Source organism: Camelus ferus, chromosome 12, assembly GCF_009834535.1.
Source record: "Camelus ferus isolate YT-003-E chromosome 12, BCGSAC_Cfer_1.0, whole genome shotgun sequence".
Taxonomy (NCBI): Eukaryota; Metazoa; Chordata; class Mammalia; order Artiodactyla; family Camelidae; genus Camelus; species Camelus ferus.
This window is the reverse complement of record NC_045707.1, coordinates 46,289,558-46,798,258: the sequence shown is the minus strand read 5'-3', so window position 1 is coordinate 46,798,258 and position 508,701 is coordinate 46,289,558. Positions and strand designations below refer to the sequence as shown.

At 40.4% G+C, this 508,701-nt stretch overlaps 2 protein-coding genes and 2 long non-coding RNA genes across 13 annotated transcripts; 1 reads left to right on the top strand and 3 right to left on the bottom strand.

Annotated features, from left to right (window-relative positions):
- Positions 1-106,164: 106,164 nt before the first annotated feature.
- LOC116667724 lies at positions 106,165-116,446 on the bottom strand. Its single transcript, XR_004324742.1, has 3 exons — positions 115,546-116,446; positions 107,875-107,881; positions 106,165-106,382 (listed from the first exon to the last, which is right to left on the bottom strand). It is a non-coding gene; the product is annotated as an uncharacterized LOC116667724 (long non-coding RNA).
- A 95,118-nt stretch (positions 116,447-211,564) lies between these two features.
- Positions 211,565-350,570, top strand: PLXNC1 (plexin C1). Its single transcript, XM_032493616.1, is given in 32 exon segments — positions 211,565-213,004; positions 232,379-232,516; positions 241,207-241,341; positions 244,740-244,840; positions 264,562-264,676; positions 271,789-271,936; positions 274,957-275,044; positions 277,066-277,168; positions 277,310-277,411; positions 287,768-287,907; positions 290,641-290,820; positions 293,206-293,293; positions 296,396-296,596; positions 296,720-296,863; positions 296,865-296,906; positions 299,230-299,332; positions 301,814-301,915; positions 302,244-302,347; positions 305,695-305,733; positions 306,033-306,157; positions 307,151-307,349; positions 311,869-312,015; positions 324,135-324,312; positions 326,152-326,255; positions 335,600-335,654; positions 338,017-338,048; positions 338,145-338,252; positions 339,413-339,576; positions 341,200-341,347; positions 346,648-346,788; positions 346,869-346,943; positions 348,084-350,570. Coding segments are annotated over 32 exon segments (4,713 nt in total). The 5' UTR covers positions 211,565-211,945; the 3' UTR covers positions 348,189-350,570.
- Positions 325,770-339,424, bottom strand: LOC106729022. Its single transcript, XR_004324738.1, has 7 exons — positions 335,685-339,424; positions 334,479-335,461; positions 331,838-331,944; positions 328,683-328,748; positions 327,427-327,638; positions 326,335-326,522; positions 325,770-325,970 (listed from the first exon to the last, which is right to left on the bottom strand). It is a non-coding gene; the product is annotated as an uncharacterized LOC106729022 (long non-coding RNA).
- Positions 340,381-497,269, bottom strand: CEP83 (centrosomal protein 83). Of its 10 annotated transcripts, none has more exons than XR_004324731.1 (20): positions 447,580-448,591; positions 418,687-418,960; positions 418,124-418,274; positions 408,560-408,652; positions 406,561-406,692; positions 393,109-393,357; positions 390,400-390,531; positions 383,936-384,050; positions 382,539-382,683; positions 382,276-382,425; positions 371,907-371,982; positions 369,928-370,085; positions 368,186-368,315; positions 354,538-354,641; positions 352,826-353,015; positions 351,674-351,845; positions 350,822-350,876; positions 346,478-347,803; positions 345,443-345,618; positions 340,381-340,943 (listed from the first exon to the last, which is right to left on the bottom strand). XR_004324731.1 is itself a non-coding variant. In XM_006179875.3 (16 exons), the coding sequence occupies exons 2-16, from the start codon at positions 418,857-418,859 to the stop codon at positions 351,741-351,743; spliced, it is 2,103 nt and encodes a 700-aa protein (XP_006179937.2). In that variant the 5' UTR covers positions 418,860-418,960; positions 447,580-448,590; the 3' UTR covers positions 351,189-351,740. The 10 variants fall into 10 exon arrangements, 1 of the variants encoding a protein (XP_006179937.2); XR_004324732.1 differs by having other exon boundaries at positions 345,560-345,618; XR_004324730.1 differs by lacking the exon at positions 345,443-345,618 and having other exon boundaries at positions 346,478-346,691; positions 347,712-347,803.
- Between the last annotated feature and the right edge of the window lie 11,432 nt (positions 497,270-508,701).

Genomic DNA, 508,701 nt, shown 5'->3' with positions numbered 1-508,701 from the left:
TCAAGTACCAGCATGCATACTTGAGCCCTCTATCTTTAAAAGATTGCTTAAGAAAATCGTGTGCCCTTTACTTAAAGGATTGTTTGGGGGCAGGGGCTGTGTGGTCTTTCATTGAAGCCTTGATGATTGAAGTGTTGTGCTCCTAAGGACTATGATTTAGTCTTCTGACTTTTTATTAATAACACATGGTATTTACTGTTTTCAAGACTTTTTGTATATGTGATCTCATCTGGCCCTCACAAAAATCCTATGAAGTAGTTGGGTAGGAGAGGTGAGCCCTCTTCTGTAGCAAGATGAGACTTGCCTGGGGCGAATGAGCCAGAGTGAGTCTGGAGCTCTGCACCCCTGCGCCCTTTCCAGCTGCCCCACGATGCTGCCTCCTCCTCTCACATGCTTCTGGGCAAAGTTCACTGCTCTTCTGCTGGCAGCATTTCCCTGGTCAAGCTTCATCACTTCTCTAAGCCTCAGTTTCCTCACCTGTAGAAGGAAGAATGACCATCCCCACCTCCAAGATTTTTGCGATGATGGAAGGAGTGCCTGGCCCGTGGTCAGCTCTTGGGAAATGATAGCTGTTAATTCACTGCTGTGGCTGAATGTGAATGCAGTTCGCAGACCCAACTGAGCAGTGGCTAAAGCCGAGGGCACTGTGGGAGGAAGTGCTATCACCACGTTTCTTGCTAAGCTTTAAGATGTGATATGATTGTATTAAATCCACGGTGAGTCCAATCAAGAGAGGGATAGGCGAACATTCCCAGTCTGGTCTGTCCTTCTGAATAATTGGAGAATCTATTTCTTAATCCTAAACTAACTTGGAATTTTTCAAAGGGAAAAAATTATCCTGTTTACCTCTCTCCGTTCTGAGGACAAGCATACAGAGTGGTAAGGTTGAACAGAAAGTGAGTGCTCATAAAAGATGACAGTGGTGTGTTGATAACATCCTTTCAGATGTCTGGGAACACATTTTCCTTTCCTAAAAAGGATCAGTTATTTAACGGTTCAACAAACTGTTAGGTCCGAAGAATGGTCTACTGGCCTTATCAGCTCTAATTTTCCATTGTGCAGCCCAGTCATTAATTCATTATCTTGTAAAATCCTCAGATTTTTGGCCCCCTCACTGTGCCCAATTATAGACTGTAATTCCAGGGCATCGTCAATGAACTGCTTGTCATTTTGAACCTTGGACTTTTTACGTTGCTATTCATCCCCCTGGGTTTGCTAACAGAGTCACTTTGACTTTTGTTCTCACCACATTTATAGATGAATGAGTAAAGCTGGGCTCTGATGCATCTAACTAGATGGCATTTTAGAAGTAGGTCTGATGATTGGCCAGGTCACCTTCCCTCCACTGTGCACAGACACGTGTGTGCTCTGTCAGTTCATGATGAACTGGCCCATGATGGGCTGCAGGGGTGTTAGTGCTGACAAGTTGCCCTTAAGGAGCAGGACATCTCCACCGTCAAAAGGTAGCTGTACCTACTTCGGGTTGCTCAGATTTTTGCAGGTGATTTGCAGAATGGAAGAACTAAGCATCAAACCACTGCCCCATTTCTATCTCTGGCTGCAAAGAGTGAGGCCGCATGGCATCTGCCTGCCTCCCAGGAGAATCAGATAGCTGATATGCCTGCACGGAGTCCACGTGTTTTTGCACAGAAGAAGATTTGAGAGATTGCCTACCCTCAAGAAAATCTGAATGTGTATAGGGAGGTGGCAGAGCATTTGTAGGCACTGACCAAAAGAAAAGGGTAAAAATGTCTCTCTCCGCTTTGGTTTGGAGTTTATGCCCATATGCACATGCGTGCACATGCAAGAGTAACTTTTTAAAATCTGTAACTTCTATGAAGTTTTCTCAGTGCAAAAATTGTACATCATTTTTTATAGCAGTTTGAAAAAAATAAGCAAGAAGGAAGAAAAATAAGAATTGCTCCTACTCCCATCTTCCATAGATAACCACCATTACAGCCCAGTTTTGATCTCTGCCCTCCAGTTTCTCTCCTATGCTTGCACATTCCTCCTATAACAAAAATGGGTTGTGTCGTACATGCTGTTTTACAACTGGCTTCTTTTATTTAACATATAACTATCTTTCCATGTCATTAAGGGTTCTTTTGTACCAGTGATTTTCGACATCCTTTGTGTCTGGAGCACACTTTCAATAATTTTCAACAGCATATTTGAAGAAATTAAAAGACACTAGCCATTAAGTTAACAATGTCTTTTTGCTGCCAAAACATCCACCATAACCTCACTGTTTGCTTGGTCCTTCTTTAGAGCCGTGTCATTACTTGAGTAGAGCTGTTTACTGCTCCCACTGTGAACTCATATCCTCAAAAAGCAAAGTTGAGCACATTCCTGTAAGTGTTCTGGGCTTTATTCTGAGCTTTTTTGTCTCTTTCTTACAGCCCTGTCCACTGCACCATGTGATCCACTCAGCTCAGTGTTCGATTCCTGCGGTAGTGTGTGTTCTGGGGACAGTAATATTGTGCCTATTGATCCAAATGTGGTGGGACCCCAGGTTTGATCTGTGCGTGGCTGCTAGTCTACACCATCATTTTTAATGGTGCCTACCTTTCCGGTATCTGCATACTCCCTCACTTGCTAACCACTTTCTTATTACATTAGATGGATCTTAAAGTGGTTTTGTCTTTTTCACTATTATAAATAGTAATGCAAAGGAAGTCCTTGTTAAATATTTACATTCACCAGAGGTTAAATGAGCTTGATCCCTCCTTTGTTTAGCTTTAAACAGATCTAAATTTTGTGGTCAATTAACTTTTATTATATAGCAAACCATCCCAACATATATTGGCTTAAATCTTAGCTCACAGGAGCCAGCTGGACTGTTCTGATCTGGGCTGACCCACTGGTCTGTGCTGGGCTCTGTGCATCTGTGGTCAGCTGATGGCTTCTGACTGAGGCTGGATGATCTAGGATGGCCTCATCCACATGTCTGGTAAGTGACATGCTATTGCCTGGGGCAAAAGAAGTGCCTCAGTCACACATCTCCATCCAAGAAGTTTGCCCCGCCTCCCTCACTTGGCAGTGGTGGCAGGGGTTCCCTGGGCAGCAAGAAGGCAAGCCCCAGTGTGGAAGCACCATTGAAGCTTCTGTTTGCATCCCTTTTGTTAATATCCCACTGGCTAAAGCTAGTCCCAAGACCAGCCCAGAGTCAGTGAGGGAGGGCTCTACCAGAGGGCATGGCGAGAGGGAAGGGGATAATTTGGGTCCATTTTTTTTGCAATCTACCACAGCCAGTATTTTAAAATTGAGATTTCTGGACCCTGTTGAAAAACCAAATTGGGCTACTCTGGGTCCCCCATGTGACCATGGTAATAATGGGCAGGCCCATTCTAGCTGCCACCATCCCCACCGTCACAGAGTGCACATGTCTTACCTGCTGCTCAGCCCCTACAGAGATTTATATGTATAGCCTCTGGGCCATGAGGATTCTTAGGGTAAACTCCTAGAAGTGGACTTGCCTGGTTTAAAGTTGCACATTAAAAAAATTCCTTTGCCTTTCTAAAAGTTTTTAAAAATAATTTTCAAAACTACTTTTACTCAAGCAAAATAAAGAGAGTTGGTCTTAAACTCCAGTTAGTTCCCCAGGTACTGTGGAAGTTTCTTGTGGGAGGCAGGAGCGTGTGTGTGCATGCATGCACATGCACACACACACGAAGGCAGCTGGGGCAGTAGGATGAGTCTATCTTCATCCCTTTCTCTGGAGAAGTCCCCGGAAGTAGTAGTTTTGGAAAGAGACTCCCTCATTCAGTTATTCAGCAGACATTTTTTGGGGAAGCTCCTGAAAACTGGTCACTCTGCTAAGTGGGGAGGCAAAAAGATGACCAATAATTACAGTCCCAGTCCTCCAGGGACTCACTGGCCAATGAGTCTGACATGGGTCTGTAATCACATGAGGCAGTAGGGTCCATGCCTGAGTAATGAGGCTGTGGGAGCTCCAAGGAGAAAAGGATTCACTCTGATATGCTTCGAGGTGAGAGGCATGGGAAATGCTCACATAGTCTCCTTCTTTGGGGCAAGTTACTCCACTTTTCTGTGCCAGTTTCCTCATATGTAGTGTATACAGTAACAGTACTGTGCTTGTAGTGAGAGTCCCATAAAAAGCTTAGAACAGGGCCAGGCACAGAAAAATGTTTTGCTGAATCATTGAGTTGAATTATTTTAGCTCTCAGGGTTTTTCTAATATTCTTCACTCTACTAGGGCCCTGAGAAGTGTGAGGGTCAGAGTCACCTTTTCCTGCTGTGATTTGCATGTAAAAATAGAAAATGCATGGGTATGCAGTACTTTTGCCAGGACTCTAAAGACAAGGAGTAGGAACTGGTTGGTGCACTTCAGAGCATATTCAGAACTGGGATGGGATTCTGATCTAACTTGTCCATCATTAAATGAATCCCTACAGTCAGCAAGCTAGCAATTTGTGTGCACTACCAGAGATACAAAGATAAATAAGACACAGTCCCAGCCCTGTAGGAGCTTGGCCTGTTAGAGAGACAAACATAACAGCCAGCAATCATGGTACTGTTTGGCCAACACAGAGGAGGGAGCAATTAGATTGCCCACCAAGGAGGTGATACTTCAATTGAGCTTTTGTAAGTTCTTCCCAAGTTAGTATGTTTGTCCCTTTAAGGGAAGTTAATACATATGGATACCAGAATTCCTAATTTGTTTTACATCCAGTTTGACAAATGGCACTTCTTGCCATGGGTCTCCAAGATGCCTCTAAGTTACTGTCTCAAAGCAATTTAGAAACTAAGAGAATCTTATTGATAGACTGAGTGGCCAATATTATCCCATTCAATACATCAAGACAACAATATTGTCGAGAAGCATGTGATTTATTTAACTGCAGTGGAATCAGATCAGGCTTCAGGTTTTAGATGTCAGGCATATTTGGGGTTCTTTGTGCCATCTCTAGCCCTTAGTTCTTCCTCTAAAAGCCCCGCAGATCAAAATTAGAAGTTGCTGGGATACAAGGAATGTTTTTAATGTAATAACTGCCTGTTTACTTCTTAGAACTGTAAACAGAAGAACAGGGATGTCTATCTCATTGGCATTTGCTGTTTTTATAAGAAAATTAAAATCTCACAGAGGCACAGTTTAGTGAGCCAGTTAAGCCTTGTCTGTTAAAATTATGCAAAATATATGGCAATAATTCTAAAAGCTGTTATTAATTCAAAACATAGACTGTGAAATCCAGATTTCAGTACTTAAAAAGAAAAAAATGGATCCAGCATCTTGGTAGTAGTCATATGTTTCCATTTCATTTTCACATTCTGTCTCTAGCCAGTGCTATTTTTGGTGTCAGATTACATTCTTAATGGAGAATTTTTGTGGAAAATATCTGCTCTGGTCCAATGTTTGTGTCCCCTGCCAACCCCCCCCCCCCCGAATTCACCTGTTGAAATCTTAACCCCTAAAGGTGAGTGTGTTTAAGAGATGGGGCTTTTGGGAGGTGACTAGGTCACGAGGGTGGAGCCCCTATGAAGAGACCCCACAGATCTCCCTAGCCCCTCCCACTATGTGAGAACACAACGAGAAGGCCCCAGCTATGAACCAGAAGAGGGCCTTCACCAGAATGTGACCACACTGGTGCCTTGATCTGGAACTTTTCAGCCTCCAAAACTGTGAGCAATAAGTTTTATTGGGGGATGGGGGTGGGGTATAGCTCAATGGTAGAGCACATGCTTAGCATGTGCGAGGTCCTAGGTTCAATCCCCAGTACCTCCATTAAAAAGAAAAAAAAATAAGTTTTTGTTGTTTATAAGCTACTCAGTCTATGGCATTTTGTTATAGCAGCCCTAACAGATTAAGACAGTATCAAATGGTTGGATTTGGATTTGATCATATAACCTCCCTCTCATCAGCTTCTAGGAAATGACTTGATTTAATCATCTCATTGCTGATCCCAAGAGAAGACCAAGTGCCTACAAGTGAAGTAAGTAAGCCCATTCATAGACTTGTGGTGAACTTGGTGCTCCTGGTCATGTCATAGCCAAGGATGAGGGGGATCTGTTTAGGGAATATTTCTTTAAAAAGCCCAGAATATCTATAATAAATAGTGGTTCTTATCCATTCACAGGGCATGGATCCCTTTAAGAATGTGAAAAGCCTGTGGAACAATTCTTTGGAAAAATGCACATGTATGTGCACATATACACACAATATTTGGCATATAACTTTTAGGGGATTCCCAAGAAACCTGAATCCAGTTGGCTCACCCCAAGAACCCTAAGTCTGTAGGTTCTAAATGGGCCCCTGGAAACCAGATTGCTTCAGCATCTAGGCTTGACTGATTATTTTTCTGGTTTTGTAGAATATTTGGAGGCCTTGTGTCCAACAGAACGGAGCTAAGTGTTTCTGTTGGGTTGCACTAGAATGTAAACTGTTATATGAAGGGCTAACCAAGATATTAGAATAAATGTGAAGCCATTTGTTTAAACCCTGATCTTTATACAGCTGGTCACAGGTCTTTTGTCCTGTGAGAGGGCAGGTTAGTTGCCCTCTCAGTCCCACCTCCTGGAAAGGTAAGAGCTTGCAGACATGCAAGGTATGACAATCTCTAGCTTCTAGGAGCCTCCTGCCTCCACCCCATTTCTTTAGAACCAGGGATCCTAGTCAGGGAAGGACTGAGACTTTTGTACCCAGCATATTGGAGATAGTTAATTTCAGGAGAAAATTATATACAGCCACATTTACTTTATATACTAGGAAATTATTTTCAACAATATCTTTTTGTCCAACCATCTGCTTGAATCAAGTTCCTGCCAGCCTCTGGGAGTAGTAATTATTCACTGCTATGGAACAGAGCTCCATGCTGGCTTTCCACTGAGGGAGTAGACCCTTTGGTTGTCTGTTGTCTGTTGTCAAGAATTATTTTGTCACTTACCATTGTCAGCTGCTGATTTTCCAACAGACACTATCTCTGAGGCTAAAAATAAATCCTCTCAACACAAGCCTTCTCTTTATGAAAGTGTGGGAGATAGAATATACCAGTTATGGATATAATTTTGCAATATAGAGAATATTTATTAATGAGGAATGAATCAAAAAAAAGGAAGGAGGACTGGGTTTTACAGAGGCAAGTGAACAAGGGAGTCATTGGCAAACCTTCTGGGACTCATGAAAAAGGATAGAGGTGGGTCTTATCTCAGAATATGGAAAGGCTGGGTCATCCTTTCCAGTATTTAGCCATTTCTTGGAACACAAAAGACTGGGGGGATTTCTTAACCATCACTACTTTCGAGGAGCACAGATGAAGCTGAACATTGTCAAAGGCTGTATCTTCTTCAACTTTTAAGAGCCTAGAACAAATCTGAAAGAGAAAATCATTTTTGTAAGCTTTGTGTATGAGATAAAAACAGAATTCTGGCATCTTGTTTAGGACACTTAAGCTATCTCCTCCTTTAATTTGGGTAAAGAAAATGGAATGGCCTGCATAACCAAAGCTTAACAAAGGGAAAGCAATCAAAGCTGTTCCAGCTTTTCTGGAGGCCTAGAGAACCTATGGAACAACTTTCAATTTGGGCCAATCATGGAAGCTCTTTCTGTAACTTACAGAAATTCATTCAACATGTATTTTTTGCATCCCTGTTATGTGCTAGGCATGGATATAGATACTGGGGATATAGCAGCCAACGCATCAGTCCGAAATTTCTCCCCTCATAGGACTCCTTGACACTGCCGTGAGAGAAGTTTGGGCAGAGGGAAGAGTAAAATGTGAAGGCTCGAGATGAGAACTTGCCAAACGTTTTCAAAGAATAACAAGGAGGGCAGAGTAGCGAGACTGCAGTGGGCAGGCAGACAAGTGGTGGCGGCCGAGGCTGGAGCGCTTCATGGGGGTGGGGGATGATGGGACCTGACAGGCCATTGTGATGATTTTGGCTTTTACTCAGGGTGAGATGGGAAGCTACTGGATGGTTTTGAGCAGAGGCAATGACATCATCTAACTTACATTTTTCAAAGACTCGCTCTAGCTGACATTTTAAGAGGACCAAAGCAGGGAAATAATGAAAAGGCTGTTACACTAATCCCGGGAAGACAGGGGCTTGGATCAGGATAGTCATGGCAAAGTATATGGATGTGTGATATGGTGCTCAGATCCCCTTCAGGGATGAAAAATTTATTTCTCCAGCAGCTGGGAGGTCTCCAGCTAGTGGCCTTCAGCGGTCAGTCCTCTTCAAGAGCTGCCTTCTCTGAAGACAGCCATCTTGACCCTTGGCATTCCCCCTTCCTGGGGCAGTGTGTGTCCAGCGTGTGACCTGAAGGTAAGGGGTATAAAGCCTCGCTCCCTCACCTCAATTCAGGACTGCGCCCAAGGGCCACCCCGGCTCAGAGCTCCTCATGGAGTCAGCTCAGGCTTTCATCATGACAGTGTCACAGCTCCACTGCTCCCTCTCGCCAAGCCTGTCTCCTTCCCTCTCCCAGGTGTGAATCCCAGGAGCACTCCCTAATAACCCTCCTGCCCACTACTCCATCTCAGAGTCAGCTTCCAGGGTACGTGTCCTGTGGCGTGGAGGTGGTGAGCAGGGATCAGGGTCTGAATATATTTTGAAGGTAGAACTAAATGGATTTGCTGATGGATTGGATGTGATGTTAAAATGAAAAAGAAATCAATAATGAAACATCAAGACTTGTGTCCTAAACAAATGGAAGGATGGACTAATTTTAAACTGATTTGAGAAAGACCTTGGGAGAGGCAGGGGTTGGGGAGGAGGTAGGGAATATATTATAAATAAAGGTAAACTCTAAATATTCGTGTAGGTAAACGGTCAACTTACATTTCCAGGAGCACAATCTTAACTTTGACTTGGAATACTCCCAACATCATACAATTTTAGATAGAATCTGTTGTAGTGGACATTTCATTTAATTTGAGGAACATCAGAGTAACTAAATGTAGTCAATGTGAATACATATGTTCAACCACTACATAGCAGTTGCTGATTCATAGAGGCACAGAAAGTCTAAGTCTGAGAGAACAAAGCCAGCCATTAGCATATCCACTAGGATGCGTATCAAGAAGTGTTTTTCCAACAAAAATAGAATTTCCATACCATCCAACAATTCCCCTCCTAAGTATATATCTGGAAAAAATGAAAACACTAATTTGAAAAGATACATGCACCCCAATGTTCATAGCAGCACTATTCACAATAGCTAAGACATAGAGGCAACCCAGGTACCCCTCAACAGACAATTGGATTAAGAAGATGTGGGGGGGGTGTATAAAATATATACATATACACACGCATACATATATACATATATGGATGGAATGTTATTCCACCATAAGAAAGAATGAAATCCTGCCATTTGCAGCAACACAGATGGACCTAGAGAATATTATGCTTAGTGAAATAAGTCAGAGAAAGACAAATACTGTATGATATCACTTATGTGTGGAATCTAAACAAGTAATACAAATGAATGTATATGCAAAACAGAAACACACTCACAGATATAGAAAACAAACTTGTGTTCACCAAACGGGAGAAGGAAGGGGGAAGGGACAAATTAGGTATATGAGATTAACAGGCACAAACCACTAAGTATAAAATAAATAAGTAACAAGGATGTAATGTGTAGCATAGGCAATTATAGCCATTATCTTATAATAACCTGTAATGGAGTATAATCTGCAAAAATTCTGAATCACTGTGCTGTACACCTGAAACTAACAATATTGTAAATCAGCTATACTTCAGTTAAAGAAAAAGAAATGTTTTTTTCTACAAGGCCCTTATAATCCATAGTACAACAGTGAGCTCCCATGAGAAGCTGAAAAAAATCAAAGCTGTTTACAAACTGCATGCATCACATACCAGATGATAATCCCAAGACAACAGAGAAGTGATCACAATGATATGGCACCACCTTTTACAGATACGATTCTGAGAAAATTCACAGTAAAGAGAAAGTTCCCTGTGGGAAACAGTTGTTAGGATATGACCCTTGAGCTGGGCTTGACAGAGGTATAGAGTCAGTGGAAAGCTTGGGAAAGGTGTTTCTAGAGGATGGAGGAATGTGGAAGAAGGCCCAGAAGTGAGGATGGAAAAGATAGATACTAGGAGCAGTAGGGATGAGCCTGCCTCTCAAGAAAATTACATCGATTGGGTGAAGCTGGGACAAGTGAGCTGACTTTTAAAACTAGGCGAGCAGTTTGGATTTCACCTTTTAAGTTGCCAAAGAACAGAAGAGTTCTTCTCAAGACCTTTAAGGTACTGGTGTACATTGTGAATCTCCAAAATAGAAATGTAAGCTATTTCCCAAATTTATTTGACACTGGCAGCTTTTTTCCATGACATCACCTATTAACAACTTTGAAAAAATTTGTTCTACAGATACCTAGAGGAAGAGGACCCTCAACCTTGAGTATGCTGGGAAAACTGGGAGCTCAAAGGTTCCAAAAATAACAAAAATTTTTCAAAGGCATGAATAGTATCTTGGGTAGTGTCCAAAAGCATCAGTTTATCCTCACTGTTAGCAGCACATTGTGGGTCACTTGGAAAGGGACTCGTGGTTTTCTGGGACCTTCTTTCCTTCTTTAATGATTGATAAATCTGTCACATATTTCATCATAAGATTCTTTTATCCTTGCAAAATACCTTTCTGGCTTGGTGTCCCACCACACTTGGTTCAAGCAATAGGATGTATTGCCTGTTCTTCAGCAGGCCACGGGCACTCTCTCTGGTCATTGTCAGATGCCAGGTGGCACCTGTAAGACAAGCAGGAAGGAACTGGTCTTGCCTCATAACAGCAGCCCCAAACCAGGAAGGCTCTGTCTGCAGCCCCAGGCCTTTCCTGTCTGTCCCCACTCTTGCCAGGACTTTCTTTGTGTCTTTGCTGTCTTCTCATTTGGGTTCTCAGTTGCTTACTATGGTTCCCCACCCCCTCCTGTGCTAAGCCACTTGGTAATTGAACTTGACTTTTATCTTCCCTTCGTTCTATTTTAAAAATATCTGAAAATAGCTTGTTTTTCCAATGGGGCCTCCAGCAAGTCTTTAACTTTAGTTTAGTGATAGTTCCCAGCCAGGAGTGGCACCACATCCCCCCAGCCTTCTACATGTGGCATTTGGAAATCTTTGGAGGCATTTTTTGTGAGGGAATTATCACCGTGCACTGTAGAGAAGGTACTATTACCATGTAGCGAGCAGTGGCTGAGAGTATTAGGCATCAGGCAGTGTGGCAATAGCTGAAGAGCTGCCTGTCCCCAGATGCCAGGAGTGTCCCCAGTGAGAACCACTGTGTGCTTCCCAAACTCTGGCCACTTGAGTACCACTTTAATAATTTTTAATATATAATGTACTACCTGTGCAAATTTTTTAAAAAATTAACTCACTTAAAAAATTATTTTCTTTTAGCAATAGTCTGTTTGAAACAATGGGTTAATGTTATTTGTATTTAAAATACACATAAAGCTAAATACCTAACACCTCATACAAAATATTCTGCATTAGTCATACGTATATGAAATTTGGGAACACTGGGTCCTGCTTATGGCCACGTACCCTTTTGGGGTTTTGATGGGAGCATTAGCCTTACACACATTTTGTCTCCTGAACTATGAAGATCTAAGCAAGTGTGCCTGATGGGCTCCTTAATGTGGTGCTTATAAGGCCACATGTTTAATGTCCCATTAAGGTCATTTATTTTCTATAAAGAAGTCCCTCCCACTGGCAATGACATCATCCTTGACCCAGGCCAGGGTCCGTCTTTGCTGGTCGCAAAGTCAGAGGGTGAAAGTGAGGCTCCCTTGGCATTTGCCCCCTTGTATTCTAGGGTTCTAGGCGCTGTGAGGACAGACCTGTGTCTTGTGTCCCCACCTTTCCTAATGCAGTGAGCATTAATGAAAGTCTCAGTGAGTGAATGAAAGCATGACCAAATGAATGGATGCTAACCATGCACCACAAAACAGGTAACAGGGTAATAATATAAACACTGCTGCCCCGGAGTCCAAAAGTCTTGCATACGTTTCTTAGGCTTCCTGATGTTCATTTAAGGCAATTCTAGAACACGTCCTGTTCACTAAGTTCCTGCTCCATTTCAGCTGACTCATCCTGCAGGATTACTGCGGCCACGTGCAATGAGCACAGAGAAGGGAGGGAGAGAAGACGAGAGAGGAAACAGCGCTGAGGGAGCATCTGTTATGAGCCAGCCTCGGGGGAAGTTGATTTCAAGGGCAAGGTGTCATTTCATCCTCTGACCACCATAGACGCCAGGATTTTAGCCTGAGTTCCCTTATTTTACAGGTCAGAAAACTGACGCTTGAGGAAGTTATCTAACCCAGGGTCACTCACTAAAATACATAGCAATGTCAGCATTTGAACTCAAGCCCATCTGAGCTGTCTTTATAACCCCCGAGGTGCTGCCGAGGATCCCAGAATGGCTGTGTCAGCTTCGTTGTTTCCAACCCACCTGCTGGACTTTTGATGTAAGCAGCTCTCTCCCCTCACTATTATGGAGAGCAAGTGGGTGACGTTCATAAAATAGATCTTTACTAGTTCCTGCCTGCTGCCAGCCAGAAAGTCATGTGAAATAGCACAGCAAAGCGAGGTTGCCGTTGTTGCCCCATGGGATTTCGTCAAAAGCCAAGATAATCCGGGCTGAGACAATCTGTGGGCAGGGCACTGCATGGGCTTTTGAATAGGGTGTTTGTCTCATTGGCTGAAGGAAAAGAGCTCTATTCATAACCTTCCCCTGATAGCCTTTTGCAGGAGAAAGTGGAGGAAAAGCCAGAATCTCAGGGGAAAGAGGCCTTTTCACTTTCTCTGAGCAGGATAGTTCTGCATCCCCTCCGTGGCAACACTGATTTTAGGTAAATGGTTGAATTTTTTTCTCCCACCATTATGGGAGCAGCGCTAATAAGTTGTCTTAGTATCTCAGTGTTTTGAGGAGTGTTCTGCCTTTATTTAGCCAAGTGAAATCTGAGCTGCTTCTTGATGTTATTAAAAATTGTCCTTGCTCTCTATCCCCACCCCAGAGCCTTCCTTCTGTCCCCACGGAGCAGACTCGAAACTTTTTTCAAAATAAAATGTCGTTGGTCTACTCTACCCTCTGAGGAATGATCCTCCCACCCTTTGTAGTTGACTGTGGCTATATCCTGCCTTCGAAACAGCATATCTTGTTAGATCATCCACAGGATTGGGAAATGACCTCTCGTCTGAATTTAATTCCAGCCAAGATGGTGTGAGGTTGCTGTTGGCCAACCTGAAGTTTGAGCTTTCAAGTAAAAACCTGAGGAATTTCCTTTCCAGCCCCACTGTCTATGAACAAAAGTGATCTTCAGCCATGGTGGCCTCCCTTGTAAAGCCAGGCTTGCCTGGGCAGTCACGGCTCCAGCGTTCAGGATTCACGGTGAGTGCTTCAGGCACAAACGCATGTGTGTGTGGCATGACTGCCACAGTCCCCAGGCACAGTGGGCACCTGTAAGGACCTCTTCCCTCCCGTGTCCAGGCTGTTGGCCTCCCACATCAAGCAACAACAGTTTCGTCCTATTTTTATTTAGCTCAGGAAAGTCCTCCAGGCTCTACAGCTCACTTGCCAGCTCAGACTTTTCTGCTCTTACCTGATTTGTTTGTTCATTTATTTAACAACTTTTTGTTGTACCTCTTATGTGCCAAGTACTGATGAGGGACATCATAGCAAAGCAAGCATAGATCCTGTCCTTGTGGAGCCTGTAATTTCGTGAGAAGTTAAAAGCTGTGGCAAACGATAAAGAAGGAAAAGATCAGTAAGCTATGAGGTCATACTGAAGGGAGACCTAAAATGCTCCTGTGGGGACACTCTGGTTCCCCACTCTCTCCCTCACTACCTCTGGCCTGGTCCGAGGTTTCCCTCATTTTGTTAGCCTTTCATTTTGGTGACTCAGTTGCACTATTTTTTAGGCTTTTGGGTCGTTCTCTCCAAGATGCCACCTCTGATAAAGCCCCTGGGTTCTATGAACTACAGGCAAAGATGACAGGGTGAAGCTATCGATGATGATCTCTATTCCAGATGCTAGTCAGCAACTGTGCAAACGGGGAGAAGGCTGGCAAGATACACAGCAGCTGTAACCTGGAACCACCACTGTAAGTCGCATGTGCCAACTCTGCAGCGCCGGCACGGCGGTGCCGTTTCCTGTGTTCTGACCCTTCACCCGACTCAGGCAGTATGTACTGTCCTGGGCCTCCTCCCAGGACCCCAGTATTCTAGAGGAGGTGACACATAATATGATTTCATTTACCTATAGGACTGCGTTCAAGAGTGTTGTTTCATTTATTTACTAATTCAAAAAAATATTAGAGCCAATGATTTTTTCAAGCTTTGGGCATTATGTACTGCCTTCTCACTGTGGAGTCACTGTGGAGTCATCTCACCTTCCTTTCATGACTTCATTTCCTCCGTTTTCTCTTTTCCTCTTCTATGACTCATACTGTTTGGATATCAGACTTCCTGTTTTAGTCCTTAAATGTTCTTGTCTTTTCTCTCCTATTTTCTGTCATTTTGTTGTCCTTTGGAAGTTTTGTCAGGGTTTTCTTCTAAACTTTTTATTGGGTTTTTAATTTATGCCATGTTTTTTCATTTCAAAGACATCTTTGTTTTGTGGATACTCCTTTTAAAACAGCATCCTGCTGCTTCATGTCTGCAGTACATTCTCTTAGCTGCCTGATTATTTTCACCTCTTTCACCTCCAAATTACTTTAATCTCTTTGTTTTTATTCTCTGTCTTTATATGTGAGGCTTTCTTCAGATATCTGGTGATCCTTGGCTGTAGTTTATATTTAAAATCAGGGCACTAAAAAGCATAATGGTAGCTTTGTATTGTGGGTGGGGCTTGGAGACCACCAGATCTCTTGTAGAGTGATGAGGCTGGGCTGTTTAATTGGATAACTGGAATGTCAGCATCTTTAGGTCTTTTCGTTTGTCAGGTATTTTTTCAGAGAGTCTTCTAATATCCTGCATAGTATTCTATGAACCAAGTAATAGAAGAGGGTCAGTAACTATAGGGGAGGGTTTCAACATTTAGTATTTAATTCTCCTGTTTTCCAAGTGGTTACTGCCCTCAGCTATACCCTGTGGCCCCATCTCAGAGACCTTCTGTTTTCACTCCCTCCAGAGTATAAACCCCCATTTCCTGCTGAGGTAGAAGGAGAGGATATCACCTGGTTGCACAAAATAAGAAAGAAGAATTTGGCAAGGGCGGTCTAGCCACTCCTTCTGTCCTTTATCCCCAAATCATAAACCCCTGATGATTCTGTTTCTTGAGATCTGGGGTCCCTATATGTGTTGGAAAACGGGCTACTGCTTAGCTTGCTCACTTATGACATAGTTTTCCTGGGTCTGCTGGGTCAGTTCATCTTTCTTCTGTTTTCTAATTTGCAGCACTTTCTCTTTCCTCTTAGGTCTTAAAAAAAAAATCCCTTTATGTCAGTTAGTGGGAATCCAGAGAATGTTCAAGAAAATGTGTATGTTTAGTTTTCTATCTTTAAACTGCTTTTAACAATTCCTTGACATATATTTTACTTAGAAAATGTGCCAGTATGTTATTTGATCTCTTCATGGTTATTTTTTATATTTTATATAGTTATAGTTTAATTTAATTTATTTTTTTAATTTTAATTTTTATTTTTGTTAGTGGAAGTACTGGGGATCGAGCCCAGGACCTCATGCATGCTAAGCATGCACTCTACTACTGAGCTGTTACCTGTCACACCCCCATTAATGGTTACTTTTTAAAAGTAAAGAATGAAAGGAAACTACAGCAATAATTTTGAAGACATTTTAGAGCATTTCTTACTAACAAAGTACTTTTGAACCAATTGTTGCAGATATATGGTTCAAATTGCAGTGACCTTAATTCACAAAGACAAAAGTATCTATTTTAGATTTGGGAGATGAGGTAAATTGTGAAGGTAAATGAGGGAAGGTGAAGGGAATGAGGTAAACCAGAAATATTCATGGTGGAAGAACACTAGAGAATAAAGCCCTGGGCCAGGTGAGCTGGAAATTATGTTTTTTGTTTGTTTGTTTGTATTGAATTAAAGTCAGTTTACAATGTCGTGTCAATTTCTGATGTACAGCACAATTTTTCAGTCATACATTAATACATATATATTCATTTTCATACTGTTTTCACCGTGAGCTACTACAAGATCTTGAATATATTTCCCTGTTCTATGTAGTATAAACTTGTTTATCTGTTCTATAGATACCTGTCAGTATCTACAAATCTCGAACTCCCAGTTTATCCCTTCTAACCCCCCTCCCCCCTGGCAACCACAAGTTTATATTCTATGTCTGTGAGTCTGTTTCTGTTTTATATTTAAGTTCATTTATCTTCTTCTTTTTTTCTTTTTCGAGTCCACATATGAGTGATATTATATGGTATTTTTCTTTCTCTTTCTGGCTTACTTCACTTAGAATGACATTCTCCAGGGACATCCATGTTGCTGCAAATGGCATTATTTTTTCTTTTTTATGGCTGAGTAGTATTCCATTGTATAAATACACCACAACTTCTTTATCCAGTCATCTGTTGATGGACATTTAGGTTGTTTCCATGGCTTGGCTATTGTAAATAGTGTTGCTATGAACATTAGGGTGCCGGTGTCTTTTTGAATTAGGGTTCCTTCTGGGTATATGCCCAGGAGTGAGATTGCTAGGTCATATGGTAAGTCTATTTTCAGTCTTTTGAGGAATCTCCATACTATTTTCCACAATGGCTGTACCAAACTGCATTCCCACCAATGCACAGCTCCCTTTTCTACACAGCCTCCCAGCATTTATCATCTGTGGACTTTTGAATGATGGCCATTCTGACTGGTGTGAGATGATACCTCCTTGTAGTTTTGATTTGCATTTCTCTGATAATTAGTGATATTGAGCATTTTTTCATGTGCTTTTTGATCATTTGTATGTCTTCCTTGGAGAATTGCTTGTTTAGCTCTTCTGCCCATTTTTGGATTGGGTTGTTTGTTTTTTTCTTATTAAGTCATATGAGCTGTTTATATATTCTAGAGATCAAGCCCTCATCAGTTTCATTTTTTGCAAATGTTTTCTCCCATTCCATTGAAAATTATGTTTTTTATCAGTATAGTCAGGAAGCATGCCTGGAGGTAGAATCCAAATTGTTTTTGAGGGGGATCCCAGAGACAAGCAGTGATGGTCCTATGCAGAGGGCAAGACAGAGACACAGTGTTGGAAAAGCAGAGGGACAATAGCTCGGAATCAAGACTGAGAACAGCAAAAGAGGGCTGGACAGTCCTCCTCTTATGGGATGCTACTAGGGTGGTTTGTATGTATGGGAAAGATTTAAAAGACTAATACCTGACGTTGTTAAAGTTAGGAAGAAATAGGCATTCTCATATACTTTTGGAGAGTGTATATTTGTATAACTTTTATTGAAGAATAATTGGTAATTTTATATTAAAATTTTGAATATGTATTTACTGTTACTCAACAATTCCACCTCTAGGATAATAATTCTGTAGGGAAGACCAAAAAATTATGTACAAAAATGCTCATTTACCATTGCTTGTAATAAGTAAAACTGGAAACAACCAGAAAGCACATTAATAGAGGATTATTTAAATTCATGATGCCGCAGACCCAAATATAAATAGTCTTCATAAGGAGCTGCACTCAAAAGAAAAGTAATTCAGCATCTTTCAAAGAACATTCAAAGAGGTTTAATTGATAACCCATAGCTCCATTTGACAGTTTATCCTTGTCATGTAGCTCTATAGTTGAATACTTGGAGCACCGTATGTCAGACAAAGGAAATAAGGTCATTTAATACGTATTGACACAGAATGATATCTAAAATATGTTCAATTTTTAGAACGTTATAAAGTATATAGCATGATGTCATTTATGTTTAAAAATTATAAAGACTGACAGCTTCAAATAATGGCAGAGTAGTTTATATCAGACTAAACATCCTACCAATAATAATTATAAACTCTTCTTGTCTATCTACTTCAAGGCATTAGAGAAGGGCCAAAATCAGACACAAACTGGAGGAGATATAATTCACATTTAGCTGGCTTTTCCCCTGCAGACATTCACTAGTCTGCAGAACACAGACTTACTAGACTGAAGAGTTAGAGGCCAGACTACGAGGCTGCCTGAGCCATTGGAATTTGAAGGGGGCAGAAAAATCCCAGAAGTTTAGGAGTGATGGGGGGAGCCCCCAGATCTATGTGCAAAATCTTCTCAAAACCTTGGCTGACTCTTCAGCTGTAATGCACAAGATAAGACTAAGGAGGAGAGCAGAAAACAACAGCTGGATGGCTGAAAGAGCTGAGCAGAGATTTCAGCAGCCACCTGGTGCTGGGAGATAGTTTGCAGTTAAAATCTTCCAAATCATAGTGGTTTGATAAACATGTCTTGCATTCCTATGATATGCCAGAAGCATCATGCCATAGATGTAAGGACTATATTGCAGGACTGAGCTAAGGACTGTGAGCCTAGGACTAAGGATAAAAATTAAATATAACTAACCCAACAAAGTCAGAATCAAGCCTGCAAAGGAGTAAGGTTATCCACAAGAAATTTAGCTGCGTTCTGAAACAAAACCTAGTACTCACCAGAGGAAGATAACAGAATTTAGAGTTTCCACAACGTATCATTTACAGTGTTCAGTTTACAAGAAAAACTACCAGAAACACAAAGAAGTAGGAAAATGTGACCCATAATAAAGAGACCAAAACCCCCCAGAAAATAAAAGAAGACCCACAGACAAAGCAGATGTTGGAATCAACATATAAGGACTTTAAAATTCCTATTATAAATACGTTAAAGAATTTACACACACAAAAAATGGATACAGTATGTGAAGACACAGATCAGGAAAGATATAAAAATGCTTAAGCAAACAAAGAAAAAGGAACCATATGGAAATCACAGAACTGGGGAAAAAAATATCTGAAATAAAAAATAGAATACCTGAAAATATTGGGTGGGATTAACATCAGTTTGAAGATGGCAGAAGGAAAGGTCAAGGAACTTGAAGAAAAGTCACCAAAAACTGCCAAACTGAAGAGGAAAAAAATAAAAACTTGAAAAAAATTTACAGAGCCTCAGTTACCTATAGGAAAATAAGCAGTTTAACATGCATGTTATTCAGAAGGAGAAGAGAGAACTAATGGGGCAAAAAAATATTTAAGGAAATTTTGGCTGAAATTTTTCCAAATTCGATTAATAATATCAATCCATGAACCTAAGAAACCCAGTAAACCCCAAGCAGGAAAAACAGAAAGAAATCCACATTAAGGCACATCATTGTCAAATGGCTGAAAACCAAGGATAAAGCAAAATAAGTCAAAAACAGCCAGATAAAAGGCACAGCATACACATGAGAATAAAGATAAGAATGACTGATTATTGGAAATAATGAATGGGGTTGGGGTGGGGCAGAACTTCCCAGACCCTCCTCCCAGCAAAGCAACAATTTAACTTGTGAAAAATATTTTTCATTAGAAATCATTCCAAGTCTCTGGAGATTGTCCTGAGGGCATACAGCTTACAGCAAGTGGAGAAAAATTCATTCAAGAAAATCTAAATCTCAGCAAGAACAGTGAGCGTCTACAGCACTTAAGTCACTTACCCCACCTCTCCCCAGCTGTGCCTGTGGAGACTCTACCTTGGGCTTGTGCAACAAACAAGATGGGAGGTCTCTCTAGCCCCTGGTACGCTCCCCTCACTCCAGTCTGGGGCTACATGTTCACACTTGGAGGGACAGAGGCAGACTGTTGGCGTTTTTAAAATACTTCAAATGGAATAGGCATGGGAGCTCTATTTCAGGGAGGCATGGTGGGGAGAACCAGGCTTCACTTCTCCCACCCAGACCCCTATTGGTAGGATGGAACCTCTGCTCCAGGTGTGCTTGATCTTGATAGGCATGCTGTTTTTAACTGCTGTATGCCTTTGTCAAAACTCGTTAAACTGTAACAGTTAAGATCTGCGTGTTTCACTGTGCATATCAAGTTTTACCTCCGTTTTTTAAATTAGGAGGAAAAAAAGTCATTGGCGTTGCATTGAATTTGTAGATTAACCTGAGGAAATTTGAGTTCTTTGTAAAACTGAATCTTCCTGATCAGGAAAGTGGTATTGTGTGCAGATACTACTGGTGGTCTTTAGTATCCACTCTCCCCTTCCTCCTTGGAAACAGAGTTCTGATGTACAGTTCACAATACTTTACCACACAGAATACAAAACTAAATTTCCATTCTCTCTTGCCCGAAGTATGAGCATGTGACAAAATTCTGGCTAATTAAGTTTAAATAGGAGTATTGAATGGGGTCCAGGAATGCTGTCTCCATTGTGATTACCATTTGCCCTTCCTACTACCTGGAATGTGGATATGATGGGTGGAATTCCAGCAGCCCCTTAGGACTATCAGATGACTCGAAGGTCAGCCAGACCTGAAAGTGACAGAACAGAAATTTGGAGGTCTATGTTCCTGATGACACTGTTCCTGCTAAACCAACCCTAAACTACCTATTAGGCTTATTTTATGTGAGAAACAAATTCTTTTATTCAAACCACTATTGTTTTAAGTATTTCTGTTATACACAAACTTGATTCAAATCTTTCTATTTATTTTTAAGCCTTTTTATGTGAAGTATTTGTCCATTTGTTTCCCTGGAAATCATGTTTGTTCATGAAATACATGCCTGTTATTCTTCACTTAAGTTTAAAAAACACCACTTATAACCTTTTACTTCCTTTCTTGTTCTTCCAATCACGTATATACTATGAAAATTTCTGAATGGAGGGAAAGCAGTACCATGTGTCTAGCTAGCAGTTACTGTTTTTTAGAATGAAGAAATGACTTTAATTTAGTTCTAACTGAAATATTTTATAAAACTTTTTCTTCCATTGTGGTATACATTCCAAATCCTTGCACATGGAAAATGTCTTTATTTTGCTCACATACTTAAAGGCTAGTATAGCTGTGTATAGAATTGTAGATTCAAAATTCTATTTCTTCAAAGTTTGCCAAAGTTATGTTGTTGCCTAACATTTAGTATTAAAAATGGAAGCTCGTTACCAGCCTAATCCTATTTCTTTATAGGAAACTATTTCCACCCTACCCCACCACCAAGATGCTTGGGATTTTCTCTTTAATTTTTGAATTCAGAAATATCAGTGGAACATATCTATGTACCTCCTCTTGGCACTTAGCAGGCCCAGCATTTTTGGGTATTAAATTTTAACCTAGAGACATAAGTACTTATTTAACCTAGGAGAGTATTTTTCTAGTAATGGCTTCCTGTCGTCTTATCCATGAGGTCCTGTAATTCCTATTGAACAGTTTGTTTTTTTCTTCAATCTGAATCTTCTGTATTTCTTTTTTTCTCAAAAAAAATTTTTTCTAACTTTTTGCTGCATGTTCAGGGAAGAATACCTTGATTTGGTGTTCCAAATCAATACTTCTCTTTTCAAGTGTATCTATTCTGTAATTCATCCTCAACATTGAGTTTTGTAGTTTGTTAATCATATTTTTAATTTTTAAGATGTCTTTCTTTTTCCCTGGCTTTTTCTATGGCAGATGAGTTTTTTTAAAACATTTTTTATTGATTTATAATCATTTTGCAATGTTGTGTCAAATTCCAGTGTAGAGCACAATTTTTCAGTTATACATGAACATGTGTATATTCATTGTCACATTTTTTTCTCTGTGAGCTACCATAAGATCTTGTATGTATTTCCCTGTGCTATACTGTATAATCTTGTTTATCTATTCTACAATTTTGAAATCCCAGTCTATCTCTTCCCACCCCCCGCCCCCTTGGTAACCACAAGTTTGTATTCTATGTCTGTGAGTCTATTTCTGTTTTGTATTTATGCTTGCTTTGTTTGTTTTTGTTTTTGTTTTTTTCTTAGATTCCACATATGAGCGATCTCATATGGTATTTTTCTTTCTCTTTCTGGCTTACTTCACTTAGAATGACATTCTCCAGGAGCATCCATGTTGCTGCAAATGGCATTATGTTGTCGGTTTTTATGGCTGAGTAGTATTCCATTGTAGAACTCTACCACATCTTCTTTATCCAGTGAGTGGCAGATGACTCTTGTTTAATAGATATAATATCCATGGTATCTCAGGTACCAAATAAAAAATTTTCAACATTGTCTTTGGTTTCTTACATTTCCTTGTTCCTGAGATGTCAATTCTCTACTGGCTCAGCCTTAGGCTATGAGTTTAATTCAAAGGTCTGATGATGCTGAGTTGTTCATTTATACATTTATCATTATTTGTATCTGATATCATTTCCTGAGCAATTATTAAGGTTTCCTTCCAATATCCCTGGCCAGGCCTGCCCCTGGATTCTGATTGACTGACTGTGACAGATGTGTTGTGCGTCAACATTTATGGGCAGGGTGGATAGGTCAGCAGGTTGGAGGCACTCCTCAAATAAGCAGGTAGGGACATTTACCCCCTTGGAGCACCTCACAGGATTCCACACCTGTTCTAAGTTGCCTTTCCTAAATTAACAATTCAGTAATATCTGGGCCATGCCCAACTGTTATCCCTAGCCCCATCCATATTCTAGGAGTCCCCCATGACTGGTCCATTCCTTTACTCAGAGATTTCTAAGGGCAAACAGCATAACCAGCTCCCCAGTGGGCAACCTGGGAGGCACTGCCCTGGCAGTGTTTCAAGTCCCCAGTCAGGATTCCATAATACCCTCCTGTCCTCTCCTGCTGACCTTGAGTTTGTTTTTCTCTTAGGAAAACCAGTATATTCATACTTAATAGTCACTATTGAACATCTCTGTACCAGGAGCTCTACAAGGTAGAGAGGATGCAGTAATGAGTAAGACAGAGGATGACTTGTCCTGAGGAAGCTTACGGGCTACAGAATTATTCACCCAGCAGCCCCTCTCCTGCACCTGTGTTTCTCAGCTCTCTGGTATTTCTGTCAGTCTGGAACTACCTAGAACTTTAGTTTCTACTCAACAGGCATTTTCTAGTACTTAGTCTTCCCTAGGACTAGAACTTAGTCTCATTCTATGTATACCATTTCCCCAGGATTTGGGAGGGAGGAGAAGTAGCAGTGTTAGCTCAGTCCACCTTCTTGAACTAACCACGTTCTTTTGTTTCAAGTACAAGAGGGATGGCTGTTGGAGTTCAGATATTCTCTATGACCCAGGAGCAAAATAGGTAGTTTCCACACCCAAAGAAAGGCTTTGAATACAATTATTCTTATCCTGGCTCTGGCTCTGGAACTAGTGTCTCTTCAGCGATCAGTGGAAAAAAATTCTAGACAGATTCTCATGTCAGAGAGCAAGCCTAGGGGTGAGACTGTGCAGCTCAGTGTCTTGCTTTCTGATTCTGCTGCTTCTGACAGTCTTCATGATCATCTTAACAACTCTGAGTTTAAGAATATGACTGAGAAAGTGCCACTTTTGGAGCATAAAAGCAGAAGAACATTTGACCCCTCACAATCTCCTATTTATTCCTGACAACTCCCTACCCACCACCACCCCCCAAACTGTGTTTCTAAAGAAGAAACTTTTGCTGATACTGTACAAATTCTGCTTTACTCCCTGATGTTTGAAGACCAACCAGACAGGTGGAGACTTTGGAACCCAAAAGATCTCTTTATGCCTTTCAAGTGCTCCCATAGCTTTGACAGAAAGCCTTGTTTTCAAAATTGGTATTTATTTTAGTTGACCTTTGTTGATAAATCCCCTTTCCCCTACTGGTTTCTGTAAATTTGTTCTTGTTAGAATCAAACTGAGTGATGGATTGCCTTCTCAGAAATAAGGACAAACACCTCACTAGAAGATTTGTTTAGCTATCCTTAGGCAAACACCAAACTGAATATTTAGCAATTTCTTTTTTGAAGCTGGAAGGAAGGAGAGAGGGTCCAAGGAAGCCAACTCCCAGTTCCAGGAAAGTAGAAGCACTATTCATGTACTTTTCTTTAGATGATTATTGTTTTTAACCAACAGCTGCATAGTCAACTTCTGACAACTCTGTGACCACATGAAGGAGACAATGTTGATCAAACCTCCATTGACCTGTCTGCCCCAAAGCAACAGATCTTGTCTTCTGATAATGATTTAATGAAGCCCAAGTCGTCCTTGCAGGGAGGAAGAGAAAAAAGATTTCAGACAGCACTTTTTTTTGGCAGCAACAGTATTTCTGTGGCTGTTTTAACACAAAAAGGTTGTGGCTGATACATATGTCAGAGATTTTTAGAGACGTGTCCTGTTTTATGTATGTTCTGCAGTTCTCAAAAAAAAAAAAAATGGAAATTGGCCTTCTCTGGATTCCAAGAAAAAGTATTTTCCTCCTATTCTTTCTGTTTGTCATACATCTAAATCCCAAAATCATCTAGGAAGAAGGAAAGGATGGAAATTGTCGAAAGATTTGGCTTCTTTATTACCAATGTAATATTCCACTCCACATATGCAGGCATTGGCATATGCAGAAGAGAAAATACTGTTTGTCTTGCTTAATCTCAATTTGGACATTTGATTTAAGTAGAGAAGCCTTGTATAGTAGCCAATATATATTGCATAAAGTTGCCCCTGAGACTAATCCTCAGAAACTGGATAAATAGAACTGTGTGCTCTGATCAAATGACTCCTTGGGAGATTATCCCAGGATGATATGAGAACACTGTACCCTACATCAAAGAAGTAGGGGATTTTAAAATATATGCTTATATAATATTTGTATATATCTCCGCATATATATACATATATGCACATATGTATGTATGTGTGTGTGTATATATATACACACACACACACACTTGCCTGGACTGTATATAGAGGTTTGACTGTTCTGTTTTTGTATACACACGCACACACATGCACACACATGCCATACCTGAATTTGTATAGAGAGGTTTAACTTTTCAGAACTTTCTTAGATACAACATGAGTATAATGTCTACTTATACCTTTTCCTTCTAACTCTTCATTTTTCTTCTTAATCATTTAAAAAATAAATTTGGTCTCCTTCTGAATTAAGGCTTTTGAACTTTTCAATACCTAAGTATAAATCAACTGGCCAATTTCTGAAGACTGCTTTCGAGGGAAGGGGGAGACATGCACAAAAAATGGGAACAAATTTCCAGGGCCTTTGGCTCAATGTTAGCTCAATTACAAGATTACAAATTTAGGAGACAAACAAAATGTCAAACTGGCCTTTCTGGTTTTTCCCTCCATTCTTTTGCACTCAGTCTTTGGAATTAACCTCCACCAGTCACAGGGAAATGTATGATAGAGTAAAAACAGTTACTCCCAAAGTGACAACAATTAGAGATTTAGAATTAATGCATCCTGGAGGCCAAAATATTCAGCTTAATTGAGGATAATTTAATAAACACTGGATATAATTTAATTAGGCATTTGGACACAGAAGAGAAAAAAATTAAGTTCTCCAGTTATGATGAAGAGATTCACTCTATGATAAATGTTGGAACTACAATTATGAGGGAAATTTTAAAGACAATAGAAACCCCTATTTAAGTTCAAAAGATTTCTTTAGGGGCTTGTCCCTTATTTTTACACACAGACTTATTCAGTGATCTTAAATGTCTGTTATAGATTTCTACATTTGGCTTCTACTGAAAAGAAACGTCAAACCCTATACTTTCAACATTTAAAACATGAATTATTTTTCAGCCTTAAGAAAGAAGTAAATTCTGCCATTTGTAATCACATGGATGAACCTGAAAGACATTGTACCAAGTGAGATAAGCCAGTCACAGAAGGACAAATGCTGAATTATTCCGCTTATCCAAGATGTCTAAAGTAGTCAAACTAATGGAAGCAGAGAATACAGTACTGGGTGCTCAGGGCTAGGCGGAGGGGGGAAGTGGAGAGTTGCTGCATGGGTATAAAGTTTCGGTTGTGCTAGATGAGTAAGTTCCAGACATCTGTTGTACAACATAGGGCATATAGTTAGAAAGACTATGGTGCACTTCAAAATTTGTTAAGTGTACAGCTTGAATGGGTAGATTTCATGGTAAGTGTTCTTACCTATAAAAAAACAAACGAGCAAAAACAACAACCAAAAAACCCAAAAGAACACAAGGAACCTTGGGAGGTATTGTGTTGGACATGACTATTACCTTGATTGTCGTGATGATATCATGGATTTGTCCATACGTCCAAACTCATCAAAAGGTACATATTAAGTATGTGCAGCTCTTTGTATATTATATCTCAATAGAGCTGTTAAAAACTGATACTTGAATAAAAGGGAAAAATGAGTTACTTATGAGGTATGACGTATAAAACTAAATTTCCCTCTGTTTCTTTATTCAGCAGGCATTTATTGAGAGACTACTATATGCCTGGCACTGTGCTAAGCACAGAGGATACAAAGACAAATAAGAAATAGTCTATTCCTGGTCTCAGGGAGTGAGGGAAAGTCAGTCAAGGCCTCATATATGGCTGATGGAATAGAATGGGTGCTCTGGGCAGTGGGGACAGGGACAGAAAGAAAAGAGGATGGGTTTGTTCTGGGAAGGAATCACAGAGGCCTCTTCACAGGGCTTCTCAAAACCTGCACCTGGCTTTCCCCAGAGCGAATGATCTGAGAGAGAGAGACCAGGACAGAAGCCACAGCATCTTGTGTAACTAGTTCAGCAGTTTCATACCATCACTCATGCCTGATTCTGTTGGTCACATAGATCAACCCTATACAGTATGGGAGGAGACTCCAGTAAGATATAAATACCAGGAGTGGGGGCTCACTGGGGGCAGTCTTGGAGATTAGCTACCATGGTTCCCTAGAAAGAGGTGAGCAGAGGACATGGGTCAAAGAAGACAGTAATGCTTTTGATTAACTAAGTCGCTAATAACCCCCGTTACAGGTTTTGATTGAAAGTGAATAAAAGCGCATGGCTTAGCCCTTGACATCTAAGCAAAACCTTACTCCTACCTGAATATGAATCTTGGGATCTTAGTACCCTCTAGAAGGATGCATGCATGAAAGATGATAAATGACAGAGAAAATAAGGTGACTAATAACTTGCCTTGTCTTTTTAGTGACTTACATAGAGGAAGTGAAGAGTAAGAGAGAGGGCTGGGCCCACTTGCCCACCCAACTGCATATAATAGAAAAGAAAGAGAAGCATCCCTAAGGACAGCAACCTTGCTCCTAATTACAGTCATCCCTTGGTATCTATAGGAGATCGGTTTCAGGACCCCCACAGATACCAAAATCCAAGGATGCTCAAGTCCCTTATGTAAAATGGTGTAGTGTTTGGTTATAACCTACCCACATCCTCCTGTATAGTTTAAATCATCTCTAGATTACTTATAATACTAATACAATGTAAATGCTATGTAGATAACTGTAAATACAATGTAAATGCTATGTAAATAGTTGCTGTCAAGTGACAAAGTCAAGTTTTGCTTTTTGGAACTTTGTGGAATTTTTTCTTTTTCTGAATATTTTCAGTCTACAACTGGTTGAATCCACAGATACAGATGGACAACTGTACAATGTTCTACCTCTAGTCCCAGACTCTGATGAATCAGAACAGCAACTCCCCTTCCCTTGCGTTGGCAGCAGGGAGGCTGGGAAGAAGCAAGATGGCAGGGAGGAAGGAGCTGAGAATTCCTCTTCTCTGTGCTGAAGGTATTGTCATCCCTGTTTTTCATATGAGGAAACTGAGATGTGGAAAGATTAACTGAAGTTCAGTGAGGCCTAGTTTCAAGAAGCCGCGAATGAAAATCCCAGCTTCTAAATTCAGCCATAGTCACGTCGGGTCAAAGATACCATCATTGCTGCTGAACTTGTGGATGGCCCACCCCCATCCCCATTCTTTTTGGCATTTCTTTTGGGTTATACACTAAAATAACTAAAGATACACATTCAAGAAATAGAAACATGAGAGGGAACTTGGAATCATTTATTGCTACCTGTTCTTTCGCAGAGATAATGAGACTGTCATCTCAAGAGTGAGTGGTTGGGAATGGAGCCCAGGTCTTTTGTACCCTAGTCTGGTGCTTTTCCCTCTGTGGTCCTGTGAAGGGGTTCCTGAGATATGCTCCCTCTGACTTATTTGGAATCTTCCTCTTCCCCAGTGGTATGAGAGGCAGGAGAATGTGGTAGAAAGGGCACAGGTCTGAGTACTGGAAGGCCCAGGTGACGTCCCGGCTCCAGCTTGTGTAAGCTTGTAATCTGGGCATACTCTCCTTGGTTTCTTCTTCTGGAAAATTGATATAATAATATTTGCCAACCTCTCAGGACAGTTGTAAGGATGAAAGGAGATACTAACTGTGAAAAATCTCTGTAGGTTCCAGGTGGTGGGCAATGGTAAGTAATCAGTTTTGGGAAATCTCACTCTATAGGGTGTCCAACTGTTGAGCTAAGACTGATCATGCCTCCAGCTTGTTATATGTGGCTTCCTGTAGAATTTTTTGACTCTCCACCTTTGCACATTGCATCCCCCTCCACCCGTTCGTATGATTTTACTTCCGCTGGTGGTGGTCCAGCTGATTTCTGGACCCAGAGTCCATAGAGGTCAGCGACTCAGTTTTCTATGTGGGAAGAGGTTTTTCTCCTCCCCAAGGCCCCAAGAATGAGCAGAGCGTGTGAGTACTACTTTGGAGGGAAAAAGGCAAACAATCCTATCATTTAATAAGAGTCTTAAAAGTTTTAGCAGCTAGGGTGAGTGTGGACACTGAGACTGGCCAGCAGCTGCTTCTGCTAACACTGAAGATTTGTTATCCTAGAAAATCATTTCAATCTGCAGAGATTCCATAGAGACCATTACATGGTCATGGATATAATTAATAGCAGAGCTGTTTGGGAAGGGCACCAACATTCATACAGTGCCTCCCACGCTCAAGGCAGAGAGGAGGGTGTGAGGTTTGTGTCCCTCTTGCTTTGTTTGCAGAGGAAGAAGCTGACGTTCAGAGAGGTTAGGTACTTGGTCCAAGGTCACAAGCTTGTAAAAGATGGAGTTAAGAATTAAATCCAGGTCTTTGCACTTTCTGTAGTTTGACACCAGGGAGGGTCTCATACATTTTGAATCTATAATTTATGTTTGAAAATGAAAGAAAATATGTGGGGAAATACAATAATTAAAATAGCTTAACCAGTTGCCCATAGTTTGAAAACAGGAAACAGGGAAATTAAAGTGTTGATTAAACATGGAAAATAAAAGCCCCACACTTCTCCTGCCTCCTGACCCAGGCATGGACACACTTTTCATAACAGTTCTATTTCAGGCATTGTCATCAGGAGGAGATTTCAATCCCAGGACCATTCATGAGTGGAGGGTCCCATAGGTCACAGCAAAATACAGAGGATTGAAAACTAGGATTTGAAGCCATGGAGAAATTAAGGGAAATTCACGAAGTTCTTAAATACATAGAAGAAGATTTTGTTTCGCAACTTCTATAAACAAACCCTAAAATAATGTGGACTTCTAGGAAATAGAGAAGTTAGCAAATTGCCAAGGTGTTAAGAATCAGTTCTTGGTATTGTTACAGCACAGTCTGACTTGCATATCTGTCTGAAATGTTCTCCTTAGCAAACATACCCTTTCTCACTAGAGATTCTTAATATTTCCTTAATATTTCTGCTAAAAGGCACCTCATACTTTTGGCAGTCTGATTGCTTTAGTCAGAAAGATAAAATTTATTAGCACATAGTAGATGTCTGGCTATGCTATGACCTGTACAGAGCATCCAAATGTAAACAGAATATATGCTAACTTTTGTGAAGTTTGCAGTCTGATGGTAAAAGCAGTTAAGTCTACTAGGAATTATAACATGCGCATTATGGTAAGAGCTAAAATGAAGGTGGGACAAGGTGCTTGTGGAAATGAGTAGAGGAGTATCTGCTTCAGTCTTGGAAAGTCATTGAAAGCTTCCTAGAAAAAGTGCCATCTAGGCTGAGACCCGAAGGATGAGTGGGAGTTGATGGGGGTGGATCAGTCAGGGGTCTTCAGAGAAAGAGAACCAATAGGATATATAGAGATACACAGAAGAGATTTAGTATAGGAACTGGATCAGACAGTCATGGAAGCCAGAAGTCCTACGATCTATGGTCAACAAGCTGGAGAACCAGGAAAGCCAGTGGTGTAATTCAGTCTGAGTAAGGCCTGAGACCAGGCAGGGGAGCCAGTTCGAAGATAGATGTCCCTGCTCAAGCAGACAGCAGATTCACCCCCTCCCCTTTTTTTCCTATTCAGACCGTCTGCAGATCAGAACCTGCATTGGTGAGGGAGATCTCGTTTACTCAGGCTACTGTTTCAAATGATAATCTCTTCCAGAAACACTCTCACAGACACACCCAGAAATAGTGTTTTACCAGTTATTCCTTAGCCCGGTCAAGTTGACACATGAAATTAACCATCACAGGGGGTGTGTTCTCAGCAGATGGAGGAACATGTGCAAAGGGGTAGAAGTGAGAGAACAGAATGTTTAGAGAACTGAACAAGATGCAGCTTGGCTAGAGAATTGAGAGTAGAGATGCCTGGAGAGATGGTTAGGGACTAACCTTGCATGTGTGTGTTAAAGATTAAGGATTTTATCCTAAAAAATATTGGAAACCATCAAAGGAGTTTAAGCATGAGGATCAGATGATCATACTTGTGTTCTAGAAAGATCATCATTCTGTGTGTCTGTGTTTCAGAAAGATCTGTTTGGTGATTTGGAGCCTGAGACTCAGGGCAGGGGACAAGACCAGAAGCAGGATAACCAATAGGTGGCAATTGTAGTCATCCAGGCCAGAGATGGGGGTGGTCTAGTCCAGCTCATACCGTTAGAACTGGAGAGAAGTAGAGAGATTCAAGACCTTCTTAAGACTGCATTGAATCAACAGAACCTTGACATTGAAAAATGTGAGGGATGAGGTAGGGAAGCAGTCAAGAATGGCAGCCAGGTTTCTGGGATGTGTGGATGGGGATGCCATCCTCTGAGCTAAAACACTGCTGAAGGAGCCAGTTTCAGAGAGATGCCTGTGAGCCCCATTTTAGGAATTGCTGGAGAATGTGGGGGGCATCCACATGGAGCTGTTCAATACAGAGTAAGAACCATGGGCTGGAATCTCAGGAGAGAAGTCTGAATGGATTATGGATTTGGGAATGGTTGGTAAGTAGATGGCCCTTGAAGCCACGTCTGGAATCACATTGTCAAGGCCAACTCCAGCATGCTGTCTTCAAAGAGGGGGGTCTGGAAGCTCCCACTTTTTCTTCATTTTTTAAAGAACATATACATGTAATTAAAACATTTTTTGTTTTAATAGATACCCATTGTCATGTCACTTCATGGTTTTTAAAGTGGTCTCCCAAGTGGTGTCCTTAGGACTATTGAGTGAGATATGTAGGGAGAAGCAATGCACATTTTATACATATTGAAGGTCATCAAGTGCCAAGCAATGACAGAGCTCTGCTCTGGTTCCTCCCTGAGCTTTTCCCACCACCCTATACAGCCTTTGAAGCCACCCGTCCTGACACTCCATAAAGAAGATCCTCAATTCACAGACAGCCATGATAGGACTGAAATTCATGACAACCCACAAAGACTTCATCCAAGAGAAGCAAAGGGGAACCTCTCTACCGGGTTCGGTGGCTTTTAGCTTCTGCCACCCTCTCCCCATCACCCTTGTCCTCACCGCAGTGTGTCCCACCCTGTGTTGGCCTCAGCACAGCTTCAAACTGCCTCTTTCTGCTCTCAGCAGGTCTGTGAGAAAGGTCCATGGCTCTGTGGCTCTGAAGTCTGGACACTTGGCCATTCACCAGTTGTAAGAGGTGGCTCAGCCAGCACCCAAGTGCTCAAGGAGGAACCAGAGTGATGCAGTAACATGGAGAAATATCTGGTAAGCTGGAAATAGGAGAAGGAGGAAGTCTTCGTGCAGATCCAGGAAATCGTAGTATATGGAGAGGAGATAAAAAGATCACGTGGGCTTGGGGCTTTCTTCCGTTTTTGCTTCTGAATAGTGGAATTCTTTTTCCCCAAAGAATTCTTGAACAGGACTCCAATATATGAAATAGTTTTTGTTTTTGTTTTTTTTAAAGGAACTGCTCCTCTGGCAGAAGCAGGGGCCCTGGGGGCTGCAGCAGCCTCCTGATGTGGGCAGAGGGCACACCACCCCATAATACTCACTCAAGCCCTTTGCCTGGGGCCTTTGAAAACCAGTCATTTAGTTCATGTCCCCAAGATAGTGGAAGGTACGAAAGTATGAGAGCTGGAGCTTTAGAGTCAAACTCCCCTGGTTTGAATCTGGCCAAGCTGCTTATCAGCTGTGTGATCTGGGACAAGTTCTTTAAGTGTTCTGAGCCTCAGGTTCATCAGCTAAATTAGGGGTACTAAGAACAGAATTACTGTGATGGTTAAAAGAAAAAAAATCTAAACTACTGAACACTGTGCTCAACATTTAGTATATTCTCCATAATGGGAATTATTATTGTTGTTGTTGTCAGTTGCCAAACATTTGGATTTTTGAAATTTCGGCTTTTTACAGTAGGCTAGAAACTTGGATTTTTTTGGTGAGAATCTCCCAATTTTTAAATGCTGGCAAGTAACTAATTGAAAAAATAAATGAACATTTAAAATAAAATAAAATAAAATAAAAGATTATAAACCAAAAAAAAAAAATCAGCTATACTTCAATAAAAAATTAAAAACTAAAAAAAAAAAAAAAAAAAAAGGAAAAACAAACAAACCAAACAATTTTAAGCTACTTAAGAGGACCTCCAGCAGTTTGGGACCTCTGGAGTAAATAGTTAATGCATGATTATACGTGGTCTATGCTGTGTAATGATTAAACGTGTGTGTAGGTCCGTGAACGGAGGAGACTGAATTGTCCTGGAGAAGGGAGGGGCAGGAGGCTGAGTGGTTTGGAGGAAGGAAGAGGCCCAGAGCTGTGCCTGCGTCATGGGCTAGGGTTGTGGGTTACTTTAGTTGGTAGAGATTGGACCCTGCCATCCTGCTATGGGGTATGTATCTGGGTTGGGGGGCCATTTTCTCCCCTGACCTGTGATGATGACACCTATATTTCAATTAAAAAAATAAATAAAATTAAAAAAATAAAATGCAGGTAGTCTAACTTTAGAACCTACCTCCTTAGCAACTATCCTCTAAAGATATTATTCTTTTTGATGTAATTGTAAACAGGACTGTTTTCTTAATTTCTCTTTCTAATGGTCCATCATTAATGTATATAAATGCAACAGATTTCTATCTATTAATTTTTATCCTGCAACTTTTATTTATTAGTTCTAATAGTTTTTTGTTAGAGTCTTCTATGTAAGACTCTGTATGGTTTTCTATATAAAGTATCATGTCATCTGCAAACAGTAACAGTTTTACTTAATTTAGATATCTTTTTTTTTTCCCTTCTCTGATTTATATGGCTAGAACTTCCAATACTAGTTTGAATAAAAGTGGTGAGAATGGGCATCCTTGTCTTGTTCCGCATCTTAAAGGAAATCCTTTTTTAGCTTTTCACCACTGAGTATAATATTGGCTGTAGATTGTCATATATGGTCTTTATTATGGTGAAATATGTTCCTTCTATACATACTTTGTTGAGAGTTTTTATCAAAAGCTTTTTATGCATCTATTGAGGTGATTATATAATTTTTATCAGTGTGGTATATCACAATGATTGATAGGTGGATTTTGAACCATCCTTGCATCCCTGAGATAAATCTCACTTGATCATGATGTGTAATCCTTTTCAATGAATTTGGTGAGCTAATATATTTGGGGAAGTTTTACTTCCATATTCATCAGTGATATTGGCCTGTAATTTTCTTTTGTGTAACATCTTCATCTGGATTTGGATTCAGGGTGATATTGGCCTTGTAGAATAAGTTTGAAAGCATTGCTTCCTCTTTAATTTTTTGGAGTTGATTGAGAAGGATACGTATTAACTCCTCTTTAAATGTTTTATAGAATTTACCTGTGAAACCATCTGGTACTGACTTTTATTGGGAACTTTTTAAATTTTTTTTAACAGATTTGATTTCATTACTGGTAATTGGTCTGATCAGATTTTTAAATTCTTCCCAATTCAGTCTTGGAAGAACTGAATGTTTCTAGGAATTTATCCACTTCTTCTGGGTTGTCCAATTTGTTGGCATTTAATTGTTCATAGTAATCTCTTATGGGCCTTCGTATTTCTGTGATATCAATTGTTCTTTTTCTGGTTCCTTTAGATGTTATGTTAGATTGCTTATTTGAGATTTTTTTCTTATATCCTGAGGTTGGCCTGTATTGCTATAAACTTCCCTTTTATAACTGTTTTTGCTGTATCCCATAGATTTTGTAATGGATTTCCATTTTCATTTGTCTCAAGGTATTTTTTTTTTAATTTCATCTGATTTCTTCAGTGAGCCATTGGTTGTTTAGCAGAACATTGTTTAGTCTCTATGTGTTTATGTTTTTTCCAGTTTTTATCTTGTGCTTAATTTCTAGTCTTATATACCATTGTGGTCAGAAAAGATGCTTTATATGATTTCAGTCTTCTTAAATTTATGGAGACTTGTTTTGTGATCTAGCATGTGATCTGTCCTGGAGAATGTTCCAGGTACACTGGAAAAGAATGTGTATTCTGCTGCTTTTGGATGGAATGTTCCATATATACATTAAATCCATCCAGTCTAATGTGTCCTTTAAGGCCAGTATTTCCTTATTGATTTTCTGTCTGGATGCTTTGTCCATTGGTATAAGTGACATATTAAAGTCCCCTACTAGTACTGCATTACTGTCAATTTCTCCCTTTAAGTATATTAATATTTGCTTTATGTATTTAGGTGCTCCTATATTGGGAACATATATATTTTTAAGTGTTATATCTTCTTGTTGGATTGATTCCTTTATCATTATGTAATGCCCCTTGTCTCTTTTTACAGTCTTTGTTTTAAAATCTATTTTATCTGATATAAACATTGCTATTCCAGCTTTCTTTACATTTCCATTTGCATGGAATAGCTTTTTCACTCCTCTCACTTCAGTCTGTGCGTGTCTTTAGATCTGAAGTGAGTCTTTTGTAAGGATCACATATATGGGTCCTGGGGTTTTCTTCAATCTATTCAGCCACTCGATGTCTTTTAACTGTAGTTTAGTCTATTTGCATTTAAAGTAATTGTTGATAGGTATGTACTTATTGACAGTTTGTTAATTTTTTAAATTGTTTTTGTAGTTCTTTTGTTTCTTCTTCTCTTGCTCTCATCCCTGTGGTTTGATGACTATCTTTAGAGTTGTGCTTGGATTCCTTTCTCTTTATTTTTTGTGTATCTATTATAGGCTTTTGGGTTTTGGTTACCATGAGGTAAGTAGGTAAATATATATATATATATATATATATTTTTTTTTTTAAGTTGATGATCTCTTAAGCTCAAACACATTCTAACAGCCATATATTTTGATTTTTAAACCTCCTGTCATGTTTTATGTTTTTGATAAAGTATTTTACATGTTTTTATTTTATGTATTTCTTAGCAACTTATTGTAGATATAGGCCTTTAACCTTTAACCTTCCTGCTAGCTTTGTAAGTGCTTGATCCACTGTCTTTACTTATTGCCTGCCTTTACCAGTGAGGGGTTTTTGTTTCATTTTGTTGTAATTTTCTTTTTTCCAGTGGTGGCCTTTTCTTTTCTGCTTAGTGAAATCCCTTTAACATTTCTGATTTAGTCCTGGTGAACTCTTAGCTTTTGCTTGTCTGTAAAACTCTATCTTTCCTTCAGTTCTGCATGGACCTTGTCTTTCTTTGAAATGATGATATTTTGTTCATCATGGATTTTTTGCATTAACTTTGATTTTTTAAAATATTGTGTTAAAATATTACTTGTCTCAATTTCTGAGTGTTTGAATGTTCACTTAACCTTTGTGCCCAAGAAGATTATCTCACTTGCCTCGCCCTAGTCCCTGCCCTAAATCCCAGCCCCAAGTCATGGATTAATGGAGTAACCATGTAGCAGGCTGTCTGCTGTAGGCCAGTACACACTCAGCCCTCATAGCTACCTCAGAGGAGACAATCAGCCCACAGAGCAGGTGGATCCTGGGGAATGCAGACCAATCTTGATTGTAACCAAAGCAAACAGTCTCTGAGAAACTAACCTACTGGAGGAGAGGAGGGGAGGAGCAACACACTCCAAAAGCAAACAGGAACTGTTTCCAGAAGATTTATTCTTTTAGATTCTTGGCAGCTTTTTATTTCTCTAGTTCTTTGGGAAGGAAATGCACAGACTGACTTCCAGGGGATCAGCTGTCACTCTTGGCTCCCCAAACTTCTAACAACTTTCCCTTTGTTCCATTTTAAAGATACAGAGATTCGATTTAGAGAAGCTTAGCTGTTAATGGAGAAAAGTACTTTCCCTGACATTTCTATCGTCCAAAACTTCCAAGAAGTTCCATCACTGGGTCTGGAACTGCCTGTGGGGCCTGACCTTGGGGCTTCCAGGTGGGGCAAGATCTCAGGTAATGGGGTCTGTCTGGGAAGCTGCAGGCCTGTGAACTGCATCTCAGTCAGTGTGGTCTGCCCTCCACTTGCCTGGGGCAGGCAGAGCCAATGGGGGCACAGTCCCCTCTGTGGGGCAGGATGGCTGCTGGACAGACACCTGCAATGTGTCCACTCTCCTCAGACCCTTCATGTGGATGTGCATCATCCACCCCCAGAAATCTCACCTGCCTTTGAACTCAAGGGGAAGGCCTGGGGTTTGGCCAAATCTTTAGCAATTCTAGATGAGCTCAGCTGTTTCAGATATAGGAAAAAGAGACCAATAGATTGAACTTCTCCAGATCTTCCAACCAACTTAAGAAATAAAGCATTACCGATACAATTGAAGCTCCCTCAAACAACTTAAATGTTCACCCTTAGGAGAATGGATATATAAATGGAGGCATGTTCTAGAATATTCTACAGCAGGTAGAACAAAAAAAAATCAGAGATATTTGTGTCATCACAGATAAATCTTAAATATATTGTTGAGTTTGATTCTTTCCAAGGATGTTTCCTGGGAAGCTGGAACTGACTTGCTTTGTGAGAGCACTGAGCTTAGGACAGGACCAAGTGTCCCCACTTTCTTCTCTTCCTTTCCTTCTTCCTTCCTTTCCTCTCTCTTTTTTTCTACCTCGATCTTCTCTTACATCCTCCAGTCTTGGCTTGTATTCTTCCTGCCTCTCCCATTTCTTTCCATTTCTTTTCTCTTCATGGGAGAATTCCAGGGTGTGGGTGTAGGTGTGCAGGGAGGTGGGGGGTGTGTGTGTGGTAGAAGGGGTTAACACCTAACTTATATGAGACCATACATACTGGGTACTGTGTACACATTACTTTTTATTTCTTTACTTCATGATTAATCCATTATCATTCCATTCATTTTTTTGAATGAGAAAACTGAGGCTCAGAGAAGCTGGAAAACGGGCCGACGCTCTACAAGTTGTAAATAACTGCTCAGAGACTTGAATTCCGGTCAGAATCCAGAATCTGGGCTCCTCCCATTTTCCAGCACACAGCCTGCTCCACTCCTCCACCCTTTTCCTCTCTCCTGCCTTTTCTCTCCCCTCTCCAAGAATGTCACTTATTACCTTCTACTGCAGTTTTCCAGTATTATTATTAGACTTTCTATTATACATTTCAGGGATGCCTTAGGTTACAGTTTGTCAAGTGCTCTCGTGAACAAGACCGTATTTGGTCCTAACAACCCCTGTGAGGTAGGTGGGGTCAATATTAAGCCCACTTTACAGACAAGAACCAGAACTCAGAGAGGCTTGGGGTATGCTGAAAACCACATAGCCACTGGCTGCTCTCTGTCCCTCACTCTGAACTCTGGCCCCTTTGGTTACTCTGCTTCACTGAGACCTGTGAGTCCATTAGAAGTCAAGGTCACTAGGAACACACAATGCTTGTCTTTAAATTTTGATATTTTGTTCATCATGGATTTTTGACATTAATTTTGATTTTCAAAATATTGTGTTGAAATGTTGTTTACATTATTTACTTGATTGTTGGGTTTATTTTGTGTCCTTAAGTTTTATAGCAGAGGTAATACGTCACCCTCCTCACCCTAGTCTCAGCCCTCCCTGTCCCTACCTAGCACAGTAGCCTCTCTTATCCACAGTTTTGCCTTCCACAACCTCACAGTCAATCTCAGTGTGAAAATATTAAATGGAAAATCCCAGAAGTAAACAATTCATAAGCTTTAGCTTGCACTCTGTTTTGAGTTACTAGATGACATCTTGCATCATCTAGCTCCATCCCACCCCGGGACAGGAATCATCCCCTTGTCCAGTGCATCCCACCAATTAGTCACTTAGTAGGTGTCTCGGTTTTCAGATCAGCTGTCATAATATCACAGTACTTGGGTTCAAGGAACTTTTATTTCACTTAATAATGGCCCCAAAACACAAGAGTAGTGATGCTGGCAATTGGGATATTCTCTTTCTGTGCCTCATTTATAAATGGAACTGTATCATAGGTATTTATATATAGGAAAAAATAGTATCTATAGTGTATATATAAAGTACTATCTGCAGTTTCAGGCATCCCCTGGGGGTTCTTGGAATGTATCCCCCATGGATAAGGAGGAAGCACTGTCCCAGAACTACATTGTGTTTGCTTCTAACAAGATAAGCATGTGCTAGCTGGTTTTACAACACCTTTTCTGACACTTCTCCATTTGGTTCAGAGATTCTCACCTCCTCAGGTCCCATCTGGGAACTCTGTCTGATCAGAATAATTCTGTAGGAGCAGGTGAGTTCTTGGGTTGGTGCAGGAACAGTGTGATGCCTTAGAAAGAGACTTGTCTCCTTTTGTGGGGCCCCTGTTGTTAACTGACGCTTAGTGCTTTGAGCTGGTTAGCACAGTGAAGTCTTTATCTGGGAAGGGACTATTTGGGAATAAACTTCCATGGATACCTCCTCACACACCCCTCCAACCCCCTCCTTTGGCTGTTAGCCTCTAGGGAAACAGAAGGAACAGCCTGATCAGGATTTTTCCTAGAAAAGCCCTTCATTGGGCCCATTATGAAAAAGAAGCTGTTTTTGTTTTCTTTGATTAATCACAGTGTCCTGTTTCCCAAAGCAAATGTGGCCTTGGATCTTCCAATGAACACAGCCACAAAGGAAGGGCCTTGGCTGCCTGGAGCGTGACAAGACCCCAAGACAGGGGCGGGGGGGCATATGTAGTCCTGTCCTCAAGGACTTGGCTCTTCATTTTTCACCACTGAGGTGACTCAGGTTACCCATTTCCTTTGTGTTTTTCTGCCAGTGTGAGTAGGAGAAATATTAACCTTTAAAGATTTCTTTACAGTTCCTTGAAAGCTGGCTGGGTGAAGTCAGCCAGAGAATTATATAACAGCAAAGCTCTTTAAAGCAACAGTGTCTTTCTATGGGGCTGTGGTGTTTCATTTATCAGTTTTTGTTGCAAATTATAAAGAAAAAGATACTAATTTCATGAAAAAAATAGAGCCCCCCCCCCTTTTCTTACTTTCTGTTCTTTCACTGGAGGGATACAATTGTTGATAAAAAAGAAGAAAAAAAAGATAGAAAACTTCTTTCAAGGAAGGCAAAAGAAAATTGTGTTCATTAACCTCAGGCAGTCATAGCATACTTAGTAATCTTGTTTGAATTCAGAAGAACAACAATAATAAAGAGAAAAGCTTTCTAAAGCATTTGTTTGTTTTAATTTAAGAGACAGGAATTTTATAAATATTCAGCTATATTCTCCTTTCAAAGGGAGCTGGGCCCTTTGAGGTAGGGAAGTATTCAAGCATTAGATAATCTGTTCTGTCATTTTCTGTGGTGCTTCATACTTCTCAAAGTGCATCTGATGCATTCTCTCAGCTGGTTTCCACAGTCCCTTGGTTTGCCTTTCTTTTTCTTTCCATTTTAGAGATAAGAAAACTGAGGCCCAAGGATTCTGTGACTTGCCTTGCCTCACACAGCTCAACTGAAGACCAGATTCTGAGATTCTGTCTTTGTCTCTCCGGCATCCCCTCAGAAGGCTCCCTATCTCCTTTCCTCTACACTAGTGGTTCTCAGTCAAGGGCAACTTTGCCTTCCAGAGGACATTTGGCAATATCTGGAGGTATTTTTGGTTGTCACACCTGGTAGAGGGGGGCGCTGGTGGAGGTGCTACTGGCATCCAGTGGGCAGAGGCCAAGGATGCTGCTAAACATCCGGAGTGCACAGACAGCCCCCACAAAGAAGTGTCAGCACTGAACATCAGTACTGTGGAGGCTGAGAAGCCCTGGTCCGTCCTGTGCTCCACATCAGAGGGAAATTCCAACCTCTGGGAGTTGCCAGAGCTCCTCTGCCCAGCGACAGGCTTGGCTTCTCTCCTGCGGCTGCCAGAAGAGTCAAAGCCACCGTCTAGAATGCCCTGTGGCAGTGGCCAAGCGTCCCCTGCGGAGTTTCCTGCGGGACATGCAGTGCATCAGCCGGAGCTGATGTGTATTATAATTTATAGTCACAGGGCGCCTGTCTTCATTTAGCAGCAAGCCCGCTGGCAGCCGCCCTGCCCGGGAGGAAGTGAGATCCGCAGAGGCCCGCAGCCCCCGCCAGCTGACAGCCCGTGGTATTTGGGGACGGCTGTTGCTCAGAGGCACCTGGGAATAGGCTGGGGCGGAGATGGCGCTGAGCACGTGGTCTCCCCTTCCGACCCATCCGTCAGCAGCAGCCCCTGCCAGAAGATGGCCTATTGAACATTTCCAGGAATAGCACTGCCAAGCCTGTCAACTGCTTTCTTGGAAATACACTCAATAAGGATGGCGGGCCTCCAGCAGGGAGAGCGGAAAGCCCGGCCTGGACCACACCACTTAGAAATGGCAGTGCCTGGGGAAGGGGAGCCGTGCTCTCTGGGCTTTGGAGCCCGGCAGCTTCTGCAGTCATTTAAAAATGTTCTCAATGTGGAGGGGAGATGGTCACACATTTCACAAGGTCAGCCCCTGCTGACTTCATGCGACTCTGTGACCTTCACACTCTTGCTGTATTTGTTCAGATACCAGCAGACCGGAAGGCCATCGGGCTTGGAGGCCAGGTATTAACTAGGTATTAACTGTCAGCCGTGACAGACCTCAGTGCCATCTGGGGAGCGCAGGCCATCACTCCTTCTCTTGTAAACTTCACTCTCAAATAGAGCCAAAGGGGCGTAAGGAAAAGGGAGTATTCCCACCCAGCCTGCACTGTCCCCAAACCACTGTGACGACATGGCAAATAGGAGGCAAAGATGTGATCATGAAAGAAAAATACTGTAATTCATCCTTCCCCCTCACCCCCTGCAGAAGTAACCTTCTCCCTCACAGAGGCCTGACATTCCTGTCAAAATCTGACCACACAGGACCCCTCTGCTCTCTGAGCTACAGCCTTCGCTAGCCTCTGGGGTGCCCAGAGGCTGTGGGGCTTGGGGAGGCCCTGAGAAGGCCAGATGCCTTCGAAGAAATACTCCTTGAAGATGTAAGCATCATATAAAGCACAAGATCAAAAACTCCGCTATCCAGAGAGTTCAGGGAATGTTGGTTCCTTACCTTTTAAAAATAATCATAGGGTTACAGAGTTTTTCATAGAGCAGGTATGGGACATCTTATTTCTAAGAGCCACTGACTCACAGGACAAGTATTGTTTGAGGCCCACACCGATCTATAGTTAGTTGAGGATAGGGCTGCCAAATACAATGTCAGACACCAAGGTAAATTTAAATTTCAGAGAAACAACAAATTTTTTTTTAGTGTAAGAGTATCCCAAATACTATTTGCTGTTTATCTGAAATTCAAATTTACCTGGATGTTTTGTGCTTTTCTTGGTTAAATCTGGTCACTATATTTGGAGGATAAATTGACCTAGTGCTAATTAATGTAATTAAATAATTTAACCTAGTTGTTAAGTTAATAACAGGGACCATCAATACTTATTCAATATGTGAAAGATTATAGCAGTTAGGAGAGGAGGAAAGTGGGGAAAGAGGAGAGGAGCAAGGAAGAGGGAGAGAGAGAGATCAAGAAGAAAGGGAGACAGGTGTACTGAAGGAAGAAAAAATTTAAGTGAAAGAGAAATAGGAAGCACTGAGGAGATGAAAACAGGAACATCCATAAAGGACCTAAAATGCTTGATAATTATGACTAATCCATGGGGGTGCCATTTCCCTGGGAGAAGCTGTTTCATTGGCTAAATGCTGTTCCTGGATCTTCTGCTGCTCTTCTATGTGGAAGAACCCACAGTGATCACTTAGGAGACATGAGCCCTCAAGCTGTGGTGGCAGCATTAAAGTCAATATTACCCTGGAGGCAGGTTGAAACCAAACCTGAGACAATATCCAACCTCAAGATCTGTCCCCTAGCCACCCACCCTCCCCTACTCCCCAGCTGCTGTCATTCGAGGATTGTGGATTTTCAAAGAACAGGAATCTGAACAATGAAGTGGAGGTGGTTGCCATGATTCTATGGAATTTTTTTGTTGTCGATGATGACTCAGAAAATCAGTAGCTTCTTTTGCCCCGGGGTGGAAGTGGTGAGGAGTAGGGCGTGCATGTGGACAACAGAGATTTCCTGAGTTATTAATACCCTCGTTCTCTGACCTGGAGATGGGAGGCCAGGTTGGCTTAACCCAAAGAGAGAAGCAGCCTTGGTAGGCTTCTAGGCGGATGGGTGAGATGGGCCTCTTAAGGAGAAACATGGTGGTGGTGGTGGTGGTGGTGGTGGTGTTGGGAAGTGGGGGAACCCTGCCTGGGAGCCCTCCATCATGTGTGTATCCTGAGGAATGGAAAAAGGGTGGCTCTTGGTTACCTGGGCCACACTGTTAGAGGTGTACCAACAGGGCAAGAGAATAGAGCTCTTCATAAACTCCAGTGGGGACACTGACCAGTGAACCACCATGTTATTTCAGATGCCTGCTCAGACTGTGTCCATTCAGGACGTTGTCATTACAACAGTAGTTAGATCTTACCGAGCATCTCCTGGACCAGACATTTGGGAGGTACTTTATATACGCTATCCTAACTGGCCCTCAACAACCATCTGGTATCGTAGATATTATTATTATTATTCATATTTCTAGTTCCCTAATTAAGAGGTAGAGAAACTATGACTGCAAGTAGTTAAGTTTTTGTCTCAAAGACAATTGATTAGTGAGTGTTGGGGCTAAGATTTGCCTCTGCTCTGCCTAACTTCCCCCTTAGGATTTATCCCTGTCCCTCCAGCCAGACTGCAGGGTTCAAATCCCAGCTCCATTACTAGCTGTGTGACCTTGGGTAAGTTACTTAATCTCTCTGTGCATCTGTTTCATAGTCTATAAAATAAGGGTAAAATAGTATCCAACTCATGGAGTTCCTGTGAAGATTTAATGAGTTTGTGTTGAGCACTTAGAACCCAGTACTTTATTTACTTTCCTTACTTCATCCAATCCTCCAACAATTCTTGAAGTAGTTAATATTATTATCCTTATTTACATGTGAGGAAACTGAGGTCCAGAGGGGCTAATTAGCTTGTCCCAGGTCAGTAAGTGGGAGTGCTGAGATTCACACCTAGAAGGACTGATCCATAGCCCCTACTTATAAATTCTGCCTCCTATCGTACACTTTTATGTGTTCATTTCACAATTTCTGCCTTTTACAACTGGGACATTGTGCAGGCAGCATTTCTGTACATTTATTCTCGTCAGCAAGGTACAGGATCTTCCTTAAAGCTACCAAATACTTATCCTTTATAGGAGAATTGCTCAGAAGACTCAACTTTCCTGAATTTGCTGTCTCTCACTGCTTGTTGATAATGACACGAGTAGTCAGGCTAAACTAGGCTACAGTGTGGTAACAAACAAACCCTGAACTCTCAATGATTTATCACAACAAAGGTTTGTTTCTCCCTCACAGAAAGCCTAAAGAAACTTTCCTCCATGCATTGACCTTGTGGCTGCACACAAGCGTCCATGGTCACAGCCAAATGAGAAGGAAGAAGTGGAGGAGACCCTCCTTTGGACTGCTTCAGTCTGGTATTGACACACGCCTCTTCTACTCACAGTCCATTGGGCAGAATAGTTACATGGCCCCAGCCACTGCACATGAGGATGTGGACAGCACGTGGACTTTCCCTTCCCGGAGCTCTAGTGGTCTCTACCTCAATGACCACCCTCAGCTTATAGCCTCACGTTAAGAATAGTCACTAGCAACTTTATTAACTAGGCTATGAGAACCCTTTTCTTAACAATTATAGTCATGTATTTGAATTGAAATCTCTTTATTTGTTCATTCAATAAATATTGAGTGTTCCCTCTCTACCTCTTAGGTACTTGTAGGCTCCTGGGGTTGTGTCAGTAAATGAAAAGGAACAAAACCACTAGTTTCATAGCACTAGAATTCCAGTGGGAGATAGGTACGATAGACACTTAACCTTAAAAGTAAGGAAGCAATGTAATTTATTAGGAGTTGGCATGTGCAGTGGAGTAAGATAAAGCAGAAAAGAGGGGATCAAGGAGTGAGTGTGTATGTGTGGATTGAGGGGACAATTTAAACAGGGTGGCTAGGGAAGGCCTTTCTGAGAAGGTAACATTTGAGAAGATATCCAAAGAATGTAAGAGGGCTCTGGGATAAAAGCACTCTGAGAAGAGGAAATAACTGGTGCAAAGGCCCTGAGGCAGGAGACTCACTGGTGAGTCAGAGGAGGCAGTGTGGTTGAGACAGAGAGTGGGGGGAAGATAAGATCAGGAAGGGGATGAGGGGATGAGGGGATGAGGACCTTCTGACCTGTAAGGATTTGTGCTTTTGCTCCTGCTTAAAAACCTCCAGTCTCTCCTCCTTGTCTTCAGAGCCTGGTCCTGCCTCCTTCCCCACCTCCCAGCACTGGACTTCTCTCCCTCCTTGTAGCAGTGCCTCTCACACTCAAGAGACATCAGGACCACCTGTGGGGGTGTAAAATTGGATTGCTGGGGTCCACCCCTCGAGTTTCTGTGGTGGGGCCTGAGAATATGCAGTTCTAAGAGGATCCCAGGTGATGCCAATGCTGCTGGTACAGGGACCACACTTTGAGAACCATGGCTCTAGTGTGACAAGCTCTCTCTTGTTTTGGTGTTTTTCCACTTATTTCCTCAGGAAATCTTGCCTGGATTCCTGGACAGCACCAACTATATAATTTGCAAGGCCCAGGGCAAAATGAAAATACAGGGCCCTTTTTTTAAAAGCAAGAAAAAAAAGGGCAATTAAAGGTAAAATGTAAATATTTTTATTTAAAAATATTTTATTATTTATAAAATGTAATAAAAGTAATAGTGATACATGAGTAACAATACAAAAATTTTAGTGGTCAAAATGTATTTTTGGTATCAAAATTTTATATAACACAATAAGTAATACTGATTAATATGATACCAAGATTTTTCTGGTTTGCTTTCCTACATATTCATTAGGTCACTTGTACTTTTAGTAACTTAGTTTTCAATTGATACAATTGAAAGCAATGTCAGTTGCTGTTGGCAAATGCAAGATTACAAATACTTTTTGATAAATTTAATTTTGACAATTAAAATCTACTGAGGCAGTTGTTACCGGAGCATGTAAGAGTGTTTCAGAGGCTATGACAACATGGGGATACATGTCTGATAAGTTATTTTGAAATATAAATTTTAGAACATCTAGAGGTGATGATTCCTGTGCAGTTATTTTCTGTAAGGAGTTACTCTTCATACAAATTAGTTTCATGTAATTGCGAATTTAATATATAGATTTATATTATTTATAAATAATTAAATACTCTTTATATAGCATTTATATTATTTAAATCATATTAATTATATGATTTTTCACACAAATTTAATATTAATATTTACTCTCACAGTTCTTGCAATTTGTGAAAGTCATACAAGAAACCAAAAGTGACTTTACGATTTTTATATAATTCAAAATGCCTGCCTATGCATTCTAACACTATCTTCAAATACAGGAAGATTCATTTTAAAATTGTCTTCCTTGTTAACTGTTGGTTTATCTGAAACTTTGTGTGAAGATACTGTACTATTCTGTCGAATGGAACAATCTTTATATTTAATTTCTATTTCTAAGCTCGTGGGTATTTTGATTTGCACTGTTGCAATAATTTTCAAAACCAGAAATTCTAAATTCTTTCAAGAATTTTAGTAAGTCCCTGATATGCTTTATTGCAGTGTCAATGTGTACACCCTTATTTTGTAATAATTTGCTGACAAACTTTACAACCTGCATTCTTGAGTGTCCCGCTGCTCAGACTTGAGAATTAATATTTGTGCAGATGCCTCAGGGACAAGCTCTGGGGACAGGCAGGTAAGCCAATCTCCCACCATGCGTCCTTGTGCTGCTTCCGGGTCCCCTCCCCTCTACTGCGGTAGCCGTTGCTGCCACCAGCATTCCATTTGCTACTGCTGCTACCGCCGTCAGCCAATCCGGGTCCAGGTGCCAGGCAGGGCGGCGCCTCAGAGCTCCGTGGGGCGCGTGTGCGCATGCTCGCCAGCCGCGCAGCCAGCTGCGGAAGCAGCCGCCGCCGCCGCCATGCCTGTCAGCTTGAGCCTCCACACGTACACGCCAACGCCTGGCACAGCAGCTCTGCTCGCACGCGTGCTCCTGTAAGTTCACATGACTTCACAAGTTCAAATATTACATTATTAAGAATTTCTAGACTGTGACAACAGAGCATTAAACCAAGCACGGTGTCCCTTTTAGGTGGGCCCTGCATCACTCGCTGCACAGGTTGTACACCCACAAAGCCGTTCCTGCCCTTGGACTAAGTAACTTACCCTATCCTTGCCTGTGGGGTATCTTATATTATTCTGTAACAGTGTATCATCCTAAATTATTTAATGTCTGTGTCCCCCCACTAGACCAGTATCAGCAAACGATGACTCATTGGCCGAATGCGGCCTGCTGCCTGGTCTTGTAATGAAGTTTTACTGGAACACAGCAACACTCGTTTATTCAGCTATTGTCCATGGCTGCTTTCATTTTACAAGGCAGAATTGAGTTATGCAACAAGGAGTGTTTGGCCCAGGAAGCCTAAAACATTTGCGTTTGGCCTAGAATTTTGCACTAGACGGTAAGATTCTTGGAGGCAGGAATCACGTCAGTCTAGAACAGAGCCAGGCATAGAGAAAGTGCTTAGTCAACACTTGTTTAAAAAAAAAAAAACTGAAGAAAAAAATGAACACACAAGGGAATAACACAAGGGGCCTAGTATGTTTTGAAGTAATTTATCTTAAAAACGTGTAAATTTTATGTTTGATTTCATTGCTTCTGTTTCCATATAAAAATTATGTTTAAAGTTACTGATTATCACACTGTGAAATTGACTCTCCAGAGAAACGTAAGGTGTTTGTCTTATAGCTTGGCGTACCCCCGATATGTTGCTATACGCTTCAGTCTGAAGAAGCACGGGCATTGAATATACATTTTTCATCATTCAGCAAATATTTATTGAGCAAAGCATTGAGCTACTAGCCATTATGACAGGAGTGACAAAAATTCACACTTGTGTCTTACCCAAGAGGCTTTTAGAGGCTGTAGACCAAAGGAGTAAAGACTCACAGATACATATTATATACATAAGCAAATATGATAAATAGTGTTCAGTGCAGAAGGAAACTTCTGGATCAAGTGCTATCAGCTTTCAGAGTCAGGACACATTCCTTTCAGCTGTGAAATCAGGAGAGTCTTCTCACCAGTCATTGTGTGGTCTCAGATCCAATCCCTGTCCTTCTGCTTTGCAGTACACCACAAGGAGCTGACTTCTGCAAACTACATGTCTCTGGTTGCCCTGCCAACTGGTTCTAGCTAGATTTCCATCAGTGGGAGGCCTCAGAGAAAGACTGGATGACTGGAGAAAGGAAGTTGCCAGGATCTCTCTCCCTACTTTCAGCCTTCCGTTTTCTCACCTGTACAGTGGGAAAAAAAAAGTCTATTTTCACAAGGCTTCTATTAGAATTAAGTGAGGTAGGGCATGCTAAATGATTAGTAGAATACCTAAGAGTAAGTATTCAAGAAACAGGGCTATTATTGCTCTTAGCCTTGCATAGGTAAGTGGGAAAGAGTGCAATGATCAATTAGTGATGTCTACAAAGAGTGAAGGGTGGGAGAGTGGTGCTGTGTGAGAGGAATATTTACCAACCTTGAGAGCTTGAAGCTGTATTGTGGAGATAGAATTGATAGCACCTACTGGAATTTGACACAACATTGTAAAATGACTAGAACTCAATAAAAAAAAAAGTTAAAAAAAAAAAAAAAGAATTGATAGCACCTGGCAAGTGAATAGACAGACTAGTAAAATACTGGAAGAAATCAAAGAACTGGGATGATAATACCAAAAGTAGACATAGGTAACATATGAGAAAGAATAGGTTTGGAGAGAAGATTATAAATTCATTTTCAGACAAGGGTGTCAGACCCTTTCCAATTTTGAAGAAAAACAAACAAATAGTGATACACTTGAGGGCACCACAAGAGATGGGTTGACAGAGATACATATGTGCAATGATTTAGCAAAGAAAAACATCCTAGCAGCTACACATTCAGGCCTCATGGACAATTGGAAACCTATGTTGGAAACCATAGCAACTCTAGTGACCATAGTCTGGTCTCCTCTTAAGAGGAGAAACCATTGTTCTTTGCTTAGTGATTCTTCCCTGCTCAAGACTCCTGTTTCTGCTTCTTTCTCTTTCCAGTTTTCCTTTTCCTGTCTCTGTGCTATAGTTATAGTCTTCCATGTCTTGCATTCAAGAAGATTGGACTGGATATTTACTGTGTAGTGTGAAGCTTCCCAACTGGGCTGTGTTCTTAGTTCAGGGCACCTCACAGTCTTCTCAGGTCTGGTTCATATTGGATGTATTTGGCTTGGTGTAACAGCTGTGACCCACATAGCGGCCACCTGATGCAAAGTGTAATGGTCCACCCTTCTCAGAAGGAGCTGTGTAACCAGCTGTGAAACCAGTAGATTTCATAGTGTAGACATGGTGAGTCAGTTGGACATGTCAGTGGGATCTCCATGAAGCTGAGAAAGTAGGATTAGGTCGTGGTTGAGAGACCACTGAGGAGACGTAATCCTTTTTTTTTTTTAAACATTTTTTATTGCTTTATATTCATTTTACAAAGTTGTATTAAATTCTAGTGTAGAACACAATTTTTCAGTTATACATGAACATATATATATTCATTGTCACATTTTTTTCTCTCTGAGCTACCATAAGATCTTGTATATATTTCCCTGTGCTATACAGTAATCCTTTTTTTAAAAAATTGCATTATAGTTGATTTACAATGTTGTGTTCGTTTCCAGTATATAGCATAATGATTCAGTTATACATACATATATATAATATTCTTTTTCATTGTAAGTCATTACAAGATATTACATGTAGTTCCCTGTGCTATACAGTAGGACCTTGTTATTTATCTGTATTGTATATAGTGTTTTGTATCTGCTAATCCTAGAGTCCTAATTTATCCCTCCCTCACTTTTCCCCTTTGGCATCCATAAGTTTGTTTTCTAGGTCAGTGAATCTTTCTGTTTTGTAAGTAAGTTTATTTGTGTCATTTTAAATTACTTCTAACATTATATATCTCATGCAAATTTAATTGTATAAGATCAAAATCTGTCCGAGGTTTAGGCAAAGAAGTCAGAAATTACTTATGAAAAAAAAAGACTGTTCTTTCAATAGAGTCCAGAAAGGTAGACAAGTTGCAGAGGAAGGGATTTTCCTACTATCCTTTCTAGGGACTTTACTAATTTCTTAGAGGAACATCTTAGAAATTGGCTTGGAAGGGTAGGTGTGGTGAGATTAGGGTTTTCTTACTGCTTTGAGCGTAAAATTAGTGTACAGTTCAGGGAAACAAACAAGACAGCTCAACCCTCTGTGATTCTTCCCAGAACTCTTCAAATCCAGGACATCCATCACACTGTTGGAGCTTGAGGGGCCCAGAGTTTGTAACATACATATTCCAGGGATTAGGTGATACCAGCTCACTCATATGTGTTTCTTTCAAAACCAAAGACAGAAAGAAAAAAAAAAGAGAGAAGAAAGGACAAAAAAATTTTTTAAAGAATAACGTTTTGAAAATCAATTATTGATGGAGATATATAGAACTGTAAGAGGGCAGGTGGATGCTTGCTCTTAAAATCCTAGGTGAGGACAAACAGGACGGTGCTTTAGGCAGCTGTACCTGGGAGGCGATATAAGCACTTTTTTTTTTAATCTGTAAGAGAGACGTGCCCAGCATGCAAAGTCTTGTGTTAGAATAATTTAAATTAAAAATAATGAGTTTCACATACACTCCCGAAGAAATGGAAAATTTCAAATGAAGGAAAATAGCCAATATCCTATCCTTTAACTGTACCCCCTTATTATAGAAGTACTTTATTCATTCTTATTCCCATGCATATTTAATTTTTATGTAATTGTCATCAGGAGCCCTTGGGCTTGCCAGGTAGAGCTTCTGGGTCTGAATGCTGACTCCAGCACTTGACTCCTGTATGACCTGACAAGTTACTTAAACTCTCTGGGCCTCAGTTTTCTCATCTGAGCACTGAGATGATAGTAGTACCGCCTTGAGGACTAAATGAGACAACTTCTATAGAATGCCTAGTTCAGTGCCTGGCACATGCTCAGTCAATTGTAACCATTAATTTTGCTTATTCATTAGTAAAATACGGCAGCTCTGAAATCCCAGGTTGGCTGGGGCAGGAGAATTTAGCAGTTGAAGTCTGTGTTTGCCTTCCTCTGGCAACCCAGTCCATGATGAAAGAAGTAACACGTGTGGTTAAGTGAGCACCCAGTGTGTGCTGGAAAGACCCAGACTCAGACTTGGGGAAAACAAAACGGTGATGCTCACCAGTCTTATAGAGAGGTGGCCGTGTGCCAGTGCTGTGACGAGAGTTTTGTGGGCATCGTCTGAACCAGCGCCCTACAAGGTGGCCACAGTGATTTTCATACAGTAGAGGAATCTGTTTCCCAGGAAGGTTACTGCTATGGGCTGAAGTGTTGCCCCCACAAATTCATATATTGAAGCCCTAACTCCCAGCTCCTCTGAATGTGACTGTATTTGGAGATAGGGCCTTTAGAGAGGTGATTAAGATAAATGAGGCTATTGCAGTCAACCTGAATCCAGTCTGACTGATGTCCTTATAAGAAGAGGAAATTTGAATGCACACAGAGGAAAGGCCATGTCAGGACACAACAAGAAGGCAGCCATCTGCAAGCCAAGGAGAGAGGCCTCAGAGGAAACCAAACCTGCAGACACCTTGATCTTGGACTTCCAACCTCCAGAACTGTGAGAATCAATATTTATTAAGCCACCCAGCCTGTGATATTTTGCTGTGGCAGCCCTAGCAGACTATTATAGTTAAATAATTTTTAAAATCTTAGGGAGCATTTGGCCTTAAAAAAAAGGACATTTTGACACACACTACAATACAGATGAACCTCAAAGACATTATGCTGAGGGAAATAAACCAGTCACAAAGGGACAAATACTGTATGATTCCACTTATATGAGCTTAGAGTAACTGAACTCACAGAGACAGAAAATGAAATGATGGTTGTCAAAGTCTGAGGTAGAGAGGGATGGGGAGCTATTGTATGATTGAACAGGGTTTCAGTTTTACAAGATGAAAAAAACATTCTGGAGGTGGATAGTGATGATGGTTGCACAACGGTGTCAATATACTTAATGCCACTAAACTGCATGCTTCAAAATGGTTAAAATGATCAGTTTTATGATGTGTATTTTTACACGATAAAAATTTAATTAGAAACAGAAGTTTGGGGGACTCCCACTCTTCATGAAGTTCAGTCTCACTGAAATCTTGGCTAATGGCTTTGGGAAGGATGGAGGAGGGGAAGCAGAGGAGGAGGAGGGAATGGGGAAAGGAGAGGCAGGACTGGGATGAGGAAGGCTAGTTTGCTTCGCTGCCCGGTCAGAACATTTGCCTGAAGATCTAAATGGAAACTGTCCCCGCCCCACCTGCTTTTGAGTACCAGAGTCATAATGCAGGCCTGTCATCCCTACTTTTGTCAATGATGTTGACAGAGGAGAACGTGGTTTCCAAATGTGAGGCTGAATTCCCTGAGACTGGTTTTTGGGTTTTTTTGCCTTTTACGCCTTCTGTGTCCCCCCACTTCCTGAGCCTGCTCTTTGTCACACACAGAAAGCACTTCCTCAGTAGTGGAAAGGCACTGTTCAGATTTGTCCATAGCAACGACGAATCAGAGCAGCCTGTTCTCACGGCCACCTCAGATTTTCTGACCCTGGGTACCAGTTCTCTGCCAAGCCTAAGACATGAGAGGTTTGGGCCCTCAGTACCTGCCTGCTCTTTTGGTTTGAATTGACCAGTATGGCCCTACTCAGGGAACCACCAGGCACTCCACCCTTGGATCCTAAGAAAGGCAGTGCCCCACATTCTGTCTCTCTCTCTGCACTCTGTCTTGACATCCCCAGTGGCCCCTGCTGGTGAGCCATGTGCTTCCTCCAGCACCTGTGAGTACCACGTCTCTCTATTATAGTTTCTCATGTGGTCTGTGGTTGGGCAGCATCTCACCATCCAGCACCCCATGCTCCACTTCACAAATCAACAAAGTCACAGCACAGAGACAAACCCAAACTGAGGGACCTTCTACAGCATAGCTGGCCTTGAAATCTTCGAAAGTGTCAAGGATGCAAAAGACAAGACTCAGAAACGATTCCGAATTGAAGGAGACAAAAGAGACAGGCAGAGAGCTGTGGCCTGGTTCTGGACTGCATCGTTGTGCTTGAAAGGACATATCTGGGACAATTGGCATAACTCAGATGGGGTCTGAGGACTAGACCGTGGCAGCATTTCAATGTGAATTTCCTGATTTTGATGGTTGTACTGTGGTTATACAGGATGAGGTCTGGTATTATAGGAATTGCATATTAAAGTATTCGGGGTGATGGGCCATCAGATCGCTTACTTGCCAAAACAATTTAGGAAAAAATAATTCTTTGTACTGTCCTCCAACTTTTCTGTAAGTGTAATTTTATTTCAAAAAAAAAAAAATAGAAAAGAAAGAAAGAAGAAAAGGCAGTACCTTGTTTGGTTGGGAGGTAGCCATAGTCACTCTGAGCTTTTTTTTCAGGTGGTTTCAGGTACCAGCCTGTGATCTTTCCTGAACTTGAGTGGCTTTTTTGAGACTTCCTGGGAAGTGGGGACATTGACCAGATTCAGGAGGCTTGCTGGGCAGTGAGAGCACGTTCCATCTTCTGTGTCTTGTGGTTGTCCTTTCCTTTCTCATTGTTTCCCTGTCACACTTCCTTGTCTTCTCCAATGTTCTTCTACCTTTGAACAAACTGAAAAAGGATATGATTTCATAGAATAAATGGATAAAGTGTTAATTTCTTATTTAGAAATCTGAGAAATGAATGCTCTGATCCTGAATTTTTATTTGAAATTTTCTTTTTTTCCCCCTCCCAATCTGAAAAAAAAAATCTTTAAAAGACTCACTGACACATAGGCTAAAATCAGTTTTAAGGTATTTCTTCTAGTGAAAAAATAAATAAATCAGTCACTTAAAGGCTATTAAACTTCATTTTTAAAAATTAAAAAAAATGAGAATCTGGATGGAAATGGGGTTGGGGGAGCTATCAGATGAAGAAATCTGTCCATAATCTTATTACTCAGATAGGACTCATGATGATTTGATGCGCAAGTTTGTAGTTGTGTGTGTGTGTGTATAGAAATATATTTTTAAATGGAAATCACACTATACATGTTTATGATCTCACCTACTTATTATATTCTTCTACAAAATCATTTTTCAAGGTTAGCTAGTATGTGTCCCACTGGATATGAATCTTCGTTTAGTTGCCTAACCCCAGCTGGGGTTGAATTTGACATTGAACATGGACTCCCTCCATGCCTCAGAGTTTTGGCTCACATTGTGCCTCAGTGTGAAAGAAAAAAAGGGGAAGACTTGCCAGGTTCTTTCTGGGAGGACTTGTATCGTTTCCCACTTTCCCATGAACAGAGCTGGGCTGTGAGAGGGAAATTTCGAGGAGTGATTAAGATCATACTCCTGAACAGATGAGCTGGGTTCAAATCCCTATTCTCTTGTTACCAGCCGTGTGAAGTTGGGCACATTACCTAACATTTCTGTGCCTCAGTTTCTTCATCTGTAAGATGATGGTGAAATAATGGTATCCATTTCTCAGGGGTATTGAAGGATGAATAAGCAGTAAGCAGCTGGTATGTGTAAGTGCTTGTTGGTGTTGGCCGTTGTTAATATATGAATAAACATACGAAGCCGTATTTGAGGTCTGCAGAAGGCTAGAAAGACACCCAGTGGGGCAAGCTCCTCCCTTGAAAGGGAAATAGTCCTCTGTGTTGGTTGCGAGCAGTCATTATGATGGAAAAAACATTTTCCAAGGTCTGGAGCTGACGTGTACTCCTTGTGACATTTTAATCTCTGAGTAATAGATTCCATTGCCTGCAGAGCTGTGATTTTTCTGTTTATTGCTTTTTCCTCTTCTCTCTCAAACCTGGATTCCTCCTCCTCTCAGCTCCAGCCTGTCTCCAGCAACCATGAACTGTTTCTGGACAGTCCCCATTCTGGAGCCAGGTTCTTTCCTAGACTCAGACAAGGGAGCTTAAAGCCTCAGCAAGACACACTGCCTTCCTTGGGGAAAGTGGAGAGGGCCTACTGTGTGCTCTGTACATTCAAACTCCCAAAAACTTGGCAATGCTGACACCACAATGACCACCACTTAGGGTGTAGCAGAGGGGTGGGCTTTGGAGTCGGCGAGCCCAGGTCTGGTTTTGTCACCACACGTTCACTGAAATCTCGGGCAAGCTACTTAACTCCTCTCAGGCTCAGCTTCCTCATCTCTAAAATGAAAGTGACAATTATAACACCAGCCTGAGAGGGTTGTTGGGAAGATTGAATTAAATCATTTGTGTAAAGTATGTGGTATAGTGCCTGCAGCACAGGGCATGCTCAGTAAATGCTGATTACCAGGTTGTTATTGTTTAGAGTTGGAAAAAAACTGAATGTAGGTAGTTATGTTTATTATTATATTTTGCAGGTGAGGAAACCCCTCTATACCACTCTTTGAGTTTAGACCTCTTCCCGCTACACAGTGGCTTGCCCTCTGTGGCCAAGACTACCATTCTCCTGTCTTTTATAGTAATAGAAATTTTAGATAGGTGTAAAGACTACATTTCCCAGCATTCTTTGTGGCCGAATGTGGCCATATGACTAGTTTGGCTAGTAGAATGTGCCTGGAAATGATACCTAAAACTTCCTGGTTAGATGTTTACAGGGAAGGGGTTTGTTTTTATTTGCCTCTTTTTTAAATTGAATTGACTACATGGATTTTTACATAAGAAGAATGTAAACCTCTATCTTGTTTAAACCATTGTATTTGGAGCCTTTTTGTTACAGCAGCCAAAGCAACATAGAGAAAGAGCACTGGTGTCAATAGTTGTCATGTCGATAGCTAGAGGTCAGGAGATCTGGGTGTCCTGGCTCTGCCCCTCATTTGCTGCATGACCAAAGTACTCATTTTGCTCTCTCACAGCATTTACTTTGCCAGAAACTGTACTGGATATTAGCAATACAGAGCTAAATAAAACACAGCCCCAGAAACGATCTAAGCTACCTGTAATCTTGGTGATGTTATCCATGTCAATCCTTGGGGAGAATATCCTTCCTTATAGAGGACATGAATTTAGTTCCAGATGCAGGCGAGGTCCCTTAAGTAATTTCTCTGCTGGTTCCAAAGCTTTTATGGGTTCCAGAATGGGTTCCAAATCTGTTAATATAGTTAGAAACATTGTAGGTGCTTAATTGCTTACTAGTTACAAATCCTTGGCAAGACATTGAGCCTCAGCTCCAATAGTGCAATGTCAAATGGAAATGATGGTTACTGGGAAGATTAAATGAGAAAACACACATGAAGCACTTAGCATTCATTGTATCTGACATTTGAGAGATACTCAGTAAATGATGATGAAGGGGTAGGCTTGATCCTCTGCTGCATGTAAAGTGGGCTATGGCATGAGCTGGCCAAGAAAGCCCTCTGAAGTGTGGTCATCACTTTGACCCTGCCTCTCATAGGTGCTGTGAGGCTCAGACAAGGCTGTGTTTGTTAAAAACACTTTTTTTTAAAGGGTGCTGTGGTAGTGAAGTCTTCAACAACATTCATATCTGCAACATTCCACCCTACCTACCTTGGTCCCTCAGATTGCTTCCTTTGTCTTTGCCAAAATCCCATCTGACAACTGCTGCTCTGTTGCAGTGCTTTATTGTCAGTTCTGAGAGTTTAGGGATCCTGGCTGTTGAGTGTCTAATCTCTGTCCATTGGGATCTGTTTACACAAACACACAATTAATTAGATAGAATTCAAGAAAAGAAAAGGTTTTAACCTAATCATTATATTATATGACCTCTCTGCATTTGAATGTTCATATCAAGTGAATATATATAAAACTTTGAATTGAGAGTCAGCATTCTAGAACTCAAATTATATATGTATATCATATGATCTATATATTTTACATACCTATATATAAATTCCTTAATTTCACATAGTAATGGTTATTATCCTGATTTTATAGATGAGGATACTGTGATTCAGAATGGTTATGTAACTTTCCCCAGAAACCTGGAGTCAGATCTCTCATGAAGCTAATAAAGTTTAAGCTCAGGCTGCTTATACAGGCCTCTTCCAAACTCTATTTTGATTTTGAATCCATGCATTTTGTTTTCTTTTTCTTAAAGGGCTCCCCAAATTGTATAAGCTTCAGGCCATACAAAATCTAAATTCTGTCCTGAAGGGTTACACAGATGCTAATAATGGGGCTAGAATTTGAGGAGTAATCATTTGGGATATCAATTGAGCTTAAATTTGCTGTAACAGTTCTTTGTCATTTATTAAAATAGTGCTATTGGCACCATAAGTTTGTGCCAATGTATCAATATTGATTCATAAGATTGGGATTGGAATCTCACCATGAGATGTCCAAATGATATGCTGGATAAATTTTGTAAGGCCAATTTGTTGATATCAGCACTTCCTAATACTGTCCTAGGCACTACACTGTGATAAGGACCATAATACCTGGTTTTTCCAGAGCATATTCATATGACATGCTCAGTGATTGCATGCATTTTTCTAATGGAGCAGATTACCGTTTCCATTTTATAACTGCTAATTGAGCCAAGAAGTAAACATCTTAATGAGGGAACCAGAATAGAGGATGAGGGGACTGTCACGAACACATGTGAGACACTTCTGGGATTTCCCAGATCCGACTTAGTACCATATGGAAGGTGCTGGGCAGCTTGCCTTTAAAGTGTGAGTAGTTCTTTACCTGACTACAGTATGTCTGCCACTGGAAAAGTTTTAACTGATCTCACTTCTTCCCTCTCATCTTCCAGCCTCAGATTCCTTCATTCCTTTCCTATGAAAACCCACCATCTTTCAGGACTAGGATTAGGCATGGCAGGGGAATGTGGAAAGGGGAGCTGGTCACTCTCATCCAAGGGTACAGGGATGTGCAGGTGGGGAAGATGCAGGTAGCCACCTTTCACCTTCTATGATAACTCGGGTTATTGTTGAGGGTTGAGCTGAGTGCTGATGTTGCAATGCCGATCCTATTCCTGGGGATAGTTAGCTCCAGGCGTGGCTTAAATCACTTTCAGAGCTTTACTTGGTAGAGAAAGACAAACATGCCTTGAAGTTTCTGATTTCCTCTAATTCATGCCTGGGAAAAGTGCCATCTCCACACCTTTGGTATCAAGGTCTCTCCTTGTCTTATCAGTAAAACGCCATGAAAGAACAGTTAAAACTATGACTCACATTCAAAACAAATCCCATGGCCTTAAAAATCTGGAGATTGTTTTCTTTATCCCTTGAAAGTAGAGATAAGGCTAATTCTGATTTTCCAGGAAAGCAGGGTGAAGGTTGGGTAAGAAGTTGGGCAGAGAACAAGCCAAAGCATCTGAGTCCTGAGCCAGTTACTCTGAGCTGGGCAAGGGCATGTCAAGAAAATACAAAGACATGCTTGAGCTGATCCAGGGGTGGGGGTCCCTGTGAGGGTGTTCAGAGAGGTAGTGGCCTCTGCCTAGTCCAGGAGTCCAGTGGTGAGCCACCAATGGAAGGAGCTTCCTCCCTTGGAGCCTGAGACATGGATGTTCTGTAATGTACTGGTTTCCAGAACACCTTCCAGGACTGATTTCTGTCTGTTTGAGAAGAATTTGAAATTCTGAACCATCTCCATTATAGAGAGATCAACAATTTTTCTTCCCCACCTCTTTAACATTAAAAATTACTATATCAGTTAGTATATACACACAGGGAAAAAAATTAAGAAGCTAAGATGAGTTTACACAGACAAAGAACACAAACTTATGGTTACCAAAGGGAAATAGGTGGGCAAGGGATAAATTAGGAGTTTGAGATTAGCAGACACAAACTATTATATATAAAATAGATAACAACAAGGCCCTACTGTATAGCACAGAGAACTCATTCAATATCTTCTTATAACCTATAATGAAAAAGAATATGAAAAAGAGTGTATATATGTATAACTGAATCACTATGCTGTATATCAGAAACTAACACAACATTGTAAATTAACTAAACTTCAATTAAAAAAAAGAAGTTAAGATGAGTTTATAATAAAAAGAAATAGTCTCCTGTTCTACTTCTCCCTAGCCTGCCCCCCCCCCCCGGTTTTTTTCCAGAAACCACTTTTCTTTTTTAAATTTCAAAGTTTTAACTTTTCTGGTGACTGCTTCCATATTGATAAATAATTTGCTGTACTGGCCTTTCATGATTTATCAACTTCACACTTTTATAGTGACTTTCTCTTAAGATAAGAGTTTTGCTCACTTAATCCCTCGTCTAATCCTTCACCCTTCATATATTTACATCACTATTTTCAGTTCCCTGATTTTGAAACTTAAAACATATAATTGAATTTCTGTTTATCTTACCATGTCTTATCAATTGAAACCTTTTTTTTTTTGGAGGGACAGGCATCCATAGACTCAAAGAAGCTGAAGAGTCAGACTTTAGAAAAGCCAGGAATAAGAGTTGTTCTGGGAATCTAAGGAGCAAAAATTAATACACTGTCTCTTTTAGGGTACCACTCAGTGTGAATTAGTGGGACTGTAATTACCAGGAAGAGGAAGTCTGATTGCCTTACACTGGGCCACGTGTTCACTCATTGGCTAGAGACTGTAGGTCATGTGGATTAACAGCCTCACTAAGACCACATGTGTTGGGGAGGAGAAATGACTCAAAGGGAAATTGAGTGCTGTTACTAGGAGACAGGGGTAAGGATGCAGGGCACTGTATTCCTCGCTTTGTAAGATGTCATGTATTATGTGGTCACCCCTTCCTTTCACCTCTCCTCCCTTCCTATGTCTCTCATTTGAATTTGTAGTTTTACACTGACAAGATTCAAACTATTTATAGTCTTCTGTGCATGCTTTGTCTTGCTGATTTTAAAAATTGAAAATCATTATATAGTCTTTACAGTATTATCTTCCTGGAAGGAAGAGTAGTGTGCCGTTATATTCATCTTCTCATAGTTTTTTTTATTTTTCCTAGAATTTCTAATTAGAGATTTTTGTATTCTCTGCTTTTATCATCTGCTTATGCTCCTAAAATATCTTTGGCATACTACGTAGTTTATGGAAGTTCTTTTCGCCCTAGAGCCCCTCTCCTGGTACTCTTTATTTACCTCCTCTAATGTAGACTGCCTTCTGGGACTCATAATTAGCTGTTGTTTTCCTTCCTTTCAGTTCTCCTCTAAGTGGACACATCATATCCTGGCTCTTATGACTTCTTATTTGTTGGTTTACTTCCTCATTTTACTGGAGCTCATCTCCTCAAGTAACTCCCAACTGAAGGATGGGTAGGAAGTAAACTTTATTAGTCCTGCGTATATAAAGATATCCATTCTGCCATCATTATTTAATGACATTTTATTTGGGATAGAATTCAAGTCAAAGACCATTTTTGTTCAATTTTAAAGATACTGTTCCATTTTCTTCCAGCACCCAGTGTTGCTGTGTCAGTCTGTTTTTGGTTTTTTGTGTGTGTGTGTGTGTGTTTTCTTTTTCTCTTATAGATTGACCTTTTTCTTTCTCTGAAGCTTTTAGGATATTTTCTTTATCTTTGATGTTCTGAAACTTTCACAGAGATGTATCTAGGGGGGGTCTTTTAAATTTCACACCTTTCAGTATGGAAATTCCTGTCCTTCATCTTGGGAAATTAGTTTGTATTCTTTCTTTCTCTCCTACATCTGTTCTCTCTTTCTGGAACTCCTATTGGTCAGATGTTGGATTTTCTGCACTGATCCTCCATGGTGCTGATTTTTTTCTCTCAGATTTTAGGGAATTCATATCAAGTGAAGGCGACAGTGGTGTTATGGAGTGTGGCACATAAATAGTTAGTTGGATGACTCACTCTGTGTACCTTTGTCTGCTATAGAGACTGGAAAACTAAAACACATTTCCCAGAACCCCTTGCAGCAAGAGTCCAGGCTGGTGGTCCACATTCTTCCAGTCAGATATGCTAGTACAAGTGCAGGCAAAAGTGATGAACATGAGACGGTGGCCGTACACAGGGAGCCCGAATCTTCTGACAGTGGAGGTGCATAGTTCTTCTGGGGTGGCTGTCATCATGCTTCTACCCTCAGCTCCACATTGGGTGGATTAGCACTATGGAGCAGCAGCAGCAGCTGTGTGTCTCCCTCAAGCAGCCGGCATGGGTGGGCTCTTTCCTGGCTGTTATTTCTAGCTGAGTAGCATTCAGACCTGGTTCTCCATCCCTCTCAGAAATTCTGTGAACCACCCGGTATCCTTTAATAAGTCACTTTCTACTTGAACTCGCCAGAATGAGTTTTGCTGTTTGCATATAGAAAACTTTACGTGGAGGCATGTTCTGGATACTATGGGAGTAGGGGCAAAAAGGCCTCCTCCTACCTGAAATGAAAGAAATGTTTCCACAGAACAAATGGCAACTGAATAGAGACTTTTGGGGCGAGCAGGAATTTACTGAGTGGACAAAGGTAGAAAAAGACTTCAGACAGAAGCACAAAAATGAGTAAGCTTTTATACAGTCATTCATTTATTTAATATTCATGAATACATACTATGCTCTAGTTACTGTGCTAGATTCTAGGCATACAACAGTGAGGAAGATAACCGGGATTCCTGCCCACAGGGTATTTACATATTTCCAAAGTATGCATGTAGATTATGTCAACCTGTAAAAATTAAGATATAGACGTCACAAGAAAGGAATTGTGTGTTCCTGTTCACATTAAGTACTTGACTCTTGGGAGGCAGAGAATATACTTTCTTACCTGTGTTCCTAACGGTAAGATAATCTGCAGAATAGTGAGCATATTTGGTTCTATCCAGGTGAAAATGATTGTCCTCTTCATAATAAATATGACAGTCTTGTCTGTCCTTCTTAATCAATGTCCTAAGTGATATATTTTGGTGCTGCAGAAAATCAGGGCTGGAGGAAGATGGGCATTGAAGAGAGGGATAAAAACATGCCTGTGCCACGACCCACTTCTCATGTCAGGTCTCATAGTAAAAACTATCCTATTGTACAGCCTCAGAACCGCTGTAGGTGTCCACTATCATTGCGGTCTCCTGGCTTTATGTCTTGGACTGCAAGTGACAGGCCCCAGGGGACAACACATGATGAATGGAGCCGATACTCCTAGATCCAAGGACATTTGCTGTCAGCCACCTTCCATGTGCTGATGATCCCCTTTACCCGGAAGGCTTGATGTCTTGGCTGGGTTTTTAATTCATTAATGACTTGAAAGATAATGTCCCTTCCTGAGTCACAATGAGTTATTGTCTAAAATACCAAATACCATCCCTACTGTTCTTTGGCTTTCTCCCTTCTGGGAATTGGCACAGTTATATGTTCATTAATTAAATCATGGGAACTGGTGGGGATCCAATGGCAATGACAATCCAAGAGGCAAATTCCAGATTCCAATAGTCTGTTGCAGAATCAAATTTTCAAAGATTTCATTGCTAGGACATTTTGTGAAGCCAATCTACAATAACAATAATAGTTAACATTTATAGAATGCTTTAAAAGTGCCAAAAGCTATGATAAGCATTTATATGCATTTTCATCTTTAATCCTCACAACATTACCATGGCATAAATATTATCATTGTTGCCATTTTAAGATGATGAGGTTAGGGGTGGTTAAGTAATTTGTTTAAATTGAGTCAGCTAATAAGTGGCAGAAATAAGACTGGAGCCCAGGGAAGTGAAATCTAAGACCTGAGTTCTGATCCACTCATTCTATTGTCTCTTTTGGGGAGCTGGCATTTTTGTTCTGATAATTTATCTCTATTTGACATCCTTCCTCATCCCTGGAATCGAGTTTGAACAAAATTCAGATTTACGTAAGCAAAAAATGTGATCAAATTATGAATTGACTATAGTCAAATTAGTTTCAAGTGTAGGCATAGCCTAAAATGCAGCATTGGAAATTTCTTCTCTGATTGGTCTGATGGGGATAAATTCTAATTAAACTGCAAAATCTATGGCTCTAAAATAGTTTGGATTTTAATTTAGTAAATGAAAGAAAAAACAGTAAAGCATTCTTGAAATTTAAATCTTGAATATATCCCCTCTGAGGTACCATCGGGTTACAGGGGGATTTTTTTTAGTGTTCACTAACTCATTGATGTTGCTACTCTTTCATCACAGACGTTTATTCTTAAGATGTTTAAATGGCGCATAACAGAAAGTCAGCTGGATTTGGGTTCTTAAAAATCTGGAAATGATGGAAATGGCTTTTTGGATTTAAGTGCGAATATCCTCCCTGCTAAGACAGCATTTTGGTTAGATTCATTTCTAGAACTGCATTACGAACACATGGAAATGGAATAAATTTGTTGCTAAACCTTCTGCAGATGGTAGGCCTTTTCCCCCCAGTAAACACCAAGGACTGTAATAGTGCTCTTTAGAACAAATGGCCTCTTCTGCAGCCTCTTCATATTTTGCATAGAAATGTCCTGCTCATTGAACTGAGTCCCTAGTTCTTGAAAACAAAGGCTGTTTTTACATTAGAGCTTGCATCTTGAAAACTGAAAACTTGCTTTGTGGTGGAAGATGACCAGTTTTCTACTACGTCCTATTCTATAAGACAGTAAATACCATAATCTATGAAGAAATAAAGTGACAAACTACTGGAATCACAGACTCTTAAGCACTGAGAAGTGCAGTAAGTGTCATCCAGGCCAAAACTCCTCTGCAGTCTCACAGATGGTTGTTTCCTGTGCTCTTGCTGAGTATTTCCACTGATAAAATAACACCCTGCTGAGCTGGCCAGCAAGAGTTTATTGGACACCCGCTATGTGCCAGACTCTGTGCTAGGTACTGGGATTTGGAGGCAAACAATATCTCTGTCCCTGTCCTCCCAGTCCCTGCCCACATGGAGTTGATGGTCTAGTGGGGGAGAAAGGCAAGTAAGCAGGTAGGTATGGTACACGTGGGCTGTTTAAGTCTCCTCTACTGTTGAAGGAGGGATTCCCAACCTAAGGTTGTGGGGATGGCTGAATACATGACACTGCACACAGCACAGCTGACATATATGAGTATATGTGACAGTTTACTAGTCTGGTGGAGGAGGACACCACGTGCCATACAAGGCTGCACAAGGATTGCGCTTGGGAACAAAGTGAACCATCAGGGTCTGTGTGAGGCAGGCTTTTTAGTACCAAGAGGGTGAGGAGCCCCCGGTTCCTAAAGGAGGATGTGCTTGGCTTATTTGAGTAATCCCATGAGCTGGCAGGAAACTGAAACCCACTGCTCAAGAATAAGCAGGAACTGCACCTGGGCCATTTGATAAGGAGAGTTGTTTGGCTAGGGGACTTAGCCATGAGACTAGAGTGGAGAGGGGAACTTGCCATTAGGCTATTCAAGCACCCCCCCCCCCCCGATTTCACCAGATGTCAATGCAGCATATAATACTGAGCGTTAAGTTTAGGCCTTACTACCACAGGGGACTCTAAGGAGGGACAGTTAAAACATGACTTGGGAATCAGGTCTGGGGTCAGGACAGACATAACTAAGATAGAGAATATTTAAACAGAGACCCAAAGAATGAGTTGATAAATCTCTTGGCGGGGTGGGTAAGGGAAGGAATTAGTTTTTTTTTTTTAATTTACTTTTTTTTTTTAGTGGAGATACTGGGGTTGAACCCAGGACCTCATGTGTTAAGCACATGCTCTACCACTGAGCTACACCCTCCCCCCAGTTCCCAAAGGTGGATTGGGAATAAGGTGTCCCCTGCAGAGGGAAGAGCACAGGCACAGAGCAGGGTGAGAGAGAGCCCAGGTGTGCATGTGAGGGGGTGGGATGGAAGGGGAGACTGAGAGAACTTAGCCCCATAGACGAGGCATGTGTTGGGGAAGAGCCATGAGAGATGACACAGGAGCATCACCAGAGCCCTGCCATGTAGAACCTACCTGTCTACAGCGTCAGATAGGTAACCTCAAGGAACCAGAGGAAGGGCATATAACAGGCATAGTGTAGGCTAGGAGAACTGGAGAACAAAGCCCCCATCCATGTGGGAGATCCTTTCCTGTGGGAACCTGTGACCAGAGTGACCAGACACCCTAATTTTTCAAGAGAAGCCATACCTCTGGATTTGTACACAAAGTTTTAAAAATTATCAACAGTGGCTTTACTTGAAATTTATAAAAGCAGTGGATGAGCCAAGCAAAACCTATCATCCCACAGGCTTCTGGTTTGTAATCTCTAAGGAATTCTTGAAAGCCATGAGAAAAGGTGTAGAGTTTACCCTAAGAGCAATGGGAGAATTAAAGAGCAGTGGAGATCCACTGCCGACGGAAGGGACCAGGGCAGGACCATGCCTGTATTTTAGAAGGATGGCACTTACTGAAGACCAGGTAGGAACCTAAGATGGCAGTATCCCTGCCTGACCTAGGGGAGTGGTTGTGAAGATGGAGGAAAATTGTTTTAATTCAAGAAATATGTAGGATGTAGAAGCGATGTCAGGGGAAGGTGGGGGAAAAGGAGTCAGGTCTTTGACTTGTCACATTATCAGGCAGTTATTGGAAATCTTGCAACTTCTAGATATTGAAAGTCATCAAGACTCACCCTGAGTCTTCTCATAATTTCATAAAGGGGCTAAGGTGGGTAATAGTGGCATGAAAAATGCAAAATCCTTTCAGCCTAGAACTTTGAAACCATAATGAGTATGATTTGGCTGGGGTGGTGAGTGGAGATAAATTTCCTTGCTGAGCTATAGGCCAATATTTAAGTGAGTTTTCATTTTCTGGGTTCTCCCCAAATGATGTGGGGGCCAGCATACCCCCAGAGACCTGCTAGGTGCCATGGGGATTCCAGATTAGAAACATGCAAGGTAGATAGTTTACATAGGATGGTTAATCTAATTTCTTATCAGAGGTTCATATCAAACTAAGTGAGGGAGGTAGACTCTCTGAGACCAAATTTGACTCATTTAGCTATTTCTCCACATTACAAGGAGATGGGAATTTAACTCGATCCCCTCCTCTTGCTGAATGCTCTTAGTATTATTTAGATTTTGCCCTTAGATACAAATGCTGTAAGTGATTTTAGCTTCTGAAGTACAGGCAAGTAAGATGGCCAACATCCTACCTGGATGAAGGAGAGAAGTGCCTTAAATGTTATCCCTCTGAGCTGCAAACTCTCAAACTGTGAAGGACCAAAGCCAGCTTAGCAGATACAAATGGCAGGTCCTGCACAAAGGAGATTCTTGAAAGTTTTCTAGAAAGACCAGAATCCCAGATATTTATGGAAGAGGTGGGAGGGTGAGGAATAATCCAGAGCACACAGGAGACCCTCGGCTTGCCCTGGGTCTAGCAGGAAAACCAAATGTGGCAACGGAATCTCCTTTATCCTCAGAATGAAATGGAATAAATCCTGAATGCTGATTATTCTTTATTTTCCTTATTTTATTGTGTTGCTTTTTCTTCACAGAACAAGTTTATTGTAGAAAGTTAGAAAATAGTTAACTGTGAAAAATTAGAAAAGAAGATACATAGAAAGAAAGAGAGAAAGGGAAAAAAGGAAGGGAGGGAGGAAGGGAGGCAGGAGGAGGAAAGGATGGAGAGATTGGGAGGGGAGAGAGATTCAGTAATTCCACCACCCAGAGGTAGCCACTGTGAATGCTGGGTAGATATCTTTTCAGTGTTTTTTAGTGGACCTTTGTATTTATAAATTTTTTCATGAGTGGAATTCCACTCTTAACAGGATGTAAGAATGTCAGTCAACTCATGTAGGTAACAATTTATATGCTTCCGTTTTCCTGGGGGATCAGGGATGGAAATACGTCAGCTCAGTTTCCTCACCTGCTTAGTGCTCAGTCACCAATACACACAGGGCGCTCTGAACCCTTTCTTGTTCTAACTGCTCACCCTCCAGACCCCGTCCTTTGAGCTCTGTGTATGCCTCTCTCATGTCATCTTCAGCTGCAAGAAACTCAGTGAGCTTGTCCGAGAGGCCCTCTCGATTGCATCTCACTCTAAGACGTGGAGGTCCATTCACCAGGGCCCGGGACTCGCTCCTTGGTTACCTAAAGCCCCTCCTGCACATACACATCTCTGGGCCATTTCTTCTGCTTGCTTTTTGCCACCTCCCCAGGCTGTGCCCAGGAAGAAAGTACGCTCTCCACTTTCCCAGAGTCCTACAGGTGCCCAGGGACTCACCATTTTCCCACTTAGTTGACCCTCTCCATCCAGACGCTGAAGAACATTCAGAAGAAGCTTTCCTCCCTCTCATGAGATCTTCCAAATCTATTATTCATGCTCTGAATTTTTATTGTCATTTTTGTTACTCTTAAGGGCACTGTTTTTGAAACAAAAAGTCAGGAGAGTTTCCCGTTTTCTCTCTTCTGCTGTTCAATTCCCATCACTCAGGCAGAAATTCCAAACAGCCTCATTTGAAGGGTAGAGGGGCCATGGGAAGAAATATCAGGAAGGTGGAAAGAATGCCAGCTAAGTTTCAGGGTGAGCTCACACCACTGTGCTTACAGGATGCCTGCTCCCAATTCCTCCTAGTGGGCTGGGAAGTGGCAGCCTGGAGGACAGCTTTGGGTTTTTTTTGTTTGTTTGTTTTGTTTGTATTTTTAGTGGTGGTCACTGTTTATTTTTTTAACACTTTTTTTTATTGAGTTACAGTCATTTTACAATGTTGTGTCAAATTCCAGTGTAGAGCACAATTTTTCAGTTATACATGAACATGCATATATTCATTGTCAAATTTTTTTTTCGCTGTGAGGACAGCTTTGTAAGAGGAGGCACAGGGAGCTGGCCCCTTGGCTCTTCCTTCTGCCCAGGTCCTGTGGTCCATCTGGATGCAGACACACAGGGGGCTTCCTGAGTCCTGGACCTTGCCACCTGGGGCCCAGAACAAAGGTATCCACCCATGAAGAACCAAGGTTTTCTTATCTCACCTTTCACTCTCATTGGCATAGAGGTAGGAGCAGAGGAGGGGGACCAGGGAAGCCCTTGAAAGGATATAAACTGGACAGAAATGTACTTTCTAACAGCAATGTAAATATGATTTGTGCAATGTGGCAACCAGGCTCTTTTTATTTCCCTGACTTGGAAACACAGGCCGGGGCCCTCACTTGTCTTCCATCCCAGAAGGAGACCCTGAACGGGGCTTGGTAGTGCTCCAGCATCTGCAGTAGAAACCACAGCCTTGAAATGGTGCCAAGGCAGCCAATTAAGAAGGTGCTGACGATACTTCCCAGGAACATTTTTCTAGATGTTTAACTTTGACCGAAAGTTTAAGCTGCTAATAAACCCCAGGAACTTCACATTTTCCAAGGAATAGTGCCTGGACTCTTAAAAACTTCCAAGAAACTCCAATTCTCAGAAGACTTTGCAGCCTTCAGGCTCACCCGCCCATTCAGGAGATTTCTGGACAAAAACAAAGGCGATGAAAACCACGCTTTCTCACGTGCCCAGAGAGATTTCCACAGCTGAAGTCAGATAAGCAGCCCAGTACCAGTCAGGCCCCCGCATTGGCTTGGGGAAGGGAGGCCCCACTTCGCCTGTCCCGCCATCGGCCGCTGGGTAGGACGGGGTTGGCAGTGACAGACAGCAGCCATGTCTGTCAGCTCAAGTGGCTGGGGTTAGTGCTGGCCATCCTTGCTGCCTTCATCTGGAATTTTCTCAGCGTCCTGGCTCAACTTTATATCTTATTCAAAATCACCCCACCCTAACTATTGAAATCTGAATGTATATGCCCATTGACCCACTGATATTACTGGAAGCCCTGTAAGGTGGGCTCCCATCTCCCTTTTACAGATGAGAAAGATAAGACTCAGATGAACACAGGGATTCACAAACCACACATGAGACTCAAACCTGGGTATCCTGACCCACACTAGGGAATTCCCACAACTAGGTGAGACCAAGAGAAGATCTTGGCCAGGGTGCTGGGGAGGGTCCTGCTGCTCGCAGCATCAGTCTTTCCGTTACTGGGTCCTTGGTGCTCTGAAAAGTGCAAGAGGACGGGCCGGGTTGAGTGGGATCAGTGGGTGGAGGTATATGGGAGTCTTGAAGCAGCACCTTTTTATCAAGCTGTACAAAAGTATTTGAATAATCTTACAATTGGTGCAGCCAACCTGGTATGTAACGGCAAATATCAACCATAGTCGTAAACGTATTAACTGAGGTAGAAAGTAGTCGGGTGAAGGTGGGAGTGATCAGCTCTCTGGGGAAGTGGAATGTTAACAAGATGGTCCGTTAGACCATGAGAAGGGAGTGGGAGGGAAGGGCATTTCAGGGCATTCCAGGGAGGCTGGAGGGCAACAAGCAGCAGGGTCTGCAAACTACTGCAGCTGCCGGGGGCGGGGGGTGGTGGTCTGGGGTTGGGAGGGTAGGGAGAGAACATTTATAAAACAGGAGACTGGAGGGACACACAAGAGACCTGGCACGTGACATCTTAACTGGGGAATTCTGATAAAATGTTTTTCTGCTCTGGACTCTAAAGCACAGATTATTAAACTTCCAAAAAAATTTTAACCTAGAATTTTGTATAATAGACATCTTCATACCATCATGGTTTCCACTGCATCCTTGGTGCCTCATATGCCCCCTGAGGCACAGGGTCCCATTTGTTACTCCTCACTGGCCTTGTCTCACTGCTTCATCTCACCTCCCAACAACCTTGCTGGAACTGGATCCCCTCTTAAAACCCCAGACTGCTTAGGTGAGCAACTGACTCATGCCTGCATCCCCAGGCCCCTTCCTCAGCTGCGGATTCACTGTGAATAATCACACCACGAATTCCTACCTACTTTTAATAACTCCCTTCATCTCATTCTCACAGCCTCATTCCACCCACTAAATGAATCCCCTTACACACCAACTCCTGCAGAAAGCACACTGAGGTCAAAATGGCTACTGTCAAATGTGCTTCCTGCCATTCCCCTTGGTGGCCAGGGCTGCAGTCCTCTACTCCCGTCCCACTCAGCTTCAAATATCCCAAATAACCCACCCTTCCCCACTCACTCTTGTTAATGAAGTCCCGTCATGCACTGTGTAAAGAATGCCATGAAGTTCTAACAGCAAGGACAAGGGAACTTAAGTCTTGCTTATCTGTGCAAAATGTCCAACCCTCAGCGCAAATATTTAGATGGGTTCGGTCTTTGTGAATGTGACTGCTCTTGAAGGAGTGGGTCCACAGAGCCTCAGACAGTTTAAGAGCCAAGTGGAGACATGTCCTCAGTACAGGGAAGGATCTGATTAAATCCCTGTCTTTTGCCAGTTGCTTTGTTTTTCTACTCATTTAAAAAAAAATGTTTTAATTGAAGTGTAGTTGATTTCTGATGTTAGTTTCAGGTGTACAGCAAAGTGATTCAGTTATAAGTATTTTTCCTACTCATTTTTAACTCTGATGATCTAGGTTTATGGATTCAGAGAGGAAATAAGATGTAGTAGGAAAATCACTTGACTGGGTGTCCTGAGGCCTGGCTTTTTCGCCCTGGCTGTATATACCCTAAGCCAGCTGTGTTGCTCAACCTTAAATCCCTTCTCCTCTTAAGACTTCAGTTTCTTAGCTTTAAACAGGGGGATGGGGAGTTGATACTCTTTTTAAGTTGATGATTCCCATTCTTTTTCTGTTTGCAGCCTACTTTCAAATAGAATATGGTGTAGCAATATTAAAAACTTTAAAAGACCCAAAACTGCACTAAAAATGTTGGCGATCGCTAAGTACACTTCTTACTACTGCACAGCAGTGTCTCCCAGTGACTATAAAATCATATTTACTGTGGTTGCCCTTCACGGCTGTATGGTTCTTCAAGTAGAACTGTTAACTGCCCTGACCCGATTCTCCTATAGACTGCAGAGTCAGAGTTTTCATGTGTTCTGGACACTCTGTGACCTTCCACCAGCCCTGGCTGGACTTCACACCCATGTCTCAGAGACCCTATTTGTTCCGAGCCCCATGACCCACATATCTCAACATTCCAACTGAAACATGAACTAAAATGTCATAAGGACTCAGATATAACCCACACTGGTTTTCCACATTGATCAAAATGAGGCTAAATATTGAAAATGACTTGCTCCAGGGGCCATAGCAGCTCTAAAGTTCTATAATTCCATGAATTAAAACAAAAACAATAGTAACATTGTCGGTAGTCTTAAGTGAGTAGATTGTGGGGCCCAGGTCAAAGTTCACAATAACTTGAATATGTGTGAGGTAAAAAGTAAATGTACGCATGCGCTAGTAGCATGCGTTCCGCATTATGAACAATACGCATGCGCCACTAACATACTAAAAGGACAAGTGCGTACCCCTGAGCGCGTGCCACACACTTGTACTGCGATAAAGTGCTGTTTTGCTCCATGTCAGCTCCTCGTGCCTTCCAGTTGGGCAGCTCAACTCCTCGAATCCCTCTTCAGCCTCCCTCGGCTGGCAAGTATTTTGAGAAAAGAGCTAGTTGAGGCGGAGTGCTTAATTAAGGCATTGAGTCCGTATCAGTTAGAGAAAGAAATCCTCATGGATGAGAAGGTGAGCTTAGAGGGCTCAGAGTGGCCCAGGGAGCTTGGAGAGTTTGAGGGGCATCAGCAGAAAGACGAGTGGAGCGAATCACACAGACCGTGAGTTGCCACGACATGGAATTTCAGCTTCTCTCTGTTTCTAACAGGTATAGTTTTTTAGAAGATGACATTTAAGTTTTTCTTAATGGGAAAAATTTTTTTAGATTCTGTTAAAAGATGAACTGAGGCATATTAAAATTTTAAGTGTATTTGAGTAAACATTGATTCAAATCAGGCACCATCCAGTCCAGCAGATGGGACCCTGGGAAAACAAGTGCATGGGGTGTCCCAGCCAGGTTCTTCCTGGTCATTGGAAACTACAAAAGGGAAAATAGTTTTTCCTCTACCCTTTAAGGTGAAGGCTTTGCTGAGACTCCTTTTTCTCTAAGGCATGTTGTAAATAGATGAGCCTATCCAAGTTAAAGGTTCTCACCTGTGGCCACTATAATTAAAGATTATCCTGGGTAAGGTTACCTGTTTGGTCAGCCTTAAAACAAAATTGTATTCACCTGATATATCACGCTAGGCTCATCCAGTTAAGTCAGCGCCAGTCCCACGTTGAACCCAATCCTGTTTTTCAGTGGAATCCACTCCGACTCCGGCCATTTCCAGGCCAAGTCTGGAAAAGAAATGCTCCAGTAAAGCCTGAAAGCTCCTGAGACGAAAGCCACGGAGACTCCTAGAGGAACGAACCAGGCTCCTCCTGAGGCGACGAGAAGGCAGCGAGCCCAGGGGCTCAGCAGGTACTCCGTCTGGTTGCTCGTCGTTCCTAAGCTCTGGGGGTCTCCTTCCGTTCCCTCCTCTTACTGTTACTAACGGAACTGTTAAAAGATAAACCGAGGCTTGCTGAACATTTTAAGAGTTTTTTTGAGCAAAAATTGATTCAGATTGGGCAGCATCCAATTTAGCAGGTAGAAAGGAGCCCCAGGGAGCTGTTCGAAATGACAGACTTTTATGGGCAGAAGGGAGCTGAGACAAAGAAAATAAATGAGACAAAGAAGCGGTTGGTTGTTGCAAAGTGATTGTCCTTTAGGGGACGGCAGGGTCTATCAGGCAGATCACCTCACTAGTCCTGACCAGATGGTTCCTGACTTACTGGTTTAAAGTTCCATTTCTGGGAGAGCCAAAACTGTAGTTAAGTCACCATTTGGTTATGTGGGGCTTAGCATGTGACTCCATTTGGGACCTGTTGTCTTGTTTTTAACAGTTCTTAAATATGATTGTTTGGGGGGCACTTAATTTGGGTTTCCATTGTATTCTTATAAATTATTTTTCTTTTCCTCGAATGCCCTTTCCAAACATCAGCTGGTTGGTCTGTTGTTCTGGGCATAGAAAATTATGATCAGTTTAGTGGCTGCTTATTACCAATGGATATTCATTTGTCAGAGAATGGAGAAGATCAAAGCTTTTCAGAGCTAAGCCGGAGCTAGATCAAAGGAAATCTTTATTTCCCATCTCATAGGGTGTGATTTATCTTTAAATAACAGAAAAGGGACATTTGGAATCAGGTGGGGTGTTTTTTCAATCATAAAAATGCTTTCTTGCTTCTGAGAAAACAAGTTACCCATATTTGCCAAAAAATGGTATGGGGTGTGAGTAGTGAATCCTGTGATCTTCCTTTTCCTCTCTAGTGAGCCTCATCATTGGTTCAGTGACTGTGTTTTAATGTCTTCTCTGTACCAGACGGGAAACCGTTGGAGGATGTTAGGTGGGAGACTAACATGATTGGTTATGTGTTTTTGAGGTTTTCCAGGTAAAATTGTGTGCATACTGGTAAATCTGAGAATCTGCAGGGCTGCTCTCTCTCTGTTTTATAGTGAATTATCACTTACCTAAGGGAAAATACATAGTGCGCATGGGCGTGGGACATCTCTGGAAAGACATGTAAGAAAGGCATAAGGGCTGCCTTCTTGTGGGGAGCTGAGGCCTGAGGGACACAAATGGAAGGAGACCGACTTTCTACTGTACACCTTTTAACATCTTTAAAATGATGTGACTGTCTTATCCAAATCAAGGTTTAATATCTGAGCCGTGAAGAATTCCTTAAATGGTAGAGTCCAGTCCCCAAGGCAATGGAGGAATCCTTTCTTCATTATTCCTGATAGATGGGCATCTGTGTCCAAATACTTTCCCTGACAGTTTCAGGACTGTCTTTAATTCATTCTGACACTGAGCTAAAGTCCATGTTCCCAGAATGCTCCCCCGCCGCCCCTCCCCTCCTTTTCTCTCCTCTCCTCCCCCCAGCTCCTCATTGGTGCTGGTTCTTTCTCTGCAATGCAGAGTAAGCCTCTTCCTCTCTCAGCCTTTAAATCATTTGCAGGCTGTTGTGGTTTTCCCTAGTCAGAGGTCACAAGCAAAATCTGGCAGGTCAGGCAGGTGATGTAGGGAGTGAAGCATGCCTCATCAAGACAACACAGGCAATGCACCCTTCCACCTGGGGACAAGGACACAGTGAGGGGTGGTGAGCCCTGTAGCCAGGAAACAGAGAGGCAGCAACTATTCCTCACCAAGGAAATACTGCCCTGGAGGAAGACAGCCAGATAATACCATATCTTCCCAGGGACGTCAGAAACTGATCATTTAAACACCTAAATTTAAAGATATTGGCAACCAAATTAATTTTTTAAGATGCTGTGCAGACCAAACAAAATACATGCACAGCTGGATGTGGCCACCAGTTTACTATGTTTTCTGTCATCTTTCCTCATTTTGGTGTATTCTGGTTAGATTTGTGATGGGATGCTTGTGGCAGCACCATTGTTCAAAGTGGCCCATTTATCAGTCTTTCCTAGAGCATTAGAGGTGTGAGTCAGGCAGCTGGGTTCCAGGCCTACCCGAAAGCGCTGTATGATCTTGCGGAAACCACAAAAGCATATCTTCCTATGTTTGCATTTCCTCATCTGTTAAAGAAAAAGGGGACCTGGAGCCTAGGCGCCGCTTTACAGACTGCCTAGGGAATTGGTTTGCCATCAGCCCACTTTCAGAGAGAAATAACTGGAGTACAGCTGCATCTTTGCAGTTATTGCCTTCCATGCCAGGAAGACACACCTCCCAACTATAATCCTACCCTCTTTGACACTTGACAGCGGCATACAGAGAAAAATCATCTGAATGAATGGGGAGGGTGGTGCTATTGTTGGCAAGACAACAAGTTGCAGCTTGGTGTTTATTAACTCTTGTAAACAAACTGTGAATTTGTGCCAGTAACCAAAATAGAGACAACTGGGCATAATAAACATTAATTCTCAAAGAGATCATCTAACAAATAACTGAAACAATCCTTTGTGGACTCCAAGGGTGTTAATTATACTAGACCTTATTCTGCTCATTAATTTATTGAAGAATTTGTGGAGTGGATGTCAGCCTGGTGCAGTACAGGCATGGCAAATAATTCTCATTTCTTGTGCCTGTTGTAGTTGTGGCTGCCAGGTGGGCTGTGTTGAGAAAGATTGTGAGGCCAAATCTGGATTCAACAAGAATGAGTATAAAGGTCAATTTAAGGTGTCTTCTGTGAAAGTGGAGGAAAGGGGTGCCCAAGGAATTTGTCACCCGTATGAGCTGAAAAGGGCATTATTGGGAGTGAGAAGGAGATTTGGATAAGTCACTTCCAGTCTGTGTACCTTTATTTCTGCAAATTTGGAAGATGGGGGAATTAATCTAAATAAGTAACCCCTAGCTTAGAGAAACAGTGAGCTGGTTATTCTCTGGTACCTCTCCAGATGGAATCTACAGCCCCTTCCATCCTACTCTCTATCCCAAGAGGCTGACTTCTACAGACTATGTCACCCAGACTCCTAACCTCTGGCTCCTGATTAGATTTGGCCAATGGGAGGCACTGGCAAGAGATCAGACGTTGGGTGGAGGAATTTAGTCCCTCTACTTAGGTGTTCTGGGCTGTGCTTTGGTAGCCTTTCTGACAGGTGTGAGGTAATATCTCATCGTGGTTTTGATGTGCAAATCCCTGATGATGAGTGATGTTGAGCATCTTTTCATGTATCTGCTTGCCATCTGTATGTCTTCTGTAGAATAATGTCTATTGAGGTCCTCTGCCCAATTTTCAATTGGCTTGTTTGGTTTTTTGATGTTAAGTTGTATGAATTCTTTGTACATTTTGGATAGTAACCCCTTATCAGAGATATCATTTCCTAATATCTTCTCCCATTCAGTAGGCACAGTAGGCTACCTTTTTGTGTTGTTGATAGTTTCCTTCATTGTGCAAAAGTTTATAAGGCCAGTTAATCTACAACAAAGGAAGAAAGAAAATACAATGGGGAAAAAGCCTCTTTAATGAATGATGTTGGGAAACTGGACAGCTACTTGCAAAAGAATCAGGCAGGACTACTTTCTCACACCATATACAAAAGAAACTAAAAATGGATTAAAGGCTTAAATTTAAGACCTGAAACCATTAAAACTCCTAGAAAAAAGTATTTATCCATTCTTTTATTTGTTGGCTTATGCTTAGCACCTATGGTTGATATTGTCCTTGTGTTTGGGGTGATTTTCCATTTTATGAATGCACTTCTCTCTGAAGCATAGCCAGAAACTCACTTTCCTAGATCCTGTGTAGCAGGAATGCAACCATGGAACCTAGGTCCACCAGTCAGGCACATCCATTCTGAATTTATTTTGAAGCTGGTGATGGTGAGTGGTAAGCCCTGCACAGAATCCATCTGGCAAGGATGAAGGCAGAGACATCAGTCTGTTGAAACTGTTGTCACAGAGGGTCGAGGGGTGACCTCCAGTGCCTGGCTATGGAGGAAGCCCCAGTTGGGGGGGCCTCTGATGGCTTCCCTAGGGCAGTGCTGCAGCACAGATAGGGACATTCTTCCTGGTGGCAATCCTTCATCTTTGGGCCTCCTTTAGTGCCCTTTAGTGGTTTAATTTCTTTAAAAATAAAATCGTTTTACTGCTGAAATGAGCCAGAGAGCGTTTCTTCTCATGAAGCTCAAAAATATATGCTGGAATGAGTGCCTTCAAACAGACTTTTTTCTCCTTTAAAGATGAAAATTTTATTTCTTTTTTGTGAGTTATAAAGAGGATTCTTAGCTAATCGTTTACAATGTATTTTGTTGCAGTTATCAGGAAGGTAATTGTTGCAGACGGATAAATATACATCTTAAGTGGAGGTGTTTCTCACTTTTATCTTCTTCATTACTCTAAGTGCACTAGAGAAAACGTAATTCCTTTAGTATTTATGGTTCACAGTTTTACATTGACAGAAGGACCCCCCCCCCTTAATTATTGCTAGTATTATTTTCAAGAGTTTATAGGAGCACTTGGTTAGGTTTCAATAGTTTAAGTATTTCTTTTAATTTTCTAATAATTAGAACTAAGTATCTCATGAGGGTAGATGGCCACAGCAAAGATAGTCCCTTGACTAATTGTCTTTATGAGAGTTTCTTTAGAGGATTTAAAACTTACTCCCCAAACTATGTACAAGAAAGACCACATTGCTTCATTTTCCTTAGTCAATTGAAATCGCATTTCAACCTCCAGCCTACAGTACTGTTAAAAAATGGGTGTTTTGTAGTCATGTCTCAAAATAGGCTACAGGGGCCCTACCTCCTTCATATCGTCCATCAACAAAGCATCCTCCCATTTTTGAAATAGACAGTAGATATTTTCTTGCTATGCAGAAGTGGTATTTATATGCACTTCAAACTTCTTCTTTGGAACTTGGGTGTTGCTCTTAAGCTCTTCCAGGATGGAAATTTTGGAGCCTAAACAGTAGAGGCTTCTTCCTCCTTTTGTTCTCCCAGCCCTGCCACCCCTAGGGACTTGCAAAATTCCTAGGGTCCTACAGCAGAGCAAAAACTTAATGAATACAGCTTCCAATTTCAGCCATAATGGAAAAATAGGTATCAGATTGCCTTCCCTCTTTAAACAATTATAATGCTAGGGAAAATGTATAAAGAAGGGGTATGTGGATATTAGACAATAGCCAATAGAGGACCATAATCTTTGAGAGAAGGAAACTACACGTAGTGAAGTTCCCATTCACCCCTGTGAAAAATTCAATACGTGAGAAAAAGTTCGCCCCATGCCACATTGCACGGGGAAGTGAAACCCAAACCCAAAGAGTGTGGTGGTTTTTCCGGTTAGAGAAAAGACAGATCAGAATTCAGGGAAGCTGAAGATGCTGGAATTTTTAGGATAAGTCACCTGAGAGGAGAGAGGCTCAGAAGTATGAGTAAGGATCTCCTTGAGTCTTGGTTTAAGCTGCACATGTCCAGGGTGAAGCTCTGAGGTCTGACAGAGAACAACTGTTTGTGAGGTGTGAGCTGAATGGGGATTCCAGAGATATTTCAGTTCTGATAAACCAGAGAGTAAAGCCCTCACTAAAAATCCACAGAACTTAACTGAGACTCCAGAATAAATAGTAGGAGTAGTGTTACTCTAGCCCTAAAGTAAGACCAACTGTAGACCTGCCCTAAGAAAGCCTAAGACCAAATCTTGAGAAAATCAAGCTAAGCTGCAAATAAATTAACTGGCAACCAGAACAAAACTCAACACTTGGCTTCTAGGATACCACTCTCAGCCCTGCTGAGAAGCTCCCTTTCAGGCTCCTTTGCTAGATTTCTTTCAGCTTCTTGATCTCTAAACATTGACATGCCAAAGGGTTCAGTCCTTGAGCTACTCGTTTCCTCTCTATATTCATTCCCTGGGTGATCTCATTCAGTCCCATGCCACATTAGATAAAATTTACCTAATGATAAACACTTGCCTTTCTATCCCTAGCCTTGACCTCTTTCCTAAACTCCAGACTTTTATATCCAAGTGTCCGCTCATCATTTCCACTTGTGTATGTAAGATCTTGAAGTTGGAAAACTGGAGACCCAGGAATGCTGAAGTGTAGTTCCAGTCTGAGTCCAAAGGCCTGAGAATCAGGAGGGCTGATGGTGGAAGTTCTAGCCCAAGAGGCATTCCATCTACCTTTAAAGAGGGTCAGCCTTTTGCTCTACTTGGGCTTTCAACTGATTGAATGAGGCTCACCCACATTAGGGAGGGCAATCTACTTTATTTAGTCTCCTGATTCAAATGTTAATCTCATTCAGAAACACTCTCACAGACACACCCAGAACAATGTTTGGCCAATGTCTGGCATCCTGTGGCCCAGTCAAGTTGACACATAAAATTAACCATCACAGTTACCCAGAAAAAACCCCTCAGATTTGTCCCTAATTTTTCTCTCTCATCCTCCATATCTAATCAATTAGTAAATCCCAGTGGCTCTCACTTCAAAGTATGACCAGAAGTTGACCATATTTCATCACCTGTACCACTACCATCCAAACCCACCATTATCTCTTGTCTAGATGATTGTGATTAACTACCCCTCTACTATGATTGCTCTCCCCTTTATTATCTATTATTTTTTAACATTTTTTTACTGAGTTATAGTCATTTTACAATGTTGTATCAAATTCCAATGTAGAGCACAATTTTTCAGTTATACATGAACATACATATATTCATTGTCACTTTTTTTTTTGCTGTGAGCTACCATAAGATCTTGTATATATTTCCCTATGCTATACAGTGTAATCTTTTTTATCTATTCTGCATATGCCTGTCAGTATCTACAAATTTTGAAATACCAATCTGTCCCTTCCCATCCCCTGCCCCCTTGGCAACCACAAGTTTGTATTCTATGTCTATGAGTGTTTCTGTTTTGTATTTATGTTCTTTTTTTTTTTTTTTTTGTAGGTTCCACATATGAGTGATCCATACGGTATTTTTCTTTCTCTTCCTGGTTTACTTCACTTAGAATGATATTCTCCAGGGACATCCATGTTGCTGCAAATGGTGTTATGTTGTCATTTTTATGGCTGAATAGTATTCCATTGTATAAATATACCACCTCTTCTTTATCCAGTCATCTGTTGATGGACATTTAGGCTGTTTCCATATCTTGGCTATTGTAAATAGTGCTGCTATGAACATTGGGGTGCAGGTGTCTTTTTGAAGTAGGGTTCCTTCTGGGTATATGCCCAGGTGTGGGATTACTGGGTCATATGGTAAGTCTATTCCTAGTCTTTTGAGGAATCTCCATACTGTTTTCCACAGTGGCTGCACCAACCTGCATTCCCGCCAGCAATGTAGGAGTGTTCCCTTTTCTCCACAGCCTCTCCAGCATTTGTCATTTGTGGACTTTTGAAAGATGGCCATTCTGACTGGTGTGAGGTGATACCTCATTGTAGTTTTGATTTGCATTTCTCTGATAATTAGTGATATTGAGCATGTTTTCACGTGCCTATTGATCATTTCTATCTATTCTTAATACACAGTCTATGTGAAGCACTTAAAATGTGTCAACTCCTGTCACTACCATGTACAAACTTCTAAGTCATTTTGAATAAAAATGTCTCCCTGCTACCACACTCATCCATCTCCTCCCGTCCTCCCATTGCTCATGCCACGTCAGCCACTCAGGCCTTTCTGGTGTGCCTCACACATGCCAGGCACATTCATCTCAGAGCCTCTGCACATTCTTTTCCCTCTGTTTTGAAAGCTTCTCCCCAGATATTTTTATGCCTTATTCCCTCACCTGCTGTCAGTCTCTGCTCAGCTGAAAAGACATTTTACTTAAAATAGCATACTCCATTGTCCACCTCCACACTGTCCCTCTCCATCCTCTGCATTATTTTTCTTTACAGAACTTGCTATGACTGGTACCTAGAACAGTACATGGCACTTAGAAAAAGCTCATCAACATTTGTTTAATGAATCAATAAATTAACTAGCTAATTAACTAATTAATGTCAGAAACCAGTCGAGCTGTTGGCTTAAGCATTCTGCAAAACTGTTACCGCAAGGAGCTGGCTTTAGGCAAAAGCTCTCATACAGAGATCCATAATCGTAGAATCTCCTGTGGGGTAGCAAATATTATTTACTAGTTTATCTTACCTGCCAAGATTCTAGGAATCTAGACATTATTAAAGCCTCAACCAAAGGAAATGGAGAGTGGGAGAAAATGTTCTTTAAATATCAGTCTTTCACTTGAGGGTACCTCAGTCAGTGGGACCTGTGGGGTGAATCAGCAAATGTCTCCTCATCACGGGAGATGGGTAATGGAGGACTGTCCCTGCACATCCTCACTGATCTTGAAGAAGGTGCCTTTATGTTATACCTTTATAGTTATAACAATAACAGCTGTTGCTTAATGAGCCTCTACTGCTTCCAAAGTATACTGTGTTAAGTGCTTTACTTTTAATTATTTAACCCTCATTGTAGCCTTAGAAGCCATATGATATTTCCTTGTTTCATAGAGTAGAAGACTAAGACTCAAAGAGTTAGGTCCCTTACTTGGGTCACATACTAAGGAATGTGAAAATAGGATACCAACCTAAACCGCTATGATTCCATAGCCTGCAGAACTCATGAGAGTGTTCTCCAAAATGTAGGGCAATTTCCTCTCATTTTAAAATTGTATTTCTTGAGGATGCCATGGGTCTTTGATCTCTTTTGTTCTGGGTCTCTTATTAATATTACTGAGGACCCTCCCCATAGGATTCATGGCCTATGAGAGAGACAACTTCATTGACTCCATAATGGTGATATTATTCCATGTGACTTGCAAGACATGTGATTTATGATTTAGCCCATGGAGACTCTGTTGTAGTAGACAGTGTGACATCGCAAGCTCAAGTTAAAGGTTTAAACTCTCAGAACAATTTTTATGGGTTAAGCTCCCTCTCCTCTCATACTTTTCTCCTCAGCTTGGCCCCCTTCTCCTTAACAACTTACATTCCAAAGTAAGCAGAGAGGCCATCATGAGTAGAGCTGGTCTCAGCAAAGATGAAACTGTGACTTCTGCCCTAATTTAGAGACATCTGTCCATGTTGGGCAGGCCTCAACTGGTGATCTTATCTTAAGTTCTCTTACCCTCTTGGAATAACTCCAAATGGATCCTGAGGCTCCAGATGTCTCAGCTGCAAGGACACTATTTAGAACCTCCTGGGTCATCTTCAATATTAAGCCAACTCCCAAGTTCATATAAATCCTAAACATTCCAGCTCTTTCTGTGTAATCAATACTATGATCACAATTGGAAACTGACTACACAGCAGCTTATATGGAAGGGAATTGGGGCTCCTAAAGAATGATCAAAGCATCTTCCAGGGAGCCAAGCAAAAGCAAACACATGCCAAGTTGCACGTTACATACCTCAGCCCTTTAAGCTCACTCTATTTCCATTTGAGGAGTTCCACTTTTAAAGTCTCCACAATAGTTACCTTCTTTTGGTCTTTTTGTGGATGACGTAGTAGACATTTCCTCTTCCAGTAATTCGAACGGTAGAATTAGGTTATGATTCCCCCCTGGTTCTAGCCAATGGCCTCTGTTGAGGATTGCTAGGCTGTTGGATCAGCTTCCATGGTTTAGTTTTTTTGGGTTTTGATAGACATATCCTGGCAGTCAGCATCTTTCTATTTTCTGGAGTGAGTTGAGTTCTGCTCACGCTCATCCCCAGATTTGGGTTGATCTGTTCTTAGCTTTAATTGCTGCATTCATGAAATTTTGCCATCATCATTTCTTTGACCTCTGCACAATTCAGAGATATTTGACCGTAGCTGCCGCCAAGGTTCTGGCTCATGCTTTAGTCATTCCCTGACTGTACCATTCTGAGTCTCCTGGCTACCCTTCCCATTCATCTGCCAAAACGCTATGGCCTGTTTCAGGGATTTTTTTCCGGTTCCTCTGTAAGTTTCATATTAACCTGTTATTTGGTCAGTTTCATTGCTTCCCTTTATCTGAAGATTATTTTTTAACTTCCTACTTGTTGGAAGCTTGCTATTTCAGGACTGTCACATTGATGTAAGTCATCAAATTTTGGCTTGGTGTTCTGGTATATTTCTCATCAGTCCTCCTGTTCTATTTCTCCTTCCCTCAATGACCTTCTCAGCTGATGTCATATTTGGGCTGGTTGGCCAAGAAGTGGGAGAGGTTGGATATGATGACACTAAGCAAGCATCTGTAGGCCATGTTGAATTACAGAAGGATAGAATCTTAAAGCTGGGAGGGTACCTAAATTTGGTTAGTTGAGCTTCCCTCCCAGTGCAAGAATTTATTCTACAGCAGCCATAATCCTCTCTTCTGATTGACTCCTTTCAAGCAAGGAGAATTCATTAGTTGTCTAAATAAATTGCTCCCTTGTTTCCAATCTGATTACTGGAATTTTTTTTCTTTCATCAAAGAAGGTAGGCATTCCTTGACATGTGACCATGCCACTCAAACCTCATTCTCCATGGTCATGTTACCTCCTTCTCATCTACATGTTTCCTCTATGTCTCTTATAAAGACACATGTCATTGGATTCAGGGCCCACAGGATAATCCAGGACAATCTCCTCATTTTAAGATTAATTAATCTTAAATTAATCATATCTTCAAAATCCTTTTTCCAAATAAGGTCACATTCATAGATTTTGGGAATTAGGACACATATATCATTTTGTGGGGGGTGAGGGTACCATTCAACCCACCAGAGTTAGCAAGTGAGTACTCTTAAGTATTACAAAGTTCACAACTCAGTTGTTCTTTATCATTTTGGGATGAGCTTGATAATACACATAACCTTTTCCCTTTCAGTGATAAAGTGTTTTATACAAACCTAGGACTCAGTGAAGAGATTTCAGTTCCACCATAGCAATTGCCCACGTGGAGGTCCATGCCATCATACCAGGAAAACAAAAGGAGTGATTATATTACAAACCAAAAAAAGCACCCTCTCCTCTTTACAACCCCCCCCCCCCAGGATTTGTGGCTCTTTCTGCTAAGGGTGCTCATTCAGACTATGTTGATATTTTTTAGGAGTTCTCATTTAAAAAAAAAAAGTCAGATTTTTCAACTTTGACTAAAATGGAAATTTTCCACATACCTTTGGGTTGACTGAGGTCTTCTGGGAAGTTCTCCTATGCAGTCTCTGTACCGGAAACACAAAGTCTATAAAAGAGACTCTAAAGAAAAATCATTGTAACTTCACAGGACTTGGCCTATAATTAATTGTATTTTTTTTTTAATGAATTGCATTTGCTGTGCTATTTTTTGGAAGAATTAAATGTAATTTATATATCTGGGGTAAAAAGGTCAACTTTTTCATGCATATATTTATTTTTTTCTTGTTGTTTGGTAGTGGTTAATGGGGCACATTTTTCTTGTTCACACAAGTCCCTATTCTTGGTATGAAAATATACTGACATTCACTGCCCCTTCTACATCATATGTAACTGAAGCAGGAAGGGGAAAAAGGGAGAGTTAGTAATTTGTTGTCATGGAAATGAATTAATACAAGCTGGTGGTTTGAACTATGACTTGAGATACTTAGGAGAGGGGAGGAGAAAGGATGACAACATCTATATCATCATGAAGCCAAAATCCTTAGAGAAATCCTGGCAGGTTCTTGTCCTCTCCCTTTGTCCCCCTCACGTGAGTATTTAGCTGTTGAGCCTACATTGATCTAACAGAACGAGACAAGGCTGCAAGTGTTTTTATGCCCTGCGAGCATGGCACAGCCCAGTGTGGTGGTGAGTGGAAACAGCGTTCAGTCTCTGTATTTTGTGGGCAAGTGCGACTCTAGTTTAGATAAAAAGACCAAATGTGGAGACATTTCCAGCAGCTCCCCTTCACTCCATGCAGTTTGACTGACTGCCCCACTTCCAGTGATGCTCTTTTTTCTAGGAGTGACCTAAATCAGAGTTGCCCTCGATGGCCATGTCTGGATTATTAACCCTGACTCCTACCCCTAAGTACTATTTGGTAGACTTCCAGCCACTGGTACAGGCTGCGACCCTGAATACGGACCCAAACTCAAGTTGGCCAGTCATGGCAATTTGTCTCTATGGTCATGGTTGGTTGGTCCAGGGGTGGCCGTCTGAGCCAAAGCAGACCGACTAAATTGTTCCCCAGAACTTTTCAAGCTGGGACTAAGAGAAGACCATTGGCTGTATTTTGGAAGCAGAGTTGTGAGATGTGAGTCCTGACACCTGAAAGTGGCCATGTTGAACATCTTTTCAAAGGAATCCTTATAAGGGAATGAAGTATAGAGTGGCAGTAGAGAGATGGAGACAGAAATCTACTGGCAGACCTCAAGTCCCCAATATAGTTGTCCCCAAGGTTGAGCTGCACTTCTAACCTTCCCATGGTTATGATAATCCACCTTCAGTAAAGTCCTGTTGCTTGACCAGATTATTTAGAGATGAGTTTCTATCCCTGGAGATCATGAGAGTCCTAACACACTTCTCTCTGACTGAAAGCAGAGAGCTCTTTATATTTCTAATATCTCCTACAACATTTTCACAGTTATTATCATATTTTACCTCTGAAGAGCTCTTGGAGGTGAGTGGAGCCAAATGTCACCATTGTCATTTTAAAAGAAGGAAGCAACTGCATTCCAGGAGGATTAAGTGTTTTGTTCAAGGCTGCTGAGTTAGTCCAGGACAAAACCAGCCTAATCATTGTGTTTCCTGGCTCTCAGAACTTTACCTCTGTTCTCCTCACATTTGCCGGAAAACAAGTGTCTTGTAGCTTTCTCTTCTTAGTGTGAAGAAACAGAGAAGTAGGCCTGGGAAATGTGCCTCCAGCTGGCATATGTGGACTCATAACAGACATACAAAGATCATGATGACATGGGCTCACTCTGCTGCCTTCTCACAAAGTGGAGTGAGAGAATTAGATGCACAATATTAACACAGTCTGGTGAAGTAGGTCTAGAATGTTACATGGGCAACGTGGGCTAAGGCCAAGGAGGATAATCTGACCTGAGGGAAAAAACCAAAGAGTGTATGTCTCTACCATCTGTATATGCCTACGGAGAGGCTGACATCATGGCTGGGGCAATTTTCCAAATCAAATGGGATTTCTCTTTGCCAGGGAGGCTGGGCAGGCTCCTTGGAGGCAGAAATTTGCCTGAAAAGTTACTTGATTACATTGTTGGTTGTGGTCGACTACATTTCCCATTCAAAAAGGTGAGGAACCAGAGAGGGCTAGGGTTTCGGGATGGTTCTTCCCAGTCACACCCCTGGGAAAAGGAACCTCTGAGACTCCATTACTGGGGAAAAGAAACAGTTGGAGGATGCCTTTGGCCAGTGACAAAAACCAGGTGTACCTCAGAATATACACTGAGGCTCCTCTTTCTAGCTCAGGGCCCTGAAAAGAGAAAGAAACTTTATTGATAGTATTTGACTTGTTGGTAAATGGGAGTAACCTTTTGAGTACTAAACTCTAATACCAACATATATTGGATTTGATGGGAAGGATCAATGGAAAAAGACAGGATGGCTTCCAAGACTCTTGGGCTAACTGCAAGTTGAAGGTGGGGTGGTACAAGGGCAAGTGGTAGTTGTGATGGGCAACCATGGAAATGGGGAAAAAAGACAGATGTAGAGACCACTGTTAGTGGTTCAGACTTTGTCCAGTGGAGAAGGAGAATTAGCCAATGGACTCTGAGCATGCAATACCATTCCTGATGGGTAGATAAACTATTATGTTTTGAATATTCACCTCCTGTCTGTACAGCCATCACTGAGTGAGAGGAATGATGCATGCTAGCGTGCTTTGCTGCTGCAAACTTTTGACTTATCTAATTCCCTTTGATCTGACATCACACGCAACAACGAATCTCCTGATTATTATCTAGCTTTTCAGGGAAGTGATGTATTGATCCCAGAGACGTCAGATCGGCTTGGGCCTTGTAACAGTGGTTGCTCATGAAGAGTGAGTAACTTGGCCTTCTGATTTTTTTACATTAGCTCCTTGAATATGATTAGTACAGGCTTGCCCTGGGAGATGAACTGCATGGTGTGCTGACAAAAATCAAATTTTGAACTCACTAGACTAATTATCTGACTGCTAATGATTGTCAATTTGTAAGGTAATAAATGACACCCTTTAAGGCCATTTGGGAGATTGCCAGCCAGTCATTTCATTGCCATTTGACTGAGGAAGCACATTTTGAATTTTAACACCATCCTTTCTGAGGGGAAAATAAATATAAAAAGGTAAAAACAGAGTCTTGGTGGTAGGAGATGGGGGGACACTCAAACCTTAAGGCGGGTGCTAACAATGTTCACAGGATGAGCATGACAGTAGTGAGAATGTGCCTCACAGACCGACATCCACAGGGATGGAGCTGTGGTTGTGCTGAAATGATTGCCATATTCAACAGAGGCCACACTGATACTGTGGACTTCTTCTCACCAATGACTAACCACAGCAGGAATACTAAGGCAGGCCCATTCCTGGGAGACATGGGACTCCTCTGATGCTCTGATGGCCAACTTTGGCTTGCCAAACTTTCTTTAGATTGCATGGCAGTTTAGAATGCTTCCATTTGGTCTTCCTTCTCATTCTCCTTCACTCGGAGTCAGATTTTCATCATACTCCTCACACATACACATGTGTTCTTGGTGTCTTACACACCTTGGCGTCGGCTTCTCAAATACCCCAGAGTAACAAAACAAAGAATGTACACAGTCAGGATTCCAGCAGGAAAGAGATGCTGCACTCATACTGGGATCCTTGGAGTAGAGTTTAATAAAGGAATTATTTCCATAATTATGGGCAGGGGATAGAGAAACCACAAAGGAAAGTGTAGTTGCTCAGGGCAAGTAAGGCATAGTTCCCCATCTTAGGCCTGATGGAGCAAGAGGAGGGAGCTGTTACTAGAATGCTGAGACTGAGAGGGCTGTGGAGAGAGGCTTGCCTTATAGGGGCCAGAAACTGCACAAGGATACAGCCCTCTGCAAGCCCCCCAACTGGAAAAGCAAAAGGAATCAGTACTCTTCCTTCACTGTCTTTCTCCCTCCCATCTCTTGCTGACACTACCATTGGCCCAACCCAACCAGAAACTACAGGAAAGGTAGGCCTGTTGATGCATTTCTTAGAGGTCAGCTGTATGATTCCTGCAATAGGGAGGAGAAAGATGGGGAGTGAATCTGGAGAGGCAAGAGGGACATCCCCAGCCAGCAGACAATAGTGAGCTTTTGTGTGGTGGCAGCAAACCTTCCCTCTAGGCGTCTTTGCAGTAGCAATAGAGGAAGAGAGCCCCAACCTGGCAAATGTAAGTGCTCTGGCACTCTTCCCTCTGCATCTCTTAGCTTCAAACTCCCCCATGTGGTAGCTTTATCCTACCACATGGCTAGTAGGTTGATAACCGTATCTATTTCTGGTGTCATATCCTGTCCCTACAAGGTCCAGAGATAGACCATCTTATCTCTTGTGATTCACTTAAGCATGTGAAAACCTTTCTAGAAGCCCCCTATAAGAATTCCCTAATGCACATGACCACCCAGAAGAGGAATATTTTTGAACAAGCAGGGGGTTCTGTTCGGAAGGAGGAAAGGGGCTGCTACATCTGTTTTCTACACAGCAAATAATGCTTTCTCTTTTTAAATTTAAGTATAGTTGATTTACATTGTTGTGTTAGTTTCTGGTATACAGCATAGTGATTCAAGTATATATATATATATGTATACACACACATTCTTCTTCATCACAGGTTGTTACAAGATACTGAATATAGTTCCCCTGTGCTGTACTGTGGGATCTTGTTGTTTATCTATTTTGTATATAGTGGTGTTTATCTGTTAATCTCAAACTTCTAGTTTGTCACTCTCCCAGCTTCCCCTTTGGTAACCACAAGTTTGTTTTCTGTGTCTGAGTCTGTTTTTGTAAATATTTCACTTATGTCATTTTTTTAGATTCCACATATAAGTGATATCATATGGTATTTGTTTTTCTCTGTCTGACTTACTTCACTTAATATGATAATCTTTAGAACCATCCATATTGCTGCAAATGATATTATTTCATTCTTTTTTATGGCTGAGTACTATTTCATTATATATTCCATTGTGTGTGTGTTTGTGTATGTGTGTGTATGTGTATATGTGTGTGTATATATATATACATATCACATCTTCTTTATCCAGTAATATGTCAATGGACATTTAGGTTGCCTCCATGTTCTGGCTATTGTATATAGTACTGCTATGGACATTGGGGTGCATGTTTCTTTTTAAATTATAGTTTTCTCCAGATACATGCCCAGGAGTGGGATTGCTGAATCATATGGTAACTCTATTTTTAGTTTTTTAAGGAACCTCCATACTGTTTTCCATAGTAGCTGCACCAATTTACATTCCACCAACAGTGCAGGAGGGTTCCCTTTACTTCATACCCTCTCCAGCATTTGTTACTTATAGACTTCCAAAAGGAATTTTTTAATTTGATTTTTAAAAATTAGATTTGAAGAAACTAGATCTCAGAGAAATTAAATATCCTCACCAAAGTCACCAAGTTAGTTGGCAGGTGAGAAAGAATATAAACCCAGATCTACTACTGAACCACCTCTTAATTAGTTTAGACAGTTTCATTTTGTCTTAATAAGTAGCTGAGAAAATGGAATGAAAGAAATTGGGGTATTGCTATGGATGGGGATAAGACAGGAGTCCTTGAGGAAGAGGAGAGGCGGGAGCACGTGTCTCTAACATAAGCCTGTTTGCCTAACACTCTTCTTTCTGAGTAGAGTCTAATCAGTGTATTTACACTGAAGTGTAAGTGAACCAAGAGCCAGAATCAAAAGCACCATGTTCAGGTGGCCTGTTGTTAGGAGGGCCCTGCAGTAGTTACCTGTGTTGTAGGGATCAGCACTGAGGAAATCTGAGTTCTAATCCCAGTCTGTCAGTGAATCATGGTATAACCTTGGAAAAAACACTCAACCAATGAAACCACACAGAACATTCTAAAGGGACAATTCTTAAGATATTTGAGGACAGCTGCTCTATTATAATCCCCGCCCCACCTGCAAGCCTTCGGCTTTTCAGGTTGGACCCTTCCCATTCTTTATGGTTCTTTAGTTTCCAATTTAGCCTGTTGCCCTCTTCTGGATGGGTCATACTCTGTCAGTGTCTCTTTTCAAGGCACCGTGAGTGGAAAATAACATGCCAGTTGTGCAGGTGGATTAGTACACTCTTCTCTCTGTCAGGCAGCCTGTACTTCCATTGATGGAGGTACGGACTGGGCCTGTTGGGCAGCTTGGTCTTATCAGTGCTTTCATGCCATGTTATGCTCATCCACTCAGCTACATATGCATCCATCCAGCTGGACTGTCATAGACTATGGATCCTTCCAGTCTCCAGAAACAAATTCAGAAAGATTTGGTGAATGCCTTGCGGAAATTCTGATATGTTATGTGGACACAAGTCCCTTGGTTTACCTACCCACCGTCACACTCAAAACAGGGATTGATATTTGTTCTTGATGCTCTTACGTTGGCTCCCACTGGTCATCTTCCCTTGTTCCAAATGCTCATAGTTCTTCCTGTCCCATATCACCTCTACGCTCACCAGGCTCTTACTGCCGAGACCCACCTGCTTCTCCTCTTTTTAAAAAATTGTTTCCTGCCTTTGGTTGTCTCTAGTTTTCTGACATCGCCTCTGTTTTTCTGATCATCAAGAGGATTACCCAAAGCAATTTAATCGTCTCATTGCAAAATGCCTAATTATGTGACATGTAATTTTTAATACATTCCTTATAGAAAGCATTCCTTGTAGAATTTAGTATATAGGGGCAAGATGTTGTAACAAAGACCCCAAATAACAGTGAATTAGAAAAATAGACACTCTCTCCTCCCTCCACACCTCAATAACAGCCCAGGTGTAAGTAGTCCTGGGCTCGAATGCCAGTGCCAAGTGTCAGAATCCCTCAATCTTGCTGCAAAGTTGCATTTCTACAGAGTGGCTCTTGCCCATATGGTTCCAGATGGCTCATGGCATGACCTCAGATGCCATCCATGCAGCAGGAAGGACAAACGGGAGGAAGATGTCACCTATGTTCTCTTTGAGGACAAACCTGAACTTGTATGTGTCGTTTCTGCTTATATCCCATTGGCAAGAACTTACAGACTTGGATTTCCAGCTGCAAAGGAAGCTTGGAAATGTTTTTACATTCACTGTCACATATCCAGCTAAAAATCTGCGGCTCTAGTTCTGTTGGAGAAGAGAAGATGAATATTGAGGAAAATTTAGCAGTCTCTCCCAGACTCCAATCCAGCCTCTTTTCTGTGTCTCTTAAATGCTCCTCCATTCTCTCAGGTCTGAAGCTAAAGAGTCAGTTCTACTTTTGCTGCATCTTTTATGGTCACTCACAAAATCCTGATCGTTTTATTATATTTTAATCAGTTCTGTTTTACTTCTTAAAATATTTTTTATCCATTCCTTTCTATTTTCACACTTACTGCAATCTGATAAGATTCTTGTCACTCTCTGGTTTTGTCAGCCCCATCCAGAGGAACAAACTGACCATTTTCCATCTGCTGACTGCGTAGTAAGAAGGGATATAGGCAAATTCTCTCCTTTGGCAACTGATATTGGACATTGTTTTCTGCTGCCCTTAGTACTAATGCTTATTGGAGTTTGGAAGCATGGGTGGAGGAAACAGATGTTCTCACTTGAGTCCCTCCTCAGGAGGGATCAGGAGCCATGGCTTCTGCTACCGTGACCTTCTGCTCACATTCGGCTAATTCCCAATGACCTTGGCTCAGCCCCACTTCTGCCCAGAGAACTGTGCTCCACCAGTTTATGTCATATTTTTGCCTCCTTTGGGGAACTGTTTTTTTTTTTTTTTTCATTTCATCATTTCTTGACCAGACTAGAAGAGCCTATTAACTTTGTTTCTCTGAAAACATACTTGTCCTGCTCTAATCCATTCTGTTCTGAGCCAAATTAATCTTAAAATACTGACTTCATTTTTTAAAAACTCTTCTACTTAAAAATTTCTAAATAGTGGGTGATTTATCACAGTAGAGATGGCAAATGCATGATGCCTTGTTCAAGGCCAACCTTGCTAATCAAGATACTCTTTCCTGTTCAACCTAGATGAAGCTTTAGAGTCTTTTTTCCACAGTTGATGCTACCAACTGATTGGAATTGGCATGGGAGATAAATCTTATTTATCACCCCTAGCCTACAAAATTATTTCCAAAAGTTGGGCTTTGATAGTCCTCCAGCTCCGAACATGCATTGTGTGCACCAAAATCTTGCTGTTCAACATACGCAGATCCTGTTTCCTCAAACAGACCACAAGCTCCCTGTCCTGTTTTTGCTTTTTCACTACATGTCTGGGTTCTACTCACAGAGTTGTGGAAGATACTGTTTGCAGGCATCCTCAGGTCAGAGGGGAGATGTTGAAGGGGCCAAAGTCTGAGCTGATGGATGAGGGAAACATGGCCAGAAGGAAAACCTAAACTCATCAAGAAAGGCAGTATATGGCTGTAGTTAGAAAACTGGTGCTAGGTGTGAAGTCCAAGGAGCGAGGCAAGGTCACATGTAGAAGAGCCAGAGCCCAGGAGCCAGAAGGAAGGGAAGCAAGTCTGATTGCAGAGTGCACATTGGGACAAGGCACATGATTCAGAACTAAGCTTGTGGAAATAATTCTTGAAACTGTCAGAACTGCCTCTGTGCAGGATCAGCCGTCAACACAGAGCCATGTATGTAATATGCAGTAATGCAGAGATAAGCATAAACATAAATCAAAGTAAGCCCTTCTAATCCTGTGTTGAAATGCTGTGTTGAACAAGAAATTTCCGCAGTTTCTCTCAGTCTCTTATACACAGGTTTACACCAAAAAAAAAAAAAAAAAAAAAATTGACTTAGCAACCTTCCTTTAAATTCTGGTATCTCTACACATCTAAGATTGCATTTAAGCCAGAGTGGAGATGGTAGCTCTCAACATATGCACTAATAATAAAGCAGACTCTAAAACAAGTGGCAAATGGGAACAAGACAAACTCCACCGAGGGACTTTTGCGGATTAGACCCCCATGAAGCCGTTGTTGCCCCTCTGCTCCTGCCAAGCCTGAGGGGCAGGCCTCTCGCCTTTGCAAAAATGAACATCTTGCTCCTGCCAAGAAAGCAGGTGACAAGCTCAGCAGCTCTCCTTCGGTTTGTCTTTCTCCATGGCAGGAACATGGGCTCCCTGAGTAGGCATAATCAGTAGGACTGCAAAAGCAAAGGCAAGGAGATGAAGGTGAGTCAGGAAGGAGAAAGGAGCACCTGGGAGCAGAATAAAACACCAAAAAGCCAGGTGATGGAAACAAGGCCAGCCAGTATTCACCCAAGTGAATGGAAGCAAGTTGACTCATGCAACCCTAGAAACCGCTAAGATTGTTTGCATGCACATGGTGAATCATCTAATGTGTAAGTCCAGCCACCAGCTATAATTAATCTTGTACATTAAAACAAATTTGAGTATTTTGAACATGAGCTAATGAGATTCACCTGTATGATCATGCCAGGCTCGTAGCTGGGTAAGCACAGCAAAGACAAAGCAGAAATCTGGGGGTGCCCTCAGGAAGTGCCTTTCCTTGCAGCGTGCAATTTCAGCCACGTGGTGCTGCTTGTGGAGTGTGAATGTTGGCAGTAGGTTGGGCTGGATGGTATTTGCCCCACCCATGCTGCCCTCAAGTCCTTTATTTACAGTGCTGGCAGGGAAGATGCCTTCTGGATGCAAGTACTACAAGGTGTGCTGATGGTTCTTTCTAGTTTGCAATGGATTTTCATACTGATTGTGGAATGTAGCATGCTAGAATGACCAGCGACTGGTTGTTATTGGTCAGATCAGTAGTGGACATTTGTTGGGTGTTGGCAGGCCAACATCTAGTCCATACTCCCTTGATAGTAGCACCTAGTTCCTTTTGAAGATTTATCTCACCCCAGTGGACACAGCTTGATCAGACCATAATCAAGTTTCCCTGCTCTTCCTCGGCTTGGAGCAGGCACATGACCCATGCTGTTCATTTCATATAGCAGTAGCTCCCAGGGAAGAAGGTCAGGTGTTCTTGACACCGTAAAGATCCATAAGGTTGCTCTGGTGACAAGCTGGGTTCTCCAGCCATTTCTGAATTTGGTTCTATGAGTCTATTCTTTTTGCTGTTCCACATCCTTCCGGAAGTCTCCCTTTTTGGTTAAGTTGCCAAGAGTTGGTTTCTGCTGCTTGTCACCAAAGACTCCTGATTGATAGAGATTTGTGTACCCAAAATTTCTACTACAGGTGTTTGAGGGAATGGAGATTCTTAGTAAACCCAGCAGTTGATGACATGGATGTTGGTTAGAAAGATGTCTATGTATTTTACAAGGCTCATCGCTCTACACCAGTCTTCTCTTCTTCATCATTCCTGACTTGAAGTTTCTCTTCTGATTGATTTGTTGTTTATTTCAAGCCCTTTATCAAATATTACCCAAGGTACAATAAATGGACAGTATATCATATGAAACCTTGGTTATCCACAAAGATCTTTCACCCTGGTAGGTCTTAATAGAGGTAGGGGTGGGGAGACTGGTGATATTTTGTTTCTTATAATATATGAGATTATATATATATATAATATATATATATATATTTGACAGGGAGTATTTAAAAAGAAAGGCGATCACTTATGGAATAGAAAAATACAGTAAAACATCCAAAAATAATGGAGAAAAAGAAACAAGTAATAATAAGATATTTTATTGAATTAAAAAACACCATCAATTGTCAGTCAGAAACAGTCTTATTTGATGTATCAGTAAGAAAGAAGAAAAAAAAAAGGAGAGGGGGTATATCAGTGGCAGCGTGCATGCTCAGCATGCGCAGGGTCCTGAGTTCAATCCCCAGTACCTCCATTAAAAAAAGAAGAAGAAAATGCTACCAGTTTATGGCACACTACCCCAGCTTCAGAGATGTTACAACAAATGCAAGAAAATTAACGTTTTAAAGTAGTGAAGTTTGGTAATAAAAATGGTAACTAAATATGTGGAACCCTAACTACATGATAGATCCTATTCTAAATGTTTCACATATATTAATTCATGTCATCCTAACAATCTGATGAGGTAGTATGATGTGTTAACACAATTCACATCCATAGTTAGCCAAACAGATGGCTTAGGCTTAATGTAAATTCGAAGTGGAGTTGTTAAAGGCTTAATTTGAACTGACAATTTTATGTTTCAATCAAAGCAACAATTAAAATTGTGTGAGAAATTATTGCTTTGATGTTTTCTTTCATGAGATCAATTTCTAAGATGTAACCTTGTCTCATGCTCAAAAATTTATTCTTAGTTTTGTTTCGTCCTTACCATTTAAAAAAAATGCGCTATTGTTTCTCATCTTTGTTCTATAAACTTCAAAAGGCCCTTGGGCCAAAAGCGATAAAATTTTATTTAATTCCCTATCTCTATTCCTAGCTGTGTGCATTGAAAAACGGTGTTACTCAGCAGTTCTCTAAAGATAGTACTGGTGTGGAGGTGTTCTGTTGTAACCTGAATAAATCCTAGGGCTCAGATGGCCAGTCTCAATAGGGTGAGCATTCAAAGAAACATAGTTCAATAGTAAGGTCTGATCACTATCTTTCCCTTTCTTGCATTTCTCAGAAAATATTAAAAGAGATCCAATTCATAATTCACAATATCATTTCTTAAATTTTTTTTTCTTCATTCTTCTAAAATTGTCTCACTCTCAAAGCCTCTCCAAGAGCTCTCTTCACCAATTCTTTGTACACAACTCCCCCAAAACTATCCTGGACACCCCCTATCCTTATAGGATATTCCCTTTTCTTCCTCTCCTCCTTTTTCCCATCATTTCAATTTTTTTTTCGAGAAAGTCCTTGCACTGTGCTGACAATCACCTATTCCAGATATTCTGCGTCCTCTAGCCTCTGAGTAGTTAGGTTTGCGTAGGAAGGACCACGAGGTGACTATCAAATTAAGGGAGAGATGCTGAATAAACTTAGTAAGAAGTTTTCTTAGAGGATACAGGTCAGGAAAGAGGAAGAACATTTCCTTCTTCATTAATGATACTTTGTTTCTTTCTTTTAAATAAATGCACCGTGATCATTTGTATTGACAAACACTAGGTACCTCTTGAAGATTTACAATATGTTAGCATATTAAAGGCACTAAGAAGTCTTGCAATAAAGAATTCTACTTGTCTTTGTTTTATACAGTATTTTACAAATGTATTTAAAAATGAGTATTTTAAATTAATGAAAGATATAACAAAAGTAATTGAAAGGATGCTTGTAATACACACATAGAATGATAGGATGGATGTTTCAGTGAGAACAGCAATAGTTGAATATGACCTTCACCTTTCACACAACATGGAAAGTAGTGCCATGTTGCCTCTCATCTTGCAGTTGTGACAAGATAACTTAGCCAGAATAGTGACTGACTATGTCCAGCCAATATTTACACAGATACCAGTTGCACAACTGGTTCTGGACAGCATTGGTCCTTGAATTTGAGTTTGCCAAGATGTTTTGTGGTATTACCTCCCTGAGTATCTTGGTTTACCTTGGACAGTAGCCAGCCCCTAGAGCAAATGTTGGATATTAGCCCATTAGCTCATTTGCTCTTAAATAAATTTAATGTCACTGGATGTGGAGGGTATGATTAGATTGTAGATGGACTTGTTCATAGTTAGAGGTAATATGTACGTGGGTGTCTGAGCAAATTTCCATGTGAGATCATCTGGAAAAGCTGGAAGACAGCACCTGAAACCACAGGTGTTCACTGGGACATCCAAAAGATTGCACAGATTCAGAAGGAGGGGCAACAGCTGATGGATAATTTGCAAACTGGTGAAGTTTTAGCTGGATCTGATAATACAGGAAATCTTCCTATACAAAGGTGTGGAGGATTCATTAATTTAAAAAACAGACAATAGATGAACAATTCTTAGATAGTCTAAGAAGCAGATTTGAATAATATGACTCATTTATTGCCTATTTTACTTCGATCTGTTGTTATCTGGAGCAATGCTGGAAGCCAAGATCCACTCCCATATCACTGCTTGGGACTCATAATGTAAGATTTACACCAAGTCAGTATAAATGATTGTATTCACTAATATTTCCATCTGAAATTCTTTGGGAGTCATTGGACATCCTAAAGAATTATGGTTCCATAATTATTCCACGTTATTCAACTTAACGCAAAATTTGGAAAAAACATGTGTCCAAAAATAGGATATTGGTTTATTGTGTTATATCCATTTATGGTCATTATTATTGCTATCCGCAAAATGTTTCCAGCTTTTCTTCTGTCCACATGGCAGGATTATATTTCTTTGCCCACTTTATGTTAAGGGAGGCCATGTGGCTAGCTTTAGCTAAGGAAATGTAAATAACAGAAAGAGCAAATAACGTGATGCTTTCAGGCAGAAATTTTAAGGACCATTGTGTAATTTTCCCTGGTCAGTTTTCCTTCTGCCTGGTCCTAGAGTAAGAACGATATGGAACAGAGCCTCAAGTTGACCCACAATAGACACATAGAATTGTTGCCGGTGGATGCAACTGGTGTTCCAGTTCTTGTTCTGCCCCAGAAAGAATTCAGAGACAAGACATGGTGGTTAAAAAATAAAGTGAGAATTTTTTAAAGGATGGATAGTACACTCAAGGGGAGAGTGGGCAGGCTCAGGTGAGTGGCTGCCCTGTGTTTCTTTGGCAAGTTAGTCATATAGGGTGTAAAAATGGATGGGTGGACTATTCATTGGGGAGGGAAAGGTTGGGGGTCTTATTACTTGATTATCATCTCAACTCCACCTTCCCAAAGGGAGGAGGGATTTTTGTCCTTATTTAGTCTGGATCTGAAGTGTCATGGCTTCAGTGCATGATGGTTACTTCTGATCTGCAAGGCTAATTTTATTGAAATGAGGGCATAATGAGCAAAAGGTTACATTCAGACCCTGGAAATTCCTGCCTTTTCTCACCTTTCTTTGTTGGTCTCCAGACTACTCATCACCCCAAAATGTATGACCCCTTATCAGCCCAAAGGTTCCTGCTTTTCTTTCTCTGCCCAGGGACCCCTGGTGCTTACATCATGTATTGTTTCCTGCATTTGGCTTGTGCCCCTCCTTTCTGCCCAATTCCTGCCATTTGGTCTATGTCCCTCTTTCTCTGCTCATATCTAGCTATCTGCCTGCACTAACAGAATGAGCAAGAAATTAAGCATTGTTGTTTCATGGCACTGTGATTTTGGGGGTGTTTGTTACTGCAGCCTAACCCAGTCAGGCTGATCTACCATGCAATTGAACACTAAATGGTGCATAAAGTCATAAAATCAAAAAGTAGAAAAATATTAGATAATGAGAAAAGTACAGATAACATATTAAGTAAAAAATATTAGTTTTTAACAAACTTTTATTCAATCATTGTAAAATATATATGAAACAGGGGTTCCTGGGGTGGATTGGATCTTCAGAATTTTGAAGTTGGAAAATATTCCATTAAAATGGTGCCTTTGTGGGTGGAGACTAAAAGTTGACCTTAGGGTTTAATTTCCTCTTTGGGGACACTTTTAGATTTGGCTCTGTAAGGCAACTAAAATATTCTTTTGCATTGGAAAAAATGTCATACCCTCTTTCTGGGATCAGGAGGGGGCACTGGACCTCTCCTCCAAAAGGTGGTGTAGCTGATGATTCCTTGTATTGGGGAGTGAGCTTGCCCTGATCACAGCAGGAGGTAGCCGCCTCAGGCTGAGACTCTAAGAAGAACCACTTGACCTGGAAGCTGGAAAGCCTGTCTTGCAGTTTAAAGGAAATAGCCAAAGAATTAGTGCCTTAGGCTCTTGGTGGGCTATAAACAACAGTCAAGAACAAAGGGTAGTTGACTACAAGAGGGCACCAGGGAGGGGTTCGGCCTGAGAGAAAAAGAATGGAGGACCCTCAGGAAGGGTCGTGGTTCAAAGTATTAAAATTCACAAGTCCCAGGGGGCTGCAGGCAACACTCAACATCCAGTTTCCCATGGGTGTGCTCTCCTCCCTTGTCTCTGGAGGACAGTTCTCAGTTCCAAAGTGCCCTCAGACATGTCCCAGATGACAAGGCAGGAGAAAGCAGTTGTGTGACTGGGCTGCACCCTGTCTCACTTTTGTGCTCTCGCTGAAGACAAAAGAGGATGACAAGTAAGAAAAGCTCACCCCAGGAAGCTTTTTCTTGAGAACATAAGCAGTCCCAACAGGGTAAAAGAGAAAGTAATTATCTGGAAAAGGCTGCAATTAATAGTGTCAGCTGTAACCTTTGTTCCAATATGAAATGTCTGTACTAAGACATCACCCAGGACCTAGTGCTCTCTCTACAAGAAAGCCTTTGTCCTTAGGTGTGGAAGTCAGTGCTAACCCATCTTCTCAGAGGATGGTTTTCCTTCCAGAACAGCCTGCCAAGAACCCCAAATTAAGCAGGCGTCTCAAGGCTCTGTCTTCTAGCTATTAGCAAATTAGCCCTTTCTGAATCGCTTCCCCCAAACCCACTGCCAGACACATGCAAATGCCACTTCTGATATACATTTAAAAATGTGAAATAATTACCTCAAAGCTGTGGCTATGAAGCAAAAATGTTTAAAAATACAAGTTAGAGAATTTGTGTGAAGAAAATGTTCGTGTGAATAGTGAAAGTGGGAGTATGCATGCGTGTGTGGTGTGTGTGATGTGTGGTGTGTGTGCACCTGTGTGCATGCGTGTGTTTAATAGAGACATAGCCACTGGAGAGAGCATTAACAGTAGCTCCAAGAGCTTTTCTATGAGGGTAGGAGTGGAAATCCACATTTTAGTCATTTTTTTCCTTCTTCACAAACGACATTTTTTCCAAACATCTATTCTGCGAGCGAAAAAGGGAGGGAGATACATCAGTGTTAAGTGCTTGGAAGAGGAATTATGAAGAAGCACTACCCACTTAACTTATCTCAACTGTATGAAAGATTATAGGGTTTGGACTATTTCTGGCCACATCTGAGTGTCTGTAGAAAGTGGGAGTGAAGGCCTTAAGTGAAATGGGCACTTATGCATTTGGTACTTTGCTTTGAGTCAGAAAGACTAGGCACCTCCCTGGAAGTGTGAGCAGTGTGGTGCATTACTATGACTCTCAGGACTCTTTCAAACAAGAAAGGCAAAGACCATCTGGAGACCCTGAAGCCAGTGGGCCCAGTCGTCCTTGATTAAGGCACTTAGAGGAAGGGAAGGCCCAGTGATGCAGCCTTCCCCCCAGGGCGGGCCTCACCGACTGAGAGAGAGGCGGCCTGAGCCAGCCGGAGAGTCCACAACTTCAGCTAAATCTGTGCACCACCAGTTTCCTACCCAGTGACCTGAGAACAGGAGTTTAATCTCTCTGTTCCTCAGTTTCCTTATCTAGTAAGCAGACACAATCATTTTAACAGCTGGAATAGCTAGCATTTATTAAGGACTGCCTATGTGCCAGGCACCAGAATAAACCTTTGATTCATTTACTCTTCTTGGCAACCCTACAAGGTAGGTAGTATTAGGGTATTTTACTGTTTCTAAGATGTTCATTGTTTTCTTTCATATTTTAACATTATTTGTTATCAGAATGCATCACATAATTGATAAGAAAGCATATAATTCTTAATTTACATTTTTAATTCTTTCTTAGTTGCATTTAAATTGGTGGTATGTTTGATTCTCTGAGGAAACTGAGGCCCAAATAGGTTAAATAACTCACCTAAGGTCTCACAGCTAGAAAGTGGTAGAGCTAGGACTTGAATTCAGACTGTTGCTAGAGTTGTTTCTTCTGAGGAGCTAAATCTCCTGGTTCCTCCATTTACCAGCTCTGTGATCTTAAGCAAGTGCTTAATCTCTCTGTGCCTCAATTTTTTTCATCTGTAAAATGATGATAACAATAGTAACTGCTTCATAGGATTGTAATGGAGATTAAGCAAGTCCATACATATAAAGCTCTTTAAACAGCGCCTGATGTGGTAAATGTTGAATAAAATTTAACTGTTCTTAGCTTTAATTATTATAAAGAGAAGATAAGCATTATTTATTATGACTAGAAGGCAATTGGAAAAAAGAAGGATGTAACTGGTAAAAGAAAAATGTTTATTGGTGTGTCCCTAAAATCATATTGGATGGATGTGTTTGCCATGATTGGGGAAATGCTTTTTTGTTCCATCTCTCTCGAACTGAGAGATCAGGTAAAAGTGAAGTGGGAGGATGGGCTGAGGGGGAGGGGGTCATTAGAGGCGGGGGGTGGTGAGACAGAGGGTTTGCTGGAGGAGTGGGAAGAGCTTCGGTGCTTGTGCTGGGGGTGGGCACAGCAGTTTAGAAGAAGCTGCGTTGCACAGAACGGTGGCTGAACCCCTGACCAGAACTCAAAAGTGTTTTCAATCTGCAGATGACAATTCATTAGTAAGACAAGGAATCCAGGTGGTGGGTCAAAACCAGCATCTTTATAAATGAAAGAAAAGGGAGGGGAAGTGAACACAAGGGAAGGCGGGTATCAGAGAGTATCATGTGTAATAACAATAAACGTTGGTTTTTGAACTTGGATTTCAGTTAAGAATGAATAGATGCATGTGATGGGTTCTGAGTTCAAACATTTCTCTCTGTGGGTCTCAGTTCAAAAGTTTGAAAGCTATTAGAATGAAAGAGACGAGATTAGGTGTTACTGAAAAATAAATACACAGTAAATGTTTAAAGTAGTATGTTCTGTATTAACAACCAAGAACTGCTGCTTCTGCGTGAGTGTAGCCTTTTAAAGCACTCAGGGACTCCGACACACCCCAAAGCCCCTATAAAACGGTTCCCCCTTTCGCATCTCTGCCTTGAGGAAACACTACCCTTACCCCATCTGGGGCTGACTGTCTCTCCTTGCCTCAGCCTTTTTCTTTAGACCCAATTCCTGCCCTGGCTTCCCACAAACTTTCCCACGTCATACTTCTAGCCTAGCCTCCCCCGAGACATGGTCAGCTGTTGTCGATCCACAAAGCTGGGGCCTCCACACAGGATACCTGGTTACTCTGGGAGGCTTATCTGTCCTCTTCTATGTTTTTGTCCATGTCACTGAAGCATAAATGACAGAGATGGAGAAGGCACACTCCCCAAAAGTGATACCAACTCAGACTCACTGGGGGTCTGGGTCTGAACCGCTTGATTGCGTGCTTACATCAAGGGGTGTCTGGGAGATGTCCCAACCATGTTCTGTCCTCTGGGTAATTCCTCTTCCTCCTTGGGACTGAGGAACAGCCAGCTCATACTGGGGAAGGACGATGGAAAGAGGAAAGCAGAGTTCAGCACTTTCTTTGTTGACATAAGCACACATGATATAATAGGGGAAGATTGGAAAATAGAGGTGAGAAAATAAAAGCCTGACAGCAGGTGATAAACCCTGTTAATATGTTTTGATGTATCGCCTTCAAAATGTTTCTATATAATTTCTTTGTGTAAATGTATGTATTTATATATGTACATATAAATAGACATATACACATGAAATATATTTTCCTCCCAAATGGTATGCTCTTTGTTCTTTTTAATAGTTTTGCTTTTCTATTAACAATAAAACATGAATATTTTATACATCAATATAATTTTAAATGACTACTTTGTAGTATTTTCATAGCTGGATCATAATTTATTTAACCCAAACCTAATTTAAGATATATTTTTTTACAGGATGTTCCTGTTTGTAAATAATAAATGAGGTATCCTTACTTAGGCATACAGCTTAAGCATTTGTCCAATTTTTTCCTCTCCACAATGAGGAAAAGTCTTTCTTTTTTCTTCTGCTATAAATTGAACATATTCATTGCCCAAAACAACAACAAAAATCAAACAGTACATTGGGGAAACAAGTAAAAATCACCTGAAATCCACCTTTCTGAGAGGACAACTATTAGCATTTCAATGACCATCCTTCCACATAACTTTTATTATGTGTTATGTACACGTAGGTATATTTTTACGTACACATATAACACGTAAGGTTCAAGAGGGCATTTTTAGAGGGATTAGGGATATATAATTTTCTGTATCTTAACAACATGTAAGGGGTATTTCCCCAGGTCAAGTAGTATAGATCATTAATTTTTAATTCTTGCATAATATTCTACTGTAAGGATTATCATAATTCATTCGGCTATTCTTTTATTAATGGACTTTTGATTTGCTACCAGCTTTCTATTACTGAAAATAATGCTGCCATAATCATCCTTGAATACATATAGTTAAATACTAGAGCATTTATTCCACAGCATAGAATCCCAGGGGTGGGACTGCCAGGTTGAATTGTATATGCATTTAAATTTTTAATAGAGATCATGAATTTCCTTTTCTCATTTCCACCAGTGGTATGTGAGAGTGCCCTGCCTTGCCTCCCACCTCTGCTAATAATAGGTGCTATTTCAGTTTTATTTTTGCCACTCTGACGGGTATCATCATGGCAGTTTTAATGTTCATTTCTCTGTCTGTTGGGGGAAGGTTGAACATTATACTATACTTGCTTTTCTCTCAATTGCCTATTCATGGCCCCAACCCATTTTGCTATTGGATTGAACGTCGTTATCTTATTAAATTGTAAGTTTTTCGTATAGTATAAATATTGTATAGTTTTTAATCTATTATTTGAATTCAAAATATTTTCCCTAAATTGTTTGCCTAGTGACTTTGAGTTTGTATCTCTTGCATTACAAATACCTTAAAATTTGATCTGTGTATGTGTGCAATATTTATGTGTGTATGTGTATCTCACATAGTCCTGTCTTAGAAAGATTTCTCCAGTGAATAAGTGCATTGAAAGTATTCTATTTTTTTCTAAAATTTTAATTATTGATTTATTTTCACTTTCTACTCTTTGATACATCAGGAATTTATTTTTGAAATTAATGTAAACTAGGGGTTCCAAATTTATTTTCTTCAAGGAATATATCCAATTGTGATGAGACTGTTAATTACATTTCTCCACAATAAAATACACACACACACATATCTAAGTTCTCTATTAATTTTTACTAATTTTTTGTACCATCCTATGCCACTACTGTACTTTTAAAAAATTATAATGGCTTTTCAGTAGTTTTAATTTAGTATTTTAATACCACCATTTTTGTTTTGAAATATAGCTGATTTACAGTGTTGTGTTAGTTTCTGTTGTAAAGCATAGTGATTTAGTCATATACATTCTTTTTCATATTCTTTTTTCATTATAGGTCATTATAAGATATTGAATATAGTTTCCTTTGCTATACAGTAGGATCTTGCTGTTTATCTATTTTATATATAGTAGTTTGTATCTTTTTTAATTGAAGTATAGTTGATTTACATGTTGTGTCAATTTCTGGTGTACAGCATAGTGATTCAATTATACATATATATCTATTCTTTTTCATTGTAGTAGGACCTTGTTGTCTATCTGTTTTGTATATAATAGTTTGTATCTGCTAATCCCAAACTCCTAATTTACCTCTCTCCTACCCTTTCCACTTTGGTAAAGTTTGTTTTCTATGTCTGTGAGTCTGTTTGTTTTATATATAAATTCATTGATACCTTTTTTAAGATTTCACATTTAAGTGATATCATTTAATATTTGTCTTTCTCTTCACTTAGTTTGATAATCTCTAGGTCCATCCAAATTGCTGCAGATGGCGTTATTTCATTCTTTTTTATGGCTGAGTAATATTCCATTGTGGGTGTGTGTGTGTGTGCGTGCCTTGGTGTACACACACACACACACACACACAAAACCTCTTTATCTAGTCATCTGTCAACGAACATTTAGATTGTTTCCATGTCTTGGCTATTGTAAATAGTTCTGCTATGAATATTTGGATATGTGTATTTTTTCAAACTGGAGTATTCTTTGGACGCATGCCCAGGAGTGGGATTACTGGATCAGATGATAACTCTATTTTTAATTTTTTAAGGAACCTCCATACTGTTTCCATAGTGGTTGTACCAAATTACATTCTCACCAACAGTGTAGGAAGGAGGGGTCCCTTTTCTCCACACCCTTTACAGCGTTTATCATTTGTGGACTTTTTAATGATGGCCATTCTGACTGGTGTGAGGCAATACCTTATTGTAGTTTTGATTTACATTTCTCTGATAGTGATGTTGCACATCCTTTCATGTGGCTATTGGCCATCTGTATGTCTTCTTTGGAGAAGTGTTTATGTAGGTCTTCTGCCCGTTTTTGGATTGGGTTGTTTGTTTTTTTGTTATTGAGTTGTATGAACTGCTTGTATATTCTGGAAGTAAAGCCCTTGTCAGTCACATAGTTTGCAAATATGTTTTCCCAGTCCATAGGTTGTCTTGTTTTGTTTATGGTTTCCTTTGCTACACAAAAGCTTATAAGCTTAATTAGGTCTCATTTGTTTACTTTCACTTTTATTTCTATTGCCTTGGTAAACTGACCTAGGAAAACATGGCTACAATTGATGACAGAGAATGTTTTGCCTATGTTCTCTTTTAGGAGATTTATCGTGTCCTGTCTTAAGTTTAAGTCTTTAAGCTATTTTGAGTTTATTTTGTGTCTGGTGTGAGGGAGCATTCTAACTTCATTGATTTATATCTGGCTGTCCAACTTTCCCAACACCACTTGCTGAAGAGGCTGTCTTTTCTCCATTGTATATTCTTGCCTCCTTTGTCGAAGATTAATTGACTGTAGATGTGAGGGTATATTTCTGGTTTTATTATCTCTCTATTCTATTCCATTGATCTATATGTCTTTTTTTGTGCCAATACCACTTGTTTTTATACTGTAGCTCTGTAGTATTGTCTAAAGTCTGGGAGGGTTATTCCTCCAGCTTTGTTCTTTTTCTTTAGTATTGCTTTGGTAATTCTGGGTCTTTGTGATTCCATATAAATTTTAGGATTATTTGTTCTGGTTCTATGAAAAATGTCCTGGGTAATTTGATAGGGATCACATTAAATATGTAGATTACTTTGGTCAGTATGGCCATTTTAACAGTATTAATTATTCCAATCCAAGAGCCTGGACTGTCTTTGCATTTCTTAAAATCATCTTCAGTTTACTTTATCAGTACTTTATAGTTCTCAGCATATAAGTCTTTTCATCTTGATCAGGTTTATTCTTAAGTATTTTATTTTCTTCTTTGATGTGATTTTAAAAGGGATTTTTGTAACTTTCCTTTTCTGATATTTCATTCTTAGTGTAAAGAAATGCAACAGAGTTCTGTATGTTAATCTTGTATCCTGCTACCTTCCTGAATTTGTTTAACAGCACCAGTAGTTTTGGTGTGGAGTCTATAGGGTTTTCTGTATACAGTATCACATCATCTGCATAGAGTGGCAATTTTACCTCTTCCCTTCCAATTTGGATCTCTTTATATCTTTTTCTTGTCTAACTTCTATGGCTAGGACTTCCAGTACTATGTTGAATAGAAGTGATGAGAGTGGGCATCCTTGTCTTGTTCCAGATTTCAGCAGGAAGGCTTTCAACTTTTCACAATTCAGTTGGCTGTGGGTTTGTCATAAGTAGCCTTTAATATGTTGAGATATGTTCCTTCTATACCCACTTTGGTAAGAGTTTTTAAAATCATGAAAAGATATGGAGTTTTATCAAATGCATTTTCTGCATCTGTTGAGATGATCATGTGGTTTTTGTCCTTTCTTTTTGATGTGGTATGTCACATTGATTGATTTGTGTATTTTGAACCATCCTTGTGACCCAAGGATGAATCCAACTTGATCATAGTGTATGATCTTTTTTATGTGTTGTTGGATTTGGTTTGCTAATATTTTGTTGAGAATTTTTGCATCTAAGTTCATCAAAGATATTGGCCTGTAATTTTCTTTTTTGGTGGTATCTTTGGTTTTGGTATCAGGGTGATGGTGGCTTCACAGAATGAGTTTGGGAGTGTTGCCTCCTCTTTAGTCTTTTGGAAAAGTTTGAGAAGGGATTGGTATAAGTTCTTTGTATGTTTGGTAAAATTTCCCAGTGAAGCCATTTGGTCCTGGACTTTTGTCTGTAGTGAGTTTTTAATTACAGATTTGTTTCACTTCTAGTGATTGGTCTGTTCAAGTTATCTATTTCTTCTTGATTCAGTTTTGGTGGACTGTATGTTTGTAGAAACTTGTCCATTTCTTCTAGGTTGTCCAGTTTGTTGACATATGATTAATCATAGTATTCTGTTACAGTTTTTTGTATTTCTGTAGTATCAGTTGCAATTTCTCCTGAATCTTTCTTTTCTTATTTTATTTATTTGAGTCCTCTCTTCTTGGTGAGCCTGACCAGAGGTTTGTTGATTTTGTTTACCCTTTCAAAAAAACCAGCTCTTGGTTTGATTGATTTTTTTCTGTTGTTCTTTTAATCTCTATTTTATTTATTTCCTCTCTGATCTTTCTTATTTCCTTTCTTCTGCTGACCTTAAGTTTTGTTTGTTCTTCTTTTTCTAATTATTTTAAAGGTGGTAGGTTAGGTTGTTTACTTCAGATTTTACTTGTTTTTTTGAGGAAGGCCTGTATCTCTATGAACTTTCCTCTTAAGACTGCTTTTTGCTGTATCCCATAGATTTTGTATAGTTATGTTTTCATTGTCATTTGTCTCAAGGTATCTTTTAATTTCCTCTTTGATTTCATCTTTGACCCACTGAGTTTTAAATAGCATGTGGTTTAGCCTTCATGCAATGCTTTTTTTCTCATTTCTCTTCCTGTGGTTTCTAGTTTCATGCCGTTATAGTTAGAAAAGATGCTTAAGATAATTTCTATCCTCTTAATTTTGTTGAGTCCATATTTCTTAGTATGTGGTCTATCCTAGAGAATGTTCCGTGTGCTCATGAAAAGAATGTATATTCTGGTTTTTTTCAAGGATATAATCTCCTGAAAATATCAACTAAGTCTAACAGATCTATTGTGTCATTTAGGATCTCTGTTGCCTTATTCATTTTCTGTCCTGGAGATTTGTCCATTAATGTTAGTGGGGTGTTAAAATCTCCTACAATTATTGTATTCCCATTAACTTCTCCCTATATGACTGTCAGTATTTGTTTTATGTATTTAAGTGCTCCTATATTGGGTGCATGTGTGTTAATGAGGGTAATATTCCCTTCTTGTATCATTGGGTGATTTCCATTATTCTATCTTCCAGATTACTTATTTGTTCTTCTGCATTATTTAGTTTACTATTTATTGCCTTTAGCTCAGCTTTTGTCTTGGCAAATGAATCTCTGATTTTAATTGAGTTCTCTTTATAGTTTCTAGTTCCTTGGTTCAGTGATCTGCATTTCTACTAATAGCCTTAATTCCTTCAGTTTTGATTAACTCCTTTTTGAACTCAGAATCTGGTAGATTGGAGAGACCTGTTTCATTGTTCTTTCAGGGGATTTCTCTTGTTATTTTAATTGGGAATGGTTCCTCTGCTCTTTAATTTTACTCATATTTCTCTGACTCTATGGATTTAGAAGTAATAGTTATCTACTGTGATCTTAAAGGGCTGTTTTTATGTGGCAGCATCCCTGTGTAGCCTGTGTGAGTCTAATTTTTTTTGGCAAGGGCTGTTATTAGTATGGATGGTTCCCATGTCTTTCCTCTGTGCTGTCCATTATCCCCTTGTTAGGGGGTACGATTATTGTTGTGGTGACCAGAGCCTGCAGTGGATGTTGAATGGGGCCTCCTCTTTGCTCTGTGGTTATCACAGCCCTGTCAGGGGCTGGGTCTGCTGCTCAGTTGTTGGAGTAGAAGCCCCCCATTTCTGAGCTGTGGTGTGGGGTAGGCAGGACTGGAGCACTTTTGCTGGGAGAGGAGCTACTGAGTATTCCTCCATGGGAGCTGTCCACCAGGAAATACACTCTGTGGTGTCACCTTTCATGCATTGTGTGGCCTCACAAAGTATACTGTTAGCATTGCCCTTGGCCCTGCCTCAGCTTTGGGGATGCAGGCAATCAGCCTGGATGTTCTTCAGGTACTATGCTCACAAAGTCACCAGCTCAGATCTATTGACGTCAGACACCAGGACCTGCTGTAGTTGCATGTAGTTGCCCATCTGGACCACTATGGGAGATGAAGAGTCAGCCCAGACCCCAGCCCTGCCTCCACCCAGAGCTCCCCATGCTGGACCTGCCCAGCCATGCACCAGTGATCTGCTAGGATGTCCCACAGGCCCTGAGCTTACAAATGCACCAACCACTTAAAGCTGCCAAAACTGCCTATGCCATGGCTCAGATTTCAGCCCTGCCTCCACTTAGGAGCAGCCTGCTAGAGTGTCCAGAGGCACAGCCACGCCCACTATGAGCACACCAAGAATGAGGCTGCCGTGGCAGAGTCCTGCCCTTCTGTTCACATGCATGTGTTAACAATGGGGCTTTTTATGGTGAACCCTGGCTCCATTGCACACACTCCCAGTTTGAGCCTGCCCCACACTCTAGCCTCTTCAGGCTGTCTCCACGCAGCCAACCGGAGTCCTCTCCCCAGGTCTGTCCGAGTTTCAGCACCTAACCCCAGCATGAGCCAGCAGATGCACATCTCAGGCTAGAGAGTGCAGGGAGTTAGCACAGACCACCTGTGCTGGTCTCTCTGTGTTCTGCCCGTTGCAAGCTGGCTGCTGCTCTCTTCTCTGAGCCTCTAAAGTTCCCTGTGTGTCCCAGCTGATCTCTCAGCCAGTGAAGGAGGTTCCCAGGATAAGGGATCTTTTCTCTTTCACAAGCCCCCTTCTGGGGGCACAGATTCTGTCCTAGTTCCTTTGTTCCCCCTCATCTTACCCACAGTGATCTTTCTTGTAGTTTTGATTGTATGAGATCATCGCCAGAGTTCAGTAGGTATTCTGTGAGAATACCTGTTCCACATGAAGATACATTTTTGGTGTACTTATGGGAGGAGGTGATGTCCTTCTATTCCACCGTCTTGATTTCCACCCACCAATACCACCATTCTTTATTTATCTAAACTGAGCATTTTACCCAATAAAAAATATCATTGGGATTCTATTGGAGTGACACCAAATTTATATCTATTCAGGAGAATAGATTTTTTTATAATAATAAGTATTCCTTTTCAAGAACATAGTATAGATAGATTTCTAGTCATTCAGATCAAATTTTTCCCTCCAGTAGGATTTTATAGAAATCCTCTTCCTTTCTCATATAATTTATTCCTATTTTATGATTTTTGTCACTATTATGAATGGAATATTTTCCTCATTTCCATGTTTATATGGGTGTTGCTTATATAGAAAAAGCTAATGATTTTATATCTTTATTTTTATCCACCTAGTTTATGAATTATTTTATTACTTCTACTTGTTTTTTCATTAGAGCTTCATGGTGATAGCAGGTATGAAGTGATATCAGCAGAAAATTTCAGCTCTTTTTTCCATATTTATACAGTGTATTTTATGTTTATTTAATTAATAGATTCTCCAGATAATTTTGAACAGTAATGGTGATAGTGGGCATTCCTGTCTTGCTCTTGATTTTAATGGAAATAGTTTTAATCACATAAATACAAATGTATTCATGCCATATTATTAATTATGCTGCAACAACAAAATAACTCTGAAATATTGAGATCTTATAGTAACACAAGTTTATCTTTAACTCACATAACATACTGTTTGTTAACAGGTTGTGGTTCTGTTCCACGAGTCTTTTTTTCTGGATCTAAACTAAAGAGAGAGCATCTATCTGGGATCTTCCATTCTGTAATAGAAAGAAAAGAGCATGGCCATACAAGGAGATGGTTCTTACTGCTTCTTCTCAAGAAATGACATACTTCATTTCTACTCACATTCATGGGCCATAGCAAGTCACAAGGCCAAGCTTAATGTCAATGTCATGTAAAAGAATTAACTCAAACAGGGAGAGCAGCAAATAACTGGAAACAGTAATACAATCTACCATATCTACCCCCAGGGTCAAAAATATTTTCTTTCCTCCCTTTCATTCACAAAATAAACATACCCATTCATTCCCCAAAGTCTCATCTAATTATGAGTAACAAGTCTATTCAAGATTTGGTTATACAGTCAAACTGTAATAGTTCTACCTAATAAAACTGAAAAAGGAGGGGAAAAAAGATTTGATAATAGTCCCTACATCATATTTAGATATGACTCCTCTTGATCTTGAAGCCTAAAAACTACGAAAAGGAATCTACCCTCTCTCTGTTACTGTGTGTACGCCCTGTATGCTTCTACTATACCATGGTAGAAAACAGAGATGGGACAACCTCTATTCATAATCCCATTGAGAAGGGAGAAGATATATAGTGGTCACAGATCCAAAGCAATTTCAAAATTCCATACAAGAAATGCTACAGGGAGCTTAAATCCTGGGTAGAGGGGAAGTTCTTGATTAAACCTCACCTTTGTTCCCTATAAGTAGCTTTCCAGCCCATTGCTTTTCATTTGAGAGGCTCTGTCCTCTCAGAGGTCTTCCTATTTCTGTTATCCCTCTTGATCACTTTTAAAGGGAACTGGCGAATATATTCTCCCTTGGGGCTCAGCACCTTTTTTCATCTTGCTTTCTGTCCACAGAAGCTTGGAGGCCCAAAAGTTTGGCAGTACATCTTTCCCAAAAATGTTGCCCAATTTTGTCTTGCTTATTCAGAGTAATTTGAGCTTACAAACTTCTACAGGAGTGTAATGAAATAGTCATTTTTCCCTGAGCCATTTTTTTTTCCAACTATGTACACCACCTTAATTGATTCAGAAGCCTTCACAGAAGATTTGATGGCCATAGTCTTGATTTGATTCTTTTCACAGAACTATCTTAATTGGCCTTTGTTGCTCAAAGTGTTTCTCAACTTGATTTTATACTGGTTGGAGATCATAAACAATTCTATTTTCCAAACATGGTTGCAAATCTGCCAGTTCTTTCCTGAGTTCACTTCATTCTAGAAATAATTTGTCAGACATGGATGACAGCCACCAATGTATACCAGCAGTGTTTTGCTTCTTCACATAAATCCGTAAGCTCATTTTGTACATTTTCTGCCTTCTGAGACACCACTGGCAACATTCTGAGCATGTTTCACCACTATGGAATATGGACCACCATCTTTCCAACCTCTGATGACAATTTCCTTGCCATAACTACCTGGCCCTGAGAGCTGGGGTCCTATATTTTAAGTTTTCTTGGTGGATTGTTTTTTTGTTTTTGGTATCACTCTACTCCTGGTGTAACTTTTATATTATTTAGCTTTTGCTATATGATATTGTGATAACAACCTCCAAATCTCAGTGACTTACAACAGCAAAGTTTTGTTTTTTACTTGATTAATAGATTGGCTGTGGGTCAGCTGTGGCTCTGTTTTTGTATCTATTCATTCTGGGATCCAGCCTAAGGACCCATCTTCTCACTGACATTTCCCACTGTTGTAACAGGAAGAATATCAATGGTCAGTTTATACAGTGGTCCTTACGGCATCAGATCCAAAGTGACATATGTCTCTTCCTTTCACATTCATTGGCCAAAGCACATCAAATGGCCAAAACTTTCCCCCATGATGTCATGATACTAATAAGGTAGGGAAGACTAATCCTCTTGTAGGGAAGGCAACAGCAAAGAACAAGATAAAGAACAAGAGTACAATCTCCCATAACATTTCACCATTTAGAACTGTATCTGCTGCTGATTTTTTTTATGCCCAAACTTTATTATAATAGGAATAGTTTCCTTCTATTCCTATTTTACTATATGTATATGTGTATTTTAAGAAATAGTTGCTGAATGTATCCAAAGCCTTTATAGCATCCATTGATTTGACGGAATGGTTTTCTTCCTTTAATTTGTTGATGTAGTATTTATAAATTTTCCTATATTCAGCCTTAAATTTCTAGAATTGAGTGTGTTAAAATCCAATGAATTATATTTAATAAAATGTAGAATGTTAGCATCTATATTTGTCAGTGTGATTAATTAGAAATCTTTTCTGGTTCATTTTCAGGTTTGGGTATTAAATTATGCAGGCTTCATAAGGGGAATTGGAAAGTTTTTAATCTTCATCTTTATGAGTTTAATAATTTATTGGGATTATTGATTCTTTAAAGCTACCCAGAACTCAGGTATGAAACTGTCTGGTCCAGGTGACTTTTTAAATAATTACTTATTAACCATTTATCCAAACATTTCTGTGATAATTAAACTATTAAAGTTTTCCACTCCTTCTTGGGTCACTTTTGAGAACTTAAAATTTATAGGAAAATTCTTTTTTTACTGTAGGTTTTCAAATATATTACCAAAGAGTTGCAAGTACATTCTGTTATAATTATATTTGGTTTATTTGTATCTGCAATTATATCAAGTTGTGAAATTTTTATACTTTTTCATAATCACACATGAGTTATATCTCTATTTTATTAATCAAGAATAACTTTTCAATTTAGTTCTCCTTTTACTATTATTTTGTTTTCTGATTTCAACTTTATATTAATTCAGTTTTGCTTTATTTTCTTGTTTTCTAATTTCTTAAGACAAGAACTACAGTTGGCAAATGTTTTATCTTCTTAAATAACAGACTATTGCAAGTATAAATTTTTCTTTAGTAGTCTCTAATGCTTATGTTAAAAGTAGACTAATTTTCATTGTTTTCTTTTCTTTTTTAATTGAAATACAGTTGACATTATATTAGTGTCAGGTGTGCAACATAGTGATTCAGTATTTTTATATGTTACAAAATGATCACCACAATAAATCTAATTACCGTCTGTCAACATACAAAGTTATTGTATTATTGACTATAATCCCTATGCTGTACGTTACATCTCCATGACTTTTTTTTTTTTTTAATAACTGGGAGATTATACCTGTTAATCTCCCTCATCTATTTCTCTTTCCCCCACACCCCTCCCCTCTGGCAACTACCTGTTTGTTCTCTGTATCTATGACTCTTTTTCTGTTTAATTATGTTTACACATTTGTCCTGTTTTTTTAGATTCCACATGTAAGTGAAATCATACAGTATTTGACTTTCTGGCTGACTTATTTCATTTAGTATAATACTCTCTGATTCCATCCATGTTGTCACAAATGGCAAGATTTCATTCTGTTTTATGGATGAGTAATGTTCTGTTGTGTGTGGATCACACACACACACACACACACACATCCATAAACACCGCTTCTTTGTCTATGGATAGACACTTACTACTTCCATATCCTGCCTATTGTTAATGCTGCAGTGAACACAGGGGTGCATATATCTTTTCAAATTAGTGTTTTGTTATCTTCAAAAAAATGCCCAGAAGTGGAATTGCTGAATCATATGTAAATTTCCTTAGGTTGTTTTAGGTTATTTTTAATTTTTTGAAAAACCTCCATATTATTTTCCATAGCATCTACATCAGTTTACATTTCTAGCAACAGCGCATGAGGGCTCCCTTTTCTCCTCCTCCTTGCCAATACTTACTATGTGTTCTCTTTTTGATAATAGCCATTTTATGAAATGTGAGTTAATATCTCATTGTGGTTTTGATTTGCATTTCTCTGATGTTGAGTATCTTTTCATGAGTCTATTTGCCATATGTATGCCTTCTTTGGAAAAATGTCTATTTAGGTGCTTTGCCCAGTTTTTAATTAGGTGTTTTTTTTTTTTAATGTTGAGTTATATGAATTCTTTGTATATTTTGATATTAACCCCTTATTGGATATATCATTTGGAAATATCTGCTCCCATTTAGAAGGCTGCTCTTCTGTTGATTCTTGCATCCTTTATCCTAGATTAATTGACTGTGTTAGAAGGGGTTCATTTTTGGGCTATTTTGTTCCATTGATCTATGTGTCCATTTTTGTGCCAACACCATATTATTTTGATTACTGTAGTTTTGTAGTTTAGTTTGCTATCAGGGAATATTATACCCCTAGCTTTGTTCTTCTTCCTCAAGATTGTTTTGGCTATTTACGGTCTTTTGTGTTTCCATTAAAAATGTATAATTATTTGTTCTAGTTTTGTGAAAAATGCCATTGGTATTTTGATAGGAATTGTGTTGAATCTGTAAATTACCTTAGGTTGTATGGTCATTTGAACAATATTAAGAATATTAAGTCTTCTGATCTATGAGCATGATATGTCTTTCCATTTGTTTGTGTTGTCTTCAATTTCTTTTTATGAATGTCTTATAGTTTACTAACTACAGGTCTTTACCTCCTTGGTTTAATTTATTCTTAGATATTTTATTCTTTTGGACAGAGTTGTAAGTGGGATTGTTTTCTTATTTCTTTTTCTGCTAGTTTGTTGTTAATTATATAGAAATGCAGCATATTTCTGTATATTAACTTTGTATCCTGCAACTTTATTGAATTCATTTATTAGTTGTAATAGTTTTCTGGTGGAATCCTTAGGATTCTCTCTCTATAGCATCATGGTATCTGTAAACTGTGACATTTTTACTTCTTCCTTTCCAGTTTGGATTCCTTTTATTTCCTTTTCTTTTCTGATTGCTGTGGCTAGGACTTATAAAACTATGTTGAATAAAAGTGCTGAGAGTGGGCATCCTTGTCTTTTTCCTGATCTTAGAGGAAATGCTTTCAGCTTTTCACCATTGAGTATAATGTTGACTGTAAGTCTGTCATATATGGTCTTTATTATTAAGAATTGTGTTGAATCTGTAAATTACCTTAAGTTGAGGTATATTTCCTTTGTATCTACTTTGTTGAGAATTTTTGCCATAGATAAATATTGAATTTTGTCAAAAGCTTTTTCTGCATCTATTGAGATGATCGTATGGTTTTTATTCTTCAGTTTTTTAACATGGTGTATCACATTGATTTGCAGATAATGAAAATTCCTTGCATTCCTGAGATAAATCCCACTTGATCATGGTGTATGATTCTTATAATCTATTGTTGGATTTGGTTTGCTAGTGTTTTGTTGAGGACTTTTGCATCTATGTTCATCAGTGATGTTGGTCTGTAATTTTCTTTTTCTGTGATGCCCTTGTCTGGTTTTGGTATCAGGGTGACATCTCATAGAATGAGTTTGGAAGTGTTCTTTCCTCTGTAATTTATTAGAATAGTTTCAGAAAGATAGATGTTAATTCTTCTCTAAATATTTAGTGGAATTCACCAGTGAAACCATCTGGTCCTGGACTTTTGTTTGTTAGGGATTTGGTTTTTTAATTATTGATTCAATTTCATTGCTGGTAATTGTTCATATTTTCTATTTCTTCCTGGTTCAGTCTTGGGAGATTATTTATTTCTAGGAATTTATCAGTTCCTTCTAGGTTTTCCAATTTTTATTTGTTGGTGTATAATTGTTTGTGGTAATCTCTTATGATCCTTTGTATTTCTATGATATCAGTTGTAACTTCTTTCTCATTTTTGATTTTATCAATTGTCAATTTTATAGGTATATAAATTTTTAACAATAATTGCTGTGATTCTTTTTATTTCTGTGATGTTGGTTGTAACTTCTCCTCTTTCATTTTTAATTTTATTTATTTGGGCTGTCTCTCTTTTTCTCTCAAAGAGGCTAACTAAATGTTTATCAATTTTGTTGATCTCGCCAAAGAACCAGCTCTTAGTTTCATTGATTTTTTTTTTAGTCTCTATTCTATTTATTTCTGCTCTGATATTTATGATTTCTTTCCTTCTACTAACTTTGGGTTTTGCTTGTTCTTCTTTTTCTAGTTCCTTTAGGTGTAAGATTAAGTTGTTTCTTTGAGATTTTTCTTGTTTCCTGAGGTAGGTTTGTATCTTTATAAACTCCCCTTTTAGAACTGCTTTTGCTGTTTATAGGTTTTTGATCATTGTGTTTCCATTTTCATTTGTTTCCAGATTTTTTTAACCTCCTCTTTGATTTTTCTAGTGACCCATTGATTGTTTAGTAGCATCTTGTTTAGCCTCCACATGTTTGTGTTTTTTGCAGTTTTTTTTTCTTGTAGCTGATTTCTAGTCTCATGCCTCTGTGGTCAGAAAAGATGCTTGATATGCTTTCAGTCTTGTAAAATTCATGGAGACTTGTTTTTTGGCCCAATATGTGATTTGTCCTGGAGAATGTTCTGCATGCACTTGAAAAGAATGTGTATTCTGCTGCTTTTGGATGGAAAGTTCCATATATATCTATTAAGGTCATTCGGTCTAATGTGTCATTTAAGGTCAATGTTTCCTTATTGATATTTTGTCTGGATAATCTGTCAATTGATGTAAGTGGAGTTTTAAGTTCCCTACTATTATTGTGTTACTGGCAATTTCTCCCTTTATGTTTGTTAATCTTTATGTATTTAGGTGCTTCTGTGTTGGGTATATATTTACAATTGTTACACCTTCTTGTTGAACTGAATCCTTTATTATTATGTAATACTCTGTCTCTTGTTACAGCCTTTGTTTTACAGTATATTTTGTCTGATACAAGTATTGCTACCTCAGCTTTCTTTTCATTTGCATTTGCATAAATACTTTTTTCCATCTCCTTACTTTCATTCTCTGTTTGTCTTTAGATCTGAAGTAAGTCTCTTGTAGGCAGCATATTTAAGGGTGGTGTTTTCTTTAATCCGTTCAGTCACTCTTTGTCTTTTGATTGGAGCATTTAGTCCATTTACATTTAAAGTTATTATTGATAGGTATGCACTTATTGCCGTTTTGTTAATTATTTTCTGGTTAGTTTTGTAGTTCTTTCTTTCTCTCTTTTGCTCCCTTCCCTTATGATTTGATGACTAATCTTTCATGTTATGTTTGAATTCCTTTCTCTTTTTGGTATGTGTATGTTTACAGATTTTTGGTTTGAGTTTACTGTGAGGTTCACATATAACAACATACACACACACAATTATTTTAAGTTGATGATCTCTTAAGTTTGAATACATTCTAACAACCTTGCTTTTCTACTCTTCACCCATAATGTTCTTGACATTATACTTTATATCTTTTTATTTTGTGTTTCCCTTAACTACTTATTGTAAACATAGATGATTTTACTCCTTTTGTCTTTTAACAAGCCTTAAAGCTTTATAAGTGATTGATCTACTACCTTTACTGTATTTTTGCCTTTTCTGATGAGATTTTTCCTTTCATAATTTTCATATTTCTTACTTTTAGATTATTACAAAGTGCAAGACTTTCCTTCCTTCCCCCTGCTGCCAGCTTATCCCACCACAAATATATCCCACATAACCTCTAGATTGATTTCTCAAAAAATGCAAATCTCACCATATGGTATCCTCACTGAAAAATCCTTCAGTGCACCCCATTTTCAACACAGTCTCAACATAGCCTGTAAGGTCTTTTATATCCCCTCCTGAAGAGAAAAGCAGCTGAAAACATTAATGAATTAGTGTGAACCATTTAATGAGTCACTCTGTTAATGTGTCTTTGTACTTGAAGACATATGGAAAACACTGGATAGAGAAAGGGACTAATATACATTCTCTGCCTACTGTGAACCAAGTCCTGTGCTAGGGTTTTATCATTTCGTTTAATCATTATAATGTGCTCATGAGATGGGCAGTTAGAAATGCTTTCAGCCACAAGAATCAGAATAGCTCACAGATGGTATCTTAAACCTCAAAGGCAGTTAATTCTCTCACATTACAATAAGTCTGGAAGTTGGCATTTCATCAGCTCAATGATGCCATCAAAGACTCCCAGAGTCTTTTTATTTTTCTATTCTGCTATACCTGGCATATTGGCTTTTTATCCTTATTCATGTTTCTTCATATGCAAGATGGCTAATGAAGCCCAAGGTTTCAGAGAGAAAAAAGAAAAGAAGTGATACCAGTGAGATCTCCTTTCAGGCCTGGTCCCTTTACAAGGAAGCAAAAGTTCTCTCAGAAGCCCCCAGCCGGTTTCCATTTACATCTTACTGGTTGGAACTGGGTCACCTGGCTGCCCCTCTCTGCATGAGAAATGAGAGAGCAAGGACTTCAGGTCTTCCAGCCTCTACAGTGAATGGCAATAAAGGACAGGAGGTGAGAGTGGCTGAAAAGTGGACCCATGATAGTGATTCCACAGTTACCATTATCTCCAATTTATAGATGAGGTTAAGGTTGCCCAAAGTCCTTCTGCTAGTAAGTGGTGGGTCCTGGGTTAGGAATTGAGTTTTGTTTCCAAAATTTATACAGTCTTTTCTATACTACTGTAGTCTCCATATACTTTGAGTAGAATTTCAGATATTTGTGCATAGTAAGGGAACATTTCTTGGCAGCAGCTGTTTCCTCCCAATCACACATAACATGTCAGGCATTGGATGGAATCACCTAAAATATTCCGAAGATGAAGCTACCCTTGCGCCTCTTTGATGAACCACATGTACACTGTGTTCCTTTTGTAAATGAAGTATAATACTTAAAAAGAAATCATAGTCAAAGTATTTAAACCTGTATAGCATGCATTCTCTAATCTCCCTAATCCCCAGTTGAGAATCCTTGTCAAAATTCATCATTTAATTGTGACTAAGGTTTGGGACACAGTCCTCCTGACCTTTAGACATTTCACTTTGCCTAATGAATAGCCTGTAACTTAACATTGATGGTTAAATCTCCTCTAATATATCAAAGAAAAAGTTTTAAATACTCACCTTAGAACCAGGTTTATTTCAACATGGAACTTCTAAGGAGAGAAAATCTGCATATGAAATTTTGTATCTTACATTTCTTTCGTCCTTGCTTTCATAAATAAGAATCCACTGGGCAATAGTCCAGTTTTTGACTTCTGAATCACTAAGATTTAAACCTTTTATTAGTTTCTGTGCAATGATTATGACATCACAATGGAAAGATTATGACTTCAGGTCATAAGAAGTGGAAGAAGTGTATATGTACAGTAAAAACATAAAATGTGTACTAATTTTAACTCCCCTGGAAATCATCCTTTCCTGACAGTAATTTTCAGTTCCACCTGCTGAAAACTAATTTTCTATAAAAATGAAACTGTAAATAACTTAACGATAATAGTCAGGGTTACAAGAAAAAGTTCTCAGGAACATGTAGATGGGAATTTTTTCATATCTTAAATCTTTTTCTTCTGAAGCAAACCAATCTCAGTCATTAAAATGGACTAAAAAGACCTGCATCCATCATCAAAGACTGGATTATCAAGAACATTCATGCCACTCTCAGCACCATTAGGTTAAAAATTACTGCATTGTTTCCAGCCTTACTAATAGTTTTAATAATGTCCTCATTTTTCTTTCAAATTCAGTCAGTTTTCCTATGATGAAAGCATATTACTATTGGGGAAATAAAATGCCTTGCATAGAAATTTTCAGCTTTGAATGGGGAACAGTCATTTCTTTATGCCGTTCTTTCCCTCAAAATCATTCAAAAGATTTGAATTTCTGTTCTTAAATGAGTTTTTGCAGGAGAATACTGTTAGAAAATACAATTAAAACAAGCATATATATAATTTACAAAATCTTGAGACTCTCTGTAATAGATTGTACAGAATAAAAGAAACACAACATCACAGAAGCAAACCCTGCAGCATTCTTTAAACTTAGTTTGTGCCACAACAAAATTTGCTGCTATAGAAACATTAAATCCCCAATGGAATTCCTACAAGTTAAAGATCTGCCTGCAGACTTGCTTCCAGATGCTGACTTGCTTGCTTTTTAAATAAAACTTGGCGTTTATCATATGGGAGATTTTATCTCACAACATACTTGAAAACTACCTGGGACTTTGACTGTAGTGGAGAGAAAGGTATTAATATAGTAAGAGTGTCTAGTCTGGTAGATGTCTCAGGATTTTGGATTCAGTGCCTGTCAACCTGGTTATTTTTTCTCTTCCCTCATCAACACTCCCTATAAAGAAGTAGCTCTAAAACAGGATTAACCCTTAATGACCAGATGATGGGAAATCACTCTGTCAATGCAATTGTTCACCCCTGTTAAGCAGATTAAGTCTTCCTGAGTACCAGTGAGAAAATCATGTTTTCCTATAGACAGTACAGGGGCTCTCTTTAAGAGTAATTTTCCCCTAGTAATTATATAGCAGTTTGCTCTCAGAAAACAGACTGATTAATTAGGAAGCAGCTAAATGAGTTCTTTTAAAATGTCTAAAAATGTTCTTGCTTCTTTTCTAATCCTCTTCAGTCAAACTGACAGTTTTTTCAAAAAATTCCCTTAAATAGTGAATGCATAACAATTACACTGGAACTCAAAGAATTACCACTGGCCTTAGTTTAAGAAGAGATTTTAAATCATATAGAAGAGGAGAACTCTATTCATCACAAGGCTCACTGTCAGATGTTCACCATCACAGATGCCACCCACTTCTGTAACTTTCTCCCATCCTGTTGTTTCACCTCATTTGACCACAATGGAAGAAAACCAGCCCATCTCCACTTGGGCTTTTGTCCTCAGACTGGGAGCTCAGCCTTCCACTGAGATAAGAACCTCTTTCCTTGCCAGCCCTTGCTCACAATCACAAAATATCCAACTTTCAATAAATGTATATACCTACAGAAGAAGATAATGTCTCCTGTGCCCTTAAAAAAGAGAGGGAGGGGAGCCCTATTCCTGAAGTTTGGGCTGTATATAGTGACTTCCTTCCAAAAAAGTACAGTATGGAAAGGAAGGACAAAGAGTAATCTTGCGGTGGATGGAGGATCTGGATAAATTCTACTTCAATCCAGGTAATCAAGGTCAACATCAACAGTCATGAATCACATTAACCATATGTACCTTCGATATGGCATGATGAACATGGCATTTACCTCTGTGATCTTCCCCCAAAACACATAACCGTAGGCTAATCGTACGGAAAACATTAGACAAAGCCCAATAGTGAGGCATCCCTTAATATGACTAACCAGTACTCTTCAAAACCATCCAGGTCATCAAAAACAGAGAAAGTCTGAAAGACTCACAGCCAAGAAGAGCCTAGGATGACACGATAACTAAATGTAATGTGGTATCCTGGGACAGAAAAAAGTACATTAGATAACAATTAAGGAAATCCAAGGAAACTATGGACTTCAGTCAATAGTAATGTATTGATATTCATTCTTCAATTGTAACAAACATACCACATTAATGTAAGAAGTTAATAATAGGGAAACTGCATGCCATCTGGCAAGTCTCTGTACTCTGCTCAATTTCCTGTCTGTATAAATAAACTCTTAATAAAAATAAGGGAGAGACAGGAAAGCAGTGGAAGCATGCATAGCTAATGAACTATGCAAAGCTAAGTGCTTGCTATCATTGAATTTGGGAACCAAAGTAGGTCTCTGGGAAGGATGAGAGGCCCCAAGCTCCACTGGGGACCTGGCCATACTTAGGTGGATGGACTTGGGTGAGTAGGTGAACCACATGTTCTCCGTCTCTGTACCTCCAGCCCAGCACAAAACCTTCACCATGAGCACTGACATTCATCAAGTCCCAACTATGGAGCTGACGGTGCACTAAGTGCTTTAGGTACATTATCTCACATAGGTGTTAACCTTAGTGTACATACGAGGGAAACCAATGCACAGAGAAGTTTAGTAGCTTACCCAAGGGCACACACCTAGTAAATGGCAGAGCCAGGATTCAGACTCAGCAGTTTGACTTCAGAGTGCCATACTGTGTACTACCACCAACAGATACTCAATAATGCTGGCAGTATGAAATGATTTTCTTTTGTTACATGTTACATTTTGGGTATGAATCATTATTTTTGAATCACTGGTTTTGAACACTGGTATTCCCAAATTATGTCTGGTGGACCCAGCTGATTTTCATCATCAGCAGACTTATGGTTTTTGGGTTTGGCTATAGGGACAAGTCACTAAAAGTCTGTGACATACAGCAATTTATAATATCACTGATGATTTGAGCAAATAGTATTTACTATCTATTGCTCTAGGCATTGGGATTCAGCTGACAAAACAAAAAATACTGCTCTATTCGTATTCCTTACTTGGTCCTTTTGCATATTTTATGATAGCCTTTTCATATTGGGCATAGTTATTGGGTGTTTTTTAATGTATCTAAGCCATGGTATCCTGAAGGGAAGCTACTCTAACTCTCCTCAGTGTCAAATAAGAGTGAGAAAATGGAAGTCTAGGACCATCAGGGAAGAACTGGCTCTCATCCATGCCTTCCCTCTCTTTTTCTTTCTGTGCCATGCATTTTCTAGAGGACTAATTCTCATTCATATCTAATCTGCTAGTAACTCATCCACTGAGAGTTTAATTTCAGCCATTTTGTTTTTTCTCTTCTGGAGATTCTATTTGCTTTTTTTAAATTAGTTGCTTTCTTGTGCTTCCAATTCCATCTTTTATTTTCTTGCAATATATTAAATGTAATTTTTATATCCTATATTGGATAATTCCACTCCCTGAAGTTCTTGGGGGAAAGTGTGTGGTCCTCCTTCTGCTACTTTTTTTTTTGCCGATAATAGCTTGCTTACACATGTTTGCAGTTTTGGACTGTGAGCACAAGTTAACTGAGCTTTACGTATGGGGATGCTCTGAATTTTGGACTTAAAATGTATCCCTCAAGGAATAATTTTTTCCTTTTCTGCTAAATGCCTAGGAATATTATAAGCCTGGGGTCACTTTATATTAAGTTCCTGCTTTGAAATTTCAAGGACAGTGTAATATAAATGGAAATCCAAGCCCATGAGATAATGGGTCTATAGTCACTACTGTTGAGGGGATGTCTTTACTCACTTCAAACCTTGGCCAAGACAGATGAGACATTTATGTCTCATCTCCCTTATGGAGCAAATGTTTTCTAGCCCACTTTTTCATGGAATGTGTACTTTTTAGGGTCCTGGATTTCTGTAGCATTCTCAGTCCCACCCCTGACTTTTGCAAGGCTGAGATCTTGTTTTTGTCCCCACAGAGCCATTGAAACCATGTTTCTTGGTTATGAAATTGGCAGATACCTTCTGAGCTTGGGCTTTCAACTTCTTGTTTGGGCCCCCAAGGATTTTTCTTACTTTTTTTTACTCTCACCTTTGCATTTGAGAATACAATGAGTATATTTCATTCAGCTTCTCCAAGTGTGTTATAGTGGAAGGACTTTCAAATTACCACCATATAGCAGAAAATGGAGGTTAATAATTCTGTCAGGGAAGTATAGGAGTTTTTTTGTTGTTGCTGCTGCCTTTAAGGAGGTTACAATCTTGTTGGGCATTTATTTGGAAATATCTTTAGAAAGCTAAAAAATCTTTTTTAAAAAATGCTCTCCCAGACACTTGTCAGTTGGGACAAACGTGGCAGGTTCACTGCTTTTCCATATCCCAGCATTGCAGGTGTGAGCATTTTCACTGTTGCTTGAGTTAAGTGGCCACAACACCCAGTTAAGCAGCAAGAATTTAGTGAAGTATGTTTGAAAGTTGGAGTACGAAAACCATTTAAGAAAAAAGTCCTTTTGAGTAATGGAGGACTTTCAGATATCATTCAGAACAGGATATATTTATTCCTTAACTAAAGTTGAGAAATCCTCTAGAATCTTCCCATTACAGGGGAGGGCATCTTATAAGCAGTGCTTTTCACAGAGGGAGTCGTCTGACCAAAAGATGCCAGAGTCATCTCAAAAGTTTGTTTTAAAAAGTAGAGTTCTGAACTCCACTCTCACATATTCTGATTCAGTTGTCAGAGTGGGATCTAGAAATCTGTGTTTTTAACAAGTACCCCTGGTGACTCTCACGTACACTGAAGTGAGAGAAGCCCTAGTGCAGACTATGTTTGCCTTTGGAAGAACATATTGCCACAATTTCAGGAGCCCCACTGATTCATGCAGTAGGAATAGAAAAAACCAGAGTAGAAATCTGTTTCAGTCCTTGAGATTGAAAGTCTAAAACCTAAACTTTGAACCATTATGGAGTAAGATAAACACAGAGACAGATAGACGGACAGGCAGACAGACAGAAAGTCCTCTGTAGTTAGTTCAGCAGCCTTGGTCCAGATACATGCCCATCTGGGTTCTCATGACATCAGGCTTGGACCACTGTAGAATGAAAAATGCCTAACAAGAGTCAGAGAAATACACCCAGGGCCATAAAAGAGCTACTGGAACAAGAGCAAGACTGAAACTTCACTCCAGACCCTCCTGGAGAGAATCTGTCCTCATTGTAATTCAGGAAGGAATTGGTCATTAGTGCCAGAGTCACACTGTATCTAAAGCCATGTGTTATTTGCTCTATTGCATATAACATATGTCTATTGCATACAGCATATTTCATTTAACCATAACTTAGCAATATATATTTCCTCCCATCATGTAGTTTTAATCCTTATCTCTAAATTAGGTCTTTATAAAACCCAAGCTAAAAGAATACCTTCTGGAGACTTTATACAGAGACACTCAGAATCCCTGTCCTACTGCCCAGAGCAAGTACATGACACATCTACTGAAATGGTGACCAAATAGGGACCCCTGGAGCACCAGTAGTAAAGAAAATACTGCACAATATGAAGTGCAGAAGGGGAGGAAGGACTCATAATCAATTGGATTAGGCAGGTGATTGGGTTTATAAAAAATAATTGCAAGTGAAATGATCCTTTAAGGAATACCATTAAGATGAAACATTTTAAAGAGTGCCATCCCTTTGGAATCATTTTGGGAAAAATTTGAGAGGAATTTCAAATGAAGAACCTTGCTGTGATTGTTGCCTCAGGCATCATTTTTGGTTTACAAATTACATGCCATTTTACAGACAACTAAAGAAACATGATCCAACTGTATTATTCTGTTACCCCATGTTTTAACAGTTCCATATGGTTAACATCAGCTGGTTGATTTCTTTAGAAACAATTAAAAGCCTTGCCAGACACAGGAAGAAATCATGCGAGCATGTTTTCTGGTTGATGGTGACATTTCATCCCCTCCCCATCCCTTTAGTCTCTAACAAATTACTCAGCCCACTAGAGCAGGATCCCTCAAAGGCTGGGAAATGACAGCCCTTGTCTGAGACATCTTCTCTTACCACTACTAAAATTGGGCCTTTAGGCAAACAATAACACAGAAAGAGATCTGTTTGTCTCTGTGGCACCAAATGACAGTATTCAGAAATGAAGCCAGTGTGAAAACCAATTTGAAATGCAGGGCACCATTCACAGTAAAGGAATTGACAATAAGTCAATAGAATGTAGACCCATTTGGGAGCCTGTATTGTCCTTGTGTAATTCCTTCCCCTTGAACGTGGACTGGACCTAGTCACTTGCTTGCAATGAATAGCATATGGCAAAGGTGAAAGAATGTTGCTTCCAGGATTAGGTTACAAGTGATAGTAACTTCCACCCTAAGAGCAGACTCTATGATTCTTTCCCTTGCTATCTTTAATGAAGCAAGTGACTGTATTAGGTAAGCCTACTTGGAAGAACTAAGAGAAATCTCTGTCCAACAGCACTAAAGGAACTGAATACTGCCAACACCAAGTAAGTGAGATTGGAAGCTGATCCTTCCTCAGTTGAGCCTTCAAATGAGACCCCAGTCCTGTTCAATGCCTTAATTGCAGCCTTATGAGAGACCCTAAATTGGAGAGCACAGCTAAGCCATGTGCAGATTCCTAACCCATAAAAATTTTGAAATAATGAGTATGTGTTGTTTTAAGCCCCTAAATTTGTGGTGACTTGTCACACAGTAGTAGAGAGGCCATACTGTTTCCACTGCATGAATTAGCCTCTCTTTGGCAGAGTGTACAACCCAAACGTGTCCTCCTTCCTACATTCCTTGGGTTTTTTTTTTTTTTTTTTTTTTTGGTGACATTCTATACATTTGGTCTCCTAAGTCATAAACTTGAGAGTCACCCTGGATTCCTCCCATACCCTCACCCTCACTTTCCATATGTAAAGAGCCACCAAGTATTATTGACACTAGGTTCTACACATCTAAAAACGTGTTTCTCTCGAATCCCACATTTTAAGTCAGTCCATAATCATCTTTTGCCTTGATTTTTCCCAAGGATCCTGAATGGAGACACCTGCATCCAGGCTTGCTCTTCTCAAATCTGTCCTCAAACCTATCACTGTCTCCCACATTGCTTCTAGGATAAGTCTACACTTTATAGCATCCTAATATGACATTGTAATTTGATGATATTCTGATGACTTCCTTTTACCTCCAGAACCTTCCTCCAGTCCAGCCCCCAGATAAATTGTTCTATATACTGCTTCAAGGAAGGATTGTGACACTGAAACAGGAAAACAAAGTCATCAAAATCTTGGCTTTAAGAAATTGGACCAAAGCCTTGAAGGACTCAGGGCATATATTTTATAACATACAGTTTTTAAAGAATATGTGAGAGGTCCCAATCAGTTTTGCCCACCCCAGATTAGATGAAGGTTCTATAGACTGAGGCACAAAAAGGATGCAGGGAAAGCATGAGACCTAAGATATCTGTGTCCCTGGGAAGGGGCTCTGCTTTCTGACTCACTGTCCCCATCCTAGTCCTGGGGAGAGGAATAGTAGAAACCACAGGTGGATTTGGAGGATCAGAGGTCGTAGAGAACTACACCTGGCTTCCAGGGCTGGAGGGAGGGGAAAACACAGGGCAAGCCTGGCAGAGTTCACTGGCACCAAGCCTTGCCTATGACCACTATTGTCCAGCTGAGTGTGGTGCCTGGACAGACAGACAGGTGGCCATTTGAGTAGACTCCTGATAGGAGGCCAGATGGAAGGGAGAGCATATCAGTGGATGTCAGTATAGACAGATGGAGATGAAGGGTTAGCATTAGGGGTTAGCCACTTCCCTTCTATCAACCCTCCATCAATATTTGAGCACTTCGGTAGCCCCAAACTTAGGTACAACCTAGGGATTGGTGGAAGGTCCTGTTAATGGACCAACTCTTGGGTAGTAGAGAGATTTGAAATGTAGGTTTTACCCTCTCACCAAGTTTTCTTCTAAAGCTTTTTCCACTTCTCCCCATACTTGGAGAGAGAGCAGTTGGGAAACCAAGTGTCATCCTAAAACTTTGGTGGCTTGGGTAGGAATTTTATTCTTGAGAACTGTGGGATGACTCCAGAAAAAGAATCACCCCAAGGCTCAGCCTCAAACACCTTGCCTCCTCTGGCCTTTTCCCTTGTTTTTCTGGTTCTGATTTCCCAGAGAGTTGTCTCCACCACATTCCTTCCCTGCATGCTTCTCATTTGGCCTTTGGGCCTTTCTGCCATGAATTCTACTCCACTCCATCTACAGAGCTGTGAAAGAGTCAAGTCAGCGAAAACCACTTAAGGCCACAGTCTAGTTGTCTCTTCTATTTGATGCAAGGAACAGGGAGAGAAGAAGTCACTTGGATCCCTTCTGTTTCTTTTTTGCCCCTCACCACAAAATCTTCCATTGACCAGCAAGCCAGATGTTCCCTTGTAAGCAGTCCCAACTCCTGGGTGCCCACTGGACTCTTGTGAGAATCTAGGGGCTTGGGGACCAGGGTGGAATTTTCTGGATTTGAGAGGAAGTTGGAATCACAGCCCTTGGGGAGTTGTGTTTATCAGTGTCTGTCAGTGAGTGTGATGATGTGTCCAGAGCCGAGAGACAGAAGGGCTTACAGGCTATTGGAAAATAGAAAGGAAAAAACAAGCCAGATAATGAAGTTAGTCCCTGATGCTCCTAACCACTCCTCCATTCAATGACCTTTTTGTAGGAGAAAACAGTGGAAGCAGTGATTCTTTACAACATAATCAGCAAGCACAGCTTCAGGAAGCATCTGATGCTCTGACTTTTGGTCATGTCGTAACAAGTATTTAGATGCTCATGTGTTTGTAAACCTGGGGCCATAAAGGAAGGAGTGGAGAACAAAAACAGAACACAGGTTTGTTGTTGTTGTTGTTATTAGTAGTGTGTGTGTTAAATGTGTGACTCACACTAACTAAGGAAATCTAACAGCAATGTCAGCCTCTGGTACAACTGCTGATTCTGTTTCTTCCTGTCATGATTTCCTCTTTTCCCCTCTACCTTCTCATCCGCTTTTAACTGGCATTTTTCCTCCACTTCAAGGCAAATGCAAACTCCTCTCAACCATTGTTCTCACTCTTTTCTAGTCTCTGTCTTCTTTTTATTACCCTTTGGGGAATGAAACAACCCTTCTTCACTTCCTCCCCATCCTCTCCTAAAGGGGGTCTGCTCTTCAGTCAACCAACTCTGCCTTTCAGGGAAGCTTCCCTGTGGAACCAGAATCCCTGTATACATGTTTCCAGTGCCTGCTGTACCTAAGTACCCAACCAGGTGGCTTTAAAACAACAGAAACTTATTGTCTGGCAGTTCTGGAGGCTGGAACTCCAAAATCAAGGTGTTGGCACAGCCATTCAGTTCAACACCCTCTGAAGGCTCTAGGGGAGACCCTTCCCTTGCCCAGCTTCTGGTGATGCCATTGGTGCGTCGCCTCCCTTGGTTTGAGGCTCATCACTCCACACTCTCCCTCTGTCGTCTCCTGGTGTTCTCGCTGGGTGTGTCTGTGTCTTCATGCAGCATTCTCCTCTCTGTATTTGTCTCTATCTAAATGTCCCTCTTCTTACAATGACATCAGTCATGTTGGATTAGGGCAAGCTCTAGTAACCTCAACTTTACATCTTACAAGATGACATCTGCAAAGACCCTGTTTCCAAATAAAGTCACATTCACAGGTGCCAGTGCTTAGAACTTCAGCATGTTTGGGGGGACACAAGTCAACCCTCACAGACCCCATATCCATCTCTGATTTAAATTAAAAACTAACTAACAGTCTCCTCAGGAGGCTGAATCAAGAGGAGGAGGCTATGTAGGCCCAAGAAAGAAGTCTGGGACTTGTAGGAAGTACCCCAGGAGTGATCTACAGAGGGAGGGGTCTAGGCTCTAGACGGGTGCATCCTCTTAGCCCACAGACATCCTGAAAGGCTGAGTGCAGCAGGAGGAGGGTCTGCACAGGGCCCTCTGAAGAAGGTCCACCCAAGGTGCAGACCTGGGAGGGCTGCACAGCATCACCTGGGAGCGCCTCTGGAAAGCAGAATCTCAGCCCCTCCCCCAACTGAATCTGAGTCTTGGGAAGCAGACGGTGGGGTGGCAAGAATCTGAATGTTTTCCAAGCTCTCCCGTGATTCTCATGCATACTACAGCTTGAGAGCCACTGCTTTAAAGCTTGGGTCCCAGACAGAGTCCACCTTGTTCCTCTAAGGGTCTGTGGGCAGTACTAACCCCAACAGCATCCCTAACAGGAGATGTACAGCCTCTGCCAGCCACTCAAGTGGTGGGGAGGGGTGTTGTTATCTGAAAAGGCAGCCTGATTCTTTGGTGAAAACATCTTTAGAGGCGAAACTGCGTTTCTTTTGTTCAATAAAAATCTGCATCTCTGTCATTTCCACCTCTTGGTTAATGTTACTGTCTGGAACTCCAAAAGAAATTTGTTCTCAGGAGAATAGATAGAAAGTACTCAAAAACAGCTGTCATGTTTTCAGTTTTTTCCTCCCAAGTCCACTTTACTTGACCCGTGCTTTTTAATGCAGAGGAGGAAGGTATGACATATAGGGGTATATCCGAATTGTGTGGGTGGGTTGGGGGCATTGCTGAGTTTGTTGTTGGTGAAGACATTTGACTTGAAATCTTAAATAATATTAGAGACACACAGGTTTTTTTTTTTTTAATGTTTGTCATAAAGGACCATATGTTAGAAATGACCTTCTCAGCTAGATGACAAGATGGATAAGAATCCCATCTCTTTTTTCCCAAATCTCTGCTCACAGAGGCAAAAAAATCTAGGACTTTCTCAGCTCCGTAACTACAAAGACAAAAAATGTTGTAGAGGAAAATTGTGGGGTATTTTGAAATGGGAAAAAGAGATGACTGGATATCTTTTGAGTGGAGAGTCAAGGATCATCAGATTCCATAAATGTGTGTACCTGTTTACAACCCTGCAGAGATAGAAGTTATCTTGGAGAGAACTGATGGTAATGCAGATAATTTCTTTCGTAGAAATGTAAGTTGTGTCCAGCGGAATGCAAATGGTGCCACTCTCTGGATACTGCCCCTTTCTGCCAGTCTTATATCCATTTGTAAATTCCTTTCTCAAATTCCTGATCAGTCCATATATATGTAGTACTTGAGTTCTCCTTTGAAAGAAAAGTTGAAACACCTTACTGGTTCCCTCATTAATTAATGAATGAAATAAAATCTTATACATGTGTTCATCTTTTCTTTGGTTGAAAGTCACAATGGTACCTTATTTTGAACATGATCCTTTAATGATAGTTTTCCTTCTAATTCACCCATCTCTCCATCCATCTTTTGGCTTTTTAAACCTGCACTCCCTTCATGTTGCTTGAATTTTGTAGATAGAGAAGCACCTAACATGCCAATACAATGATCAGCACAGATTCCTGAGCTAGGGTACCTGAGCGCAAAATCCAGAGGACAAGTGACTTGACCGCTCTGTGACTCAGTTTCCTCATATGTAAACTGAGGATACCTCATAGGGTTCTGTGATGAATAAATGAGTAACAGATAATTTAGAAAATTATTGGAACATAGGGGGGAAAGTATGTTACTTTTATCTCCTTCAGGTTACAAGGAGAGAAAATTTCTCACTCTGGGACCTGCTGCTTCTTACAGGTCCTGAAACTGTATCCAGCTCCTCTGTTGCTTCTGTGAATGAAAACCAGTTTCTTATTTAGGACCTTTCTGGTATCACTCCTTTCTGATTTTCTCCTCTGTCAGGATATCAGTATGGAGTAAAGATTTATATTGCGATTTTTATCTGAGGGAGCTCAATTTTTTTAACAGAATGAATTTATCAGAAATCACCACTCACCCTCATAATAGCCCTTTAGATGGATCAGATACATTGACTACATTTACTTATTCTGAATATCAAATTTTGACAGCCTTCAGGAGCCTGCACTCAAGCTGGACAGAAATGTCAGCCAGCCCAGTAAATCTGGAGAGATCATGCTGTCTTTTATGTGTAAGATTTGGGAACCCACATGAATGGTCCCTTTGGGAGAACAAGGAAGAGGGGTTTGTTTTAGCTTCCTTAATCTGTTTCTGGGCCACAAAACTCCTTCAGAATCGAGCTGTTAGATTCAAGTTTCCAATGAAAGTTTTTCCTAGAATAGTATTCCAAGTCTCAGGTCCCAATTTTATCAGTTCAGATGGGCTTGGCTTTGTTGCTATAACAACAACAAAAAAAACCCCCAATCTCAGTGCCTTAAACAACAAAGGCTTATTTCTACTGATGCTACATATCCAGCACGTATTGATGGTGGTGTTGGCCCCATGGCAACCCCCTAGTCCAGGACTTAGGCTGACAGGTGCTCTACTGTTTGGGATGTCTCCAGACTCACAGCAAAATGAAGAGAACTTGGAAACTTGCAAAATGGCTCTTAAGTATTTTTGTCCCAAAGTGACCAATATCGCCTCTGCTCACCTTTCACAGCCATACCTGATTTCAAGGGTGGGAGAGCGTGCCCCTCCCATGTGCCCAGAAGAGAGGGGAACCAGATGTTAGATACTGATGAATGTAGTAGTGTTGACACCAGTTATGGCTCCCAAGCCTTGACAGCTTTACTGCTGTTCTGATTTATTAGTTCTACTCTCCGCATTTGGAATAGGATGTAATTCCATTTTACTTGGCCTTGCTTCTATCTTGACAACATTCCCTAATGTTATCTGAAATCTATGCGGAGGAAGTAAGCTCCTCAACAGTACAGATTTACTCCTTCAGACTTCAAGCTTTCTCTAGCTGGCACCTTTGGTATTGTCGAGAGTAAGCTTGTTTTTCCTTCCAAGTTTTACCTCTCCCATCCCCCACCTGGGCCTGATTGTAAAATGCATCTGCATGTTTTAAAAGCTCATTATGTAAATTTATCAGAGTCCATATCCACCAACAGATAATTAAGAAGACTATATCCATATTTATGAGTTGGCTTAATATTGCTTTAATGAGGAGGTTTACTAGAAATACCAAATCAAGGAGGCAAGAAGAAAAATGATCATAACAAACATGAGCACAAGTTCTCAGCAGTTCTTGGTAGTTCTGAGAGCTGTCAGAACACTCAGAGAGCACCTCACTGTCTGCCTACCATAAATAGGAGGAAGAAGCAGATAATGTCACTCAACACTCCTTTGAAAATAGGCTATACTGTTTTGTTTTTGTTTTTGTTTTTGTTTTTGTTTTTCCAAAATAAAAGCTATTCAGGGAGCCAAAGTCTTGTGACTTTACTACCTGTAAAAGCAAGGCCATTGTGAGGATGTGGTCAGAAGTCTGACCCCACAGCCCTCAGCTGATGCAAAACTCTCAGACAGAGCCACCATGCTAGCCCATGTGGCTCTTCTGTGTAGATTAGAAAGGGCATCCCCTAGGAGAGGGGGAGAACCAGTGGGAAACCCATGTCTCCCTCTAGCAGGCAGAGCCCTACAAGTACATGGCTTAGTGAGGAGAATATGCTTTATGTAGAGACACGAGCGACCTTGCCCCGGTGGATGAAGCCTAGAAGTGCCAGGACATGTGGCTAGGTGAGCAGAGTGTGGGCTTGAATGTAGCCTTCACTTACCCTGCCAGCCAGGCTCCTTTGTACAGCACCTGATCCGCACAACCACGGTGCAGTCCTCTCTAGAAAACTCTGAGGGCGTGACCCCCACCAAGATCTGGCCCCAGTCCATAGGAGCGGAGGATTCATCCACAGTCCATCTACCACCTGTTCCTTTGGTTTACCCCGTGGTGGCTCAACCCCACCTTTGGGGCCTCTCTACCACCCCTCTCTTATCTACCCACACACATTCCATTGGCCAGAACTCAGTCATGTGGCTCCACCAAATTACAAAAGAAGCTGGGGAGGGTAGTCTCTCTGGGTAACCAAGAGGACAAAGAAACCAGATTTCTTGACCACGTAGTATTGTCTCTGCCACAGTCCACCCATCTGTTCACCATCTGTTCACCCATTTCCATTACGTCCCTCACACAGAAAGCACAGACCATATCCCCAGTGAAACCCCCCCAAGACCATCGAGGTATGGCAGCCAGCTCCATGGCTCCGTCTCAGTAATGCTGTGCCATCCCAGACATGGCTCCCTGGGATCTGGTGGCCTGTGAACTGGAAGGCAAGGTATCTGCCCCCACCACTCCCCACCCATTGGTGGAATAGGAACAGGATACTGAAAGTTAGAACTCCCGTTCAGTAAAGGGAAGAATGGAAGAAGCAGTCCTTGACCACAGCCATTCTAAAGTTTCTTGATTTGTTCTACTTCTGGTTTCTGGGAAACACTGCCTTGCTGTCAGCCTCCCTGGCATGTCTGAACTAGATGCTGACAAGTGTGCTCTCCTTGGAGGCTCCATAGCTTTAGGACCATACCTCCTGGAGTAAGTTTAGGGGCCTGAGATATTTTTACAACTTCAACAAACACTTTTTTTCCTTTTAAATTTGGCCCTGTGGTTTCTCTAATAAATGTACTAGTTCTTCTGTTCCCTTTGTGTTTACTCAGTATTATGTCAGGGACCATAGCCACATCCTTCCTAGACATACTTTTCCAACCTGATTTATGTCTTTGCTTCCTTGTACCTTCCAGTCTGTCTGTCTGTCTCCCTCACTCTCCATAGTGAATGAAACACATCACATCTTCGCACATTCCCACATTCCATTGGCCAGAACTCATTTACACGGTCCATTTAACTGTAACAAAGGTTAGAAAATAGGGCCTCACTGTGTGTCCAAAAGGAAACAAAAATGGGGTTTGAATCCATATGATTCCTTCTTCCTCATCTGGTCTGAGAGGTGTTATCCTGATTGGAATCCTGCACTCAAAGCATATATTTGGAGTGAGGCAAGGCTTCTTTGAAAGAAGAGGGGTATTGTTTCTAGAAAAAAAAATAGGATTCAAAGCAGACAAAGTAATAGATTCCAACCTGGATAGAGGTTAAATATTTTGGGAGGGCAGGCAAAACCTAGGATGAAATCTTGACTTTAACATTTATGAGCCTTGGTGTCTATAAGAAATTACAAGAATTTTCTGGACCTCAGTTTCCTCATCCTTAGAATGGAGGTAATCACAGTACTTCCTTCAGAGACTGTTGTAAACTTGTATTAGGTAATGTTTGTCACATACTTGGCACAACACCATGCAAGAGGAAACATCAGTATGTGACATGTAGAGGGTACAAGTCTCAGTCTATACACTTAGTTGTGCAAGAAATTTAACTTTATTTTCCTATATCTGAACTTAACGTCTATGATAAATCCCCTCTTCCTTCTGATGAAAAAGACTTTGTCAATTCATAGCCTCTGCCAGGATTCTGTGTAAGTTCCAGGGAGCTAATGTGGATTTAAGATGGTAGAATGAGAGGGTTGGCATCTGTCCTTCTGTATTGTTCCTTGTCTGTGGTGGCACCCCGTCCCTGAGATGACTTTGCATATTATTTAGTCTTGGTTCTGTGTGAGTCACCGCTGTGCCCTCCCTCGTTCCCAACCACAAAGCATCTGCAGATCTGCCAACTCCATGTGTCATGTCTGGGTTACTCCACAGGGCACAGGAAACACTGAATTGCCTGTGTCATCCTGGGACCCCGGAAACCTCTGTGAGGCTGCCTTAGACCTGTCTTGACTCGGCGCACAGATACACCTTCTGTTCTCATGCATTACTGGCTTAGGAACCTCTGGAGTCTTCCCATCTCCTTTCAGTGAGGTTTGGGTCCATCCATTCTGCTCTTGGTTCCCCAGTCTTATCCAGAAGAGTCCATCACTTAGCATCAACCAGGTCCCTCGCTCCTGTGACTCTGTTTAGAGGGATGCCAGTAGTATCTAAGACTGAGCTGTCCAACACAGTAGCCACTAGCCACATGGGATCACTCAAATTTAAACTGGGTAAAACACGCTAACTTGGTAATACTAACCACATCTCAAGTGCTCAGTATGTGGCTGGTGGCTACCATACTGGAGAGTACAGTGTTTGTTACAGAACCCTTCCATCATCCCAGAAAGTTCTACTGGACAATGCTGGTCTTGAGTCTCTTTTTTGTCTGGCCTTACCCCCTCCTCATCTCAGAATCTTTATCTGGCCTCAGGGAAAAACCTTGCCCTTACATGATCGTACAATCTCACACCCATCCTGCCTCATGTCCAGGTCTGGGTTTTGAAACTCAGAAGCCGAGAACTGACTCTTCCGTTCTCTGTGTTCTCCTGTGTCCTCTCTTCTCTGAGGCATAAGGGATGGGATGCCTTTATTACAAACAGAGTGACCAACTGGGACCGAGAGGATTCCTGGGACATAAGAATTCCAATTTGAAAACCAGGAAAAGTCCCAGACCATCCAGGGTAAGTTGGTCACCTTGGTTACAAAGAACCACAGGTTACCAAGGTCTGTGGGGAAAAATACCAGTCTTTATATCTCAAAATTTACTTTAATTCTGTTGCTAATATTAACCTGAAAAGGATTTCACTTTTACCTCCAAAGTTAGATTTGAATATTATATTTCTTCTCTTTCTAGACGCTTTCCTGATCCCCCCTCTCCTGCCCTCCTCCCTCTGCAGCTCTGTGACTTGCTCAGATTTCATTGGTTCTACCTCGTATTTATTAAATGTGCATCTTCAGATCACCTTTCCCCTTGCCCACCTCACTAGGAAACTATGAGTGTCTGATATCTCGCCCTTTTTGGAAAACTTTTGATCCCGAGGTCATATGAAGAGTGAGCCACATAAAAGACTTCTGGAGGGCAAACAGCCAGGGCCAGCTCCAAAGAACCCTGTTGGGCATTCAACTAAGACCTTCAGTGGATTGTTAAGAGCTACCTTTTGGCCCATTTCTAACTCACACTGTGACAGTTTCAAACATAGACACTATTGTAGAGCTCAGCTCTCAGAGCAGGAGCTGATTTGAACTGCTGTCACTCGCCTGCTGGCTGTCTTGTCCCTGTCTGTCCTCTCCCTGACATACTCCTGCCCCAGCTTATTAGTTTGTGTGGACCATCTAAAAATACCTTGATAGCAGCAGCTCGGAAGGTTGAAGAAGGAAAAGGAGCCATCCAGTAAGACCACACACATTCTTCTTTTACCCAATTCCTTCCCTCAGTGAGAGTCGGACCTGAGGTGACACCAGCTTAAAAGTTGTATCAGACACTCTAACCCATGAATATGATTTGTGCTGTTTTCTGTTCCTGGAAAGTCCCTCTCCCTCCATTAACCTTAACCAGCCAGGCCCAATGCAGGCACAGCCTCATCCAGGAAGCTGTTCATGGTTTACCCTGGCCAAATCGTTCATCCAGTACAGCAGCAGATTAGAAAAATGATGTATATAACCTCACCCTAAAGTTGAATCAGAATTTTGAGAGGAGGAGACCAAAAATAGCATTTTTAACAAACACTCCAGGTAGGTCTTTTAAAAAATGTACTGATAGGTATGTCAGATGCCATACAATCCACCCATTTAAAGCGTACAATTCTGTGGCTTTTAAGTATGTGCAACCATCACCACAATCAATTTTAGAACACGTTATCACCCTCACAAGGAACTCTATATCCTTTTGTTAAATTGAAGTACCATCAGTTACAATGTGTCAATTTCTAGTGTACGGCACAATGTCCCAGTCATGCACATACATACATATATTTGTTTTCATATTTTTTTCTTAGAGGTTATTACAAGATATTGAACATAGCTCCCTGTGCTATACAGAAGAAACTTTTAAAATATCTATTTTTATATATAGTGGCTAACATTTGTAAATCTAAAACTCCCAAATTTATCGCTTCCCACTCACTTTTACCTGGTAACCATAAGATTTTTCACTATGTCTGCAAGTCTGTTTCTGTTTTATAGATTAGTTCATAGTGGCCTTTTTTTTTTTTTAGATTCCACATATGAATGTTATTACATGGTATTTTTCTTTCTCTTTCTGGCTTACTTAGAATGACGATCTCTAGGTCTATCCATGTGGCTGCAAATGGCATTATTTTATTCTTTTTTATGGCCGAGTAGTATTCCATTGTATAAATATACCACCGCTTCTTTATCCAGTCATCTGTCAGTAGATGTTTAGGTTGCTTCCATGTCTTGGCTATTGTATATAGTGCTGCTGTGAACATTGGAATGCATGCATCTTTTCGAATTAGGGAACTCTGTATCCTTTAGTTATCATTTCCCAAGCCTCTGTGCCCTGTCCCAGCTGTAGGCAATCACTGATCTAGTTCTATTTCTACAGATTTACCCACTCTGGACATTTCATATAAAAGGAATCATACAATGTGCTGTCCTTTGTGACTGGCTTCTTTCACTTAACATAATATTTTCAAGGCTCATTCATGTTGTAGTATACATCAATACTTCATTTCTCTTTATATGTGGAAATACCACATTTCATTTTTCTAGTCATCAGTTAACAGTTATTTGAGTTGTCCTACCATTTATAATATTGTCTATTATAAATGATATTACTATGAACATTTGGGTATAAGTTTTTGTGTGGACCTATGTCATCATCTCTCTTGGTTGTATGTCTAGGAATGTAATTGCTAGGCCATGTGGTAATTGTATATATAACTTTTAGAGGAACTGTCAGACTGTTTTCCACAGTAGCTGCACCGTTTTACATCCTCACCTGTATATTATCAGGGTTCTGATTTCTCCACATCCTCACCAACATCTGTTATTACCTGCCTTTTTAAATTCTAGCCATCCCAGTGAGTATAAAGTGGTATCTCATTTTTGTTGCAATTTGTATTTCCCTGATGGTTAATGCAGGTGCTTCTATACTCACTAAAGTTTGAAAACCTTTGGTATACTTCCCTGCAATATGTGATGGAGTTACCTGTCTTATGAACCCTACTAGACAGTAAGGTTGCAGAAGGCCTGGAGTACATTACACAGCTGCCTAGATCCCCTGGAGTGTTCGCTCAGTGCCTGGCCCATTAGAGATGGTCTGTAATTAAGAGCTAACATCTCTTGAGGGCCTGCCGGGCATAGGTGTCAGGCATAGGTTACACAAATTAATTCATTTAATCCTCACGACAACCCCTCGAGGTAGGATCTATCATTACTGCCGTTTTACAGATGAGGGAACTGAGGCAAAGAAAAGTTAAATACCTTGCCTGTATTTGAACTCAGGTTGTATGATGCCAGACTGAACTGCCTCCTGCAAAAAATATCTCTTGAATAAATGAATAAATTCCAAACTCTGAAGAAAGGAGAAGACAGCAGAGGCAGGGCTCACTCCACTATCCATTTGCCTGAACAACGATCTTTCAGGAAAAACAGAACTAGGAATTTGAGCTGCCTTATTCCTGTAAGTGACATCATGACACTTTACAAAACCTCAGTTCCTAATGGACACAGAAATTGCATGGGTTTGGATTCTTTAAACCAGATAGACATTAACCCTGAGTCCCAAGCCTATCAGGAAGTATTCATGGTAGAGAATGAAAACAGAGACTCCTTCTGGTGCAGACTTGGATAAATACTTGCAATCCAGGCGCTCCAGGGATGTGTTGGCAGTGAGGTTGAAAGGTAGAAAGAAGTCTTTATAGCTCTGAATTGAGTTATTTTATATCAGGTGTCTCCCCATGAGAGTAGACACACTAAAGATCAGCTCCAAATTGCCAACATGATTTTCTATGTCTTGTACAGGGCAAACCCTTCAGTATATCCTACCAAAGTATCACAACTTTAGGAAAATTAGAAAAATGTGCTCCTCAGTCCAAGCCAGGTTAATGGGTTGGTAAGCTGAGCATGAGCTGGATTTCAGCCCACGCCAGCCCACTTGGCTGGGCACCCTTGAGCAGTGCCCAGCCTGATCAACCATATATGGTTGGTAACTCTGTATGTTAGAGTCTGACTCTGGTGAATGCAGGAATTTTGGTAATTCAGGAGTGGTAACTAACCAGAAGTCAGATGATAGACTGATCAAAACCTCACAGCTCTTTATAATTCAGATGAAAGAAACAGCAGTTACTAGAAACAACTAGTCAGTAACAAATGACCAGTAGAGACTATGTCTGACTTAATGGAATATAGAAGCTGACTAAACCCAGGCCTACAGAATTCAAGCCAAAGCCACGACTCGAAGCCAAACTCATTCATCTTGACTTCAGTACCTAATCCAGAAAGCCAGGGTGCCTTTAGAGTCCTGAAAGATGGAATGCAGCGCTGGCAAAGGACTGAAAATTTGCAGCTCCAGACTGCAGGCAACCTGCTCACCATTGAGCCATACGAACTTCCAGAACACATCCTGCTTCTTCAGCAGTTGACAGAGCCGTCTATGACACAGGCTTTCTGACGTGGTCTATTGAGGTCCTGGCAAACAGTCAGCCACACCACCATGTAATGTCTGTCTGGAAGCAGCTCCAGGAAACAGGCCACGGCCGGGGTGGGGTTGGGGGGGTAAGGGGCTGTACAAAGTACCCAAGCATCTGTCAGAGGAAATGAAGATGTGGAGCAACACCAACTGTTATTCATGTCTCTCCAAATGCCCAGGCTCATTGACACACAACTCCAAATGATGTGGCATAGTTGTGGCATGCTGAGAGACTACAGTCACAGATGGGGTAGCAGTGTTTAGAGAAAAAGACTGTGCAGACTATTCATGGACAGAGAGGAAGAGCTCTATACTGTAGTGGACAGTACACATAGACACAAGTCTAGTGACAACAATAATAATTTATAATAAATAAGTTACTAATAAGTTACTAGACCTGTGCTATGCTCTTGATTCATATTATCTCACCTGTATTTTAAAGTATATAATAATTCTAAACAGTGAGTATTATTAGTAAGCTTCTTATAAATGATGACACTGAAGCACAGAGAGGGTAAATACTTACCCGAGATCACACAGCTTGTAAGTAGTAGAGCCTGGATATGGAGACCTGAAGACTCACTCTAAAATCCAAGCTCTTAACTGCAACCTTATTTTGCTTTTCAAAGAGCTATCTATTGGTATATATGAGGTGTCGCCTATAGGTATATGAAGCCAAAATGGGTCTTGGAAGCCACCATGATCCACACTGTGCATGTTGTACATACATACATAGACACATAAACACATGTTTTTTCAAGAAATATTTTCTGTGCTCTGCTGTTTGTTGCACTTAATATTGCCAACAGCTCTAGGTTGTTAGGAGAAAAACATGGTCCCTGCCTGTGGCAAATCTTTCCCAGAAATAGCTGCAAGAGTATCTTTCATCCATCATGTCTTTTGCAATGAAACTCTGTCCAGCCTCTCACCAACAGGTGAAGTCTGTTTACCCTGAACATGGGCTGGTGGTGTGACTTGCTTTGATCAATAGAATACAGTGGAAGAGGTATTCTGAGACACTGAAGCCCAAAGCCTAAGAGCACTGGCAGCTTTCACTTCTGTTACATCTCAGCTGCCAGTAGTCTGACTATCCTGAGACTGCCGTGCTGTGAGGAAGCCCAAGCTAGCCATGTGAAGAGAGAGCGGCCACATGGAGGGGCACCAGGGCATCGGATATCTGGGTGGTCTTCATGGACCTTTCCATCTGTACTAGCCAGTGTTCTCTGGAGAAACAAAACCAAGAGAAGGTAGATAGGTACATAGATAGATAGATACTTAGATAGACAGGCAGACAGATGTAAGGAATTGGTTCACATGATTATGGAGGCTGGAATGTCTAAAATCTGTGGGTGGGCCCACAGGGGAGTCCTAGGGAGAGCCAGTGCTGTGGTGCAAGTCTGAAGACAATCAGGCTGGAGACCAGGGAAGTACAGATGTTGCAGTTCAAGTTCAAATGCCATCTAGTGGAGAATTCCTTCTTGCTTGGGAAAAGTCAATGTTTTGTTCTGTTCTGATTTCAGCTGACTGGCTGAGGCCCACCCACATTGTAGAGGGCAGTCTGGTTTGCTCAGAGTGCACTGATTTAAATGTTAATCTCATCCAAAAAACTTTTGTAGAAACACCAGAATAATGTTTGACTAAATATCTGGGAACCATAGTCCAGCCAACTTGACACACAAAATTAATCATCACAACATAGTCCAACCCAACCAACAGCATCATGCATGTGAGTGAGCCCTGCTTGACACCTTGTGAAAGAAAAGAACCAACCAGGTGAACCCTGACCAAATTCCTGACTCACAGAATCATGAGAAATAATAAATTATTGGTTTCAAGCCATTGAGTTTTGTCATATAGCAGTAGAAAACTGCCCAAATGGAATTTACAATTTAGTAACCTTAACAAACAAGTAAACACATAGATGTGTAATTACGTATTTAATACATATTTAAGGGGGGGAAGAACAGAGCAGAATTATTCCTTCATTGCATTTATTAAACACCTAATAAATAAAAATTTCTTGGTAATCTCAGGGCACTGGTAACAAGATCATCCTTTTCCATTCTTTGGCTCTAACTTGCAGTGCTAACTGGCAGATCACTGCCTTTCTGGACCTTGGCCTCTCCGTCTGTGAAATGGGCATGGTAGCCCTCATCCTCTCTGCCTCAGAGGCTCTTCTAAAGACGAGATGAGATGAGAAACAAAAATTGTATGATTGCTGAGAGGCCCTCAGTGAGCTGCATTCTAACGAGATAAATGTTCTTTTGGGCTAAAAGTGCAAAATTGCTTTATAATTCATCACTGAAATGGAAACATCTGGCCAAGGAAATCTGAAAGAAGCAGCAACCTTTCTGACCAAAGCAATTGTATCTAATAGCTGGTCTCTGGAGTCCCCTCCTTCAGCTCTAATTTGCCCATTACTTTGAGTTTTATTTTGAAACACGTCAGCCTTTTTTTTTTTTTTTGCACGTCTGCTTTTTCTATTTTTACTTTTGATCAGAATAGAGAAAGAAAACATTATAAATGGTAAATATCTATTGTTGGACATTCCATCATACATATACACACAAATACATACATATCCATGAATTTATTCACCAATATATCTTTTAATTGTAGTTGTAGCAAATGAGTGAACCAGAATTATATAGGAATTGTACAGGAATTTTACAGGCAACCTCAGAAAACTTCAATTATTCTACAGATGAATGAGATTTCCACCTGGTTTATGAAACAGTGAACCCAGGAGCCAAATCCAATCATGTCTTGTCCTGTTTAAAAACTCCTTAATGACTTCCCAATGCCTTCTCTATAAAGACCAAGCTCCTTGGCATAGCATTGAGGTCCTCCATGATCTGAATGTTGCTTACCTCTCCAGCCTTGCCTCTCACTACTCACATTCTTGAGCTTCATGACCTGATAATGCAGGTGTCTCATCTCTGGCCCTTGCATAAGCTATTTCCTTCTCGCTAGTACACCATCCAGCTTCCATCTTTGTCTAACTCACTCCTTCATCCTTCATGTCTTTAGATGACCTGTCTGCAAAATCTTCCCTAGACCTCCAAGACTGGGTTTGGTGTCCCTCATCTGTGATCCTTCAGCACCTTACTTCTAAGGTAGTTTCATATTACAATTTCAAGAAAATTAAAGACAGTTCTCATACAAATCCATCACGAGCCTATGCCAAAGAATTATTTAATTCATTAATGAGGGTGCCAGCAGGGTGAGAAAACTGGATCAAAGGAACAGATGAGAAACTGATTTATATGTGGTCAGTGAAAGAAAGACTGCCGACCCAAGATTGCTCACTTAGATACAAAACTAGATATAATGTAATGTCCTATAGGCAATAAAATCATAACCCTTAGGAGTTGCCTTTTCCAATGAACATACATCATCTACATCTTTACTGGACAAAAATTGTTTGCAATTTACCAATTTCCTATAAATTAAAATCTTAATGTTCAAGGACTAGACCCTATCTAGTAGCAATAGTTAGCCAAATCAAGGGCGTCAGATGACCTTTGTGGTGGCCTATTAGACAATGCGTTAGTGTGACATTGAAAGGGCACACTGTCATCTTTCCAGAATTTTTCTTTTTACCAAGTAGCATTAATACTCTGTATTATAATGACCTGTTATCTTATTTGAAATTCCCAGCAAACTGAAGGCTTCTTGGGACGAGATTGTGTTTTGGTTCACTCTTGTAGCCTCCGAGCTCAGCTCAATGCCTAGGATGTAGTAGGTGCTCAGATAATTATTGTTGGATGAATTAAAAGGTTTTTTTCTTTGAGAATGAAATTACCCCCTCCAAGGAGCTTATCAGTTTCCCACAGATCAAGTTGCCAGTGGTGAGAAATCTGTGCAGTGACCACAGCCCGCGCCCCTCTCCAAGCCAAGCCAAGTGTCCCCTGTGGCCTGCAGCCCCTGAAGCATTCCTCCTGCTTCCTACTGCTGCATTGTCACCCTCACTGTCACTTTGATGAGCAGATATGGGAGGCCAGGTGAAAGAAGCTCATCTCCTGTACTGTGTTTCCATTTAAGAATCAGAAAGAATGGGTCATCCTCTGTCAAGCCCCCTGCCGGTCCCCTGTCCCTAGTCCCAGCAGGAAGGCTAGAAACCTCAGCCCTCTCTAGCTGGCTGCCTCACATCTTTGTGCTGCTGGGAGCACAAGGGCTCCTTCTATTCCTGGATTCCGCTCCCTGAGGACAGCTATTGGGGCTGCAGGCACTACGCTCATCATTCTAATAGGCTCACAGGGCGGCCTGCTTTTCTCACAGATAATGAGCCTGTATCATTTAAATCAAGACTAATTTATGCACTTAAATACTTGTTGCCCGAATGAATAAACTGCCCTATTTGTGACTTGTTTTTTATTAGCACAGGAGGCAGGTAAAAAACATCATCAACTGATGGGAGGCGGGGTGGAGACAGGCCTAAATTTCCCTTATTCAAGGTCAAGGAGCGTCCATGAATAGGAGGGATAGGGGTGAGGTGCACTTCAAATAACTCCAAGTTTTGAAGCGTCTGAAAAGGTCTGGAAAAAAATGAACTTGAAAGAGCATGAGTGAGAGTGAGTTTATTGCTATGTGTAACACCTTTGTCAATCTTGTGGCGACCTTGGAAACATTTCAGGAAGACAGGGAGTTATCTGGGCAAAAGTTGGAGACATTTTGGCAAGCGGTAGGCTCCAGTAAGCCCAGGGGTGCTGGTAGACGGTAGACTGGGACTGTGTGAAAGGAGAGAAAGCAGAGAAGTAACAATAATGGAGCACCAAAGGCTTTGTATTTCTTAGAAGCAGAGTGGATCGCTGGGAAATCTAGGGAGCGGGTGAAGTCTGCCTTCATAGCTCCCAGCTTCTTGCTGCTGACCCCTCCCCTACCCCGCGAACCCCTGTCACCCTGTGTGCTCCCTCCTGTTCCTGCTCCCAAGCTCTGGTGTAGCCACTTGGCCCTTCATTGGGAATTGAAAGCTATGTGTTCTCTCTTGCAGTGGTATTTACACTTAAGCTTTTTCTCTCTGAAAAAGGAGTCGAGTGGCCATATAATTTATCACTCATCCAGAAGCATTTTTAGCACCCCTTAAAATGACACCAGAACAATAGTAATAAACCAGAACTGTCCCAGAAGGGTCGGACCTAAGTTCATCCTAGGAATTCAAGGCCTTGCCTCCTATGTAAGGAATTGTAGGCATCACTGAGCAAGTGAAGGGAGGTCTCTGATTCTTTCCCAAGGAGAGAGTCACGGGAGGAAGTGGTAGGGAGTAGAGACGTATTAGAATGTTCCTAATTGCATATAATGGAGTATCCAGCTACCATGGGCTTAAATTAAAAGGACTTAATTTTTTTCATATAGCAGGTAGTCTAGAGGGAGGTGAATCCAAGCAAGATCAGTGTCTCAACCACATTAGGGCTTCTCTGAGGATCTCTTGGCAGTCTTCCTCATTATTACAAGATGGCTGCCAAGGTGCTGTACATTATGTCTTGGCAAAAGTTCATTCAAAGGTAGGAAGAAGGAGATGCAGCTTTTCCTCAAACCTCTTTCTTTTATCGTACAGATTTTATCTTGCCCAGAATTCTCCCAGCTGAGTTCCCCTCTGGTTTAATTGGCTGATATTGGGTCACATGACTATTCCCAGAGCTACAAGGGCAGCTGTGAAAATGAGAACCTGCATTTTCTGCCTCTGTGATGGGTGATGGGCTCTGTTGGCCTGGAGAAAGGGTGAGCAGCTGACAATGTCTACCACAAACAACCTTCCCCTAGGCCTTGCACTAAATCTCTCAGGCAGTGAATTTAATATGCCTGACAAGATCTGAAATGGTAGCCATGAATCCATTTATATATCCCCATTGATTGCCATGGTGTTTTCAGAAATGCTTTCTCTTCTTTTCTGATTGATTTTCTGATGCCCTTAGTTCCTAAGGCTTTATCTGGAAGTTGTCCTCCTGAGCCTGACAAGAAGTCACAGATCTCTTAAGTGGGGGCTCTGAGCCAGACTTTAGGCTAATTCATTTACCCTTCTCCATCAAATGGGTCCTGTTAACACCATTTAACAGATGAGGAGATGGAGTTTTAGCAAATTTTGTAACTTTCTTGAGGTCACTAAATCTCCCAACTCTCTCCTTAATGCAAATAAGGACATACATAGTACAGGTTTTGCAAATACTGGTAATTTTATTAGCAAATTTATTAGTATTACTATTAAAGTTATCTCTTACTCCTTACTCCCAAGTCCTTACAGGTCCCATGTGATTTCTTCCTTCCTCTTTCCTTTGTCCACTTTCCCCCTCAGTCACTATGCGTCAGCAATAAAGTGATTTTTTTCCTGTTTCTTGGCTGTCCCAAGCTCTTTTCTGCCTCAGGACCTTTGTACCTACTGTCTCCTCTGCCTGGAATGCTTCTGGCCCAGATCCTCCCTTTTCAAGTCTTAACTCAAAGAAGCTTTCCCTAGACACCCTAATTAAATTGTTCCTTTTATTTTCTGGAGTAGCACCCTGATTATTTCTGTAATTGAGTTTATCACTGATAGTATCATCTTATTTGCTTATTATCTCTCTCCTCCAATCTCTGCCAAGGCATTCCTGAGAGCAGAGACTTTGTTCTTCATTTATCCTCTTTTAACTAGAATGATGCCCAATAGTAGTACCCCCTAAGATTATAGATTACAGTAGCAGAGGTAAGGAAAACACTGGAATTGGAGACTGAATATTTCATTTACAAGCCACATAGCCTTTGAGAAGCCATTTGAGCTACCTAGCCTCAGGGTTCTCATTTGTAAAATATCAACTAGACAGCCTGCCTCACAGAATAATTTTGAGGTTCCCATGAGATCAGAGAGGCAAAAGAGTCTAACATGGTACCTAGTGCACAGTAGGTGCTCAGGAAAAGGTAGCTTCTCTGGAATCCCAGGCCAGTGCCCCTCCATTCTGCCATGTTCTTGGGGCAGCATGTCCCTTCACAACATGACTGATACATCACTCCCAGAAGATAAATTTTGCAAGGTCGTGTTTTTGCAGACTTGGTTTCTTACGCAGGACTACAGGAGACCCCAGCAATAAATGAGAAGGGCCCTAATACTTCATGTGTGAATCCCTGGTTCGGAGTTCAGAGTACAAGCCCCTGTAACTGGGGTCCTGAGCCAGCCAACAAAGTCACATTGAACCTACACGCCAATGAGGCACTGATGGAGCAACGTGGGGAAAGGGTATTGCAGGACCTGACAACTAACCAGGGAGAGAACCAGCTGCCTGCTATGTCAGGAATCAGAGCTGTGGGGGGAAGAGGAAGTGGGAGCTCATCTACATCAGCTTAGTTCCAGGGAGAGGAAGGGGCTTCTTCGGATGAGGGTGCCCTTTGCTTTCCACAGTTGAAAGGCCCATTTGGTGGTGCCAGGCTATGAAAGGAAGGAACAACTGGAGATTGCAAACTCTGCTCTACCTGTCTTCATAGGCTATAGGGAATTGGGGTTACCAGTGTGGGTTCTGGGGTCACAAAGACCTGGGTTCAAATTCTGGCTCTGCCCCTTATTAGCTCTGCTATGCTAAACACATAATTTGAACTTCTCCGAGCCTCATTTCCTCGTCTGTAAAATGGGAATAACCACAGCACCTAAGGCATTAAGTTGCTGTGAGGTTCAAAGAGGGTAATTCATGGGAAGCTCCCTGATTAGTTCTTGACATAAACTGAGGTTCAAAAAGTTAGCAATTCATACCAATTTATACAGTCCTGGACAGAGAAAATTTTTGAAGAGTGAGAGACAGTGGTATAGAGCTGAAGGCAGGTAGTTTTGCTTTCTCTGTTTGTCCTTTTCCATTTTGCACCCAGGCAGGATTTAGCGTGTAGTCAGCCTTTCCGCCCACCCACTTCAAGACAACCTCAGGCTACAGAGTTGAAACTTCTATCTTTCACAGACACCAAATTTTCCATCTCCGGCTGCAAAAAAGGAGCCTGAGAAACCCTACAGCCTGCGTTTGCTGCCTGTTTCTACAGATGCCAGCAAAACGGGACTTCTAGTAATGAGATCAGTAACCTGAGTAAGAGAACCGAAAAAGCAAGTCTCAATTAATCCTGCCGGCCGGCTGGTTGTGTTCCAGTGAACAATGAAAGCACAAGGATGGGAAATGCTGCCTTCTGACATGTTCAAGCCTACCCACCCCTGCTAGGTACTATTATTAGAAGCTATATTAATAAATGCTTCTGAACACAGTGAGGATTCAGAGTGCTGGAGAGTTGCAGAGTGTGCCAGACACATAAACTGCCTGCCCCAGCAGCTCCCAAGCATGAAGGATACCAGACAGGGCCCAGATGGCAGAAAACACTATGACCAGGGGGCGGGGGGATTTTTCAGGGTTGTGCTGGATATGAGAGAGTCAGTCCTTGGCACCTGCTATCTGATCAGGAATCTTGTTGGAAGAGCTCTTCTTCAGAAATCATTGGAGAAATGATAAACAGGTGACAGTCCCCTACCATCTTGGAGCCTTGAGGGAAGAGCTAAAGACGAGTCCAGCCTTCTGGCCAACTAAGTTAGGCTGGGACAGAGATGGCAAACTGTTCACCAGAGACTAGTCTGTCTTTCTTTTAGAAACACGCCTCTCTGAGTCAGCAAGGAACTCTTGGACATTGGAGTCCTCAAGTGATAGCTAGAGACCACCTCTCCTAGACTCCCCAGCAATGTGTGTGGTCACATGGCTGAGCTCCAGCCAGTGGGTTGAGAACAGAAGCTATGTGGACAACTTTCAAATCACAGTTTTTTATACGGAAGCTCCAGTCCTCCATTCTTTCTTCCCCCTGCTGTCACCTGCTGGAGCAACTGCTTCAGGCCCAGAGAAGGAAGCCACAGCTGAAGATGGCAGCTCTGTCCAACCAGCATCTGACCCTACCACCCTCCTCTGCTCCATCAGATGGAAGGAAAACAGACTTCTACCTGACTTAAGCCACTCTATTTTGACATCTTTCTTATAGGAGCTTATCCCATAGCACATCCCAGGCCTGGCTCTGAACTCAAGTAAGAGAGCCAAGCCTTAACATTCGAAAGAGGCTGATGGTTTACACACATTACTTAATCTGGCTCTCCTCTCTCTCCCTCAGCCACTGGGCTCCCCTGAACTGGCTGCTTTTCTGCTCTTCGAGCTCCTTAACTTCTCTCCCTTCTCAGAGCCCTTTCCTCCAGTATTGGTTGGCTAGGGCTGCTGTAACAAAGCACCACAGCCTGGGGGTCCTAAACAACAAATCTATTGTCTCCTAGTTCTAGAGGCTAGAAGTCCAAAATTAAAGAGTGCCTTCTTTGTACCAGGTGAAGGAAGCTCATGTTCTAAAGGAAGGGTTGTTATGGTCTGAATTGTGTCCTCACCCCCACCTGCTCCATTCATATGTTGAAGTCCTAACCCCCAGGACTCAGAGTGTGGTCTTACTTGGAGAGAGAGTTTGTCAGCAGGGTTGATTCCTGCTGAGGGCTTTGTAGGAAGGAGCTGTCCCAGGCCTCCCTCAGTAGTGTGTAGATGGCTGTCTTCTCCCTGTGTCTCTTGATGTGTGTCTCTTCCCTCTGTGTGTGCCTGTGTCCAAATTTCCCGTCTTTATAAGGGCACCAGTCATATTGGATTAGGGCCCACCCTAATGACTTTTTTTTTTTTTTTACTTAATTACCTCTGTAAAAACTCTCTCCAAATAAGACCACACTGAGTCCTGAGGGTTAGGACTTCAACATATGAATAGAGGGGATGAGGTGAGGACACAATTCAAACCATAACAACCCTTCCTTTAGAACATGAGCTTCATTCACCTGGTACGAAGAAGGCACTCTTTAAACTTTACTGAATGAATCAAGATACAAATATTCATCATTTTTATTATACCAACATCATTATCATTATCAATTAGAAATCTTTAACAGACATTTCTGTATTTCTATAGTTGATACTAATGGATATTTACTTGATAAATAATATATATTAATACTAATATCCTGGATTATGGAAAGATTTCAAAATGCAATTTTAATAATTAGTCAAAGATTACACTAAGTTCAGTATAATTTTAATGTTGATTGTATTTTATTAATACAAAATTCAGTCATTCATAGATAGAACTTACAATAATCACCAAATATCAAGAATGTTTGCTTTTACTCTAGTCTAAAAGAACTTGAGGGTTTGAGTAACATACCAAAAACAGGATTTCAATAAAATGAGAATAAAAACAGATAAAGTTGGATTAAGGGAAAAAAATAGCAAATGTTCTGACCCTCGGAGTCACTGTAATTGCTTTACTAGAGCATAGAGTTATATTAAAAATTTTTGGGAACGCAGTAGCTGCTACAAACAATACCTGTGAGGCAGATCTATAGCAGTTTTTTCAGGAGACGGAAGAGTTTTACCTTGTAAAAAACTCAGAAATTTCCACAGGGGCCAATCTATAGGGCACAACTGTCCTTTGCATCATTCAGTATCTTCCATAACGGTTTCACCCAGAATTCAGAAGAGGAATTTAAGCCATTTCTTGAACCCAACATCATAAAAGTCAAGCAACAACATTAAAACATAATTTAATGGAGGTCGTTTTTAAGGTGCATGGTGCAAATATGAAACCTTCCACCCAAGAGTAGCACATAGAGTTCATAGAGGGGTAACTAGATAGCACATCCCTTAAATTCTTTCCCCTAAATCTCATTTCCATTCATCTGGGGTCTTTGCTCAGGAATGGGCTCAAGTGCAGTGGTTAAGGGAGTTGGGCATCTGGATTTGGATGCAAGCTCCACCACTTCTGAGCTGGGTGACAGGTGTGTCACTTATGTATAAAATAAGGCTGATTATAATGCTTATGTTATATGTTTGTGGTGAGGGTTAAACTAAATAATGTATATGCAACTCTTACTACATTACCCAGCACATGGTGAACACTCAGTAATGTTTGTGGTTATTAATAGTAGCATATTCTTGGATCATGGGCACATAAATACACTTTAGAAACCACACAGGTGAGTAGTAGACATTCTCTTAGGAAAATCAGTGCTCAAATGATATTCCTGCTTGGATGGAAGACTTCATGTTTATATAATGGAAGGGTACTGGACAGTCTGCTCTAGTTTCACTAGAACACCCTATTCTCTGATAGAAAGCAGTCTGTTAATTCCATTGACAACTTTCCAACAGTAATGCCCTCATTATAACCCCTAGTTTCATTTCTTGGCATTAATTCACTTGATCAAATAGAAAGCAAAGGGACTCTAATTTACCCAAGTCTAATTAAAAAAAAACGAAAGCTCATCTTTGTATAGATAACCCATCTGTTGTACAACAAAGAATTTGACTTGCCTTTGCCCCGGTTCCTGGAAGGGAGACCCTAAGGGGGAGTTTCCCATGTAATAGGACTGTCTTTGTTATTCACGAGCCTCTTGGATCACACCTCAGTTTAAACTAAAAGCTGAGATGATTGAGGATGGGAGCTGGTGCCAGAAAGATCAACCATGTGATTAGAACGTTGGGGCTCTGAGCCCTTCTGTCAGTGGAAAAGGTGTCTCTGTTTCATAACCTCTGTGGCTGGCGAGTTACACAGATCAGTTTCTTTCAAATTCCTTTGATGAGAACTAGTTTCATGAGCTCTTCTGGATGCAGGTGGGGCTGGGAAATGTAATTCTTGTCTGGGCTGCTCTTCCCGGACAAGGCTCTGTAATTTGGAAAAGGGAGCAGAGATTTTGGTGGACTGTTAGCCATCAGAGATTGGTTGAAGGGTAGACCCATGGTATGGCCCAAACTGGGCCAATCAAAGGACGTCCTTGAGATTGGTATTTGAAAGCTAGGAGAAAAAGAGAGCTTGTTGGCAGGGGGCGGGGGGGTAGGTCTGAATTTGGACTTTTATAGTATGTTCTCTGCCATGAGGTAAAGGTATCTGCAGAATGAAGCCAGGCAGAGAGGAAGAGAGACACAGAGGGAGACGTACAGAGAGATATAGAGAAAGAGAGAGAGGGAGAGACAAAGAGAGAATTTGAAAATGAGTGAGTCCTGGTGGCCACAAGAGAACCAAGGCTTTGTCAGTAACTAAGTTGGTGGCCTTGAACAAATTACTTGATATCTGAGATTCCTTGAGATCTGTTGATAACAGTTTCCTTATTTGTTTCAAAACCCTTATCAGCCTTTTTTTATTCTGTTGTGTCCTTTTCAATGCCCACGTGCATACATCTTTCATTCATAATGACTCCATTTTTAAGTTGGAGCTCTCAACTGAGAACTACAAATGTACTTTTATTTTAACTTTGTCTTCTTATTATAAAGTATGCAAGACGTGAATTATTCTTTTTTCTTTATGCCCCCAGTTCATGGAGGGCATCAGTCTGTCTGTGTGATTCATCGGCTCAGGTGCTCGATGTAGGGGACATTGGCCCCTACACTACACGGCCTCAGTGCACTATGCTCTGAAGTCTGTTTCTCTGCCAGCACCACCCTCTGCTGTCGGCTGTCCTTTCTGGCTGCTGCTAACCTGCTCCCTAATGAATACTCATTTGCTTAGATCAAGGTCCAAGAATGTGTCCTTGTCTGTCCTTCCTTCAAGTAAAGTACAACTCTGCCCCCAGAGACCCTTCCATTGACTTCAAAGTTAAGTCCTAAGTGCTCAGTGGCTGGCATTACTAGAAATATGATCCTGGAGAAGCAGAGCATTATTGAAATGCCTGCCTGTTCACCTGTTTAGCAAAACGGCGACTTGCAAGTGATGACTAATTTTATAAACCACTCTCTCCTTAAGCGATTAGGCTTCTAGAAATCTTTGGCACCTGAAAGTTTTCCTGAGGGCCAATTAGAAGAGAGACCAACAAACACTGGAGACACCTTCATCCTCTGTGAGGTTGGAGATCCCCCTCTCAGGGCTCTATGGAGAAAGCTCCCACTTGTGTGCTGTCAACGAGGTCAAAATGAGCATCAAATCTCTCAGGGGATATTTAGAAACAGAGATCTGAGGATTAGAATGACTCAAGAAAGGTGAAATAGTAGGTATTTATAGGGCAGACCTCCCTGAGAAAGGGCGGGAGCTGATGGGCAAGTTGTGTTTAGTGAAGGGCCAGATAGTAAATATATTTTAGGCACTGCAGTCCACACATGGTCTTGGTTGCATCTTCCTCTCCTGCTGCTGCTGCTGCTGCTGCTGCTGCTTCTTGTTTTTGAGTTTTTAAAAAAATTTTTATTGAATTGTAGTTGATTTACAACGTTAGTTTCAGGTATACAGCAAAGTGATTCAGTTATACATATACATACTTATGTGTTTTTTCTTTTCAGATTCCTTTCCATTATATTTTATTACAAGAAATTGAATGTAGTTCCCTGTGCTGTATAGTAGGTGCTTGTTGTTTATTTTATATCTAGTAATGTGTGTCTGTTAATCCCCAACCCCTAATTTATCCCTTCCCATTTTTTTTAACGTTTTACAATTATAAAAATTAGTATTAGCTCATGGGTTGTACAGAAACAGGCCAGATTTGGCTCACAGGCTGTAGTTTGCTGATTCAGGTTAGAGCACCGAGATGTGAGTTCTGGCTTTGCCACAACTGGCTGTATGCAGGGTTGAGTAAACAAGCTTTCCAAGTCTCAGTCTCATCACCTGTGAAACGGGAGACTCACCGGCTTTTGACTGGGATGATTTATCATATGCCTGGCACCTAGTTGCATCCGGTCCATGAATAGTGGCTGGCATTGCTATTTCCTGATTTACCATAGAGTCTTGTGTAAATGTGGTAAATCCATACAGTGAAATACTATTGAACCTTAAGAAGGAAGGAAATTCTGACGCATGCTGCAACATGGATGAACTCTGAGGACACTATGCTGGGTAAAATAAGCCAGTCATCAAAAGGCAAATTGGTATGATTCTACTTTAGGAGGTACCTGGAGTAGTCAAATTCATAGAGACAGAAAATAGAATGGTGGTTGCCAGAGGTTGAGGGAAGGCACGTGGGGAGTCATTGTTTAATGGGGACAGAGTTTCAGTTTTACAAGATAAAACGAGCCAGAGACGGATGGCGGTGGTTACCCAACAGTGTGAATGTACTTAATGCCCGTGAGATGTATACTTAAAAATGGTTAAGATGGTATGTTTATTTCATCACAATTTGAAAAGCATGTAGGAGATATATAGCTCAGATATGGAAAAATAAAGTGGGGGGAATAGGGAGTGTTGTGAAGGGGATACAGTTTTAAGTGGGGTGATTGAGGAAGAAGATATTTGAGTAAAGACCTGAAGAAAGGAGAGGAGAAGCCGTGTGAGTTCTAAGTGAGCAGAAGGGTGTTCTACGTAGCAAGTATGGCAAGTGCAAAGGCCCTGAGGTGGGAGTGTGCCTTGGGGATAAGTGGGCTAGAGCAGAGCAAGTAAGGGGAAGATGAGATCCAAGAAGGAAAAGGAGTACCAAGGTAGGAGGCTGAGGGGACAATGACACAGGGCTTATGGGCCACTAGAAGCACCCAACGCATTCTCAGTGAAACAGTGAGCTCTTGCAGCATTTTGAACATAGTAACAAGACCTATAATTTATTTTTATTAAAGTGCAGTAGATATATAATATCTTATAAGTTTCAGATGTACATCACTCAGATGTACATCATTCAGATGTACATAATGATTCAATATTTATATACATTTCAAAATTGGTGCTGACCTATATTTTAATGGAATTACTCTGGCCACTATGTTGAGAGATCAGGGCACCAATGGCAAAGGCTGGGAGATCAGCCAGGAGGTTTTACCAATTGTACAGGCCAAGAATGATGGAGGAGTGGACAGCATGATAGCAAAGGAGAGAACTGGTTGTAGTAGGGATATATTTTGAGACAGAGTCAACAGGATTTGCTGAAGGACTGGCTGTGGTGTGTGAGGAAGAGGATTGCTCCCAGTTGGGACCTGAGCCAAAACTTCCATGGTTTACATAACACATTATGTTAATTATCTCATTTCTATCTCACAGTCAAGGCTTCCTAGAGGCTGCATTCCAGGGCTCAGGCTTGGGAGCTGCCAGGCCTGGGTTAGAACCCTGTTTCTGGTGCTCATTAGCAGGGTGGCCTAGACCAAGGCCCTTAACAGCTTGGAGCCTCAGTTTCCCCAGATGTAAAATGGAGACACTGACATTCAGTAGATTTGTTACTGTGGGGACTACAGCCCCTGGTACCCAGGAATTGCTCACTAGTGGTAGCTTGGTATTATTTTCCCAGCACAACTGGAATCAGAACATGGCCCTGTGCCTCCAAGCCTGTGTTCTCTCCCCAAGTTCTCTTTTCTAAGAATTGGGGACAGTCTGGGAGTTGGGGCCTGGTTATGTGTGTGCTTGGGGGTGAGACAGGGAGGCAGTTCTTTGGGTGACTTTTACTCAGTATTGCCCCCTTCCAGGCAGGAACAACATGTTCTAGCCTCTTCTCCCCTGGCTTAGGGCGTTGGGCTGAACTGACCAGACATTTTTACATTTATCAAGCACTGCTTCACTCTGACCAAAGATTTAGTTCCAGAATTACAGAACAGAGAACCCTTTCCTATCCCTCCTCCCATAATGCAGAGCATGGGCAGGGAGATGGGAAGATATGTTGACAGCCTCACATGGTGGGCCACTTGGGGCTTGAAGGAGGGGATATAGGGCATGGGGGTGAGCAGAATGAGCACTGTTCTAGGAGTCTCAGCGCCTGGTGTATACTCGTTGTCCATCACCAATTGCAGTCTGAGCTTTTGAGTCTTTGACCAAAAAATTACTATATCTGCCCCTGCACCTCATGGAGGATCAAATTAGAGAAAATACGTGAATGAAAGATGTCATAGGTCATGAATTACAATATTTGTTCAATTCAAAATGCATAAACCCTAATCCCAGTCATCTGCTGCTGCATCATGGATCGTGGTCTGTGGACTTCCTTCACTAGGGTTACCTGGGGCTGCTTAATAAAATGCTGGATTCTGGGGCGCAGACTAGCCCAAGCTTCCTCTCCTTCCCCCTAACCAAGCAGTTCTTAAACACAGTAAACCTTAGAACCATCGGTCCAGGAGCTAAGTTTGATGGAATAGGAAAAATGATAAGGGATAATTTAGTGTCCGGAGATTCTTGGCATTCGGATAGGTGCTAACCTGTAATATAAATGATGGGCCTTTATTCATCAAGTTTGAATCTTCCCAATGGGTGGGACATGGAGTTCCATTAAAAACAGCTGGGTAGGCCACTTGTCAGAATTTTAAATAGACAACGTGAATTGTTACACACATCCTTTCTGAAGGGACATTTTTAATTTAGAGCTTTTTTTCCCTAAAGATGAATTTCCAGTATTCTTTCCATGTGTTTCTTCTTAATGCCTCTAGGACACTCAGCCTTGGCTTTTCTTGGTACTTTGCTAAGTGCCACGAAATCAAGGACTTGCTGCTTCTATGCCAGAGTTTCAGAACTGGGCTCTTCTCCCACAGCCATCCCATCACTACGGCCAAATTAGCAATCACACCTGCGATCCTGATCTGGGCAGGGGCCCAGAGGACAGCCTGTCCTGGTTGAAAGCAGGCCCTGAAGTTTTTGCTGCACACTGACTCGGCAGGACGCAGATGCTTCCAAGAGCCAGACGGGCACTGGGAGTCTCTACACCCTCAGCCTGCAATCTTTTAACCAGATAATAGGCCCATCAGCTCAGTGGCCAATCCCAAAGTTTTTAGCTGGGCATTTCTCTATCTACTCAGGGGACAAGAAGCTTTGGGTACACACAGATCCTCCAGAATCCATTTGGAATAAATTGAGCATGTGGCAGAGGAAAAGAGCAGGGTTGTAAGAATGACCAGCAGTGCTTGGGGATTTGTTCCTTGTATTGTAGACACAATTACTTTGCTTCTCTGATCCTGTGGTCCAATGTGAAATGACCAGGAAGTTCTCTCCACGGATACCACACATGGGCACACATGCACACACACACTTGCACACACATTACTAGAGGTGCAAAGAGGCAGCTCTTGGCTGCCCCAACCAATGGGCATTTCATTGGCTCCTAGAAATGAGGAGGAACAGAAAAAGCAGAGACCAGAGACTGGGAAGACCTTAGGAAGCTAAGAGCCCTGCGCTCAGGACACATAGAAACCTTGAGAAAGGTGTGGAATGTGTGTTTGTGTTGAGGTTATCTAGATAGCTGGGGGCCTGGATCCCCTAACTGCTGGCTGGTTTACATTATTGTTTTTGTTTCTGTTATTTTCACAATTCCCCTGGACCCGCCCATGCTGCCTCCCCATCTGGAATGCCCCCTCCCCTGTCTGAGCCCTACCCATCCTCCTGAGGCCTCACTGACCTCCCACAGCTCTGAGAGCTCCTACCAGTCATCTTTCTCATATCATTCTGTGCACATGACTCTTAGATTCCCAACTAGGTTCCATGGCAGGCACCCTGCCTGGGGTCTGGAGTCACCCCCCAACTACCTAGCACGATGTTCAGCCACAGCAGATGCTGGCTTAGTGCCTGATGACTCATTAGCACAGGCTGGGGCATGGAAACAATCTTTAAAACTCGAATTGGGTAGGACAATAAGCTCTGTGAACCTAAGATACTACGTGAATGAAAGATGAGAAACCAACTTTGGCCAACCCAGCCTAGTTGGATTATTCCATCATCCTGCACCTAAAAGAATGAAGGAGAGAGAGAGCAAAATGAACCTCCCGGTGACATCAGCTTTGGCAGTCCCTAATGGAAAGTGACCCTGCCAGGGCCCCGCTCCCTCGTTCAATCCGGGAACGCTTTCCATTAACACTATTAACCCAGCACAGCGGTCAGGGGCAGAGCCGACCCGGCCAAATGTGCTCAGTTCCAATTGCTGAATCATCTCCATCCCATCTGCCCTTCCTAATACCTTCAAGAATTAGAAGATGCAAAAGAGAGGGAGAGAAGCACCGAGAATCATCAACTTTAACAAATCCTTAATAGGAAGCAGTTTGGCCGGTTCCTTCCAGCCCTGGGAACTCTTTCCATCAAAAACATTTCTCCACCACAGCCGTGTTTTAGACTTATCATTGTATCCTCAGCCCAATGGAAAATTCTCTCCCCGCCCCGCCAACCACATACCAGGAGCGATTTCCTTCTAAGGGCAGAAAGTCACTCTTCTCAGTGTACAGCTGGATGGCTTGACATCAACCAAGAAACCCAGTAACATCCTGACCTTCTGAAAGCAGACTGGAAGTTCAGAGAAGGCTTTCCTTGCTGCCTGCAGGACTCGGCACCATCAAAAGGTGCACAAAGACCCCAGAACTAAAGATGGACGAAAACCCTGAGGAGGAAATGGAAGTCACACATAACCAAAAAATACTCAAATTCAGTCTACTCTAAGCTGGAAAATCACAGCCAGGGGAATTCTGTTATTAGGAGAAGCTCAGTGACCTCTCCTCTCAAGCCTGGGTGGGGGTGGGTTGCAAAGAAGGCTACACTGCCCTCTACCGGGGACCTGTCAGCACACAGCTAAGGGCTTCTCATTCATGTTCTCAATGTAGATTAGCCACAACAAACCTTTGGGAACTACTATGATCTGAAACAAACAAACAAAAACAGTGGAGACTATAGACATCAAGCAACTTGCCCAAGGTCATGTAACTAAGACACAACACAAGCAAGGATACTAAACCAGGGATAAATGGCTTCAAAGCTCGTTTTCTTGCCATTTATCTTTATAAATAATCTTCCCATCTTAAACACAGATAGCTTTATGCTCCGAGAGTCTGCCCACGGTTCTCTCTGGTATGGAGGTTCTCAAAGTTCACTACATGTTAGAATCATCTAGAGACCTGTGCTAACCTGCCAAGTGCTCAATCCCCACTGCCAGAAATTCTGATTTTAACTGATCTGGGGTAGATCCTGGCTTAAGTAGGGTTTAAGAGTTCTCCACGTGATTCTAATACAGAGCCAGCATTGAGAATTCCTGATTTAGCTGCAGAAGAGACAGAGGAGGCAGAACCAGGTGGTCCCCTTAAACCTAGGACATAGGATTTAATAGAGAGCAAGTTTGAAGGGTTTCACTAAGGAACAGTCACCTTTGAAGGGTGTGGGCTCAGTAGTGGAAGGTTACAGTTATGCTTTGTGATGTCGTGGTAGGTGAGTAATAGTCCCCCAAAGTCCTAATCCCTGGAACCTGTATATATGCTGCCTTTCATGGAAAAAAGGACTTTACAGATGTGATTAGGTAAGGATCCTGAGAGGGAAAGATTATCCAGAATTATCTAGGTGGCCCTGATGTAATCACAGGGATCTCACAAGGGAGGCAGGGGAGTCAGAGTCAGAGAAGGAGATGAGATGACAGAAGCAGAGGTTGGGAGGGTGTGAGGAAGGGATCCAAGGATGTGGCAGCCTCTAAGCTGGAGAACCTCCAGAAGGGACAGCCCTGCCCACACCCTGACTTTAGTCCAGTGAGGCTGGTTTTGGACTTGTGACCTCCAGATTTATAAGAATACATAAATTTGTATTGTTTTAACCCACAGGTCACTTGTTTTACGGTCATTTGTTGCAATAACTGTGGGAACTAATACAGATGTTGTGTAACTTACTTCATGAGGCTGTTTCCCCATCTCTAAAATGGGATCGTCTCACTCACTTCAACAGGGTAGTTTTGAGGATTAAATGTATTAGAAACAAAATGCTTGGTCTGGTGGCTTGATTAAACAGGGCTTACTATTATGGTCATAGATGGAGGTCTCATTGGGCAGGAAATGACGTGAGGAGAGAAAGACTTCCAGCTGTGCCCAGATACATTACAGGACAGAAGATTGAGGCAAATGGAACAAAATTAGCCAAGGCTGGTGCAGAACAGCACTGGCAGCAGGATTTCTCAGCCCGCTGGCCTTTGGGAGAGGTTTGCCCCTGCCTGTTCTGAACATGTCCTTGTATCCCCAGCACTGCTGGGTCTGCCGCACCAGAACTCCTCTCCTTCACTGTGCAGACACACGGGGAGAGAGAAGGGGGATAAGAATCATCGAGACACCGAAAAGGCTCAGAGATACAGGTTCCCCAGCATTTCATTCACAGTCCAAATACAGCCAGCATATCAGTTTCTGAACCTATAGGCAATTTGGGGTTCTTAAATCCTCCCAAGAATAACATATATTTTCTACCTATTTCGTTTTGCTTGAGCTATGAGTAGTAATGTGCTCTACCACTTAACAGTCTTGTGATCTTGGGCAAATCACTCTGTTCCTCAGCTTCCTCTTCTATGAAATGGGGCCAGGGACAGCAGCCACCTGTAGACTTGTAAGCATTAAATGCTTTCTACATGCAGAGGGCATAGTATAGTGCTTGACAGTGATCAGTTAAGTTAGCTATTAACATTCCTACCACGGTTATTTTAACTGGGGGCAAAGAAGTGAGGATAGGTGAAGAGAACCACTCACTTAGAAGACCTAACATGAGAGACAATGATTTTCAGTATCCTTTGATTGTTTTATTCAGTTTCTTTTAAGGAACTACAAGGGAATCCAAAACAGGAGCCATATACAGTCATTTATTGTCTGTTATGTCCCAGGCACTCTTCTAGGACCTGGAAGCTAAAAATAAGCCAGATCCATTTCCTATCCTCCAGAAATGTCTAGTCTAGTGGTGGCAAGAGGCATGGTGCATTTCCATTACAAGACAGCAAGGTACAAGCTAGAATTGGAGTAAGTAGGGTGTGAAGAAGATACATACGAGAGACCTAAACCTTGATCTTGGGGAGGGGGCATCAGAGAGGGCTTGCTGGAGAAAGTGACCTCTAAGTTGGTTAAGTGGTTATTTTCCAGATGAAGGGGTACTAGTGGAGAGTTTCAGAGGAGACCAGCTCTTCTGAAGGCTTGAGGTCGAGAGCAAGCAGTGTTTTCAGGAAACAGGAAGTCAATATGAGTGTGATGTGTAGGGCAGGCCGAGAAAGGGTTGGGTGAAAGAGGGATTGAGAGATTCACCTGGAGATCTAAGTGCCATTCAGAGTACAGAATGACTTAAGAACCATGGTTAAGAAGTTTGGGTTTTAACCTGAAGACAGTGAGGAGTTGTTGAAAGACTTCAAGCAGCGTGATTCAGTAATAAGATTTAAATTTTAGAAAGATCACTCTCAGAGGAACAGTTGAAGAGGGACAAGATGGAAGTCACAAGATAAACTGGGAGGTGACGGCAATAATCCTGGTAGAAGAGAATGGTTGATGGAGCCAAAGTACTGGCAGTAGGGGTAATCGGGGTGGATAGATTTAGAGATACTAGGGCAGTAGAGCTGCAGATTGTGTGGTGAGATAAGGGAAAAGGAAAAAAAAAAAAGTGACTTCCTGGTTTCTGACTTGGGTGAATGGTGATGCTGTACACTAAGTCAGGAAATACAGGAAACAGCAGTTTGAGTAGCAAGTTGTAAGCTCAACTTTAGACATGTTGGTCTGAACACATTGAAGACCTGTGGAACCTTCAAGTGGTAATATGCAGCTGGTAGCTGGACGTGAGTTGGAAGTTTAAGACAGAGGTTTGGGATGAAGACCTAGATTTAAGAATCATCAGCCCCGAGGTGGTCTACTTGACACCATGGAAGTGATGAGACCACCCAGGGAGAGTGAAGAGTGAGAAGAGAAGATGGTCAGTGATCTCAGGCAGAGGAAGAAAGGACATTCAAAAAAGGGAGACTGAGTCTATCTACCCCAAGAGAGGCAGAGAGCAGGGTGGACAGTCATTCCAGGAGATGAGTGCTTTAAAGGAGGGAGTAATTCACAGTGCTGAGTGCTTCACTGAAGTCAAAATAGACAAGGATATGGACTTGACTAAATGAAGACCATTACTAACATTTTGGCAAGAGCAATTTCAGTAGTGATGGGGTTGAAAAAGTCTGATGGGGGTGGACAAGAAGTAGAAGACAAGCAAGTGAAGAGGGCAAATGAGGAGCTCTCTTTCAAGATGAAGACATGATGATCTCTTGCAACAACTTTGAGAAGGAGAGCAGAGGGAGAAGGTAGCAATTGAAGGGCAGCAGGAGGTAGAGTTTTTATTAACATAAGAAAAACTTGAGAATATCAAAATGCTGCTGATGAGGAAGAAGGGAAGAAAGGATTGAAAGTACTATGGATCTTCATTATTATCAAATTCCATATTTGCAGATTCTCCTACTTGCTAAAATTCACTTGTAGCCCCCAAAACAATACTTGCAGCACCTTCATGGTTATTCCTGGATATGTGCATGCTCAGAGCAGCAAAGCATGTCTCCCAACACGTATACTCCCAGCTGAGGTTGAACAAGGCAGTGCTCTGCATTCTTGTTTCAGCTCTCATGCTGTAAATAAGCATCCTTTTCACAGGATATCTAGTGCTGTGTTTTTCACATTTTTCTGCCTTCTGTTGGTGATGATGTGATGTCACTGTTTAAAGCTGCCTCAAGCGTGATGCTAAAGAATTGTCTAGTCTTCCTAAGTGTGAGAAGGCTGTGATGTGCCTTATGGGAAAAGTGCATGTGTTAGGTAAGCTTCATTCAGGCTTGAGTTATAGAGCTTTTGGTTATGCGTTCAGTGTTAATGAACCTACAGTGTATATTAAATAAGGTATCTTTGAACAGAAACACACAGAAAACTAGGTTATATTTGATTGATAAAAATTTTGTGACCAGAGGCGCACAGGAACCTAACCCTGTATTTCCTCTTGGAGCAGTAGTTCAAGATTCACGAATTCGGAGTTCACAGTGACTTTATAGAACCTAACTACTGTGAATAATGAGAGTTGACTCCATAAGAGAGAAGGAGGATATAAAAGATGTCTCGGAAGTAGATTTGGGGGGCATGTTTTTGGGTAACAGAATGCTTGTCTAGAGTTGCTGATCTCATCATTCAGTAAGTTTGCTAGACCAAGGAGATAGCTGTCAACTGGGACTTGCTCTGAACAAGCAGCCTTGGTATATGAAGAGTGAGAGGGTGGATAGCAGGAGGGAAGTGATATCAGTACAGGGACATTGAAAGTCATATGTGGGGAGAGAAAGAGATTTCCTTTTGTTGCTTTTTCTCTACATTGTACAATTTACCAAATTAAAAATCCTTGTCTGAGGATTTCCTTGGGAGTCTCAGATTTACTTTCCCGCTTCCTCTGGTGACACCCAACTTTGTTTTGACCCCTACTCTGAAACAATGTTGTATAGTCGTTACTTTGCCCCTACCTGGATTAAGGAGGAAGTTTTGCAAACAGTTGAGAGTTGGCATTGCAGGGTAATCACTCTCTCTCTCTCTTTTTAGCTAATCCTAGCAGTTGAAAGCATTGGAAAATGCTGTAAAAACATTGCAACAAAAAAAACAAAACAAAAACAAAAAACTTAGCAACCAAGTGTATATCCTGTGGGAAACCAAAAGCCTTTCCCTTCCCTCTGCCCTTATCCTATATTACAAGGGCAAGGCTTCTCTACTCCCAAAGTGAGGTCCAAATAAAGGGAAAACTACTTTGTTTTAAATGATGTTGTGCACATTTTGAAGGCAGGAACAGGACTTCAGACAGGAGAAAAATAAGTTCTCAAGTAATGACCATCTTTCTTTTTAATGCTTTGATACATCTTTTAATTTGATCCTCGAACTCTTCATGTTCAAGATCAGGTTAATGACATTTCTTTCCAGTGACTTTTAGCCTCTCTATTCTTTCTGGGTACTGTCATCCTCCTGGGCTCAAAATCTGAGAAAAACTGACCATCCTTGCTGGGCTAGATGAAGTTACAGTGAAGTTCTGATTTGGGGGAAAAACTGACACCTGATGTGTTTCCAGGTCAGGTCACAAAAGGCAGGTGTGTTCTGTTGGCAAGCAGAGGAAACCACACTAGTGGACCCCACTGTGTGTGATTTATGATTATTCAAAGAGGATAGACCAAACTCACTTTTGTTCTATCTGTAGAAAAGCTTTTCTTAGCAGACTAACAATATAAACAAGTTTAATTTACTTAACAAAATACACCTTTTGAGGGTAGATTATAAATTTAACAGATTGGTGATACTAAGGAATCTTTCTGATCTTTATTTAATTAATAGACTTTTTACTGAAGTATAGTTAATTTACAATGTTGTGTTACTTTCTGGTGTACAGCAAGCACAGTGATTCAGTTATACGTATTCTTTTTCATATTCTTTTCCATTGTGGTTTATTGCAGGATATTGAACATAGTTCCCCGTGCTATACAGTAGGACCTTGTTGTTTATCTATTTTATATATAGTAGTTTATAACTGCTAATCCCAAACTCCTAATTTATCCCTCCCCCACCCCCTGAAACCTTTGGTAATCATAAGTTTGTTTTATATGTCTGTGAGTCTGTTTCCGTTTTGTAAATAAGTTCATTTGTGTCATATTTTAGATTCCACATATGACATTTGTCTTTCTCCTTCTGACTTAGACTTCATTTTTTAAGAGCAGTTTTAGGTTTACAGAAAAATTGAGCAGAAAGTACAGAGAGTTCTCATATTCCCCTTCTCCCCACCTTCATATACAGTTTCCACTGTTACTAACATCTTGCAAGTCCAAATGTGGTACATTTGTTACAATTGACAAACTGATATTGATATATTATTATTAACCACAGTCTATAGTTTACATTAGGATTCACCCTTTGTGTACAAAATACACTTTTACCATGTTTTAGAAGTACAGAAGTCAGAATAATAAAGCTAATTGATAGAGGCATCTCCAGGTCACAGTGCACTGTCACATAAAGAAAAGGAGCTGAGGTTCAGAGGCAAGTGACCTGCACACAGCTATTAAGTGGGAGAGACAAGACAAGAACCCAGGTCTTCTTACTTCTTTCCAGTTACACTAATGCTGTATTTTAAGATGCCAGTCTTGGCTCCATGTCTTCCTCAAATTTGGGTTTACATTTCTAAGCAGAGGATTAAGATGCACACTGCTGATGTTTCCACTGAGAAACAAACTGTGACTAGGTGAACAAGATGACACTTGGTCAAATGCTTGGCAGGTAAAGGGTCACAAATGCTAATTCATCTTTTGGGCTTGAATATTTAGGGTCCCTGCTCGCTGCTAATTATCTGTTCCCCTCTATACAGGAAGCTTTGGGTGAAAAGAAACCATGTCTATCTTGTTTACTATTGTCTCTTTTTTGCTTATATATTACCTAAAATATAATAGTTCTCAAACAGCAGTTATTAAGCAAATGAATGGAGGATGAATGAAAAGATGTATAGTGTGTGTATGTGTGTGTGTGTATACACACAGAGAGAGGGGGGCTTCTTATGAAGGGTTGGCTTGCATGACTGGATGCTGGGAAGCCCCATGCTCTGCCCTCTGCAAGCTGGAGGCCCAGGAAAGCTGATGATGTAGCTCCAGCTGAAAGCTGAAGGCCAGAGAATCAGAGGAACCAATGGTGTAAATCCCAGTCTGAGTCTGAAGGCCCAAGAGTCAGAGCACCAATGTGTGAGGGCAGGAGAAGATGGATGTCTCAGCTCAGGCAGGGAGTAAAGTCACCCTTCCTCCGCCTTTCTGTTAGATTCAGACTCTCCATGAATTGGGAAGTGCCTACCTGCTTTGCCGAGGACCATCTTTATTCAGTCTACTTATTCAAACGCTAATCTCTTCTAGAAACACCTTCACAGAAACATCCAGAAATAATGTTTTACCAGCTATCTGGGCATCCCTTAGGTCAGGTTGACACATAAGATTAACCATCACAGATGGATAGTGTCATTTGCAAGTAATAGTAACCACATATAACTGCCTCTGGAGTCTTTGATATTTTCCCTTCTGCTTTTCTGGTAGCTTTCCAGTTATTTCGTATGACCTTTTCTATGTCTTAACGATATTTTGGTCCTTAACAACTTCAACAACATCCTATAATTACAAGATAACTGGAACCAACGTCAAATATCCCAATCATTTTCTTTTCTTGCTATATAACAAGGTTCAGACAGAACTTTCCATTTATCTTAAGATAATATTTATATCTTTGGGCTGCTTCCAGTACCAAAATCCACGTGCATGCGGACATGTTCATGCAAATAACTTTTTCCTGGTACCCTCTCATTACTATGAATGGCAGAAGGAGCTGATGGAAAGAATACCGGTAAAGAGTCAGCAAATCTAAGTTCTAAATTTAAGTTGTACTTACAGCTTTATTTAGTAGTGGAAACTTGTTCCCCTTTGGTTTCCTTAACCACAAAGTGGAGATAATGTCATATATTCTTAGGACACCTCCCAAAACTATTTTCCCCATATAAATTGGCAAACAAGGGATATTAAGATTCTTGGGTATTTCATTAAGTTGTTTATTAGTTTTAGTAAATATTGACTTCAAGGCCCTAAAGCAAATGTTACAAACTGGTAACTTGAGGGACCACATTGGAGTCAATAGAAGTGTTCTGTTTATCCAGCAATGTTGTTTTTTAAATTCAATTCGGTTACAAAGATGTTTAAAATTTGAGAGACTCCACATTTATATTCTGGCTTCCTTTGCAAAATCTGAAGATTTGGCATCCTCAGTTGACTTTGCTGCTTGGCAACAACTTGCTGGAGCTAAGCAGTGCTTCCTTTGAAGGGCACAGGAGCCCTCTAGTTTGCCATAACTCCACCATTCCCTATTCTAGAACACCTAGTCTTTGTCACAGTCCCCACCATTCCCTATTTTATTACATCCAGGCGGCTTGACTCACTTCTGTTACTGTCTGCTTCCTGAAGGCTTTTGAATTTGGCAAATCCTGTTTTCAGGGGCAATTACACAGGACACAGTTGACTCCTCAAGTTGCAGCTATCAGATTGATCCTGTTCACAAATAGTTCCAAAGAAGAAAATCCATAATATCATTTGGTAATCCATTGGAACATGAAAACTTCTCTCTTCTATCCAGAAAAAATTGCCTCACCATAAAAAAAAATAAGAATAATACAAGTTTATAGAGTTAGATGACCTCTTTTAGCTCATCTGGTCCAACCCCTCATATTACAGACGAGAAAACTAACATGCTAGAGGGTGAAGATGCTTGCTTAAAGCTCAATAGCCCAACAGATCTAGAACCAGGAGGCAGAACCAAAACCACAACTAGATTCCCACTGTAGAGCTTCCCAGGTGGCCACTTCTTGTTCTTCCCAGGGGAGGCAGAGAAAATAGTTGGTTGCTTATTTTCCTTTATGAAAAACACAGTAAGCTTGGACTCAAGGATAAGCAGTGGTTTTTCTCCTGGTCTAGGCTTCAGATCCTCAGACAGCTAATTTTCCTAACTTCAAACACCATGAAGATTCTCTTCTGAGCCCTGTATTCATTTATTAGGGCTACCTGAGCCAGGTGGCCTAAAACAACAGAAATCTATTCTCTCTCAGTTCTAGGGGCTAGAATTATGTAATGAAGGTGTGTGCAGAGCCGTGCTCCCTTTGAAGCCTCTCAGGGATACTCCTTCCTCACGTCTTCCCAGCTTCTGGTAGCTCCTGGAAATCCTTGCCTTTCTGGCTTGTAGCTACATAGCTCCAATCTCCATCTCTGTCATCCCTCGGCCTTCTCCTCTGTGCCTGTCTCTGTCTCCTCTCTCATAAAGACATCAGTCATTGGATGTAGGGCCTAACTTAATTCAGTACGACTGCATTTTAAGTTAATTAATTACATCTGCAAAGTCCTTATTTCTATATAAGCTCACGTGGGAAGTTTCCAGATGGACAAGAATTGGGGGGTGGCAGTGGCAAGAGGGCAACACTATTCAGCACTACAAACCCTCTCCAAATTTCCCTAAAACTGTAGGCCAATCCATGGGTCTGATTATATCATGGCTCCTACACGCTCTACAGGCCATCTCTGTAAGCAATCACCATGCTGGCTTTTAGGAGACAGTACACGTATCCCCTCCTTTTTACCTGTGTTAGTACAGGTAATGGCTTTTTCATAAAAGGAAAAATTCTCTTTGGATTTCTTTCGGTTAACAAAAGCAGGGACTAATGTAGATCTTCCGTAAAAGCAAAGTGGTATAATGTGAGCTTTCAGAAAGTGGAAAATGCTAGTCACTTTACGCCATTTCAGCTTAGGAAGCGTTTCATAGAATCCCTCTACTTTCCAATGGGTAGAGTAGGACGTGTACTGTGTATGCAAACCATTGTTACATTCAGGTTCTTTAGGTCTCTCCTTGCCATTCTAACAGTGAGCGACAGTAGGGTATAACGGTCAACACCTTGGTTTTGTGTTGGGCAGGACTTGAGTCACCAGCTATCTGGCTTTAATATGTCAGCTTCTCTCCTTGTGGTTGCAAGACCTGCCTCTGCTACAACAATCACATCTTCACACCATCACTTCCGTGCATAGAAACTTTCTACTGAAGGATAGAAACCTTTCTCAGGAGACCGCCCCATCAGTCAAGACTGGGTCACATGAGAATGTCCTGGTTCGGAGTCCTCAAACTGTTTTGGTCTCAGGACCCCTTTACAGTATTAAAGAGTATTGAAGACCTTAAAAAGCTTTTGGTTTTGTGTTATAACTATCAATATCTATCATCTTAGAAATTAAAACTGAGACATTTCTAAAATAGTTATTCACTCTTTTAAAAGTGACAATAATAAACCTATTATATATGAAAAGAAATATTTTTATGAAAACTCTAATTTCCAAAGAAAAATTTAATAAGAGCAGCATCATTTTACATTTTTGCAAATTTCTTCGGTGTCTAACTTAAAGGCAATAATAGAAGACATATCTGCTTCTGTACTCAGACTCTTATGATCTGTTCTTTTAGTTGAAGTATATATAGAAAATTAAGCTCATGTAAGTATGTAGCTGGAAAAGAAGTCTGTTAACAGCTTTTTCAGATAATTATAAATATTCTTTGATATTGCACCAAAACTTGACAAATAGTAGTTTCTTAATGGTTATTTGCCATGTGAAATCTGAAGACATACCAATGAATTTTCCATACTTGATTACATTAAAACCTTGTACTTTGAATTTTGTAATATGTGCACTGATCATTTGGAAAATATTAGTTCACTGAGTTATGCAGATCTTCCAAATGTTGACCCAATTCACTATACAATATAAAAATCTCACATTCATTAATATCACCACTAATCTCATTCAAATTTCTTTTGAAAGCTTAGATTTTATTCCTGGCAGCAAATATTGTCTGTTGTTTTCCTTGATATGCTTAACTCACTACATTTTTTGAAAATACTTCTAACAAATACTTCTAACAAACAAGACTGAATAGTCGGAGTTTGTCCATCAGTTATTATTCCAAGTAAGAGTGGTGTTACCTGTAAAAAACAGCTGGTTCAGTTTCCAATTCAAACAACTGCACAAATTTCTCTGGACAACCATCATTTGCTTTGGGGTAGAAATGCTTCATGTGTACTTCCCGAGTCAAGGGTGGAGATGTAATCAAACTAATAACTTTTACTGCTTCAAGGACATTCTTAAGTAAAATACTGTTTTTTCACTCTGTGTGGTGGTGAAGAATAGTGACTACAGTTTGGTGCCATGATTCACACTGAGCCACCAGCAATTTTTACCCACCGTTGCTACTGCAACCTTAGTGCAAAATACAACATGGGGAGAAGGGCAAATAACATTTTGAAGTAATTATATTTTTCATTGGATTTGTGCACACACAAACGCACATCTATCATTGGCAATAGGTCATTGATAGCTATAGATAGGTAGGTGATAGATAAGAAAGAAAGGGAGGGAGGGAGGCAGGAAGAGGGAGGTCTGTTTTAACCAAGACAGCCAAGATGCTCAGAGCTAATTTTGTTCTAAGTTGCAGTAGCTTCTCCAACCTATCATCTCCCTCTGATTATCCATTTACCATCTTTACCCTGGTGTTCGTCACAGTGAAGTTGTTTGGTTTTTTTCCTTATTAAATTGTATGAGCTGTTTATTTTTTCTGGAGATTAAGCCCTTGTCAGTCTGATCTTTTGCAAATATTTTCTCCCATTCCATAGGTTGTCTTTTTGTTTTGCTTATGGTTTCCTTTGTATGCAAAAACTTATAAGTTTAACTAGGTCCCATTTGTTTATTTTTGCTTTTATTTCTATTGCTTGGGTAGACTGCCCTAGGAGAGAACACTGCTGAGATTTATGTCAGATAATATTTTGCCTAGGTTTTCTTTCAGGAGGTTTATAGTGTCGTGTCTTATGTTTAAGTCTTCATGCCATTTTGAGTATTTTCGTGTATGGTGTGAGGGAGTGTTCTAACTTCATTGATTTACATGCAGCTGTCCAGTTTCCCAACACCATTTGCTGAAGAGACTGTCTTTACTCCACTGTATGTTCTTGCCTCCTTTGTCAAAGATTAAATGACCAAAAGTTTGATCCCACAGAGTTGTGATGATGGCTAAATGACATAAAGATGGAAAAACCATTCATTGTTGTTATGGCTGGCTGTAGAAGTGATGCTTGACAGAGTAATCCTCCCATTGTCCCATTTCCTGCTGAATGGGTCAATTCTAGACTCCCATGTTCTGGGCAATGATGCTGACACTAAAACTGAAACCATGAACAGTGGTTAACAAAGCAAGAATTGTTTCTGGAGAATGGAAGGTGGGAGGGAAGCAGGCATTTCATGTCTTCTAATTATGAGGTAGTTGCAAAAAGTGATTGGCTGTTTGCTATGACCTCCAAGAATGGAGGCTTGTGATTAGGAAAATAAGAAGTTCCTAGTTGGGTACTGTCTTAGAGTTGGTTCCCTAAAAGCAGAGATTGGTATTCTTCTGGGAAGGGTTTCAGGAGAAGGATGCAAGGGAGTTAAGGACATGGATTAGAGCAGGGGAAGAAGATAAAGATGTGGGTTCCCCTCAAGTCTAGCCTCAGCATCATCCCAGAGGGAGCTCTGGAGCTTTGAACAGCACCAAGGATTTGTCTCACCTCAAGACAAGAGGACCAGGATTTTACACCCCAGTATCAATCAGGCACAGGTGCAGACCACCCTTGAAAAGTTGAGGGGAACATAATCTCCCCAGTATCTCTGGGTGAGGAGGTCCCCATTGGCTGAGGACAATTCTTAAGGAGGGTACAGCTGAGATCCCATAGCAGCCAACACTTAAAACAGCTGTGAGATGCATGCACTGGCCCGTAGAAGGGGGGCTGAGCTGGGTGGTGCACCCCAGAGTCTACTACACGAAAACAGCACTGGAACACTAGAGTGGGCTAGGGAGAGAGCATCTGACTACTTCCCTAAAGACCCCTAAAAATAGAACGAATTCATCTGTCTGGCAAAGTGAAAATAAATGGGCTGGCCATGAAGAGATGGGTGGAGGAAACACCATCACAGTAGACCATGGGGCTCTGCAGTTCTGTTTTTCAGCGTCCTGGGACTCCAACTGCAAACTTGGCAGAAATGAGACTGTGTGGGACTAAAAGCTCCAGCCTGAGAGTGCCCACAAGTAGAGGAGAGAGATGAACCAGGGAAGCCTTTTCTTCTTATGCCTTATTCTTTCCCCCATAATCAGTGGCCACTGTTAGAGGCAGTTTGGAATAATCATTAAAAAGGCATGGTCTACCATCAACCCCTGCTGGTTCTGCCCTTAGACTATTTAGCTAAGCTCCCTAAGCCTCACTTTCTCCAGCTGTAATACAGACAGTTCTTGCGGCAGAGGTGGCCACCTGGTCACCTATCCACAGGGTAGACGTGTGGCTGCCTGGTCAGCACCTGCATTTCCCAGTCTCCCTTGTGGCCACACATGACTTATTCTCACCAATGGAGTGTGAGTGGGAGTGACTGATCAGTGGTTAAGGAGTGGGTGACTACCCCACCGAGTCTTCCTGCTGAAAGGAGAGACTTCTGAAGACTTAAAGAAGGGCAGAGGCACAGGTGGAGGGAACCTAGATTCCTACATTACACCGAAGGCTGAGTACCCAGGATTACTCATAATAGACTGAAGTGAGTGAGAAATTAACTTATTATGTTAAAGCATGGAGATTTGGGGATTTGTTAAAACTAGTGTTAATCCAAACTAATACAATTATAAATTCTTGCTTTGAGGTTGTCATGAATGGAGATGATATCTGTGAAGAATTTCTTAGGCCCTTATTAATCTCCATTATCTTCCCTCACAAAGTACCCAAACATGAACAGAGTCTATATAAGGGAGATGGGTGGATATTTCTCAGTATTTTGTTGAGTAATACGCAAATGCAGCTGAAAGACAAATTCCCTAGCCCCTCTTAAAATCTGATACATAGAAATTCTGGAGCACTGTTGCTTAGCAACCTAGCAGATAATCAGCACTTATAATTGTTAGTTCTGAGTAATAACAAAGAAGGGATAGAATTTTTATGGAAACAATAAATAAAAATCAATAGCTGTTAAATGTTTACTATGTACTCCACTGTACTAAGAACTTGGGTATGTTATTTAATTCTAACCATAAACTGATTGAGGTATAAATATTATTATCCCCATTTTACAGATAAGAAAACTGAGATTCAATAAATTTAAGTAACTTGCTAAGTTAGTAAGTAGGGGAACTGGATTTGAATTGAGGTCTGTTTAGCCCCAAAGCCTGTGTCCTTTCCTCTCTGTTATGTAACTGGTTCCAGGGCTGCCCCTCAGAGTGTAAGGGCTCCAGTCATTGGGGGTGATTTAATTAACACAAAGCCATTGCCAGACCACTGTCCCTTGGTAGTTTCTTTTTATCACCTCAAAGTCAATAGCCAATCTCAGATGGAAAGTTTTTTTTAAGCCATGGTTTGTATAGGTCACCTCACTTTTTCAATCTTCTTTTAATTTCAGGCCCCCCCCCCAATAAATTAGCACATCATGGATGGAAAGGACCAGAAACCTCACAAGAGGATCGTTTGGAGGGGTTAGTGATTTTTGCCCCCAGATTAAAGACACTGTGCTCAGAGTTTCCCCTGGCATCCCACGTGAGCTCTGGCCTTCTGTAATTTTTCCACGTCACCCTTCAGAGCTAAGAGTTCAGATTCTGCCAGACATCTCTGCACAGGAAGGTGACCTAGATAGGCCCTTGGGCCAGCTCGGTAAGTCAGAGAACAGAAGGCGCAGATGCTCCCTGTCATGCTGGGAAAGGTAAAGCTCTCCTCAGACCACGAGTGCGTCTGTCACAGCGGGCCCAGTGTGATGGACAGGGAATCCAGGCCTGGACCACTGCTTACAGCATGTGTGGAGGGGGCAGGGGCCAAAGCACTGTCTCCCTCTAAAGAACAGAGGGGCAGTGTTCTCTCCAGAGCAGATCAGACGTGCCTTTATTCCACCCAGGGCTTTCCTGTTCCTATCATCCATACCTTTAAGCCTTCTTAATAACCTTGCTTTTGTCCATAATAGGCAAGAATAGGTGTGCCCTCAGTGCTAAATTCTGATCTTGTTCTTTCACAGCAACTCTCAAGGCGAGGGAAATAAGGAAAGTGTTACTGACGCTTACACTTGGCATTGCACTTCCTGGATTTCTCCACAGCTTTGGGGATTTGAGGGTGTTGATGAATCCTATTTTTCTTCCTCTCTGAATTCTGAACCAACAGGGAAGTAAGACACACAAATCAAAGATCACATGAATGGGCATTCTTGCCAAGAAGTCTGGTTTGGAGACCTGGCCAGGATCCAAGGCCCAAAGAAGCATCTTCTCTTCCCCCTGAATTGAAGAGATGCACTGGTCACAGGGAGAGCAGTAGTGGGCCGAGTGGAGGAGGAGGGAGGGACCTGTGGGCAGGCGGAAGTGCTGAGCAAGGAGGGTGGGCACCTGATCTCCCCCTTTTCCCGAGGAAGACTGGGAAGAAGGGCTAGAATGCTTCCTCGCATAATATTCCGAGGGAGCAGTGGAGGAAGGGTCCCTCCCCTACTCTGCAGGGATCATGAGGAGTGGGGCAAGTCAGCTTTCCTCCCAGCAGACTGCTGAAGACAAGGAGAAAGGATTGTCTAATTCTGGAGGAGGTTTAGAAGTCCTGGTAGGCACCCGGAGAAAGTATTGTCTAATTCTGGAGGAGGTTTAGAAGTCCTGGTAGGCACCCGGAGAAAGTATTGTCTAATTCTGGAGGAGGTTTAGAAGTCCTGGTAGGCACCCAGAGAAAGAAAGCCATCTGGACCTCTGACTCAACCCCACTGGCTCCATCTGTCAGCCGCCTCAGGTCTTCTTTTCTGCACCAAGAAGCTGACTAGCTTTTCAGCTCTTGGCTGCATAGCTGGGACACATAGCAACTACGGATCCAAATCACCTCTGTCAGTCTCCTCCAGCCGATGCCCAGTAGCTGTTTTTCTGTGTTCCCCCTCCTGTAAGCATTGTGCAGCGCTGACATTTTGACGTATTGCTTTTCCTGAATTTACTGCATTTTCTCTTCTTGGAGGTAATAGGTAGGCTGCTGGGCTTTCCTGAGCTGCAGACACGGCCGTGTGGTCGCCATGGCTCCAGAATGTGTTAGCAGGTTACGCAGGGTGACAGTGACAGCGTTCTGGGCTCCGTGTGCTTTCCTGATTGGCATGCTGTTTTCTGATCTGCTAACATTTCACAAACAAAACATTATTTTAATTACTTTTGGCTATGCTGATTTTTCTCTGCCTTATCGCCTCCGTAGCCTCACAGCCCCCATGCGATATCTCTGTGCTGTCTCCTGTAATGACATACTTCCAGTTATAAGGAGTGCCATGGGAGGCTAAGGAAAGGGCCCTTCCAGTACCTTCTCCCAGGACCTTGGGATCTTAAGAAACCGGTCCTGGCTGAGTGTTGCCCTGTTGGGCTTGTTTTAGTGCCTGAAGAATGAAAGCTTTCTAAAGCAGGCTTGCCGTGCAGGTTTGGTAGATCAGATCTTCTACCTACCAGAAATGATCTCTTATTTAAAATATTTGTGCATGTTAAACTCTCCATTTGCCCAAGCAGGGTGGAATATTCCAAAAGAAGCCATGTAAGTGCAGAGGTTGAGCGCAGTGGGTTCCTGAGAGGACAGGCTGCCACCTGGGAGCCAACAAGAATTGTGGGCAAATATCCTCAGGCTGAACAGTAGTATCTTGAATTTGTCTCACTTCCAAAAACTTCATAGAATAAGGGTGTATTTTACATATATGTGATCTCCCGTTCACAATTTTCAAAAAAATTAATGAGAAACTATCTTTTAAAGAGTGTTTAAAATACTTCCTCACCCAACTCAAGTTCAGGCCCTCACGTTTCTCACCTGGACTGGCCTCGGGCCCCCCTCAGCTCTTGACACGCCCCACCCCGTCTCCCTCCCACAGCTGCCGGCTTCAGTCTGCTAGTGCCCAGTTTTAATCATGTTTGTCTCCTGGTTAAAATCTGTTGAAGGCTCACCTTACCAAAGGGAAGTACAAGTGCCCCAGTGTTGGTCCGAGGCCCGCACAGTCATCCTGACAGCTTTCTCAGCTTCGCCTCTGTGCAGAGGTGAGACTGTGTCCGTTCTCCAAGCCACACCGGGCACCTCTCCTCCTGCCTGGACAGCCCCCAGCCCCTCCTCCTGCCAGAACCCTGCCCATTGTTCTAGGCCAGAAACGCCACCTTCACCCAGCTGAGCCTGTCCTCCTAGCAGACACTTTGCGTGTCGATGTGGACACACTGTTTCCTGTCCCGTTCTCTGTGTGCTTGTCTTACCCTTCTCTGTGAGGGCGGTTTCTCCATCCGTTCATCCTGTGTCTCTGCAGCGTCCAGCTCCGCTTCCCATACTTAATAGCTGCTCAGTGAATAGTAACTGAATTGATCTGGAGTTACAGTCGGTGCTTTTCTTATTAGGTGCACTGAAATACAGTCTTCCTGAGCGTTTTCTATTCTATGGTCAGAAATTATAAGACCCATTTCCAAATGGCATCAAGAGAGAAGATGTGTGCTTTTCAAGTTTTAGAACAGCTTCTGTTCCTTTCATCAGCCTCTAGGATGTATCAAGGCATGGACATGGAGGCTAGCAACTTAGTGGGAAATTCAAGAGCTTCAAAGTTAGGTTTTCATCTCTATTCCATCACTGACCACCTACCTGTGATCTTGAGTAAGTTCCTAACCTCTCTGAACCTCAGTTTCTCTTCTCTTAGAATGGGGACAAAACTACCTTTTTTATAAGATTATTTATGAGAATTAAATTCGGAAGTTTCTATTAAGCACTGACTCAGTGCCTTGTATACCGTAGGTGTGAATCACAGTTATCATCATTGTAATCCTAGGAGTTAACATAATCATCATATCCTACCTATATTTGACTCCAGGATCAAATATTGAGCCTTCTCATGTGTATATTGTGTACCTACTGTTTACCTGGCCTGCTACTGACTGTTGGGGTGGCAGGGGATGGGTAGAGCTGGAGATCCAAAAATTGAATATGACAAGATTATAACCTGATTGAATGGAGTATATTAGCACAAGAACATGTATTGAACTGGGCTGTGAGTGCAAATGTGTGTTAAAAAGTAAAAGAGATCTACTTAAACCAAAGTGAGACGCAATATGAATGTGGCAATGAGAAGCCGGTTCCCAGGGCCCTTTTCTCCTAGTGCCGTCCGCAGGCTGACTGGAGCCTTTAGGTCCCCATCTGACTCAGGAGGCACCCTGGCTTCCCTGCCCGAGTCCCCTGCAGCTCCCAGGACTCACTGCCCTCCACTCCTGCACCTAGGAGGGCCCCGTGCTTGCTTGATCCTCTGTTTGAAGTTCTTCTTAGTTTTCTACCAGGCTCCGCATTTTCATTTTGCACCAGGCCCCACAAATTCCGTAGCCAGCCCTGCTTATAGGAGTTTGAGGGGTTATGCTTAAATTATATTCTGTCCCCACAGCTGGACACATCATGTGCCACATCATGTGCTCATAAATATTTCTGGAATGAATGAATTTAACTTCCACAATCATATGGGTGACAAATGCTCATACACCTGCTTTGACCTAAAGCTTTACACTTAAAACGTACAAAGTTAGGTAAGTTTGTGCTGCAGACTTTAAAATTTGTGAAATAGGCTCTTTGCAATTTTCTACAAAATCTCCATGCAATACTTGGTCCACCTGTTTTTAGCATCTCAGTTTCACCCGTAGTTTTTATACACCTGATTATAACCTAGATCCTCTTACACTCCAAAACATGCACCCCCTCCCCGCGCGTACACACACACACACACTCCTTTCCCTGAGACTGTTTTTGTACCAACTGACACTCTGATGTAAACAAATTTATAACAGAAGTTTAAAAAGCAATTCAAGTACAATTTCTGACATCTGCTAGAGAAACAGTAGACAAGTAAAAGATACATTTGAAAAGAGACTCAGATATACATTTTTTACATTTGTGGATATATACATTTGTGGTAAAATATACATAGCATAAAATTGACCATTTTAACCATTTTGAAGTATACAACTCAGTATTATTAGGCACATTCACATTGTTATGCTATGAGCACCGCCCTCCGCCCCCAGAAGTTCTCCATCATCCCCAGCTGAAACCGTGCACAATACCCCCATTCCTCACTCCCCCCAGCCCCTGGGGACCACTGTCCTGCATGTTGTCTCTGTGAATTTGGCTGTTCTGAGTATCTCACATAAGTGGACTTGTACAATATTTGTTCTCTGGGGTCTGTCTTGCTTTACTTAGTATAATGTCGCCAGAGTTTACCCTGGTTGTAGCATTTGTCAGTATTTCATTTCTTTTTAAGGCTGAATAATACTTTACTGTAGGTACATACCACATGTTTATCCATTCATCTGTCAATGGAAAGTTAGGTTGTTTCAAACGTATATGTGTGTATTTAAGTCACAGTATTCCCTGAGAGCTTTTAAATTTTACAATACGCAGATTTTTCTGATGAGGGGAGCCCATTTCTTGCAGCGCCAGTGAGCCAGCAGCGTTCCTTTTCCACGCAGCCACAGAGTGCTTCTGCAATCACAGAGAGAATGCTGCCAGGAAGAAAGGGGAAGAGAAGACCTCCCCAGAGGGAGATCTTTGGTCAAGCCTGATCTTATTAGGAGTGTCTCAGAAAATGTCCAGTTAACCCTTACCCAACGGGAACACAAGCCTTATCAAAAAGACCCAGATGCTTTCATCAGCAGCCTTACACCCCTAGAGATCAGTTCCACACATCCACTTGGATCCTAAATCATGACATCAGGTTTGCAATGAAGCTGACCCTGGGCAGGGGAGACATGGAGCCTCTCTCTCAGCTGGGGGAGTGGTTCTCTCACACCTGGAGTTTGTGCATGTGGGATGGGAGGGTGGCAAGGGTTGATGTAAATACCCACGTCGATGCCTTATCTATCACGGAACATGCCAACTTGTCACCACGCCAGACTCACCCCAGTGAGAGACCTCCACAAACCAATCAGCAATCCGAACACTGAGCAGAGTCTTTGACGGAGGTCAGGTGATAGTTCTCCTCCCTTACTCAGTTCATTCATCGCGCATCTGTAAGCACCTGCTATACACGAGCCAGGCTTCCTTCCCGCGAAACCAGCAAGGCTCTTTCTTCCTCCATGAGGTTATACACTGGAGTGGCCACGGGGAAGGAGTGGGACAGTCACTGCTGACAGGGCATCAGGGAAGGGGCTCTTAGGAGGTGAGACTTGACCTGGGACCTCAAGCTGAGAGGAGCAAGCCATAGAAGGGGCTGCAGGGAAGGCTTTCCAGGTCGAGGGAATTGCAGATGGAAAGGTCTCGAGAGAGCTTGGTGTGTTCCAGGAGCAGAAAGCAGGCAGGCAGCTCCGGCAGAACAGAATGAGCAAGGAGCAGGTGGTGGAGGGTGGAGGACTGTGCAGGCTGGGAAAGGATTCTGACCAATTTTAGGAAGCCAGAGGTTGATGATATGCAGAAAGATGATCTGAAGGACATATTAAAGGAGTGTGCAGGTTGCACTGCAGAGTGGAGAAGAGGGTGTGTGTGTCTCCTCTCCTCCTTCATTTTGGGGATATCACAGGGAGGGGCTGAAGAGAATGCAGCCTCATCTCTTGCTCACTTGGCAGGACCCCCATCAAAGCCCAGGGCCAGACACTGTGCTGTAGCAGAATCCTGGGTGGAGGTGACAGCCCAGGGGACCCCTGGATGCCTTTGTCAGGCATTGTTCCTAACTTGCCCCGCGTCCTGTATCTTGAGCAGTCTGTTGCTCCACACTCCTCTTGGGTAAAAATGGGGAGGAAGGTTTTTGTCTCCAAGAGAGCTCCCAAGGGAAACTACATGAAGCCCTGATGCCGGACGTGCATAGAGGGCAAACCTTGGCTGGTGGCTCTCCCTAGATGGAGTGTGCACTCAGCACAGAGGAGCAAGCAGAGCAGAGGACCATTCTGCAGACTGCTTCCCTGCAGTGGATGATACTTTGGGATGGTGATGGGAGTAGGGGCCAGAGGGTGAAGCTGCACTACCTCCTTTGGGGGAATTGCTCCTCCCTATTCTGTGTGTTCAGTATACAGTTGGATGTTCACATTCCAAAGCTCAGAAGAGAACGCTAATCTGGAAATACAGATTTAGAAGCCACTGGGTGGCACCTGAAGTCATGAAAGAGAATGAAAAATCTCGGGAATGTGAAATCACAAGGGAAAACTAAAAACTGATCTCTAGGGAACATCAACATTTCAGGGTGAGCAGGATAAGAAGAAACAGAGAAAAAGGGTAGAGAGGGCCTGGGGAGAGGCACGACCAAGGACGGGGAGAGTCCTTCAAGAAAAAGAGTGTGGCCAACAGTACCAACCAGAAATCCACCAGAAGCCACACTGTGAATCCAGCTGGTGATCCAGCTATTGGCTGGTACTGACTGTTGCCCAGGCAACAGCATCCTGTTCTTTGCATAGGTCTGACTTTGTATGTAGAGGTGGCAGGGAGAGCAAGAAGATGCCAGAGGTGTATGACATAGAATTGGCGAAGATTCTGATGATGATTAACCTCAGCAAAGTTTGCAAAGGCCAGTAGGAATTGGCCAGTTGCCAAGAATGTAGGGGAAAATATTCCAGACTGAGAAGGTAGCAAGGGAACATCCTGGGAACTTCTGCTAGTCTCATATGCCTGGATTGTTGGGTGCATATGGGAAGTCACGAGAGATGAAGCTAAAGAGGACACCAGGTGAGATGGCAAGAAGGCTTTCAGTCTTATTAAGGAGTTTGCATTTTCTTTCAAGGCAACAGGGATCTGCCAAGGCATTTTAAGCAGAGAGCTAATCTGAGCAAATTTGCATTTTGGACTGATCACCCTGGCAACAGAGACAGGCAGTGGCATTAATGCAAGGTGATAAATTACGAAGGGCTGTGGCAATGGGGATGGATTCGTGATACACTGAGGAAGAAGAATTGGCAGGGCATTTTACTTATTCTAGTGGCAAAATTAAAAGCTGACACCCTAAGTCAGGCTCAGTGGCAAAGACTGCAAGTAACAGAACCTCCGGTTTGGGGGTCCCCAAAATAAAAACTGCATATGCCACCTTCCTTGCTACTATAAGAACTACGTGTCTAAATTCTGCCCAATAACTTTTAAGTGGATGAGTCTTATTCTGGGAACCTTATTTATAAGTTGTCTACCACCCTCCCTTTGCCCCTCTTCTTTATCCTTTCCTCATTCCTGCTGGATGTAATGGCTGGAACTGGAGCAACCATATTTCACCTTGAGATGACCATGACTTTAGGAATGGAGGTCAAGCATAGCAGGGAAACAAGACCGAAGGAGTCCCTGGGTCCCTGAGGGCTTCCTGGAGCCAAGCCTCCCTATCAACCCAGGAGTGCCTACCTCCAGACTTTCACCGTAGAGAGAAATATTTTTCTACATTGTTTAAGCCACCAATATATCTAACTTCTTTTATCCTTTTTTATAATGAACTGGATCTGATCCTAACTAATGAAACTCTCATTTTAGCTGTTCATAAAATCCCAAACCCTGGGAGCCCTTAGTCTGTACCACCCCTCAGCCTTCACCATATTCCTTTTGTCTCCAGTGCTTTTTTGCATCCTTGGCACTGAACACCAAGCCCTATTAATACCCCATAGGTGCTTAAGAAACACTGAAGAGGAGAAGGAGGATGCAGTACCCAGAACTGTTGTTGTTTTCGGAATTTGTCAGTCATCAGGCCTCAGAAGAAATTTGTAATGTAAATTTCATCATGCAAAATAGTTAATACATTGCCTACTGGCACTCAGCCCAAGAGTGTGAAGGAATAAGGAGGAGAGTCTAGCAAGACTCTCACTCTCTTCCCTGAGCTAGGGATGTGCAGCCCTGAAAGCACTGACTCATCTGTTGGGGAGTGGGGGTTGGTGTTGAATCCATTTACAGCAGCAAGAGGAGGGAAGACAGCATCAGGGTGAATATAGAGGAGAAGTTGTGGCTAAGATTCAGATGAAGACTTCAGCTGGCTCCATGCTGGCACCCTCTCCCAGTAGCCTCTGCTTCTCTTTGCCACGTATATCTCATTTATAACATTTATAATGTTTCCTGCAATTATTTGTTCAATGTGTCTCCTCTACTAAAGCATTAGCTCCACCAAAATCAGGAGCCAAATCTGCCTTCATCAGCCTCGTACCTGGAGCACAGAAGGCGCTCAATAAAATACTGATTGAAAAATAAATGAATCAGTCCACCTTTTCATGCAAAGAGGAAATAGATTAACAAATGGGAATCCATCAAGCTTCACATGGGAAAACCCCTTTGCAAGTTTAAAGGAAAGTATTGTGTTGCTAGATGAGATTATTCACTTTGTGGGTGAGCTGGATCCAGAGCCAGCTTCCTTAGCTCCATTTTCATCCAGCATGGTAAGCTCTCTATTACCCAGGGCTTCCGGAAGTGCAAATGAATTTCAATATTCACTTAGGGTTCACAATAAAAACGAACAGTAAATTGCCTGCAAGCAAAGGAAACAGGATATTCAAAGGATATGCCCAAGGTCTGACAGAAGGGACTTTGAAATTATCCCCAGGATAGGGCTGCAGGCACCTGGGGTTGGGGATCCAGCCTGGACTAAGCAGGACCCCAGGCTGGCGAGGAATGGGTTTGCCCAGTGGGGAGTGGGCACGGGGGGAGGGCGCCCTCTGCCGGGGGTGAAGGAAAATGCGCCCGCACGTGCGTAGTGTCCAATCTCAGGCTGTCCTGAACCTCGGGAGTAAATACTAACTTCTTCCAGGGGGAAAGGTGGAGGGGGGAAAAAAGGCCTCAAACTCCCGCCCAGAAAGTGTTCTTCACAAGTATTTTCCGACTCCGGCCCTTACAGCCCTGAAATTTTTCCGACTCAAGGAAGAAGGACTGCAGTTAATTGCAGTTACAGATTGCCTTGGTCCCGGGAAGCCGGGGTGCTCCCCCCACTTCCCATCTTTAAAGTCCGAAGAAATAAGAGATTGCTTGAGACGATTGGAAATGGCAGGTTCTATCCGACCCGCAGGACCCTCTTGTGACCGCGTCATCTTCCCCTTTCTGGGTTCTGGAGCGCGGGATCAGGTGCCCTTTCCACATAGGAAAAGAGGCTAAGAGCGGCCTGAGCCGCTGGAACTGGTCCTAGGGGTAGGGGCACACCGCGGTACAGGCCTGGGACCAGCTAGGGCATCCTTTAGGCCGGGAGTCGGGACCCAGCTATGCCTCCTGGCGGCTGCCCAAAGGTGGGGAGAAGGAGGGGGAGGGGCGTGCGGACCCACATGGGCGCTGAAGTCAGGCTCTGAACCCCGCCCCCCACTCTGGTTGCTCATCTCCAAGATCTAGAGGCTGAATTAGATGGTCAGGTGGCCCTAACCCTAGTAGCGTCGATTCTGTTGTCCTTTTTTAGACCCAGACTGTGTTAGTGGAGGGAGTTGAAGAACAGAGGGCGTTTGGAGTGTGAACCAGAAAAAAACAATGGGTTGGGGCCCTCTCATCAGCTCATTTCACTAGAAAAGCCTAAACTGCTTTCTAAGATCCAGGGCTTTCTTTATTGAATCGGGAGTGACACCTAGTGGCACATCCGCCTCACCGACACAGCGGGTCTGGGGTTTCAGAAGCCATGCTTGGTCGCCCTTGGTACTGGCTGCTAAAAGCCTTGGGAGCTGACATTTCCTTGGACTTATCAGGAAGCACTTTCTGGACTCCATCAGCAGTGCTTTTCGCGCAGCATATGCAACTCTAATTAAATTGCTCTTCTGGTTTGCTGAGCTAGCTTGAGCACCTCGCTCACTCTCAGGCAGCAAATATATATTGAGCTGGATGCTGTTGGAGATGCTGGGGATACCAAGATGACCAAGGCTTAGTTTCTGTCCCCGGGAAACTCACAGCCCAGCTGGGAGGAAAATGGAGAGGTAAAAACAGTAGACAAATGTTAAGAGTGTATTGGATGCTGTGGGGGGTGGACCTGGCTTTGTCTAGAGGCATTGAGGAAGGCAATAATCCTTGAGCTAAATTTTGAAGATTAGATGGTATGGTATGCAGAATTCTAAGATGACCCCCAAAGTTCCCAGCTCCCCCTCCACTTCCTCCCCCTGCACACATATTCTCTCAGTTATTTGGTCAAACACTAATTTAGATGCAGTGGTAAGATTGCAGATGCAATTAAGTTCCCAAATCAGCTGACTTTAAAAATCTGGAAACCATCCTTGGTGGACCTGAGCTAATCAGGTGAGCTTTTAAAAGCACTTAGGCTTTTCCTAGCAAAAGAAATTTGAAGCATGGAAATGATTTATCGTGGATGAGATTCTCCTTTACTAGTTTTCTAGATAAAGGGCCAGTGGCAAGGAGCCTTTAGGAGCTGAGAGCAACCTCTGGTTGACAGCCATCAAAGAAAGAGGAGACACTGACTTCTGCCAACAACCAGCAATCTTGGAACAGAACCCTTAGCGCCACATAAGAACACAGCTTCTGTGAGGATAATGATAATACCTACCTCATAAGGCTGTTATGAGGGGATATATATCTAATATATATTACATATAAACATTTATATATTTATTTTTAAGCAGTTCCTGTTATATGCCAAGAACAATTAAAGATTTGAGAACTCATCCTACTTGTAAGCTAACAAGTCAGCCTGCCACTCTTTCATAAATGCTGGCAGATGACACAAGACTCTCAGAGGCACAGAGAGTCTCACAATAATAGAAATAGACAAGAGTATCAGCTCCTGGGCCAGTTCCCTGGGCTCGAGTCCCACAGAGGAATGTGAAGATAATAACTGCACACATAGTGCGTTGCATTACAGGAGTGGAACCCTGAGCTTAGGGAACCCAGATATTTTGTAATGGGCAGTAACCATGCCTGCTCTTTGCTCCTGTCTAACAAGGCTGTTCATTAACAAACATTTTTGAAAAGATAATCCAGAACAAAGGGAGTCAGTGCCCCTGCTTATGAGATGTGCAGAAATACAAGAGCTCCATGCATGTGGTAAGAACTATTAATGTTATTAATACTAATAATACTATGAGAAATGTACCTATGCTATATAAGTTCATTGCTTTTGGTGACTCTGAAATTATAAGAGTCCAAGACATGGACTAAAGAAAACTTACAAAGACTAATGGCAAGTCATGGCATTCGAGTTCAGATTCAGTGACTAGACTACCACATGCATTTCATAAATGGGTTTCGGCGGGTCGGTGGGGGTGGGGGCTGCTGTCAGCAATTGATTATGATATTGGGCAAACGAGTTTGCAGTTTCATGCTGAATAATCTATCACTCCCTATCTTAGAAACTCAGGCACTCAATCTTTTTTGACAGGCAGCATATATATTCTATTGCCAGGAAGGAAGGCAGTCATCAAATTCCTAATTTTTCTCTGTGAAAAATCAACATTTAACTCAAATAGAAGATCTGGAGGAACACATAAGACCTTAATTACAAAGCAAAATCCAAGATTTGTGCTAATTAATAAGCTGATGAAAAATTCATTGGAATTCAGAGAAGAATCAACGGGGAAAATTTGGCCAGTGTTAACACTGAGTTCAGTGAAATGTTTGCCCAAATAGGCAGCTACCCCTCTGTTATAATTTAATCATTCAAGTGATCATTTCATTTTGTAAGACTTTAGTTGCACATCAAAAACTATGCAGAAATAATATTTCTTTAAACTTTGTGATGTCTAATAGTTATATTATACTAGCATGTTGGAGATTTTTGAAGAAGACCATCTTCGCTACCAGAAATAGGAATTTTTTTAAAGAGGTGAGAGAAGACATCCATTTGAATCCTGGCTTTGCCATTCACTAGCTGTGACCTCCAGCAAGTTCTCTGAGCTCTTTGAGCCTGTTTCCCTGTCCAAACGAGGATGATAATGATGCATGAGGTTGTGATAAAGGTGAATAGTTATTGTTGTGAATTAATCACAAGCCTCCACCCTTCCAGACTCTTAACCAAATCAGACCAGAAACCAGATGGAGATTGAAATGTGGCAACTGGCTTGTTCTCAGTACAGCTGGATTGGTGAATGATTAGATAGCACCCAGGCTGAAATTGGACTTCCCACATCCACCCTCCCTATCCCACCTAAGCCACCCGCCCCATCCAGTCCTGAGACCTGGCTGTGGGGAGACAGGGCCTGAAGAGGGACACCCAGACAGCCCCAAGGCTGCCTCACCCCTTGTGGGGAGTAGGAAAGAGAGCGGCCAGTGAGAGGGTGAGCCCTGTTATTTTCTGTCCTTCGTGTAGAATGTTTTGTCTTCTTGACTATCCCTTGGTGCATTCAGTTTCCTTTATTAACTCATCCCTCAAACAATTATTGAGGGTGTACGACATCGAAATTTATTTATTATCAAAATGGTTTGATATTTCAAACTATTTGCAAACTAGGAAATGAACCAGGCTTTGGTGCCTGACTTCAGGCAGTTTATAATCTTTGCAGGCAGATGGACATGTGATCAAACTACTACAGTATTTCTTCAGGAATCAGGAGTGGAGACAATTCAAAAAAACGTATTTGTAAAACACTTATCAAAAGTACCTGGCTCATACTAAACGCTCTTAAGTATTGAGTATTTTTTTATTATTATTATTATCCAACTTTGTGATTTTGCCGTATCCTAATACTATTTGGTCTATCGTTAACATTTTCTTCAAATAAAATTCATCAGTCTCTCGAGCAAGTGTCTGTGAAATTACATGTTGCAAGGGCTAGTGAAGTTCATATAATATACATGAAAATAAAATACATAATTATTCAAATGAAACCGGATCATTTGAAGACCCTCCACAATCATTTCCTTCCCCAGCACACCTGGAGAAACACTGTTTTCTGCAGCCATTGAACCACATGTCCATCTGCCTACAGAGATTATAAACTGGATGAAGGCAGGCACCAAAGCTTGGTTCATTTTTCAGTTTGCAAGTGGTTTGTAAGTACCCAGGACAATTCGTACACTCTCAGTAATTGTGGGATAAATGAATGAATGTAATTAAATTCATTAAATGCATCAAGTGATGTTCAAGAAGCCAGAACATGCTACACAAAAGACAGAAAATAACAGGCAAATCAAGAATCGCAGTGAGCTGCCTTCTCCCGCTCCACACCTCTACCCCTGGGGAAACTGAAATGACCTGCCTTCCCAGTGTTCTCTCTTCTCTTTCAACAAACTAACCTCCTGGCTTGACAGCAAGTTGGAGGGCAGTTTAGGTTGGAATGAATCTTGCAGTTGTAATGAATCAAAAATGGGAGGGAAATCAGATTTCAGCAACAGCAGACTACTCTCACTGTTTAAAAAGCACTCGTCCCTTAGGCTTGAAAAGATTAGAAGCTAATAAATTTATATTGAAATCTGGCAAAGCCCTCCACAAAGTCCTATTGCTTGTCCCTGCCTTTTGACTGACAGATATGAAAATAGAAACTGATTTGAAAACCTAGGGCTATTTAAATAGAGCAGCATTAATTTTTCCATTAGAAACTAAGAAATGAGAGGGTAGGGAGGTCCCAGCCACCACAAAGAAACAGATGCTGCTGGTGGAAGGCCACGCCTTTTTCCAAATGCAAAACCCACGCCAGCTCTTCAAGTTTGAGTTAGCTTTCTAAGCCTCCCAGACCTCAGATTGGCAAAAATAATTTTTTTCCATCCTAGTTAAAATGCCCTCAAGCTACAGGCATTGGATTTGCTGGACAGCGGCATCATTCTGATATTATCAGCTCTGTCTTCCTGTTTTCATGAATAATGTATAAGAAGGAGCTATTAGAAATGGATTCTTCCATGGCTGACAGGGTTGCCACTAGACAGGTCCCTGGATTCTCAGTCATTTCATCTGCAGTACGAACAGATCTCCCTCCTTGCCTTCTGGCTGCCTTCTGGCTGCTTGCTCTGCATAGAGAACCTTCCAAAGACACCCTACCCTCCCTTTTCCCTCGAAAGGAAGAAAACTGGGAGGGCACAGGAAGAGGTGCCCACCACCTTCTTTCCTTTTTGTTGTTGCTCCGTGTCAGAGGAGTAGTCAATGAACTACTGATGCCAAGTTCATGGGTTTGATTCCTGGCCCTGCCCTGTGTAGGCCAAGCCAGTCTTGCTCTGTACCCAGGAGCCTGCCAAGGAAATGCTTCTCCTTAGGCAAAGCTGAGGCTGCTGGAGAACCTCTCCTTGTGTGTTTTCATCTGTGCCTCTGTGTGCCTGCATCTGTTCTATATTTACAAAGAAGAGAACCCTCTCACAGCCCCCCCCTTCCTTCACTCATTCATTCTGTGCATTTGTATTACCTTCAAGGCTTCCAGTGGAGAAGGCTTGCAGTGACCAAAGATTATAGAAATGATTAGAAAATGTACAAAGAAGAGCATCCATTGTGAAAGTGTATAATAGAAGGAAGTAGTTGAGTCAGGGGAGGCAGAAAAGGGACGTAAGACAAGGGACTGTAAAGCAGTGGATGGGGTCCAGGCATGGGGAAAGCACGGGCAAAGTCCCTACTGCCCACAGGAGAGGCGGGGCCCCATTAGAGGAACTAGAAGGCACAGGGGCCAGAGCACAGTTTGCAGATGGGTGCCGGGGTGTCTCTGCACCTTTGACACTTGTCCACCTTCTCCTTCCAGACTCTCCCCACCCTTGGAGTCTGAGAACTGCTGAGTTCTGGCTCTCTTCCCCCTGCCTGACTGTCCCCACCCCCCCAGGTTCCTCCACCACCGCCCCTTCCCCGTGAACGTGAACTTGAAGCTTTCCTCCTTCTCTGTGCCCTGGTGTCAAGTGCAGGGCCTGCCACGTAGAAGAAACACAGTGACTGCAACAACTGTTCATTGTTCTGAGTCCTAACAGAGAACTTGAAAGCATCCTGCATACCCAGCGTGGGGTTGTTGGGGGGGTTCAACAAGCTGTTCCACCCACGTTTTGGAGGGTCATACAGTCATGAAATGGGATCTTTTTGAAGACTAATGATCTTGGAAATTTCTCATGATCTAACATGAATTTAAAAGCAGAATATAAAATTCATCCTAAAGCATGATCTCAGTTTTATGTGGAAAAAAATGTATATGCCAAAAGATGAGACAGATTTATCAAAAGATTAACAGGTTATCTCTGTAGGTGGAATTATTAGTAGTTCTTCTGATTTTCATACTACTACATCTTCCCCCGCAATGTGTTAACTAATTAATAAATCATTTAAATTAGTTAATTTAATTGAGCTAATATTAAGAACTCACATGCTAGGCATCAGTAGCAATTCAGTGATGCGCAGAACACAAGCACAGTCTCTGTCCTGAAGAGTTACTTTTATAGATAAAAAAGAAACGTTTTTAAAAACAAGATGGAAGAAAGGAACAGCCATTATCACTCCTGGAAAACAACTCAAAAAAAAACGCTTTCTCCTGTGGGTGCCAGTAGGGGCGCTCCATCCAGCAGCTGCGAGATAATACCTGCTAAGGGTGCCAAGGACTGAACTTGGATGAATGTCCATTTGTCATTTGTGCCCAAGGCAAGATGCTGGGAACAAGGGCTCCTTCCTGTCAACATCTATTACTCTGGAGCAGAACACTCTTTGTACCATTCACTTTGTAAAATCTAGTCCCCCGTCCCTGGATGCTCACAGTTAGTCATTGCAGCCCTCCTGTGGAGTCAATTCCAGGGAGTTTCTTTCCCAGGACTTAGCCCTCAGGTATTCTAGATGAAAATACTACCTCCCCACGGGGCTGAAGCCTGGCTCCACTACCTGCTGCTTTGGACCCAAAGCAGGGGCTTGTGATTAAACCACAGAAAAAGCACCAGCCTGAGTGAGCAAGAAAACAGCAGGCACGCAAGGACTCCTGTGAACAAAGAGCTGGATAGTTTTCATGCAAATTGTTGTTAGTCCTAAGGAGACAGCAGACAAATGAAATATGGGAGATAGGCAGAGATTTTTTTTCTAACCAATGGAAGGGGCAGGGAGTTTTTTTTAAGAAAACCACAGCCCGTCTTTTAGCAGTGAACCATCCAGTCCCCACATTTCTTACCAAGTGGAAGAGAATTTCTTCTCTCTACTCTGGCTTCTCTTCCTCCCCTTCCAGCCCAGCACAATCACATCTCTTTCTGCCTCTCCAACATGCCATCCTAGCCTTGTCTGAAACAGTCTGTTTCAGAATGTTAGTGCTTCCTGATAATGAAAAGCGTATCACCAGAGAATGATTTTAAGTGATAGACGGAATGAGCAATATTAACTCTACTAGTTGTTTGTTTACTTTAATGCACTTAGGGAAAACTCTGCCTAGCACATCAAACTTACGATTTTATTATAGATTATGGCAGCCTAGGTTTTAAAAAGTGAGTTAATATAGAGCCAATAAAGAGGAAAGTACTAAATATATCATGATACGAGTGGTATGCAAATGTGGTAAAAACTGTCAAGTGGTGCATAAATGTATGACTACTGGAAAATACAAGTGGGAATTCTGCAAATCCCAGGCAGTTCCTGGGGAAGGGCCAGGAAAATCCGTGCTTCGTTGCAGTAACTTAGATGCAGATATTTGCATTTCATTCTGGATACTCAGTAAGTCTTTACAATTCTGAATCCCAGGACTTTGTAAAGTCTGAGATCTGAGTTCTCAAGCTGGTAGACTTTGTCTCCAGCAGGGAGAAGTCTATTATTTTAAAAACCAGAGCATTTCACATAAAAATGCAGGTTTCCTGTTCTCTTTAAAAACTGGAAAGTCTGGCATGCTGGGTCTCCATCCCTGCTTGGCAGTAATCAGGTGACCACAGGCCACGGGTGTCACTACTCTCAGACGCAAGGCACTGTGGGTGCACTTGTGTGACCGAGGCTGCCCAAGGACAAGGGTAGAAAGAGGGTTCCTCTTCTGTAAGGGTTTTCTCTTTCCCTGCTTCTCAACCTTGTCCTTCCCCAGCAATCCCTCCCATCCATACACATGCACTCGTAAATATGTCTCCAGGAAATGCACTCAAGAGTAAAACTCTCTTCTACTGATTCCCACGGCTATAGTTGCCTAAATGGTGGCCAAGTTCCCTGATAATTCCTAGGTTGATTATTTATCACCTTTTAGCTATTTGACTGGCAGAAGTTCATTTGAGACCACTTTATGTGTTATTTCTGTGTCGGCTGTGAAGGGGGAGCAAAAATTTAATTTTCCTCCTACTTGCTACATCATAAGAAAAAGGACACTGGGTGGGATGGTGGGTGTAGCTCAGTGGGAGGGTGCATACTTAGCATGCCTAGTATGCATGAGGTCCTGGGTTCAATCCCCAGGGCCTCCATTAAATAAGTAAATAAGCCTAATTACCTCCCCCCCACAAAAACCCCAATAAAACAAAAACGAAAAAGGACACATGATTTGGAACCAGATGGCCTGAGTTCAAATCCCGATTCTCTCATTTACTGGCTGTGTGATCTTGGGCAAATCATTTAACTTCCCTGCACCTCAGTTTCCTCATAATATGGGGATAATACTATGTATTGCGTAGGATTTTTATAAAGATTAAGTGAGTGAATATGTATAAAGTGGTTAGAAAAGAGTCTGGCACACAGTAAGGGTTGTAAAAATGTTACCTATTGTATGAGTAATAGTTTTCCATTCTAGGAACTACCACTGGTATAAACTTTAACTCTGCACCCTAGATATGATCATATTAGCTGTATTCCTTTATCTAGCAACTCTTTACTGCTGTCATATAAGTGTCAGGCACTACACTGAGTATTGGAATTATTAGAAAAAAAAAAATAAGACTGTCCTTGCCCTTCAAGAAGCTTTCTATGTTAGTTGATTTGGAGTTTAAGGTTAAGTTAAACAAACATCATATGGCAATTGTTTAAATAAGTAGGAGTCTTGTGGAGAACAAATAGTTGAATTATTCTAGATTCAGTCTACAAGAATCAGTAAGATGACCAAGGGTATGTGGGCTACACAAATACACACACCATGTTTGAGGGAAACACAGGCTGGGTTGAGGGGAATGGATCTAAGGTTCAGAACAGCTGGGATTTGTTCCGTTCTGTTTCTTTGTGTGACTTAAAGTCAATTGAATTCACTCTACTTAAGTTTTCCCATTACAGTGGAAGCATGTTACAGTTTCTCGTTTATTTTTAAGTACTTTAGAATAATCAGGGTGATGTGATACATTTGCCAGGTGGTCATATGACCAGGAACGCACAGTCTGAGGGAGGTTAGCCAGCATTACATCAGAGATGGCCAACTCCAGAGGCAACTAGGAGTCCTTCTGCAATTGATATCTCAATCAGTGACCAATGATTTGTTCATTAGATTTTGAATATCAGAATTTGTTTTCTATTTCTGAAATTAATGACTCATTAATTTGCATGATTCATGTTAGAAATAACTGTCATCAAAGACAGTTGGGACATGCGATTGGACTAAAATGGTTCAGAGACACCTCACTTCCACTACCCTACCCTTACCCACACACACCTGGAATAAAAAGGAAATAGGAATCCAGCCAAGTCCTAAAACCTATACCACTGGAATAGCTCCTGAGGCTTGATCCCAATCATTCTGGCCATTGGCCTAGGGGATTTCTTTTTTTAAAATTGAAGTACAGTTTATTTACAATGTTGTATTATTTTCTGGTATACAGCATAGTAATTCAGTTATACATGTATATATTCTTTTTTGTATTCTTTTTCATTATAGGTTATTATAAGCTATTTAATGTAATTCCCTGTGCTATACAGTAGGACCGTGTTGTTCATCTATTTTATATGTAGTAGTTTGTATCTGCTAATCCCAAACTCTTAATTTATCCCTCCTCTTACCTTTTTCCCTTTGGTAACCATATTTGTTTTCTATGTCTGTGAATCTGTTTCTGTTTTGTAAATGAGTTCATTTGTATCATTTTTTAGATTCCACATATAAGTGATACCATATGATCATTTCTAGGTCCATCCATGTTTCTGCAAATGGCATTATTTCATTCTTTCTTATGACTGAGTAGTATTGCATTATGTATATACCATATCTTCTTTATCCAATCATCTGTTATGGGCATTTAGGTTGCTTCCATGTCTTGGCTATTGTAAATTGTGCTGCTATGAACATTGAAGTGCATGTATCTTTTTGAATTAGAGTTTTCTTTGAATGTATGCCCAGGTGTGGGATTGCTGGATCATATGATAACTCTATTTTTAGTTTTTTAAGAAATCTCCATACTATTTTCCTTAATGGCTACACCAAATTACATTCCCACCAACAGTGTAGAAGGTTCCCTTTTCTCCACACCCTCTCCAGCATTTATCCTTTTAATGTTGGCCATCCTGACTGGTGGGAGTTGATATCTCATTATAGTTTTGATTAGCATTTCTCTGATAATTAGGGATATTGAGCATTTTTTTCGTGTGCCTATTGGCTAGCTGTATGTCTTCATTGGACAAATTTCTCTTTAGGTCTTCTGCCCATTTTTTGATGGGATTGTTTTGGCTTTTTTTTTTTTTTTTTTCTATTGAGTTGTATTCGCTATTTGTTTGTATGTTCTGGAAGTTAAGCCTTTGTCATTAGCATCATTTGCAAATATTTTCTCCCAGTCTATAGGTTGTCTTTTTGTTTTGTTTATGGTTTCCTTTGCTGTCCAAAAGTTTAATTAGTCCCATTTGTTTATTTTTGCTTCTACTTCTATTGCCTTGGTAGACTGACCTAGGAAAACATTGCTAAGATTTATTTCAGTTAATGTTTTGCCCATGTTCTCTTCTAGGAGTTTTATGGTGTCCTGTCTTATGTTTAAGTCTTTAAGCCATTTTGAGTTTATTTTTGTGTCTAGTGTGAGGGAGTATTCATTGATTTACATGCAGCTGTCCAGTTTTCCCAACACCACTTGCCAAAGAGACTGTCTTTTCTCCATTGTATATTCTTGCCTCCTTTGTCAAAGATTAATTGACAGTAGGTGCATGAGTTTATTTCTGAGCACTCTATTCTATTCCACTGATCCATATGTCTGTTCTTGTGCCAATACTATGCTGTTTTAATTACTGTAGCTTTGTAGTTTTGTCTGAAGTCTAAGAGGGTTATGCCTCCAGCTTCATTCTTTTTATTTAGTATTGCTTTGGTAATTCTGGGTCTTTTGTGATTCTGTACAGGTGTAGGGGATTTCTGATGGTATGATGCCTGCTGGGGTACAGCATCCAGCCTCAGAAATCAAAAGGGACAGAGAGCTGGAACTTCATCATGATCACTTTATCAAGGTTTTATGCCTGTGTGGCTAAAGAATTTTGGTCTAAAAGTGGAAATGTGGCAAAATTTGACTTGAACTTTGCCTTCAGTTCAGCCAGGACATGAAGTCTAGGGGAGGAGAAGCCACTTTCGCTTTCTTAGTGGCTGCTGTTCCCCTCCAAAGATGATCTTGTGTTGTGCTGCCCAAGCTGTCCTAGGTCGGTTCCCAAGAAGGGGTGAGACTGCGTGGGCTCCAGGGCCCTGCCCAGATGACCTTCTTTGATTTTTCTGGTGCTTCTCTTCCCACCCAGTCCTAATGCTTGGGTCCTGAAAGGCTCAGAGATGTGACAGCAGGTGGTAGAGGTCAGCTTGTCCTTCAAGAGCTGGTATATGAAGGAAAGCTCTCTGTGGTCATAATTTGGTTTTCAGATGTTTTCCATTTGCCCCTGGCTATTCCCAAGGGTCCAAGGAAGGGCCTCACTCTCCTTGTTGAAACCAGAAAGTCCCATCCAGGGCTTCCATACTGTGGCCCCCATCTGTGCTTCCCAGTCCATCTCCAGGCTGAATCAGAGAAGGGGGTGGAGCAGGCCAGAAAGAATAGTGACACATCCCAGCTTGCCCAGGCCTCCCAGTGCACTGACATTACAGTGCTGTTCTCTGACCAAAATCTGGCCACATTCTGGGAAAGATTAACCTTGGTCTAGCCCTCAGAAGTTCTAAAGCAGCACTGTCCAACAGAACTTTCTGTGACGCCGAATTTGTTCTCCATCAGCCCTGTCCAATATGGTAGTCACTCTCACATGAGGGGATTGAGCTAGACCTGTGACTGGTGTGAGTAAGGAACTGAATTTTAAATTTTATTTCATTGTAATTAATTTAAATTAAATAAGCATATGTAGCTAACAGCTACTGTACTGAAGATCCAAGCCTAGACCCCGGCCACTCTCTCCATCTCTCAAGACCTTCTTTCAGTTCCGAATCAGTCTTAATCTACTATCAGACTCTGTCTCCCAATCTCTTGTCATGACCTAAGTCACCCAGTTCTCTCTTCTTCCTTCAAATCGCTGGAGTGTTCTGGCTTGGGTGGTTAAAGGGAAGGGACCCAAAGCTTCTGAAACATTCTCACAATGGAGACAGGCAAGAGGCTAGGCCTCCAGGAAATGGGGTATTTAATGACATATAGGACTCATAGAATAAACACGCCCTTTTTGGCACTAAGGAATCCAAAGGTTCTATTCATAGTAACAGTAATAATGCATTAATATTCATATATTTGTATAAATACGCCATCACAATGCATCCTGCATGTAACGCAAGCAGAGGAAGAATTAGACTCCTCTTTTCGTGGATAAAAAAGCTAGAAATTCAGCTGATAGGATCACACAGTGGGTAATGTCAGAGCTGGGACCAGAACCAGGTGTTCTGGCTCCTAACTCCTCACCATTGGACTGTTTGAACAGGAAACAGGGGAGCTCCGGGAGGCTGTCATGCGGGAAAATCAATGTGAGTGTCCTGATTCCTCGTCCAGTGTTCTGAGTCTCAGTTCTCAGCGTTGGAATCATCTGGAGAACTTTGAGAAAATTTGATGCCCAGGCTCAAAACTGGCCTCTCAAAGGATGAAGTCTGGGATGTGTATTTTGTAAAAAGCACTACAAATTCAGATAAGTAGCCAAAGTTGCAGACCCTTAGCTTAACACGTACTTAATTGGAACACCCAAGAAAAATAATATGAAAGTGAATTTAATTAAGCATAAGGGAAAAAGCTTGGTTTGTTTGATTTAGGAATAAAGTCCTTTAGAGCAGTACCACTGGGTTGCATGTTGTATGGTGCCTGAGGATGTCCTCTGGAATTGTGCAAAGAGCAAAGACCTATTGGAAGGAGATTCGTTAATAAGATCCCAAAGAACACAGTAAGAATCGTAAGAGGGATCAAGATGACCCATTGGAGCCTCTGCAAGGCAGATACCCACCTAAATTGCCCTAACTCATTCGGGTTTCTACCCTGCTAAAGAACAAAATAATATGCAGTACATCCAAAATGACTCCCTGCAGATCTAAAAGAAGAGCCTCATTAAAGACATTGTCAATCTGTTGGGCTGATATGGTCTTCTCTTTTCTCCCACCCATGTTTCCTCTCTAAACAGGGCTGTTTCCTATTCTGTAAAATGGAGAGATAGGAGTTCTGCCCTACTTTTATTAGTTTTAAACACGAGAGCTTGTATGAAAGAATTCTGAAAAGTAATCTGTGTATGTACAGTAGGAAGGAGCTGGTGGCTAGCAGTCAGGCCCCACCTGCAAACAGGCCTGGGGTTCAGTCACTCAGAGACATTTCCACATGGCTTCTCATGGCCAGCTTGCTCCATCACACCATGCTAAAAATGGGCAGCGAGTGGGTGGAGCTCAAAATATTTTAACTAGAGTGTAATTGTGTGGGCAGCTTCCACTTTAGCTAGGTAATTCTGGACAAATAGAAGCTCGCCTGCAAGAGGCTATATTTATTTTCAGAATCGCTGGTGAGAACCCCCAGGAATGTTAGACATTCATTTCAGTTTTATCTGTTTTGAGACCTTTAGGCCACGGGATTAAAAAGCTCCAGGCATGAATTAGGAGGCAAGAGTACAGAAGTGGTTTATTCCCCACCTCGTAGCTAATACTCAGGGTAAACCCACAGCCATCTGATGTGGGAACATTTTAATTTGAGAAATCGAATGCAGGAAAGATACTCCCTCCTTACCTTTCATTTTAAGCATCACCCCCCCCCCCCACATACACTGCCCAGAACTGGGCTTGCTATTGAGCCTTAGCTATATTCATATTATAGACATGCACAGATACTCAAAAATGTTCATAATACTTTCTTTTCTTTTGAAATTTAGTAATTCTACCTCTCTGCCAAACAGATCTGTTTCATTTTTGTTGATTACATGTTGTGCATTCAGTGCATCACAAATTGGCCATCGCAGGAAAAGAAATGCGTTAAGGATCTAGAGTTTGCAAAAGATGGATGAAGATACTGGAAAGAGGAAGTTAAACTTTTGATGGCCCTGATACAACTATTTCAAACTTCTTATGCAGCAAATTCAAAGTCATATTTTCCCTTCATCCCCTCCAGGGCAGGCTCTGTGTGCACTGTGAGCTAGAACATAAAAGTGGACCAGGCAGTCTGGCTGCCTAGTGGTCAGTTTCCCAGTGGGGTCATTTTTTCCCTACTCTACCCTGCAAAATCAGAAAACTTCACCTCCTCTTTCTCTTTGCCTTCCTTCCTTAAGTTCTGTTTGTGTTATTCTAGTAATCTAAGGAGGGCGGCTCTGGGAGTCCTTTTTCATTTTTTCTTTTCCTCCACATCTGGTCTTTAACTTCAAGACATCCTGGCCATTCCTACATCTCACCCCGGGTGTCTGAACCCTGTTCGGGGTTTTGAGGGTGCTATTAATTACCCAAAACTTTGAGGTTTGGGCATGTACTTCCTGCCTCCTCTGGAAGTCTCAAAAAGGAAGTGTTTCTTAGTAAAAGGGTGGTAGCCCTTCAAACGCTATCTTTCCCTCCACTTTCATATTCTAGCTGCTGTCAGGGTAACCTCCCCTTCCATCTTCACCCCATTTTTTGTGAACCTGATCAAAATAAGGAACTATATGGTGATGTAGGGCTGGTTTAAAATTCTCTGGAAGTGGGAGACACAAATCCTAGGGTCCTGGGAGAAGCTATAAGAGGATGCAGCATTAGATTACAATCTGCTGTGTGTGGGGGGGAGGTCACTTTTCTATGCGCTGGTGTGCTTTTGAGAGGCAAGTATCTTGTAGACCAAGTGGATGCCATGCTGGCTGGGGGTAACCTTCTACAGCAAGAACCCTGATACATTCACTTATTCCACTTGTGCACAACAGGTAGCCAGAACATGCATTCACCGAGCATCCAGTATGGATATCCAAGCATTTTGCTAGGAGTTGAGGATAATTGGTAACAAAGCCAGCTCCTGTGTTCAGGAAATGAACAGTCTAGTGATAGAGACACTCATAGATGGGTTAACAAGGAATGAAATATGTAGTTACGCACGATGTTAAATGCTCTGTGAGCGAGGGCAGGCGTGTCTGAGCAGATGCTGAGACCCAGCAGTGGAAGAGGGAGTTTGGGATGCTTGCTCGAGGCAGCGAGGAAAGTAATACAAAGACTGTGCACTGAAAAACTCTAGTGTATAAATTTCTACCCTTCCTCTTCTCACTAACTCCTCAGGTTTCTTTTCATCCTGGCTCCTTTGTTATTTCTACTAGTAAAGTATGCGAAGCCCTGAGCACCATTCATGGCATGTACTTTGCTAATAACGCTTATTATGCGCAGGTGTTAGTCTAACTGTGTTAAGTACATTCACCTATTTAATCCTTATAACAACCCCATGATGGAGGTTCTGTTCATGTCTCCATTATGCAGAAGAGGAAACTACCCAAGGCAGTATGTGACCCTGGTCACTGTTGATATTAAAATGAGTAATGTATCCAACCATGACATATCAGGCATCGTCAGGTTGCCAGCAGACTGCAGTTGGTTCATTTCTGACCTGTTCACTTCCCATTTAGACCCTTTTTTGAATCCATTGTTCAAGTTACTGGTGGTGGAAAATCTTTTAACACTGCTGATCAGGTTTTACAGACAAATTGTTTGCTGTATCCTCCCTTGGCAGCAACACCTCCTTGAATTCCATTCAGTTCAGTGAATGTTTATGGCAAGACCCTAGAGATGCCAAGACCAGATCCAGAAATTCAAAGTCGAGGAAAGAAACACACACAAATGGCTGTAATAGGATACGATCTATGCTCTGCTTGTCTTAGATAAACTGAAATACCAGTGCAGATGAAGACGTGGTTAATTCCATGCCTGTGGATTGGGAACAATGTGACCTACAGTAGTAGACAACCGCCCAGCAGGTGTGTTTTTTACCTTATGCCACGTGTTTATTTTTTAAATAATAAGCATGTCACTGGCCAAGAGCCTTTTCAATGTGAAGCGTTAATGAGTCCATATTTTGGAATTTGTTGCCCTTATAAATCTGATTTGTCTGAGAATAGATTTTTCCCCCCACAATCACCTAGTTTTTTTCTTACTTACCTACCATTTAGATACAGATTTACCATCAAATAGATTTTTACCTTTTTTAAAAAAATTTACAAGTATGGAAGCTCATCTTTGAAGACACACTTTCTAAACAAAACAATAATTGTTGAAGGAGATTTGGTGCCTGGTGTGCTTATTTCTAAGCTGAAAAGGAACTTAATTTTTGCAACAATAAAACAGCGGTTCACCCTTCCCATCAGTATTAGGACACTTCCCTTTGTGCTACCCCCTCCTCTTCGTGTTTAGGTAAGTACTTAAAATAAACAGGAAAGGGGAACTGTGCACCAGCCCCTAGGCAATTGGCCTGGTCAATTATGATTACAGCTTTGTATTTGAAAAAAAAAAAGATGAAAAATTACAGAAGTTCCTCATTTGTATTTTAATGGGCACAAAATTCCTCTTCCAGAGGGACCTAGCCTTGTCCCTCATCCATTTTGAAAGAGTGACTTCATGCAGTGAGGTGTCCAACTGCTTCTCTAGGCAGAGAGCGTGAATTTCTGCTTCCTGAATCATTGTCTGTATCTGAAATGTCCACATCTGATGAGGCAAGAATACTACAAGAGGCTGTAAGGAACCCAGCAACTACTAAATCAGCAGAAAACACAGCACCAGTGCTAGAGGATCACATTCCAAGGAGAGCTAATAGGAATAAATTTAATAAAAGTCTTTTCCAACCAGCATCCTCCAAGGGCCCTTTCTCTCTTCCTGTTTTAAATCTATCTACCTAAGAACCTAATTTTTTTTTAAGGAGTAGAATACAAATTATAATGTAATTACTTGACTAGGGAAATGCCATCCTAGACCTGTGTGCATCGATGGCAGGAAAACACACGCTGACTCTGGTTCTCAACTTGGTCACCATGTGGAAGAGGGACCTCAGAACAGCAGTTTCTCACCGGAGTCTGTGAATTTGGATGGGAAAACAAAATTACATCTTCATTTTCTCCAACTGAAATTTACTGTTTCCTCCCATGACAAAGGTAGGCAACAAATTGGAATGGTGATAGCAGCATCTGTGACTTGGTCACCAGGAGAACTCACAGATCTTTTCAAATCACATGACAATTGCTGCCCATACCTTGATTCATACTTATCCCTACCTCAGACTTTAAATATAGAGGTGCTGCTAGAGCTTGTTATTTACTCTTTTACTAAAAAAGCACCTCTGTTACCATGTCATGATTTTATGATCTTGTAACTATTTCAACAGAGTTGACTTCTATGTATTTTACTTCTTTTAATTTTTTTTAAAAGTTTTAAAATTTAAAAATATTCTGAGAAGAGTCAGTAGACTTCAGTAGACTATCAAAGAAGTCCATGCCCTTCCATCACGACCCTACCCAACCCCGACACACAAAAAAATGTTAGCAGCCCCTTAAGAGACTCTAAGCATTGTCCTCCTTGCTCTAGGTGGTTTCGGTATTGCCCCACTGCAAAAACACAGCTTCCTTGCAGCAAGGGGCCTATAAAATTAATCATTTAGTGGATTTCACCGTGCTTTTCGCGTGAACCTCTTTTCCAATAACGCACCTTAACAAAAACCTCAAGTGCAGTACAATTGTGAAGTACTGAATCATTTGATCTTCAAATCTCTTAAAATTGCATTAGCTTTCAGCTATTCCAGAGCTGACTGAGCTGTGAATTACCAAAGCCCCCTTTTCTCCCTGGTTTCCTCTTTGACTGTTTACCATGTGGTTCTTTTACTGTAGGTCACAGGTGCACAGACAGATAGGCAGGGCACCGAGGGGAAATGACATTCAAGTCTGACAATTTTCCTACATCACTAAGAAGTTGTGGATGGGCAGAGGTTGAAAGCCTTGATTAAATTAAGACTTCTGGATTACCTGTGGATTTTAATTACCATGCCATCCCTGTCCCAGTGTGCTCCGTCTCCCCCTGCCACTGCACTCCTGTAGCAATAATGAGACGCTTATCAGATGCTATTTTGTATTGTTATCTTTGCTGTGCATAAGCGCTTTGAGTTCACGGATCCTGTATTACCATTCTCTTGGGTTGCCTCTGGTGCTTGGCAGACAATAGACCCGCCGTAAATAGGTGTGGTTGAATTGAATAGCTGTCGACTGTGCATATTTAATGGGCCTTCATGCTTGAAGATGCTGGTGCAAACATGATTATTTTCTATCTTGGATGTGTTTATGCAAAATCTATTCCACAAATACTCAACATTTACTATATGCCAGGCATCATGCTAGACACTAGACACAAAGATGAATATAACTACTTCCCCCAAGGAGTCTAGGGCCATAGGGACACCAGACAAATGTTGCAATGGAGTGTAACGAGAGCAAAGATGGGGTATGAACCAGGTGTGTTGGTGACACCAAGCAGTGGGTAGTCAATTCTGGTGAATAGAAGTCAGAGAAGATGCGAGAGCGAGGACCCAAAGGATGAGTAGGACTTTAGCCAATGGGAATAGGGAGGTGGAGACTTTCCAGGAATGGAGAACCACAAATCCTTCAGTATTGGAGCAGCAGTCTTTACCTATCCAACACCCATTTCCCCCACTTCCCTCCTTCCTCCCTAATAGAACCTTAGTTTTGTATCTGGGATTAGCTCAAGGAAGGTAAGCTCCTCCTCCAGACCCAGGCTCATGAGCCCATCTGGTGCCAAACATAGGCATTCCTTTTCTCTTTGCCAGTGATTGGTCCAGAATGGGCACGTAACCACATTCTGGCCAATGAGATATTAGGGGCAGTTGGCTCAGGGTCCTGCATTTGGACATAGAAAGACAGAGTCTTGCTAGGAGAAATCTAGCTTTCTCCTTGTCTAGAAAGCTGTTCTGATACTTGTGGCTGTGACAGCTATCTTGCGACAGCAGAAAGATAGTAAGAGCCTGGGGGGCTCTTTGATAGTAACACTGAATAGCAACCAGTCCTGGCAACTGGACTCCTTGTGTAGGAAAAAGTTAATCCCTATTTATCTATTCTACAAGTATTTAGATTTTTTCCTTGTAACTAAATACACGATAACTGATTTACATAGCTTCTATAAACTTTTTCACAGGTCTCCCCAGTGGGTGCTAATGAGATCACTTGACGAATACCCCTGGGCTTGACTGGCTTATTATCCCTGACCTGCATCACTCTAGTCTCAACTCCTTTCTCCTTCAATCTCTCCAGTCACTCTAGGGACACCCCAGGGGAACACCTTTGAATGTGGCTTCCTCCCTGCTACTCTGTATCCCCCAATGCTGAAACAATACTCTCCGCAAAGCTGGGGAGAAAGCCCTTCTCTCTGACTCTGTGATTCAGTCTGTCACTAGACCCCAAGATGGTGTGAGTACCTTGACTGTCATAAGCCTTCGGTCAAAGTGCACCTTCCAGCTCCTGGCTACCCCTCCTCTCTAATGGGATTGTCTGAGGAAGCATAGTGTTTTCATCTACTTTTGTCTTTCCAGAGAAGCCTAGCTTCAACCTCCTCCTTTAAACAGAACAAAACTAAATGAAAGCCCCTAGGCATATCAACCAGTGCCAACAGATGCTTCGAATTGAGGTTTACTGGCCCTGCATAACTCCTTTCCAATTAGCTCAGCCCAGAGCAGAGTTCCATGTGCATATGAAGGCAAGGGAACATAGTGTTGCAAAGACAGTCAAGGACCTTACATATCAAGGTATGAAGTGTATGCAGTAATTTCTAAGCCAGAGCTTTCCCTACAGTATTCCATAGGGTATGTTGAGATACTCCCCTGCCCTTTCAGCGCCTGGGACTGCTGGGTAGACCCTGGCACCCAGAGCCCTCAGACTGATCACTTCCAGCAGCAGGTGGCCTTGTGTGGGTCTAGGAGGGTGGATCCAAGCAGAGTGGAGCCTGTTGGAGCCATGACATAAAAAGACTGGAAAACAATAGGAAGGCATTGAAAGATTTTTAACAGTAAGAAATCTGATCAACTTTCCATCTTAGAAGAAAATGAGAAGGCAGTTCAAAAGCTGGATGGGAGAGGGTGGATGGTGAGCCTGGGTCCAGGAATACCAGTCTCACCTAATATGGCCCAGGTGTGACACGATGAGGGACTGCACTAAGGAGGAGGGATGAGAAAACAGAGGGATCTGGGAAGTGAGAAATCCTGAGATGAAAATCAGTGGACTTGCTAGCTGATTAGATACAGGGAGGGTGAGAAATATCCAGATGACTTCCAGCTTTTGAGAACCTGAGTGGACAGTAGTGTCATCCATTGAAACTAAGACTATGTGGAGAAAAGGTTTGGAAGTTGGTTTGAGATGCATGTAGAATGTCCAAAGGAGATGACCAGTAGGCATTTATGCATTTAGATCTAATGCTCAAGAGATCACTCTGGTGTAGATTTTCGAGCCTTTAGCAGGTAAGTGATAGTGGAAGCCCGTGGGCATTGGTGATACTGACCAGGGAGAACAGAACTGGGATAAGAGAGGGCCAGAGACAGAGAAAAGGATAGAAGCTCAACCCAAACCAGCTTAAATCAAAGGACCAAGACCAATGACTCAGTCCTGGTGGGCCTCAATCAATCTTTGGGGGAGGGAAGGGGGAGGGAGAGGGAGAGATTATCTGTCTCATCTCTGCTTTTCTTTGAATGTTTGCTTCATTGCCTCTTATTTCAGACAGGACTTTTCTACTGGGTGAAGAACAAAGTCACTGGTAGCACCAGATTAGCCACCCCAGTAAAAGACTTTTTTTCTCCCACCATCCATGTAACAATCCCGGGAAAGAACTCTGATTGGCTTTGTTTGGGTCACATGACCTATCCTTAGCCCAACACAAGTGCCAGATATGGGGTACTTGAATTGGCTAGACCTAGGTCATGTGTTCAGTCTGGTTGGGGGCGGGATGCAGGGACAGGTTCTATTACCAGAAGAACAGCAATGGTAAGCCTTTCAGGGCGGGTAAGTATAGTTACCAAGATCCCCTGCACTTCAACACTTAAAGAGATAGGTAGAAGAGGCAGAAGAAGGGGACCAGTAAAGGAGACGGAAAATTGACACAGAGTAGATTATCAGCTTTTTGGAAGCTGAGAAATGTGTCTTATTCATATCTGCTTCCTCCTTCCCCCTCTGATAGCTAGTGCTATGCCTATAGTCAACAAGTGTGTATGGAGTGAATTCATAAACATTCCACAGGGTAAGTAGCTGGTATTTTTCAAAAGACATAACAAAGACTGACACTCAGAAAATCTGATTTGGGCAATATAGAAAAGCACATTTTTTAAAGTAGCTGGCCAGCACTGACATAGTTATTAATAGAATCTCTGAAAAGAGCCAGCCTTTTTCATGGTTTGGATGAAGGCACCATATCAATTTGGACCAAAATAGTTACAGTTGAGAATGTGATTGGGGGAGTCTTACGGAAATCAGCTGTTGTTGTTTTAAAGAATGTTTGTGTTATTGCTCTGTTCCAAGGCTGACTGTAATTTCATGCTGCATTTGCAAGCCTGCAGGCAGACACCTTAATTACTTACAGACGCTATATAGAAAGAGGAGTGCTAATCAAATCTTTATTAATGGGTGACATACTCCCAACTTTGGGGAACAGATGCTAGGAAGGAATGAAAGAAAGCTTGTAAACCACACCACCCATCAACTCCCCTCAGGTAGTGAATGTTTATTTTTTTCTTGGCAAGTACCTTTTATATCCACTAGGGGGAATCCTAGTGCGCATCAAAACTTGGCTTTTTATAAGCATAATGGAATGAATACACCCATGAAAACTTGCTTGTCTGTTGATGGGTGTGTTCTCCATTCTGTAAGGGCTGAGAGATCCAGCATGTTGTCATATTTTTCAAATGATGAGAGAGATGAGAAAATATCATCCAAGGTATGTTAAAGAGAATCAGTTGTTTAAATCTCACTGGATTTAGAAGGGTTCCACTAACCATCTTGGATGAAAAGTTTTTATTATAAACAGAAGTTTCAACCATGAAAAGGAGAGTTTTTACTTGTTAGAATCTTAGCATATTAAAAAGAGAAGATGCGGGATCTGTGCCCTTTCAATTTTAAAGAGCTTAATTTTAAATACCTGTTAGACACTAGTGTGATCTTAATGCTCAGTGGAGTCCTTAAAGTATTGTTGGCACTCAGTTGGTAATTATTATAATTATTATAAGCTTGTCTAATATAATTACAGTATAAGACTCTTTCCTTTTCAACACAAAGCCATTTTCAAACAAAGCTGGAAAGACGCTGTAAATTAACAGATAATCCAAATGCAATGCTCAGACTTGCATTCAGTGGTTGCTTCTCCATATTGTCAATAATATATTTTTTTTTTTGTGGCTGGATATTACTTTTCTCCTTTTGTGTTCCCTGTCTCTACAGAGATAATAAATTCACAAATTGGTAAATATGTATTGTGCATATGCTAGGTTAAGTCATTGTAACTGGGGCTGTGGACACCCCAAAGAAAGACCCCCAGAAGTTTAGTCTTTAGAGTGCAGTTTAACTGATGTTTGTTGAACACTGAGGCCCAGTAAGCTGCGGGGGATGGAACCATCGGTGTAGCTCACCACCACATCCCCAGGCCCCAACACACATTTAGCACATGGTAGGTTTTCAGAAAGCATTTGTTAAAGGAATGAGCAAATACACAAACAAAAATTTGAGGCATAAAGGGAATTATGGAGATATACAATAAGACACGATCCCTGACCTCAAGAAATCTACAATAGAATAGAACTAATGTATGGTGTATTATGCAAATTGCAAGATTTCAGTGCCTTCATAGACTGGCAAATAATGTGCTATTCAAGTTCAGGGTGAGAATTCTTAACCAAGTAGAGAAATCAGTTCACTTAAACAAATTCAACAGGCAAGTTTGAGTACATGGTAGAAGGGAGCACGGCAAGAAAGGGATATCATTACCATTTTGGAATAAATGAATGAACATTTACTATATACCAGTCCCTGTGCTAGTTCCTAGGGGCACAAAGATGAATTAGAACTTGATTTCTATTTTAATTTTTTTTTAAAAAAAAGCTCATAGTCTATTCAAAAGCTTCTTCAAGAAAGACTTCTAGGAGAAAGTGGCTTCTAAACTGGGTCTTGAAGGATGAATAAGAGTTTGCAAGCTAGAGAAAAGGGAAAAGATGTTTTAGATGAAAAGTACAGCATATGCAAAGGCATGTAGGCATGAAAGGGCCTGGCTTGTTTAAAGAATATACCATTCCTTAAAAGGGACGTCTACAGTGAGGATGCTGAGGCTCGGAGAGCCCAAGGCTGCATAGTTATGGAGTGGTGGCCCTGGGTCTGGGACCTAGGCCTGACTCGGCTACCATAGCCTTACAGAATCTTTGTATGAAGAAGAGGCATCTCTTCCCTGGGGCACACCCAACCCCATGCTGTGGTCCAGGGCTTGGTGAGCAGACGGCAGGCTGGATTTCCATTCCTCTTCTCCCTTGGCTGGATGTCCTTGTGCAGAGATCACCCTTCATAGTGGCCCACGCTGTAGCCCAAGCACTTAATCATTATATTGGACTACCCAAGGGGCTGAAGAGGCTAGATGTACTACCAAGGAGGGGGCAGGTGGGCGCATAAAGGGATTCTGAGAGCTGGGACTACAAGCCACAACTACTCCATAGTTAGGCATGTGAGAGCCCAGGTCCATGAGCTCTGGGTCCTAGTGGGTGGGCTTCCGGTGGTCCTACATCCACAAGGGGGCCTTGATTCAGCCCAGTTCAGCTAAGTGGCCTCAGAAACAGCTCTGTCTCCCATCCTCAGTAAGCAGGAAATCCAGTTTGCTAGGATCACACACGTATCCTATCACCAACACCCCACCCCTCCCCCCAATCAAAGACACTGAGAAATGCATCTTTGACTATTTTGACTCTGAATGTAAGTATGTCTTTCCTCACAATTAAACGTCCTGACTGTTCCAAATTGCAGCTTTCATGGTGGGGGAAAAAAAGGCTCCTGACAGCGTAAATATTTAATCACCATTAAGAATGTCCAATAAATGAGGGGAGTCTGGTTTCAAATTGGCTGGTTCAGATGATTAAAGCACAGAAGTCACAGTGGGGTAAAAATAAAGTACCCTCTAAAAAAGTACAGACTTTAGAACTCAAGATGGTTTCTATTTCTACTACAGAAAACACTGTGTGTCACCTGTCCTTGAGCCATGGTGGAACCAAGACGATCCGATTTAGCTTTAAATATTAGCAGGGGTGGGATGGGGGTGAGGAAGGATGGCAGTCTCTTAATAATCCTGTTTTGGTGATAATGAATAAAAATGGAATTTCTCAACTCTGTTGAAGGGACTACTCAAGTTCAGACGTAAGGAGAAATGTCTAAAAAGGAAAAAGGCCATATGTTCAGTTTCATGTCTTATTTGAAAATATGCTTCAAACATTCAGCAGTGTTTTAGAGATTATAACTACCCCTGCCCCTCCCCGCCGCCACCTTTTGAACCCTTAGCCCCCAGTAGCTCCCGGTTTATTTTAAGGCAAAGCTCTTGGTTTTATGACTTAGCTGGGAAAAAAATATGTCTAATCCTATCCAGTCAGGTTTCCATTTGTCTGTATCACCAGGTTGAACTTAGTGCAGGAAACCCTGTGCAAAAGGGAAGAAAAAAGGGCTTTTTCTATGTCCAGATTTAGGGGAACTAAACATTGGGAGAGAAAGACCAGCAGTTCTGTTGTGCCCAGCAGTGTTCCATGTGTTCCACCAGTGGACAGACAGAAAGCACAGGTTTAACTATTGCTCTAGGTCACTTCTCCATCCATGCTTGGAGGGAGATTGGTTCATCAGTTTCGGTTCTGGCGGGAAACAGGTGATTCACGCAAACAGGTATGTCAGTGAGGGGACTGTGGCGGAGATGTGGGCAGGATGAAGGGATACCAGCGAGGACTAGGGACAGAAGGAGGCACTGCCCCCCCCCAAGCCTGAGGAGTAGAGTGAGGGATGGTTATAACCCAGGAAGTCTGGGACTATAGCTGCAGCTGTGAGACAGGGCTGCCCACAGGATCTGTGGCCTTCGTGAAGGACACACCCAAGGCCAATGCACAGGTCAGCTGGGAGAAAAAATATCTGGGCATCACCCTGGCCATCTACCCCTAGGCCTTTTGCTGGGAACTCGCATCAGCTGAATCCATCCAGAAGCCAAAAGGTGAAGGATATGTCCGTAAATATCAAACTTCTGGGTATAGAACAGGATAGAGAAGAGTGGGGAGATGGTCTGTAGAGAAGAATTCAGCACAGATGGGGAAGACGAAACAAAAAGGGAGGATTAGAGAAGGGGCAGAAAGAAGAGGTAACCGCTCGGTCTTCCATTAGATTTGCACTTGGGATTCTGTGCATGAGGCGGAAGTGTCCAGGAGATGCTGTTTGGACCTCCATACTCCCACTGCCTTCCCCACGCTGGGTGATGAGCGGGGTTGCACTCGCCATGGGGACCACATGCTGCTGAGCTTCCCAACAGCAACAACCCAAGCTCAGAGCTGATGCCAGTTGCTTCTTCTCCACCTTGGTGAAAATATTTTCTAGGGAGTGGCAAGGGCATGAAAATGAGAAGGGGGTGCCAGCTCGGTGGCAAGCAGCAGACCACTTACTGCCAAGTCCAGCAACTTTATCGCCAGCTCAGAGCATCTCCCTGTCAGAATCTCAAGGAAGCGGAAGTATGAGTGACTGTGAATTATCTGCGTGTTTATCTTATCTTCTGCTCTTCGTTTCAAGAATTCAAGTTATTATTAATACGAGGGCCTGGTTTCTGGCAGCTTTTCGCTTTGAATGGGTTTATGCCAAGCTGCCAGTTATCAAAGGATTCAGGGCCTAGGATTACACTGACAGGAAGCCTCAGAGCTGTAATGGCAGAACAGAGACACGGGAAAAGACACCGTATTAAAGAGGAATCAGCATTTTGTGTCTAGTTCCTGATGCCCTTTTGGCTCTATATTTCAAAAGAGCAGCAAGGAAAATATAAGCTAGGGTAGACCTGAATCTTGTGAAAATCAAAGAAAAGCTGGTGACCAAGAGACTGCTCACCAAGTTACAGAGATCCCCCAGATCTGAGGAAATAATTAACTGATGATTTTGTGTACTTCATGCAGGGTGAACTCCAACTGGTCTGGAAAAACATTGATGGCTGATAAGTTACCATATTTTGGTTTCAGCCAGTAATGGTCTCAGACTTTTAACCACTGATGGTTTTGGTGAATGTTTTAGAGAAAGGGCACAAGAGAAACTTCATGAAACTGACTACACTACATGAGAAGTGAGGTACTGGGGTGCCAGGGTGATGTCCTAGACACCACAGTCTCTTAAGAACATCTGACATTTTACATCCTTTTCATAGGCAATAGCCCACCCATCCCTAAAGCTGAGTGAAGATCCTTCTTTAGCTTAAAGGCAGTCATTGAACCTTGAGAAAAGAATTATTTCCTGGTATATTCAATCCATTCTCTACAATTATAACTCTGCTGGTGAATGACCATAAGGACATCATGATGTCAAAGAGGACAACCGTAATACTGGGGGTGAAAGCAAATTCCACCTACTGAAGGAACACCACTGAGCCGTCATCACTGTAACCAGAGGCCTGGGCACTGTCACCAAGCATAAGAATGCGCAACAGTTGTCGGGGGCCATGCTGGGTGAACAGAACGACCAGGCACCATGTTACTTTAGCCACATGTTAACTGTGCTGCCGCTGACTGACTTTCCATGTTGACCGAACTGCATTCAACTCATCTGTCAGCATCAATTCAGACTTATTAAATGGCTCTTCATCTTATCTGCTTTCAACCATCTACTAATCAGCAGACTAGAAAGGAGGCTGGCTCATTTCTTTTTCCTGTCAGTCACCAAAAGGGGCTGGGAGCTTTTGATAAGGGCCTCAGTGTGGAAGGCCACATAGATTTGAGCAAAGCTGGGGAGCAGGAAGTGGCCTGTCTTACATCCTAGAGAGACGACGCTGGAACTGTTCGACCCACTAGGTGGTGTTTCTCAAATGCTGCCCAGAGGGTTGCAGCCACGTAAACAAGGTTCAAGGAGAATTCATTGGCTGCCAAAACTGAGATTGTTAGTTGCTTTCCATCTCTGCCTGCCCAGACATCCCTATAGACCACTGTCAGATATATTTTTTTAAGTGAGAAAGCAGACTGAAGCACCAATGATTGCTATCTTGTGACTGTGACCAATTGCCTACCAAACAGTTCTTATGTCCTGAGTCTCAGCAGGAAACCACTGAATCTATAAAGTCCTGTCCGGCAGAAATGAGTCTGATTGTGGATGGTCTGGTTAACCCAGATTGCCTTTGGTGCCTGAGGGGGTTGATATTTTCTCATTATGAAGACTTTCCCATCTAGTAAATGCTACAAATAAAAACTGCTCGGAATCAGTCTGAACTGCCTGTTTCCGTGGTAGCAGGCCTCTGTCTAGAGGATAAATCTGCACCATCTTCTTTTTTTTGGGTTTCAGCCAGTTGTGTTACAAGGAGTTCTGAATGTGTAACGCCTGACACCCAACGGGACAGGCTCTGTTGGTTGGAGAGGGGAGCTCTGTCACTAACAGGACTTGTACCCTTGGCCGGACAGCGGTGTCCAAGAGAAAGTGATCAGAGACATACGGAATCCACATGCCTAAATATTTATTTTGGTTGTTCATGTTTCCCAGTTTTCAAATGTGAACTTGTGTCCTGAAGGTGGAGCTTTAGTACACAGGAAAATTGGAAAGGGGCAACTGTGTTTGTACAAAACGGGGTAGAATCAGCAAGGAACGCATTAAAATGCTTCCTAGTCTCCTACATTTTTCATGCCAAAAAATAGGCACAGATTCTGATTTCTTTCACCGTAGGAGCTTGCACACAATTAAATGGGAGAAAAAAGAAGCCTGCTCTCCAGAGCGAGGCTTATGGTCCCAGTCGAATGGCATGAAACTGTAGCCATCAAAGCCACTTAGGCTTCTTGCTGGTAGTATTTTTAAAGATGTTGCTTTTTCAAAATGAGGCAGCAATGAATTGAGTAGTAATCAAAATGCCGCACCACAGAGTATGTTTAATCCAAATAGCTCCCAAGATGGCCTGCTCCTGATTGTAGCAACTCTACAGGACTTACAGAAATTACTTGGTCACCAATGAAGTAAAACTATCTCCTGAATGGAATTGAACTGTTGCTTCTCAGCACATAACAACACTGCCACAGCCGGCTCATGACGCAGCGAAGATCATTGTGTCTCTTCATCATTCACAGGGAACATTGTCGAAGTAAGGGCACATAGATCTCCTACAATGCTGTGAAGGGTTCTGTGAGCTTCTACAGATGTATCTTAGATGCTACTTTTTCCATTTCCAGCAATGCAAAAATTCTTAAAAACCTTTCAGGTGGGTAGGGAACAGGGGAGTAAGGCCTGACGATTTTGGAGCAGAGCGAGCACCTTATTTGCTTTGCCTAAGATCTGATTCACATCACCTGGTAGCTCTGGGCTGTTCCCTTCCTCCTTCTCACCAGCACCCTAACTGCCGTCACCACAGCAAAAAGAGCTACCTACAGCTCATGGGAAAGCCTTTGCTGCCCACTGGCAGGCAAAAATAATGTTACCCAATTTCAAACAAGGAAATTATGAGTGAAGAGATGACCACTCTGAATTCAGAATGTGAGAGCCACTGCTGGAATGCTATGAGCCTTTAACGGCATGTCTAGGGCTGAAACACCCATTTCTCTTCTGCTGCTTCGCCTCACCCTCCTTTCCTTCACCTTCCAGAGCTCCTTCTCCTGCCCTGTCCTTCAGCACTGGGGACAACTTGGAGCACTGTTGTAGAAATTTAACACCTGCAACAGCTGCTCCTTAAGGAGGGCTCAGGATCTGGAAGGGGTGCCCATGCACCCCCCCCAACCAGATTTCCATGTAGAATTGGGGAAGTGGGAGGAGAAGGAAGAAAGGAGTTGTTACCAGGTGCACTCCCTGGGGCCTCTGGCCTGGGAATAGCCTGGGAGGGGACAGATCATTTCCTAAGGGTGCAGACAGTTCCTCAAGATCCCCCTCATGCACCCCTCTGGATCACCTGCCAGATGGTAAGGGTGATGGTGCTGTCAGCTGCCCCAGGATGCTGGAAGGCATTTGAGCATCCTCTGGGAGCCCCCAAGTGTGCAATGATTCAGACGTTCATCGTGTTCCAGAAATTCTTGGTGGCTTTGGGGGCTACCCAGCTGGTATTTGCCCCCTGGGCAAGTTGGTGAGACCTCAGAGAGTCCAAAGGAGAGAAGTGGGAAAAGATGAGACAGAGAGTCTCGGGAAATAAGGAGACCTGGCTCTAAGATTAGAAGGCTGGGCTGGGAGGGTAGGTAGGCTGGAACAATTAACTTGGGGAACTTCTCAGTCTCACCTGCTGAGAATGACCTCCAAGTATTACTGTAAAAAGCACAGGTGGCACTTGGCTACGGGGGGGGGGGGGGGGTTAAATTTGAATTCGAGTCTCATTTCTGTTGTTTACCAGCAGTAGGAACCTGGCAAGTTCCAAAACCTCTCCATGACCATTCTCCTCGCTACGAAATGGGGAGATAACAATCACTAATAGGGTTGTTATGGACATTGAGTCTTAATCTATGTAGTGAATTTAGAACAGGACCCAGCTGGCAGTAAGTGCTAAGTGCTCAATAAATGTTAGCCACTATCATTCAGGTTAGATGATGAGTAGAACTTTCTAAGCGCTAGGTTGGAGAGCCTGGGACTCCGTTGCCAAGGGAGATTAGAGAACCTTTTCAAATATGGGAGCTCTGGCCCCAGGGATTGTCCAGAACCAGAATCTTGGCGCCTGCCTTTCCTCCACCTCACTCATCTAACCCGGGGAAACCCACCCCCTGGCACAAGGGCGCCTCGGTGCCTTGAGCCTCCGGCGTGTCCACGTCTCCCGCGCTCCTCCCCAGGGCCTCCCTACTGCCACTCCACACCTGTCAGCCGCCCGCACAGCCTCCCACTGGTCCGAGCCTAGAGCCTCAGCTGCAACCTTTTGACGCCCTGGGTCCTAGTTCAGTGAGCCTTGCGTATCCCCCACGCTGCTCTCGTAAACAAAACCCAGCGTTGGAGCAGCCCCGCGGGCGGACAGGCGCGGGAGCCAGCTCGGTGCACTGTTAGCGCGCCCCGGGAGTCCCGGGCGAGCCAAGAGGCGATGGTGGCGGCCGTGGCGGCAGCGGCAGGCGGCTCAGCTTTGTTATGAATAGATGAAAGAGGCCACCTACACAGTAACCCAAATTACGAGACCTCCCTCCTCCCTATCTCACCGAATCAAGAGGGGAGGGGAGATGGGCGTGGAGGGAGGGAGGGCGGGCGGCCAGGAGGCGGAGGGCGGATGAGGAAGAGGATGAGGAAGGGGGCCAGTTGCATCCCACTTTCACAATGGAAAAGTGAAACGCACAAGCGCACCCAACCTCTCCAGCCCTCCCCGCCTGCCTCGCTCCCCTCCGCCCGTCCCCTCCCTTCCCTTCTGCGCCTCCCCGTGAGCGCCAGCGCTGCACAGAGGAACTCTCCGGAGAAGGAGGGCTAGGAGGAAGCGGCGCCGGAGCGCGCAGGGCTTGCCGCCGCCGCCGCTGCTACACAGGCTGCCGGAGCGAGCCCGCCGCGCGCCGCCCTACCCGCTCTCCTTCCCGGGCGAGCCGCGGGGATGAGGCGGCCGCGGGAGCCCGAGCGCGCGCAGGAGCCGCCGCCGCCGCCCGCGTCTCCGTCGCCGCGCGCCTAAGCTGCCGCCGCCGCCGCCGCCGCCGCCGCGCGCCCTGCCCGGGGGCGGCCCCCGCAGCCCCATGGAGGTCTCCCGGAGGAAGGCACCGCCGCGTCCCCCGCGCCCCACCGCGCCGCTGCCCCTGCTTGCCTATCTGCTGGCGCTCGTGGCGCCCGGCCGGGGCGCGGACGAGCCCGTGTGGCGGTCGGAGCAAGCCATCGGAGCCATCGCAGCAAGCCGGGCGGACGGCGTGTTCGTGGCGAGCGGCAGCTGCCTGGACCAGCTGGACTACAGCCTGGAGCACAGGCTCTCGCGCCTGTATCGGGACCAAGCGGGCAACTGCACTGAGCCCGTCTCGCTGACGCCCCCCGTGCGGCCCCGGCCAGGGAGCAGCTTCAGCAAACTGCTGCTGCCCTACCGCGAGGGGGCAGCCGACCTCGGGGGGCTGCTGCTCACTGGCTGGACCTTCGATCGTGGCGCCTGTGAGGTGCGACCCCTGGGCAATCTGAGTCGCAGCTCCTTGCGCAGCGGCACCGAAGTGGTGTCGTGTCACCCGCAGGGCTCGACGGCCGGCGTGGTGTACCGCGTGGGCTCCCAGAACCGCTGGTACCTGGCGGTGGCCGCTACCTACGTGCTGCCTGAGCCCGAGACGGCGAACCGCTGCAATCCGGCGGCCTCTGACCGCGACACGGCCATCGCGCTCAAGAACACTGAGGGGCGCAGCCTGGCCACGGAGGAGATGGGACGCCTCAAGCTTCGCGAGGGCGGGGGCAGCCTGCACTTCGTGGACGCCTTTCTCTGGAACGGCAGCGTCTACTTTCCCTACTACCCCTACAACTACACAAGCGGCGCCGCCACTGGCTGGCCCAGCATGGCGCGCATCGCGAAGAGCTCTGAGGTGCTGTTCCAGGGCCAGGCGGCCTTGGACTGCGGCCACGGCCACCCCGACGGCCGCCGCATGCTGCTCTCCTCCAGCCTGGTGGAGGCCCTGGACGTCTGGGCGGGCGTATTCAGCGCGGCCACTGGGGAAGGCCAGGAGAGGCGCTCCCCCGCCACCACGGCACTCTGCCTTTTTAGGATGAGTGAGGTCCAGGCGCGCACCAAGAGCTGCAGCTGGGACTTCCAGGCCGAGAACCACTGCGTAAGTCCTGCCCCCGGGACGCTGCGGGGAGCGCCCCTGCTGCGGGGCCGCCGGGGAGGTAGTGGGGAGGGAGACCGTGTTGATATTTGTCAGGTCCCGGTGGCCGCCTGACGGTCTCTGAGACCTCGGGCTACCCTAAAGCACGGCCAGAGGCCCGCAAAGGGAGTGTAAAAAGGAAGGTGGAAAGGGTAGGAGTTAGGCTCAAAACTCTGGTGATTGCATCCCACTGTCATCGTTCTCTGTACAAACGTGGACGCTTGTTTGGGTTTGAGCCTCTCCAGGGAGCCTCTAGTCGCTCCCCCAGGTGTGTGGTCTTGGTTGGCTTGTGGCTTTGACCTTTTTCCTCAACAGGGTTACCAAACTCAGTGCCCTAGGCAGAGAAGCCATCGAACCTAAAAGACTTGCCACACCCCAGCCTTTCTGCCCCTCTTCAGCACGTGTGATGTGGTCTGAAGGGCTGGTAGCCTGCTCATCGTGGGCCAGTGCTACCCTGGAACAGAGGCTCAGGCTTGAGGGAACAGAACCCTGAGCGTGACCCAGTGCAAGGGGGCGGGGCTGTGGCTCTGCTGAGGGTATGGTTGTGGTCTCCAGCTGAGGGGAGAGGCTGGAGAGGTGGAGGTGGCTTTGTGGGTAAAAGCTTAACCTGGAGGGGAGAGCAAGAGAAAGTGTTGGGAGTGCTACAGGCAGTTTCTGGGCTCCAGATTGCTGGTTCATGGGGCCCAGAGGCACCACCCAACCAGGCAAACGGCAGAGGTTCCCCCTGGGTTCCCAGGGCAGCCACAGCTTGACTCTTGAGATTGGCATTTCTTTGACTGGAAAATAAAAGCGGCGGTTCAAGAGGGTCCAGTTGATGGGGATTACGGAGCCATTGTGCACTTCTCTGGGGCGGTTTTCCTTCCAAGGCTGCTGGCACATCAACTCTACATATGGCTCCTGAGAGGGGAGCCTGCTGAGTGCCTCCTTTATAACTGGACAGAAATCAAAGAGCAGAAATTAACGGCTACAGGTGTTGCCATTGTTTTGGTATAAAATGCGTCAGAGAGGAAGGGGAGAAGTCTCCACTTGGAAAAATGTGTTGCGTTGGTACATTTGTTGTGTAAGCATAGAGGGGATGTTGGATTTAAGGTTTATTTATAAGTGTATGAAAAGACACCCCCACTCCCCTTCACACCCAGAGCACATCTTACCAAATATTAGCCCTATTATCCAGAAAGAAAAAACAGATCTTTTGCAAGGCCCCTTAGAATGATCATTTGCTTCTTCCTCCTTGCCCGTCAGTTGTGTGCTGGGGCACACACATAAGGCCTTCATTTAGTTACTAATATAATTATGTTAAAGCATGAATAACACATCCTGCTAAATGTGTTCATCTTGCTATACAAGTACAATTTAATATTTAATACCTGTCTTCATGAGCTCTGTATTATCTGATAGTTTAAGTTTGGCAAAAAATCGTTGCCTTTGACTTTTTGGCTGAAAGACTTGAGAGTACCCCCATATATTACTTTGTGTCGAGTTTGAGGCATACTTGGTCTCTGGGGTTAATGACAAGACAGCTCGGAGGCCCGCAGCAGGTGATAACAGTAGAAGTCCAAGCTTTGCCATCTGACAGCTGTGTAGATGTGTGGAGCCAAAACATTTCTCTTGACTGCCTCTCTCTCTACCCCTTGCATCCTGGAGGACTTAGTTGCCTTTCAAACCCAGCAGGCACCCTGAATGCACTCAAGAGCCACGTTATGGCTCAATCAGGTGTTCCTACTTTCACTGGGATGAGGGGAAGGGAAAGTCAGAGCTGTTTATCGTATTCACAGGGAGCTCCTGGGAGCTAGCTGCCCATTGGTAAATCAAGGAAGGGACAAACACATGCTGCTAAAAAATCTGGAATTGGAAAAATAAATAATTAACATAGGTTGCTCCACAGCATTTCTTGCTGCTGTTATTTATTGAGAACTCCCGGTGTGCTCAGAGCTGTGTATTCTGAGAGACGGGGTCTCTACCCCCTGAGCTTGTCATCCAAGTTAAATAATATACTCTGGTTCAAACAATAGTGTATCATGGCTGCACAGGTGGGAGCTTGGAGTTTTGCATTTTTTTTTTCATTTAAGTAAATTCCTTACTGCTCGTATGCATTAAAAAGCCTTAATGGAATTGAATTTCAAGGGGTTTGGGGGAAAAAAAAGGTCATTCTGATGAAAAAAGCTGACAGTTTTCTAACCTATTAAATAGATAGATAAGATACTTCAACAAATATTTGTTTGATGCCTGCTAGTGTACACAGCGCTCTGTGCTGGGTGCCACTGATTTTGTCACTGAAAGGACAATAGCAGGTGGCAATCCCATTTAATGGGGTTATGGGATCAGTGTGCCCCTGTTGTCTCTCAGAACAGTGATGTCATTTGATTGTGTGTGTTCTGCATTTTATTTTCAGGTTTTCAGTGTTTCGGGAAAAGAATGCTGAATTATAAGTGCCTAAAACAGGAGACAAAACTTGAAACACTCTAGAGGGAGTCTCAGTAGATGCTTACAGTGATTCCTTTAGAGCAGACACAGTAATTTTAACAGTAATTCACAGGCAGCAAGGCACAAGCGGCTAGATTTGCTTGCCTTCTGCTCCTACTGGATGACTGTCTCTTATTTTCCATCTTCAGTCAGCCACGCGTAGTAGAGTGACAGGAGTGACTGGGTTGTGTTTTCTCGTTTCTTGGTTCTCTTATCTTTTGACAGCTGATTCTCTTCCCTTCAGCGTCTCCTGCTAAGGATTAATTTACAAGATGCTTGTGCAGTGAGTGTGCACTCAGCCATTCACACACTGGACCATTACTTTTTTTGTCTTGCCTCCAACTTTGAATCCCTTCCCACAACTATAGCAGGTTAGCTTCAGCCTGCAGAAGTGCCAAGGCAGCCAATTTCTATAGCCCTTCCATGATAACCCTAACAAATATTTGTATGGCACTTCCCCATATTTTGTTTCTTTTGAGCCCCTCATCAAGTCTAAGGTTGATTCTATGAGGAAGATTCCTATGTACCTGATGAGGAAGCTCGAGATCAGTTAAGGAACTTGCTCAAGATAGCAAGTGAGCATCAGAGCCTCCCGCTTAAACCCAGGTCTCGCAATATCTACTTCTGTATTCTTTCCAGCACTCTGGTGCTTCTCAAACTTTCCCTTCAAAGTCCTCTAATTAGAGGCAGCATCCAACCTCCCCTAGGATGTGGGGTTGAGGCTAGAGGGTGCCCCTTGAAGTGTGTTTTAAAACTTAATGTGGTTTTTTTTTCATTCTGTTCCATACCATATCTATGTGCTAGGTTAACATAAAAAGTGTATGTTGTAAATTATGGTCAGGTTAATTTAACTTTCTCTTATCTCTGAACTCCTGCTACTGTTGGCACACCAATACGCTGGTAGAAAAGTGTGTGTATTTGAGTTTTGAAGTCTGACTGTTCCAGACTGTTTGGCTGCCATAGTTGGGTCCTGGGGTTGCTTTTGTTTTAAACATGGTGGCCACCCTCTCTGCAGACGTGGAGAGTGGTGTATTTTCTTACTGTGTTAGCCAATAGGACTGATTCTTCTAGTTCATTCTATCCCTTGTGGGGAGACACACCCCCTTCTTCCTCACTCACATAATCCCAAAGCCTGACATAATTTAACTGTCATGCAGACAACCACAGAACACTCACATGCTCTCCAACAGACAGTAAGCCAAGACACTTCTCGCCACTGTGTGCAGAAGTGACGTCCCTGGACCACTCGGCAATGCAGCCTTGTTGACCTCAAAATCCGCAGTCTTCCTGTGTTGTTTATTTCTCCTTTAATTTCTGTTACGAGCCTGTCTAGCCACTTTGCAATCTCTAGACTAGATGATGAATTTTACCCCCATACACATATCTGATATGCAATGGGGGATTTAAAAACCTCAACACCCACTTAGAAAGTGGGGAAAAGCAATCATAGGTACTGCTACTGGATAGTTATGATGGCAGGCTTTGTGCTAAGCACTTTATGTGCCTTATTTTTGGTTGATTCTCATAATCACCGTATGGGGCAAGGACAGTAGTTACTATTATGGTTTTATGATGAGAGATGGAGACCTAGAGAGCTTGGGTTAGGCTTCACAACTGGTGAAGGGCAGATGATTTAGAACCTGGATGGTCTCTCTTGAGGACCTGAGCTTTTAACACACTGCCATGGACAGTCCAGCACCACAAACATTGGGTTCTGGTGTTAGTCCTGTCCTGCATGGAGCAATCTAGGCTCTTGTGACTGCTCTGATGAGATCAGCTATTTGCGGACATAAGGCAATAGAACAGAGAATCCTTGAGTGTGAACTGAGTTTCTGGGTCTGCATATTTGAATACCTGAAGTTCAGACTCTGGGAGGGTTGTAGTTTCTCAGTTGTCAATTTGTGGACAGTATTGGCACTCTTTGTATGCGGGCTTATAAACAACCTCAGAGAGAACCATGGGACCTTGAAAGACCTCCTGGTTTTCATTCGTGGATACAACCTAGCTCATAAACTAAATCCAGAGATTTAAATCCTAAGTCTGGCTTACTGGCACTCTTGTCTTTATTAGTGGCCACAATTAAAATATAAGTCCCAGAAGGTCAGAAACCTTGTAACATTTTGTTCTCTGTTGAACCCAGAGTACCTAGCATAGTATGTTAAGAATAGTTTAAGAATAATATATGTTGAATTAATAAATGAATGCAATTGGAGGATCGTGTTGGAAATGTTTTCTATACTTAGCAGCAACACTTTCCTGAATCTGGCCACCTCATACTCCCTTAACCACTGTCTAAGGTCTGATGTGTTGGGGCCTCTCTTTTTCCTAGTCTTATGCTGTCTGGCATCCTCCACTTCTCTAGCTCTTCCCATAAGTCTCCATTCACTGGACTAGCCAGGCTTCTGGTCTTGCCAATCTGGGAGTTAACTTTGACCTTAGAAACTCAGCATGGTTGGAACTTCTATGGTATAAGTTATTAATGTGAGTGATTTGAGTGATTATGCCTTTCAGTGCCAAGAGGAAAGGGCTTTATGCTGTAGGACTGTGGTTCTCAAAGTGTAGTCTTTAGACCAGTAGCATCAGCATCATCTGGGAATTTGCTAGAAATGCAGATTCCTGGGCCCCACATCAGACTTCCTAAATCAGAAACTCTGAGAGTGGGGGGTAGGAAGCTGTGTTTTAATAGGCTCTCAAGCTGATTCTAATACGATTCAGGTTTTAGAACCACTGCTGTAAGGCAACAGAATTTTCCTTGTATTGCAGCTGAGGTACCTGGGATAAGACGTGTCCCTTTTTTTCATTGTAGCTTTACTCAGGGTTAAATAAAGTAACCAATTCATTCCACCACCCACATATTCCTTACTTTCTTCTAATTGCTCAAAGGAGATACCTAGGAAAACTTCTAAACTCTCACCATTTTTGAGCTTAAAATTTGAGTCTCAAGAACCTATAGGTCATAGTTTAATTAGCTCCTTTACTCTTGCATACAACAGTCTATTTGTGTTTCATTCCAGGATGTGGGGGGAGAGTTCTAGAGTCTTCCACCGTGCTGCATATCAGAACCAGTCCCACACACCAAAATTCTCTCCAAGGGTCTACTCTTTACAACGTCAAACCTGATACTAATTTCTATCCTAATCAGGCACAGTTGGTGGCACAAAACAGAGATCTACATAAACAAGCTCAAATAAGGTGATGGGGAATTCAGTGGATAGGAGCAGTGCTGTGCAGTGTGCAGTGGCTGCACGAACAGACTCTGGGGCCAGGTCAGTGGCACCAAAGCTGCCGCTTTCCAGTTGTGTGACCTTGGACAAATTATTTAACCTTTCTGTGCCTTGGTTTCTTTATCTATAAATGGGAACCCTATTTGCTTTGTGGGAATTTGGTCTGGATTAAGGAGTTACTGTGTATAGGATGAACACTACTTGACCTTTAGTAAATGCTATGTATTTACTGTTATCACCATCATAATTATTAATAATTTTAGGATGGGGCTCTCTGATACAGAGTTGGGAGGAGGTTCTGGACTCAAGGCAGCTGGAAGGTGCTCAGCAGCAAGAAGTGTGATGGATGCTTATTCTGAGGTTTCATTATCACCATGACAGCCTGGCTGCTTCCCTCCGTCCTGCTACCAATTGGCTACCTTTGCTCCCTCAAACGTCTGCCCCTCACCGCCTCCACCTGAGTGTGCTTCAGCCTGACTTGATCCCCACTCTACCTCTCAGCAGCATTTAACCATCTGCATCTGCTACCAGCTGGCAACAATTTTGTACATTATTTAGTTCAAATTGCCAGGAAAGAGATAGGATGGGAACCAGCTCATCTCTTCACTCCAGATGATGAGCCCTAGTTCAAGGTAGGGATTTGTTGCCCTTGGGTCAGGTACTGACCCCTGGTCCAATCAGAAGAAGGAAGACCATGATGGTCCCCAGTAAGTGGTGTGGGCAGATTCCCTTGGAGTGGAATGGAATAATAGAAGAGCTACACCGTGACCACTGTGTTGACCACAATAGCATGGTACCATCTTTACCTCACTTCAAGCTTTTTGATTACCTCTGTCTTCCTTGAACATATGGTGGCACTTCACTGATGAACACTGAGACCTGCTCTCAGAAATCCCAAAGTCTGCTGGGGAACAATTTATAGGCACCATGGGTCTAACCTGTTTGTGGGAGCAGGGGAATGGTAGTAGTAAGATTTTAATCACTTGTGCTCATAGTTTTTCTTAGCATTTTCATCAAGATAAAAAATTAAAACTAACTTACATACTGTCTCAAAACCCAACAGAATTGTGATGTATGTTTCACAGTTTCTGTAGTTGATTCTTATACAGGTTTGACTGTTTACTCAATAGTTACATGGAGGGCTCTCCTCAGAGGAGTGATGAGGGAGATTTGACTCCAGCAATCCCCACTCCACCTCTCTGACCAATGCTCTTATGCAAAAGTCAGCAGAATTTTTCTGTGAATGTCGGATCATCAATATGTCAGGCTTTGCAGGCCACACAGAGTCTGTTGCCTCAACTCTGCTACTGAAGTGTGAAAGCAACTATAGGCAATAGATAAATGAACCAGCACAGTGATGTTCCAATAAAATTTTGTGGACACAGGATCTGAATTTCCTGTATAATTTTCACTTGTTACAAAATATTCTTCTCTTGATTTATTTTTCAACCATTTAAAAATGTAAAAACTATTCTTAGATTGGGGGGCCATTCAAAATAACAGGCAGCAGGCTAGATTTGGCCCACAGCTGGTAGTTTGCTGACCCCTGCTGTTACAGAAAGGGTGAGAGTAAAACCTTTGTGCTGGAAGATGTCACATGAGATGTAGCAAAAAGATTCCGTTTAAGCCCCAAGAAGGAGCATCAGGCTTGGTGTAGGAGGACCTGGGAGGCTTCAGAGATGTGCTGCTGGAGCCACAGCTTGAAGTCCAGTGAAGAAGGCAAGGGAGGGAGTTCCAGAGAGAGGGCACAGCTTGTGCACAAGCAGGAAGTTGAATAAGCTGGTGAACCGCAGGTAGCCCACCCTGGCTGGGGGGTGTCCAGAAACAAGTGTGCAGGGCCAGATGGCGAAGGGTTTAATGAGAATGGCAGAGGTAGCTGGATTTTATCCTGATGGTCAGTCGTTTTCAGACTTTCCAAACCTGATCTTTAAAATAAGTCTTAACCAGAAGCTCCCAGTATGTTAACAAATCATCATTGACCTGCTATTCTGGGTGATGCTGTTGCCAAGTGCTGGGACTCGGGGTGAAGCTGGGGTTGGGAGGTTCCCAGCATCCTGCAACTCACCCCATCCTCACCCATGCCTATCCCTGAAGCATCTCAAAGGAACTTTTAGGACTCTGCTGAGCAGGGTGTGAAAACCATGGCTTATGGCTGATAGTGGTTAACAGTAGGGCTCAAAGCAGGCATGATCCAACTGTGTTCTAGAGAAATCACTCAGAACGCATGAGGCAAGATGAGAGGCCAAACAACTGATTAGGATAATCACTGGTGCACACAAATAGTTTTTTAATATGCTTTTATTGAAGTATAGTCAGTTTATAATGTATGAATTTCTGGTGTACAGCATAATGCTTCAGTCATACAGGAACATACATATATTCGTTTTCATATTCTTTTTCACTGTAAGTTACTGCAAGATATTGAATATAGTTCCCTGTGCTATACAGTATAAACTTGTTGTTTATCTATTTTATGTAATTAGTTAGTATCTGCAAATCTCAAGCTCCCAATTTATCCTTTCCCACCCTTTTCCCCAGTAACCATAAGTTTGTTTTCTATGTAAGTCTGTTTCTGTTTTGTAATTAAGTTTGTGTCTCTCTTTTTTTTTTTTTTTTTAAGATTCCACATATGAATGATATCATATGGTATTTTACTTTTTCTGGCTTACTTCACTTCGAATGACATTCTCCAGGTCCATCCATGTTGCTGCAAATGGCATTATTTTATTTTTTATGGCTGAATAGTATTCCATTGTATAAATATACCATAACTTCTTTATCCAATCATCTGTCAATGGACATTTAGGTTGTTTCCATGCCTTGGCTATTGTAAATAGTGCTGCTATGAACATTGGGGTCTATGTGTCTTTTTGAATTAAGGTTCCCTCTAGATATATGCCCAGGAATGGGATTGCTGGATCATATAGTAAGTCCATTTTTAGTTTTTTGAGAAATCTCCATACTGTTTTCCGTAATGGCTGCACCATACTACATTCCCACCAGCAGTGTAGGAGGGTTCCCTTGTCTGCACACCCTCTCCAGCATTTATTGTTTGTGGACTTTTTAAGTGTTTGGCCATTCTGACTGGTGTGAGGTGATAACTCATTATAGTTTTGATTTGCATTTCTTTGATAATTAGCCATATTGAGCATTTTTCCATGTGCCTATTGGCCATTTGTATGTCTGCATCGGAAAATTGCTTGTTTAGGTCTTCTGTCCATTTTTGGATTGGGTTGTTTGGTTTTTTTCTTATTAAGTTGTACGTGCTGTTTATATATTCTGGAAATAAGCTCTTGTCTGTCTCATCTTTTACAAATATTTTCTCCCATTCTGTAGATTGTCTTTTAGTTTTGCTTATGGTTTTCTTTGCTGTGCAAAAGCTTTTAAGTTTAATTAGGTCCCATTTGTTTATTGTTGCTTTTATTTCTATTGCCTAGGTAGATTGTGCTAGGAGAACATTGCTGAGATTTATGTTGGATAATGTTTTGCCTATGTTTTCTTCTAAGAGGTTTATAGTGTCTTGTCTTATGTTTAAGTCTTTAAGCCATTTTGAGTTAATTTTTATGTGTGGTGTGAGGGAGTGTTCTAACATCATTGATTTACATGCAGCTGTCCATTTTTCCCAACACCATTTGCTGAAGAGACTGTCTTTACTCCATTGTTTGTTCTTGCTTCCTTTGTCAAAGATTAATTGACCAAAAAGTCTTTGGATTTATTTCTGGACTCTCTATTCTCTTCCATTGATCCATGTCTGTTTTTGTACCAATATTATGCTGTTTTGATTCTTGTAGCTGTGTAGTATTGTCTGAAGTCTGGGAGGGTTATTTCTCCAGCATCATTCTTTTTCTTCAGTAATGCTTTGGCAATTCTGGGTCTTTTGTGATTCCATATAAATTTTAGGATTATTCTAGTTCTGTGAAAAACGTCCTGGGTAATTTGATAGGGATCACATTCAATCTGTAGATTGCTTTGGGTAGTATGGCTATTTTAACTGTATTAATTCTTCCAATCCAAGAACATGGGATATTTTCCATTTCTTTAAGTCATCTTTAATTTCCTTAGTGTTTGATAGTTCTCTGCATATAAATCTTTCACTTCCTTGGTCACAAATACTTCTTGAGTTCCTTTTATGTGCCAAGCACTGTGTGAAAATATTTCCATCAGTAGTAAATAGAGTTGACAATAAAATATGTAGCAAAGGAAGTTATTTCCGTATTGAAATGATAGCTGGCACTTCTAGAGCAGCTGCTTTGCATTGAGTATTGTTCTAAGGAAACACTTTCCCAATATTAATGCATTGAATCCACACCATAGTCTTAAGTGATGGGTAATGTCATTAATTCCATTTTACAAATAAAGAAACTGAGGCACAGGCTCAGATTCGGGCTATGGAGGAAATAAGAGGATGTAACAGCTGTGTTAGTTAGTTAGTTGAGGTGTTGGGGAAGGTTGCATCTTTAAGGTTGCATTGACACCAAGAAGATGAGAAAGGATGGTTGCAGACATCCCCATGGAGAGCTGGGAAGTGAGCACTCCAAGCAGACTGGGGAGCAGAGCCTCAAAAGGGGAAATGACTTGGTCATTTTGAAGAACAAAGGCCAGTGCAGTTGAGTTTAGGGAAGTGGCAGGGTCAGGGCCAGGGAAGGTGGGGGAGATGGGAGAATATTAGGAGAGGAGGTTGGGGAAAGAAGCAGCAGCCAGTCTTGTAGGCCTTGCAGGCTGTGGGAAGGAGATTTATATTTTTTTCCTCAAAGCTTAGAAGGGCCTTTGAAAGGAAGTGAAATGACTGGATTTGAATTCCTAAATAGTGGTTACCCTGTGGGGAGTGGATGAAACTTGGCCCCAGAGGAGTCAGGAAACTTGCAGGAGGTTCTGAAGTAGAAATAATGGCCCTTTGAGTTAGAGTGGTGGCCACAACGAATGTGGAGAGAACTGGTTCCCATGGGTGACAATCATCCAACTCAGGGATGTTGGAGACCTGAACTGGGAGGGCGGCAGTAAGGGTGGAGAGGAGGGATTAGATGAAATAGGCTTTTAAGACATAGAATTGAGAGGTGTTGGTGACCAGTTGGTTTAATTTTTATTGCTTTTTAGATACGTTTGGAACAGCCAGAAATAACAACTAAGCAAGCAGTTGGCAATGAAGTCAGGAACTGGTCAGCCTTTGTGGAGGGCCTGCCATGTGTCAGGCCTTGTGTTGGGCTCAACATGGTGCTGTTGGGGCTGTAAGTGCCTTGAGGGGCGTGGCCAGGCGTGTCTCATCCTTGTTTCCCAGGCATCCATAATGCCATTTAATGCACGGTGGGCCCTCAATAAACCTTCGTTGAACTGGAGAGAATGTGCTCTCTGTCTAGTGGAGGAGATGTGCTGAGGGGACGCACAGTGCAGTCAGAGCTTCCCAAGTCCCTGGAGCTGTGTTTATAGGAAGCCTGGAGGGAAGATTCCTCACCGATGAGGCTGGAATCCTGGTCTGTCCCTTCTGCCCTGCAACATGGTCTTGGAAGAGTCCACTTGAGAAGTGTGTTCTCTAACACACCAGCTGCTCCTAATTTTTCTACATTGACATCCTTCTGAGGCTCCTTCTCCGTCAGGGACTGGTTTTAGAAATTGGATTCCTCGTGCTGCCCTTGCTTCTCTAAGGCAGCAGGAAGGCGAGGTAGCCCAGAGCGTTGTCACCCTGTATCAGCCTCCTGTGCTTGGCAACATCTCTGTGCCCCTAACCCAGGGGTTCCTCACTCTATTGAGCCCTTGTGCTGTGGGTGTTGGGTGAAGCCTGTAGATCCCTCCTCAGAATAATGGTTTTAAACACATACAATTAAAAAAAAAAAAAGAGAGTTGCAAAATGAACCAATTATATTGATATACAGATATATCAAAATGTATTTTCCAATTTCAGATAGAGCAATACATCTTAACACATTAAATAGCAAGATCTAGGAGTGGTAACTACCATAATTTCAAAGCAGAGATAAGCACAAACGATATTTTGAGATACCTCGGACAACTATAAAATGATACAAAAATATCTGATTTCTTTTAGTGACAGAGTCGTAAGTTCAGTTAATATGACTGTGGCCTGCATTCATAATTAAAGGAGATGTGAAATTAAATCATTTAGAGTTCGCTGAAATAGGATTTGTTTTTCTCATCCAGTTTCCTGGATCCTGTGAATTCTAGCCATGAGCCATGGATGTCAGTGGAGCCCCCACCCCAGCTACTCACTCAGTTACTGTGTGTTTCAGGCACCAATGACAAAATGTTACATTTTATTTCAAAACTCATTTGATTGGCTTATTTTGACAATAGGGAGTTTAGTCCCATCGGTATTTTACAGGTCAAGGACTTGGCCAAGAGCTAAGTGCTCCCTAAATGGATGGGATGGAGTGGGTGGGTGGGTAAAGATGCCTTAAAAAGGTTAAAGGTTAAATAACTTCTTAGAGATTCACAGCTCATAAGTAATAGAGCTTAAACTTGAACCCACTTTTTTTTACCCTAAATCTCTTGTTCTTTCTCTTCCATGCTACCACTATGTTTTTACTTTAAAGAGTTAGTTCAAGGCAAGGCCTTGTTCATAAATTATACCATTCTAATCATGAGAAAAGAACAGTCCCATTATTCTTTGCTTTCGTTAGAGAATGCCAAAATACCTAAAGTATTTTGTTTTCCTCTGAAAGCCTCATTTTAAGTACACTGAGTCTGTAGACTGTCTATAGACTGAGATGGCAAAAGACCCAGAAACTGTCTCTTCCAAGCTGTCAATGAGCTATGGATATGCAATTTAGAGAAAGCCAAGCTACATGGTAGTAGGAGTAGGTAGGTTGGTATTGTTCCCCAAGGCAGAACCAAGGCCCAGTGTTTACCAGGGGCAAATTTTGGCTCAGTGGAAGAACTCTGAAATGATTAGACTTACTTAGCAATGTACCAGGATTGCCTGGTGAGATATTGACTGAAAGCATTCAAACATTGATCCATGTGTTTATTCATTCATTCAATAAATGTTCATTGACAACTTACTCCATGCCAGATTCTGAGGTATATGCTGCATTCAGAGTGTAGAATAAGATAAACTATTGTAGGGCTTAGGGTCTCTGGGGAGACAGACATTGAATGAAAAAAATTTAAGCAATGTAATTATTTTCAAGGAAACAAATGGAGTGTTATGGCTCAGAATAACAACTGAGGTAGGGATAGGAAGATCTATAGTGATGTGTCCATGAGAAGGTAACACTGAACTTGAAACACGAAAGATTAAAGGGGAAAAAAAGCCTACAAAGAGTGAAGAGAAGGGAGAATAGAAGAACAGCATGTGCAAAGGCCCTGAGGCAGAAAGATGGCAACATGTTAAAGAGTCTTGAGAGAAAGATACTGTGGGAACTGAAGCAGATTAAAGGAGAATGGAATAAGCAATGAGTCTGAAGAAGCAGGCTGATCAGGTAGGACTCGGAGAGGCATTTGGATTTAATTTTAAGTTTTGAAAGCCGTTGAAGAATTTTAGGCAAAGAAGTATCATGGCCTATCGTATATTTTAAAGACTTACTCTGGCAACTAGGTGGAAAATAGATTGTAGGTTGAAAGAGACCAGGAGGCTCTTTCAGTAGATCGGGAACAAGATGATGGGGGTTTGAACTGGGTGGAGACCATGGAGATGGAGAAGGTAGACTTGAGTTTGTTGGGAAGTTTAGCTGAGATTTGTCATGCATTGGATGTGAAGAGTGATGGAAAGAGAGAAACTGAGGGTGGTTGGTGGTGCCATTCACCACGATGGAGAAGATAGCGAGGAAGGGGGAGGAAAGAGGTGTCTAAATAACCATTTTCCAGAAACTGAAGCCTTGTGATAGATTCCATTGGTTCTCAAAGAAGATGATGCCACTTATTTAGAGGGTATTTAGAAATGTGGGGGAGGGAGTTTTTGCAATAGTCTAAATGATGCAGGCAGCCAGTGGCATTTCGTGGACAGTAATCAAGGATGCTAAAAGTCCTACATCACGAAGGGCAGCCCCCATAATGAAGAAATATCTCCTCTAGAACACCAGTAGCTTCCTCGTGGAAAAACATTGGTGGATTGAGTCTCTCGCAACTCTAAGAATTTAGGAAAATGCATTTTTTTTTTACACTATCAGCCATTCATATATTTTTGTGAATTGTTTGAGTTAAGGAGTCTTTTCATAAGTAATTGACTGAAATTAGCCACAAGTAGGGATGGAGATTTAGATGGGGGATAGGGGTGTAAAGCAGGCAAAAGGAAGGATAAATCTTGGAGAATGGGACTTTGGTGGTAGGTAGGGCTGGGAGGCTGGAGGATACTGGGACCCTGAGAGGGAGGGAAACAGGTGGAGCATGTGGGAGGATGTGAAATACAAACTTTCCACTTCACATGTTTCCTGTGGCTCTACTGCACGCTCCCCCCCACCCAACCCACCCCACTTGCCTGGTGTAGAGGCTGCCTGGGTATGTCCCTAAACTTCCCTTTATTCCACCTGCTCACGTTGAACTTTTCCTTTTGATTATTTGAGTCCCCAAAGTAAATTCTTCCTTCAGATGGTCAGAGAGATACCATAAACTTAGAACCTGATCAATGCTGTATAGTCTAGAAGAATAAAGAAAAGTGACAGGAGCCTTAATGGCTAATAAAACCACCATCTAACTTGGGTGAATAGTTATTCTTTCTATTCTCTGGCGTGGTAAAAGATGGTTTTCTAATTATTTTCACAAATGATTTCATTTGGGCCTCACAACAATGTTAATAGGCAGGGCATGTGTTATTACTGGATCCATTTTATAGATTTGGTTATTGAGGTTCAGGGACTTGCCAGTCAAGCTGCCTGTTAGGGACTGAATGGGCCAGAACTTGGGTGTAGGGCTCCTGCTGAGGTTTTCTAATGGCAAGTGGGCTCCTTGGTAGGTAATAGGAAAGGATGAAGAAACTGCTTCAAAGAAGTATGTGCCAAAGAGGAGCAGACTGCAGAATCAACTGCCCAAAATGCAGATTATCAGTGTGTGAGAAGTTCCTAGGCACCCAGGTGGGATTCGCCCTGGCCCTTTAAGGCAAAACCCAAATAAGGGAGTCCTTTTAGCACCTTGGGGGTCAAAGACCTGATTCTTGCTGGCTCCTCAACACCCGAGGCCCCATTTTTGTGCACATTTCCTACAGCTGTTCCCGTAATAGCTGCAGTGTGGCTGTGAGTGCCCTGTGTGAGCCTTGCTGAGTCAGGCCATCTTCTGGATGGTAGGGGCAGAGCCACATGTTACTTACGTTCAGAGTGGCATTCACACCCTAGAATACAGGGCTGGCGCCCCCTGGAGTTGTGTACTTCATACTGGGCGGGAGGGGATCAGCAGTCAATGAAAGATAGTATAAAGAAGCTACAGGAGGAGAAGCTGTTCCCTCATGATACAGCCACATGTGATATGGTTCCCTGTATACTCACACACACACTCTGACACACATCAGTGCTCACCTCTTCCCAGTAGCTTTGATTCCACTTTGGTGTGTCAAGCCCAAGGCTCTCTTTTTCAGCCCAAACGTCATTTGAGACAAAGTAGCTTCTCCCTCCAACTAAAAAAAGTTTCCCTCTGAGAGCGGGCTCAAGTGTAGGCGGGTCGTGTGGTTAGACATGGCAGGCAGGAGAAACAGAGTGACAACTCTGAGGGAACCGAGAAAGCCCAAAGGGGAGACAAGGTCTAGAGCTAAATCAAGATTGGATTTTGTCATGAAAGGCAGAACTGGCAAAAGCATCATTACAAGGCATTAACCTTGTTACACACAGAAGAACAAGCAGAGGCTGGGATTCAGAAATAAATTACACATAATAAACTAGACAGAATAGGCTGAGAGCAACATTAGCGATTATGCCCTGAGGGGAGAGAAGGGCAAGGCAGAAAATAGGCCAAAAAAAAAGTAAAAATAATCCCTGGACACAGGGGGCCCACTGCACTATTTCTCCCCTTTTTCTACTTGGCAACCTGGGTAGTAATTTCACTTTTGTGAGCAGGTTTCTCTGGAGCCTGTCTTTCTTTTGTTTTCATTTGCTGAAATGAGCAAAAGAGAGCCATTCAGAGGGTTCCTTTTTCCATTCACAGAGACCTGTCCATTTCTGTGCGTTTCCAGCACAAAAGAATCCATTTCCATTCAGCCAGAGCAGCCCTTGGAGTTTACGTGAGGTGCAAGCCCGCTCTTTCCTATTTGCTTCCAGACTCGCTCTTGTAATTGGCTACACAATCCTGACTGTGGCCAGGGCCCCCCAGTGGAACAAGCACTTGGATAGTTCCTGGTCCCTCATAGCTGAGGAAAAGCTCGAGTCTAGTGCCACGTACAATAGCTGTGACTCTCATTTCTTACACAGGGACTTGCTTTGGATTGTAAGTAACAGAAAACCTAATCAACAGCTGCTTAAACCGTGACATCTATTGTTAGTAAAAAGTTTAAAGGTTGGAAGTCTGTGCTCTGCAGTGTCCTCAAGAACCCAGGGTCTTTTTTCCTTCCCCTGCACCGATCTGTTGGTTTTCCTCTTCTATCTTGAATGTCCGAGAAGCAGAATGGTTGCTGCCACCCTGCCGGGATGGCCTCACATCACACATTTCAAAGGAAGGAAGTGAGGGAAGAGGGCACATGGGCATTCCTCAAGAGCCTCCTCTTATCAGGGAGGAAACTTACTCTGAGAAGCCCCTCCAGGGGAGTTCTTGCATCTTACTGGCCCAGACTGGACCACATGGCCACCCCTAGCTCTAAGGGGTAGGAAAGTAAGTACCAGGCAATGGGGAATGGGATTACTGTGTGGGTTAGACTGAGCATGGTTTCCCCAGGCTTGCGTTCATTGCTACCTGAACAAAATTAGGGCTTTGTGGCAAAGAAGAAGGTGGGAAAAACTGCCATGAGTGTGGCAGCAACTGTTTGTGTTTTAAATAAGGTCATGATAGTAAACGTGAATTGCACGTTACTATGTGCCAGACACTGTTCTAAGCTCTACTGAGGCTTGTATCCTAACCCATTCAGTCCTCATGGCGAGTCTGTGGCATAAATGCTGTTATCATCAGTTCCACTGTATAGCAGAGGAAACTGAGAAGTAAAATAATGTGCACGAAATTAGTTAAAAAGTGACAGAGCCAGGATTCAAAGCCTGGAGGCGCAGCTCACTACCCTATGCTGGCCTTATTAGTTGGAGTATTATAAAATACCCCAAGTAGCACATAGTAAGTGCAAGTTACTAATAATACCAGCTAACATGTATCAACATGTTACTATTACTGTGATCATTATTATCTCTCCTTCATAACCACTGCCAATCAGGCACCATTGACCTTATTCACAGCTAAGAAAGCCAACCCCCAACAGGGTTCAATAAATTGCCAAGATCACTCAGTGGGTGAGAACCAACTAGGAATGCAAACCTAACCTCTCTGACCCCCTAGTCCCAAGTGCTTTGCTCTACGCCACCTGCTCTCAAGTTTGGGAACATTGATTTTATGGCTGTACTACTTACCTGTGCTATTATTGATCCAGGACTTAATTTGGAAAACTGCAATTATTGAGAAATAGTCAGAAGTCAGGGAAGGATAACTACAGAGGATGGGACAGTAATTTAGAAGCAATTTTCTCCTTGTTCCTTTTCAGCTTTTGAGCCACTTCTAGTTTTTTTGGAGCCCATCTTTCACAAACAGATGATCTCATCTCACCTCAGCAAAGGCTAACGGTGATGTCATGGTTCTTGGCTAATCTGAATAGCTACAGTTATAAAGCACCTACTGTATACCAGATATGGGAGGACACTGCCCCATTTGGTCCTTGTGGATGGATAATCAACAATCCACAGTCATTACTCTTTCTGAGTCGTGGGATGAGGGAGAATGGAGTCCTCTAGCCAAAGATAGTGACTTTAGAACATCCCAGATGTCCAGACAGATGACGTCCAATTCTCTGAGTTAAGCACTTCTGGGATGCTCAAATATTTAATAAAAATAAGATGTGTGGTCAGCTGATCTTAAGTTTGAACAATTCTGGTTTTATTTTAAAGCAAGATGTGTGGTGTGATTTTAATTTTTTTTAAATCTAAAGGTCATACGATTTTTCTTCCTATGTTCATAGTCACGAGGTATCCTTATCTAAACAGTGATCTATTGTTCTGATTCTTAGACCCACAGATTTTTTTTAACTTCATTTTAATAGGACTGTTCCTCATCTTCCTTGACTGTGTGAAAAGTATTTTTTAACAGGAAAAAAAAATCTCTAATGGGCTTTCTAAAAATCTTCTTAAACTGAGTTCACTATGGAATATATTATGCAAATAAGTCACTTTCTCTTAGGTTATGACATCTCTTCCTTGAAAAGAGATCACGACATTGGAGAAATCCTCGCTGCTTATCTTTTCCTTGCAGTGCAACTTCAACAAAGAGATATAGATGGCACTTTAAAGGCTTCAGAAATCAATTTAGTCCATGAATCCATTTAGTTTAGATGTTAATGAAACTTGGTGGGTTTAAAAATAATGAATACTTAATAAGACATAAATTGAAAGCCATAAACACTGTCGGCAATAATACAATGAAGTTAATAAGTCTTAGCCTCCCCTGCCCACCTCCCCCTCCCCAGACAGAGTGACACTAGGAGTTGTGGTGATGCTCACAGAAGTTTGCCAGCTCCCCCATTGGCTGAAACGTAAATGTGCCTTTGAAAACCTTAGTACAGTTGGGAACTGAGCTCTGGCAGATAAAGTCTGCTATCACACTGTGTTCAGTAGCTACAGAAGGCAACGACTCTTTCTAGCTCTGTATCTTCCAGAGATTTGTGTAACAAACTCGGTTTCCTGTCGTTGAAGGCAGGAAACAGCATGAAGTACTTCATGCCTTTAAACAAGAAAGAAAAAGACATTTTGGTCAACAACACTCTCTGCTCTGGGTTTAAAGAGGGGCTTTATTTAATGATCAGGAGTGAGCATGTGATTATATGAGCTCAGAGCCTGAGACCATACAAATGCCTTCAGGTTGGGAGTTACGCCTTTCGTTTCCTCTTCAAGAATATGGGCACCAGGTCGAGCCGTTGTGCTTGGTTCCTCTTTAGCTTTGTGGCTATGTCTTAACCACGATCCATGACTCTATCTTTCCCTCTTTACCCTCTGAATTAATTACCCTGTCTTTGAGTTAACACAGTGCACTCTTCTTGTAAGTCCAGAATCCCTCCTCTCTGCCATCGCACCCAATAGGATGATCCGTTTCACATCTTGGGAGATGGCTTGTTTAACCTCACAGAAGTCAGTCCCCTAGCTAAAATAAATTGTGGCATGATCCTGCAAACAGCCAAGTATGAGATTGTCTCCATCCCAATTCTGTAGTGGGCGCTTTCTTGGCAATAAAGTGGAACGCGGTTTCATATATCAGCTGGGGGAGTGTTAAATGCATGGCTAGCTCGCTGCTGGCAATCAATACATGCTAATACATAGTAAACAAATGGCTTTCTATGGGTTGGGCAAGTGTGGTGATTCTGCAGATAAAGGGGATAAAAGGTTGCTCCTGGGGCTTATCTGAGAAAACGTATTTGGGGCTCATGTAGGTTACTTCCCAGGTGGGCAAGAGTAACATTTCATCATCCTGAGAATTATTGCTGTTAAAAATGATCTTTTTTTTTTTTTATTTGTGCGTTTGTGTGCGTGTTCCGAAGGAAGGGGAGCAACCTGAAAGAGTCCAACCAATCGCTTCATCTACCTTGATCCATTCCGACCTGACATCGGTTTATGGCACCGTGGTACTGAACAGGACTGTTGTATTCTTGGGGACTGGAGATGGCCAGTTACTTAAGGTTGGTTTCTCTGTGCCTTCTTCAATGTCGATCCATTTTGTGCTTTTTTTAATTTTTGTATTTCATTTTTTATTGCTTGTGGGTTATATACCGGACTGCTTTGTGAACTGCTCAGAGACCCCCAGAAATGGCCTGAAAGAAATTTCTGGAAATCTAGATGTAATAACCTCCCTAACCATGTCTGGAAGTACCAACCCCCTTGCTTCCTGGGAACCTGCCAAGATAGTTCCCTTCCTTACTCAGAAGCTGCCGGGGTGAGGCACATGGAGGTCTGGCCCCAACCCCTGTCTCTGCTCACCTTCCTGAGGCTTTTAACCTTTCAGTTCTAGCTCCTTTATAATGGAAATACACAAAGCACCTGATTTCTCACAACTTCAAAGAAATGAGAGATTATAGGGCTGAAAAGAAGGAAAAAACAGGTGTTCCTTCTCCCCAGCCCACTTGCCACCCACAGAGGGGCTTTGTTTTCTGCCCTTTATACCCACACACACCACTGGGAGGTTAGGAATCTAAAACCCTCTGAGACTCCCCCTCGACTTTTATCTCTGAGGACTATTTTTTTCCACTGGGTGGTTCCACCATAGGTCAAGTTGAGATTTTTATTCACTTGGGGGAGGGGCAGTGAGGAGGAGAAAAACTCAGAGATACCACGTGACTTGTCTGAAATGATGTAGCAGTAAACTTACCAGTTTCTTCAGTAAGCCTTTATCGTGCACCTCCTGCGGCCTCCAGCAGCATTCTTGGTTGGGAACTGCCCTGTTCTGTCACCCTAGGCCGATATTCCTTTTCCTCTCTGTAGCCAGTTTACTGTCAGCTCCGATTCAAAACTAATACTAACAGATTTGTCTTCTCAGCTGATCTCTCACGGATAACTAGCTGTGTGACTTGAGGTGAATCCCCAAACCTCTCTGAGCCTCCATTTCCTCATCTGTAAGACGAGACTGTACTAGACAGCCGAGGAGACCCTTCCCTTCTGATGGTCTCTAATTCTGTCTTCTGTGCACGTATCCCTCACTCTAGCCAAACCTCCTTGCTTGCTGTTCTCCAAATGTGCACTGTGCAGTGCTGCTCCCATGCCTGTTTCCACACTGTAACCCCTTCCTGGATTGCTCTCTTTTTCCCTCTGCTGTACTGACTCTTGTATATCTATGCTTTGGCTCAGCTCAAACTCCACCTCCTCTCTGAGGACTCCTCTAAGCTTGGCGAGATCACGTTTCTCCCTCATCTCCCGAAATACCCATTATCTGTATCACTCTTTCAGCTCATTATAAATGTCTTGCTTTGATGCCTAACCTTTTCACTTGTGTTTGTCCTGCCTTCCCAACTTGATTTTAAGCTTCTGGAGAAGGGGGCCAGAAATTCCCACAGCCTGATAAAACACTGAGTGCCTGGTAGACACTTGATATAATCTGTTCTCTTTGGAGGAAACCCAGTAACATATGGGAGGGGGGTTGTTTGTGTACACATTCTTTTAAAATATACATTGATCATCTTTCCTGTTGTGTTAGCTTTATTTCCTGGGGAAAGGTAAATACTCGTCAGTCAGTCACTGTATACAAGTTGCTCAGGGCCATGAGGCAACATCCTTAGTTACACCAACCTAGTCAGGCTGATTGGACCCATTAACCCGGCAGAAGTTTCTATCAATCCTTACTGGGTCTCCTCACCAATCATGTCTTTGGATTTGGGATATTTTTGACGAGAGTTTTTGACAAGAACATTGTTTCCCCCAAGCTGAGCCAACCAAACTGTTAGATGGTAAATTGGAGGTGAAGGAACACTTGGCTATAAATAGTTTCCCGTAGGACGGGCTGGTCTTGCCTGTCCTGTTTGTTCACCCCGGCGGTTCACGTGCCGCTGGCCGGTGTTTTGCGATGTTGTGGCACCCGAGAGTGGAACTGAGCTGCAGCATCAAGCCGCTGAGGAAGAGGTGTCTGACCCAAGCCTCACTTTCCTCGGCGTCTGTATGGGCTACCCCCTTAAGAGCCATATCTGTGGCCTTGTTTTTAGGCTTCCAGTGACAAAGGCAAGTTGGTTGGTTGGTTGGTTGGTTGGTTGGTGACTGCTAACATTTATACAGTGCTTCCCATGTGCCAGTCACTCTACATGTTTAACTAATTCAGTCCTCTCCTCACCTCAGTGAGGTAGGTGCACTATTCTCAGTTTATAGATAAGGGGCCTGTGGCCCAGAGAAGTTGGATGATTTGTCCAGTGTACACATGGCAGAGTGGGGATTTGAACCTGGGATGACCTGAGGCTGCACTAAGATGCCACCTCAGAGACACCACTAAACCTTTGTAACCTCTGCCCCAGGCATGGCAACCGCTCCCTGAGGGTTGTCTGGGGGGAGCAGGAAGCATGCTGATAGGGATCCATGGGGGAGGGGGACCAGTGCTCCTGGGAGTGGCTAGGGTTCTTAGAAGCTTAGGGAAGAATCCCAGCTCGAGAAGAAGGCAGACCATCTAACTGAGGGAATACCTCTGTGGTATGGTAACTTCCTGAGAATTAAACTCCACCTCCAGCTTCCTTCAGGAAGGATTCTTCCCTCGGGAGGAGGCTGTGAGGGAAGAATGTGAGCTGAGGTGGCCCCACCAGGCTCCCTAGGACAGCCCGGTGATTCCCAAGACTCCCCCGTATACCCTGTGTACGGATTCTTGGCTGCAGCCCCTGAAATCAGCAAGAGTCCCGAGGACCCGGGATTGTGTAGGTGATTTGGAAGGCACAGATAATCTCCAGATCCCTTTATTCAAAAACTTCAAGCTTGTCCCTGGCCAGACTTGTCACCGGAACTGTTGGAAAGGATGAACATTGATAGACACAAGCTTGGCTTCTTAAGCCACAGAGTGGAGGTACTAATGAGCAGAGAAAAACAAAACCCAACCCAAGGCAGCCTGCGGGAGGAGAAGAAAGGGCTTGGATCACGCACAGCCTGACTCATCAGTTTCCCCAGTGATCAAGCATTGATGGCATTTTGACAGACGCCAGGCACTGTAGTATATGCCTGGTTGGATGAGAGGCAGGAAACAGCAGTGGGGGGCCAATTGCTGTTTTTTTTTTTTTTTCACGACCACCACACACACACACACACACCCGATTTCTTAAATTTCTGAAAACCTCATGGATTATAATTCGATGCAATTTTAAATATCATGTTATGGAAATAATTTTTTCTCATTGTAAAAGTAACACATGCTCATGGAGAAAGTTGCAAAGCAGCGGGGTATGAGGGGAAAGCAAAGAAAAAAATACCCCTAGTTTTCTTAGGTAGAGGCAAGTGCTGTCAGCATTTTAGAGTCTTTTTCTTATGTAATTGAGGTCAGATTGTACCCAATTTTGCATCCTTTCTTCTTCAGTTAATGAGGGAAAATGCTTATATTAAACTGTTTTGGCAAACCATTTGTAAACAGTGTTTTTAAATAGCTATATCATGTTCTGTTATGTGGAAACATTTGGAGCTTAAGCTGAGATATTGAACCACTTTCACAGTGTCTATAAAGACATGCACTCTTCTGAGTAATGTGGCACTACCTCAGAAGGTAAGATTTTATTGATGATAAGTGGAAAAACTTAAGACTTCACAACATGCCTTTACGGCTCTCCTTCTCCTGCCTTTTTTCTTAAGACTCTTTGTAAGATTTTAGAAAAACTGAAGGAATTTAGAACTAAAAATGTCCTTTGGGAGTATCTAATCTTCCTCTTTACTATTGACGTTCAATCCTGATGGTTGTGAGATGGATTGTGTCCAGTCACTCTCTTCCCGGTTATTTCCTCATTTTACTTCCTTTCTGAAAATGATTGCATGCTGTACTTTTTCAGTTGTCAGCGTCTCTACGGAGATCAGCTGAAAAAGTATAGCCACGCTGAACTCAGCTTTTGGGAATCCATCTCTCAGTGTTGCATGGTCAGGACGCTGCACTGTGTCTGCATTCTTAGAAACATGTGCCAGATCTTTCTCCAGTTTGTGGTACAGACTATCCTGTAATATGGATTCTTTTGAGCTGACTTGGTCGCATATAGAAAATTGTCCTTATTTCAAAGGCAGAGTTGAATATTTCGAGCTTTTCCAGGTAGTTAAAGTAATAACACAATATGCATAAAATTTGAAATTTGTAACTTTATGCATGCCCATTAACCTTTCCTGTAAGCATAAAAGGTAAGAAGGCAGTGGGTGGGTGAGGAATAATAACAGCTAATATTTCTGAGCTCTTACCATGTGCCAGGCATTAGAACTAGTGTCTGTGTGGGTTAACCAGGTTAATACTATTACCATCCCTACTTTATCAATGAAAAAACCTAAGGCTCTGAGAGGTTAGGTAACTTGCTCGAGGTGATTTGAACTGAAGCAACCAGTCTCCCATACAAACTGCACTGATAATTCAGATGTATTCTATAGAGCTTGGTAGAGTTTGTACAACTGTTTTTTAATATTTATTTTCTAACATTGGAGTATCCGGGTGAGGTTTCATCAGAAGGGACTCTGGCTTCTGTGGTTTTAGTTTGTTCCTATTCGGGGACAGCCTGCTGACAGCCAGCTGAGTGCAGACTTCTGTATTAGACGGTGGCAGAGCCCTCTCTGTTAGGGCTGCAAGTAGTTTCTGGGAGCCTCTGAACCCCCTTTGGAACCCCTGTTTTTCCTTTAGAGCAAAGGTTGTGAATCTGTGTTCAAGCCGGTGTTTATAATGGCTCCCGCAGGAAGCGGCTCGGGTGGGGTCTCCCCCGCATCCCTAGGACTAAAGTAGGGGTTGGGATGCAGGACCCATGTCATGTCCTTTCCCCGTGTCCCACAGAGAATCACCACTGTGCTTAGAGCTAGGGCTGGCTGCTTCTGCAGCTGTCAAAACTCTATTACTAGTAGATTTCATTTATCCAAACCATGGAACAAAATTCAGCTCGTTTCCCAGAAAATTCTTCCTGCTTCCAAGCAGAAGACCAACTGTGTAACACCTGAAGAGTCTGTCTTGACTCTGGTTTTTAAAGTTTTGGGTGAAAATAAGAGAAAACAAATCTTTTAGAAGGCCAAGCTCTATTTATACTCCCACAGAATGTTCAAATAAGGAAAAGGAGGCCATGAGGAACCCAGAACAGGACCTGGGGCCGGAAGTGGGGGTGGGGAGATGGCTGAGCTGAGGTGACAGATCAAACAGTAAAAACAGTGGGAGCTGTCAACTTGGAAGTGGGCTCCTTGGTTGGCTGTTTAGAATGTCATGTTCAAGTTCACCCACATCTCATTCATTCCAGTGTGTGAGTACACAGGTAGGGATTCCCCAGTTCAGGACAAATACTCTCGTGTAATCTACAAATCTAGAACTTGTGGTTCAGACTGTATATTTAAGTAGACTGGAAGCAAGAGAGGATTGCCTTAATCTTTATATTTCATCTGTATTATTACTCCTACCTAGTGAAGCACAGTAAACGCTGTTGGAAAATGACCTTGCTTTCTCATGTGTGTTTGTGTGTGTGTGTGTACATGTATGTATGTATGTATTTTAAGCCTCAGTCTCCTTTGCAGCATTTCTTAGAAACTGTTTATAGAAAAAAAAATAGGTGAGAGGATTGGCTTGTTTACCTTTAAATGGTTAGTCTCACAGAGTGAGGCATAAGAAAAGAGATTTGGTTTAAAATATTTTAGCATTTTGAAACCCATGGCTTTTCCATGTCATAGTAATAGTAAAGAAAAAAGAAACAGTGTTTTCTTTAATTTTTCTCCCCCTCATTTTCCTTACCATGCTATCTTTCCTGTGGATGGTGTTTTACTTGTAATGCAGTGAACTGTGTGGTGTGGAAATCTCATGTACATTTCAGCACCTTAGTTGGAAAGGTTTTTTTTGTTTTTGGTATGCAGTGAAAATCCCAAGGCTAGTTAATAGTCTGCCATGAGGCTTCAGGAAGATGTCAACAGAAACAATATGTTGACATGAACTGAAATTCTCCATTGGGGAAATTTGTTTTCTACACAGGCTTCAGCTGGAAAAAAATCTAAAGAGCCCTACAAAATCTTGAATGCTAATAGAGTAATTTTTTTTCATTTAATAAATATTTATTGGGCGTCTTTTATGTGCCCGGCACTGCTCTGGGTGCTGAGGATACTAAGGTGAACAAAATAGACAATATCCCTGCTTCTATGGTGGGAAGAAGACAGAAAACAGGTAAATGGATTAGTCAATGATGAAGTCATTTCCCATGGTAATAAGTGCTATGAAGAAAATAGAGTAATGGGTAGAGAGTGACAGTGGGGTACGGTCGATAGGTGACCTTTGAGACTCTAAGGATGAAGGGGTATGTAAGAATATACATGGCAGAGGTTCAGGTTGACTTCAGATTAAATCTATATTAAGGTCGTATCCTGGAAGCAATAGATAAAAATCCACCTCATGCCCAAGGAGTGTGTATGAGTTGGATGTGTTTTATCTTATGCAAAATGCAACCCATTTCAGGTTTCTCTGACTCATTGTTACTTCCTGCATCACTTCACTAATCGCGTCTTTTTCCGAGGCTGCTCAGCTCCATCTTGCTGGCTTTCTTTTCTGTGTTGATGTTGACCTGACTTTTTGCAATTAGAAGATTTGTGTTCTGTCGGTGCCCCCTGTGCTGGGTGGGGCTGTGGGGTTGGGCATGGATGGGGTGAGAGGTGACATTAATAGAAATCTTGAGAAGAAAGAGTTTTCTCTCTCCTGTTCTGTTGTCACCTGAGAGAGATGAGGACCACGGTGAAGCAGAGACCCCAGTCCCTCCGTGTAGCATGTTTCTTTAAAATTAAAAATGGGATGAAAATGGAAGCTTCCTTAGAGCTATGGAGATCATTCTCTCCATAAGCTAGCAAAAAGAAAAAATATTTGACCTACTCATCCTCAAACAGTTAAAAATTTTAAATTGTATCTATTTATTTTTTAAGATATATCTTGACATTGTTCAAAACTCAAAAGAACCAAGAAAAAACACAGTGAAAGTCACACATTCCTGACTTCTGGGGCAACCCAATGATATCAGTTCCTTGGGTATCTATCTAGAAATATTTTATGTATGACTGCAAGCAAAAGGGGAGAGAGAATATTTCCCTCCTTTTGTTACATATGTTATATATGTGTATGTACACATGCATACATATTTAATATAACATGTTAAACATAACATATAATACATAAAGAGCTTCCTAGTTCTTTTTATTGCCAAATAGTATTCCATTGTTTGCACTGTAGTTTACTTAACCAGTTCCCTATTGTTGAACATTTAAGTTGTTTCAGTCTTTTGTTGATGCTGCAGTGACTATCCATTACATTTATCACTTTACATACATACGAGGGGCTGTGGGCCCGAAGGGTATGTGCTTTATAATTTTGATGGATACTGTCAAATTACCTTCCAGAGAAGTCTCACTCCCACAATCAATGAAGCATACCTGTTTAAACCTAGAATCTGTACCTATCAGGACAAGCTTCTGTGTTGGCCACTCCAAGTAGCTTGTTGAGAAAACTGGTAGGCAAATCCTGGCACATGGTACACTTTGGTAATGTAAAGGGGATAAAAAGCAAGCAAGAAAGGCTTTCCTGCCATAATTCAGAGTTCTAGGGAGAATACTGATGCCTCATCTCCAAGGTATCAAGTAAATAAATCTATATTGCCCCAAACAAGATCTTCCCTGTTTGCATCCACCCTGCTCCCAAAGTAAATAAAATAAGCTCTAATAACAAGTGCAGTGCAGCTCCTAACTCACTTCAAATGGATGAGTGGTGGTGTTTTGTAAACTATGTTTTTATTTACTTTTTAATTTTAAAGCAAATCCAAGATACCATGTCATTTCACCCCTACATATTTCATTAGGCATCTCTCAAAAATGATGGTCATTTTCTTAAATAACCATAGCACAGGTATCCCTGCTAATATAATTGTCAGTAATTCTTTAGAATTATCCAATATCATGTCCAAACAATATCTAGAATGTGGCAGATACACATAGTGGATGCTCAGTAGATGTTTTTTGACTAAAGATGAGTGAAACTCAAGTATGTCTAATTTCAAAGCCACACTTACTTATATTTTATATATAAACACATACCTACTCATTGAGGCCTGTTAAGTTATCCTGGTTACTTTAAAATGCAAAACCACGTAGAATTATATGGAAGAATCAGAGTAACCCATGCAAATATCTATTGTGCTGACTTGCTTTAGTTTTTGTTTTGTTTTTTTTTACATATACATACACATATATTTTATTTTCAGATTCTTTTCCATTATATGTTATTACAAGAAATTGAATATAGTTCCCTGTGCTGTGTAGTAGGTTTCCTTTTGTTTTAAGGTAACTCGGCATAGCACTAATGAAGCTGTCACTTGCAGCTTCTTTCTCATAAGGACAGACATGGTCAGGAATTGTGGACAATGGGCTTCCACATATGAGATACTGCCCCAGCACCGAAGAGTGGCTTTGTGTGTGTGTGTGTGTGTGTGTGCGCGCGTGCACGTGCACGTGCACGACTTTGCCCCCGACGAAAGCAGAAATACCAAGCTTGTTATTACCAGCCTTGTTGAAGGCTGAGGCATGAGTGGATGATTAAGGAACATGGTACCTTAGCCAGTATATGTAGTGAGGAAGAAAGGATGTAGTTTTAGGATTAAGCAGTAAGTTTTGCCACCCTGCTATTCAAAGTATTTAATAGAAATTGTGCTTCTCTTTTGAAAAAAAAAAATAGGTTATTCTTGGTGAGAATTTGACTTCAAATTGTCCAGAGGTCATCTATGAAATTAAAGAAGAAACACCTGTTTTCTACAAACTCGTTCCTCATCCTGAGAAGAATATCTACATCTATCTAACAGCCGGGAAAGAGGTAGGTAGAAATACTAGTTACTGTTTCTGACTTCTGAATAAAAATTGTTTAATTGATGTCATTATCTAGTAGTGAAGCTTTTACTTTGAACTACTGAGTTTAAATGCTGCTTCAGGCTTCAAGAAGACCGGCAGTGGTTCATAGGCATCAAATTAAAAACCTTACTGTCAGTAAGTAAGAAGTATTTTCTATTTAGACAATTTTATTATTGGCTATATTTCCAACTCCAAGTTATTCAGAGAAGGGTGTGCTTGCAAATGGGTGCATAATCAGCAAGATAACTGAATTTACACATTTATTGTGTGGGCATTGAACGGTTAGATGCATTTATGAATATACCCAATGGGATTGGCTTTGGAATTTGGGGTTAATATCAGGCCACAGTCTCATACACATTCATGAACCAGGAAATATATGGCACTCACCCTCCCTCTCTTAATTTATCTGGCTGTTTCAGCTTTTCTCCTTGTTTCTGCTTACTGAAATAAAAAGGATAACTTTTTACGTTTTCTTCATTTTTCCAAAGTGCTTTCACTGTGGCATAGGGGAGGGAAACTAATTTTTATTGAGTCCCTACAGACTGTGTGCTAGTTACTACTCTAAGTATGGTCTCTCTAGATGCATAGAGTTGTACACACACAGACGCACATACACATGCCCCAAAATGTAAACAATGTTAATGAAATATGTTATGATGGAGATGAAAATTACCCTTTTTTTACATATAGAGAATCTAGGACTTAGACAGGGGCAATATCTTGTTCTAGGATATATATATAGGGTGGGCCTTGTCAGGGCTAGGACTTAAATTATACCCTGATCTTAAAGCCCATGATAAATGGGGTCACATCCCAAATCTCTAAAAACCAGATGGGCCATTCTGGCACGATGGTTTTGACCCAGAACCATTGAACATACAAAGTGCAAGGAAGATCACTGAGACTAACATAATTCTATAATGGATGTAGCAGGGGCCCTTGGCCCAACCCCATTTTCCGTTCTTTTCCTCTCAATCATTCTAAGAAGAATAGCAGTATTAGAGCTGCAGAGAAGGTGTACCAGCGCTTTTTAGCTTCTGGTATTCCTCAAAAGGCCATGTTGCCCTTAACATGTTGAACAGTCACTTATTCAAAATGACCGCATTGAGGTGCCTAGTGGATCCTGTATAGCTTTGTAAACCAGTTGTTCACCACACAGAACCTTTTTGCCCAGCTTGCTTCAACATTTAAACACGGTCTATTATATTGCTTCCCCAGGGTTCCCATATTTGAAAAAATTTTGTCTACTCAACAAACTGTATTTATTAAGTAACAATTCCCATTCTCAGGCTTTATTTATCAAGGGCATCTCAAAACGGCCTTGCCGAGAACTGACTGTGCTACCACACAGAGCTGATAAAATTCCAGCTCAAAGCAAAGACACTTTCAGCCTTGCTTAGTCTGTGCATGTTTTTCCAAACAGCTTTTTGGAACATTGCAAATAGCTCATAAATCCTCATTACTACCATTCCCAGAACCCAAGACTGGAGGCTGAGAACCATGGTGAGAGCCACCGATCGCTGATAAGTCCTCACTTTCTTAAGAAAAAAAGTTCTAGTCTGGTCATTCAAAACCTGACGTCCAGGGGAGTTTTCAGCTGGGCATCAAAGCTGGTTATTCTTACCTTGTTCACTTAGATTTGCTGCTAGAGATTCTGTTGTAAGACTCTGGTTCTCTGGTTAAGCCAGTATAAACCAGAGAGGTAAAAATCTAAGGAAGGTTCTCTCCTAGCCTTGTGGGGAGATAGTACCAGCCAAACTAAAATGCCCTGGTACAGCCATAGAATACCTGGTCATTGAAAACAACCATATGGAGATACATGCTTTGCTGTAGAATAGTCCCTATAATGTGTTAAGTTAGAGAAGTACATCCAATGAAGTAATTATGGTGTCCTTTCTTTCACATGGTTATGTGTTCGGGTGTTTAAATACAATGTAGTGTAGTTCTCAGGGAATATTCTGGATACTCATTTTCCAGTAAATGTTCTGAGCAAAAGTGGTCCTGGGAGCAGATGTTAGATACTATACCCCTCCTAGAGTATCGTAATACTCAGCATATTTGAAGGCTTTCAGAAGCCTTGTGCTAAGGAAACCTGGTTTGCTTCCTCCATGTGAGGTTTCACATGCTTGTTGGACCGTGGAACATTTTTCTCACGTGGTAGCAATAGCCAGCATTTATTGAGCGTTTATTATGTGCCAGGCAATGTTTGTAATAACCCCGTGAAGTCAGCAGCACATCACCATTTCACAGGTGAGAAAACAGGGTTGGAGAGATTATGTGACCTTTGGGAAAATCCCCCAGAGTTAAAAAGATGTTCTGTGAGCTACAGGGAAATGTCCACATTCTGGTTAATTTTGGCTCAGCCGGGTGGTCTGCCTGTGGCATCTGTCAGCCACATGGAGGACTGTGAAATGATGGGCAAGATTATCCTCCACGAGGTCCATTTAGAGGGAAAGGGACTTCTCAGAATAGCCTGTTTTTCTCACAGACCACTTGTTGGAACTCTCCATTTCTCTAATCATTTTAAGAAGCTCTCATACTTTGCAGCAGGTACAACTCCCTGGCTTAATGAGTTCCACAGGTTTTCTGACTACCTGCTGTGGGATTTTGCCTACAAAAAATGTGCCATGTGAGGCTCAGGTCCTCCCTGCCTCCCCCTGCCTTGCTTGGAGGCTCTGCCTGCCTGTCTGCCTCAAGAACCTGGGTCTGTCCAGTACAGGCGCCCGCTCAGGGGGCTGCTGTTTCCTGACAATGGAAAGAGACAGCTCTAGGGGCTGGGGATGATTGGAAAACAACCCCCATTTAATTTCAGCTCCAGAAGTTGAAACTGGCAGGAGTGTGAGCAGATGAGCTGGGAGCTGACCTTACCCCTGAGGTGTGGGAGGGTGGTCCTCATTGATATGTCAAGTGCTGACCTCATGCTGACACTCCCAGGTCATAGCCTGTTGCTCTCCCCAGATGTTCATCTCCAAGGTGCCATTGTCACTATACAAAACCCAGCTGACCTGATTCCATGATCCTAAGAAATCACTATTAGCAGATCAGAAACCTGAGCGTGTATCAGAATCACTGTAGTGAAAGCTTTTAAAAATACAGATTCCTAGGCCCCGCCGCAGACCCATACAGCCGGAGTCTTAGTGGCAGGACTCTGGTGATCTGCACTTTTAAAAGCTCCCTAGATGATACCAATAAACTGTTTCATATCCTAGAACTTTTGAACTGCTGCCCAATGTCATGACACGGATGTTCAGGGTTTGAGTTAATAAATGTCTCTTTGTGGCCCTTCATCAGGTAAGGTGTTGTAGTTTTTTCTAGTGTTGCTTATAATTCCGTCTGAACTGCCGTCATCTTTATTTTTAGGTGAGGAGAATTCGTGTTGCCAACTGCAGTAAACATGAATCCTGTTTGGAGTGTTTAGCAGCGGCAGACCCTTACTGCGGTTGGTGCCATTCACTGCAAAGGTATTTCCTGAGTTTTTTCTCACCAACTCGCAGTTTCGAAACAGTGTCATGTGGTGGCACACTTGTTGCCCTACTTTAAGGGTCTGTTCCTGTGACCTGGGGGAATCGATCTCTGCACCCACTAAAATACCTTTGTGTAACCCGAATTAATTCTCAGAGATGTTCCCAGCCGTGTCGGTGCTACTGGATCATTTGATCTGGACCCCTGAGGGGTCCCCAGCATGAGGGGAGAGGCGGGGGGGGTCTGAGGAGGGAGATAAGCTGGAGCTGTCAATTTTGCTTTTACTTTCTATGGAGTTCTCCAAGACTGGAGAGAGAGGCAAAAGGTTGTCCCTCAGAGGAGATAAAAGAAGAGGGGTGTTTGAAAATTTTCAAATGAATCCTCATGATGTCATGTATTCGGCTGGCTTCGCGGAAGCCTGATTATTGATGAGGTGGTCTCCTGATGCGCCGTACAGCTGTGCACAGGCCTGATGTGCAATCGCAGTCTCCGGGCAGAATCTACCCGGCCTGGGCTTGAATTATGATGTTCACGACCCATCTAGGCTCAGGGCGACTTGTAGCTGCTTCCTCGCCATGGCAGCTCCCAGCGTCGCTGGGACCGGCCTGGTTGGATTCGCTGTTGCCATGGCAACCCAGTACTCGGGCTGTCGCTACAGAAGCAAGGAAGAGAGAGCCCGAGCTGCAGCTCAGGCAGGAGGAAAAAAAAAAAAAACAAACCATAACAGTGTCTGTCAGTTTGGTGGTTTCAGTTTTTAAAGGTGGAAAAGGATAAGAAAGAGTAGAGCAGGTGCAGAGAAGCTGAAGGCTAAACAACAGGCCGCTTGGGGAAAGGGAAGAAGACTGGGAAGGGGATTGGGGGGCCTCTGGGGGAGAAAGGCAAGAGCAACGAAGGGAGGGGGATATAGTGTAAGCAAGAGGCTCAGGACACAAACTGAAATATGGGGATGTAATTAATTAAGAGTTCACGAAGGAAATTGGAAGCTGAGATGCGGCAAGATGCATAATTGCCCTTGCCTTTTGCTGAGCTTCCTTACTGGACTGTTGCCGTCAGAATCACTGGCAGACAAAAGAAGCCAGGCCAGGAAGCTTCTCATGAATAATTGTAATTGGGTAGGAATGTTTTCTTCTTGTCGCTTGCCCAAGACTAGAGTTTAAGAAATTAACTGGTCGTGAAAGCACTGCTTCGTCACACACCCACTAAGCAGTTTTGCCATAATCTCTCTGATCTGTTCCATTCAGGTGGGTTCTCTGTCTATATTTGTAGAACCCCATGCAGGAGTTAATTCAGTGACTGATGGTGGTGGTGATTATTAAGCCCCCCACAGCTATGACTCCTGTATTGGCAAACACAGGTCTGGCGTTCATAGGAGTTGTCCAAGCTGGTGACATGAGTTAGAGGTTAGTAGTGTTTAGATGGCACTGAAGTCTTAAGATCAGATGAAGGAGGGAGCATAGATTGAGGAGGGAAGAAGTTAGAGAACTGAGCAATGAGGTGGTGCAGTGTTTAGGGGTCAGGGAGATGGAGAAGAAACAGAAAGGGGGAGAGAACAGCCAGAAAGGGAACAGAAAAAACTAAAGAAGGTGGGAAAAAAGGAGGAAGGGAGTGGTTCCTTGTGCCAGATGGTGCTGAGAGGTCAGGCAAGAGAGTCCAGATCCACTGGACTTAGCAAGTGACGACTGGCGACTGTGACAAGGGCAGGAAGAGAAAATGAGACGAGGACAGAGCAGAGACAACTCCTTAGAGGAACTTTGCTGAGAAAGACAACAGAAAAATGGATTGGACATTGGAGGAGAAAGTGGAGTCCAGAGAGTTTGGGTTTCTTTTTTTTTTTTTTAATTAAAGATACATGAAATAATAGTGCCTTTTTTTGCTGTTGGGAAAATTCCAGAAGAGATGGAGAAACTGATGATTCAGGAGAGAGAGTTATGAGGTGTTTTCTTTCAGCGGATGAAAGAAAATACGATCTCGTGTGCTGGGGGTTGGGGTAGGGGGCAGCTTCAGCCAGGAGCGGGGACGCGTCGTCCTTGGTCATGGGAGGGAAGGTGAAGGCTATGGGCTCAGAAAAAGTTGGTGGTAGAGGAATGTGCAGGGTCCTTTCACGGGGCTCATATCCTTCTCAGTAACTTAGGATGAGTTGAGAATGAGGTGAGGGAGGAAGCCCTAGAGGTTTGAAGCGAGAAGGTATGAAATAAAGGAGAAGAGAGAATGGACCTGGGAAGTGGGGAATGATTGCCAGAGAGCATCAGGGCCCCCTTGAGTTCAGTGGTCTTGCTTTTGAAGTGAGAGCCGTACGTATGGTTTTGCTTTTGCAAGCATGTTTGGCTCTGTGGGTGTAAAGGTAGGGTAGGGAGAGTTTCCTGAGCCAGAGCTGGGGCTTTGCCAGGAAGTACATCAAGAGGGGGAAGAGGGACCCGGGGCCGAGAGTGCCTGTGAGGGATGGTGGATGATTTGGATATGAATACTTGCGACAGTGGACCCCGGGCTCTAAGCCGGAAGTGAGCTCTAAGGAGAGAAGTGAAGGATGTGAAAAGGTAGCCAGATCTATGCCCTGGAGGCTGTTTTGGGTTTAAGACTTGCTGGACCTGGGGAACTGGAAAAGGGGTTGTGGTTGTACTATGGGGAGCTTGAAATGAAGGTCATGGAGGGGGCGGGGTTATTGGTAATAAGGTCGGGGTGTGGTTGTGTAGCTGAGGTAGGATACAGGATAAGACCGTTGGCGGAGAGGGTCAGGGCACTTAGGTGTCAGAGTATCAGACAGGTTAGTTGTCTGTGTGGAGATAGCTGTCACCAAGAAGGATGATGGGAACAATGTTGGACAGAGTGAGGAACAAAATAGTCACAAAAAGACTGGACGTTCACATATGTTGGATGGTGTGTGGATGGTCACAGCAAGGAGGGGTCTGGGCTGGTGGCCTGATGGCATGAGCTTCAAAGCTGGGATAGAGGCAGTGGGGCAGGGCAGGCTTGGAAAGGAAAGAAGAAGAATCATTTGATGAAGGAAGAGAAGTAGCCAGCCCTTGCATGGGCTGCGGGGAAGCAGTGTCTTCAGGGGAAGAGCCTGGTTGCAGTAAGAGCAGGGAGGTGGAGGGAACAATCAGAAGTGGAGGACGTTAGGGCTTTTGTTGATGAGGGGCTATGATAAAGGAATTCCAGTCTTTCATAAAAAGGCCACTCACTGCTTCCCCTGCCTCTGCTCTTGCTTCCTCACCGCTGCCCCAGTACTCTCCAAGAGGAATGGTCTTTTAAAAATCACAACCAGATAATTTTATTCCCCAGTTTCAAAACCTCCACTGGCTTCCATGGTAGAATTCAGTCTGACTTCTGTATTCCCAGGGCCTGCCTACAGGGCATCCCATTATCCAGCCCTTAGTTATTTCTTGGACCTCTCGTGTCACTCTCTCCTTCGTTCACTCAACCCCAGCCACGCTGGCTTTCGTTCTGACTTTAGAATATGCCAGACTTGTTCCTGCCTCAGGGACTTTGCACTTGCTGTTTCCTCAGTCTAGAAAATTCTTCCCCAGATTTTTCCCTGGCTGGCTCTTTCTTGATCATCAGGTACCCAACTCTGATTACCCAGTCTGAAGTAGCCTCGCCTCACTCACAATGACATCATTGTTTTATTTCCTTCCTGGCCCCATCATTGTCTGAAATGATCTTCTTTCTCTGCTTCTCCCTTGATTACAATGTAAGTTGCATGGGGACTTTGTCTCGTTCATTGCTGTATCCCCAGAATCTAGAACAGTGCCAAATGCATAGTAGGTGCTCAAAAAATGCATGTTAAACTAACGGAGTTGATTGAGTGATTGGGAAACTCCCACTGGCAGGCTGAGACTTGTGCGTTAAGTATCATAAAACATTTCGATTTGTGGACTGATGGTCCTTCCCAGCCATATCAGATCACTTGGTTTCAAACTGGCTTGGTTCTGGTCTAAGATGAAATAAAGCAGCCTCAGATCCATGACTCATGTCCCAATACCATTCAAAATTAGGAATTCTAAAGGGGGATGTTTTCTTATAACTGTAGAGCATCCCACTGTGTTTATTTTAAATGTCACAGATTTATTTAGAAAAATCATTTATTTTTTCTGTTGAGAAGATTGAGCTTTCTTGCATACGTGTCCAGAAAGTGGATTTGTTGGGGGGGTAGGGCAAGAAAATGATCTTAACTTCCTTTTCATCAGATGTTAAGAACAGACATCCAGTATAAGCAGATAAAAAGCAATTAGATAAACAACGAGCGCTAAAAAGTCTAGTACTTTATTGTTGGAACCTCGAATCCAACCTATGCTGAATTTGTCTGTGTGGGTGGAAAGTGAATTTTTGCAGGCTGAATATCTTGGGTTTGGATGCAGCTTCTCAGTTTCTCCCATATTGCAAAGCATAGCACATGTGTTCAGTTATGGATTTCCACAAAACTGGCAATCCTTAACCCATGAACGGGTGAGGTTCCAAAAGTTCATTTGCAAGTTTGGCACTCAGCATGCATTTTCTCATAGAAACGATGTCATAAATTAAAGACTGATTCCCAAGTCAGCCCACGAAATTCAGTTTATTTAATTTCAACAAATATTTGTTGAATATCTACCAGGAGCCCAATGTGGCAAGTGAGATGACTAGGTGATATTGAGAGAAATCAGATGCCATATTTGGACTTAAGGAATTCCCATGTCAGCTAGGGAGACAGACGTGTCAGTGGCCAGTGTTCATTCATTCAGTCATACATCCAGTCAACAGGTATTTATTGAGCACCTACAATGTGCCGAACCCTATGCTAGGTGTTCGGGACACAGTTCTTTCTTGCCTACATGGAACTTGCAGTCTAGTGAGGGATAGAGATACTGTATGAGTCAGGTTTCTGCTCCAATAACAGTGTGTTAACAGACACATTCTTAGTGGCTTACCAGAACAAAAATTTGTTTTTCTTGCTCATGGGTCAGCTCCAGCTGGGGTGGGAGGGTGCAGGCGGTGGGGGCACTTCATCAAGCTGCAGGTGGAGAGTTTGACTCAGGACAGCTTCACATGTCTCTCGTCCTGCATGTGTGCTTCTCAAGGTTGATAGCAGAAGGACAAGAGCCCAGGCTCAGCTAGGCAGCACATTCAAAGCCGTATTTGCCGATACCCTCTTGGCAAGCAAGCCACACAGCCAAGGCCAACATCAGTGGGGTAGAGAAATACTCCACCTCCTCTAATGGCAAAGGATATGGATGTGTAATTCTAGAACAGGAGAGACTGAAGAATTGGGAACAAAAACCCAGTCTACCTGAATAATTTAAGGAGCCACCAACCTACTAAATAATCAAATAGAGAGTAATAAGGGTCAGCACAGAGGAAGTGGAGGATTCCACGGGGGCATGTAAAAAATATCTTACCAACAAATAACAAGTTTTTGTGAGGATGTGGAGAAAAGAACCCTTGTGCACTGATGGGAATGTAAATTGGTACAGTCACTATGGAAAACATTTTGGAGGTTCCTCAAAAAATTAAAAATAGAACTACTGTGCAATCTAGCAATTCTACTCCTGGGTCTTTTTCTGAAAAAAATGAAAACACTAATTCAAAAAGATCCATGTCTCCCTGTGTTCATTGCAGCAACCTAAGTATCCATCAATAGATGAATGGATAAAGATGTGGTGTGTAGATGCAGTGAACTACTACTCAGCCATTTTAAAAAAATGAAATCTTGCCATTTGCAGCAACATGGATGGACCTAGAGGGTATTATGCTAGTGAAATAGTCAGACAAAGACAAAATGAATGATTTCACTTATATGTAGAATCTAAAAAACAAAACAGATTAACAAAAATAACGAAACAGAAAGAGTCATAGATACAGAGAACAAACAGGTGGTTGCCAGAGGGGAGGGTGTTGCGGGGGTGGGGGAGGGTGAAATAGGTGAGGGAGATTAAGAGGTACAAACTTCCAGTACAAAATAAATGAGTCATGAGGATGAAATATGCAGCATGGGGAATATAGTCAATAATATTGTAATAGCTTTGTATGGTGACAGATGGTAACCAGACTTGTGGTGACTGTTTTATAATGTATAGAAATATCAAATCACTATATCGTGCACCTGGAATTAACATAGTGCTGTAGGTCCATTATACTTTAATAAAAAAAACTAACAGGCGCAGTGAAAATGAATGAATGAGAACTGACAGGAACTTAGAAGGTCAGAGAAGGCTTCCCGGAGGAAGGGGTATTTAAGCTGAACCTGAAGTGTGAGCAGATGTCGTACAGGTAGAAAGGAGGTGGGGAGCTGGCTGGAGGAAAAGGCTGCTGTGCCAGGCCTGACTGGCAGTGTGATTGGAGTATATGGTCTAGCTGAGCACAGTTGGTTAATGAGGGTGGTGTGGTAGGCAGGGGCAGGTGAGAATGGGTCTTGTAACCCATGTTAAAGGATTTGGATTTTGTTGGAAGGACTCAGAGAAGCCTTTCCAGGGCTTCAGTTAGAAGACAGACTAGATCATTTGGGTGTTTTAGAACAAGCCATCTGGTTCTAGAGAGGACACCACTGGAAGCTGACAGGTCACTTGGAAGGTGGTTGTAAACCAGCAAGAGACTGGGAACTGAATTAGAGAGATGACTGTGGCAATGGAAAGAAGTAGGTGGATTTAAGAGCTGTTTGGAAGGTAGAATTGACAGGACTTAGTGATTAATTGGATCCCCCCTTGAGTCTGACACACTAAAAATAGGGCTATAAGATGAAAAATAAGTATCAAGGTGGCCACTGTTTTTCTGAAAGATGTATTCTTTCTCCTTTGATCTAAATCTTCACAAAGGATATAAAGAAATGATACCAAACATTCACTCGGTTCCTTTGGAGCCCAAAGAATGGGTACACAAGTCAGATGGAGAAAGACTTCCGAGAGATGGCCGGCTGAGTCTCAGAGGTGCAGCAGAGCGAGTTGTAACTCTTTTCCCAGCAGTGCAGGGGCTTTCCTGTTGTGATTACAGGGGAAGGAGTGCAGGTATCTGGCTTGGGTACCAGAGGGGCAGAGCAGGAATGTAGGAGGACTAGCCTGTTTGGGATGCCCAGCAGTGCAGGGGAATGACTTCCACATTGGCAGCAGGAGCAGTACAGCAAAGCCGGAGGAGTACAGGTCCCCGAGTCAGTGTACTCTCGGGATCAAGTCCCGGCTTCTGTGTGACCTGCAAGTTTCTTAACGTCTCTATGCCAGATTTCTTCTATAAAGCTGGGTTAGTAACGGTACCTCCCTTACAGGGTTACTGAGATAATTAAATCCGATAATGTGCATGTAGTCCTAGGCACAGTGCTTGTTTGTAGTCAGCACTCAAATAATGTCAGCTATTATGATGGTGGAAGCCCAGACGGGGAGCCAGTGTTTGTAACCGAGGTTGGGAAAGGCTTCAGAGAGGAAGTGAGATTAAAATTAGGTCTTGAAGCCTGAGTAGACTTTTACCAAGGCAAGGAGGGGATGGGAGGCAATTCAGGCAGCAGGACCAGTACAATAAGAGATCTTTAGAGGGAACAGCAGATTAAATTATATCACTCCAGCACTGGCTCTAGAAGCAAGTAGATGGGAAGGCATTGGGAGGGACCAGGATGGGAAGGGCTCTGAGTCTGGACTTTATTAGTTGGTGCTGGGAATTTATTAAGGGGTTTTCAGCAGAGGGCTGACATGATCATATTTGTGTCTTAGAAAGATGATCCTGATGGCAATGCAGCAGTTGAACTGCATTAACCCAAGCATTAGCTGTACCACATTTCCCTCTCCTACCTCCTCTAGGGTCACTGTCTTTGAGTATAATTTATAAAGAGTAAGTTTACCTCACATTTCTTGTGGCATCATCAACTTAGCAGCTGTTTCTCCAAATTTCACATACCTTCCCACCCATCCCAGCACCACCTCAAGGGCTCCACTTGGCTTGGTCCCAGTCACGTAATGGAACCAGGGCGGGGTCCTCTTCAGAAAATGGGAAGGCCACACTCATCTGTATTGTACCATCCTGGAATGCTCCACCCTACCCAGAATCTGTACAGGGTGGGGACAAAGCCCCCAGACATACTAATTATAAGGTATCTGTAGACTCCCCTTGATTATTTGTATAAATTTAACATTGGCTCATATTCTTCTAGATGTTTCTTCCACATTGACAGTTGGGAGACTTTCAGATAGCTCCTGGTAGCAGTTTTTAGGTCTTCATCTGCTAGTAGGCTGTTCTACACATGACACTGCGAACGAGATCATCTCTCAATTTGGTCTAACAACAGACTTTCTGAAAGGGTCGGGGGTAACAGAAGGGGGTTTGAACACTGGAGAGAAAAACTGAAATCTAACTGCTAAACATTCATCCCCAGTGCCCCCAAATTAAATGATTTGCTTACAGACACACCCAGTTCTTGCATTGTTCTCCTGTCTTGAGGTCTGCCTTCCATCTCTCTCCCAAGAGACAGTCCTTCTGCAAGCCTTGCCAGGGCCAGTCATCAACCCTAAGGCCTACTGGCTGTTACTGTCTGAAAACTTGACCAAGACAACCCATGGTACATAGTAACCATAGCCACATTCTTCTGAGACCTAAGTTACTGTGGTTCAGTCTGCCGTCATGAGAGGTGGGCAGTGTGCAGCAAAGAAGGCCACTGAGGGCTTTTCAGGAGATAAATCCATCAGGATGTGCCTACCTATCCTTCAGAACACAGTTATAGTGCCCCTTCCGCAGGAAGCCTGCCTGGTGCCCAGGGCCAGCCAAGAGACAGGGTCCACTTGTCTGGAGAATTTGTGTATCACACATCAGATGCCATGCCCCTGTGTGTTCCGTTTATTATTTTTTTAAATAGAGATACTGGGGATTGAAGCTAGGACCTCTTACACGCTAAGCATGTGCTCTACCACTGACTATACCCACACCCCAGCAATACCTACTTTTGAGGTGAGAAAACAACCTTAGGTTTGTATATTCACTTCCTACTTAGTAGCAAATTACAACAACTTTGGTGGCTTAAAACAGCATTCATTATCCTACAGTTCTAGAGGTCAGAAGTCTGCAGTGGGTTTCACTGAGCTAAAACCAGGGTGTAGGAAGGGATATGTTCCTTCTAGAGGCTCCAGGGAGAATCCGTTTCCTTGTCTTTTCTAGTTTTTGGAGGTAGCCTGCATTCCTTGGCTTGTGGCCTCTTCTTGCGTGTTCAAAGCCAGCAGTGTAACATCTTGATCTTTCTGGCTCGGAATTCTGTTTCTGGCATCACGTCTCTGTCTCTGACTGTGACCTTCCTGCCTCCTCTTGTGGGGATCCTTGTGATTACTTTGGACCCACACAGAGAATCCAAGATAATCTCTCCATTTGGAGATCTTTAATCACATCTGCAAAGTCCTTCACACCATATAAGATAACATATTCCCAAGTCTCAGAGTTAGGGCATGGATATCTTTGGGGGGACCATTAATCTGCTTACTACAAGCTGCACAAGTGGTAGAGTCATGATTCAGATCTAGGCTTAGCTCTGACTCCCAAGCCAGTACCTTTACCGAACGTTGTAGTGAAAGGGAAGAGAAGCAAAAAAAAGAGACATCATCCCTCGTGGTGGGAGGAGAGGGGAGCACCTGGTCCAGATGGACCCTTCAGGGATGACTGGTTATATATAAGAAAGGTGATGGAATTTAGGGCCAACTTGATTTATAGAAACCCTTCCACTTTGACACATCATTTAACAGATGTTTATTGAGCACCTAGGGTGTGCCGGACACTGTTCTAAACCCCAGGATTCTCTAGCAGTGAACAGCACAGCCCCAAATCTTTGCCCTCATGAAGGTCCTTCTAGTGAGGTGTATATTTCCTGGACCTGCCGTAACAAGCAGCTGTAAACTCGGTGGCTGAAAACAATGCAAATGTATTCTTACTCAGTTCCGCAGGCTAGAAACCCTACCTTAAGGTGTCAGGAGGGCCATGCTCCCTCTGAAGGCTCGAGGGGAAAATCCTTCCTCTCCTCTTCCAGCTTTTTGTGGCTCCTAGTGTTTCTTGGCTTGTGGCAGCATCACTCTAGTCTCTGCCTCCCATCTTTATGTGGCCTTTTCCTCTTTGTCCAGTCATTGAACACCTTAAATCCAGGATGATTTCATTTCGAGATCCTGAACTAATTATATTGGCAAAGACCCTATTTCCAAATATGATCACATTCTGAGGTTCTGGGTGGACATGAATTGGGGGAAGGGGACATTATTTAGTCCACTAAGTGAGGGAAGATGGACAGTGTGAAAATAGGTAAGAAAATAGTGTGTCAAATCTAGTCACTCTTAGGAGGAAAAATAAAGCAGAGGAGGAGGGTTGCTTGCTGGCAGCAGGGGTTCAACCAGCGGGTCCTGGAAGCCCTCACTGAGAAAGGGGAATCTGAGCCAAAGCCCAAAGGAGCACACTCTGCTTTGGGGGTGCCCCCCTTTGGAGGTTATGGCCTCATCTAGCTGAATGGCCAGGAGGGTGGTTTGAAATGGAAGACAGTCCTAATTCTACATCTGTCCCTCCTTTCCTTCCAGTCTGGGATATGTCCTTGTGCCTGGAGTCTGTGCAGTGTTGCTTCTTCATGGTCCAGTGCGGCTCTAATGGCAGTGATGATGACAATAATGGGACTACGGGTGGCCTCTCCTTCTTGTGCAAGGACCCCATTGTGCCGACTAATTGTGTAGAAGCAAGTAGGACAAGTGTCTGTGGGGTGGAAGCAATGGGGAGCAAAGAGGAATATGTTGTTTGGGCCTTGGGGCATCACTGAATTTCCCTGGCGGAGGCTGTACCCATGCATCTGGGTTACCAAGGCTGCTGGAAGAGATTTGGGCCTTCTCACACTGGAGCAGGGTCTTGGGTGGACCTGAGTCCCCTGGCTTCTTCATTATTTTTGTCAGCTGTTAGAGGAGCTGTGAATAAATCCTACTTATTTCAGAGCAGCAGGTGGAGAGGGGTTGAAACTATGAAGGCACCCCGACAGTGGTCAGTGGCTGGCCCAGGGAGAATGCTCCCTGGACCCAGAAGCCAGTTTTGTTTGGTTGAGCTGGAAACTAAGGTCCTCAAACCTCAGCCTCCAAACTACTTACCTTCACATCTCTTTAATTGGTGCTGCCTGACTCGAACAGGTACCATTAGGAACACCCCTTTTAGTAAATACATGTTTTAATGGAATGGATCTTTTTTTTTAATGACCTTACCTCAGGCAGCAGGCACTTTGAATTTCATAAGTATGTATCGATTGGCTTTTTAAAAACTCAATTGTTTTCACTTGTCTTGGTGACCTGGTACTTGTCCTGTTCCCAGCAACTCCTCCACATTCAAATGTGATGTTCAGATCTTCCTTGGAAGTCCTCCTGCCAATCTTTAGTGGTTTTGCTCTTGTAACGTTTTGTAACATTTGACTGCTTGTTGGAGTGACCATTTCTGAAATGCCCTGCATGGGATTCAGTATTGCTCTCATGAAGATGGGGTTGTTATCACTGCCACCTGCTTAGTGGTGGGGAAACTGGGGTCCTAAGAGGCTAAGGAATGTGCCCCAGGTTACACAGAGAATATGAGAGAGAGAGAGCAGCTTGGAACCCAGATCTTTATGACTCAAGAGGTGTCCTTTCCTCATCTTTATTTCCATGCTACCTGTTTTTGAAAATGCCTCCCTTAAATTCTTCGGTTGTGTTTGCATTTGGAAATTAAAACACTGACTTTTGCTGCACTCACCACCCACAAAAGAACCACTTGCAATGAAGGCTACAAATCCCTTTTGTGTGAGTGTTTCAGTCTGCAGATGTGTTTTATGTGTGCGAAATAGCTCCAGGTTTCAAGACAAAGGCTGATTTTCCACCATGCCAGTTAAACTAGCCAGCCCCGTGAACAAAAATCAGTGAAACAACTTACGCTGGTATCATGGAGACATAGACAAGAATTTAGTCACTTGAAAATTTAATTCTTCATCCAGTTCAGCTAATGCTTGTTGAATACCAGCCATGAGCCAGGCCTGGTACCTAGGCCCTGGGGAGACAAAAATGAATGAGGCTTTGCCCCAGAGAAGCTCATAGGTTAGTGTTGGAAGAAGGCACCAAACAAATAATTTCAATACGCTGTGGAAAGTGCTCTCATAGCTGGTGCTCAAGGTGTGGGGAGACCCCAAAGAACCCTTTAGTCTTGGGAAGAAGAAAGCTTGTGATTAAGAATCTTCCAAGAAGTATGAGCTGTGTCTGCTTCCTCACATGGAAAAGGCAGGCTGACTGTTGCCCTGGTGCGTGTGAGTGATGCACTGGGCAGTCTGGTTAACTTTACCGCTCTGGCCTCTGTCACATCATTACCATTTCGTGTGTGTTTATCTTATATCAGGCAAATTTTTGCCTAAATTCTGTTTCACTTTCCTGTGTAATACATATAATAACAACTACTAATATTTATTGAGGCCTTATTGGAAGCCTCAGTTAAATGTACGTTTTGGGGACAACTCCATGACATACCTTTTTATAAATGTACATTTTTAAATAGATGTACATTTTAGTAACAACGCCATGAGAGAGAAACCATTATTATCTGCATTTCTGTAGCTGGAAAACCTAAGACACAGAGAGGGCATGTGATGTGCCCATTGTTACTGGCTTGTAATTGGCAGAACCACTCTCCCCTTCCTTCACAAAATTCTAGCCAGTCTGGTCTTTAATCAGTTCCTTTCAGGGACCAAGCTTTGAGTGAACTCAGGGTCTTGGCACACACTACTCCTTCTGCCTGGGGTGCTGTTCCCAGCACACTTGATGTGGCTAGATGGTTTTCATCCTTGAAATCTGACCTAAAATGCCATCTCTCTTAACTAGCCTGTCTAAAATAGTTCCTCCCTGTTATATTTTTGGTTTCTAAAGAAGACTTACCTCAATTTTAAACTATTTAAATTATTGTCTGCTTATTTGGTTTTTGCCTGTGTGCCTCACTAGAACATAAGCTCATTAAGAAGGAAACTTTGACTGGTTTAGACATTCATGTGTCCCCAGTGCCTATTACTGTGTTTGGAGTCTGGTGGGCACTCAGTAAATGTTTAAATGTTTGTAGAAGGAATGCCAGACAGAGCACTCAGCCCTGGTGGTGCCAAGGTGAATAAGGTGGGCCTTTCCCTTGGGGATCTTACACTGTGATCGGAAAGACAGGCAATCAGCAGCCAGTGCATTGTGCTGTGTACAAGAGGAACGTGTATAAGGTGCCCGTGGGGACACAGAAGAGGGCTCAACTGCTTTGCCTGGAGGCTGGGCAGACATGGAGGAGGTGATGTTGGACTCTAAACGCTATTTCACCAAGTATTGCAGGCCCTCGGACATGCTGCACGTGCCAGGAAGAGCCAGGCAGGCTTCACTGCATGTGTTTAAGTGACTACTCTCTGCGAGGCACCATGTACTAGATACTAGCAATCGATGTTTTGGGGAGCTTGCAGGCTACATAGAGAGACAGACTTATTAGACCACAATTGCCTGGGGATGAGTTTGGAGAGGAAGGCAAGGGCTAGATCATAGTGTTGAGGTAAAGAGATGAGCATGGAGACGTGTATTCTAGGCTCCAGGTCATGAAAGGGATGTAGGTAGAGGAGTTTGATGTTGGTGAAAGGATGCCATTGAAGATTTTTAAGTAGGAAGTGAGATGACCAGTTCTGTACTTGAGAATAACCTAGATGTTGGTGTGGAGACTGACTGGAGGCAGGGAGGAGGGAGGCCAGTCAGAAGGCTGCTGCAAGAGCCCAGGTGAGAGGTGCTGGACGAGGGCGGATTGCAGGAGACAGCATAGAGTGATGCTTGGAATTAATAGGTCATGATCAACTGAATGTATAAGATGAGAAAAAAAGAGCCAAAAATGGTGAATAGTTTTCTAAGTTAGGATCTTCCATTTGGATTACTGCTCGTTAATCAAGGCGGGCCCGTGTTTCCCAATGTGCACGGCTAGAACTTCTAAACTCTCAATAAAAAAGTTGTAAGATAGTGCATCAGTCATTCTTGTCCTGGAAAGTTACAAAGCCCACAGGCATATTCAAGGCTCTGAAAAGTCCTGCAGTAGAGAAACTCGTTTAATTTTATTTAACTAGTGTTTCCCAAATTTCTTACCAATAGAACCCTCCTTTAACACTCACACCTAAAACAACACACTTTGAGAAATGCTGAGAAATGGAATAAAACCTGTATTTTCCTACCTAGCCCAGGCTCTGGGATGATGTATTTACTATTATCTTGACTTCTATGATATTACTATCCTGGAAGCCTTTGAAAATTTTGAGGCATTTGTTAGAGTAGTAAGAATGTGGACACCAGGGCTGGACTGCTGAAATTCACACCATGCCATTGAACCTCTCTGCACCTCAGTTTCCTCATCTTTGAAATGGAGCTGTAACAATAAAATCTTCCTGAGGTAATTGTAGGATCAACAAGTTAATTCCTGGACAGCCCTAGGGACAGTACCTGGCCCCTGGGAAGGGCTCAGTAAGTGAGAGCCCTTGGGAGGGACAATACACACTAGTAGATGAGACTGTGGACTTGGAAGCTGCATTGCCTGGTTTTGAACCTGAGCCCCTCTGCTTACTGACTCTGTGAGTTTGGGAAAACAATATGGAGCCTCCATGCCTCAGTTTCCCTCCTCTGTAAAGCAGGGAAATTTGTTGTAGCTACTTCATAGAATTGTGAAGAATAAATGAATCAAATCATGTGAAAGAACGTCATCTCCTGGCATGTTAACTGTTTTCACTTAAAAAAAAATCTTCTAAATTGTCTCTGTTATTAGCATAATTTTCTTATGTAGATTGACTCTCAGCTCCAGTGATGAAGATCCAATTTTTCAGCTTTCCTGGCAAGTTATTTTGGTCTTGTATTTTGGCATTCCCCCTCACTGACTCTGGAGGCCTTGAATTCAGAGTATAGTTTGTCACAGAGACTTCCTATTCTATTCAGTTGAGATTGGTTTCTTCATCTCATGGGCTGATGATGTTAATAAAAGTCCCTCGATTCTGGGGAACACCTGGCCCCTCCTCTGGGCTCCGTGCGTTTCCTAAAATTGTAGACATCTGTTTCAAATCACTTAGCAGAAGACCTTGGGATGCTCTTGTGGCAAAACCTCCCCCTACCCCAGCGTGTACACAGTCTCCTGTTCTCTGAGAGAGAGGCTGGATTATTTTCTTATTAAAAGTTTTCTGATGTTATATCAGTGTAGAATCTTTGGAACAGGTCACCCCAACCCTCACATTCAAGCCAATTACCTGATATTTAGTTATCAGTTTACTTCAGGGACTGTCTGCTCTTGGTGAACAATTAGATTAGAGGATGCTGATGAAATTCGAGTGGCAGAAAGTAGAAGTTACATTTCTGAGTTCAGAGTTTCTATTTCAAGGTTGAGTAAGTGGTAAATTTTTACTAAGAGATTCTAGTCTAATAGAATCAGAGTCTCAGGGTCCCCCAGCACATCCCATAGGCATTTACCTGCCTGAGAACATCAACTCCTTTTCAAAGGTGGGTCTCCCTGGTCTTTACGTTGGCATGAAAACAATTAATAATTTAAGCCATACTCTTTAAAAAATAGAAATACTGTATAAATACAAAACTGTAGTAATAAATTTAAAAGTTGATCTAGCTGGGCACTGTTCCCAGACTACCAGATGAGCAGGAACACAAGTAAGAAGAAAAACTGCTATATAATGCAAATGGCTTCAGTCTCATTGTTTCCTGCTACTCTTAGGTTGCAAATATAGAGAATTGAAGTTCCATTACAGATAAATAGGTTTTGTGGGCTAACCTGGAAACCTAATCACTGTTTATAACATTATTTCTATGGGGAGAAAAGTATTCCGTATTACAAACAGATGGTTTGCAAGCAAAATTTTGAAACACAATAGCTTTGTGAGTTGGGGGCCTCCTGGAATTTTAACCTGCAGTTGGATGTTTTGTATTCAGGGCTGATGGATGAAAATTAGAGGACTCTCAGTTTCCCCACTTCTGTGTTTCCCTCCCAAATCCTTGCTCCCCTCTTCGTCCTAAAAGCCTTCTCTATTCTCTGGTCCCTGGGGCCTCATCTGCGTTACCTCATTCTGACCCAGCCCCACCCTCCAAACACTGCTGGGGCCCCAGGAAGCCAGGAGGAACTCTGAGCGTTGTTCTTTTGTGTACATTATTAAATGGCAGTCAGGGCTCATAGGCGACCATGCAGCCCAGTGACCAAGAGTGTGGCTCTGAAGCCAGACTTCTGCCACGTGGAGCTGTGCAACTTTGGCACGTTATAGCACTTCTCTGAGCCGCTGTCTCATCGCTATAGAATTAGGTGGTTGTGAGGACTAATAGCAGAGGACTGTAACTAACCAGAAACACTCAGAGCAGTGCCAGGCCCAGGGCGTTTCTCCACGCAGTTACGTGGTGGGGTAGCTACTCAGGGACATCAGGGTTTAGACAGATTCCACAGGAAGCAAAGCCACTGTTTGCAAACACTTTCTGAATTCCAAACAGCAAACTTGGAAACAAGGGTCTGGACTCTCTCTGTTCATAAGTCAGGGCCCAGGGAAGTTCTGAACATACTTTTTTTTTTTTTATGAATTAGGGGTGGTCCACATACTTACATAGTTGAGTGGTAATACTAAACTCTTATTATTTTGGATAGATTAAGCTCTATAGCAGATTTTTTTAAACAAGCCTTCTTAAGTAGTTTCATTCACTAAATTGTTTTCACCTACCAAAAGTTTGTTTTTCTTCAGGCAATTATTTCTTTGCATTTGAGCTTGTTCTGTTTTCTAATTTGCATATAGACTAATATCTGCACATTGGCTTTATCTTGTAGGCATGAGATCTAGCTGGAAATAAGGACTAGAAAAATAAAATACTTAGGATTTGGGGATAGACCCTCTGTAGAGGATGGGGCCATAGCATAAGATAAGAAAAGCAAATATATATCTTCAGTTTTTTTCAGAATGCCCTCATTCTTATTTGAATCCAGTTTTCTTCTTATTTGTGGCCTGAAGAAATGGAAATGAAGCCAGTTAAGAGATCAGCCTTTTTGAGAGCGCCTCATTGAGACTTCACCAAGAGTCGTGTCTGACAATGAGATTTTAATTTTATTTGGACAGAGGCTTAAGTGTCTATCACTTGACCATCGCTTTCACTGATACGTAGGAATGAGAGTGATAGCTTTCAAAAGGGGACCATTTCAGAGTAACTGGGTTTGTTTACTAAAACGTGGGCGCTATAAGATCTGTTCCCCCTCCTTAAGAAATTTGAATATGTGGATAATGTGCTGTCATGAAGATTTTATAATCTGCAATATTGGAGAATTAATAAGATGTTGTTTGACCATCTGGTTCTATATTCTTGGTGTCATGGTTTGCTTTTTTATTTTTTTATTTTTATTTTTCAACTGATGAGAAACAAGGAATGAGAGCATAGACATTTCAGAGGTATTTTATAAACAAGGAATTTAGGTTTAATTGCTTAACATGGTTAAATTTTATTTTTACCTTATACAAAATAGGAAATGTAAGGCCTATTACATATATTTTTCCCCAAGACATGAAAGGAAAACCTCCACTTCTAATTTGTTCCTTCTCTGGCTCCAGATTCAGATTAGCTGACATTAAAAACAGTGTCTTTGCTATAAGTAGGAGTCAGACATAAATCATGAGGAAACTCTAGAAAGAAAAATCACCTACAGGTAGGACCTATAGAGATTTCATATTTCATCCATTCATTCAAAAATATTTATTGAAACCCTAGTATTTGCATATCATGCTGCCAGACACTGAAGGATCTGTGGAAGAAGTGTTAGAGACATCCTCCCTTCCTCTGAGAAGCTTACAGCTTACTTGGGGGGAATGACATAGATGTATGTATGAAACAATTAAGTTGTGATTCAAGGCAGCATATGATTAAATACCAAAATGTGTGGTTCCGACAAGAAATTCTATAGGAGTTCAGAAAAGGGAGTGATAACTCAGTGGCATCACTGTTTTCTGCCTACAGATTGGCAAATTGTAGCACTATTTGTATGAAATATTTTACACTTGTTTTTTTGGCAGCCTCAGGCCTTGACCCCCAGGCAGTATTAAAAGCCTACAAAAATATTTGTTCTCCAGTCTCTCTGGCTTTTTTCCCCTTCCTCTTCTTCTTTAGGCAAAGGAAGTGCCTTATACAGACCAGAATGTCCCTGAGAGGCAGGTAGCTTTTGTCCGTCAGCATCTCTTTTAAATACAAAGTAGGGACCCAGCCCTGTCATTCTCTGTGTTTGAATCCAGCAGCACATGTCCCTCCAGTGCAGGCTCGCCCTGATATTGAGAGGTTTAATTTGAACTTAACGTCCGTGACGGACGAACTAGCCATCCAGGGTCAGATAAATTTATGGCTTTGGAGGATTGCTGATGAAAATCCCCATGGTCATGATGTTGGTGAGGGAACTGACACAGATGTAGGAGCGTTTGGACCCAGATGTGCTCCCTGTGAGCTGGGTTCCCCAAAATATTAGAATATGATGACACGCTGGAAGTATTGCGCTGGGGGATGATGCTTAATGAAACTCACTGGCTTCCTGTTCTATTTTTGTCATATTCAAATTAGCGCAGTGCTCAAAGACGAAGCCATGGGGCTTAAATTCTTAAGAATTAAAAATAGAGAGAGAGAAGAGAAAGAAGAAGAAATAAAACGCTTGTGAAGTCAAGCACACTGTTTGGGACCACACCTGGCTCCACTCACATCCTTTCAGGGACTCCCCACAGCTGAATGTGGTTATCATTGAGTTGCTTTTTAATCTCCTGTGATTCATGAATTTTCAGTTTCTTTTAAAACTGTCACTGGTTCTACCCCACCGCTTCATTTTAACCTTAGGCCTGGAGGAGGCATAGATAACAGGGATGCTTTGTTCTGTCCTTGATACTGTTCAGTGGAACGTCCATGGGGCTCAGCACCACTTGGAAATCATGTGGCCCTTGGTGTTCATTCTTCTTGTCAAGTTGGTGGCCCTTCTGGAAGTGAGCATGACCTAGAGTGATCGAGACATCAAGCAAAGCAGTGATCTCGCCTGTCAGTTTCTGATCGTGTTTATCAAAGTTGTTGGTCCTGGCCACAGCTTAAGATTTATTTGCGGGCATCCTCTGAGCTGGCTGACTTGGGAAAGTAGCCCTGGAAAGTGTTTCACCCAATATCTCTTGATATAATTTGGTATCTGTCTAAATAAATGTTATGTAGCAGATGGTTATGGAATGTCTTATCAAATTCTTGGGAAGACTCTGCCCTTGTAATATTTTTATTTAGTTATCATACTGCAAAGCACAAAATGGCAGCTTTTTTTTTTTTTTAAAGAACAAAAAAATTACACAATGGGTTGATATTCTGGGAAGGAATGGCAAACCTAAAATGTATTCTATATGTAATCCCTTTCTTGGGCTGTGCTGTGCTGTGCTAGGTTTTTCTGGAAGGGAGCTCTTTAATTTTAGCATCCACAAGAGGATGTGTTTTGGATCTATTTGGCAATGTCATCTTGAGAGATGGCTCAGGAGTCTAAGTTCAACATGTCCACATTTGCTCTCTGCTCTCAGACATGATGGAAAAAGCACTCTGCTGGTTTCCTGTTGCTTTTCATGGTTTTAGCATCGTGTTCTTATTCTTGCTCAAAATCAATAATCCACTATACAAAGTCTGGCATTTTGTACTGAAGCCAAGTACGAGAAAGTTTTAACTAATGCATGTGTGGGGTTGCTCTTTTTGCTGCCTTTTTTTCTTTTCTTTTTTTTTTTTTTTTTTTTTTTTGACAGGTGTACTTTTAAAGAAGATTGTGTGCATTTAAAGAACTCAGAAAACTGGCTGGATATTTCATCCGGAGCGAAAAAATGCCCTCAAATTCACCTGTCTCGAAGTAGTAGAGATAAGGTAAGAGGAAAGATTTTTAATTTGTCTCTACTGTCTCATTTTACACAACTCATGCTAACTTCCTTCTGTGTATAAACTATCTTTTTTGCGATAAAATAAGCTTAGTTGTGAGAGCCCACTCATTTAGTTACCTGTTATGGAGAGCCTGCCAGATGCCACCTGCTTTGAAAGATAATGGGGATGTAGTGGAGAACAGGGCATTGAATCATGGGCTTGCCCTCGTGGAGTTTGTCATCTTGTGGAGCTGACGATGACCTTCATTTGTTGAAACCGAGGAAGGGAAGGACTACTAGTGTAGTAGAAAAACATATTAATAAAAAGAGAGGGAAAAAAAAGAAATTCAGATTTATGAGCAACAAGACTCCTTAAATGTGGCTTAAGTGTAGAATTTTGGTTTATGGTTCATTTTCCTGACGTGTTCAGGCTGCTTCTACAACTGTCTTGTGGACTTGGCTTCAGGCAGTATTGATAGAGCAGGAGAGAAACCAATGTGGGCATGCGTATTGCAAGTAGGGTCCCTGGGAAAGTCAGTGGGTTCTGGCCGTGGCAGGTCCACCAGGGCCAGCACATCAGCCCTGCCATTGGATGAGAGACAGGAAGCAACATGAGCCCAGTCAAGCATGTTCTGATTCACATACCAACTGCGCCCCATGCGGAAGAATGGAATTCCTGCTTTGCTATCTCAGTGGCTGTAAGGAGACATTTTCTTCCTAATTACAGCTCTTGTATTATGAATAACTGTACAAAATCCCCATCAGCAGCCAGTTGACCTGTCTGTTGAGCTCACTCTGTTTTATTTGAATGCCACATTAACAAGGAAATGGGCCACTTTCTCTTTCCCCTTACACTTTGCCATTTCAAATAGCAAGAACCATACCATTTAAGATGATTTAACATTTAATAAAGGAGAGCCAGAGCATTTAATGAATGATAAGTAATGGAATCAAGCTTTCACGTCAGAACTGATCAGAACTCATGGGTCTAAACTTATTTTGCTGTTGTCACTTTCTGTTGTCCTTGTGTGGGCAGGGATGTGGAGGGTGTGTTGGTAGGGGATGCCAAAAAAAACCCTTTCAGACCCTTCATCCAGGCCTCCACCAGCCCTGAGCCAGAGTGAATAGATTCTGTGAGAAAAATGCTTAAGCATGTAAGTATAGGTATGGCCAAGTTTTTATTGCTCTTATCAGTCTGGAAAATAGCTGACGTTGGTGCTGATAGAAACTAGTAGAAAATACCATGATCAGTAAGTACACCCAGGACTCCAGTGAGTGGTTAAAATTCCACAAGGCTCTTTTTCCTTTATCATTTTGAAAATTTTAAGGGTAATACTTCAGGTGAGTGTAGTAAGGGAAATTTGGTCGTTGAATAAAAAGTGCTGCTCACGCAATTTGCTTACCTACCTTTGAGTTCATGCGTATAAATTAATCACCATTCACATCTAGTCTGGAACATTACAAAGCATGCTTACCCAAACAACCACTAGTGCTTTCTTCCCCACCCTGAGTCCCACTGTGGTTTACCCTAATCCCTCTAGAGTCTTCCCACACAGCCATTACCTCACTCTCTCCAGCCTACCACCATTGTCAAGGTAAAGGAGGTAAGAGTTCAGTCATTTGAGTAAAGCTATTCTTTGAAACCAACTTTGGGCTGATGATTTTAGTAATGTTGATAAGATATCTGACCCCGTCTCTTGGTCATATTATTTCAAAATATTTCCTGTCCTTATGGTTATCTGTGACTTGCCTGAAAGTCTCAGATCTTCAGTTACTTAAGTAATTCCTTATCCTGAACCTATAGAGATGGCAGTCTATGATTTTCACCATTTCTATTAGCTTGGTTTAAGAGTGTTTGCTAACTGCCCATCATGTGCCTAGTAACATTCTAGTAACTTTCTAGGTATGGAAAAAGCCCATATGATACAGAGCCTCTGTTTCCAAGAAGCTTTGTCTCTTTACACAAAACAATTAGGAGATAGTATATCCTCATCACGAAACTCGCATTAAAAAGAAATATTTAGAGCAATTCCAATTGTCTTGGAGGGATTTCATGAGTTTTTGTTGAGTAAAAAATCAAGATGCAGGAAAGTATTACAACATGATCTTACATTGACCTAAAAATGTCCCTGTATGTGTTTATGTATATTGTTGCTATTTGATTATTTAAGCATGGAGAAAAATACGGAAGAATTCATACTAGGTCATAAACATAAGCTCCCCTGATGGAATGACTGAAGTAGTGGAGAGGGAAGGTCAGAGACAAGTAAAAAAGAAAAAGAAAACTGAAATTCTTACATACACAGACAAACACAAAAAAAGGATGTGTAGCATCCCACGTTTGCATTATGTAAAATTTTATTTGTATACCTATAGAGAGATTCTAACATTCAATAAAAATGGCTTATACTGATTAAAAACAGAAAAGGTATAGTAATAAAAATACTTTCTATAAACAGCATGGTTCCTAAGGGAGAGATTAGAAACATTCTTTTACAAATCAGAACGGAAACATGGAGTTCCTCTGTCATTGATACAACCAATGTTGTTTTAAAGTTGTATCCAGTGCAGTAATACAAGAAACAAGTAATAGAAATAATTATTGGAATGGAATAGAAGAAAATAATCATTATTTGCTGATCTTAAGTGGTTATATATCTGTAAATTCTAAATACATTAGCTTTTAAAACTATTCTGATTAATAAAGGTAAAATAAAGTTCTACATGTTCAATGAATATTCATGTATCAGTAAGCTTACTACATGTAGTACAGACTGTTACCATCCATTAATAAAAGATCTTATTCATTAAAAACAACAGAATAAACTTAAAGAGTGAGGTATATACCCCATATTTTAAAGTTACTTTTACTATGAGATATATGTTGAAGCCAGCTACCAAAAACAGTAATTCTGGCTATGCAACAGCTTGCCTTAAGCACGTTCTGTAATAATTAGATAGTGGGGCAGTGGTCTACCGAGGTTATTTACAATTCATACTAGGGAAGACTTATTAGCTAAAAGCATAAGCAAATATAAAAATATAATAAAAATTCCACAAGATATTTTCTTGGAAGATATGAAACATATCTTAAATATATCCAAATGTAAATTACATTTCTTGGAGGGAAGATATCATAAAAATGTCACTCTGCCTCAATATGTCTTCTAGATTTTGTGTGATCCCAGTGAAAATTTGAATAGGCTTTGTCTTAAAATTAATGTAAAATTCATCTGGAATAATATGAACTGGTCAAGAATATACAAGATATATATTGAAAAAACAGAACTTTATTTAAGCAAGACCATTTCCAGATGATTGTAAACATGTATATTATTGGCAATAATTCAGGCCAGGACTCTGGTTTATAAATAGGAATGTAGATCCATGGAATAGAGTAGAAAGCTCAGAAATAGATGTAAAAATTTTAAAGATTATTTGTCACAAATTAGGAGGAAACAAGTGAGTTATTTCATAAAAGTTGCTGAAATAATTGGCTTATGATATGGAAACAATTTAATTCACATTTTTTACATTGAATATAAAGATAAAATTTGGTCTAATTAAGAAATCCATCTAAAAACCTAGCACAGAAAATAATTGAGCATCAGATAATAGAAGTATAATTTTCTTGGCTCTGAAGCAGTATGTTATGTAATAGCAAAAGAAAAGTATTCATATACTTTAAAAAAATCTATATGACAAAAATAAGACGACTAAAGCACATACTTCAGGGAAATATTTGCAACAGGCAAAATATTAATTTCAAAATACTAAAGCTAGAAGAAATGAAAAAGAAAAACAGACACCAGAAAGTAAGCAGGCAGAAGTGTGTATTCTCACAAAAGGAGGTTTAGAGGGTTAGACATAGATACGGAAAATCATTCATCCTCACCAGTTGTCAAATAAGAACAAATTAAAGTGAAAGTAAGGTATGCTAACACCTAGTGATGGTGATGCCAATTAACACAACCTTTTTGGAAAGCAATTTGGCAGTATGTTTCAAAAGTCATAAATACATTCATTCTGTTTAAAGCACTAACTCCAGGCTAAGACTTCTGAAAAGTAATTTGGAAGAAGAAAAACCGTAAGTGTAGAGATGTTACGGCAGCCGCATTTATAGAATTAGAAACTTGGAAATAACCAAACTGTGGCAATAAGAGGAAAGGTTCAATAAAATAAGGTCTGTTGGTAGTATGTTATGTGGCAGGAAGTTCTTTGGCCCTATGGACATTACTAGCTAATTAACACTCAGACTTTATATTTCATCTGACCCTTTGGGTCTTCGTTCTCTCTCTCTTTTTTCAGTGGAGGTACTGGGGATTGAACCCAGGACCTCGTGCATGCTAAGCATGTACTCTACCACTGAGCTATATACCCATCCCCCTCATTCCCTCTTTGTCCAGCTTAATTCAAGAAAGAGCTATTAACCTGATAGGATTCCTACGTTGGGTTCATTAAGCTAAGGCATCAGCTTTTTAACCATTCTTGCCTGGAAACCGAAAATACCTTCAACTCCCTGGATACCCTCTCCTTGCACTGCATTTGAAAAAAAAAAAATTACTGTCTCCTATTTTCTGATCAACTCCAACTTCTGCCCCTTGTTCCCCTGAAACTGAGCTCCACTGAGCCATTCCAGCAGGCACTATTAGTCCTCATCTTACTTGGCCTTTTGGCTGCATTCTTGGGATTCTCTTCCATTGCCTTCCACGGCACACCCTCTCCATGCTCTCTTCCTTCCTTCCTGGCCGTGCCTCTGCCTCCCTTGCTGTCTCCTTCTCTCCCTGACTCTAAATATTGGACTTGTTTCCCCAGTTTTGGATCTTCTCTCCTCGCCTCTATACTTTGTCCACAGACAATCCACTCCTATGGCTTTATATACCATCTCTATGTCCATGTCTTCTTTTTCTCCAGCCTAGATTCCCTTCCTGAGCTCCAGGATCATATCCTCTTAATTATCACACAGGTATCTTGAACTAAACATATCCAAAACTGAAGTCTTGACTTTTCCACCCAAAGTCTGTCTCCTGCTTAGTGTGTCCCATTACAATATATGGTATCTCTGTTCACCCATGTGCTCACCAAATCCTCCATGTCCACATGTCCCACTTCCAATCCCAGCCCATGCTACCTCTGAAGAGTATCTTGAAGCTGTCAGTTCTTTCCGTTTCCACTGTACCATCCTAGCCCAGGCTTCTATCATCTCTTAATGATCTCCTAATACTGAGTGGCCCTCCAATTTTCATCTAGTGACTTTCTTATACTTCTACTAGACTATAAGCTCTTTAAGGGCAAGGATGACTGTAGCTCTTTGGTTCACAAAGTATTCAATACCTTGTGTAGCACTTGACAAATTTTAAAAGTTTGATGAATGCTTATGGAACAGACTAATGATTACAATTAGGTAACTACTTTGTGTATGGAAACTGGAAGGAACTGTGGAAAATTTAAAGCAGCTAATCAAAGTAGGATTTTAAAACACTTTCTGATTCTTTTGTTGTGGTATTTGAGCAATGAATTCAATTCAAGGTGTGTGTGTATGTGTGTATACGCACACACATACACATACACACACAGGATAATGTGTGTTAAGAGCCTATTCTCAGGTGTGCAGAACAGATAGAAATGCTGGGTTGAAGCATGAACGAGAGTTCAGCCAGGTGTTGAAGATGGGCTGGTAGGAGTGGTTTGGGGTTCATTTTGATGTTCAGGTCCCCTAGAGACGGTTGGACTTCTAACCATTGACTTCTTGGTCAATGAAAGTTGGACTGTGTGAACTTGTGTTCTTCCAGCATGATTCTAGGGCTTAGAAATAGAAATTTTTGAAAATGGAAAGATGAGGGTAAAATCCCAGGGCTAGAAAAGATTTAGCAAGTTTATCAGAGGAGGAGAGACAGCAGGTTCTTAGCTGGCCATGCAGAGTCTGAGTGGAGGGCAGTCAGAAGTATAACAGCAGGTGGACACCGCAAGATTGTGTGGGTAGTGTCTTCATCATGGGTAATAAGGTTACCGCTCACTTCCTGTGCTTCCAGCTTCCTAATACTTAGCCCATTTCTCCACCAGATTCCCTTCAGGCCCCTGATGCAAAAAGCATTTCCCACTGGCATATTATTTTCTTTAATTTTCCTCTTTTTACTTTTTCTTTTCTCCTTTTTTTTTTTTTTTTTTTTTTGGCTAAACATAAATAAAAAAATTTGTGTTTGGATGGGAATATTTAACATCATAAAGATACAAAATATCCTAAAATTAATGCATACCTTTAGTTCAATTCCAGTTAAACTTATAGTCTTCTCACCCTATTTGGATAAAATGGTCTTAAAGTTTATATGGAACAATAATGTATAGGAAATGCTAAAAAAAAAACTATGAAAATAAAAATAGGTTGCCATAAATATATTTAAATCCACAGTAGTAAAAATGTGATGACATTGGAATAGAAGTAGATCAATAGATAATTGGAACAGTGCAAAGTTCAGAAATAGCTTGCAGGTATATGGTGATTTAATATATGACAAAAGTGGTATTTCAGTTCAGTGGGAAAAAACTTGTTTTTAGTAAATGGTTATTACATAGCTGATTAACTATCTGGATAAAAATAAAGTTGGACTCTTATACTATATATAAAAATAAATTCCAGATGGATTAAAGACATAAGTTTAAAAAATAAAACAACAAAGATGGTGGAATAATACGTGTATATAAGCAAGGGTTTGGGAAGAACTTTATAACCAAGACAAGAAACCCTGTATTTGATTACATAAAAACACATCGTGTAGGGTAAAAGATACCACATGTGCGAATTGCAAGATAAACAGTAGATTAGGAGAAAATATGTGTTGGAAATACGACAGATAAGGATTAATATCTGTGCTATACAAAGAGCTCTTTAAAATTGATAAGGAAAATACATACAAAGCAGAAAAATGGTCCAAGAATATGCATATTCAGTTCACAAAAGAGCAAATTAAATAGCCAATAAAACATCTCTTTCTTTGCATCAGCAATCTGAGAAATTCTCATTCTATGGCAGGTCAGAGGATGAGTTCATTTAAGGCACTAGGATGGGTGGAAATGATAGAAAAACAATGATTTGTTTCCTGAATCATTTTCCCCACACAGACGACAGTGACCGTGGTGGGAAGCTTCTCTCCAAGACACTCAGAGTGCGTAGTGAAGAATGTGGACACCGGCAGGATGCTCTGCGAGGGCAAAAGCGTATCCAATGAGACCTGCACCTGCAGCATCCCGACCAGAGCAATCTACAAAGGCAAGTGTACTCTGCTGTTTTTCTGTTAGAGAGTGAAGAAGGCAAGAGTAGCTCCTGAGTTCAGATTGCCTGGGAAGCCAGTTAAATGAGAGACTCTTCAGAGTCCCACCCTGTAGACTCACTCTCCCCCTACTCCCTGCTTCCTGTTTTTTCCCTTGGTCACTCCCACCTCTGCTTTACTCATCCCTTGACTGCAGGACGCCACTATCACGTGTGACTGGAGAATGATGGAGGAGGGTAAGTTGATTAGGCAAATGGAGTCAAGCCAGAGACCATTGAGCTGAGCTACCCAGATGGTTCCGATAATTCAGAGATTTGAAAAGCTGGGAATGCCATTGGTGAGATGAGAAAACAGAATGGCCAATATTCTATCATGTTTAGTTCATTGCATTCATTCATTCATGTAGAAGTATTTATTGAGCATCTATGTGCTAGGTGATAGGGATACAGTGACCAAAAAAGACTGACCTGGTCCTTGCTCACGGTATTTATAGCCTCTTGGGGTAGAGACAAGTCAACAGCACATTACAGCACAATGTGTAGCATGCAGGGCACGTAGCACACCATGTGAAGTGCATGAAAAGGGCACCTAACTGGACTTAGTGGGTAGGAGAGGGGACAAGGAAATCTTCCTGGAGGATGAGCAGGGTTGATCCGGACAAAGAAGGGGAAGAGTATTCCAAGCAGAGACCAACCAGTGTGATGGCCAGGAGAGAAAATCTTTGTTTGAGGAGCCAAAAGAGGTTCTTTATGGCCAAGGCAAATGGGATCAGGACAGGTAGAAAGCGGAGTGATAGAAAATGAATACCAAAGACATTACAAAGTGTCTGGCACAATGTATCCATTTATGATCAATACATTTTGTCAAATGAATGGCTGCACGTGGAGAATGGGGCTGGTGGAGGCGAGGAAGTTCTGAAGATCAGATAAAAGGAAAGCTGTTGCAGTGATCCAGGTGAAGGGGACTGAGAGCTGAAGTAGTTGGAGGCAGATAGGGATGGAGAGAAATGGATGGATTTAACGGATGGTTAGGAATTACAATGGACAGACGGAGGATTCCTGAGTCCCTTTGGATGAGAAAGACTAAAAGTAGAGTCAAGTTCATGGTTATTAAAAGGCAGGTCTTGCTCACCTATAAAATATACTTCTGAAGTATTTGAGATTACCTCGGAAGGCTAGTTGATTGCTTTTAGAGCCTCCATCAGTTGCACCCGACCCTTTGCTTGCCCTTTTCTCTGAATGCCTTGTGTATCCTGAGCAAGTGCACAATCCACCTCCCACCTTGTGCACTCACCCAGCCAGTGGCCATTGCCAAACCTTTGTGGCCAACAGTAGCCTCGCCCCTTTCACCAAATCCTGTAGCCTCGTCCTTCTGCTTTGAAAAGTCACCTCTTCTATGTAGTCTTGACGGATTCTGCTCTGATCATCCCAACACCCTCTGGGTCCCCCACAGGCACACCGATCTTGATTACCTAGGTGCTACATGGACTCATAGGATGTTTCCTTGACTATACTGTCATTGTGTCTTTTCACCTAAGTTATTTTATCTCTTCTAGAATCACTGTGAATGCTTCCAGAGCAGAGATCGTATATATTCATTTCCTTGTGACATTTCCCAGCAGTGTTTTGTGCACAGTTGATACTCAGAGAAGTATGACTTTTGCTAGTCTCCATCACTGGACACTTGGAGATTCCACTGACATGTATTTTCTCAGGGAGTCCCTCAGTGCTTACTGTCCATGTGTTCATTCTACTAACATTTATCAAGTGTCTGTTCAAATACTCTTGCTGAGAGGTCATGCCAGCCCTCCAAACCTCCTCGTCTTTGGAACAGAGGATTATCATTTCATGCATACTCACTTTATGTGAACAGAATTTTATATGACATCCAGGCTTTCAGAATGAATGTTATTGCTGCAGAGAAGCACCTTAATATAAGGCTTCTCAGACTTTAGGAATCACAGACTAATAAAATTTCAGTAAGAAAATGAGGGGTGCCAGCAAAGTTAGGCCAGCTTCTTATTTTTGTCAAGGAAAGAGTTTTCATTTTAAAAGTATCATCTACTCCTGCCAGTTAATTCATCAAAGGAAGAAGATATTAATACCAAAGTGGGTGACAATGAAAACATCCCAGGGTAGCACTGGTCCCTGGACACAACAGGATTTGAAAGGCACCCCTCCAGGCTGTGGCACCCAAACCTGGTTATACAGTCATTGCATGGGGAGGATTACAAACAGCTTCCCTGGACCTACTCGGGCCTGCTAAATCAGAATATGTAAGAATGCGTCCTGGAAGCTATGTTTTCATCAATTTCTCAAATGATTCTGCTGGACAACTGGGTGTGGGAATCCCCTTGGATTGATTAGAGTATGTATGTTAAAGAAATGCAGGAAATATGCCATTTCTATAATGGTGACCTAGCAGTTTTTATCTTTCTTATTACTTTATTCTTTTGGGGTTTTCTAACAAATGGGTAGGTTTTCAAAAGAAAATAAAACCTTCATCATAGATTTGGCAACAGTTGACTCCGAGAAGATCATGGATCGCAGCCCTGGGGGAGCCACACTTTAGAGTTTGTTCGGTAAATACTTGTGCGGATTTTTCTGAAGGTGCAGGATTTCCTCTCTAACATTGTAGTTATCATGTTCTAGGCAGTTCTCGCTCAGTGACTTGTTTTATTCTTATGCTGTGGCCAATTACAAACTGAGATAGTGAGCCCGGGGAGAGTATGAAATGTAAATGGGCTGTAAAATGGCTTTTTCCTAGTGATTATCCATGGGAGGCTTGGAACACGAGGTGGGCCTGGGTCTGTTTGGAGGTTTGTGCTGTGCACTTGGGCTGCCTGGCGTGAACGGCCCACGGGAAGGATCCACGTACTGATTGAAATGTTCGCGAACAGCTGGTGCACACACCCCTTCTGTGTGGAGGAGGGAAAAAATATTTAGTTTTTGCATTTACAGCTTTGCTTGATGATAGCGGGGCTCCACCATAAATGACTTTATCCCCTTCTTTGTTCCAGATGTTTTAATTGTCAACGTGACGGTCTCCTTCGGTTCTTGGCATTTGTCAAAAAGATTCAACTTTACCAACTGCTCATCATTAAGAGAGTAAGATTTTATCTGAAATTTAATTATGTTCTCATTGGCTTTAATTTATTTATTTGCTTTACTCTTTGATTTCCTAAAGAACTCTTTTGTGCAGTAGAACTTTCCAAGGTGCCTTTTGGAGCGTGGCCTAACGGGAGATAGGAGGGCCCCTTAGCTAATAAGCTGGCTCATTCAAGCCTTAATAAGTAAGGTGGAGCAGCAAAGAGGCAAACAACTGTGCTGAGGTGTTTTTTACCCACAGGGAAACATGTTTTCCTCAGATGGAGAGATGGCCTTGAAGTAACAGGAGAAGGGGGGCTGCTAGGTCCTCCCCTGATCAGAGTGGCTTTGGGAATTTGAGTCAAGGGAGAGAGAGTGAGCATGAGATGAGGGAAGTCACAGTCAAGGAGAAGGACATGAGACAGTCTCTTTCATCAGAAGAACGTGTGAATTGTGCCCCCTGTTTTCGTACCATGTTTGGCCCTGTTGAGCTACATACGCCGCTGAGTTAGCCACACCTCACTCTTGCTTCTAAAGCAGAGGGAAGACAGAGGAAATGTGTTTCCCAGATTCCTGGTTTTCCAGCTGGAAGATGGGATGGATGTTCCCATGGAAAAATGGGAAACTGGATTATTATTGATTCAATAGTTCATTCAGTGGTTTGATTGACCAACTATGTGAGTACCACGTGTGGATTTCTTTGGGTCTGGCCTGGGGACCCTTGTTTCCACGGGGAAAGTGCATTCAAACTCGAAACTGAGCTGGGAGGCCACTCTACAGCTGTATAAACAAGAGCCACTGGACTTCATCTTTACTGCTGCGGCACTTTGAAAGAGGGACTGAGTTCAGTGATTTGTAACAAACAGGATGAATTCAGGTTAGGAAAAAACCAAACTTGATACAGAAAGCCTCAGAAGTCCATGAAAATAGGAAAAAGGAAAAAGAGGAGGGAAGTTAAGTAGAGTTTTGTAGCTCAAGGAGAGTTTGGACTTAGTACAGCTCCCCCATCCCCAGTTGCAGGCGCCTAGCGGGAGGAAATGACTTGCCCCAGGTCCCACAGCTATGTAATTAAAACCAGACCTCAGACCCACAACTCCCCGGAGGGGAGTGCCCTTTTCCTTGGGTGCCTACTTCCTCTTCGAAAAGCACTCAGTACAGTCATTACACCTGGGGGATAGCGACAGGCATGCACATCATGAACCTACTTCTAGTGCACTTCAGTGCCAGATGAGCACTTAAGCGAGTCTGTACTTTCTTCTCCCATCAAACCTGCAATTTCTATAGGTCAGAACCTCAGGATGCTTCAGCACTTTTTGAAGAATATATGAAATACGAATAGTGCCCCCTGTCCCTGGGCTGAGGCTTCCTCTTGCCTCCCTTGGCGGCGTTTCCAGACCCACCTCGATTTCCATTTTTATCGTTCTTTCTCTGACTCCGATTATCCTATTAAGTGCTTTTCAACTCTCCCGCTGTTATCCATGCATGATAGGTTATTTGATTAGTAGACACAATTCTTCCTTAATTTGATTAAAAAGCAAACAGTGGCACCCCGTTTTCTCTGCTTGCCAGATAAATACTTTTAGTTTCCCACCTTACAGGCATTTGGCGGTGTTACTGCTCCAGTGAGTGAGGATGGGCTCTTGGGGGTACGGTGGAGGGCAGCGGGGAGAACAGTCTCCAGAGGGAAACTTACCTGAAGGTAGACAAATAGCAGAAGTGGATTCAGAACTCACAGATTCACTGGGTTCTTATTATCTACCGACACAGCAAGCGACCCCAGCTTCAGGTTTCCATAGCAACACCCCAGCAAGTGTAATGATGGTCCATCAGCCTCGAGGGCTGCCCAGAGCAGGGCACAGAGTCAGTACTCTCTCCCCAGCGTCAAAGGACTGTCCTCTCTCCCCTGGGTTCATGACAGTCTATCCAGGGATCTTTTTTCTTCTGTAAAGTGCTCACACGTGGCATCACAGAGGGAAATTCTAGGATATGAATGAACATTTTCCTAAAAATGTAGGAATTAAGTTGGTTTTCCGTGTTGCCAGATGCCCAGTATGCATTGGAACTGGCTGTGCGTGGTGTAAAAGTGAGAGAAAATGTATCCATCCCTTCACAGCTTGTGACCCTTCTGATTACAAGACAAGCCAGGTAAAGTAACATTTTCGGTATTAGAAGGCTTAACCAAAAATAAATGTTTGTGGCCACCCAGTCCCAGCCTGTCTTTTGTGTTTATTTCAAACTCTGAATTTTCCACCCATTTGGATGTTGAAGGGATGTTCTTTATTTCAGGAACTCTGTACAGTTGCTTTTGAGAAATGGGCACCACCCAAGACAGTAGGAGGAGGAAGATACAAGGAAAATAAGAGTAACAGAACTAACCAAGGCTTGCAGGTCAGACCCTATCTTTGCATCAATAATGGGAAAAATCCCCCTTTACATGGCAATAACAACTCCTACTACTTTGGGTTCCTTTTAAAAATTCCCTGTTTTACTTTCTACCAAAATTCCCTTTTTTACCTTTGGTTTTTAACCAGGTTTCATTTAGTTGGCTCAATAAATCAAAGGCTGTACACTCACATAAAAGAAATTAAAATTCTGTAATTATGAAAAATGATGTTCCAGTAGAAGTAAAATTTTAAAGGTGACTTTGTGGCTCACTCAGGGAGAGTTAGAAGGAAGTATATAGCACACAGCACTGAGGGGGTTTCAATTTTTAACCACATATTATAATTGCATTTCTGAGGGATTTTTGAGGGCTGGGTGTGTCTATGCAAAATATACAAACTAATCTCCTTGGATTGTTTTTCTTTACTTTGTAGAGATGATCTAACCAGTAGTTAATAGTGCCAAAATGGAGAGTTGTTTCTATATAATAAACAAGCATTTCTCTTCACTTCTCAAAAATGTTTTTCACAGAAAAACACTTTCCATGAAATTACCTTGGAAATTCCTCTTATTTTCTTCATAGTAAATCACCAAGCTCAACTGGCAGACATTTGAAAAGAGAGAATGTGGCCATGTAAACACTTCCCGGCAGAACATGGTGTCTGAGCTTAGCACACAAGTGCTGGCTTCATTCAATCGACGGAAGTTAACTGAGCATCTACCATGTGGTGAAAAACAAAAAGGGACAAGTTCTTGCTCTCATTAACCTTCAGTCTAGTGGGAGCACAGGAATTAAAAACAGTAACATGTTGTCTTCTTAAAGGCTCAGTTTTCTATTTCATGACTAATCTGTGGCTTTGATTTATCCTTTTGCTGCTACTTAAGGTCACATGCCAAATAAATAAGTAGCACATTTTTAATCACTGCTAGAAAGTTGATAGTAACTTCGGGTGAATTAAGTAACAAGCAGAGGGAATGTGAATCAGAATGGATTATGAAGTTAATTAAAGACATTAGAAAAGCTTGGTGTGCCAGTATCTCCAGACTTTTAAAGTCTTTTGGGTTTTATTAAGTAATGAGCTACTTTTCTCTTCCTGTTGGTTTATAAAACTAAAACATAGTGACAGGTGTTTGAATTAAAAAGGCAGTGGCTTTAAAAAAAATTAAATTTCTCTTTTGTTATTGTTTCAGTTTTTTAAAAAAAAATTTTGTTGAAATACATGTAACATAAAGTTTACCATTTTTCAGTGTACAGTTCAGTAGTGTTAAGTACATTCTCATTATTGTGCAGCCATCACCACCATCATCTCCAGAACATGTTTCATCTTGCAAAACTGAAACTGTACCCGTGAAACAATAACTCCCCATTTTCTCTTCCCCTGCCCCCTGGTAACTACCATTCTACTTTCTGTTTCTATGAATTTAATTACTCTGGATACCTCATTTAATGGAGTCATCCAGGATTTATCTTTTTGTGACTGGTTCATTTTACTAAACATAATGTCCTCAAGGTTTATCCATGTTGTACCATGAATCAGAATTTCCTTTAAGGCTGAATAATATTCCATTGTATGTATGTACCGCATTTCATTTATTCATCCATTGATGGACACTTGGGTTGCTGCCACATTTTGACTATTGTAAAATAATACTGCTGTAAATGTGTGTACAGATATCTCTTCAAGACCTTATTTTTAGTTCTCTTGGGGTATATACCCAGAAGTGGAATTGCTGGGTCATATGGTAATCCTATTATTTTTTAACGTTTTTAGGAATGCCATACTGTTTTCCTTAGTGCTGTGCCATTTTATATTCCCACCAACAGTATACAAGAGTTCCAATTTTTGCACATTCTTGCCAACACTTTTTGTTAGTTTCATTTTTTCCAGCTTTATTGAGATCTAATTGACATATAGTGTAAGTTTAAGGTGTACAACATGTTGATTTGATATGTTTGCAAATGATTACTACCATACCTAACACCTGCATCACTGTTAGTTTCATTTTTTGATAGTAGCCATCTTAAATGGGTGTAACGTGATATTATATTGTGGTTTTGATTTGCATTTCCCTAGTGATTTAGTGATACTGATCATCTCTTCATGTGCTTATTGGCCATTTGTGTGTCTTCTTTGGGGAAATATCTACCCAAGTCTTTTGCCTATTTTTTAATGAGGTCGTTTGTTGTTTGTTGTTGAGTTGTAGGAGTTCTTTTATATTCTGGATATCAACCTCTTACCAGATATGATTTGCAAGTATTTTCTCCCATTTTATATGTTGCCTTTTTACTCTGTTGATTACATCCTTTGATGCACAGAAGTTTCTAATTTTAATGAAGTCTAACTTATCTATTTTTCCTTTTCTTGCCTGTGCTTTGGGTGTTATATTCAAGAAATCATTGCCAAATCCAGTGTCATGAGCTTTTCCTTCCATATTTTCTTCTAAGAGTTTTTTTTTGTCTTGTTTTTTAAATTGAGATATAGTTGATATTATGTAAGTTTCAGGTGCACAATATAATGATTCAAAATTTTTATAGGCTATTTTCCATTTATAGTTATTACAAAATATTTCCTATATTCCCTATGTTGTATAATATATCCTTGTAGCTTATTTATTTTATACATAGTAGTTTGTACCTCTTAATCCCTTACCCCTTTTTTATAGTTTTATATGTATGTATAGTTTTACATATATTACATATATTTATAATTTATATATATATTATATATAGTTTATATATAGTTTTATAGTTTTAATTCCTACATTTAGGTCTTTGATCCATTTAGAATTAATTTTCTTATATGGTGTAAGAGAAGGGTCTAACTTCATTCTTTTCCGTGTGGATATCCAGTTTTCCCAACACCATTTATTGAAAAGACTGTCCTTTCCCCATTGAATGGTGTTGGCATCCTTATCAAAAATCATTTGACTATACATGCAAGTGTTTACTTCTGGACTTTTTACCCTATTCCATTGGACAGTATGTCTCTCTTTATGCCCATAGGACACTCTTTTGGTTGCTGTAGCTTTGTAATAACTTTTAAAATTGGAAACTATAAGTCTTTTGACTTTGTTCTTTTTCATGATTATTTTGGAAAAAAAAAATAACTTTATTTTGAGATCATTGTAGATTCCACATGTTGTGAAAAAATACTACAGAGAGCTCTCATATATCTTTTAGGCAGTTTCCCCTAATAGTAACATCTTGCAAAACAGTAGCACAATATCACAGCCAGGATATTGACAGTGACAACAGTCAAGGCACAGAACAACTCTGTCACTTCAAGTCGGATTCCCCATGTTGCCTTTTTATGACAACATCCACTTCCTCACTCCCACTCCCTTTTTCTGACCCCTGGCACCACTAATCTGTTCTCTATTTCTTTAATTTTACCATTTTGAGGGTTTTATATAAATGAAATCATCAGATGTACCTTTTGGGATTGGCCTTTTTAGCAGAATTCTTTGGAAATTCATCCAATAGTGTGTTCCTTTTTATTGTTGAGTAGTAGCTCAAGCAATGACTTTTTAAACTTTACTTAAAAAAAAATAAAGTCACTGCATCCTGGTTTCCTGTATTGTGTCTCCTTGAACCTTCTGACTTTTGACACTATGTGGTTAAAAGAACTGGGGTCACCCAGAGAGCAGGAGGAGGCTGGATATAAACAAAAGCTCAGACCTATCTTCAGTGCTTCTCTGTGAGTGACCTTTGGAGAAAGACATTTTGTTGAGACTGAAATATTTTCTTTAAATATGTGACTCAGAATGGAATCTTAATTTTGATTGATAAGGAATGGAGCATTATTTGCCCAGGAGGGATTTTGCATGCTCTGTGATACACTGCTTTCTTTTCTTTACCATGTGGAATGTGTAAATCCAGGTTTCCATTTTGGTCCTTGTGCTGGCCTTGAATGAAGCACCACTCTGTTCCTAGCAGAGGAGCCATTAAGGGCTTTCCTTCAGTGCATCTTCCGTATCACATGTGTACCTAGTGTTTCCTAGATGCCAGGCACTGGGAACATGAGCTGTGAATGGTGCAGATACAATCTTAGGTTTCCTGGTGCTGAGCTTGGATTGATTCTTCCTACAGGTGTTTATCCAGCCCCTAGTAGATACCATTACATTGAGCCCTAAGGATACCATGAGGAGGACACAAATGAATCAGGCACATCTCTTTTCAGCAGTTTCAAGAATCTTGAACATGTATGAGTACATAAGTAAGAAAACAAAGTAAAAAATATTAACCTAGGGAAAGAACCAGGAAGTGTACAAACCCAGAGAGCCTCTCTCTGCCTGGGGCCTTGTCTTTGTCATTCCTGTTTATTTAAGCCCAGTACTTGGCAGTTAAAAACACTTAATCAGTGCAGTTGGTTAAGTCTTTGATTGACGGGTGGATTGATTGATGGAGATGGCATTTCAGCCAACGGTTGAGGGAGGAGACACGTTGAGACAGAGGAGAGGGTCTTCTCAGCAGAGGGACTAGCATCAGCAACAGCATAGTGGGTCGCCAGAAAATTCTGGGGTACCTATTACAGAAGACCCCAAGGAATTCAATTTGGCTGGAGCAGAAGGATGCAGGAAATTATGGAACAAAACAGGGCTTAAATGACCCTGAAACCTGCATCTGTAGACTCTATAGATCTATAAGTTATGGTGAAGGTCTTACACAGTAGGCCTTGGGGTTTTGACTTTGTTCTTCAGCAGCTTTAGAATGTTCTTCATGACATTTTATTTCTTTAATGTGTTAATTTGCTCATCCACAGATGTGGTACTTATAAGGAGGATTCCTGGTTCAATCCTACTTTGGTCCTTTTTATGACCCTGCAACCCATCCCTTGACCGTGACCCCAAAACATGTCTCGTCATTTGCCAGGGGGGATTGCGTTAGGAAAAGCATCACTGAAATGGGAAAGAGAACTCAAAAACCTATGTTTGCCCTTTGGATGAGAAGTGCTTTCAGCTATAAGGGCCAGTCTCTGCCAGAGATGGTTGGCCCAGTTGCCCTGTCCTAACCTCTTTTCCTTCCTTTTCTTAACAGTCTTATATCTGGTGCCTCCACCTGCTAAGAGAAGAGGTGGCTGCCCTCTACTTCCTGTGCTTAAGGAAAGGTTGTGAAGATCTATGATATGATGTTCTAATATTTGTTGTTCTTCACGATACGCTGTCACTGCCTGGTAGGAATACACCGTACAAAGCCATGCTTCCTGCTCTCGGAGAATTCACATTCTTTCTCTTCCTCACGACTCCTCTTCCCTCCTTTCATCACTTTTGATGTGCATTTTAACTTATCCCAGGCAGTCCACATCATCTCTTCAGGGTTCCTGCCTTGAAAAGTGAAATCAAGTTTAACATGTACCTTGTAGAGTAGATTCTATGGGCCGAACACTGCACTGGTTCGCTGCCAACTGCTCCTTTATTCATTCATTCAAAATGTGTTTATTGAACACCTACTATGTGCTAGACAGGTAGGCAAGATGTATGCCCCTGTGGAGCTTACATTGTAGAACGTACAGTATTTCAGAGGAAGTAAGATTCGTTTTCATGAAGCATCTGAGTGTGCACTCAGAAAAAGATACACGAAGGAATGCCAGGATGTGCTAGGTTGAATAGTGTAGCCCATATTTGTTGAGCCTGTGCTGTATCCTGAGCTCAGAGTGTCCCTTTATTTAAGCCTCACGATGGGCCTGTTTTCCCATTTAATAGACAAATGTTGGCTTGCAGAGGGTCAGTAGGTAATAAATGATAGACATGAGATTTGAACCCAGACAGTCTGACTCCAGAGCCCAGGGTTTTAATCACCACTCAATCAAATTTAAACAGGTGTTAGACCATGTAGTAATGATGATAAAAGTCATTCTGGAAGGGACTTCTCTTCTAGGCTGGCAGAGCCTGCCTCATCAGTGCACAGGCTTGGGGTGGGACAAAGATGTCCAGTCTTGGGACGAGAAGGACGGCAGACCTAGGCAAGGCTGGCATATTCTCCAAGATGAGGAGAGCAGAAGAGGCTTAAGATGGGAAACTGAGGCCCTCAGGGGACGGGAGCAGCAAGAATCTCATGGTGAAGTTGAAACTCGGTAGAGGGGTGGATTTTGAATGATGGGGTTAAATTTGCAAGCAGAGGTCTCTGCTGGGGAGGAGGAGCTGCCCTCCCTGGTCACAGAGTCCCGGGCACCTGTCCGATTCTGAGGAGCCACATTCGGAAGGGTCAGTGACCAAGAGTAACAACTTTATGGACTGGCCTTGGCAGCCTCACCTTAAAGTCCCCCAGGTTGGGGAAGTGAGCCTTGATTGCTCAGCACAGGGCCTTGGTCTGTCACCTTCTCCTGGAAGTCTCCAGTCTGTCTCGGTCGACATGCTGACTCTTGACAATTCCTGGGACCGAGTGTCAGTTACATCCCAAGTTCCATGTGGCCAGTCCCAGGGGCCCCCATGAAGGAGCATTTGCCTGGGGGCTGAACATCAGGCGGATATAACCTTTTCATTCTGTTCAGTGCTCTCATTTTTCTTTGGCAGAATGGTATTTTGCCATTTTCTTTCCATGTCTCACTTCCTTTTACACTTTACCATCTCCACAGCTGGCTACCACTCTTCTCAATTTATACATTTCATTAATATATTAGTTCGATCCTTCTCGGTCATTAATAAAGATGTTAAATAATTCTGAATCAGATACTCACCCCTGTAGGGCCCTACAGGGCACTTTCCTTTAATTAGTTGTGCTACCTTTCATCTCTCTAATGTCCTTTGGTTTCAGATTTCCAGCTGGTTTTGAATCCATGTGACTTTTTATCCAGTCCTGTTTGAACTAATTTCACGACTGAAAATCTGAGAGATGTTTTACTGAGTGTTGATTCAGGTCCAGGCTTGCAGAGAGCTTTGCTATATTCAGATTTTTTTAAAAAACAGATTAATAGAGTACAATTTGGCCTTAATAAACTAAGCCTTTCTAATGTACCTCTTTCCAATATTCTTTTCAATCATAGTGGTATCTTCTCCATTAATGTCGTGGTAATTTGAATTGTGTTGACGTCAGACTTCACGAAAGGTACTCTCACTGTCAGGAGTAATCCTCTTAGACCTTTTCGAAGATAACTATTTCTTTGCTAATTCCAGGAGCTTATAATGACTTTGTTTAAAAAAAAACAAAAAACTGGGTATTCTGTAATCACCTAATTAACCAGTTTCTAATGTGCTTTTTTATACAAAACAGGAAGTGATTTAAACTCATGAGCAACCAGAGCACATAGTATTTTATTAGTTTAAAATTGTACAGCCTGTAAAAAATAACTCTTAAGTCCTTAAAATGTAACTGACAGGAAGTGGACTATTCTAAGGTTAATTGCTGGACAACACAGAGCTATAAGGGTTACAGCCAATGTTATTTTGATTTGATAAATGGAAATCCTTGGACATAGGATGAGGGAGGAATCTCACTATAGAGCTAAATAATCTCTTTGCACCAAGCTAGATTATGTTTTTAAATTAACCCCTTGTACGTGTCAGCTTAAGGGGCCCACTACTTCATTTCAGGTTGTGAATTAACTCTTGATTAAAATACAGAAATAGATCTAAGATATCGAGTGTGTGGTGAGATCATTCTTTCCCTTTTATCTGTACTGGATTTTGAAAACATTTATCAGTAAATATTACAGGAACAGAAAATACTGTATTTCTAAGAATTGTTGCAACTGTACAGTACAGCCATATAGGTACCCTGTGTTTTTTCTTCTTATATACTTGCACTGTTTATTTAATGAGGTCCTCTTGGTAGCTCTTTTACTCACTTATTAAGATTAAAAGAGGTTCTCCAGGCAAACAAAGGACAACTAATCTGACCCTGTTTGCAAGCGGACTAGAAGCATCTGCTTTCACGAGATAGGCCGGGCTGGATCCCATCCTAGACAGCCAGTGGAAACTTCTCTAAACAATGAGGTTTTAAAATGAAATCCTTTTGAAGTAGCAAGGCTGTCTCTACTCAAGGGGAAATAAAAAGTTGATAAGGTGATGTGGCAGGTCCTCTGATGGTGTCTGCAGAGCAAACTATAACCCCCTTCTGAAAAATCTTTTTTAGGTTAGTTATAAGGCTCTCTTTATTCTCTACTGAGAGCAAAGAAGTAGCATTTACTTGGCCGGTTTGAAATCTTGCTTGAGCAGATGTCAACCGTTTAAATATAAGAAGTGAGAAGGGCTATCTCGAAAGAAACCTGAGAAATCATAGCTGACTTGGATATAAATGTGAGTCTGCATTGAGGTTTACATAAAACAAAAACACAGTCTATCTTTCCTCCCTAAGAAGACAGTGGCCCCTCTAGTGCAGGAGTCGGCAAATTCTCTTCTTCAAAGAGCCAAACAAACATTTTAGGCTTTGTGAGCCATGCGGTCTCTTTGCAAAGACTCAACTCTGCGTTGTAGCGTGAAAGCAGTGACAGACGATGCATAAATGGTGGGCGTGGCTCTGTTCCCCAAAAACGTTATTTATGGACACTCACATTTGAATTTCATGTGTTCTCCCATGTCATGAAATAATGTTCTTTTGACATTTTTTCATGGGCTGTACAAAAACACACGATGGACTGGATTTGGGTCACTCCAGGCAAATCCAGGAGTTTGCCAACTCCTGACATAGTACGCATATGTCTCCCACAGTACCTAGTGCTGTCCTAGGGATCCTCTAGGTGTTCAATAAATACATGTTCACTTAGCTGTCATCATGTCAGAGCAAAGAGTATAAGCCTTTTGCTATACAACACACACTTGACATTTGCAAGGGATTTATCTTGAAGTCTTTGCTAATCCCCCCCATTCCAAGTACCACTCTTGCAGATAATTTCCCCCATAAAATGCAGTCAACTCTAACAGAATAATTAAAGTGACCCTTTCAGGCCCTTCGTGATTCTATAAATACAGGGCTAAAGTCCTTTACTAAGTGATTAAAATAAATTCTGCCACCGAAATCAATTCTCTGTCACATTACATCATTGCTGTGATGACATTAATGATGCATTTACCTCAATCTGCAAAACCAATCCATAGTGATAATGAGTAATGGTGACTGCTCTCCCATATAGCACCTGTGTTTGTCAAGGAGCAGAATGATGAAACATCCTTTCAGTGGGATGGACAGCCCAGCAGTGCCTGCAAGGCCATCGTGAGGAGCATTATATGTGCAAAGGAGCAGGAATAGTGGGGCTTCTTCAAGAAGCAGCTGGTAGGCAGGTGTGAGGCATGACTGGTGCTCTCCCAGTGCCTTAAGTAGCTTCTTCCTAGATTTATTCTCTAAGTGGATATACTCGATGTTTTATGACTTGGCCAAATTTCACGTGATTAAGCGTATCTGGACCTGGGGCTTGTCAAATATCAAGAGTGTGAGTATGAAAATTCACTCATGTTAAAGATATGTGCTTTATATTGGCTAGAGTCTTAGAATCTTGTCCTGTTTGGTTACCATGTTGTAGAAGAATATAGACTTACTAGAAATGGTCTACAAAACAATAACTAAATGGTCAAAATGATAGACATTAGCATTGTAGGAGAAAAGTGAAAGAAATCAAGATTGCTTTGTCTTTGAAAGGGAAAATGATTCTTGCCATCAAATAAAGGGCTTGTTTTTTAAGGGGGGAATTTTATTGCAAATAGAGTAAGGTGCATAAATCTGCATGGTATGGGGACCCAGTAATCAGGTGATTCCAAGGGAAACTTTCTCAATAAAGAAAGCCCTGATGGAGCTTTTAATGGGTACCCAGGAGGAGATGGTGGTATCTGCAATCTGTGGAGTAGAACCCGTTGGCTACAGTAGTTTAGGCATCCAGCTATTTGACGTTAGGTGCTTAACAGGTTGATTTCTCGAGATTTTCTTCCCCTGCAGCATACTCGTTGATTCTAATAGCCTAACTGAAACAAATGAAATAGGAACTGCCTTCTTGGGTATTAAATTTATCCAGAACGGTATTTATTCCAACTTAATGATGAGTCTGTTGACGACTTATAGTCAGTGGACTCCTTGTCTTCCCCTTTGTATTGTGATTTTGTGAGCCTCCCAAGGCTGTGAGGCAGCCAGCATTTTTGAGACTCGAGTGATAGCTCGCTCTTCAGACAGAATGTCAGACTCTTCAGCTGTATTTTCAACTGTCTTGCGAAGACAAAGACTAATTGGTTTGACCTCATGCTGTCGCATGTTGAGAGACATGAATCTTCAGCACTCTTCCTTGAATTCATTGATTTCATTAAACACGTGTCTGCTTGTGTTTGCAAAATGTTGTAATTTCCCAGTGATTTCTTCGAACTGCAGCGCATAAACAGAGTTTTTGGGCCAATGCCATTTCTTAGCTTTGATCTTGTGTTTTAATCTTTTATTTCCAATAGGTCTTCTACATTAAGTCCATTGAGCCACAGAAAATATCGACCTTAGGGAAAAGTAACGTGATCGTCACAGGAGCAAACTTTACTCAGGCATCTAACATCACAATGATTCTGAAAGGAACCAGTACTTGTGATAAGGATGTGTGAGTTCAAATATTACTCATTTATTCTTGGGAATGTAGTGAAAAGCTAAAAGTTATACCAAAGGGATAGTACTGTGAGTCTACTCTTTATGTAGTCAGTTTTTTCCCTTGTGCCAAAGTGAGGCAATTAGTTTGCATATATGATGAAACATAATTTCAGTAAGTAAAATAATTTAGACACTGCATTTGAAGTTAATTGTGAGAGAATCTGTCCCATGTTACCCCCGAAATATCAGTACACAATAATTTCAAGATGTTGCCTGTGTGGTGCCTTGATTTGTTTTCATTAACAAAATCCAGTACTTTGAGGAGCAAACATCATTTTGAAGATGACCCACTTAGAAAATTAGTTGAGTACCTTGGAATTTGTTGGGAAAATATGGCCTCTCCTCCAATGTATTACCTAAAGTTGGAAAAAGAAACTTTGGGATCCACTTTATTCTTCATAGCCTTTTCTTTATTGGATTAGCTTCAGGCTCAGATAATAACTAAATAGAACATATATTAGTTTAAAAAAAAAAAAAGAACAACAACAAAACACCCCAACACTAATATCTGGCCCGTGTACCGTTTGAATATCATTATTTCTATGACCCCATTCCCCTAACACACCCTTTCAGTGAAACTTTGAGAGAAGAAAATTTTAGTGTTTGACTAACACCCTTGTGCAAATGTTTCCCCCACAAAGAGCTGTAATAATAATAACATAATAGATAATTTGAGCTTTCTGCTTGTTAGTCTTGATAAGTGTGAGTTAATTTGAAGTAAAAGATGTTGCAGTCTACACGAAGTATAACACTGAGCTGGTTTTCATCATGGAAATGCATTGAAGGCAGTCCACTGAAGTGTGGGGTCTTGGTTGGAACTCTGAAAATAGATTTGTACAGCATTTTAATCTGCCACACTTATTTACTGAGTTCTCTGTTTTAATTCATTTGCGGTGTGTAACCGCCATCCCCTTCTGTTCCTAGCAGTAAATTTGGGATGTCTGTCCTTTTGATGGGAAAAGCTGCTCGCTGGGGGCTCTCCTAGATTCTACTATTTACTGAAATTATCAAGTGCACATTAGTGGCTGTATCTATGCGACATAGGTATTTTTGTACCATTTATCCTGGCAAAATACCTTGCTGCAAAAATCTTTTATTTTGTGTAGTGAAATCTGTGAAGTTAGACACCTGTGTGTTCACTGAAAGGCAATCAACTTCACTGGAAAATAAGCCGTTTTTCAGAGCATTACCCTGTTTCTGACTCTTTATGCTTTCATTTCAATTCTGAATGTGTCTTGAGATACTGCAGTTATTAGATTAAACGACTCAGAGACCTTTCTGCATGTAGCATCTCAGTAACCACATCTGTGTGGTGAACCCAAGTTCACAAGCAGTAAACATAATACCCAGTTAATCTTATACCTGAGTTCGTGCCGTAATCCCGAAATCTTTTAAGGTGGTATTTTAAAATGTCTAGTTATCCTGAAGAGAAAAATATAAGAATAGTAGTGGAATGACCCACATTTCTGTCTGTCTCCTTCCAAAATTGATAAACAAGTTTGAATTTTAACGATCAGCCATTTTACAATGAATTTCCTAGAGCTTTGCTCTGAATATAAAACCTTAGAATGTAAATCTGAGGTGATGTAAGTACAGACTGATGTGAATGTTTTTTGAATTTGCCTTATTGTTAGAATCTATTATTAGTACTTTAAAGGCTATATGCATTAAAGTTGATAATCATGCACATAGCCTTTAAGTGGTAATAATAGATTCTCATGTAGCTTAATTATACTGGGCATTATTTGGACAAAACTCCGTCTTCATGACTTGTGCTTTAGAGGGTCACTGTAGATGTGATGTACAGAGGAGGCTGCAGTTTCAGAGGGAATGTGGCAGAAGGCTTTGCTTTGACTTCTGAAGGGTGTGGAGGGCACGCCCTGCAGATTTCGGGAGCACCCAGGACAGTCCCAGCTCAGTGCCAGCCTGGAGGGGCTCGAGAGGCAGCTTGGCTCTGGTGCTGATTCATCCTGAGACCCTGGGCTCTTGGCGTAGACTTTAGTCTTAAGCTCCCTGCTCGTTGAACTGCAGAATCCCCATCCCTGCCCGGGGCTGGGTTCTACCCACCAGTGTTTGACTGGGACTTCTTTTTTTTCAAGCTTTTCACTATGGCAATTTCCAGCCACACGCAAGAGAGAAGAATGTCACGAACCTCTCTGTACTCATCCTCCAGCTTCAGAACTTAGCGTGTTGCCAGTATTGTTTCATATATCTCCTCTGCATTTTTGGAAGTGAGGGAAGGATGGTGGCTGGAGTTTTTAAAGCATATCTCAGGATATCTCATCGTGTACTTTCACTCAGAGATACTTCAGGATTTCTCTCTCACAGATAAAGATAGTGCCATGATCAACCCAACAAAATTAATGGTAATTCCTTAATAGACTTTAATACCCAGTCCGTTCCACTTTCTAGCAGTGCTTCATAAAGAAAATGGTTACATCTCCTTTCCCCACTTCCCATGGGGATGCAGATGAAAACATAAAAATGCATGAAAGAAAGAGGAACCCCTCCCCAGTTAATGCCCCAGCTGGACAAGTGGGCCCTGATTAATCGGCAGGGGCCTGCTGCTGTTCGGATAGTTTGTGAGCTGTTGTAGTTCAAGTGAAACTCATATCCTGTCACCTTAGGTAACTGACTGTGCTAAGCGTCTGTGTCGTTTAAGAATTCTCATTCTGCCCCTTTCTAGGATACAGGTTCGCCATGTGCTCAATGACACCCATATGAAGTTCTCTCTTCCATCAAGCCGAAAAGAAATGAAGGATGTATGTATCCAGTTTGATGGCGGGAACTGTTCTTCCGTGGGACCCTTGTCTTACATCGCCCTGCCACACTGCTCCCTCATTTATCCTGCCACCACCTGGATCAGGTATGTTCTAGCACATGTTTTTCCCTCGTTGTGGTTAAAAGGGTCACATGCATAAAGATCATGGAATTTACTCAGATAAACATAGAAATAATTGTCATGTCTAAGTCCTCCTTGCAGAAGTTTAGGATTTGTTCTTAGAAAACAAACACATGCCTGATAAACAGTTTGCTTCCCCTCATCACAGTAAACAGTGTGAGTCCATCCTGTTTTACTCTTAGCCATGGCTGCCGGGAAACTCACAGCTAAAACGTCTGTTCAGACTCTGGTTTCTCTTCAGATCGTGTAAATCTTACACATTGCAAAACATGTTCGATTGAAGTAACCATGCCTAAGTTTCCGATACAAATACATAACCCTTTTCACGATGTTTCACTCCTGCCCATGACTCCAAACCTTTTCTTTCTTACATCTTTCCTTTTATAACTTTTAGAATAAGCTGTTTTGAATAATTTGAGGAGATATTGGGAGCTGTCTAAATTAAAAACAGTATCTACGTTTCAAAGATACTCCCTAAGTGAGATATGGAAATTCCAAAGAACCCCTTTCAGACAACTCCGTGATATTAAGGGGAAAAAAATTCTCCCCCTAGTTGAATTTAAATTCACATTGAGATTTTGGAATATAACCCTAGAGATATTTTCTCCACCTAACACAGCATGAAACTAACTTTCAAAGTACTGTCTAGGTGAATGTGCAGATGAAGCTTTGTTAAAAAGAAAAAAAAGAAAGTGCAAAATCACTTCTAATATTCTTATTTAAGATTATGTGAGAGGTGGCTATATTAGGCTGCTGGGGCTGCCATAACAAAGTACCACAGACTGGATGGGTTAAATAACAGAAATTTATGTCATCAAAGTTCTGGAAGCTAGAAGTACAAGATCAAGGTGCTGTCAGGCCTGAGTTATTCCAAGTCCTCTCTCCTAGGCTTCTAGATGGCTGTCTTCTCCCTCTGTCTTCACAGTGGTCTTCCCTCTGTGCCTGTCTGTGTCCTAATCTACTTTTTGTATGAGGACACCTGTCATATTGGATTAGGGCCCACTCTAATGACCTCATTTAACCTGCATTACCTCTTTAAAGGTCCTATCTCCAAATCCAGCCACAGTCTGAGACACTGGGGGCTGGGACTTCAACACTTCGGCCTGTAACAGTGGTATAAGGAAAACTGAAATTTCCAAACCAAGGCTCTAGCATGGTTTGGACTCTGTCATGGGTCTAAATTCTCTCTATAAATAGAAGTAAACATTGATGTGGCACTTCCCCCATGCCTGGTGTGTTATATCTCTTGACTCAGTAAACCCTCACAAGCTTAAGGAGTCTCCCAAGGGGAGCCCTTTTCCCAGATGAGGAAACTGAGGCATGGAGCATTCAAACAACTTATGCAAGCTCCAGGCAGTCTGGCCCAGGGTACTGTGCTCTGGGCCGCCCGTGTTCTGCTTTGTCATAAAATAAGAGGCTTCTTAATGTCCTGTCACCTGTGACATTCTGTGTGTCTCTCGGTTACTGCTGGGCAAGAGTGTGGCTCTGCAGCTTGGCCATTGGCAGAGCGTGTTGGTTTGGTTTTCTAGGAATTGTAACAGGCTGGCATGAGGCCAGCTCAGCCTTCACCCTCATGGATGGAAGGTTCAGAGTTCAGTGTTTTCCCTCTGCCCTACACAAATTGGCCTGCTCATGCCCACCTCCTGGTCTTGTACTCATGGGCCCCGCTGGCCCACGAAGCTGACCGACCCAGACTCCTGTCCCTTGGAATGAGTGTCTAGTAACCCTGTGGACAGCTGTTTATTTCACATCTAATGACCACTTTGCTTATCTGCAATTATGTGCTAAGAATCTGTGAAAGCATTTGGCTTAGTTTTGGAGAGATGAACATAGCTGTTATTTATATGGTTTACCAAATAGGAATTTAGACTTGAATGTCATTTATAACTTTACCTTGTCCAAAGTGTTCCGTGTCTTTCTACATAAAATGTAATTGGTAGGTTGGGAGTTTGATCTTGAAAATTGTAAGATTGAAGAATCTTCATATAGATTAAACAGAAATCAAACAAAATTCTGTTTAGTGAACCCTTTTCAAGGTACAGCTGATGATCTCATTATATGTGGCAGAATGACACAACAGAACTCAAAATTCTATAAAAGAATTTGGGCATTTTCATAGAATTAAAACCTGAATTTTTATATTTGTGTATCTTAAAAATGCTAACCCTGTGGCCAGGCTCATTAAAAGACCTGTAAAGTCATCCTGCATTTGCAATTAAAATTCATCAATTTTCTCTCCAATGTAACTGAGTTTAATATTAAGTATGAATACATTGATAGGTTTATTCATCAGTGCAAAATACCTGTGTGTTTATCTGTGAAACTCCTGTTACTGTTTTTCCCTTGCAGTGGTGGTCAAAACATAACCATCATGGGCAGAAATTTTGATGTAATTGACAACTTAATCATTTCACATGAACCGAAAGAAAACGAAAGTGTAAGTCTTCAGCTGCTTGTAATAATAGTTACTGTCAAGGATGATTTTGTTTTCGTCACACTAAAATCTGTTGGGATATTTTTTGCTTCTGTGCCTTTGTGCTATTATGAGCATTTACCTGTTGCAGGATCTATGATCTATACCATCTGTGCCATAATGGAAATAATAAGACCTCCTACTTGTACTTGTGTGTTCCGAGTTGTGGCACAGAGGGAAGAGGAGTGAACTTGATGTGACAAGACCTGCCATTTCCTCCGTGTGTGATTTGTGGCAAGTCACGTTAATGAGACAGTGTTTATGAATATGTGTGAAAATGCCTTGTGAGCGGCTGAGGTGTGATGTAAAGAGGCAGAGCATCTCCGTGAAGAGTAGGTGGTGGTGGTCCCACTGCACAGACAGAGCTGCGGTTCAGGGGTAAAGTGACCTGCTTCAGTCCAGAGGCCCTGCCATGTGCTTCTCCTTCTCTTGCCCTCGTCTCCTCCACCTGGTCTGGTGCCCGCCTGACCTCACCTCCTCTTGCCTTTCATGTCCCCACACAGGGGTCTGGTCCCCACCCCTCACTCAGCTCTGACCCCAACATGAGTCACACCTGGTCCCTGTCACAGGAAATGATGGATCTCAGATGCATGTTGGGGCCTCTGAGTGTACTTCTCAGCTCTTCTCAAACACTCCCCCCACGCTTTCTTCCCCTTTCTGTCTTTCCTTCACGAGAGGTGTGAAGATAAAGCCCAGCCAGACTATTTCCTGCCAAAGCTGGCAGATTTGTGAGTGGCCACAGACCTGGCCTCTGCTTGGGACCATTGTGGCTTCAGGCCGAGATCCAGGAGGCCTTCCTAGGTTCTCCTTAGAGCCTTGTCATACGCAGGGCCGCCTGCTGACACCTTTCGGGGCCAGTGCCAAGCCTCACGTTGTGTCTGATTCCAGACCACGTCTCCATGTTGTCAGCATATCCTGCTTAATGGTTCATATAGACTGACCCTCTGACCAGAGGTATTGCCTGTACTTGTGAGTAGACTTGCTCTCCCTCCCCAAAACTGTCCCTAAATCAAGTAGAATTTATTGAGCACCTGCTGTGGGCAAAACACTTTGCTGGCTGCAGGGGCAGAAGAGAAATGAGAGACTCACATTGCCTGCATGGAGGGAGATGGCTAATCTACACTGGGATTGAAAGTTGAGAGCACAGAATGTCATGAGGTTCTAAGTCCTCTGATTCCCTTCCAGCTCAGACACGCTAAGTCCGAGAAGGCACTAGGTGTTTCCACATGAAAGAGGAATTCAATCCGGTTGGATTTAAGCAAGTGTGTGGCGTGGAGCCAGACGGGTGGGACTTGGACGAGTGGAAGCAGGGAGGCGATTTTGGGTGCTGAGGATGACAAGTTACTCACAGGCCCCAGGTGGGAACATCAGTGAGCCCTGATGGAACCCAGAGATGGGTCAGGAACAAGCCAGAGGGATTCCTGGAAAACCATGTTGGGCCATAAGAGAGTATCAGACTGGAAACTTTGCCCTTAATTCTGTAGGCAGTACGGAGCTGCTGAAGATAAAGATCTTCACTGTGAGCAGGGGGTGACACGAGTATAGGTATTTTTATGATTATCTTGGAAACGGTACACAGGACCATACAAAGAAGCAGTAGCTTAAAAAAGACCAGGAAGACCTGCTGACATCTCACACACGTCCGGGTGCCTGCGTCAGCAGGTCCTCCGGGCTGAGCGGTCCTGGGCCGTGGTCGGAATGGCAGGTCCAGAGTGTGGGGAGATAGTAGAGCTGGGCATGACGGGTTATCTCTGTAGCATTGTCATTAGTGGGAGGTGACATTGTGGGAGAGAGGGCGCGAAGGAAGAAGGGAAGAGTGCCTAGGATGGAATCTTGTAGAAGAGCTTCATTTTAAGAAGTGAAAAAAAATACGATGGCCAATGAAGGTGGCCAAGAAGCTGCTGGAAACTAGAGGAGAAGAGTATTTTCAACAGTGGTAGCTGGTCACTAGAGCAGAAATTTAGAGGGTTGAGAGCACTGGGGTTAGGGTGACCCCATCACCAGTCATCTTTCTGGAAGGCATCCTTAGTCGAAAGCCAGCCTGCTAGGGTTATGGCTGCTGAGCAGGGAGAGGCAGTGGGTTTCGTGGTTTTCTTCGTGTCAGGTGAGATGTAAACAAGAGATTCAGGGCAGTAGTTTGGAAAGGTGTTGGGAGGGGAGGTTTGGCTGGTCCACATCTCAGTGCTTTGCGTCAGATTTTCCCACCTGTCGCTTCTTCCTGCCCCCTTTTGAAAATTCCAGTGTTAGACAGGAAAGGGCAAAGAGGAACACTCCCTACTAGGCAGATTTCTGTTCACAAGTTGTAGCTACTCTTCCTTAGAACACTTGTCAGCCTCCCTTCCCCAGCAGCTTTCTCTGCCCCGCTCTCTGCCGACCTGAACAACATGGCGATATTCATGCCGGGTTGTTTGTTTTAAGGAAGCCAGTAAAGGGGCCGCACTCTGCATTGGTTCCCATCTTCACGCTCTTCCTTTCATGGGCCCCGTGTTGTCCTTTTTACTTTTGTTTCCCCTGTTTCCTGTTAGGCCTGCAAAGCCTTTTCCTCTTTGTGGTTGGTGATTTCTGCTAAAGCACCGCGGGAGGTTCCCCAGCACAGAGTGATTCAGCCTGCAGCCAGCCTGGCTGAGGGACCGGCTCCCCTCTTCCTGGAGTTTCCTTGATGCCTTGATGGACACCCAGGCCCGATGGTGGAGAGTCTTCCCTTTCTCTAGCTTGCTTCTGTCTGAGTACCCTTTTTTTTCCCACTGTGTGACCTCTTTCATTATTTCTAATTATTCTACTTTCATTATTACTAATAATATTATTAATCACATTAGCATTTGTTGAGAGCTCTTTTATATGGATTTGTGAGCATTTTGCACAGAGTCTCCTTTAATTTAGTGAAACTTCCTCTCATTTAATTTAGGGCTAATTCAGCCCTGTGAGGAAGGTAGTACTGTTACCCCATTTTACAGAGGAGAAAACAGAGGCACAGAGGGGTTCTGTTGTGCAGGTCACTAAGCTCTTCAATCCCAGAGCTCAGATTCATTGATGAAGCCGTCAAAATGCTCTTTTCTTCTCCCTCAGGTCTCTGAATACTGTAAGGCAACTCACTGCAGGTTTTCAGCCCCCACTTTGAGTTCAAAAGGGCGTACAAATGTCACTGTGAAGCTCAGAGTCCAGGAGACCTACTTGGATTGTGGGAGCTTGCAGTACCTTGACGACCCCCGATTTACGGGGTATCGGGCTGAACCTGAGGTGGACACAGAATTGGAAGTAAAAATTCAAGTATGTCTCTCTCATTTCAGAGGTGGGGGTGGGGACATGCTCCCCTCAACCGGAGAGGTGTGCTTATGTTTGTGGGTTTCTACGAGCGCCCTGATTTCTTCATCTGCTCCTTGTTCTTCACAGAAAGAAAATGATAACTTCAACATTTCTAGGGAAGACATTGAAATTACTCTCTTCTATGGAAAAGGGGAGAAATTAAATTGCACTTTTGAAAATATAACTAGAAATCAAGATCTCACCACCATCTTCTGCAAAATTAATGGCATCACCTGCCGCAAACAGCATTGCTGCCTCGTCCAAGAAAGTTCTCGTAAGTCACCTGAGAGTCCTACCTGTTGGTTTTACCTTATTTCCTTGGCTAAACTGGAAGCCAGGATAGAATCTTGTATGGACTTGAGATCTTCACTTTAAGTGAAGATAAACAAAGCTGCTATTACAGGCCTCAGCATTATTCCTCCAAAATAGCTTGTGGAATCCATCCACGTGTCTGTTCGAATGTCAAAGCATTGAGCATGCCATTGTTTATAATACTAATGAGTCTTGATAGCTTTTGTCCTAGCCATACATTTAGACTGTAGCATCTGCAAGCAGAATCTCTAGACCCATTAACAAATAAGCTGTCATTCTTTTTCCAAATGCAGAGGTGACATGTCTTAGCAGAAACCCAGACTAGGGGGCCTCTCCAGAACACTGAAAGTGGCAGTAGAGTCCAGTGGAGACCAGATAATCTACGGGTCATGGGCTGTTTCCTCCACCACAAAGTCATACTCACTGCATTTAATCTTTTCCCAGACATGTTTGAGGGTCCCTCACTGGTTTTCCCAGACATGTTTGAGGGTCCCTCACTGGTATATTTATGTCCCACAATAAAGATGTGAGTCCATGGGGAAGCGAAACATTTTAGAAATCTCCCTTTATAGTGTTCATGCCATATGAGGCCCTGCACAGTCTGTATCCCCCCCAAATGCTTTATAATCTGTTGTCATAAATAATTGGATAAAGGACAAGAAAAAACATCAGACTGGAAGTCAAAACAAAAATGTGTTCATGTCCTAGCTGCGCCAGTTGATAGCTGTGTGGCCTTAGATAAGTCACTTGGCTTTGGCTGAGCCTCCGTTTGTGTGTCTGTTGTATGGTAAAGAAGTTAATAATAAGTATAAAGTGAATAATAACAACTAAACTCACAGGTGCTCCCACATGTCAAGTTAGTTGAGGAGAGCAAACGCCAGCACCTTTCATTATTCATGAATAGTTCCTGAGTGCCTGTGCTGTGACAGGGACAGAGAAGAGAAGAAAACTGACCCCCCAAAAACCTGCCTTTGTAGAGCTTACCTAAAGAGGCATCTCATATGGTATAGGACGTAAATTGAGAATGTGTTACATGGTGGTAATTATTATGAAGAAAAGTGAGACAGGGAAGGGAATAGGTGTTGGGGGGGGGGCAGTGCCGCAAGGTTTATGATGGTGGGCAGGAAAGGGCTCCCAAGAAAGATGACATCTGAGTCAGGACGTCAGGTGAGAGGGGGAAGGAGCTGGGGGCTGTCTGGGATAGAGTGTTCCAGGCACAGGGAACCCCGAATGCGGAGTTCCTGAGTTAGGAGCCTGCTGGGTGCATATAAAGGGCAACAAGGAGGCCAGTGTGGCTGGAGAGGTGAGAGCAAGGGGAGAATATCCCGAGAAGGTTAGAGAGTTGATGGGGGCAGCAAGGAGATCTGGGAGATCATTAGGACCTTGTGGGCCATTGTGAGGATCTGGCTCTCAGCTCTGGGAAGCCACAGGTGAATTTTAAGCAGCAGTACCCCGAGCCTGCTGACTTAAATGCCAGCATGTCTCGACATCACGACAACCCTCCAAAGAGGCACAATCTCCATCCCATTTTAGAGATGAGGAAAGTGGGGACTGGATGGCTAGGTGACTAACTCAGGGGACAGCAGGTGGCAAGACTGGAATTTAGAACCTGGGCTGTCGGAGTCCAGAGTCTGTGCTCCTGCCACTTGGCCCAGATGCCTCCACAGGAGCAGCCATGGCTCCCAGGATGGAAATGTGTCTCAATACTTCTTTGTACATCAGTGCTAAATAAGACTTGATAGAGAGTTCTTCCATTTACAAGTTTTAACAAAATTTTTATAACCAAAAACTAAAATTGGAAAAGGCCCTCGGGGATCATGCAGGCAGCATTGCCAGACTGGCTTTTACCACAGGCTGCATCCTTCAAAGTAGGCCTGTCAAGGGAAACACAAGATGTAGAAGAGATTTAAAAAAAAAAAAAAAGTTGGATTATTTCCTTAGTCAAGGGGTAAGAGGGTTTCTCACCCACAGGTTACCCTCTTTATTACCCTCATTCCTGCATTTAAAACTCCCAGGGCAAAGAGGACCACAGTGTAAAATCTGTAGGTCTGGTCCCTCACAGCTCAACTGACTGGAGTGAAATCTGAAACCGAGGCATGGGGAGTGTTCTCGACTGGCTCAGGGTCACAGAGCTCATCTGCCCAGGGATGGAACTTGAACTCAGGTGTTCTACCTAGCTTGCCACCTCATTTTGTATCTTGGAGACAACATTTGGGGGAAAAAACTGTGTACCTAGATATGGGCCCCACCTCGACTGGGTCTAATGTTGCTCTTTGTCCCGTTAGGTCAAACTTGGAAACTTGGAGCTCTTCGTGGAGCGGGAGTCAGTTCTCTCCACTTGGTATTTTCTGATTGGACTTCCCATCTTGCTAGTGATTGTCATTTTTGGTAAGTGCCCTGTTTAATTTTGCCAGAGAAATTATTCCCTGGGGCCTCTCAGCAGGCAGAAAGACTTTCCACTTTCAGGGGCTGTTTGCTTCAATTAAGTATCCATGGATGAAAACTCAAATCAAAACTTTGGGAAAGGATTAATAGGTACACGTTGAGGGCTTTCTAAACATTTTTTAGGATGCTTCATGAATAAAAGGCTGGATTACAAAGACAGTATCTTGGTGTTGGAGAGAATCCACTTTGCTTCCCAGATCCTGTGAATTGTGATGACAAATGTCCCCTTTACATTATGTCCTCAAAATTCTTCCAGAATTTTGGACTCCCAGGGTTTAGTTATTTCATCCTGTCTTCTCAGTCCACCAAACTTCCTCTCACCCGCACTGCAGCCCTGCTTTTCCTGGCAGAACTATATTTTGGAAGTGTGATCCGTACCATGTATTAAAATGTTGGAAGTTTCATCCAAGCACGGTGATCCCATGATGGTTGCTCATTGGATGAATCTGGCCCATCGATGCATTTTTTTTTGGCCCATGTAGCATTTTAAAACTTTGAAGTGGTTGACAACATTTTAAAATTAGGTGAGTTGTATTTTTAAAAATCTCTTTAAAATTGGAAAGATCTGGATCATTGGCCCAGCTTCTCCATAACATCACTTTGCTGGAGCTGAGTAGCAGCTACCCCTTGAGAGAGGGGATATGTTCACTGGTTTTTTGCCATAGTCTCCACCACTCCCTACTGTCTCTACCCAGGCAACTTAACTCATCTGTGTACCTGGTCCCTGTTGCCACTCAGTTTTGGCCTCTGTTTCTGAGCTGCTTTTCATTTTAAGTCTGTTTCCTCTTGTTGCCCTTTAAAAAAAAAAAAAAAAAAGGACTTAGCTATATAGTACTGCATATTCCTTGCCTTAACACAGGTATTGCCTTTCTAACATGTTCTGTTAATAGTTGCTAGTGTCTCCTATATACTCATTCATTCATCCATCCCTGCATCCATTTACCTTATGTTTATTGAGCACCCGTTATGTTGCTGGTAACTGTACAGAGAACTAGGGAAGATAAATTCTGTTCTGGTCCTTTCTCTTGGGTCATTCCCAGCCCAGTGAGGGAAAGATTTACGTATATGGTTAACTGGCCTAATGGAATGAACTAATTTTGCAGAGACCCTGTTTTGCCTCATTGATCATTTCAGGTATTTTTTATGCTCTCCCCAAGTTATCCACCACTGTTATATATTTGGAATCCAGACTTGGGCCTGATATTTTAATAAAGTCCAGGCTGATGCTGGCTTCAAATAAGAAGATTACTTATAAATTCTAAGTGCTGGGCTTGTTTTGAGAATCTGCTGCTGTCAGACAGCTCTGCATATAACAGTCTCATCCTGGAGTCACATCCTCTTTGTGACTTACTGGAAACCTCTGCTCTCTTCCTGGGCTTTCTGTGACTCTCCTCTCCCTTCACTTTGTAGAGGTGGTTTATGCTCTTTAATGTGAAATGGGCTCAATTTCAGTTTCATGGGTATCTGGAAAGCCCTTTAAAATTCTCACCTGCTTCTTACCGTGATTCCAGGGAGGTATGTGTCATCAGCAGCTTGAGTAAGTGTGCTCTTTAGTCCGTCAATCACATCGTTAGGGAAAACACCAAACGCACCTGGCTCTAGGCCTGCCACCCACAAAACACCCCCACTGTGGGTTCCCCTGGAGATTTCAGCCAGGAAAAACTCACTGCTTTATGATGTGGCCTGCTAACTCTCTTTGCATACAGTGAGCTGGTGCACACTTTGATAGATAAGGCAGCTAGGCACAGAGAGGCTAAGGAATTTACCTGAGGTCACACAGCTAGTAAATGGCAGAGCAGGGACATGAGCCCCAGAGCTGAAACTGTTCAGTTTACTGCCTCTACAGCACAGATAGAAACAAAATGAAATGGAGAAAGAAGCAATAGCCAGATATGGGGGTTCACTGTGGACCACTCATCCTGTCACCCTATTTGATCTATGCAAGTTTGGCTTATGTAGTTCAGTGTGGATCTGTAGGCTTTTTTCCTGCATTTGCGGCTCAACTTTATTTCTCCAGGGATGTTTAGAAACATTAAAAAAAAGGACGGAACGATATAAGCGGCCTTTGGCTGCAGAGAAGCTTGGCTTATTTCATTACTTTTCAGCCAACTGGGATCTTTGTTTACAAGTGAAGGTTATTTGATTTAGTTTTTACTTTTTAAGATTAGTTTGTTTGTTTGTTTTTCTGTTGCATTTGAGCATCTTCCATTTTAGAATGACCCTTCACTGGGAATTTTTCTTCTTATAAATTCCACCTCTTAAATCACTAGTCTGTCTGTCTGTCTGTCTCTCCCTCCCCCCCCTTTCCCTTTCCCTCTCTTGTCTCCTTCCCTCTCCGTAAAAGAGCTGCAAAGGTTGGTTCTGTTTTCCTTTTTGTGTTTTAAGTTACCATGTCAGACTCATGCTGGATCTCTGTCTCCTCAGTGGCCGTGGGGGTGACCAGGCACAAATCGAAGGAACTGAGTCGCAAACAGAGTCAACAGCTGGAGCTCCTTGAGAGCGAGCTCCGGAAAGAAATACGTGATGGTAGGCTCCAAAATTTTGTTTGTAGAAAAACAAGTCTTTTATTGTCTCTCTCTCTCTCTCTTCCTCTTCTTCTTTTTTTTTTTTTTTTTTAACTCTTAAACTGGCCACAGTAATGAGAACTGTTTGTGTAACAGAAGACAACTGAACAACAGGGTCTAGGCCTGGCTTTGTGTTTTATTTCAGCTCTTCTCTGCAGCCAACCAAGTAATTATCTATTGTTTCTTCTTTAATGAAAACCAAGGTCATACTCCGTGTTAGACAAAACAGCAGAAGATCTTATCCATTGTTTGTTGAGTTAAAATACTGCTCTTGGGATTCTGTTTTGCAGGCTTTGCTGAGCTGCAGATGGATAAATTGGATGTGGTTGATAGTTTTGGAACTGTTCCCTTCCTTGACTACAAACATTTTGCTCTGAGAACTTTCTTCCCTGAGGTAAAAGAGCATTGATCATATTCCTAAGGTTGAGTCTTGAATAATAATGAAGGTGCTTGTTGCTATTGTCAAAAAACGGGTGTTTGCTTCCAAGGCAGCTGTAGATAATGTGCTTGGTACAAAATAATGGCTTAAATTTGAGCAGAGCAGGGAGGAGGATAACCATTAATTGGATTGATTAGGGTATAAAGGAGTGATGGGTCACTGGCAATTACTCTTTGTCCAGTAACAAAAACCTAGGAGGGACAGAAGTTCAGACTGATGATTTTTGCTTTATTTTACTACCAGTTTAGAACTGAATTTGTAGCTGGGAAGTTAGCTAGTTTATTTAAAAATCAATAAATTGTGGGCTGGCCAATTTGTTGTGTTTATCTGCATGACTCCCATCGCAGCTACTAGATTATTCACTATTACTTCTCAATTGGAAATGAAAAGTACTATTGGCCGAGAGGGCGGAAAGTAGATGTGTGTAGAATTTGAGTTAATCACAGCCATTTTTAGCCATGTAGAGTTTTTACGGTTCTCTCCAGCAGTTATTCTTTAGCTGATCAGTTTGTGTCATCCTCATTTAGTAGAAATAGCTGCATGGAATGATTAATTAATTTGTTCTAGGACTCGGAGGAGTAGTCTACTTAACCCTTTGGGTTTTCAGTCTCACTTATGTTCTCACACCTCCATTTTCTCACCCACTCACATAGCCTACTCACTATCATCACCTCCACGTCCTGATTCCCCAGTTCCTCCATGTTGCCCTTTCTTGTCCAGAACTGGTGACCACAGCATGGCCCAACCTCTGGAACACATCAACACCGATTGTCATATTTAAATCTAGACTTCTAAGCAGAGCCAGAAATCTCCCCAGGCCAAAAGAGAGCTTGTATCACCTTGCCAGTAGCTTCTCATCTACAATTGGCCAGCATAGAGTACAGAAAACCAGACACATGCTGTAAGCAATTTCCACTTTCTCTGTAATTCTAGAAGTGAACACCATGATATGTGATGCTGTATCTGGAGGTTGGGATACCTCCATAAAGCACCCACTATATATATATATATTTTTTTTTTTTGCCTAAGCCTTAGTGTTGTAAATCAAGAAGGCTGTAAATAAGACTTAAGCTTTTTGCACTTATATATTTATTTTTTAAGCTATCCTCCGTGAGTACCGGATGCCAAGACTTACCACTTGCCCCCTCCTCCATTTCTATGGCAGAACACCACCTAGGGAGGGGAGTTTAATGCCCTGAATCAGGATGACTGTGCAGGGTTTCAGCAAAGGTTGCATCACAAGTCCTATTTCCCAGCTATCTGAGATCTCCATTAAGAATTTAATAGCAATAAAATAACAGAGACTTCTGCCATCAACAGGAGTACTGTGTGGGTTTTTACAGTTAATGATTGCCCTTGAGAGCTGAAGAGAGTAATCTGTGGCCTGAAAAAGAAATTTTCCTGTCTTCTAAATTCGGTAATCAAAAGCAAGATAGAGGAATGTAAAGGAACGCTGTTGCTAGTGTTTAAAAAAAAAAAATCCCAGGAACAATGCTGTATTATCTTAGAGAGAGTTGCAAGAAGGCAAACCGATTTAACTCAGGGTATGTAGAATCTTGAAAGGCAACTGGAAAAGCCATGGAAACTCAAGTGAGAAGGAAGAAGACCCGAGAAAAACAAGCATGCATTTATCAGAATCCTATCAAGAAGACCTAAGTTAAAATTGAATTTGCAATAGTTAAGAAGAGATAGAACAGAGAGGAACATGTTCTGTTAGGACAGTGCCAGTTGAAATGCATTCTAGGCTGAAGATGAGTCCTCGCGTTAAGTGGACCCAGGAGCCGCCTCCCCTAGGCTTGCTGGTTGGGCGGTGGAGGGAGAGCTTGGGTGATCAACACCTATGAGAGAACAGTAGGCAAACCCAGAGGGAACGGTAGGTTCTCAGAGGCCCAGGCATTCCCAGGTTTTGGTTCTTTGCCCTGCCAGCTGGTTTTTGGCTTTTTAAAGCCTTGCTTTTCAATATATTGACAACTTTGTTTTGCTGAAAATAAGAATAAGAAATAAGGGTAAGCAGAGCATCCAACCACCTAGAGGAGAGAAATTTGAATAAAAAGCGAAAGGAGCCTTTGAAGCCAGGGAGCCAGACTGGTATTTCCCTATTTAAGGTCAAGAATCCATCTGTTTAAATTGCCTATCGACGTAAGGTTGGTTCAGCAGAAAAATATTAGGAACTAGAAACCAGAGTCTGATTTTTCTGCTTATTGCTAGAGGAAAATATGACCAAAAGAGTTTGAGGTCTTCTGCTTTGGCTAACAGATTTGAAATTATAAAGCAAAAATTCTCTGCAGAAGAAATTTGTTGTAATAAGATATAAAAATAACCTAAAGTTTCAATTATTACCAAAAAAATTTAACTGAATGTTTGAATTTATATTTTCATCCTCTTGACTCATTTAAAGTGGGTTACTCGGCATGCTTTAAAAATTTTATTGTTTAATTTCAATATTACTTATGATACATCAAAAAAAAAACTCAAGAGTTTATCTTTAAGAGCTACAGAGCATAGTAATTAAAAATATTTTTAAAAACTAGCAAGGCAACAGCACTGTGGTCATTTGCCTTAGGTTAGTGATAAAATATACGGATATGGATATATATATATATATATATGGATATATATATATATATATATATATATATATATATATATATATAAAACAGCTGATAGGAAGAACTTACTGTGCACTCATTCATTTTATTTTCACACCCAGCCTGTGGGGTGGGAAGCATCCATTTTGCAGATGAGGAAAGTCAGGCACAGAGAGGTTAAGTAACTTGTCCAAAGTCATGTGACCAAGATGTGATAAAACCAGGACTGGAACCCATAGTTTGGCTCCAGATTCTAGCTTTTAACCACCCCACCCCCTCCCCTCTTGAATAACATTGTGCGTTGAGAGAGTAAATACTCCTAAGCTAAGACTTGCAAAAACTTACCAGCACAACTCAATATTAAGGTAAATTGCTTGAGGAGTGGTCTGAACATCTGCCTGATCTTCTTTAACCACCATTTCTTTAACTTTTGAATCAGTTCTTTTAAAGTGTGAGATGCTGTCATCTATCAAAAATGAGACTGATGCAATGAAAATTATTATTCTTAGAGGCTTTCAGAATTCACTGGTGTTTCTTTAGAGCTGAATAATTATTTACTATGTAGAGGACATGCAGTGAGCATAAGCCCAGGGGCTCTTCAGATTAGCAAATAGTGTCTCTACTTTATTAAAAAGGACTTGGGTATTATAACAAAAATACACTATTCATTTCCTTTGGGTATTATGAATAATAAAAGTGTCTCCTTCCTCTCAGTCAGGTGGCTTCACACACATCTTCACTGAAGATATGCATGTAAGTCTGTAAGTTTTCATTTTTAGCCCACGACTGCCTGACTTTCTTAGTGTTATCATCATCATCATCATCATCTCCATTATTACTTTGAATTTTTATTGTGGGTTTTTTGGGCTCACAAATTTGATATTAAATAATTCATTGTCTTGGAAAACCCATTGTGGATTTACTTCCTAACTTTAAGTTTATATATTATTTATATTATATTTATTATATTATTTATATTATATTATATTATATTATATTATATCATATCATATCATATCATATCATATCATATCATATTATATATTTTTCAGAACAGAGATGCCAATGACAAGAATGAAAGTCTCACTGCTCTGGATGCCCTAATTTGTAATAAAAGTTTCCTTGTCACTGTCATCCACACCCTTGAAAAACAGAAGAACTTTTCAGTGAAGGACAGGTATCAGTCGATTTGTTTATATTTTGAAAGTCATGAAGTAGAGGAAATGAAACCTGAGCCTCTTGTTTTATTTCCAAACCACAACCTGAACTTGGTGTCTGGGAACATGCATCTATCCAGAGGCTGTTCGATTGGGTGGTCATGCAGCCATGATGTCTCCATTTCAGATCACCTAGCCCTAACACAAATTCTATTTTGAAGATACACATACATAAAACTCCCTTCTCAAAAAAACACCCTGAAAAACCCCTAACACCAAGAAAAAACCATGAGTCCAGAATCAAAAAAGCAGAAGTGCTATTTTCCATTTTTAAAACACCCTGAAAATTCGGGAAAGACATTGACTTCTTACAACCACTCTAGTTTGAAGCTTAAGTGCTGAAAATAAAATGTCCTGAAGTTAACCCTGGTATGTAGTTTTTATGGATCAAGGACAAAGGTAGTTGAAACCTAGATGTTAAAAAAAAAAAAAAGCACCCACAGGGCAGCACCCTAGTAGCACCCCATTGCCTGGCCCCTCAAGCTTCCCTGGAAACTGCTGTCAGCACCAGAGAAGCCATGGCTGGTGGTTAACCTGGTTAACCAAGGCTCTGTATTTTTTCAGTGTGCTTTTTTATCATCTGTATATCCTTTTATTTCTTGTAGTTTTATTGATATAGAATTGACATACAGCACTATGTAGGTTTAAGGTGTATAGCATGGTAACCACAAATCTAGTCTCTTTTTCTGAGTCTGAGTCTCTTTTTCTCATATTCCACATATAAGTGAGGTCATATAGTACTTGTCTTTCTCTGTCTGACTTATTTCACTTAGCATTATCCCCTCCAAGGTCCGTCTATGTTGTTGTAAATGGCAAAATTTTCTCCTTTTTATGGCTGAGTAGTATCCCATTGTCTATGTATACCACATCTTCTTTACCCATTAATCTGTTGATGGACACTAAGGTTGCTTCCATGTCTTGGCTGTTGTAACCAAAGCTCTATTTTTAAACAGGTGTCTGTTTGCCTCCTTCTTAACCATTGCCCTGCAAACCAAGCTGGTCTACCTGACCAGCATCCTGGAGGTGCTGACCAGGGACTTGATGGAGCAGTGCAGTAACATGCAGCCTAAACTCATGCTAAGACGCACAGAGTCCGTGGTTGAAAAACTCCTCACAAACTGGATGTCTGTCTGCCTTTCTGGTTTTCTGCGGGTAAGTGTCCCATCCCTCCGCGGTGTCAGAGGTAAGACAATAGGTGGTTATTTTTAGCGGATGCTGATGTCTTTCCCAGGATAAGTCTTGAGCCCTCTGTGGTGTCAGCACTTAACCCCTTTCAGTCTTGGTCCTTAACAGGAGCACCGGGAGGGGAACGTAAAATTTGTTTTTGCTGTAACTTGCCTATGCAAGTGTAATTAATTTAGAATTTCCGCAGGTAAGACTTTTATCGTTTTAAAATTTTTAGTGTAGTAAGAACAATTAACATGAGAACAGAAAAGTGTACAAAACAGTGTTATTTATAGGCACAATGGTACAGTAGCTTTCTAGAACTTACCTTGCATAACTGAAATTTTATGTCCATTGGCTTTTGCGTCCACCTTCACATGGTTAATGAACATGTGTTCAATGGAGGGCATGTTTCGAATACTGGTGAGAACACACTGTTCTTAGGGCCTCTGAAGCATCTTAGAAATAGCCATTTACCTACCAGTACAGTGTAAGCTAATTACACTCAATTCTGGCCAGTCACTCCATATTAAAGCAAGTCCCCAAAGAGCCGCCCCCACCTTGAGTTCACTTTGTTAGAGTTACTCTATGAACATGGTTGTGATCTAATTGAATCTTAAAATCTTTTCAAATGTGAACTTTGCACCGGTTCTTTTGGTTTAGAGGCTGGGGCCTGGAGCCTGGGGCTTGGTCTGAACCTAGATTGTACCACTTACTAGAGGTCCCAAGCAAGTTTCTTAACCTGCCAGAGACTTGGGCTTATAACCTGTAGAACTGGAAGTGTATTTTAGGGCTGTTCTGAAGCGCAGATGAGAAATGTATGCAGTTGCTTAGCACTGAGTAAGCACTCCATAAATGTTGCCCATTATGATTGTAAAATATTAATAGAAAAAGAAGTGTGTTCAGTCTTCATTCAGCCCTCTGAGGCCCCTGGTGCAGGAGGTTCTTATCCTTCTTTAATTTCACCAGCCATCCAGATTCCAGCAAAACTGCATAATTGTGTATTTGTAGCTAGTTCTGAAATCTAATTAAACTTTGAATAAGACACACTGCTATGCCACAGGTTTTAACAGTGCTGCTTAAGTTTAGATCCAAAAAGCAGCGCCTTAAATAGACTGTGCTTGGTTTAATGTTTAATGTAATCTTACAAGTAAATGCACATTTTTTTTTTTTACCAATCCTTTCTCTCCCAAGGCAATACTCGTTTATTAAGATTAATGAAATTTGCCTTCTTTTCTGTTTACTTGGTATAAATCATCATGTGCTTCAGGGAGATGTTGAGCGGTTATTTCTGGGGTGAATTTTTTTTTGCTTCCCCCATCCTAGTTTCAGCCACTGCCTGTAAACAGAGGCAGCAAGACTGTCACTCAGTTCCTGGGTTTTAGTCTCAAAAGGCAAGCACGTGCCCCACCCCCAGCCCAGTGAATCAGACAGAGGCTCAGCGTGGGGCCGTGTAGTCCGTGTTTTTCCAAGGTCCTACGGGTAATTCTATCACCCTACCTTTGAGAACCTGGGGTAGAAGGTGCAGTGGACTAGAAATCTTGGTTAGAAGCAGCAGGTTCAGGCTTTAAATGGTCTCAGCCCCAGCTGGCTGCATGTCTCTGGGTAACGCACTTTCCATTTGGCATGTTTCCTACCTGCCAAATGAGGGGTGTGGTCATTGGTTTCCAGTTCTTTTGCAGTTCTTTCTTCTGGGATCTTGTGATTCTTATTCTGAGCCCTCAAGGGCTGGTCAGAGCCTTTCTCTAGCTGCTCTTGGGCATTAAAAGAGTGAGGTGTTCCAAAAATCTGGGCTTCCAGCCCAAACGGCCCCCTTGAGCAGAGGATTCTGGGTCACGATTTCGCAGTGCTGATTCAATAGTAGTTTGAGCACGTTGGGTGGTGAGGGGACAGCACACTCCCCTGGGAGGAAGTGGCATTGAGCCATTTTCAGCGAGACTTTCATTTTCAGGGGCTAATTCCCTCTGGGCAGAGGGCCTGACTTCCCTCACGAGGTGCCCAAGGAGTGTGGGACTCTAGTGACCCTAGTCCTCCTGCCCTACCCCCCACAAGCATTTGACTGGTGCCGCAAGCTCTGTGACCTCCAGGTAATTCCTCCTACGCACCTCCAAGGCCCTCTGGGTAAAGTAATAATAATAACTGCCACTTATTGAATGTGCCAGCCATCCTGCTAAGAGCTTGGCTTCCTTTTTCTCATTTAGTCCCATGAGGTAAGTCCCTGTATGACCGTTCTGCATACTGGGGAGTTGGGGACACAGAATAGCTGTGACTTTCTCCAGATCCCACAACTAGCGTGGGACAGTACGAGGGAGCTCTTAGCCACCTCGCTTACTGCTTCCCCAGCGAGGCAGGTCCCTTCTTCCAGGCTTAGGGGACAATTGGGGGATGGAACGGGGTCACAGTTGCCAAAGCCTCTGGCTCAGCCATGGCAAGAGAGTCTGGGCTCAGAAAGGAAAGGGTGGTGATGATGCCAAGCTTAATTCCCATCACAGGAGGGGGAGGGCAGGGCTGGTTCCTCAAGTTGGGCTCTGCCTGGGTTGCTGTGTGTACTCTGGTCTGATAAGATGCCTAAGCCCCTAGCAGGTGTGACTAATTTAAAACTTGTGTTCAGTGGTGACAAAGAAACCTCATGGCCCCATGGTTTCCTAAGCCAGCCAGGCATCAGAATCGCCTTGGGAGGAGTTAAAAACTACAGATGCTCAGGCCTCATCCCCAGAGATTCCATATCTAATGTAGAGCCCAGACCTCCGAATTTCTTGTAAGAGCCCCAAGGAATTCTGGTGATGATTATCCAGCGTTAAAACCATGGGTATGGATAGCAGTATAAGACAAGATGTTACTTCTCTGAGTCTGGCTGCATCTTCTGGAGAACTCCTGACTACATGGCCATCAAATCTGTAGCTATTGCTCCGTGCAGCCCAGGAGAGCCCACTGGTCCCCTAGCACCAACCTCTGTGGGCACATCCAGCCCCCTCCCAAGGACACTCACCCCCATCCTGATGTGAGCTGGAGGGAAAGAGAGAAGTGAAGGGTCTAGGTTTGTGGTCAGGACATTACGTAAGTGGGTGGAGGGAAAGAGAAGAGAGCAGTGTGGTTGTGAACCACTAAATAAAGGAAGTTTCTCATAAGAATTTAAATGTCGTGTTCTAATCCCAATGCTCTCCCCATCTGGGAAATTTTTCAACGTTTCAACTCTGTCCTGCGGTAAGGAAGAGACTCCAGGATGTATCAACAGGGGACAGAGAAGTGGTACTGGGAGCCCAGGGGCGGGTAGGGTGGCAGGAGAGGAAGCCCCGGGACTGGGGAGGCTGTGTTCTTGCTGTCAGTACAAGACTAGTATGGGGTGGGGGATGGGGCCCCAAGAGACTTAAAAGATGTCTTAGTTTACTTGTTCAAGGGAAAGCAGGTAAGAGGCGTAGTGGAATTCTTTCAAAGCCAGATGCCTTGGCTGTAAAGCTTGACTGAAAACTGGTGCTTCAAGCCTTAGTTGCGTGGCTGGTTTCTCATCATCACAGAGGCAGTTTGACTTCCTAGTTCTGACCTGGCTCTTCCTCCCCCATATATTCAGTTTAATATCTATTTGATCATAGAGAGTTTATTTACTTAGTAAATACTACACGATAGTCGACCCAGGGCTCCATTCCTCAGGAGGCTGCAGTGGAAACAGAACACACAAGACTCCCACTTAGGCTGCCTGGAGTCCATTCAAGCACAAAGTGGTTACAGACTTGAGGCATTTCAGTAACAGCAGGGGTGGCCACCCCTGGTCCGGGAAAAAGTGTACGTAGCAGGAGTCTGGAGAAATGAAGCCATCAGGATGGGCTGCATGTTTGGGAAGGTCCTTAGAGCAGTGCATTTGGCTCTGGCCCGGGAAGAGGAGGTGAAGGACATCTGTGGCCTGTCCCAGTGCAGGTGCGACTCTGCAGGCTGTGTCGGGGTGGGGGGCCCCAGGGCTGGCCTGTGCACGGGCAGGAGAGGAGGCTGCAAATCATGTAACTGAAGGCCACTTCCTCCACGAAAAGCTGTTAACACCAAAAAGCTTTCCCCTTGGTAAGTGTATAAAATATTCTTAAGTTAATTCTGGATACCAAGGCTAATCGTGGTGCATTTTTAAAAATGCCATTTATTTTCAGCGTGCTTTTAAAAGATGGAGCAATTAGATAGGAATATAAACAAAGGATAAACCTCCACTAACTGTTCGTAGGTTTAGCCTGCTGACGAGCGTTAGGCTACCAGACAGAAGCTTCAGTATAAGAGAATCATCAGCTGCTTCATGCGCTTCATGAATATCGACTTGTGTGTGAGAACATACATGTGTGTTCAGGAGAGGAGTTTTGCTCCCAATCCTAAGTACAGCAATATGTATTTTCTTGGGAGTTTCATGTTGATTGTTAGAAAACACTGCCTCCTGTCTCCTGTCATAGTGCCATAAACTGAAACTTTAATTCTTTGGAAAGTACACTGGATTCTGGCAAAAGCTAACTGTCATTTTTGCGTCTTTTCCAAGGAGACTGTTGGAGAGCCGTTCTATTTGCTGGTGACGACTTTAAACCAGAAAATAAACAAGGGTCCCGTCGATGTAATCACTTGCAAAGCCCTGTACACCCTTAATGAGGACTGGCTGCTGTGGCAGGTTCCGGAATTCAGCACCGTGGTATGTTTGCCGTGAAGCTGGTGGGGGGTGGGGGGAGGCACTTAAAATGAACCGGTATCATTCCTACCGCGGGAGGCCTCATATGTTTAGTTAATTAAAAGCAGTTGTTGATAAAATATTAACATGTGTTCACATAATAGATTTTAATTACTCAGATTGGGGGAGAAACTATTGTAATGATGCCTGGGGTACTCATCAATTTCCAAAGATTTTAATATCAGGATTGCTTATAGCTTTCAGCGGCGTCAAAGGAAATGCAAAGTAATCCCTATTCAGCACTTATAATTGCAATCAGAATTTCTCAAACGGCTCTGCTCTGGAAGACAATGTGTGAAGATACATTTCAACCAAATTGAGGCCGTCTTATTTTAAAACGATAACACAAGACAAATTCCACTGTGTTCCCCCTGCAACATGGCACCCTTACTTTATTTTCATGGATTAGTTACAAATGTTTGGTGTCATGCACTTCATGTTCTGTGATCTCATAGATATTTTTAGAGGAACGCTGTAAATCACGACAGGAAGATGATGGCCTGGCTGCTGGAGGGTTTCTCCATTTAAGAACATCCTTTTCACCCATCCCCACTCCACCCACACACCCACTTCACTTCATAAAGGAAAAGGGACCAATTTTTTGCACATTCAGGAACTTTGGAGAGAGAGCCAAACGTGGCAAGTAGCTCCCAAATTACTTAGGAATTTTCTGTGCTTTTCTGTTAATAGAGACTTGGAAAAGAGATTGTTGTGTTTTGATTTGATCCTTAGCTTTATGGGGATTCTGGGCTTCTTCACAATTTCATGAGAGGAGAAGGAGGACAAAATTACAGTGGGGTTTTGGTGTTGCTCAGTAAGGGAGCAGAGTTTCCTGCGGCTTTGCGCTGGATGGCAAGGACTGCAGTGTCATCCTGGAAGAATTCATCCCCTAATTGGAGAAGTCACCACGTTGCTGTAGACTGTGTTATGGTTGTATCCTCTGTTGGGAGAATGGTCCCTAGATCAGCTGTTTTGAGTTCTCGGTCACTGCCGGATGTAGCTCACCCTTCCACAGAAGATGGTACTATGCTCAGCTGCCATCCACAAGGTGGGAGGCTGAGCAAAAAGCCAACAGTTCTGTTTTCTGTCCATGTGCCCATCTCTACCCGAGAGGGAGTTGGATACAGTGGTTCCTAAACATTCCTGTGGATCAGAATCCCCTAGAGAGCTTATTAAACACCCATTGCAAGGCAGCACCCCAGAGTTTCTAATTCAGTAGGTCTGGGGTGTGGCCTGAGAATTTGCATTTCTAAAGAACTTTCTGCAGCTGCTGCTGGTCCAGGACCACATGTGGAGAACTGTTGGTATAGTGGTTAAAGCGTAGACTCAGGAGCCAGGCAGGTTTGAATCCTGCCTCGGCCACTGGCTAGCTGTGTGACTTTGGGCAAGTTTAGAAATCTCTCTGTGCCTCCTCATTTGTAAAATGGGGATGATGATCATGGTGCCTGCCTATCTCATGCAGGTGATTTGAAGATTAAGGGTCGATATTCTAGAAAGCACTTAAAACGTTGCCTGGCACATGAGTGCCATGTAAAGCACCTCAGGTGCTTGTTAGAAATGCAGACCCGGATGGACTAACCCCCGGGCCCTCCCAAGGGGCTGACTACATTGGAATCTCTGCGGATAAAGCCCAGGCGTGGTTAGATGTTTTTCAGTACTCCAGGCAATTCTAATGCGCATCCCTTGGGAGGAACCCCACAGGTATCTTGGTATCAGGGTCTTTTGCCTCTCCTTTCACTGATCCACGATTTGCTTTCAAATCAGGGGCTTTAGTCCTAAAGCAGATGTTCATGCTTTTACTTTGAAGCGTTTTAGAAGCCCCACAGGTTCCCAAAGAGAAACATTTGCAAGTGCGTATAGGTCAGGGAATCCAGCATTATTTCACTTTCTTGCAAACATGAACCCCCACAGGAAGGAGAGGAGAGGAGATGGTAGTGGGTGTGGGGAAGATGTCAATCCCTGGAGCAACTTTTGAGGTTTGAGTCCTTTCTAATGCTTTACACTTTCCCCCTCTTTCATTTTGAAACGTTATTTATTTCACAGTCAATTAAGACCATGTGTTTCTGATTTGTTAACACTCAACTCATCATCAGACTGTTTCTTGATGTTGAAGAAATTTGTGTAGACTCTTGGATTCTTTTTTCGTTTGTAGCCCCTGGGGGAAAAGTTGATGGAAAATTATGCTTTAGAAATCCACATAAATTTTCCTTTTTGAATACGGATTTGCTGGTAGATAGTGTTGAGACTGGAAAGGGGGTGGGCCACTTGTTTCTAGGAGCCTTGCTTTTAAAATTGATTTTTAATGCCTCTAATTGGACCAGTTCCAACACCTCTTTGGTGGTAGATGGTTGTACCAGGAACTACAGAGACGCTTGATCTGGTCTGGCTTGTGTGACAAAATGTTAGCAGAAGGTCAATGTAAAAAAATTAAGGTTTTCCATTTCCTTTCAGGCAAGTCCCCCCGGCCTTAACCATCATATTTAAAATTTTCCTTCCTCTCTTGTCATCCCCTCACCCAGGCACGTAAACCCAGTGGTTTGAAGTCTCGATTTTCTAAATTTGCCTGAGGTGGTCTATGTAATTGAAAACCAAGGCGTTGTGAACAAACTTGATTGTGTGTGTAAATTCTTTCAAGGAAAGAAAAGTCAAAGAAAAAAATCAAGAGCAGCCACAGGAACAACTCGAAACCACAGAGCCTGGTGCCATGGCAGGGACACACACACTTAAATCAGAATAGGCCCCCAAACTCCTGTTTGGCTAAATGCTCAAAAACAGCACCTCATATGACAACCTAAAAGTCAGGTTTCACGCCTCTAAGATTAGGCTGTGTTCTCCCTGAGGTGTGGGATGTTTTCTGGAACATAAGGACATCCTGCCAATAGCGTATACGTGAAATAATTACATGAACACATGGGCTCTAAGAAGTAATTCTTTATTTACTGCATCCTGGGAGGAAAATTCCTCTGCCTTTCTTAAATGTAAGCAAAGCTCCGTAAAGTCACTTCCTCTAGGACCAGAAGAAACCATCCTTCTCTAGCAAGGCATTGCAGGCTGGTGTTCAGGGAAGCACACTGCCAGAACATTCTCATGCTCCCGAGGGCAGCATCAGGGGGCAGTTTACACACACGCGCGCGCGCACACACACAGAATTCTAGTCTTCCCCTAACATCCAGGGATCCAGAGGTGACTTCTTAGAAAAGGAGTAAGTCCTATTACTCTCTGGTTCTTCCTCCTTTGCAAAGTTTTAGGCACGTTTGCTTTTGTGGCTGGAGCATCTCAGGCCCTCCCTCGGTGTGTGCTGGGTCTAGAGAATGATTTTGGACCAGATCACCTGAAACTTCAGGGGAGTGAGTGAAGGTTGAGGATTTCAGTTCTGGGAAAGTGGACCGCATGGGAGAAGGGACATTTGCTTTACTTTTGGGAGGAGATGAGAAAACTCAATAACTCATAGCAAATGTGCTGAATTAGCAAGAGCAGGTTGACTTATAATCAAAGTTAAACGAGAAATGGCTTTTTGAACTCTTAAACCCAGGAAATGAGCCTGCCAATCTGCTGTATCTGAGAGATAGCATCTTGGCGCCCTGGGAAACAGTGTTCGGACAAACATATTACTGCCCTTCATTCTCATATCTATGAAAAAGTCTTTAAGATTATTAGAAATTCTTGAAAAAGCACAGATACTCGCCTACAGAAATCTTAATGCCTCTACTAGGATTTATTGAAGATTTATGCCAGCCCACACCAGCCTTTTCCCCCCAGTAGTTACCATGTTGGGGACAATCATATCTCATAAAATATTTCACCTATTACCAAGCTCTAGCTATCTGTAGCAAGAGTTTCTTATCTACAGGCTTCTTCCAACACGGTAGCTCTCCCCACCACTCTCCAGCTCCTTCCGTTCCATTTAGTTTGTCCTTTCAGAAGATCCATTATCCCCATAATTAAACAACCCACTGTCCCGATTAAGTCATTCTCTGTTACTTCAATTACATCCCATTGTTCATTAAATCCTGATGTTTGCACTTCAGCAATCTTGTTTTTAATACTCTTAGCATTTGTGGAGAAACAGTAAAGTTAATTAACAATTCTTGAGTTCCCCCCCCTTTTTCTCTCTACCACAGTGCAAATCATTTCCATTATGACTTGCAATAATACTGAAACTATTACTAACTCCATAGTTACTGTTCTGAGCTTTCTGCTCAAAGAAGCGAAACCGTTTTTTATAATCATTTTAGGTAAGTCATCCTACTTGATGGCAGGCAGTGGAAAATGAAAAATTAACATTAAATGAGTGCTTTGAATGACTTTCCTCTTTATACTTTTTCTTCTCACACCCATAATCTTGGGATTAGAAAATAATTTAGTTACCTAAATACAAAAGTACTTAATTTTCTTTTTCATGGCTTAGATGTCACTCTATTACTTCATCGTTAAGGATTGTTATTTCTACTTGTACCTCTCAGAGAATGGCAACTTCAATAGCAAATCATGGTGGAGACAAAGGTGTTTTTTAGATTTGTCTTTTCTGGCATAGTCAAAGTCGGCATTTTATTTGAAGTTACTGTTATTTAGAGCAGGAATCAGCAATCAATAGGCTGTGGGCCAAATGTAGCCCTGATGCCTATTGTTACAAATAAAGTTTTATTGGAACACAGCCGTGCTGTTCACCACTGTTGTCTGTGGCTGTTTTCCTGCTACAACAGCAGGGTTGAGTAGTTGCGACAGAGACTGTACAGGCCTCAAAGTCTCAAGTAAATCCTCAAATGTTTACTGTCGGGCCTGTTAAACCAAGTTTGCCAGCCCTTAATCTAGAGCTTGACATAACAGAAAGGAACTAGATCCTGCCCTCCCACTAACACCAAGAACCTTGACCTGGTTCCTCTCTCTTTGGGGTCACAGCAATGGAAACACCTCACCACTGTCCGTAAAGCTGAAACTCCTGGGTGCTTTGCCCCCCACCCCCAAAAAAACCCACCAGAAAACTCTGAAATACTCACATTAAACCTAAAGTAGTGAAATCAATCATTTTGTGCTAAATCAGACAGATTCTCACTTGATTTTTGCATGAACAACTGTTAGTAAATGCTAGCAAGTATAGAAAAACTTGTGAGAAACAAATTTGAGGAAGTTCTATTAACTTAATTTTTTTTCTTCAAAATGGAAAAGGCCTTCCTCCCTCATTATTCTGTCAGGGGGTCAAATACCTTGACCCAGGAAGCCTTGGGCTCGTAGTCTCTGGTGGAGAAAGGAGAAGGGGGCAGGGAGGGGAGGTCGGGCAGGAAAGAGCAGTGCTGGAGCGGGTGGCTGGCAGGATGTCCCAGGGCTGACAGCAGCTTGAAGGTAACCTCAGATCAGAAGCTTTTCTGTCACTTGAACTTCTAACTCCGGGCTCTTGCTGCTTCTCCTGAACTTCTGGAAGTGGTTCTCTTCTCTCATTCAGTTTAGGATAAAAGCCAGCCTTTCTTTTGACCTTCATTTGGCTCTGAAATGAAATTAGGAATGTATTTTATAGGTTTTATTTAATGAAAGCAATGATTAGCCTAAGACCTTTTATGATAAAGTTGCTGGCTTGTAATAAATCCTTTTAGAATTGCTTTCTAAATATTAGAAAGTATCACAAAAAGTATGTGGCAACATCCCTGCCCCTACTAGCCAGGTGTACAGCTGAAGAGTTAATGAGGTGGCTGGATCATCCCCCCGAGGATGGGGCAGATGTGGGAAAATGCCTCTCCCCTGCTTTTAATGCATCCTTCCTGCCCTCTGCAGCCTTAGTTTTTCTACCTCAATAGCTGAAGCCTTCCAGGTTGTGTGAAGGGCTGATGGGTAAAGGTCCTGGCGAGGTTGTACGTGCAGGCGCCACGTCGCTCAGTAGAGAAGAGGTGGGGTTTGGAGTCTGAGAGTCTCGGGTGTGACTCTGGCCTCAGCCACTTTACAAACTGGCTGTGTGACCTTGGGCAGGTCACTCAACCTCTCTCAACCCGTGTCCTCATCGTTAAACAGTGATTATAAACCGTAACCATGTACTTTTGTTATGAGGTCAGGAAATAATATCTGTAAGATGTCTAGCTGTCAGGCCACAGAGTAGGTGCTCATTATTTATTTATAATAGCTTTTCTTGTCTGAGCTGTTTTTCTTGTCAACTGTAAGGTCTACCAAGCAGAAACTGTCCCCTCATCATTCTTCTTGATCGGTTATTTATTGATGATGGGTGATGTTGGGAGGTGATTAACTGAATCCATTGTCATTAAACACATATATTATTATTACTGAAAATGTTACCCATCACCCCTCTATGTGGGCATTCACAGCCTCTGGCAGACAGTGGTCCCCTGGACAGATGTGAGCAAGGACCACAGTGACCAACCTGCACAGCCAGCTACCTAAAAGGGCTGGATTGTGACCTGCTTCAAGGGACCAGGTCCTTTCAGTCTGGTCCTTATTCCTTCTAAATAGACTTGCCTTTCTAAGAACGCTTCTCGGTAATAGGCTGTGTTCCTGAATCCATTATTCCTTGAGATCCAAGATACCTGTGGCCTAAGCAACAGAGAAGTTTCTCTCTCTCCCACATGAAGTCCTGGGATGGGCAGGCCAGTACTGATGGGCGCCTCTGCTCTGGGACGTCCTCACAGACCTCAGCTACTCTCCTGTTGTCCTAAAGTCACCTCATGACCTAAGGTTTTTGCTCCCTGCCAACCTCCTTCCACACTGCAGCCAACAGGACATATGCTGAGCTATAGAAAAGGTGACAGATGGTTACCAGCTGTCTTTTAAGGAAGTTTCCCAGAGGCTGCCACCTAACACGTCTGTTTAGTCTCATTGACCAGAACCAAATCATATGGCCATACCCAGCTGCAACAGAGGCTAGGAAAGGTCATCTTTCTTCTGGGGGAACACGAGCTTCATAAAAATTCCTTTTGGTGGGGCCTGAGCCACAGGGTGCTCCAGATTGAGTGGGTTCCCTGGGGTTCCATGCCAAGCCAAGGTAAGGCGATCATGCCTCCTCTCCTGAGTCCATTGTCTCTGCTCTGAGAGCATTTATTGAGACCCTCAGGCAGATTGGGACTGCGCTCAGAAGTTTGTCACCTCGACTGGCCCTTTGGCACTGCAGTTAAGAGTATGGATATATCCTAGTTATGACCCTCATCAGCTCTGTGATCTTGGACACATTTCTGAACCTCTCTGTGTCTCAGTTTCTTGGTCTGTTAAATGACGTTGATAATAGTGCCCATTTCAGAGAGCAGTTGTGAGGATAAATGAGTTAGAAAAGCTTGCCCAGCACATGGTAAGTATTCAGTAAGTGCTGGCTATTAGAAACCTGAAACAGTATTCTCTTCGTCAGCTTTTGTTTCTATAAATAGTACAGGGCTTCTCCCTCAGATGGCAGGTGGTAGTTTCGGAAAGGCAAGCATGGTTCTTCAAGCCTTCTGCCCTCCTTTCTACCCAAGGAAGTGGGATTCTTTATCTAGACTTCCTGACCTAGTAGCCCGAGTAGAAGATTGAAACTTGCTGCACATCAGTCTAATTAGAGTTGAAGCCAAGTACCTGCACAGTCTGGAGGCCTCCCAGGTACTGTTGTTGCACATGCAGCTTCTTTCCAGACTCGATTCAAATGCCCCTTCCTCCATGCACGCTTCCTTGATTTCCTTCCTTTTGTGGAAAAAAAAAAACCTCCTCCAGGCTAGAGGTAATATCTCTGAACCTCTGACGCACTCCATCTATACCTACTATTTTCTGCCTGGTATTAGAATTCATTGTGTATATCCCACAGGTGTTCTGCCAGTGTCTACTTCCCATGCAAGATCAGGGTCAGATTCTATTTTGTATCATCTGCAATGCCCTGTACACAGTAGGTGCCAAGTGGGTGGGTGTCAGTGAATAACTTTATCTACCTCAGCATCAGCAAAGAAAGCTTTGTTAGATTGGGTGCATTCAGATAAAAGAAAGAGAAAATATGACTAATGGTGCCTGAAATCATAAGAGCCTGGAATTGCATCCTAGAGCAAGAAGTCTGGAGGTCAGCAGCCCCTAGGCAGGTACATGTATTTAGCAGTGTCAGGGCTCTGGGCCACCTTCTCCATGTTCCTCTTGGCCCTCCCTCTTAGACACAAAGTAGCTGCCACAGCTCCAGGCACTGCTCTCCCCTTTTGTAGAAACCCTTTCCCTGTATGTCTTATTGGCTAGAACTGAGTTACATGACCACTTCCTGGTGAGGGGGAAAAGAGTTGCCACCAGTTATGTTTCCTAGCCTAGGCTGGGCCCACTGTTCTTGATACCTGGCTTCTTTTAGCAGAGAAGAAAGAGACATGGCTGCTGATTGGACAACCAACCATATCTGTTGCCCCAGCTTTGCTGACACTTTCATAGACAGAGCAGTTCCTCTTAACAGAGGGGCAGATTTCTAAGGAAGACACCAGGGTTCATTTTAGAGCACTTTAGCCTTTTGTGGGTCTTGAAAAGTAATCGCCATCCCATAGATTTGAACTGTACTTTGTTTACAAAACATTTTCATATTTTGAAAGGCAGCATCGCCAAATGTTTAAGAATGTTTAAATGTTTAAGAATGTTTAACAGTACCTTGGCTGCCTGCTTCTGCCTTTTTCTTGCTGGGGGATCTTGTGCAGTTTTCTTAACCTCTCTGTAACTCCACTTCTCATCTGTAAAATGGGAATAATAATAGAATCTATGTTGTAGGGTTGTTTTTAAGATTAATGTACATATACGAATACACATAATTTATCACAGTACTTGGCACACAGGAAGCACTCCTAAATTTTCTATTACTATATGTTATTATTTAATGATCCTCTCACTCTTTTGAGATAGGAACAGTGAGAATTTTGAGGCTCAGAGAAGTTAGAGGCCTCGCCCACACTCCCACAGCTAAGCAGCAGGAACTGGAGACAGTCTGGGTCTGATGCCAGTGCTCAGGGCCCTCAGCGCTCCGGTCCTCCCTCCTTGAATTCCCTGAACACTTACTGAGAGTGAGAGTTGCACACAGTGGCTGAATATCGTTTCAAAGGTGGTGCTTTGGTTTCCCAAATGTATTGGGGGAATCATCTGAGAACCAGGACTACGTCTTAAGGTTTTTGCTAACCCCGTCCCCTAATGCTGAGTGGGGGCATAGGGAGGACTCTGGTTCAATGAGTTGTGAAGGGGAGATGGTGCTTTCATGGGGAGGGGGTCTTCCGTGATGGGGAACGGGCGGCCCAGCTGCGCTTTCTGAGCCCAGCCCAGCGGGGTCAGGGGAGGGGTAGGAGGCAGGGCCCCGCTCGGAGATCCCCTGACTGCACTTACACATTCAGAAACTGCTATCTGAGCACTAAGCGTTAGGGGCATAAAAAAAGAACACAAATCAATTTGTGTCTGAATTTACTCTCAGAATTCCCTGTGGACGCTATAAAATACCATTTTACCTTTTTCCCACCCATCTAGCTGTGGAGGCAGTGGCAGGTTTACATTATTTTACAAGTTAAGGGCTCTTTTTTTTCCCTTTTGGTTATGTTTTTAAGAAGACCATTTATTGCCTATAAAGAGGTGTTTTTGTTGAAGACAATAGTGCCCTTTAGGTAGTCACAGAATGTTATTTCACAAATGTCTATAAAACTATTAAACAAGCCGGGACTGCTGGAACCCTGATTAAAAGGTGCTTTTTATTCGTCTTAATCTTTGGAAGCCCTGTGAAACAGCTTAACCACCACTACTCCCACTGCGCAGAGACCAACACGGAGAGAAATATGGGGAGACAGGGGCAAGAATGCTCCGACCAGATGGGGCAGGACTAACACTGACCCGTCCAGCCCTTCCAGACACCCCATCTGTGCTGGGAATCCAGCTTGGGACCTCGGTTATAGCCTGATAGAAGACAGGTTCCTGGTGGTCCAGAGGGTTCCTGGGCTGTAGATGGGACAAGGAGAAGGGCCCCGGGTGGTGGGAGGGATCAGAGCCAAGTGGTTCATGGTGCTACCCCTGGCCCTCCACTTACAAGCTGTGTCCCTAGAGCAAGTGACTTAGCCTCTCTGTGCCTCCGTTTCCTCACTCAGAAGTGGGGAGAACAATAATAAAACCTTCTTCCCCAAGATGTTGGGAAGATTAAAAGAAGCGTGTCTTGAAATGCATTTGGCAAGGTACCAATAAGTGTCACCAAAAAAGGGAGGTAAGGAGGGGACTCATGAAGCTTTGCCACTGTGGTTCCTTCTCAACAGTCTGCCCTGCTTTTCGTCCGCCCGGTGTTTCAGGGTTTGCTAGCAGAGAGGCGTTCTGCATCCCTGCCCGGTGGGCGACTGACCCAGGACATGAGTGTGTTCTGAGAGCAGCTCTCTGTCCCAGAAAGAGGAAACTCTCACAGGCCAGATCGAGGTCACCGCTTACCGTCCGAGTTCAGACTCCAGACTCCACTGATTTGGATTTTTAATCATTCAGTTAGGACCAGGCCAAGGTTTACTCTTGCATAATTGTAGACAGGATCGTAGGGGCAAGATTTAAAGGCAGTAAAAAGAAGACATGCCTCTGAGCACCTCCCCAGTGTTTCAGAAGCCCTGTCAGGGGTCCTTAAATCCTGTCTCCTGAGTCAGACACTGTTCTAAGTGCAATGTGGTTAATTCAGTTCATTGTTGTGAATCCCCGGGAGAGTGTTACTGTTTGTTCCCACTTTGCAGGTAAGAAAACTGAGATAGGTTTCCCAGCTAGCTGGTGGTGGATTGGGATTGAACCCAGGAGTCTGACCCCAGAGCTGGTGCTCTGGCCTGTCCTGTAAGCTGGCAGCTTGCTCTTTCCTCTCATAGCGATACTGCGCATGGCATCAGGGTCCCAGCTGCTCAGTGCTGGCTGCGTCTGTTTCCACATGAAGGCATACCGATACTGACAGTGACGGTTGTGATAAGTTATATGAAATAACAACATCACCGTTATTACCACATCACCATCATCCGGCCTTTCCCAACAGCCTGGCCCTGTGCCAAGCCTTTGACACACACATTATCTCATCTGATCCGTGTAACAACACTGGAGGGGCAGGTATGTTCTTAAACCCATTATAAAGTTGAGTCAATCCTAGGGAGCCCCAGTTTCCAGATTATTTGTGTTTTCATTTTTTTTTTTAACATTTCCATTAGTTAATAATTTTACATTCTCTCAGTGCAGCCAGGCTCAGAAATGTTAAATAACTGTGCACTTCACATCATGCCTAGGCCCCTGTGACTCCACGATCACCAAGGTACCTTAAATCTAAACTGTATGTTATGCTAATTACAAAATACTCTCAGCACTTCCCTGTATCGGTTCCCCCGAGGATCACTAGTCGTAAACTTCATTGTTTTCAATCTGTTTATTTGTTCTTTGGCAAAGTAAACTTGAAATTGCTCTTAAATTCATTCTGAAATATTCCCTAGTTGTGTGTTTTCACACATTCACAAAGGCCTAGTTTTTCCCATTAGGCTCACTCTGAGGTTTTGCTGCGCTGGGAGAACGTGAACTGCAGACCCATAAGTAACGGCACTGAAATGTAAAGCAATTGATGCAAGAATAGTAGTACAGGGTGGGGTCTTAGTGTTCTAACAAGAACTCGGGAAACTGACTGAAGACGTTGAAGGTGGAAGGGGAGATGAACGTCACCGTAATTAATGCTGCATATTAAGACGTGACCTCTTTGGCTCGATCAGTACGGAGGCCTCATGACCTTTCCTGTCACCTGAAACTTCGCTTCTAGGACTTTGTGGTCCTGTTGATAAAAAAAGATAATCACCAGTCTGTCCTCATCTACTGTGAAACCTTTCCAAAAAAATTTTTTTGAGGATAAAATTAGAAATTACAATTTTTAGAATATTTATATGTATATATATTTTACTCTCAGATATATTTTTTCAATGCTTGCTCTATAATGAGAGTTTTAACTTTCTGTTTTCCTTTCCATTATCCCTGAAAAGAATGGATTATAGAAAAAAGATTAAAGCAATATAATGCGATACGGTGTTTGCTAATGTGCTGTCAGAGGTATTAGCAGGACTCACGAAGGTTTGTGTCTTTCATGAATGCTTTTCAGATTGCACTTATCTAATAGGCTTGGAAACCTGTTTATATTCTTGCAGGCATTAACCGTCGCCTTTGAAAAAATCCCAGAAAATGAGAGTGCAGATGTCTGTCGGAATATTTCAGTCAATGTTCTTGATTGTGATACCATAGGTCAAGCCAAAGAAAAGATTTTCCAGGCATTCCTAAGCAAAAATGGCTCTCCTTATGGACTTCAGCTGAATGAAATTGGTCTTGGTAAGTTGGTACGGGAGCTATTTTGTCCCAATCTGCTGAGGAGCACCTTTCCCCTCTGCCGTCCCCCGTTCCCTGCCCCTAGCATGTGAGCTCTGTTTGCTGACACCTGTTAGCCTGGGTTGTTCCCAGAGGGTGTGTCTAGAGGCCAGGAGTCTGCACTGGTCTCCCTTGAACATCATAGTTCTTTCTAGGAAGCAGGATCCCTTAAAGATGCTTTTGAAACAAAATATTACATTTGTAAATCAGATTCATGAGATTGCTAACCCTGAGACCGAATGAGTTCACCTTGCATCAAGAAGTACACAAAGGTGTCAACCTCAGGCCCTCTGTGTTGCATTTCACATTGGCATTTGATTTGTTTGTTGTGATACTGAGTGTGTCATTAGTGGGTGGCTCAGGCTCTGGGTGTTAACTTCAGCACGCTCGAAAGGCCATCTTCCTCTCTGCTAATCACCTCCTGCATTAAGTATATTCTCATCCTCCCCCAGCATGAAGCGGCATCTGCTGTGAATTCATTTGCGGGCTCTATTGGTACACTGCAAAGGCGAGCATATGCGTGAGCGAGCTGACAGGGCTCCGCTGCACTCAAATGTTCATCAACATTTTAAAGTTGAGCTCCATGCAGCCTCCCAGGAGACTGTCGCGGGATTTTATAGCAGATAATGGGACAGGAAAAAAGAGTAAAATCACAGCGGTGACAGACAACGTAACAAGGTTCCTCTCTCCTCCATGTACCGCGGTAGCCTCAACTAAGCAGGCAATTAGAATCACCCCCGCCGCCGGCCGTCCAAGTCAGCCCTCCTGCTAAAAGGCCCCTGAGAAAAGCTGGGGCGCGGGGTCTGGCAAATCTGAAACCATGCAAATGTGCAGCAACTCCAAGACCTGGCTTCAGAGAAAGCCAGACCACTAAAGCATTTCTCCTCCACCTCGCTTCTGCTTCCTTCTGTTGGACGGACTGTTGGGCACTTCAAGACCATTTGAGCTCATTTGGTCAGACAGTCAAAGCGGCAGCCCCAGCCAGGAAACCATGACGGGACCCAGAGGGGCAGGAAGTGTCCGCCCACCTGGGAAATAGTGGGATCCAACTCAGCTGGAGAAAGACCCACGCCGTGTATGGGGGCATTGCCTCTTAGCTTCAGCTGATGATTGCCATGTGGGGCTGTGTGGTCAATGTTACCAGATGATCCAGTTTTTTTAAAGATAAGTCAGAACTCCAAATTTTTATGTGCCATCTTCTGATCTTTAAATGTTGGTGCTCCATTGACACTAGAATAAGAATACATAAAACACTGTGCAGGCTCACAGAAGGGAAAAACACACATCCATGGGCCACAGTCTGACCCTAGGGCACAAGTTGGCAACCTCTGAAAGGAGTTGAACCCCATGGTGTTGGGATGCTTGCCCCCCAGTTCACCCCTACATGGGGACGGACAGAAGATAGTTCACAGGGGACCCGCTGGAGAGCGCCCCCATGCACGGGGGTGGACATACACCTTTTTATTTTTTTGTAATTGAAGAGGGCATACACATTTGCTTTTGGAATTTTCTGAAGAGCTTAGTCTCTCTGAGGATGCATTATTTTCTCTTCTTTTGGCTTTATTTCCAGGCTTAGTCTCAGAGCAAAATCTTCAGGGAAGAGTGGTCTTCATGTCAGGGCCCTAAACAAAACAAAAACAGGCCAAAACTCAGGCTACTGGTCTGGCTGGCTCTGAACCTTCCAAACCACTTCTAAGTTTTAGATAGTTATAAATAATAACTGCAAGAGTAACAGGGTAGCATTTTATATTTCTCACTGTAATTTTAAGAGAGAACAAAATGCTCTTCTTTGGGTTTTTTCAGAGCTTCAGGTGGGTACACGACACAAAGAACTTCTGGATATTGACAGTTCCTCTGTGATTCTTGAAGATGGAATAACCAAACTAAATACCATTGGCCACTATGAGGTAAGAACAAGATTTAGCCCCCAACAACCTAACTGGGTTAGTTCTTCTCCAGGACCATATAAATTCTTTGAAAAATTACAGGACTCTTGCACATTTTCTGGAATCGTTTTCAGGTAGCTTGTTTCTGGGGCAGAAGTTTTCCTTGGTTGCTCGTGGTCTGCTTGTTGCCCGGAACCCCCTCTCCAAGAGCTGTGGTTTTCATCTGGCCCAATCACTCTCCATCCTGCAGCTTAGGTTGGAAACTTCACCTTTACCAGGTCCTCTAGCCTGTTCAGTGGAAGAGTTATCGTTTAGCTTGGCTCTGAGCAGAGCCTATAAAAGTCCTAAGCTGCACCACTGTTCACAGTTGACCCCGTGACCTTTGTGTAGGGTCCTTTGTTTCTGAAGTTCTACGTTTCCTGTTTGTTTGAAATATTCAGTGATACCTTCCTGGCTTCTGCCCTACATGCTGGGTGAGCGTTGAGGCGGGTGAGGGGTGCACGTGACTACTCAGAGAGCTGAGTGCTGGAGAAACCTGTCCAGAACTAGAGGGAGGAGGTGGAGGAGGGTCTTGAACACTCTGGGGTGTGGGAGTCATTCAGCAACATTACCCAGATCTTTGTTGAATATCCACTCTGTGCGCAGAGCTGGAGTTGCACACGAGAGGAACAAAGACCAGGTCCCTGACCTCACGGGAGCCTACAGCCCGGGGAGTGGGTGGGAAGGGAAGAGGAGACACGTAGTGAGGCAGCACCTTCTGGTGTAATAGTGCTGTGACTCAGAGTATCCAGGGAGGCTCCCTGGAGGAAGCAGTGACTCAGCTGAGATCTGATGAGTGAGAAGTCAGCCAGGCTGGGGTGGGGCGCCAGTACCCCCAGCAGGGAAGGGGGAGCGTGTGTTCTTCAGAAGAAAGACTTTGAGACTGGCTAGAACTGGAGAGGGGCAGGGGTGGCAGTGAGAGCCAATAACAGTAAACAGCCCTTACTCTGGGCCAGGTGCTATCTTCAGCCTTTCCCTTTATTTTGGCTAATTCTAGCCTACAACGGTCCTACTCATAGGTACTGTTATTACCCTGCTTTATAGATGGGCATGCTGAGGCTTGGGGAGGTTTACTAATAGCTAATCAGTGGCAGAGGCAAGGTTGCGACTCGGATGGTTGGGCTCTAGGGTCCATGGCGTAACCAGTACACACCTGGGCTGCTCGTGGATGAGAAGAAGGCCAGGGAGGTGGAGAGGGAGGCAAGAGGGGAGGTGCAGGCGGTGCACGTCCAGCAGTTCTTCAGAGGCCTGAATTTCCTCCCAAGACCAGTGGGAAGCCACTGGGGGATCTCAAGCAGGGGAGATTTTTGCGTCTCAGTAAATGACAGTGGCTGTGCATGGAGTGTGGATATAAGAGGTGCAAACCTGGAAATAGGGAGACTCATTAGAAGAATTTCAGTGAGGAATGCCGTTGACCAGAAATGACAGAGGGGCTCTGGAGATGGCGATAAGTGGGTGGATTCAGAGTTGGGCAGAAAGTGGGCACTATCGTCTGTGCAGGTGGGAGAGATACTGGCGTGAGGGGAGTGGTCACCAGGGCACCAGGGGTGGCTGGGTAGGTGTGCAGAAGCGGCGCTCTTGTGGAGATGGAGACGATGGGGCGGGGCTGGGTAGAGTCAGGGGGCCCAGGGAGCGGCTTCCCAAGCGCCTCCCATCTTTCATGGCTGTAAATTCCAGGGACACATGTGGGTACCAAGAGGGCCTTTGGGCCCTGCCAGGCATTTCCTTCACCTAGAAAGAAGCTAAGACTGTTCCTTGAGCAGAGCTTTCTGGACAACAACCAGGGACAGAGGACACCTCATCCTTGGGCTCTCTGGCTGAGTGGGTCTAAGAGCCAGTTTAGAAATAGTTGCTTTGGGTGACCTCTGTGTGGTGCTGTCCAGGGAGCATTTGCTGGAGGGCATCTAGCAGAGAACAGATTAACAACTTGCCCCTGTGCCCACCCTCCCAACGCTTAGACTTTCCAGTCTTGGAATCATCTTGCCAAGAGCTGTCGATCTTAGTCTTTGGAGTTTGTAAGAATCCCCAGGGAAATTTCTGAACGTATGTATTCCTGTCGGTGGGCCACATTGAGAGAAGCACTGCTCCAGAGGAAATCTAATGGATGGAAGGAGGTTAGAGTCAGATGTGGAAGTAGTTAGTAGAGGGAGCTTATTACAGCATCCATTTGAAGTTCAGAGTTGCAGCCCGGCAGCAATCTCCTTCTCTCCCTGCATCTGGGTAGCGACCTTGTTTTGGCAAGTTTGGCAGAAGCACAGCCACACACGCCCTCCTTTGGTGCTCTCACTAATGTGCTTGCCCTGCTCAGCTGTGCAGGGAGGGTTGGGCCACCCTGCTCAGGCTTCTCAGCGTCCCCTGGCAACCGTGTGGGATGGGGTGGGCTCCAAAGTAAGGGGGTGTCAAACTCACAGCTGTCAATAGGAAAAGGCAGGACAAGACACTCCAGCAGGGAAAACGAAGAACCACCACAGCCGTCTGCAAGGCAAGGAGGATTCTGTCAGGAGAGACAGAACGTCAGTCTTCACTGGAGACACTGGCTGTGCTAGACACCTATCTGCTTAGGGATGATAATGAAATTAATCCGGCCTGTAGTCACTTCCCGTCCAAATGATTTATTGGCCTCATACCCCGGTGTTGCTACGTGGTGGTAATAAGTGACAAGACTAGGACACAAGGGCTTAAAGGATTCTCCTCATATTTAAAAAGCTAAGCCTTAGGGCAAATAAACACAGAGAGCTTGAAGGAAACTGGGGAGATCACTGGCCCTGTGCTCTCTGTGCCTGGACCGTCTCCAGTGCCCTGGTTTTCGAAGGCTGCTTGGGAAAAAGTATCCAGCATCACCCTCAGCCACCTAAATCTGTACTCTGTTTTCCAGCGCCCCTGCACATTCAAAATTTGGAGTAATTTGACAGGGCTGAGCTGAAGCTTGCTTTGCCCTTTCATTAAAGAAAAATTGTCTGCTTGAACACTTACATTTCCCTCCAAAGAGACAAGATGCTAATTATCACTCTTATTCATTTACTAAAGCACCCTACTTTGAGTCACTGTAAGTGCCTGAAAGCAAAAAACTATATTTCATTTAAAAATAGGTTCTAACTCAGAGTTTCAGGTGATTCAGACTCACCTCCTTCCAATTAGCCCAAATTAGTTAGGTTTTAAAGTTAATCTTCAGTGACGGCCAGTTCCTCCTACTATCTAAACAAAGTCCCCCTGGTGGAGTGTGAGCCTGTTCCTTCTCACTTTGTTCTGTCCTCAGGGCAAACGGAGTAGCCGGTCTCCTTTGAATGATTTACTGTCTGTGTATTTGGAGAACAGGCTCCTAGAGGGGATCTGAAGGCACAGCAAAAACACAGCATCTCATGGAGTAGATGCAGCCTCCAGAGCCCCTTTGCCAGCGATGCCCCGTCACCTGCAGAATGGCAAACCTGCCAAGCCTGGGCGTCAGCACCGTTGCTTTCCACAGTGATGTCAGTGGCAGCCGGTGCCCAGAACTGGTCACATGCATAAGCACGACTGATGTTCATACAACCTACGATGAAGGTGCTTTTGTTACCCTCTGTCTCCATCAGATGAGCACAGAAGGAGGCAGATTTCTGCCCCAGTCTCATTATGTCTTGTGCAGACAAGGAGTAAAGCTGACGTCTTCACAAACACATGAAGCCAGAGGCATCTTTCCCCCGTAGTTAAATCCGCCCCAAGTACTTCCTTAACTGGCTGCCGCTGTGTGTGCGTCTACTGTGAGGGGACTGGGCTGTGTTCTGGGGCTGGCCAGACCGGCTGTGTGTGAGGCGTGTGAGGGTACGTGCCTGATGTGCCCGTGGCAGGATGGTTTCTTCCGGTCCAGGCTTTCTGCACCTGCACCCCGTGTGACCTTTTGCTGGACCCCGTGTTATTGCATCCACACTCAGCTGTGGGATGGCACCAAGTGTGCAGCACAGGTGTTGTGTCCAGCAGGAAATACTCCCTACAGATCACACCTCTCATTCTGAGCTGTGAGGTTTTGAGGGCAGAAAAGACGTTTAACCACCGTGTCATTGAAGAACGTTCCTTCTAACAGGAGCGTGCTAATGCCGAAGCGGTCACTGCTAATGCCAAAGCTGTCATTCAGATGACATTTAAAGCTCATAGGAATGTTCCAAAGGGTCTGCTGGGTAAGGTCAGTGGTCTTTCCGGTCAGGTGTGTCCTGTGTGACACCAAAGGGATGGCACCGTCTCTAAAGCTCTTACAGCATGAATGGCTTTAGATTCTTATTTAGTAAACACATGGTGTGCTTCCTGTATACTAGGCACTATTCTAGGAGCTTTTACAAATAGTAACTCCTTCAGTGCTCTTTATAGCCCAGTGAGGTAGACACTGCCATCACTGCCGTTCTGAGGCACAGGGAGGCTGAGAAACTTGGCCGCACTCCCATAGCTCTCCTCACTGAAGCCCCAAGGCTGGAAGCAGATGAAAAAGAAGTCACACAGGGACTGTGGCTCTTCTCTAACCTTGCTCAGAGCCAGGCTTGCAGCCCACGCTTCGCGCCTCTGAAGCAGCCTGGCTGGAGAGCTGAGGAGAAATCCTGGTAGCTACTTTCTCTGATGTCAAATTCAAATGGGCAACTTCTCTTCACATTTTATGATGAATCTCACATCTGTGAGTTTATCAAAATGCTTCCTTATTTCTAACCCTAATTTGACATCTTTTAAGGCTAATATTCCTTGAAGGCGACAGTAGTCAACCTTCCTCAGAAGGGAGGCCTCTTTCAGGCACCCAAGAGCTAACAACTGCAGCCCAGCAGTAGCATGGGAGGCTCAGGATCGCAGTCTCACAGGTGCCGTTGCCGGCCAAGTTCCTGCCCAGAGGACTCACTCAGGACTCTGACAGTCCTCAAAGGGAGTTTGCTTCTGCCCCAGGGCTAATTCCAAGTACACAAGAAAGAAACAGGAGCTGTACTGGCTTTTTCACTGGTCCCAAGAATCCTTCAGAGCTCCGTCCTGGGTGTCAGGCTGTGATTTGATGTGCCTGTTGAGAATGGTCTGACGGGTCCCTTCCAAATACGCTGATAAGCCCCGAGAGCCTCTCTTGCTGAAGGACTGAGCAAGGTTATCCCTCTGGCCCTGAAAAGAAAAGATTCCTTTTTCATTTGCCTCCAGCCTTGGGGTGTCAGTGAGACAAGCTGTGGAGGGAGGGAAAGCGGTACTGACGCGTGGTTGCTGGGACGGTGATAGTTGGATAGAATTCTGTTTTCACAAAATACTGATTTAGGAATGAGACACACCAGTAGGGGTTTCCACATGGTGATTTGTATGGATTATTGTGTTTTCAGACTTTTTAAGGAAAAAGTATTGTGATATTTCAGGCCATACTCATAATTTTTCATAAAATCCTTAGGCTAAGATTCCAGCTTTCCTCTTGGGCTCCACCATTTGAAACTGACAATGTTTGACCATTTTTACTTACAAAATGGCAATTTCATTAGGTTAAATGTAAGTTCAACCTTATATTTCTAGAAAATCTATTTTTATGACTTTATCTTCAACTTGTGTCATAAAGATAGTATTTTACCCCAAAGAAATCTCACCTTCCCTTGCAAATGGTGTGGAGGATTGTAGCTTCTGTTTATTTTGGGAGCAACTTGAAATTGATGACATGGGTCCATCTCTCCCTGTGTGGTCATGACTCTTCATTCTGATGGTGGAAAAGTCTACAGTCATCTCCTCTTTCCAGCACAGGCCAGCCTTCGTTCCATTGGTTCCACGGGTATGGCCTCATTGTCATTTTGAATCTTGGAGCACTGTGAGGCTGGACGGAATTTAATTTGAAATTGCCTTGGGTACCAGTTCTGCTCTGAGGTGGAGAAACAGTCCTGCCACAGATCCATCTAGTGACATTAATCTTTCTTTGATTTAATTTGGTCTTCATTCCTAAAGTCGGGGCCCAGAGGACACTCCCTGGCTCACAGGAGTACGGGAGGATTAATGAGCCCCTCTTAGGAAAGCGTTTGGAGCTCCTCAGATGGAACAAACAGTATCGCATCTTTTAACACTTCAGAGTCTGTGGCACTTTTCAAAAAGGTGTTTCTGTCCTTAACTCAGCAGCAGCTGACTTGCGTGAAACAGAAAATGGAAACCTTTTCCCCCTACAAACATCTGTAAATAAACTAGTTCTGTTTTTACAATGGTGTTACAGCATCATGTGGGGGGAAAGTGTTCCAGCCCTAGAGCAGCTGTGAAAGTCAGAAGTACACTCGCACACATACGTGCTCAAACACACAAACAACTCATCCACTAATAAAATGCTTCTATACTTGCTCTCGGGAGATAATTTCAGAGTAAAACTTCCCTGATGCAAGCTGCGTCTGCGCTATCTTAATGCCTGAGTGCCGTGCCAGCAGCGAGTCTTTGCCAGCTCTTGAAAAGACATTTGAACTTTTGCCTGCGCTCCTTATCAGAAACCCCATCCATGGTGTTTGTGATTATAGAGTAAGGGTGCTCGCTTTTGGCAAAACAAAGCATCTGACAGTAGCGGAGTATTGGCTCAACACTGAACGGGACCCATTTGGGATTCATTCTCTGACAATTACCCAGACTGAATCACCAGCTTCCTTTTATAAAAAGATATTTATTGGCTTAGAAACAGAGGATATCCAGCTCTTCATGGGGAGGGATTTTATAACTATGTTCAAACATTCTCATAAACTCGGAGCCTGAGTATTGCTAAGGGGGTGCCTGCACAGAGCGTTTCCTTTAATCGCATCAAATATGGAGGAGAATTGAAAAATCAGCCAAGAAACAACGAATGCCTCAAGGGGAGAGGAAAGGATGTTTGTTAATAACAGCGGAGTCCAAGAGCTCAATAAGAGTTTAGAATCTGTGCTCGAGACAATTTGCAGAAGCCAGATGGCCCCAGCCAGCCCCTGCCCAGAGCACCCTCCCCATAAGATGTCATGAACACCAGAAGTAGGAGGCCTCTTGCCTAAAATTAGCAGCTGGTCGGACACAGCTGGCTGGACACTGTGCTCAGGGGCGCTCTCCAGGGCTCACCCTCACTCGTGTTCCTTCCTCTGTGGGGACAACCTGCAGGAGATTAGGCTTTAATCCTTTGGTGTTTGCTGGGCAGGTTTATAAATTCTGTTACCAATGTGCCACCAGCTAGAAGAGAAATTCTAAGTTTCTACTTTTTTCCAAACTGAGGAAGGCCAGGTCCAAAATAGTATTAGAATTAAGAGCCGCCGTAGAGCTTCCAAGTGGAGGGAAACATCACTTAGCTGATAATGTTCAGAAATGACAGAGTTCATCCTCCAGCCACGGTCCCAGGATGAAGGTGAAGATCTATGCATCCCTGGCCTGCCTCCTCTTCATGGCCCCTTTGTCCTGTGTTTTTGTGGACCAGTCCCTCAGAACACTGTACTCCTCCCAGGGAGCGAGGTCTCTGCCTCTTAGCATCTAGTTCCCTTAGGCCTGAAGGGCCCTTCTTTCCCTGGCTGGGTGTGGGTGCACTCGGGGCCACTGGGCCCTGGGTTCCGCAGTCCCCGAAGGCCTCAGGTGAGAACTCTCGACTTGATCTCCAGGAGAGGCCATACATAAGCACTGCAGTGGTGTCAGTGTGGTAAAAGCATTTGTCAAAATGTGCATTTAAAATCTGTGGCAATTTTTTTAACAGCTCTATTGAGATATAATTTATATGCCACAGAGGTCACCTTCTTAAAGTATACAATTCAGTGGTTTTTGGAACATTTGCAAAGTTGTGTAATCATCATCACATTTAATTTTAGAACATTTTTGTCACCCCAGATAGAAACCTTGAACTCATTAAGAGTCACTTTATTTCTTCACCATGTTTTAGGCAACTAGTAATCCGCCTTCTGTTTGTATAAATTTGCCTATTCTGGACAAATTATTTAAATGGGATTGTACAATATATGATCTTTTGTGAGTGGTTTCTTTCACTTAAATTGTTTTTGAGGTTCATTCATGTTGCAGCATGTGTCAGTAATTCTTTCCTTTTATCATATGGCAGTCTTTGTATATTCATATAATAGAATAATGCATAGTAATTTAAAAAGGAGGAACTGCTGGTAGCTGCAACAGTGTGGATAAACACTGCAGACCTGGTAACTGACCTAAGGAGGTAGACACGAGTGTGCTGAATGATTCCATTTATTTGAAGTACAGGAACAGATAAAACTAATCAGTGGAGATGGAAATCAGAAAAGTGATTACCTTTGTATGAGGCTGGGGTGGTTAATGATTGAGAAGGCGTATCTAGGGTACTTCTCAGGACCCTGAAATATAATTTTATACCTTGATGTGGGTGGTGGTTACACAGATATTCATGTAAGTAAACATTCTTGAGCTGCACACTTACTATTAGTGAATGTTAAGTACTTTCTTGTAAGACATGTTTAAATTTTAAATTTTTTTATTAAAAGCTTCTTTTTAAAAAATATGAAATACCTGCAGAAAAGAGAAGAATTTCAAGTGTACTGCTAGATGAATTATCACAAAGTGAGCATATCTTGTAACTTCTACTCGGATCAAGAAATAGAGCACCCCTCCTGGACTGTCCTAATCACTGCCCACCTTCTCTCTCCAAACATCTAAGTCATAGTTTTGAGTGTTTTGTTTGTTTGTTTTTAGCTTTATGTGAATGGAATCACACAGCATTCCATTTTGTCAGGCTTCATTTAACATTATCTCTGAGGTTCATCCATGTGGCATGGAGAATTAATTTGCTCATTTTCATTTTTTATCATACCCCAAATTATTCATTCTAATGTTGATGGCTATTTGGGTTGGTTGCAGTATGGGGCATTTACAAAGTGTACTTTCAGGATATGTACATTTATTTATTTATTAATTTGCCTAGATATGAAATTGCTCTGTGATAGGGGAGACACCAACTTTATTGGCCAGATTTTGAAAACTTGTTTCAGCATTTCTTAATATAGTAGGAACATCAAAAAATGCAAGTAGCCCAAGCATCTCCTAATTTCTGAGAGGCTTTGGTGCATCCCAGCACAGCTGAGTCCTCCCCTGGTCCAGGGCTGGCCCACCTCCCATTGGTCCCACAGCATCCTGGCCTCCACCTTCCAGCACTTGCCTTACTGTATCTCATGGCCTGATTTACCTCCTTCACAGGACCGTGGGCTCCTTGAGGGCAGAGACAGTGTCTTGCTCATCATTAGCATCCCAGCCTCCAATGCCTGGAACATAGGAACTCTTGATAAATATTTCATTGAATAAGAGAGAATGTAAGATCCATCCAGCCATCAAATTCCCGGGTGAAGTTGAGAAATACATTAAATTTTGAAAACTCATCTATTCTTTATCTTTGCTTTCAGATATCAAATGGATCTACTATAAAAGTCTTTAAGAAGATAGCAAATTTTACTTCAGGTAACTGACGTGTTAACCTTTTGTTCTCACCCAGCTTTATAAAGTACCGCTTTTTGCTCTCTCAGATGTATTGTCACAAAGATGAGGTGGAGCTGTTGTCATGTGATTCTCTGAGAGCAAAGTCGTTTCTGTTTCTGGCCCTAAGAACATGAGCCCTGCAAAGAGGACAGGAAGCTGTAAACAGTGGGTGCCCAGGGCTGCCCGCCCCGCCCTGAGGAAGTTACTGTCAGTAACAGCCCTAAACTCAGGGCAGGATCTTAGCCGTTGTAACTATTCCATCTCTTAGGTAGGATGGGGCTAACAGAGGGGATCCTGCTGGCAAACTGAAGGAAGCTGCAGATTATCACACAGCCCTGCAAGCTCTGAACAAATAAGATAACTCACTTAGCCCAAATCTCCTAGTGATAGGCCAAGTACAGAGGGGTCTTTTGTGGGAAAGTTAACAAGCCAGTCTTTAAACTCTCTTCTACCTCCGTTAGCCTCGGGGCAGGAAAACACCGTGACAGTGCCTTGAGAAAACCCCTAAATCCATTCAAGGTTTGTCTCCAGAGAAATGATCCTTGAGCTAAGACAGTCAGTTCTCAGCTCTCAGAAAGGTTCTGGGCCTCACTGACAGGGCCTGTACGTGCGCGCGCGCGCGCGCGCACACACACACACATACGCACGCACGCACGCGCGCACCCCACCCCCCCCCCCCCCGGTCCCAACACCTGGTGAGTGCAAACGGGGGGCGTAGGGCTCCCTATTAAACAGGATAACTTAGTAGGTTGTTGGACACCCTTTGGGGGACCCCAGCATCCGTACATCAGGCTGTAGTGTGAGAGAAGCCATCTCACAGAGGGTGGCTGTCATTCTGGCCTCGGAGGACTGATATCCTTGTGCTGTAGTAAGTGGGAAAGCTGTGTGTTTTAAGCTTCAGAGACTGGCCTTTTGAGAACTTGTTATCTGGAGATCTTGTATTTGGATCTCTTTATGCGACCCCGAGGCAATCAATACCTCTGCTTCCTCCCTGCCCTGTCCAGCCGAGAGCCATCATTTTGATCATTCTCCTTCTACTGCTCTAAAACCCTTGCCCCTCTGTCCTTTCATCACCCCGTCAAAATCCCAGCCCTGGATGAACCTAACCACTAGCCTTCCCTGAACCTATAGCCAGGTAGTCGCGGCAGAAAGCCCCGCAGCACAGTTGGAGTCGTTATAAATTCATGCTGACTGACTCGACCAGGGCCCTCAGTGTAACCACCCTGCTTCTCCAGGCCTCACCCTGTGTTCCCCATAATCCCACCATGTCTCCTCAGAGCTCTGACCCCACAGCTCCCCATATCAGCAGATGACTTCACTCAGTTTTCCACAGAGAAAACAAATCAGAATTCCCTCAGCAGCCGGCACCAAAACTCCCACCCCCCCTGCACCTGCCCGGTCCCTCTTCCTCGCTCCTCCACAGGCCAGGGTTGCCCTTCCTCCCAAGGCCTCTCACCTGTGCTCTGGATCACGCCGTCCTTTCTGGCCTTCTGAGCATTTATACCACCTATCAGCTCTTCTCTCACCTGCATTTGGTGTTCCTCCACCTTCCATTTGCATGTCAAGATATCCTAGTCTCATCTTCAAAACAAAAAGCCAGTGCCTTCCTCCCTTCCCTGCACTTACCGCTCCTCCAACAGCTGTGTTTCTTCCCAGACTGTCCTTACTCTGTGCTGCTCTCCCACTTGCTCTGACCTCCACCTTGTTGCCCTTCTCTCTGATCCTAGAAGGGGTCGCATTCCTTCGCACCTCAGGGCCTTTGCACCCATTCCCCTCCCCCATTTGCCTGGCTCACCATCTATTCATTTCGGTTCAGCTCCAACATCCCTCTGAGACCCTCCCAGGCTAAGTTGTTCCCTTGTTACTTTCTCAGCATGTAATTCTTCTCTACAATCCTTACCACATGGATATTAATCAAACGTGTAATTAGTATGAATTTCACTGGCTAGGATATGAATTCCTTTAGGACAGGAGCTACGTCTGTCTTACTTTGCTGTTAGCCTGGTAGCCCCTGGCACACAGCAGGGGCTCCAGGTCTATTTGTTAAATGAGTGAGACCTGAACCTTTCCTTTCCCACCCTCAAGTGGTCATTCAGCCTCTGTTTTAACACTTCCAGCGATGGGGAACCTGCTTCCCACTCCAATCCCTGGCCCACCCAGTCTTTACACTGTTCTTAAGGGCTTAAGACACATTGTGGGGCTCGGGGGGAGGGGTGTAGCTATGAAGAGCTCAAGTAACCTCTTCTGTTTATAGCACAAACGGGGCATTTTATGAGAAGGCCAATTAGCCTGTAGTTGTTTTTTTTAACGGATTATTTTCTCTCCCTCTTTCTGTGGTGTTCAGATGTGGAATACTCAGAAGACCACTGCCATTTGGTGAGTTCAGGCTTTCTTGTGCTCCAGCTGCATCGGATGCCTTCCGTATCACAAACAGTCTCCTTGGGTAACGCTGCTACTTTGTCATCCCTTTAGATTTTACCAGATTCGGAAGCATTCCAAGATGTACAAGGAAAGAGACATCGAGGGAAGCACAAGTTCAAAGTAAAAGAAATGTATCTGACAAAGCTGCTGTCGACCAAGGTACACTTACTGTTCTGGGACCGCTTTTACGGCTACCTTGGGGGTGTATGATGTGTTTGACTTAATTTCCACTGAAGTGTGAAAATGTTACAAATCCCCTGTGCCTTCTAGCAAAGCAAAATGAAAGTTTAAATTGTAAACACTTCCTACCCCCTTCTTTTATAAACTGCAAAGATAAAGCACTTTACAATTCCTACTGTAGCATCTGCAATCAGAGATTTAATATTGTTCTCAATCCCTTTACCCACCATTGCCCTATTGTTACTTTTCAGGTTCATAGCGTAATTATTCCTTTTTGTTTACTTGTTATTATAGATGAGCAATAAAACTCCCTCTTTGAATTGCAAATAAAGTGAAGGGGGGAGGGTGGCAGGAGGTCATTTTAGAGCTAAGAATTCTGTTCATATATAAAAGTGTCAGATGTGAAAGCCAGTGGAATACCAAATCAGGAGCAAATTTTACTTTATCTGGCTTTTAGTGGGATTAACAGAAGTCTGTGGTGATCCTTCCCCACCCCCCACCCCCAAAATGACAAGCAACATAAATGCTGTTATCTGTACCTGGCCCAGGTCTCCTGATGAGCATGCGTCTTCAGATTACAGCAGAGCATCTGCTTAGAGCGTGGTTGATTCGTTTAGTGTGTGGAGGGCAGCCAGAGCCTCTTGATTTTCTCATCTATCCCACAGAGCTCTGCCTGTTTGGTTTTTGTAAAACGCTCAAATGCTTTGGAAAGTACACAGTAAAAGCCTGTGATGTAAATATATGTAATAGGAAATATTCTGGGAACCAAGCACCATCCCTTGAGTTTTTCCAGGCTGAACATAACTAATAAAAGCCAAACATCCGTGGCTTCTTGGTTTATGTATACAGCCCTACAACTGACATTTCAACTGCTAGAGATGTCTGAGATAGCCTCCTATTGACTGAACAGTGTTATCAGCAAGAAGCTTATGACCAAATCTAAACCTGTGTGGATTTTCAGGACCTTTGTCTTATACTGTGAGTGTTGGCCTCATTTGACAATTTTACACACTTAGTCTTCGGCTTGTTTTTCTCCATTTTGTACATCATTATCTCTGGACTTGGATTTCGTTTTTCATGTTTTCAAAACCACTACCCTATTTTTTAATCTTCCAAGTCTGATGTTCTCTGTCTTTCAGGTGGCAATTCACTCTGTGCTTGAAAAACTCTTTAGAAGCATTTGGAGTTTACCCAACAGCAGAGCCCCGTTTGCTATAAAGTACTTTTTTGACTTTTTGGATGCCCAGGCTGAAAGCAAAAAGATCACAGACCCTGATGTCGTACATATTTGGAAAACAAACAGGTGGGAACAAAACGGTAGGGGGTTAGTGACTCTCCTCAAGAATCTGGGGACAGTCTAGAAGAAGGGCATAGTTATGGAGGATTCATTTATCCCTCCATCAGAATTTTTTGGCTTGGTAAGCTATCATGTCAAAGCAGTTTCTGGCTTTATTACTATTTTTAAGCAATAAACAAAACCATTCCTGTGCTGAGAATTCTATTCTTTAGGACAAAATAAACAAACTCCATTATCTTTAATGCATAAAAAAGACTTTGTATGGAATGTTCAAACAAGTTTAGCTTGAATAGCAAAAGATGAGAAATTAACATTTTGTGGTTTTTAGCATACAATTTTCCATTAGAGAAGGCTCTTAAATTTGTCCCTCAGAGAATTAATCACTTTGCAGTTTCCAAGCTATCTTTCTACACTCTGATTCTGTATAGAAATGTCTGCTTTTATTTGATCAAATGCAGTACTCAGATACCATAAGAATTAGTCAAAGGGTTGGGTTTTTTTTTTTAACTTTACCTTAAGCTGAGGCAAGGCATCCAAATTTATTCTAAATTTCTCCTTAGTAAAGAAACAGCTCATTACCTCTAACTGCAATACTTTGTGCATGAGCTGAGTAAGACTCAGAATTACAATGTAATAGAACTTCCCAGTGTAGGCGCAAGCCCTTCTCAGCATTAAGGTTAGCCAGACTGTTTTAAGTATGTACTAAAAGCTAAAGTTCCAGAGCTACTGAGAGGCCCAGAGCCCATATGATGGAGGTAATTAGCTAAGCCAGAGCTGAGAAGAAAGCAAATGGAAGGACTGACTCCCACATTCATATTCAGATATTTATTTGAGTGCTGTGTGCCAAGTATCGTTAGGTGCTGGAGATGCAGTAATAAACTAAACAGAAATCCATGTTCTCACAGAGCTTGGATTTTAATTGGTAAATGGTAGTGTATCAGAAGGTGATCAGTGCAGTGCAAGGAGGGGGGAAAAAGGATAGAAAGTGACAAGGACAGGGTGGTCAGGTCTTGAAAGAGTATAAACCAAAACAGTTTCAAGAAGATGGACAAAAGCAAAGAGTTCTGAGGCACAATCTGGCCTGGTATGCACACAGAATAGCGGAGAGGCTGGTGGAGCTGGAACGAGTAAGATGAAGAGTAGATCATGCAGGGGTTTTATCCAGAGAGGGATGGAGAGCCAGAGGGACAGCATCGGATTCTGTTAGGATTGCTGGTGGTTGCAATTAACTGTTGGGAGCTGGGGTCATAGTCCAGGTGAGAGATGATGGTGGCTTAGGCCAGGGGACGGCACCGAGGTGGGTGACAAGAGGTAGGTTCTGGAAAGCTGATGAGACGTCCTCACTGGTAACCATTATCTGGTATCACCTGGACCTGTGTGGAGAAAATTCTTGTCTTGTCAACAGCCACTTTCAGACTTCTCCTCCAGTTCCCCCTTCAGTTGCTCTGACAGTTTAACCCTTTCTCGTTCTGAGTGATGCTGCCATCTGTTGCTGGGTATATTTGGCAAAGCAGACTTGTATATTTCAGTAACAAGGACAAAAACACCCGTTTACAAACTGCGATAAACAGAGCATCTGCCTCATATGAATGGCAGTATTTGAAAAGAGATTCCTCTCTCTCGGAACAGCCTTCCTCTTCGCTTCTGGGTAAACATCCTGAAGAACCCTCAGTTTGTCTTTGACATTAAGAAGACGCCACACATAGATGGCTGCTTGTCAGTGATTGCCCAGGCATTCATGGATGCGTTTTCTCTCACGGAGCAGCAACTTGGGAAGGTAAGGCCCAGCTTTTAGTATCTCCTGTATGTACTCCTATGAGTCTGAAGCATTCTACCTTCCTTATAAATATTCAAATAATAAACCACAGCAGCTAAAAAGATGACGGTCCCTGAAAACCTGCTTTTCTTTAAAATCTTATTCCTATTTATATATATATATTTTTTTTTGAAGTATACTCAGTTTAGAATGTTGTCAGTTTCTGGTGTACAGCACAATGCTTCAGTCATACATGAACCTACATATATTCTTTTTCATATTCTTTTCCACCATAAGTTACTACAGTATATTGAATATAGTTCCCTGTGCTATACAGTATAAACTTGTTTTTTAATCTACTTTATATGTATTAGTATCTGCAAATATGGAACTCCCAGTTTATCCCTTCCCACCCTGGTAAAGCCATACATTTGTTTTCTGAGTCTGTTTGTTTTGTAAATAAGTTTGTCATTTAAGATTCTACATGAGTGACATCATATGGTATTTTTCTCTCTCTTTCTGGCTTCACTTAGAATGACATTCCCCAGGTCTATTCATATTGCTACAAATGGCATTATGTTGTCATTTTTATGGCTGAGTAGTATTCCATCGTATAAATATACCACAACTTCTTTCTCTAGTCATCTGTCATTGGACATTTAGGTTGGTTCCATGTCTTCGCTCTTGTAAATAGTGCTGTTGTGAACATTGGGATGCATGTATCTTTTTGAATTAAGGTTCCCCCCAGATAACATGTCCAGGAGTGGGAATGCTGGATCATGTGGTAAGTCTAATTTTTGGTAGTGTCTTTGGCTTTGGTCTTAGGGTGATGGTGGCTTCACAGAATGAGTTTGGGAGTGTTCCCTCCTCTTCAATCTTTTGGAAGAGTTTGAGGATTGGTATGAGCTCTTCTTTGCAGGGAGGCTTTTTATTGTTATTTCTAGTGATAGATCATTTGAACAGACCAATTTCCTCTTGATTCCATTTTGGTGGACTGTATGTTCCTAGAAACCTGTCCATTTCTTCTAAGTTGTCTAATTTGTTCCCATATAGTTCATAGTATTCTTTTATGATTTTTTGTATTTCTGTGGCATTAGTTGTAATCTCTCCATTTTCTTTGTGTCCTTTTCTTCTTGATGAGCCTGGCCAGAGGCTTGTCAATTTTGTTTACTCTCATAAAAACAGTTCTTGGTTTGATTTTTTTTTTTATATTTTTAAAAATCTCTATTATTTCTTTCCTTCTGCTGACTTGGTTTTGTTTGTTCTTCTAATTCTTTTAGGTGGTAGGTTAGGTTGTTTATTTGAGATTGTTGTTCTTTTTTGAGGAAGGCCTGTATTGCTATGAACATCCCTCTTAGGACTGTTTTTGCTGCATCTCATAGATTTTGTGTGGTTGTATTTTCATTGTCATTTGTCTCAAGGTATTTTTAAATTTCTTCTTTAAGCTCATTGCTGACCCAGTGTTTTTTTTAGTAGCGTGTTGCTTAGCCTCCATGCTGTTTTTTTTTTTTTTCTAATTTGTTTTTTTCTGTGGTTGATTTCTAGTTTCATGCTATTGTGGTCAGAGAAGATGCTTGAAATACTTTCTGTCCTCTTAAATTTGTTGAGGCTTCTTTTGTGCCTGAGTATGTGGTCTATCCTAGAGAGTGTTCCATAAGCACTTGAATGTATATTCTGGGGGTGTAATGTCTTAAAAATACCAACCTTTAACATCACTGGACAGGTCTTCCAGACAGAAAATAAGACAATGGAGATACTAAATGACACAACAGAACAAGTGAAAACCAAAATAGATTATCCCCACCCTATGGTAGAACTCTGCCTGTGAAAACCTTTAGCACAAAGTATAAATTGTTTCCTAGGAAAACATTCTACACACACTAATGAACTATGAAATTACTGAAATTTGCCTCAAGTAATTCCATATGAATATACCTAAGAGTCTATTTGAATCTAACAAATTTCTTATGGGGAAGAAAATCTTGCCTGAGATTTCTTACGTGTTCTGTTTGTCAGTTTAATCAAAACATCACTATTGTTTTTCCTATGGTTTTCTTTGCTGAGCAAAAGCCCTAAAAAGCAAAGAAAGATGATAATATAGAGGAAACTTTGAGTTTTATTCACATACTCTGAAATATATTAAAGTGAGCAGTATCTGTACCTAATGGATTTAGAAAACCTTTCCCCACTAGGCAGTGGTGGAAGGATGTTCAGGGTGCCTGGAATGAAGTGTGATAGACATTTCACAGGTACCTCAGGCTCCTAGTCTAAATCCAAATTTACTACCACCCCCATTTTTGCAAAACAAACCTGTTTTTTACTTTTATTTTCCGAGCATCACCTATTCTCTCAAGGGAGATTCCTCTGTGTTCATCTCCTCCAAACTCTGTCCCCCACTGGTTTGTCCCCCACTGGTTACTACTCATGTCTGTCCCTTTTTTTCTCATTCCCCTACCCTCTCCCTTCTCCACTGGGATGACTGCCTCCTAACTGGTGCCCTGGCCCCTGCTGTCCTCCCCTCTTTCACTGTATCTCAGGTTATCTTTCTAAAACATAAATCTGATTTGTTGGGCTCCTGCTTAAACACTGTAAATACGCCCAGCACCTACCAGATAAAATCTTCCCAGTGCCACATGGCCTTTCCTGACTGAGCTCCAGTTCTGTTTTCTGACACAGTCCATATACCTTCTATGCTTTGCCTTTTAGTTTCCCGAGATTTACCCTGGGCTTGTTTCCCCACCCCCTTTCCTGTCTCATAACCCCTCTGTCCAATAAAACCCTATTCATTCATTCAACACACACCCTTTCCTAATGTATACCAGAAACTATAGGAGACTCAGCAGTTAATGTTCCCCTGATGTATATCCCACAGTTTCTCTGACCAGTAATGTTCTTTCTACCATGCATTATGCTGAAAGATGCTTAAATGGTTATTTATTCATAGTAAAAAAAAATGGCTGTTTTATTGATTACTATGTTCTTGGCATATTTCAGCTACCCCTCTCATGAACCACATAAAGTAGTTATTACTCTCATTTTATAGATGAGGAAATTGGATGTTCTGAGAGGTTATAGGTCTTGGTTAAGATAATATGTCTAACTATTCTTTGCTCTACACCCTGCTACTAATGACTGGTATCTTAATAAGCACTGTGTAAGTCTGTCTTCTCTGCTAGATTGTAAGCTTCTTAAGGGCAGGTACTGGTTGGTCTTCTTCATTCAGTGCCTGGCTAAATGAATCTTTATTGAATGAATGATGGCATGATTTGTGGGTTCTGCTTAAACTTGATGTGAAAAATTATCTCAGTCTAGGCATCCTTCAAAATAATTCATCAGGCCATTGATAGGCGAGTTAATGGCAGGGCCAACATCCCCAGTACATTTGTAAATGTATCAATGGCTTGAATAACCTATCTTCCTAGAGTAGTGATACAATGAAAATTCATACTTTAAATTTTTCTTGTCTTGCCTTAAACAAAATTCTTTCCTGGCTGTTGGGACCTCCTCCCTCCCCTCTAGTGTACACTGTGCATCTGCATCACGCATTAACCAGTGGCAGGAAAACCTGCTGAACCATCAAGGTCAGTTTTTCTCCTGGCACAAGCCCTGTAACTCCTGAGAAGACAACATTCCTTTCTCAATTCTGTAAGGCTTCCCGATGACCCATTGCTCACCTTATACATACAGACGTCTTTGGTGAGCTTTAGGTACAATGCCAATGTATTGTTTCCCTTAAAGACAGCAACTGGTGCAGAACAGAGTAGTCAGACAGCCTAGAGAGATGCTGGGCTGCATCCAGTGGAAGTTCTTAGCTTAAGTACTTAAGACTTTATTAATGTTACTAGCTATATTACTTGTAGTCTGCCTGTTTTACAGGATTACTGTTTCTTGACTGAGCCTCCAATAAAAATGATGATGACTAAGTGACTTGAAAGACCAAGTATCAATGATTGTAACAGTTTAATTCTAGATATGGGAAGAAGCATCAGGAGGGAACCATTTCCTGGACCATAACAGACTAGAAGGACAGACAATCCAGGGGCTTTTGGCTACTGTTAACAGGCCCTACCTCGGCCAGCACTGGTACATTGAGTGGCCTGTCAAGGAAATTCTCACCTGATGTGGGAATGAGCATTCCAGGTCATGACATGCTTTCCCAACCTTGGTCAACCTTTGGTCAAAATTACTACCAAAACGGGGGGCGAGGGTGGACAGTAAAATAATGTCACCCACCATCCGGTTCTGTAAGAGTAAAGTCATCAGCCACTGCATTTGCTGACCTGCAGTACACCCTGAAAGGAAGCAGGGGCAAAGATCAGGATGAGGCATTTTGTGCTCTGGCAGAACTGGCCCTCAGATAATTGGGTATTTTCAAGAGAAAATTTTATGAACTAAGTTTGTTGCTTCTTCTCATACTTAGAAATGCACTAAAACCATTAATTAAGGTATTTGTTCCCCCAGAAACAGCAGTAACCTTCTACTAAGATGTGCATTTGATTTCATGTACCCCTTTCCCCCGAATCACATATATACTGACCTCTCCCCTTATCTCTTCGGAACAAATCCTCAGAGCTTTTCCAAGAGGCTATTTCCTGGGCTGTAATCCTCAGGTTGGCTTGAATAAATTTTTCCATTTCTTTCACTACTGATCAATTACTCCTTTGACAGAATTTTAATTTTGTGAAAAATAACTTTTAAAAATATATCTTATTTTTTAATATCACTGTTATAATTACATGAAAACATTTAAGCTGCCAGGAAACTTTTGCAAAATGAGGCATCAGAGCCACCAATACTAATAACCATGCGCCTCCTCAAGGACCCTGGAAGAGCTTTATAATCTAGTAAAATAAAAGGAACAAGGAGAAAAATCTGCCACTGCCAATTACTTACCATGTTCATGGTTACATAAAGGGCTCAATCAGACCTACAATCAAGTCTTTTATAAATGCCAGAATTCACTGGTGGGTGAGGATGAGAGCGAATGTTTTAATTCAGGCTTTTTACAACTATTAGTAATGAACTATGACTGAAATAAGTTCCATTGTTACCGTAACTCAAAATCATGCAAAAATAATAATTTTAGTTCTTTTATGAGGGGAAGGCAGAATATATTAGCATTTAATCTGCCTGAAAATAACAGTGACTCACCAGAAGTGTCTGGATAGCAGTCAGTCATTCAGTTAACATTTATGAAGGCCTACTGCGTGAAGAAGCCTTGTTACGAGGAGGGTAATAATAGTGATGGCCAGCTACATTGGTACTGTTATAAATTCTCCATGTTTTTTAAAAAGCTCTTGGTGGTGGTTGCTTTTTTTCAGGAAGCACCAACTAATAAACTTCTCTATGCCAAGGATATCCCAACCTACAAAGAGGAAGTAAAATCTTACTACAAAGCAATCAAAGACTTGCCTCCATTGTCATCTTCAGAGATGGAAGAATTCTTAACTCAGGAATCTAAGGTACTGTTAGAAAGTAGATAGTATTTGAAAACAACAACCACCTTTTCAGAATCTCTCAATAAGGCTTTTCTTTCTTTAAGAAACATGAAAATGAATTTAATGAAGAAGTGGCCTTGACAGAAATCTACAAATACATCGTAAAATATTTTGATGAGGTAAGATTTTAAATAACATTTTTAGAAATTAATCTGAGTCAGTCATCAGAATTTGGTTATAAAGGATTCTGTAGGTCTCAGGACAGCTCTGGCATCCCAAATGGCCAGAAAGGGAAGCCTGTCTGAGACAGGGGACCCTGGCACTAAGCCAGACCCTGCACGTGGCTGCCCCTGATAGTTTTATCATGCTGCCCACCTTCGGACCAGCCATTTACATCTGAGTTCATGGGGTCTACAGCCACATTGACACAGTTAACTTTGATGAGTAAGTAGTGGTCCTACTAAAAGGGGCCAGCTTATGCTTAATTGTTATCTGCTAAAATGAAAGCTAAGCTTGTTAAATCGCCTAGATTCTGTATTCAATAGTTAAAGTATGACCTATTTCTAACTTAAGCAACTATTTCAATAAACCATTCTCCTTTATGATTAATTCTCCTTAATCTGGGTTTTTTTCTTTGGGAATTCACACAGACACAGTCATCAGATGCTCTGTTTCCAAATATATGTTAATTCCCCCTTCCCTGATTCCCCCCACTCAGTCATGCTGGGACAGGCTATCCATGTCAATGGTGAGAATAGCTCACCAATTCCATTTGCTACTTGAAGATCAAGTGAAGCGCTAAGGTAGGGTAGAGGCAATGAGTTCCTTAAACATGATAAGCATCCCTCTTTCAGGGGTCAGGGGTTAGAAGGGAAGCACTGGGGAGGGGAGGGGAGAGGAGGGACTACACTGCCCAGAAGGGGAGGGGCGGGGCGGGAAATACTTACCTTTGACCAGGATGCCCCTGCTTGCTGCATTTAAGAAGAAATAACTTGCCTGCATGTTGGCTGCTCAGGAATGCTTGCTGTGCTTGGAATGGCTGTGACATAATGCATAAAACAGGGCCTTGGAAGTCTGGCCCCGTATTTGTAAGCAGATAGTTGGTATTTCTTGTGAGCTTCTATTTTAAGCCAAAGTGTTGTTGATCCTGTGATAATGACTTAGCAAAACAACTTGCAAAGTGAGTACGTAAATGATCGAAGAAAATGTTGGCATCTGTTTCATACAGATTTTACCACTCACAGCATCAGGAATGCAAAAAACCAGAATTGTAATGCTAAAACCTCAATATCTAAAATAACTGTTCTAATTGTCAACAGATTCTAAATAAACTAGAAAGAGAACGAGGGCTGGAAGAAGCTCAGAAACAACTCTTGCATGTAAAAGTCTTGTTTGATGAAAAGAAGAAATGCAAGTGGATGTAAGCACTCTGGGGCCTGGCTTAATCTGGCAAAGTTCTTCAGACGACTTGGGAGCAAAATGGCTGCTTGAGCTACTCTGTGTCATTAATTTAAGTTTGCACATAGGTTCCACTTTAAGCACTGTCTTTTTTAAGAGACCAAGGCACATGCACAGCTTTTAGAAAGCGTAACCACCATTGTGCCTGTGTGTGTGCTGTGGGAACCCTTCTGTAAATAAGAGTTCAAGAGTGGTTGTTGCAAACAGCCTCGTTTACAGAGAATACAGGGCCAGTAAGCAAGGGTCAGTATTGTAACCAGTCTCCAGTTAAGCACAATGATGTAAATGGTTTTGTTAGAAAACTACAGCTGTGTAGCACTTGTGACTACACTGCACCTCTGCAGACAAGGGACATTGCTAATAGAGCAAAACAAAATGTGAAATGACATGAGTCATTTGGAAACAAGGTGGGGGCGTTAGGGCAACCTCGAGGATTTGCAGCATTGAAAGTTTCCCCAGTAGTTCTTGGAAAAGCTGACCGCAGAATTTGGTAGTGTGTACACTTAGCATTTGTGAGTGTGTGTGTGTGTGTTTTAAACCAAAAACTAACAGTGTTGCAACATTGTTGAAAGGGCTCGTGTTTTTCAGTGGTCACCAACTGTACTCCATCAAACTCACCTCCATCTCACTGAGGAGCTCTAAAGCAAGGGGCGGGGGGTAGGCTTCGCTACGTCCAACAGCAGTTTACCTAAACACTTCATCTTAAGGTATATCTTAAAGTATATTCCTTTTTTTTCATTTTAGTTATCCTACTAAATGTGTTTGATACTGGACATGTTTGCTATTGTAAAAAAAAAAAAATCACTAGTTTATTTCTGTCTATAATCTTCAATCAGAACTATGTGTGGAAGAGTCGCTCACTCCCCTGAGCCTACATTTCTACCCAGTATCTCCTTGCTTTAGATTTCCGGTGAACCCTGTGGATATAAATACTTGTGTGTGATTAAAAAAAGTGCATTTTACATTTCATGAAATTGTTGTTCACACTGGAGTATTATATATGAATATATATATTTGAGGCCCACGGCCTGAAAAATATTAGTATCCAACTTGGTATCTTAGTCTTACTATGTACTTTTTGAAAGTATTCCTCAGAAGGGAAAGAATTTAAAAATACCTGTTTAATTCATGCCTTTTTTTTTTTTTAAAGAATTCCCTATCTAGTTATACTGTAGTCTTTTTATTGCTGATTTTTTTATTCCTGAATTTTTGCTGCTCATGACCAATTTTAATACCACTGTGTTTTCCTTCTATTAAAACCAGAAGTAATAAGTGTAATTGGCAACTCTCAAACTTTCCTTGTGGCTCTATTTCCCAGATTGAGGAAAGAAAATTTTTCAAGTAGCAAAACAAACCCTTGATCACACATTCCTTAAAATCATTTATCAACACTGTATGGGATATCAGGATTTAAATGTGAATTTGTCTTAAATAAATAGTCCTTTTTGCTCCTCATTATCTGGTAATGAGTGAGAAGTGACACCTCAACTACCTGATCAGACAAAATAAGCATTTACTGCCCTGAAAGGCACCTTCCAAATCCCACTGCTTTTGACCACTGTCTGTCCAATGGACACACCTCAAAAATACTACCAAATAGGTAACAAAGGTGAGAGGTCTGGTCCCCATCTAAGGCTGCTGTAGTCTTGATGTGAAGGCATTCATAAGAGAACAGCAGGAGAGTTGAGGGCCAAGGATAGGAGAGTTGCCCAAAGACTTCCCTTCTTTAGGGTACAGAAATGCTAAGAGAACTGAAAGGATTAGCTACAGCTTTATCCAAGTATTTAGTAAATGCTATGTGAAGGTGTCCCTGTCCAGGTCTCTGGCACCTGAGTCCTGTGTGGCGACTTACCTCCTCTTCTAGGGACTGTGCTGCTGGGAACTTTGGGCAAGTCACTTACCTCTTTGTGCCTCAATTTCTGTATAATATTTCTAAGCTACCTCACTGAGGTGGTGTGAAGATTCACTAATGTATGTAGCGTGTTTGTCAATCCTCCAGTGAAAAGCACTATATCATGTTTCAGATCACATTAGCCAAACGCAGTAAATGGCCAAATTAGATGTGTGCTGAAGACAATCAGTCACTGGGTCTATATTAAACAGCAGCCAGAGAAACAAATGGCAAACAATTCTATTTTCAAGTTTCTTTGCATATTTTTTTGGTGCAAAACCATTTATAAACTTTTTTTTTCTAACACTAGTGTCTACAGCAGCATTTAAAAATTAATTCTGTTACTTTTTTCTGTATTAGGGATTTAAAGTATTTCTTACTGTATACCAGATTGAAGCAGTTCTTGGAGATGAATGTTTTAAATGTCTATATCCAAAAATAAACATTTTGATGTAAATGTGGACTGTTTTCGTCTTTTTCCTCCAAATTTTCTAGTTATAGATTTTTTTATTCTAAGTGGCTCCATGGAAATTATTTTTCAGAGGCAAGATGTCACTGTATATACTCTGTAAATTAGCAGCTATATATTATGTAACAAGTAAATCTACTTTCTTCTAAAGGAAGTTAAAGGTTGTGCAATTACATTCCTGGCCTCCATCAACTTGGACTTCTGAAAGTGAAGACTTCTGGATAAAGAACACTACTTACTCTGACAGACTTGAGCTTTGCCTTCTTGACGTGAAGTTATTCCAGCAGAATGCCTCTAAAAGATGTTACATAAAAAAGCAAATGATGGCATACTTAAGGACACACAGAAATAAAACATTTATAATAATTTGGTTAGATCCAAAACAGTAGGAGGCAAAGTTAAATACCAATAATATTTTCTAAAGGGACCCCACTGGGTTCAGGTTTTAAAATAAATGGCCCTTGTTTTATAGAGCTGTAGGACTTAAATTATTTGTACTTTGTTATTTTCTATTAATTCTAACTCAACAAAGCCAAAATCAGATCATCTACATTGCTAAATATACACTGTATGGTTAAAATAAAATTAAACACAAAACAAAAAAAATATTTATTAAGAGCTTTAATAAATTATGTGCACACAGCTTCTTAAAAAGGTAGTATTCTGTAATGATTTTTAAAGTGTCATCTTTTATCAAGAACAAGAAGTTTATAACTCTTGTATATAGTGAACCAGCAAACATTTACTGACCCTGTTATCGCCAAGCATCTCAAGGAGGAGAAAATTTAACATGGGTGTATTTCAGGCAAAATGCAAAAAAAAAAAAAAAAAAAAAAAAAATCAACAAAGTAAAATCATTTCAAAAACTTGATTCCCTAATTAGTTCTTTTTATTTTTTCATTTATTTTACATTCCCCAAGGGTTGTCAATAATATTCTAAATATCTCTGAAGCTATTTTAATGCTTCACTTGTCATTAGTATAACCCTCAAATTCTGACACTCATGCAATTCAGCATGTAGCTGGTACCTTTTCTTGAGGCACATTCAAATGTTTTGGCAAACAGTAATAAAATATGTAAATGCCACGTACGTTAAAACTTCAAGCTTTATTGAGTCAGTGATTTCATCCCTTTTGATCTGCCTTCTCTCCAAGAACATCATTCCCCAGGAGATCCAAGTTCCTCTAGTTGTTTCCTTTGTGTTGTTTCTAGTTCTTCTAGTCTTTTGCGAAGTAGAGAGAGTTCCCTTTGATGTTGCTCCTCCTTAAAAGCACAGAAAAAGAGAAAAAGAGAAAAAGCACAGCAAAAAAAGACCGCTACAAGGAGTGGTGGAAAAATAACTGTTGGGCAGCACCTCAGTGCCTCTTTTATTATTCAGCCCTTCAACATCTGGCAAGGAAAGGATGGCCATCTGAGTAGTCTAAGAACACAGCAGCATGGGCTAACCTGTCAACTAGTCCTTGCTCCTCTCCTGCCTCTGGCCCTATCCTTAAGCCAAACCCAAAGTCTGTTCTTTAAGTGTAAAATTCCCCAGGTAATGAATTAGGTAACAGTAATGCAGAGCCCAGGTGTACTTAAATAACAACTTTCTAACAAGACTAGAGTTTAACACCAGTTTATTATATAACAAAGCACTTTATCTGAGATTCAATTCAGTGTAAAAAACCTTCAGTGCTCACATTATGAAATGTAATTGCTTATTAACAGTTCATCTTCTGAAAATCATCTAATCAATTTGACTCCCTCAATATCTCAGGGATCTGATTAAGTGCAAGAACTCAGGTTTTGGAATCTGACAGACTTCGGTATAAAACTCAACTGTCATTTATTAAGCTATGACCTTAGGCAAGTCACTTCACCTCTGACAAAGCTTCCTCATCTGTAAATTGGGAATAATAATACTTTCCCTCAAAGCACTTTTCATTAGGATTAAATAAAATGTTGTCTGGAAAATGCAAAATGCAGTGAGTTAGTAAATCATCAGTGGTCATCAGTATTCTATGAGTGAGCTACAAACTCAAGTCACTCAAAGACTTCTCACTCAAGTTTCTTCCTTTCAACTGCCCAATAGGAGAGCTCACTCCTAGCACCATCCCTGAAAGACAGAACAGATTCAAATCCTCTCTGCTGCTTTACCAGAGAAATCTGCTCGGAAACACTGAGGTTTTTTAAACTGTTTAAACAGGTAAAAACTTACAGAAACATTTATCTAACTTTTTTTACCCTAAAATAAATGCTCATACCTGCATATGAGGAGGAAAGGACAATTCCATGCCTGGAATCACAGTTGATGACTGAAAGCTAACAGGATTGATGGATGCTGTTGGAGGTAGGTTAGGAACCAAAATTAAACTTCGAAACTCATTATGTCTTCTCTGTATATCCTTTAGTCTTTTTTGAAGCCTTGTATATTCTTCAAATGGAACATTTTGTCTTAAAAAGAAAAAGTGTTTCTATTCTTTAATATAGTCATATTCTATTAAAGAACAGTATGAATCACAGAACATAATTTTAATTGGAAGAGAAGGATTTCTAAATTTTAAGATTTATCTATAATATACGCATAAAATTCTGTTTATCTAGAAAGACAAACAGAAACATGACGTGACGTCTTAATTGTATTACTGTTAGCACTGCAGGCTACCAACTCATTTTAGTTTTATTTGTCAATTAATCAAAGGTTAAAAGTGTTTTGCTAGTTTTACTTTCATTTCCACTCTACTCCAACCCATAAATCTTAAAACTAAAGGAGACTCCTTAAGCCAAAAGGACACCTTATTTTACAGAAGGGATAAAATAGAAATAGAGAAAATACTAGATTGAATCTTACCAAACTGCCATTTTTGTAGGTGAAATACAGTCAAATATAGGGAAGTTTTTATTATTCAATTTAACTTTTTAAAGTGTACCTAATAACAAAGGTAAAGCTACCCACCTTTGGGGAAAATGATATGGATAAAACTAACTTTCAGGCCTTCATAGATCATCACCTTTTTGAACATGAATTTCCTGATGATCAATCATACCAGTAATCAAATACAGTTTCAGAAAACCACTCAAAGTTCTAGGTAATCTGTCCCATAGTATCCAATCTTGAATTGATATTTCAAAATTAATGGTTATAGACGAGGTAGTAAGTTGCATTTTATTTTACAATGAAATTTGGTGGCTTCTTACTTTGGAACAGAGTATTGTAAAGCTGACATTAATTCCACAGTCTAGAAACCTTTGGATGTTCTAAAAAAACAAGTGTTCACAATTTGGTAATAATTACACCCTAGAAGACCAGTGCACATTATAAAACATCACTGCTTGATATTACAGGCAATTCCCATTACAGGAAAGACTGATATTGTCTAAATGCTGAATCTAAAAACTAATTAGCTGAATCTGAAAACATTTTTTTATTACCTTGAATCACACAGGTCATATAATGCCACTACCACTAAATTAATATGGTAGGTAAATCTCTGCTCAAACATGCTAATGATAAAGATCACTAGCTGTGCTTGGATACAAATAATAAATGACAAGCTACTGCCAATAATCATTTTCCACACCAGAAGATTTTACAAAACCCTGAACTTTGACATGAAGTTGTAGCCACAATCTTAAAACTATGTAATCACCACAACTGCCTTGTCTCAGCAGCAAGGATTCATACCACTCCTGGCTACCAAAGTCAATGACTGACCTTCCCGTCAGTCTCAACGGAAACACAGCCACCTGGCATGTGTTAGAGACCTTCTGCTCTGAAGAAACATTCAGTCAGGAAAAAAAGAAAAAAAGAAAAAAAAAAAAAAGAACAAGGATAATGAATTAGAAGTATAATGAATAGCTTTAGAATTCTTTTAAATGCAAATTTAAAAAGAAACCCAAGTGTATTATACTCAGAAACAAAGTTCAATAACATCAAAATAATGACATGAGGTATGTAAATATACAAACACATTACCTATTTAACACCTGATATTCTGTTTCCAATTCTTCTCTCTTTGCCTCCAAGACTTCTACCTTCTCTTGCAGTCTCTTCAATTTATTTTCATGAAGAGATTTTCTCTAGAAAAAGAGAAACATTAAATTGAGCAAGTATGTTAATACATCATCTCCTATTTGAACAAAGCCATACAGTGAATATTTTACTCACCAAAAAAAATTTTACTTAAGAGATGAGTATTTTCAGTGAATACTAAGAGCAAAGATTAGTAGATATGATGCTTACTGAAAATTGCAAAGATAATAAACCACAGATCTATCTCACACCCTCAACGTGACAAATAGAACTATTAGGAATGCCAAACCAGAAAATTGGTATCAATAACAAAATTGCTGCAAATAGAAAATCTAAAAAGGGAAGAGAGTCAAATTTTACTAATGAGTTTGCCTGTCACCTGATAATCATGAGCTCTTCATTTTCCCAGAAGATATGATGTGTTTAAAAGAACCAAAAATTTAAAATTAAAAGCATGTTTGCAATTGATAAATTGCTACCAAAGTAGTAAATTAAAGGATCAGACAGCTAAGATAGATTATGGATGCATCTCAGCTTGAAAGCATGCTTTTCTAAATATGAACAAGAAAAATTTAAACTTCACAAAGGGAAAAATTTCTAATACGGAAAAATATACGTGCAATGCAAAGAAGTGAACGAAAAAAGGTAGTAATTTTTCAGTTTTGTAAACAGATTTTTTTTTTAACAGAAGAACACTTATAAATGTTGATATTCATTTAGTAGCTACAGACCTTTTAGGTATTTGTTTTCTAAATCTTTACTGAAGTGTAACACGCTTATAGAAAAACGCCCAGAATGTAAAGCAAAATAAAGCCACAAAGCAAACACTGGTGTTATTACCTCACAGGTCAAGAGCACTGCCACACCAGACATGCCCCCAGCCTTCTCCCTCCCCTTTTTCAATCTCTACCCACTCCTTCCTCTGAAAAGGTAACCAACTACTTTACTTCAAAAGCTGTAGTTCAGTTTTGCCTATTTTTGAACTTCATAGAAATGGAATCATAGTGTACATTCTTTTACAAGTGGCATTTTTCTTTCACTCAATACTGAGATTTATTCATGTTATTGTTCACAGGTGTAGTTCATTCACTGCCTCCCCTAGCACAGAAACCACCCTTCTGTCTTTTATTACCACAAGTATATATTTATGTACTTAACAGGAGATTCAGGACTCTCTATTCATTCACCCACCCATATCAAAGAAATCACATAGCATATACGCTGCTGTTTCTGGATTTTTTGTTGTCACTGAAGATGTTACCTATATGACTAAGCCCTGTCACTGTATGTCACAGTTCTTCTCTACTGTTATGCTGACATCCATTTTACAAATATATTTAATCCATTCTCCTTTGAGAATCTGAATTGTTTCTATTTTGAGCTACTATGAATAACGTTTTTATGAACATTCCTGAATGTTTTTGATATATGTCCTCATTTCTCTCTGAGTACATTACCAGGAGTGAGTCATACAGTATACATATGTTTTAACTTTAGTAAAAACTGCCAGTTTTCTGAAGTGGTTCTAACTAATTACATGTCCACCAGCAATAATACTTGGTATGGTTAATCTTTTATATTTTAGCTACTCTGGTGGAATAGAATAATATGTCATATATATTTAATTTGCATTTTCCTGATATCTAATGAGGGTACCTTTTCTCATGCATACTGGCCATCTGGATATCATTTTTTTGTGAAGTGCCTGCCCTAATCTTTTGCCTGTTTAAAAAACTTTGAGTAACAAAAGGAGATTCCTCTTATTTGTAGAAGTTCTTTATATATTCAGAATATGAATCCTTTGTCAGATATGTGTTGCAGATTGACCTTCTGTCAGTCTGTGGTAACATTTTCTTTCTCTTAACAGTGTCATTTTATAAAAAGAAGCCCTTAATTTTAATAAAATCCAAATATGGTTAGTGCTTTTAATGTCCTGTTTAAGAAATCTTTACTTATCCCAAGATCTTAAGATTTTTCTCCCCAAGTTGTTTCCTAGCAGTTTTTCCTTTGTTTTTTTCTTTTTTCACTTTTCACATTTGAGTCTACAGTTCATTTTAATCAAATGAGGTTAGGTTAAGGATAACCAATTGATTACCTATCCTTTGTTAAAAGGACCATCCTTTCCCTACTGAACGACAGTGGCGCTTTGTGCTAAATCAGGTGTTCATATACTATTTCTGAACTGTATTCTGTTCCACTGATCTATCCTATGCCAATATCACATTGTTTTAATTACTGTAGCTTATAATAAATCCTTATGTCTAGTACTATGAGCCCTCTAGCTTTGTTGCTGTTCTTCAAGATTACCTTGGTTGTTCTAGTCCTTTGTACTTACATATGAATTTTAGAATCTACTTTCCAATTTCCACAAGGAAAACTGAGATTTTTATTAGGATTGCATTCAACCTACAGATCAGTTTGGGAAAAACTGACATCTTAATAATACTTAGTATTATTATAATATCCAAATCAAATAAGGTATAGTTTCCCTTTATTTAGGTCTTCTTTACTTTTTCTTGGCAACATTTGTAATTTTCAATGTAGACGTCTTGCATATCTTTCATTAGATTTGTTCCTAAGTAATTTATGATGATGTAAATGGTAATTAAATATTTCATTTCCTAGTTGTTTGTTGTGTATGAAAAGAAAGAACTGATCATCACAGAAATGCAAATTAAAACCACGAGATATCACCTTACAACTGTTAGTAGAATGGCTATTCCCAAAAAGACCAGAGACAACAAATGGTGAGAATGTGGAGAAAAGGGAACCATTGTGCACTGCTGGTGGGAATGTAATTTGATGCAGCCACAATGGAAAGTGGTATGGAAGTTCCTCAAAATATTAAAAATAGAACTATCAGCACTTCCACTTCTGGGTATTTATCCAAAAAAACAAGAAAACACCAACTTGGAAAGCTATCTGCACCCTCATGTTCATTGCAGCATTATTTACGACAGCTAAGACATGGAAGCAACCTAAATGTCCATCAGTGCATAAATGGATAAAGAAAATGTAATACTCATGCACAGGAATATGATTCAGCCATAAAAAGGAAGGAAATCTTGCCATTTGCGACTTGGATGGAACTTCAGGGTATTATGCTAAGTGAAACAAGCCAGACAGAGGAAGAAAAAATACCATATAGCCTCACTTATATGTGAAATCTTTAAAAAAAAAAAAAAAATGAGCTCAAAGATACTGAGAACAAACCGGTGGTTGCCAGAGGTAGGGGATGGGGGATGAGTGAAATGGGTAAAGGAGGTCAAAAGGTACAAACTTCCAGTTATAAAATAAATAAATCTTGTGGATGTAATGTACAGTATGCTGACTATAGTTAATAATACTGCATTGCACACTTGAAAGTTGCTAAGAGAGATCTTAAAAGTTCTTATCACAAGAAAAAAATTCTGTAACTGTATGGTTGGTGATGGATGTTGACTAGACCCATTGTGGTAATCATTTCACAATATATACAAAATACTGAATTTTCTCTATGGAAGGTTTTAAATTAAGGATTCCATTTCCTTGATAGATACAAGGCTATTTAGATTTCCTAATTCTTCATGTTTTAATTTTGTTCTGATGTTCAAGGAATTTGTTCATTTTATCTAAATTGCATAATTAATTAGCATAGTTGTTTTTTATATCCTTTTTGTTGTAGCATCTGTAAGATGCATAGTGATGTCTCCTTTTTTCATTCATTATATTGTTCATTTGTGTTTATCTACCTACCTACTTACCTACTTTATGGGGAGTTTGGGGAGAATCAATTTTATCAATCTTTTTAGATCAGTTAGCTCTTGGCAGGTTTTTCTCTATTGTATATTCTCTGTTTCATTGATTTCTGCTTGTATCTTGAGGAGAAGGAAGAGAATGTCTGCTGTTAAATCTAGTCAGAGTTCATAATTCAGTTTTGTGTTTTTCAGTTCTAAACTTGCCATTTTTTAAATGGCTTCCAGTTTTCTGGTGCCATTCTCAAACATTTATTTCAGAGCATATACAACATGATAACTTTAAAGTCTGTATCTGATAACTATTACCTGAGTCCCCTATGGGAGAGTTTGTTTATATTGGTTGTTACTTCTCTTGATTTTCAATATTATTTCCTCATGTGGCTGTTTTTATTATTATTATTAATAGACCTAGAGCAGTTTTAGGTTCACAGAAAAATTTAACAGGAAGTAGAGAGTTCCTATATATTCCCTCCCTTCATGTAACTGCCCCTATTATTAACATCTTACACTGATGTGGTACATTTGTTAAAATTGATGAACCAATATTGATGAATTATTATTACCTAAAGCCCAGCTTACACTGTGTCACTCTTTGTGTTGTGTAGTTCTATAGGTTTTGTCAAATGCATAATGTCATGTATCCCCTACTACAGTATCATACAGAATAGTCTCACTGCCCTAAAAACACCCTGTGCTTTACCTATTCATCCCTACCCCCTACTCCCACAACCTCCGGCACCCACTGATTTTTCTCCTGTCTCCATAGTTTTGCCTTTTGGAATGTCATATAGTTGGAATCATAACAGTATATAGTCTTTTGAGACTGGCTTCTTTCATTTAGCATTATGCATTTAAGGTTCCTCCATGTTTTTGCATGGCTTGATAACTTATTTCTTCTTATCACTGATAATATTCCACTGTATGGATATTATAGTTTTTTTTAACTATTCACCTATTGAAAGAAAACTTGCTTCCTTCCAAGTTTTGGTAATAATGAATAAAGCTTCTATAAACATTTGCGTGCAGTTTTTTTGTGTGTGAACGTAAGTTTTCAACTTATCTGAATAAATACCTAAGAGTGTGATTCCTGGATTGTAGGATAAGACTATGTTTTAACTTTGTAAGAAACTGTTGAAGTGTTTTCCAAAATGGCCATACCATTTTGCAATCCCACCAGTAATAAATGAAAGTTTCTGCTGTTCCATATCCTTATCAGTATTTGGTACTCTCAGTGTTTTGAGTTTTAGCCATTCTAATAGATGTGTAGTGGTATCTCTGTTTTATTTTTTATTTAGAGCTAGATATTACACTTAAAAAACTAGGGAAACAATTTGAAACCTACAATGTTAGTTTCCCTTAAAGTAGATCTGTATTTGTTTCTTCCAGGCATCTAGGAACACTAACAATAGGGGTTTATTTAATCTAATTATAAAGACAGATTATCTAAAGCTGTGCTTCAGTAAGTGCAAGGGCAGGATTTTTTTTTTTTAAGTTTCTGCTATATAGCATAGGTAACTATATTCAATACCTTGTAGTGACCTTTAATGGAAAAAAAATGAAAACAAATACATGTGTGTGTATGCATGACTGGGACACCGTGCTGTACACCAGAAACTGACACATTACAACTGATGGTACTTCAATTAAAAAAAAAAAAAATTGCAAGGGCCACTCTATTTTCAGTTCACTCTTAGTCCAAGAGTATACCCCAGCAGGGTCTCAACCCAAAGCACTAGTGGACTTTGACTTGAGACCCTCTCTCTGGCAGATTCTCAACTCCAATTTTCGTTCCTCAAGCCCTGTGACATTGTCAAAAGCTCTGCTTCATTTCTCAGCCTCTCAGTTGTCTCTTCTGGAACTGGCAGTTTCCTCTGAGGGAAAAGCAGCCCCAAATGCTGTGCTCACCTCTCTAGGTTTCCTATCTCTCCAGGATCTTGGCCTCTTAATTCTTCACTGCCCTTCATGGAGATATTTTTAAAAATATTCTGTCCAATTCCTCCAGTTCCCATGTGGAGAGCTGATCCACATATTCCCTAGTCTGGCATTATCAAAAGTATATGCTCCTTTTAGGTATTTTAGTTCAACTAACAGCAGACATTTTAAAGATGGAAATGCTTAATATTTCATTATTATATGATTATATAAACCTGCAATCTTAACATCTAGCTATAATTCTCCATTTATACTGCTCATTTAAATAGTACAATACAAAAATTTCTACTTTCATCATCAAGCATATTCATATATACACACACACATATATAGAGTACACACTTAACTCGGCCCTGTATCAACCATAGGTAATACAAAATACAGAGATTTCTGAAGGGAATTCCAGTCAATAAAATCTTGGGAAAAGGCTTTTTAGAAAGGATAAGCAATCAATTAAGGGGAATATAATTCTCTAGAAATGTGGACTCCCTGGTTCAGCAGGAGACTGATGGGTAAAACATTGTTTTGAAATATGGGATCAGTGTATAGGATAGATTCTGAAGTTTGCCTCTTAAGAGGTAAATCTGGAGACAGGCTTCCTGAAGACAGGATTCAGGACAATGTTGTCCTCAACCTCATCACTGTAAAAATAACCAACCATTTACTGAGCACTTACTCTTTGTCAAGAACTGAGCTAGGATACAGTAAGAGAAATGGATAACTGGTTAACTAGTAGACTGAATGAATGCCTTAGACGCTAATGTAAATTATTTCTTTACAGACACCTTCATTACCTTGACCCAAGTCTCCTTCTCTTCAAACTCACCTGCAAAACTCCAACCTTGGTTAAATGACTCTGCTGGATGCATACATGGATCCATGGCAACGTGAACAGAATTGGCACATGACACACACAACTGGGTTGACTGGTCTCACCTTAAACCAACCACCACTCCCTAGCACTACCTGGCAATCCTACTAATCTCCTTAATCCAATCAGTCTCCCAAACTCTCATTCTTTTCAGTTTCTTGTCTCTCCTCAAATTCTGACATTTCCACTCTTCATAGTCTGAGCTGGTGACTCAGATTCTTTTTTGCACTGAGAAAGTAGCATCAATCAGCAGAGCATTTCCAGAGATTTCCACTATACCTGTCAACTTACCAGGAATTTACAAGCATATATTTTGTCTTCTTTCCACTTACAATAGATACACTGTGTTTCTATCCCTTCCACCTCTGAGTTGGCTCTAATGCCCTTCTGCCTTCTATGGGATATCATTCCCTTATTTGCCCCCCCCCCTTTCTCCTGCATCATCAATTTTCCCCTTGCTACTACATCATCCTATAATTTCCCCCTTCTTAAAAGAAGACTTTGATCCCACAGCCCTAGTTTCTACCCCAGTTCTCTGTTCTTCACAACAAAACTCCTTAGACAAACTCTGCATTCCACTTCAATCAGGTCTACATACCCACCACCCTACAGAAGCAACTCTTCACAAACCCACCACCAATGACAACAGAGCCAAATGGATTCCTCGTCTTCCTCTGACTATTTTACCATCTTACTATAAATGTCATTTGACACAACTCACGCTTCTCAAAGCATTTTTCTTCATTTGGCATCCAGTACTGTCTTGGTTCTCTTCCTGTCATACTGGCCAAGCCTTCTCAGTCTCCTCCTTAACTTCTCAACTTCTAAAGTTTGGAATTACTCATAGCTCAATCCTCAGACCTGTTCTTTTCTCAGTCTTCCTTCACTTTCTAGATAACCTCTTTTAATCCCATTGCTTTAATACCACTGACATGCTGATGAGTCCCAAATCTTATCTCTAGCCCAGTCCTCTTCCCTCAACTCCTGATTCACGTATTTACCAGAATGCTTAGTATCTCCACATGAAGTCCAACGGGCATCTCAAAGAGTTAATGTGTCCAAAAGAGACATCTGTATTTTACCCCCAGCTTTGTTCCTTCCAAGGTCTTTCCCATGTCAGAAAAAAGCTATTCTATTTTAACCTGGTACGCAAGCACAACATGTTACTTCTCTTCACCTCTTTGATACCTACAATCACTGTAAGCTCTACCTTTAAAATATATACAGAATCTGATCAACACTCAACTACTAGTTGTCTGTTCCAAGTCCCCATCATCTCTTACCTGGACTACTGAAAAAGCAGTCTTCCTGAGTCCTCTTTGCCCCTCTACACAACAGTCAGAGATTCTCCTAAAATACAATTCAGATTATATCACTTCTCAATTCAAAACTCTCCAGTGCATTCCTATCTCGTTCAGAATAAAAACAAACAAACAAAAAAGCCCCTACATCACCTGGCCTCCTACTAATTCTCTCCATTCCAGCTACCCAGGTCTCCCTCCTTGTATTCTTTCAGCATACCAAGAAGACTCCTGTCTCTCTGTTTTACTTGCTATTCCCTCTGCCTGGAACATTCTTCCCCTACATATAAAATGTGGCCTCCTTCTTTCTTTCCTTCAGGTCTTTACTTAAATGTTATTTTATCAGAAACTTCTCTGACCACCTATGTAAAACAGTACCCTCTGTCCCCCTTAATTTTCTTCTCAGCACACATGTCCACCTGACAGTTATTTGTTTCTTTACTGTGTCTCCATCTACTATAATGTAAGCTCCTCAGTGCAGAGTCTATTCCTGTATCCCTGCAATTAAAACAGTATCGGTATATAGTAGGTACTCAACAAATCTGTGGAGTAAATTGACTAAATGAACAAATGAACACAGAGAAACTTTGCAGTGAAGAGAGTCTGAGCCAGGACGTTAGGAATAGGAATAAAAAGAAATGAGGTGGGGAAAATCCTTCCTTTATATATATACTATAAAGGAAGGATTCACAGGCTCTAGCGACTACACTGGGTTGAACAGTGTCTCCCAAATATTTGAGTAGAGTTTCAGAATGGGACTGTGATATAAGAAGAAATATATCTGGCCTTTGTCCTGGGTTTCTGGTGCAGAGCTCCTAAAACCCATGGAATTTCCTGAGTGATAGGAACATTTTTTTGCTATTCACAACCAGCCCTTTACAATCATACCTGAGTTAATGCTAGTAAGTTAATTTAGGGTGGCCCCCCCTAGATTATGTCAAAATGGGGCTGGTCACCAGAAAGACCAAGTGATAGGAGGTTGGGAACTTTCAGCCCTACTCCCACCCACCTACTCCTCACCCTCCACTTCCAGGAGTTGTCAGGGAGGCTAGAAATTGATCTCCATAAAAAAAAACCCTCTTAAATAAGGAAACCTGGAAAGCCTCCAAGTTGGTGAATACATTGAATTCCTAGGAGGGAGGCACACCTAGAGAGGGCACACCTTCCCCTCTATACATTGTCCTATTCATCTCTTCTATTTGGCTGTTTCGGAGTGTATCCTTTATGATAAACCAGTAAAAGCAAGTAAAATGTTTTTCTGAGTTCCATGAACCTGGGTGAGGGGGTACTGTGGTAATCCCAATTTATAGCCAGTTGGTCAGCAGTATAGATGGTCAGGGACCTGGCACCTGACCTGGGGGCAGTCTTATGAGACTAAACCCTTTAATTTGTGGAATCAGATGTAGTGTCAGAATTGAACTGAATTGCTGGACACCTAGTTGGTGTCCAAAGAATTAGATAACTGGTTGTTGGTGCTGGAAAACACTCCAGAGTGACCTCATCTGGAAAAAAAAAAAAAAGGTACAGGTAAGGTCGTCAGCAACCACCAGAAGCTAGGAGAGGGGCACAGAACAAATCTTTCCCCAGAGCCTTTGTAGGGAGAATGGCCCTCCTGGCACTTTGATTTTAGAAGTCTAACTTCTAGAACTGTGAGCAAATATATTTCTGTTGTGTTAAGCCACACGGTTTGTAGTAATTTGTTACAGCAGCCCTAGAAAACTAAAGCAGTGATGACTAGATTTGGGGAAAGGGAGCCCTCAGGATAATCAAAGGTTTGAAGCCTAAGTGATTGGAAGAGTGACTTTCGACTGAAATAAATGAAAGTCCAGAGGGGAAAGAGGCTGTAGGAATGATTTTGACTTTGGTTTTACCAGTCCAATACAATCACAGGATAGTCAAATGGATGCCTTAGTGTCACAAATGTTACAACACTAAAGAGTAAAAGAAAAATCAAAAGGACACTGATGCAAGAATCAAAGCTAGGATTTCCCTTTAACCACATTCTAGCCATATTCACGGAACTCTTTTCAATAACCATGACTATTTATCTTTGATACCTTACTTTTTCTCTGACTTCTACAACACCGTGCTTACAGCTTCTACCTCTATGACCACTTCTCTACTGAATCTAGCAACTCTTTCCAAATCAACTTAGTTCTTAGTCCTTTTATTTTTCAACTATTTCCAAAATCTCAAGTGTCTAATTACACATCTCTAGTCTGAGTTACTGATCTCCATGCTTTACAATCCATCATTTCTGGTTATCTACGCAGTATCTTCACTTGGGAGTCTAGGACGTGTCTACACGAATGCATTGCTTATCACTTCTTATCTGTTGTGTGTTTATAGTCAAATATATTTTCTCTTTCTACTCAACAGGCACATGTTCTTCATTCTACTGTGACAACTCCACTTATATTCTCTCACAGCTAAAATACTTCATTTTTTTCTCTGTCTTCTTATTTAAACACCATATTCTATTATTTTTTTTCCCTTGAGACTACTTCTCAGAGTCATCCTTCAAGCCCAAATTCCAGACTTCTTACCTCATTTTAAGTTTAATATAATAGCATCTTAACTGGCTTCCCTGTCTTCAGGCTCTCTTCTCTCTAGCAGAGTAGTTCTCAAATGTCATGTCCATACAGCTGACCTGGAAATGACTAATAGATTCTTTAGTGTTTCATGCTGTTTTATTTCTCCAACTAGATTATATGGTCATCAAGGGCAGGAATCAATCACGGCCTCTATTTTCCCTCCAGTGTGTAACAGAATGCTAGGCCACACAACATATTCAATAGGTATTTTACAACTTTAAGACTATGGCTCATTTCTTTTTCAAAACCATTCAAAACTGCGTCTAACCAAGAATTATTTCAGAGAGACATACCTTAGGATAAAAATAACAAGTTATCATTTCAAATGCCTCAACAGGAAAAGCACAATTCATTGTGCTCATACCAAGAGATCTCTTTTCATACTCGCACTTCAACAATGTGCAGGGAAAAATATACAGAGAAGCCATTAATCACAGAAGGGCACTGCAACTCAAGATACTTGGTCAAGCTTTTCCAAACAAATCAACACAGCACACTATCATTACACAAAGACTCTATCTAAAAACACTTACTAGAGATGACGTAAGCTTTGTGCTTAGGATGTTGGAGCTGTAAATGAACACACTCAAATGGCAGTGAGCCATCTTATCTAGTTTGGGGAGAAAAAAATAAAGCTGCTACTCCCTATCAGGTTATAAGAACCTCTCACAGCAAAGCAACTCCGAAGGATTATGACTTCTGCTCTAGAGTTTATATTTTGTGACTTAACTCTTACTACACAAAAAAGTCATCTAAAGAAACTTAAAAAGTCTGTTGCATTTTTATGAATCATATTTAGGTAATCTTATAACCAAAATTTTCCTATAGCAGCATCATCTTTAACTTCAATGAGAAAAGGATCTGGGTTAAAGAAATTAATGCTATAGTGATTATTCTGCCACAGGAAATAAGATGCAGGTGGATTACAGCCACAATGAAAAGAAGAGCAGTTAAGTATTTGGAACTAAAGAGAGAAACTAAAAGTGTAACAGTGCAGAAAAAGCACAGAATTAAGAACAGAGAGATATATATATGCATGTATATGCATGACTGGGACATTGTGCTGTACACCAGAAACTGACACATTGTAATTGACTGTACTTCAATTTAAAAAAAAAAAAAAAAAAAAAAGAACAAAGAGATGCAGACTTTCGTCATGGTGTTCTTACTAGTCAAGTGATCTTGGCTACCTACTAATCCAGTTTCCTAATCTGTAAAAGCTATCTGAATGCTAATATCCTCCATCCCTAAAATTATATATAGTTACATGCTTTTTACAGTGTTTCTATGTCACATGTATTGTCTGTTTTTCCCCTTTGATGTAAAGTTGTAAGCCTCTAGGGCAGTGTCCCATATGGTGGGACAGCTCTGGGACATAAATTATTTACTAAATTGAGTTTAGGAATCTCCTACAATTTAAAATCATAATGTACAGATCCCATTTTAAAAAGTACAACAGATACTTAACTATATTCACACCCATAATTTAGCAGTTACTTCAGTAGGAAAAAAAATTATTCTACATCACTGATGAAAGGTTATTTTGCAGGTTTCTTAAAGTATCACCTCCTCCCCTGTTCCTGGTGTACTACCTATGATTAGTTGATAATCTCTCTCACCACTGGATGTCACTTTTGCTCCAAAAGAAGTCAACCCAAACTAACCTCAATAATTAGAATCTGATCCCTAAGACACATATCTCTAAAACCTCAACATAAAAGTTTTTCTTTATAAGATAAAACCAGCTTTTATAATTTCTAATGATTTCTAGCTAAAATCTGGCTTCAGAGGCTTTTAGGCTTCCAACAGTACAAGGAAACATAAGTAGGATTTCTGTGATCATCCCAAGCCATAAAACATTTCACTGAAATCCCATCAATACACAAGCACTGCTCAGTACTTATCTGGACAGAAAAAGAGAAGAGCTATACATAGGGAAAAAACAACAGAACAGCAATGTAAGTATTTACATGTGAGTGTAAAACACTGGGATTCCTACATAGTTAAGTGCTGCTTTCTAATCTCCATGTTATACTACTCTGGGCATAATGGGAAGAGAAAAGCACTATTCATAAACCAAGACAGTGGGAAAGGAATGACCTTTAGACTTCTCGTGTTGTCACTTCAACTATTGGGACACATTTGGCAGCTATATCTAACAACATAAATAGGTGAAGAACTGTGTCCTTGATTTCCAAATTCAGAATATGTAAATGATACACAGTTCTCTCCTCTTATACAAATATGAACATCTAACCTTTCCAAAAACATACAGACATTAAGACGCTGGTGTGCTTATGTCTAGAAGCACCTTCCTCTCACTTCAGACCTCCTCACTTCCCCAGAAGCAATGCCACTACTAAGGGAACCTATCAAATGGAGACATATCAAATCATTTGCAGGATTTTTCTTTTAATGCTACCTTCTCCCACACACACACACATGCCCCAATCTTGTTGAAAATAAATTCCAAATCGCTGCTTCAGTGAGCTGTGGTTACTGACGAGGCTATGCTGCACTACTGGGGTTTGCCGAGCAGAGAAGTTGTAAACCACTGACTTAGATGGATCATCTGGTAACATAACTTCCATGATGCCCTGGCCTAGCTGCCAGAAAACAAAGTTTTATAGGTTCTGGAAAAAATATGCCTGCAAAGATAAAACTTGAAAAAGATCATGGCTGTGGGAACTACCATGGCTGTTTCAGAAGCCTGGGGAAGGCCCAGTTCCCCCTGCTGGGGACAGGAGATATTTGCTCCTAAAACCTGAGTTGGAGACAAAATATTTTAACCACAAAAACAATGTTCCAAGCAGTAGTGCACAGCTGAAACAGGCCGAATAACCCTATAATTTAAGAGCAGAATGAGTTAAATAAGACTTGTATAGGCTGGTCTAGAAACTTCATTAATGAACAACACTGTCTCTGTGGAAAAATGCATGTGGGCTATGACAAACTGACTTGTACACAACATTTAGAAATAAACCTGTTGAGCAGTTTGCATTTTTCTCAATTTACTTTGCAAGGTTGACAGCAAAATGTCATGTTTAAATATCAAATTAAACACATTACTAAAATCTCAGTTTTAATTATACATTTTATTCTCCTAAAATAGTTATGTTTTACTCTACAGAAATCACTTTAATAAGAACCACTTGCCTTTTTCTGGGCAATTGCAGCTCGCTGCAGTTTCTCTTTAGCTTGATTATACTTCTCTTCTCTGTCAGTGATACGTTCATGAAGCTTATGCTTCTCTTCCATCCACTGTATTTGCCTCTCTTCCAACGTCCTGTCAGAATAATGTATGCAAAACATGGGAAGTTAACTCTTAGAGTTAAAGAGATACTATCATAAGTATAATCAATCTCATTACCTACTTCCCCACATCCTTCATTGTCTAACTGCAGGCATTCATGGCCGGCCACATATTTGCTAACACTGCCATTACTGAGTGTCTTTTATGAGCCAGGACTGTGCTTAGAACAGTATGTGTGCTACATCATTTATCTTTTGAAATAACCCCTTGAGTTAAGTACTTTTATCAACTCCATTTTACAGGTGAGGAAAACTGAGGCTTAGAGCAGTTAACTAACTTGCTTAAAGACTTACACTTGGTTACAGCAAGGCAACTGATAATCAGCTTTGAAACATGATACCACCAAGCTATTAAAAACAAAGATGTAAAAATCAACCCTAGTATCAAATCTTAATGTGGTATGTTTTTTGACTAGGGTAAAATTCATATCAATGATATTTTATAATAACATCATAACAACTTTCATTTCTAAAGTTCTTCTGTATGCGTTATGATTTTTAGTATCATTATTACAGAAAGTACAAATGAGATATACAGATCCTGAGGAGTCAGATTACATGCCTAAGGTCATACAGATTTTAAGGGTCTTGGCTGGGACCAAAATCACATTCTATTGAACCCCCCTAGTCCAGCTATTTTCTGCTATATAATCCTATGAATAACATTCAGAAACCAATAATGAATTAGTTAAATCTGCTAGGTATACTATGATTAGAATTTTTAAGGATAATTCAGTCAAACACTGAAAATCCCAAGATACAAATTCTTATTTTTTGCAAAATATAAGCAAAATAATTTGGACCCTGTGGTAAGTCACAACACATTATGGACAATTATCTTGCTTCCTTCCTTCCTTCCTTAAAATATGAAATAACAGAAAAACTAAAGGAAAAAAACTTTATGTGGCAAAGTAGCCTTCAGAAGAAAAAATCTGAAAAGAATTTTTTGTAAATTCAAATAAAAACTTATAATAATGACGTTATAGTCACAAAGTAAATACAAAATAGTAGTTTTCTACCATATCTAAACAAAACTTTCCAGAGAATATAAGATCTTAATCACCAAAATCATCTCCCTACCAGTTGACTAAACTGTCTACTACTCACAGATTTCAAGACCAAAAAATATAAACAAATGAATGAGCTTTTCAAAAGGAAAATCCAAAAGGTTATAGTTTTAATTCTAGGAAGTAAGTTTTGCACATCAAAAATTTTTTTCTGTTCTCTGGCATTGAGAAGAATAATTTAGGTATTTGAAGTAAGAAATATATTGATTTACTTAATGAACAAAGAAGTGTTTCTTTAAAGGTTTTGAAAATACTTGGTCAGGAAGAATTTTAAAAGGTCTTATTCTCTAAATGTCTTAAAAAACAAAAACTCAAATGTCCACAAAGCTCATCTCTAGAAACAGAAAGTACATTACCAAAGACCATTGTACACTGTCAAGGGGTACTTATAACTTAGTCCATAAAATACATTCAACAGTGGAATTATCATTAAAAGAAATATATACAACAGAAATTAAGAAATAGATAATATAACAGAAAGAAAAAATAGTTTGTATGTTAAAAACAAGCAAACTCTACTTTTCAACTTCTAGTTGAGCTTTTTCAGCTTGACTTCTTAAACTTCGGCATTCCTGTTTTAACCTCTCCACCATTTCCTTCAGTATTTGGTTTGAATTCAGCAATTCATTCTCTGACTGTGTAAGTGAGGTCACTTGGATCTGCAAACTACTGATTTGCTTAAAAGAGAAGAAAGAAGAGAAATATAAGGCCACTAAACAAACACAACAGAGTACGAGAGAGACAGCAGACACTAAGCATCTTCCCTCACAAATGCCCCACTCAAGTGATGCGCCCCTGAGGACACCCTGAAATGAAGTAACAAAAAGCATCAGCATCAGAGTCATTTCTTAATATAATCAGAGACCATCAAGAAACTTATTCCTCAGTCTGCCACTAAGTCCTCTCTCTTCTTCCCCCAAAAAACAGGCTGGAGGAGGTACTGGAAATGGGAAGGTGAGTAAAGAGAATCCAACTACTAGAGAAAGTCTCCTATTGGACTTCCTCTAGCCTCCTAGGAAAGAACAGAAATTTTAAAAGCAGGTCAGCCAAGAAAGCTGCTAAGAAAATTCATTCTCCCACTCCCACATATCTGTGACCAGCAACCCTTCCAGGAGTTCTGCTTCCTGAACAGTCAGGGATCATAAGTACAGGAAGGATCACTCTCACATTGTTTTCAAATAGTTTTAAAGCATTCTATACACCCAGTGTTGAGCAGAAGAAAGATGCTCTGAAACCTAATAGGATTCCCTGGCCTCTAGAACCATTTATCAAACGAGGAATGTCACTCAGGCTGCTTCTCCATCCCAATTTACCTTTTATCTGGGAGTACTTTTTCTTATGAAAAGTAGCTGATTATCCAATTACAAATTCATAGGCTAGGAGATTCTCATTGCTTCTTAAGGTACATCCAAATAATCTCCATTTGGGACAAATGTACACCTACTTCCTGCACAAACCATTTTACCAATTAACACACAGCTCTCATTTTTCTTTTACTTTCTTCTACCTCTCTTAGCCATTCTCTGTGAGAAGTTTGGAAGTTGAAAGCCAAGAGTCTCCAGATCAAAAGAACCCATTATGAGACTCAAGAGTCAAAAGAAATCAGATTCTTTATGCAGTAAATGGGAAATAATTCCATTACTTTCGATGGTAGCAAGGCCACATACAGGACTGTATTATGTCCAAAGAGCAACCGTCAGAAGAATAAAGTAAAATCGTGTGTCTCAGATTTCTACTTTAGAATGAATTTCTCCATGAAGAACTATTCAATATTTTTAACTGGAGTTGTAAATATTAAATCTGTATTATAGCTGACTGAATAAGCAACTTTCAAAAGAGTTTAATACATCTCCATATCTATAGGATGACAGAAAGCCCACACCAATGAAACTAAATCACTTCTCTCAGAGTATCAAACACTGTGCCCTCCTAGTTAAGACTCAGAGGCGTAACTGTGTATATAAAACAATGCCACTAGCACACAAGCATAAATCCTAAAAGTGGAATTTTCACTCCTTATGATTTGTTTTGCCCGTGTAAATCTTTTCTGAACCCAAACAACTTTAATTAAATATGAATTTCCTTCCATAAATACAACTCTTAGTTTTCACAGGAATATAATAAAAAATAGCTCATGAAATAAGAAATGTAAAGTTGCAAGTCAATGACACATGTAACTTAAAATGTGGATGATTTTTCTAATCCACATTTTAAACTCAGAATATCAGAATATTGTCCTTTAAACCATAATTTTAAAAAAAATTCATCATGGACCACAGCATATAAATATATTAAAAACAGCAGTTAATAAAAGATGTTTAATAAACTAGAGCTTAAAAAGGTTTAAACACTTTTATCTTTACATAGCAACCTTATCAATATGTTATCAACTAGAGTGATATTTTCAGAATAGTTACATGTGAAATTCCAACAAAGAGTCAGAACAGGTTTAAAGAAGCAATTTCTTAAAAATGCTAAATAGTTTGCTAAAGTAGTACCTTTTTTAGGTCAGAACTTTCAATTTTTTCTTTCTCTGCATTTTCAATATCGACAATTTGTTGTTGAAGTTTTAACCTAAAAATCACAATCCAACAAAAGACTATTAAAAATTCATAGTTCATATATTTCACTGAATCAGACATTTTCTTGAGTGCCCACATTGACACCAGGCATTGTGCTATGCAAAGTGGTAGATTTAAGAACAAAGATTTTGATTTCAGGTAACTAAGTTGTGTTCACATATAATTAAAAATGTAATAAGCTTCTGCCATGGAAAACTCTACAAACTACTGGCCTAGAGAAAACGAGAAATCAAGTCTATCTAGGAGGATGAGAAAATACACAGATAAAAATCTGACAGGTAGGTTTTTGACAAACGTAGGGAACAGCATGAGCAAATGGCCTTTGGTGGGCGAGTGTGTCAGTAAGGCAGGAGAGAGCAGTCCAGTTCAGAAGCCCTTTCCAAGCCGTACAGTAGTTCACAATTGACAGAATGGTTTCAGATACACTGCTACTTCACTTTCACTCCACTAGGTAATGGAGCTCCTAAATGCATCCTTAATGCCCACCATCCCAAGTAAGTATCTCCATCTCCCACTTCATTATGTTGCAGTTTTACTGATTTTAAGTTCAGGATTTAAAAGAAAACTATCCAGTACTGTACACCACACTGTATTCTATAAAGTCTGAACTTTCATCCCTGAAATGAATAAACACTTTCACAATTTGTGTCCTCTTCAAAAGGAATGACACATTCAGTCAAAACCTTAAAATGCAGCGAATCTCTGGTGACCAAGAGACTAACCTCATGAGAAAGATTTTACACTAATTAGGTTTGGCAGGATAAGACCTCAACCTCTCCCTTCTAAAAACCCTTCAAACACTTACCTCAAATATGATTCCTTTGGCACATACTACTTATAGTTTAGCACTATTAACATGCCTTTTGAAGCCAATTAGAACTGCTTCTTGGGAACACTAATAAGAATTCAATAAATATTTGTCGATGGACTGAATGAACCAACCCAAATCCTGGATTAGACATTTAAATGTGCAAATTGGTGGGACAATTTGACATGGAAGAAACCATAAAATCCATTGCTCCATTTACATACAAATGCCAGAATCAACGGAGCTGAAGAAAGAGGGCCAGTCCTGTCTTCCTTACTCCTATGACAGTATCAGTCACACTCTTATTTCATCACTCTAGCTATACTATTAACTGTCTCAAACTTTCTGTCCATTTCTCCCTTAAATATCCATAACTGATAAGAGATTTTTGCTTTTTTTAAGGAGAAAATTAGTCCGTGATATAAGATCTTTTCAGTTAGGATTCTAAATGATAATTAAATTTAACAAATAAAAAGTAACCTTAACAGGGATGATCAGGGTTTGGGAGTAAGTTCAATGGTCTTAAATTTCAATAACAAAAGAGTTCAAAACAAATAGATAATACTTCAAAAGACAGTGCTGAAGATTTAGGAATAAAGTACAGTATCTTTTAATTAGAAGGTTTTTTGTTTGTTTGTTTGTTTTTGGGGGGGTAATTAGGTTTTTTATTTATTTATCTTTGATGGAGGTACTGGGGATTGAACCCAGGGCCTTACGCATGTTAGGCATGCACTCTACTACTGAGCTATACCCTACCCCCTAGAAGGTTTTGAATATTCAAGATGTCACAAGTCAAAAGAAAGTAAGTACGAAGTACAGAAGAAAGTGCAATTAATTTTCATTAAGACACGAGTAAAGGCTACATAAGAGAAATGCAATTTAAACTGGAACTTGATGGCAAAATAAGAATCTGAGGCAGAGAAATTAAAGGTAGAGGTGAAGAGGAGGCTAACTGATGAAGACTCTAGAGGAAACAAAGGAGGGGGGATTAAAAGCACTGTTTACTTTGGAAGTAAAGGGAGAAAAGAATCTTTTTTTAACATTTTTATTGATATATAATCATTTTACAATATTGTGTCAAATTCCAGTGTACAGCACAATTTTTCAGTTATACATGAACATATATATATATTCATTGTCATATTTTTTGAAAAGAATCTTAATTAAAATAGAAAGGGAGGAGAGAATGAATAAACATATAGAATTCTCAGAGAGTAGGAAGTTGAAAGAATTCATATCCAGCACCCTTTGCTCAAGGACAAATGAGCACACAGGAGAACAGTGTACACAGTTTCCCAGCTGAGTGGGAGGCATGGGACGCAGGCTAAGAGACTGGAAGAATAAAAAAATAAAGTACAAAAACTACCAGTTTCATTATCTTCAATGAGAATGGAATAGAAAAGAGTGAGGGGGAAATGGAACGTCTTTGGAAGGACTGGCTCTAAGAGATGACAAGGTCCAAAACATGGCTAAGCGTAGGGGCTGTTAGAGTAGAATAAAAATGAAGACTGCCAGAATGAAGATAAAATAAAAAAAGGCTAAGGTGTTAGATGAGCCAATAATATGAATATTGTAGTCAATAAGAACGATGGTAAAGGATAGAAAATAGAAAAATAACTGAGCCAGACGTCAAGGTTCTCGGTGAGTACAGGGGAGTATCCTGTAGGTCACTAATTGGAGAGAAAAAGATAGGGGTAAGATTTATGCAAGGAGTATCAAAGGAAAAGCCATTTTAACCAAAGTTAGTCAAACAATGGTCTGGAAGCAAGAGTCAGTTCACAAGCACTGATGTCTCTTCGTGGTCCCTAGTTGCAGAAGAGAGGAAGGAAGAATGATTTCCACTTAAAAAGGCTGCCAGGTAATAATGCCATCAGGACAGAGAATCCATGACATGTTTAAAAAAATGTGGAGACTGCAAAACAGGTAATGGAACAGAGACTTCAGAAGCTATAGCAAAAATTGTTAAAAGCAGAGCTTTACTGGATTGTTGGCAGGGAGAAATCAAAAGGTAAAGGGTAAGTTGGGGAACAAGAGACTATGAAGTCAAGTACTTCATATTTTAAAAGAAATTATGGAAAAAATGGAAGTGTATTTGGTAGGTAGACCAGAGGGCCAAGGTACAACAGAGTATGCAGCTGTGGAAAAGTTCAAAGGGAAACATTTGGAATAACAGTGAGAAGGAGCTGTTCCAAGTTCTCTTCAAAGTACAGAGTAGCTAATTACGCTGATTATTGCCTAGGTTTTCTGTGGCAGGCAGCTGATGTGTCATTCCAACAATCCACAAATATTTACTGAGTACCTAACAAATGCTGAGCCAAATCCAAAGTGTTGCATACACACCAGAGAATAACAGACAGAATTCTTATATTTAAGGAATTCACAGTCCAACAATACTGACTGACCTTTCTTTTATGATGGAAATGTTCTGAAATTTGCATCATCCAATATGATAGCTACTAGCCACATCTGGCTACTGCATATTTGAAATGTGACTAGTGTGACTGAGGAACTGCACTTTCAATTTTTTTTTTAAATTTTAACTAATTTAAAATTAAACTTAAATAGCTATATGTGGCTAGTAATATATTAGGCACCAGCTTGTCTTCACTTGATGTCAGTCTCCATTATCAAGGGAAAGCAATACAGGGCAAGCAAGAGAAGTTGTATTTGCTATTTCTCCACTGTCACAGATCCTTAGAACAAGTTTCTCGAGAGCAGCTCTTCTTGGACCAAACCACTGAAAGCAAGGGTCTTGCTCTGAGTGATGAAAATTTGACTCTAGCATGGTTAACAAAAAGGAACATTCCTGGGCAGATATAAGAGACTCAGTGACTCAACGGAACTCAGTGACTCAATGGAACTACAGAACCAGAACCAGGCTAGAATAATTGACCAGAATCACAGACGAGGACATGCCACACGAACCGTCTGGTCTGTCTAATGCTGCCACATATTTTTCCATCACTTACTTTGCAGTTCAAATTCTGTAAAAGAACTTGTTCAGCTGGCCATGTATAAATCTCCTTGCTTCCTACTAAGATGATATACAACAGGTAATTCATCTCGAAATGGAGTATAAGTAGAAAGGAGGATATATTAAGTAACACGTACTTTAAAAAAAAAGTTTCTAGAAACCTTAAGAAAAGAGGTAAAAAACCACAAATGGAAAACAGAAGTCTAGCTTTAAAGAAAGCAAAATCTGGAATGATCAAGTTCCCTTTCCCTTACTTAGTTATTGCTGTTATTTCTCCAACCTCTCCTCACTAATGATAACAAACTTCACTCTACCCGCCTCCCGTCCCCAACCCCCTTCTGTCACTCAGAATAGGCATAAAACTTGGGCAGGGTCTGAGTGCCCTATCCCCCTGGCCATAGTGATGGGCCTTTTCCAGATTTTTCTAACCTGAATCATCAAGTAAGAACTGCCTTCTTTGATCTCAAAATACAGTCATGTCCTCACAGAGAAAGCAGTAGGAGAGAAGCAGACACAGGAGTTAGAAGACAGGAGGTAGATGAAAGGAGGGAAGAAGCTCTCATCTGACACATTTGAGTTCCTAGATCCAGGTGTCCATGAGATCAGCATGATCCTGTCCTTTCAACAATTTATGTCAGTCAATAAAGTCCCTTAATAATTTAAAATATCTGCCAAAGCAGTGATTAATTCTACTTATCACAGATACCTGTTGTTTGTAAATAAATGGACACTTCTGCTTTTTATGCTTTAGACTTTTCACATCCTTAGCAAAACCTTTTTTTCCAAAGGTAGTCTCTTTCTTCCTATCACAAATTCTAAATAAAGTAAGCTGTAATTGTAATTATTTTATTAACTGATCAAAACAGACCTAGTTGATGTAGCTAGACTTATAAATCAGAAAATCAGAACTGCCAGGGAAAAACAACCAAAATTGTAGACCATTAAAAAAAAAAAATACAAATTTTGCAGATTACTCCTTCTGCTCTATTTCATGTTGGTTGCTATGTCCTTATTTTAAAATAAGTTGGGGGTCAATTACACATTATAAACGGTCTGGGAGAAACTGAAGAACAATCAAAAAAATTATCAAAATGACTAGTGGAATAGAAAATTATACATATTTTTAAAAAGCTAAAGGAATGACAGCTGTTCTATACAGAAACAACAACAACAACAAAAATCTAAGGGTCAAGTTCATTATTGTCTTCAAGTAATGATTGCTGAACATTTTATCACTATGGCAACAGAAGCCCAAACCAGGAAAAACAGGCTTAAATTCTAACAGAAAAGATTCTAAGGCCAAACTGTGAGACCATAATAGGATAAAACATTAGAGTAGGGTTCTTGGGAGTGGGTCTCTCCTTTCTGGAGACTGTTAAGGAGAGATTTAAAAACAAGAAAAACAAAAACAAAAAAAAAGACCTAACCTGTCCTGAACAGTTAAAAAATGTACCCACCCAAAAGCAAAGAGTAAGACAAGACTGGCTCTCAAAATCCGTAACAGATTTATGATTCTAGAATTGTAGTAGCTAACATTTAAATTAATAGCTCATAAAACTTGACATTTGTAAATAATATATATGTATCTGCATAAGGTGATTCTTTCCTCAGTAATGAAAATCAAAAACCTTGTCATACAACCTACAGCTTAATGAAACTGATTTTAAAAATTTCTCAACTTTATATAATTAGGAAGTTGTTAACATTTTAGAATTTAAAAAAGCAGATATGGGGACTTATCAAGATAACAGCAAATGTCTTGTTCTGTGTTATATAAGTCCTGCAAAACAATACAGAAAATAAGATCCAATAAAGCCATGCAAAACCACAACCTTCACAAAACTGGAAGACAGAAAATACCCAAACTTCAAAACATCTGTAAATAAAAAGAGGAAAATAATTCTAAATCCTAGCAAGTGACCTCTCATGTTCCTGCCCAGAAATCTCTGCAGTAAGCATGAGCTCACTGCATGTGAACAGACTTAACTCCTCCATCAAAACAAAAAGATCTCTGATTTGGATCCAAAGCAAGACCCAACTATATGCTATACATAGAGAAGTAGTCATAGATAGAAACACATTAAAATAATAACAGGAGACTTTAATATATCACTCTTTGTATAAGACAAACCAAGCGGACAAAAAATAAAGTACACAAAAGACCTAAATATCATAGTTATTAATAAAGGTAGATCTTAAGGATGTATATATCAAATTTATACTTTTATATGGAGCACTTTCTTTTCTAGTCCTTATGTAACACCCACAAATATTAATCATGTTTTTGGAGGACTGAGACAGGGGTGAGGCAAGTGAGCTGGCCAAGGTGAAAAACTAAAGGAGACTCACTACAGGGTTCCTGCAAGTCCATTGTTGACACATAAGTGTGAGTATCTCCTTAAATTTTGCACCTTGGGTGCCTCATTTGCTTTACCCTGGTCCTGGCCTTGATATATTAGGTCACAAAGGAAGTATTAGTGTGTTCCATAAAGTGGAAATAAAGAAGCAATACTCCTTGATCACAATGCAATAAAACTAGAAATTAACAACAAAATTTTTTAAAAAGCCAAAAAACCCTACCACCTGGAAATTAAAAAACCTGCTATGGACTGAACTGTTTAAGTCCTAACCCCCATATGTAACTAACTGTATTTGGAGACAGGGCCTTTAAAGCGGTAACAAAGGTTAAATGAGGTTTTATAGGTGGGTCCTAATCCTACAACTGGTGTCCTTATAAAAGAAGAGATACCAGGGATACACACGCACAGAGGAAAGGCCCTGTGAGGACACAGTAAGAAGGCCAAACCAAGGAGAGAGGCCTCAAGGGAAACCAAATCTACTAACACTGAGATTTCTGACTTCCACCTTCCAGAACTGTAAGAAAATAAATTTCTATTGTTTAAACTATCCTGTCTATGGTATTTTATTATGGCAGCTTCAGCAAACTATTAGTTTGACCTACTATTAAACAATTACACTTTCTATCAATACATCTTCTATTAAAACACTATGTATTATAATCTATAGAATACACTTAAAGCGGTAATAAGAAAATTCTCAGCATAACACTTTTACCAATAAAGATGAAAGAATGAACATTAGCTGAATTAAATTCCCAATTCAAAAAATAACTCAAAAATGAACAAATAAACTAGAAGAAAGCAGAATGTATATACAACATGATCTTAGAAAACTAAGAATCCACAAGGCACCTAGAAGATACACGACTTCAGTAAGGTCAAAAGATTCAAGATCAATATGTAAAAGTCAACTATATTTGTATATGCTACCAATAAACAACTAGAAAGTGAAATTTAAAAAAACCTCCATTTATAATCACACAAAATGCTTAGAAATAAAATATAACACAAGAAGAACAGGACATATACAATGAACACTACAAAACTTTGATGACAGAAACTAAAGATGACATAAATAAATGAAGAGATATACCATATTCATGGACTGGATAGACAATATTGTTGAGATGACAACTCTTCTCAAATTCAGATTCAGTGCAATCCCAATCAAAATCTTAACAAGTCTTTTTGAAAATGGTGATAACCTGATTTTAAAATTTATGTGTAAAGGCAAATGACCTAGAAGAGTCAAAATAATCTCGACAAAAAAGAACAAAGTAGAAGACTTGCACTGTTTGAATCAAACTTAACTATGAAGCTACAGTAGTCAAGAGAGTGTGATATTGGTGTCAAGACAAACATACAGACCAATGGAATGGAACAGAGTCCAGAAAGAGACATGCACATATATAGTCAACTGATTTTCAACAAGGTACCAAAATAATTCAAAAGGGGAAAAGACAGTTTTCAACAAATGGTGCCTGAACAACTGATGCCTACATGGAAACAAAAAATGAATGTCTACCATCACCTCACACCATATAAAAATTAACATGAACTAGATCACAAAACCTAAATGTAAGAACCAAAAATTAATCTTTGAGAAGAATACCATAAGAGAAATATTTGTGACACAGAATTAGGCAAAGATTTCTTAAATAGAACACAAAACATAAACTAAAAAAAAAAAAAATTAACAAAATGGATTTCATAAAAATAAAAAATCTGCTTTCAAAAGACAATTAAAATAAGTAAGAAAGCAAACCACAGACTGGAAGAAAATGTCTGAAAAACATGTATCTCACAAAGGGCTTGTGTGCAGAACATAAAGAGCTGTTAAAACTCAGTAGTTTCCCAATTTTAAAAATGGCCAAAATATTTGAACAGATGCTTCACAAAAGTGAAGCTGCCTATAAGCACATTGAAAGATGCTAAACTTTACTAGCCATGAGGGAAAATCAAATTAAGATGGCAGTTGACACGATTACAATTATTAAGTTAAAAAGATTGACAATAACAAGTGTCAGCAGGATGTGTGAAACAAATGGAACTCAAATACTGCTGCTGGGAATGAAAACTTCCACAGTCATTTGGAAACAGTATTGCTGTATGTTATAAAATTAAATATACATTTGCGTACGACTCAACAATCTCATTTCCCAAACATGTAACCAAGAGAAGTAAAAATGTGCATACAAAGACTTATATATAGATGTTCATAGGAGCACTATTCATAACAGCCCCAAACTAATAACAACCCAAATATCTGTTCATCAAAAAGGGAATGAATAAACGAAACTGCTATATATCCATACAATGGAATATTAATCAGCAATAAAAGGGAATGAACTACTGATACAAGCAATAACATGGACAAATCAGGAGTTGCCTAAGGCTGGGGATCAGGGAAGAGATCAACTGCAGAGAGCCATGGGGAACCTGTTAGCATGATGGAACTGTCTAGGCTTTCACTGTGGTTATGAGTATGCAACTATATACAATTACCAAAGTTCATCGATCTTCACATTATTTAATGAATAATTTTATTTTATGTATATTAAATGCCAATAAAATAAAAAAATTTTAATGGTAAAACACAGAAAGAAGAGTAAAGCAGAAATCAATGAGGTAGAACAGAAATAAATTCAATATATCAAAAACCTAGTTTAAAAAAACACTGAACTATTTGTTTAAAAATGATTAAAACAGTAAATTTTCTGTGTATATAAATATTTTTTACCCCAATAAAAAAATAAACCACTACTGACTTGATTAAGAAATAGAAAGAGAGGAAGAAAGCACATAGACAAAATAAGAAATGACCAAGGAAAAAGTAAGCACTGATATAGAAGAAATTTAAAAATAAAACAATTTTGCAGACCTGTACACAAATAAATTTGAAAGCACAGATGAAATGAATAATTTCTATGAAAACACAGATTATCAAAATTGATCCCAACAGAACTAGAGAGCTTAAACAGGCTGATTTCTATAGAAGAAACAGATAGCTGTTTCAGAAATTAAGGTTGGTTCAATGTTAGGAAATTTATTAATACACTATATTAATGGGGGGACCACGGTTATCTGCAGATCTGAAAAACCTTTGAAAAATTTCAACATCAGGCCTACAATTTTTATTACTGTAGTGTTTGCCAAATGATGTTTTCCTAATTCCATTATTCCTTCTATATTTATCAGTTGGAATTCTCCTGAAAAGAGCTTTCCCTAATAAATATTGTATCAGTTTGGTGCATGGATTCTTATTTTACTCTATTTATAATCTTTTATTATAGTTTATTTTGTTGTTCAAGTTGCCTCAGATTTGGCCAAAGGATGCTAAAATAAGTGGAAAAATACAGGAGAAAGAATGATGAGACTATTTACACAGTCTGTAAGTATCTCCCTTTAAGATAGAGGAAAAAAACAGTCATTTTATGGTGGAAAAATCTGGCAGACACCACCTTAACCAAGGGATCAAAGTTACCATCACCAGTAAGTGGAGTTAACCATGTACCTCCTGATATGATGCACTAAGGACATATGACCTTGACTTTGATGTTGTTTTTGCTAAAAATGTATACGTGACTTTAATCATAAAGAATGCAAGGCTTATTTATCGTGACCATTTTGTAATACAAATGTTGAATTACTATTTTGCACACCAGAAACTAATATAATATTGTATGTCTACTATATCTCAATTAGAAAAAAAGAATTAGATTCAAATAATAAACATTTTCAGAAAGGACAAAAAGAAAGACAAACTCAAGTTGAGGGATAATCTACAAAATAAATGGCTAGCACTCTTCAGAAGAATTAATATATTCAAAATTAAAGAAGACTAAGTAAAGGCAATGTGTGATTCTGGACTAGATCTTGGACCAGAAAAAGAACATCAGTGGGACAATTAGTAAAATTTGAATAAAGTCTATAGGTTAGATAACAGTAACATTAATTTGGTTTCCTGATTATATTAATGTTAATTTCTTAGTTTTGATTAGTATAATATGGTTATATAAAATGTTAATATTTGGGGATCTAGGTGAAGATTATATGGGAATACTTTATACTGGTTTCACAATGTTTCATTAGCTATGAAATTACTTCAAAATGAAGTTTAAAAAATATATATGCATACATAACCTAATACTCTGAAGTTCCCTTCTAGCCGACTCTTCTGCCATCTGTGAAGCACGCAGTTTCTCTTCACACTGATCCCTTTCAGACTGCCTCCAGACATCATGTTCCACTTTCATTTTCTCTAAATCCGCTAATCTGCTCTCAAGTTCTAGCCTAAAACAGCAGATGATAATGATGTTACAAGAACTACAATAAGGATGATATGACAGCAAAATGTTTTCATTTGCAAGGAGATTTAACACAAAATAAAGTAATTAAGTACTTACTTTTCATCTTGTAATACCACAAGTTTTTGATAACCTTCATCTCTGGCAGCTTGTACTTTACGTATTAATTCACGATCCTTTTCAACTAAGAGTACTTTGTGGTGTTCAACAGCTGATTTGAGGATTTCATTGTCTGACTGTAATCCTAGCATTTTTTAAAGGAGAAAAATGTACTCTATTCAATGTTTCTAAGAAGAAAAATAACAATTAACAGAAAGCATTCATAAGCTAAGACAAAATACAGAAAGTTAAGTCTTTCCAGATATTCTCAAAGATCTTTAAGTTGTTGATAAACTTTTAAGAATGAAAAAAAAAAAAACCTAATACTCAGATTTAATTTTTCTGTCATTTTATTTAGGACACACAAACACAAAAACTTCAATAAAAGGTTATATATATTTACTCATTTGAATCTTGAGCACTGGGGACATCAACCTGGTAATATCAAAAGAGGTTTAAACACTTTACTTCTAAAAGGATTCTGTAACCTACATCCTACAAACAGCATCATCATAAAGCCAGCTGGAAGCAGAGTGAATAAAATCACAGAAGCTTTCAAAACCTATCATTCCAGCAGAACTGTTAAGATTTCCAACATAAATTGGAAACTTTCAAGTTTGTCCAATGAATTCACAAATTTTCCTTGTAATGAAGTGACAAGTATTTTGCATATGGAATAACTAAAACAAATTCACATCTAACTCAAAGTTTAAAAAGAATGCGAAAATGGATCCCAAATTCTTTAAGTTCTGAAGAAAATTTGCTCCCTAACTATATGGAAATCCATTAGTCAACATCAAGCAGAGTTAATAATGAAAGCAGCTAGAGGCCAGTTCACCTAGAGCTCAACTTGACCGTTGCAGGTCCAGGAAGCTTATTTAGCTATTTTTAGTACTTGAGAAAAAGTCAGAAATAATGTAATTTCTAAAAAATCGTGATGAGAAGGACCTTCTAAGACTAAATTAGAGCTTAAAAATTAACTTAGGCTGAACTAGGTCCAGTAAATGGCCTAGGGTCCACATAAAAACTTTCAAAACTTAAAATTGGACATGGAACCCACCTGTCTTCCTTATATTCTTTAGATTTAAAATGGTCTGGGATAATCACAAGATCTAAATAGAATTTAAGTTATAAACTCAGGAAGTATGGACTCCTATCTGCAAATTTTCACTCATTTATGTATTACTCAAATAACTATGACATAAGCATAAGACTGATTTTTTAAAAGTTAGATCACGGAATGAAACTTTAACAGAAACAAAAACAATACATCTGCGCTCTAAAATAAAAAATCAATTAACCTGAAAATTGGAAATAAAAATTCAGTTTGATCTATTTTAGTAATTTGAGTTTATATGTGAAAATAACAGTAAAAAGCATGGGGAATCATATATTACCATCCAGTTCACTTTGAATTTTATTCCTTTCTCTTTCTAGCTCACTCTTAGCTCTTGCTGCCTCCAGTTTGATGTCTGTTACTTCTAGCTTGCTTGAATGTTTAAGCTCTTTTACCTGTTGATAATTAGAAACTGAAGTTACCACTGGTCATTTTCTTGCCATTAAGCGCTAACCCAAAAACATTAGTAGAAATGAGAAAACGCTTTGGTAGCAGAGTATAGAATGCAAACCTTCCAGGAGGGAAGAAGCTTCAGGGCCTGGAACAGTACTTGGCACCAATAAAACAGCCTTTTCCTAAAAGAATAGAGTCATTTCTTTACAATAGCTGGGTAGGGTCATCTGGCTTCATCTTGCCTTAAAAAGCTTAACTGTTAAGTACCTAAAACCCAATACTCAAACACTAAAACACTTTCAGGGAAAAAAATCAAAACCTTCCTTTAAAAAAAGGGTTGGTGACAAGAAGGCATTTTAGGTACAAGGAACAGCACATAAAATGTTATAGAGGTGGAATGTCACGTGGTCTGCTCAGAAAACAATGAGCAATGTGTTAGAGCAGAGGAAGATGTGAAATCCGTGCAGCTGCAGGGAACAGACTTTATATGCCATACAAAAGGACTGTATATCCTGTTAGCTGCTGACAGTGGCATAATCAACTTTGTTTCAGAAAGTCAACTCTAACTGCAAACGTGTTGGATTAAGAAACTGAAAATAAAGAAACCAATTAAGAGGCAAAGGACTGACAAAGGGGATAAGAAAGAAGAATTTATTAGGTGACTAAAGAGAACAAGTGTGTGTGTGTGTGTGTGTGTGTGTACGTACATGTGCTGGTAGTGGAAGGAACAAATATAAAACATGTAAATCTAATTTAAACTTTTACTGCCAAAACCTGATTCTTTTAAAGCTCTGCAGTGAATGTAAATAATTAGCAATATTTTCCATGTAACTAACCACATACCAATTTTAGTCTTTCCCCGAGACACCTCTTTTGAAAGTTGAATAATTCTAGTTCATAAGTAGTATTCCTTTGCTCATTCAATAAATATTTATTGAACATCTATTATGTGTCCTAGTGCTGCCTTAGGAGCTGGGGATACAGCAGCAAACAAAAAAGCTGTCTCCCTCATCATTTGCAGTGCTCTAGAACAGTTTCCACATTCTTGCCCTTTGCTAAGGTGCTTTACTATAATGAGGATTTAATCAATACAGATATGAAGGTTAGATAAACCTGCATTCTCACATACTGTACTAATATATAAAACTGTGAAATCAGAGGAGAAAATCACAAATATATACAAGCCAAACATGTAAAATGTAAGATAGTGGTAACAGGAGGGTTAAGGATAATTTGAGTACAATGAAAATCTATAAAAAACTAAAGATAGGAATTAGAAATAAATCAGGAAGATGTCCTAGAGCCAAAGAGAGCAAAGACAAGAAACAGAAGTATCTTACTGGAAGACACTCCACCTATGAAAGATCTTGGAAACATTAAAGGTTCCATGCAAAATTCTCAGTTAGAGGAAACAAATAGAAAGTCAAGTACTGTTCTACCTCTGTACTGCTAATAACCATACTAAGACACAGCCCTCCAAATTAACTTGTAGATTTTAAAATTACACTACACAAAATGAATACCTTGTGCTGACATCAGATTTACATTTTTAAGTCTTTCTGAAGTTCTTCTCTATGAAAGTTACGTCTCACAGAGCAATGTATACAAAGCAGCTTTTAAATGCTTCAGAGCAGCTAAGAAATTGTATTTATTTTAAAATTTAAACTTTCTATAGGTAGGGTGTTACTGTATTATTTCATGGACAGACAGAATTTATAAATTCTTTCAGATTTTGAAGAAATACAACTACAATGAAAATCCAATTTCTATGACAAACGTAATCATAACCTGCTATAATATACAAGCTGTACAAGGTTAAGAATGACATAATAGTTCATTAGCAAACCATATTAGCTATTTTACACATGAGGTGGAAAATCAGCCAGTCATCTTAATTTGTAGAATCTTTCATTTCAATGACATAAACTATGAATTTCATTTCATGATGATATGAACTACATTTATATTGCAGAACTATGAAATAGGAACTATAAAATACATAAAAACTTATTTCTTAATTCATTCACTTTGAGATTTACTGAAATGCAAAGTATTTTTCAATTAAATTACAATTAGTGAAACTGAAAGAACACTGGACAGGAAGTCAAACAACAAGTGAAGTCTATCTTCAGACATACTTTTATTATTAAACTAGTGTATATGTTCAAGCACCATACTTGTCTTTATGTCTGGCCCTCAGTGAGTTTAACTTTTTCTTTAGTGCCGTATTTCTAAAATCCTAAAATAATAAAGGCCCTCATACTAATAGTAATTAACTTCCCAAAAGATATTTAAAAGATTTATTAAAAATGAACTTATATGAATACTTATTGTTTAGATATGACAAATTACAGCACTTTCTATGAGTAACCTGAACCAAATCCCAAACAAAGCTTCTTTTTGCCTCTAGATTCCTGATTCTTAATCTTTGTAATCATGCCTCAAAAATCCTAAGAAAAACAGGGATCTTTTCTTAAATAAATGCACAATGTTGAAATGTTATACACAATTTCAAGAGATTTACAATCTTCTAAACTGGCTTCTGGGCCAAGCTACCCTTTTTTTTTTTCCATGTAGATTCTGGTCTTTACATTGTGAATTTGCTCTATGCTTTTGATAGAATAGAAGTATTCACAGAATATTAGCTAGTACTACTAACACAACTTTAAGAAATGTAAAAAAATAGCAATAGTAGGCATTTTACAGGAGTTCAGAATCTGTTAAATTACACATACACACACAGAGGCACAGAGAAAACAATATACATAAGCAAGAAATACAAATACAGTTGAAAAAAATATATTATTCAAGCTCTTGATGTAAATTCCAAAGAGCTTCCTCTTTGGAGTAGTTAAATTCTGATTTTTTTTTTCAAAGGTCGGAGATGGTATGACCTCAATAACTTAGCTAAGGAAGATAATTCTGTGGGATGACTTCCTTAAAACTGTACATTTTATCCAAGCTCTTAAGATCAAACACCTCATGATGTAACAAGAAGAATTTATCTCACTGAATATAAACTTATATTTAAGGTCATCATTTTCAGGCCATCTTCGGAAATACTTTTTAATCCAAGACACTGACAGTCACACTGACATAACTCTGTTCAAAAACTGAACAAACATTTACAAATTTGAATAGCTTAGACAAGTATACCCCCAGGTGTTCCTCTGCATTGCAAACAACCATTTGTGAGCACTGCAAAATGTTGATGAAAAATTTGAAGTTGTAAAGAAAACTGTGACAATCATGTTTGAAATATTATTTTAAAATTCATCATCCCAATGAAATCTTTTCATATGTAAGATCTCAAAAGAAAACTTGGTTTGTCTAAAGTTGAAGGGTGGTTTTTAATACAAATTTATATGCAAAATAATGAAAAGTGTGCCTTTAGAAGGACAGGCAACTCTTAACAACGTGTGTTAATAAACAAGGAGAGAAATAAATACTGTACTAAAATGATCACCCTTCAAGAGAGCAGGAGAAATCATCTATGCGTTAACTCTCGAAAGAGCAATGGAAAAAATTACGTACAGAAAAAGAAGAGAACTCAGAGTTAGGACACAAGTGAGCCAGGGAGCTTGGACAGAATGTGCTGCAGAGAAAGTACCTGATGGTCCCAGGGAGAGTTAGAAGCCACAGCAGAAGCCAGCTTATCCGATGTCTGCTTGTTCGATCCCTGGTTCAGGATATTACCGCAGTCTAGTCTGGCTGGCTACTCAAGGCCGGAACAGTGTTTTTAAAGCCCTCGCCCTCGCCCTCGCCCTCGCCCTCGCCCTCGCCCTCTCCCTCTCCCTCTCCATTCATTCATTCATTCATTCATTCATTCATTCATTCATTTATTTATTTATTATTTATATTTAACAGTATTGAAAGTCATTTATATAAGAACTGGAAGAAAATCATGAACTCCCTTATCCTGAATTTACTTCTTCGTGTTTTGCATGTTTCTTCGTATACTCTAACATTGCAGGCACTCAATATGTATCTATTGAATCTATAAATAATCTATTTAATCAGGAAGCAATCAAATTTGATTAAGAGCAGAATTTACACAATCTTAGAGGGCTAGAATTGTTCTTAAGGATCATCTACCACAATGTCTCGTTTCAGCTATGAGGAAATTAGATCTCAATGATACTAAGTAACTTGCCTAAAGTTATACACACAGTTATTGACACAGTGAGAACAGAACTAATCAATGGGCTCAAAGTTCTGTATTCTCTGTTACATCATTTCTCATTTAAGGACATTGTGTATACTCTATCTTTAATCTTATAAAAATCCTATAAGAGAGAGGTATTGTCATACAAGATCTTATGGTAGCTCACAGCGAAAAAAAAGTGACAATGAATATATGTATAATTTCATGTATAACTGAAAAATTGTGCTCTACACTGGAATTTGACGCAACATTGTAAAATGACTATAACTCAATTTAAAAGAGTTAAAAAAAAAAAAAGAGAGAGAGGTATTAGAGAGAGGTATTATCCCCATTCTAAAGTGAAGCAAATCAGAAGCACTAAACACAAGAAACAGTAGCTGGTGATGAAAACAATGACAACAATTATATGAGTAATGTCCTTAAATGAGAAAATGATGTAATAGTTACTTTGGCCTTTCAGGCACAAAAATCCGATTTTGTCACCACACTTAAAGAAGACTCTCAAGGTCAGACTCACATTACTAAAGCTTACAAAGAGTGATCTATAAAATCAGAGTATCATTTATTAATTATGAGAAAAAAAGCTATAATGGAAACTAGAATACTCTAATTCTTAAGGACCAGTGCATTCTCTTCCTGTAGACAAAATTACAGAGAAAATCAAGTAACAGAAAGTTGCTTGGGGATCACACAATCATGACAAACGGAATGGGATGAATTCATTGTTTCATGGCCACAAATTAAAATGGATTGAGTTATTCTTTTCCACAGTAAGAATGATCTCTTCAATGGGACTAGAATACTTACCCTTTACTGATTAAAACTCTCTTCCCTCTTGTCAAAATCTGCTTGACTCTGGACAAGGAATTTATGATGAACACATTGCCCCTCTAGATAAATTCATATTTTTCTACTAGGCTACAGTAAACTCCTTCTGGTCTGGGAACCATTTTGTTTTTTAAGGTGGTTTTATATAACTGTCTGATAGAAATACAATATAGGATTTTACTAATTCAGAAACCAGTCTTATTTTCAAGTTCTTAGAGCTGCCCCAAGTACTACTACTAATAACTGATACTCAGGTAATTATATACTAGACCCCATGCTAAGTACTTTATGCATAATATCTCATTTAATCTCTGCCACACTCTGTAAGAGAGATATTAGTCTTGTTTTATAAAGGAAAACACTAAAGTCTTTAGAAAGTAAATTGTCCGTCATACAGCTATTAAGGGGAAGAAATGGAATTTAAGTCCAGCCTGACTGACTCAAGAACTGATATTCATTACAGTAGTCTATAAAATATTTTTGTCAGTGGTATCCCACTTCTGGTTACTAGATTCCTTATATACACTGCATTTGAGGGGGGAGAAATCTCTCAAGTTCCTTAGAAAACTATACATACATACATACATACACACACACACACACATATAAATGTCCAAACCGTATCAGATCATGCTGTTGATTTTAACTTACTCATTTAACAAATACTTACTGAGTGTCTATTGTGTGCCAGTACAGTTTTAGGAGCTAGAGATACAGCAGTAATAAAAGATATGTCTCTGCTTTCTTGGAGCTTATATTTGGTTGAGAGAAAGAGGGTAGAAAAGACAAAAATAAACAAATATATCAGATGGTATTAAGAGCTATGAAGAAAAATAAAGCAGGTAAGGAAGACAAAGAGTGAGGCAGAGGAAGAAGGAAGATGGTATTTTATAAAGTGAAGAAAAGAAAGTCCCCTCTGATGAGGCAACATCAGAAACAGGTGAAGAAGAAAGCTATGTAGATATGTGAGGGAAGATCATGCAAGGCAATCAAGTGCAAAGACCCTGAGGTAGGAGTAAACTTGCTCAAAGAAGAGTGAGAAGGCCAGTGAGGCTAAAGCAAAGTGAACAGGAGGGAAAATAAACTGTGATGGCTGGGGAAAGATTGCAGGGGCCACATCACAGAGTTCTGACTGGGTAAAGGGTAAAGAGACCAGTTAGGAGGCTATTCTAAAAATTGGACAAGAATGGTCACAATAAAGGTAGTGAAGAATTGGTCAGATTCTACACGCATTTGGAAGGTAGAATAAGATTAAAAGAGATTTCGATATAGAGAACTAAAACTACATAAACACAAAATTTGTCATTATACAATATCAAGCATTCTAAAGGATGAAGTAGAAACATAAGATGACTTACTTTACTGGTCAAAGTATTTATTTCCCGTTCAGCTTTATGCAATTTACTAATTAAAGTAGTGTTTTGTTCATTGCTTGATTGTAGCTCTTTTTCTAAGCGTTCAGCCTGTAGTTTAGCTGACTGTTTTTCAGCCTTTTATTAAAACAAAATTATTTTAAAATCTGTTCATAATTTCTCAGTTATATGAAAACAAAAAAGCACTACTTAAATACATGTAATAATCATACCATCCCCAATTATTCAAAACCTCAATATTAACATACAACAAAGTAACAAGTTACTTTCTCAAAGTAACTGGTAGAATTCAAATAAAAGATACTTGCTCCAGGGAATATGTAACATTACCTGCACAACCAACATAACAACAGCCACCACCAAGAGAAAACCCATAGACTTCTCTCATGAAAGAGTGTACCTAACACACTCATTTGATACATATTCACTCTTATTGTGGACATAATTTAAACATTTTGGAGGATTTTAAGTACACAGAAGACATGAAAAAGCGTATTACAAGGTAGAAGAGAGGGCTCATGTATAGTAGTAAGAAGTGAGAACTGGAAATCTAAAATCAATGGAGATTAGAAAAAAACAACAAACACCAAGAGATTAACAATTCAAAACCCTCAACTAATACGGGGCCTCTGAGAAGTACGGACAAAGAACCCAACAGCTCCTGACCTCATCACAAAATAAAGACTCTTAGTGAAGTAAACCGTCAAGAAAATGTCTAGTTGGTAATATTCACAGTAGTCTTTAAACAGAAGAGGAAAACTAAACGATTTTTAAAGATATTTCTATTCAAAATAGATAGAATGAAATCATTTTGCATTTATAGGATAAGCAGTTTTGTAACATCTCATTTCCTATACATCTTAAATATGATGAGTGTATTCAACAAATAATTCAGAAAAAAATTATTTTCCTCAAATACAAAATGATACTCTTCAGGCACAATAACAACAACAAAAATCAAAGAAGAAAGACTTGCTGTCATGCGCTTATTTTCATTTCATCTGACAAATGATAAAATTAAATATAGACTCTTAAAAACATCGAAGAGGAACAAACCATCTTTTGTTATCATTCAACTTGTCCTGAAAATAATCCCTCTAAATGACCTCAACGTAGAGTTTCACACTGAGATCCTACACCATATTCAATCACAATCATTCCACTTATTCCGTCACTGTGTAGATACATTAAGGATGGAAGGATGACAATATAAACAGTTCATTCTCATGTCTAAAGTGCAATGACACTGACAACTTTAGTTCAGGAAACCAATAAATATTTCAGAAGCTTCATCCAAAAATTAAAAGGTGATATCTACTCTTCAAAACATATTAATGTACTTCTTGTACCAGTTTGCTGGCCAGGAAAAAAAAAATCACTATTTTATATTTGGATATTCGATTTTAATTATAAATTAGGTGCATAACTTAACTTCCTTCTAGTTCAAACCGCTTCACAACCATTCTGAAGAAAACAGAACACTTTGGATTGCTCAAATAATTTTTTAAAAACTATCAAACTAGTATATTTGCTACATATAAGACTCTAAGGACTAGGAGGAGTAAGCATATCTGAATAAAATACTAAAGGAGTCCAGAATATGCCACTCTGGCATAAAAATTATTTTGAGCTGAAGGCTTCTAAAAGAGAACAGACACAGGAAAAAGTTTTTTCCTGAAATCCTCTTATCCTCCTAAAAGTAGAGCCTCTGAAAAGAATTTAAGTGTTTTAAATCCACTCCCCAGGGGCTTCATAATCAGGAAAAACCAACTCCTATCACAGAAAACAAGAAGTCAACACCAGGATAAGAAATCACCTATTCAAACACCATCACAGAATTATCCTATCTTCCATCTATTTTCCTAAGAGCCCATTCACTTTTCCTAAAAATTATTTGTTTTCCTGTGTGGCTTTCCCTCCCTCTCTTTTCCTGATTAAGATGGTAGATAAGCCCCAAATTATAACTGCCTCTGAGTCATTTTTCTGTGAACTCCTTTTTATATACATGAATAAAAACCTGTCTTTTCTCTTGCTAATCTGTCTGTTGTCAGTTTAGTTCACAACCCTCCAACACCAAACCTAAGAGGATGAAGGAAAAGTTCTTCTTTTCCAACAATAGAAGACAAGAACTTTCACAGACGAATACCTGTAGGAGTACCAGCCTAGATCTGCCAAGCTCATTACTTTCTCTAACAAACTCAGGGAAATAATTCAATAAAGGTTTACACACATTAGTAACCAAATTAAATTTTATTACTCTGGCAAGAAGTTGTCATAAAATACATAAGTAGGGTATTTCTATTAAAATAGGACTTGATTTAAAGATCTTGAATCCCAGTATAAGGAAATAACCAGAAATGACTCATTCTGGTTTGAGATGACTTTAGTCTTCAGAAACTCATTCCGTAAAAATTTTGCAAACTCTACTCTGTGGCATTATAAGAGTTAAATCATTTCAGATAGGTGACGTGACTCCCAAAGAAGAAACAATCCCTTTGTAAATGTGGTAGCATAGCCACTGCTTATGAATCAATAGCTTGCTTCTTTACAAAAACTATCTATACTCTTGGGATTCCATAAATGCGTCAGCACTGGATTGGTAAGCGTACATTTATGCCCTAAAAATCAAAGGCTTGTCAACTGCACTTTAAAACAAGTATGCCATACTCTACTGGGAAGCAATTAAAATCTTACCTCCAGGGATCTGACTGTAGTCTGCATCTCAGCCAACTGCCGCACCTGAATTCTTTGGGCACTTTCTACCTGAGCACCAGAATTCTCTTTTTCAGCTCTTAATTCTTCTACCTCAGCCTGTAAACCTTTTAATTTCTGACACAAATGGACTTTTTCTCGAACAAGTTGCTCCATTTGTTTGCTGTCTCTTGTGGGATCAACACTAAACAGTTGGTTATGTAGTTCTTTATCCTTCTCCAGTCTTGCAATCTAATAACAATTTGAAATAAAGCACACAACTTTAAATTACCAAATTTTCAGTCATGAACATGTTTTCCAAGTCAGAAAATTAAAAATTATACAATACGAAAAAAAAAAAATCACCTATCCCCCCCAAAAAAAATTGTACAGTGTAGAAAAGAAATCTCAGTTGGTAAAGTGGGAAAAAAACCCTAAAATGTCACGTTCTTCATTCTGTACCCAGCATGACTCAAATGTGAGGGCAAGGACCTTCTCCTATTTTCCCTCTGTCTCCTCATGGTGTCCAGCATAAGCTTCCTCAGTTGCTAAGATTCAAAGTATAAATAATACTATAAAATAATAATTCAAATGTCAAGTATTTTAAAATTCATCAGAACATTATAAGGGTTTATGCAAGATCAATATGCTGATAACTGCTAAGTTTCTCCTCATGTGACAGTAACTCATGGGCTATGTCTATACTATTAAAATCAGCTATTCCAAGGCAATTTAATTCACAAAAAAAGCTGCTTGTCCATGTAAGTAACTACAAATGTGACTGATGAGAGTTTTTAAATGATAGCTGAGAGTTGATTAAAGCCCTAGCTGTAGTGATAGCCTAGTTCTTAATTCTTAGATTCAAGAAAGAACTGAAAATCATTACTCCAGGGCACGTGGACAAGTCACTGGGAACTTGAGCAGAAACACCAGTGGTCTTCTCATTCCTGCCATCACTGCCAGATCTCACGTGCCTCCAAATCAGAGGATTTCAAACTGCTTCCTAACCTCGGAGGCACTTCAGAGGCTCCTCACCCCCAGGAATGAGGGGGGCCAAGTAATCAGAGTAAAACATCCTTTCCCTCTCCTGATCTCCCCAACAACCCACCCTCTACCACCAACAACAAATCTTTGTTGTTAACCACAGCAGCTCCTCTTTTCCATCTCTTTTTATGTATGGGGCTTCTTCAAATGATTCAACCTAAAAGATTCAGTTATAAACACCACCAGGGGTTGTTGCAGCCAAGATGAGCTTAGAAGGCTCACTCTAAGCCAAAAGGACTTAAAGTAATGCTCTACAACCTGGGCAAAAGTGGCCCAAGAGACAACTGATTGCTCACATTGCTATAAATGAATCTAAGAAGTGTGAGCCTTCCACCCCAGGGCAGAATCTGTTTTCCTCATCTGTAAAATGAGAGGTTAGATTGGAGGCCCTGTATAATAAATCCTTTTCAGTTTTAACATGTAATGATTCCAATTTGGTGTTAGACATGCTGAATTAAACATACCAATGGGAAATATACGTAGATCTATCCACAGCAGGCAAATGTCATTTATTTCCAGAAAATAAAATTTATTGTAGAAGGCAGCTGTAAAATTCAGAGGCAAACCCTCAGAAACTCAACTAATTACTGTCTCCTATTTTTTATTCCCATCCTTTACATTAACATTACCCCCAAGGTTTGGTCCCCAACTACCTTTGTTTCTCCATATTCTTTTTCCTTCAACTAGCTGTGTAACTTTGTGCAAGTCACTTTTCACTCTGGCATCAGTTAAATGAAGGGCCAGGCTGGAAGATCTTTAAGGTATCACTTAGCTTTTGCAGGTGAAAACTCAAATATAGTTTTACTGTATTATATTAGAGGTGTGCTAGCTCATGAACATGAAGCTCAGGTTCAATCAATGACGCCCTTTATTGAGTACTTAATACGGATCAAGCGCAGATCTAAATGCTACACATAATACTGCATTTAGTAACACTAACTTCTCTTGTCTTCATTTTACATATGGGATCAGATAGCTAATGTTCTTGACCAGCATGTTTCCTATGCTATTGTTTCCTTCAGTAGTTTTAAGAGGCATCTGTGTGACAGCTGAAGTGACAGCTGAAGCTATGGACTGAGTTAGCTAATAGCGAATTCAGGATTAGATCCACAACTAACTCCTTAAAAGAGAGCTCATTATCAAATCATTCCTACCAAAACTGGTGATCATTGCTTTCTGATTTCTGTATTCACTTATTCATTCATGCAACAAATATTTATTGAATATTTACTATGTGGCCGGCACTGTTCTAGGTACTAAGGATACATTAGAGAATCTAGCAGACAAGCAAACACAATTGGCCCCCAGTATCCACCGGGACTGATTCCAGGACCTGTTGTATACTCCTTTTAATGCCTGAGAGGTCTGTTGTAATACTGTTTCATTCCTGATGCAGGCAATCTGTGTCTTCTGCCAGTCTTGCTAGAGGTTTGTCAATTTCATCTTCTCAAATAAACAGTTCCTTGTTTCACACATTTTCTCTATTGTTTTTGTTTTCAATTTTATTGATTTCTGCTCTTATCTTTTTTCTTTCCCTCTGCTTGCTTTGGGTTTATTTTGATCCTCTTTTTCTAGGGACTTTTAAAGTAGGAGCTTGGGTTATTGATTTGACACTTTGCCTCTTTTCTAATAAATGCATTTAGTGCTATACATTTTTCTCTCAGCACTGCTTTAGCTGTGTCCCAAATATTTTAATAAGTTACATTTTCTTTCAGGTTAAATTTTTTAAAATTATTTTTCATTGATTTTTTTACTGAAATATCCTCTTTTGACACATGAATTATTTGCAGTTTGTCATTTCACTTCCGAATGTTTAAAGATTTTCTGCTCCCTTTCTGTTATAGTTTCTACTTTGATTCTATAGTGGCTGGAGAACTCACTATAATTTCAACTTTTATAAATTTGCTGAGGCTTAGTTTATGGCCCAGGATATTGTCTGTTTTGGTATACGTTCAGTGGCCATTTGAAAAGAATGTGTTTATGTGCTCTTGTTGGGCAAAGTGTTCTATAAATGCTGATTAGTCTTCTGGTTGATGGTATTGTTGAGTTCTACATCCTTCTTGATTTTCTGGTTGTTCTATCAACTGTTGAGATGGGGGGTGTGAAGTTCCTAGCAATAACTGTGGGTTTGCCTATTTCCCTTTTAGTTCTATCAGTTTTTGCTTCACATATTTTGCAACTCTGTTTGGTTCAAACACATTTAATATTCCTGTATCTTCTTGGTGAACTGATATTTTTTGTCATATAATCTTTACCTCTGGTATTTTCCTTTGCTCTGAAGTCTATTTTATCTGATAATATAGCCACTCCTGCTTCTTTTAGTTAATGCTGACATGATGTATCTTTTCCTATTCTTTTACTTACCAACTACCTATATTGTTATGTTTGAAGTTTCTGGTAGACAGGATACAGTTAGGTCTTTTATTTTAAAATCGATTCTGCAAATCCTCATCTCTTAATTGGTATTTTTAGACCACTTACATTTATTATGACTATTAATATGCTATAGCTTATAGCTTTCTCATTTTTTTTCACTTCCTGTTTTACATTTCTGTTTTCTTTTTCCTGCTTTCCAATGGTTTACTTGAACACTTTAAAGGATTCCATTTTGATTTATCTATAATGTTCTAAGTGTATCTCTCTGTACAGAGTTCACAGTTGTTGCTCTGGGTATTACATCATAAATACATGGCTTCTAGTCTAAAGGGTCATTTTACCTGCATATACAGTGATGTATAGAAACTATCTCCCTTTACAATCTTTTGCCCTTCTTGTTTTATAATTGTCTTATTTCCTCTAAATACGTTTAAAACCACATCAGATAGTGTTACAATTTTTGCTTCAACCATCTAACAAAATTTAGAAAATTTATGCAGGAAAAGAAAGTCTACTGTATATACCCACAGTTTGCTTACTGTCTTCTTTTATCCTTCTTGATGTTTTGAGATTCCTTCTTTAAGTTTTTTCTTTCCGTTTAGGGTATTTCCCTTAGACATAACTTTGGAATAGGTCTACTGGTGACAGATTCTCTTATTTTCTTTTTTCTAAAAATGTCTTCATTGACCTTTTATTTCTGAAAGATATTTTTGCTGGATATAGAATTATCAATTGACACATCTTTACTTTCAGCACTTAATGATATCATGGCACTTCCTTCTAGGCTCTATAGTTTCTCATAATAAGTGTCTTAGAATTGTTTTCCCTCTATTTCTCTCTTGCTGCTTTTAAGATTTGTTTTTCCTATCGTTTCTGTAAGTTTGACTAGAACGTCTCTTTGTCTGGACTTCTTTGACTTTATTCTATTATCAAAGTTCACAGAGCTGCTTAAATTTGTATGTTTGTACCTACCAATTTGGGGGAGTTTTCAGCCCTTATTTCTTCAAGTACTTTTCCAGCACTACTTCCTTTTTTCCTTTAAGGACAAAAATCTTAGATCTTTTGTTATAGTTCCACAGGTACCTGAGGCTGTGTTTATTTCTTTTTAAAATCCATCTTCTTAGTTTGCTCAGATTTGGTCATTTCTAATGTTCTGTCTTCAGGTCACTGATTGTTTCTTCTACCCTCTCCATTTTTCTGGTAAGCCCAGCAACTGAGACTTTTTTTTTTTGGAGGGGTTTTGATCATATTTTTAATACTAAAATTTCCATTTGGTCCTCCCTCTATTTCTATTTCTTTGCTAAGACTATTTTTTCATTTGTTTCAAACATATTTGTAATTGTATATTGAAGAATTTTTACCATAGCTACTTTAAAACCTTTGTTGGACAATTCTAACGTCTACCATCTCAGTGTTATCAGCATCTATTAATTGCCTTTGTTCATTTAGTTTGAGATTTTTCAGGTTCTCAGTATGTGATCTTCGATTGAAATTTGGACTTTTTAGTTATTGTGTTACGAGATTATGGATCTCATTTAAAGTTTGTTTTACCAGGCTTTTTATGACATCACTCTAACAGGGGAAGTAATGAGATGTTGCTGCCCCATTAATGCCAGGAAGAGGTAGCAGTCCAGATTACCCACTTCATCTCTGTGACACCCTTGGTGGGGAAGGATCCTCATGACACCCATGCTGAAGAAAAGTGGGAGTTTCAGCTCTCCACTAGACCCACTGGGTCTAGTGATTCCCCAGACAGCAGGAGAAAGAATGATTTATTACTGCTCCCCATGTGGCCTCCACTGACACCACAGTGTCAGGTATGGCCTCTGTTGACACTACAAGGGGTAGGCAATAGTGAAAGTCCTGATTCTGCACTAGGACTTCTCTGACACTACCCAAGTTGGGAAGAAGTGGGGCACCTAATTACTGCCAGTTGAGGGTAGAAACCTAGGCTCCCAATGTCATCTCCAATGCCAGTATAGCAAGGGTAGGGGAAGCCCTTGCTATTGCCAAGGTAGGATATACATCCTGGTTCCCTACCTGACCTTCTCTGGTATTATCCTGGCTGGAAGTTAGGGTTCCTCATTACAGTCCGGGGAAAGTGGGAAGTCTAGGTGCTCCACTGCTCTTTGCTGGTATGGGTGGACATGGTACCAGTTTTTACTACAGTATTTAGATGGAGTAGAACCGTTATTATCTAAACTCAATAGGCTACTAGGCTGCTGTTTTCCTAGGGCTTTGCCTAGAGAGAACAGGCTTCTTATTGTCTATACCAAGTAGCCAGTTTCTTCAGCATCAAGCCTGGGATATATTAGGCAAAATGAAAACCCAGTGAACATACTACAGTCAGTCCTTGGGTCCCAACGTCCTGATATACCTTTCTTCCATCTTTTAGAGCCTTATGTTTGTTTTATATGTAATGTTGAGATTTTTGTTTTACTTATCAGGAGGGACTGGGAAAAGTACAATTTACTCCATTTTCCTGAAAGCAGAAGTCTTTTGGCTGCTTTTAAGATTTTCTTATTGCTAGTTTTAAGTAATCTGAATCTATGTGCCTTGGTATAATTTTCTGCACATGTGGCTTAGTGAGATTCTTGGATCTATGGATTTATACTTTTCATGAAATCTTAGAAATTGAGCCATTATTTCTTCAATTTTTTTTAACTGTCCCTGTCTCCTTTCAGAGTTCAATTATCTGATATTATCCCACCATGTGATACAGCCATCTTTTTCTTGTCTTTTTTCTCTTTGTATCTCATCTTGGATAGTTTCTCTCACTGTATCTTCAATTTAGCTATTATCTTTTCTTCTGCAGAGTCTAATCTACTTCAGGTATACTTTTCCATTTAGATTGTATTTTTCAGCATTGGAATCTTTTCTTAAAAATATTTTCCACATTCTTCATTATGTTCAAGGTTTCCCTTAATTTTTTAAGCATATGGAGTATATTCAAATGGCTTAATGACTTTGCTTATTCTATAATTTCTAGGTCTGTTTCTATTGATCTTTTCCTCCATTATGAAATAAATTTTCCTGCTTCTTTGAACACCCAGTCATTTTTTAAAATTAGTTTTTATATTTTAGAGCAGTTTTAAGTGCAAGTAATATTTAACAAAGTACAGAGCGGCCCTATCCTCACATACCCAGAGACTCCCCCACTATCAACATTTCACACCAGAATGGAACATTTGTTACAACTCATGAAACTACATGGACATATCATTATGACCAAAAGTCCATAGGTTATAGTTCACTCTTGGTACTGTACATTCTATGGATTTTGACAAACATATACTGGCATGTATCCACCATTATAGTATCACAAAGAACAATTTCAGTGCCCTCAAAATCCAATGTGCCTCACCTATTCATTGCACCCCACTCTTCTAACCCTTGGCAACCACTGATCTTTTCAATGTCTCCATAGTTTTGCCTTTTCCAGAATGTCATATAGTTGGAAACCTGTCTTTTCAAACTGGCTTCTTTCAGTTAGTAATAGACATTTAAGGTCCTCCACATCTTTTCATGGCTTGATAGCTCATTTCTTTTTAGGGCTAGATAATATATCATCGTCCAGATGTACCACAGTTTATTTAACCATTTACCTACTAGAGAGCATCTTGGTTGCTTCCAAGTTTGGGGATCAGGAATAAAGTTGCTAGCAACATTTCTGTGCAGTTTGTTGTGCAAACATAAGTTTTCAACTCTGTGGGGTAAATACCAAAGAGTATAATTGCTGGGTCACATAATAAGACTGTTCAGTCTTGTAATAAACTGCCAAACTATCTTCTAAAGAGGCTGTACCATTCAAGTCCTGTTGTACCACATCCTCACCAGCAACTGGTGTTGTCAGTGTCTTGGATTTGGCCACTCTAACAGTTGTGTAGTGGTATCTCACTGTTGTTTGAATTTGTAATTCCCTAACGACATGTTGATTGTCTTTTCATATGATTGTCATATACCTCTTCTTTGGTAAGATGTCTATTAAGGTTGTTGGCCCATTTTAAAATCAAATTGTTTTCTCATTGTTGAGTTTCATAGTTCTTTGTGTATTTTAGATAACAGTCCTTTGTATATTGTGGATAACAGTCCTTTACCATATGTGTCTTGAGCAAATATTTTCTCCCAGTCTATGGCTTCTCTTCTCATTCTCTTGAGAGTGTCTTTTCAGGGTGCAAATTTATTTCAATGAAATCTAATTTATTTCTTCCATGTATCACGTCTTCAATGTTATATCTAAGTCATCACCAAACCCAAGGTCATCTAAGTTTTTCCCTACATTATCTTCTAGGAGTTTGATAATTTTAAGTTTTACATTTAGGTCTACAATCTGTTTTGTATTAATTTTTGTGAAGGCTGTATGGTCTGCGTCTGGATTTTTTTTTTTTTTGCATATGCACATCCAGTTGTTTTAACATCATTTTTAAAAGACCATTTTTCTCTGTTGTCTTTTGTCCTCTGTCAAAGACCAGATGACTGTATTTGTATGGGTCTATTTCTCAACTCTGTGGTCTATTCCAGTGATCTATTTGTCTATTCTTTTTGCCAACAGATGCTGTCTTGCTTACTGTACCTTTATAGTCAGTCCTCCAACTTTGTTCTTCTTCAATATTGTATTGGCTATTTTAGGTCTTTTTCCTCACTATATAAACTTTAGAATCAGCTTGTTGATATCCAAAAAATAACTTGCTGGGGTTTTGATTGGAATTGTACTGAGTCTGTAGACCAAGCTGGGAAGAACAGACATCTTGACAACATAAAGTCTTCCTCTCCCTGAACATGAAATATCACTCCATTCATTCTTCTAATCAAATGTTCAGAGTTTTGTTCATCAGATCTTCATATAGATCTTGTATATATTTTTTAAGCATTTCATTGGGAGTATGCTAATGTAAAAAATGTTTTTAATTTCAGATTCCACTTGTTCATTATTGTTATATAGGAAACTGATGGTCATTTGCATATTAACTTTTTCTCCTGCAACTTCACTGTAATAGCTGACTAGTTCCAGTAGCTTAGTATTTCAGATTTTCTGCACAATGATACATCTGCAAGCAAAGACAGTTTTATTTCTCCCTTCCAAATTTGTATGTCTTTTATTTCCTTTTCTTGTCTTATTATATTAGCTAAGACTTCCAGTACAATGTTGAAAAGGAGTTGTATGGGGTGATATCCTCGCCTTGTTCCCTGATCTTAGTGGGAGAGCTTTTTGCTTTTTACCATTCAGTGTGACGTTAGCTGCAGGTTTTTTAATAGATGTTCTTTGTTGAGGTAGTTTCACTCTATTCATATTTTGCTGAGAGTTCTTATCAAGGATTAGTGTTGGATTTGATCAAAAAGCCTTTTCTGCATCTACTGATAAGATATAATTTTTCTTCTTTGGCTTATTGATGTGATGAATTACATTAATTCATTTTCTGATGTTGAAACTGACTTGCATGCCTGGAATAAATCTGACTTGTTCATGGTATATTATTCTTTTTATGCTCCCTGTTGATTTCAATTTGCTAATATTTCATTGAGGATTCTTGCATCTTTGTTCAGGAGAGAGTTTGGTCTATAGTCTTCTTGTAATGTCTTTGCTTGGATTAGGTATTAAGGTAACACTGTCCTTATAGAATGAGTTAAGACTCCCTCTGGTTCTATTTTCTAGATATTACTCTACTTTGGCAAGAAGAGAAACCCCAGACTACCTAAATATGATTCTTGGCTCCTCTGCCTACTGGCTGTCCAAAACTTGAACCAATTTCTCAGTGCTTTCTCATTAATGAGTGTCTTCTCACTTATAAAATAGGAATAATAATTATCTAACTTCTATGATTGTTGACAAAATTCAAAGAAATTATATATAAACTGTTTTTCCCAATAAATTAAATATAAATTTGCATCTTGCCTCTCTTTCACTTCAAATTCTGTAGATTCTCATTTACAAATCTGAAATCTATTTTAATATATCTGCTATATTTAATATGAAAACTAGTACTCTGATTAATGCTGTCAGGTACTAACAGCACTAATACCATTAATTTGAGTATTTTATGTGTCAGGCATTATGGTAAACATTTTGCACATGAAGTTTCAAGTTCCCACATCTTTGTTTTTAAAATCAACTTAGAAATAAAATAAAATAAAATAAAGTTAGCTTATCTTTTAATATTCCTAATTCTAAATTTCCCCTTTTCCCTGTATGTTTTTTGAATTGACTTTTCCTTATCAATGATGGAATACAAAAACATCCTCATTCATTTACACTAAGAAGAAGGGAGCATGTAAATTATTTGCAGATTTGAAGTTCTTATTTCAATTTCACTTCAGAAGTCACCATCTCCTTTCCTTATACGACTTGTTTTCTCCTAGTCAGAGAAAGACAATTCTAAGAACTGCTTTCTCCCCGTGACTATGTACCTGCCCCAGACATGGACATGGAAGGATCAGGGGATGGGATACAAGAACTGCTGGAAAATGAGGTGATGTTCACTCAGCATCTTTAGAAGAATTCCTACTCAAACTGAACAAGAAAACAGGGATAATAAAACATGCCTTTTTCAGGCACTAAGAGTTACCTTGGTCATGGGGGTAAAGATAACTGACTGTGACTGACAGAAAAGGCTACGGCCCAGAGTACCCGAAAGTGGAGCAGTCAGAATGTTGGCAGCGAGGTGCAGGTGGGGGGTGCAGACCCGACACTGAAAACTCTAGCATGCTAAAGTAAAGGACAAGATCATCTACTCAAGAAATTTAAGCATGTGGAGTTTTAAATAATGATAATAGCAGCTAGCATCTGTTGAATGCTTACTATGTGCTAGTTACTTATCTAAGCACTTTACAGATACTAATTTATTAAATTCTCACAAAAACTTCTTGAGACAGGTACTGCTGATAACACCATTTTACAGATGAGGACACTGATGCAGAGAGTCACAGAGAGGTCAGTTCCCAATATTATGCTAAGTGAATATCTAAAACATTTAAAATTTTACGCACACAAAGTTACATTTTTGAGATATTCTAAACTGCCTTCACACAAAAAAGTTTAATGAGTAAAATTTCACAAAGCCTTTTTTAAAAGGTTGCCAAAATCAATCCCAGAGAATAATCTGGGAGACTTGTGCCTATGGCAGTGTGGCTCAGTGATCTGAGAAGGGTGCAAGTCAGAGAACTTGGAATATTTTTGATAAAGGAACCACCTGGGCTTAAAGCAGCACTCCGGATAGAACTTCAGAATCTACCAGAACAAAAAGGAAGTGTTTTGGGATGTTTCATGGTATTCACTGACATATGAGTCAGGATAAGGACCTAACACAGAAGCATTATCACTTTCGCGCTACCAGTGCTACAGGGAGAAAACGGCATGTGGTAACAGGGACTCAAAAAAGTTCTCCTTTTTGCCATAGGAACTCTGGCTTCTCACTAGTCCCTGACAAGCCACGGCAGAGGTCAGCCAGTTTGGAAAGCATGACGGAATAATCTCAGAGACCTGTCATTCTGTATTGTGTCACTGACAGTTCACATGATGCTGTACTTACTGCCCCTCTTTCGAGAACTGAAAACCTCTCCACTGAATTATTTTTCCTTCTTTCACTCATTTGGTCAACCAGAATAATCACCTGTACCTAAAACTCTTTGTACTTGTCCTTCATTACTCTGCAGAATATAAAATTAAGAGTCCTAATAAAATGAAAACACAATAGTACTTCTTCTGAATAACAACTATATATGCAACTTCAGAATTTCACCTGTATACAGACCCAGACATAATACGTACTTATATAGCCAAAGGCACTGAGAAATCATGATGTTATCTTTTTCATAAAAATATCTTCTTTCATATACTTTTAAAAATTCAGAATATCAAGAGGGACATATGAATTCCTAGAATGCTTCTCAGGAAAACACTAACGAAATCTGCCTCAAGTATTCCCCTAAGAACCAACACGCTAAAGAACATTTAGTTATTTCTCTGTAGAAGTGAAAATGTACAAGTATTGTGTACGTCTTTAATTAATGCAAGTAAATCCAATTATTCTTGGTGCATCATGCTAATATATTTTACATCAGTTAAAACCATAAAACTGATAGACGGGAAGAGTAGGCTTTACTGTGAAGTTTTACTTCTGTTGCGTGATCTACATCATCTCACTAGTTTTCACTTTAATTGTATAGAGAAACAGCAGTATAAAGATAAGTGATGGAATGAAAGCAGATACCCAATTATCCACTAATTAACATTGCTCCTGCATAATCAACTGGGAAATAGAAAAGAAAGAACGTGGGTCTTATTAGAAAGTTTTGCTTTTCTAGCTTTTACTAATCATGGCTTCTATGCCAGCCATTTATCTTCAGATTTCTAAGAATGTCAAAAGACATTCCAATTAGAAAATTAATGACACCACTGGCACCTTAAAAATTTTAATGACTCTCATTTGGTCTTTCATGGGTGAAAAATAGAATAGTCATCAGATTTCAGAAGCAGGTTTCATTCTTAAAAAAAAAAGCAGTAAAACTAAGAAACTAGAGAATACAAATAATCATTACCAGATAAATATCAACATTAGATTTTAAAAGTATAAAATAAAACACTACTATCCCTAACCTCAGTAGTTACTCTCCGATATACTAAACCTACATTTTAGGCTAGAAATCTTCATCATTCCTTTTTTCCACAAGAAAATTTTTATATGCCGTTCCTTTAAGTGTGTCATAATACAGATTTAAAATCTTTCATAATCATACATAATATAGATTAACTGATCTCTACAAAATTATAGCAGTTAGATGGCCCCTAATTAGTATGGCAACTTCAAATCATTGGTAATTTCAAACTTAAAACTGTGGGTTGAGAGCTGGGGTACCTAAGTTCTACTGTTAATTTGGCTGCTGAGTTTCTGTGAGACCTTGGGCAAGTCACTTAACCTGTGCTTCAGTGTCTCCATTTGAAATGAAGAAAATAAGATATTCCTGCCCCATTTCACTGATTATTATAAAAGTGAGATCATCTGTGAAAAAAAATCATTTAAAGCCATAAATAATTTTTAAATGAAAAAGACTATTACAAACGCTTATAGTTTTCTGGTACTGTGTTATTAATGGACTCAAATGACCCAAAATTCATTTAGCTTCTTACATATCAATCATGGAACAGTGTGTTAACAGATAAATCAGTCTGATCTAACTAGTAAATGGTAAAGGAAGGAGAGTATATATTAACTCTTAATTTCAAATAAAGACAATGCAATAAATATATATAATGAAGATGTGTTTATACATAGAATGATTCTCATAACTAAAGACACCAAGCTATTTTTTTTAACAAATTATACTAGCATTAGATTTCTTACTTGAATATAGCAGTACAAAACTGGTATTTCTCTCTTTCCATCTTGAAAAATTATCTTAAGAGTAACATAAAAAATAAGAAATACAAACCTCATTTTTGGCAAAATTAGGAGATGAACCACAAAATGAGTAGAAAACCACCAAATATAACTGATACAGAATAGGGGGGTAGGCTGTAGGCAGCAAAAGGACAATGTTGCAGTTGTAGATATCAGAAAGAACAAAGTGATGATGAGGGGTACCATCTCAAGGGAGATAGGCACACCCTAAGGTATAAACCCCTTGTTTATATCAGTGGAAACAAGGAACATGGGATTACAACCAGAGCTCTCCTGAATATGATTTGGTTCCAAGAATTAGAGGGGGATAATGCTAAATAAGGAATCTCACAGACAAACTTGTGTTTGCAAAGAGAAGTCTGTCTCTGTGGGTGGAAAGACACTTTGTCTATCTCCACTGATTGGGGCAAAATAAAGGAAGAAAAGAAGAAAATCTAACAGCCAAAAAAGAACATTCACAAGAAAAATGTTGCTGTAGAGGAGATGAAAATCATGACAAACACTTGAATAGTAATTAATAAAACAATTATACAATCAACTCTAAGTGGAGATTTACAAAAAATATATAATCACAGAATTTTACTGACCAGAAGACTAATACCTAAACTAGCACAATCAACTAGTATAATCAATCACTCACCTCTGATTCATATTTTATTTTTTCTTCTTCTAAAATACGTGCAAATTTTTCTTTCTGGTGTTCAAATTCTGATTTGAGAAATGTATGTTCATAGCGAAGTTTATTATACCCAGCTCTATACTTTTCCACTTCCTAAATTAAAAGAAGATTGTAATTTACCACAAATTTATAAATGAAATTTATACTCACTCCGAAAATCACTTTTGGAAAAATAACTATAAATTGTTTCACATTGAGTCATTCTAAAAGTAAAAATAAGCTTAACAGAAGTATAAATAAACCTTGGAAAAGTTCTCATTACAAGTATCCTCCAAACAGAATTAGCACACCCCTGAGAAGGTACCAATAAAGCAAATTACCATTCAATTAATCTTATTCCCTCAGTGATTCTCATAAAAGAAAGGTATATAGCATGTCAAAACTTTTGATCTCTGAACTTAATAAAATATTTAAGAACGTAGCACATATTTCAAAATACAGTTAGATTTAAAAAATTAATTCTATAACAAAATATAAAATAATCCCCTAAATGTCAGATAGGACGAATTCAAAGTTGGTAAAAGATTGTTTGAATATTTAGTACAGTAACTTAAGGTTCAATCAAATATTACAATGATAGTTCAACACAACAGTCTGAAGAATATATGTAGCATCAACTCTTCTGACTAACCAGGAATACATGTAATTTCCTGGTATGCTCCAATTCTGCTTCCTAACACTACAAAAGTTGCTGGCACTCTGAATCTCAATAAGAATGTAGGCATTAGAGCAGAAAGATGAAGGAGACACTATTTCAGCATACATCTGGAAATTAACAAGGAAATACTCAGCTTACTGTGAATCTTAAGTTGAAAGATTTCTCTTCTAAGTCACTTTATAAACCAAGAAAATAGGTTTCCTGATTTTATTAGAGACATACTTGGAGTTTTTTCTTTTTTTTTAATGCTTTTAAGTTAACATACTTAACTTGATCACATACTTTACATTTAAGTGATTTTGTTTCTATCCAAAAATAAAATCTACTCCTAAACGATAATGCTTTGGTTATTAACCAGGAGGATATTCAAAAGATGACTTTATCAAGCCAGGAAGCCATTTATAAAAGGGGATTCCACAACTGTTTTGTGCAAAACAGCATCACTAGACTACAGCTTTTCAAAGGGGTCCATTTCAAAGAGGACAATATTCATCTGTATGTATAAGGACCAGTATATTTATTAAACAAGGTAACAAATATAAAATGTCTAGCATAGTACCTAATGTACTCAACATCTGTCATCTTTTCCTATTACCTTTACTCAACATTCAGTCACATTACACCAACATTTCGTATGAGGAGACTGATCTCAATCTGAAGAGAAACAAATTTTTACTTTTCTGAGGTTGGATGAAATTCATTTTTTCATTCAGCAAGTATTAACTGAGCACCTGTCATATGCTAGAAAGTGTTTTAGGAACTTGAAATATAACAGTGAACAAAACAGATTCCTCCTCTCAGGCAATTTACATTCTAGAGGTGGTAAAAGAAAAAATTTAAAATAAGCACGATAAATATTATATAGCATATTACAATACTATAAATACTAGAGAAAAAGAAAATGTAGAGCTGCGTAAATGGGAATCCAAAAGTTTAAGGAGCAGTAGGTTAGGTTGCAATATTAAATGGAGACAAGGGTTGGTCAAAGCAGGCCTCATTGAGAAGGTGACATTTCAGCAGACTCAAAAGAGATGAGGAAATTGGCAAAGAGATACATGGCAGGAGGAACAACTAGGGCAACGACTGAACTGCACCATTTCTGGAGTGCCAAAGAAACAGCAAGGGAGCCAGTGTGGATGAAGGAATGGGATCTGATCCTGCATAGTCTTAGAGGCCACTATAAGGACACTGAGTAAGAAGGGAAGCTAAGCAGGGCCTTTCAGCAGGAGAATGATACTTTTAAACAAGTCTTTCTCAGTCACATGAAGATAAAGGCATAGTCCTTCTATACAAATTACTTACTTCATCCAGGTTCCTAAAACGTTCTCTCATTGGAGTTTCTAGTTCTTGTTGTATTTGGGCTCGTAACAATTCCAACTTCTGTGGAGTTAATACCTAATATACAGAGAAACACAAACAATTCTAAATAAGATATCACAAATAGTAAATTTAAGAATTAGACAAATTTTAAAGCCTAATTATGACATAAATTCAACTAATAGAAATTTCAAAATACACCTAATTTTACAATAATTATCATATAAATAGAACTATCATTTGAAACAATACTTAAAGAAACTCAGTTTCAGGCTCTCAGAGATGTCCAAAATTCCATTCACATGAGGTAAAGGCAATCACTAATTATTATTATTATTACTGCTTTGTTAGGAATAACTATGTTGGCATCTAAGGTTATTTTGTTGGATACAGTGGTTGAGTGTATTTTCTAAAGCAAGCAAAATAAAGATGTAATAATTTGGTATATCATAGGAAATTCTTCAGGCTTACTTTCAGTCAGAAAAAGCAGATTTTTACTCTGACCACCAAAATTAATTTAGACTCCTCCCTGTTATACTCTTGTAGAACTCATATTTCAGTAATAAGTATTTATGTAAGCTCCTTAAGAGAACACATAGCCTTTATTCACCATGTGTTCCCAACACCTTGCACTACTGCCTGGCACATAGGAAATACTCAATTACTTACTGAGAGCGCCGAATCCTAACCACTAGACCACCAGGGAACATCTCAGTTACTTACTGAATGAATTAGTTAATGAGTATCAGTTGTCAGAAAAAAAAAAACCCTCTAGTTTGTATTTACATTAATCTCTACCAACTAAGAGTAACAGTCAGCTTAATTCATTCATTTATTCATCAATTCTCCAAATATTCCAAACATTCTACTGAATGAATGCCTACTATATATGAAACACTGGGCAACATGCCACAATCTACATAACACACCGTTCTAAATTCCTTACATGTATTAATTTAATACCCAGAACAATCCAGAATGTACCTACATTATCATCCCCTTTTTACAGAAACGAAGCACACACAGTTTAACTTTCTAAGGATCACAAAAACTCACAGGAATTATATCTCTCCCCATAAAAACTTCAAATTTTCAAATGAAAAATAACTTACACATGCAAATAACTACAAAAATTGGCAATAAAGGCTTACCAGACAGGTAAAGACAAACAGAAGACATTTAGGACTGAAAGAATGGCACAAAGGAATGGGAAAACTAAAGCTTAGGTAGAACACAAAACCAAACAATAAGTAAACTATTAAATCCCCTGGGAAGAAAAATGATTCTCAAAGGTGAGCTAAAGGCATTTCAGATGGAGCCACACTAAGCACGATAGGAAATTTAGCATCCTGAGTCCCTGTGTTAATGCTGGCAGCAATCTCTAGATTGTGACAAACAAGGCCTTGCTGACCCATTTCCAAACATCACCTAGGAGAGCTGCATCCTGGCTGAAAATAAAAGGGAGAGAGGTAGGAGCCACAGAGTGGAAGGTTCCTGAGTACCACATTCACACTCCTATAATTTACTCAGTATTCAACAGTATTTATTTAAATTCTAGTTTTACTTAAAATAAATAAATATAATCACATAAATAAAATAATTTTAACAAAATTAATGATAACATTAAAAAACAAAGTCTTCTCACTTCATCCTTCAGTTTTCCTCTTAGGAAGCAACAACTGTTAAGTTTCTTACATATCCTTTTTGAAATAATCCATAGATATATAAGCATATAAACCACTTTTAATTTTTACATAAAGAAAGGCATACTATACACATTTTTGTGTATCTTGCTTATTCACTGAAGGTTGTTAAGCTTAAGAATGGCATCATATGTATATTTTAGAAAGAAGCAAGATAAATCAAAAGTTTTGGTGGGAAAGAATTGGTGGCTGTGGGAAGAAGAGGCAGTGAACGGAGCCAGAGGAACCAGATAGAAAGCTCCTGTATAATAAGGTTTATGATGTCAAGAGTCTGTGATAGTTTTGAGGCCAAAGAAAGAATGGGTGGTAATTAAAAGAGAATAATATGTAAATTTTATTTGAATCCTATTTCAAACAAGCCAACTTCAAAAATAATAAACAAGCAAAAACTAGGATAAAGTTAGGGACATCTGAACAAAGATGCACTATTAAGAGGTATTAAAAAATAAGTACTGTTAGGTTTGGAAATAGTACTGTGGCTATGCTTTTGAGGGATTGTCTTGGTATATAATAGAGATATATAGTAAAATATTTAGGGGTGAGATAATATGATTTGCTTCAAAATAATCCAGAGGGGTTGAGAGACAGAGGGGAAGCACTCGAAGATAAAACAAGCCAGGCTCAGAGATGACAGTTATTGATGCTGGGTGATAGGTACATGGGGATGTATCATACTACTCTCTATACTTTTGTACTTGAGATTTCCATCATTAAAAGTTAATCAAAAATAAAAGTGCTTCCAATTCCAGCAGTTGGAATAGAGACCAGCTTTACCCTGCTCCTTGAAACAAATGAAAGACTGAACAAAAATCAAACAACAGTTTTCAAGACACTGGACATAATGAAGTGGCAAAGCTCGCTAAGAAACAGAAAACATAGAAGTGAACTTCACAAAAGCTTCTGGGCCATGGCAAAGGAAGGGATATTCAGGCAGAGTCTGATGGACTCCCTAACTTGTAGAGATGATACCCAGAATCCAGGGAGACTAGTGTGGCTAGAGTCACAAGACAGAGTAACAGAAAGGAGGGTAGCAAAAAAAAGAAAATTATGAAGATCTGCAAAAGGTTCCTCTTGACTCATTCAGCAGAGTACTGATCAGCACATGCATGTAAGGAAAATACCTGAGGCCAGGCGAAAAGCCACCTGAAAGGATTAGAGGGAAGAGTACTCAGAGTTCACAGTTCCTTTTCCCAAAAGCCAGAATGAAAACTTCATCTTAGAGTTATGAGTAGAGTACTCAGAAGGGTCTCAGTAGTGGGAAATTATTAGCACTAAACACCAATCTGCTCCCACTTAACAAATCTTAGAAGCAAGCCCCAGAAAGTCAAAACTATTTCCAAGTAACTGTCCCAGACAAAGCCCAAGAAAATTAATCAGAATATAAAAATATTTAGCACTCAGCAAAGTAAAATTTACAATACCTAGCATCCAATAAACATTTACAGGCATAAAAGACTTAAGAAAAAATTTAACCAAGGAGGTGAAAAACCTACATAGTGAAAACTGTAAGACACAGATGAAAGAAATGGAAGATACCAAAAACATGAAAAGATACTCTATGTTCATGGATTGGAAGAATTAATATTGTTAAAAAGTCCATACTACCCAAAACAATCTACAGATTCAAAGAAGTCCCTATCAAAATTTCAATGGCAGATTTCACAGAACCAGAATAAATAATTCTAAAATCTGTATGGTACCACAAAAGACCCTAAGTAGCCAAAACAATCTTGAGAAAGAAGAACAAAGCTGGAGGTATCACACTCCCTGATTTCAAACCACACAACAAAGGCATAGAAATCAGAACAGTGTGGTACTGGCACAAAAACAAATACACAGATCAAAGGAACAGAACTGAGAGCCCAGGAAATAACCCACAGATATATGGACAATTAGTCTATGACAAAGGAGCAAAGAAATACAATGGAGAAAGGACAGTCTCTTCAATAAACTTTGTTGGGAAAACTAGACAGCTACATGCAAAGAATAAAACTAGGCCACTATTCCACAGCATACACAAAATTAACTTCAAATGGATTAAAAACTTGAAATTTAAAATCTGAAATCATAAAAGCCTAGAAGAAAACACAGGTGGTATCTTCCTTATTGACACTGGTCTTAGCAGGGTTAGACACCAAAGGAAAGGAAAACAAAAGCAAAAACAAATGGAACTATATCAAACTTAAAAGCTTCTCCACAGCAAAGGAAGCCATCGTCAAAACAAAAGTCAGCCAACTAAATGGCAGAAGATATTTGCAAATCATATATCCAATAAAAGTTAATATCCAAAATATATAAAGAACTCATATAACTCAATAACAAAACACCCAAGCAACCCAATTTAAAAATGGGCAGAGGGTCTTAGGCATTTTTCCAAAGAAGACATATAACTAGCCACAGACACATGAAAAGATGCTCAACATCACTAATCATCAAGAAATTGAAAATCAAAACCACACTGAGATATCACCTCACATCTATCAGAAACAATAATTATCAAAAGAACAACATATAATAAGTGTTGGTGAGAACATGGAGTAAAGGGAATCCTGTTGCACTCCTGATGGGAGTGTAAACTGGTGAAGCAACTACGGAAAACAGCATAGAGGTTCCTCAAAAAATTAAAAATAGAACCACCATATGATCCAGTAATTACACCTCTGAGTATTTATCTGAAGAGCACAAAAACACTAATTCAAAAATATATACAAATCCCTATGTTCACTACAGCATTATTTACAATAGTCAAGATATGGAAACAACCTGAGTATCCAGTGATGGATGAATGGATAAATAGAACGTGGTATATACACACAATGGAATATTAGTCATAAAAGAAAGAAATCCTGCCATTTGTGACAACATGGTTGGACCTTGATGGTTTTATAATAAGTAAAATAGATGGAGAAAGACAAATACAATACGATTTCATTCATATGTGCAATCGAACATACACACATACCAATGAACAAACACACAGATACAGAGAAAAGATTAGTGGTTACCAGTGGAGAAGAGGGTTGGGGGTGGGCAAAACTGATGAAGGGGTCAACTGTATGGTGATGGATGGTAACTAGACTTGTGGCGGTGATCACTCTGTACTGTATATAGATGTTGAACCATGCTGCTGTACATCTGAAGCTTAAATACAAGAATAACTTTTTAATATACCAGAATGAAAAGCCTGAAAATACTACCCACAGTAAATATGGAAAGAAAACCAATCAACACGAACCCAGAAGTGATACAGATGCTAGAATTACCAAAAACATTAAAATAATTATAACTGAATTCCATATAAAGCTAGAGTAAAGACTCAACATCATAAGGAAAGTATGAGAAAGACCAAAATTGGACTTCAGGAAAAATATTACAATTTCTGGGATGAAAAATGCACTATTGGATTAATGGCAGATTAGACACTGCAGGAGAAAAGATCAAAGAACTTGAAGACATGACAACAGAAACCACCCAAAATGAAACAAGGAGACAAAAAAGATTAAAAATGAACAAATGAGGTGGGGCAACAGCTCAGTGGTAGAGTGTATGCCTAATGTGTACAAGGTCCTGAGTTCAATCCCCAGTACCTCCATTACAATAAATAAAAATAAAATAAACAGAACATCAATGAGCTATGGGAGAACTTTAAGTGGCCTAATAGCTGACTCCCTGAAGGAGATAGGAGGCAAAAAAAAATGTTTTGAGAAGTAGTATCTAAAAATTTTCTAAATTTGATGAAAAGTATAAACCCAGACACCCAAGAAGCTCAATAAATCCCAAGCACCAGGAACATGAAGAAAAGTACCAAGGCATGTCAATCAAATTGCTGAAAAGCTGCAATAAAGAAAAAAAACCTTAAAAGCTGCCAAGAAAAAAAGACACTGCAAAAACAGAACAAAGATAAGGATGACAGCAAATATGTGAAACAAAAGAGCAATATCTTTAAGTATTAGGGGAAAAACTGTCAATCTATAATTTAATACTCAGCAAAAATATCTTTAAATAATTTCTTTTATAAAAGCTGAAAAAATTTCTCACCAGTATTTCTGCACTATAAGAAATGTTAAAATCTTAAGATGGTAGGAAAATGATACTGATGGAAATACGGATCTACACAAAGGGAAAAAACAACACTGGAATTGGTAACTACACAGGAGACTTGTGACTTATGAGGTCTCCGATAACAAAAAAAATCTTATGATTAGAGACTCTTTTATCTCATAAGAATTTTATTAAAAACAAGCACACATAAAAAAACTATTTTCCTCCCCTCTCCCTCAAAGCCAACATACACTAAAGGAATAGAATCAGAGGATTATCCCAACGCCATTTTAGGAGGAAGTTATGCTGTGTCTTAGACTTCTAATGGAATACTGCCACTATTTGTCTCAAAAGAAGCTTAAAAAATGCTTTATCATGTAACTGTCTATGTGTCATTACCTATATTAAATCTATAAAAGTAAGTCATATTAGCACTACAAGATTTATCATATTAATACAAAATAGACCAATATTTTCCAAAGAATGTTTTAATTTAAGAGGGCAAATATTGTAGTGCCAGAGATTCTTAAAAACTCGACCAACTGAGTAGTAAATTTTGCTCTGAGCTTCCTAGATAAATAAATGGGAAACATACTGGATTACATAGTTTTTGTTGCCTGGCACAAAGAAAGTACATACATTTTTGGTAAAGTAATTTTTAAAAATTTTTGTCAGAAATCTATAAAACAAATCCCGTATTTTTAAAAAAGGTTTTGCTAGTATATTACATAATGATGATACAATAACAACAGCTAACACATTCTAATCACTCACCACATCAAAGCACTGTACTAACACTTTCTATGCATTCTCATTGCATCTTTACAATCACCCTATGAGCTAGGCACTATTATTATTCCTATTCACTACCACTACACAAATGACACAGAAATCTTCTTCAGATGGATGTGTTTTATATTGCTATTTCTATAAAAGCCAAAGGGATATTAAATCTTAACTCAGAAAAGGCATTTTGCATGTAGACAATATAATACATGTGTATTTTAAAAATAATCACCTTTCATAAAACCTTCATCAAAGTATCTCTCCCGGATTTTACTTTGTTGAATTTACTTAACTACAATTTGTACAAATTGCAAGCATCCATTAAAGCAAATAGCTAAATTGCTTCAATATGTGTATGTATGTAGAGCTGTTTCTTTCAGTTATTTTTTTCCAGGTAAATATCACACAGAAATCAGACATGTTAATCTTGAAAAACAGAAACTTTACCAGACAAACTGTATCTGTAAGCAAACATCTGTGAAGTTATCACATGGAGAAATGTCGAAAGTTCCTTTACATAGGTCCAAGGAACAGTACAAGAACCAAACGGAGGCTAACGGGGAGAATGATTTCATTTCACTATGAGAGAGAAAATGCTTAACATACTCCAATCCATAAATGGAGGTGGGTCACTCTGCAAGTTCACTATATTCTCTAGCCCTGAAAGCACTGACGCAGAGAATGAAGAGCTCTGTGCCACAGATGTTCCAAACGGGAATTCTGCTTTGGATGGTGTGACCAGTTTTCTAGATTTGCCATGAAAAATACCACAAACTGAGTGGCTAAAAAAACAGAAATTTATTGTCTCACAATTCTGGAAGCTAGAGTCCAAAATCAAGTTGTCAGCTAGGCCATGCTCCCTCTGAAAATCATACGGAAGAATCCTTCCCTTGCCTTGTTCGAGCTTCTAGTGATGTGCTGGCAATCCCTGGTGTTCCCTGGCAGATGCAGCACTTCAGTCTCTGCTTCTGTCACCACAAGGCATTCTTTCCGCCCCTACCCCCAACACACCCCTCACCCATGTGTTTCTGTCTCTAAGTCTGTTCTCTTCTTCTAGGGACATCAGCCATACTGGATTAAGGGCCCATCATACTTCAGTATGACCTCATCTTAACCTAATTAATTACACTGGCAAAATCCTATTTCCAAATAAGGTCACATTCTGAGCTATTGGAGTTAGAACTTCAACTTATCTTGGTATGTTTCATAACAGATATGAAAGAGAACTAGATGATTAACAACTCTAAGGTGCTAAGGCGCTAGGTACATATGAGACAAGAAGTGCAACATACTATATACAAACAGAACAATTCTGACTCATTCAGGTGCTAAGGCACTAGGTACATATGAGACAAGAAGTGCAACATATTATATACAAACAGAACAATTCTGACTCATTCAGGTGCTAAGGCACTAGGTACATATGAGACAAGAAGTGCAACATATTATATACAAACAGAACAATTCTGACTCATTCATTTATTCTATTTATTTATGTCATTCACTTAACAGATATTTGCAAGGTCATCCTGAGCACTGGAGACACACTAAAAAGAAGTTCCTGCCCTCACAGAGCCTGTACTCAAATAGAATAAAAACTGCCATTATTAATGAGTATCTACTAAGTGCCAAACATTACTAAAAATATACAAGTTATCATTATCTCATTAGTCCTCACAAAAACCCTGTTAGGTAACAACTCTTATGCCTTCTACCACATAAGAAAATTAAGACACAGAAATATAATTATTTGTTGAAGGTCATTTTATCCCTGGTGAACTGATCCTTTTTTGGGTTATAAAAATACTCTTGTTACCTTGAGAGATACTCTCTGTCTTGGAGTCTATTTTATCTGATATGAATACAGCCACTCCAGTCTTCTTAAGTTTACTGTTTGCATGTTATTGTTACAAATAAGCATGTCTACATGCTACTCTCATGAAACAGAGTAATTATATCCTCAATGCCTGAAGAATACTTTTAAGACCTTGGGTTCAGTGCTCACAGATTTCATTCATATAGGCCTCTCAATTTTTGCAAAACAAATTAATCCATCACTTCGAGACGTTTAAATTACATTTCCCTCTTCAACTCACACTTCGGAGGTTTTTATTTGCTGAAATGTCCTAAACATGTATACCTAGGAATGAAACAGTAAGTACACTAGAGGTTCCAACCCAAGCCTAGTGGTGATGTTCCCAACAGAGGAAGATTTCGAGAAGATACTGTGAAAAACTTACAACACTGCTGTCTAAGGAATCCATGAATTGAGTGATATGCCATATTGGATGACCTGAAAGATGGCTTTTTATTCTACCAACCCATGACTCCAGTATTAATACCTTACTGTAGCAAGCACTAGATAAGTAGAAGTACACAGCAGGTGCTACCTAGGGATAATAAGAAATTATCACTAACACCTACTAATTTGAAATGTATAGTAAGTTTGGTGCTCAAGTTTAGCTTTGTGCTACTTTCTAGGCAAATGGAAAATGAATAGTGTGAAAAATATCTAAAGAAAATGCAGTCAGTACCTTAGTACCAACTATTTGTTGCTTTAGAAACTTTATTTACCTTACATTCTGCACACAAATTATGTGCACACATTGTTTTTACAGTGTCTTTTAAGAAGTTCCTTATTAGTCATTTTTAGCTCAGTTTCCATTATAATACTTAAAGGAAAATAAGTAAATCTTTATTTTTAGAAAGGATTTTTTTTTAAATTTTAAGTTTTATCAATTCAAACTGGCCTTTTCTCCAATTATTCTGAAGAGCAAGATTATATTTAAATCAGAACAGAAAGTATAATATAAATTTACATAAAATAAGTTTTGTAGCTAACCCTACATGATAGCTAACATTCTAGAGTATATGAAAGAAGATTAAATTACACCACATAATTACACCACTCATTCTTAATGAGTATTTTGTTGTATAATAAATATAGAGAGAATTTACCAAAACTACTTACTTCTGCTAAACATCTGATTACTTTTATACTAACTCAAATGTATCTTACCTGCAGCTTCATTTCTTCCAAGACTTTAGTTTTCTCTACTAATTCACCTCTTAGCTCTTCAAGCAGCTGCTGAAATTTTTCCTGGTGAGTTTGCTTTTCATTTAACAGGCGCTTGAGCTCATTCTGTAACTTTATGTATTCATCTTGCAACCTGATTTTTAGAAAAAGAAGAATTCAATTTTAAATGTATCCTTTGCTTTCTAATTGTATTACTTTATGTAAAGTCAACCAACACTACAGAGCAAGACCAATATCATATATTTCATTAAACTTGCAAATATCTTTGCTTTACAGAGTTCTATTTAATTATTAACACTGTAATCTCTGAATGCAGTTTTACATTGGGGGGGAAAACACACTGAATTTCATGTCTTGCTACTTTCAAGATAAGACTTAAATAAATTTACAACCTTGATTTAAAACAAAAAAATTACTATATTAAAAAAGGTTTAAATGTATACTGTATACTGCAAAATAACAAAATTATTCCATATGTTTCAGAGTAAATATTCAGACAAAATAAAAATTTTTAATCAAACCTCTCCGCTCTAAATTTAATTTACCTTGTGTGTTCAGTTTTCAGAGTCTGATAATTAGTTTTATGATGCTCACATCGTAAACGTTCATCAATTAACATTTTTTGGAACTCAGATTGAGAACCTGTCAGCCCACTGTCTCCACTGGGAGGAAAAATGGTGGGAAAAGTGTCCATATTGGTAAATGAGCTGACAACCATGTAAAAGTAAGTTCTGGCTTCCTTATTGTCTTAGTTTTCTTTCAAAGAGTATTTTCCACTTCCTTCTTGCTAAGACAGAATCTCAGGCGGCCAAATTATACCTGCAGAAAGAAATACACTTAATTAGTGATCACTGAACTCCTTCAGGTTATATATATTTTTATCATTTATTATTCTCCTTGTCATTTCATAACAAAACTCAATTTTCAGATTTTCAATTGGGCAAAAACAAAATTCAAGAATAAAGTTGAATCATACTTTAAATTTTCCTTACTTCCATGCAAAGTTTCTGTGACCATCAAGGTCACATCTTCAAGCATTAACCTAACTAGAAGTACTGACAAGTACCGACTCTTCCAGTTTAGGTACTCCTGGATTCATAAACCATGAATGTTTGTTTCCTGAAGATACCAAGGTAAACTTCACACGTGGATTCTGATACAAAATCCACACTCTGAAATCAGGGGAAAAGCTATTTGGAACTTGACAAGTGGTTGGGGAGAATCACAGTCTTCACAAACATGACCTTCAGCAAGCAATTATGTCTGTGATCAATGCTACAGAGGGTCTTTTATTTGACACAAGGTGAACTGCACTTAGGCTGCAGATTCAGAGGAGAAATCAGTCAACACATAAATATTGATCATCTATGCACTGTGCTAAGAACAGGAAACTAAATCACCTCAGCTATCTCCAAAAGCACTGATCCAAAATTATGGAAGTAACTAAATGTTTGCATATCCAGAAGTTAAAAAAAAAAAAAAAAAAAAGACAAGTGTACTTACTGTAAATAATTACAAACAAAAATTTTAATCAAAATATTTCTGACCTTTTTAACTTCATTAATCTTTCTCAGGACTATTATATACATTTTTTCCCAATGGTGTCTCCCTTAGTCATGGGTGATTATTAATTACTTTTTTTTTTTTTTTTACTACAAGAGATGATCTTTAGCCTACACAAACCAACCATTAAATTACTGAGTCTTGACTGAATACACCATTTCTGATAAATTAATGTGATGTCTACATATTACATAAAAAGACTTTCATTAAACTAAAATTGGATTTGCTTTGGTTTCCTGCTTTGCCTATTTTAAAAGAGGCGGGGAAAGTCCTTTAAGGACACTTTACTCCTTATTCTTAGTTTAAATGTGTATAGAGATTCAACCTTTGCAAATGCTGCAGCCACAACATTATTCTGTCTAGAGCATATATTTAGTATGGAGTTAATAAATTGGATCATAAAATTGGCATGTAATTTTGATTCTGCTCTTTGATCCAAATTAATCTTTAAGAAATAGAAACACACAATAAACCTATTTCACACTTGGTAATAATATCACCAAAAAGCATTATAAAGGTTTTCACTTTAATTAGCTGAAAGAAACTGCATTGGAAAAATAAAGAGCTACCATGTAGGCCTACTACCAGTGAAAGATTTCCAACCTAAAATGAATACTTTTCTTCCATATTCCAGTTAGGTTGACAGCAAATATTTTCACTGACCCTAACCTTAAAATGGAAGTTAAGTCCTCAAGGAAATAAAATACACAAAGACTTAAATATTTCTAGAAAATAAAGTTAAAATGATTTATCTCCTTTCCTTTGAGCACTGAAATATCTACTTGAAGTACTCTCCAGGAATTCACAAGTTTCCGAATATTCCTTTCTCAATAACCACCATCGTCACTACACCTCCAATTCTAGTTCCTGTGCAATCTTACTTTCCCAAACCAAGAGGGTTTCTCCTGTTCCAAGATGATGTTTGCAATTTCATTACCTTCTATATGTTAATTTTAATGACTTATAAAGCTAGAATATACTACCACACATCACCAGTAGGTACCACACCCAAACGAATGATATACCTTACCCCTATCCACACAAAAAAACCATGTTGTTAATCTGCACTCACATGTGTGCAGGCACACACACACACACACACATCAATACTAAACTTTCTGGAAAGTTACCTGTTTCAAGATGATAAACCTGCTCATCCCCTGGCCCAATCCTAGGAATTCATTCTATGAAGATAGCTGAATGAATACCCAAATGTATTACTACATAGAATTTTTGGTGGTGGGGAGGGTATATCTCAGTCAGAGTGTGTGCCTAGCATGCAAGAGGTTTGTTCATTCCCCAGTACCTCTATTTAAAAATAAATAAATAAACCTAATTACCTCCCCACCAAAAAAAAAAAAAAAAGTAACTAAACTTCAAAAAAAGAAATCAGTACATGTACATTTTTTAAAAAACAATTTTCTTTGTGACCTTTTTAATAAAAAAAATTTAAAAATCAGAAATAACCTAAATTTCCACAAATAAAGGTACACTGATATGCATTAAAAAGGGTAAGTTAAATCTGTCCCCATTGCCCCCACAGCATTATGGAGAGTATGAGTGACAGATATACACACCCATATGTTTATATACACATGAAGAGTCAGACAGTGGTACACCAAGTTGAGAATAGTGGTTAACGTCCGGGGAAATAATAATGGGGGGACTCTCTAACAGGAAAACTTACACTTCCAACATTTTATTGTTAAATTTTCTTTTTAATAATTAGATTTTTTTTCAGATAATGAACAATTCTACTATCACCCTATGTTCAAATTATCTTAAACCAAATTGCTCACCTTGCTTTCAGTCTACCTTCAACCTCCTTACTATCTAGCTTCCAGTATTGATACCAATATTATGCTACCATTCAACCACATTTACAACCCCAAAGCCTTCTCTGCTTTCTCTCTCAACTCCCCATGTATAAACACCAAATAACTCTTTCTTTAAAATGCATTCAATTCTCTCCATTCCTACTTAACCACAAAACGTCAGGCTCATGTCACTTCATAACTAGACTATCAAAGCTTTCTGTTATCCTTGCTTCTAATGTTTTCTCTCTCTGGTCTACTCAAAGCACTGCCAGATTAATTATCAAATTTTTTAATCTGACTTCTCACTTTCACTCAAAGGCTCTTATATAGGAGACAAAGTCAAAACAATCCAGTATTTCAAACAATTACATGGCAATAAATTGGACAACTTAGAAGAAATGGACAAGTTTCTAGAAATATACAGTCCACCAAAATGGAATCAAGAAAAAATACATTATTTGAACAGATCAATCACTAGAAGTGAAATAGAATCAGCAATAAAAACCTCCCTGCAAACAAAAGTCTAGGACCAAATGGCTTCACTGGGGAATCCTATCAAACATACAATGAAGAGCTCATACCAATACTTTTCAAACTCTTCCAAAAGACTGAAGAGGAGGGAATTCTCCCAAGTTCATTCTATGAAGCCACCATCACCCTGATACCAAAGCCAGACAAAGACACTACCAAAAAAGAAAACTATAGGCCAATATCATTAATGAACATAGATGTAAAAATCCTCAACAAAATATTAGCAAACAGAATCCAACAACACATAAGATTACATACTATGGTTAAATTGGGTTCATCCCAGGGACACAAGGATGTTTCTACATACACAAATCAACTAACATGATACACCACATCAACAAGAGAAAGGACAAAAATCACATGATTATCTCAACAGATGCAGAAAAAGCATTTGATAAATTTCAACACCCATTTATGATAAAAACTCTTAACCAAAGTGGGTATAGAGGGAATATACCTCAACATCATAAAAGCTATTTATGACAAACCTACAGCCAGTATAATATTCAACAGTGAAAAGATGAAAGCCTTCTTGTTAAAATCTGAACAAGGATGCCCACTCTCACCAATTATATTCAACACAGTACTGGAAGTCCTAGCCATAGCAATTAGGCAAGAAAAAGAAATAAAAGGGATCCATACTGGAAGAGAAGAGGCAAAATTGTCATTATATGTGGAAGACATGATACTGTGTATAGAAAACCCTAAAAGCTCCACACAAAAACTACTAGAGCCAATAAAAGAATTCATCAAGGTAACAGGATACAAGATTAACATACAGAAATCAGTTGCATTTCTTCACACTAACAATGAAATATCAGAAAAGGAAAGAAACAATCTTTTTTAAAATTGAATCAAAAAAAAAAAAAAAAAGAATACTTAGGAACAAACCTGACCAAAGAAGTGAAATAATTACATGCAGAGAATTATAAAACACTGAACTAAAGAAATTAAAGATGACTTAAAGAAATGGAAAAATATCCCATGTTCTTTGATTGAAAGAATTAATATTGTTACAATGACCATACTACCCAACGCAATCTACAGATTTAATGCAATCCCTATCAAATTACTCAGGACATTTTTCACAGAACTAGAACAAACGATCCTAAAATTTATATGGACTCACAAAAGACCCAAAATTGCCAAAGCATTACTAAACAAAAAAAATGAAGCTGGAGGAATAACCCACCCAGACTTCAGACAATACTACACAGCTACAGTAATCAAAACAGCACAGTACTGGTACAAAAACAGATACGGATCAATGGAACAGAACAGAGAGCCCAGAAATAAAACCACACACTTTTGGTCAATTAATCTTTGACAAAGGAGGCAAGAACATACAATGGAATAAAGACAGTCTCTTCAGCAAATAGTGCCAAGGTAACTGGACAGCTGTATGGAAATCAATGAATTTACAATACCCCCTCATACCATACACAAAGATAAACTCAAAATGGCTTAAAGACAAACACAAGATAAGACACTATAAACCTCTTAGAAGAAAACATTCTCTGACATAGATCTCAGCAATGTTCTCCTATGGCAGTCTACCCTGGCAATAGAAATAAAAGCAAAAATAAATAAATGGAACCTAATTAAACTCATAAGCTTTTGCATAGCAAAGGAAACCATAAGCAAAACAAAATGACAACCTACAGAATGGGAGAAAATATTTGCAAATGATGCGATTGCCAAAGGCTTAATTTCCAGAATAAATAGCTCATACAACTTAGTATCAAAAAACCAAAGAACCCAATCCAAACGTGGGCAGAAGATCTAAACATGCAAATCTCCAGTGAAGACATACAAATGGCCAACAGGCATATGAAAAAATGCTCAATATGGCTAATTATCAGAGAAATGCAAATTAAAACTACAGTGAGGTATCGGCTCACACCAGTCAAAATGGCCATCATTCAAAAGTCTACAAATGATAAATGCTGAACAAGATGTGGAGAAAAGAGAACCCTCCTACACTGCTGGTGGGAATGTAGTTTGGTGCAGACATTATGGAAACCAGAATGGAGATTCCTCAAAAAACTAAAAGTAGACCTATCACATGATCCAACAATCCCACTTCTGGGTATGTATCAGGAGGGAACTCTAATTCGAAAAGATACATGCACCCCAATGTTCATAGCAGCACTATATACAATAGCCAAGACATGGAAACAACCTAAATGTCCATCAACAGATGACTGGATAAAGAAGTTGTGATATATTTATACAATGGAATACTACTCAGTCATAAAAAGGAATGAAATAATGCCATTTGCAGCAGTATGGATGGACCTGGAGATGTCATTCTAAGTGAAGTAAGCCAGAAAGAGAAAGAAAAGTACCATATGATATCACTCATATGTGGAATCTGAAAAAAAAAAAAAAGACACTAATAACTTATGAACTCATCTACAAAACAGACTTGCAGACATACTAAATAATCTTATGGTTACCAGGGAAAGGGGGTGGTAAGGGATAAATTTGGGAATTTGAGATTTACAAATGTTAGCCACTATATATAAAAATAGATTAAAAAAAGTTTCTTCTGTATAGCACAGGAAACTATGTTCAGTATCTTCTAATAACCTAATAAAAAATATGAAAATGAATATATGTATGTATATGCATGACTGGAACACTGTGCTGTACACCAGAAACTGACACATTGTAGTTGACTGTAATTCAATAATTAATAAAATTTTTTTAATATGTGAAAACAAAAAGTCAAACCATCAAAAAAGAAAGATCACAACAAAAAATGTTTACTTTGTAACTTATTAGAAACAAATTTAAAATTTATCTCAATGCACTGACTCACTGGTAGCTTCCTAAGCACACACTGCTGTTTTCTACCTCCACGTCTTAGCAAAATACTAGTTTCCTGGCCCTGAAGGTCTTTTTCATCCCCTCTGCACTCTGATCTAGTGAATTCCCAGCCCTCAAAAACCTCGTTCAGGAGTATATTACTTTCTCCATCAAGTATTCCTCACTCTCCAAATATATGCAGGTAATTATTCCATCTTCTACCTTATATTTTAGTATATGTGACACAAGCAATCTAACTTCATCTAGGGGAAGAAAATATGTCTTACATTTATAACCCCCAAACCTAAAATAAACACAGGCACATACTAGTTCAAAAATATTAAATGAATATGTTCATCATTCTAATACTACTTTAGCCTCAATTCACTTTTCTCATCCATATTCAGTAACTGAGGCTTCTATATTGGGCTGAATGCTGGCCCCCAAAAAGGTATGTCACTTCCTCATCTCTGTAACCTAAAATAATGACATAATATGGCAAAAGATATGATTAAGTTAAGGATCTTAAGAGGAGGAGCTTATCCTGGATTATACAAATTACATACAATGACATGTATTCCTATAAGAGAAAGATTGGAGGGGAGGAGGCAATGTGACCAAGAAGGCAGACATTAGAGAAATGCAGCCACAAACCAAAGAATGCCTTAAACCACAAGAAGCTGGAAGAAATACGGAAAAGATTCTCCCCTAGAGCCTTTGGAGTGCGGCCCTTGATTTTAGACTTCCGGTCTCCAGACTGTGAGAACAAACTGTTGCTGTTTTAAGCCACGTGGTATGTGGTAATTTATTGGAGTTGCTACAGGTACCTAATACACTAGCTTTCTCTTCAGTCTATTTTTTCATAATTAATTTTAATCAGTCTCAAAATTTCGATCAGTTTTAAATTCTTAGCACAGTCAGGCTTTTCTGATTTCAGCCAGTCAATAGACATGTATCAATTACTCACAGACCATGTAAGTATGTATCAGGCACTTGAATTATACAATAAAAGAAATAATTTCTATTATGCACAGTTTACCAAATAAAGAAACTCACTGCAAATGTTTAAAAGTATACAATGCAAACCATACTTTAAAAAATAAAAGTAATAACAGATTATTTTGGTCAGCCCGTTAATTGGTGAGAATTTATTAGATGGACTAGTCTCTGTGAAAGGCAATTTTTAAAAGCCTTAGCACAACCCTTCTCCAAATACATCTTCCTACCTTTTCAACTATTACTATCACATAACCACAGCCACATGTCCTACCTACCACTTCCTTAGACCAGTGCCAGCTCTACAGACATCCATCTGACGTTTTCTTTTGCACAGGCTCTGTATTTCTTAAGCAGTGGTACAACGTCTGCCCAAAAGGATGGCAATTCAAAATGTTCTAAAAGTACAGCTGCTGATGCTTGTGGAAAGCTTCCAAAACACATTCCATTAAAACGTACATGCTATGTCTTTGAACATTTCAAAACAATGCTTTAAATACTAAATGCCCCCAGAGTGAATGTTGTTTTTTAGAAACAATAATAAGTCCAGAGAGAACCAACATCAGGCATTACTACACTTATAGACAAAACATTAGAAATGAGTTTCCTTAAAATAGAGAGAATTTTCTATACTAGTCACCCAAACAGCCTTTGGACAGCCATCCCAGGGTGTCTTGTGTACAGAAAATGTCACAACTTGACACCCTGCCAAAACCTGAAGTGCAGCTGGGAGCAGACCCTTCAAAGGCCTGGTAAGATGCCAGGCCCTGTCCCCATAATTGTGACTTAGAAAGAAATGGGAGCGTAAGCAAGAGGAAGGGAAGAAGATATGTATTTGAGTGGTTAGCAATCAACCAGCAAGCACTCTGAATTAAAATGTTACTCTATTCTTTTAATTGCACTGTCTTGTCTCCATACAGCTTAATTCTCACAAAAGAATTCTGGAAAGTATGACACAGTAACCAGTCAACCTCAAATGCTTAGAAAGAAATTATAAAAATCTCTGAACAGTTGTGATCTGAAAAACAAAGATTACTCTTGCCCAAACTACAGTTCAAATTCATTTGAATGTTTCTTAATGTAGGCTCTATTACATGTAACATGGGAACTTTCCAAAAGATTTATGAGCACTTAATATCTTTGTGCAAGTTGCAAAGTATTCTTTGCTCACAGTCCCATATTTCTCCTGAAATAGAAAAGGCTACCATATGGCTCCTAACACAAAATGAAGGCTGTCTACTGATTCAACAATATATCCTGAAAATTATTTGCTTTTTAAATAAACCCTGATTTAATTTTACTTCCATGAGATTTATGCCTTTGTCTGAAAAGTTAAATAAATTTTAAAAATTGTTAAGAGTTCAACTGATATTTTTATTGGCGTTAATGTAAGCACTCCCTTTTTCACATCTGAGAATCTGCCAGTAAGAAAGAATAAAATTTTTCAGAGCCAGAAAAGGGAGATAAATGAAAGTCATCCTCATACAATACAGGTTAATTTTAAAACCACTTATTTAAAAGGAAAAAAAAAAAGCAGTTTAAGAATTAGTATTTACAGAGTGGCTTTACATCATATTTACTGAGTAGCCCACTTACTAAGAGGGCTCTGAGGGAGATACATAAATCTGCAGACCATCAAATCAAGCAGAATTCTCAGCAAGGAAGAACCTGCCCATATTAAGAGTACTTTGGACATTTTCTAAGTGCCTATTATGTGCCAGACACTTTGTTGGGTACTGGGATACAGAAATAAATAAAAGAAAATCCATGTCCTCAAGGAGTTCATGGTGGTCAGTGAAACACACATGTTGACCAACAATGGCTGACTAAACAAAAATAAGAGAAAATTTACTGAATTCTTATTGTATGTAAAATTTTTTTTACTGTGTGGATGTATTACCTATTTAAAATAAGTAAGTTCAGAAAGTTTTAAAATTACAAAGCACTGTAATATGTTTATAGGTGATATGGATGCACTTGGGAGAGAGGCCTAATTCTGCTAGAGATGCTATCAGGGAAGACTTCACACACAAAAAAGTTAATCCTGAGCTAATAAGACAAAGAAAGTGATGCTGGGAAGAAACATCAAGTACAAAGGCATGAAGATGGAGAGAAGAACTTTGGGCGTAGAGGGTGAGAAGCTGGCGGGGAGCGTTACCAGCCCGGAGAGGTAGGGGAGAGCCTTGAAGGCAATGTCCAGAAGACTGGAGTTTATCCTGGGGCCTAGGAGAGCCAATAAACAGTTTTAAGCTTGTGGTAGATGAGTCACAGTACAGGGTAGTTTCAGATTTGTACTTCAGAAAAATAACTACATAATCCAAGGTGTGCAGAATAGATTTGAGGTGGGGGCAGGGGTAAGAGAGAAAGAAGGAAGGAGATCAAAAGTCCAGAAAAGCAATGACGAAGCAATGATGAAGGCCTGAATTAAAAGAGTGGCAGCAGGTAGTCAACAGGGAATAGTCTTAAAGACGAATTTGGAGGTAGAAGTGACAGGATTTAGTAGTTAGATATTAACAACCCTCTCAAAACAAACAAACAAAAAACAAACGCTGTCAAGGACACTAATTAGAAGGCTAATTAGGACAATTTTTAAAAAAGTGAAATGGAATCCAGTCAAAGCAGAAGAAAGGTTGTTTCAAAGATTACAATTACTTCAAGCATTAACCTTTCATATGAACCAACAGTCAAGCACAGGGACCTTTGCAAAAAGCATCCGAATAAATCCAAGTATCATCACAGTATCTCTAAATATCTACCTTTCTTCCATAGGGACTTCATCTGCACAGGGGCAAACGCTAAAGCTGGCTTTGTCAGGAACAAAGACATAAAATAAGTATTTGGTTCCTTGAACGTCCACCTGCTGTTACTCCTCCTCATTCTTTCCCTCAAACAATCATCTCTATAGCAACACACTCTTAAGAAATCTGTGGGTGGAAAGCATATGTTTTTGCAAAACTATCAGAACTCAAGAACACGAGCTACTTTATTTTTCCCTTTAATACAAGAAATACAAAACATATCTTAAATGACAACTGCAAAATAGGAAGCAGAAAAAAGCAGACTTAAAAAACATAAGGAAATGTAAAAATTGGTGTTGCACTTGTTTGCATGGAATTTCTTTTTATAGGTTACAATGACACCTTGTGGTAAGACTTTTTAAATTATGTGTTATCTTGGAAAACATTTTTGCAGCACAGATAATAAAACTGATTTAGAAAATAGGGAAGACCAAGACCATAGTCTGAGGTGGTATGAGAGGTACAGTAATCCTCCTGAAAAATTAAGCACATGGAGGTTCCTCAAAAAATTAAAAATAGAACTACCATGCCACCCAGCAATTCCACTTCTGGGTATTTATCCAAGGGAGAAAAAAAAAAAAAAAAAAAACACTAACTCAAAAAGATACATGCACCCCCATGTTTACTGTAGCATTATTTACAATAGCTAATACATGGAAACAACCTAAGTGTCCATCAGTGGATGAATGGAGAAAGAAAATGTGATGTATATATACAATGGAGTATGACTCAGCCATAAAAAAGAAGGAAATTTTGTTATTTTCAACAACATGGATAGACTCAAAGGGCATTATGCTAAGTGAAGTAAGTCAGACAGAGAAAAAATACCATATGATCTTCTTATGTGTGAAATCTACACAAAAACACACACAAAAAACAAGCTCATAGATACAGACAACAGATTGGTGTTTCAGGTGGGTATGGGCAGTGAGAGGAATAATGGGTGAACTGATTGATTATTTTAGTTTAATTGAATTAAAAGAAAAAAATTAAAGGCAAAATAAAACTTTAAAAGAAGTTATAATACTAGGTAGGCAAAAGCATCTTACAAAAATGTAATCATAAAGTAATATACTATTTCCTTCACTTGAGATAAAATTGTTAGTATAAGTTTTTTTAATGATGCAAAAAGAAACTAGTTTTGTAATCTGGGACAAAATTTATAATGCTAACAGAATCTTTATGTGAGAATACTGATGCATGGCTTATAAACTATGAAAATATGTATCATTATTCCTTTTTTACCAATTAAACACAATGGATAATACCATGAAATTTAAATCTGAATTAATCCAGTAACTGAGAATAAATTACCTTTCATGAAGAGTTCACTATATTTACTAAAATAAACTATGCTAAATACTAATAAGTATAAAGAGATGTTAACAATGTAGTTTGCACACAATCCCCTTTAAGAACCTCTGAAATATTCTTCTCTCTCAGCATCTACACCATGATCACCTTCTATATCTCTGACCCTTTTTGTTCTTTCTCCCACTCACCATGAGAAATCTCTAGCCTGTTGCTCCTATAAGATCTGTAAGGAAAGTCAACTTGCCTTTCTCACAGCTTTGCTTACTACATCTATTTGAATGACACTCAAATTTATACCCACGTCCCTAATCTTTCTCAGTTCAAAACTCTTACTCTAATACATGCCCCATCTGTAACAGAAGCTCAATATAATAAGAAGGAAATTCATCAACTTCATATTTTCTACCTGCCTTCTTGAAAGAAAAATCAATAACTACTGCCTATCTCTTATTTCTTAGCACACAACTTACCCCTCATCTCCTATTAGAAATAAATTATTAATGTTGCTGATTCTTCATCTGTCTGTTGATTTTAACTGTTCTTTTCCATCATCTTCTAGGGCAAAATCTCAAACATTACACATGTGGTTTATAACAGAAGTCGCCTAAACACTGCCCCTAATTTTGGTCTTTCCTCATTCTTACCATAGCTTACCATATCCACCAGGACAATCTTTCTCATACATTGTTTCCATCATTATAACTCCTATTATAACCTTTCCTATTATCATCCTGTTTACTGGATCAAATCTACACTTCTTAACCAAACTCAAATCCCTGCATTAGCCAATTCCCTACACAAATGTAAACATTTCATTTTGCTATCCCTCAGGGCCCCTTTGCTGAGCACATTAAGTTGCTTAAGTGTCTCCCATATACATGTTCTGGCCTTTACAATATTCATACACTTATGGCAAATTAAAATAGCTTATTAAATACTTCCAACTAATCCACAAATCAAGATCAGAGTCAAACTTAAAACTCTACAGGCTGAGCAATCATGAAGCTATTTTCAGAGTTTATAGTTAACTCTAAAAGTGAATGTAAAAAATTTATAAAATAGATAAACAAGTTTCTTCTTTATAGCACAGGGATATATATTCAATATTTTATAGTAACCTATAGTGAAAAAGAATATGAAAACAAATATATGTAGGTATATGTATAATTGAAACATTATGATGTACACAAGAAACTGACACATGGTAAACTGACTATGCTTCAATTAAAAAAAAAAAAAGCTTTTGCTCTTCTTTCTGATCCATATACTTCTGCCTTCCTTGTGCTTGCCTCAGGATATTTATTCTAAATTCTATCACACTTGTCTTTTTTCCCCTCTAGTGATTTACAACTACTTAAACTATCTTTTCAAAGAGACTATGACTTCCTCAAAGGAAAAACTACAATCATCTTTCTTTGTGGAAAAACTACAATCATCTTTCTTTTTGGTTATCTCCATAGCTCCTGATTCCAGTGAAATTAGTTAATGATACAAAAACAATCCACAAAATTTCTGTGATATGAATCCTACTTTCCTATAGGATTACAATGTAATTTCAGAGAAGGCTTGGAGAAAAATGCCATCAGGAACATTGCTAATCAATTACGCACGCCTTATGATAGTTATCTATTAAGATATTTCTGCCTCAAAAAAAATTCTAGCAAAGTGTTCAGTAATCAAATGCTTTAAAAATGAATATAACCTTTGACCTAGCAATTCCACATGTAGGAATTAATCCTAAGAAGCTAATAAAAAAACTAATCAGAGACATGCACAAATATTTATATTCAGGAATCTTCTTCATTTATCATTCAATAAATATTTACAGAATGCACATGAAGGGCCAGGTTGGAGTAAAAGACAGAATTAGGTCTCTGCCTCCATGATTCTTACATCATAGTGCTATCTGTAATGGAAAAGAGGCTATAAAAAAAGCATTTTTAATAGCAAGATATACTACATTCATGGATTGGATTACTCAGTATTGTCAGGATGTTAATTTCTCACAAATTCAATGCAAATTCTATTCAAAATTCCACCAGACTTTTTAAAATAGAAAGTAACAAGCTGGTTCTAAAATTTATATAAAAACACAAAGGACTTGGAATAGCCAAAACTCTGAAAAAGAACAAAGCTGGAGAACTTGCACTACCTGACTTTATAACTTATTAAAATGACAAAAATCAAAACAGTGTGGCATTCATGTCAAAACAAAAACATAAATCCATAAAGAGAGAATTCAAAAACAGACCCAAATATACATGGCCAATTGATTTTCTAACAAATATGCACAGTCAATGCAACAGAGAGAAGATAATTTTTTCAACAAATGGTCCTGAGACAACTGCCTATCCGTGTGCAAAAAAATGAACTTGAAATTGTACCTCACACCATACACAAAACTGATGCAAAATTATATGTAAACACAAAACATAATCCAATAAAACTCTTAGAAGAGAACACAGAAAATTACTTTGGTTGTGGATTAAAGATTTCTTAGATACAACACCAAAAGCATAACCCATAAGAGAAAAAAACCTGACAAGCTCGATTTCAAAATTACTAACTTCTTTAAAAGACACTGTAATGCAAATGAACTAAGAAAAACTGAAGGAATAATTTACAAGTCATATATCGATAAATGACTTGCATCCAGAATACATTAAAAATTATCAAAACTAAATAACTCAATTTAACAAAAAGGGGCAAAATATTTGGCTAGACGCTCACCAAAGAAGATACACAGATGGTTAATTAAACACTGAAAAAAATGTTAAAAATCACTAGTCATCAGTGAAGTACAAATTAAAAACAATGCAATACAATTTAACATACACCTATTAGAATGGCTAATATTTAAAAGGCTGATCAAGTATTAACTAGAATGTAGAGAAACTAGAACTGTCATAAACTATGGAAATGTAAAAATGGGAAAATCATTTGGGAAAACACTTTGGCAGTTACTTAAAAATTAATCATACACTTACCATATAATCTAGCTATTTCATTTATAGGTATTTACCCAAGAGGAAATGAAAACAAAGACTTTTACACAAATGTTCATAGCTTTATTTGTGAGACTCAAACATAGATCTGGCAAGAGATAAATGAATAAACAAATTGTGATTTATCCATACAATGGAACGCTATTCAGTAATAAAAAGGAAGGTGTTAATGTGCTGAGTGAAAATATTTTTCACTCAAAATATGCTGAGTGAAAAATCTGTATTAAAAAAAACTATGTTATATGATTCCATTTATATAAAGTCCTAGGAAATGCAAACTAATCAGTGACAGAAAGCAGATCAGTGGTTGCCTGGGAATGGGAGTGGCAGGTGGGTTCAGGGCAGGAGAAAAGGATCACAAAGGAGCATGAGGAAACTTTTAGGGGTGATGGATATATTTAATACCTTGATTGTGGTCATAATTTCACAGACGTATACATATATCAAAACTTAAATTGTTTACTTTTCAAAATGAATAATTTGTTATTTATCAAATATATTCAGTAAAGCTATTTTTAAAAATAAACATTACGGCCTTTAGAAACAAGATTTTCCTGAAACTCTTGGTCCAGATGATATCCCAGTTAAATTTTTCTTCAAAAAAAAAAGTTGATGAAAAATATTTGATAACACTGGTAAATGTTTGTCATAAAAGTGGAAAAAGCAAATTATAAAATGTTTTATAATCCTTATTTTGTGAAAAGCATATTTACATGTGTATACACGCACAGAGAAAGAGAAAAGGATAGACACTAAAATATTAATAAGATTACCTCTGGATGATATGTGTGATTTTATTATTTGTGCATTTCCTGCACTTTTCTTATTTTACAACATAAGTAAGTTGTATATAGTCAGAGGGAAAATGTCATTGGAAAAAAGGAGAGGAACCTTCAAGTCCACTTGAAGACCAAAGTAGAGGGAAAAAAGGTTTCCTTTTTCACATCAGAAAATAGTGACCAAATATAAAAGAGACTAAGACTTCTAGCTTCCACTTCAGGAAATAATCCAGAAGTTCTAAAATTCCGTTCCTTTCCGTGCAAGTTTATGGAATAAACACTCAAAAAATATACTAAAAACAAAATCTGGTTGTTATCAGCCTCAAATCCATACTCTACAAAATTACTAAATCTATGACTCAACTTAAAATTCCCTTATCAACTGCATTTTATCCATAATAGAAATTTTCAAACAATTTTAGCAATTGAGCTTCTTTTGCAAATTCAATCTTATTTATAACAGACTTTCATTTTACTCATGTATATTAATAAAAACTTAAGGTCATAAAATGTTATTTTAGTAATAACCTACAATGGAGAAGCATCTGAAAAAAAAATACATGTGTATAATTAAATCACTTTGCTGTATACCTAAAACACAATATTGTAAATCAACCATACTTCAATTTTTAAAAAATGCTATTTTAAAGACACATATCAGATCTTTCATTTCATACCAGTTAATATGCTACTGGTCTCTAATGTTTTAAAATTCAGCTTAAACCACAGCTGAACATCTTTTATTATCTCTTATTGTGGTTTTCAGAGTTAGAAGATACAGCTAAAAATTCAAATCAAACCTTGACAAAATCCAAAGTACTTCCCATACACAGTTCTGGAGAACTGGTCAATAAAGTTTAATCCAAACTTCTTGATACCCCTCACAATCTAAGCCCTCTCTACCCTTCCATCCTGTTCTCTCACAACTCCCTGATAGGTACTTATGCTTTAACATTAAACTGCTTGTGGTTCATTGAACATATCATGCTTTTTCTCACCTCATGCTGACCTCCCCTCCTAGAATGCAATCTCTTAATCTCACCCTTCACTCATTTTAATATTCAACTCAGTCGTTACCTCTTTCTGACAGTCTTTCATGGATGCTTCACTTTTTCTTTTCTCCCAATCCATTCTGAGCTAAGTATCTTTGTGATCTCTTCCATGATGTCACATATGTATCCATATCAATATAATCAGCTATTTATATACCAATCTCCTTCATTAGGTTAACACCTCCTTGAGATCAGAGATTATGCCTTAGTCATCTTTATACCCCTCAAACCCTCACAATAGCTGGAACATCACAGGAAGTCAATAAACACTTGTTGAGTGAATGGTAAGCAGTTTCTTCCAATTATCAAAAGGATAGGGAAAGCAAGAAATTATGTAGGCCTTGGAATTCCCCAAGCTCAAGTGCCTTATAATCTGATGATTGAGGAAAATAAGGAAATTTGATTCAAATACATTGAGAGTGACTAAAAAGTATCTAATATTGTACAAAGGATTATGAGTAATATAAAATAAGGATGGGACAAGCTTTATCTTCCTGAGAGAATTCTACACATAAACCAAAAAAATAGACTTACTTCCAGCATGAGATGAACAGGTCAACAAATCCTCTCAACAAAAAGCCAAAAAACAACCACTTCAGTGCTCTGGAATTCAATCATACAACAAACAGGGAAGTGTCTATTCACAAAAACAACTAAACTCTGGATAGGAAGACCCATGTTAAACAAAGACTGTAAGCATGTGCACTAGACTGGAGCAGGCCCAGGTCAGCTACATATCCTTATCCAAGAGAGCTAAGAATATACAAAGAAAAGATGCAAGAGAGGCTCGTGGAAAGTAAAAGCCAGGGCAGACTTGAAAATGACCTGTGTTTGAATATGCTCCCCAGTCCACACAGATCCATCACTAGTATTAGCCATTTTAGTATTAGCATTAGCCATACTAATCCAAGTTGTTTGAACACAACCTCTGACCAACCCTTGGTTGAACACTAAGCTATGCAGAAATAGTAAGCCAGGTTTAAAAATAAATAAAAATAGCAGACATATCAAGAATTACACAATGTATGGGAAACAGACTTCACAAATTTAGATCAGGCAAGTTACTAAACAAACAAACAGAAAACATCAACCTTTGAGAAAAAAAGTCAAAATAGAGAGTTGTTTCAAAATATTATCTAAAATATCCAGCATTCAACAAAAGATTATAAGCAAAAAACAAAACAAAACAAAAAGTATGACCCAAACCTAGGAAGGAAAACAGCAAATGAAAGCTGTCTCTGGGTGCCCCCAGATATTAGATATGGCTGACAAAAAGTTCAAAGAAGCTATAAAAAGTATGCTCAAAGAATTAAATAAAATTGTATTTAAAGAATTTAATAAAAGTAAGATAACAATGACTCAGAGGACTGAAAATCTCAAAGAGGTGATAGAAACTGTTTTTTAAAATGGAAACTGTGAAGTTGAAAAGGATAATTACTGAAATGAAAACTTACTAGGTGGGCTCAAGAGTAGTCTTGGGACAACAGAAGACAGAACCAATGAACCTGAAGACAGATCAGTACAAAGCATCCACTCTAAAGAACAGAGGGGGAATAAAAAAAGGACTGAAGAGAAATGACCAGAACTGTGTGACAATACAAAGCGTTACCAACATACATGTAATGAGAGTTCCAGAAAAAGAGAAAAAAGAGAGAAAGGCAGAAAAAAGTCTCAAGAAATAATGGCTGAAAACATCCCAAATTTGATGAAAAACATTAATTTATCTATACAAGAAGCCCACCAAATCCAACAAAGAGATCAACACCAAGACATGCCACAGTCAAAAGGCTGGTACACAAAGACAAAGAAAAACTTACAAGGAGCAAGAGAAAAATGACTCATCAGATATAAGAGAACAATAATATAAACAAGTGGCACCCCATCAGAAATGAGGTGGGAGCGAGTGAAGTAATTTAAAACAAACAAACAAAAAAGCTCTCAAATAAGAATTCTATATTCAGCAAAACAGTCCTTCAAAATAACAGTGAAAGTTATTTCCAGGAAAAGACTGAGAGATTATTGTTCTCAGAAACACCTGATGAGAAATATTAAAGGAAAATTTTCTAGATGAAGTCGCACCTGGAAGTAGAAAACTGACTTTCATTTGAAAAGAAATAAAGCATGTTGGAAATTTTAATTATATAGGTAAATACAAAAAACTCTAAAAATATAATTGTTCTCATTTCTTTCCTTCATTTCTTTTAAAGAAGTAACATTGTATAAAGCAACAATTAAAGTGCTGTGCTGTTGGGGGTTTTATATGCATAGCTGTAAAATATATGACAATAACAGCACAAAAAGGGAAGAGGAAAAAAGAGCTATACTGGAGCAAAGTTTCTTTAATTTACTAGAATTCAGTACTATTCTGAAAAAGACTAAAATAAGTTAAAATGTATATTATAATCCGTAAAGCAATCACTATGAAAATAACATAGTAAAAGAAATCAACAGAAGAATTATAATGGTATAATAAGGAATATTTAACACAGAAAGTCAGTGAAGGAACAAAAGAGAAAAAAAATGAGACAGACAACAAATTACAATATGGCAGATGTAAATCCAACAGTATCAACAATTACATTAAATGTGAATCAACTAAACAACCTCATTCAAAAGGCAGAGAATGTAAGACTGGATTAAAAAAACAAGACCCAACTGTATGCTGCCTATAAGACACGTACCCTAGGTTCAAAGACATAAAAGTGTTAAAACTAAGAAAAAACAAAAAATATACCATGTGAAAGGAAACCATAAGAAAACCAGAGTAGCTACAGTACCAAAAAGACAAAATGGAATTGAAAACGAGACATACTACTAAACATAAGGCAGGATATTTCATGATGACAAAAGGGTCACTATACCTCAAGACGATATAACAATTGTAAGTGTATATGTATCTACAACAGTACCACAAAATACGTGACCAAAAAAATCAAGATATATAAAAAGAAAAATAGACAATTCAACAAAAATAGTTACAGAGTATAATGATTGCTAAAACAATGCAGAAAATCTGCAAGGATGTAGAAAACTTGATCAACACTATCAATGAACTGAATATAACTGACTGAACACTCCACCTAAAAACTAAAGAATATACATTCTTTCAACAAACATGGAACACTCTCCACAATACTGAGCCATAAGTCTCAATAAACTGAAAACTATTGAAATTATTAAAGTTACATTATCTGATCATGACTGAATTAATTTAGAGTGCCACAATAGAAAGAAATCTGGGAACATTCCCAAGTATCAGTAAATTCAACAATACACTTCTAAATAATCCATAGATCAAAGAAAACACAAGGAAAAAATTTTTAATATATTTTGAATTGAAGGAAAACAAACAGCATATGGAACAAAATGCAGTTAAAGCAGTGCTTACAGGGAAATTTATAGTTTTAAACATGTATCAGAAAAAAAAAAGGTCACAAATCAATAGCCTAAGTTTCTACCTTAGAAAACTGGGGAGTAGGGGGAAGCACACTAAGCCCAAAGCAAGCAGAAGGTAGTAGAAGGAAGTATTAAAATGGAAACCAACAAAATGGGGGAGGGGGGGGAACCAATGAAATAGAAGGTTGGTTCTTTGAAAAGATCAACAAAATTGACAAATAGATTCACCAAAAAATAAGATATAAATTACCAAAATAATGAAAGAGGGAACATCATTACCAACCTTACAGTAATTTAAAAGACTTTTAAAAGCATGAACTTTACATCAACAACTTAAGACAATTTATATGAAATCAACTAATTTCTGGAAACACAAGTATCAAAAAATTAAAAATCTGAATAGAAATATAACAAACGAGGAAACTGAATTAGAACTAAAAATCTTCGCACAAAGAAAAGCTCAGGCCTCCATAGCTTCGCTTTGTAAGTGCTATCTAATTGTTAAAGAAGTAATAGCAATCTTTTTGAAACTACTTCAAAAAATTAGAAGGGAAACACCTTGCAATGCCTTCTATGAGACCAATGTTGCCCTGATACCAAAGCTAGACTAAGAGAAATGAAGGCAATAGACCAAAATCCCTCATGAACATAGACACAAGACTAATCAATCAAATTTAAGTAAACCAAATTCAGCAACATATAAAAGATTATTAGGAGGAGGGAATTGCTCAGTGGTAAAGTGCCTGCTTAGTATTATGCACTTGGTCCAAGGTTCAATCTCCATTATAGGAAGAAAAGAAAGGAAGAAAGAAAGAGAGAGGGAGGGGGTGGGAGTGGAGGGATGGAAGGAGGAAGGGAGAGAAAGGGAGGGAGGAAGGGAGAGAGAAAGGGGAGGAGCAGGGAGAGGGAGAAAGAAAAAGAAAGAAACCTAATACCTCCCCCCAACAAAAAAAAAAAGATTATACAGCATGACTAAATGAAATTGATCCCAGGAATACAGGGTTAATTTAATATCTGAAACTCAATTAATGTGCTATGCCATATTAACAGAATAGAGGATAAAAACCATATGACCCTCTCATTGGAAGCAAAGGAAAATCTGACAGAATTCAAGTAAACCCATTCATGCTTAAAAACTCTCAAAAAACTAGGAACAGAAAGAAACTTCCTCAATCTAACAAAGGGCATCCACGGAAAACATACAGCTAATATGACACTTAATAGTAAAAATTTGCATATTTTCCCCCTAAGACCAACAGCACTCTCAACACTTCTATTCAATATCTTACTGAAGGTTCTAGCCATTACAATAAGGCAAAAATAAATGATAAAATGTATTAACATTCAGATTGGAAAGAAAATTTGACACAATCATCTATGTAGAAACAATAATCAAAAATTGACTGCAATTCTATATGCTAACAATGAACAACCTAAAAATCAAATTATCAAAACTCCATTCTCAAGAGCATCAAAAGTTACCAAATTCTTAGGAGTAAACTTAATAAAAAGAAGTCCAATATTTATATATTGAAAATTTTAAAAGTGTTGAGAGAAATTAAAGATCTAAATAATGGAGAGACATTACACGGTCATGGATGGGAAGACTCAATTTTAAGTTAGCAATTCTTCCCACGTTGATCTATGGATTCAATGCAAATCCTATGAAATCCCAGCAATTTTTCTGTAGAAATTAACAAATTGATCCTAAATCTTACATGCAAATAGAAAGGATCTAGAATCACTTGAAAAAGCTGGAGGATTAACACTATCCATCTTAAAACTTACAATAACACGACAGTAATTAATAGTGTGGTATTACAGTAAGTATAGGACTTTAGATAAAAAAGAAATAAGACTATAGGAAGTAACTAATGTTATAGGCAACTGATTTTTTTTTTTTTACAAAGGTATAAATTCAAGGGGGGAAAGAACAGCCTTTTTAACAAATAGTGCTAGGACAAGTTGGCATCCACTTGACATAAAAAAATTAAAGAACACAGACCTTATCTTACACCACACAAAAGTTAATTCAATAGGGATCTTAAATCTAAATGAAGGAGCTAAGAGAAAACCCAGGAGAAAACCTTTATGACCTTCAACTAGGCAAAAAGTTCTGAACCACATAATCAAAAGCATAAGCCATAAAGAAAAAAATTGATAAGACTTCATTTAAAACTCTTGCACTGTAAAGACAGTAAGAATTTTTTTAAAAAGCCACAAACTGGGAGAAAATCTTTGTAAATATCTCTCTGATAAAAAAATTTTTATCCATCTACCCAAGCAATAGAAACAAAAGCAAAAATAAACAAATGAGACCTAATTAAACTTAGAAGCTTTTGCACAGCAAAGGAAACCATAAGCAAAACAAATAGACAACCTACGGAATGGGAAAAAATATTTGCAAAAGATGAGCCAGACAAGGGCTTGATTTCCAGAATATATAAACAGCTCATACAACTTAAGAAAAAAAACAAAACAACCCAATCCAAAAATGGGCAGAAGACCTAAACAAGCAATTCTCCAGTGAAGACATACAAATATCGCTAATTATCAGAGAAATGCAAATTAAAACTACAATGAGGTATCAGCTCACACCAGTCAGAGTGGCCATCATTCAAAAGTCCACAAATGATAAATGCTGGAGAGGCTGTGAAGAAAAGGGAGCCCTCCTACACTGCTGGTGGGAATGCAGTTTGGTGCAGCCATTATGGAAAACAGTACGGAGATTCCTCAAAAAGACTAAAAATAGACTTACCGTATGATTCAGCAATCCCACTGCTGAGCACATATCCAGAGAGAACTCCAATGCGAAAAGATACATGCACCTGAGTGTTCATAGCAGCACTATATACAATAGCCAAGACATGGAAACAACCTAAATGTCTATCAACAGATGATTGGATAAAGAAGCTGTGGTATATTTATACAATAGAATACTACTCAGCCATAAAAAAGAATAAAATAATGCCACTTGCAGCAACATGGATGGACCTAGAGATTGTCATTCAAAGTGAAGTAAGCCAGAAAGAGAAAGAAAAATACCATATGATACCACTTATACAATGCATCTAAAAAAAAAAAAAATAAAGAAAAACAAAAAGGACACTATGAACTCATCTACAAAACAGAAACAGACTCACAGACATAGCTAACAATCTTATGGTTACACAGGAAAGCGGGTGTGAAGGAATAAATTTGGGAGTTTGAGATTCACAAATGTTAGCCACTATACACAAAAATAGATTTTAAAAAAAGTTTCTTCTGTATAGCACAGGGAACTATGTTCAATACCTTACAATGTTTAATGAAAACAAATACATGTATGTATATGCATGACTGAGACACTGTGCTGTACACCAGAAATTGACACACTGTAACTGACTGTACTTCAATTAAAAAAAAAAAGATCAGTGAGACACATCTTTATTCCAGTCCTTGCTAACTGTGTAGATTGTGACAAAGATTAAACAAATCTCTTTCTACGTAAAAAACAAAACATTAACAAGTGCCCACTATAACTGAGTCAGGCATTACAACATTTGTCTTTCAATCCATGTGTGTCTTGAGGGGGGAAAAAAAAGTATCATTTTACACATGAAGACACTGACGACCCAGTGAAAAATAAAGCAAAACTATCATTTCACACGTGAGGACTCTGATGACCCCAAAATTAAGTAACTGGTCCAAAATGTCAAGCTCTAAAATGATAGAGCCATCTTCAATCTCAGGATTCAGGCTCCAAAACCTACTTCTGTTATGATGCTAACCAAAGACTTAACCTATCCCCACTTGCAAGTTCAGATCTCTGTGGAGAGCATCTTTGTGTAAATGGGTTTACATTTATAGTGCTACACAATGTTTCTTGACTAGTAACTTCCATTTAATCAATAAACTAAATGTGACACACATTTCTCTTGGAACTTTTTAAAATTGAAGTAGTCAGTTAAAATGTGTCATTTTCCAATGTACAGCACAATGTTCCAGTCATGTATATATACAAATATATTCCATATATTCGTTTTCATATTCTTTTTTCTCTCCAGGATCTGAACTACCTCTATTGCTGAGGACTTCTGTGTCTCTCCAATTCAGAGAAATTTCTCCCCAGTTTTCCTTGACTGATTAATCCCTCCTCCGCCCAGGTTGAATACTTCTCTGTACCCTCAGATTACAGTTACATAATTCTAATGAGGCATTTCTCAATCACAGTGTATTCTGTCTGCAGTTCTAGGTCAGATGTCCTCCCTACATGCCTCCAGAACACACCCTTATTTGTCTTTATAGCACTTCCCATGTTATACTTCAAGTAATTATTTACTTTATCTGTTTCTCCCACCGAACAAGCTACTTGAGACTTGACACTATATCTTATTCGCCATGTCCCCAATACCTAGCATAATGCAAGACACATAATAGGCACTTGAATATTTATTAAACCAATGAATAGGATAAAGAAATTTTGCTTTAAATTGGAAGGATACAATTTCTCAAAGAAACCTTCAGGAATTATTTTTTTCAGATGAGAAAATAGGCCAAGAAAGGTTAAGTAACTTACTCAAGCCATGGTTGCCTGAATCAGAATTCTCTTTCCACAAAATCAGGGTGCCTATTAATTCATGCTTATTGATCTAAGCTCTTCATGAACCTCCAGAAGTAATATAAAAATGTTTTCTAGAGAGGAACTATTTCAACTTCATCCACCCTGCTCTGGGTGGCTGTATCAGTTGTGGAGAGCTCTGATGTTAATTACTATTTAATAGTTTTTCGGTCCAGAATAGACTAATCTTTAATTAAACCAGTCTTTTCACACATTCTTCATGTACCATAATTCAATGTGTATTTATCACACATCTCTACATGAAAAATGTGCAAGTTATAATTTGTTAGCACTCAGAAAATGTATACTTAATATCATATGCCCTTTCACTTTAACAATACCTCAAATGTCTGCCTTAACGTGACTCAGTTGAGAAAGACAGATTGAACACGAACGCTAGAGACAGGCACTGCAACATTATTGGGAAAATCCCTGTAGTCCAATGCTAATGTTCCCATTGGTTGCTATGCTATACTGCAATTGTGTTACTGGGCAACAACTCAGAAAAGAAGACAGCTAGCTCACTAAAAACAACTGAATCGAACCAAGATTTATAAAAGCACTCTGACACACAACTTTTTTATACCCTTAATTAAAGTAACTCTTTGTCACAAGTATGAGACACAGGATTCACAGTAAGACTATAAAAATTACCTAGAACTTATTTAAAGACATATTTTGAGAGCGATACATGCTTTCCAAAAGAGAATGGCTAGGTTTAGGTTTCTCCTATCTCTATGAATTTCAATCCAAAAGCAGTTTGAGGTTACAATATACAGAGAACAAATAACTGGACACTAGGTAACTTTAATTTCTTTCTTCCTGGATTACATCTCAGTTAAACTTAAAAAAAAAAAAAAAGTGCTAGATCACAGAATGTGTGATCTTTCCATGACCCAGAGAGGCAGCCCTGATGGAAAAAAGTAAAACTTAAGAAAATTGCTAATTTGTGAGGGCCAAATGAAAGTACTGACATAATTTCACAAGTTAAGTCTTTACCAGGTAAGAAGTAAAATGGAAAGGGGAAAGATGGGGAGATAGGGAGAGAGAAACGGAAGGAGGCAGGGAAGAGGAAAGGGTGAAAAAGAGTGGGGGTAAGTGTTTTTTAAAACCAAGATTCTACTAAAAGAACTAGGAAATTGACCAAACTCCCAAGCCCACTATGGAATAGTGCTAGCATTCCTGAGGGAGTCCTTACTGCTGATATTGTCATGGGAAATTCTCAAATATTCACTTTCTAGGAACAGAACCTTTACCTCTAATTCCAGTGAATACCCTCTCTTTAATCCCCTTTCTTATGGTTTATAGTTGCCCTTCCTCCTTCAGTTACTCTAAGATTCATTTTCACTACACTAGGGGAGGAGAGAAAAATGTAGAAACGCACATCCCTCATTCCTAATAGACATTTATTCAGCAACTTCTATTTGGAAGAGACTAAGGATACAGCTCATTGAGATGTGATGTCCTGCCCCTAAAGAGGTTACAATCTAGTTAAGAAGGTAAGACATACATAGATGGTCAAACAACACAATATAAAGTATCAAATGAGTACAACAGGCAAAATACATTCTATAGGCTTTCAGACGTGAAGGGGTTCAGAACATGTTACCCCAAAATATACTGCTTTGGTATAATAATTGAGTTTAAGGCACCTGAGAAACAGCAGATGCAAAAGGAGCACTCTGACCCTCAGTTTTCTTCTAGAAAGCAGGAGATAAAATTCCCACATGAAAGGTGCCCTCCCAGTACCAGGAGAAAGGCAGACATTCTATCACCAGAGACAGGGAAATCAAAGCCGAGAAATCTGTACAAACTCGTTAAATTAGCCCTCAACTTCCTGGTCACTTCTCCACAATTTGCCCCCTCCTAGTCCAAACCCCTTTGTCTTGTCAGTTTTCCACAAATTTATTATTTCTTTGACTATAAGATATAAAGATAGACCCTGACTTAAGACTTTCTTGACTTTAACATGGTGAGAAAGCAGTTTGCATTCAGTAGAAACTATACTTCAAATTTTTAATTTTGCTCTTTTCCCAGCCTACCAATATGCAGTACAATGCTCTCTCGTAATGCTGGACAGCAGCACCGCGTGCAGCTCCTCACAGTCAAGGGGGTCAAGAACTGATACACTTACAATCGTCCTGGACGCATACAACCATCCTGTTTTTCACTTTCAGTACAGTGTTCAATAAGTTACATGAGATACTCAACACTTTATTATAAAATAGGCTTTGTGTCAGATGATTTTGTCCAACTGTAGGCTGGTATAAGTGCTCCGAGCACATTTAAGGTAGACTAGGCTAAGCCGTGATATTTGGTAGATTAGGCATATTAAACGCATCCATTTACAATGGGGGTGCTAATCCCACTGTAAATTGAAGATCTGTAAAAGCTTCCTGCTCTGGTCACTTCTTCAGGTCTTCATTCTCCATGTACATGTAAAAAAATTATTTAAACTTGTATGCTTTTCTCCTATAAATCTATATTATGTCAATTAATTCTTAGGCCCAGCCAGAGACCCTAAGAGGGTACAGACTTTTTCCTCCCCTGCAGAGTTAAACTTCACAGAAAGGGTAAAATTTCAATTTTAGAAAAGAAGAAATCAGGTCAGGAAGGTGTAATGACATGCAGACTGGTAAGGAAGGGAGAAGGCACATAGCAGGCTGAGAGGATAGTGCATGAACAGTCTGGTCAGAGCACAGCTCTCCTATAAAGAACAAACTGGAAAAGGCAGAATGTGATGAGATTATTTGAAGAGTTCAGATTACGAAATGTGAACCTCAGTAGGAAAGAGTACTTCTATCAAATTTTTATATAGTTCATATAAACATCCCTGAAAAGTACACACAGAGTAGGCAACTTGAGAAACTTACTTACTGAACCTAATACATTATGTGTGACAAAGTTAAAGTAAAGCTCGTTTACATTAGGCACACTACCTAGAAAACACACACACGAAGAATTCTCACAGACTCACTAATCTTTCTGTTAAGATTTCATTCTTTCAAGCTTCCTGAACTAGAAGTTTCCAAGACAAAATGTTGACTTCTGATTTCTAAGGTTTTTAACACACATGAGTCATTCTTGATTTTTCTTCTTGACCAACTCTTGACTATTTCATTACTACAACATGAGCATGCAGGAAAGAAAAAGGAGGAGAGGACTAAAGTGAAGCCTACAGGTTTCCGAAATACAGTCAGGACATGATGTAAAGAAGATTAAATTTCAAGTTCCAATTCCCATTACTAATACTTTGATTTCAAATAATTCATTCAGTCTCAGTGTCTCAAATGTTCTCACTCGCTTTCTTACATATTTGAAAGGTTACTCCATTCAATATCACCAAAAAGTGCTCTAAAAACTAACTACAGGCATAACTCACTTCATTGCATGTGACTTCTTTATTGCACTTCATGAACAGTGCATTTTTTACATATCAGGCTGGTGGTAACCCTGTAATGTCATATGATAATTAGCATTTTTTTTAACAGTAAAGTATTTTTTAATTAAGGAATGTATTTTTTTAGACATAATGCTATTGCACACTTAATACGTTACACAATAGTGTAAATATAACTTTTACACGCACTGGGAAACAAACAAAAAATCTTACTTTATTGTACAACCAAACCCGCAATATCCTCTGAGGCATGCATGTACATGCCACGCAAACTGTTACCATTAAGGGTTTTAATGAGAAAAGAGTGAGGTTGTTGGCTGAACCAAGGTTTAAAAACCACCTGTGGACAATAATGCTCTATATTACCCTAAATTGGTACTACTCTATTATTTGAGAAAATTCCTGAATATAACCACACTTCAGCTGGTTAAAAAAGAAATACTCAAAGGAAGGGGACTACCGGACATACTCTGCCCCAAATAATCAAAGGCTAACTCATAACTATTTGCAACTCTCTAGAGAGTCCTATATGACTCTGAACTTTAAAGCATTCTAATAATTCTAAACAAAATGAGTTTGAAATCACAGCTTAATACAAAAGGTGAGTATGAACTCTAACAACCTAGAGGCTAAACCCATGCATTTAGAGAATTTTGTATCCAGATAATTGTAGGATAGATACATTTAATTATATTCTAGTTGAGTATTAGACTTGTTTACAGAGATGTTGCTTGGCAACAAGCAGCGCTTTAACAACCTACTCAGTTTCAGATATACTCAAGTATTCTGTGCTTACAGTTTGAACACATTATGAATTATATACTATGTATGAGAAACTAATAAGTTTCTTGTTATTCTAGACATCTTCGAGATTTTACTGAAATAGTTTCATCATTACAACTCGTGTGACCAAAGGCTTTTAAAATACTTGGCAGTGGGCATTCTTAAGAGCTAAGAGCCCATTTATTTTGGTCAAAAGTTGCACACTAAAGACATAGATTGTCCGTTTAAGCTCAGTATACACTCACATATCCTAATGTTATCCTTGTAATGACAGCCAAAATCGCCCCGAATAGTCTTCGGGGTCAAGGAAAACGGCAGCATAATTGTTTTTTCACAGAAATGAAACTGGAGGTACTCCACGTTTAGCCAATTTTTAAACCAGGGCTACCCAAGCATTACGCTAAAGTGCATCAAAAAGATCCATAAAGAGTTTCACGTGTACTTAATTGGCGACAGAACATTCTCACAACCTACATTTCTAACACCTGCTGCAACTGCTTTACAGGAAAAGTAACAACAGAAAAATTCAAGGGCAAGTTGTGAAGAAAAAAGCCATGAGTATCCCAAACTACGGACAAGATAGCGTTACGTACCTGACTCACACGGTCCTTGCAACCTGCGCGCAGAAAACTTAACAGTAACCGGTGTCTCGGCCGCACTCGCCACCGGGGGACACTTCCACAGCTCCAACCACGGGCACCCACGGCACTCTTCTAGCCGGGGCATTGGGGCCACGGGAAACAGTCTCGCACGCGGGGTGCTGGCCCAGCCCGCCACGCCTGACGAGGTCTCGGAGGCCGCTCGAAGCGCAGGCTGGAGGAGGAGCAGGAGCAGGCGAGCCGAGCGTGCCCCGCGGGCTCCCAACCCCAGGGGAAATGGGAGGTAGCCCGGGAGAACTCCGAGGGCCGAGAGGGAGGAGGCGGAGGTGGCGGTGGAGAAAAGCCCCGCTCCTCCTCGGTGGACAGGCCTTCTCAGGTCTGGGGGGGCCGGTGCTGACGTCCGGTCAGGAAGCCACCCTCGGCCCGCCGCCTGCCGCAACCTCAAACCCTGCGGCCGCCGTCTCGAGACCTAAAGGCGCGCGAAGCAGGAAGTCCCGCCCCCACGCCGACGTCACCGACGCCGCGGCCGCGGTCCGAGGCTGTTAGAGGGCGGAAGCTGGCGGACCGAGGCGGGAATCCCGGGGCTCGGGTGGCTCTCCGAGGGACACTGGAGGGCCGCAGAGATCCCCTGAGCCTAAGGGAGCGGACAGTCCGGGACCGCGCACTTGCTTCCGGGAGCCAGAGTGACGAGCGCGGTTGAGCGGGAAGCCGCTCTCCCTCTCCTTCTTCCCACGCAACATCTCCAGTCCTTTCCCCGTCTCGCGCTTCCCCATCCCTCTGCCGGCTCTTCCTACACTTTATTCTCTGAGACTGCGTTAGTGGTCCTGCCGCCACCCCCGCCTGCCTTCGTGCCCGACCGTACAGTCAGTGGGTCCCGAAGTCTCCTGCCTCCCACCTCAGCCGTGGGGCCTCATACCACGACTGGGGAGCCGGCGCGGCTCGCAGACAGGGAACGGCCAGGTCAGGACCAGGGCCCAGACGCGAATCTTTCCCCGCAGCCGCCCCAATCTTTTCGCATAGTTAACCTCAGATTCAGGGCCCACTGGGGTAGCATTGTGAACGATTTGTCTTTAGTTTGTAAACTAGAGTTGGAAGACAGTTACTAGCTTTTGACAACGTCAGTTACATGCCGAGAGCTGAAATAAAGTAGGGTTTCAGCCTTTCAGAAGAGGAGGTAGGAGAAATAGGCACGCTCCCTTCTCCCACGTTTGTTCTGTGTCTTGGTTGGGTTTTGACTCTCACTACCATGTGGAGTGCAGCTTATTCCCCACCCCACTCCCCCTGCCCCCGCCCCCGCCCTAGGTAGGGTAACATTTTCGGGCTCTAGTTATGATTAGAAAGACAACTGAGATAGGAGCTTTTTGTTGAAATGAGGAAAGAGGAGCTATTAGATGGGACAGTGAGTTGGGTAATGGAATGTTAATGGATGGGTCACGTAGATGTGGGAGAGATCAGTGAACAGAATATAGAATCCAGAAATAAAACTGCTGTGTACGTAAGAGTGTTTAATATGATAATAACTCACATCTACTGAACACTTAACCTGAAAAAGGGCTCCAGTAGTTGATACGTTATCTTGTTTAACTCTCTGTAACATAGATGCAATTATTATCTTGATTTTACAATGTCAGCCAGAGCTATAACTGGTAAATGTTGAAGTCAGGCAGTCTGACTCCAGAAGTCTCAGTGGTATCAGTAAACTATATGCTACAAATCATTGGTCAGTGGGAAAGAGATTATCTGAGGAATACTAAACATTGGGGACAGGTTTTGCATATTTTTAATTTGTTAAATAAATACCAGATGAATCAAGAATTTAAATGTGAAGAATGAAGCCATAAAAATACTACAAGAAAATCAAAGTGACTTATCTTTATAATCTTGAGCTGAGAAAGGCTTTTTCTAAGTATGAAGCAAGAACCAGAAACCATAAAAGAAAAAAGTTGATAAAAGTTAACCACATCAAGATTCTAATCTACACATAAAGTCGTAACATACACATAAATAATAACCAGTGGAAAATAAATGTGTATCATGTGAAAAAAGAATGAAAAACTTTCCAAATACACAAAAAGCTCATAGAATATCCATTGTAAAACTCAACACTATAAGTTAAATTGTCAAAGGATATCAATAAGACATTCCTAAACCAAGAAAAAAGAACATGTAATTAACAGATGAAAAGATGTCCAGACATCCTTTTTGTCTATCAGTGTAGATAGTGAAATGGACATACAATTACCGTCATGCATTATTGGTGTGAAACTGAAATTGGTACACCCTTATTTACCAAAATTTAACATAAGCATTAGCCTTTGCCCCAACAATTTTATTTCCTAGTTATTTGCTCTAAAGAAAATAAAAAGTTTACAACGATGTTCCTCACTCCCTTTTTATAATAGGTGCTTCTAGAAAAAACATAGCTACCTCACTAGGACACTAGTTAAATATATTCTGATACTTACATACAATGAAATACCCTTGAGCCATTAAAAACTAGGAGGTAAATCTCTTTATTTACATGAAAGTATGCCCAAGGTATATAGGGGTTTTTTCCCTCAAAAAAGCAGAATGCAGTTTAGCATGAACAGTGTCAGCCCAACATAAGTAAGTGTGTGTGTAATGTGAATGTAAGTATAAAAAGATTAGGAAGGATGTTGGACAGAATGCAACTGATTTTTATTTTATCTTTTGGACTTTTCTATGTTGTTTGAATTTTTTATGATGAATATATCATTTTTACAAAAACAAAATTGTGTTTTAATTAAAAATATGCCAGTGAAAGTTCACTACAGACCCTCACAGGTGGATAGCCAATGTGAAGTAATTGTATTTGGGATCTAAATCTCAGCTTTTTAAGTGTCCAAGATTTGATTACATTAATTTGCCTAGAGTTGAGCAATCTAATCTGTCACTTGGACATCATGATTCTGACTCCCCAGATTGGACTGGGTATCCTTCCTATTTGCTCTCTCTGTGCCTCTCATAGTCTTTGACACACTGAACTGTAATTCCTTCTGTCACTATTTACTCCTACCACATACACACACATCCTTTTTCTGCCATATGTTATGTGTTTATTTCCCTCAATTCATTTTCTGTCATATACTTTATTTTTGTGTGCAGAAGTTTTCATTTTAATGTAATTATACAGATACTAAAGAGATAATTTCACAACTTTATGCCAGTAAATTTAACTTAAGTGAAATGGACACATTCCCTTAAAAACACCAAAAAAAAAAAAAAAAAAGAAGAAGAAGAAGAAAAGAAAATCTAATTATCCCAAAATCTATGAAAGACATTGAATTTGTAATCAAAAACCTTCCCACGAAGAAAACTCCAGGCCCAGAAGGCTTCACCTGTAAATTTTGTCAGGCATTTAAAAAAGTTAAAATACCATTCCTAAACTATTCCACAAAGTAGAGCAAGAAGGAACACTTCCAAACTAATTTTATAAGGCGAAAATAATCCTGATACCAAAAGGAGACTTGACAAGGATATTTTACAAGAAAATTACAAATCAATATCTCATGAATATAGATTTTTTTTATTCTTAATGAAATATTGGCAAATTGAAACTTGGAATATAGAGGATAAGATATGACCAGAGAAAATGAGTTAACACTACATTCACCACATTAACAGAATGAAAAACAAAATGATAGTCTCAATAGATGCCAAAAAAGCATCTGACAGAATTCAAAATTCATTCATGTTAAAAACTCTCAGCAACCTGGGAATAGAAGGGAACTTCCTCAGTATGATAACATCTTTGAAAAATATAATGGTGAAATACTTTTCCCCTATAATCAAGAACAACATAAGAAGGTCTACGCTCAACACTTCTATTGAGAATGATACTGCAAGTCTCAATGCAATGATCCAATAAGAAGCATAAACACTGGAAAGACTTGGACTTCCTTATTGCAAAACTTATAACAAAACTATATAATCAAGACAGTGCTGTACTACCAAAAACATACATAAATATAGATCAGTGGACTAGAATTCACAGGCCAGAAATAAAACCTTACATTTATCATCAATTGTCTTTGTACAAAGGTGACAAGACAATTCAATGGGGGAAAGAATAGTCTTTTCAATAACTGGTACTGGGAAAACTAGATAACTACATGGAAAAGAATGAACGTGGACCTCTACCTCACACTCTGTACAAATTTTGAATCAAAGATCCAAATGTAAGGGCTAAAACTATAAAACTCTTAGGAAGAAACATAGCCATAAATCTTCATGACAATTTATTAGGTAACAGTTTCTTAGATGTGACACCAGAACACAAACAAAGGAAAAAAAGATAAATTTCACTTCATCAGAACTAAAAAGCTGCTTTAAAGAACACTATCAAGAATGTGAAAAGATAACCTACAGAACAGGAGAAAATATTTGAAAATCATACCTGATAAGGGACTTGAATTCAAGGTATATAAAGAATGCTTAAAATTGAACAATAAAAAGACAACCCAATTTAAAAGTAAACAAAGGATTTGAATAGAGATTTCGCCAAAGAAGGTATACAAATGGCAAATATGCACATGAGAAGTGATCAACATCATTTGTCATTAGGGAAATACAAATTAAAACCACAAAGAGACACCACTTTATACCCACCAGTATGGGTATAATCAAAAAATGGACAGTAACAAGTGTTAGTAAGGCTGTAGAGAAACTGGAACCTTCATATCTCTGTGATGAGAATGTAAAATGGTGATTTGGGAATGGTTTGTCAGTTTCAAGAAGTTACATATAGAGTTACTGTATAACCCAACAGTTCTATGTGAATGGAAACTTATGTTCACACAAAAGCTTGTACACAGATATACATAGTCACATTATTCATAATAACCCAAAAGTAGAAACAACCCAAATGTCCAACAAGTAATAAATGAATAAACAAAACATACTATAATCTTTGTAATGGAATATTATTCAGCCATAAAAAGGAATGAAATACTGACTCCTGATACCACCTGGTGAACCCTGAACACATTATATGCTAAGTGAAAGACACATATTTTATAATTCCATTTATATGAAATGCAGAATAGGCAAATTGATAGGGAAAGAAAATAGAAGTTGTTAGGGGATGAGGATGGGGACAATGGGAAGTGACTACTAATGAGTATGAGGTTTATATTTGGAGTGAAGAAAATAGTCAAATTAGTGGTGAGGATTGCATAGCTTTGTGAACATACTAAAAACCACTGAACTGTACACTTGAAAAGGGTGAATTTTATGGTATATGGATTATATCAATAAAAAATTAGAAGTAAAACTATATTCACAGGCAACATGGTTATATACTTGAGAAAAGCATATGGAATATACAAGAGAGCTACTAGAACTAATAAATTAATAAAGCAAGTCATAGGAAACAGGATCAATATACAAAAATCAATTCTACTTCTATGTACCAGCAACAAAAATTGGGAAATGAAATTGAAAACAACACCATTTATAATGTATCCAAAACATCAGAAACCTAGGAATAAACTTAAGATATGTATAACACCTCTGTATTGAAAAAAACCACAAAACATAGCTGAAGAAAAAATGTTAAATTTAAATGGAGGAAAAAAACCCCATCATATTCATGAATGGTAAAACTCTATCACTAAGCTGTCCATTCTTCCTAAATTGATTTGTAGATTCATCCCAATCCTTATCAAAATTCCAGAAAGCTTTTCATCAAGACATAGATAATTCTAAAATTTATCTAAAAAGGTGAAAGGTCTAAAATAGCCAAAACAATCCTGAAAAACAATAAAGCTGGAAGACTTTACCTGATTTCAAGCCTTCTATAAAGTTACAATAAGCAAGACTGTTATTTGCATAAGGATAGGCTAGTAAATAAACAAATTTGACTCTAGAAATAGACCCACACATATAGTCATTTCATCTTTTACAAAAGCAATTAAATGGTGAAAGAAAATTTTTTTCTAACAAACATTGCTAAAACAATTGGATATCTATTTGTTAGAAAAAAAAGCTTCAGCCCTATTTCACTCCATACACAAAAATTAATTAAAATGACTCATAGGCCTATTATAAAACCCAGATACCTAAAACTTCTAGAAGAAAAAATAGAAGAGCATCTTTATAACTTTGGAGGAGGCAAATATTTCTTGCATATGAAACACAAGACACTAATCCTAAAGGAAAAATTTGACAAATTAGACTTAATCAAAATTTAAATTTCTATTCTTCAAAGAGAGCATTATGCTACAGACTGGGAAATATTCACTGCAATTATATCTAGCAATTGTATCAAGAATATAAAAAGAACTCTAAGTTAACAATAAAAATTAAGGTATGAACTATAACTCATTTAAGATGATTACATCTCAACAAAGTGGGTATAGAAGGAACATACCTAAATGTGATAAAAAGCGTATATGATAAGCTCACAGCTAACATCATACTGAACAGTGAAAAGTTGAAAGCTTTTCCTGTAAGATTAGGAATGAGACAAGGATGCTCACTCTTACTAGTTTTATTCAACATAGTTTTGGAATATACAAGAGAGCTACTAGCCAGAGCAATTAGACAAAGAAAAGAAAGAATATTATGTATAAAAATATAACATATCATAATTGTAGTAATTATATTAATTCTTAAGAATATATATGGAAAACCCTAAAGATTCCACCAATAAACTTAGAACCAGTAACAAATTTAATAAAGTTGTAGAATAAAAAATCAATATGCAGAAATTGGTTGCATTTCTGTACACTGATGAACTATCAGAAAGAGAAATTAGGAAAATAATCCCATTAACAATTGCATCAAAAAAAATAAATACCTAGGAGTAAATTCAACCAAGGAGGTGAAAGATCTGTACACTGAAAACTATAAGACATCAATGAAAGAAATCAGAGAATATACAAATAAATAAAAAGATATTCTATGCTTATGGGTTGGAAGAATATTAGTAAAATGTCCATACTACCCAAAGCAATCTACAGATTCAATACAATCCCTATCAAAATTCCAATGGCATTTTTCAGATATAGAACAAGCAATCCTAAATTTGTATAGAACCACAAAAGACCCCAAATACCTAAAGCTATCTTGAGAAAGAACAAATCTGGAGGCATCATGCTTCCTGATTTCAAACAAAGCTATAGTCATCAAAATATTATGATATTGGCATAAAAACAGACACATAGATCAATGGAACAGAAATAGAAACCCCAGAAATAAACCCACATGTAAATGGCCAATTACAACAAAGGAGCTGAGAATATACAATGGAGAAAAGACAGTCTCCTCAATAGTTTTGGGAAAACTGGATAGACACATGCAAAAGAATGAAACTGAACTGCTATCTTACACCATACACAAAAACTAATTCAAAATGGACTAAAGATTTGATTGTCGTGTACCCTAAAGGATAGCTTGATCCTGGATAGTCAAGCTTCTGGGCCTTGGTTGGAGGAGCTCTGGTCACCTGCTGCTAATCCTCAGTATAACAGAATCCTGTCTCTGGTGAGTTGTTGCCTCTATCTCAAGTGGCCCTTTCACACAAGGCAGCAATAAGAGCTCCTAAAAGGACAGAGTGCTGGGTCTCCCCTGAGTTTACCAAATAGTCTGTGTAAATGATTTGAACCTGTTAATAAAAACCTGCTTAATTAAAAATAAAAAGACTTGAATGTAAAATCTAAAGCCATAAAACTCCTAGAAGAAAACATAGGCGGTAAGCTCCTTGACATGAATCTTGGCAATGGTTTTTTTTGGATTTGACACCAAAAGAAAAGGCAACAAAGGAAAAATAAGTGAGTGATATTACATCAAACTAAAATGCTTTTTTGCACAGCAAAGGAAGTCATCAACAAAATGAAAAGGCAACCTGCTGAAGGGGAGAAAATATTTGCAAATCATATATCCAATAAGGGGTTAATATCCAAAATATAAAAGAACCCACACAACTTAATAGCAGAAAAACAATACAGTTAAAACTGGGCAGAGACACAGTGGTGACTGTAGCTAATAATATTGTATCGCACATTTGAAAGTTGCTAAGAGAGTAAATATTAAAAGTTCTCATACAAGGGAAAAAAATTTTTATATAACTATGTATGGTGACAGACGTTAACTAGACTTATTGTGGTGATCATTTCATAATTATATAAATTCCCAATCATGTTGTACACCTGAAACTAATATAATGTATTTCAACTGTATGTCAATAAGAATTTTTGGGAAAAAAAAAAGATAGTAGCAAAGGCTTGAACAGACCTTTTATGAGATATACAAATGGCTGATAACACATGAAAAAGTGCTCAATATCTTTAGTCATCAAGTAAATGCAAATTACAGCCACAATGAGATTCCATCTCACATGCAGTACCGTGGCTAAACTCAAAGTCTAATAAAAACGCAAATATTAGTGAGGATTTAAAGCAGCTAGAACTAATACACTGCTACAGTGTACTAATACATTGTGAGTGCAAAATAGTACAATCACCTTGGAAAACTGCTTGACAACTTGTTTATAGTTAAATATTCATCTAACATATTCATGACCCAAGCAGTTTCCCTTAGTTACCAAAGAGAAATAAAAATACAAGTTCAAAAAAAAAACTCACACAAAGAAAGTTTAAAGAAACCTTATTTATAATAACTAAAAACTAAAACAACCCAAATGTACATCAACAGGAGCATAGATGAGCAAATTATATATTTACACAGTAAAATACAATACAACAATAAAAAGGAATTGCCAATATGCCTAACAACATGGATAAATCTCACAGATATTTTGGTAAAATAAGAAGCCAGGCACAGCAGAGTACATGTTGTATGGTTCTATTTACGCGAAATCCAAGAAAGACAATACTAATCTGGTTTTAGAAATCTAAACGTGGCTGCAGAGGACAATGACAGGAGGGATACAAGGAAACTTTCTGGGGTGATGGAAAGGATCTATATTTTGTTTTGAGTGGTGGTCACAGAGGTATACATACAGCTGTCAAACTTACCAAAAGAACATCAGAACAAAGTTGAAGGACTGAGGCTACCTGACTTCAAGGCTTACTATAAAGCTACAGTAATCAAGACACTATAGTATTGGCAAAATAACAGACAAATAGATCAGTGCAATAGGATAGAGAGCCCAGAAACAGACCTCCATAAATTTAGTCAGATGATTTTTGACAAAGGAGCAAAGGCATTACAATGGAGCAAAGATAGTTACTTCAACAAATGCTGCTAAACAACTAGACGTTCACATGGAAAAATATGATTCTAGACACAACCCTTACACCTGTAGCAAAACTTAACTCAAAATGGATAATGTAAAACACAAAACTATATAACTCCTAAAAGATAATATAGGAGAAAACCTAGATGACATGGGGTGTATTAATGCCTTTTTCAAAGTTTACTTATTTACTTGTTTATTTTTAACTAAAGTATAACTGGCCTACAACATTATGTTATTTCTAGGTGCACAACACAGTGGTTACATTACAAAAGTGGTCACCACCATAAGTCTGGTTACCATCTGTCACCATACAAAGTTATTACAATATTATTGACTACATTCCCCATGTTATACATTTCACCCTCATGATTCATTTATTTTGTAACTGGTGATGCCTTTTTAGATACAACACCAGACATCATCCATGAAAGAGGTAATTGATAAGTTGGACTTCATTAAAATAAAAAACTATGCTCTGCAAAAAAAAAAAAACAATGTCAAGAGAATTAGAAAACAAGATACAGACTGCAGAAAATATTTTTGCAAAAGATACTTGATAAAGGACTGTTATCCAAAATATACAAAGAACTCTTAAAACTCAATAATCATAAACAATCTGATTTTAAAATGGGCCAAAAACCTTAACAGACACTTCAACAAGGATGATAAACAGATGGCAAATAAGCATGTGAAAAGATGTTCCACATCATAAGTCACCAGTGAGATACATTATACACTTATTAGAATGGCCAAAATTCAGAACACTGATAACATCAAATGGTGGCAAGGATATAGAGCAACAAGAACTCTCATCCATTCATTGCTGGTGGAATGCAAAATGGTATAATCTCTTCAGAAGACAGTTATTTGGTTTCTCAGAAAACTAAAAAACTCTTACTGTATGATCTAGCAATTGCACTTTCTGCTATTTACCCAAAGGGGTCAGAAACTTACGTCCACATGAAAACCTACCCAGAGATGTTTTAGTAGCTTTATTCATAATCACCAAAATTTGGAAGCAACCAAGATATCATTCAGCAGGTGAACTGATCAACTATGGTACATCCAGACAATGGAATCCAGACAAGAAATGAGCTATCAAGCTGTGAAAAGATATGGAGGAACCTTAAATAAATATTTACTAAGTGAAAGAAGCCAGTCTGAAAAGGCTACGTACTGTACGATTCTACAAAAGGCAAAACTGGAGACAAAGATCAGTGGTTGCCAGATTGGTGGTGGGGCTGGGAGAGATGAACAGGCAGAGCACAGAGAATTTTTAGAACAGTGAAAGTATTTTGTATGATATTATAATGATGGATTATGTTATTATACATTTGTCCAAACCCATAGAATGTACAACACCCAGAGTGAACCCTGAGGTAAATTATGGACTTTGGGTGATTGTGAGGTGTCAATGTGAGTTCATCCTTGGTTAAAAAAAAAAAAGGACCATTCTGGTAAATGATGTTGATAATGGGGGAGGATATGCCTGTGTGGAGCAGGGAGGGTATATGGGAAATCTCTATACCTTCATCTCAATTTTGTTGTAAACCTAAAACTGTTCTTTAAAAAAAAAAAAAAGGTCTTTTTGAAAAATGAACATCTAAGGTGTGTGCATTTTATACTATTTATATTATTTAATTATACCACAATAAAATACATATTTTTAAATGCTAATAAAGATGATTCCTTTCTATTAACTGAAATACCAGTGTCTGCTGGTAAAGTCCATTTCTTCCTGATACCAAGATGACTGAGAAATCTAACTAGTAATCAGAAAGTTACTAGGTGAACCCATATTCAGAGCAAAGGAAAGTATATGGTCCTGAGGGGTAAATCAAAATTTCAGAAAAGCCTGATGAACTGTCAAGCAACAACAATCATGTTTGTTTACTATGGCAGATAAATGAAAGAAATAATTGCTACAAATATGAAGGCTTTGATATCATGGAGCTAACAAAGTCCACATTATATATACATAAGTGGAATAATTAGGAACCTTATTTTGTTTTTATAAGTTTACATTTTAAATGAGAAAAAGTGAGGACATGTGGAGTGTTTGAGTAAGAAAGAATGCTTTAGGATATGGGAATTCTTTTAATAAAAAGCAGGCATTCCAGTATTGCTTCTCACCTTTAATACTTGTTGCCAAAGCTAGAAATAATGTAAGAGGAATAAACTTGTATTTCAGAATGTCAAGGAAAAAAGTTATATGTCATATGGCTCAGCGGTAGACAAAACTATTTTTGTCGTCTTAAAATTTCACATACCTTCTCCTCTCTTTTTCTATTTCTCTTTCATCATTCTACTTTTCTTTCCTTCATATTCTCTGTCTTTCAATCTATTCATTTGTTCTCTCTTTCCTCCTCTGGATCAGGTTTTTAAACCTTAGTTTCATGACTGACCTCCTAACGAGTCATTTTAGACACTTTTTTCCCCAATTTCCTCCCCTACCCACTATAGGATCTAAAACTATGGATATCATGTGTACCCCTTTATGTGGTGTGGCTCTTTGGAGGGCCACAAACCATTGTAATTTCTAAGGTTTTTGCCCGTTGAGAATGCATGCTCCAGATAATAAGCTCTTGGAGGGGAAGGATTATGTTCGGTTTACTGTTGTATGTTCTGTGCTTAATATATAATGCTTGGGACATAGTAGGCAATAGATAAATATATTAGATGAATATGTATGAATTAAAAGTGAAAATGATCTTGGCTACAAACTTATCGGTCAACTAAACTAAAATTCTTGAATCTTTTTCAGACAATGCTGTCTGTCTACTACTGACTACTCCACAATCCGTCCACATTCCAAGAATGTCTTCCTGAGACCATATCCTTGTGACTTGATGGAAACTTGGAAAGCACTCTAATCACAAAAGCAGTCCTTTTGGAGCCAATTCCAAGGGTGGGTTACTTATACAGGGAGCTAATTTCGTCTGTCATAACTGGTTTTTCTCCCCAGCTTCAGTTTCAGAAAGTGGTCATTTCCTACATTTTTCTGTAAATTCTGAGGCTATACAGCCTCTTTGGTACTTAAAACCCACTATTCAGAAAGCTTATCGGTTTCCACTGAGGTCCAAGAATTAGATAAGAGAATGAAAAGAAGGTAAAGGCACTGTAGGAGAGGGAGAAAAGAAACAGAAGTCATTAAACTTTTCTGTTTCTTCATTGTTTTATCTCTAAGAGCCCTTCCAGCTCTAAAATTTTGTGATCTTGATGATTATGCTCTGAGGGAGTGGTTCTCAACAGAAGTATTTTATCAATCTTGTAAAGGTATCATTAGTCACCTCAGGATTGGGGGGACAGTACTACCAGCATTTGTGGATGAGGACAGGGATGCTAAACATCCTGCAATACATAGGACTTTGGTCAGTTCAGGTCCTTGAAAGAGCAGATGCCAAGACAAATCAGATGTGCAAGAGATTTACTGGAGGAAAGAGCTATTAAGAACAAAATAAAGAGGAAGCAGTAGGCCAGGAGTGCCTTCAGACTGATTCTGCTGCCCATGAAGCAAGAAAGAGAAGGAAGCAAGGTTAGGGAAGAAGAGCCTTAGGGTACCATTCACCTCTGAGAAGTCTTGGCCAGACAATAAGGAGCCTCAGAACAAAGACTGACCATTTGAAAGGTCCCAATTTGGGCAGGCATGGCTGGGCTCCAATTGTCCTGCTGTACTCAGCCTCTGTAGGGAGCAGTTAAGGGAAGGTAACTCTGCAACATAAATGCTGTGGTGAATTCCCAAGGTATGGCACTAGAAGACTGTTAGCTAACTACAATCCTCACAGCAGTGTCTCTGTCTCTCTGTCTCTGTCTCTCTGTCTCTCTCTGTCCGTCTGTCTCTCTCTCTTTAAAGGAAACAAAAAATGACACTGTACTCAGAAACCCTTGGCAGTGAAGCAAGAGAACAAGATGATATAAATAAGAATATCTTATGAGACATACCAAGGTGACTATTTTGATGCGTTCTCTTTTCTCTTTCTTTTTATTCCCCCTAGGTTAAAGTTGGATACAGAGTAAGTCTTGGGACACAAGACTTTAGAGCTGAGATCCAGCATGGAAAATAAGATGAATTAACTTCCCAGGCTGCATGAGTATTTACATTTCTGAGTTGCAACAAGTTTCTTCCATCTTTTGACCTCAAAAGGCATGTGGGAACTTTGGGGAAACTACATGCATCTTTTAAGTTTTGCTTATTGTCCTCAAGAGAGTGACAGCATCAGAATCTAACTGTGGTGACACCATCTGGCCTACAGTATCAATAATCTTATCACAGATCCACCCCTGTGGTTTCATATTAGACTCTTTGAGGGCCCAACTTCATTGTCAACTTCATTCACATTAACAGTTTTAGCTGTGATGCTTGTGAAAGGCCAGCTTGGGAGAAATTCTCTTGGCATTATTTTTAATTTGTATGACTTTTGGAGGTGAACTAATGCCATTTTTAACTGCTGCTGGAGGCATTTTGTCAAAGGATTCCTTTTTTAGTTCCTTCATCTTCGTCATCTGCTTCATCTTCTTCGTAAGTATTATTTCCCAATATTTCTGTAGCTTTAGAAGTATTTGCATCTATTATTTCCTAGCCACTTCATAATTTCTTTAGTTCTATTTTTTCTTTCTGGTCTTTCCAGCCAGATCTCTCTTGAAGGGAGATCTGAGCAATGCATCCCATGGCCACCATAAAGGAGGTTATTGGGACAAACTATACCCTCATCACTCAGTTGGTCTCAGGGATGTAATTATTATTCATCTTCCTCCTCCATTATCCATTTCAAAATCTACTCTCCTTTGCTTGTCACCTCCACAGATCTCAGTGGCTTATACCTGGGTATGACCCAAATCCTCATTCTTGATGAGAACATGTATTTACTGTTAACAATACACTTCTCAGGCTGGGATTGCTGCACATCCCTTCCACAGTTCCAATTAAGTATCAGGAGATTCCAAATGGACAACGTGGAATCAACATATATTTTTCCCTGCCCATTTTATGAAAGCAGCCCTTCCTCTTCCTGTTAGTCTAGGTCAGTTACCCTTGCCAAGATAAGGACTCCTCTTCTTGCCTGCTGGTGCCAGGACAGAAAGAATCCAAAGTACCCGAACAGTAGCCATAGCTTTTAATTCACTAGGATCCTTAGTTCCCTGGCAAAAATGTACTCCCTCTGGGGACCAAGACTTCTAAACCTGCAAAGCCCAGAGTTGTGGGAACAGGAAGCACAGTCTCCCAATGACTCATTGAGATGTTAAGTAGGGCCACTCTGCTCCCTCCCCTGGACCCATATATTCTTCCTATTAGGGATAGTGCCATTCAGAGATCTCTGGTTTAGTGTATATACTGCATCCTGAAGGTTGGCACTCCATCCTTGCAGAATGCTACCTCTGAACTGGCATTTCAGCTGTGCCTTCAGTAGGCTGTCCAATGTTCTTGTAAGGCTGGCAGCTTCTGGATAGTGCTACAGATACAACCAGTAGGGGGTCTCGGTCATGAGCTCATACCCGAATCACCTTCACTGTTAAGCGGTTTCTTTGTCTGGTATGTTGAGTTGGATCTCAAGCCAGTGGATCTGGCCTTCCAAAAGCTCCTAGACAGTGACACAGTTGAGGCTGTGCAGGCAAACGGCAAACCCATACCCAGAATAGCATATATCCCTATGAGAATGAACCAATGGTCACTCCAGGATGGAAAGGGCTCTGTATTGTTGACTTGTCACCAAATGGCTGGTTTATCTCCTCAAGTAATAGTGCCATTTCAGGGACTGTGTTGGCCTCTGCGGCTGGCAAGTTAGACCTTCAAAGGCAGAAGTAGCTAGACTGACCTTGGTAAGAGAGAATTCACATTGCTGGACTCATGTGTAACATCTACCCCTGCAAACATGGCCATTCCATTAACTGCCCATTGTGCCAGTTCTGGGGTGGGCCTGACAAAACTTGACTGACATCAACTAGTAGAATTTTTTGTCTCTTTGGTTGTATCATTCCTTTTCCGTGTTTAATGTTTTCTGATCAGAAGAAATATAAGATGAATAAGAATCTTCACTCTTGCACTCTAATATGTCTGACCACATGCCTCTACTCCAGACCTCCCATCTCCAATCTTCCAGTCTTTTCCTTCAAAATCCTGACCAGCTGCCCAGGCCACTGCCACTGCCTAGGAATATGTACAAATTCTCACCCAGGTCACTACATCTTCCACACAAAGTGGATGACCAGCTATGCTTCTTTAAGCTCTGCCCTTTAATCCCTCCACTGTCTTTTAGGGACACCACTGAATGTGGCTATAATGTGCTGCCACCCATTTTCAGCTTCCACCCACATACCAAGCATTCATAATCAAGCTTGAGCTTTTTTCTCCTCCCTCAGTGGGTCAAATATGACCCCCTCATCTGGCCATACAACCTGAGGTGGTGTTGTTGGTCCAAGCATAGTGGGTGATATGGGGGTCTGGGCTACTAGCTCATGTTGTTTACTCATGCTTTCTGATCCTACTAGACTAAGTTTGATTTTGAACGCATCATTTCCATATTACGATGAACTGCTGCAAGGTCCATCAACTTCATGACTGGACATATCTGGCAGAACTCAGCTCATGAGGGCACTTCTGGACACATGATAACGTGGTGCCCCATAGTCCAGCTTTCTGCCCCTACTAGGGCTCAGGACCATGCCAGGCACCATTTCTTGAAAGGACTAAAGTCGTCTGCTGCAGATGGCATCACCTGCAGGAGTCTATACTGTGACCTCCCACTGGGACTTGCTGTAAATTCCACACTCACTACTGCAGAGCCCACTGCTGTTCCAGGCTGCACTCAGAACGGTCACCCAGGATATGAGCCAGAGCAGTATTCCTAGGTATGAAATCTGTGCTTCCAGAACCCAACGTGGCCCATTAGATTTTGTGCTTCACTACAGCAGGAGATGCAAGATACAGAGGAGGGGGTGTCTCCACATGCCACTGACTACTGGACCTCTAAAAACCTTACAGAAGTAGCAGATCCCTGAATCTTCTTAAGGTTTATCTCCTACCCTCTGGATGCATGTGTCTTATCAAGGCCTCGAGCATACAAGCCACCTCTTTCTCATCCTACCCATCAGTGTATTATTGGTATAAAATACCACTGTGATGTTTTGCAGGCTATCCAGACAGTTCAGCTCTCTTCAAACTGTATTACAATAGAGGACAGAAGTGTTAACATAGTCCTTGGACAAAACTGGAAATAAATATTAACTCCTCCACATGAATGTGAACTGCTTCTTATCCTTATTTCTGACTGGAATGTAAAAGAATGCGTTCACCAAATCAATGGCCACATACTATGCACCCGAGGCCTTATTAACCTGCCCTAGCAATGGTACCATGTCCAAAACAGCTTGAACTGGGCCAACTACTTGGTTAAGCTTGCTGTGGTCATCCTACGTTCATTGTGCAGGACTCAGAGCGACAGGAATCACCACCTTCTCTGGGACACAATATAAGTTTTCATTATCTTAGCTGGGCTGAGGAACAATTTTAAAGGCTTCCGGTTGGTCTTCCTCACTATGATAGCTCTTTTCTAACAGCCAAATGACCCAGTACTCCAACTCCTAAGTATTGTCTATCCCAATTACATACTCAGGGACCAGGGAAACGATCAGCAGCTGAGCCTGCAGACCCAGTGAACTTTCTGTAAACCAGAACTCAGCGAGGACTCTATGAGCTGCTTCTGTAAGCCTCTGCTGTGACAGGGGGGCAGTCTGAGTCTCCAGTCATCAAAGTCTACTCAGAACTTAGCTTCAAAGCTCCTTGAAATGACTGAGTATTGCTCTTTCCCCATCGTAAATACCTTACTTAGGTAAACACCCTGGGTCCCTTTGGGGGAATGACTGGAGGAATCATTATGATATAGTATACTTTCTACAATGTTGTGGAATCCTTCTAGGGATCCAGTTACTTCTTAAGTCAGTGGATTCCAGATCTGAAAATTGGCTCAAATTTGGAAACTAGGTAATATATTGTCTCTTTTTATTGAGATGGCAGCCCTTAGCCCCCTCATCTCCATTCTTGCTTTCTTCTGGCCAAAGATGAAACAACATAAGCATCATAATGAGTGAGGACTGAAGTGAATTAAAAATATGAAATATATTAAAATCCACAAGTACATACTGATATTCAAAAGTAAAAATTTAGAATATAAATTCATTTGAGGACTGGTTTATAAAGTAAAGGAATTAAATTGAGCACTTACATTGTCTTTCCTATTATTTCTTATCAAATACTTGAACTAAGAAAGTTTTAATTTCAGGTAATAAACATGAAAAAAATTTAAAATTAGATATTACCATTTTGCACCTCTCGATGAAATAATGGACAGAGGCAATGATCATCAGTGGCTGCTAAGAAGGCTGCTGGGAAGCACTGGTACAGGGTAGATCACGCTGTCAACATTTGAACTCACTAATCAACCTTTATATCAGAAAAAGCAACAGCCAGGTATCGATGTGCTTTCTGCTGTGATGCAGTGAGAAGGGCATAGCACCATCTGTGAAATACTCCTGACAAAAGATCAAACCTGACTATGATCAAGCCTTTAGATCTAACAGCTGGATTACAGTAAATACGGAGCTAAATGGAACATGACAAAATGACAACATAGGGACACAATCAGCAAACTCCTGAATGTGGGAAACTATGTACCAAATGATCCAGTTTCTTTAACAAATAAATGACAGGAAATAGAAAAATCATTACAGATTAAGAGATTTAAGAGACATATCAACCTAAGGCAGTGTTCAAACTGATAAAAAATAAATCAAGTGTAAAAAGACATGAAAATCTGAGAAAATGTAAAACAATATTTGCTGATACTCAGGAATTATAGTTAACTTTTGTTAGCTGATATAGTAGTATGTGATTATGGGTTTTCAAATTAAAATATTTTTTTATGAATGAAATAAATCTGAATGTTATCTGGGATTTGCCTTAAATAATCTGAGAAAATGGGGATGTTATACAGATCTGTGGTTCTCAAACCCTAGTGGACCTACAGATCAGCTGGAGAGACTGTTAAAACACAAATTCCTTGGGCCCTTCCTCAGAGATTCTGATTCAGCGGTCTAGGGAGAGGCCAATAAATTAGCATTTCTAACAATCTCCTAGATGAGAGAGATTGCTACTGGTCCAGGGACTACGTTTTAAGTAGCATTGGTAAGGATGAAAAAAATTGGCTATTTGTAATTGATCACTGTTAAAGATGGGTTCTGATAAGTACACAGTAGTTCACTATACTTAATATCATTCTGAACCCAATTTAGAAGTGTGTATGGTGGTAGGGGAATGGGGTCCCCACACCACCAAGCAACTTCCCAGCTACTAGCTGAGTGGCCTACAATTCAACTCAGTTCTGACACTCTCTACCCAGAGACAGCATCAGATTCCACAGGTTAAGGACTCAGTCCCACAAGACAGCACAAATTCCCTTCAGATGCCAACCACAAGCCCAGGTTACCACCTGTACTTCTGACTGACTGGCTAGAGACTGGAGGTTGCCAGGACCCCTTCATCTGGTTTGATTACTTTGCTGAAGAGGCTCACAGAACTCAGAGAAACATTTTACTTACTAGATTACTGGTTTATTATAAAAGGATGTAGCTTAAGAACAGCCAGATGGAAAAGATGCAAAGGGCAAGGTATGAGGAAAGGGCGAAGAGCTTCCTTGCCCTCTGAGTGCATGACTCTCCCCAAATCTCCCTGTGTTCACCAACCCAGAAGCTCTCTGAACCCCATCCTTTTGGGTTTTTATGGAGGCCTCATTTCATAGGCATGACCGATCATTGGCCATTGGCCACTGATTCAACCTCCAGCCCCTTTGTCCTGCCCGCAGGTGGGGGGAGGGGTGGGACTGAAAGTTCCTACCCTCTAATTCCCTGTAGTTCATCTGGTGACCAGCCTCTGTCCTTAGGTGCTTTCCCAAAGTTACCTCATTAATATAACAAAAGACACCTTTGCTGCTTTGGGTTTTAGGAGTTCTATGCCAGAAATTGGACCAAGATCAAATATGTTTTTTTTCTTTTTTCTTTATTTTTTTAAACTTTTTTATTGAGTTATAGTCATTTTACAATGTTCTGTCAAATTCGTGTACAGCACAATTTTTCAGTTATACATGAACATACATATATTCATTGTCACATTTTTTTCGCTGTGAGCTACCACAAGATCTTGTATATATTTCCCTGTGCTATACAGTATAATTTTGTTTATCTATTCTACATATGCCTGTCAGTATCTACAAATTTTGAACTCCTAGTCTATCCCTTTCCACCACCCTCCCGCTTGGCAACCACAAGTTAGTATTCTATGTCTATGAGTCTGTTTCTGTTTTGTATTTATGTTCTTTTTTTTTTTTTTTAAGACTTCCACATATGAGCGATCTCCTATGGTATTTTTTATTATAAATCACAATATCACAATATTATTCTCCCTACTTTAGCATATATGTGAAATTTTTCATAATAAAATTTTTTCTATAAAATTCATATACCAACACCTGACAACTTCTATTATATATGCCAATTTTCCTCAAGTGTTTATACATTGTAATATGTATTTTTATTATAAATTAACCCCATCTTATTTATCCTTTATAATACAGTTAGTACATTATATTGATTTTTAAATGATGTATGTAGGCAGGTTGCATCATTTATGTATCTCATTTGAGAAAGGTTAAAAATAATTATTATAAAACAGGAATGTTGAGTCTAATAAGGGCGGCAGCTGCTAATCTAAGACAGTCTGGAGAAATGAAGGCTATGGAGAAAAGCAAGCTGGCAGCTGAATCAGGGGCTTCAGTGGTAACCAAAGCAGGTATCTCATCAGACCTATGAGGGTTTCCACTTTCCTAAAAGAGAGATTTAACTAATCCAAAGTGTTCCTGAGTCCTCCTAGGAAATTTTCTTGTTCACCATTAGGGATTTCCTAACTATTCAAGATAGGAAAATGATCCTGAAAGACAAATTGATTTCTCTCCAACCAACAGCAGGCTAGTTATTAACACTCCAGGAACTTGTCAGAGAGCTCCATTTTAAATAGATGACTATCCAGCACTAGACAAGAAAGAGCTAACAGTTTGAGACAGAGAGCCTAAGGCACTGGCTGCACTCTGGCATCATCAGGGGAACTTAAAAACATACTGATAGCTGGGTCCCACCCTTGTGATATAAATGATCAAGAGTAAGTAGGCATTCATCATTTAAAAGTTCACAAACAATAAATATAGGAGAGGGTGTAGAGAAAAGGGAATCCACCTACACTTTGGTGGAAATGTAGTTTGGTGCAGCCATTATGGAAAACAGTATGGAGATTCCTCAAAAAACTAAAAATAGACCTACCATATGATCTAGCAATCCCACTGCTGGGCATATACCTAGAGGGAACTCTAATTCGAAAAGATACAGGTACCCCCAATGTTCATAGCAGCACTATTTACAATAGCCAAGACATGGAAACAACCTAAATGTACATCGACAGATGACTGGATAAAGAAGCTGTGGCATATTTATACAATAGAATAGTACTCAGCCATAAAAAAGAATAAAAGAATGCCATCTGCAGCAATATGGATGGACCCAGAGATCGTCATTCAAAGTGAAGTAAGCCAGAAAGAGAAAGAAAAATATGGTACGATATCACTCATATGTGGGATCTAAAAAAGAAAAAAAAGACACTAATGAACTTATCTACAAAACAGAAACAGACTCACATAGTAAACAAACTTATGGTTACCAGAGGAAAGAGACTGGGAAGGGGTAAATTGGGAGCTTGAGATTTGCAAATATTAACTACTATATATAAAATAGATAACAAGTTTCTTCCATATAGCACAGGGAACTATATTCAATATCTTGTAGTAACCTATAATGAAAAATATGAAAACAAATATATGTATATATATATATATGTATGACTGAAACGTGCTGTACACCAGAAATTGACACATTGTAGCTGACTATACTTCAATTAAAATTAAAAAAAGTACTAGGTATTGGAGATTTTAAGCTACCCAGTTGATTCTAAATGGGCAACCACGATTAAGAACCACTGCAAGAAGACTGAAGCAGTGGTTCTCAAACTTCAGAGGGAATCCAAATCACCTGGAGGGTTGTAAAACACTGTTGGTCTGGAGCGGGGCCCAATAATTTGTGATTTTGAACAGGTTCCCAGGTGGTGCTGAGGCCGCTGGTTTGGAGACCACACTCTGGGAACATAAAGCACTCTGCTGCGTACCCTAAGCACAGTGGCTGTCTCAAGGAAGGGTACTTGTGTAAGTGAGTTGCTGAACTTGACATTTTTTAATAGAACACCATTTGATTCAAAAGAATGCTGACACAATGGTTGTTCAGACTCGGGTATTTGGGAGACATTTTATCAAAAATAAAGTGGGCCAGTCACTTCAAGAAAAATAAGTGATGGCATTTGTTACCAATGACAAAATTTGAGCTTTCAAGTGAAAACTAGAAATTTGGAAAACTTGCATCTAGCATCATGAGCCTGACTGAATACCAATACTTAAGGATTGCTGTGGTAAGACTGGTGGTGATGTTAATGAATGTGACTTTTTTGGATATTATATAATGAAATGTGTTAACAATTGGAAAATCTGCATAACTCAGTGAACAGTATTTTCCAAATAAATAGTGCATGATGTTATAAAATCTTATATGGATGACAGAGCCATTCAAAGAAGTTAGACTGATTTTAATGTCACAGAATATGATATAGTTTTAGATTCCACATTGCAACTAACATTTTAAAACTACTACCTGTGGAGGTCTGGGATATACAAAAAATACCCAGTTACCTGCAAAGGTCACTAAAATACTCCTGCCCCTTTTCCAACTACATGTCTGTGTGGGATCAGGTTTTCTTCATGTATCCTCTGGGAGCAAAAACTTTTCCCTTCGTCCATTCTAAATTCTTTGGCTGGCCTAATATTAAACTGACATAAGACAGATTAACAGGAGAAAAACAAATTTAATTTTGTACATACAGGAGCCCACAAAGACTTGAGAGACTCTCCAGCAGCCAGGTAATTAAGGCTTACATACCATCCTGAGCTAAGGAGAAGGAGAAGAGGATAGCGTTGTAGGATCTCAAAGGGAAGGAAGATAATTCACAGGAAGATAAGAAGAGCAGACGTTTGGTAAACAAATGTTTCCCATGCCATGAAGATAAGTCTTTAGGATATAAGAAGTTATCTTTGGTTATAGCTCTCTTCTTGGTATAGGTCTCCTATCTAAATTCTTTTAGGCAGTTCAAGAGGAAGTAAAAAGCTCTTCCTGAGTCTGCCAGGCCTTAATTGTCTTCAGTTCTAAATAATCCATATGCCAAAGTGACATATTCTGGGACAGCCTGCTCTAAACCCCCTCAAACCAAAGTAACATATCACAACAGACTGAATGCAGAATCAGATGTGAGAATCCCGTTGTCTTCTATTAAACTGGACATTGAAGAGACTTGAAAAAAACATTGTGACATAATGCCACTTCTACTTTTTTTTCTTCTGGCAAATATTTAATATTTAATTTTTCTGGCAAATATTTAAAGTTTAGTTTAGCAGGCAGTAACTTACTATTGTCATTTTAAAGTAAACTAATATTTTTGTAAACTCTGAGTTTTAATTTCTAATAATATAAATATTACCAAACATAGGGCATATAAATGTAAGCTCATTGAGGTCCTCAATAATTTCTAAAAGCATTAAGACCAAAAATGGAACTGCTGTTCTAGAATTCCAAGAGTGTTCTGTTTCTTGACTACTGTGGCCACATGGATATTTGTTTTACAGTTATTTCTTAAAATAGGTATACATATTTTATGTACTTCTGTGAATATTACATTTCACAATGTTTTTTTAGTTGCAATTAAGGAATTTGCCTCTAAGTATAGTAGAAAAAGCAAGGTTTTAGAAATAAAAGATTTATGATTCAACTTCTCTATGTATGTTAACCTGTTGCTGTAATAACACCTTCCGTAAAGCATGAAAGTGCTTTATAAACTGTAAAGTCGTATGCAAATATTGGCCACTATTATTATCGTAGAACATAAACATATATGTTAATTTAAAAATTTCTCCTAATGAACCTGCCTGTGGCCTTTAAGCAGACTTTTGAGAATTCCTTAAACCATCATGTTTTCCATTTTTATTTGACTTCCAAAATACTTGGAGGCAAATTCGTTGCACAGTGTTAATAACACTATTGTAGGTTTGTTAGATTACTTCTCCAAATAATATGTAATCTTCTTGATTTACCTTTTTTAAACTGCCTCAACTGATATGTCTCAATATTGTCAGCGACCTCAAATACTTTATGAAAGAAGAGAGTAAATCTTACATACATTACAAAGGATACTGACAGCATGAGAGGGAAGATGGCCCTTGCATGTCGTCTTTTTAAAGGTTATGAGGAAACGTTTGTGGCAATCTCGTTTCCCTCTTTCTGCAGCGCATCACCCTCAGATAAATAAATAAAGCACAGTACTTTCATTTCCAGGCAGTTGTCATAGCAACTTTTGACTATCCAGAGCAGAAGGAATTCTCATATCTTAAGCCCTGACTCCAGAAGAGCTAAAAAGACACAAAGACTAAAAGGAACATTAAAGAATGATTTGCAAGATGTAATGAAACTGGATATTTGTTATTCAGAATTTTCCAAGTGTATATACTTTTTCCTCTGACATATATTTCCCCTTATAGCTTTCAAAACTCAATAGATACCATTTATCACTTATTACATGCCAGACACACAGAACATTACATACATTGCTTTTTCAAAAATACTCCCAACAACACTGTAAGTGTGGTGCTATTTTTGTCCACATTTTACTCACGAGGAAATTGAGTTTGGCTAGAAAGATGAAGCAATTTACCCCAAGCCACACAGAAAGTGCTCAGCCTTTCAGCCTTCAACAGCTGATCACTTCTTAAAACATTCTCAAGTTTTCTAAATTTCCTCCTGCTTTACTGACCAGACACTTTGTTTCTGCCTGACCTTTAAATGTTAGCAAGCCCAAGACTCAGACCTGAGTGCTCTTCTCTGTCTAGATGATCTCTCCAGTCCTATGGTTTTAAATGCCTTCTATGTGTTGATGATTCCCAAACATGTATCTCCCACCGCAGATATCTCACGTGCATTCAGACATGTATGCAACTGCTTGCTTGACACAGGTATCTAACAGATATTTCAAAAATAATAAATCTTAAACAGCTCCTGTCCTTCAGTCTTCCCTGTCTCAATAAATGGCATCATTGTCTAACCCAAGTGCTCAAGCCCAAATCCGAGTCATTCTTGACTTCCCCCTTTCCCATACACCCCACTGCTAATGTATAAACAAGTTGTACCAGATTCATACCCAAAACCTATCTTAAATCTACCTCTCTTGGTCCCCATGGCCATCACTTTAATGAAGGTCACTGTCTTTTCCCTTATATGCATTTTGAAATGGTCACCACAGTAAGCCTAGTTACCACCTGTCACCATACAAAGTTGTTAAAATAATCCTGACCATATTCCCTGAGCTGTACATTACAGCCCCATGGCTCATTTATTTTCTTCCTGGAAGTTTGTGCCTCTTAATGACCTTCACCTATTCTGCCCTCCACCCCAAGCCCCCTCCCCTCTGGGCAGCCACGTGTTTGCTCTCTGTATCTATGAATCTGTTCCTGTTTCATTTTGTTTTATTTTTCATTTATTCTGTTTTTTAGATTCCACATGTAAGTGAAATCATATGGTAGTTGTTTTTCTCTGACTTATTTCACTTAGAATACCCTCTAGGTCCCTCCATGTTGTTCCAAATGGCAAGAATTCTTTCTTTTTTATGGAGCATGATACCTCCAGCTTTAAGATATCTATCTATCTATCTATCTATCTATCTATCTATCTATCTATCTATCTATCTATCTATCTCACATCTTCTTTATCCATTCATCTATCAATAGACAGGTTGCTTCCATATCTTGGCTTATTGTAAATAATGCTGCAGTGAACGTATGAATATAGGGTGCATATATCTATTCAAGTTAGTACCTTTGTTTTCTTCAGATAAACACCCCGACGTGGAATTGCTGGACCATATGGTAATTCTATTTTTAAATTTTTTGAGGAACTTCCAAATGTTTTCCACAGTGGCCATACCAGTTTACATTCCCAACAACAGTGCCTGAGGGTTCCATTTTCTCCACATCCTCACTAACACTTAATTGTTGTCCTTTTGATAACTGCCACTCTGACAGGTGTGAGGTGATATCTCATTGTGGTTTTGATGTGCATTTCCCTGATAATTAGTGATGTTGAGCTTCTTTTCATTTGTCTGTTAGCCATCTCTATGTCTTCTTTGGAAAAATGTCTATTCAGTCTTCTGCACATTTTTAAATCAAATTGTCTTTTTAATATTCAGTTGTATAAGTTCTTTATACATTTTGGATATTAACCCCTTATTGGATGTATAATTTACCAACATGTCCCATTCAGTAGGTTGTCTTTTCATTTTGTTGATGATTTCCATTACTGTGCGAAAGCTTTTTAGTTTGAGGTATTTAGTCCAATTTGTTTATTTTTGCTGTTGTTGCCCTTGCCTGAGGAGACAGATCCAAAAATATATCACTAAGAAGGATGCTAAAGAGTTTACTGCCTATGTTTTCTTCTAAAAGTTTTATGGTTTCAGGTCTTACATTCAACTCTTTAATCCATTTTAAAATTTATTTTTGTATATGGTATAAGATAGTGGTCCAGTTTCATTCTTTTGCACATGGCTGTCCAGTTTTCCCAACACCACTTATTGAAAAGATGTTTTTTTCTCCATTGTATATTCTTGCCTTTGGTGTAATAGATTAATTGACCATATATGTGTGGGTTTATTTCTGGGGTCTCTATTCTGTTCCATTGATCTGTCTCTGTTTTCAGGCCAGTACTATACTCTTTTGGTTACTATAGCTTTGCAGTGTAGTTTGAAATCAGGGAGTGTGATACCTCCAGCTTTGTTCTTTTTTCTCAAGACTGTTTTAGCTGTTCAAGATCTTTCGTTGTGCTGTACAAATTTTAGGATTATTAGTTCTATTTCTGCAAAAAATGCCACTGGTATTTTGACAGGGATTAAATTGAACTTTTAGACTGCTTTACATAGTATAGACTAACAGTATTAATTCTTTCAATTCATGAGCATAATATATATTTCCCTTTATTTATATCATCTTCAATTCCTTTCACCAATGTCTCATAGTTTTCAGAGTGCAAATCTTTCACCCTCTTGACTAAATTTATTCCTAGATATTTTATTATTTTTGATGTAATTGTAAATGGAATTTTTTCCCCTCAATTTCTCTTTCTGATAACTCATTATTAGTGTAGAGAAACAAAACTGATTTCTGTATATTAATTTTGTATCTTGCAACTTTGCTCAATTCATTTACTAGTTCTAAAGTTTTTGGTACAGTATGTATATATATATATATATATATACATATATATGTATATATATATATATATATATATAAAATCATGTTATCTACAAATATTGACAGTTTTATTTTTCCTTTCCAATTTGAATTCCTTTTATTTCTTTTCCTTGCCTAATTGCTGTGGCTAGGACTTCCAATATTATGTTAAATAAAAGTGATCATAGTGGGCATCCTTCTCTTGTTCCTGATCTTAGAGGAAAAGATTTCAGCTTTTCATTGTTGAGTATGTTAGCCATGGATTTGTTAATTATGGCTTTTATTATGTTGAGGTACGTTTCCTCTATACCAAATTCATTGTGAGTTTTTATCATAAACAAATGTTGAATTTTGTCAAATGTTTCTTCGGCATCTACTGAGATGATCAAATGATTTTTATCCTTTGTTTTGTTAATGTGAGGGTATCATGCTGATTGATTTGCAGGTGCTGAACCATCCTCGCATCTGTGAAATAAACCCCACTTGATCATGCTGTATGATCCTTTTACATTGTATTGTTGAATTCAGTTTGCTAATACTTCATTGAGGGATTCCTTCCTATTTTTAGCTCTTCAGGATAATTTCTAGTTATATAATTTTTCTCTAACTCAAGACTAATGCCTGAATCCTCTAAAACCCTAAGTTTGAGGTGATGGTGAAAGGAGATAGGCTGTGATAGAATGGAATTGGAAGGGTTCCCAAACAACTGCAAACCTACCTTATCCTACTGCAAATTCTTTTAGCTTTGTGGGGAAAGATGAAAGATAGAGGACACTACAGCAGTGTTTACTCCCTCAGAAATGAAGGTTAAATTCCTTGAAAGAAGAAAACATAGTCTCTGTCACATCCTTCCCCACCAAATTCCCAAGGTGTTTAGGAAGTTGTTGTCAAGCAAAGAACATTATTCCAAAAATGTTAACTCTGGGTATAGAATTGACAACCATACCAGATTATTGCCTCTTATTTTCCCTCATCAATTCTTGGCACTAAAATTATATCTAAACAACTTAGGAGGAAGGAAGAAGGAAGGCAGGGGACACCAAAACCTGAAGCATTAGGAGGCAAAGGGCAGCATGAGGAAATCACTGGATGTAGGAGAGGAAAAATGTTTTCCTCTACCCTTCTAAGTTCTAGGCTGGGGGCACCGTAACGAAAAACAAATTAACAAGAGAAAAGCATACAAATTTAGTTAATATAAGGTTTACACAGCATGGGAGCCTTCATAAGGAAGTGAAGACTTGACCTAGTGGTTAAACCTGAGTATTTTTATGCTAGGTTTGAGGAAGTGTGGAAAGCCATGAAAAAAAAAAAAGAACAAAGCCATGAAAAAAAAAGATAGAACAAAGTGTGTGTGCAAAGCATAGTAAACTAGAGGTGACTTAGCAAGGCCTGTTCCTTCAGATTCTTCTGCGTCCTTTGTCTTCAGAGATCAGGATACTCCTTTCCCCCAAGTTTGCGGAGGTCACCTCTTCTATGAGGGTTATATGATCTGCTTCAGAGGAAGGTCAGAAAGTTCTTCCTGCATAGCCTGTTTCTCAAATTCCTTCAGCTTACAATAGTCAACGTGCTAAGACACCATATTTTATGCTAGGGTGTTCTCAACCATATCATGGATGTTTCTCACAGCTGATCCCTCTGTACTGACCTAAAATTGGTGGTAAAGTCTAAGCACTTCCTAGAGGAAGAAATAGGAAAAATGATGCAAGGATATTCTTTCATGCAGAATATAGTTCTAATTTATACAATTTTCCAAAGAGCTTAAATCTCAAATATCTCACTCTACTTTTGGCATCAAAAAGAAGCATGCCAAGGCCTGAGAGAAACAAACTGTTATAATTTGTATGTTAGCTGGCTTTCAGTAAGCTTGGCTCCTGAGCCTTTTAAATGTCAAGGATTTTAGCATTAAAACACTTAAGCTTTCGACACTTTAGAAACTCTCAATGCTAATGTTTTTGTTTTGTGTATTAACTAACAATTCTCTGGCTGAAGTCTTTCATCTTCAAAACACTTAAATTCCTGATACATAAAACCTTGCAGGGGGTTTGAAGAGTTTAGACCGACCATAATAATACACTGAAAATGATTTTTACTCTTGACTTTGGTATTGATTTGCTGTGACTGTGCAAAGATCATTTATCTTCCTGCAGTTTCAGTTTTTTCAATTATTAAACATTTAAAATAATATGGATACTATTTTGAAATCATTGGAGAAAACGGACAAGTCTAGGTTATTTGTAGATGTACTTATATCTAATCCAATTATGTAAATGCTATTTTAAAATATCTAATTCTATACTATATGATTTATAAGTTCCATACAGTGAAAACAGAATTTAATTTGATAGTTTGTCAAAGCCTAGTATCTCTGGTTTCCTTTCAATTAGGGTAAAAGAGCTGTACTAACTTCGAAATAATAAAATCTCAAGAGTTGTCTTTTCTTCTGCTGCACAGAACCGTGCCTCTTGACTCTGTAAAAAGTTTTTATTACTCAATGCTCCACTCTCATACCCCTGACCTTGGATCTACAAACACCACAATTTTATATGAAAAGACATTTTATATATGAAGAAATGAAGACTTTCAAAAACATTAAAATCCTAGTAACCAAAGAACGTAAACTAAAATTAGATAATTTTTTTTTCACCTAGCTACTTGGCAAACACTAAAATTAAAATTGGCGAATATTAAAGAATCATAGTTTTCAGTATTGCCTAAGATGTAAGGAAAGAGATTTTCATATAACGTTAGTGAAAGTATGTATTGGTAAGACCTTTTTCAGGGGCAATTTGGTAATATTTACCATAAGTTTCTAATTTTACTTTGATTAGCATGATAGTACACAAAGATATAAAAATAAAATATCAAGTGTCAGTGGGAACGTGAAGTCATTGCAACACTTTTACACTGCCTGTGGGAATGTAAGCTGGCAGGACCTGTTTGGAAAACAATTTGACGTTAGTTATCTGATGAGGCTGAAGATGTGCATATCTTATGACCCAGCAGTTTCACTCCTGGGCATGTAGTCAAGAGAAACTCTTGCACATGTGTTCATATCTACACTGTTTGTAAGACCAAGAAAATAGAAACAATCCCAATTGTCAATCAACAGTGCAATAGATAAATAAACAGCAGTGAAAATGGATGACCTCAGGAAGAGTTGCGAGGAAACAGCAAGTTGCAGCATAATGTTTACAGTATGATTCTTTTTATGTAAAGTTCCAAAAAATGCAAAGCTAATTCACTCATTGTTTAGAGAAACAAATATTTGTGGTAAAACTAAAAACAAGGCAACGATAGACATAAATTCAGGACAGAGGTTACCTCTGAGGGAGAGGAAGGAGGTCAAGGTTGGAGAGAGGCAAGAGGCATACCTGAGACTTTAAAGGTAACAAAAATATTGATGGCAAAACTTGGTGGTAATTAAGGGTGTTTGGTGACAAATGTGCTTCTTTATCTTCATAAGTAATTTGTGTATACAGTCAATAGTTAATAAAACCAATTTAAAGAACTTAAATATCCATAAACCAATTATTAGTCAACATGAATACAATGATTTTGTTGATATAAAACTGTATCTACTGGGTATATAAACTGCATAAAAGATGTCTGCGAGGACACACTCTAATGTATTAATCACTGCTATCACCTAGGGATTGAATTTGGGCTAATTTTGCTCTCATTGTTTTCTTTTACTATGTTGTTCATTTTGTTTTATAAAGGACATGTGTTCTTTTTTATAAAGACACTAAAGCTATTTTTTAAAAAGCTACAACTATTAGGATGTTCATCATAGTATTATATATATCACATACTGAGTAGTAAAAAATTAACTTTATCCAAAGAGAGGTCTGGCCTTTGCTCTCAGCTTCTGAGAGGTAATCTCTAAGCCCTTGGAATGTCCTGCCTGGTAAGAGTGCCTTTGTTTACCTGGGAACTTTGGGCCACACCAGATTGTCTATGCTATCAAGGAACTGATGGTGGGGGTCTTGAGCCACATGGTATCAGCTCAACTCCTGCAGGAGCTGGAGACTAAGGTCAGCCATGCAGGCAGCCAACCACACCTCTGTGACCAAGCCCCAGGAAAAACTCTGGACACTAAGCTCAGGTGAGCTTCCCTGGCTGGCAGTGCTCCACGTGTACTGCCGTGTGCATTGTTTCTGAGAGGACTTCGGGCTGCCCACAGCTCCGCTGGGAGAAGATGCCTGGAAGCTTCCTGCTTGGAACTCCTGGATTCTGTCTCATGTGCCTCTTTCCATGGTTGACTTTAATCTGTATCCTTCTACTGTAATAAACCATAACCATGAGTACATCTTTCAATGAGTTCTGTCAGTCCTTCCAGCAAATTACTGAACATGAGAGGGGTTTTGCATTTGGTATCAGAAGTGAGGGTGGTCTTGAGGAGTCCCAAATTTTATATATAATAAACTATAAGCAAAACAAACAAACCCTTGAAAGCCACCTGAATGTCTACCAACAGAAAATTAGTTAAATATATTTTGGTATACCCATAGCTTGGAATACTATTGTCACTAAAATCCTATAAAAGAGGGTTAAAGTGATATATTAAGAAACAAGTATTAAGATAATAAGATTCCTTTTTTAGTAAAATTGTGTAATTCTGTGAGGATGAGTCAGACACAGATTCTGCCTTAAATAGAGTCCAATAACAGAGATTTTTTTTAAAAAAAGCACACATATTCATCCAAAATCCTCTCCTGAGATCCCCATGTCAGTGAATGGCGCCCCCTTCTTTAGCGAACTTCTCTCCCTTTACACCAACTCTGTGTTTCCATCTACATTACCAAGTTCTTAATGGTCCCGTCCCCCTGGCCTTAGCCAGTTAGTGTGGAATGGGCACCTGATGTAAGCTGGGCCTATCATGGGGCCCTGCCCCACGAGCCACACTTGACTCGTTGAGGAATCATTCAGCAAGAGTTCTGTCATAGAATTTATTTTTTAAGAAAGAGTTGCAAAAAACTGAAGATAGGGGGAAAAAAAACAGTTGTCCCTACAGTTTGAAATTTAGGAGCTGCCAGTGGTAGTAAAGTTATGGAAACAAATTGACAGTGAGAGAAAATACAGCCAATCCTCAAAAAGACACATAGTGAAGGGAAGTATAGAGTCATGGTCATGTTTGAGACCTGATCCAGTTTTCCTGAGACCCAACTGCTTCCTGTCCCCTTTTGCCCTTTGGTTATACAACCTTTCAATTACCTGATCTACCCCAATTTCTTTTCAATAAGTTCTCCTGTTGCTTAGGCTTTTGAGATAGAGCTTGCATTTAAGAATATTAATTAACCAGCACACTGGCCAAGTCAGAAATGTGGTTTATCTTTTTTTATTTTTAATTTTTTTTTGGGGGGGGTAATTAGGTTTATTTATCTACTTTTAATGGAGGTACTGGGGATTGAACCCAGACCTTGTGCATGCTAGGTACACACTCTACCACTGAGCTATACCCTCCCTACAACATGGTTTATCTTTGACTTTCTCTTATTTCCCACATACGAGCAATCACTAAGTTTTGTTTATACTCCCACGTACTACCTCTCCAACACAGTCACTTCATCCACTTCTCTCCATCTTTACTGCCATTGGCTTAGTTCAGGTCACTATACTTCCTGCCCTCCTTCTCCCACTTTTTATTGCAACAGCCTCCCATCTCCTTATTCATTAATTCATTTATTCAATAAATATGTATTGAGTGCCCAGTAAATACCAAGTACTTTTATAGGTACTGAAGAGATAAGTAATAAATATAAACACACACCAAATCCCTGCCTTCACAAGGACTCCATCCTCCTCATGGAGAAGATACAGTTAACTGATGAAAAAATACACAGTGTAATATCTAATGGTGATAAGTGCTATGAAGGATCTACTGTTCAATGTTGCAATCATGGTCCCCAATCATGCCTCCCGGGATCCACACCCTTGGGTGTTTTCCTCCCACAATGACTCTGGCTCAACTATATGACATGTTTTAGCCAACATGACATTACCAAATGTGGTCAAACAGGATATTGAAAAGTACTTGTGGAATGGACTTGCTTTCTCTTGCTTCTGAAAATTCTTCAGCCACCATGTGAACAAGACCCAACTGTCCCAGCCATTTAAACTGTACCAACTAAGATCCTACACATGTGAATGTGGCCATCTAGACCACCTGGCCACAGCCAAACCAGCCTAGCCAGAAGAACTGCCCAACCAACTCACAGAATGTCAAAAATTAATAAATGTCAGTGTTCTAAGACACTAGGTTTGGGTATGGTTTGCTACACAGCAAAAGCTAACAGAGCCTTATAATGGAGCAGTGATGAGCAGCTGCTACTTAAATGGGGTAGTCAGAGAAGGCCTTTTTGAAGAGATGACATTTGAACAGAATTAATGAAGAGAAGGACCGAACCATTTAGCTCTCTGAGGGAACAACATTTCAGGTAGAGAGAACAGTACTCCAGGCAGAGGAAAAAGCATGTGAATAGCTTTGAAGCGGGAGCAATGCTTGGCATGTTAGAAATAGTAGATCTGTCAGAGTAGTTGAGTTTAGTGTTCGAAGGAAAAGAGTAATAAGAAATCAGGTAAAAGAGGTGGCTGGGGGTCAGTCATATCTTGCTATTGAAAACAATGTTGAAATTAATAAATTTTTATAGATGTTCTGCCTAAGTGACAATATAGCTCTAAGGTAAATTCATATAATTAAATGGCTATGTCAAAAGGTTTGTGCTTTGGTATTTTGACAAGTGTTGCTAGATTGCCTTCCATTAAGGTTGTAACCATGCCACTGGCAATATGTTACTTGCCATTATCAAACAGGGTATTATCAAACTCATTGGTCTTTGCCAATCTGATAGGTGAAAAATGGTTTTCATTTGCATGTTTCTTATGAATGAAGCCGAGCAATTAATTATTCATGTATTTCCCAGCCATTAGTATTTTTTTTTCTATGAATTGCCCATTTTTCTACTGGATTGTCAATCTTTTTGTAGTCCTTCACATACTAGGAAAATTAGGCTTGGTCTGTGACTCAGTCCCATTTTGAAACAATCTGGCTGCTGTGAAGAGCAGACTGAGGGGGCAGGCATGGCAGCCAGCACACCTGTTAGGAGGCGACTCTGATGCTCCAGGTAAAAGCTGATGGTGGCTGGGGCCAGAAATGCAGAGGCAGCGGCGGTGAGAAGTGGTCAGACTCAGCAGACTACTGTGACCATGTCTAACGTTTGTATTGAGCACTGTGATAATGACCCTATGAGCATTTTCTCGCTCTACTTTCCCAATAATTCTACAAGGGAAGTGCTCTTTTCTTCCATTTACAGAAGCAGGTTAAGTGGGTTTGACTCCAAAGCCCAAGTTCTCACCTGGGATGGGAGACCCTCTGTGGCCTCCTGCAGCCTGTGGTCCTACGGTCCATCCTCTCTACAGCCAAAGTGATCTTTCCAAAACGCAAATCTGTTCTCATCGCTCTTCTGCTTAAACACCCTAAAGTGGGTCCCCAAGCCTTAGGTATCCGAAGTCTACAGAGGTGTCAGATCTGCCCCCGTTAACTGCTGCAGCCGCCCCCTCCCACCCTGCTCCTTCACTCCCTGACCTGGAAGTGCTCAGAGTTCGGAGCCCAGGACACTCCACCCCACCTTCACGCCTAGGCTGGGGCCTCCATCAACGCCATCCTTCCCAACCCTAGACTAGTGTCCATAACTCCGCCACACCCCTCCCGACTGGACTACAAACAAAACAGAGACAGAAGCAATATTTGTTTTTTTTTTCTTATATATTTCTATACAATGATTTCAAAAGCTAAAAAGATTTAGGTTTAGGTAAAAAGATTTACACTGCTTACACATCAGAGTATAAACTGGTATAGTTGTCCCTCACTATCGACGAGGGAATGGTTCTAGGACACCACCCCCCACATCCTCCACCTCACAGCTACCAAAATCTGAGGATGCTCAGGTCCCTCATATAAAAGGACACAGTAGCTGCATATAATCTATGCACAGACTCCTGTGTACTTTACATCATCTCTAGATTACTTCTAATACCTAAATACAATGTAAATGCTATGTACATAGTTGCCAGTGTGTGGTAAATCCAACTTTTGCTTTTGAGAACTTTCTGAATTTTTATTCTAAATATTTTCTATTCATGATTGGTTGAACCCTGAGATAATACGGAGGGCTAACTGTACAGCAAAAAGTCTCTGTTCCCTCCCCTCACCATTCCCCATTCACTTAGTGTTCTTCCTTTACAAGTAGTTATTATAGTTTCTGTTTATCCTCCTGAAAATGTTTAAATGCATAATTCAAGACTATGTGTGTGTGTGTATGCATGTATTTATTTCTCCCGCAAACATTCCACACAAATGGTAGCATACTACACATATTTTTTTCTGCAATTTTTTAAACTTAGAATATACTGGGGGATCTTTCCACATCAATAAATAAGGAGCCTCTTCTGTGTGTGCATGCACGTGTGGGGAGAGCATGAGCCACATTTTGTTCATTGTTACATTCCTTACTGTCGCAGCACAAGGTCTGGCACATGATAGGGACTGCGCTGTTTAACCGAAATAAACTGAATTGGGTAACAACACAGGAAGTTAATAATAGTAAGTGCAAGCATATCAAAATGACTCATAAGCACATAAACACATGCTCATCACCATTATTCAGCAGGGACATGCAGATTGAAAGCACAGTGAGATTTTACTACCCACCCCCCCAGAATGGCTAAAATAAGTAAAATGAAACATCTGGCAACAGCAAGTGTTGGAGAAGACATGACGTAAATGGAGCGCTCATACTACTGTTGAGAACATAAATTGATATAGCCACTTTGGAAAACTTGATAATAACCACTAAAGCTGAACATATACACATAAGTTATGACCCAGCAACTCTATTCCTTAGTATGTGTCCAACAGAAATGCTACATGTAGTCACCAAAAGAGACATGCAAGGAAGTGTGCAATAATGGATTAACCTTGCCCAAAGAAAGGCTAGGTCTTTGAGTAGCTTCTAGGCAGTAACCACAAAGCCCTACGGAATGTCTTCTCTAATAAGAGTTTCTTTGTTTACCTGGGGGCTTTGGGACATACCAGATCATCTATGCTAACAATGCAGTTTATGGTCAGGGCCTCAGGGCCTCAGGGCCTCCCCCCCCCCCCCCCGCCCCCATATCAGCTTGATCTCTGGAGGAGCTGGAGACTAAGGACACTCAGGTGGGCAGTTACCACATCTACATGACCTATCCCCAATAAAACCCCTGGACACCAAGGTTGGCTGAGCTTCCCTGCTTGGCAGTAATCCACACACCCTGCCACACATCACTGCTGGGAGAAGGAAGTGCTGTCTGTCCCTGGGAGAGGACAACAGAAGCTCACACCGTGAGCTCTCCTGGACTCTGCCCTGTGAACCTTTTCCCATCGGTGATTTCAGGCTGTATTCTTTCACTGCAATAAGCCATTACTGAGTATAACAGTTTTCTTTCCAAGTTCTATGAGTCCTTCCAGTGAATTATAGAACCTGATGGTAACTTGGATACCTCCCAAACGGCAACAAGAATGTTCACAGAAGCATCATTCATAAAAGACAAAAACTGGAAACCACCCAGGTGACCAACAACAGTAGACTAGTTAAATAAATTGTGGTATGTTTATATAATGAAGTGCTCCACAGCAAGAAAATAAACAAACTGTAACTACACGCAACAATAAGCCTGAACCTCTCAAACATAACATCCAGCGAAGGAAGCCACACAAAGGAGTACATAGTGTGTGATTTTACTTACAGAAGGTCCAAAAACTAATCTGTGGTGATAGAAGTCAGAATAAGGTTGCCTTTGGAATGCAGCAGAGAGAGAGAAAGCAAGTTCTCTAGTGTCTCTTCTTATAAGGGCACTAATCCCATTCATGAAGGCTCCATTCTCACGACCTAATCACCTCCCCAAGGCCCCACCTCCTAATACCATCACATTGGAGGTTAGAATTTCAACATATGAATGGAGGGGGGCAGCATTCGGCCCACAACCCAGGGAGAGGGCACAGGGGTGTTCCTGGGGTACTGGTAATGCGCTGGTATCTGATCTGGATGGCGGTCACAAGGGTACATTCACTTTGTCAAAGTGAATCAAGCCTGACACAGGATTTGTGCACTTTTCTGTATGCATATGACATGACACCTCAACAAAAAAAGTTTACTCCCCTACACACCTATTACAATGCCAGTGAAAGAAAAAAAGAAAGGTAGAAAGGGAGACAGAGAAGTAGAAAGGAGGGAAGGGAGGAAGGACACCGACTATACTGAGTGCTGGCAAGGATGCAAAGTAACTGGAATTCTCTGCTGGAATTCTCACTTTGGAAAAGAGTCTGACAGTTTCTCACAAAATTAAACATACACTTACCATGTGACCCAGCAATCTCAGTCCAAAGAATCACCTAAGAGAAAGGAAAACTTATATTCACACAAAAACTTGTATATAAACAAGCAGCTTTACTTACTGTCTTAAAAAACGAAGAGCCCTGTCCTTCAACAGGTGAATGGATAAATGAACTATGACACATCCACATAACTGGATACTGTTACTCTGCTCAGCACTGAAAAGGAGTAACTGTTAATCCATACACTGACCTGGATGAATCCCACACAAGTGAAAGAAGTCAGACTCAAAAGGCAACACATGGTATGATTCAAAATATATAACGTTCTAGGAAAGGCAAAACTTCAGGGACAGAAAACAGACCAGGTTGCCTAGGTTTTGTGGGAGGGGTTGACTCCAAAGGGGCACAAGGGAATGATTTGGGGTTAGACAGGCTATACAACTTCATTATAACGCTGGTGGTTACACAACTAAATGTGTTTTTCAAAAGTCAGCACTGTTCACAAAAAATTAGGCTGTTTTACTGTACGTAAAGTGTATCTCAATACATCTGACTAAAAGATATATAAAAATGTTCAATGCTTACTTTAAAATGGTAATAATAGATGCCACAGGAAACATAAGGACAAAGCACAGAATATGAAGAATCTATTTCCAAGTGAGAATCAGGAAGTGCTTATGGAAATGTTCATATTTAAGCTGTTCCTGGAATGTAAACAGTATCTGGGCAGTTACCGCCTTGAAGGACTAAGTTCCAAACTTGAATTTATAGGAGAAAGTATCAGAGAGGATCTCATCTCTGCACTTTTGCCATGAGTACAGAGACACAGTCCCACAGCGACACAAACTGGAACCTAAGAATCCCTCGGCCCAATCAGTCATCACATGACAGTCCCACTGCCTCGTCTTAATAAATAGTTCAGGGCCTTAGAAAAGAAGAGTCTTCGGGTCTTCCGCGGACTTCCTCCACAATGCCTGCCCTTCAGAGTAAAGAGGAATGACCCACTAATAACAGAAGCTAACAATATACGTAACACTTACTGTGTGCTAGGTCTTGTTTATAATGTATATAAATATATACATAACATTATGTATAATATTTAACATATATAAAGTATGTGTACAAAATAATATATAATATATAAAATTTCGTATATATGTATGTTATATATGATATGTGTATATATAATATATTTATATAACATATAAATATATATTTAACATGTATTATATAGATACATATTTTATTAATATAGTTAATACATACAAGTATATATAATAATAAACACATAATATATACATTTTAATGTATGTATATCCATGTACAACGTCTGTAAATCAAGCCTCACAACAACACTGTGAGGCAGGTAACTTTATGACCAACCTCATTCACAGACAGGGACCTGGAGAACGGTGGGGTTAGTAAGTGGTGGAGCCGGAGCTGGGACCTGAGCAGCCTGGCTCCAGCACCCCCGTCCTGACCCCCCTGTTCCAGCCCCTCCACATGTAAGTGTGTGCTGGGGTGAGCTCTGTAGGGAAGCCCTAGCGCTGTGTCTGGTGTGGAAGGAGGCGCTCACTTCCTGGCTGCCCTCCCACAGCCGTAAGTTTAGAGGGCAAAGCAGGAGGTGATGCTCATTTCTCCACGGAAATACAGCTGCCCCCAGTGACCAGAGAGTCTCTGGCAAGTGACAGGGAAGCTGGCATCACCAAGCTGGAAGCAGTACATCAGAAAGGCTCAGGAGTGACAGCCCTCCTTCATCCCCTGGTTTCCCCCTCAGTCCCTCAAGGACTTGGAGCAAGTGACTTCTTAACCTCTCCATGTTTGGGCTTCTTTGTCTGTAACGTAAGAAAAATAAGACTACCTGCCAAGTTAAGTAACACAAGTAAAACTTAGAACGGAGCCTGGCACAGTCAGGGCTTCAAAAATGCTATTATAATAAATCTGCTGCTTGTGGCAAACACTCCCCCTCTGGTCCTGATGTTGTGAAGGCCATCCTTCCCACCCCCTCCCCACTTCAGTGAGCTATCCTTGACATATAACACTGCATAAGTGTAATGTGTACAACTTACACATTTGATACAATTAATATGATACAACTGTTGGTTTCATATAATTATATATCTTGCACAATGATTATTACCACCATAGCTTGAGCTAACACCTTCATCCCATCACATAATTATCGTTTCTTTTTGTGGTGAGAACACTTAAGATCTACTTTCTTAGCAACTTTCAAGTACGTAATACAGTATTATTAGCTAGAATCACCATGCTTCGTGTTAGATCAGCAGAACTCATTAATCTTCTAACTGGAAGCTTGTACCCTTTTCCCCGGCACCCCCAGCCCCAGGTAACCACCACTCTACCCTCTGTGGCTCTGACTTGGGGTTTTACAAGATTCCACATACAAGGGAGTGAAGACCTCCCTTGCCCTGCCGTCTCTTGCTTCCTCTGATGAAGGTCTTTTTCTGCCCTGCTGTTCTGTGTCCCTAGGAACAGGGGACTAGGCTCAACTGTAGGCTGGGATAAGGGAGAGGAAAATGAATTCTTTTGTGGTAACATTTCACTCGATGCTGTTTTTCAGGAGGGGAAGCCTGCTCCCTGCAGCTTTATGTCGGGGCTGTGATTCGGTCCTTTTTAAGACTGCAAATAGGCCTGACCCATCGGCATATCTCAAAGTCAACTTTCCTGTGCACCACTGCTCCGAGCTGGAGTTATTGAAATTCAGCTTTCTCCCTGACCTGGAGGAGAACAAACATCCCAGTGTTGCTTTAAGTGTTCAAACTGAGACCTCGATGCTACTGATGAGAACGGGTAAGCAGGAGGGGACAGGAGAGGAGGGCAGGCTCCCTGGGCCCCTGGCACATTGTGTAATGTACCAGAAGAACGAATCTGGAAGAAACCTTTGAACCTGAAAGAACATCCCCAAAGTAAGTCTAGATTTTTAAAACCTCTATTAATGTCTCCTCCTCCTCCTCATTTACAATTTCACTTCTCTGTGAGGCAGATAAAATCCCTTAGCCATCCCTGCTCCTCCTCTTTCCTTCCATGTCATCAAAATTGAATTATAGGTCCACGGAGTCTGAAAAGGCCATATATTTGCTTCCTCAGCCTGTCTGGCAGCCCAGCATGGGCACGCGACCTAATTCCAGGCAACGGAATCTAAGAAAGATTTCTTTCCTAAGAAATAAAAGGCACATGGAGAGAAAGGGCCTCCCTTCTTGTTTGCTGGACATATGTCTGCTTGTGTGTGATGTCCTGTCTTCATCCTTTCTCTTAAATGCAGGGCCTGTCCCCTGGGGTCAGGTTTGGCCCTGTGCCCATTCTTAGAAATCTCAAACACACGTGACTTCACCTCTTACTTCTCTCACTTATATCAGTAATTCAACAAATATTTATCAAACATTTGCCTTGTGCCATGTTCTAGAAGCTAGAACCATACAGACAAGATCTCTACTCCAGAGAAACTTGTCTAGTGGACTCCTCCTAACACAATCTCTTCAATTGTCTCCACCAGACATTTCTGTTTGGTGGTCCCATCATCCCTGACACAGCACTCCTAAAGTCAAATTCACTCTCTTTTTTCCAAAACTGATTTTCCTAGCATACCCCATTTCTATTAAGTCATTAAGTCCACGCCTACTGATTGCCAGAAGCTGCAGCTACACAGATAGGTAACAGTCTCTGATGCACATACACAATAACCACAATCCAGTGTCAGATGTGCCACAGTAGAGGTATGTCCAAGACAGGTGGGAGGAGGGAGTGTCTGAATTCTTCTGAGGGAGCCACCCTCACACCCATCAGTAGCTGGATGGAGTTGGCCCCACCCCCAGATCCAGAACCTAGCCAATCAGATCACCACATATCCATTGCCATGGAGATATGCCCAGAGGTGGGCTTATGATTAAACCTGGGCCAGTGAGAAATCAGCTGGTGGAAGTCTCAGGAAAGAAGCGTTCTTTCCTACACCAGTTGGAAGCCCAAGCTCTTACCTTGTCAGAGCTGCACTACTGCACTAGCATTTTCACTGGCTCCACTGACTCCTAATTCTTCATACTGACCAAAGCTTCCAAGCTGTTCTTCTCTGAACTGCTTTCATGTTATTCAAAACTCCTGAGCAGCCACCATTAAATTCCTTGCACCTAATGCTTCACATTCATACTCCACAATCTGCATCAAATTTACCTTTCCTTTCACCTTCCTGTCATCAAGGCTTCACTTATCTTCCCTCCTCCTGGGCTGCCCACCCCTTTCCTTTCTATTATTCAAATCCTCTTATCTCTCAAAGTCCCAGCTTAAATACTGTCTTCTCTGACTCCCATTTAATATCAATATGAATTGATGGCAATTTTTTGGAAAACATGATTTATTGTCTAGGTTTATTACCTCTCACTTTACATATTAGTTTTCTTTTCTCTCCCAAATTACCTCAGAGGGAAGCTGAAGACAAAGACTGTGTCAAATTATTGGTATACTCTAGCATTTATGACAAGGCTTTGCATAGTCAACACTCAAAAATTTTCACAATGATTAATAGACATTTCCCAGTTTGGCACCAGGTAGCAGGAAATGGAGCTGAATGCAGAGCTGCAATTTACATGAGAAGAGCTGTGGTGACCAGGCACGAGGGGAAAAACTTAATGGATGCTGCGAATAGTCTGGTCAAGAAAACAAAGCTGGGAGCCTGATAAATGGAAAGTTCTTGTATAAAGTCAAACTTGACAAGGCAGAGATAGACCCCAAACACAGGATGGGGACCACAGGACCAGCTCTGAAAACAGTGGACAAGCTGTGATCCAAAGGGCGATGGGAAGCCCAAGGAAAAGCTAAGAGACTTAGTTGAAGGAATCAAGGCAGGGACTTTAGCAGCAGGTCTCAGATGACTCAGAGGGTAGACGATGCAGCTACTTGGAAGGAGCACTCATTGGATTTAGGGCACTTTCTCACTCTCTCTGACTCCCTCCCTTTAGAAGAGTGAAGGAAGGCTCTCAGAACTGGCTTCCCAATTTCTGTGGAATAGTGATGAGGAGCCAGCCTTGAGAAGCTCCCAGGAGACCTTCCCATTGTCATTCTCATAGTCGTTTCCAATCTTCCCTTACTTGATGACTCCTCCTGAAATATCCTCTTCAGTTACCCTCTTTTTCAGGGTTATGCTCCTAATGGACTGGCCCTTCCCTCCCAATCTCATTGGCTGGGTCATCTCCATCTCCTGGCCTCTGAGCATCAGTGCCCCAGGCCTTCCTTAGACCTCTTCTTGTCTAGATTTGTGCTTAGATTGCAGGGGACCTCATCCAGATCCAGGGCTTTAAATCCAAGGTTCTTATAAGCTGATGACATCAAATTTTCTATCTCAAGCCCTAACTTCTCTCCTCTCTCTTAAACTCTAGACTTGTGAATCTACTGCCTATCCTCTGTTTCCACTTAGAGTTCTAATAATCATTCCAAAATCTGACATGTTCAGAATTAAACTTTAACACACCCACACAGTGCCAAATCCTACTTCACCTGCATTCTTGGCCATTTCTGTAAATGACAACTTCACTCTATAAATTGTCAGACACAGCTCCTTCCATCATCCTTGCCTGTACTCTTTCTCATACCTGACATCCAATCCATCAGCAAATTTGGTCAGCTCTGCCTGCCTTCAGAATACATCTTGATTCTGAAATGACTCATCATTTCCACCACTGCCGCCCTAGGCCAGGCCACCATCATTTCTCATCCGGACTTGCACTGGCCTTGTGATTGGCCTCTGCATTTCTACCTTTGTTGCCTACTCTCCCATCTCACAAAGCATCCCTAGCGATCTTGCTGAAATGCAAGGAAAGTCATATCACTCCTCAGCTTAAAAGCCTCCAGTGAGATTCTGATCCATGCTACAACACAGATGAAACTTAAGGACATTATGCTAAGTGAAATAAGCTAGACAAGAAAGGATAAATACTGTACGAATTCACTTACATGAAGTACCTGAAATAGTCAAATTCATAGAGACAGAGAGTAGACTGGATTTACCAGGGGCCAGAAGAAGAGAGAAATGGGGAGTTATTTAATGGGTACAAAGTTTCAGTTTAGGATGAAAATATTCTGGAGAGGAATAGTGATAATGGTTGTACAACACTGTGAATATACTTAATGCCACTGAACTGTACACTTAAGATGGTTAAAATGATAAATTTTATCTCCCCACCTCCAAATTTTTTAACCTTCCAATAGCTTCCCATCCCACTGAAGGTCAAATCCAAAGTCCTTACCAAGGCCTATAGGGTCCTACATCTCTGGGCCCCTGCTAACTCTCTAACCTCCTCTGCTACCACTCTCTACCCCATCCCTCTGCTCTGGCTGCACTGACCTCCTTGCGACTCCTCAAATAAGCCATAGACCCTCCCACTCAAACATGCCAAGCCCTGTCCTCCCTCAGGGCACGTCTTGGTGAGGATGTGGAGAAAAGGGAGCTCTCACGCACTGTTGATGGGATTATAAATTGGTGCAGCCACTATGGAAAACAGTATGGCGAGCCCTCAAAAAATTAACAATAGAACTACCGTATGATCCAGCATTTCCACTCCTGGGTATTTATCCAAAGAAAGCAAAAACATTAATTGGAAATGATATATGTACCCTTACGTTCATTGCAGCATTATTTATAGTAGCCAAGATACAGAAGCAACCTAAGTGCCCATCAATAGATGCCTATGGTTGGGCTCAGGCATCTGCTCTATGTGTGGTCATTTTTGTTTATTTTTGTTTTCATTTTTTATTATAAAATAAAATACAAATTTTTAAAATGCAAAACAAATATATATCTTAAAGAATTATTATAAGATAAACACTCTTGTAACCACCACCCAGGTTAACAAATAGAAGTTTATCAGAACTCTTCCTGTATGACCCGTCCCAAATATAGCCCTCCCTTTCCCCACAAATAATCACCATTCTGATTCTTACAGTAATCACTTCCTTGCATTTGTTTATGGCTTAATCATTTATGTACACATCCATAGACCCTATGATTTAGTATTTTTAAAAAATTGACATGTCATTTAAATCCCTTTTAATCTACATTTTCCTTCTCTATACCTTTCTTTTCCTACACTTTATCTGTTTAAGAACCTGGGCTTACTGATCTATAGAATTTCCCACAGTCTGAGTTTTACTGGTTGCATATTCATGGTACAACTCAACACATTCCTTTGTCCTCTGTATTTCCTGCAAATAGGCAGCTGGATGTAGAGGCTTGAATAGAATCAGGTTTAACCTGCATCTACTTTATGGCGAGTCTACAGGTAATATCTGGTTTTCACTGCTTTTTGTTGTTGTTGTTGTTAGCAGCCATTAATGCTCATTGTCTAGATCCATTAATTCATTTAAATTGCAAAATAATAATAATATGTCCATCATTTCATCTTATTTATTAAATAAATTTTTAAAAGAACACAACCTCTCATCTACTAATGGTCACCCAGTGGTAGAGCCTATATAGGAAAGGCAGGATAGTGCTTTATTCTTTTCCTTTATTTATCCAGTTTTCAAAAGAATGAATTAATTCCCCATTATCCTCTAAAGGTGACCGATTAGTTTATTATCCATGAATTTAAATATATTATATATATGTGTATATACATATATATACACATACATACATATATATATACTGAATCACTATGCTATACACCAGAAATTAACACAGCATTACAAACCAAATATACTTTAATTTCTAAAAATAAATAAAGGCTATCAGGAGGCAAGTAAATAAATAAATACATTCCATGTGTTTTGACCCACTGCAATTCTTACCCTTATTGCAGCTTAAATGTTCTTATCTTTGACCCCTGGGAGCCTCTTTACATTGGTTTCTGAGTCACTTTGACATGACTCTAACTGTTTTTGATAGATTCCTTGCTCTCTGGTATAACAAAATGTTCCAAGATAATTCTTGCCACAGGTTTGGAGTCAGTCATTATACAAGTCCTGGTTCTCTTTTAGTGGAAAATGGCACTTCATAACCATAGTCTCTTATGCTATTGGATGACTTGGTCAATATTTCTGGTCTTTTACAGTGAACAGAACTAGGAAATAGATTCTTTAAGATAAAACATTTCATGGGTTCATGGTGATATTTCCAATTCAAATTCAGGACTATGGGGCTACTCTATAACCTCTTTCATTATACTCCTGAATCTCCTTTGTCCACACCAAGAATTCTGGTGTGGTTCTCAAAGACATGAGGAATGCCAGGCTATCCCACAACTGCTCATTTACTTTATCCTACATTATATACAGAAAAATTTTAAAGACAATAATACTCAGAAGAACCACCACCAATTATGTAACTAAAAACAATTTTTAAAAATCTTGCACACGCTATCTCCATTCTCACTAATTTTTCTTTTAGCTGTACTACATTCACATTGTCAAAACATAAAATCATCACATACCATCTTCTCTTTTCTACTCTAATTTGGTCTTCATATAGCTATGTATGTGATGCTTACCATAATTCCTTATATTGAAGTCTCTCTAGTCACTTTGGTTGCCTAAAGCTTGTTCTCTAACAGATTCCTGAGGAAGCACTCAGAGGAAGAATATTCCTTTAGTTCCTGCACATTCATAACAGCTAGTCTGTGTCTTTTATACTTGAAAGTCTCATTTTCCTTCCTTGGATATCATAGTATATGATTCCATTTTCTCCTATCATAAAGTGCTACAATCAAAAATTCTAATAATAATCCTCCTTCCCTAATATGCCACATGTTCATTTGGCCTAGATGCCTTAAGAGGTTTTATGGGTTTTTTTTTTCCTTTTTTCTTTAAAATTCATAAATTTCACTACAATATGTCTTAGTGTTGGTCATTCAGCTCAATCCACATAGTGTGCCTTTTAATATGTAGTTTCAAATTTATTTTATTTCAGAAAATTTTTCTTGAGTTATAGTGTTTAGTGTTTGTTCAGTTTTCTTGTTTTTCTTCTTCAGGAATTTCTTTTCAGCATATATTGGATCTTCTTTGCCCATACTTATTCAATAGTTGTATTGTTTCTCAATCTTTATCTTTTTTTTTAAAATCTTTTAATCGAGTTATAGTCATTTTACAATGTAATGTCAAATTCCAGAGTAGAGCACAATTTTTCAGTTATACATGAAATCTTTACCTTTTTAATTTATTGTTCTTTATTTTAAAAAATTCTCTCATTTTCACCTTCTATTTCTCCTAAGGCATTATCTATGTATTAATCCACTGGATTCCTTGCAGTTTAACCTTCACTTATTTTATATCTATATTTCTCTTGATGTCTGTCACTTCATTTCTGAGTTTTTCTATTTCTCAATAATTTAGTCTTTCATGTTATGTATCATTTTCTTAATGTCTTTTAGCTCATTCTGAAATAGTAGATTATATTTTGCTTCTTCTTTTTTTCTTTTTTTAAGCAAATGTATCTGGCCTGCTTTCATCACCTGTAAGGATTTTATTCTGCTCCTCATTCTCATTTTTCTTAGAATAGCTTTGTATGAGATTTGACCTCAATACTTTCCTGTTGATCATTTTTGTATGAATTTAGTTTTTCCTAAACTTTTATAAAGAGGCTTTGTTCAGGATAACTTTTTTAACTTCACAAAGTTACCCTTTCTGTCGTGTTTCATGTAGTACAAAAAATGTAACAGCTTTGCCTATGTTTTCTTCTAGGAGGTTTATTGTATCTTGTCTTATGTTTAAGTATTTGATTCATTTAGAGTTTATTTTTGTGTATGGTATAAGAGAGTGTTCTAGCTTCATTGATTTACATGCTGCTGTCCAGTTTTCCCAACAACATTTGCTGAAAATATTGTCTTTATTCCATTGTATGTTCTTGCCTCCTTTGTCGAAGATTAATTGACCAAAAGTTTGTGGCTTCATTTCTGGGCTCTCTACTCTGTTCCATTGGTCCATATGTCTCATTATCTCTCATACATCTCAACAGTGTTCTCCTAGGGCAGTCTACCCAAGCAATAGAAATAAAAGCAAGAATAAACAAATGGGACCTAATTAAACTTACAAGCTTTTGCACAGCAAAGGAAACCATCAGCAAAACAAAAAAACAACCTATGGAATGGGAGAAAATTTTTTCAAAAGATGAAACTGACAAAGGCTTGATCTCCAGAATATATAAGCAGCTCATAAGACTTAATAAGAAAAAAACAAACAACCCAATCCAAAAATGGGCTGAAGACCTAAACAAGTAATTCTCCAATGAAGACATTCAAATGGCCAATAGGCACATGAAAAAATGCTTAATATCACTAATTATCAGAGAAATGCAAATTAAAACTACAATGAGGTATCACCTCACACCAGTCAGAATGGCCATCATTCAAAAGTCCACAAATGATAAATGCTGGAGAGGCTGTGGAGAAAAGGGAGCCCTCCTACGCTGCTGGTGGGAATGCAGTTTGGTGCAGCCATTGTGGAAAACAGTATGGAGATTCCTTAAAAAACTAAAAATAGACTTACCATATGACCCAGGAATCCCACTCCTGGGCATATATCCAGAAGGCACCCTACTTCAGAAAGACACCTGCACCCCAATGTTCATAATAGCAGCACTATTTACAATAGCCAAGACATGGAAACAGCCTAAATATCCAGTCGACAGATGACTGGATAAAGAAATTGTGGTATATTTATACAATGGAATACTATTCAGCCATAAAAAACAACAACATAATGCCATTTGCAGCATGGATGTCCCTGGAGGATGTCATTCTAAGTGAAGTAAGCCAGAAAGAGAAAGAAAAATACCATATGATATCGCTCATATGTGGAATCTAATAAAAAGAAACAAGATGATGACAAATGAATTTAAATATAAAACAGAAACAGACTCATAGACATAGAATACAAAATTGTGGTTACTAGGCGGGAGGCGGGTGGGAAGGGACAGACTGAGAGTTCGAAATCTGTAGATACTGACAGGTATATATAGAATAGATAAACAAGTTTATACTGTATAGCACAGGGAAATACACACAAGATCTTATGGTAGCTCACAGAGAAAAAAATGTGACAATGAATATATGTATGTTCATGTATGACTGAAAAATTGTGCTCTACACTGGAAATTGACATAACATTGTAAACTGAATATAACTCAATAAAATAAATAAATATATATGTAATAGCTTACTTTGTAAGATTTCCTGGATATGTTCCCCTCACCCACCTTTATCTGGACTTTCTTTCCTTCATCTCTGTAGTGCCTATTCTGCTCAATTTTAATTCCACTCCCAGCAGTATCCTCAGGGAAAGGGGACCCAGGCTGGTGAGTTTTGAGAGTTTACAGGGGCTGGACTGCTCCACACCTTTCAGGTCTTACTGTGGGCCTGTGCACTCACCTGCTAATTGGAGTTGTCACAATAGTTTCAGCTGTTGTTCTAAAATTAGCTTGCTGAGCTTGCCAGTGAATACCTGTTGGATATTTTAGGGGTTTCTTGTTCTCAGGTTTGTCAGATGCCCCACTGCTTTTTCCTGCACAGATGCTAATACTTTACAAGTCTCGTGACTATCAATGATTTATCCTCACCAGCTTGTGTTTCAGAGTCCACAGGGATACCTTCTCACACCTGGTTTTATTGGAAAAATTTGTGGGGTTTTGGTTTTGCTACCTAACTGTCCTGTCTGTTTTTTTGTAGCAATCAGGCAAGTTCCAAACGCTATTCTTCCACTACCATCTCCATCTTCCCAGATCCATGTGTTCACTCTGAGGCCCAGACTGAAGGGACAGGAGTACACAGGGGAAGCTCTTCTTGTGATAAAAGGAAAGATGCAAGGGAACAAGCTTGAAACCAGAGCATGCTTAAACCTCTGCTTGCAGTACACATTTGTTAACGCTCCATTGGCCAAAACAGCCACAAGGCCAAGCACAACATCTAGTCTAAAAGAAAGTAATACTTTGCTTCCAGGAGAAAGAACTACCAACTTCCACAAAGAGCACAATGAGGAATTGAGAACAATAATGTAATGTTCCACATCAACCAACTGCATCCGCCCCGAAGGCTTTCCCTCAATCTCGCTAAAATGCTTTCAAAAAACGGTTTGTTAATTGTACTTCTATCTGTAGATATGAGAGTGTCCATCACACAACTGTGCTCAGACCGAATATTTTTACATTGTTGTTCATTTAATAAGTAAAACCTACGTGTGGTTTAATGTTTAGATTGCACTTCTTTTGTTTTTGTGAGGTTTAATCTTTTTTTCATTAGTTTATTAAGCCATTTCTGTTTCTTCCTTAACAACTTGTCTCCTCACGTCCTGTATCCATTTCTCTATGGTAGATGTTGCTTTTCTTACTGATTTATAAGACCTCATTTCATATTAAAGATTTTAATCTTTATCCTTCATACTTCTTGTACAGATTTGTTCCAATTTGCCATTTTCCTTTTGTATCATTTATCTAATTCTGCATAACAAATCACCTTAAAACGTAGTGTTCAAAGCCACAAAACATTTACGGTTACTTACAAATCTGTTGGTCAGCAGGATGTATCTGGTGACCTGGACCAGGCGTGGCTGATGTCGGCTGGGCTCATTCATGCATCTACTGTCAGCTGGTGGCCTGGCTAGGGAACAGATGGTCCAGGATGGTCTCACTCACGTCTTGGCTGTTGGCTTGCTGTCAGCTGGTGCAATAGGGATTAATGGGCCATGTTACTACTATACTTTTAAACTGCATTTATATAATTTAAATATTAAAAGTGCATGTATTTTAAATTTTATATATTCAAAGTTATCATTTTTTATGCGATTTCTTTATTGTTATTATGTTTGTAAAGTTCTTTCCCAATCCCAAGGTTTCATAAATACTTAGGTTTTCTTCCACACTTTTATTTATTACATCTAAGTCTTTAATCCATTGGAAATTGATTGGTTATGAAGTGAGAATTTAAACGGTTATTTTTCCACATGTGGTTAACCAATTAACCAAGCACGATTTATGGATTATTCTTTCCCCCTCCCATGGATTGGTGACATCATCTTTTATCACAGAGGGTATTATGATATGGTCCTTGGGTCTGTTTAGGGGCTCTGGCCTTTCTTCTGCTGATGTCTGTCTATGGGTTCTTGTACTGCCCAAATCTCGTACAGTCAAGGGGTGGAAGGAACTCATAGTTGGGATGAGATGATCATCATTATTTCTGCAAATTAAGTTCATACTGTATTAGCCATTCTGAAGCCTAGGGCTCAGGATGAGCTATGAAAGTTCAGGAGGGAGATGGGGGCATCAATCCAGACCTCTCAGAGGGCAGAAGTCTTTGAGCAGAGGGAGGGCACTTAAGAAGATGACTATCCTAACCCAGCGTTTGTTGTGGAAAGCAGAAGATCTATAATTACAATCTGGACAAGAAAAGAAACCCTTGGCTTTTTTCACCATTATCTGAGGTGCCCAAGACACTCCGGCCAGACCGAAGCCCCTCAGAGGTGCGCCACTAATGCAGGCGCAGGGTGTCACTGCGCAGCGAGGACCGGCGGGCAGCAGCCCCTTTGCCTGCAGCAGAATATGTAATATTTATTGATTTTCCTTTGAGTAGCAGGTTTAGTGAAGACTGCCAATTCTCCGGGGGGATAAACATGAAATGGATTCTCCCTCCCCCAAATCTATCAGTTCTGCTCTGTGGCACCTCCTTTTCCCACTGGGTAGCAGGCTCCATTAGCTATGTACACACCCGTCTGATTCTATGCCTTTTCATCATTTCAGTTATCAAAACGGTTTCTCTCCAGTTATTAAGTTTCAGTGCTGTTCAGTTTAAAATTTCAATTTTATATTTGATCCAAAGCTTTCCTCTTAGCCTCCAATGCAGACTAGGCCACAGGCTTTAGAAGATTTGGGAGTGGGGGAGGGGACTGGAGACGTGGCCTACTCTCTCTCTCCCCCACTCCTCGCCCTCCCTATGCGTCCCTTTCTGACTTTGGGCGCAGAGGAAGAAAAGGCAAAGCTGAATATGCTTTTTTGTGATTGCCAGTGGCAGGACTGTTGGTCCCCATGGCTGACCAAGTAGCCCTGGGACCTGCCCTAGCACTCTGGGCCAGGCAGCTTCTGGTGGGCCCTTGAGAAACATGTGGCTTCCTCTTCCAGCCAACCCCCAGGTGACAGCATTTCTCCAATGCACACGTCTCTCTGCCCAACATGCGGCCATCCTCCTGCAAGTCGACAGCCCCCAGACTATAGGGCCTGTGGGCAGGAGAGGCATCCATCCATGTTCTTAAACCAGGAGGTTAAGAGGATAATCCTACTCACCTCACACCAGTCTGTTACATTTCCAGCCCATGAAAACTTCCTTCTTATGACCCCTGCACCAGGTTCCCGCAGATCTCAAGGCTGGTGATATCCCTGGACTCTGTGTTAATCTGGGCTCCTGATGCCCCAAATCTCTGACATAGAGGTTATGTTATATTTATTTTGACTACTTCAGTTATTAAGTATTTGCCTCATTATAAGATCTAAGATTCAACAGAGAGGAGGAGTCACTTTCCTAAGACTACTCACCAAATCAGCACCATGCTCAGATTAGAATGGAAAGTGTCAGGGAAGAACCAACCTCCTAGCTGGGTAATCTTGGACAACTTACTTAACCTCTCTTAGTTTCAATTTCCTCAACTGTAAAATAAACATAATAATAATAGTATCTATCTTATAGGGTTCCATTGCTTAAATGAGATCCTACACGAAAACCCCAGTGCCTAGTACCTAAAGAGTTCTCATTTATGGTAGTTATTATTATATTTGTTTGGTTGGTTTTTTCCATTTTTTAAATTGAAGTATGAGTGACATATAACGTTATATTAGTTTTAGGTGTGTGACATACAGATTCGCTATGTGTATATACTGTGCAATGATCACCACAATAAGTCTGGTTAACATCGACCACCTTGTATACTAGCAAGCATTTTTTTACCCGTGATGTGGACTTTGGAGATTTACCTTCTTAGCAACTATCACATACGCAATACAGTGTTGTTAGTTCTAGTCATATGGTAGTCACTGTTGTTCTAAACAAGAGACTCTCCTCAGGCCCCTGTAAATTCAAATATGTCCAAGTGTCGCTGCCTTGCAGATGGCCAAGGCGTGTGTTTTTGGGAGTAACTCCCGAGCAAGGGATCAGCGTGCAGCTGCTGACCTTCCACCTCTGCAGTGACTGCTCCATTCACATGGTGAGACAGCCTGGGAGCGGGGCGAGGGGGAGTGTCTGTGTGTCTGTTTGTGCAGACCATCACATGAATTTGCATATATATATTTTAACATTTTCTAGCTGCAGGGATAATGTTCTAGAAAACTCTAAAAGAATTTGGTGTTTCTCAGTACTGTGACCTACTGCTTTATGACAAACTGCCAGCTAGTGGTCAGGAGTCAATTCACATTAAAGAACAAAGATTAGGAGATAACTGACCCTCTGAAAAGTCATTCATGGGATGTTCGTAATTCACATTGCATCTGCTCTCAACTCACCCCCTGGGTTTCTTATTTTATACTTATTTCCAGATTAATAGCCCAATTAGAAACCTATGGACTAAAGCCGTACCAAAGGCAATGACCCTTCTTCCTGCTACCAGCTCGCCCTTTAAAAATCGTCCTGAAATCCAGAGGAAAGCAGCAGGGCTCTTCCATTCCTGGACGAACTCTGCCCTCTAGTGTTCATTCGCACGCGCGCGCACCAGCACTCAAGCGTCTCCTTTGTTATTTTTTTCCTCAAGGGAGGTGAACAGAAGAGGCCTGCCACCCCCTCAGCCCTAACTCCCATCAGTCTGCTCTGTGTAGATAATCCACCAAAAGGCTCAGATGTTTCTGTCCCATGTGTTCGAAATTAATTTAGCCCATCAATCTCACTCTGTGGGAAGAAGCGTCCCTCAGCAGACTTGTAAGGATAAATTTCGGTGCAGAAAGCAGGGGGGGATGTCTGAGCTCTCCAGGACCTCCCGAGGGAGGGCGGTTAACTTGTGCCCAGGAAGTGGAGCCTTGGCAGGGCCATGTGACCAATCCTGGACCTTGATGTCCTCGCTGTGAGAGGAGCGGAGCAGGCTCCACAACCTTGCCTCCATTGTACAGGAGGGGAACCGGGTGCCTGTGATGCAGTGGAAAGGACACTGGGTGTGGGGACAGGGGTTCTGGCCTTCAATTCCAGCTTGAGCTGAGGGACCTTGGACTAGAAATTAATTTTTCTCAGCCTTGAATGTCTCATCTTATTAAATGGGAACAAGGACTTGGTCCTGCCAATGGCATCATTTTCTCATAAAAAGCAAGCAAGAGAGGGCAGGAGGGGCAACGCAAGGCTCCCCAAGTGCAGCAGAGTCGCAGAGAGTTGTACACGGTGCAGATTCCAGGGCTCCAGCCCCTGAAGATGGAATCAGAAGGGGAGGCAAAATAATGAACCCCCAAAGATGGCCACGTTCAATCTGCAGGACCCGTGAACATGTGACCTTACATGGCAAAAGGGACTTTGTAGATGTGACTAGATTTAGGATCTTGAGATGGGAGATTATCCTGGACTACTTGGAGGGGCCCCACATAATCACAATGGTCCTTAGAAAGGAAAGAGGGAGGCAGGAGAGGCAGAGAAGAGGTGGAGACAGAAGCACAGAGCCAGGCGCTGCAGCCGTGAGTTCAGGAAAGCCGGCGGCCTCGAGAAGCCGGAAAAGACAAAGAACAGACTTGCCCCGAGCGCCTCCAGAAGAAACAGCTCTGCCAACATCTTGCTTTTAGTACCTCAAGACCCACTTTAGGACTTCTGACCTCCAGAGCTGTAGATAATAAACCTGTATTGTTTGAAGCCATGAACCATGTGGTAATTTGTTACAGCAGGCTTAGGACACTAATACAGGTGTTGTGGGGGAGAATCAATGATCACAAATCTGCATTTTTGACAGGCTCCCTGGTGAGATCCTTATGCGACACTAAATTTAGAAGCCAGGGGTATAGTGGAAAGAGACGGGACCATGAATTCTATGTTGGGTCTAGCTCTGGCACCTTTAGCTGTGTGACTTTGGCAAAGTCACCCACCTTGCTGGGCCTTGGTTCCCCCATATGTAAAAGGAGGCAGTTTGGAGGGTGCTGTCTAAGGATTTTCTTGGCAGGAGCATTCTGAGAGTCTGAAAGAAAACAGAGAAGCTCTTTGAAAAGAGTCAATTCTGCCCAGTGTGGGTCTTACTCCTGGAATCTCCTAGAAGAGATACTGTTAAATATTGGAACAGTTAATTTTTATATAGCACTTCCTCTGTGTCAGGTCTTGGTCTAAGCTCTTCACTCAGAGGAACAGCTATCTGTGGGGTTATCTTGGCGCAGCGATGATTAATGTGCAATTAATAATTAAATGCTTTGAGGGGATGATTTCTAATCAGGAGTCTGATCAATAAGCCAGTAAAGGAGGGGTGGGCACCATCTTCAGCTAATTAAGGGGGCGACTCTGTCTCTGCTATGAAAAGAAAAATGTCACCAAACATTACTAGCAGCCCGAGGGGTCTGAATAGAAGGGGGAGGGGGTTTCTGTTGCCAGGCAACGAGCTCCTCATCACTAATCATGTGCATAAAGCGCTGGGTCCTGTTCTCAGCACAGCCAGGGGGCCTCCATCCTTCTCCCACCCCCTGCTCCCGACAGCTGGCCTTTGGGCTCTGGTTCCAGACACCTGGACCCTGAAACAGGCTTAGGACCCCTCAGTATTCCAGGGTCAGTTCTGCTGCTAAAAAGCAAAATGACAGAGAAAAGATGCTTTATGTCCATCTCAGATGAGCTGAGCCTTGGCACCGATATTCCAGAACACCCTTTCCTACACCGCAGCCTTTTGAATGAGCCATCACCCCTGCGGCTGGCTTAGATTTGAGAAAATCCCTTTGTGACCCCTACATTCAAGGGAGGCTCTTACTATTTGCCATGTGGATGCTGAGCAAACATGTGGGCCCCTGGGCTGGTTTTCAATGTGCTATGCAAACACTTCTCTCTGGATACAGCCAACTGTCCAATTATGCGAGATGCAGCCCCCTTCCCCTGGGGATTTGTTGTCTTAAAGCGCGAGGACCCAGTGTGATCGGGGAGTTTACATAGCACATGTCATACAGAGAATATGCACCCGCTGGGGAAGCTGTGGTCCCCCGGGGGCCCAGCCATCTTTCAGAAGAGAAGCGCAGAAGGCGGTTTCGTCTGTGACTCCTTCTGGAACGCACAGGCTCAGGATTAGCCAAAAATGGAAGAGGTGTTTATATCTGTTTCCTTCCAAGACACACAGGCTCTCCAGGAGAATGGAGAGCTGCTTTTGAGCTGTGGGGCCAAATGCTACGTTTGGGATGTGGTACTGGAGTTATCTAAGGGATGCCTTGGTCCTGGAAGATTATTTCAGAGAAAAGACTTTCCAAGCATTGGCTAAAAAGATAGACGTGACTCCAGAATGTGGAAATGTACCAATCTGTTTACCCTCCACAGTTCTAAAGCTGGAGCTGTCCTGTTCCAAAGTCAGAAAGGGGGCTGGTCTTCCCTGGGGAACCCTGAGGGGCTGGCGCCATCCCCTAGTGACCAGGCAGGCTGCACAGCTGTGAAATGGGGGGCACGTCTCCGCCACCTGTCATGCCCCCTCCCCACTGAGCCCCACTGGCCTCTGTGCTACCCACTCAAAACTACCCACTTGAGGCCTTTGCACAGGGCCCCAGATGCTCCACATGACATCTGGGTGACAAGAGACCTTCTTTTTCATCACCCTGTCTATAAGAATAGATCTGCCACCAGCATTTACTCTCCACCAAACATTTTAAATTTTCTTCAAAGTACTTCATTCTCTTTCTCCCTTTCCATCTGTCCATCTATGTTTTCTTTGCTCATTGCCTGTTTCATTCACTGGGGAGTAAGCTCTGTGTCTGTTCTGCTAAATGCTGTGTCCCTGGCACCTGCCACCATGCCTGCCATAGGCCAGCCCTCAATTCACATTTGCTGAGTGGGTCCCAATTCCTGTGATTCCACTCTTTTTCAGGAAGGCCTGAGACTCTTAACCCATTTCTTCATCCCCCAGGCACCCACAGCTCCTCTCTGGAGGCAATGGATGTATGAGATTCCAGTGTGTCTTTACAAGTACATTATACTTATTCAAACAATACACACGTGGCTACATTCCTCCCACCTGTCCTTTTTAAAACAGTTATAATAGAGCACTTTATTTCTTCTATATTGTGCTTTTTTCACTTTATATATCTTGAAGATCATTTCATATCAGTTCATGGAATAAACTTATTTTTTTCTACAGCTGAGTAATATTCCAAGGTATGGACATAAAGTAATTTATTTTTCTGGTCTCTTCTAGATGGACCTGTGGGTTGTCTCCATCTTTTGTTATTGCAAACAGTGTTGCCAGTCATCTTATATCTTATCCTACCGTGGTATGTGACCACATAAATTCTACTGCAAAAATTCTTAGAAGTCAGATTGCTGAGTCAGAGGATATATATGTGCCGGTAATCTGGAGAGACATTGCCAGAGTGCTCTCCACAGAAGTCGCATCTGCACTCCTACCGACAGTTTCTGAGAAAGCTTGTTTCCTCACATCTTTACAGGCTTTCTTTTATTTCTGCCAATTTGACGGTGGAAAAGTGATGCTGCAAGGGTATCGTATTTTGCATTTTCTCATTGTGAATAAGGTTTAATGTCTCTCTGTATTTCTAAGAGGCATTTGTATTTCCTTTCTCATGAACTGCCTATTTTTCTATTAGGCTGCTGGTCTTTTTGAAAAATCGACTTATAGGACCTCCAACATATTAGGACAATTAATCTTCAGCTATGATATGAGTTACAAATATTTTCCCCTTGTGTCTTTTGTCTTTGGACACAAACCATTGTATGTTTTCTGCTTTTTTAGATTTTCAGTCTACTTTATGCATCTGTGTATGGATGTGTGTGACTGCCACCTTTTAATTTGCTTTTTAAGCATTTTATCATATGTCATTATATGATTAGCAGAATTAAATCACATCTTTTTCAGTTAAATTTAAATTGGTGCTTCCCTGATGGGGGTTTAGGATCTGTTCTCAACTTCCGATGAGAGTCTACTTGATTCCTTGAGGAATCCTGAGAGATTTGGAAAGCACTGAAACTGTGAGAACCCTCATCTGTTTGATGCCGGCTCTTAGAACTCTGTTTCAGAGAGTGACACTTTTGACTCTCAGGATTCCAGAATGTACCACCCATCTCAGTCTTTAATCAACTCTCCCCTCAGCACAGGGACAGGAGGTGGAAGCAGCTGGAAAGCATCAGTTCCCAGAGAAAAGGAGCCTTTCTCACATGTCACTCGCCAGGACCAGAACCCTCCGGGCACCATCCACCTGGACGGACCCGCCCTCCCCTCACCGCGTTCACCTCCCCCACCTCCCTCCTGCCGCTTCGGTCCCGAGGGCCCAGTTCTCAGCCTCTGCTCGGCCAGCCATGCCCACCTCCGCACTGTAGCCAAAGCACCGGGACTCCTCCAGGTTTTCTGGGCCTGAACGGTGTTCACGCTTTTAAAGAACATGATTGCAGAATGGCAAGTATGAAATTAAACATGAAAGTGAATAGAAGGGGGAAATAAATCATAACCAATCACAAAGTTGGGAAACTGACACAAAAAACACAACATATAGAAAAATAACCTATGAGTTTGTGTCCATTGGTTGTCTGACATACTTCTAAAATTCTATTTTCCTTAATTTTGGGCTGCACAGTCTGTGACTGTCTCTTCATATGACAGTAAGTTGGAAACATCATTGTCCACAGAGGGAACAGAAAGAGATTTCAGGTGTTCATCTAGCATGGTTGATCAGTTAGAGAAGTTTATTTTAGCTTTATAACCTGTAATTGGTAATGTCTCGCTAAGACATAGTCCGATACATTAGGAGCCATGAATCATGTGACTTTACACACAGACATCCTCACTACTGATTAAATCCTACGTGATTAAATCCACAAGAATTCTGATAAATTCCATTTTGCAAAATTTCCATCAAAAGAGGAAAAAAACGTATAGTATGTTTATATAGCTTTTATCCGGTGTATTCCCACAGGGGAGAATTTAAATTTTGACCAAAAGTCAAGAATGCCATCTTCCATCTTATAATTTTACATATCTGACAACTGGAGGAATTTTTCAACAAGGCCAATCTTTGGCTCTGTACGTTTCCAACTTGTTTCTCCTCCACTCCCCACAGATTTCTGGAGGTAAGAAGCATGGGCCACAGTCGTATCGTGAAATGACCACTAGCCCCGCCCCTTCTTGTCACCAGGCCGACAAGTCAGGACAGTGGGAATATTCCTAAAAACCATTCTTCCACCCAACCAACAAGCAAGATTAAAACAATTGGAAGTCACGTAAAAATATCCCATTTTACACACAGTAAATGTATCCTCCACTCAATTTCTCTAGTTGGTTTTTCAAAAATGCCTTTAGTCATGTCAAAACCAGGGAGAGGAAGGATTTAATAGAGGGGAGGTTGAAATGGAAAGAGACTGATGTGGTCTTGATAATTGCAGCTAATGCATCGCCTAAAAATTTTGCAAAAACATGAACGTGCCTCCCACCCTGGGCCGTGGAGAGATTCGTGTGAGTGAGTGGCGTTGAAGCTTGAGCCTCATGAGCCTCTAGACAGGTCCACCTCTGAGCCTGTGTCTCCCCACTCCTCCCCACTGCCGGGCCTTCATCCAGAACTGCCTCTGTACATGTCAAGATGATCTTGATCTCCAGGGACAAACCCAACTGAAACAAACTGAATGGAGGACGTACTGATTTCCAACCTGCTGGGCTCAGAACAACTGGAACCAGGGATGGAAACACTGCCAGGACTCTCCATCTGTCCGCTTCACACCTCGGTTTCCAGCTTTACAAGTGCAACTAAGACTTCGACTTTGTACGTGGCTGGGTCTCCGCCAGCTCCACGCTCGCACTGCATTGTTTTGCCCCTCGAGAGGGAAATCCCTCAGAAAACTTGGACTGGGCAGCTGGGGTCATGCAACCATGCTGGTGGGGCACGAGGATGGATAGCTCCCCGCGAGATCTTCAAGGTTGGAGCAGGGAAGAATGGAGGGGTGCTGTGGTAGACGAAATGATAGCCCCCACGAAGATGTCCACGTCCCAATCCCTGGGACTGTGACAATGTTACCCTACACGGCAAAAGGACTTTGCAGGTGTGATTGATTAGGTTAAGAATCTCGAGATGGGGAGATTATCCTGGCTTAACTGGGCAGGGCCAATGCAATCACAAGGTCTCTATAGGAAGGAGGCAGGGAACTCAGAGACAGAGGAGATGTGATGACAGAAGCAGAGGAATGGGGGCCATGAGCCAAGGAACGCGGGCAGCCTCTATAAACTGGGGAAAGCCAGGGAATGGATTCTCACATATTGCCTGTGCAAGGACTGGAGCTTTGCCAAGGCTTGATTTTAGGACTTCCAGAACTGCAAGGAAGTGAATGTGCGTTGTTTAAGCTAATCAAGTTGTGCCAATTTATTACAGTAGCAACAGGAAACGATACAGGTGCCGAGATGATAACAAATGCAAGCCCACCGTGCCTTTTCTCTCTTCCTTCCTAGTCCTACCCGTGGGCTACAGGCTGAACTCTTCCTCCCCAGACTCACGTGTGAAGTCCTAATGCCCCCATATCCCAGAGTGTTTGGAGACGGGGTCTTTAAAGAAGCACTTAGGTAAAATGAGGTGATATGAGTGGGCCCGGGTCCAACATGACCTATGAGAAAAGGAGACTAGGGGCACAGGTGCACACAAAGGGATGATGCAGAGACATGGGGCCGAACACCACCTCCACCCAAGGAGAGAGGCTTCAGAAGACACAGACACCTTGATCTCTGACTCCCAGAATCTAGAATTGTAAGAAACTACATTTCTGTTGTTTAAGTCACCCAGTCTGTGGTACTTTGTGACAGTGGCCCTAGCAAGTTAATATACCGTTCTTCCAGGCAGAGGTAAAATTCTATCCCCGCTTTTCAGACTGTCTTTGATTAGCCCAGCTCACACTGTAACTGTCGTCTTGGTGAACCTAATGGCTAAGAAGGCTATCCTGCCATTTGTGACACTGCAGAGGGACCTCAGGCACATCGTGCCAAGCGAGATAAGTCAGAGAAAGCCAAGCAGTGTAAGGTTTCACTTACATGTAGAATCTGCAAAAGTCAAACTTATAAAAATGGAAAGCAAAACGGTGGTTACCAGGCGATGGGCAGTCGGGGGATAGGACAAACGATGCTTAAGGATACAAACTTACAACCAGTAGTGAATAGAGAGCTCATGCACAGTGTGGTGACTACAGACAAGAGTACAGTATCACAGCCATCAAACTTGCTAAGAGACAAGAACTTAGTTTATTCCAACCACTAAAAAGAAAGGATGATCATGTAACATCGTAGAGGCATTAATTATCGCTACAATGGCAATCACATTACAATATATTAAGGTATCAAGTTTTAAAGGAAAACAGCCTAGTGGCTGAAAGGGACCTCAGTTTAATGCAAGGGTCACAAACCCAAATGCCTACAAGGGCCGGGAAGAGAACCGACTTCAGGGATCTGGAGAAATTGGAGTCCTGTGCACTGTGGGTGGGACAAAGAGACAAATACTGCATGATTTAATTTATATATGAGGTACCCAGAGTTGCCAAACTACACAGACAGAATAGAATGGTGGTTGCCAGGGGCTGGAGGTGGGAAGGAGAACAAGAAGTTAATGTTTCATGGGGACAGAGCTTCAGTTTTGCAAGATGAAAAGGGTTCTGGAGATGGATGGTGTTGATGGTTGCACAACGGTATGAAGGTACTGAACTGTACACATAAAAATGATTAAGACAGTAAATTTTATGTTGGGTGCATTTTGCCGCAATAAAAAAATTGGGGGGAAAAAACCCTGTGGGGCTAAAATTGTTCTTGCCAAACAAGATACACTTAAGGGCTCCATTCAGCTCACAGGCCACCAGCTTGCAACCTCTGATTTAACATAATTTTTTCTAGCTGTTTTATGTGTTAGTCTTATTCACCTGGAAGGTAAAATGCTATGAACGTGGGATCTGTGTCTTAACCTCTGGTGT

Coding starts and splice junctions, on each gene's coding strand:
- CEP83 (XM_006179875.3), bottom strand. CDS start 418,859: ATGGTTGTCAGCTCATTTACCAATATGGACACTTTTCCCACCATTTTT. Junction 382,426..382,538: donor GTGGTATTACAAGATGAAAA/GTAAGTACTTAA, acceptor CTGCTGTTTTAG/GCTAGAACTTGAGAGCAGAT. Junction 371,983..382,275: donor AGGGAACTTCAGAGTATTAG/GTTATGTATGCA, acceptor TGTGATTTTTAG/GTTAAAACTTCAACAACAAA.